This window comes from Panthera pardus, unplaced genomic scaffold, assembly GCF_024362965.1.
Source record: "Panthera pardus isolate Hobbes unplaced genomic scaffold, ASM2436296v1 HiC_scaffold_8, whole genome shotgun sequence".
Lineage (NCBI taxonomy): Eukaryota > Metazoa > Chordata > Mammalia > Carnivora > Felidae > Panthera > Panthera pardus.
The window spans coordinates 58909864-59486579 of NW_026527013.1; the positions used below are offsets into that span (position 1 = coordinate 58909864).

At 49.9% G+C, this 576716-nt stretch overlaps 3 protein-coding genes and 1 long non-coding RNA gene across 8 annotated transcripts in view; 1 reads left to right on the forward strand and 3 right to left on the reverse strand.

Moving 5' to 3' along the window:
* Positions 1-115774: 115774 nt before the first annotated feature.
* Positions 115775-120244, reverse strand: LOC109256025 (uncharacterized). The gene is made up of 3 exons (XR_002075472.2): positions 120043-120244; positions 119687-119722; positions 115775-115832 (listed from the first exon to the last, which is right to left on the reverse strand). It is a non-coding gene; the product is annotated as an uncharacterized LOC109256025 (long non-coding RNA).
* Positions 120245-170081: 49837 nt separating this feature from the next.
* Positions 170082-219433, reverse strand: PLXNA1 (plexin A1). Its single transcript, XM_019430981.2, is given in 34 exon segments — positions 170082-173527; positions 175303-175453; positions 175534-175746; positions 177353-177522; positions 177686-177876; positions 178211-178307; positions 178557-178660; positions 179453-179612; positions 179721-179867; positions 182413-182479; positions 182751-183007; positions 184519-184661; positions 187115-187349; positions 187652-187795; positions 187880-188119; positions 188311-188404; positions 188931-189098; positions 190053-190189; positions 190497-190617; positions 190716-190867; positions 190991-191184; positions 191255-191351; positions 193284-193484; positions 195839-195953; positions 197118-197217; positions 197534-197687; positions 197784-197907; positions 198227-198327; positions 199157-199297; positions 210635-210817; positions 212603-212665; positions 212667-213509; positions 213511-213868; positions 219249-219433. Coding segments are annotated over 33 exon segments (5742 nt in total). The 5' UTR covers positions 213850-213868; positions 219249-219433; the 3' UTR covers positions 170082-173431.
* Positions 219434-237117: 17684 nt separating this feature from the next.
* On the reverse strand, positions 237118-486645 carry CHCHD6 (coiled-coil-helix-coiled-coil-helix domain containing 6). Of its 4 annotated transcripts, none has more exons than XM_019430966.2 (8): positions 486443-486642; positions 466197-466326; positions 462412-462484; positions 459757-459901; positions 352217-352300; positions 284007-284077; positions 239902-240037; positions 237118-237333 (listed from the first exon to the last, which is right to left on the reverse strand). In XM_019430966.2, exons 1-8 carry the CDS (start codon positions 486527-486529, stop codon positions 237328-237330), a joined length of 732 nt encoding a protein of 243 aa, XP_019286511.1. In that variant the 5' UTR covers positions 486530-486642; the 3' UTR covers positions 237118-237327. The 4 variants fall into 4 exon arrangements, with proteins under 4 accessions (XP_019286511.1, XP_019286512.1, XP_053754448.1 ...); XM_019430967.2 differs by lacking the exon at positions 486443-486642 and adding an exon at positions 474481-474607; XM_053898473.1 differs by lacking the exons at positions 237118-237333; positions 239902-240037 and adding an exon at positions 240089-240155 and having other exon boundaries at positions 486443-486644.
* A 37442-nt stretch (positions 486646-524087) lies between these two features.
* Positions 524088-576716, forward strand: part of TXNRD3 (thioredoxin reductase 3) — a 62716-nt gene continuing 10087 nt past the window's right edge. The window contains exons 1-14 of one of the 2 annotated variants that reach the window (XM_019430992.2): positions 524088-524239; positions 533470-533530; positions 534797-534906; positions 537304-537408; positions 537864-537936; positions 540326-540445; positions 547851-547993; positions 550236-550351; positions 551348-551573; positions 553239-553331; positions 560039-560115; positions 561187-561343; positions 565257-565364; positions 566987-567114. In XM_019430992.2, the coding sequence (XP_019286537.2) occupies positions 524201-524239; positions 533470-533530; positions 534797-534906; positions 537304-537408; positions 537864-537936; positions 540326-540445; positions 547851-547993; positions 550236-550351; positions 551348-551573; positions 553239-553331; positions 560039-560115; positions 561187-561343; positions 565257-565364; positions 566987-566989 (1431 nt within the window). In that variant the 5' untranslated portion in view covers positions 524088-524200 and the 3' untranslated portion in view covers positions 566990-567114. Of the gene's footprint in view, positions 524240-533356; positions 533376-533469; positions 533531-534796; positions 534907-537303; positions 537409-537863; positions 537937-540325; positions 540446-547850; positions 547994-550235; positions 550352-551347; positions 551574-553238; positions 553332-560038; positions 560116-561186; positions 561344-565256; positions 565365-566986; positions 567115-576716 lie in introns of those variants that run through there. The other variant, XM_019430991.2, reaches the window with a different exon arrangement.

The window sequence follows — 576716 nt, forward strand, 5'->3', positions numbered from 1 at the left end:
CCGACTGAGCCACCCAAGGGGCCCCTTAGAGTATCTTCACTGAATCCTCACCATCTATATTTTGCCCAAGTTTAGAACTCTAAGTTAGGAAACAACTTTCTGTTAGAATTTTCTGCTGACAGCAGTGAGTACCATGCGGGGCTCGAGCTCACAAACCATGGCATCACGACCTGAGCCGAAGTCGGACCCTCAACCAACTGAGCCCCTCAGGCGCCCCTGGGAAATTTTCTTGGTTCATGTCTTTGATGGTCTCTCCTCCAGTTTCTATTCTGTTTCTAGAACCCCTGTCATGTAGATGCTAGGCCTCTAGTGCTCCTTTAATTTTCTCTCCCATTCTGCACCTTTATAATTTTTGGTTCATTTTCTGAGGGGACATCTCCCACTTCATCTTCTGTGGCCTTGTGGTTCCCATTTAGCTATTTTAGTTCATTTGCAAACTTCTCATTCTGAGGGCCTTTTTTTTTTTTAAATAGTATCTTGCTTATATTTTAAGGATACGGTCTTCTTTCTCTGAGGATATTACTTTTCTGAGTTTTTCCCCCTCTCTCACCTGTCTTTGTCCCCTGAGTCCTGTGTCCTAGTTCTTGATCTTGGAGGTAGCAGACATATCTGACATTATAATATAATATGTAATAGAATTAAGTCTTGCGTGCTGCAGGCTTTCCTTGGAAGTCTGGTGACGCTCGGCTGCTGGCTCATAGTAAAGAGTGGGCACCAAAGAACAGATCAGAAGTCCTGAGCTTGGGAGTGTGGCTTCAGTGACGGCTGGGCCTTGTCTTTGAGGTGCCACCAATGTTATTAACTTCGGATTTTTCCTTTTGGCCCAGCCTGGCTTTCCAGAGAAGGCTGTTTCGTTTTCCTGCCCCCGAGGGGAAAGGGCAGCATGCTGGGAGCTGAGAAGGGTGAAAGCTGGTTTCAGGGCAAAATGATCTGTTTACTCCCAGAAAAGTCTAGTCTCTGCTGGGGGTGGGGGAGGTGTCTCCATTCCAACTACTTGTCAGAGAGTCTTTTTTCCTTTTTTTTTTTTTCTTTGAGAGAGAGAGAGAGAGAGAGAGTGAGAGAGCATGTGCACACACAAGAGAGGGGCAGAGGGAGAGAGATCTTAAGCAGGCTTCACAATGTCATCACGGAGCCCAGCGCAGGGCTCAATCTCATGACCTGAACGGAAATCAAGCATCTGGACGCTTCATCGACTGAGCCTCCCAGGTGTCCCAGGGAGACAAACTTCTGCTTTTGGTCCCGACCTTCTCCTATTTCCACACAGCCTCCAGTGTGTGTGTGTGTGTGTGTGTGTGTGTGTGTGTGTGTCACATCTTCTTTATCCATTCATCCACCATTGGTTGCTTCCTTTTCTTGACTACCGTAAACAATGCTGCAGTGAACATGGGGGTGCGTATGTCTTTTTGAGTTAATGTTTTTGTTTCCCTCAGGGGCGCCTGGGTGGCTCAGTCGGTTGGGCGTCCGACTTCGGCCCAGGTCATGATCTCACATTCCGTGAGTTCGAGCCCCGCGTCAGGCTCTGTGCCGACAGCTCAGAGCTTGGAGCCTGCTTCGGATTCTGTGTCTCCCTCTTTCTCTGCCCCTCCCCTGCTCATGCTCTGTCTCTCTTGTTCTTAAAAATCAATAAGCAATTGGGGCACCTGGGTGGCTCAGTCAGTTGGGCGTCCGACTTCGGCTCAGGTCACGATGTCGCGGTCCGTGAGTTCGAGCCCCTCGTCGGGCTCTGGGCTGATGGCTCAGAGCCTGGAGCCTGCTTCCGATTCTGTGTCTCCCTCTCTCTCTGTCCCTTCCCCGTTCATGCTCTGTCTCTCTCTGTCTCAAAAATAAATAAAACGTTAAAAAAAAGAAAATCAATAAGCAAAAAATAAAAGTAAAAATAAATGTTTTTGTTTCCTTTGGATAAATACCCAGAGGTGGAATTGCTGGGTTGTACAGTAGTTCAAGTCTGTAATTCATTTGGAGTTAATTTTTGTGTGCAATATGAAATAGTAGTTTAGTCTCATTCTTTTGCATGTGACTGTCCAGTTTTTCCAACACTATTTATTGAAGAGGCTGTTTTTTTCTCCCCACTGCATATCCCTGGCTCCTTTGTTGTAAAGTAATTGACCACCAATGCATGGGTTTATTTCTGGGCTCTCTATTTCACTGATCTCTGTGTCTGTTTTTATCCCAGTACTATACTATTTTGATTACGATATTTGAAATTAGTGATGTGATGCCTCCAGCTTTGTTCTTTCTCTAGTTTGCTTTGACTATTTGGGTTTTTTGTGTTTCCACACAAATTTAGGATTGCTTATTCTGTGAAAAATGCCATTGGAATTTTGCTAGGGACTGCATTGAATCTGCAGATTGTTTTAGGTAGTATGGACATTTTAACAACACCAGTTTTCCAATCCATGAGCACTTTTTTCCCCCTAATCCACAAGTGGTTTTTCTTGTAGGTGTTTCCCATTTCTCAATGGAGTTGAATCTCGTTATTCAATACTAAGAACTTGTATTTTCCCCCATCACTGGATATCATTTCTATCTGCCCCATTTTACTTGTCAGGGAAAATTTTTTTCTTAGGTGATCCCAGCGTCTTCAGAGGTTCCCCATCTTCTGTGCAGTGAAGCCTGCACAGAAGGCTGAATCCAGGTCAAGGTGGGCAGTGGGGCTCTCACGTGCAAAGCATGGTGTGGGCTCATCCGGTCCATTTGCCCTTGGGGCCCACTTTGCCCTGCTGTTCCACCACCGGCCTCTATTGCCTCTGGCAGCCATGGAAGCATCTATTTAAACATCTGCATGCTCACCTGGATCCTGTTCATTGTCTAAACCCCGCTCTACACCCCAACCTCAGGCCTTCAGGTGTACATGTGGAGTCAGAGTACATCTCTGCTGCCTACAGGGCCACCGACGGCTCCCTCTGCCAAGCCCCGGTGCCCCTCTTGTGACTCTCTTCATGTAGGTACAGGTCGACCCAGTTGGGGGACAAGGATGGACTCAGCTCTCCTTTTCCCTCCAGTCTGTTCTTCTGGCACGTTCCTTAGAACACGTCCTGGAGGACAGGGAATAGGATGGACCTCCTAGTTTCTTTACCCTCTCTGACTTTTTCCTGCCGTAGCCCTTGGAATGTCTATACTCCGAGGAAGGTAGGAGTGGGGGAAAGGGTATCAGTCACCTATTGCAAAATAACGCTGTGTAGCAAGGACAACGCCGACTCCCCTAGCACCCAGCAAGCCTCTCCTGGCTTACAAACCTGCGGGGGTCTGCTTCACTCAGCTCTGCTCCCAGCTGGGGTCCGGCAGGCCCTGCATTTCAGCCAAGACACTTCCCAGTGTCTAGGGTGCATGACAATCACCTGGAGGGTGTTCTCAGCTCCCCCCAGATCCCAGGCTGCACCCTCCTCCCCCCAAGATTCCGCGGGACTGAAGCCACCTCTCTGGGGGCTCACGCCCATCTGCAGGTCACCTGGCTCCGGGCTGGCCCAGAACCAGTGGGATACCTCTGCTCTGTACCCGTTTTCTTACGCTCCTTGAGCAATTGTCTCACGACAATTGCAGAGGCTCTGGCCGGACTGAAAGAGGCCCTCTGAAACCTCTGTTCACATCACACGCGCGCATGCGCCCTGAGCCCAGAGCCCGAGTGCCCCTCCCCCCCACCCCAGGGATGTGGCTCCGGGCAGAGGGACGAATACTTGTCGTCCTTCCCCAGTCCATTCTCTCCTCCTGTTCTTAGTGTATCTGTGGGTCCATCTCTGTTCTGGACTCTTCCTTCAACACCTGGTTGTGAAGGACTCCAGTGTGGTCTCCTAAACATAGTTGAAGCCCACCCCCTGGTCTCCCTGTCTGCTGCATCCCCCTTAGTTTTAAGGGCGATTGCCTCTCCCTTAAACTGCTGCTACCACTCCTGCTTTGGCTTCCTCCCTCTGAGGCAAAGCTCTTCCAGCCTGGTCTCTACCCCCTTGGCTGGAGCATATTTCTGAAATACGGCCTTGACCTTAGTACACTTCTGCTTGTCACTTCCTGACCTTCTGCAGAAAGCTCGGGGAGGGGGGCACCTCATCTAAGGGGTATATTGAGAAGGTGGAGGGTTTCCCTCTCCCTCTCCAAGGAAAGCCCCTCATTCTGCCCATTTCCATTGTGTTTCTGACCGTGGCAAGAGTGGGGATCAACTCTTTTTTTGAATTTGTCTCTCTGGAGCCTGGCCATTGATCCTCTCGGGTCTCGTTTTCCACACTGGGGTGGGGACTGAGGGTTCATGAAGATAGGAAAGGACAACTTAACTCAAAGAAGCACTCATATGCCCCAAGACCCAAACATGTCACCAGGCCTGGGGAAGGGCAGGAAGTGTCCTGTCCACAAACACATGCCTCCAGCATCCCAGCCCTGAAAGGAAAGCCAAGTACCTCCAGCTGCCTCTGGGGCCGACATGAGATCTGCCTGTAGCTTCTGTGCCTGTGTGGGCAACGGACCCCTCTACCTTGTCCAGCCTGCTGGCCTGACACACAACCCCCCTGTGCTGTCCACCCATGCATGGGATACCCAGCCCCTTGGAGTTACATGTGGGCACCCTTTGGCGGTCCTCTCTGGATGGGATGTCCCCCTCCAGCTGCCCTAGTGTCTTCTGTCTGGCCTCGGAGCATCTCCAGCTTTGATCCCCCAGTGGGAAGCCAACGCCTGGCCACCATGGCCTCCAGTGTATTTCCTTACCCCATGGGACCCCCACCCCCATACTCCTCAGTCCCTCCAGCTCTGAGCAGGGACTCCTGTGGCCACTATACCCAGGTGGGATGGCTGACTCCTACCAGCTCAGGCTTCCCGGCTGCAGTCCTGACTGTGGCGGGGGGACCGTCCAGAGAAGCTTCTCACTTGAAGAGATGCCAAGCCCCTCCATCAGAATGGGCCTCCACTCCATGGTCAGCCTCTGGGCACCTGCACTGTCCCCCGGCCCAGAACTGTGCCCTCTGCCCCCTTCCCCCAGCGCAGACCCTCAGCCTGATCCCGGCTGTCCTCACTCCCCTCAGCCACCCTGCAGAGCCTGCCACCATCTCTTCCAGTGCTAATCAATAGCCCTGTCACCTGCCCCAACCACGGGAGACGTATTGCACGATGCCTAGTGAGCTGTGCGTCTGCCCAGACTCTGAAATTTGACTTCTAATTTTTAAAGGAGTTCAGATAATGTAACTTGTTCACTGTTTTTCAGTTCCCAGCATGCTCTTGTTGGCCCTGGAAAGTCTCCTCTATTCGTTATTTCTTTTCATTTTTTCCCCCTTTGCCCCCCAACCCTGCTACCTGAGCCCGATCCTCTCCCCGGCCTTTGTCATGGGCCTGCCCTGCTGTATATTTAATACAGGTCCTCAAATATGCATGCATGCAGCCTCGTAAAATGCATTTTGCTTGCTTATGTTTTGAAATTACATAAATGACATCATAACTCAAGTTTGCTCTTTATCAGTCGACGCAATGTTTAGGATCCACCCACCCACGTAATGCATGTACATTTAGTTCGTGGCACAAAACGGCTCTGCTGAAGGTCAGAGAATGGCCCACCCCACCCCCCCACCCCCCCAGGAAGATGGAAGTTACTGGTTGGAAAAAGAAACACTCTCCATTTATCTAGGAATGAGTACACTAACGGAAAGGACAAGATCCAGGTTTGGCCATGGGAGTGGGTGGTTGGGGTAAGTGAGGGAGCAGGATGAGTGTGTCGAGAAGGTGAAAGGACAGCTGGCTAGACGATCCATCCGTGTAGACGCGGGAATGATCAAGAAATAGGGCAGAAGTGAAGAAAGCCACTAGGTCTGCTGCAGAATCCTAAGACACGAGGAGAGACGACCATGGCCAGAGCGAGTAGCCACGGCATGGTCTGATGTGACCTTCAAAGGACTGTGGCGTGGAACTAGCAGTAAGGAGCAAGGTGTACCTGGGGACACACGAAAGAAAATGGCCATCGCTGGAGAGGGCTTCAGGGAAGCAGTGTCCCCAGGGGAACCAGGTGTCCTTGCCAGTGGGGATGCTGCAGAGAGTTGACATTCCTCCCTGGGGGACAGCTCAAAAACCATCTGGGGCTTTTCTGATTGACATGATGTTTGAAGAGTGTTACTGACTTGTAATGGGACCGTGGAAGCTGAGTGACTTCTGTCGTGCAGGTGTCCCTCCCACTGGAGAACTGCCCTGGATTTACCTGTCCTTCCCTCATCCCACTGGGGGCTCACAGAGGTGAAACACAGCTCATAGTTAGTGAAGCTGAGAAGCTGATTCATTTTGCACAGAAGCACAAACTATGTTGGTACTGTTTTAAAGTACACGCCATACTAGCGAAAGTGACCTCCCCTCTTTCATTTTCCTGTGTGTTTACATTTTTAAAAAAATTTTTTTAATGTTTATTATTTTTGAGGGACAGAGAGAGACAGCATGAGCAGGGAAGGGACAGAGAGAGAGAGAGAGAGAGACCTAGAATATGAAGCAGGCTCCAGGAGCTGAGCGGTCAGCACAGAGCCCGACGCGCGGCTCCAACCCACGAGCCGCGAGATCATGACCTGAGTCGGACGCTCAACCGACTGAGCCACCCAGGCGCCCCTGTGATTTTTTTTTTTAATTGTGACATTCTAGGTTTCCAGGAAGTTGCAAAGGTAGCATAGAGAGGTCCAATGCAGACTTCACCCATTTCCCCCAGGGGTGCACCTTGCCTTACACCAGAACGATGTCAAACCAGGCAACTGAGTTTGGGGCAGTGTGGATACCGTTCTGTATGATCTTGTCACGTGTTCAGCTTTCTGTAACTGTCACCTCCATTGGGATACAGAGCTGTGCTATCATGACAGAGGTCTCTTGTAATATCCCCTCCCCCTGCACTAACTCCTAACAGTGGTTATGTGCTGTCTGTAGTTCCACAGTTTCGAGAACATTGTATCTACCGAATTATACACGATGAGCCCATTCGCATTTAATGTAATTACTGCTAGGTTAGGGCTGAAGTCTGCTGTTTCCTCTTTAGTTTTCAACTTGTTCCCTCTGTGTTTCACTTCTCTGTTTTCCTTCACCTGCCTTCCCAAGGGTTGCTTGAACATTTTTTAAAATTCCACTTTGATTCATCCGTACAGCGTATCTGTAGAGTTATCTCGCAGAGTATCTCTTTATATGGATTTTTAATGAAATACACAACATTCAAATTGTTTTCCTCTTACAGGTTGGATAGCCTTTCTCTCTCACTGCTTTCAAGATTTTTTTAGCCTTTAGTTTCCAGTATTTGGACTATGACGTATCGTGCTAGGGATTTTTTTGGACTTAACCTCATTTGGGATTGCTCAGTTTGTTTTCTTGAATCTCTAGGTTTCTGTCTTCTGCCCAATTTGGGGCATTTCTTGCTGTTATCGGTTTGACTACTTTTTCAGTTCTACCCTCTCTCTACTCTCCTGGGTCTCCAGCGACCCAAATGTTAATCTTAAGTTATAGACCCAGATGTCCCTAAGATTCTATGCACTTTTTTTCTCCCTATTCAGAACAGGTCATTTTTATCATTCTATCTGTGGGTTTATGAATTCTTTCCTCTGTTCTCTCCATTCTTCTTTGAGCCCATCCACTGAGTTTGCTTGTTTTTTTTTTTTTAATTTCAATTATTATATTTTTGAGTTCTAAAATTCCTACTTGGTTCTTTTTTATATCTTCCATTTCTTTGCTGAGACTTTCCTTTCTTTAAAATGTTTGTTTATTTTTGAGAGAGAGAGAGAGGCAGAATGTGAATGGGGGAGGGGCAGAGAGAGAGAGACAGAATCTGAAGCAGGCTCCAGGCTCTGAGCTGTCAGCACAGAGCCCGACGTGGGGCTCGAACCCATGAACCACAAGATCATGACCTGAGCCGAAATCAGACACTTAATCAACTGAGCCACCCAGACACCCCTCCTTTTACTCTTTCAGATAAAAGTAAGTTTTACTAAGTTACCGACTCACTCCTACCCTGCCCCCCATCTTAGCATCCTGTTGCTTTATTTTTTATCTTGCTATATCTCCCCCATGTGTGTTCAGAGCTGGCCCTTGTGGGACGGGCCTTCCGCAGCCTTGGACTGCCCTCACGGTAAATGACCGCTTAGCTGAAAACCCAGCTGTGAGCTTGTCTTCTCTCAGTGCTTTGAGAATCAACAGACCCTTGAGCCACACGGGTTTGAAATGCACGGGTCTGCATATATGGCGGTTCGGTATAGGACGGTGCTTGAAACGTGGTTTCCCTTTCACACGACTGTTGTACTAGCATCTTCTTCCCACTGGCTTACTTGATTGTGAGAATACAGTGCAGTAAGACCTTGGATGGCGAGGACCTTGTTCTGCAAGACGAGCAAACCTTTCTAACACACGTTAACTTGATAAACGAGCAACGGCTGGCACTACAATGCATCCCACAGTCACTACTGAGCCAACAGTTCTTGAAATTCACTTTGATATACAAGTGCTTTGGGTTACAAGCATGTTTCCGGAAAGAATTACGCTCACAAACCAAGGCTTTACTGCATGATGCATACAACGTACAAAATACGTATTAATGGGCTGTCTGCGTTATTGGTGAGGCTTCTGCTTAAAAGCTGGGTTATTAGCAATGAAGTTTGGCCAAGGTGTCAAAAATGACATGGGGGTTTTTGCCGGCATGGGGGGTTGGCCCTCCTATAGCTGTGTTCTTTCGTCTTCTCACCACGGCCACCGGGAAGCCCGGCAGGGCCCCCCAGCCCTGCTTCTTGTGGGCAGGAAAGCGTTTCTCCCGGGAGCCTCTGGGAGTTTTCTTTTCTACTTCATTTTCCATTCTTCCGGTTTTCAATCTTTAATTCTGGAAAATGTTGGTCCTTGTGTCTTCAAACGTTTTTTCTACTCCATTAATTCTGTTTCTTCGGCGGAGGTCCTAGCACATGGGTGTTAGGGCCTCTAACCTCCCCATCTCCAGACTTGTCTCTTATGTTTCCCGCCTCGGTTCCTCACGCTTTCTGAGTGCACTCCTCAACCTCATCTTCTGGCTCATTAAGTCTGTTTTTCCGATCTATTAAGGCCTTCAGTGTTTCCATTTATTATATTTCCATTCTCGCATTTTCTTAAGGTCTTCCTTTAACTGTTTGTTCCTGCTTCACGGCGTCAACACTCTCTTGGCCCCCTGGCGGATATTTGTCATGATGTCTTCCATTCCCGATGTCACGGTTGCCCAAATCCTGCCCTATCTACTTTGGGTTCCTGCGTTACTTTTCTTTCGTGGCGTCAACTCTTTTTCCCTTGAGTTCCTTACCCCTGGGGACAGTGGCCACCTTCATGGTGGCCCAGGTACCAGTTTGTGCCTTTTCTAGGCTACCTCCTCCAACTCGGGTCTTGGGGATCCCCAGTCCCAGCGTGTCATCCTGCCCCTTAGTGTAGTCCCCTGGCTCTGATCCCCATCTTTGGGGGTGGATGGATCTGGGAGGAAGAAACCACTCTGTACTGGAGTTGTCTCCATCCCTCCTCAGCAGGGCTCTGACCTTTTGGGAGGAGACCAGCTCTGCTGTTTGACTGTTGCTCCTGGAGTTTTGTGATGATGAATGGCCAAGGCTTTGCCTGGGGCTGAGAAGCCCCCAGGAGGCATCCTTAGCGGGAAGTGAGATCATTAAGAGGAATCAATGAGAGAGTAAGTCAGTGGGACGGAAGGCAACTTTGGAGGCGTGTTCAAGACTATCTGGTCTGAGATGTCAGCTCTGTGCTACATGCACAGTTCCCACCTGGCCGCGTGTGGGACGCCTTGGAGAAGGTGGCACCCTCCAGACCCACCCCACCCTTGACTCAACAGTCATTCAAAACCTAACTGGAAGTCACAGGGCAGCCCTGGGAGTGATGGAGGTGGGCCTGGTGCTCAGAATGTCCTCTCCAACTCTACTGCTTCCCGCAGCCTCCCCCTGCCTCTCCTGATCCTCCAAGAGCTCAGGGACACCTCGTGGTGATTACCTGGCATAGCCACGTATCACTTGTATCCTGCTTCTTTATACTCACTTTTTTTTTTTTTTTTTTTTTTTTTTTTTTTTTTTTTTTTTTTTTTTTTGCTTAAGGTTTTTTGTTTTTTGTTTTTTCCAAGAAATGGCTTCTGTCACTTGGGGACACAGATAGCCTGTGTCATTTAGCATCACTCATCCTAAATAGAAGGTCGTTGTAATGTGAATGTACTCTAAAACTGTCGTTGAACCCCCATAAAAGCTCTCTCTGGGAGCTTAACACAGACTGGGCAGGTTAAAGAAGCCCGTCCCTCACTGAGCCCGCCCCTCCAGCAGAGGGCCGGGCAGACAAGGGAAAGTCTGCGACGGGTGACTGTTAATACCTGTCTGCACACCACGAAGATGCCTCGTGCCCTAGCCTCCTGCCCCTGGCCAGAGATCGGTCCTGACCTCAGCCGTGAAAATGTCCCCTTTGAGACGAACCAGGGCCCCGGGCTGGGATGATGGCAGGTGGGTGTGGAGCCTGGTTCTGGGACTTACTGGCCGTGTGACTTCAGCAGGTTATGTACCCTTTCTTGGCCTCGGTTTCCTCGTCTGTGGAATGGGGAGGCTGGCATCGATTTCATTAACACCCACTTACAGGGTTGAAATGACCCACGCAAAGCTCTCACACTGTGCAGCCTGATCAAAGTCATCTGTGCGTTTCATTTTCCCAGTCCCTGCCCCTTTCCCAACAACTGCTGCTCCAACATGGCCACAACCAAGTGACCTCAGGGACAAGTCACACCCGTTGAGAGCATCTGCACCCCTTAGTAGCACAGCTCTCGAGCCATCCCACGCTCTGTTAGTGTCCTCTGCTGCCGGGTCACCCGACACCACAACTGTCACCACATGAAGAGCTCACAGCCCCCAGACAGTGTCGCTGTCTGCTTAGCTCTGAGCCTGCGTCGACCCACTTAATCGCCCACCAGCGCCCTGTGGTGTGGATCCTGGAGTGACCCTGCTTCCAGATGAGGAGACAGCACCAAGGGGGTAAGTGACTTGCCCGAAGTCACGCGGTGACGCAGAGCCTGGAGTCGGACCGGCAAGCCTGCCCCCAGGCTCTCACCTTTCCCCGCAGACTCTGCCCAGACTCCCCGTGGGTGACCTCCCTGCTCTTTGGGCGGGCGGGACAGGTGAGGCACAAGCGAAGACTGGACCTCACAAGACAGAGAGCTGGGTGGGTGTGCCGTGTGCCTTCTCACATTCTGGCCCAGGGTCATGTCTTTTCACACGCAGAGGGCTCTGCACGAGGCCTGCAGGGGCCTGAGGGTTTGGCAGAGGCAGTGGACCAGGGGCTGGTAGACAGCCCACTCAGTGCATCCAGACGGTCACGGGCAGCCCAGGGAGGCGCAGCTCCCTCCCACTGCCCTGGTTGAGCATGGCGGCCAGCAGGATGACTTAGGCCCAGGCTCTTAGCTCCGGCCTCCCTCCCACCGGGTGACAGCAAGCTTGGACGACTCCCATCCGCAAGTGTTGAGACGCAGGGAAGTTTGTGTCTGGAAGCAGAGCTCCCCAAATCCTCACTCACCAGCCCCCACCCCGGCCCGAAGCCTTTCACTAATGAGTCTTCTTTGGGCTCAAGCCCCGTGGGCGGTCCGGTTCTCCATCTGCCCATCCCCCAATCGACAGGCCCTTCATGCAGTCATTACCAGGCCACCCGCTGTGCTGCCTGGGGGAGAGGTGGGCACGGCCACTCGGCAGCTCCTGGCAGGGCTCTGCTCAGCACCTCTGGGGCCAACCACCTCACGCCTGTCCAGGCTAAGGGGCTCTGAGCAGACCTCCCCGCCAGTTAGCGGGAGGAGAGCCTCACGGGGATATGGTCCAGTGCTCCAGCCGTGTGGACAGGCTGATGGACGGGCTGAGCTCTGGCTGGCTGAATCCCAGCAGGGGACACTAACTTGTCAACTCTCACATTGACTCCTGCTCTTGAGCAGGCCCTGGCTGCCCTTACGGTGGCCGGCATGAGTGTGTCCCTCCTCAGTCTGGTGCACTCTGTGACCTCCTACCCTGCAAAGCCAGCGTGGTCCTGCCAGCAACTGGATTCTTTCCGGCGACCAAACTGCCAAGGTTCATTCAAGTGCTGGCTGGCGTCCAGTCTCCTCACCTGGGTACCCTGAGCTATCCTATCCCAGACGCCTTGCACCCTGAAGCTTAGCACACAAATCTTCTCTCTCTCTTTTTTTTTTTTTTAACATTTACTCATTTTTCAGAGACAGAGACAGAGCACGAGTGGGGGAGGGGGCAAAGAGAGCGGGAGACACAGAATCCGAAGCAGACTCCAGGCTCCAATCTGCAGCCCAGAGCTGGATGCAGGGCTTGAACGCACAGGCCGCGAGATCATGACCTGAACCGAAGTCGGATGCTCAACCGACCGAGCCACCCGGGCGCCCCTGCAATTCTTCTTGAGCAAGACAGTCCACATGCCCATCCGTGGGCTAGATAAAGTCCCTGTGGCGCTGTGGCCTTCCCCTCACGTAAAGACTGGCTTAGCAGATGATGATATGCCAGCACCTTCGTGGCCAACATCAGGCAGCCAGCAGCCAGTCAGGGCTGGACAGAGGGTCGCTTAAGGGTGGAGAGGGGGAGAAAGGTGCCTGGTATTTGGGGCAATCCACAGACCTTGACCCCCGGATGGCTTCCCCAGGGCGGGGAGAGCCTGCTCTCGGCATCTGCTATGCAGAGTAACAGGCCACCGATTCCACTGCTGACCTCCCTGCTAACCCCCAGGAAGCCAACTGGCCAAGCCAATCGATGCGGTGTGAGTGCAACCATTTTTCAGTGCGGCTTGTCTTACAAAATGGTGGCTGCGTGCCAGATCTGAAGTCTTCAAAAGGCCAACAGGTGCCTCTGGATCCGGGACACCGTGTCAGACCCTCAACTGCAGTCACCCAGCCCTCCCCTCTCCTCAGCTCGCTCTCATGGATGAGGCTATGAGTTGGGGGCCACCACTTCCTGCTACTGACCCCCCAGCCCAGGCTCAAACCGGCCACAAGAGTCCGTGAGGTTACAGCCCCTGTCCCCGCACCAGCCCTCAGCTTCCTGCTCTCACCCAGCCCGAGTCTGTGGCCTTGGGTGCCAGGCAGACCCTTTCTCCACTCACAGGAGCCCCACCCCTGACCTCCTGTCATCTGTGCTCTGCTCACACCCCATGTGGGGTCTTCCTCCCCCAGACTGTCCAAGAGCAGCCGGGAAGATGGGCCCAGAAACACTAGCAAAACCGCTAGGAATCATGGGTGTGAGTGAGTGGGCATGAGGCCGTCCCCGGGTGATGGCGAGTGAGTGCGCTTCGGGCTGCTCGGCCGAGGAGACCTCAAGCACAGAGCCACTGCACACAAAAGCACAGAACTAAGGACTGTGGGTCCTACAGGGACAGAAGAGTCCAGGACTGGAATCTGGAGCCAGCCAGCCTGTCACAGAAGCCCTGCTCTGCTACGTTCTAGAGCATGCCCTTAGCTAAGGCCTTAACCTCCTCGTACCTCAGGTTCCTCATCTAGAAAATGGGAATAACAGTGCCATGCACACCACGAGGGCTGCAGCGAGGATAAAGGATGAAGCTAGCTGGCACAGGTCCTGGCATTGCTACCGTCAGTCTGGGAGCCTGGCAAAGGGGCACCTGGGCCTTAGAAGGGGCTGCCCAGGGGAGCTAGAGCCCGGGAGGCAAGCTGAGCGGAAACAAGCCTGGCTTTGCCCCTTCTGCCCTCCCTCTAATCTCTCCCCAGGGCCTCCCATCGGCTGAGCCCACCAAGGAGCCTTAGTTCCTTGGTGCAAAGCAAAGCAAAAGGACCAGTCCATAGGCCCAGCGTGAGGCTTGCTCATTCGAGCCCCTGACCCGATGAGTCGTCCTCACTTAGCCCTTGGGAGGTGTGAGCATGATAGCGGAGTCAGCCCAGGCTGGCAGTGACTGTGGGGGAAGGAGGCTTCCCCGAGGCCGGGGTCCAGCACATCCAAGATGGAGTAGCTGCCAACGAGGGAGGACATCTTGTTTGCGGGGCTGGCTTCAAGGGCAAGCAGGATGAATGGAGCCGGGGCAGGGAAACCAAGTCAGAAGCCTAACAGGAAGGGAGATAGCGTGAGGAGTTCGTGGCTCTCTTTTTTTTTTTAATTTTTAATTTTATTTATTTTGGGAGAGAGAGAGCAAGGGAGCACGGGAGGGGCAGAGAGAGGAGGGGAGAGAACTACAGCATCAACATGGAGCCTGACGTGGGGCTCAAACCCATGAACAGTGAGGTCGCGATCTGAGCCGAAACCAAGAGTTGGGTGTTTGACCGACTGAACCCCCCAGGTGCCCCTCATGGCTCTTCTTATAAGGCTGGATCCCTCCTCCTGGGAATGCACAGAGACTTCAACCCCTGCCCTGTACTCTGGGAAGAACCAGAACTGTAAGTGGGGGAGCTTGGCAGAGGCAGGGAAAGATGTAGCTGAGTCCAGATATCCCAGGAATAGTCGGGGCTCAGGGGACCACACGTCCCTTGTGTCATTGAAGAAACAGCCAGGGGTGGGGCCATTGGTCCAAACTCCTGCACCTGCCGATCTCCTCGTCAAAGCAAGACCAGGCTAAAGACAGACCTACGGCAAAGGACATCTGGCCGCTGCTTCGTCACCTTCTGCTGTCATCGTATCTAGTTGTGTATTGTATGGCGAGTGACCCTGAATTTCCATTGACTTTAGTGATTATATGGAATATGTAACGCATCCCGTGAAAATCCGGTAAGCGGAGTAGCAAAAGCGAGTGTCCAGGAATGTGGAAACGCTGTACGGTAGGCATAGGAACAGCCAGGCTTTACAACCGAGTTAAGTCCTGTGAGCTCAGAGGGTGAGAGGGGCAGGGTGAGGCGGGGAAGCAGGGCCATGGAACAGGACGGACAGGGCTCCACCCCTTAGGCGCCCATCTTGGCTTCGGTTTGGTGTTCACACCTGCACACTGCCTGCTTTCCTCTCCTCTTCTGTTCTAATGCTCCCCGCAGAAGAGCAGCCCCTTCTTCAGGGCGGGGGGCTCAAGAGGGTGGCTACCCACCCCCCAAACAGAGCACCACATGGCCACGGCAGGTACGGGGTACAAGTTTTATATGGTCCTCAACCTCCCTGCCAAGCAGTTCTACTGAGGGTCCTGTCCCAGCTGGCAGGGGACGTTTACCGTCCCCCGTGCTTTGTGCAGGCAGTAGAGCCTGGCCAGTAGTAGGCTGCTGTGAAACAGGCCCTCCGACTTGGTACGCTAGTTCTTGGGACACTGTGGGAAGTGACGGCCAAGCAGCCCAGCCACCTGAGGCCAACCCCACCCTCCACGGCTTCCTAGGGGTCTAGTCACATGTGCACCTGTCACCAGCAGCCTCTTCGGTTTGTTTGGAAGCAGAAGGCATCCTCATAGCCCAAGAGAAGCCTCAGTCTGCGTCCAAGGCATGTGCACACCCTCTTTAGAGAAAGCATCTTCCAGAACACAAAGTTATAAAGAGAAGGGAATGCTGTCCATTTTTGAGGGAGAGACGGTTTCCCAGGCGGAGGACCGCACAGAGGGAAGAAACAGTGCGCATGGATCCTCCCTGCAGGAAGGCACTCCAGGGGGACATTTTCCAGACGGTGCCACTTTCCCTCCCCCAGAAGCCTGCGCAGACACCTCACCTTAGCCTGCATTTTCCAGGCACCTTCAGATCCTGGAACAAGGTTAGTTCAAGGTGAGTTCAAAATGGGTTCCTCCTTCTACCAGATCAATTATCTCTAATTCCAAAACTGTATTTTTACTGATCTCTCTTTCAGGATCCGTATAAGAAAACACTGCTACTTAAGAGATTTAAGTTTTGTTCAAAGTGCTACTCGAGGAAACCGTGGTTTTCGAGGTAGCACGCACGCTATGAGTAGGTGAACATTAGGAGTGGATCACCTCCATGGTAGTGTTCCGGCTACATTATATAAACACTGCTCTCTGGGGCGCCTGGGTGGCTCAGTCGGTTGAGCATCCAACTTCGGCTCAGGTCATGATCTCACGGTTTGTGAGTTTGGGCCCCACGTCGGGCTCTGTGCTGACAGCTCGGAGCCTGGAGCCTGCTTTGGATTCTAGGTCTCCCTCTTTCTCTCTGCCCCTCCCTCGCTCATGCTCTGCCTCTCTCTCTGTCAAAAATAAATAAACATTAAAAAAATCTTTTTTAATTTAAACTTTGCTCTCATTTTAATCAGTAGTCTGCCGTAACAGCAATAGCAAACGGAATAGCGACTGGGATACTATGGAGATCTTCAAGAGGCATTTAAAACCACAGAGATGATTCTGGTTTGCCTGGAACAACAAGAGGACAACTTAATGGTGATTGCTTAAAAAAGGCACGAAAATAAACATATCACATATCACTACCGCAGGGTGAATTTAAAGTGGTATATTTAAAGGGGAATTTATAGCATTAAAAATTCACAAAGGAATAAAGGGGAAAAATGAATTGACTGAGTGTCATCTTTAAGAAGTTACAAAGTGAACAGTACGTTCACAATAAACAAAGATGTGAAGAGACACACTCCAGAAGGCACAAGAAGAGAATCGATGTGTCAAAAGTACATTCAAAGAAAACAGACGAACCTATGGCAAGATTTTTTTTTCATCCTTCCTTCCTTTAAAAGATGCAGTATTAGGGAGGCGCCTGGGTGGCTCAGTTGGTTGAGCACTCAACTTCAGCTCAGGTCATGATCTCGTGGTTCATGAGTTCACGCCCCACATCGGGCCCCGTGTTGTCAGCTTAGAGCCTGGAGCCTGCTTCAGATTCTGTGTCTCCCTCCCTCTCTGTCCCTCCCCGGCTCCCACTCTGTCTCTCTCTCTCTCTCTCTCTCTCAAAAAAAATAAATAAACATAAAAAAATAAAATAAAAGATGCAATATTAGGAAAGAAAGGTGGGATACAGCAGATAATAAAAATGATAGCAAATAATAGTATTGAAAACTTTATGCTAATAAACTGGAAAAAGTAAATAAACTCTCCTGCACATATATGCAAGTAAGCCTTGGTCTTAAAATATACTAATGCGTGAAAAATAAATAAAATTGATAGCACACTATCTTTTAATTTTATCTTTATCTTTTCTAGCACACTCAGAGCTGGAAGAGATGGTGGCAGGCTCTGCAGGGTGGCCGAGGGGAGTGAGGACAGCCGGGATCAGGCTGAGGGTCTGCGCTGGGGGAAGGGGGCAGAGGGCACAGTTCTGGGCCGGGGGACAGTGCAGGTGCCCAGAGGCTGACCGTGGAGTGGAGGCCCATTCTGATGGAGGGGCTTGGCATCTCTTCAAGTGAGAAGCTTCTCTGGACGGTCCCCCTGACGCCGTCGGGACTGCAGCCGGGAAGCCTGAGCTGGTAGGAGTCAGCCATCCCACCTGGGTATAGTGGCCACAGGAGTCCCTGCTCAGAGCTGGAGGGACTGAGGAGTATGGGGGTGGGGGTCCCATGGGGTAAGGAAATACACTGGAGGCCATGGTGGCCAGGCATTGGCTTCCCACTGGGGGATCAAAGCTGGAGATGCTCCGAGGCCAGACGGAAGACACTAGGGCAGCTGGAGGGGGACATCCCATCCAGAGAGGACCGCCAAAGGGTGCCCACATGTAACTCCAAGGGGCTGGGTACCCCATGCATGGGTGGACAGCACAGGGGGCCCCCATGACTAGCCAAACGGTTGGATCAGTTACAGGCTGGTCTCCCAGACAGGCACAGAAGCCATAGGCAGGGTGCACAGGTGCCCATAGGGTGGGGACAGCTAGAGTCACGTGAGCTTCCTCAGGGATCTGGAATGCAGGATGAGTGTTCCACGTGGTTGGTTCCGGAGATGCACTCACTCCCATCTTAGATGAGAACTGCTCTCTAAAGCCAGACATGACCCGCAGGGTAAGGCGTTCCCCTCCTGGGCTGATTCCACACAGCACCTCCAGGCAGCTCCTTGGTGTCTGCGAGATGAGCAGACAGGGTTAGACACCGGGCAGGGAGAAGGGCTTGAAGGGGATCGGAGGAGAGGAAAAGTTACAGGTGACGTGGTCACCGAGCCATGTTCTTCTTGGGGACGGATGAGGAGGAACGGAATGTCCTAAAAGCATTAAGTGACCCTGTGCAGGACGAGGCTTGTGGGCGGCCTCTGCATGGCTATCACTTGTCACATCAGATCAGAAGCTCTGAATTCAGTGTCTCATGACCTCCTTCTGTACAGGTCACACAGAACAAAGCTCGAAGAATACCAATGGCCAAGCTCGTTGAATACCTGGCGAGGCGTGAGAATCAAAGGATTAAGCATAGTCCCCAAATGGATTCATAAACAGAACAGCAAAGTCTGAAATACCCAGGAAACCAGCAGCAAGTGGGGTCTCTAGAAAGTTCCCAAAGAATTCTGTCCTTGTCCCCTGTCCCTGTACCTCCTCTCCACAAAGCAGGGTCTTCCCCAAATAATTTCCTCTGAACAGTGCAGAACATGAGAGCACACTCCCGGTTTTCTCCTGGAAGGTTCTGGAATGTTCTGAATGGCATAACTGGCAGCCACCTCCAGCACAACGAGGAAGTGGTAGAAAGGAAATAAAGAGATGGCCGAGGGGCCCAGCGGCCAGGAGAGGGCCCTTCTCCACATAACAAGGGTCCCCCGGGGGAATTTCCTTGCAATTTGAAGGAAATTTCCATTCTGAAATGAGAACTCGTGCCACAAATCACTTTGGCAGAGTCCAGGGTGACATAACCTGCTGAGGATGTGGCGTGAAATGTACAGATGGTCGAGAGGCGGGTGGCTGGGAGAAAACCCCCCCAGGCCCCAGCACCTCAAGGAACAGAGGCTGCTGTGGTTGGGGCTCCTGGGGTCCCCAGGGGCCACAGCAGCAAAAGGTAGGTTGAAACACCGCTGACTGGCAGCAGCCCCCAGAATCCAGCCGGCTGAACACGATCCCGCATGAGAAAGAAACCAGGCGGGTGTCCCGGCATCCTCTGAGCAGCCGGGTGGGAGCCAGCAGCTGAACAGAGCCCAGAGCAGATGGGGACTCTGGAAAAGAGGGCTTCAGGCACGTGGCTGGGGCAGCCAAATCATGAGGGTCCCCGTGAATGCCTGCCAGGACCCTCACGTGCCCAGGACTGCAGGAAACCTTGGAGACTCGGAAACCAGGTAAGAGGTATGACCAGCTGCACATTCCGGGAGCCTCTCTAAACCAGATGGGAGTTACAGGCCCCGGGAAGGAAGACAGGCTAGGACACGGATTGAGGGGTGGTGGTCCTGGAGCCAGGGCAGAGAAGGCAGAGGACCCCTCCAAGACCTGTTTGGGAGGTCAAGGTGACAGAACAGGTGGCTGGATGGGGGCTAAGGGGGGCGAGTGGGAGGATTCCAGGCTGAGGAACAGGGGTGGACCCTGCTCACTGGGAAGGCTGGGGAGAGAGGCCGAGTTCGGTCTGGGTGGGCACTGTGTGATCATGGCTACCCCTTCTCTCCTCCACCCTGCAGGAGGAGTCACTGGGGAAGCCTGAGGTCTGAGAGCTGGCTTCCTCCTCCCCATCCTGGTGCCCAGGCTGAGGTACAGATTGGAGGGAAGAGTGGGTGGACTGGTGCTCCTTCCTGGTGGGGCCTGGAGAGCAGGTGCGGCTGCGATGTTATGAGCTGGAATTGCTGGGGAGGGCAGAGGGTGAGCTGATCTCACCATCCCCAAGACGTGTGGCTGAAGAAGCAACTCATCCATTCCTGACCAAGAGTGGGGTGGGGGGCCTGGGGCTGACAGAGGGCAGCAACCCCACAGAGAGTCTTCTTTAGGGATGTAAAGGACACAGAGTGACAGCCAGAGACGAGAGGGGAGGTTGGTACGTCCTTGACACCAGCAGGAACCACAGGGAGAGGGGCCCAGCCAATGCACCGGATAGGGACCAGCAGACCCATGCTCCCAGGGCCTTGATGTGAAGCCGCCCTCACTGGGGGCCCAGGATGCAGGAGTACCTCTTGGACAGGGGCCAGAGGGAGCCCGGAATGTGGCGGGAAAGGCTGAAGTGACTGGCCACCCAACACCCAGCAGGAACCCCTTTTCCACAACTGCCCAAAGGTTTGGGGAGGGGCTCTAGATGGAAAACAAGTTGGATTCCAGGAAACACCAGTTTGCATGCATGAACTTGTGGGCTGTGACACTGGTACCCCATGCAGGTTCCTAATGTCCTCTGTAGAATTCATGCTCAAAATTTCCAAGGAGTTTTCTCAAAAACTTAAGTAATATGAGGGAGGGGGCCATTTGTGCACCAGAAAATATAAATAAAACTGGCTATTGAAAAACTAAATATCTAGTTAAAAAAATAAAAATACAGGGACGCTTATGTGGCTCAGTCAGTTAAGCGTTAGACTTTGGCTCAGGTCATGATATCTTGGTTCATGAGTCTGAGCCCTGCGTGGGGCTCGGAGCCTGGAGCCTGGAGCCTGCTTCGGATTCTGTCTCTCCCTCTCTCTCTGCCCCTCCCACACTCACACTGTCTCTGTCTCTCTCTCTCAAAAATAAACATGAAAAAAAGTTTTTTTAATGTATAAAGATTTAGATAGGAAAAAGTAAAACAATAGAAAAAGATACCATACACTCATCAAAAGAAAGTACAGCCAGATCAATTTCAGACAATCAATTTCAGACTTTGGATTCTGTGTCTCCCTCCCTCTCTGCCCCTCCCCTGCTTAAGCTCTGTCTCTCTCTGTTTGTCTCTGTCTCTCAAAATTAATAAACATAAAAAAAATAATAAAAAATTTAAATAAATAAATAAAAATACAAAATGAGGAGACATTGCCACACACACACAGCAGACAAGAGCTAATACTCTGTCTAATAAAGTGCCTACTGGTCAATAGTCAGAAAATAAAGAACCCATCGATAAAAACGAGCAAAGGGCAGCTACCGGCAAGTCACAGAATAAGTTAACGCTCGTCATTTATCATGTAAAAATGTCCAGCTTCCCTGGATGTTTAGATGGTTACACAAATTAAATTTTGAAAAGAATGGAACTTTGACTTTTACAACCAATTTGATAAAGAATAAAGCCTTGTATTGGTATTTCAAAGGATATGGAGAAAAAACTCAAGCTGTTTTGTTGTTAAAAGGAGCACAGACTACTCTGGGGTTCAATCTGATGATAATAGAGCCTACAATCTGATTCCCTGACCCGCCAATTCTCCTTCTATGACCCAGACATACTGGGAGCGCCTGGGAGTGGATTTCAGATTGACCTGATCTGGGCCTCCAGGTGGGCGTGGGGGCAAAGGTCTTAGGACTCAGGTCTCCACGGAAGTATCTTCAGGGAAGCACTCAATCTGGGACCGTACCCCCCTCTCCGAAGCCCAGACCCCAGCAAAGATCGGCCCTCCTGTACCCCACACCAAATAAGACCCCCCGACCCCCATCCCATCAGGCTAAATTTGTTCTTTATACCAACATACTCACTTGATTTTCCTAGAATATTCCCTCCCAACAAAGTCCCGGGAACCCTTGAGGCTTTGGCAACAGCGGCTAAAATGGGTTCTAAAGAGGTTTTGTGTTCTCGAGGCAGCACTGCAGCCCCAGGTCAGGCTCCCTGTGCCCCGCGGATGCAGGGGTGTCCTGTCCCAACTGTGGGCAGGCAGCCCTTTCTGGGCACTCTGGCTCCTGAATGCGCTTTTATAGAAATAGGCGACTCTTGGGGGTGGGACTGGGTTCAAGAGATCCAGTCAAATGGACGGTCTCCCATGAGTCACATACTAAGAGTGTGGACCCAATCAAGCGTCGCTTGATTGATTGGCCTTTAGCTGAGCCTGAGGAGCTCCAGCCATGTTGGGGGACGGGGAGCTGCAGGGACAGGGACCAGCTGATGTAACGGTCCAGAGGGCCTGGCAGGAGCCAACCTTTTAGGGGAAGAGGGAGCCAGACAGCAGGTTCCAGGGCCTTGTGCATGCCGCCGGAGATGTGGGTCTCTCCATGCAGCAGCAGTGGGAGCCATTGCAGACTTTTCATCGGAAGCCGTGGTGTGGGGGCGCCTGGGTGGCTCAGTCGGTTACATGTTCGACTCTCGACTTCGGCTCAGGTCAGGATCTCACGGTTCCAGGGTTCAAGACCCAAATCAGCCTCAGCGCTGACAACACAGAGCCTGCTTGGGATTTTCTGTCTCCCTCTCTCTTTACCCCTCCCCTGCTAATCCATGCTCACTCTCTCTCTCTCTCTCTCTCCTCTCTCTCTCTGTCTCAAAAATAGATACATAAACTTAAAAAAAAAAAAAAGAAGAAGAAGAAGAAGCCACCAGTATTCACCAGGGGCCAATCCTGCCTTGGACCAATCTGAATTCAAATGTTCTGAATGCACATACTTGGTTGGGTACAATCATTTAGGTACTTGCACAATAATCCCCAGAATTTCCAAAGTTTAATGAAAGCTTACTCTGTACCAGGCTTTGTTCCAAACGCTCTTAGGGTATCAACTATTTCTAAAAAAAAAACAAAAACAAAAACAAAAAAATCCCACGGGCCCAAAATGGCATCACTAGGCCAAGTCAGCAAACTAAGACTTAAAATCTACCCCAACTGCAGTTTCAACCTCCCGGGAATGTAACCTTTAACCGGTCAGTCAGGAATTTTCTGGTCAAGACCAATAAGGGAATCTGTCACTCGGGCCCCCTTTCATCCCTCAAAAGAAGATGAGGTAACCCAGCTAGTAAAAACCCTTTTGTCCACACTGAAGTTGCCCTCCCCTGAAAGAATCCTTTTTACGTTTACGATGTCCTTGTTCGACCTTTAAAAACCTTTCCTTTTCTGTAACTCTTTGGAGCTCTCCTCTACTGGGGAGGTGGGATGGTGCCCAAATCATGAATCATCTAATAAAGCCAATTAGGTTTTCAGATTTACTCAGTTGAATTTTGTTGCTTTAAAACACTCTTTTAATGTTCACGTCGCCCTTCAAGACCCGCCATAGCACAACCATCAGGACCCAGAAAATCCAACCATTTATTTTTTATATAAAAGATTTTTTTTTAAATATTTTTATTTATTTTTGATAGAGCACAAGCAGGGTAGGAGCAGAGAGAGACACACACAGAATCCAAAGCAGGCTCCAGGCTCTGAGCCTTCAGCACAGAGCCTGACGTGGGGCTCGAAGTCACGAACTGTGAGATCATGACCTGAGCCGAAGTAGGACGCTCAACTCACCGAGCCACCCAAGCGCCCCTAGTTTTTGTAATGTTAGTTTATTTATTTATTTTTGAAAGAGAGAGACAGAGACAGAGAGACAGAGACAGAGAGCACAAGCCGGAGAGGGGGAGGGCGAGAGGGAGACACAGAATCCCAAGCAGGCTCCAGGCTCTGAGCTGTCAGCACAGAGCCCCAGGCAGGGCTCGAGCTCACAAACCCTGAGATCGTGACCTCAGCCAGAGTCAGATGCTCAACAGACAGAGCCACTCAGGCGCACTGAAAATCCAGTCATTTAAAATGTGAGGCTGTGTTTTTGTTTGTTTGTTTGTTTTTTTATGAGGCCAATATAAATTCCAGGGCACGAGAAGCCCCAAGGTAAAAATGGCGAAATGTATATAGGACACAACTGATCATCCCAAGTGACCAGGAGTACTCACTTCTTATACTCACCACAACCCCGACTGAGGAGGAGGGCAGGGCAGGGCCCGAACTTCCTCCCTTAGGACTGGTGCTGACACTGGGGTTCTGGCTCTAGTGCCTTCCCCACTTTGCGGAGGAAACTGCTTCCCTCGTGAAGGGGACAGAATTGCTGCGGTTTCCATGCCTCTGGTCTCAGTATCACAGGACTAGCATGCATACTAACATTTATATAAGGGAAGCTTTGACATGTCACATTCAGACTGCACAAAATGCCACAGCTCATGTCGGGCAGTGCTCTCTCAGAGCCCTGGTTCCCCGTGGGTACTCATGTCATTGCCTCTTCCCTGCCCTTTCAGACCCAGAAATGGCAAGGACTCCCTACTGTCCAGAGTCCCTGGGTGACTTACTCTCCCTTCTTGGTTTCCTTACCTCCTCCCAGGCCTCTGAAAATAGTTTGTTCATTAAACATTAAATATTCCTTAATGAACCACTTGAGTGTTTCACAGCAGAACCTTGAGTGATACACCTCCCTTGATTCTTCAGAATGGTATTTTGTCCAATACCTCTATTACCACACATGCCTCTGTTGAGTCACCAGTGGTACCTGCCAGTATTTATCTTTCAATAACTCTTTTCCATTCATGATTAATTTGCTTAATTAATTTGCTTAAATTAGCAAATCAGTAGCTGTATTCTCCCTCCAAGGACATTAGATTATTTGTACCATTTTTGTATTATCCTCTCATGTATCCTAACATTCTATATTGATGTTAGGAACCTTAGTTCTGACCCTGATATTTAATTTTTTAGATCAACACTTATTTACATTTAACAATAGTGACTCTGTTCACTCCTGCTTTTTGACTTACAATTTCTTTCTGGACTCATTTCCTTTTACATTTTTATTCTGTAATTTCTATAATACAATTATAGGTAATATAATTAATATAATTATATAATTATATATACAATTATATAATTAATATATAATATAATTAATATAATATAATTTCTATAATTCATGTAATTCTATGATTTCTATTCTGTAATGCATTCTATAAAGACCTACACATGATAAAATTTGGGAAGTTTTTATATGTGACAACTTATTTTATTCTCAGTTTTTATTGATAGTTTGGCTGGGTATAGAATTCTAGGTCCAGGGTTACTTGGTCTTAGCAATGCAAAAATATTGTTTCATTAACGCTTTACCTCCACTTTTACTTCTGACATCTCTGATTTTTATCAGAATCTCTTTCCTTATAAATAAACAGTGAATTTCCCCCCTGGTAATTAATATTATTGTTTCTCCATCTCTTCATATTTTGGCATGTCTCTGGACTGTAATTATGATTCATTTTTGTTCCATGATGGTTTGCTTCACTACAGACGTGGTGTGTTCTATTTGAAGTTTAATTTCTTTCTTCAGTTTTAAACATTTTTAACATTCATTATGTTGATTAATGAGACACCAGTATAACCAAAGAAAATCTATAACTTCTAGAGAGATTAAGCCAGAAATGACCACGACAAATGAACATAAGAATAAAGTTGGAGGACATAGACTACCAGATTTTTTGTAATGTTTATTTTTAAGAGTGAAAGAGGTGAGCGCGAGCAGGGGAGGGGAAGAGAGAGAGGGAGACACAGAATCCAAAGCAGCTCAGGTTCTGAGCTGTCAGCACAGAGCCCGATGCGGGGCTCAAACTCACAAACCTCGAGGTTATGACCTGAGCCAAAGTTGGATGCTTAACTTACTGAGCCACCCAGGTGCCCCCATACACCACAGATTTTAAAACATACTATAAAGCTATAGCAAATAAGCCAGAATGGTATTTACATATCTATATATAGGTCTATATATAGGTTTGTACATATAGGTATTTATATATCTATAAACAAATATATTATTGCTACATGTAACAAAAGGGATGAATCTTACATCCCATTGAGCTAGAGAAGCCAGACATAAAGGAGTTCATTCTGTATGATTTCAGTTATACAAAATTTGAGAACAGGCAAAAAAATAATTTATAGTGATAGAAGTTAGAACAGAAGTTACTCTTGCGAAGGGGGTGTGTAATTTGAGAGGAAAGGGCTTATGGAACCTTCTGAGGGCTGGGGATAATTTATATATTGACCTGAGCTTTGGTTGCATGTATGTCTAAATATATAAAAATTCATTGACATAATGGGAGTTCCCAAGAGAGAGGAGAGCAAAAAGGAGCAGAAAAAATATCTGAATAATAGTTGAAACTTAACACATCAGATGAAAAAAAGATCTTCACATCCAAGAAGCTCAATGAAGCTCAAGTAGAATAAATTCAGAGATCCACACTTAGATAATAATCAAACATTGAAAGCCAAAATCAAAGAGAAAGTCTTGAGAGTGACAAAAGAGAAGTAGCTCATCATGTATAAGGGACCCTCGATTAGATTAACAGAAATTATGAAAAAAAAATGAGATGAAATAATCAAAGTTCTGGGGGTGAGGGAGACTATCAATCAAGAATTCTATGTCCAGCAAAAATATCCTTCAAAAAACTAAGAATAAGTTAACAAATGCCCAAATAAACAAAACAAATACTTCATTGCCTGATGTCCTGCCCTATAAGAAATACTAAGGAGAGTTCTTCAGGTTGGGATGAAAGGATAATAGACAGTAACTCAAATACACATGAAGAAATAAACAGCACCAGTAAATGTAACTATATAGGTAAATATAAAAGATGTTACAAATGTATGTTTTGTATATAGCTCTTTTTTTCTCCTATCCAATTTAAAAGATAACTATAGGGGTGTCTGGGTGGCTCAGTCCGTTAAGCATACAACTCTTAATTTTGGCTCGGGTCATGATCTCATGGTTCATGAGATCGAGGCCCAAATCAGGCTCTGCACTGACAGCATGGAGCCTTCTTGGGGTTCTCACTCCCTCTCTCTCTGCTCCTCCCCCACTCGAGCACACACAGGCATGTGCACACACACTCTTCCAAAATAAATAAATAAACTTTAAAAAAAACAACTATAGAAAATAATACTTATCTCTGTTGAGAAGCACAACATAAGTATATAATTTATGTGGTAATAATAGCACAAAGGAGGGGGAGGGAATAGAGCTTTATAGGAGCAAAGTTTTATGTATTATTGAAATGAAGTTCATATTTGTTCAAACTAGATTGTTATAATTAAAGGTGTTCATTGCAATCCCCAGGATAATCACTAAGAAAATAACTCCAAAAAATAGTAAAAGAAATCACAAGGAAATTAAAATGGTACACTGGAGAACATATATTTACTACAGTAAGGGATGACTAGAGGAATAAACAAAACAAAAGATATAGAGCAAAATAGCAGACATAAATCCTACCTTAACACTAATTACAATAAATATAAATGGATTAATAATTTCAATTAAAATGGAAAGGTTAGCAGAATAGATTTAAAAAATTTTAAAACATGGGCGCTTGGGTGGCTCAGTTGGTTAAGCATCTAACTTTGGCTCAGATCATGATCTCATGGTTCATGAGTTTAAGCCCTGCATTGGGCTCTGTGCTGACAGCTCAGAGCCTGGAGCCTGCTTCAGATTCTGTGTCTCCCTCTCTCTGTGTCCCTCCCCTGCTCACACTCTGTCTCTCCCTGTCTTTCAAAACTGAATAAACGTAAAAAAAATTTTTTTTTTAAAACTAACAGAATTGAAGGGAGAAATAAACAATTCAACAATGATATGATGCTTTGATACCTCACTTTAATAATAGAACAACTGAGACCGAAGATCAATAAGAAAACAGAAGATGTGAACAAAACTATAAATCAACTAGATTTAACAGAAATCTACACAACAATAGCAGAACACATTCTTCTCAAGTGCACATTAAACATTCTCCAAGATTGACCAGTTGTTACGCCATAAAACAAATCTCAATAAATGTAAAAGGATTTAAATCTTACAAAACGTGGTCTTCAACCACATTAGACTAAAATTGGAAATCAATAACAGAATTTGGAAAATTCACAAGTATGTGGAAATTAAGCAACACACTTCTAAATAACCAATGGGTCAAAGAAGAAATTGTAAAGGAAATTAGATGAATGAAAGCAAAAACACAACATACCAAGAGTTATGGGTTGCAGTGAAAGTGCTCAGAAGAAAATTTTTACCTGTATGTAGGAGCTAAGGTTATAAAACTATTAGAAGATCATATAAGTATAAATCTGGATGACTTTGGAATTAGGCAATGATTCCTGGGATATGACACCTAACACACAAGCAACCACTGAAAAATGAATACATTGGACTTCATCAGAATTAATATTTTTGTGTGCTTCAAAGAGCACCATCATGAAAAGATGCATAGAATGAGAAAACATATTTATAAATCATATATCTAATGAGAGACACTTATCTAGAATAGATTTGTTAAAAACTCATACAGCTCAACAATAAAAGGCAAAAACAATTTAATAACGGGCAAAGGACTTGAATAGACATTTCTCCAAAAATAATGATATAAAAGTGGCCAATTACCTTATAAAAAAGTTGCTCAACATTAGTGGTCCTTAGGGTAATGCAAATCAACCACAAGCATGTCATACCCACTCAGGATGGTTATAATAAAAAGACCTTAACCAGTGCTGCTAAGGAGGTAGAGGAAGTGGGACCCCCACACATTGCTGGTGGGAATGGAAAATGGTGCAGCTACTGTGGAAGACTGTTCCTCACTTCTTCAATGAGTTATTTATAGAGTTGCCATATGACCCACCAGTTCCTCTCCTAGGTTTATCCCCGAGAGAAACAAAGACATCTGGCCACAGAAGAGCTTGTACAAGAATGTTCATAGCAGCGTTATTCAAAGTAGTCAAAAAGTCAAACAACCCAACTGTCTGCCAGTCATGAGTAGATAAACAAAATGTATCCAAACAATAAAATATTGTGCGACCACAAATAGGAATGAAATCTAATACATGCTACAACAGGACAAACCTTGAAAATATTATCCTAAGTAAAAGAAGCCATGTATTTATATGAAATGTCCAGAGCCGACAAATCCATAGAGACAGAAATTAAATTAGTGGTTTCCAGGGGCTGGGGGGAGGTGAGAGTAGAGAGTAACTGCTAATGAGTATAGAGTTTCTTTTTGAGGTGATGAAAATGTTATTCAATTAGATAGTGGTGATTCACAAACACAAGCTTTGAATATAATAAAAACCACTGAATAGCATAGTCTGAAAGGGTGGATTATATGGAACATGAATTATATCTCAATAAAAATATTCATTTAGCTGTACACTTCACATTAATTCACTTTACTGTATATATGCCATTTTGCAGTAGAAAGTAAAAAGGGGGATATATTTAGATTAATCTAAATTAAAAGAGAATAAAAATGTGCACCGCTATAATAATCAACTGCAATGCATCGTTATTGATTGATCCTAGGGTGTTTTTTTTTAATTTACAAAATATATTCTGAGGACATTTATGCAAACTTGAATATGGAGTAAAATAAGTATGGGATGCTGTAGTGGAACTGATTGACCATTGTCGTAGGTAGGAGGATGGTATATGCGAATGGAGAGAACATCCTGATTTTTTGGAAGTTCCTCCTGGTACATCCTATTTCTAATGTATTTTTCAGTAGTTTAGCAGTGTGTATGTGGACAGAGGGACAGAGAGTGAGAGAGAAAAGGAGGGGAAATATGGCAAAATGTCAATACTTGCTGAATTCAGACTATGAAGCCCGGGTATTCTTTCTGCTTATTCTGGTGTTTTAAGTTTTTCCATAGTAAAAATGTGAAAAAGAGAGAGAAGAGAGAGCATGACTGTGAATGTCTGAGGGTCAGGCGGGGGATCGGGGACATGGGAGGGAAGAACCGATGGCCCTCTGTCCAGAGTAGATTATCCCCTTGCCTCCTGATCCAAACAGGATCTCATACCTGACCCCATCAGACAAAATCTGCTCATCAACTATCCCACGCTTTGATATCCTTCTTTGTCTCTGTGCCTGGAGGGATTGACCTCGAACATTCCAAGACAGGGAGGTGGCCACCACTGGGGCACTGTGAGCTCCAAGCAATGATGGCCTCTGCCCTACATTGTTCCTGTCACCTAGGGATGAAGGGGAGTGAGACAGGTGGTGGTCAAGAAGAAGGGGCTATGACCAGGTATGACTTGAAGGAGAGTATAGTTTCAGAGTCCACTGTCAAATGGTGCTCCTCCCCTAACTTAATCATAACCAAGAACCCTATTGGACTGATCCAGTAATCTCTTTATCCCAGCAACAGGTACAGACAGGATTGTGTTGGATGCTGGCATGGAGAGGGTCCAGGGTATGCAACTGATCTAGTTATCACAGATCAGGGAAAGATCGCCAACCAGAGGCCTTTGAGCTGGGTCTGAAGGGGGAAGATGTTGGGGAGCGGGGGCCTTTTGGGCAGAGAGAAGCCCATCTACCAGGGGTCCAGGGGAGAAGCATATCCCTTTCAGGAGCCAGGATCCCTGTGGGTCAGTGTGGCTGGAGCAGGAAGTTAAGGGCAGGTGTGGAGCTGGGCCAGCAGGATGCTGACCTCCCAGACCCCCTGGCCCGTCTCTGTCCTACATCCCACCTCAGCAAGGAGCAACCACTGCAGAGTTTTAATAAGGTCATGATGTGCTCAGTGGGCATCTGCCAGTCCTGAAGTTTATACAATTTGGGGCAGCTCCCTGAAAAATAATGCAAATTTAGGAATGTAAAATGGTTAGCCACACCTCCTCCCCCCACCCTGGGCCTGGAAAGGGGCTTTATTGACCTATGACCCCATCTCATGCCCACTCCCCCTGGGAGGTAGGTGCTGCTGTGACACCCCCCCACTCCCACCATGACCAAAGCAGTGGGATCCAGGAAATAACATTGTGACGCATGTGGGTTGCCACTATTGCGAGGCTAATTCCTAAAACATATATTTTCAGAGCTCTCTCATGTCCCAAAGGCCCAAAAGTAGGGAAAGTTAAGAGCTGGTTGCACTGTGAGGAAGTTGAAAAGCACAAAGGGCAGGGGCCGTAACTTCCTGCCCCAACCTCACCCCCAGAGGTCCATCTGGTAGCCTGCATGTTGGGGAGACCGAGGAGGCTCTCAGAGGCAGAGTTCATTTCCCATCTCCTAGCCCCAAAGTCGACTTGAGCTGACTCTGGGGTTACTGTCCCCATTTCAGAGAGGAGACTACAGCCTTTGGTTCAGACCCCCCTGGGCACACCACTGGTCCATAGGGAGTGTGCTGATGCTGACCGATGCGGAGACTCAGTCTTGGCAAATGAATGCTTTTGTCCTTCCTCTCTTGTTTTTCTGCTTGATCTGTCACTTTCTGAGAAGGGTGTGTTGTTAAATCCCCCACATTCGTGGCTTTATTTATATATGTTGAGGCTTCTTTTTTTTAAGCCAATAGAGGCGATTTATTCTCGGTGGAATGTGCCTTTGATCAAAAGTAAGTATGCTTCTTTGTACTTTTTAACATTTTTGCCCTCAATTATATTTTCCCACATAATTTGGTTCCACTTTTTTGTCTACATCTGTCTGTTGTATCTTTTGTATTATTGTCTTTTTCCCATTTCTCTCTATTCCATTTTAGGTACATCTTTTGTGAATAAAGTGCAGCTGGATTTTGCATTTTAATCCAATTGGAGGGTCTCTGTCTTTTAATCGATTAATATAATCCCTTTGCATTTATTCTTCCCGGTTTTTTTCTATTTATTACTTTTGCTATTTTCCCCAACCTGACATTCCTCATTTAATTCCTTTTGTTTCATTTTTCCTCTCTACTTCCTTGAAAGTTATACCTTTTATTTCTGTTTTTCCAGTCATTATCTTTAAATTAACACATACACATATATTATTGAAATTCTAGTGTTAACTAACATCTTTCTCCCAAAATATACTTGTCTCTCAAAATCGTTTCATTCAGAGTGACTCCTGTCCTGCCACCTGCCCCATCCCTTCTCACCGGCTCCAGTGTTATCACTGGAAACTTCCACTTAGTAACGTCTTGCTTTATTGTTTTAATTGATACTTTTCAATCATATCATGAAGATTTCTGATGTTCTCACCATCTCAGTGTGATCCTTTGTGAGAGAGCCGTGTGGATTATACCACTTCCCCTCATAGTTCTATAGTTCTGCTTTATAGATTTTCAAGTTTGTTCTTGCGTATATTTCTTCTGTTCTGTTCCTTTCATTAGTATGAAATGTACATCTTGGTGATGCATTTCTACTTGCCCCACAAGATCCCTTTTCTGCCCTTCTTGGTAGCCCAGAGGCTGTCATGGACTGGTGATTTTAGACCCTGACCTCTCTGGCTCCCGGGAGACTAGAGGGTGGGAGGAGAAGTGAGCTCAGGTTCCAGTTTCACCCACCATCCAGTCCAGGGCTGTGGGCTGGCCACAGACACATTTCTTATCAAAGACTACAGCCACTGCCCCTCTCCTGCAGCTGCAACTTCCCTGGGTCCTGGGAGCATCATCCTTTCTCCATCCTCTGGAGACCTAGGCTAGTCCTTGGGCACCTCACCAACTCTTATTTGTTCTTTTAGCCTGCCGATACCTCTGTAAATCAACTTTTGTTTTACTGATCATTCTTCCATTAACCCTTCAAGTCTTTCTTTCCGGAACATGACTGATCCATGATCTTTGATCCTTTAAAATGGGTTTTGCCTTGGATTTTATTTTGCCCTATAGACCCTCCTTTGTGTGTGATAATATTTACCTGTCAGTCTTTATCTTTTAATAGCCATGTTTAGTCCATTCACACTTGCTGCCCTTAATTGAGTGAATCAATACCATCATTGCTCCTCACCGGAGACTATGTTTTGGCACCATCTTACCCCTCTCTGCTCTTCTCACATATCCCAGACTATTTTCAATCAATATTTCTATAAACCAAATACCTTTAACGTATGTCTCTGCTCACCATTGCTCCTTGTCTTTCGCAACTTCCTCCTGGATTTTTTTCATTACTCAAGTCCTTGCTTTATTCATTGTTTCAGTGAGATCTGTGAAGGCAGTAAGCTTCTTAGAATACATTTATATTCAAAATATATTTAAATTCACCTCATCGTCAGTCTTTGCTGGCGGTGTGGCTAGGTATAGAAAGTCAGGTGCAGAGTTAACTGTGTTTTGGCCCTTAATAGACATCGTTCTTCAACTTATTCCCTCCACTTTTGCTGATTTCACGTGAAACTCATTCTTTGTAGATCGTCTGTATTTTGCTGGTAACTATCAGGGCTGAGCTGGTATCCGTGGTGTAACGAAATTTTACTTCTTTGTTTTACGGTGGTCTGCTCTTCTCTACACTGGTGTGTTTTCAATTTGAAGATTAACTTATTTCTTTGATGCAACAGGCTCTCCATCTCATTTCTTGAAAATATCGCTTTCTATCTAGTCCTTGCCTTCCATGCAGAAGTCCCTACTAGATAGATATTCAGACTTCTAGATTCCACGTCCCTCAAACTTTCCATCTATTTTATTCCTTTGTGTTGCATTGTTTTGCAATGGGCTCAGTCCATTAGCCTTTCAGATGAAATATTCTATACTTGATTTCCATAATCTCTGTTTTTTATAGCTCTCTGCCTTTGTTTTCTAGATACAGTAGTAGTCCCTATTTCTCTAGTGGTATGGCTGATAGTGTTTGTTTAATGATAGCTTTTAGAAATTCCTGAAGACTAGTGTGTTAGCTCTTCCTCCAGTAGGGGTTGAGGATGGCGTCCACATCCCTCAGATGGCTGTCGACCTCTGCTTGCATTCCTCTGTTCCGGCAGAAATCTCTTACTCGGCAGTTCTCTCCGTTTTGGAGATTTCTCGCGGTCTCAGGTCTACCCCAAGGCCCCCTGCTTGTGTGCAAGGGGAAAGGTGCTTTCTCTTCTAAATTGTTGAATGTTTTCATTATTGGTATGGCTATAGCACCAGAAGAGGCCAGTCTAGCTTCTTTCTCTATGAAAGCCATCGAAGGTTTTCTCCTTTGCCATTTTCTGCTTTCTGTTGCTACTGTGAATGGGACATTTTCCCATGGCATCATTGTTACATGTTGGATTCTCCAGGAAGCTGACTCTTGGGACCGGTGCCAGAGAAGAGAGGGGAAAGAAGCAGGACTGGGCGGAGAGAGAGCAGGCTGTGATGCTGGCCCCATGGGAAGCCCATCAGAGCTGTCTCTGTGGCTATGACCCCTGCCTTCCTCCGTCATTGGATGTGTTTAGCCCTGGGAAGGGTGTGTTCTTCATCGGATGGCTCTTTGCCTCTGATGCCATCCCTGAGGGGCTGTCATCTGAAGCTGTCTGCTGACTGCACTTCCAGCAGATGGAGCACCAGTCCTTCCATGGAGGAAGGTCTCGGTGACACACCTCTGTGCCTATCCCAGTTTTTTTTAACTGGCTCCTTATATTTATAGGGAAGTTATTTACTGGGGTATATTTATCCTTCATTCAGCTACCTTACAGAAATCCCCTAGACTGTAATGAATTTTCCATTTATTCAGGGAGATGTAATTGTACACACATCAATTAATGATAATGTTCTTGTTTACAGGAGTTACACCTCTCATTTCAGTTTCCTTCTGTTATTGCATTGGCCAGAATTTACCCCAATATAAATGTTTATAAAAATGGCCACACAGAGGCAGGGGGTGGGGATGGGAGAAACGGGTGAAGGAGGTCAAAAGGTACAAACTTCCAGCTATAAAATAAATAACTCACAGAGATGTGATGTTCAGCATGGTGACTCTAGTTAATAACACTGTACTGTACATTTCAAAGTGGCCAAGAGAGTAAAGCTGAAAAGTTCTCATCGTAAGAAAAGAATCTTTTTGTAACTATGTAAGGTGATGGATGTCAGCTGGACTTACTGTGATCATTTTTAAATGTATACAAATATCGAGTCATGTTATACACCTGCAACTCATATAATGTCATAGGTCAATTATAGCTCAATAAAAACAAATTAAAAATAAATGGTCGTAACCAAGAGCTCTGTTTTACTCCTGATTGCCCATGAGAATCTTGAGTGATATTAGCTGTTGCTGTGAAATGTTTCTTGTCTCCATTTAAGGAAAACTCCTTTTAAGCCACATTAAAAAAAAAAAAAAGTCAGTAAAGTGGAGAGTGATAACAGCTAGAGCACTATGTCGTGAGTGGCATTGTTTTGTTCTCCTGTATTTATCTGATAGGTACTGCCTACCTGTGGCCAATGATACTGGTTTCCCATTGAAATGTTGCTTAGTGAACCCCGTGCATTCCTGATGATCGCCCTCTGGCTTCTAAGTGTCCTCAAGCAGTGCATGTAGCAGCCTATTCTAGAATTTTTCCTGGGACTGATATCTTCCAGCTCACGGGGCTCCAACCCCTCCGATCCACCCTTTGACAGATGGAAGCATCTTTTGTCTCTCACCACCCCCCCCCCCCCCCGGTAGCAATGTTGTGTCCTCACTTCCCTCACTTGGGAAGGTTGGAGGCACACTGGTTCTGGGAGAGGCTGCTGCAAGGACACGATCCGAGTATCAGAAGTTCTGGGATCTGGCTGGTGGTCTCCTCCCATCTCAGTCCCCATTTCTGTGACCCAGATGTGGGCCCCTCCTTCCCATCTGAGGATAATTTCTCCCTGAGGGGTCAGAAGGAGAGTCAAAGCAGGAAGACCCCTCTAGGCTCTGCTGTGCCGGCTGGCAAGGCTGAGCTGGGCCTTCAAGATAGCAGGAGGAGACAGAGAAAGTCCCTTCGAGGTGTCCCTTTTCCCCAGCTGCCGCTTTCCCACAGGGTCCTCTTCCTTTTCTGAAGGATCTGGAACCTCCGTTTGCTCTCCATGAGTCAGATCATGTCTCCCCCAGTATCGCACTCACTGGTTATGTTTTCTTCTTGCTCACAACCCTGCCGTGGCCTCACGGTCCTCAGAGGCTCTGCTGTCGGCCCTCCATCGATCCGGCATGAAATCAGGCATCACGTCCTGGGGATGTAAAGACCCTCTTAATTCTCACCCAATCCTGCTGATTACCTTCCTCAGAAAGTCTCAGTTTGCCTCTAAACTGCCTGTAACATCTCTCTAACTCGTTTTAATCTCCTTTTTGATGGAGAGAGAGAGAGAGTAGGCATCGGGCCCAGGGCCTTGGCAAGTTGGAAAAGCTGGCTGGAATTGATGGCTGTTGTAGGGATTCATTGTGCCTGGCTCACACTCACCTTCAGCGACAGTGGTACCAGCTTTCAAATTTTGGTGGAGATCCACAGACACATTAGTTTAGGGTGTTCAAGGCGAACAAAAGTGAAGAGAACTTACGTAGTAGATAAAAACATAGGTGGTCTGATGCCATGAGCAAATGCACAGTGACAGAGGTTTGGGGGACACTGGTTTACAGACTGAAGCCTGACATCAAGCATGTTCCCACTCCAACCCGATTTTCCCACATCCCCACCATGCCCCCAGGGGCCAGGTGACGGCAGTCACTGCCTTGGGCCTCCCTGTCTTGGGGCCCCCTACCTGGACGGTTCATCCTCCTCACTGCCTTGCGACAAAGCCATGCCTCGGTCAGGTCAGCTCGAGGGCCAAGGCTTCTACAAATTTCTTCCATGCTGAGCTGCAAGAGACCCCAGCTGAGTCTAAGGAGTGGCTCTCCCGGGGCCTCTCCATGCCATCTCCCACTGACGGTCCTGACCCAGCCCCAGAGGGCAAGCTATGGCTGGGGGCACTTTCTCCTGCCCATTCTGAATGGGCAGAGCCTTGCCGAGGACAGCAGGATGGCAAACACACGTGTTGAGTCAGCACTTGCTCTGTGCCACACGCTGGCAGGGCGGCTGTGTGCCTCGTGTGGGGTGACATCGCTTCATTGGCTTGGAATGCACTCAGCTCTAAGAAACAGAAGACCCCAATTTCAGAAGCTTAAGCCAGCAAGGATTTGTCGTCATACAGTCCAGAGGCAGGAGGCTGGCTCTTCCCGTCTCTCCGCCCCGCCATCCTCAGCAGACCGGCTTTGGTTCCCATGCCGTGCCTCGGATGTCACATTCCAGCTCAGGGCAGCAAGAGGCTGCAGGGCCAGGCTTGACTTTCTAGAACCCCCAGAAGACCCAGCTGACATTTCACTGGACGGTCGGGGTCCTGCGACCACCCCCGGCTGCAAGGGAGCCTGGAAAAGAGATGCTTTTCCAGCTGTGCTGAGATAATAGCTGTTCCTTCCCCAAACTAAGGAGGAAGGAGAGACGAATGGATACTGCGCAGGTGACCAAGGGCGCCTGTGTGGCACCCATTTTGCAGATGTGAGATGAGATTTTACATCTCAGTGCTGTAACCTGGAACTCTAACGAGATCTACCTAATACCATGACTGGCAACTGTCTAGCACAGCATCCCTTTTTTATCTTACTCTCTGGAGCCCAAAAAAGTCCAAGAGGAAGGAGTTCATATCATTCATTCATTCATTTATTCATTTATTTATCCAAGAAACCTGCCGTCGCTGTGCCTTGTGCCGGGCACTGAAGACATGGGGGTGAATGGAGCCGGGCTCTGTCCTCAGACCTCCCAGTCCAGAGGGGAAGCTGGACCCAGCATCTCATGTGTGGCCTAGAGGCTGAGGGCCGGCTGGAATGCACTGGCAATGGGGGGTCAGCAGGTACGGGTGGGAAGGCGGACAGCATTCCAGCTGTGAGTGCAAAGAGGATGTCTACTTTCTGGGCCCCGGGAGCACTTAGTCACCTAACCTTCAAAAGAATCCTGCACACAGATACTATTTCCGTCCTTCCACCCAGAGGCAGAGAAACCGAGGCACGGAGGGCGTAAGAATTGGCCAAGTTCACACAGCCAAGTAGTCGGACCCCAGGCCACGCCCTGGCCCATGTGCCACCCTGTCTGGCCCACCTGCGTGAGGTAGTGAGCTGCGTGTCACTGGCAGCGTGCAAGCAGGAGCCTCCATCCGAGACGCTGCGTCCTAGATGGGGAAACGAGCAGTGTGACCTCCCAGTTGCCTCGTGGCCCGGCGGGTGTCTGGCATGGGGAGGCAGGGGGCGGCCGCAGCGGCTGCCGAGGCCCCAGGTGTCCAGCCCCTCTTGCAGCCATGCCGGGTGATGTTTTATGTCTTAATTAAACGGAGAGGAGTTTAATTGATGAGCAGTCGGCTGGCTGCGCCAGCTTCCTGGCTCCCTACCCCAATGACTCATGCACGCGGCAGCCCCAGATGCCGAGAGCAGGCTAATAGATTTGCAACGCTGATCACTGCTCCAGACCCACTTAGCGAGGCCCCAGGAAGCCTCTTGCCACCCTGGGATTGGATTGAATTGCTTTTCATTTTGAACATCGTCCCATAAATCCCTCACACATCAGCCCACCCCGCAGAGGAGCGGCCGCGCTCAGGCCCCCCCTCCCACGCCAGCGCGGGGGTCTCCGGCTCCATCACAGGGACAGCTGCCACAGGCTGGGCAGAGCCACTCTTGAAGGGGGGCTGGGGACATCTGTGGCCTGGCCCCGTGCAGGGCCTTCCCGGCGGGGTTGTCACATGACCCGCGGGAGGGGATGTTCTTCCCTCTGCTTCACAGACGACCAGGTGGAGGCCCAGAGGGGGCAGCTGGCCTGTGCCAGGCTGCTTGGCTAGGAAGTGTGTACCTGCTGGTCTCCACCACGGTGTTGACATCCACAGCCCCTCCCCATGGTGTCACAGGGCGGGGACTCTCTGCTTCCTCACGGGAGACTAAGTGGGGCGGAGGTGTAAGGGTTTAAAGACGCTATGGGTTCACGCTGCCCACAAACATCTATGGAGCATGTAGTCTCGGCCAGCCATGGTTTGTGAGCTGGCTTGAACCGCACAGATAAAACCCCCACCCTCTAGGAGCTGACACACCCGTGGGGAGAGGCAGATATAAACAAACAAACCCAAGACACGATCAGGGTAATTAGAGGTTGTGGTAAGTGTTACAGAGACAGCCAGGCAGGTGATGGAATAATAGGGAGCGAGTGTGGGTGGGTTGTGTTAGAAGGGGAGACAGAGAGGTCTCTTCGGAGAAGGGACATCTGGGCTGACACCTGAGGGATGAGCAGGGGCTCTCGTGGGAAAAGTGTTCTGGGCAAGTGGAACAGCGAGTTCAAAGGCCCTGAGCCCTCTGGAAGGGAGAGACCCACGTGGTTGGAGCAAAGGGGGTCAGGGCCAATCCAAGATGAGTCTGAGGCCACAGAGGCAGATCACAAGAGAAAGGAATTCTGTTATTTTAGTTTATTTTTTTATTTTTTTAAAATGTTTTATTTATTTTTGAGAGAGAGAGAGACAGACAGAGCACAAGCAGGGGGAGGGGCGGAGAGAGGGAGGGAGACACAGAATCCGAAGCAGGCTGCAGGCTCTGAGCCGTCAGCACAGAGCCTGACGTGAGGCTCGAACTCATGAACCGTGAGATAATAACCTGAGCCGAAGTCAGATGCTTAACCGACTGAGCCACCCAGGCGCCCCATCAAATAATTCTGTTATTTTAAATGCAGGCCAGCAGGCAGTGGACGCGCTGTTAAGGCTCTCCCTGAATGCCCGGGCACCTTCTCACTTCCTGAATACCGGGTTCTCTGCTCTCTGGCCCTGCCCTCCCACCATGTGTGGGGCACACACCTGCTCATGTGCTCCCTTTCTCCAGTGTCCTGCCTCACGTTCCTCCCCTTCCTCCTCCCCAAATTCTCCCCACCATCCACAGCCCAGCTCTCAGCCCCCGACTCCAGGGAACCTGCCCTCACCTGTGCCGCCCACGGAAGTCCCGCCAAGTGGGCACACAGCACCTCCTCTGCCCATACCCTGGCACATCTTCTGTCTCCCCACCGGCAGACGCCTACAGGGCCTTGTGCCCCAGCCTCCCCGGCACCACCCCAGGGCCCTCTGTCACTCCAGTGTCCTAGGAGCCATCAGTGTGGTCCAACCAGCATCTCCCTGAATAGCACTGGGGTCTGGGACTTGGCGCTGGGGGCTGGGAGCATCAGGAGGCCTGACGGCCTTCCTGGGGCTTTGTGTGATGCTGCTTCTCTGCCTGGATGGGACGCCTCTCTGGTGCCGCCTCCCCTGCACCCCGCCACATGAGCACCCAGTTGGAGGGGCAGGGACTCCCAGAGTCCATATAGTTAGCAAGGGATGGCTCCAAGGGAAGCTTCTGCTCCTTTCTGGAGAGAACCTGCTGGGAGGAAAGAGGTTGGCTGACAGCCACCAGCTCCTGTGCTTCTAGGATCCACTGCACCTTCACGTGGAGGTGGAGAACCCAGTCCAGCAGGTGCTGGCGCCGGCCACTTCTGCCGGATCTGGACTCCCCCGCGGACAGGCTGACCCCTGGGGCTTTCCACAGAGTGTGGCCAGGTTGTCTCCCAGCTGCACTGCAGCCCGAGGCTCTCCCTCCTCATCCTCCCTCCTCCCCTCTCGTTTCACAGGTGCCAGCCCCACACCCAGATCGAGGGCTCTCCCTCTCGATCCTCCCTCCTCCCAGTCCTCCCTCCTCCCCTCTCCTTTCACAGGTGCCAGCCCCACACCCAGATCGAAGTCTCTCCCTGCCAGTTCCTGCTCCTACTTCCTTCCCCTCATCCTCCACAGGCACTGCCCCACGAGTCTCTCCACGTCTCATTCCATCTCCAGAATGGAAGAGACCAGAACTGACACACTCCGTGACCCTGGCTGAATGATCGTGGTTCCCTGGCTCTGCTCAATGACATCCCCCACTTGTGGCTTGTGGCCCATGTCTCCTGTCCCAGAGGAACATACAACCTGGCTCTCCAGTCCCGTGGTGGGTCACACCTTCTGTCTCACTTCCTTGGCAGAGTGCCTGCATGTTCCCCAGCCTGTGACCCCATTCTGAGGCAGTAACCATAGAAACAAGGCCATAAACAGCTATGGTTCACTCAGGTATGAGGTGCACCCAAGGGGGTACCCACACCCCTGATTGGCATTGCCAAGAGGGAAGGAGGAGATGTCCTCAACTCCTTCCAAGCCCATCCAAGGTATAGGCTCAGTTGCTCCTAGGGTCCACTTTCAAACCCCAAAATGCAAGCATGTTCTGAGCACTTATTAAGTGCAGGCATTTTGTGTGGGTGACAAGTCACACATTTGCCCTTTTAACAGGTACGGCTCGGAGAGCCTATGGAACTGGTGGCAAAACTAGGATTTAGCCCAAGTCTCCTGATTCTACGACAGGGCACTGGGGGCCACGGGGAGGCGCGGGAGCGATACTGGAGCCTGACGGGCTTGGGTGGGAACCCCAGGATTGCCAGAGATCAGGACACACTAATGTAACAGTAACTGAAACAGCATGTGGTGCTGGCCCCCAAATTGATATGAGGCTGCAGGAAGGAATTCAGAGCCCCGAAATAGACCTCCATCAGATACAGGAGGAGTTCATCAGTCGCAAAACAATCAAGACTAAATCATGGTGAAGGGAAAAATAATTCACAAGATGATGCTGAGATACCTGGAGAGCAAACCTGGGGGGAAAGAATCGATACACCAAAGACCCCATTAAATGTGAGATAAATGAAATGTCTGACTATAAACAATCCAATCATAGAAAACCTGGTGGAAACATAGCTGAAGCTTTGGCAGGTATTTGCAAGTGTTCACACCTGTCTTACAATCAAAGAAATTAAAGAAGGAAATAATAGAATTAATAACACCAACATGAAAATTCTGGAGACCTCAGAAACTAAAAAGGGTAGGAGATGTTTGCATTAAAAGGGTAGAAGGGGGGCACCTGGGTGGCTCAGTCAGTTGAGCATCCGACTTCGGCTCAGGTCATGACCTCCTGGTTTGTGGGTTCGAGCCCTGCATCAGGCTCTGTGCTGACAGCTCAGAGCCTGGAGCCTGCTTCGGATTCGGTGTCTCCCTCTCTCTCTGCCCCTCCCCCACTCGCACACTGTCTCACTCTGTCTCTCAAATATAAATAAATGTAAAAAAAAAAAGGGTAGAAGGTCAATATCATTCATAGGTCACAAGGGTTTGTTCAAACAAAAGATCCTATGGGTCAAAGTGCGTGCAACCAGGATCCAGGAGTCAAAGCAGCTAGCGGCTAACAGGAGCAAATTTCACCCACCTCTTACCCAAAGGACTGGAAACAAAATAATGAGAGCTGTATACCTGTTGAATCCATGAAAGCTGAAAACTGAAGGAACTGCCAGCAAGGTTGCCCAGCATGGTGTCCACCCACCGCCCTGCTCGCAGTTGGGTGAATGCACACCGTCCTGTTGAAGAGGAACTTGACGGCAGGTGCCTAGAGCCAGAAAAAGTGTCAAGCCCTGGATCCGGTAGTCCCCACCCCCGGGGGACTCATCCTCAGGAAACAGTGCAAAAGCAGTGCAAAAACCCATGAGCGAGAATACATTGGTTGAAGCACTTTTCAGCATTTTATTATGGAAAATGTCAAGCCTACACAAAAGTAGAGAGAATACGATAATGAGCCCATGTGTTATCCCCAGCCCCAACCGTTATCAGCTCACAGCCAATATTGTCTCATCTCCTCCCGAAACACACACACACACACACACACACACACACTTTTTTTTTGTTAGTATTTAAAGCAAATCCCAGACATCATTTTATTTTATCCATACATAATTTAATTTGTGTCTTGAGCAGATAAGGACTCTAAAAAAATCTAATCATCATATCATAATACCCAGCAAAATTAATAATTCTTTAATATCTTTTAATTTACAGCCCATGTTCAAATTTTCCCAAATGTCTTTAGATAACTTTTTAGAGTTGGTGTTTTGGAATCAGAATGCAACCAAGGGCAACGCATTGTGTTCGTAAGTCTCTCTTACTCCATAACAGCCTCCTCCTCGTTTCTTTTTTCTTCATTGAGCCATTTTAAAAGAATGCCCCCCAAATGGCAAGACGTCAACAAGCCCAATGCCAGGACCGCTTAGGCAGCATATGGTGCATCTGCCTGGGACTCCCCAGTGCCCCTGCCGTCCTGGGCAGCAGCAGCTAAATATAAACTCGGAGCAGCTGGCCATCGGCTCCTGCCCAGCCTGGCCACTGCTCACCCAGCGCTGCCACCCGCAGTGACTTGGCTGTCGGACTTGGCTGCACCCTCAGACACCCTCCCTCAGATCTGGCAGCCCAGCCCCAACACACTCACTCACGGCATGTTTGGACCTGGCCCTGTTTCGGGGCATCCTTCCTTGGCTGTGGCCGCCCCCTCCTGTACTCAACAGCTGCCGGTGAGATGCGCCCACCCTGTTCCCCCCCATGACAGCACTCAGCCATCAAAACCCACAACTAGGAGGCCAAGGAGCATCACAAGAAAGGCCATGATGGGGGTGCTACGTGGCCACCACCCCACCCTGCTCACGGCCAGTACTCATAGCCCTGAATGTGGTGGGTGTGGTAGACGAGGCGGGAGTGTCCACTGAACATACAAATAAGAACAAAGGAAAGAAATAAAGGAACAAAATGGAAATGTCCATTGGACAAATAAAAGCAAAATTTTTTCAAGAAAAGGATCAGGTAAGGCGGGATGAATAGGCTTGAATTGGCTGGTTTGAATAATTTCAGGGCTCTGGGGCAGGGGGCTGTCCTGAGCTGTTTGGCACCTGGGTCCAGGAGAAGAGAAAACAGTGGTTGTATTAGAAATGGGAAAATGAAGAATATTTATAATTCCTCCTGGAATGTGTTTTAATGCAGAGGAAACTATAGCTGTGTACTTTCTAATTAAATGGAACAACCCATTCATCCGCCCTCCATCCCTACATTCTCATTTGAGCCCACCTGTTGGAGAAGGGGATTGGCCATTGTCACGTGGTTACCATGGGAACACTCCCACCAGAGAAATGGTCAGTGCAGGTGGGGGGGGGGGGGGGACGGGGGACTCAACACCACAGCATGGGCATATTCTCTGCCCTTTCTCTTCCAGCCTGGAGGGCCAAAGAAGACAGCGGGTTGCTGAAAGGGGAAGGCTACCCTCCCCGGGCACAAACACCTGGGGCTCTTGATCTCAGTGACTATTGTGAAATGTAGATTTCATTATTACTCAGGTATGGTGAGGACAGCAGATCGGACGATGATTGCCATTGGAAAGAGAGCTTGTGGGGCACCCGGGTGGCTCAGTCAGTTAAGCGGCGGACTTCAGCTCAGGTCATGATCTCGTGATTCGTGAGTTTGAGCCCCGCGTCAGGCTCTGTGCTGACAGCTCGGAGCCTGGAGCCTGCTTCGGATTCTGTGTCTCCCTCTCTCTCTCTCTGCCCCTCCCCCACTCACCTCTCTCCCTCCCTCCCTCTCTCTCCCTCTCTCAAAAATAAACTATTAAAAATTTTTCAAAAGAAAAGAGAGCTTGTTATACACCCTGATGCCAAGAAGAGGGGACCACACCCCAGGGGACCACCCGGGAAGCCCCAGGGTCAGTCAGAAGGCTGCGGTTGGGGGAAGAGGGCAAGAACCTTTACTGTGGTGCCTTCTCTTCAGGAAAGAACCTGTGAGGCAGGGTTAACAGGCTTGGATTGGCTAGTTTCAGGGCTCTGGGGCAGAGGGCTGTCCCAAGTTGACAGTACCTGGCCCTGGGTGATGACAGCGGGTGGACATGAGCCCTGAGTGTGACAGCCCAATAGAAGAGGTGGGAGGGGGGACTCTGGATTGATTGTTTTGTATTGGAAAAGGCACATTCAAAGATGGGTCTTTTACTCTCTGGGACTTGGCTAAGCCTGGGAGTGGCAGTCCTTCCAGGGTCAGCGTGGCCCCCAAATGTCAAAGCATCAGAAAATAAAGACATAGTCAACACAGTGATTTGAGCCACAACTTTGGGAGCCTTTCTTTTAACGTGTTTCTCTCCCTCACCCCAACCATCGAATTCTGTGGGTGCTGCCTCCCACGTCGCCCTAACCTGTTCACCTCTCCTCTTCCCATGGCCATCAGCCCAGCCCAGCGTCCTCAACTCTTCCTGGACTAACCTCCAGGTAGCCCCATTGTCACCTACCATCCATTCGCTGCCCGCGCTCCTCCGCGGTGTGGCTCTGCCTCCCCACTCCTGTGAAGAGTGACCTGTTTCTGTACCCTTCTGAACCCAGGTAGTCCCCTTGACTGCTTCTGCCAATGCAATGTGGCAGAAGGGATGCCGTGCCAGTTCTGGAATGTTGCTCTTCCCTGGCCCCATAGCTTCTGCTTCTGTTCTGTAAATAGCGCCAACCCCCTCTCCCTAGAACCAAACCCACCTTGTGCGAGAAGTTCAAGTCACACAGGGAAGGACTGGAGGGTGAGACACTCCCTGTCAGAGAGCGAGAGACCGAGGAGCACCAGACATGAGAGGAAGAAGCCAGCCCCCACCGACACCACATGCAGCCGAGACGAACCATCCAGCCTCCCCAGATTCCTGACCCACGGAACTGTGAGCAAAATAAAATGGCTGTTCAAGAGCTCTCGGTTTTGGGGCTACTTTGTTATAGAGCAGCAGATTACCAGAACGTGACCGACCCAACAGCCAGCAACATCTTTTAGAAATGGAAACCGGATGTGCCACTGCCTGACTTAGGGTTCTCCAACTGCTTCTTATAAAATCTAAGCATCTCACCATGCTGCAAGGCTCTGCAGAGTCCGGCCCCTGCCCTCCTCTACAAGGCCGGCTCATCCTCTTCTCTCCCCGGCCCCTCCAGGTTCTGGCCACAGGGGCTTCCCGCAGCTACCTGTGCACAGCACATCGCACCTTCCGTCCTGGTCTCCTCTCAGATGTCAACTCTTCCGCCTCCCTAGGATGGCAACTATCAAAACAATAGAAAATAACAAGTGTTGGTGAGGGTGTGGGGCAAGTGGAACCCCCGTGCCGTGCTGGCGGGAACGTAAAATGGTGCAGCCTCTGTAGAAAGCAGTATTGTGGTTCCTAAATTAAACAATGTGGGTCTTGGGGCGCCTGGGTGGCTCAGTTGGTTGAGTGTCCAACCGAAGCTCAGGTCATGATCTCACAGTTCGCGGGTTCTAGCCCCGCGTCGGGCTCTGTGCTGACAGCTCAGAGCCTGGAGCCCACATCGGATTCTGTGTCTCCCTCTCTCTCTCTGCCCCTCCCCTATTCACGCTCTGTCTCTGTCTCAAGAATAAATAAACATTAAAAGAAAATAATTTTTTTAAATGTGGTTCCTAAAATTAAAAATATGGTTACCCTATGACCCACTGATTCCATTTCTGGGAAAATACCCAAAGGATTGAAAGCAGGGACTTGAAGAGATGTTTGCACACCCAGGTTCATAACAGCATTGTTAACAATAGCCAAGAGGTGAAAGCAACCCAGGGTCCATCAACGGATGCATGGATCAACACACTGTGGTCTATCTATACAATGGAATACGATTCAGCTTTTAAAATGTTTTTAATGTCTACTTATTTTTGAGAGACAGAGTGTGAGCAGGGGAGGGGGAGAGAGAGAGAGAGAGGGAGACACAGAATCGGAAGCAGGCTCCAGGCTCTGTGCTGTCAGCACAGAGCCTGATGCGTGGCTTGAACCCACCAGCTGTGAGATCATGACCCGAGCCGGAGTTGGATACTTAAACCGACTGAGCCACCCAGGCGCCGCCTATTCAGCTTTTAAAAGGGAGGAAATTCGGACACAGGCTACAACATGGATGAACTTGGAGGATATTATGCTCAGTGAAAGAAGCTCGTCAAATATTATACGATTCCACTTCTGTGAGGTCCCTAGACTAGTCAAATTTATAGAGACAGAAAGTAGGATGGTGGGTGCCAGCGGCTGGGGGAGCAGGACTGGGGAGTTAATGTTTAATGGGGACAGATTTTCAACTGGGGAGATGAAACGAATCCTGGAGACAGATGGTGGGGACGGCTGCACAACATTGTGAATGTGCCTAATGCCACCAAACTGAACACCTAAAAATGACTCAAATGGTGAATATAGCATTATGTGTACTTTATCACAATAAAAAATGCAAAAGGAATTTCTGTCACTTTCTCAGAGAGGTCTTCCATGGCCACTGAATCTAGATTCTGCCCGTCTTTCCAGATCGTCATGTGTACTGAGCACACAATCTATGCCAGGCACTTTGTCAAGTGAGGGAGGTAAAATGCACGAGGATCCTGCATTGGGGGCCAACAGTCTCGTGGAGGAAGACCGGCAACAGGCAAGTAACGTGGATAATTACTGGCTTTTACAGACGCCATTGAGACAACAAAAAGAATGGTGTGTGGGTGAACTGCATGCCCAGGCATGCCCCTGGCTCCACTTTTCACAACCTGTGTGTGGCAGGCAAGTTGTTCAACCTCCCTGGGCCTTCATCTCCCCACTGGTACACTGAGATGGTAATACCCTCCTCGTGGCATTGAAGGAAGTGCTAAATGAGATAGCACCTATTTCCACCTGAATGAGTAATTCCAACAAATACGCTGCATTTAACTTGCTGGCTAAATGCCCAGTGAATTGGCCTCATCATCTCTCCTGCCTCATTGCCCAAACCATGGGGTGGGGTGGGGGGGGCCCAGCTGGAACGTCAGTGAGACGGCTGAGACCACCACACTGGGTGGTGGGAGACAGGGAGGAACAGGGAACCCTGCGGGGCGGGGGATGGTCTTGCACCGGTGAGTGCTGGAGTGGGGCTCTCTGGGAGGGGAGGAAGAACCAGACAGGGCCCTGTCTCAGCAGATTTGGGGCTTTGAGGGCTGAGACCCAGGGAAACAAGCTCTCTTCTGTTCCCAATTCGTGCTTCTGCATCTGGGAAACAAAGCAGAAGGTATACAAACTCATATCTGTTAGTGCTATCTGTGGTTGATGAAACAAAAAATAAATAAATAAAATTATATAGTTACCCCTCAGGGTTATCAGGAGAAGCAAGACGGGGACCAACGATAGTGGCACACTTAGGTGGATGGGGAAGGTGGACACAGGGAAGAGAGCAGAATTCTCCTCCACAGCGCACAGGACCCAGCCAGGGTTATAACAGATTAAGCCTGCTTAGGACGTTTCCAAAGCTTAAGGATTTAAGAGGATTCCTTTGAGGAAGGGAAAAGGTGGGCCAGAGTGGGGGCCGATTGCTCATAAGTCCTCCCACAATTTGAATTTTTAATTGTTTTTCTCTGATTTTTTAAAAAAATCCAAAGCTGTTTTAAAATATTTTAGCAAATCATGATCAACAGAGGTTGGAAAGTTTGTTTGGAGTTTTACATCCACGGAGTCCTGCCCCACTCCTGGCTTGTCTCAAGCCTTCTTTCTTGTTCACCCCTCTGGAACCCCAGGGTTTCAAGAGACTCCATCACAGGTGAAGGGACAGGCACTGTTCTGGAGTGCTGGAGTCACTTGCCGAGGCTGGGAAGGGATGGAGCTGGGATTGGACCTAGGCAAGAAGGGAAGCCGTTCTTACCCGAAATGGGACCGGTGGTTTTCTTTGACATCAGTTCCCAGGGGCAGGGCCTCATGTGTCTCAGCCTCGTGGCCCCCAGCTTTCAGAGCAGTGCATGGGTGTGTAACAAAACAAGCCGAGTGGTGGGAGGTCACCCATCTGAACCCTGCTGTGTTCGAGGCCTTCCGCGCTCTACAGAGATAAATGTACTGACCCTGCCAGCCTGCCGGGAGCTTCCTGTTTACCACTGTCTCCTGCACCTGCCATCAGGGCCGCACAATTTACTGTTCTAATTACAGGCTATCTTCCCAAGGTTTCCCTTCTGCAAGCCTTGCCCTCCTCAGGGAGAGACACTGCCTTTAGGACAGGATGCCTCCACTCTTCTGCTCCTGTGGCTGCCACAAAGCACAAGGGCAAGACTTCGGATGGACCTGCTGACAGGGCCCTGGGGCCACTCAACAAGTCATTGGCCTGCAAAGTCACTGCCTGACTGCAGGGTTGGGCCCTTTTCAGCACCACAGAGTGGACAGCTCTGTGGCTGCTCCCTTCCTCCTCTACCACCGGATCCAGGGCAGGAGTGGGCTCCCCAGAAAATAGGCAACCAGCACGGCTCCCCCGCAAGACAAACACAAGACAAAGAAAATCCAAGCCCTGTTACATTCCATTCTCTGAAACCCATGTGTTCAATGGAAATAGAAGTTTCTAACACCCACATTAAAAAAAGAAACATGGAACAGGTGAGATTAATTTTAATAGTATGCATGCATCTAAAACATTATCATCTTAACATATACTTAGTAGAAAATTACAAAAAAGCTATTTTATATTCTGTGTGTGTGTGTGTGTGTGTGTGTGTGTGTGTGTGTGTGCTAGGTCTTCAAAATCTGGTGTATATTTTACACATTGACAGTACATCTCAGTTCAGATGAAACGTGCCTCAAGTATACTTGATGCTGTATCAGAGAACAAAATAGACAGCATCTCACAGAGTGTATATTCTAGTGCGGGGAGGGAAACTATATGAACATAGTTTCCTATATATCTACAGATATAGATACAGATATGGATCCGCAGATGATTCCTGCTATGAAGGAAAATTGACTAGAATAGCCAGATAGTGAGTGAGGAGGTTGTGAGGGGTGGCGTTTGAGCCTGATCTAGAGGTAACAAAGGGAATATCACATGCAAAGGCCCTGAGTCAGAAAAGTGCATGCTGTGTTTGAGGTGACCAGTTGGCAGGAACAGAGTAAGTGAGTAGAGTAGGCAGAAGATGAATCTGTGGAGGTCAGCAGGGCCAGGTCAGTTAGAGTCTTGCAGGCTAGGGAAGGACTCTTGGCTCCATTTTGAATGAGCCTGGAAACCACTGCAGAGGCATGAGGTGGCCTGGATTACATTTTGCAGTAGGCACTAAGGCTGCTGAGTAGACTGTAGACTGACGGGGATAGGGATGAAATAGGGAAGTGAGTGCAGAGGGCAAGACTGCAATGATCAGGTGGGAGACTCTGATGGCTTGTGCCATGATTATGGCAGCAGAAAGGGTGAGAACTGGCTGGGGGTTCGAAGATGGAGCCACAGGATTTGGGGATGGACCGGATGTAATATGTGTGAGAAAGAGCAAAGCAGAGGACGACTCCAAGATTTTTAGCCCAGGTTCAGAAATGAGGGAGCAGCAGCTCCTCACTGATATGGGAAGGCAGTGGGAAGAGCAAGTTCAGAGGAGGGAAAGGGCACGTCACCAGGAAGGAGCTCAGGTCGGGCCATGTTGAGTTTGCAATGCCTACTGGACCCCTGAGGGGAAGTGTCAGAGAGCTGACATAACTCTGGAAGCTGCTGAGAAAGGAGACCTGGAGAAGTGTATCTATGAGTCACCGGGTTAGAGGTAGCATTGAGCCCTGAGGTTTTCTCTGGGTATGTTTTGTACGATTCTTGTAGGAACCTCAATGGAATAGAAGTTTCACAAAGGAGAGCCAAGGGCCAATAAAGCTTCAGCTTACCTACGGGGAACACTGGAGTGAATGTGGCTAGCTAGATTATTCCGTGTTGGGCTGAAATGGTCAAGCCTTCGAGGCCCCGAGGCAGAAAATGTCACTCAGCCAGGGATACAGGCTGCTCTGAGAAGGGCGAGTCTTTGGGCAAGCTCACTGTGGCTGCGGCCAACCTCGAAGGAGCTGACAGACAAAGGTCCTGTGCTGCAGAGTCCCCACAACTAGACAGAAGGTCCATCCTCACAGTGCGGGGGGCGGGGGGGAGGTTGCCGCCATTGTCTTTGGACAGAGCAGTGCCTTGGAAACAGTGAGTCAATTCTGCACATGGGAACACAGACACAGAGGAGTGAAGTGACATGTGCAAAGTCACCCAGGCAGTGCTCTCCTCGGCTCAGGCCAAGCACCAGGGCTGGAAAAGCCTGCTGACATCCATACCAGGAAGCACCCAGCCCTGGGCTTGGCATTGGGCAGGCACAGATGAATCCTTACGGCCCCTAGGAGAATGGGATTTTGCCTGTGCCTTTTAAAATAAAAAGATGTCTTTTCATAGCTAATATACGCACCAGGTAAGAAGTCAAATCACAATAATAACAATTATGATTACAGCCAACATTTATGGAGGAAGCAGCTAAGTGCTTTAACGACACTATTTCAATGTAATCCTTGTAACAGCCCTAGGAGCAGGGCATTACTCTTAACCGAGCCACCCAGGTGCCCCATCAGAGCATTACTCTTATTCCTATTTTACAGATGAAGATGCTGAGAAGAGAGTGGGGAAGACCCTTGCCCAGGCTTCCTCAGTGAAGCGTTGAGCTGAGATCCACTCCCAGGCAGAGGAATAGAGCCCACTCGGGACAAAAGGGTACACGTGGGACAGCTTACCTTCCCCGTGAGTCTCTTCCACAGAGACCACCGGCTGCCAACCTCCTGCCCTCTATGCACATTGCAGCACAGCCCCACACCTTTTCCCTGGGCTTGTCCCACACAAAAAGGCACTAGAGGATGGACTTTCTGTCTAGTTGCAGGGACTCTGCAGCACAGGACCTTTGGCTGTCAGCTCCTTCGAGGTTGGCCGCAGCCACAATGAGCTTGCCCAAAGACTCGCCCATCCCAGAGCAGCCTGTATCCCTGGCTGAGTGACATTTTCTGCCTCGGGGCCGCGAAGGCTTGACCATTTCAGCCCAATAAGGAATAATCTAGCTAGCCACATTCACTCCAGCTTACCCCTTTGTTTCTCTTACCCACACGCATCCCACTTGTGAGAAAACCGAGGTTTAGACAACAAGGCTAATCACCCAGAGTTGCAGAGCAGAGGCAGGGGAGCTGGGGTCCTGGAGCTGGATTCTCTGCCTTCCCTATTCCCCCAGGCAGCAGGTGTCCAGAGCTTCCAGACCCCCTCACCCTTCCTCCACCAGCCAGCCACTGGCTCCCAGTCCCTTTCCCCTCCCCCCTCCCTAGTTCATTTTTCCCTTTTAGGGCATTAAGCACAGAAGTATTAAAAGGGATTGTTCAGGCCGGTTAATTAGCTTGGAAGAGGCCTCTGCGGCAGCCCAGGTCACAGCCATCCACCTCTCTTTATTAGCCGAATTGATGGAGACAGCAGGGCCCAGATGGGAATAAATTGAATCCGATGGCAAAGAGGCTCTTGTGCAAGCTATTAACGGGGAGAGAGCAGGCCTCACACTTTACTCACCAGCTTTTTTATAATGTTTTTCTCCTGCTACTGCCAGACACTTCCAGATGCCCCTTCAGTAAGGCCCCCCCCCCCCCGCCATGACAGGGAGCAGCTGGGTTCCAGGAGAGCTTCACCTGTGCCCTAAAGTCCAACCATAGTTTGCAAGGCATCGAGGGGTGCCAACCACAATGCATGAGTAAGAGACATGCTAACCGCCAAGGAGGGAGGCTTCACCACAAAGCCAGAGTCCCTGGACCCCACCTGACTGAGATTGCAAAGGCCCTGGAGCTCAGGGAGCCAACATCCCTTGCCCTTGGGGGAGAGGGCATGGCTTTGGCACACACACACCCTCACGTTGTCCTCCTGGCACCATGCTCAGGAAGCATCTATGCCCCTGCCTCTGTGATGGGTGACAGAACTGGAGCTCAGAGAAGGTTAGAGACCCATCCAAGTGGCACAGCCAGGAAGGATGGAGCAGGGCACTAACAGTAGCCACTGACATGTGATGTGGGCCTACCACGGGCCATGCTTTTCTCTTCCTTAACAGCCCTGGGAGGAGAGTGCTAACTGTCACCCCCATGCTGCAGAGAAGAAAACTCCTCACAGAGAAGCTTGAGGACTTGTACAAGGTCACTCAGCAGTATGCGTAGAGCTGGTTCAGTGGCCAATGCCTGGGCCACAGCTCTGTGCTGGCCTTTCAGCACCCTGGACAGGGCTCAGCATAGCCTTGGGATTGAGAAACTGCCAACTCACGGGTGGAACTTGCCCGTCAGGATGATAAGCAGCTGATGATAGCTGTCCCCCTACACACACACACACACTCCTCCTGCCACGCCCACCTCCTTGATTTTCTAGAATGTGCCAGCATGTTCCTGCCTCCGAAGCAGGGAGAAGGGTTTTCCTTTGCAGCCCCAGCTGCCTAGATGCACCCACCCCCCTCCCCCAACCATCGGACACCCCTACTGCCCCCCCCCCAAGGTGAAAGAAAACAGAGGAGAGGGTCACATCCAGGGATTCTGGACTTTTTCCCAGGAAAGCAGCTGGGGGTGCTCCTCTTGGGCACTGGGCCAGTGGGGTTAATTGCTCATACAATTTCAGCTTGCACAGGGGCCTCATTCATTACCGAGAAGCATTTCCTTGGGAGTGTTTACAAACCACCTGGAAAACCAGTGACAAAGAACTGACTCCCCACATTTTCCAACCAGCTTCCCATAGAAGACAGAACCAATGATTGAGGGCAGATGGAGCCCAGAGCTAATGAGGGACTTGGGGGGCTGGGGAGCGCTTTCTGCTCCAAAGACAGCTGACCCCAACGGGGACCAGAGGCTGCCTTGAGGACAAGAGCATCTTGATTTCCTCAACCACGGGCTGCATCTTGGAAGATGGTTTGGATGAGACAGAAAAATGGCCCTTTCCCAGTTCAGCTGTGATGGGGGATGGGGGGGTGGAGCGACAGAACAATAGCAGAAAAGCAAGCAGAGGGCAGAGATGAGCCCCAGGGAACAGCCTGCCTAGACATCAGAGGTGCACAGGACACTCCCCTCCCACCAGACCTCATCATGGCCACTCTCTGTAGGACATCATCTTGTCCCCAGACTGCTCTGATCAAACTCAGCAGGTACAACACGTGTCTGAATTCCACTTGATCAGAAAATGGGGAAGAAAAGGGACATGAAAGGAGATGAGGGGCAAGAAGAGCATGGAAAAGAATAGGGGGAGGGCCCCAGTCCCTGCTGGTGAAGGACATGTTGCGGAACCATTCCGAATCATGATCGACCATTCTCACTTCTGAAACTCACTCCCACACCCCCCAAAATTATGTGCCCCAGGAAATGCATCACGAAAGCTCCCAACAGCACTTTTCTTAAACAGCAAAAAAAAATCTTGGAAGCAATCCATACATCCACCCACATCAGAATGAACAAATAAACAATGGTACATTCAACCAATGGAATTCCATACAACACCGAAGATGATCGATCTGTAGGTACACACATCGATGTGAAAGAATCTCAGACACAATGTCACCCAAGAGAATGAAGTCACAGGAGAATGCACAGGTCTGATTCCGTTTACACAAAGTTAAAAAAAAAAACAAACCAGAAAGCCTAAACCACATGTTGTTTATGGCGCCTTCCTAAGTGGTAAGCTCTACAATACTCAGGGGTGATTGACACAAACCCAACAGTAGTGGTTACGGGTTGGGGGTAAGAGGCATGAAAAAGGAGGGCACACAGGGGATGGTAAGATCTGGGAATGCCTGGAGCTCCTGGGTGGCTCAGTTGGTTAAGCGACCGGCTTTTGGTTTCAGCTCAGGTCCTTCGTCTCACGGTCCATTGAGCTCTGTGCTGACAGCACAGAGCCAGCTTGGGATTCTCTCTCTCCCTCTCTCTCTCTCTGCTCCTCCCCTGCTCGTTCACTCTCTCTCCCTCTCAAAATAAATAAAGAAACATTAAAAAATAATAAAAATAAAATCTGGGAATGTTCTCTTCATTATGCACTCATTTAGTATTCTTTAAACCACACATGTACGTTTTACACACTTGAATGTATGTAATTATTCCATAATAAAATTTTTTTGTAAAATTTAATGTTTATTTCTGAGAGAGAGAGAGTGAGTGGGGAACGGGCAGAGAGAGAGGGAGACACAGCATCTGAAGTAGGCTCCAGGCTCTGAGCTGTCAGCACTGAGCCTGAGGCGGGACTCGACCCCACGAACGAGAAGATCATGACCTGAGCAGAAGGCGGATGCTTAACCAACTGAGCTGCCTAGGTGCCCCACCAATTTTTTTAAATAAGAAAAAAATATAAAACTGGGGGTGATTTGAAGGGTCAGTAGCAGAAGGGAGAGGAGCAGGGGAGAGGAAATGACAGAGAGACAGAACCCAAGAACCACAAGACACGCGTGTGCACACACACACATGCGCACCCATGCACACAAAGATGCAGGCAGGCCGCCCGAGAGGCTGAGACATGGCCTGGTCCCTCTTCTCTCTCACCTGCCCTCAACCTACTGCCTGCCACAGTCCATGTCCCAAGAACCTCTGCCCACCGTCTCCCCAACCAATCCTCAGTGCATGCTGGCCAGGCGTTCCCACCCACCCCAACCATGCTGCAGTGGTTTCAACTCTGTGTCAGCCCCCAGCCCCACAATCACCTTCCCCCTTCCCCTGGTTGCTTCCTCAACCTGCCCCCCGACAGGGACGCTGTCTGAGGACTCCTGCTGTCCCCTGCACCTTCTCCTGCATGAAACCCCTTTAACTACAGATGTCTACCCTGGCTGGACCAGGACTCTACTCACAACTAGTCAGCTTCCCAATACCGGCACACTTAACAATATTTAAGGAATGCCTTTGGTACAGCTCTTCACTGATGGATGGTGACACTACAGAAGAGAAACAGCTTTCCCCAGAGCACACAGCGAGTTACGGGTAGCACTCCCAAAGCCACATGACTCCACGGACAGTTCACCACAGCAGGTGAGACTGGAGCCTCCCACTGCACCCTTTTCACCATCAGACCCCCAGCAAGGAAGGGAAAACCCGAGATCTTCAGAAGGCCAGACTGAAGGGCAGGAGGTCTGGAGCCATCTTCCCTCCCCCACACTGGCTCAGCCAGCCACCCTTGGGCCTCTGAGGTCACTCTTGCTACCACTCCCCCTGTGCCAGTGCCTGCCCACTCCCCTTTGAGCCATGGCACAGGAGACTGAGCCAGCAAAGTGTGGGCCACAGCCATGTGGAGACATATGACACTACAGCTTTAGCCTTCCGCTGCTCTCCACCAGACACGTACCCTGGCTGGCCACCATGTGCCCCCTGCGGGGATCCCAGGGAACAGGCAAGAAGGCCACAGGGGCCGGTGCACATCTTCAGGGAGCCTGAGGCATCCCCACCCCACCCAGCTGCCAGCTTCTCCCCACCTGGCCTGAAGGTGCTCTCCGGGGGGGCCCACACAGGTGGGTCAGCCACCAATCCCAAGCCGCCAGCCACGTCCAGCCTCAGGGCTACAACTGGGGATGACTGCTGATTCGTCTAGGTTGTTGTCAGGACAACCCTCACCGAGTGTTTGGGGCACATGGTGTCAGGCTAGACTCAACGGTGTATGACGGGGCGCCTCACTTTTCACGGACAGCCACCGGTTCTCCTGGCCGCCCACCTCCACCCCAGTCCCCAAGAAAGCTGCAGCTGCAGAAGGAAGTCGGGGGCCTTTTCCCCACCTGTTTGCTTTAGCAAGGAACTGCCCAGCACCTCAGTGGCCTTGACACTTGAGAAATTATCAAGATACAACAGGCACCAGTGCACAAGTCCTAAGGCTTTGTTCACCTAGAAACTTACACGTGTGCACACTTGCGTAACTACTGGACCGATAGATATTTAGAATCCTTCCAGGCACGACCAGCTGCCTGTGCTTCCTCTCCCACATCCTACCTTTTTATGAACATGGTATGGCTTCATGCAGGATGACCTTTTGTCTCTGGATTGTGGCCCATCGTTCCTTCTGAGGCTTTCCACGTCGCCTGCAATAGTAGGTCAGCCTCTGTCGCTGCTGTGCCATAGGCCGTTGCATTATTCCATCACAATCGGTCTCCGCGTCTTGCAGTTTGTGAACATTTGGGTTGCTTCTATCTGGTGGCTTTCATGAATAATTATGCTAAGAGTATTTTTGTCCACGTTCCTCTGGTGAAAAAACGCATTCATGTCTTTTGGGCCTATTCCTAGGGGTAGAATCGATGTGTCATATAGCCATATATTTAATTTTAGAAGGAACTGCCAACCAGCTTTACAAAGCAGTCGTAGAGTTTTTTACTTTCCCCAACAATGGAAGAGTTCCAGTTGCTGTACATTCTTGTCAACACTTGGTATTGTCATTTCTTTTTTTAAGTTGAGATGTAATTCACATGCCATACAATTCGCCCTTTTGAAATAGACAATTCAGTGGAATTTAGCATATTCACAAAGTGGTTAAATTGTCACTGTTATCGAATTAGGAAACATTTTCATCATCACAAGAAGAAACCCTGCACATATTGTAGTGACATCCCATTGCCCCCTTCCCTTCCCTTTAATAATAATTTCCTTTATGTCTTGATCCTGGAGGTTTGACATAAATGAAATCATACATGTGACTTTTTGACTGATTTCTTTCACCTAATACTTCTGACTTTTATCCATGTTGTAGCACGTCTCAGTATATTATTCCTTTTTTATGGCCACATAATATTCTACTGTGTAGCTATGACCCGCTTTATCCATTCCTAAGGTGATGGACATTTGGGCTGTTTCCACTGTGAGGCAACTGAATGATGCTGCTGTGACCATTTACTCACAAGTCTTTGTGTGCACATACATTTTCAATTCTCTCAAGTATATACCTAAGAGTGGCAATGCCTGGTCATATGGTAATTCTATGTTTAACTTTTTGAAAAATTGCCAAACTGTTTTCCATAGCGGCTGCACCATTTTATATTCCCACAATCACTACATGAAGTTTCCAATTCTTCCACATCTCTGCCAACACCCTTTGTCTGTCTTTTGAATTATAGACATCCTGTTGGGTGCGAAGAAATATTTCATTGCGGTTCTGATTCGCATCTCCCTTATGGCTAACGATGCTGAACATCTTTTCATGTGCTTACTGGCTATTTGTACATCTTATTTGGAGAAATGTCTATTCAGGCCCTTTACCCATTTTTAAACTGAGTTATTTGTCGGTTTTGGTTGTCATATTTTAAAAAATATATTCTAGAGGGACGCCTGGGTGGCTCAGTCGGTTAAGTGTCCCACTTTGGCTCAGATCATGATCTCGCAGTTCATTGAGTTGGAGCCCCGTGTAGGGCTCTGTGCTGACAGCTCAGAGCCTGGAGCCTGCTTTGGATTCCATGTCTCCCTCTCTCTCTGCCACTCCCCTGCTCGTACTCTCGCTCTCTCTCAAAAATAAATAAAACGTTTTTAAAAATTATAAATATAGTCTAGCTTACAATTTTACTGTTTTGCCTATAGACAACCAGTTAAACCAGGATGGTTTTTGAAAAAACGGACTTGGCGTATTTGCTGAAAATCAGTTCCTCTTAGATGTAAAAATCCACTTCTGGACTCTCAACTCTATTCTACTGTCTGTTGTAATGCCAGAACCACATTGTCTTGACTACTGTAGCTTTGTAGTGAGTTTCATCATTGGGATGTTGTGAGCCTTCCAACTTTGTTCTGCTTTTCCAGGATTGTTTTGGCTACTGTGGTTTGCTTGCATTTCTATATGAATTTGTGGTAACGAATTTTATGTGTAAACTTGACTAGACTGTAATACCCACAGTACCCAGTTTTTGTCAAACACCAGACTAGGTATGACCGTGAAGGTATTTTTTTTTTATGTGATCAACATTCAGATCGATAGACTTTGAGTAAAGCAGACAATCTTCCAAAAAGTGAATGGGCTTCATCCAATAAGTTGAAGGCCATAAGGAAAAAAGACCAAGGTCCTCCAAGGAAGAAGGGATTCTGCTTCCAGACTGCCTTCAGGCTCTAGCTACAACATCGACTCCTTCCTGGGTCTCCAGTCTGTGGGCCTGTCCTGCAGAGTTCGGACTTGTCGGCCCACAAGCACATGAGCCATTTCCTTACAATAAATCTCTGTCTTAATGGATAGGTTGGTAGATAGATGATAGATAGATGATAGATAGATAGATAGATAGATAGATAGATAGATAGATAGGAAGGTAGGTGATAGATAGATGATAGATAGATAGATAGATAGATAGAAGGATAGATAGGTATTAATCCTATTGGTTATGTTTCTCATCAACTTTCTGTCTCCTTATATGGAAGACAGGACTAAGATACTGTCCACCTCCAGAGATAGCAGTGAGGGCTGGAAGTTTGGATTGGAGGTTTTGTAGCACAGCTGCTTGGCAAGCTGGCACTCATGTGTACCTAGCGATACCCTACAAAGCCAGCTACAACAGGATCTCCATCCCATACACTCTCTTTTCAGTGGGGTACCAAAACTATTCCCTTTAGAGGGTGAGGTCTGTGTTCCCTCTCCTTGATCTGTAGTCTATGACTACAGCAGAGGTGACACCGTGTGATATCTGAGGCCAGTTGACAAAAAGCAGTCCAGCATTCACCTGGTCCTCTTGGGACATTCACTCTGAAAACCCAGCCGCCTTGCCAGGAGGAAGCAGAAACCACGCAGAGCCTCACCAAGGTCCCAGCTGACAGCCAAGGTCAACCGCCAGACACAGGAGGCCTTAAGCCTCCAGATGACTCCAACCCAGCCCCCATATGACCGCAACTGCATGAGAGACACTGAGCCGGGGCAAGAACCATCCAGAAGAGCCCATCCACCCACAGAACCAGGAGAAATCTTGATAAAATGATTTTGGCTATTATGGACTGAACGTTTATTCCCCCCCTGCCAAATTCATATGTTGAAGCCCAAACCCCCAATATAATGGTATTTGGAGGTGGGGCCTTTGGGAGGTGATGAGGTTTAGGTGAAATCATGAGTGTGGGCCCCCATGATAGGACTAGTGTCCTTATAAGAAGAGGAAGAGACTAGAACTCTGTTTCTCTGTCTTTGGTGTGCGAGGACACAGTGACAAAGCAGCTGTCTACAAGCCAGAAACAGAGTCCTCACCAGGAACAGACTGCCTGTACCCTGATCTTGGATCCTGGATCTCCAGAACTGTGAGAAATAAATTTCTGCTGTGTAAGCCGCTCAATCTAGGCATTTTATTACAGCAGCCTGAGCTGACTAAGACGTAAGCCTTTAAACATCAGGGTGGCTGGGGAGCCTGGGTGGCTCAGTCTGTTAAGCGTCCGACTTCGGCTCAGGTCACAGTCTCGCGGTCCGTGAGTTTGAGCCCCGCGTCGGGCTCTGTGTTGACCGCTCAGAGCCTGGAGCCTGTTTCAGATTCTGTGTCTCCCTCTCTCTCTGACCCTCCCCCGTTCATGCTCTGTCTCTCTCTGTCTCAAAAATAAATAAACGTTAAAAAAAAATTTGAAACATCAGGGTGGTTCACAAATAGAACATTATGGGCTGGAATTTACAATTTTAGCTGTACCGCTTACAAACACCAAGTGGGCAAGAAGCTGAGTCTCAGTTTTCTCATCTGTAAAAGGGGCTAATACAGTTCCTCTCACATGGCTTGGCGGGAGGATAAAATGAGTGAATATGTGTCAAGTCCGTGGAATGGCACCAGGCACGTAGTAAATGCTCAATAAACGTTAGATTGTGATGGCAGGTAATACAGTGGGTGGTTGGAGCAGGAGCTACCACATACGGATTAAAAAATGATATGTGGAAGCCCTTTGAAATCAGTGAGAGTCCGCCATGATGAGGGGACCAAGCATGAGTGCTGGGGTGAGTGGGCTAGGTGGACAGCTCATCACGGAGACGGGAGGTAGAAGGGGACAGGTTTGTGGGGCAGGAGCTTCCGCTCACAGAGGAGGCTGGACGGCCCAGCCCGGCCCCAGGAGGTGCAAGCAGGGGGCTCTCAGGCAACCTAAGCCCCTTGACGGACTGCCCATCCCCTTGGCTGCCTTGTAGCCTTCCTCCTAGCACCAGGAAGGGGGCACATCTGTCCCAGCCTGAGCCAAACACCAGGGCAACGAGCTTACAGCTGGCCCCTGCTCTGCCTAGGCCCCACCCTGACCTGTGCCCCCCACATCAGAGGCCTGGGGCATCTGGAAGCCTCTGCAGCAGGGGCTCGGACAGAATATATCTTTCCTGGGACTTCCTGTCAAAACCTCGGTGACACAGGTGTCCCGGCAGGGGCCTGGAGGAGCGAAGAATATTCCCAAACCTGCAAGTAATTTACTATGTTTATTAAGTGGTTATTGTAGGTTAAATAACCAACACCGCCTTATTAAAAATACTTGAAGACGATAATCACCCAAGTCTGCTGTTTGCTCCCGGCAGCAAGAAGCGAGCCTTCCTGCTGGGAGCGTCTTTAATAATGACTCCGCACAGAGCGGCAACCAGCAAGCAGCTTCAGGAATCTCTGTCTCCGTTCTGTCTGACAGCTTTATGCTCCATAAATACTCGGAGATTATTAAAAACATATTTATTTAAGATGAACAGCTCTCCTGCAGATACAAATCTAAGCCGATAAGGCTCATAAGCCCACTTACAATAATCAATGATAGTATTTAAACACCCGAACAGCTTTGCTTAAACTTGAGGCCCCGGGCTCCACAGGGCAAGGGGAGGCCACGGCTAAGGGTGGGGATTACCCGGAGGCCAGCAGACCCCGGGGACACCAAGCCCAGCTCCTAGAGGCCCTCCTCCCTCGCCCTCTGACCATCTCATCTCTCAGGGCCTCAGTTTCCTCCTCTGAAATATGGGCCCTTCAACTCTCAAACCCTATCAGTTTATTACGGTTCTGAGAGGCATCTGTGGGAAATAAAGGCCACCCCACAAAACAGCGATGGAGTTAAACGAGAACCTAGGGGATTAAGGCCTTCAGGGGCTCTCTGAACTCCTCAATGTTGGGTTCCACTCCACCTCCCCAAATTCATCTCACCCTCCTGCCTCCGGGCAAGAGTCTGTAAACACATTATCTCTCTTCTCTAGAAACCGCCCCCCCCCCCCCCCCCCCCCCCCGCCAAGACCACACACTTTGCCCAGTGTATACTGAGTCATGCTTGCAGATCCCAGGAAGCCTTCCCAGGCACCTCACCCTACCATCCCCTCTTGCACCCCCTGCCCACCCCATTTTCTCATCATGGCTCATTATCACCATTTGACGGGGACCATGCAATTATTTTTGCCCTATCCCATCCCCTGCCCTGGGAGCTCCAAGAGCACAGATGGGGTCTGTTGTGTTGACCATTGCAAGCAAGCCCCAGGCCCAGGGCTGGGGAAAGTTGACCCTCAACCCTCGACCCTCGATCAGCACTGGCTGTAGGAACATAGGGTGGAGGCTGCCGAGCACACGGAAAATCAGCTTTATTAGTCGCGGACATCCGACGCCGGCCTGTGTCAGGCCGGGGAGGATTTTTAGACTCGTGTTCTGTGCCCGTCTCTCTCTTAATGACTATGGCTTTGCAGGATGCGCTAAAATCTGTTAGGGCAAGTTGGCCGGCCCTCTTTTCTCAGCCTTTCCAAAATAAGCTTCACGATTTAAACGATTTTATTCTCATTAATTTTACAATAACTTTATTATGGTCATTAAAAATTTACCACAGTTTTTCTTGTGATTGGTCATGAGGGTTTTGGGGGTTTTGGGGGGTTTGTTTTTTTTATTTTTTTGGAAGCTGGACCTCAGGTGTTGGAGGGTTATGTTAACCGCACTCCTCATTGATAGCTAATTAGGATTGTTGGGCCCTAAAATATTCCTCTCTTTCGGATTGTGAATCCTTATTCCCTTTCCCCCTTTTTCCCACTCCCCTACCCATGGTGACCAGCCTGTGCTCAACGCGTGTTGTACAAGTGCTTTCAAAATGAGCATTGCTCTTTCGTGTGTATTTTTAATTCACGTAAATAGTGCCCCGTTTAAACTTCATGCTGTCTTTTTCCCCACTTGGCACTGAGATTGTTCCATGGTGTCAGGGGGCCCGCTCAACTGCTGTGACTTTACCCAGTGCCCCTCTGCTTTGCTGTCTCGATGCACACATGCCCCGCATGCGTGGGCGTGAGGGCTCTCGGAGACGTGTGCTGGGACGGCTTGCTGGCTCGTCCTGTGTGCATATCCCACCTGGCTGGATACTGTGAGACCTCCCTCCCAAGCAGCTGCACATACCTGCGTTCCCACCCGAGGTCCTGCCACCCACAGTGCCACCGTACTCGGCACCCGCCAGCACTCCCGTGTTTGCCAGCGCAGCAGGTGAAAGTGACCTCTTCACATTTTCATCTACGTTTCTCTGAGCGGTGCTGAGTACAGCCTGTCTGAGTGTCTTGTAATTCTGTGTCACGGCCTTTGGCTGTTTCCCTGTTTCACTCTTGTTGGTTTGCAGGGACGTCCCTCATAGATACTACACAGTCAGTATACACGCAGACCAGTGTAGACTCTAGTCTCTTGTCGGTTTCAGACAGGCCAATATCGCCTCCGCATCCGCTACCTGGCTGTGAGCGTTCTTCAGTGTCTTCCGATGAACACAAATCCTTAATGACGATGTTAATCTATACCCCCCTTTTTAAAAAAATCTTACAGCCTATGTTTTGGGAACTGTGTTTAAGAAGACCTCACTCAGCCCTCAGTCACAAAGATATGCACCTAGATGGCTGTTAACTTACAGATTTGAGGATAACTGCTATTTTTTCGGGGTTAAATGATCCCACCCCTGCCTGAAGTCCGGAGGAAGAAAAACAGTGTTTTTAGTTGAAGTGACTGAAAGAATAAGTGATCCTGCAGCTACCCCACCTACGACCACAGGCCCTGTCCATCGCTGCCCTGGACAGCCCAGCCAAGGCCAGGAGACTGGCCCTGTCCCCAAGGTATCACCCTCACATCTTTGCTCAAACAAGCTTACTAAGTGCCCAGCTTGGAGGAGGTCAGGCACCCCCAATGTGAAGGAAGACTGTGGGGACAGAGAGCTAGCTCAACCATTAACAGGGAGATAAACAGTGTTTAAAAATAGCAAACACAAGGGGCGCTTGGGGGGCTCAGTCAGTTAAGCATCTGTTGCTTGGTTTCACATCAGGTCATGATCTCACAGTTCGTGGGATGGAGCCCTGCGTCTGCCTCCTCGCTGACCACGTGGAACCTGCTTGGGATTCTCTCTGCCCCTCCCCCAAGCTCGCTCTCTCTCTGTCTTTCTCAAAAGAAATAAATAAACTTAAAAACAAACAAACAAGAAGCATAATTTCAAACGGTGTTCTCCATCTTGACCAAGGCATATACAGGAGTCTACACCTGTAAACAGTCTCCAAACAACACGCTTAAATTGCATACCCTTTACTACATGTATACAACTGCACCATTAAAAGAGCATAAGAGATCTCCCCCCACCAAAGGGGCCAGCGGCAGGGAAGAAAAGTCACCAGAGACATCCAGGAGAAAAAAGAACAAGAGAGACTCAGGTGCCAGAGCCAAAAATGGCCTGGATCCCCAAAGGTCTAAGGCATCCTAACCAAAGGCCACTGAGACAGGGGTGGGGGTGTCAGGCTGGGAAGTCAGGCCAACCTGGACCTCAGTCCCAACTCCACCATTCATAAGTGTGATCTAGGAAGTTATGTAACCCCCAGAGCCTCGATGTCCCTGTCCATATAATAGGCTGGCACCATCTCTGTCATGGGTGACTGGGCTGAGAGTCATCTGCGGGGGTAAGACATGCTGGGGATTCCTTCTTAAACTGTGACAATTCTGCCAGGGCGGGCCTTTCTTGTTCCCTTGACACCCAATGTCACCGACAACCCTGCCTGACCATGGGGAGCAGCTCCTGGTGTTAATAAAGGTGTTAAGAAACATAACACATCAGCTTCATCTACAGCGGAAACGTTCAATAAATATCTGATCAGTCTCTTTCCAGAAATAGCCTCATCAAATGCACAGACTTTATTTAGAGCAGGGTCTTGTCTGCGTAGTCAGGCCAGCCATGACTGGGGAGACCTGGCAGGGGCTGTAGGAGCTGGAGCAGGGTCGGGGGGTGGGTGAAGCCCCACCAGCAGAGGCAGCTCCCCTCACTCAAATATTGCCCCAGGCAACAGAAAACAGTTCCCAGAGCAAAAGACCGTCTTTCACAAGTCGCTGAAATCTGGCTTTCTGTGAGAAATCTATTTTAAAATTTTGGCAAGTCATTGAAATTGTTTAAAATACTGTGTGGACCAAACAAAACTCATGTCTGGGCTGCCAGAATGCTACATTAAGGCGTGTCTCCACCGCCCCTATGTTACAAGGGGCACACAGAGACGGGATGGCCAACTTGGCGAGGGCTGCACAGTGAGCAAGTCAGCAGACAATTGGGACCTAAAAGCTATTCCTCCCTCCATCCCTCCATCCATCATCCATCCGTCATCCATCCACCACCCACCATCCATCCATCCATCATCCGCCATCCATTTATCATGCATCGATCATCTACCCATCATCCCTCCCTCCCTCTGCCCCTCCCCCCCCTCCCTCCCTCCATCCAACCATTCATCCATCCATCCGTCATCCATCCATCCATACACCAACCATTCATTCATTCATTCATTCATTCAGATATTTGTTGAGTATCTACTGCATGCCAGGCTCCTTACGATAGAGGCAGAGGACACAACAATGAACAGGTAAAACAAACAGATGAAAACAGGCAAGTCCTTCTATCATGTTATTATATTCTGGGGGAAGCTGACATACAAAACATTAAGTTATGGCGTGTATCAGGAGGTGACAGTGTTGTGAAGAAAAATAAAACAGGGAACAGGTGGAAAGTGGTGGGCAGAGGTGCGATTTTAACTACGGTGGCCGAGGAAGGACTTGCTGAAAAGACGGCACCGGAGGGAAGACCCACAGGAAGAGAGAGCACCTGGCAGGGCGAGTCCTAAGGCTGTACTATGCGGGGGATGGTCAGGAGGACAGCTAGGGAGAGACAGCGACCTGGGGTGGAGGTGGGGGGTGAAGGTAGGATTACACAGACCACGCACAGGTATCCTGAGTGTGGCTTTCAGTAGAGGCAGGACTTGCTCTGACTAAGGTGTGACCAGGAACTCTGTGTGTGGGGAGACGGGATGGAATGGGGAGGAGAGGGGAGGAGGAGCCTGGGGAGGAAGGAGGATATGGTGAGTCAGCTGGTGAGAGATGGCTGTGGCCAGGCAAATGGTCGGGCAGCAGAGGTGGGGGAATTTGTCGGAGTCTAGGTGCGGGGTGGAGGAGGCATGCACGGCATCAGGATGGCACCAAGCCTTCAGGCCTGAGCATCCGGTAGAGCAGGGCGGTGTGCGCGAGTTCAGCCCTGCCACATGAATATGGAGATGCCAACCTGGTGTCCCAAGTAGAGCTGTGCAGGCAGCAAGTGGCTTTCAGAGAGGGGTTATGTGGGGTTCCCTGGGCCTCGCCCTGGGCCAGCACACAGGAGTGCCAAATTCAGCTATCTCCCCTGAAGCCCGGGGCCCCAGCCCACCCTTCTTTTCCAGGCCAGCCAGCATCCACCCTTTCCCCCCAAAGGCTGGTGTCAGCCTCCCTCAGACCCTCTACCTCACCCAGTGAGCTGCTTGCCTGAGGCCCCACGGAAAAGGAGCCATGAAAAGATAGAAGCTACTCAGGCAGCTCTTGGGAAGCCAGGCCAGGGGGAAGCTCTCATTTCCCACCCCTGGATGGTCAGATTCAGCAAATAAAACCACAGACACCCAGTCACATTCATTTTTCACAGAAGCAATGAATAATTGGATGGGACATTCTTCTACTAAAAAAAAAAAATTGCTCTTTGTTGATCTGAAATTCAAATTTAACTCCGAGTCCTTTGTCTGGCAACCCTGTCCATAACCCCCAAGGGACAGGCCAGCTGTGTTCACATAGACGCCAGAGGGTGGTGGCTTTGAGGCCCCCCTTGTACTTAGTCCCTCCCCAGGGAGCGTACGTGAACCATCGGGTCCTCGCAAGGACCTGGGTGAGGGATTCACAGAGGTGAGGAGCAGGAGAGGGACCTCGATCAGGGTACCCGGCTCCAAAGTCTGTGTTTTGCAGCTTGCCTGGGCTCAGAGATCCCAGGTCCTGGCACAGCTCTCTCCTCAGTGTTGGAGGTGAATAGATGTCCAGTTATGCACACAGAACACAGACTCACGGGTCACTGCCAAGAGCCCAGGGGTCCGTCAGCACCAGGAAAGGTCAGTAGGGACAATGAGCGAGTGTTTGGGGACTGTGGGTGTCTCCCCTAGAAACATGACTTGGAGAAGACCAGTGCAGATCTCTGAAGATCTCTGAAGCTGCATTTGTTACTTCCCCTTGTAAGTAAGTACCAGCAGCACCTCCAATGTGATTATGTTCTTAACTGTGTTCCCACCTGCCTCCAGACTGCCATCGTTTTTTATGGCCTTTAGGGTAGATTGTAAAAATGGTCCCAATGTTCACCCCTTCTTTCTACTCTGCCTTCTGCGATGTGATTGTGTGGGTCCTCCCAACAGTAAGTGGGGTCTGTTTCCCCACTCCTTTAACCAATAGAAAACACTAGAAATGACACGGGGCCTTGTTCTGAGCCAAGGCCTCCAGAGGCTCTGCATGCTTCTGATCTCGCTCTTGGAAATCTGCAACCAGCATGTGATGAGGCCCGGGACAGCCTGCTGGAAGGTGGGAGGCCCCGTGGAGAAAGTCCCCACCATCACAGCTGAGGCCCCAGACGTGCGAGTGAGCTTGGCAAGAACAAACCAGCCCAAAATGTCAAGCCATGGGGTTGTGAACTACATAGACGATGGCTATTTGAAGCCACAACATTCTGGAGTAGTTTGTTATGCAGCAAACGCTAGCTGATACAGCCTCCACCTTCTCTCTGTTCCTCAGGTTCACAACTTTAAACTCCTCTTAGATGGGGAGGGGGCAGGAGGCCCCCACGCCATCTCTCTGCTACTAGGCCTCTCCTTTCCACTCCAGACTGAGGGAGCTCCTTTCCCTGAGCCAGCTGAGATCACATAGCTGGCACCAAGCCGACTGGGGTTCAATGCCCCACACTCTTCTTTTTTTCTTCAGAGCCACCCTCCCGCGTGTCCTCTGAACACTCGCCAGGGAGCAGCGCTGTCAGGTTGACTTGCCCTCGGGTACCCCACGAGAGCCTGAGCTCTGCCAGGTTGAGGGCTTGTCTTGGTCAAGACTCGAATGCTCAAAATGGTGCCTCATGGACAGCCAGTCGATGCTGACTGTTGGTGCTTAATAAGTAACCACATGGATGGTGAAGGGCCTTGTCCAAGTTCACTCAGCAGGTGGCAGAGGCACGTGGCTCTTCGTAGCCCTGACTCATCCTCACTTCACCCTTGGGGACACCTTGAAATGTGGGCCCTGCTTTGGGGTCCAAGATGGTGGGTCCTGCGTCAGGTCTGTGTGTCAAGGGCCCTCTCCCTCCTCCTGGGGGCGGAGCCCCTCAGCCCCCCTGTGGCCCACTGCGGGGCCTGGGCCATCTTCCGCTCCCTCAGCCTGTCAGCTCCCCTCTGACGTCTTTCCCTCCCCTCCCGTTCTCACCTCCTCCCAGGAAATGTCACTGCAACAACATTGATAAATATTTATAAAGGCAGCCGAGGAGATAGGGCGCAAACAAGCCAAATAAATAAGCACATTTTAAAATACTGTGCTTGACAGCGGACTTCCCCCGATTGAGGATCTGCGTGTGTGTGTGCGCGCGCGTGTGCACACGCACACACGTGCACACACTCACACACAGGCTCCACGTCGTCCTCCATCACCGCACAGAATGCTAGCTCCTTCTAGGTCATCTGCGGAGACGGTCGGGGGCTGCTCCCTCTACAGAACCGAGGCCCCAAGAGGGAAGGGCTTGCCCTGGATGGCTCAGCTGGACGGTGGCAGGTGGGAACCCATGCCTCGCGTGCCAGCTTCACGCATGCTGAGGTCCCTGCATGGCCCGGTGTCTATAAACAGAGAACAGCTGTTAGCAAATGCATTAAGGGATTTGGTGTTTACTCTGCTCTTATCTGTGGCAATAACTGTGGGTTTAGGGGAGATCGCCGAAGTCTGTTCCGCAGGCCTGCCTGTCAGCGGAGCGTTGGCGCTGGTTCCTGTGCACGCGCCTGAGTCGCCCGCGGCATCCTGGCAGGGTTGTTTTTCAAGGGAGGACAGTTCCCAGTAGGGCTCAAGGCCAGCTTGTCCTTCTCGTGGGAACTGCAAGCAGGCTTCCCTGTGTTTGGGAGGAGGCTTGGGGCCGTGGAGAAGCCCTTCCAGTCTGAGTTTCCCCATTAGTCCGGGGAGGTTCCTAAAAGGGCCCCAAAGCTAACAGCCTCCATGCGGATTCCCTAATTATCATTCTAGCCCAGAGGAGGAGGAAACCCGTGCCCGTCTACATCTAGCTCACATAAGACACCATTCTTTCAACTCCCCCTACCCCTGGCCTCCCAGACCACCCCCAGTGGCTCAAGGACAAGCAGGGAAGGCAAGGTCACCCCTGGCTGACCCTGATGGATGCTAAGCTCTTCGCAAGGAACTCATTTACCTAAAAACCCTATGACCCTAAAAACCCTATTATAATCACCACCACCCTTCCAGTTCACAGGGAGAAACCAGAGACTCAAAGAGCCCCAGGGTTCCTGCCAGCTGCGGCCAGGATCCCTGCAAGGACGCAGCTGTGACTGCCCTGCGCTCAGGGGGCACCTGCGAATGCCAGGCCCGCACACTTACCCACTTACCACCCTGGCATCACAAGGCAGAGCAGCGCTGCTGTCGTGAGCTCATGTTCTACAGAAGAGAGCTGAGCCTCCAGGAGACTGGGTGGGGACCCCAGTGCTCAGGCTTCCTGGCCAGGAACAGCTGCCCTCTGCTCTTGGGTAGGAAGGGTGGAGCATGAGACCAGGGCTGAGCAGGCTTCTGCAAGGCCCTGAGGGTGCTGAAGGCGCAGCCTGGCTGTGGGGACTGGGGACAGGCTGGGGGTGGGGCAGGATGGCAACCCAACACCACCAGCTGACCACAGCCTCTGCCAGACACCCTGGTGCCTTCTTGCCAGATCTCCCTCAGGGCGCATCACCTCTGCCCAGACTCGGCTCCCCCCGGTGCCCCGCCCACCCCACCCACGCAGGCTCCGGAGCTCACCCTCATGTCTGTTCCCACCTACGCATGGGCTGGAGGCCACACTCGCCCATCCCAATTCCCCTTACCACGGCGTGGGGGAGGGGGGGGGACCCCAAGCCTGACATCTCCATTATCTTTAATCTTTGCAGCCACCCTTCACCCGGGCGGTATTACCCTGGTGCAGATGTGGGAACAGTCTCAGGGAAGTTAAGTGATGCGTTCTCAGCCAGCGGCCCCAGTGAGGGTCCATAGGGAGCCTAGAGCCCACGGAGCTAGGATGGGGTGGGGTGGGGAGCAGGGCCAGCCAGGCGTGGACCGGTGCTGCGGACCCCTCCAAACGAGGACACTTCTGAGGTGCCTGCCGGGGCCTAGGGCTGGTGGTGGGCACAGCATTGCACGTCACTTGGATCTTGTGGCTGGGATGTCCCCAAAATGCTGGCCTGGCAGAGGCAACCTGAACCGGGAGAGAAAGAAGAGAGCAGGAAAGGGGGGGGGGGGACAGAGGAGGAGGGGGGATGGGAGGAGGTACCTCCTGGGCACTGGTCCTGGTCCTCAGGGCCATATTTCAGTCCTGGCTCTGCTGGCCCTTGCCAGCCCCCTCTTGCCTCTCCGTCCCTCAGGCCCTGCTTCTCAGGTCCCCCATGGGAACTTGAAATCCCTCCCCAGGCCCTTCAACAGGATGGCCTCCAAAATGGCCCCCGTCTCCTCATAAGGACCCACCTCCAGGCCCCTGGGTTTTGTTCCCTGTGGAGAAACGCAAGGCAGCTTCCTCATGACTTCGCCCACCCATCTGCCCACTGACCGTGTGCCTGGCCTGGGTGGAACCAGCAGGGGGAGGGGGCACCTAGACATGGGGAAACACAGGGGACACACAGGGAACCTGAGTCCTGCTCCGTTCTCAGGAAAGGGGAGGGCGCATCCTGGGACGACTGCCTAGAGCCTCTCCTAATGGCCCCGTCCTGCCCCACAGGGGGTGTATTTCCGCCCCTGAGGACCAGTCACTGGGGGTTCCTGCCCGGTAGCTCTGAGGGGCCCACGACCCAGCGTCCTCGGGCCCAGGATCCTCAGCGACACGACACTTTCAGCTTCCGAGCACTATAGCCTCGTCATTCGCCGAAGGCCCTCCTCCTAGGTGGAAATAAGATTTTCCGTGACTTCCCTCTTTATTCCCTGATCTAGGAAATGATTTTTTTAATGTTTGTTTATTTTTGAGAGAGAGAGAGAGAGAGAGAGAGAGAGAGAACATTAGCAGGGGAGGGGCAGAGAGAGAGGGAGACACAGAATCCGAAATAGGCTCCAGGCTCCGAGCTGTCAGCACAGAGCCCCACTCAGGGCTCGAACTCACAAACTGTGAGATCATGACCTGAGCTGAAGTCAGACACCCAACAGACTGAGCCACCCAGGCGCCCCAGAAATGATTTTTTTTAATAAGGAGGTCATTTTTTTCTTTAAGTTTATTTTTTGAATTTAATTTGAGAGAGAGATAGAGAGCACACAGGGGAGGAGCAGAGAGAGAGAGAAGGAGAAAGAGAATCTCAAGCAGGCTCAGCACTGTCAGCGCAGAGCCCGCTGCAGGGCTTGATCTCACAAACCGTGAGATCATGACCTGAGCCGAAGTCAAGAGTCAGACGCTTAACCAACTAAGTCACCCAGGTGCCCCGATAAAGAGGTTATTCTGAAAGGACAAACAGCAAGGAGAAGACCAGGCTGGGACCTGGCTGGGACCCCGGGCAGGGTCCCCACGCTCCCTGGTGCTCCTTGTCTGAGAAGAGGGGCAGTGCCACCAAAGACCCCTCCCGCTCCCCTTCCACAGCCCATGTGGCCTCAGGCAGGCCCATCCCCCCATATGTTCATTAGTTCCCTTGTCGGGGCCATGGGGGAGCCTTCCCAAGAGTGAGCCCCGCAGGGCTCTTGTGTGGCTGCTTTGCTGGCGGAGGCTTTCTCCCAGTGGCCACCGTTCATGTACCTGGGGATGGGCGAGGGGCACCACCAGCATCCACGGCTGAGCCCTCCCTATGCCTGGTGCTGCCCGTCCCCAGGCCCCAGCAAACACTGATGTCCCAAGGACTGAGGTGGCCATAGGGCACGGAGATGGAGGTGAACCCCGCTGTGACATTCAACACGGTCCGGCCAGCTCTGCAGAGAAGGGCCTGGCCGTATCCCATCACCTTCTCTTGGCGTGGTCCACGCAGTCTCCTCAGCGAGCTGAGAGCCAGCAGAGCGAGAGCAGCTGTGCCCAAACTGCTGCCCCTCAGGTGCCCGCACCCAGGCTCTCCCCAGGGGAGCAAGAACTTCCTGTCACTCACCCATGACACCTTTGGCACAAAGAAGGCATGCAAAGGACGCCTGGAGAGGGTGCTGCAAAGCTCGACTCTCACTGAAAACATGGCCAGGCTCAGTGGGGCCGTGCATGCCGCTCTAGGGCTCGGGCCCCAGCCGCTGGTTGCCAGCAAGCCTGACCCCTCAGGGGCCCTCTTTGCCTGTCCCCAACCCCAGGTCCAGGGATGCTCCAAAAAGCCAGCTGTGACTGGGGTCCTGCATCATGAGCCAAAAGCCCGGGTGCTCTTCTGGCCCCTCCGGCCATTCCACCCAGACCTCCCCTCCCCTCGCCTCCCTTCAGCCCCAGCATGGACCCTGCCTCCTGGGTCCCATCATGCCTGGACCCTGCAGCTGTCCCTCTTGGCCTCCCCACCTGCCAACACTTCTTGCCTCCAACACAGCTGTGAGAGGAAAGGAGTCCACGCCCAGCACGCTCAGCCCTTCAGAGGAGACCCCCTCCCCTCCCTACTCCCAGTTCCTGCCTCTCTCCCCAGCCTTTCCCACTCACGGGGCCTGTGCACTTCCCTAGCAGAAGGGGTGGGGTTCTAGAGCCTGCTGTCCGACCTCCTTGTGGCTTCAGCCCCCTTCCAGAAGCCTGCCGGGCACCCACGATGCAGTACTCCCCTGAAGGTACTCTCCACAGGTAGGATCTTGCATTTGTCTGTGTTACTATTTGTTTAGTGCCTTCTGTCCCTCAACCCTCCCACCCCATTAGCACATGAGCTCCAGGCGGGCAAGGACAGGACCAGCGCATCCCTGTGGCCTCCCCAGTCTCCAGCCTGACACCTAATGCAAAGATGTTGCAAATGTGAGTATGGCCTAAAGGGTCCACCCTTCAGGGACAGAGCTCCCCTCTGGCCGGACCCAGTGGGTCATCGGGGTCCACACACAAACCCTTGCCCTATAGTCTGATGGCCCAGGATGAGGGCAAGGGGCTTTGGGCCTGCCAGGGGGCCAGTCCAGGTGGGCCAGGATGAAGCAGGCTCTCAGAGGAGGGGCTCAGAGATCAGAAGGCCTGATCGCTGTGGGGCTGTGTGTCATCAGAGGATCCAGCGAGGAGGACGGTGCTGAAGAGGAGCAAGCAAACGCTAGACCACAACTGAGGATGACAGGCCTTTCATTCCTGTGTAGAAATGCGGGGCTCTGCACCAGGGGGAAATCCAGTGCTATGCACACGCATGCACACACACACACACACACACACACAGACACCCCCCCCGTACCACATACAGTCTCCCTCCACCTCTGTCTGTCTCCCCATCTTCCCCACACGTACACACTGGCTCACCATTGTCACAAGACAATGCGCCTTCAGTCTGAGCCCAGAATAGAGTGTCCCCCACCTCTGGCTCCCCCTCCCCTTCCCCAATTAGCCCAGGAAACAGGGGCTGCTGGGAACAGCCAATTCAGCCTGGGCCCTGGGCGCGCCTGGAGCTAAGAAGCACCTGTCACTTCGAGGATCCCTCTCTGCTCACTGACATCTCCCACCCCGGCGCAGCCCTTCCACAGCCCAGAAACTCTCCCCACACCTGTCCATCCATCGGGCAAATATTACTGGGCGCCTACTGTGTGCCAGGCACTCACCGGGCTCTGGGGACACGACAGTGAGCGGAGACAGACGGGCCAGCCCTCCTGGAGCGGATGGTTCAGTGCAAAACAACATGCTCATGAAACCATCACGAGAGCACTGGTCAGATTGCACATCTGCCTGAAGTGACCCCAGCCTAGGAGAGGCCGGGCTAGCGTTCCCTGGGTCTGAAGCATCTTGACCTGAGGCACCACCTGGGTGAGGCAGGGTGAAGAGGATGCTGGGAGGGAGTCAGAGTAAGCACGCAGGCCCTGACCTGTTCTGGAATGAGTGAAAAACCTGGGCGGCCACATCTTTTTCTACTCGGCACTTCTCAGAGCAGCAGGTGACGTGGGTGCTTTCCATCATAGCCCGATAATCTGAGACCCTCCCCACTGGGGCACACAGCTAGTATTTGTGCCCAGTGAACAAGCAGTGCCCCTAGAGAAGAAGGGGCTCCCAGGAGAAGTCTTTGCTCCTCCTGACAAGGCAAGTGGCACCCTCCCTCCTCCTAGCTCTGTCCCGATGCCCGGCTAAAGTCCAGCTTGTTCCAGGGGACCCGACCCTCTGATTCTTCAGGATGGGTTCTGCTGCACTGTGCGCTTGGCACTGTGCACTCGGGAGGGTACCTGGACAGTGCGCCATCAGGCCTCTCTGCCACGCCTCTCCTACCTGCCCTGGGTGCATGGAAGCCCAGCAGGGGTTCTTCCCAGGAGGCCCACTCAGGAAGCTCCCCACCTGTGACTCCTGCTGGGCTTGTCTGCTTCAGCACTGGCCTTAAACATGGCAGCCCGCACATGCTCCGTGCCTGGACTGCTGTGGGCCCGCTGCTCCTTGCCCCAGCTGGCTCAGCTCCCAGATATCCTGGCAGTGGGCTCCCCAGACCCTCACCAGGAGTACTTTGCTAAACATCAAGTAGTTTTGTGGTACAAGCACTGACCAATCAGAACAGACACTGTCCACGCCTAGTGCCGGCTTCCTCACATCCTAGCCTCTCCCACCACCTTCTAGCACACACACACACACATATGCACACGTGAACTCACATACCTGCCGCACTGGGACCGCTTCAGTCCCTCAAGGGCCCAGACTTCTGCCCCCGCTGTCCACCTGTCCTCCAAGTAGAGAGGGCGGATGTGGCCTTAGTTTCCCCCTCTGCACAACAAGGAGACAGCACTAGCTGCTCTAGAAGGTGCTTGGGCTAACTGGCTCTGTTGTTCTGGGCATTTCCTTCCATTACTGTGACCGGGTGCCTTGGCGCTTGGGTTTCGGGGTCTCTGTTTCTCTGTCTCTGCAATGGATCTCCCAGCCCAAAGCCTCCATCCTGAGCCAAAATCAAGAGTCAGGCACTTCACCAACTGAGCCACCGAGGTGCCCCCAAAACGATAACCATTTTTTACTTAGCATCCCATTTTGTGGGTCAGCTAGGTGCTGGTCTGAGCCAGATCTGCCAGGCTCTCCCAAGTATCTGGGGTTAGCATCAAGTTCTAGAGCGGCTCACCGCCATGTCTGGATTTCAGTAGTTCTGTTGGCCAATGCACCTTGGCTCTCCAGTTGGCTTCTTATTCTCCAGCTGCAAGTTAGCCCAGGTGCATCCCCATGACGGTCTTGGATTCAAGGAGAGCGAGCACGCAGGCGATTTTTCAGTCTCTGTCAGCAACACGTTTGCTGACGTCCCATTGGCCGAACAAGGGATGTGACTGGGCCCCCGTTCCAGAGGTGGAGAAGTAGACCTTGGCTCAACCGGAGAAGCCACAGAGCCCTATTGTGAAGGGGTGAAAGGGAGGGATTTGTGGCCATTTCTTCAATCAATCATCAGTGGACCACACCAGAGGAGAGGGAGGAGCCGAGATGGCCCCTTCCAGACCTCCGAGGGGTGGCAGCCAGATGCCCAGAAGGGCTGGGCTGGCAGTGCACTTGGGGGAGACATCCCAGGCAAGGTCCACAGTGGGAATCGGCCGGGACCGTGGCTCCGCTGGGGTGGTGGCCCCACCATACACCATCACATGAGAACACGGGCCCAGTGCTGCCTGGGATCCCGACGTTTCAGGAGAGCTCAGACGTCTGTATTTTTAGGTGAAATTTACTGAATTGTCAAACAACTAAAATTTTTCAACAAAAAAAGAAATTTTCAACGTACTGACAGTCTATTCGTGCATTGAAACATTTACGAAAACACCACCACGGAGCGAAGGATTGCGACACCAGCCCTGGAAGTGAGGTCACAGACGTGATGTTTGGTGAAAATGGCCAGAGAGGGTAGGCTGGTGGCTGGCTGCATGGGGCAGGCATTTCCCTGGGGCCCTTCCGAGGTGCAGGCGAACGTCCCCTCTCTTGATCTGGGTGGGCTTCCCCAGGGGTTACATGTGTGAAGCACTTGCTGTAGGGAACTTATACCTTATACCTTCATGAAAATGAAAACCAAAGCCCATTCTACCTGGGAGGCCAAGGGAATCTGCAGACTGGCCGTGACCCAGGGAACAGCCTGCCCCTCTGCTCGAAGTTAGTGGCAGGAATGAGGGCTCACTGGAGGCCGCGGAGAGGAGTCACACGCAGTGATGTGAGGTGAGGACAGGCGTGGGACAGAGAGACCGTGACAAGTTTACCCTGTGCCAGCAACCTTCTTGCTAGTGCCTTCTATTTATTAACTCGTTCAAGCTGGACTGTAAAACAACCTGGTCAGAAGGGATCTATTCGTGATAATGAATAGATCATTCATTAACTCTGATTACCTTTACCAGTGATAATTCATCATCATCCCATTTTACAGATGAGGAAGCCGAGGAGCAGGGAGGCGAGGTCATGTGACCTGGTCCGCGGGGCTGAGCCCTCCGGCACTCTGCCTCTCTAACCAGGGGCTGACATATGCCATCTCAGTGGCTGACATGGCTTAAAGGGGACAGCTCCCAAATGATGCCCACTCTGGGGAGTACAGGGCATCAGGGGGCACAGATGGAGGGTGGTGTCAGACGGGTGCAGGTGTCAGAGTGCCCTGGTGGAGCAGACACAGGGTGAGGAGGGCTCTGCTCGGGGGTCTCTACTGAGGCCTGAAGGCTACTCTACACCGGGGCCATGGTGACGCCAGGTAGACTCTTCACACACCTGGCCACTGTGACCCCGGCAAAGCCTCTGGGCTGGGGGGACCTGAGGCATGCAGACATCACTGCTCTGAGACAGCAGGTGCCCAGCTCAGCCTTGACTGCCCTGGGTCTCGGAGTACTAGAAGGCACACTCGGGCCTGGCAGGAGAAGAGGGCCCAGAATCCTACCCACAGCGACTGAATTCAGGGGCACCAGAGAGACATAAGTGGTAGGGGACATGGCCAGAGTAGGTCCCCCTTGCAGTCGCCCGCTGGCGGGTTGGGAGCCTTGTTCTGACAGTGTTGGGGACACAGGGATGGGACGAGGCAGGGTGTGGAGGCTCCACAGGGCAGTCGGAAGGGCAAGGTCAGCAGGGCAGGGAAAAGCTGAGCTAAATACCAAGGAAGTCCCCAAATCACAGGCAACCTGCACTTGGGGTCTCGCCCAGCAGGGCCTCCTGGGAGACGGACATCAGGGTGTGGCCTGAGTCTCTCCAGCTCCAACTCAGTAAGTCGGCATGCAGCAGGAAGCAGGGTGGTTGAGGCCGTCCCTACTGCTCTACTGCAAAGGCCATGCCCAATGGGGCTCCCCCTGGCTTCTGGGTCCAAGGCAGCAATGAGCAGGCGTCACCCCTCTCACGGCTCCCACAGGTACTCTAGTGCTCCCGGAACCCAGCCCCCCTCCAGGACAAGGCCTGGTCCATGCTTCTTGCAGGGAGACGAGGGGACGCTGGCCTGGGGCATTGTACACATTGCAGGGCACGGTGGGTCCTAAGCAAGGGACAGAGATCCTGGGGAAGTAAGAGGCACGGAGGCCAGTGTGAGGGGTGGGAGGAGTGAGGGTTGCAGCAAGGTGCCAGGAAGACCAACCTGCCACTTCAGGTCCCCTGGCAGGAATAGACAGCCTCTGGGAGCTAGTAAGGAGCCAAGTACTACCCCAACACCACCTCCCCCGGTGAAGGACCAGCCATGGGGAGAAAGACAAAGTGCTTTTGTTCATGACCATGTTCATCAGGAGGTCAAAGTCACCTCGGTTCCACCTGGACAAAGCAGAGAGGGGACAGGAACCTCCCCCAGGGAGCCCACCTCGGTACCACCACTGTGCCTGGAGCACCCCATTTGTCACCTGCCCAACCTCATGACAGCTCACCAAGCCCAGGCAGAGACACAGGAGCTCAGAGGCTGCACATCTCGCAGGCACCAGGCCAAGAGGTGGACCTGTGGCCCTTGATCTGCCCCCAGGACAGCCAGCTTTCAGTCCCAGATGCCCCCCCCCCCAAGCCACCCCTCCCCATGGCCTGGGGGGAGCCGGGACTCAGGGCAAGCCCGCTCCGAGTCTGGGAGAAAATGACGCCGGGTGGAAATTAGGTCAGCTTCTTAAGGAGGAGGAAAAGATACCAGAATCCGCGCCACTGCAAAGGGGCGAGAGGCGGGCGCGCGGCATGCAGGCGAGGGCCCCGTCGCCGAGACAGCGGGTAATGGGAAAACTTTCTTCAATTATGTGAAGGAGAGCGAGCGCGCGTCTGCCGGGCTACAGGCGAGAACAGAGCCGATAACAGATGACTGGGAGAGGCAGCCGCTTAATGGGTTTTTCCCTGCCATCAGTTAACCCGAGCCGGTGGCCCCGGTGACAGCGAGGGGCGAGGCACTGGGGGACGGCGGGCGGGCCGGCAAGGGCAGGGGCTCCAGGGCCCCGCTTTGCTAGCTGTTCTCCTGTCCTGCACCCGGTGACAAAGAGTTCAGTGACAGGGCAGTGGAGGGCTCCGGCGTTCGGCACACCTGCCGGGGAGGGGGCACAGGGCCCGGCAGGGGGGCACTGCCTGGGCACACAGGCTCCCCACCTGAAGGCACCTGCCCGGGGCCACGCACAGACAGGAGCACTCACATGCGAGTCGATGCCCAGACCCAGACACGTACAGACACACAGCTGAACGTGTGGACCACATCTGCTCACACACTGCCTGGTGGACACACAAACACTCCCAACACACCCAGACCAGAGACACACACACGCGTTCACAAAACATACCCGGACATACCGCTCACCAAACACATGCAGATGCGCCCAGAGACGCACGCTCAATTGCAATGAACACACAAGGAGGACACACGCGGATGTTCATACTGAGACAGAAATACACACACACTTACGCACTCACAGGTGCTCACCAGACACACACTCGACACTCATAAATACACGCACAGATCCTACCCCAGACACACCCTCCTAAAGTTCCCAGTCATGTGGACACGGTGACCAAAATCTCCTCCTCATGGGCAGGTCCACAAAGCCACACACAGTGTGCCCCCCGCTGACACCACCCCCTGACATCATAGCCTTGTAGCATGCTTCTCCCTCACCTCCCCCCACCACTCAGCCCTCACCTGCCCAAAGCTCACCCTGACTGCCAGCGCTGACTCCAACAGGCCATGGGGGCAGCCTCGACCTTGGGACATCTCACCAGCCCTGAGCCCACACTGGCTTCCGTTCCTCATTCGCCCACCTAGCACATGTGTCCTGAGCATCTGTCAGGTTCCACGACTGTATTCCACCCGGGATCTATTGCAAACAGCAGGGGCCAAGGCCGCACCTCGTGAGACTTGCATTCTAACGAGAAAGACGAGCAGCGTGCACGAGGAGGGATACTGAAGCAGAGTCCGTGCATGTGAGAGGGGCTGATTGCCGTGCAAAAGCAGAACAGAGCAGGTGGGTTCACCGATGCTCATGAAAGTCCTCATTGAGAAAGAGGCAGGGGCTCCAGGCAGATGGAACACGGGTGCAGAGAGCAAGGGGGCTCCCGTGGGAACACGGGATGGGGGGGGCAGGGTCAGCCAGAAATAAGGCCGGAAGGAACAGACAGCACACCATGGGAAGCCTAACGGTCCACTCTGAGGGTCTGGCACCAGGAGGTGAGCCAGAGGCTCCACCATTAACCCGGGTGAGAGCTATGCAGGGCCGTCACTAGCACAAGTGACCAAAGTGGCCAGGTTCTGGGTACACGTCGGAGCAGAGCCAAGAGGCTTTCCTGGTGGACTGGCACGGGAGCAGGTGGGAGAGAGTGGAGGGGGGCTGACTGTGGCCATCGTCTGAGACAGGGGAGCCTGCAGAAGAGTTGATAGGAACAGAGGACAGGAGTTCCACTCAGACACCATGGTAGGTGCAAAAAATGCCCCCTGCAAAGCTCTCCTAATCCAGGGAATACATCACTTCACATGGCAAAAAGGGACTTGGCAGGTGTGATTCAGTTAAGGGTGTTGAGATGGGGGGATTATTCCGGATTATCTGGGTGGGCTCCCTGTCGTCATTTGAGGCCTTCTAAAGAAGCATAAGGAGGAAAGAGGGTCAGAGGCAGAGAAGGAAACAGAAGGAGGCCAGTTGGAAGATGATACTCAGGCTTTGAAGGAAGGAGGCCCACAGGCAGGGTGTGCAGGGGCCTCTGGAAGGGGCCTTTCTAACAGCTGGAGAGGCCAGGAAACAGATGTTCGCCTGGAGCCCCCAGAAGGAAGACCGTCCTACTGATGCCTGATGCTAGGACCTCTGGCCCCCAGGATTGTAAGGGAATGCATGTATCACTTAAGCCACTACATGCGTGGTTATTTGGTTATTTGGGAGGAAGCTGCACCGACATGGCCAGCAGGAGACGGTAAGCAGGACCTCAACGCACAAGTGTGGGGCTCTGGGGAGGAGGCAAGCGCAAGTCGTAAATTTGGGAACTGTTGGGCTCCAGGGGGTGTTGGGAGCCCTGACGCTGGGTGAGGCCATAGGAATCTGTGTAATAGACACAGGAAGGAGACCCAGCGCGAGCATCGGTCCCCAGTGTTAAGAGGTCGGAGAGGAAAGAAGCCAGAGGAGGAGGCTGACAAGGGAGTTTTCTCCTCTAAGCCAAGTGGAGAAAGTGCTTCAAAAAAGGAAGAGGAGGGACGCCTGGGAGACTCGGTTGAGCCTCCGAGTCCTGACTTTGGCTCAGGTCACGATCTCGTGGTCGTGAGATTGAGCCCCGCATTGGGCTCCGAATGGAACGTGGAGCCTGCTTGGGAATTCTCCCTCTCCCTCCCCTTCCTCTGCCCCTCCTCTGCTCTTGCCCTCTGTCTCTCTCAAATAAAATAATAATAATAATAAAACTAAAAAGGAAGAGGAGATTAGAGGAAGTGTCGTTCATCCATCTGCAGTGGAAATCACTCGGCAATGGAAAGGAATTCACCACTGATACAAGCCACGGCGTGGGTGAGCCTCCAAAGCACCTCGCTGCAAGAGAAGCCTTTACGCTAGAGAACATGTGCTGTGCGGTTCCACTTACATGCAATTCTGGCAGGTGCAAAACGGCCTCAAATTGTCAGAAAGCAGACCAGTAGCTGCTTGGGGCTGTGGCTGGGGACGTGAAGGGTGGCTGGGGGCCGACGCAAGCATTCTGTAGCTTGGATGTGGTGGTGGTGACCTGGGCGAACGCCTCTGTAAAAACTCATTGACTCGCACACTTCAGGGGGTGCAATGTGTTACATGTAAATGACACCTCGATGAAGTTGACTTGAAAAAAATCAGCAGAGGGTACCATCCACGTCAGCTTCTGCTGATAGAAGAAGCAGGATGAGGCCAAGGATCCCTGACCCTGAGTCACCCTTTGGGGGATACAAGCCAGAGGGAGGTGGATTGTGATTGTCCAAGGCCGTCAGGAGGACAGTCTGTCACCTGGACCCACGGCAGTGGACAGTGCTCTGTGGGGAAGTCACCCAGGGGTTTTCTGGTAGAGCGATGCAGAAGGGTCTTTAGTTCCCATCTTTCTCTGCCCTGGTGGGGATGCTGTCATGTGAGCCCGCGATGCTTGTTGCTACAGTAGGCACCTTCCAACCACAAGGAGAAGGCAGGAGAATTTCCTGACCATTCCCCAACCCCTACCCACCCACTCTGTGCCCGGGAGGCCAACCCCCCACACCTCAATCAGCTCAGCCCCCTCCCAGTGTCACTGGCCGGTGGGAGGTGTGGAAAGGGATCAGAGAGAGGTACAGGGCTCGGGATGTTTCTTCCCCTCCCTACATTCTCTGGGCTCCCTTATCTGGACCGGCTGCACCCCTTTCTCTCTGACCACGTCTTCTGTGGAGGACTCCCCCATCCACCCCTCCCTTGGTTTCTGGCAACATGATTGTGTTCCATCCCTGGCCCTTTGGGCCTCGAGGAAACAACAGCTCCCAGCTGCCACTAATTTCTCGACGACACTGTGAGTTCCTTTGACCCCTGTTCATCTGCAAAAAAGTCCTTTCGTTCAAATCTGCACAACTGGCTATCTCCTGACTTAACTGTTATCTAAGATCATCAAATATGCATATGCCTTAAAGCACTTTGGGCACCCAAGAGCATTCCTAACAGACTCACCCAGTGAGGGTCTCAGTTAGTGGGGAGACAGACTTTCAAGCAGGTAATTATAACATAATACATGCACAGGGCTGAGGAAGTCAATCCGAGAGCCCCAGACCTGGTCTCCTCAGAAACCACCGCACCCCTGCACTGGCAACGAAGGGATCCAATTCATTCCACTTGAAATTAAGGCAGGTTGATTTGGATTTCTGTCTCCTGCAGCCCAAAGAAACACTTCTAACAGTTGTCTTAAATAGGGACACCCCAAAGCGTGCTATTCGACTATTGACTCTGGCAACTAGGAAAATAGGGGCAAAAGAATGTGTCAGAAAAGCTGAAATTAGTGAAGCTAAAAACAGAACCCATGAACGTCCCAAAACCTTGAAATACCCAAAAAGCAAATAAAACGGCAATAAAATCTTAAGGGGAACAAAAAGGAGAAGCCAGAAGCGAAGTGACAGAAGTAAGCCTGAAATTACTAATTACTGCAATGCGTGTTTAACTTCTTGCTTTACACTAAGTCTAACGCAAACCCGGTTAAAGAGTCCACCTTTTCATATCAACTGAAACAAAATCAAACTGGGTGCTGCTCATGAGAGACATTTCCATGGCAAAGTTACAAAAGATAAATACCTACCAGGGTATAAAATCAGGAGGAAAGCAAGGGTCAAATATTATTTTCAGATATAGCCACAGATAAGACAAAAAGCATCACACGGACAAGGAGCGCCAAACTGTCGTGAAGTTTTATGCACCAAATTACATCACATTTAAATATAGAAAGTAAAAACTCATGGAAATATGAGGGAGTTTGTTGAATATACTCTACTAATTGAGGACTATAATTCATTTCTCACAATCTTGATAGACCAAGTAGGCAGAAAGAAAGAAAGCAGGCAATAAAGATTCTGAGTAATATTATTAATAACGCGTGTGGGTGTATACGTGGGGGGCAGGATATGTATTGTAAAACTTGAACTTATAAACAGAAAACGTGTCTTCCTTTGCAATAATACCCCTGGAATAAACTGGTCAGATCTTTCACCATCAAACTATCTAAATAAATTCTGTGAACAAAAAAAACAAAAAACAAAAACAGAGGAACTGTACAGACCACATTCTCTGGCCTCAGTGCAGTAGAAGGAAAGATTTCACTTTTTTTTTTTAATTTTTTTTTTAATGTTTATTTATTTTTGAGACAGAGAGAGACAAAGCATGAATGGGGGAGGGTCAGAGAGAGGGAGACACAGAATCTGAAACAGGCTCCAGGCTCTGAGCTGTCAGCACAGAGCCTGACCCGGGGCTCGAACTCACGGACCGCAAGATCATGACCTGAGCCGAAGTCGGCCGCTTAACCGACTGAGCCACCCAGGCGCCCCAGATTTCACTTTAAGTACAAAAGTTGCCAGGAAGATCTTTCAGAAAATTTAAGGAAGACTTGAATAAGTAGAGACAGGAACCTTACTCTTGTGTGGCAAGATTTAATCTTAATATGGTATATTTATATAAATTCCACCCAGACTGACCTCCCAAGATGACACGATTCAACTTGAAATTCAGATGAGATTTTTATCTCTTTGACTTTGAAAGAAATCATTGCAAAATGGACCAGGAAGATTTAGTTCGTGGACGGACAGGAAAATGTTGAAAAGAAGTCAGCTGAGGAGATGCTCACTCTCCCAGTGTTAAAAGTTGGCATGAAGCCATAATCTACAAACATGTGGCACCGATGCAGCCATTAGGCCCGTGGAATGAGCCAGAGTGTGATGAAACTGTCCAGCACTCACCCAGTGCTCCCAGGCAACAAGAGGCCTTTCAGAGCAGTGGGAAATAGCGGTTCTACGCGATAATCAAATTAAATCAAAAGGAAATAAATTCCAGGAAAAAAGACAAATTAACTTAAAAACAAACCATAAAATACCGATGAGTGTCTATAAAGCTTGGGGTGAAAAATGCTGTCCTCAGCATGATACCGAAAGCAAAAATCACAGAAGATTTACAGATTTGACTGTGTAAACATCTTTAGCCTCTGTATGCTTTAGTTTACATGGATGAAACAAACAAAATGAAAACTAAAACAAAACGAGAAAGAGGTGACGAATTTGGGAAAAGAGTTGCAACATATGTATCCAGGTATCCAGTCGCAAATATATGTATTGAGAGAGAGCACAAGCTGGGGAGGGGCAGCGAGAGGGAGACCCAGAATCCGAAGCAGGCTCCAGGCTCCGAGCTGTCAGCACAGAGCCTGATGCGGGGCTCGAACCCACAAACCAGGAGATCATGACCTGAGCAAAAGTCGGATGCTCAACTGACTTGAGCCACCCAGTCACCCCAAGGGTTAATATTCTTAACATATAAATAATCAAGGAAATATTAACGTAGAAATAGAAAAATGAGGAAAGAATATGAACAATTTTCAATAGGAAAAATACAAATACCAAAAGGCATTTGAAAAAATTGTTCAGCCTCATTAGTATTCCAGTACATGCAAATTAAAGCAACCAGCTATCATTTATCACCTATAAAATTGGCACTTTATTATTGCTATCATTATATTCGGTGTTAGCAAGAGTATGGAAGCATGGGTGTTTATACATTCTTGGTGGAAACACGAAGTGTTAATTTTTTAGAGGGCAATTTTATTTTCCATATCCGAACCCATTTTGCATACCTTTTGGCCCACCGTTCTTCTTGGGAGAAATTCGTCCTAAAAACATAATCAACTACAAGGCCGTTGATTGCAGTGTGTTGTGAATGGCAAAATAAATAGCCTATATGTCAACCAGTAGGCAAGCCGCGGTTCTATAAAATCATGTCTTTTCATACAATGGAATTCTATGCTGCCATCAATAATGGTTTCACAGAAGTACGGACACCATCGTGGTATTATCAAGTGAAAAGAGTAAGTAATAAAATAGTACATACCCACATTTATTTTCCTTTTTATACGAAAAGATGTACACTAAAATATTAACACCGATTATCCATGGCTGGTGAGATTGCAGGCCATGTGTACTTGCTGCATGGTGGTTATTTTAATTTTAACATTTTCCTACAATAAACACACATTAATTGTGTAATAAAAATAAATGTTGAAGGAGCGACAGGGGATTGGGTAAATTATAATGCAATCACACGGTCACAGTCAACAGCCAGGAATATTTGTGGGGCAGAATTATATTCGTGGATATGAAAAGATGGTCATCATACACCATTCAATGAAAATAGTACATTGCAGAACAGCGCGTGTGCTATAATCTCGTTTTGTTTAAAAATAGAAAATATTTCTATTTATGTGCATAAAAAGTGGCAGAAGATTAGAAAATGAAATATTAGGAATAGTTATCTCTGGTGGATGCGATGGGGTGAGTCTTTTTCTTTTCTTTTTTTTTTTTTGACTCTGTGGATTTCTGCGTTTTCGCAGTTTTCTGCAACTACAATGTCTTAACTTTATTATTAGTAATTACGCTATTGTTTGAGAAAATGTTTACACCCTTGCATCCCATAATTCTACTCCCAAGATTTCTGTCCCAGAAAAATAACTCATCCATACCTTTGTTTCCTCAAGTCAGCTCTTCTCACTCAGGAGGATAGTGTGTCCCCCAGGAGAGTCAGCGGTGCCTGGGACATTTCTGCTATCACACTGGGGATGGCAATGATAGTACCATATAGAGGGTAGAGGCCAGGGTTGTTGCTTAATGTCCAACGATGCCCACGACGGTCCTCACAGCAAAGAGTGATCTGGCCCCAGACGTCAATCATGCCAGGATTGACAGACTGGCCTCAAGCCAGCATTTCTTCCTTTACTGCTTAAAAGACAAGACATTCCCCTCCATCCTGCCTCGAATCTTTCAAGGGGGTCACATTCAGAGAAGCCCAGAAGCTAAAGGCATCTAAAAAGTATGTCCAAACTTGACCTCCACCCATAAAGAAGCTTCAAAGCGCTCTGGTTCACAATCCAGGGACACTTCTCAAAATCACCACCCCTTCCATCCCACACAGACCGGAAAGCCTCCGCAGCCAGCTCCCCATATCCTCCCAGTGGCTCTCCAGATCCCACCCCACCCCCTCCCCAGCTCTCTGCCAAAGCGGCCCCCTTTCTCCAGCATCTCCAGCTCTAATTCCTTCTGTTCATGCTCCGGAACCTTCACCACACAGACAGACCAGGGAAGCAAAGACAGTATTCTTCTCTACCAGAAGGCTGGAGGTGCCAACTGTGCCCTCCGAATAAAGCATCTGCTGATATATACCCTAATGAATAAGAAGGAAACTAAGCTTTGCTGATGCTTATTGTATGGATTGACTTTAGGGTATGTATATCATTTATACAGAAATGTGCACACATTGGGGGGGCTGTGCTCAAAAAGTTTCTGGCAGGTTGTGCAACTCAAATTGTTTGAAGGTGACTGGTGTGGAGGAGGAGAGAAAGGACAGCTCTGCTCTTTTGGGGGTAGACTGGGACAGAAGGCAGGATACAAAACAAGGACTCCTGTCCCCATCACAGCCTGATTCCCGGAGTAATTCTGAAATGTCTACCACCCAGCAACAGCTAGAGTGAGTAAATTCTACTTGCTTTGTCATTCAGAAATTCCTCCCTCTTTCTCCAAAGCCATCCTTCACCAGAGACCATAGCACTGAAATTGTCACCATTGGTTCTGGGCTTGTCCCTTCTCCAGGCTGTGTGCTGAGGGAAAGTGACTCCTGAATGTAGCAATGGTCAAATCTAGTTTTTGCTTATCATTTTATCTCTAGTGCCTAACACTGCAACAGTCACGTAGGCATTCAATACGTATTTGTTCATTGGATGGATAGATGGATGGATATAGAGATGGATGGGTAGATGGATGGATGAGTGAGTGGGCAGATGGATAGATGGAACAATGGATGAATGAACAAAGGGAAGAATGGATGGATGGTGAGTGGATGGACAGATGAATGGATGGATGGAAAGATGAAAGGATGGATGGACAGACGAATAGTTGGGTAGATGAACAGACAGATGAATGAGTGAGTGGATGGATGGATGGATGGATGGATGGACAGATCAATGAATGGGCAGACAGAGAAACAGATAGATGATGGATGGATGGACACATAATCAGACAAATGGATGGGAAGATGGGTGGGCAATTGTGTAGATAGATGCAAGGATGGATGGACAGATAGGCAAACCAAAGAATGGGCAGATGGATGGGTGACTGTGTAGATGGATGGAAAGATGGATGGAAGCCAGTTACTATCCTGAGATCTGATTCAAACGCAGTGCAATCAGCCTCTCAAATCATCTACTACTGGAGTGCATCACTGGACCAGAGACAGAGTCCGTGGTTCTTGTCAGAAGCAAGCTCACCCCAAGTCCCTAGTGGCTAGCATAGCTGACCAGAGCTGCTACGAGGAACCAAAGCATGAGGTTGATGAGATTAGCGACTAAATGTTCTGACTTTGAGCCTCAGTATTTTTGCCTCTAAAATGGGACTACCACCGGGACACCTGGGTGGCTCGGTTTGTTAAGCATCTACCCCAACTCTTGGCTCTGGTTGTGACCTCACAGTTCATGAGATGGAGCCCCGAGTCGGACTCTGCGCTGACAGTGTGGAGCTTGCTTGGGATTCTCTCTCTCCCTCTCTCTCTCAAAATAAATAAATAAACCTTTTTTTAATGGGACTAGTGCTGTTACTTCTACGATTGTCATGAGCATTCCGTGATATAAATACAGCCCCCGACTCATTATTGGACACACAGTAGGCCCACAATAAATGGGACCTATAAGGACAAGCTGTGAGGATACCAGGGAGGCCTCTAGCCGCAGAGGTGGGTAAAGGCCTCCTGAAGGAAGTGATGTGTGAAGGATTAGCAGGGTTTTCCAGGAGGCTGGGGCATGTGGAAGAGGCTTCCCCAGGCAGAAGGAGAGCCTATGGGAGAGGGGGAAGGAGCACAGTAGAGGAAGCCGCCAGACATCTGTGGGGGTCCTTGCCAGGCGCCGAGCTTAGGTGGTCAGCTTCCATATCTATTCCACCCCTGTGAATAATCTAATCCAATCACAGAGTCCCATTCCCTTGCCAGTGACTGGTTTCGGATGGGGTGCGTGCCCCAAGACTCGAAAAATCTGTGGAAGGATAGAGGTATTGTTGGAAAAGGCCTCCCTGCCCCTAAGGGGCACGTACATGTGAAATGGTATCTTCCTCCTCGGGTCATTCTTGGGTCTGACCATCGATCTGGGACCATAGAAGATCCACCCAGAGGGAGGGCAGAGCGGAGAAAGAGAAGGCCCGGATCTTCAGGCAGCTTCTCCGGGCTCCTGAATTAACCAGCCTGATACTGGCTCGCTCGATTTTTTTCCGCCTGCAAGAAATTCCAAGGTTGTTTAAGCCACAGGGACCTGGATGCCCTGTTCCTTGCAGCCTAAGACAGGCGGTCTGCAACACGAGACTCAGGAACGGGGACTAAAACCTACATGCGTCTTCCTGCGATCTCCTTATCACCAGTCCTACTGTCTTGTTCTTACCAAAGCACTGGCCACGGGCCGTGAATAAGTGTGCGGTCACACCTCTGGCCTTCCCTCCAGCCAGTCGGAATGGACACACGGGTTCTATGTCGAGCTCAAGCCCTCCCCACTAGCATGCAAAAGTGTCTGTTTTCTCTTTATCGAGCATCTGGTCATAGGGAATGCCCTCCAAGCCATAATCCGTCTTGTCCTGGGTCAAATTTCGGACTTGTTTCCTGCTCTGACGGCAGCAACAGGCACAGGGTAATTCTTGGGGGCAACTGGCGCCCTCTTGCAAGGAAACTGGCTCATGTGGGGTCGTTGCAAGGTCTCCAAGAAAGGAAGAATGTGTCTCTTTAGACAGCTGTTTTCCAGCTCTCCCGAGTTCAATAAGATGCCCCCGTTCCAATTGTCAGTGTCCCTCTCCTCTCCGGTCGGTGCCCCGGCATTTATGGAACACATCTGTCATGGCTGTTAATTCAATTTAGGCTGTGATTCTGCAACCCCGTGATCAAATTTGGAGTCCTATTTTCAGCTGTCTCAGCCCTGTGGCTACAAAGGAAAACAGATGGTTTTATGGATGTTGTAGAAACTCTCTAATTTTTTTGACCGTGTCTTTAGCTGAGATTTTCAAGCCCTGATCTCCTCGCTTTCTTTCTGCAGAGCCCCCTGAGCATCAGAAGCTGCCAGTCAGCTGCAGGGTTCTTGCGACCGTCACTCCCACTCGCCACTCCCGAGCCGTCTGGTCTCCCACAGCGGTGCCCTCTCTTGGGACCTCATCCCAGGAAGCCACATCGCTGAAGGTGACTTGATGGCCCACTTGCTGACCTCAAGACTGCGTTCGCCACCTCCAGCAGAACGTAAGGTCCACGAAAGCAGAGACCCTCTCTGTCACTTCTATCCTAAAGTAGTACCAGGTACAGGGTAGGCGCTAAATAAGTGCAGAAACGCACTCCAAGCCGGCCCATGGAAGGAAGGGAAGGTATGGGCTCACAGAACCGGGACAGCATAGAGCAGCTGGCCTCCAGCAATGCAGGTCCCGACCCCCGGGAGCACAATGTATGCTCTCTGCCCACTCTGCTTGGCTCCGGGGCTGACACGATGATGGTGCAGCCTGCGGGGCCCCAGGTCCTCCTGACAGACACCACACTCACTTCCGCATGTAAGGTTTCAGAGGCACTCGGAGTGGCCCAGCTTGAGCCTGAGACACCCCTGGATCCCACAGTGCAGTGGGGTCCCGTCCGAGGCAGCCCCCTCACCTCTGAGGCCAGGGCCGTGGTCCCACCGACCCGGATGGGATGCAAAGGGGGTGGCTCCCAAGAGAAGAGCAAGTACTTAGTTTGCACACTTGCACACACGCACACACCCACGCATGCACATGTGCACACACTTGAGCACACGCACAGAAACAGGTATCTTTTCCGCAAAAGAAAGAATCGGGAATAATTCAACTATTCCTCAATTAGGGAATTGTTTGAAAATTATAGCATATTCTTAAAAAGAAGGTGAGAAAAATACACTGAGATTTAGAAAGCTCTCGGAAGCATATTGTCAACTGGAAAAAAAATCAAATTATAGAATAATAATATAATGCGATGCCATTTATTTTTTAAACTGCAATTACGTATGTATATGTATGTGCATTTAAAAAAAGGTCAGGACAAAAACAGATATTTAAAACAACGATTAAGTCAGGGAGAGGGAGACAAACCGGCAGAGGGAGGGATAAGGGGACTCTCTTCTTTTATTCCAGAACTTTGCTGGTGCTTGATCTGGCACAATGAACAGTGTTCAGGTGTTGTTTTCAGCCACAAAACAATTTTGCAGGCGTGCATGGAGTCTGAGCATCTTCTTCTCTCCAGCTTCCCGCTGTCTTCCCTCTCCTTGCCCGTCTTCCCCCATAACCCACATCTTTCAGCCAAGATTGGCTATATCAAGGGGACACAGCGTATTTATTCTGTCACTACACTGCCTGCAGAGAGCTCTAGCTTTGCCATTCTCCTTGCTGAAAGCAGACAATTGGACCTTTTCCTGGCTCTTAAAATCAACAACAAGAAGAAGACAGGGGGCGCCTGGGTGGCTCAGTCAGTTAAGTGTCCGACTTTGGCTCAGGTCGTGATCTCACAGTTCACGAGTTCAAGCCCTGCGTGGGGCTCTGGGCTGATAGCTTGGAGCCTGGAGTCTGCTTCAGATTCTGTGTCTCACTCCCTCTCTGCCCCTCCCCCACTTGGGCTCTGTCTCTCTCTGTCTCTCACAAATAAATAAATGTAACAAAAAAAATTTTTTTTAAAAAGAAGACAGGATTGTGGCTTTTGCCTAATGTGGCCCCGGGGGGGTTATATGTCCCCACCCCTGGTTTGCAGGGCCTGGGGGACCCGAAGTTCATCCAGCCACAGGTACCCAGTGCATGCAACGTTGGGGGGAGGAAGGGGAGGGTCTGTGGGGGGCCACCTCCTCCGGAAGGGGACAAGGAGGGAGGCCACCTTTCTGAAGTTGGCAGCACACAGGACTGAGTGGAGACTGGAGGCTGGGTCCCAGGCCCTACCTCCACCATGCGGGAGAGCCCAACAGGATGAGGGCCATGCCCCTGCTGGACAGACACAGAAAGCAAGGACCAGGGAGGGGAGAGAATGGCCCCCATCACAGTGCTGATGCGAACAAAGCCCACGAGCGATCTTTTGAAAGCCTCCCTGGGACCCTGCAGTCTCTGTGCCCTCCCCTGGTGGTCTGGCTTCTATCTGACCTGCTCCCCGTCTCCACGCTCCAGCCACAGAGGCCTCTCACACTGGCACCACCCTCCCCGTACCCTGCCGGGTGCTCCTCTGCCTTCCACCTCCCAGCCCCCCGAGGCCTCCCTGACCAGCCAACCCGGTACACCTCCTCTGTCGTGTTCACTGCTGGCTCCTACACCCAGAAGGGGGGCCGGCACTCAGCAGGTGCTGCACTGTTGGGGGGGTGTGGATTGAGGAGTGACCTCAGTCCACTGCAGCCCCTCAACCACCCTGACTGGACACGACCAGGTGCCCGACCGCGCTGAGCCTTGCACACTGAGCTGAGGCTCAGAGAGGTGAGCAAGCTCCCCAAGGTCCCGAGTCCCAGGCCGTCATGAGCACACGGAGTTGTCACAGTGGGGCCTCTCTGAGCCCGCCCGGGGCCACGTCTCAGCTCCGCTTCCTGCTGGCCATGTGACCTTTGGAGATTCGCTCAGCTTCTCATCTGTGAAGCGGGGCTGTCGATACAGCACACACCGCAGAGGGTATATGTGACAGTCAAAGGTTGCGGTACCTAAAGCTTATGGAACCTAGGATGCTCCGCGGTCATGACTAGCTCTGTGCAGGCACAGCCAGGTAGGCGACGGTGGGAGCTATGTGGCTTTGGCTGCGAGGTCTTTGCTCTTCTCCCGGTCAGGGGACAGCATGGACTGCCGTGCATGGAGGGGTGAGAACTCTCCTGGAGGGGGTTAATAAGCAAGACGGCCAAAGATAGGGCCGGACCAGGCCACTGAGGGCTTGACTTTGACCCTGAACAGGTGGTGATGGACAGCCACCAATGGGGTGAAACAGGGGGTCAGGTGTATGCTTTTCAGAGATTCCTCAAGGGAGCAAAGTTGAGGGGACACACTGGAGACAAGAGGTGCAGTCAGACATATAGTCTGGTCCCCCACCTTCCATCTAGCCCTTGTCCCCTTCCAGGAAGCCCTTTCCAATATTCAGAGAGCATTCTTCCTCTCTTGACTTATCTGCTTAACTACATACTTCACCCTGTCCTTCCTCCCTTCCCACTGGACTGGGAGAGACATGACACAGGACCAAACCAGGAGAACTTCAAGACGTCCAGGGGCCCCAGGAGAAGACACCTGTCATTTCCACCTGCCCAGCATCCTTCCCCCATCCCCAGCACCAGCTCCCATTCTCCTTGGAAGACCCCCTTTCCCACTCACAGCCAGTAGTCCAGGTGCGGCTGAACCTCAGCTCCTTCTGTCCTGGTTTGAGGATGGGTGCAGGACCCAAACTCCTTCCCAAGAATGTTTCCCAATCAGCTGTGTAGGAGAAACTCTCCCTGTTCTGTTGTGAGTCTGGAGCGGCCAACAGGCAACTCAGCCTGTGAACCATGAGAGAATGAGCAGGGCCGAGCTATGGAAGGAGAGAGATGACCGACATCTTTTGCTTCCCAGAACATCTTTGCAGCCTGGAGACCTGGCAAGATCTCCCCTTGGACTTTAAGTAACTCAGACGGATACAAAAGAATTCCTCTTAAGTAGTTACGAGTGGGGTTTCTGTTGCTTGTCACCAAATACATCTGACTAAGAATGTTCCAAAGTGGTTGCTCTGGACCAGGCTCTTGAAACTTGAAATTCCAGACTATCTAAATGAGTGTCTGTGGTCCTGATGATGCACCTGTCTTCCCAGACCACTTATAAAAAAGTAGAGATGCCAGGTCCCCACCAGCCAAAGCTTTGGTCGGGGAGCCCTGTGCAGCACGGGGACTCCACGCAGGGGTTGGCTGTCAGCCACCCGAGACCAAGTTTCCAGGAATCAGGGCATAGTGGAGAAGGAAAAAGACCAGAAAAGAGAAGGGAAGAAGGAGCAAAAGCACGCATGGGTTCTCGACCAAACAAAGATCACACACTGGCTTGAGCTGGGCAGTCTTAGAACAGGTGCCCCTCTAACCCCTGCACTTTCTGGGCCTCGTGGGGACTAGCTCAGCAGGTGCCCCTCTAACCCCTGCACTTTCTGGGCCTCGTGGGAACATGGTATCTCATCCCACTTCCCTGTGTTGTTAGGTGAGAAAAGTTAGGCTCAAAGAGGAGAGCAAGCTGGCATCAGACCACTGGCCAGAGCCTGGTCCTGATCCCACACGCGTCCCCTACCCCACACTCTCGGCCAACCCCCCACCCACTGTGCCTCCAAGGTGATCGGAGGGTCCTTCTCCCTTTCTCTGCAAACACTCCCTCTCCCTTTCCCCGTCCAGTCCCAGGACTTAAAGGAGACTTTCCTGCCACAGCACAGCCACTATACCACTCGGGACCGAATTGGGTTACAGGTGGCCAGTGTCACACTTGACCTGGGCGCTTCCCTTCACTCACCTCAGCCCCGGCACCCAGGACCCAACCCAAGGTCTGAGGCACAAGAGGCCACGAATCGCACCCTCAGACGCCGTGGGTAGGCAAGGGTCCTGGGTCACCTAGCTTTAGCTGCATGATAAGTCACCCAAAACTGAGTGGATGAACACAACAACCATTCCTTTAGCTCGTGATTCTGTGGGCCAGCAGTTTGCGCTGGGCTTGGCCGGGTGGTTCTTGGGTCTAGGCTGGGCTCAGCGGGCCATAGCTGGGTTTGCTCATTCACCTGCATTAACAGGACACTGGCCCGGAGCAAGCGCACTGAGGACGATTTCTGCTTCACCTGTGCCTCATCCTCCAGCAGGGGAGCCCAGGCCTGTTTGCAAGGCAACTGGGCAGTCCCAGAGCCTCAGTGGAAATGTACGGGGCCTCCCGGGACCCAGGCCGGGAACCGAAACAAGGTCGTTTCGGCCACGTTCTACCGGCCAAAGCAGGTCCCAGGTTGCCCCCGTCAGAAGTGGGGAAGTGACTCCGTTCTACCCCTGCATCACATCATAAAGGTACAAGGCAGGGAATGGGTAATTGTGGATATTTTTGTAAGCCATCTACCACAAATTGTAAATAGTTGGTGACCATCAAGGGCGTGTGCTCTACAAAACATTTACATCAGGACTTTAACAAACCATTTTCAGTTTCATCTTGAACAGAAACATGACTGAGGGCCAGATCCTGCTTGGGGCTGCCAGCTTGAGCCCTCCGCAAGACACAGTTAATGAATGTTTTCGAGCAAAAGAATGAATGAAAGCACTTCCTACTTTAAAAGCGGCTTGGAGACTTCTGCTACCAGCAGCTTGGCAGACAGCAAAAGCCGAAAATTGCCCTGCTGCAAACACACGGCCATCATAGATAAAATGGAACAAATATTCCTTTAAAGGCAAAGGGAGCGGATAGAAAAGGGGGCAAGGTCTGAAAAACGGCACGGCAAGCAAAGGGGGAGAAGGTGCAGACACAGAAACTATGTCAGTGGGGAAGCTCGGGTGCGTGAGGGGCGATGTGGTCTCCAAAGAGCAGGGGCTCCAATTAAGGCCTCCTGCCGCAAGAGTATGAGCCTTGGCCTTGGGCAGACACTGCCCAAGTGGGGTGGACACCGCGACCCTTCAGAGCGAGACACTGAATACAAAAGCAGACAATGGCCAGCCGCATGTATAGAACTCAGACCCACCATCTGCAGTCTGCCCAGGAAACCAACTCGTGATCTAGACCACTGCCCAGGTGTCCAGACTCCCTTCTACAGATCTCTGTAAGTCAGCTGCGTGCAAAGTCGGACCAGAATCTCTAGCAAACAATCCAGGAAGCTGAAACAATAACCCCTGTGATACTGGACCCTACATAGGCAGGACTTGACTAATAATGGACACCTTCCCTAATTGTGTCCCCGCTTCCAACTTAGAACCAACCAAAGAAAGCCAGAAATGCTCCCTTAACCAAAAGCCAGGATGCCCCCCTCCAGTTAGCCTGCCTCCAGCTTCCTTGGGCCAGCAGCCTCCATCACGGTGTGCCCAAAGCCCTCTGCTTTTCCACTATAAAGTTTTCCCACTCCTCTGCCTGCCTTTGAGTCTCCACCAAAATACAAGTGATGGTGGCTGACTCCCCTGATACAGGAAACTCTGAATAAATACCTTGTGCTTTTTCTTATTTGGTTGGTCTTCCTTGATTTCCATAGAGGGAAAAAAAAAAACCTTCATAAAGGCTGAACCACTTCCAGATATTTATTTCCAAATATGTGACCAGCAATGTAGGAATGTTTACATTAGAAACAGCCATGAACACATTTATTCTCAAGAGACCAAAGGGAGAACCATAAGATCATCTGAATATATGTGGAATTAATGTCCATTCACAACACAGATGCTTCACAAAACAAGAATAAAACGGAACCCTCTCCGTATGATACAAAGTATGTATGGAAAACCCACTATAAACACACAATTGATGATAAAATATTAGAAGCATCCAGTAAGAGTCAGGAACATGGCAAAGACACCCACTATCACCACGTCTATTCCACGTTGTACTAAAAGTCCTTGCTTGTGCAGTAAGACAAGAAAAAGAAATTCGGTACACGAGGATTGGAAAGAAGAAGCAAAAATTCTAGCATGCCAGCTTATCGACACTGAAAGTCCTACACGACTCACGAACCACCTAAAATAACTAACAAAGAGTTGAGCGAAACTGCTGGATCAAAGCTCAAAATACAAAAACAAGCTGTATCCCGAGACCACGGCAATGAACAGTCGGAAATTTTAAGAGACCGGTAACAATAACGACAACTATCCATTTATAGGATTCAGAAGAAACCTGACAAAAGACGCGCATCATCTTTGCGGAGAAAATTATAAGACTGTATTGAAAAACATAAAAGACCAAAGTAAATTAGACAGATTGGCCAGGTGCATGGGTGAAAAGACGCAAAAGCATAAAAATGACAACTCTCCCAATTTGATCTATGAGTTTCATCTCAAGTCCTAGTGGGAAATTTTATAGAACATGACAAACGAATCTGAAAATTTATGTGGATGAAGAAACAACCAAGAGCTAAGACACTCCTGAGCCAAAAGCAGGGGGGACCCATCAAGATAGTTATTAAGATCGACCACAAAGCTTTAGGAACTAAAACAGTGAGACGTTGGCACGGTAAGAGAAATGCACCGAAGGGACAGGGTGGGAGCCCAGACACAGACTCAGACGCAGAAGGAAAGAAATGGCACTACAGATCAGTGAGGAAGGTGACAGAAAACAAAGACATCTGTCCCTGCCAAAAGGAAAAAAAGCACATCTTTACTTCAAATCATACAGTATAAAACAAAGACAGGTACATTACAGAATTAAATGGTGAATAAAATTGTAAGACTTATTAAAAAATAGAAAAAAATCGTTATAACTTCTGGTGCAGAAAGATGTATTGAATAAGACACAGAATCATAAATGACAAAGGGAAAGATTGAGAACTTTGCATATATTAAAATTTAAAGCTGTTGTAAGACAAAAGACACAATAAACAAAATAAAAAAAAAAAAACAAGCTACAAACTGGGAAAGATATTTGCTATGCACACATCTGACAAAAGATTATTATTCAGAATGTGTAAAGAACTGCTCCAAATCAGAAAGAAAATGCCAAACGACCCGGCAAAGGAATGAGCAAAATACAAGAAAGAGGTCATTCACAGGAGAGGGAAGTAGGCTGGCCAGTTCACATATGGAAAGATATTCCATGTCAGCAGTAATCAAGGAATTGTAAACAAAACAGGATTTCCTTTCATTTCATGCATATTTTTTTAATGTTGATTTATTTTTGGTAGAGAGAAAGAGAGAGACAGAGCATGAGTGGGGGACGGGCAGAGAGAGGGGGAGACACAGAATCTGAAGCAGGCTCCAGGCTCTGAGCCGTCAGCACAGAGCCCGATGTGGGGCTCGAACCCACAAATCAGGAGATCATGACCAGAGCCGAATTCGGAAGCTTAACCAACTGAGCCACCCACGTGCCCCTCATGTGACGCATATTTATTGAGCACCTATTATGGACCAGACATTTTCCTGCCATTTAAAAGTCTGGAATTCCCAGACAGGACCATCTTCTACGTAAACCTAGACTAACGTTTGAATAGATCCACTGGATATGTAAGCCTCAAGGTCAAAGATCCGTGGTACATAAGTGGGGCAAATGATTGATACCACACCCCAGATCTACAACTTTGAGTGTGAGATTGGGGCTTCCTGGCCTGAAGAGAGAAGACAGGTGGTGTTAAGACCTTAACAAACCTTTGAATTATGAGTCCAACACCCAGACGTCAGGAGCCGGGACTGTTGAGGTCGGGTAGGAACTGTTACAGCTTCTGGGAAAGCCTTAGACTTCCAGAGCTGGTGCCACAACACTGTGCTGGTCACAAGTCCTGCAGGGGTTCAGCAGGTGACCCTGACCCCTGGAGAGCCACCTCCTTAATGTTCCAGAGCCTTCTTCCCTGGAAGTGGCAAGCCTGTCCCTGTACTTAGCTGGGCAGTGCAACAGACTCGCTACCAAGTCATTCACTTAGTGGGAGTACAGTTGGGATAAAGGCCCCTGGGGGTCTAGGCCTGAGGGTCCCACCCCCATTAAAATACCTACGTACATACATACCTGTCTTGCAACATCAATTGTTAGTGATGATAGAGAGAAAACAGAGCTCTCTTAGAGTGCAGATAAGAGTATAAATTGGTGCCTACCTTTTGGCAATATCTAGGTAGTCCCTGATACCCCTACGCCATGACCCAGCTGCTCATCCCTAGCTCTCATATATGCGCCAAGAAGACAAGCACAAAAATTGTCATCACCTCACCATGTTTATCCACCAACCAGATAATGGAGCGTGAATTGCGGTCTATTCATTCAATGGAACATTACGCAACCCTTAAAATTAAGGAGCCACAGTTAAATGTAAAACGCGTGTGTAACGAAAGAGAGATGCAGAGTTTTACACACAGTATCTTATCATTTGTGAAACTTTTAAATGTGGAAGACAATCCTAGAGCTACAAGGACACCCACAGTAAAAGAATAAAGATATGTCTGGAAAGGAGGAATGCCAAATTCAGAATGGTGGTTTCTGCTAAGAAGGAGAGAGAGGTAGTAGGATGGGGAAGAGACACTCAGGAAGCTTCTAACTATATTGGTGAGGTTTTACTTCTTTGAATCACACACACACACACGCACGCACGCACACACACACACACACACAAAAACAGAGAGGGAGAATGCAACACAAATCGTGTGTTGTTTACGAGCGTTGGTGGTTTTGTTCTCAGTGTTTTTCTGTGTGTGTGCTGTATCTACCATTTAAAACACCGTAAGTCAATTGTGAATGCATACGAGACACGATAGGTGAAATGTCCACACACTGGGGTGAGAGACGATGCGTGTCCCTCATGTGCTGGCAGCACTGTGGTCCAGAGCCGTGCTCATCCATCCACCTCCACGAGAGACCTATAATCATCGCTCGGACGAAAGAGGGCAGGAGGTTGCATGGCCAAATGAGCTCATGAGACACTGGATTTTTTTTACTACAGGACTTCTCAGAGCCTTTAACAAACCAATAAAGATGACGAGTCTCCAAAAATAGGGAGCATTTTCCAAACCTTTTAACGTCAAACTCATTTCTTGTAGAACACAGGGTAGAAACTGCTGGTCCATGGTCGAACACATTCTCACGTTTTCCAAGCACCCAGCCCTGGGGCCGTCTGGGTGCTAAGATCCAGAACTCTGCAGTCACCAATCATGAAGCTGTCAGGTTTCCATCGTGTCCCTTCACAATCCTAACCTGTATGTGAACAGTCTCAGCAAATCCAAATTCCCTCAAGAGGTAAGTGGGTAAACTGTGGCACGATGGAACACCACTCAACAACCAGAGGCATGGGCTGCCAGCGTGAGCCACATGGGTGAATCTCAACGTAGCCTTGCCACGTGAAAGCACCAGACAAAAGGAACTCATGCTGCCTTGGTATATTTACGTAAGAGGTTAGAAAATTCAGACAAATCTACAGTGGCCAAAAGCGGATCAGCGGTTGCCTGTGGGTGGGGGGGAGGGGCAGAGGGGAAGGACGACGGAATCACAAAGGGGCATATGGAAAAGCTTTGAGGGTGACGGATATGCTTATTATCTTGATAGGGGTGATCGCTTCACAGATATATATTATGTCAAAACTAATCAAATTGTACACTTTAATTATGCACCGTTCTTGTATGGCAATTATACTTCAATGAAACTGTTTTTAAATGGATTAATTTAGGGCCTGGCAAGGAGAAGGGGAGTCCCTTTGGTTTGGGGGCATGGGAGACCAATTTTCTACACTTCTGCCTTCCCTAGGATGGCACCTTTATTCATCTTAGGTACTCAGTGAGTGAGTATTGGAGGAATGAGGGGATAAGCAGAGGAATGAATGAATGAATCAATCAATCAATGGATTGGTCAAGATCTGAACAAGAAACGCAGACTGCCTCTCAGCCCTCTGACTCTCAGAGGGCCCGCTTTGGGCTTAGGTGGGACAGGGGTGAGGGCGGGGTGCAAGAATTCTGGGGCTGAGGACTGCCCTGGGACGGCAGCTCAAGGTGGAGTGAGGTCTGGCTGGGCATGGAGCCATGGGTGAGGACAAGCCAGACCCGCCCCCCGCAAAAGCCAGGAGCTGGTCCTGCAGACAAGAAGGATTGCAAAGCCACCACAGGATGTAGCCCTAAGGGTGGGTGGGACCCGGTTATGCCATGCGATGGGTACCTGTTAGGGACTGAATGTGTCCCCCCCCTCCAAATTCATATGTGAAGCCTCAAACTCCAATGTGATGGTATTTGGGGACGTGACCCTTTGGATATAATTAGGGTTAAAGAGGCATGAGGGTCAGTTCCCCGCGAAGGGACTAGTGTCCTCACGAGAAGTGACACCACAGAGTCTGCTCAGTCTCTCCGCCATGTCAGGACAGAACGAGAAGGTGGCTTTCTAGGAGCCGGGAAGAGAGTCCTCACCAGAAAACAAATCTGCCAGCACCTTGATGTTGGACTTCCAGCCTCTGGAACTGTGAGGAATCGATGTCTGCTGTTGAAGCCCCTCAGTCTAAGGTACTTTGTCATAGCAGCCTGAGCAGACTGAGACAGGACCTGATAGTCTAGCCCGCCCGGCATCCTGCTGGTAACAGTACCCTGAGCTGTTGGGGGAAATCATCCCCCTGGTTTCAGAGATCCCTCCCCAGTCCTGCCCCGCTCCCTGTCCAAGGATAGGCACGTGGTCTAGACCTGAACTTTCAGACTCAGACAGCTGGCTCTCTGGTAAACGCAGGACCCAGTGTTGACCAACGAGAAGTAAGCTGGGACTGGGGGCCCTGCTGTCCCCTGGGTTTGGTAAGCTGGTAGAATGGAAGCTGTGGCCATTGGGACCCAAAGTGAGCTAAGTCTGTTTGAGAAGGAGGCTATGCAGAGGGCAGAACAAAGGAGGAATATGGAGAGACTCGTTTCTACAGGTGTTAGCCTGGGCCCAACATACTTGACCAGACCTCTCAAGACTTTCCAGCTACATATGCTAATCACGTCTGCCCTTTGCTTAAGCGAAGTCAGATTTCTTTCCCTTGCGGCCAGAGGAGTCCTGTGTGACACAGGACCCCTGGCCAGAACAGGACAGTGGGGTAGAGTGGAGTCACCTTGGAGCAGCAAGGCCATCGCAACTGTACTTGCCCCCCTGTATGCAGAGTCCAAGCCCTGCTTCTTCTTTTTTTAATGTTTACTTTTGAGAGACAGAGAGAGAGAGAGAGAGAGAGAGAGAGAGCGGGGGAGGGGCAGACAGAGAGGGAGACACAGAATATGGAACAGGCCCCGGTCTCTGAGCTGTCAGCACAGAGCCCGATGCGGGGCTCAAACTCACGAACTGAGAGATCATGACCTGAGCCAAAGTCGGACGCTCAACCGACCGAACCACCCAGGCACCTCCAACCCCTGCTTCTTAAGAAGGAACAGGTCGTCTCTGACCTTGGGCTTTGTGAAGGTGGAGAATCACCATCCCCATTTCACAGATGAGAAGGTTCAGGCCCAAAGACACATCATGTGTTCAGGCTTAGAGACGTAAATAACCTTGCTCCCGTTCAAGGCAGCAGGTACCCTCAAGGAAGTGTCTTCTGTGACCTTATCTGCTGGTTCGTTTCCTGAGGGCTAGCCCTCCTGCACTTCCTTCCTCCTTGACTCTGTAAATTCCCCCTCTGCCCTTCAAACCCCCACAGTGCCTACCTGAGTTCCTATCCTCGGCCCCTCCCAGACCTCTGGATGCTGACTGACGCCCAGACCCCAGACCCCAGATCCCACCCCGGACCAGAGGTGCGACCTGCTCTGCCTGGACAGGTAGAACCTCAGGGGCTCATTCAGCTGAACGTGGATGATGGTGCCTCCCCTGAGGGCCAGCCCCAGGCACAGAGAATCAGGCGGTCCTGAAGAGCAGCTCATATGCATATTCCCTTGGACCCCCATCCAGGTTTGGACAGATGAGACTAAACCAGCTGTGTGGCTGCTGGTGGCAGATTGAGTCTTTCCTAATGGACTGACATCCTTGGGGAATTAAGTGCAGGATGCGCTTAATAAAGTCATTATTCTGCCATCCAGCTGTGCAGGATGGGAAGGAGACAAGGAGAAGCAGGGGGTGGGGGGGGGGCCTTATGCTGAGAGGTCTTCAGAGCAGGGGCAGAAAACTGAGTCGGCTAATTGCCAGAGCCCCAGACTCTTCAAACCTCCGCGAGCACAGGACTCATTAAATGGAGCAGGGACAGACAATGAGGCACGGGGAAGCAGGTCTTTCCCGACTTCCGCGGCTCAGTACAACTAGATTCCTGTTCTGATACCCAAGCAGGTCTCTGTGACTTGAAAAGAAATGGGGAGAAGAAACGCTCACTGCGGTAAAGAATGCATAAGTAGAGCACCCACTTTCTGCCTCTCCAATCGCGCCTTCCGAACCACTGTGGGTGGGAAACCAAAGTGATTACGATTGTATGTAAAGTAAGAGTCAAAAATCACTCAGAGAGGTGACAGCAGTGAAAAATGGCCACGTAAGGACATCCAACGTTTCTCTCCTGCATAAAAACAATGAGAAATCTGGCAAAAATGATCAGAATCAACACTTTGGAACTCTGGAAATTAACCAAAAGCGTGCAGCAATCTGAAGATGTTTAATCAAGAGAAAAAAAAAAAAAAGGCTGACTCTCAGTAAAAATGATGAGCCTTGTGCTATTTTAGCTTCTCCTAGCCCATCTTTCCCTCTCCGGAGCTCCATGATACCTTAAAAGCCAGGAACTCACAATTATGGTGAAAACCAGCAAGGCTGGCAGCCAGGGAGGCAGCAGGATAAGATGGGGGCTCCTTTACAGCCCCACGCCCAGAAAACTGTCACTATTTGGTCTATCTGGCGGTTTCCTGGAAGACCCCACTTGCAAAACTGTCTTTACTTGAAACTGACTTGGAACTCACCCAGCGCGAACAGCCTGTCCCCTGGAGTTACTTGTCAAAAACCATCAAAGGTGATTGTCAAGCGTTGTGGATGCTTGGGTAACAGTTGGGGCAAATCCTACATTCACCAAAAAGCTTAAAAGGAAAATTTAAGGAATGAGACGTTCATTGGGAACATGAACCTACAGAGTAATGGGATTCCAAGGGGCCATGCAGGTGTGTAGGACTGTGTAGATACTCAGAACTGAAAACTTGCTCAGAAAAGGCTTGAAGAGGCCCTAAAACTCTTACCTCTGGCCCACCTACAGAATCTGCATAAGCAGGAAGTGAAGGCTGAGATGGAGTTGTAAACTACCTGGTCATGTGTCGAATTGAAGGCATGCCCCAACACACACACACACACACACACACACACACACACACACACACAAAGCGCCCCTCAGCAGAGAGTAGAGGATATATGTTTCCAGGAATACAGAAAATCTCTGTCCAAACATTGGCTGACCGTGAAGCTAACACAAGAGAGAATTCAGTGACCACACATGACAAAGAATACATACATTACAGAATTCGTTCAGAAAAGTCACAGACAACAATTTTTTAAAAGCCCCCAGAGGGGTGCCTGGGTGGCTCAGTAAGTTAAGCGTCCAACTTTGGCTCAGGTCATGATCTCACAGTTCATGGGTTCAAGCCCCGCATCAGGCTCTGTGCTGACAGCTCGGAGCCTGGAGCCTGCTTCGGATTCTGTGTCTCCCTCTCTCTCTGCCCTTCCCCTGCTTGCGCTCTGTCTCCCAAAAATAAATAAATATTTTTAAAAATTAAAAAAAAACACCATGATTCAACTATATGCTACCTACAAGAGACACACTTTAGATTCAAAGACACAAACAGGTTGAACGAATAAAAACCCCTACCTCACATCATATAGAAAAATTAATTAAAAATAGAAAAGACCTAAATGTAAGAGCTAAATCTATAAAACTACTAGAAGAGCACATAGGGATAAATCTTTGTGACCTTGGACTAGCCAATGTTTTCTTAGATATTATACCTAAGACACAAGCAATCAAAAATAGATGAATTGGACTTTATCAAAATTTAAAAGTTTGTGCTTTGGAGGAAGAAAGTGAAATGACAACCCACAAAATTGGAAAATATATTTGCAAATGATATATCTGATTAGGTTCTAGTATCCGGAATATATAAGTAACTGTTACAATTCAGCAGTAAAAAGACCTCGATTAAAAGTGGGCAAAGGATTTGCATAAACATTTCTTTAAAGAAGATAAACACCCAGCAGGTTTCTCCTTAGGTCTCATGGCACTCAGGTTAAGGATTCAGTCCTATAAGACCGCAACCCCCATTTCAGATGCCAGTTGCAAGCCCAGACTATCACCTATGCTTCCAACCAACCCACAGAGATCAGAGGTTCCCACAACCCCCTCCTTGGGTTTGAGCAATTTGCTAGGGTGGCTCACAAAACTCAGGAAAACATTTACTTACATTTATCAGTTTCAAAGGATATGATAAAGGATACAGATGAAGAGCCAGATAAAGAGATACATAGAATGAGATCTGAGAGGGTCCTGAGCACAGGTGTTTCTATCCCCATGGACTCGGGGTATGTCACCCTCCTGATCTGGGTTGTTCACCAAACCGGAAGCTCTCTGAACCCCACACTGTTGGGATTTTTATGAGAGCTTTCTCACATAGCATGATCAAATATTAACTCTATTTCCAGCTCCTCTTCCCTCCCGAAGGGTGGGAAGTGGAGTGGAAAATGTCAAGCTTCTAATCAGGGCTTGGTCTTTCTGGTGACCAGCCCCCAGTCCAGGAACCATCCAGGAGCCCACCCAGAATCACCTCAGTAGAGCAAAAGATGCTCCGAGTGCCCTTATCACTTCAGAATTCACAGGGGTTTGAGGATCCTGTGTCAGGATCCAGGAGCAGAGATCAGTATTTTTTCTATTATCTCACAGCCAACTTAAGAGTATCTGTCTGCAGGCATAACTAAAAATCTAGAAGAATGGCCACCAAAAGGTCCACAGGGCTTATTTCTAGGCATTGAATTTTATCTTTTTGTGCTGTCTCTTCTAAAAGTAACTTGGATAACAGATGATCTCTGCTGGCTTCTTAAATATAGATAAGACTGACTTGAACACCTTATTCTACGTTCCACGGAAGCCCACAGCTCCATCAACACCACTGCCGGGAGGTCTGTAATTACTGAGGAGTTTACATTCTTATGCTCATCTCTAGGCCCAACTTCTTGTTTCCACTGAATTAGTTCTATTTAGGAATTGTCTCTACCCATGCATGTTGTTCCTATGCTGTGCTTTGTGGAAGCTTCCGTTTCCGTACTCACGTGTATGCACAAACATACAAATACACATGCTGCTCACTATTGTGCATTTTACTGCATTCTAGGGAGAATTCAACTTCAAATTAAACAGCAAGATCCCTATTCCGAAACAGAGACATGGAGGGTGGAAGATGGTCGCTATCTCTATCCTGATCAGTTCTGACGGTATACACCTGGTTATCCATCTCAAGCTTTGAGGACACCTACACAAACCTACACTGCCTCATGACCCAAAGGGGACTCACCTTCTGAACACTCATAGCAGCAAGAGTTGTGACAACCCTCCGACTCAGATCCTAGGACACGTGCCACGAGAGCTGACCACGGAGGCTGTTCATTAGAGGAAGGATCCAGACCTCACCCAGGTAGCCAATGCGCACCAGCTCTCCGCTGGCTACTCTCTCCTTCCCAGGAAACAAACGAGAGACCCCTTGGGGAGTGAAACCAATGTCCCCAATCCTACTGTCAATACGTTTTGGAAATAGTCAATGATGCCATTTGCCCAAGGGCTAAGGCCACCAAAAAGTCAACCAAATATGCAACGGAAAAACACCCCCATGAAATACAATGTTCCCTTTCTGCCAAGATTTCTTCATCCCTCCCAGGACACCGGTGCTCGTGGGTTCTGTCCTCGTGGCCAGGTGCCCATGATCCTCACTGTCTGAAATGCGGACCCTGCTTTCGTCCTCCTAACGATGGCAAACCCAGTAGCTTTGGGTAAAAATCCAAGCTTGGCCTAGGGATTCAAGATGGTTCAATATAAAGAGGATCACATCAATAATTCAGAGAATATAAAAATCTATGCAATCATCTAGATCAGAGGTTGGAAAACTCGTCTTGTAAAAGCCTGGATAATAAATACCTTAGGCTTTATAAGCCACATACAACCTCTACTGCATATTATGTTTTAGTTTTCTTATTCATGAGAAAATAAACCTATCTTAAAATCAAAAGTCATTCTTAATGCTGAACTACGCTATTAGAGGCATTTCCAACTGTACAGAAATGAAGTAAGGATGTCTGCTATTCCTGATATTATTTTAAACTGACCTGGAAGTTCTAGCCAGTTAAATAAGACAAGAAAAAGAAATTGTAATGATTAGAAAAGAGGTAACTAGGTTATTTTCAGATAGAATCAATTGGCTAACTACTAGAAATATCACAAAGTTTTAGTAGAACAGTCATACAAGATAAACATATAATCAAGGTATAAAATACAACAGAACTCCCCAAGCCATAAACTATCTAGGAATAACCTTTTCACAAAATGTACATGAGCTATATCAATAAAACTACAAAGCTACAATGGGCTGATGATAGAAGTCATCCAATATTCCACGAAGGGATGGGTACATATTCTATAGTTGTCTGTTCCTTCCCAAAGTAATTTCTAGACTAAATTTATTTCTCTCAAAATCAACGTTTAACAAAATAATCCGCAAGCATATATTTGGGGCTAAGTAAGTTAGGATGGCCAAAATATTTTAGAAAAAAAAAAAAAGATATATATATATAATGAGGGGATTCCTATTGTGAAATAACAGTTAAAAGTGTGACGCATAGAAAGAATATGAGGAACAGTATAAGAACACAGAGGAACAAAATAGAAAGTCTAAAACAAATGGTCCTTGTTAAATATAAAAATGTACAATATGCTAAATAGGACAACTTGAATTCAGCAGGGAAAGACCAAATTACTGAACAAATGGCACTGGAACAGCTGGCTAATAATTTGAAGGAAAAAAAATACCTTACCTGCTCACCTCTTGCTATACGGCAACACAAATTCTAGGTAGATACAGGAGTTAATTGCATACTAGTTCAACAAGAGACTCTGATGTAATTCACTCAACCTCTTCCCTCACCAATTTCTGTGGATATGATCAAAGGAATATGGGCCCGGGGAAGAGTCAATATCCACCCCAGAATCTACCCACATGGTACGAACAGTCACCAGGTTAAAAATCACACCTTCCTGTTTCCACTGTCTCTTCACTCCTTTTTTTTTTTTTTAAGTTTAATTATTTTGAGAGAGGGGGTAGAGAAAGCACAAGTAGGGGAGAGGCTGAGAGGGGGGAGAGAGAGAGTCCCAAGCAGGCTCTACACTGTCAGCATGGAGTCTGACACGGGGCTTGAACCCACGAGATGTGAGATCATGACCTGAGCTGCAGTCAGACGCTTAACTGACTGAGCCACCCAGGCACCCCACCACTGTCTCTTCTTAAAATAGACCGTGGCTTTCCTCAGGAAAGCACAGCTCCATCTACCCTCCCAAAGGGTCACATTACCTCACACACCAGACACCATTTCTTAGCATGTAATGTAAGCCCCAGCCCCACCCCATGCTCTGTTTCCAACCAATCTCTCCAACTTTATTCACTGCTGCTCTTTCTTTTTCCTTTAATAATTTATTTATTTTTTAATTTACATCTTAGTTAGCATATAGTGCAACAATGATTTCAGGAGTAGATCCTTAGTGCCCCTTTATCCACTTACCCCCCTCCCCTCCCACAACCTCTCCAGTAACCCGCAGTTTGTTCTCCATATTTATGAGTCTCTTATGTTTTGTCCCCCTCCCTGTTTTTATATTATTTTTGTTTCCCTTCCCTTATGTTCATCTGTTTTGTCTCTTAAAGTCCTCATATGAATGAAGTCCTATGATTTTTGTCTTTCTCTGACTGACTAATTTCACTTAGCATAATACCCTCTGGTTCCAACCACGTAGTTGCAAAGGGCAAGATTTCATTCTTTTTGATTGTCGACTGATACTCCATTGTGTATATATACCACATCTTCTTTATCCATTCATTCGTCGATGGACATTTGGGCTCTTCCCATACTTTGGCTTTTGTTGATAGTGCTGCTATAAACATTGGGGTGAATGTGTCCCCTCGAAACAGCACATTTGTATCCCATGAATAAATACCTAGTAGTGCCATTGTTGGATCGTAGGGTAGTTCTATTTTTCATTTTTTGAGGAACCTCCATGCTGTTTTCCAGAGTGACCGCACCAGTTTGCATTCCCACCAACAATGCAAAAAAGATCCTCTTTCTCCGCATCCTGGCCAACATCTGTTGTTGCCTGAGTTGTTCATGTTAGCCATTCTGACAGGTGTGAGGTGGTTTCTCATTGTGGTTTTGAATTGTATTTCCCTGATGATGAGTGACGTTGAGCATTTTTTCATGTGTCGGTTGGCCATCTGGATGTCTTCTTTGGAGAAGTGTCTATTCATGTCTTTTGCCCATTTCTTTACTGGACTACTTGTTTTTTGGGTGTTGAGTTGCATAAGTTCTTTATAGATCCTGGATACTAACCCTTTATGTGATGTGTCGTTTGCAAATATCTTCCCCCATTCCGTCGGTTGCCTTTTAGTTTTGCTGATTGTTTCCTTCACTGTGCACTGCTGCTCTTTCATGCAGACCCCACAAGTATTCTATGCTTTATCCAAATTAGGCTTCTCTATGATATCCAAACGTGCTGTTTTTCCTGCCTGCAAGCTTTAGCTCGTGTTATGAGTTCTGTTCCATTTGGAATACTTTCCTCCCTTTCATTGACCATCAAAATATGGCCTGTGTGCCTGCTCCAGTGCTACCTTTTCCATGAAATCTTTTCTGGATCCTCACACCTGAGGAAATGACTCCCAAATTCACCCCCACCCCATGGTATTTGTTTTGAACAGGATTCTGTAGGATGTAAGTGACAGAATCTCAGCTCAAAATAGCTTCAGCAAAACAAGGAATTTATTGGCTCCAGAAACTGAAAACTTCAGGTATGGCTTGATCTAGGTTTAAATAACATCATGAAGAGTGTCACAATCTCTTTTCTGAGTTGGCCACATTCTCAAGTAAGCCCTATACCAAGTGGTGGCAGATGTGACTTGTCCCAATCCTACATTCTTACCAAAAAAAGAGAACTTCTCTTCTTGATATCTCCAATAAATGTTCCAGAAATGTATCTCATCAGCCTAGCTGAAGTCACATGTCCACCCTGAACCCATCACCATAGGAATGGAAGGGAGTAGAACGTTCTGATTGTCTAAGCCCACGTGATGTGTTCCCCTTTTGGACACTTGGAGGGTGGAGAAAACCCCACTGTGCCACAACAACTGAGAGTAGAGAGCCTGTGACTCTCTACAGGAAAAACAAGAAACTGTGCCCAAGAAGAAAGGAAAATCAGTCCAAAACAGGAAAAAACAGAACACAATCCAATATGTGGGTCATTCCTCTCCTATGACACAGTGCATTTTGCTTCATCATGAAGATCTTAATTGTATTCTGTCTTCACTGCCTGCCAGACTGGGAACTTGTTGAGGGCAGAGAATGCTGGACTCTTCTGTGTTACTCATTGCCTAACAGTTTCCTCTCAGAGGAAATCATCAGTGGATGGGGATAAGATTAAATCAGACTAGAAGAGACTAGACTAGACCAGACCCGACCAGCCCAGATCAGACCAGACCAGACTAGAACCCCTGCCACTCATCCCTTAGGGCCTGTGCTAGGATACAGGGTCCCAGGAACAGGTTGGACCTTGAAAACAGATACTCAAGAGGTCAGAGGTGGTCCAAAGGTCGTAGAGGGACGCAACTCACAGGTTTGTTTTATCTGGCCCACATAATGCTGTTGTCCTTCTCCTCCTCCTCCTCATTATCATTGAGCTACTGTTAATATTAAGAAATGAGATTTTACCCAAAAGTCTAGATGTCCAACTTCTCAGTAAATAGGAAGACCTGGCAGAACTAAGCCCACCTTGCCCTGTGACAAGCATCGTCCTCAGCTGCCCCTTAGACAGGCCCCACGCTCCATTTCAACACAGCCCCACTGCTCCTGGATGTCCCAGGACCTCAGCCCCCATGGACATGTGAGATGGGGCTTCCCGTTGAAATGAAAAGATGAATGAGGGCCCTGGTCACCCCCCTTTTGCCTTTCCCGCTGTGATGTACAGAACAGCACAAGCGGAACGTAAGGAGACAAGAGCAAAAGTGCATGTCGCAGGGGCAAGTGTGAGCCCGGAATCCAGGCCCAAAGGCACCAGGGAAAGGCTCAGAGGCTAGGGTAAGCCCAGAGCCCCAGATTCTGCTTGCTTCTGCCCGGCTCGGCCTTGGGAACGCCTTCACCCCCCCTCGATGACACAAAGCCAAGGTCACCATCCCCACACGTATGCCCACATGTCCAGTCCCTTCACTGCTCAGAACCACTGATGCTCTGCCTCCTCGCAGAGCATGACCGAGAGCTGGGAGTGTGTCAGATAAAATGGGGCTTTCGCCTGCCAGCGCTCCTTGCAGAAAGGACAGTGGCTGGCCAGCTGTCACTTCCTCAAAGGCCCCTCACCAATCCTCCCGTGGAGCCAAGCCCATTTTCTCCCACAAGTGGCACCTGACTGCTCACCCAAGACCCTGGGCCGTGGAGGCACAGGACCCCTCCCTTCCCTGACGTTGGACAGTTACCACGTATCTGACGGGGACTTTTCTGTCAACTGTCACCTCGCCCCACGGCCTTCAGAGCCACAACCACCAGTAATGCTGCACCTGTCACTATTTCTGTCTCATTATTTCCTACCTTGTCGGTAACAGGAATCTCATTTAATCGTCCCAACAACCCAGAGGACAGGCGTCACCACTATCCTGGGAGCAGGTGTATCTTGAGAGGAGGTAGGTCTCCAGAGCCCGCGGCCAAGGAGGGACAAGCCACAGCTGTTGGGCACTGTAGCCGCACAGGGTCCCAAGAGAGCGCTCGGTCCCACAGGGGCCCTGACCTCGCTGGAGAAGTCAGTTCATCATCTCTCCTCCAAGGCAACCATTCAATCAAGCCTCAGAGATATGACAGCCACATGCATGAGTTCCAATTTTCTAGTAGCTACATTTTTTAAAAGCAGACAGGTGATATTAATTTGCAGAATATATTTGATTTTACTGCATAACTAAAATACCATCACTCAGGGGCACCTGGGTGACTCAGTCAGTTAAGCGATTGACTTCAGCTCAGGTCATGATCTCACGGTTCAGTTCGTGGGTTCAAGCCCCGCGCCGGGCTCTGTGCTGACAGCTCGGAGGCTGGAGCCTGCTTCAGATGCTGTGTCTCCGTCTCTCTGTGTCCCTCCTCCACTCACACTTCTGTGTGTCCCTCTCTCTCTCAAAAATAAGTAATCATTTTTTTAAAAAAATTTTAAGTAGTAGGAAGAAAAATAAAATAAAATAAAATAAAATAAAATAAAATAAAATACCATCACTTCCATATGCAATCCATACCAAAATGTAAGGCAGTTTACATTCTTTTCTTGTATTAAGTCTTTGAACCTGGGCCCGCCTGGACACTCACAGGACATCTCACTGCGGAATGGCTGCAAGTCAAAGGTTCAGCTGCCGAACTTGCCTGGGGCTGACCCAGAGCCCAACGCCAGAGCTCAGCAGGTGCTGGGCGGGCCCACCGCTGGAGGGGACCCTGGGCAGGGGTGGGGGGGGAGGGGGGGCATGCGTTCCATGCAGCCCGGTCCCCGTTGGACAAAGTGGGCGCTCAGTGAACTGCAAGGTCCTCCCTTTCCGCCGCTCTTCTTAGGCTTCTTGAGAGTAAGCACTAATTATTCTAAGGCTGTAAGACTCTGGGTTCTGAGAAGCTGGGATCCAGCGCCGCCTTTGATCAGCAGCTTTCTCCCCGGGTTTCCTCAGGCAGCGCCCATCCCCCTCCCCACAGGTACATACATTTGCATACAATTGAGCTGCTTTACTACCTGGGCTCAGGCTTCCAAAACCAGCTTTCTGCTGACTGGCGCTATTCCTTTTTCTTAAAGGAGCCGACCGACGTCTTTCCTCTGAACACTTGGAATTAGGTGGACGCCATTTGGTTTTTGGTGACTTCCTCAGGGGCCGGGAGCAGCTGTGGAAGTGACCAAGAATCTGGGCCACCTCCCGGTCTTTTGTTTCTGAACAGCCCTGTCAAGAGAGTGAGGTGCCCGGCCGACACTGGGGTCGCTCCTGGCGTGGGAGCCAGGGTCCAGCAGGCAAGCTCAGGCTTCAGGACTGGAGCCTGTCTACAGGTGGAGGGGACCTCCCCCTACCCCTCTGCAATGCTGAGCCCTGGGCCACTCACTGCCTGATGCTCAGGACAAGGATTAGGAATCACAAATTGGCCACCAGAGCCCCAGGACCAGCAAGTCCTCACAGGACACAGGATCAGGCCAGCCCCTTTGTCTGTGCAGACCAGACAGAGCATACAAGTTCTCCTGCTCAGGTAGCAGGGGTGTTCCAGACCCAGGCCTTGAATCCAGCCTCCTCACCCCAAACCTTCCCCTTTACCCGTGTTCCCCAAGCTTCTGTCCCACAGATGCATGCTATGGTCACCTGCCGCTGGCGTTGCTCCTTGTTGCTGTCTTGGGCACTGACCACAACTCTGCTGGGCCCAAGAGTCAGGATCGTGAGCCCTCGTGTAGGCCTACCTTGGCGCTTCCCTATAAAATTCCATTTTAGCAAAAACCCTGCTGAGTCAGTTTCACCTGACCCCTTCCTCACTCCCCCAGCCCCACGCTGAACTCCCTCAATATCTGCTCAGTTTCCTCTTCCAACCCCACCCCTGCCCCAGGCGCTGTCTGGCACCCCAGCCTGACTCCAGCAAGAATCCTCACTTCCCCTTCCTCATTTTCCATCCACCGCCCACCATGCTCCCTGGCTGTGAATCCCCACTGGCCTGTGCTGTGTCCAGAGTTGCGCCCAGTCTCCCCCAACTGCAAACCCTGATGGCGGGTGTGGTCCCCACACCTATCTCGATGATCCCGGATAAAGTCTGCCTTACCACCTTTCACAAGCGACATCAACCGTTTTCTCTTTAGCGTGACCTCAATACTCCCTGTGGAACAATAGCCCTGAAATCCTACTTCGGCATGTGGGTCATCGATTGCTAAAATCTATGAACGTGAACGCACCGCTGTTAAAATGGAAGATGTTCCATAGCATCCACCTAACCTGTCCGGGTACCTGAGGGTGCACACGGTAACGGTACCCCAAACTGCTGAGTGTCAACCCAGGGCCTGGGGGCCAGGAGAAGGGGCTTGCAGCCCCCGGCCACCCCTCTCTGTGGAAAACCTCACCAGCTCTCCCTACGCAGTTGGCCTCACCAGGACACCAGCCCCTTCCCCTTCCCAGCCCCTCTCAGACGCACTGCTAACTCGGCCTCCTGTTTACTGCCTTCTCCCTTCCCAGCTCAACCCCATCCATGGTTTCCTAGAAGCAGAGGCTGAGAAGGAACCAGGGGACATAACTTTCAAGGAGGGCTGTCCGCAGAAAGGAAGGGAGGGATGCAGGGCAGACAGGCAAGAAGCAGGTGAGCACATGGTCTCAGCAGGAGCCGGATCCCAGCAGAGCTCAGGGGCAGAACCATAGCTCAGAGCTCCTCCTGCCCTTAGGGCTGGCCCTCTGCACCCCATGGTGGTCAGTCGTTGGCCAGGGGGCTGCTGAGTAGGGGGAAAATGTGGCATAACTTCCCAATCAGCAGCTGTCATTTGCCTCAGGCCATTCTCCTGAGGTGGGGGGGGGGGGGGGGAGTGCTGCTCTGAATTGTCAGCAACCCCCCATGCCACCTCATCACCCACCCCTACTAGCTCCCTGCACCAGCTGGCCCCACTGAGCCCCTGCCTTGACCGCCCCCCCCCCCCCCCACCGCCCCATACCTACACAGTATCCAAACGTGACCTTGGCCCCGGGGTGTTGTCTGAGCACATCCTGGACTCCAGGCGTATCCAAGTCCCTTGAACGCTGGCTTCTGCTTCCTACTTAGGGAGGGCCAGCTGGGGATGAGGCTCACATAGACAAGGGGACTCAGGACAGGCAAATGCAGGGGGCGGCCTGCCCCAGTGCGGGCAGTGGTCACCGGGACAGCTGCCCGCATGGTTAAGTACTTGACCCACCAGCACTAGAAACCCTGTGTCGGCAGAAAGCCAGGTGGTAAAAACCATAAAGGTTATGGAGATCTACAGGGATTTGGATGTTGAGAAATGCCAAGGGCCCGGAGCAAAAGCTGAAACCCGCCTGAGAATGGTTCCAGCATGGTCTGGCTGCACCTGCAGGAAGAAATCACAAGCAGCGTCAGACTCGAGGCCATGTCGGACACTTCAGGCCCCCCACCCCGCCGCGCACCCCGGGGAACCCCACATCTGGCCAGGGCGGGCAGCCCAGAGCAGAGCACGGCTCGGTACCGTAGGCAGTGAGGCCATGTACGAGATGAGACTGGCGACGACCCAGATAAGAAGAAAATGGCAGAAAAGTCAACATTCCCATCAGGCAGTGACTGAACCGGCTGGACTTAGTGGAGAAAAGACACTGAGCTTATACACAGGTGCTTGTATCTCTGTCAACAATGCTCTATGTTACAGTTTGAATTGGGTTGTTAGGGAAAAAAGTCGCAGTGACTGCATGAGTCATCAGTGTCATTCTGGTTGCAAACAACAAAATCCCCACTTGAACTTGCTGGGGCAAAATGTGGTCGTTAAGTAGAGGACATTGTGCTAAGCGAAATGAGCACCGGCAAACGCTGTGTGATCCCACGTACACAAGGTCTGTAGAGTCATAAGATGCCCAGCGACAGAAAGTGGGATGGGGGTGCCAGGGGCTGGGGGAGGGGATGGGGAGTTTGTGCTTCAGGGGGACAGAGTTTCCGTTTGGGAGGATGAAGGGTTCTGTGAATGGATGGTGGAGCGGCTGCACAGCAACTTGAATGTAAGTAATGCCACTGAACTAGACACTTAAAAATAGTTAAGATGTCGGGGCGCCTGGGTGGCTCAGTCAGTTAAGTGTCTGACTCCAGCTCAGGTCATGATCTCACAGTTCATGGGTTGGAGCCCCGCGTCAGGCTCTGTGCTGACAGCTCAGAGCCTGGAGCCTGCTTTGGATTCTGTGTCTCCCTTGCTGTCTGCCCCTCCCCTGCTTGCTTTCTCTCTCTCTCTCAAAAATAAATAAAAACATTAAAAAATTTTTTTCATGGTTAAAATGTTCAATTTTGTGTCGTATGTTTTTTATCACAATTTTTAAAATTAAATTTTAAAATAACTAAAAAATAAATTTTTTAAAAAATTTTAAAAGAGAGTTATTGGAAAGACGCAGGTATCTCATGAAAAGAGGCATGGGAAAACATCAGGAACAAGGCCCCCCTGCCACCGGGGTGCCCCCGCCTGTCCCCATCTGGGTGCCCCTCTGACTGGTGGGTCCCTCCTCCCTCGCCGCCAGCCAGCTCCTTCCACAATGGGAGAAGCTCGGCCAGTGGCAGCTTCTGCCGCTCCTGTCCAGTTCCAGCTGAAAAATTTCCCAGGGCAGCTCTCTGATTGGCCAGGCTCAGGCCAACGACCCGTCACGGCACCCACCATGGCCAGCGTGGCGGCTCATATAAAAACGTGGTTACCGAGAGTGCTGAGGACGTCAGTGACAAAAGCAGTCAGGGCTCACGGAAACAGACACCCAATGGGTACGCTGGATTTATATTTCTTTCAGTTTTGCTCCATGGTGTACGTCAATGAACATGTTCAGAACGAAGGCCATAAGGAGCGTCTGTTCAATGAGGCTCGAGCTGCAGGGGTTGTATCCCCACCACAGGGCCGAGCTGCAGCTTTTATGGAAGTCGGAAGCCCACCCAGCCCTGAGGGTCCGTGTGTAGAGTTCTGGAGCCACCGTGGAGACAGATTAGGGCACCATCCACACTCTCCCTTCCTGTCACAGTCACCAGGAAAGTCTATCAGCAGGTGTCAGCTCACCCGGTGGGGACGGCAGGGCCCCTGGAGGGTTAACGAAACCAGGGCAAGACATCTCCCAGCACCGTGCCTGGCCCCACCAAGTGTTGTACCTGTAACCTGTCGTTAATAATGATTGGCGTGGTTATTTGTGTCACGGCACGCTCCCTGCTACAACACGAGCCCTGGATTTGTCTAGTTTATCTCTGCATCCCCCTGCCTCTATGCACTTACTAAATAACTGCCAGATGCTAAAATGTTGCCGTCCCCTCCCCTCCCCCCATCATTATTCTTACCACCCACACAGGTCCCTTTCTTAGATGAAGGGTGCCCCCTGCACAAATCCAGCCTGCAGACCCACCTCGCGTCTCATAAAAATGTGAACCAGTTGCCAGCATCTAAAAATCAGAATCATTGATTTCTTTTGAAATACCCAAAGATTTATCCCCCTGGGGTAGCATTCTTGCATGGCAACGGTTGCCTGGGAATGAGCACGGATTTCCCCCAGGTGGTCTGGGGTTGACCACAGTCTCCACCATCCCCTATAGTCTCCCCCCCCCCCACATCCTTTGTGTCACCTCCTGGCCCCTGCAGGCAACTGAGTTTGTAAGTCCCGAATTCAGGCCTCATCCACTATTAAACCCAGTGCGTGCGTGTGTGGGTGTGCACGTTAGTGTGTCGGTGAGGTGCTCGTGCATCAAGCTGTTATCCCCACTGAGCCACAGTGTACTGAATTCGCGATTTCCTTTTGCAGCTTAGCAACTCACCGGAGAGCCGAGAGAGAAGGGAAGGTGTGCTGGTGGGTGAGAAAGAAAACAAAGCTGAGGGCTGGAGGGGCCGGCGAGTCAGGAACTCCTTTTGGCGACCTTGAAAGAGAACATGACATCCTTACCCAGCCCTGGCTTCTGACACACCAGGGGGCCTCCAATGATCTCGAGAGAGTATGCAACATTGGACACGGAGAATTCCCAGTGCAATATGGCTTCTAATTCGCTCTGATTATAAAACACAAGCGTCTGCCCTTCCTCTGCGGGTGTGCTGGGGCCTCAGCTAGGTGGTCTGCCCACCTCGGCCCACCCAGGCATCCGGTGCCTAGCGGAGGTGGGAGGCAGGGGGATGGGGATAACGCTGCCTTCTCATCTCGGGCTTGCACCGGCCAGACCCTGGAAGGCCAGTCTTCCCTGAGCGCCTCAGCCCCACCCCACATCTTAGGGAATCTCAGATCTGATCGTGAGGGAGTCAAAGTCATCTGCTCTGCCAGCCTCTGTCCCCAGAGTGCTTTCAGTACTCTTTTAGGGATCACTTTCTCTCTCCACAGAGTCACTCAAGTTGCCTGCCTAATTATCTGTCTTCCGCAGCTCAGTGCAGCCCTTCAAGGTGTCTGTGTATCTCTGGGCATCTCTATGACCCCAGAGTCCAACATGGGTCTTCTTAAATGGCCCCACAGCCCCATCCTTGAGAGCTGGCCCTGGACGCCCTCCAGAGTCTCCACAGGCCCCTTCCAGACTCCACTACCCTTAGCTGCCAGCTAGGGTCCGCCACCTGGTTTGCCAATGCTTGGCCCTGCGCTCGTCCCCTCCTGCCGGGTGACGCTAACTCCCCACACCTGCTCTGGCCAGTCCCCCCGCCCCCAGCAGCTCAGTCACCCGCCAAACCCACGGTTCCCTACTGCCAATGGCCTCCCTCAGTTCCCAGAATCTTGACAACAGGGGAGGAGCTGCCCCGATGGGAGGGGTCAGGTGGACACGTGACTATGAACTCAGGAGGAGGGAACCCGGAAAAGGCGAAGGCTGCGTGGCAAGGCAGGAACCCCAGCAAAGCAGCCAAAGAGGGCAGCACCAGCCTGTTGCCAGCCGTGGACACCTGCTTGGGGTGCCCACTCTCGGTGCTCGTGGCCCAAGTAGAATTGACCCAGCCCCACTTCCTGACCCATCCACGCCTGCTCAGTCAGACTGTCCCATACTCCTGACCACAGTGACCAGCTGAGGATTTTCACACTTAGCTCACTGGGAACCCTCTTTAGGACCTTACGGCAACTATTAAGAATGAGACACCTTCCCTCTTGTGGAAGGCTGTCACCCTGAAGTTACCAGTGGTTCTCTTGGCTACTACCTGGGGAAAGCCTGCCTGAGAACGAATTGAACACAGAAGAAAGCAGACCCAAGAGGTGGAGAGACATCATTTGAGCACCTGGATCCAGCCATGCCTGAAGCCAAAATCATCCTGTACTTCTCGTTACATAAGCCAATAAGTTTTCATTTTTGTTAGAGCTAGCTTGCATGTTCTGTCACAATCCAAACAGCCCTGAAAAGATACAGGTTTTATTCTAGAAGCTGATCAGTAGGTAAATCCAAATCCAAACTAAATAGCTTAGTGCATGGGCTAGATGGGCAACGGGTACTAAGGAGGGCACTTGTTGTGACGAGCACTGGGTGTTGAATGTAAGTGATGAATCACTGAATTCTACTGAAACCAAAATTGCACGTGTGTGAAATAACTAAAATTTAAATTAAAAATTTTTAAAAACCTAACTAGTATAGTGATTCCTCAAAAACTTGAATGTAAAAATACCATATGACCCAGCAATCCTACTTCTGAGTGTAGACTGAGAAAAATTGGAAGCTGGAACTCAGATATTTGTACACTCGTGTTCATAGCAAATTATTTACAATAGCCCAAAGTAGCATTATTCACAAAAACCAGTATCCGTGGAGGGATCAATGGGTGAAGAAAACGTGGTCTATTCATACAATAGTATATTATTCAGCCTTAGAAAGGAAAGAAATTCTGACACACGTTACAACATGGATGAACCTTGGGGACATTGTGCTTAGCGAAATAAGCCAGTCACAAAAGGAAAGACCGTGTGATCCCACTTACACGAGGTCCCCACAGTGGTCAGATTCCTAGAGACAGAAAGTAGGATGGTGGGTGTGGGGGGACTGGAAGAGGAAGAGGATGGGGGAGTCCGTGTTTACGGGGACGAGATGCAAGATGAAGAACGTTCTGGAGATCGGTTGCACAACAGTGAACGTACTTGACCACACCCTTAAAAATGGTTAAGACGGTAATTTTATGTGGTGTATATTTTTACCACAATTAAAATTTTTGGAAAAACAATAAGTAGACGGTATATCTTCATTGAGATAAACCCAAGGACACAAAGAACTACGCAAGGTAAAATAGAAATCATGTAAACAAATTTACGGAGAAAAACATGGCCCTCCACCGGGCTGCAGGATGGGGAAGCTGGGAGTATCCATCTACCAGCTCCTGGCCTTTGTGGACTGAGGGTTGCTCCAGGGGCACAGAATCCATGAACTTCCAGGCTGCTAAGCTCGTCTGGGGAGAGGGACCTCAGGAGGGAGACGCAGGTGCTAGAAGCAGTAAGCAGTCAGCGTGTGTGTGTGCAGGACCAGGCATCCCAGCCCCAGGTCCAGGCAGAAGGACATGAGCCAAATCCACACATGACACTTTGCTCCCTCAAGCACTCTTCTTGAGAGGCTTCGGTGCCTCTCGCCACTGCCCAGGTGAGGAGCCAGGCTCAGGGAGGTTGAATGACTTTCCCCAGGTCACACAGTCAGGAAGCCACAGGCTCAGGGTCTGACCTCAGCCTCCATGCTGTGCTGCCCCAGCAGATAAAGGCTCTGGTTTTAGGAAGAAGGACCTGGGGTGGGCCACCAGCACTGGCCTCTGTCATTGTTTTGGCCACAGCCTCGTGGCACAACCACAGAGCTACCCCAGCACAGACCAGCGTGGCTCAGAGGCATGCCAACTGGGAAAAGGAGTTGGAGAATCCACAAGGAGGTGGGTTTCAAAAGAGGGCAAGTCCAGAACACTGATTTTGTTCTCGCTGCAGCCAACGGATCAGAAAATTACAACCCAGCAACCGTGATCCAAACCGCCACCCTCCGTGAAGGCACAGACCCAGCACCCCCCTGAGGAGGGTCAGCTGGCCATCCCGTGGTGGCCGTGGGAGGCAGCCCAGGTGAACCAGGCTCACCAGGCTTGGCAGGGCTCCTCCGAGCAGCACTTTGTTTTTAATTAAAGCGTGCCAACCTTGGGGTGTGGCCAGAGAGGTCAATGCTTTAAAGGTTCCCAGGCAGGCTGCAATTAAATCTCTCTCCTGCCGTCTCTCAAGGCTCTTTGAGACAAAGAGAGCCACACAGCAGCTCTAGGAGGTAACCTTCCCTCCCACTGAATTGGGCAGTAGCGTGAGGGAAAGGGAGTGGGGAAGCTCGGTGTCACCCACTCCCACCCAGGGCAGGGCAGAGCCACTGTGCCCCAGGCCCAGGGGAACAAAAAGGGCCAACTCCAGCCTCAGCACTTGGCCGGCCATTTCTGGGGTAGAATGTGGAGATGCAAAGGTCCTGGGGTCTGGCAGGAGTTCAGACTTAACGTGAAGGCCAAGCCAAAAGCTTACCCTCAGACTTAGGGTGGCAGGTGATTGTTCTGGAGTGAAGGCTAGGATCTGTTCCGTTGGGAGGGAGGGGACCCACTCTTCAGACTCAGGCTTGGGCATTCAGGGTGGGTGGTGACTGTAGTGCTGTGTAGGCCCCTTGGGTCAGAGGCTGTGCTTAGAAGGCCTGGCCCTCCACCTGTGCCCCCCTGGCCCAGCAGGAGCAGGTGCACTGAGATTTCCCTCACTGCTCCCTGCACCAACTCCCTGGCCTGCCTCAGGCCTCTGCTGCAGCCAAAACCATAGTCTGGTCCTCCTCACCTGAAATGAGACAAGACTTCATATCCTCATTTTGTCCTGGAAAAAAACAAAAACAAAAACAAAACAGTCCTCGAGCACAGATTTCTTTTCAGTTCATTCTACACACGCACACACACACACACACACACACACACACACACTGGCCTCAGGGCCTTTGTACATGCTATCCTCTGCCTGGAACTCTTTCTCCTGACACTTTGCCTCAGATCCCTGCTAAAATGTCACCTCCTTTAGAAAATCTCCCATGACCATCCCTCCCCAAGATGACGTAAAGTCTCCCTTAATAAGCTCAAACACTGCCAGGCATCAATTCTTCCAGCACTTACTAACAATAGTGACCATTTTTAGGTACTTACAGCTTCTCAGGCACTGGTTGAAGTTCCTTGCAAGGATCGCCTAATTAATTAGCTCCTCACAACAGCCCTATGGGGAAGGTAACATTATTGTAGCAGATGGTCACATCAACATAGCCCATCTTACAACACGCCATCGACGTGCAACGACCAGAACAGGCAAACCACGGAGTACGACAGGAGGGACTCTCTGTGTGTCTTCCAAAACTAGGTCCTAGAAGGCAACGTGGCTTATATGGCTTCCACCTGGCACCCTCTGCCTCCCTCTCTCTCTCTATCTCTCTCTCGGACACTCACCCTTGGAACCTGGCCACCTTGTCACAAGGAAGCCCAGGCCATATGGAGGAGGAGAAGTGGCAGGTGGTATTCTGGCCAAAAGCCCTGGCTAGGCCAGCACCAAGCGCCCAGTGGGTTCTTACAAATTACTTTGGCTCAGATACCAGGCACTCTGCCCCCAGAGAGCACACACTTTGAGGGCCCGTGATGGATAGGGACCAAGATGAGGAATGAGAAAAATGGCCAAAAGAGGAAGAGCTGGGCCTGCCCGTCTCAGGAAGGTTTCCCAGGCAGAGAAACAGACGGGATCAAAGTCCTGGCAGTGGAGAGGGCACAGGGCGAGGAGTGAAGATGAAAGAAGAAGGTGCAGGAGAGATGAGCAGGCTTGAGAGCCGGGCTTTCATCCTGAAGATGTTGGGATCTGTTGGGGGTTTATGCAAGACCTGTCACCGGGAGGATCTGAAGCCATCATGACTAAGATGGCTGAAGGTGAGAGTTTTACTGGGATATAACGTTTTTAATGGGGATCGAACCCTCAAGTAAAAGAAATGAAGCTCTAATGGTGGAATGTCAGGCATCCACTTGAGAAGTTTCTGGGCAGGGAGTTCTGCCAATAATCCTAGAAAGCACATAATGTTGGGTTGACACAAAGTGCCCCTCAGACATGTCTGCAGACTCCTTAGCCCTGCTCCCAACGAGAGGCGGGCTCTATGCCCCTATGCTAGACGGGCTTGGGATTGACTCAACCAATAGAGTGCAGCACAGCTTCGGACTTGCGGTCAGGAAATGCTGGAGCCCTTGCTTACAGAGCACTGAGACTCTACGTAATGGTCCAACCACCTAGGCCACCGTGCGGTGAGGGACTCCAGGCCACGTGAAGCGGCCACACAGGCAGCCCCAGTCTTCCCCCGCACGACGTGTGCCTGAAGAAGCCTCCAGATGAGTCGCCCCAGGTTCAAACTCTCCAGCTGGGGCCAGTCGTTACGGAGCACAGGCCCCATGTGCCCTTCTGGCATTCAGATCCAGACTCTGGGAACGGCAGGGGGTGGGGGGCACCAAGGAGAGCAGACCAGACAGGGATCTGTGCCCGTGTTGCCTCGCTATGCCCCCCAGCGCACGGGACCAGACTCAACCTGCTTGTGGCTTTAATTAAAGCCTTCTGGGAACTCCTGTGGTGGTCCCTGCATAGACAGCCCCTGACTCAAGCACTCACTGGCCCATCTCACAGATGAGGAAGCTGAGGCTCAGAGAAGAATGTGACACGCCCAAGGCCATGTGGCTGGAGTGCTGGGGCTGAGACGGTAGCCCCGCCCCCGCCCCTGCCCTTCACCTTGAAAGAGGAGCTGCCTGGGCGCAAAGTGCTGCCCAGCCATGCCTCTTTACTCCCTCACCACCCCCAGCCCCTTCCTCCCTTCCTGCTTCCCCCCGCTGCCCCAAACTCATCACCTGCGTGGCCCCTAGCCCCGGCTGCCTGGAGCTCTGCCCCTCAGGCACATCTTTCAAGACTCTCCTCCTCCAGGGAGCCCTCTTGGCCCGCAGGCTGGGTCAGGTCACAGCAGGGACCACCATCCACCCTGGGTTCTAACAGGCTGTGTGCACTTGTGTGTGCCCCGACCCACCGCACCGGCTCAGGCATTCCTGGAGGGCGGGGACGGAGACTTGTGTCCACCTCAACGTCCCCAGCCCAGCCTGGAGCTTGGCACAGAGTAGGCCACCGGGAGAATGAGTCAGAGGCCCCAGCGGACCACGGGGCCAGCCACTGGGGTCAAACACTGCCCTCGGGCCTTGGCAGAAGCTAAGGTCCATCACGGATGGAGCTAGCCGGACCTCCAGAGGCACAGAGAAGACTTGAGAGAGAGACAGACACTCACGGGCTTCTGGGGTGTCACTAATCAATATAAATGACGCCACTAACACGCAGAGTGGTGGCAACGCGTGGATGTGTGGACGGACCACATAGAAACAAGGAGGCAGGGAGTCGGCTTCGAGAGGCCACTGGCGCTGTGGGCAGAGGGTGCTGGCAGCCCACGGGAAGGGGACATAGGTTCAAGGGGGAAGGGGCTTAGCCTGTCGCCTCTGGGCCAGGACGAAGGCCAGGAGGAAGGGGCAGCCGCCTGGGGCTTCGGCAGGGCGCTCAGAGCTCCCCCGGACCTCCATCACCTGCTCCATCACCTGGAGGTCAGTGTTCTGCCTGGCACCGGGGCCACTAGCAGAGGCAGCCCCTTGATGTCACCGCCCCTGCTCAGCACACAGATCTACACCCGCCCAGGACTCACAAGGACCAACAAGACATTGAGAGGGTGAAAGGGAGTGAGTTTAGAGGCCACACCTTCCCCAGGGCCTCGATGTGCTCAGGGAAAGCGGGAGGAAAGGAACCAGCCATGTCTTGAGCCACCTGGGCACCTGGAGTGGGGGCAGGGTGGCTTCCCCAGGGACCCCGGGGCTCAGGAGAGACGAGGACCACGTGAGGTGTCTGCGCCTCCCTCCTCAGTTCTGGGCACCCCACTGCTCACAGAAGCATCGAGAGCCCTCTGTGTTCAGAGGTTAAGGACTGCAGGTCCCACGCCCACAGGGCCAGCCCCCCTACACCTTAGCTGGCATCCCAGGTGCCGGGCCCTGCGCCACTGCTCCCGTGGCTCAAAGGAAGCCAGAAATTAGGACTCGTGTGAAATACACAGATGTCTAAATGTTAGCCCCAAATTACAGACCAACAAAACATGAGGGTCGGGGGGTAAGGAAGAGACAATGGTGTCCAGTCACCAGTTCACAGTCTAGGACTCAAGGATGACCATCCCGGCATGTGAGGCTCAGAGGCTGAACCAAGGATAATGACCCCAGTGGAGGGAGGAGACCCCTGCATTCGAGGGGCCCATCCCCCATCAGGTGACAGTCCCAGGGGGCTGTGCTGCAGCCCCAGCACACAGCCATAGTGACCAACCACACTGGCACAGCCCTGAGCTTGGTGCCTCACTTAAATGGGTAAGTGCCGTCAATAGCCCCCCTTTTGCGGATGAAGAAGCAAAGGCACAAAACACTCAAGTCAATTGCTCGGAATCCCAGCTCCCAGAGACAGGCACCTTTCACTGAGTAGCTAGCAGCTCTCAGGACTCAGAACGAGCAGCTCAGGCACAGAAACAGCCTTTTGCCCGCGCCTGTGTGTGTGTGTGTGTGTGTGTGTGTGTATAACACATGCTTTGGGGAATGACTACCTGCTGAATCCCCATTAGAGATGCCTGGTCTGAAAGGAGACGATGGGCTTGAGCACAGAGAAGCAGCAAAGCCCCCACCACATTCCCCTGGGCTACTCCTGAGACCCTCCCAATTCCTCCTGGGACCCCTACTCCACCAGAGAAGGGGGAGCCCCCCGGAATGACTGAAGTGGACTTCCCATCCACCTTTTCCCAGGCCAGATTCAATCTGACTTTACAAAAATTAACATTGGGCGCCTGGGTGGCTCCGTTGCTAAGCATCTGACTTCGGCTCAGGTCACGATCTCGCTGTTCGTGAGTTCAAGTCCCACATCAGGTGAGCACAAGCCCTGCTCTGGGTAAAAACATGAGCCCCACTTTGGATGAGCCCCGCTTCCCTCTCTATCTCTCCCTCCCTCTCTCCCTCTGCCCCTCACTCACGACCTCTCGCTCTCTCTCTCTCTCAAAAAAATAATAATAATAATTAACATTTGTTTCTCAACCCGCATCATAGTGTTTAACCGTCGCAACAATGTGACAGGGGAGGGAAGTCTGTCATCATCCCCACCCCGCAGCTCCAGGCTTCAGGGCACAGCGGTGGACTGAGCTGCGGCTAGAGAAGGATCCCATGCCTCAGCGGCAAGCTGGGAGCAGAGAGGTGGGTCCAAGGCCACCACCAGGGCCAGCATGGGGCAGAGGGGTCAGAGGCTTACAGAAGCCATATACCCAACGCCACTCGGGCTGGTATGACCAACCCAGATCCTGGGACATCAAATTGGCCTGGCTTAAGCTCTTTTAATAAAATAAAGACCTGGGGGGTGGACTATAAAAGTAATTCACATTCAACACAGCAAATTTGAAAAACAGAGAGAAAAAAAAAAACAAAGAAAATGTTAATTGCCCAAAATAACACCAACGAAAACACACTGTCCACGGTTTGGCATATTTCCCACCTGTTTTCTGTTTTGTTAATTTTTACAGTCAAGATACGACTGGATATATAATCATATAATCAGCTTTTTTTTTTTTAAGGTAAACTCTCATTAGTAGTCTCCCTGTCATAATAATTCATAGGCATCCGTTGGGAAGGATGGTGTAGTGCCCCCCACATGAATTACTGTGCTTTACCTCAGCTGTCCCCTTTAATTGGACCCGTATGTTGCTTCTTATTTTTTTTTGCACTCATGAACAGCCCTGAGATGAACACGATTGCTAAAGATTTTTCTTTCCTTAATTGTCTTTTAAATTAAAAAAACTCTTTGAATGTGGTAAATACTTTAGAGACTCTAATAGAGTACACGGAAGACAGTGAGTGTCTCTCTTGTCCTTGATCCCCTCTCCTCAGTCTCCGAGGCAACCACTGGTACCCAAGCTTTCTGTTTCTGCCAGGATATCCCACGTGCAGGTAAACACAGACATGACCGCGCTCCCTCCGTCTTCCCCACAAACGGCAGCCCACAGCTTGCTTTGTTCAGTTAACAACATATGCCTCAGATTGTTCTTACTGGGACAGGAAGATGAGCCCCATTTACCACGGGGCTAGGGAACACTGCACCCAGTGGGCCAGTGGCATGATGGGCGACTAGCACTCCAGAAAAGGAAAAAGGCTCTGGCTTGTAGCGCTTGCCGATTTTCGTGGTGTAAATACTCCCACTGTGGTGATGTCAGGCCATCGGCAATTTAACAGTTGGCTCGCGATTTCTCCCGGCTATCTAACAATCATCTCTCAAGAGCCAAAAGTGGGCTGGCTCTGATGCAGTGAATACACTGCCTTTTTTTTTTTTTTTTTTTTCTTTTTTTGGTATTGGGAAATTACTGCCTTGTGATTGATTTCCCCGACGAGGACTTTCTGGGTCCCAAAGTGTAAACATTCTTACAGTGTTGATCCACTTAGCAGATTAACACCCAGAAAGGCGAGCCATCGTGGCACGTGTCGCTGTGTGTGTGCACCAGCACTCACCCGGGCTTAGTCTCTGGGCTTTAATCTTTGCTAAGCGGATGTGAGGTATGAGTGTCCTCCTGTGGCTTTAATTTCGCAGTGAAGGCCAAGAAGACCGGCTGCAGGGGTGGCCTTCAGCCCTGCACCCCGCACTGGAAGGGGCAGCCAGGGGAGGGGGGCGGTCTCTGCAGAGACTGGCGGTCCAGGTCCAAATGGCCTTGACAGTTAGGCCTGCCTTTGAACCATAAAGAGGACAATCAAGGCCCCTGGTGGGGTCTCCGATGAGCGTACCAAATACCTGAACTCCTGACTCGACGCGGCGAGGCCGCGCAGGCACGCCAGGCATGGGGAGCAGCGGGGGCCCCAGCACCCAGGCAGAGCCTGAACTCACCCCTGAGTGACAAGAGAAGTCTGGGGGTCCCTCAGTTGGACATCCTGCTTCCCGGTGACAGAATGCCAGCCTCAGGCTAATGAGAGAACAGACCAACTCATAGACCCGGGAGCCAAAGTAACCCCTTTCCCTCTGAGTTTGTCTCCACTTTGGGCAAACGAAGGAGCCTCTTCCCTCAGGGTCAAGACGCCATCAGAGCTTCGGGAACGAGCCTGTAAAAGAGAGGGTCTCTGTCCCAGCAGTTCTGCAGAAATCCCAGAGACAGTATCAATAAGCAGGAGCTCGCGGGGGTGGGGGGGGGTGGGGGGGGGTGGAGCGGGGGGGGCGGGGGGGAGCGGGGGGGGGCAGGGGGGGGGAACACAGTCCCTGCAGCACAAGGACAGCCGGGGTGACCTTTTGGGACCTGGAGTCGGAACAGCCCCCAGAGCTGTCCCATGCAGGGAGATGGCCAGGCCCTCACGCAGGCAGGATGGCAAGCCTAGGGGTGGAGTCAGCCTCTGAGGGTGACACTGAGGGCACCAGCTGACATGGCCCAGAAGCTAAGACCACTTGTCTTGCAAGGAGGGAGCCTGGGGGCACGTTCCTGTCTCCACCTTGGGTGACTGACCTGTAGTCTCCCCTCACTCCCAAGAGTCAGGTGCCTGGATGGCACCCCAGACATGAGAGTGCTGCTATGGGGCTTCCAAGAGCTTTCCAGCACCCCAAACCCCGGCAATGTCCACCCCCCCTCCATCACTGCCCCCCTCAGCCACTCCAGCCCCATGTTCCTTCTATGGTGTCCCCTGCAGCCCACAGGCCCTCAGAAACCAGAGGGCCTGTAGGTGCCCGCCCCGCAGATACCCCCCTGGAGCCCACCCATCTCAAGCCCTGACTTTTAGGGAGGACACGGACTTTGTACTCACAAAAAGTGAGGCTCCCATCCCAGCAGAGCCCCTCCTCCCCTCCCTGAGTCCATTCCCTCCTCTACAGCTGAGAAGACAGGCATGCCCCAGGGCTGGCTGCCAAATCTGGAGCCTGTCCTGATGGCCCAGTGCCCGGGGCACCGGTGGTCACATACTGGAGCCATCTCCCTGCTCCGGCCCGCAGCAGATGGTCCACCTGGGTCAGCATCCTCTACACCCCTGCAGCCTTTGAACGTAGACTCCTCCTGCAAGTTTACCTGACCCCAAGGTCCTGGGGTCCCCAGGAAGCCACATCGGCCTCACCCATTTGACCGTGGGAGGACAGCACACCCCACAGCCCTCAGCCTGGCACAGGAGACGCCCGACAGGGCTTTTGAGGAGCTGGGTGTCAGATCAGAAAGCAGGCTGACCGAGGGCAGCTGCCTGTGGGCTGGTTGCTAGGGAAACCATCAGAGGAGAATTTCTAGGCGTATTGATCAGTGGAGAAGAAAGGCCCCTGGAGAGTGCTGCCTGGAGCGAACCAGGTGGGGAGGGGCGCCAGGAAAGAGACAGTGGGGGTGGTGGCCAGCTCCGGGGCAGAGCTGTTCTTCCTGGGTGAGGGCGGCTCCGAGGCTGACCCTGGCGGGGCCTGGTGTCTTCCCTGGGGTTGGCTCCCTGGGCTCGGTGGAGACAGCGTGAGCCAGTGGAAGGCACATGCTTAGAGCGGTGCCCTGACTTGGGCATTGGTCACGTCGTCACTAAGCCAGGCTCGGTGCCGTGCACGTTCTAAGACTGTGCCATAGACCGCCCACCCCCTGCCAGGAGGACATCGAGCCAAAGTGAACAGGGCCCACGCACGGGTGTGCACGCACACATGGGCGTACACACAGAATGACTCTGTGCAGGGGGGATTTTCATACCCCTTTACAGGAGACAGCTAGTGGCACGTCTTGGGGACGGAATGGGAGGGGCAGGCTCTGCAGAAGGAGGGGAAGGTAATTTGCATCACTGAGCACTTAACACTGGGCCTCCCCTCGGTGTTCACTCTGGCCCAGGAGGCTAGGGCACCGGTCCAGGCCTGGGGGGCCCACAGGGGCACAGATTTCAGCACGGCCCTCAGCACCCCACGCCCTCTGCCTGTCTCAACCTCCGCCATCACGGGGCAGTCATGTCTTCCATGCCATATTCTAATGGCCGACGAGATGCCATCGACAGACCGCAGGCCCTTGGTCTCCACCACCATTCCTGCTAAGTCTTCCCCACTCAGCATGCCCACCTCTGCAGCCAGGAGGATAGTGGGTCCTGACCAACTCAAATTTGGAGCAGGCAAGCTCCAGATTTGCTGGTGCCTGGCAGACAAGGACGAGCCCAGGGACCTCACCCCCGTCCCCCAGGAAGGGTGTCCTAACTGCAGAGGACTTTACGGTTGGCAGACTACCGTCACCCCATGATCAGACTCGGTATCTGCCCCAGCCCCCAGGGCACCCACCTTGCCTCCCACTGCTCTCTCAGCCTGAAAAGACCTCCCTTTCCCCCACCCTCCCCTGCCAGGGCTCTAGGGCACTACCGTGGTCACTGCCTGCCTGGCGTGAAGAGTGACCGTCCCGTGTTCATGACAGCCCCCGACTCCCAGGACATGCAGCTGTCTGCAAGCTGCCTTCAAGCCCAGTTCCAAGCTGGGATTCAGCCTGGCTGTTCAGGGCGCTGTGTTTTCTTGACTCGAGTTAGTCATTCAGTGATGGGCACGTGACCCCGCGGAGCCAAATGCCAATGAGACGCAATTCCGGGGTTTGTGGCAGCTGTGCACGTGCGTGCACTCTCTCTCTTTGACTTGTCATGCGTCACGGCGTGGGGAGAGCTGCTCAGGACTAGACAACACGGAGGGAAGCAGGACCGAACGATGGAGAGACACGGGCGCCCAGGTGGCTCAGTCCGACTAAGTGTCCAGCTTCGGCTCAGGTCACGATCTCACGATTCGTGGGTTTGAGCCCCGCGTCGGGCTCTGTGCTGACGGCTCGGAGCCTGGAGCCTGCTTTGGATTCTGGGTCTCCCTCTCTCTCTGCCCCTCCCCTGCTCACACTCTGTCTCTCTCAAAAATGAATAAACGTTTAAAAAAAAATTAAAAACACAAAGCATGGAGAGAAAGGCCTGGAGACCCCACTCCCCAGCCACACCTAAAGCCTACCTACTCCCCTTCTGCCACGGACCCCATAAATGCCGCTTGTTCTTGGGCCAGTTTGAGTGAGTTCAGTATCGCTACTGTCCCTGAAACAAGAGTTGTGTGTAATGCAACAGCTCGGCACAATTGTCCTCTCTCTGATGAAGCTTCCCTTGATATTTGGATGGAGTTCATCTCTCAAGGCTTCACTCACACCCGCTACAACATTCCCCCCTCCCCCGCCCCATCCTGTTCGTGTCCATCTGCCCCGATGGGTCATCAGTTCCCCAGGGCAGGGGCCACGGCCCCCTTCATCTGTGAAGACACGTGGCCTGGGGGAGGCAGACCTAGGTTCTTCGGCAGACCCACCAGCCTCCAGCTGAGCTGGCGCTCTCCAGCTGTGTGGCCTTGGGAAGTGGCTGAACCTCTCTGAGCCTCCTTTTCTGTAAGAGTCACAGCAAAGCTGTGCTGAGGGTTTGTGGAGAACACGTAGCCCCAGCCAGGGTTTCGTTTTCACGTGTTCATTTCACAACCTCCTGTCTGGCACCTCGCGTGTTCCAGGCACGGTTCTCTGGACAGGAACAAAACCTCGTAGGTCCTGCCTGCCTACGTGGAGCTGACAGTCTGGAGGAAGCAAGAGGTCAATGCGCGAGTGCACACGCAGAGGAAGATCAACGCAGACAGCAGTGAGTGCTGCACACACGAGAGCACAGGGAATGTTCTAGAACAGCAGAGTCCCGTAGAACCTGCTGTAATGATGGAAATGTTCGGTGTCTGCTAAACGTGACTATTGACCGCTTGCGATGTGACCAGTTAGACTGAGGACCAGTGTTTTTTCATTTTATTGGATTTTAAGTTATTTAAATCTGTAAAGAGATGCTTTCATCAGGTAAATATTTTGAACAACTTGGGTATGTAAATCTCCCTTTTCAACAGTACATTTGATCAAATCTAAGTGCAAATCAAGTGCTTCCAGAGAAAATGTAGCTTCTGAAGTGACATGTGCAAAATGTATGAACTATACAATGGATTTCTAAGGCTTACCACAATAAAAAGAATGTAAGAATATCTCATTAATATTTCTATATTGGTTACATATTGAATCATAATATTTTGGACATATTGAGCTAAATAAAATACATCAAAGATAAATTTACATAAGATATATATAGGTAAATATATACATTTAAATTAATTCTTTAATGTGACTATGGTAATGTTAAAATAATATGGGGCTTGCATGATCTTTCTCTTGATGGTGCCTTTCTATAGCATTCTTAGAGAGGGGCAGTGATTAAACTGATGGTCAAAGAAGGCCTCTCTAAGGAGGTAACATTGGACCTAAGAACTGGGGGCATGGAAGGAGCCAGCCATGTGAGACGGCAAACACGACAAGTGCAAAGGCCCTGAGGCAGCACACATTCAGATTATTTGAAGGGTCAAAAGAAGGTAGTCTCCTGAGAACAAGTGAGGGAGAGGGAAAACGCTAGAGGGAGAGAGGGACTCAGATTCTGAGAGCAACTGCCTCAGACATGTGGGTCAGGGCCAGAAGGTGTGGGCTAGACGGCCTTGTATTTCCCAAAGGTGGCCACACCACTGTCCCCTAGGTTCTGCTGCAGTGTGACACTGCTGATCCTCCATGTGTCCCCTCCGCCTGACACTGAGTGTGCCTGTGCCTTCTTCGACCAACAGAGTGCAGTGAAGGTACTGTATCTGTAGCTTCCAGCTGGTCCCCTGCCTCCCTCTCCAGAAGCCCCCTCCCAGCACCCAGCCGCCATGCTGTGAGGAAGGCCAAGGCCCACAGAGAAGCCACGTGTAGGCACTCCTGCTGACAGTCCCAGCTGAGGCCACACCTGACGGAGCAGAAGTGAGCCGTTCCCCGCAGGGCCTGCCCCAAGTCCTAACGCACAGACCCCCGGATCACAACATGGTGATCGTGTTCCGCAACTAGGCTCGGGTGGTTCGTTACCCATCCGGATTCTCCAGAACGCGGGACACGGCGAGGCATTTCAGCTGCATTACAAGCTTCTTCGGAAGCTTTTAAGCACGCAAGACACAGATCTGACTTGCAACGTGCTAAAGGCTACTCTCGCTGCTGTGCAGAGAATGGCAGGGGTGAGGCAGGCGCAGAAGCAGAGAGGCCGGGTGGGAGGCGTAGACGGGCCTGGGTGCAGCTGGAAGCAGATAACGCTCACAAAGCTCTGTTTTGCTGGCGTTACCTCCTTTAACCCTGATGGTTGGGGCCACACAGCCTCGTATCTTCCGGGGAATGTGCTTTGTCCCCACCCCGTCACCCAAGTAGAGAAAGGGCACCACGGGGAAACTAACTGACTAGCCAAGGTCACATGGCTGGTGGCTGGCTGGGAGAGGTATGAACCCAGACAATCTGACTCCAGAGTCCACTGCATTAGCCACTGTGCAGTGCCAACCCCAGGATGGAGAAAGAGCACCGCAGACAGAGCCTGGGGTCAGGGCTCGAGCGACGGCACCAGGCTGGGGGCTGCGAGTCATGGTCCCCGGCTAGACGAGTGCTATTGGGAACCAAGGGACCAGCCAAGAGGTCTTACCTCTCCCTCCCTCTGGCCAGTCTCTGCTTCTTCTTTTTTTTTTTTTAAGTTTTTATTTATTTATTTTGAGAGAGAGAGAGAGAGAGAGAGAGAGCTTGAGCAGGGGGAGGGGCAGAGAGGGAGAGAGAATCCCAAGGAGGCACCATGCTTTCAGCACAGAGCCCAACACGGACTCCATTTCACAAACCGTGAGCATGACCTGAACCGAAATCAGGAGTCAGGCACTTACCCAACTGAGCCACCCAGGCCCCCTGGCCACTCTCCGCTTCTGATGAGGATCCCCGCTATGTCCCAGCCCCACCCTGGCCCTGCCAGAACCCATAGAAGGTCTGGGAGGTTCTCTCCCAGGAAGGTAGACTTAAGTGACCAGAGAATACCAGTAACATTCTCACCAACCTCAGGCTCATCACTTCCTGTCTCCGGGCCTCAGTTTCCCCATACATAAAATGGGGAATGGGTAGAAGAAAAGACCTTCTAGAATCCTTCTCAGCTGTAATGCTTCCAGAAGCAGGAGACCTGAGATCTGGGCTGCTCATCAGGATCCTTGCCCTGGTTCCAGCTGGCTTAAGCAGAAAAGGAGGAATGCACCTGCTCATGTAACTGAAAAAATCCAAAGAGAAGCTTCAGGTGTGGCTAGATCCAGACACTTGCTCAGTGTCACTAGAAACTCATCTTTTTCTCTGCCTCCATCATTCCCATAGGGGATGGCTTGGGTTTCAGGCAGGGTCTGCATGGTCTGGAAGTTTTAGGCTTTCTGTTTTAAGGCCGGGCCTCCCATATCACTTTGGTGCTTCATGACCCATATGTTCACTTAGAGACCAACCAACACCCCCCCACACACCAAGGGATTAAGGTGCTCTTGGTGGTCGGCTTGGTCACATGGCCTGGTTGACAAGGGGATGGAGACTTGCAGCCCCATCACTTGGGGTGGGGGGCACTTTTGAAAGGCGAAGGGACCAATAGACAGCATCTACCTAGGCCCTTCCTCCTCTTCGGTTATCATGAGACTGGGGAGGAGGTCAGGATGGTGTGTGAGGTCACGTGACCAGAAGTGGCCTACTGGCCAGCCAACACTGGCCACCCCAGTACCGTCTGCCACCCCCAGCCACAGGTGCCCAGGGTCTGCACACAGTAGGATCAAAGACGCCCGGTGTGGTGCTTCCTGCTCCACAGAAGCTGCCCAGCTCTGTCTCCTGGGACCCACTAAAGAGATTATGGGCCTGTCTTTTAGCAGAAACCCCAGGCCTCTGGGCGAGCTCCGCTAATCCCGACAAGGATAACAGGCCCCTAATTAATTCTCCGAATCTGATGGCAGCACAAACGCCAGCCAGTCCACCCGCCTTAATGAGTTTAATCGACTGGACTTGATGATTTTATTCGAAACCTAGGGCCGCAAATTAAGCTCTTAAAAATGCACTTGAACTTGATTGGCAGTGGTAATCCCAACAAAGTCTGTTTAATCCTTGGGCAGCCCATGCACCACCGACCGTGGGCTCCAGAGCGCCTGCCGCATGCATGCCGGCTCCTTCCTACCTCAGCTCTGGGCTGGACCTCCCCTGCCTTCCACCTCCAGGCCCACGAGGGGTCCCAGGAGTCAGGAGGCCCCTGCCCCGCCCCTACTGCCCGAAGGTCAGCTCCTACATGCTCTTCAAACCCCAACCCAGCCCACTCCCAGGGAAGCCTTCTCCCACATTCTCCATCAGAGACCAACCCCCTCCCACCGTTGGGTCTGGGGCTGTGTCCTCCTCTCCCCCATCCAGATTCCACTCTAGGGACACTTTGCCCATCACTGTGCCCCAGCCCCCGGTTAGGGCTGTGTGCTGAGTGCTGGCGGTCAGCTCTGCACTGACGGCTGTGCACTCCTGCGGGGGATGGACCGCACAGCTAGCCAGTCCCCCCCCCCCCCATGCCCAAACCCCGGGCCCTGTGACTGACTGCAACACTTCTATCAAGGGGTGGAGCCCCACCCCATGAACCTGGCCTGGCCTGTGACTGCTTAGGCCGGTAGGGTGTGGTGGGCATGACTTCGTGGCCGTGCAGAGCCTACTTGTGTCTCAGAGCTTATCTCTGTCTGAGAACCAGCCTGCTGGAGCACGGGACACCTTGTGGAACATAGCTCAGTCACCTAGTGGAGGCCATCCCACACCAGTCAGCCCCAGCTGACCCAGCAGTTGACCACTGGTGCCTGAGCAAGCCCAGCCCAGCCCAGCCCAGCCCAGCCCAGCCAGCCCAGCTCCCTGATCTTTGCAGACATAGGAAGTGTCATTGTTGAGAGCAGTACGTTTGGAGGTGGCCAGACCCACAGCCGCAGTGCACCTGCACACCTCCCCGGCTAGGCCAGCTCTCGGCACAGCGGTGCGGCTGCCTTTGGCCTCCAAGGCCGCAGCGTGTTCAGGGGCATCCGCCTCAGCGTGTTCTCTGCCCAAGCCAGGCCAACCCCACGGCCCAGCCTTACCCATGCCCATCTTCCCGCCCAGCCCTCAACCTACAGTCGACCTTCCCCCTCAGCATGCAGACCTTCCTCCAGCCAGATGGCCCAGCCCCAGGTCTCTCCACCCCCAGGATGGCCCCGGGGCCTGCGTTTGGACTAAGCCATCTTCTCCCCAGTGACTGGCCCCACAGATCCGGAGGTGGGGGCTGCTTTGAGTAAGACACACCCACGCCCGCGCCCACGCATGCACCGACACGCTTGTGTGTGCTCGCGTTCGCATCCGCGTGCGCACCATTCAAACCATCCTGCCTCTGGTCACAGGACAACGCAGCTTGTAGTTGTCTGTTGATCATTTCAAATGTGTTTTCCCTATCAGATTGGAAGGTCTCCAAGTGTTTGCAACACGCTCTGCCGGCGACAGGAAGGGAAGTGAGCACTGTTCCCGGAGCAGCCTGTGCGAAGGGGCCTGCGGAAACGCCATCAAAATCACCCGAGCTTCTGCCCTTTGCCCCAGAAATCCCACCTCTGGGATTTTACTGTCCCAGCGTGCCTGCCCACGTACACGGTGACAGTAAAGGGACAGGGACAGCCCACATGTCTGTCCTCCTTTTAAACCGCGTAAACACATTAACTCTGTTTCTTCTTAACGCACTGATGAAAGCTGCAGAGAATGAGTGAGGGAGTGTGTGCTGGTCGAGCAGCTGGGAACACCCCCCTGCCACTCAGGCCTCATTCCTGCCAGGCTCGGGCTGCCCCTCCCATGGGGTGTGGGCACCTCTGCGTCCCCTCCATGCCCTCACGCCGTGCGCACCCCCTAGCTCCCCCTCCTCGTCCTGGGACAGGACAGAGCCAAGCAGGCAACACAACCTCCCAAGACCCCCAGGGCTCCCAGCGCTGCCCTCCTGCTCACAAGCCCGGGAAGCAAGCCGCTTTGATGAAATTTTCAAACTCCATGCATCTTTCAGGAGGAGGCTGGGGAGGAGAAGGAGGCGTATCAGAGAGGGAGGCTCTCCGGATGCTCCCACACAAGGTGGGGTGCAAGGCCTCTCCCCCTGCCCTGCACACGGGCCCACGATGTGAGCAGCCGGTAGGCAGAGGGGCCAGCACCTGGTTACCTGTGTCCTGAGAGGCCGACGGAGTCAGTCCCTGACCGTTTCCAGCAGTGTGGGCCTGGCTGAGCTCCCGCCCCTCTGGGAAGGGGCAAGACACCCACCCCCCAGAGCTGGCCAGGGAGGGAGACAGGGTGTTCAGGAGGCGTAGCTGCCCTTTTTCTGTCCATGTCTGCTCTTCTTTCTCTGTTCACCTTCTCCCACCACCCTCTTGGCTGGGTGTGAGACCCGGCGCTGGACCCTGCAGGGCCTTCTTTTCTGGAACACCCAGGGGCGCCAGCCCAGGCATGCAGTGTGAGGGCTGGAGGCTTCCCCTGGCTGCATGTGGGCTCCCTGCACAGGTGGGAGCCCCCAGCCCAACGTCACGGGCAGGACCGGGAGGCAGGGATGCACCTCTTCACACTCACCCAGACCAGCTGCCTCAGTTCGGGTCCCTGAAGATTAGACAAGGGTTCAATGTCAGCTGTTTGCATGGGGGCGGGGGTAAGGGTCCCGAGCAGGGACGCCCCAGAAGGGCAGTGGAGAAATAAGATGGGGAAGGGCAGGCTTGTCCAAAAAGGAGCATGACCAAGGGGGTGTCCACTGTGGGTAGCTGGGCTCGGTCCTATTGGGGACACTGGATGTGTGGGACACACACGAGTCCATCCATCCAGCTGATAAGAGCTAGACAGGCTCTGGCCTGGCCAAAGTGACAGGGTGGGGCTCTGACATCATCAGGGTCACCCTCTTCCTAAAGCATTAAGTCACCGTGCCCTGCATCAACCGAGGAGCTTGGGGTGGCTGTCTGTGCGAGGGTGCCAGGCAGGGGACTAAAGGAGAGCCCCTTCCTGTGGACACTCTGACCATCTATCAGCCCTCTGCCCCTGCTGGGGAACTGCTGAGCCTAAGGGGGTCGCACACCCCCAGCCCGGCCGGAGAAGGCACTCACTCCGCCCCTGCAAGCCTGTCTGAGCCCTGGCCGTGTGAGGGCACCAACGAGTCCTCATCAGCCGCCAGGCTCAGTCCCTACCGCCTTTCACAGGTGACAAACCAAGGCGTGAAGAGCCCACGTGATTTGCCCGAGATCTCCCAGCTTGTAAGAACAGAGCCAAGGTGGAGACTCGGCCTGTCCACACCAGATGCCACTTCTGGAGACCATTCCCAGGGCTCCTTAGGGCTGCCCTGGGAACCCAGGCAGGCTGGCTGTCTGGGGAGCAGACTCAGGTTGGTGCCCCCCAGCACAGTCAAGAGGTACCACCGAGCCCCGCCCCAGCACTCTGCCCAGTTTCTGGCACGTCCACCCACGCATGCCTGACCTCACCAGCCCAAGTACATCCCGAACCTGCACGCTTCTGTCTGTCCACACAGCGGCCCCCCTGTCCTCTCCGTCCCAGTCAGGTGTAAGGGCACAGAAGGGTTCTCTGTGTGGCCACTTTCTGGAAACAATACATGCTTCACATCATGTCTCCTCTCTGCTGAGAGCCTCCGAGGGTCCCTCTCGTCCTCCACGACGGGGTCTGGCACCCGCTGACCCCCTTCCCCCACCGCCTCACTCCTCAGCACCCCTCCCGAAGCCTAGATAACCCTTCTCCTCCCCCACCACCCAGTTCAAAGGTCCTTTCTGAAGACGCCAGCCACCCCCAGACCAGCCTGCAGCTCCCTGAGCACCTCAGCAGGAGCCTGTGAGGATGAAATTTTCCAGAGAGGACGGCAGCCTACTTTCCACCCAGTGCTTCTCTGCGGTGTGACCTCTCAGACCCCTGTTCTGTCTCGGAGTCTGGCGGGATGGCACCTCACTCACGGCCGGCACAGTGCGCTGGAAGGAGTGCTGTCCGCTGGCAGAGGTCAGATGTCATGCCGCCTGCACCTCCCGTCCTGGAATGCCCGCAGTGAGGCTCCACAGAAGGCCTGCCAGCCCAACGCGGCCATGCTTCCCTCCACAGCCCTAGTCCTCCGTCCTCCCGGCCCTAACACTGCCTCACTCTGACCCCCGGTCTCCCCAGAAGGGGCCTGGGGCGCCCACAAGCCATTGCCTGCTGGGCCCCTTCCAGATCCTACCCCGTGGGCCACATAGAAGGCAGAGAGGCCACTCGCCTAAGCTTCAGAGGCCCCACTGCGAGCCCCTGGTGGGCAGGCCCTGCAGAAGCAGAGCTGATCTCTGGGAAAGGTGTTTCTTCCTTTTGAGGAAAGAGTTTGTGGGGGACTTTGAGTCAGCCAAGGTCAACCCAGGGCCTCTCCTGGAGGGCAGAAGCTGAGCTGCGGCTCGGGGGCGGGGGCATCTGGCCTCAGCGTGGGGCAGTGACTCTCCACTGTGACTCGTGGCGTCTGGGTGCTCGGCCAGGTGGCGGTCCTGCGCTGGGCTGAGGGGACCCCTGCGGTGAGGGTGAGCAGAGGGTCGGGAGCACCGCCTTCCCGTCCATCCATCTGTCTATCAGATAAGGGGGATAGCCAGACTTCAGGGCATCCCGCAGGGTCACACTTGAAGGGAGGGACACGGGGGGGGGGGGGGCCACAGGAGGAGTGCACTCTCCCCACACAGGTGCACAGATGGCTGTCCTGCCCCAGGGCCCACTCAGCAGCTGGGAAAGAGGAGAGGGCTTTGGTGGTTTCTGGAAATTTCCCCTTTGTGGGCGTGGGGGCTTGGGAGGAAGAAAGTGGGATTTTAGCAGAACTTTGTAGCTCATTACCTTTGTGTCACGTTTCTGACTTTTCCTGCCTTCATACAGGAGACAACCATTTGTCCTCTTTCCTTCCTGGTCTATTTGCTCAGAAGGCGAGGCTGCTTTCGCATTATTTGGAGGGGAGGGAAGAATTTGACAAAGCGTTGCTCTTCCATTGTATTTCCTCCTCAGGTTTCACATTCCGGGTCCCTCCAAAAGACCTCACCCTTACTCCTCACATCCAAGCTACGGTTTCTTCAACCTAAGAAACTATTTCGTGCACGTTCACTTGCTCCTTGCTCTGAATCTTTGCTCTTTTGCATCCCAGCCTCTGCTTCGCATCTCCTTGGTTTCTTGCCTCTCATCTCTTTATCCTAAATCTCACCTTCATCGCTTTTATTTTATTTTTTACATTCTAAAGTTCTCCTCTCTGCAGTCTCTTGTTTCAAAAGCTTATAGCATCCATGTTAGCAACCCCCCTTCTTTCCCTGCTATGTTTACATCTTTACTGTAATCTCCCCCAGCAGCCCCCCATGACTTCCCTTAATTTGCACCCCCCCGTCTCTTACACACTATTTCGCAGACAGGTAGTGAGGACCACTGGGTCTGCGGCTGCCGGAGGAGCCAGTGCGGGTTGGGGAGACGCCTCTTCACCTCACCCGGCTTCGCCTGCAGGACCCTGTCTGAGATGCCAGGCCCGTGACCTTTCTCTCTAGGGAGAGGTGCCGTGCTTTTCCAGGAGGGAGGGGCTTCCAAGATCCCCCAGAGTCTTGTCCTCAAGCCCAAGTTTGCCGGCCCTTCGTCCTGCAGGTCACATGTGGCCGTAGCACAAGGAGGCTCCTGACCGGTGCTGAGCTCCTGACACCCTGTGGAAAGGGGTCTGAGCTCACGGAGGACCCGGGCCCAGCCTCTGCCCACGCCCTGACCTCTGGGTGGATCTTCCTTCAAAAGGTGAGAGCCAAGGGCACTTGGGTGGCTCAGTCAGTTGAGTGTCCATCTTTGGCTCAGGTCATGATTCAGGTCATGATCTCACAGTTAGTGAGTTCAAGCCCCGTGTCGGGCTTTGTGCTGACAGCTCAGAGCCTGGAGCCTGCCTCGGATTCTGTGTCTCCCTCTGTCTGTGTCCCTCCTCTGCTTGTACTGTCTCTCTCTCTCTCTCTTTCTCTCAAAAATAAATAAAGATTAAAAGAATTTTTTTAAATTAAAAAAAAAAAAAGTGAGAGAGAGATTTTTCTCAAAATAGAACATCCCGGGCTTCATCTTCAACATATTTTAAAGAATAAAATGGAAAAGAAGAAGGGCCTAAGTTCCATCACTAGAAACAGCTTCCGGGAGAGAACAATGCAGCCATGAAGAAGAATGAGGTCAGTCCCTTCACTCCAATGTGGGGAAATGCCTAAGATATGTTGTTAAAGCAACGGGCACAATAATATTTGCATGGCCATTATGTTAAAAAAAAAAAATGTGTGTGTGTGCGTGTGCATAGAAAAAAAGACAGGAGATGGGGCGCCTGGGTGGCTCAGTCCGTTAAGCATCCGACTTCGGCTCAGGTCATGATCTCACGATTTGTGAGTTCGGGCCCCACGTCGGGCTCTGTGCTGACAGCTCGGAGCCTGGAGCCTGCTTCCAATTCTGTGTCTCCTTCTCTCTCTGCCCCTCCCCTGCTCACGCTCTGTCTCTTTCTCTCTCAAAAATGAATACATGTTAAAAAAAATTTTTTTTTAAAAGAGAAAAGGACAGGAGAGAGACATACCAAACCACGATCGTGCGTTATCTACAGGAATGTTGAGAGGGGTGCATCTTTATGTTTGATTCTACAGACGTCTTTATTGTTTGAATATTCAAGAGCATGTATACATTTATTATTTTGTAACTAAAAGTTTGTTTTTAAGCAGCATATCAAAGAAAACACCTAGAATCAAGGTCATCTAAAACAGTTTTCAAGGTGCCCCTGCTGAGGAGCTCAGAAGCATCGAGGCCCTCCGTGGACTTGTCCTCAAGCCCAAGTTCGCTGATCCTTCGTCCTGCTATGGACCCAGCCCCAGGTCACCTGGATAGGAGGCCGGAGGACAAGTGGGGGCGGGCAGCCGTCTCTGGAATCGGTTGCAATTTTTAGGTGGAAGTGACTGAGAATCTAACCCTGTCTAACAGGTCCTGACAGACAGGTGTGAGTCAAATTCCCTGAGAGGAGCCAGGAGGACACTTTGTTAACGTGGGCTCCCCTCCACCACCCACCGTGTTGCAGCTCCTGGGAACCCAGCAGCCGAGCCCCACCCCCAACCCCGTTCCAGAAATGGTGCCTGTGCCCACTCGCAGGCTGGTCACCAGCAAAGGGGCACAGATGGCCAAGACAGGCTTCTGCTACCTGCCACTCTGCCCTTTGAACTAGGCACGTATTCACCCGGTGACACTGAGGTCCTTCTGTCCAAAGGAAACGGCTGGCGGGTGGATAGTCACCACCGGCAACATCAACTGAATGCAACTCTTCAGTTTACAAAGCACTCTGTGGTTGGGGAATGAAAGCACTTTGCCCCCTGGAAAGCAACACGAAGTCTGAGGAACAAGCTCACTTCCTCTAGTAATTCCGTGGTCGTGATCATGCCCAGGAGAGGCGTCCTTGAGGCTCAGAGTGTCTGCGACACCCACAGCTCTTCTCTGAGCAAACAGCCTCACTCCTCCCTCATTCCTAAGGTACCTGCCTTCCTCCCCAAAGTCACCTTCCCTTGTCACGCAACCCTGCTCCTCGGGCAGGGTTGGGCAACAGATAGGCAGCTAGGCAGGCTGTAAGGTGAGCAGGGGCCAGGGAGGGGGCTCCATGGTGGACCAATCAGAGCTTGTCTGTTGCAGGATTTGGGGGTGAAATGCACTCCCGAGTGGGCCCAGGGGCCAAGGCTGTGGGGGGAGAGGGAGGGGACAGGGACATGGGGCCATGACAGTGAGGAACGCAAATGGGGCAGAGGCCCATCACAGTGCGTGGGGCACATCTGGGCAGTGGGGCAGCGGGCTGCTGGGTCCAGATCTTGGCTCCACCATTCCCTGGGTGTCAGGAAATTTTGTGCCTCCTCTGTGCCTCAGCTTCCTCTTCTGGGAACCAGCACAGTGACAGACTCGACTCAAGACAGTGTGGCACATAGTAAGGGCCATTCAAGCATCTGTCATCATGCTTATTATTTTTCTAAGGGGCCAGTGAGTGGGCAGGTCTGCAGAGCTGGCACGGGGTCCAAAGGTGCCTCCAGACATCCCTCCGGCAGCTGGAGTCTAGTATACCAGAGGGACGTGACTGGTCCGACATCACAGTTGCAGGAGGCAGTCTGCAATCACAGTCCGAGATCACAGTTGTAGGAGGCAGACAGGAATGAACTCCAGGGTCCTGGCTCCCAGTCTGCTTCCCGGCAGCAGGACAGCCAGCCCCCGCTCTGTCGTGCTGGGGAAGAGGGGTGCGATGATCCAGAGTGAAGACACTGCCTATCCCAGCTAGGTTCCTTGCTTGCAAATTTGGAGGAAATGGCAACTTACAGAAAGATAATGGACTATTCCCAGAATCAAAGAAAACCAGAAAAGTGCAGACCTTGGGAAGGACCAGGCTCAGGTCGTCAGCTCTGGGGGGTCTGTAAGTGGGGTGATGCAAGGTGGGGCTGTCAGGATGAATGGGCTCCAACCTTCCTGGCCACCCTGAGGCTGAGGGTCCCCTCTCTCCCCACCCGAGGGGGCGGGGCAGCAGAACGGAGGTTGGAATGTCATCTTGAGACAGATAAAAGCTGGGGCAGACAACAAGGTGTGTGCACATTCTTTGTCTCAAGCCCTCCTTCCCAGTCTAGACCCTGGGGCAGCCACCCGGGAAACCCCGGGTCTGCAAAATGGACCTGATCACCAAGAAGTGACACCTTTGTCCACTCTGGGACAGGGGAGGAAAGGAAAGGAGATGACCCACCAGGGAAGGAATTAGTTCTACCCTACTCAAAACTGGGACCGTGGGCCCACACGCAGCCATCAGGGGGTCCTCTGTGTCCCCCCCAGGGGGTGGGGAAAAATGGGTGGGGCCCAGGTAGACCCCAAGAGGAGGACCTCCCTGTGGATATAATGACACAAGACAACCCGCTCTCGCTGTCTCTCAGCTTCTGTGGGTCATTTGTCTGGGCCCAGGTTAGCTGGTCGTCTGCTCAGGTTTCCAGGGTTAAAATCGAGGTGTCAACCAGGGCCACAATCTCATCCAGGGGGGTCAGGTTCTCCTACAAGCTCCCCAGCTGTGGGCGGGATTCAGTTCCCTGCGGTTGTAGGCCTGAGGTCCCCATTTTCTTGCTGGCTGTCAGCAGGGGGCTCCTCTCAGATGCTGGAGTCCAGCCTCGGGTCTTAACCGCACAGCCCTCCCGCAGCTTGGCGCCTCTTGTCCTCACAGCCTGCAGGAGCGCCTATCTCGGGGCTGCTGTGACTGAGTCTGATAGAATGCACTCTGATCACAGGAGTGACTCCCACCTACCCCTTTGTCATACACTGTGACCTACCCAAGGGGTGGCAATCCAGTCTTAGCCACGGGTCCTGTCCGTTCTCCAGGGAAGGAGATGAGCCAGGGGCTGTGCCTGCAGGGACAGGAATCGGGGCCATGTCGGAATCCTGCACACCTCAGCGGGCAGATGCTTCAGCATTCCTGGGGGTTCCCAATCAAGAGCCCTGAACTCTTCATTAATTATGAATTTTGCCTAGCAACGATTGCCAAGCAACATGTCTTCAGAAAGAGACACTCCAAGAACTTGGCAGTTGCTTCAGGAGGGATGAGGGAACGCGGGTCCGTGGGTGCTTGGCCCAGCCCTGCATGTGGGCAGCCCCCTGGCCAGGCCAGGCTGGGTGTCGAGGAGTCTGGTTGGTGCAGCGACCAACTGTGTGGCCTGGCAAAGTCACGTCACCCCTCTGGACGTCAGGTTCTCGTCGGGGGAGCTGGGATCATCCTTGAAAGGATGCAGGCAAGCCAGGGAGCTTGGACCCAGGACATGTGATGCTGCTTAAGCCCTAAAATGCTGTGGCTGTGTAGACAGGAGCTCTGAGGGGGTCCCCCAGCTGCAGCGAGAGAATGACTTGGTCCTTCCGTGAACGCTTTTTCACACAACACTCGCTCAGGACCCTCTTTGTGCCTGCCCCTGTGCTGGGCCCTGGGGGCACACAGTCCTCTGTCTCTCTCTCTCTCTCTCTCTCTCACTCATGCGTGCACTCATCCATGAATTACTACTGAGCTGATCGCGATCACCTTCGGGGGAGGGGAAGTCAAAGATCAAAATAAGCAAGTAATTACAGGGGGTACATGCTGAACATTCAGGGAAAGTAAAGAGATCTGGGAAGGGGGACCGGGGGTCGCAGGGGGACAGGGGGCTGCAACTTTAAAGAGCGGCCAAGGAAGCTCTCACCCAAGGACCGATCTCTGAGTAAAGACCAGAAAGAGGTGAGGGAGCAGTGCCAGCATCTGGGACAAGGATTACAGGCAGAGGGGACAGCCAGGGCTCTGAGGTGCAACCGTGCGCTGCCTGAAGGAGCCAGAGGTACAATAAGGGCATCTGTCGAAGGGGACACAGGAGACACCTTAAGGAGAGAAAAGACCATGAGAGGAGGAGCGGGCTCGTTAGCCCATGGCCGCGTCTTGCTTGTGACGCAGGACCCAGGCAGGTCCCCGCTGCCACTCCAGCCCTCTCCCGGTTGTGGCAAGACAGCCCCAGAAGCCTTGAGACTCACATGACACCTGCCCTGCTACATTCCAGGAGGAACGTTTGTCTGTGGCTTCCCCAGGCCCTCGGGTCAGAGTCCAGGACTCTCGTCATGGCCTTCACACCGGCCCCTGGCTGCACTGGGGCCGCAGGAACCTGAACGCTCCCACTTGGCTTCTGGCGGTGGGAGACGAGGCGTGCCTTCCCACCACAACTAGCCCACAGAGGATCCTGCCAAACAGACAGACAACAGGTGCAGGAGGAAAGTTGTTCACTGAGAACAGAATAGAGCCCAGAAACAGATGCGTGTCCACGGAAACCTGATGTATAACCAAGGGACCAAGTGCAGATCAGCTGGGAGGGGTAGACCAGTCAAAAGCCAGAACGTGACCATCGGTGATCCGCATGAACACCTGGACTAAAGTTAGATCGTGGCTTCATGCCCTGCACGAAACCAACTCCGAGGAAACCAAAGGCTCAAATGTGAAACTTCCGGGAGACTATCTGGGATAACACCTTCATGACTTTGGGGTTATGAGTGGTTCTTTCAATGAACGGAAAAATAAAAGAAAAACCAGAGTCAATTATATGAATAGAAAGAATTCTTGTTCACCAAAATCCCATCACAAAAATGAAATGATCAGCCACAAACTAACAGAAAATACTTGTAACACGTACTTGCTAAGGATTGATATCCAAAATGTGTAAAGGACTCCAACAGTCAATAAAGAAACAGTGTAACAGAAAAGTGGGCAAAAGACATGATGGGGAGCCTGGATGGCTCAGTCAGTTGATAGTCCGACTTCGGCTCAGATCATGACCTCACAGTTCCTGAGTTCAAGCCCCGCGTCGGGCTCTGTGCTGACAGCTTGGAGCCTGGATCCTGCTTCAGATTCTGTGTGTCTCTCTCTCTGCCCCTCCCCTGCTCATGCTCTGTCTCTCTGTCTCTCAAAACTAATAAATAAACATTTGAAAAAAAGAAAAGGAAAGTGGGCAAAAGACATGAATAGACACTTCGCACAGAGGAAATCTACATGGCTAATAAACTTTATTGGTAACCTTGGAAATTCTAATGGAAACTGCAGTGAGATCCATTTCACACCCACCAAACAGGCAAAATTAGAAGCTGGACAAAACCAAGAGCCGGTGGGTGTGGAGCAGCGGGGACGCTGTTGTGTGGCCAGTGGGTGAGTGTACTGCCTCCATCCTGTGGGCCAACAGGTGCTATTGTCCAGAAACGTCAACTCTACAACACTGACCGCCAACAATTGCTCTCCTGGGAATAAACCCATGAGCACCAAGGGCTGGTTTGTCCCTGTTCAAATCGCCCCAGAGTGAAAGCAGCCATGTGTCCACGGATATGTGAGTCGTGGCCCATTCATGCCACAGAGCGCTCCGCAGCAGCAACAGCGAGCAGTGCCTTTCCCAGGACTGGCCCCGTGGGACCTGTGGATCACTTTAAAGGGGCCCCGGCCGCACCTCAGTTCCCCTAAATCTCAAACACCTGATGTAAAGCAAGACACACAAACCACAGCAAATGCACAGAGTAGGACTCTATTTATATAAATTCAAAACTGGACAAACCCAGCAATAGGTTGTTTTGGGATGAAACTACCAATAGAAGTCGATAAACACTCAGCACACATTACAGAACAGGAAGTTACTTTGGGGAGGCTGGGGCTCACAGGGGCTTCTCGGGGACTGTCATCTTTGTTCCCCTGAGATGCAGTACACAGGGATTCACTTTGCTGTCAACATATATGTATACATGTGTTTTGTACACATTTTGACGTGTACAAGATGTTACCTAACTTTGTAAAACAGTTCGGAAGAAAGATTATTTTAACGTGGACTTGCTACGCTGTTTGAGAGCATTTAGCTCTGCTGGATGGGAAGGGCGACATTCAAGAGGGAGGCACAGGGGTGCCTGGGTGGCTCAGTCGGTTGAGCATCCGACTCTTGATTTCGGCTCAGGTCATGATCCCAGAGTTGTGGGATGGAGCCCCACGTCGGGCTCTTCGCTGAGCGTGAAACCTGCTTAAGATTCTCTCTCTCGGGGCGCCTGGGTGGCTCAGTCGGTTAAGCGTCCGACTTCGGCTCAGGTCACGATCTTGCGGTATGCGAGTTCGAGCCCCGTGTCGGGCTCTGTGCTGACTGCTCAGAGCCTGGAGCCTGTTTCAGATTCTGTGTCTCCCTCTCTCTCTGACCCTCCCCCGTTCATGCTCTGTCTCTCTCTGTCTCAAAAATAAATAAACGTTAAAAAAAAAATTTTTTTAAAAGATTCTCTCTCTCTCTCTCTCTCTCTCCCTTTCCCCCACTCATGCACTCTTTCCCCCCAAAATAATGTTTTTAAAGAATGAAGCACAGAAAAGTAAGGTGATGAGACATATCTGAGAAAGAGACAAAAAGACCAAGATGCACTAAGTGTGCCTGACACTCTAAACAGGCAACGCTGAATTGTCACGATACATCACAATGCATGTGTCACTTCGTGTTCGCGAGGTCTTAAACTGGTCTCTCACAGGTGAGGCCCATCCGGGACCCTCTCGTCCTCTTCCAGATAAAACGCACGGCTGTCGGTCGGCGAGACCATGGCTGGTTGGCGTGCGGCAGCTCTCAGCCAGGCATCCTCGCTCATGTGCCACCGGCGGAGCAAGCGGGTGTCCTTGGTCCCCAGGCTCCTCTGTCTGTGAGATCCCTGAGTGTCTTCAACTCCGGTCTACTTATAAGCAGCGTGTGCCGGGCAGGGGCCTGGACCAGGGACATGGCGTCCCGCCCACCCGAAGTGTGTCACCTCCTCGTCTCTATCCCCCTGTGTCTCGCTCTGGGATTTTAGTTTATGTAACAAGCCGTGTGCTTTGAGCATCTGCTGCGGCCACAAGCCTCTGTTGGTAATCTCTGGGGATTCGTGCTCATTCTACAGACTTTTGCACAACACCTCCTACACCAGGAGTGGAGAGGGGCTGGGCAGGGTGCTGGGGAGGAAGGGGAAAGTCCCTGAGAGGGTCCCGGGGAACAAACCACCCACCCCAGATGGGGCAGGCTGAGAAAGGAGAACCCCCCTCCCCAGGACGTTGAGAAGAAAGAGTCAGGGCCACAGAGGGAAGCCCCGAGAGACGGGCCCCTCCGAGATGAAGGAGAGACCAGATGATCAATTGAAGTGTGGCATGACAAGAACAAAAAAGGGAAAATATTTTTAAGAATCAAAATGTGGGGCGCCTGGGTGGCTCAGTCGGTTGAGCGACCGACTTCAGCTCAGGTCATAATCTCACAGTTTGTGAGTTCGAGCCCCACGTCGGGCTCTGTGCTGACAGCTCAGAGCCTGGAGCCTGCTTCGGATTCTGTGTTTCCCTCTTTCTCTGTCCTTCCTCTGCTCATGCTCTGTCTCTGTCTCAGAAATAAATAAATATAAAAAAAAAAAAAAAAAAAAAGAATCAAAATGTAAGAAAGACCTGTCGAAATCCTGCAGTGACGTTTGAGGAGAATAAAATTCTTCTTTGTAAATCCTCTGCTTTGCATAGCATTCAAACTGAGCTAAAAGAGGGATGTCTACCAGAGGCCTCCTTGGAGGCCAGCCTTAATGAACTGGCAGGAATGGCGTGTAATTATCTTGTCAGTCCTTTGCATGTAAACAGCCCTTCCAAGGAGACTCGGAGGAAGCCACAGGGCGGGACCAAAGGACCATTGTCTCCTGCCAGGTTCCCCCTCTTTGGGAGGAAAAGGGCTGTTATACTGAAGAAATGTTTGCGGTCTGCAATGCACGTACTCATGAGTGGGAGGTGGTAAGAGACAATAAACAAACCCATAAATTGTTTGAAACTAACTTGTTGTGCTGAAATATACATCTTTAAAATATCACAGGCTTTAGGGGCACCTGGCTGGCTCAGTCGGTTGGGCATCTGACTCTTGATTTCAGCTCAGGTCATGATCTCTAAGTTTGTGAGTTTGAGCCCTTCATAGGGCTCCACACAGATTGTGCAGAGCCTGCTTGGGATTCTCTCTCTCCCTCTCTCTCCCTCTCTCTCTCTCTCTGCCCCTCCCCTGCTCGTGTGCTCTCTCTCTAAAAATAAATAAATAAACATTTAAAATAAAATATCACAGCGTTTTTAACAGGAAAATGAGAGCACTCTAACGGTCTGTCAAAAAGAGAATGGTTAAATAATTATGATACATCCTTACCGAAAAAATGCTATACAAAGGGTGAGGCAGATCTATGTGCATTGACATAGACAGGTGTCCCTGCAAAAAGCCAGGGTTCAGAATGAGCCTGTCCCTGGATTCCACAGGGAGCAGATGCTGTGACAGGGCAAGACCGAAAGTCTGCTGGGGAGACTGCTTGGAAAAGGAAGGGGGCGGAGGCAGGACTGGGTGGAGGAGACCTCGCTGGCCACACAGACCTGACAGTCTTGTCCCCCAGTGGAAGCTCCAGAGCCAAGCTGGCCACTGGAGGAGCCCCGCGTGGGACACACGCAGGCAGGTGCCACGCCGGTGTCTAGCTGGTTACTGGCTAGGGCTGTCCTGGGAAGACCACAATCTTCCTTTAGAACCTGAGGCAAATCCTGGGACAGCTTATAGCCCATTGCTGTCAGCCACACACCACACTCCTCCTTGTAGGGGCAGTTGAGCTATTTCTAGAGGGATCTGAGGGGCACGACTCTGTGTCTGCCTGAGCGGTGTGATCACATCGCATGTGGGGGGAATGAGTTCGCACAGGTATGCATTCTCTGGGTATAATTATTCATGTGGGTAGACAAATATCTGAAAAAATGCATGCCCGACACTTAACAGTGGGGACATCCCGGAAACGGAAAAGTGGCAGAAGATGGCGAGAAAATGTCACTTGTTTTTGTTCCCACGTTTCCGCAATGCTTAAAGTATTTCTCTGTCTTCTAACTGTATTTACCACATAATTGGGTCAACATGGTAGACTGACCATGAGTTTCTTTCTGCTTTCATCCAAAATCATACTAAAGGAATTTTCAATGTTTTAAAAACTTGAACCACAAAGGCATAGGAAGCCGAAGAGGGAACGTGGGTGGAGAGAGGTTTTCTTACTTCTTGAGAAATGTGGAAAAGAACGCCTGACCTAGCCGGTTGGACAAGTCTCAACCTCAAGGGCAAAGTGAGAAAGATACAGACGACAAGTGAGCGAATTTCCCCGCACGGACCCGACCCCGAGAGGCGAAAGCACCAATAAGGAGAGGGACGTGGAGTCAAGAAGGAAACTGAAGAATAGATTGAAAGTCTTTCTTCATGACAGCCAATCCCTTACCCTGCCCAGGCCCCAACACCCTGACAGGTGCCAGCACCCAAACATGAGACTGCAGACTTGTCCTGTTGGTATACTAAATGGGACAGATGAGAGAGACCCAGACTTGACTACAGACTGAATACTTGAAAGTCTGGATACTTACGGGGCACCCGAGTGGCTAAATCGGTTAAGTGTCCGACTTGAGCTCCAGGTCACGATCTCTCAGATCGTGGGTTTAAGCCCCAGCTCAGAGCCTGGAGACTGCTTCAGATTCTGTGTCTCCGTCTCTCTCTTTCTGCCCCTTCCCACTTGTGCCCTGTCTCTCTCTCAAAAATAAATAAATATTTAAAAAATTAAAAAGAAAAAAGAAAGTCTGGATACTTAATGGTGGACGTCCTCCCCAACACTTCTCCTCTGTCCCACATACAACATTGGCAGGAAAAAGGCTACTCTCTTCTTCCTACCGGTAGAAGACCAGAGAGTTCTTCTCCATACATTTGGCAGTCTTCCGATAAAATAGCTGTTCTGGCTTGCAATTAACCAAAAACATAAGCTCTCCAATTAAAAAAAAAAAAAAAACCCCAGCCCATGAGTACAGAGCATCCAATTAGCTCTTGATTATGAATGGAAAGCCGAGGATGACCAGATGTATGCAGAAAGCCCCAACCGACATGAAAGATGGGGAAGAAAAAAACATAGAAAAGGAAATTAGAAAGCCAAAGATAAAGTAGGAAACAGACAGAAGGGGTTTTTTTAAAATGCTAAACAATATTCTTTTTTTTTTAAATTTTTTTAATGTTTATTTATTTTTGAGAGAGGGAGAGACACAGAGCATGAGCGGGGGAGGGGCAGAGAGAGAGGGAGACACAGAATCCGAAGCAGGCTCCAGGCTCCGAGCTGTCAGCACAAAGCCCGACATGGGGCTTGAACCCACAAACCGTGAGATCATGTCCTGACCCAAAGTCGGACATGTAACCAACTGAGCCACCCAGGCTAATTAATATTCTTATAGGGATGAGAGAAATGCTCCATCCATAGACAAGGACAGTATGCTCATTTTTAAAACCTCAATACAAAATGCTGGTGAGGATGTGGGGTAAGAGAACCACTCATTCGTTGCCAGCAGGGATGTAAAACGGTAGACCTTTTTTGGAAGACTGGCAATTTTTACAAAACTATCCATAGTCCTACCATATGAGCTAGCAATTATGCTCCTAGGTGTTTACCCAAATGAGTTGAAAACATATGTCCAGGGGCGCCTGGGGGGCTCAGCGGTTGAACATCCGACTTCGGCTCAGGTTGTGATCTCACAGTTCATGAGTTTGAGCCATGCATCGGGATCTCTGCTGTCAGCCTGCTTCAGGTCCTCTGTCCCCCTCTCTCTCTGCCCCTCCCCCACTGGTCCTCCCTCTCTCTCTCTCTCTCTCACTCTCGCTCTCTCTTTCTCAAACTAAATAAACTTAAAAAAAAAAAAGAAAAGAAAACATATGTCCACACAAAAACTACTGCCATGTTTATAGCAGCTTTCTTCATAATTGCCCCAAACTGGGAGCCTCCAAGATGGCTGTCGTAGGTGCATGGCTAAACAAATGTGGTACATGCAGGCAATAGACTATTATCCAGTGATAAAAGAGAAAGGACCTGTCAAGTCACAACAATAAATGGAGGAATCTTAAATGCATATTGCTGAGCGAAAGATGCCAGTATGGAAAGGCAACATACCACATGATCCCGACTTGATGACGTTCTGGAAAAGGCAAAACTATAGGGACAGTGAAAAGATCGGTGGTTACAACAGCACCCTTTTAGGTCAGTGAAACTGTTCTGCACGACACTGTAATGGGGGATCCATGACATCATGCATGGTCACAACCTATAGAGTTGTACAATGCTAAGTGTGAAAAATGAAGCTTAGTTAATAATAATGTATTGATATTGATTCATTAATTATAACCACACTAAGGCAGAGAAGCCATGTGAGGGAGAGGAAGAGAATACAGCACTCTCTACAATCTATTCAATTTTTTTCTGTAAATCTAAAACTGTCCTAAAAATAAAGTCTAATAACTTTTTAACTGATAGCTGTAAAAAACCTCAGCCTCACACATTATCTAAAAATGAACTCAAACTAGATCCTGGACTTAAATGTAAAACTATAAAACTTTTAGGGGGAAAAAAAAAACAGGAGAAAATCTTCAGGATCTAGGGCTTTGCAAAGAGTTCTCAGGCTTGACACCTAAAGCATGATCCATAAAATGAAATTGTGATAAATTAGAATTCATCCACATTAAGAACTTTTGCTTGAAAAGTATGTATTCACAAGATGAAAAGACAAGATACAGTCTGGGAAATATCTGCAAACATATACCCAACAAAATATAAAGAACTCTTAAAACCTATCAGAGAAAAAAAAATACAATCCAATTAGAAAATGGGCAAAAGACATGAACAGACAGTCTGACAAGGAAGATATATGGATGACGATTGAGAGCATAAAAAGATGTTCAACATCATTAACCATTAAGGGAATGCAACTTCAAACCATAATAAGATATGCCATACACCTATCAAAATGGCTAAAATTCAAAATAGTGATAACACCCAATGCTGATGAGGATGCAGAGAAATTGTACTGCTCATGCGTGGGTGGTTGGAATGTAAAATGATACAGCCACTCTGGAAAACTGTCAGTTTCTTATAAACCTAAACACACAGCTACCATACAACCCAACAATTGGACATCAGGGCATTTATCAGAGAGAAGTGAAAACCTGTGCTCCTGCAACAATCTATGTAGAATAACCATAGCAATTTTATTTCTTATAGCCCAACACCGAAACAACTCAGATGTCCTTACAGGAAATGGTGCATCGACACCATGAAATCCTACCTGGCAATAAAGAAGCAAAGTATCGATACAGGAAGCAACTTGGATGAGTCTCCAGGGAAGGACGCTGAGGAAAGAAGCCGATCATAAAAGGATACACACTGTACAATTCTATTCATATACATTCTTGAAATGACAACATTATAGACACAAAGAATGGATTAGGGATTATCAGGGATCAGGGATAAGACGGGGAAGGGGGGGAGAGATGGAAGGGTGAGTGTGGCTATAAAAGGATAATACAAGGGATCCTTGTGATGGAATGTTCTGTATCGAGACTGTATTAATGTCAATATCCATTGTGATATCTGTGCTATAGCTTTGTAAGATGTTACCCCTGGGGGAAATTGGGTAAATTGTACACAGGATCTCTACATTCTTTCTTATAACTGCATGTGAATATAAGCATCTCAAAATTAAAAGTTTAATTAAAAATACAAAAATCAGATAGCTGGGCTTTTAAAATCTACATAAGGATGGGACAATAAAGTTGAAGAAATATACTAGAAAGCAGAACAAAAGGAAAGGGAGATGGAACATATGAGAGAGAAAATAAGTCTTAGTAAATTAGTCCAGATGGTCCCTCACTCACTAATAGGAGGCCCAGAAAGACAAAACAGAAAACGCAGGGAAATAAAGCTGGCTCGGATGCCAGAAGTGAGGAAGCCAGACAGAGTCAAGCCGACTCGTACAGCAGAGTTCCAGAAAGTCTGTGGAATTGGGGACGCCGGATACCTTGGAGATGGTTCTGGCCACTTGGATCCCATTGTTCCCCACCCCCTCCTGTGCATCTAGGGGAATATCTCTGCCCCATCTGTCTCTGCAGAAAGCGAGCCAGGGGCTCACTGGGGTGACGGCGCTCAGCCCTTCTGGGGCAGAAGTGAGAGCCTCCTTACTAAACAAGACGGGAACGGGAGAAAGTCTGCACAGGAGGTCATGAGAGCCCAGGCGCCTCCCCCGCCCCCGCACACTCACAGAATGGCTCGCCAGGAGGACAGTGGAAGGTTCCTCTCCGGAGGGACAGCTTGGCCCTGTGGGGTCACCACCAGAAGGACCACCCATTCACAGGCCCCATCCCCAACACACAGTGTCATTTTTATGATGTTAACTGAATTAAAAGCATAATCGATGCATGGCGATTTCACTCATCGTAAGCATCCACCAGCGAGATAAATTTACAGTAACGGAACACGCGTGTGACCCGTGCCCAGCTCAAGAAATGGAACATACCAGCATCCCAGAAGCCCTCTGTCATCCCCTCCTAGCCTCCACCCCACTTCAAAGAGAACCAGTATCCTGACTTCTGGCGGCATAAATTCATTTGGCCAGGTTTTCTGTGTCAGGCAAATGAAGCCATGCATGTGTGTTGTTTCATGTCTGGCTGCTTTTGTCGAATATCATGTTTGTGACAGTCGTCTTTACAAATGTGTGTAAGCTGTTCGTTCTCACTGCTGCCTAGTATCCCGCTGGGGGAATACACTGTTTTATTCCATTCTTACTGATGGGCATTTGGGTGACTTCCTGTTTCCACTCTTACAAATACTCTTTATGTGTTTAATCAGCTTTTAGTGCCTGCCTTTTAAATATGAATAGACAGACAGGCAAGGATCACTCAGAGAAAGCCTCAGAACAGGGGAAGTAGAAAGGAAAACCGAGGGTCTCAGAGTGCCTCTGACGGAAGCAGCAAACTTCAAAGAAAAATTAAAAGGAGTATCTTCAGAGACATAAAGCAAGATCCATAAAGGAAATACAATACGCTCTACAGAAAGTTCAGAAAACAACTTCCAACTAGATCTAAGACATTAAATACACATGGGGCGCCTGGATGGTTCAGTCAGTTGAGCGTCCAACTTCAGCTCAGGTCATGATCTCGCAGTTCGTGAGTTCGAGCCCCGCGTCGGGCTCTGTGCTGACAGCTCAGAGCCTGGAGCCTGCTTCAGATTCTGTGTCTCCCCCTCTCTCTGCCCTTCCCCCACTCTCTCTGTCTCTCTGTCTCTCTGTCTCTCTCTCTCTCTGTCTCTCAAAAATAATAATGAAAAAAGAAATTAAATATGCAGGAACATAAGTTTAAAAATTCAGTAGGATGATTGGAAGACAAGGTTGAGGGAATCTTCCAGAGAGTAAGATGAAATGACAGCGGGAAAATATCATAAGAAAATCAGAGAGTCGATCCAGGACGTCCAATGTCTGAATAACAGGAATTCAGTGAAACTAAGGAAAGAAAATTACAAAAAAAAAAAACAAAAACAAAAACAAAAAAACAGAAACAAACAAACAAACAAAAACATTAAAAGAGACCATTCCAGAACAGAATAACATTAGTTTCCACATTGAGCGGTTCAGGAAGGACTCAAGTTTCCACACTGTAGGCAAGAGCCACCCAAACAGCTCACATGCTGCTGACTAAGCAAGGATTCCCTGAAATTTTGAACAAAGAGGCATTTATTTGGGCAATCAGAATTACAATTCAGGAGGCTGTATTCAGGTAGCAACCTGCCTCCTGTTCAGAGGAAGACGAAGGTCATGAGGGCAGTTCTTCAGGTCCGCTATGCAAAATAGGGATTGAAACTAGGTTAACCGGGATTTGTTGGATTAATATGCAAACGAGGTGTTGAAACTTGTCCAATCGCACTGACTCCTTTGAAGCAGAGAATGCAAAGGATTCGGGGATCAAGGTGAGGAGGGAGTTAAGTCCAGGCTGAGGGCTTGTGGCTGGTAAAAAGTTTGTAGTTTATTTGATGAGGACACACATAAACTGCTCCCACTTCATGGCCTTCCAGCCCTCTTTTATTTTATTTTATTTTATTTTATTTTATTATTTTATTTTATTTTATTTTCTTCCCTTCTCCTTTCCTTTCCTTTTTTCCTTTCTTTTTTCTCTTTTCCTTTCTTTTCCTTTTCTTTCCTTCTCTTCCCTTCTCTTTTCTTCTCTTCTCCTTTCCTTTCCTTTCCTTTCTTTTCTTTTCTTTCCTTTTCTTTTCTCTTCTTTCCTTTTCTCTTCTTTCCTTTTTCTTTCCTTTCCTTTCCTTTCCTTTCTTTTCTTTTCTCTTCTTTCCTTTTCTTTTCCTTTCCTTTTCTTTCCTTCTCTTCTCTTCCCTTCTCTTTTTGTCTCTTCTCCTTTCCTTTCTTTTCTTTTCTTTTCTTTCATTTTCTCTTCTTTTCTTTCCCTTTCCTTTCTTTTCCTTTCCTTTCCTTTCCTTTCCTTTCTTTTCTTCTCTTTTCCTTTCCTTTCCTTTCCTTTCCTTTCCTTTCCTTTCCTTTCCTTTTTTTTCTTTTCTCTTCTTTCCTTTTCTCTTCTTTTCTTTCATTTTTCTTTCCTTTCCTTTCCTTTCCTTTCTTTTCTTCTCTTCTCCTTTCCTTTTTTTTCTTTTCTCTTCTTTCCTTTTCCTTTCCTTTTCTTTCCTTCTCTTCTCTTCCCTTCTCTTTTCTTCTCTTCTCCTTTCCTTTCTTTTCTTTTCTTTCCTTTTCTCTTCTTTTCTTTCCCTTTCCTTTCCTTTCTTCTCTTTTCCTTTCCTTTCTTTTCTTTTCTTTTCTCTTCTTTCCTTTTCTCTTCTTTCCTTTCCTTTCCTTTCCTTTCTTTTCTTTTCTTCTCTTCTCCTTTCCTTTCTTTTCTTTTCTTCTCTTCTCCTTTCCTTTCTTTTCTTTTCTTTCCTTTTCTCTTCTTTTCTTTCCTTTCCTTTCCTTTCTTTTCTTTTCTTCTCTTCTCCTTTCCTTTCTTTTCTTTTCTTCTCTTCTCCTTTCCTTTCCTTTCTTTTCTTTTCTCTTCTTTCCTTTTCTTTTCCTTTCTTTTTCTTTCGTTCTCTTCCCTTCTCTTTTTGTCTCTTCTCCTTTCCTTTCCTTTCTTTTCTTTCCTTTTCTCTTCTTTTCTTTCCCTTTCCTTTTCCTTTCCTTTCCCTTCCTTTTCTTTCCTTTTCAAGTTTATTTATTTATTTTGAGAGAGAGAGAGAGTACACATGTGCGTGCACCAGCAGGGGAGAGGCCAAGAGAGGTGGGAGACAGAATCCCAAGCAGGCTCCACTGTTCTTTCAGCACCAAGCTGGACATGGGACTCGACCCCACAAACCATGAGATCATGACCTGAGCCCAAATCAAGAGTCAGACGCTCAATGGACTGAGCCACCCAGGCGCCCCTCTTCCAGCCCTATTTTAAAAGAGGGCCTCTTTGCTAGGCTTGCTGGCTCCCTTGTGAAGTCTCCTTCCGCAGTGCAGAGGGCCAGGACTCCCATGGTGTCTGCCTTCTCCACAGCAAGCCTGCAGGCTGGAAGGCGAGGATTTCATGGCCTTGAATGTTGAAGAAAAATGTATGCCTACTTAGAATTTGATACCCAGCCAGGTGATTACTCAGTATAAGTGTCAAATCCATACTTTAGAGTGTAAAGGTAAAATATGATCTTTGGGGACACATAGGGTCTCGATCATTTTGCCGCCTCCATATACAGGTATGAAGGAACCTACCAGAAAATGCGTTCAGTCTGCATGCGGGCACCAACCATGGAAGAAGGAGGCATCGGGACCCCCATCCTGAGGGTGGGACCCAGGGACTGAGGCTGAGGGGACTTCCAGGTGATGGGGAAGGAGAGAAACCACACAGCTACAGCCAGTCCAACCATCCAAGCTCCAGGGCGGTGTTGTCAAGAACAAATTTAAATTAGTAGGTTACTAATGTGCTTGAATAACAATGATGATGATTAAAGCTTCCCCCCCCCCCCCCCGCCCCCCGCAAATAAGGGCGATGCCAGGGAAGGAATTGCATAAAGAAAAACTGTGATTACGGTATGCCTTATGACTCAGCTCTCAACGATATTTACACAACCAGAGCAATAAACACGCTGGACGTATCACCACGAAGTAGGCCCTGGAGAGGGGAAGTGTGTGTGAAGGAGGGGGGCGTACATCCTGACCTCGTAAAGATGAAGTTCAGTGGATAATGCCTGATATTTAAAGGCCTAGAATGCATGGAACAGATTATGATGTGGCACAGAAAAGGCATCTAAAAGGGTTGAAATAGTAGCCTCAGGGGAGTGGACTTGGGTAGGACAGGGGACAAAATTTCTGGTTTGAGCTTGATGATGCTACCATCTGACTTTTCAAGCTGTGCACCTTTTATTGGGCTCAAAAGTGAGTACAGAAAAGAGTCTCTATTCACAAGTTAATAAAGCTAGGTATCAGTTATAGGAAGGCCATTTGCCTGGAAATTTTAAAGCTCTCTCTTAAGCAACATTTGGATCAAAGACGAAATCGAAATCCAAATTTGGAATAGCCAGCAATAATAAAAACACAACGTGGGAGCTAGTATTCCTCAAAGGAAAATTTGTAGACTTAAATATTTACATTAATAAACACGATGCAATGGAAAGAATTGAATTAAATACCTCTACAGTTCTGATACCAATTTCATTGTATGTGGTTTTTTTTTTTTTAATGTTGACTTATTTATCTTGAGAGAGACAGAGACAACACTAGCTGGGGAAGGGCAGAGAAAGAGGGAGAGAGAGAATCCCAAGCAGGCTCTGTGCTGTCAGCACAGATCCTGACATGGGGCTCAATCCCACGAACCGTGAGACCACGACCTGAGCCGAAATCAAAAGTCAGATGTTTAACTGACTGAGCCACTCTGGCGCCCCTCAGCGTATGTGTTTTTTGAACACCAAGCAATTGTCAACAGGGCCCTGGAAGGGCAGGAAAAGCCAGCCCCGGCTGCTGGGTCACCTTGAATAGGAAGCAGGACGAGTCTGTAAACAGGGCCAGTTTTGCTAACATCATTTTTCCACATGGGAGTGTTCAAAGATCCTCCTCCACTTCCTGCCCCCGGCTGGTCCAGCTGCAGAGAATGAGTGTCCTAAGTGGCCAAAGGAGACGTCCCATCCAGCTAGCCAAGCCTCTTGCTAGCCTGACCCTGGCGCTTGATAGACTGAGACCCTTGCAACCATCAGAGTTCTTGACTGCGAGCGACAGACACTCTGCGTATTGACAGCCAGAGCTCAGTCACAGGCTCTCCAGGAGGCCTGGAGAATGGGAGAGCCGACGACAGCCCCAACCACACCATAAGCCAGGGCGGCACCGAGGCCACAAGGCCGGCCCGAAGCGGTGGGCACCAGCCCTGCACTGCCCCCACTCCGCCAGCAAGCGGCCTGGGTCTGCTGATGAGGGGTATGTGCTGTGTCCCACCTGTGAAGGTGAAGGTGGCTGGGAAAGGATGCCTCAACCTTCCAGCTCGGCAATGGAGGACCCACAGGCTAGGAGGGGGAGCCGGCCAGACGGCAGCAGGGAGGTCACCCCGGGCAGTGAGAAGAGCAAAGAGCACCCTAGGACGCCCCGCACCAACCTGCCGCCAGCCACAGCACAGGCCGGGGAGGATGTGCCCAGCGGGCAGGGAATCTGACACACTGGAGGAGGGGAGGGGCCTTCAGACTCCAGCTGTCTTCCCCGCACGTGACCCCGTTCACTGGCAATGTCCTGCCGTCCTGATCTGGGGCATCCGGGGAGATGTCCATCTGCTTGCACCTGACACGGGGCCCCGCGCTCCCCTTGGAAAGCAACCTTCTCGCACAAACATTCATTTTCGGATAATCTCCCAAACATGAGCAGAAAACAGCCTCTTGGTCCTACCAGAGTGGAATCAGCCACAAGGCCCTGTAGGCGACTTGCACAACAGATACCGATTTCCTCTCCGTTGTGGAGGCTGAAGTCCAAGGTCAAGGTGTCGGCCAGGCTGGCTTCCTCCGAGGCCTCTCTCCTTGGCTGATAGACGGTGGTCTTCTCCCAGCGTCCTCACGGGGTCGTCCCTCTAAGGACACCAGTCAGATTGGACTAGGCCCCACCTGTATAACCTCATTTTAGTTTAATTACCTCTTCAAAAACCCTGCCTACAGACAGTCGCATTCTGAGGTGGCAGGCGTTAGGACTTCAGCAGATGAATCTGGGGGACAGCGTAGCCCATCACACTGTTGCTCAACCAGGACTGTCAAATTTAGCGAACAAAAACACGACCATCCAGTTAAATCTGAATTTCAGATAAGCAACAAACAATGTCCTGCGGTTTATCTGGAGTTCAAATTCAACGGGGTAACTTCTATTCTATCTGGCAACCCCACGCTTAAGAAACTACTGCAAAATTCTGTGGCCGAAAATCGCAAGCATCATTTACTGCCCACAGACCCAGAGGTAGGCCGTGCGGGTCGGCTGGCTGCAGGCGGGGCTTGGGTGGCTTTGGCTGGGGCAGCTGGCCTCTCTTCCACATGGTCTCTCACCCCCTGGCAGGGTGGCCAAGGTTTGCTCTCTTTGTGTTGTTGTTAGAGAGAGCACGTGAGCAGGGGAGAGGCGGAGAGGGAGAGAGAGAGAATCTTAAGCAGGTTCCACGGTCAGCTTGGAGCCCAACTCAGGGCTAGATCCCACGACGCTGGGATCACGACGTGAGCCAAAATCAAGAGTCGGACGCTCAGCCATCCCAGCCACCCAGACACCTCAGGGTTTGTTCTCTTGATCCATGAGAAGGTGAAGCCTCCAAGGCCTCTTGAGGCCCAGCCTCCAAGGATTTTGAAGATCAAACTGAGTCACAGGGACGCCCAGATTTAAGGGGTGGGGAGATGGACCCTGCGTCCTCACCGGAGGGGCACCACAGGGATAGTGGGGGGGTGAGAGATGGGGGTAGTTTTGCTGTAAGTCTACCTCGGGGGACTTGGAGTCACCTGACCCCCTGCCCGTGGTGACTTCTGTGCAGGCATGGGCAGAGTTTGGACCCAGAGCTCTGGGGGAAAATCAGGGTGGGGAGCCATAGTCGGGGGCAGGGGGCGCACATGGGTAGGGAAGCACACGATTTCTTGAAAGCGTAGAGATTCTGCGCCACGATGGGAGAAGCGACCCATCATGCCTACTGATGGGGTTCCGCAGAGCCCCGGGAACGGGTTGTAGAAACCGCTCATCCTGCAAGGCCGTCCCTGGTGCTGAGAGGAGCAGGTGACGATCCTGTACGCCTGCAGGAAAGATGATGCCGATGCACCTGGCTGAAGACGGGTGGGGTGTCCCCATAAAAGTGGGGACCCTGCGTGTGCAGAAACCACTCATTCATTTATTTGAGAGCCATTCGCTGTGGCCCTCCTGCGTGCCAGGCGCTGTTCTGTTCTGTCCTGCCCTGATGAGGCAGTGAAAAGGGTAACTCAGTGATGGTGATGCATGCTTTGGAGAAACACGAAGCAGAACAGAGAGGCAGAGACAGCTCTGGGGGTGGTTGGGGGGCCCTCGCTGAGCAGGTGGCCCTGAGTACATGGACGGAGGACGCAGACGAGCCAGGCTTTAGAATCACTAGACCCTGTGTTTGGTCACCGCCACCCCGGCCACCCCCCGCCACCCCCTGCCACCCCGGCCGGGGTGACACTCCATCCGTTCCTCATGCTGGGCCCGTCCCAGAGGATCTCCCAGCCCTGTGTGCACAGAGCTTGGGGAAATTTCTTCTGCTGACTCCAATCCAGCCCCCGGTGGGAGGCATTTCAAGAGTCAGTTGCTATGGGAAGTATTTTAGCTGGCAGGAATTCAGAAGTCAAGAGCGACTGCCTGTCAACCTTCAAGGGCCCCCACCTGAGAGGTTTAATGGGCCCTTGTGGGGCATGCTGGGAACCCACCCCTGGAACGAAGTGGTTCATGCAGCTAAGCAACCGCTTCCTGGTCTAGGCTTACCCTCTGCCAGGGATGGGCCAGGCCTTCGTGCCTGTTGCCCCGATGTGTGAGCAGGACCCCCCAGCTGCCCCCCAGTCTCAGTGGGTAGAGGCAGAAGGGGGCAGTCTCAACTAGTGGGCAGTTAAATGAGGAGCACTCCGACCTCTCCCCTGCCAGGGGGCTGCTGTAGACAGAAAGAAGGGCTTCTGCATTTAAACATCTGCAGGGGAACCAGAGCCAGGGGACAGTTGGAAACACTCCGAGATTACAAGAAAGGCCAGCAAGCATCCCCGATGGTTTGTAAGGAACTGTCAGAGGCTGGGGCAGGGGTGGGGCAGTAACACTGTCCAACGACGTTCTACGCCCTGGTTCAGATCACCCACAGAAACAACCATGATCCGCCCGATGGCCAGGCTCCAAGGGGGACCACTGAGGAGCCCCCTTGCTTCCCCCACAAAGCTCCACAAGTGGGTCAGAGGTCGGCAGGAGCAAGGGAAGGGGGAGAGAACTGGAAACACGTGGATGGGATGCGGACCCCCCCCCCACCCCATGGAAGCATGAGCCCACCTCCAAGACCTTCATCAGAAGTGTTGGACCAGAGCTTATGGGACTCAGACAAAAGTGCAGCTCCCAATATGGCGGTCAGGGGCTGAAGGCCCTGTCCCTGTGTCGGCTCATTGCACAAAACAGAAACCACTCCGGGGACTTCAAGATATTGGACAAGGGGAATGAAGCCTTTGCACCATCACTAGAAAGGCTGAGAATTGGGCCTCCAGACGGGGTCGCTAGATGGCCCCCACCAGAAGGGTCATTATCCAGAACATTCTGCTGTAACTGACGCAGGATCAGGAAGACAACGGATCTAAACGCCAAAACGCCAAAGATGAAAAGCAGATCCTAAAAACAGCCAGAAAGAAAGAACACCACCTTCAAGGAAAGCAAATTCAACTCATGGCCAACCTCCCACGAGTAATGGAAGAGGCTATAAAACACTGAATTAAATCTCCAAAGTGCTGAGAGAAAATAACTCCACAGAATCGTGTACCTGGCAAAACCATCTTTCAAGACAGTGGGTGGAATGAAAGAAAGATAATTCCCGAAGAAAAAAGAGAGTTGTTCCTTTGTTGCACAGGCAACAGAAGAGCAAATAGACAAATCATACCTCATAAACATTAAAAGTTTTTGTGCTTCAAAAGACACGATCAACAGAATAACAGGCAACCCATAGATCAGAAGAAAATATTTGCAAATCCCATATCTGTTAAGGGACTGATATTTGGAACATACAGAGAACGACCAAATACAACAAAAAAAGCCAAACAAACCCAATTCAAAAATGGGCAAGGACTTGAACAGACATCTCCCCCCAAACAGATACACAAATGACCAATAAACACGGGAGAGGAGGCTCAACATCACTCATCAGTGGGGAGATGCCAACCAAAACCACAGTCAGCTGTCACATCATTGGGAGGCTACTATCTGAAGGGGAAAAACCCCAGAAAATAGTAAGTGTGAGCAGGGTTATGGAGGTGTTGGAACCTTCATGCTTTGCTGGTGGGGATGCAAAATGGTGCGGCCACAGTAGAGAACATTCTAGAAATTCCTCAAATAGTTAAACGTAGAGTTACCACATGACTCAGCAGTCTTGACCCTGTACTTCTAGGTACACAGTCAGGAGCGATGAAAACATCTGTCCACACGAAAAAGTGGTCCACAAATGTTCACAGCAGCTTTATTCATAACAACCAAAGAGTGGACACAAACCAAGCGTCCACCAATGGATGAATGGATATGTGGGGGATGATGCAGGGAGCAGGAGGTGGGGGAGAAGGGGTGTGGGGTTTCTTCTGAGCTGAGGAAAATGGTCTAAACTTGGCGGCAGCGATGACGGCCATACAACTGCGTGAATATACTAAAAAGCACGGAGTCGTACACCCTAAATGGGTGAATTGTATGGTATGTGACTTATGGCTCACCGAGGCCAGTTAGAAAACAGAAAGCAGAGTGTTTCCTTACTTCCCCAGTTCTCACCCCAAATTTGCATGCGCCTGAGCCACACAAGGCCACCTTGTATGGTTGTGCGGGCCATGCAGTCCATTAAGCATAGGCCGTGTAAAGAGACTCAGCCCATCCGTCCCACTCTCAGAAAACCGAGACCCCTCTGGTTAGCAGAAATCACTCTCCTTAGACACCTCTTTGGAAGCAGTTGGCGTTAAGACATGTACCACATGCACACACACACACACACACACACACACCACTAAAAAAGCATATTCTTTTATCCCTAGAAAATTAGTCTAATCCCACTCTGTCCAATAGAAATATGATGTGAGCCAGAAATGTAATTTAAAATTCTCTGGTGGCCATATTTTAAAAAGCTAAAAGGCACAAGTAAAATTAAATTTAATAACATATTTTACTTAACCCTGTCTATCCAATATATTATCGCTTCAACATGTAATCCATATCAGAAATTTTAATGAGATATTTTTACAGCAGCTGTGTATTCTACGCAAAGCACGTCTCCATTCAGACTGGCCACATTTAGAGCTCTTCGAAGCCACGTGTGACCAGGGGCTATCTCATCACACAGTGTGGGTCTGCACTCTAAATTGCGATGGCAGATTGATTTGAACAAAACTAGGAAAAAAAGAAGAATCCGTTGGTTACCGTAACCAAAGGCGAGAGTAGACTAGTCTTCAGGCATAGCTGGATCCAGAAATTTAATCCCTCTCTCTCTCTCTCTCTCTCTCTCTCTCTCTCTCTCTTTCTCTCTCTCCCCCTTCTCCTCTCTGCCGGCTGTCTTCTGCCCTCACCCTCTCTACCTCTTTCTCCTATCTCTACATTCCTTTCTACATTCCTGAGTTGGCTTCACAATTAGGTTCATGACGTGCCCTCCCCCAGCCCACCCCCACCCCCCAGCCCTGGCAGCTCTTGGTTGACAAGCTCACCCTGTGTCAAAGAATGTTGTCTCTTTTCAAGAGTTTCAGGGGGAAAAAAATTGTCCCTGATCAGGTGACGGGAGGAAGGGAGGCTCTGATTGGCTGACTGGTGTCACGTGTCAGTCGGGGCGTGTGGCCAGCCCCACTGGCACATCTGCGTGGAGGACAGAGCGGTCTGACACTAAGGACTGGAGTTGGCGAGCGAAGCCCTCACTTCTCCACTCCACATGTCAGCCTGATGTGTGTCTAGGGTTGCAAATGCACACAGCTCTCCCGGGTATTTTTGTTAACGTAGCTTCTTAATTGTCCGTAGCTTACCTAATCTTGCTCCCAAGCCTCCCACCTATCGAGAAGCAGGAACAAAACCTTAATCTTTAAAACAAAACAACCCAAATTTAGTGATGTTTAAACAATCTCTTGTGTTTCAATACAGTCTCTTTGGGAAAAATGTTAAATCCGGGTGACAGTTCACCTTCCCAACAGGGCTCTTCCTCCCTTTTCTTCCTTCTTCCCGAGGTGGCACTGGGGTCTAAGGCAAAGCTTATGGGACTTCCTGACACTAGGGAAGGGAAATCAATTCTTCTGTCGGCCTCCAGTGGAAGTATTTCACCCAGGCAGAGCTGCCTTGTGCAGTTGTGCAGGTTGTGCACTGCACAACTCCATGAGCATCATTAGCATAGACCACAGTCCTGGAATTGTATGGGCAGCAGCCCTGGTCCCATTCACCTCTGCTTCTCAACCTCAGTCCTCAGCAAACAAATACCTCAGCTTTAGGATAGGAGCCGTTCCTCTGGATGCCCCTCTGCTCCCCCACCCCACTGCGGCAGCCTTCTCTTCCGGACTCCTGATTTCCAGGCTTCTGACACTTTCTGTGGTGGCAGGGGTAACTCAGCCGGTCCTCTCTGCATTACCACCTTGCTTGTGGCCTGCGAGGCAGCTGAAGGGGCTCAGAAATGACCCTTCCCTGATGCCCATAGCCTCACGATGGCTTCGTACAGGAAGTGGGTGCTGCAGCCCCGGGTGACATGAGATTCCTTTGTTGCAAGATAACAGGATTTGCAGACCTGAAAATGCGCCTGGGTGCATCTCTGACACCCTCCCCACTGTTCGTCCCCAAGCTTTATGGTACAACCCTGTGGCCAAGCCCGGCAGGGCGCTTCTGGCCTCGTTCTCCCATTTTACAGATGAAGAACCTAAGGCCGAGGAAGGCAGAGACTTACCCTGACCACACACACCAAGTGCAAGACCCAGGGTTCCAGGCCAGGAAGGCCTCTTCCCCTCTTGCAGACAGATCGTTTAAAGGGGAATCTGTGCCTGGAAAACTGTTGTTAGGTAATTAGTTCCAGTGAGAGAAGAGAGGCCTTTCTGGCTCTCTTCCTGGGACCTAACACTGCTCCTGTGCTCTCTGCCCTGTGTTCTTTCAAGCCTGGAGAATGTACAAAGAATGCCAGGAATCTCACAGGCTTGCATATGTAAGGTCAACAAGACCAGGTCCCCTCAGAGTTCAGACATCCAGGGAGAGCCCCGAGGGGTGGGGTGGGGGGGCTTCCCAGGAGTGGTGTGGAAGCCAGAGAAAGGAGGGGGGAGAAAGCTCTCAGGGCCGCTGAGCGGGGCCCCTGCAGGAGCAGGCACACACAGGCACACAGGGCCAGCCTGCGTGTCCGCTAAGGCTGGGCATCTAAAATGTGGCCACCCTAGACGCTATGTGACAGTTTCAGGTGGGGCACACCTGACGTTAGATGAGCCCGGGGAGGCCTCCCGGGTGACATTCAGTCTGGACAAGGAACGGAGCCAGAGAGGGAGCTTCGTGCAAGGGACGAGGCAGAGGGTGCAGGAGGTGTAATCGGGCTGGAGGGTGGCAGATTCGGTGCTGGGCTGCCAGATGGCACCGGGCTGAGGGTCGCCCACCCTGAGGACACGCAGGGTCGTCCCTGCTCCCACCCCGGGCCCAGCCGGGGCAGCCGGCAAGGAAGTACAAGTTCACAGGACCTGCCGGGAGCTGGAACTGGGGAGGGGGGTCCTGGAAGGTCGGAGAGCCGCCCCTGTGCTTCCACCGAGCAGCTTATCAGCCAGGACTTTATGCCTGCTAGAATTCCTACTACTGCTAGAGTTTCATACTATTTTTACTTTCCCTGTATTATTTTTGCAGTCACCTTCTACTGATGACAAGCGACAGGGGTCATCCACTTGTGATAGTGCCATCAAGTTTCCCTTTCGATAACCTCTTCAAGTCAAAACGGGAAGAGTGTATTTAGGGACAGATGCCAGGTAAGACGGAAGGACTGGGTACACAGCTGAGGAGAAGGGAGCCGCTGAGGCCGTGGGGCACCTGGGGGCCTTGACAGTGACCGGAGAGGGCAGCCGAGGCTGGGTTCCTCATCAGCGCCAACGTCACTGTTTACCCCTGGCAGGTGCTCTGGGAAGCGCGGGGCCCTGCCGGCCTGGACCCCCGATCCTGACCCGTCAAGCTTCTAGTTCAAGAACGGTTTATGGCCGCCTGGGGTGAGGGAGCGTATCGCACCCGCCCCACACCCACCCTGCTTCAAAGTCACAGGGACAAAGGCCCTGCTTCCCCACAAGAAAGGGCTTTAAGACAGACGGAGCGCCTGTAGTCTGGGACCAAAGGGATGTGAGACGAGGCAGGGTCCTGGGGGTCCTCATTCAGAGGAACCATCTGTGAAGACATGGGTTTGAGACAATTGAGTAGATTTGAATATGCAAATACTAATTTTGTTAGTGCGATAATGACACAATGGTTATATAAAGGGAAAAAAATGTCTGTATCTGGTAAAAAAACCCACAAAGTCTCGTGAGCAAAGAAGAGAGAGGTTTTGAAAGCTGGCGGGGAAGAGGCTTCACCTGCCGGAGAGGGAGCGGACACTGGAGGTGGGGGGGGGGGTTCCAGGCAGGGCCCTGGCGCTGGCCTGGGGGGCTCCGAGACTCGGGGGCCTCACCTCCTGAGTTCTGCCTTGTGCCTGGGCCGCAGGGCAGGGGTGGAGGCCTTGGTGCGTGGCCTGCCTGCCCTTGGAGCCCCGGCTCAGCGGGACAGACTTGCCCACCGACAGCAGCACGCCAGACAATTGAAGAGACATGGGCGGGGCTGGGGAAGTCCGGCAGGTGGGAGGTAAGACAGGCTACGGGACATGGGGCCAGGGGAGGCGTCCAGAGGGTAGTCAGTTGAGGACAGAGGCCAGGGCCACAGCCAGAGGTGTTAGGCCACCAGCACTGCAGCCAATGTGCAGACGGGGCCACCAAGCCCCAAAGAAAAGAGCAGAGCTCTCCAGCTCCAGAACATTCTGTGGCCCTCCGATCCACACAGTAAAGCTCAGGCTCTTTTTTTAACTTTTTTTATTACTTTTAAATGCCGGAAAGTACTCGTAACATAAAAGTTAGCTGGGCCAGTTTTCAGCACACAGTTCAGTTGGCGTTGAGCGCACTCACACTGCCGTGCGGCCGTCCCCACCGCCCAGCTCCAGAACATGTAGGTCTTTTGCCACTGAAACTCCGACCCCCTTGAAGGCTCACGACCATTCCCCTCCCCCAGCCCCTGCACCCTGCCCACACGTGTAGGCTCAAACTCTTCTAAGATCCTGCTTCAACCTCACCCATGGCCCCGTAGGGAGATGATCGGAAGGCGGTAGAGAAAGGAGAGGAATGGCAGTGCAGGTGAGTGGCTGGAGACAGATGGTGTTGATGGGGTAGGACGGGGGGGGCGGTGATGGACCAGCGGGTGGGTGGCTGTGTGCGTGAGCTGGGGGGAGGGTTGGTGGGCGGGGGTCGATGGGATGGAGGAGGAAAGAGGACATCCCTCCGGCTGGAGTAGTCCAGGAACCTCTGGCCACCCCAGCCCCAGCCCGGGGGGGACCCCGCTCCAGCCCTCTTGTGAAAATACTTCTGAGTTAGCGGTCAGAATGCACTGTATCCAATGTGTGCCCAGGGGTGAATCACCTCTCATGGCCAGAGGTGTGTCACAGCTTCCCTGTCACCTCCCCGCTGCCCCCAGCCTGGCCCCACCTGGCAGGGCTCCCTGGTATCATGGCTAGTCTTACGCCAGATCTCCCCCTCAACCAAGGTCACGTGGGCAGCAGAAGCCGGGTGGCAGGTAAGACTCGGGCATTTTAAGTGCATTTCGAGTGGGCAGTCAGCACTTAATTACGGGCCCCCTGGGAAGAGATGGATAATCAAAGAAATGCCCCCACACACCTCCAACAATCCATCCGTCCCCTCAGGCGTCCTGCGCACAGACACAGCCAGAACTTACAAACTACATGAGGCTCCCTGGTCCTGGAATGCACGGTTCTACACAGTTTGCAAAACCCTGAGCAGCAAATGGACTGACTCCTCCTCCCACTGGGCGTGTGACCTGAATCCGGCTAATCAGAGCACCTCGTTCTCCAGGCCAAAATGTTTGGTTCAAATGGAGACGTGTGCCCTAAATTTGGCTAATGAAATCTCTACTTGGACACGTGCTTTGGTAAGCCTACAGCCGCTGGCAGTCATTGGTGCCTCCTGCTTGGGGAGAGCCCTGCCTGAGAATGAACTAGTACAGATGACAGAGAAGAAGACAGATTCCCCATGACCTCATCGAGCTCCTGGATCCAGCCAGGCCTGAAGCTAGACACACCCTTGGACTTTTCTATCACAGGAGGCAACCGGTTCCCTTTCATTGCTCAAGCCAGTTTAGCTTAGGTGAAGATATTTATAATGGAGACCCCCCCCCACCCCCGCCAGAAGAAAAATATGCTTGGTTATTTTGTTGGGGTGGTTTTCACCGGAACGGGCGATGATGGCTAGAAAGTGGATTTCTCAAGCTACATAGTAAGACCCCGAGTGAGTTGAGTTTGAATCCTGGCTCTGGCATTGACAGTGCTGTGTCTGTGGGCGATGACTGATCTCACCTCTCCTTGTCCTCAGGTCCTCCTGTCTCAGATGGGGCTACAATGCTTCCAGCCCCTATCAGTCAGCAGAGTCTGGGCTGCGCTGCAGAAAGTTCCCCAAATGACCGTGTCTCGCACACCTGCTACTGTTCTGAGCTCAAGCCCTGTGCGCACGGCAGGCTGGCTGGAAGCTCTGCTCTCAGGATCCTCAGCGCAGGACTATAGGCCCCACCTGGACGCGCCGTAAGTCACTTCCGCTGACAATCCAACGGTGGGAACGGGTCACCCAGCCCATTTTCAGAAAGGCCACACATGCCCATGAAGCAACACCATCTCACGTGCCGCTGGGCATCCCGGAAGGCCCCAAAGGGGCACAATGGTGCCAAGGCTCCTCGGGGACATCGCAGAAACCTCCCAAGTGGTCTCTGGCCTCCTGCAGCTTCTGATTCGCCAGCCCCAGAGCTGACAAGCGCAGAGCGCAGCCTCACCCCTCTGCCACCCACAGACAGCCCCGTTGACATGCCCCACCCGGCACAGCCAGCAAGCCCTGGTATTAATAGCTGATGGTTTTAATACCCTCGACGAGCCAACGTGTGCGGCAATCAGAAGGCGCCTGCCTCCCTCCCGCACGGTGCTTGCTGTGTAATTACGCGTGATCACAGCGCAGCGAGCGCTGATTGCGGCTCAGAGGCGATCGCCTACTTTCAGGCTGGTGGGGCTGGAGCCCTCGGCGGCCTAACGAGGGTAATTGAGGCAGGACTGATTGTGCCGGAAAGCTGGAGGGGACCGAGCCATGAGAACGGGCCGCGTCACACCCCAAGCGGGACGCATTTGCTAAATTTGTTTCCGACGCAATTTCATGGTGATTACACTGATTTCTCTTTAGTAATTGAGCCTGGCGCTGAGCTCAACGCCTGCAGCCCGGCTGTCAGGACGGGCCCATTTTGGAGCAGGAGGTATTGATTATGATTTATGGACCACTGTCACAGCCCTTGGGAAGGAAAGATAGAGCAGGAAGGCAGGCCGGAGCGCTGCCCGGGCTCTCTGGGAAACTCCCTCCTGGATATGCCGCGGCCGGTTTTCCGTCTGGCTCTGTCACTTACCGCTGGGGGCCCCTCAGCTCCCCGTCTGTTGGGGGTAATGGCCTCGTCTCATAAAGTTCCAAACCAGTTCGTACACCGGTCATGGTTGGTCGATCGACAGGTATGTCCTTTGGGGATGTGTCACGCCTGTCCCACCGGATACAGGCCTGCCTCATCCAAATGCACCACAGCTGGCCCCCGTGCCCACCCTCTGGGGCAGGAACGGCCATCCCTGTTGGGCCATGGAGGAAAGCGGGCCTAGAGACGAGGCCCCTGCCCAGAGCCGCATGCTGGCGGAGGTTACACCGACACCTTTTTCGCCCGAAAAGTATTTGCCACAGTTTTCAGGGGACGGAATGCGCTAGTCTGTGCTAGTCTGTGCTAGTCTGTGCTGCGAAGGCAGCCAACATTTCCCGCGGGGTTCCTCAGCCACAGGGCTCCCCACAAAGCATGCTCCCGGCTGAGAACGTCTGGTAAGCACAGCCCCAGGCCCTTCCTGTCCCAGGAAGGGGCCTGAGGTCACTGGAGCACCCAGGCCACTCCTGGCTCTGGGCAGCAGAATCTGCGTGGTGACAAGGCCCCTGGGGAACAGCTCTGGGCTGCACGTGAGTCCAGGACTCTGTGCTGTGTGGGCCCCAGTGACAGCATTGCTTTTTCCCACTGCCTTAATTTCCTTATTCTACATTTGTAAAATTTCTTCTCAACTATACAGGACCATGCTGGGGCTGGAGACTGATATATATATATATATATATATATATATATATAATATTTTTTTTTTAATTAAAAATTTGTTCTTTCTTGCTCACTGAGGGCATGGTGGAGTCCCAGTGGGAACTGAGGGGCTTGGGCTTTGGTGTTTTTCAGGGTCGGCTGATGGTTCCAAAGTGCCTCCAAACAGCCAAGCACGGGATCCCGCCCCAGAGCACCAAACCCCCAAGGCCTGGCCCTGCTGATGCCGCCACACCTCCGCGAGCCCCAGCTTGGCAGGCAAGGGTCCCGCCTCGACCGGCCAATGCTGCTCAGGTGTGGGACCTGCCCCAAACCCCTCCCAGCAAGGAACACGCAGAGCCGAGAGATTTAGCAAAAATGTTTAATCTCTCCTTAATGTGTGTGTGTATTTACAAGTACTAAATCTGAAGAACAGTAAAATAGGAAACAGCCGTATATTTACACAGTCCGCGGGCCGAGCGCCCGGTCGGCCATGCTGCTCCTGCTGGAGAACAGTGGCTGAGGGGGCGGCTCAGGCCGGCCGAGTGATCGCTCTTCTTTTGGGTGGGGGCTCTGTGGCGTTAAAGGACAGCTAATTGTGGGCTTCGTCTTAAAAATATCTGTCTCTCTCTCTAAATATATCTATTCTAGCTTGTGTAGCACCAACGACGTGAGCCATCAGATCCAGAACTGGGGAACCGGGGTGGGGGTGCTCTCAGCGAGGCCAAAGTAGGGAGGGCGGGAGGGATGTTCAGGGCCCTTGGTCTCAGGCGCCCCAGGTCCCGCTTCCACAGCCCCCACCCTGGCTCCTCGGGCCCTGGGTCAGGAAGTACAGGGCAAGCTCGAGGTATATGGAGGGACCAGGCTCCCAGACCGAGGTGTGAACTATCCTGGACACTCCTGAGATGGTGCAGAGCAGGGAAGGGCGGGCGGGGGGGGGGGGGGGGGGAAGGGGGGGTGAGGAGTGGCAGTAGCAGGGCAGGTGATAGCAGCAGTGTCTGGGACAAGCTGGGAGCCCTTGCACCCCACACCGTGGCCTGGATCGCCCAAGCCCCGGGCTGCAGCAGGGCCTTTGGGACAAAGGCAACCACCCTCGCCACGCAGAGCAGGGCTCCAATTCCAGGCTCCTGCCAGGTCCTCATGCCCGTGTTGGGGTCGGAGCCCCCGGCAGGAGTCCATGCACAGGTGCCAGTGGGGTGCTACAGAGTTGGGAGTAGCGATGGGGAGAACATGGGGTCTGACTGCAGACCCAGCGGGAAGGTAGGTTCGGGGCCTGCCGCACCGGTGAGGGCAGGGCAGGACCAGCGCCAGGGGCTCGCATGTAAACACGGACTGCTAAAGTGCTTGCACCTCCCTCGGCCACCGCTGCCCTGCCCGCCCACCGTCCAGGTGACTAGGCCACAAGGAGGGCACCGCCCTGGAACCTGTAGCCTCCCAGAGGCAGGCACAGAGGCTCAGCTCTGCAGGGACCAGGGAGGGTGGGGGAAGGGGCTAGAACTGGATTCTGAAGAGTGGGAAGGGGGGCACAGGGGCTGAGCAGTCCCAACCTGACCCTCACAGAACTGGAAGAACGGGGGCTTCAAGTAGAAGCTGGCGCCCTGGGAAGACTTTCGGGGGTGGGGTGGGGACAGAGGCTTGCCCCCAGGCATGGCCAGGCTACACCAGAGGGGAGGCAGGGGTGCACCCAAGGACGAGAATCCAGGTCAAGGAAAGCGGCTACCAGAAGACAGCCTGATCTCTAGACAGACTGTCCTCAGCTTGGCTGTGCCGGGGACAGGGGCCAACCTGAGCTCCACTGGGGCACCCCTGGCAGCGGGAGGCGGGAGCCCTGCCCAGTGCCCGTAAGACCCCCATCTGCCCCGTTCCGGGAGCTTCCTGTGCTCGGATTTCATGCAGCTCCCTGACGAGAGGGGGAGGCCCCCGACCTGATCTCCAAGGTGTGGCTCACGCTGCTTAGGAGAGGGGGACCCCAAGACGGGCAGCCCGTGGGCGCGGGGCCGGCCACAGTTAGCTGTCCCTTAAAGTCCGTGGGAATCTTTAGTACCGTCGAAAAAGTGAATTGAAAAGGGGCCGGGCCGCTCGTTCGCTTTCACAAGTGACTGCTTAATTAAAAAACATAAAAAAAGGGCCTAACAACCTCTAGTATTCAACACTTGCAGTTTTAAAAAGATCAAGTCAGACTAAACGCTAGCACAGTCATGCAGGAATCCACGGCCCCGCGCCCTGGACGCTCTCGAGGGGCCAGCGAGAAGTTCTCTCCTCCTCACAACAAAACAAAAACAGGATGACCCACAGGTCGAGGGGCAGAGGCCTGGGTGGGGGGCTCCAGTCAGGGAAACCCTGGCCACTTTCTCCACGACCATTTGGTATTGCTTTCCCACCGCCTTAATTTCCTTATTCTACATCGTAAAATTTCTCCTTCTCCAGTTAACTATACAGGACCCCACTGGGGCTGGAGACTGAGGCTAGAGCCACATATATATAGATATATATATATGTACAGGGTTTTTTTTGTTTTTTGTTTTTTTTAATTAAAAATTTGTTCTTTCTTGCTCACTGAGGGCAGGGTGGGCAGAGCCGACCTCCAGGCCCTCTGGTCACTGCGTTCTACCCACAGGGGCCCTGCCACAGCCATGGCCGCCCGCGCAGAGTACAGCAGGGTTTCTTTATTCCTCCTACATAAACCAAGTCCCCAGGTGTCCCACCGCTCTTGAGGGGCCCGCACGCTCAGAGACACCAGACTGGAAGCCGCTGAAGGTGGAGTGGAGAGCAGGGGACACAGAGAGGGCGGAAGGGAGGAGGGTGCTCGGGGGCTGCTCCCAAGACCTGCACAGTCGGAGAGCACGGCCCGCCCAGGGGTGGGTGCTGGGAGCGGTGAGGTGGGGGAATAAATAATGGGAACCTGCGCTCAGGACCCGGAGCCCCAGGCCCCAGTGGCTCCCAGAGGCACAGCCCTGAGGACAGGAGAGGAGTCACCAAGTCCTTCTGGAAGCCGCCTGGGGGCTTCGAGGGAACCATTCTGCAGCCCCTCCATAGGAGGGAGCTGGGGCCTCTCTGGGCGAGGTGGACGTGGCGCTCCGGCCTCGGCCGCGGCCGCGGACAGCACGCGGTGAATCGGAGGATGGTGGTGGTGGGGCAGCAGCGAGCGTGGAGGTGCCGGACGTGGCAGGTGGGCAGCACGACGGGCGGACGACTTGAACTCTCCTCGGCTGGGCCCTGGCCACTCGGCCTTCCCCTGGGCTGCCGTCAGGCCCTGGGCCTCGCGCTCCGCCCGGGAAGCCGGGAGCGGCTGACGCCCTCCTGGCCCCCCGTCCCGGCCCTCTGACCTGGGCAGCACGGCCTCAAGGGGACAGACCAGGCTGGCTACCCCTTCCTGGAGGGCTCCAGCCTTACCCCCAGGTCCCCGGCGGTTACCCTCTTCTCCCAAAAGCCAGGGGTCACACCCGGTCTCCCCCAGCCCTGCGGCGAGCAGTTCCGGGCACAGAAGGTGCTACAGGCACGGTCACCCACACCGAGAAGCACTGGGACCCCCACCAGGCAGGAGGAGGAGGGGGAGGGCCGGGAGGACACTGGGCTGCACGCCGGCCCTGAGCGCACCGGCACTTGGCACAGTGGGGGCGAGGCTGCCTCCGGGGCCTCCCAGCTCTGGCTGCCGGACGGAGGCCGTCCCCGCGGGCCCTCTCGCTCAACTCCCACTGGGTGCTGATGGCCTAGTGTCTCAGCTGCTCAGGGCCATGGTGTCCACCACCTGCTCCAGCTTGCTCCGGAGCCGCTGCCGCCGTGCCTGCTCATCCTTCTCCAGGGCCGTCAGGATCTGCAGAGGGGGGCGGGGGGCGTCAGCGGGCCTGGCTGGGGCCGCCTGCTCGCGGGGGGTGGGGTACACGGAAGCTTGGAGGGTGCCCAGGGAGCATGTCACACAGTCGTGACCGGCGGGGTCTCTGGAGCCAGTGCCAGGTTCCAGCCGCTCCGTCCTCGGCTAAGAGGCCTGGGTTGAGCCTAGACCCCCCAGGATCCCGGCGTGGAGAATGAGGCCCCCGGGTTGCCATTCCTACTCTGGATCCCCGAAACACCAACGCCACACAAGGCTTACTCACAGCCAGCCCTTTGAGTCCTCTTGGTGTGGCGTCCTCATCTGTCTGTCACAGCAGGGCCTGGCCTCCCGGGGCACAGACACCACCCCCACACAGCCTGCTCTGCACCCCAGCTCGGCCGGGAGAAGCAGCACCGGGCTCTCGTCGGGCCCTCTGCCCGCACTCCTGCGTCAGGCAGGCCAGCAGCCGAGTGGCACGCAGCCTTGCAGCCACCTCCCTGCACCTGGCCCCCTCCAACTACCGCCTGTCCCTCTGCACCCCGTTACAGCAGAGCTCCTCGGAGAGGACTGCTAGCTTCCCTCCGCTTTCCCTCGAGGGCTGAAGGAAGGCGGGCTTCAGTCCGCAACTCATCCTCCTTGGCGCTGGGCCACCTGCCCACGGCCTGTCCCTGCCTCTCTGTCCCAGGGCCCTACCCGTCCCCTCCGGGCTCTGGACTCACCTCTGGGGCCACCTCCTCCATTCACAGGCCAAGGTCCTTCCCTCAGTTGCTGACCCCACACCCTGGCCTAGACCCTGACACTCCTGCTCTCAGGTCCTCTGCCCCTCAAACTTGAATAGCTGGACCCCTCGCCCCTCAGACCCGTGCCTCCTGCAGCCTGCCCCGCTTCCCATCACTGGGCTGCAGGTCTGAAATCAGGCCCACAGCCTGTCAGATGGGGAAGGCCCAGCCCCCGAACCGAGTGGGCCTGGCAGCACAGCCACAGCCCCCACTGGCCCCCGCCTCCCATCCTCTGGCATCTGGCGGTCCAGTCATGGCTCTAAACCTTGATGGCCCGTCTCACTCAGGGAACAGCCCAAGTTCCTCGAGGTCTGCACACCGTGACAAACCCTGCCTGAGCCTTCCCTACCCCTCCTCTAGGGCTGGCTCTGATTGGGCCTCATGGCCTCTGCGGTCCTGCAGCAGGGCCTACTCTGGCCTTAGGGTCCTGGCATTGGCCACGCCCATCCTGCCTCTCCAGCCCTGTGTGCACCATCCAATCCAGTCTGTAAGTCCATCCTCCCTCCTCCAGCGGCTCAGGGAGCCCCAGCTCTGCGCAGATGCCAAGGAGACCTCCTGAGGTCTCACTCCAGGTCAGCAAGGAAGGTATTAAAGGTTGAGGAAAGGCCTGGTGCCCCGCCCTGGAGACAGCCGATAAACCTCCTAACGGCCCCTCAGGGAACGGTCCTGCACTGACCCACGGTCTCCACTTTGGAAAGACACTGCCATGCGCTCCCCCACGCCCCACACCGACCACACAATCCCTGACCTACTGCAGCCCAGCCCGACCCTGAGGCCTGGAACGGAGTCATAACGACATTCCCTTCCTGCCCCAGCGAGTGAGGTGGCTGGTTGGGGTCCAGAATGGAAAGGAAAAGCACCTGGTCAGTCCTGATACCTGGGGAGGGGCCAGCGGGGCAGGGGTGGCCCAAGGGACCTCGGGGTGGGAGCCTGGCAGGGGTCTGGGCCAGGCGGGTGTGGAACAGGTGGCTGTGGGTGAGGGCGAGTGCACACGCTCACCTCGTCCTTGTACTTAGTGATGTAGGAATAGATCTCGTGCAAGGCGCTCATGCTGTTGAACTGGCTCAGGTGTAGCCGCGACTGCTCGGCCAGGTAGGCGCTCATGTCCTGGTCGCTGATGGCGGGCATCTTGGCGATGTCAGCGTAGTACCTACAAGGGGCGGCAGGGCGGGCCATGAGCTGGGTCCCAGCCCCTCACCCACCTGCCTGGCGCCCCGGCGCCCGACTCACCTCTCCACCCAGCTCTTGTAGTTGGGGATGTCCTTGGCGTAGAGCAGTTTGTTAGAGGGCGAGTCCTTGCCCAGCTTGTGCTCAGACGTGGAGCAGGAGTCCATGAAGGTCTGGGCCACCACAGACAAGCAGGCGTCTGTGATGCTGCTCTTGTGGATGTCGAACACGAACTGTGGGTTCTTGATCACGTTCACCCAGAAGCGCAGGGGCAGGCTGCAGGCAGGCAGGCCCAGGCGCGTGGTCAAACAGGGCCTCAGCACCCCTTCTGGATGGCCCAGAGAAGGGGCCAGCCAGAGGTCCCACAGCCCTCCTGGCTCTGACCTTCATGGTGGCCATGGACTTCCTCGCAGATGGGACAACTGAGGCCCACAGAAAGCCAGGACTCTCAGTGAGCGAGGGCTGTGCGTCCCCACCACTCGGTGCCTCCTGGAGGATAGTCCCCTCCACACAGGCACACGTAGGTGAGACATACAGACCCAGAGGAGCTCCCTCACCCTCGGGTGCCCACTGTGCATGGCCTGCACAGGGTCCTCCTAGGCCTGCACGACTGCAGGGGTCACACACACCCAGGCTGGCTCACCCCCAGGTATGCACACACCTGTGCAGGCACACTGCTGGGCTGGCTCACACCCGGACAGGCTCACCCCCAAGGCAGGGACACCCCTGGGCTGGCTCATCCCTGCTCCTACCCAGATGCGCCCTGGAAGCAAGACCAGGAAGGGATCCAGGGGACCCAGCCCCACAGACAGCTGACCTCTTCATCTAAAATGCCACCTCTAAGACAGCCATCGGCTAGGAAACCAATAGCCACTAGTGTGGCTGTTTAATTAAATAGAATTAAGTGAACCTAAAACTCCCTGTTTTGTGCACTAGTCTTGTGTCAAATGCTCAGTAGCCACACATGGCTGCCAGCCACTGCTCTGGACAGCAGAGATCTAGAACATCGCATCATCTCAGGAAATTCCCCGGACAATGCAGACCTATATGGCACTGCCTCTTCCCCAGCACCCCGTGGAACCCCTCAAGGAGCACAGGGGAGGCAGGCAGGAGCTGGAGCACCCCGTGGAACCCCTCAAGGAGCACAGGGGAGGCAGGCAGGAGCTGGAGGCCCAGAGTGGGCCCCAACAAGGACCGGGCTGCATCCCAGGCTAGGGAAGCAGCAGCACGTAGAGGCCAAAGTGTCAGGAGGGGCTGAGATCACCAGAGGACAAGGGAGGAAGATGCCAGAGGCCAAAGGCACAGGAGCTTCTCTGAAGACAGGGCAAATGGTGCGGAGGGCACACGGTCAGGTTCAGAAAGACAACATCCAGACAGGGCGGTGGCCGCCGGCCCCGGGGAGGAAGGGGTGAGAGCTTCAAGGGTGCTTTGCTCTCACTGTCATATCCGCCCCGCAGCCGGCCAGCGTGGGCCCATTCCGCCGCGCCTGCTTCTCACACAGCAGCCCACACTCACACACCTGCACACAGCCAAGCACATCCCAACACACATGAATACACACGCATGAAAACACACGCGCATGTCCAACGCCCATGCCTAAGGCAGGTCCTGCAAGTCGGAGCAGGGGATGTGCCCAGACCCTGGGTGGGGGAGCCACAGACACCCCCAGGAGGGGTGAGTCAGGAAGGCCCACCCGAAGAGCAGCTGGCCTCAGCTCACAGGCAGTGCCCCCAGGGGGCCTCTCTCCTACGTCCCAGCCCCTGGGGAACAGCCTCCCACAGCCCCGCAGCCGCCAGCCCTGCCCGGCTGCGCCCTAGAGCTCACGCTCCTGCTCGCGGCAGCCTCTGCCCCGGGACCCACCAACCCCATCCCCAGAACGCACCAGTTGCTCTTCCAGGTGTGGCGCACATCCGAGTCGTGGATCTGGTGCTGGTCGGCCTGCTCGTCCAGGAAGTCGAACATGTACTTGATGGCCAGCGGCAGGGCCGAGCCCCGGTGCGCCGTGCTGAAGATGGTCTCGAACAGGTCATCCACAAACTTCTGCAGCGTGCCCTGTATGCAAGCGAGGGCACAGAGCTCAAGGGGGGCCGCCAAGGTGGCTGGGGCAGCCGGCCACAACCCCCGGGCTAGGGCAAGGATGAGGGCTTTGCTCTGGGCTTGGCTGAGGCCTGGGCCTGGCTGTCCCCGCGTCCCCACCCCCAGCCAGCAGGCCTACTTTGGTGGCCAGCAGCCGCGTCAAGTAGATCTCCGAGACCATCTTGCTGCCTCGGTCGCCCTCCCGCTGGTCTAGGTGGTCGTGATTCTTCACCAGGTGCCACAGCTTGGTGCCGCTCTCCAGGTCGGGCGTGATCATGGGCGTGCGTGAGCGGAGGCTGTCGGGGCTGCTGGCCGTGCGCAGCATGCTCTCTGCGGACACCGTGCCCGTCATTGGGAGCCTCGCCACGTCTAGCACCCGTGCTCGCCCTGGTGCCAGCTGGGTGGCCTCAGGCCAGGCAGCTCCCCTGTCTGAGCCTCAGTTTCCTCATCTGAAAAGTGCAGTCAACAGACCCACCTCCCTGGGTTGCTGGGGGACAGATGTGCCACGATGTGCCAACTGGGGAGAGTCAGCCTCCAAATTTGCGGGCAAGGCCATGTCCAAGTGACAAGCCATGACAAAACCCCCTCCCAGCCTGCAGCAGGGAGCACGGGGTAGGCGTCCCACTCAGATCTGCAGGCCCTGCCCAGTGTCCCCGTCACTCACCATATCTGCTGAGGGACTTAGTGAAGGTGGATGAGTTGGAGATGTTATAGGCGGACGTCTGCTTGGGCACCAGTGCCACTGAGGACCCGTCCGTCACCTGCAGGCAGAGGGCCAGGAGATGTGTGACACACCCTCAGGGGCCCAGATGACACCCTCTTGCTGGCTCCGTGCCTGGAGGCCAATCACCTAACACATTCTGAACCTCAGTTTCCCTACTAGTGCCCCTCCAGGGCTGTGTGGGGCCTCTCTCCTCGTCCCCGAGAGGTCTGCCACCCATAGCCCAAGAGGCCTGGACACTGCCCCGGGCCCCCAAGGGGACAGGCCCCAGCTGTGGCCAGAGGATCACCTGGTAGTGAGCCAGAGTGTTCAGCCTCTTCCAGTCATTGTCGATCTTGGTGGTAACGTCCTCGTCCTGCAGGATGATGCGTGCCATACGACCCTGGCGCCACTCTGCGGGGAAGGTGAGCGCTGGAGGGGCGGGCCACCTGGGCAGGGGCCACCCACCCAACTGCTCCCTCCTGGCACAGCGGGAAGGCCAGGCCTTGGCGGGGCAGAGCTTCCTGAGGACACTGAGTGAGAGGCCTCCAAGGGCAGAATAAGGGAGAGACGAGGCCCCTCCCTCCCTCCAGGCAGCTCCCATCTGGGCTCCAAACAGGAGGCACGCACCCCTGCGGTTAACCCCGCATCCTTGCTGCCGCCCATGCCCCCTCTGGCAGCCCTCTACCTGTTTCGGCTGCCCCTCCCCCCGTGGTACGCCCTGCCTTCCAGAGCTCTAGGCCCAGAGCTCAGCCGGGCATTTAAGGCCAACGTGGCACCCCACCCCTTAGCCTCTCAGCCACAGCAACTGTGGGGCTCCCTGGCCCTGGCCCTCCCCTTCCTCCTCTGGCCCTTCTAGCGCTGCAGCTGTCCCTACCTGTCTGGCTCATGAGCCGGCGCAGCCCCCGCCCCAGCGCCCACAGCCCACCGCCTCCTACGGCACATGGGAACCCTCCCTGGATAGGGCAGCAGCCTCGGAAGTGTTCTTCCTGCTTTCACCACTCCACCCTGGCTGGGAGCTTTCCAGAGCCCAGCCCAGACCACATCCCTTCCCTCAACACCCCCCATGGCCTCCAGCACCCTCCAGACCAGCACCCAGTGCCTGGCTTGTTACCTGTGGCCCCAGACACACCCCCAGATGCTGCCCCTCTGCCTCACGCCTTGACACATGCTGCCAGCCAGCATCAGGGCCCCTCCAGGGCTCACCCAGGTCCATGTCCCCAGCCTTTGGCCGCTGGGAGTAGGGCACGCCCTTGTACACGGCGTCCAGCAGCTTCTCCTTAACCTGCGTCACGGTGTCACAGTTCAGTCCCTTCACTGGCACTTCGGGAGCATTCTCGTTCTCGGGGTTCACACAGTTCAGGGTCTGCGGGCGGGGAGGGGCACGGTGTCAACCCCCAGCTCTCCTGGCACAGGCCGTGCGGGGGCGTGCCGAGGGGCCGGGGCTGGACGGGAAGGCTGGGCTCGCGCTCACCAGTGTCTTGTAGTCAATCTGCTGCCGGATGAGCTTGTCCTCGCTCAGGGAGTAGCGGGCCTCACCAGTGATGGCGTCGATGGGGCCCTTCTCCATCTGCTGCTTGATGGCACAGTAGAGCATGAAAAGGGGCTCTCCTGCACACTCCTGTAGCAGGCGGACGGGCGTCAGGGGGTTTCCAGGACACGTCGCCCCTGCCCCTGCCCCTGCCCCCACCTTCCGCCCCCCGCTTCTGGTGCATTTGTGAGCATGCGTCCCACGAGGAGAAATGAGCAACGTTTCCAAATTCTTTCTGGGAGGCAAGGGGAACCCTGGCTCCAGAGCCCAGTGAAGACTGTGCAAGAGAATAAATAAGTTAAGCAACAGCCCAGCTGCCCCTGAGAACTTCAAAGCGAAAATTCTAATGGGGCCTCAGCCACGAGGGTCAGGAGCACACGGAGAAGAACACCATGTGGCCAAGCCGGCTTTCCGCCAAAAGAAGACGGAGGCCAGTCGACTCCACCCTGAAGCCTCCCCCCACACCAGGCCTCAGTGGGACCGACACGCCAGCCCCCAGCCCCACTCACCAGGGCCAGACCGTGGCAGCCAGCACCACACCCAGGATGGAGCCCAGGCTCCCAGTCCCACCCCCACGGCCCGAGGCCTGGTGGACCCTATGCCACACAATGCTATGTCTGACAGTGATGTGTCAGATGTCGGGGGCCCACTGCCCCTCCTTCCACTACTTGAGGACACAAGGCCAATGAGGTCACAGGTGCAGACTTACTGACCCAGAGCAGCAACTCACCGGCCCCGTGGGACCCGGAGTCCACGGCCAAACCAACCCGAGGTGGTCCATCGGCACTCGGCAGAAGTCTGCTTTGCCCCTGCCTCTGACCACGTGCCCTCGAGCTCCCCACACCGCAGCCACCAAGGCCACCTCCTACTCCTCCAACCAAGCGTGTCCCCACCTTCTGCACCTGCCCGTTCCTACAACCAGAAATTCCTCCCTCAGGCCTTCACTGTGGACAGAAGCAGCCCGGGGCCAGTCTCGGGTGTCCCTCCTTGCCACGGGTATGGGCGGGTAGTCCCAGCGTGGCCACCTCCCCCCTTGTGGCCCTGGGCCATCTCCTCGTGCTCAGCACGCTCCCTCACGTGCACAGTGAATCAGAAGGGGGAGCACTCCAAGTAGATCCGGCCTCCCTCTCCCTCTGTTCATTACACCCTTATCCCCACCCCTGCACAAAGCAGCACCAGCCTGCGAGCCCAAAGCACCACCCGCAGACTGCACCCGGCCCCCCGCCCGGTCCGTCTGCCTGTAGTGTCCTGTGGGGCCTGACCCGCCGCTGGAACCACACACAACATGCGCCCAACACAACATGCGCCCAACCTAGGTTCTCGAACCGTATGTCAAAATGAGTCCCCTTTCTCTGGGTGTGCAGAATTGGGGTCAGACAGGGAGGCACTGAGACAGGCCTCAACACCAGCTGTCTGCACTCTCTAACCCTTGCTTCTTTTGGCTTCTAGAACACAGCCTAACGAGCACGGAAGTATACCAGATGTGGTCTGCACAGAACTGCGTTTTTACGGGAAATGCACAACTCCATCACTGGCTACGATAAGGTCACTTTGAGACTGCTGTTGTCACCTCCTGCTGTGGCCCCCACTGCACAAGCCTCAGCCAGGCTCCCCCAGACCACTCTTGCTGGACCTGGCACCCACCTCCGGGCCCTTGCTCCCTCTGTCCGGCTAACTCCTTCCCTTCCTTCAGGACTTTGCTCAAATCCCTCGTCCCCTTGACCCCCTGCCCCTCTTGCACCTGTTCCCATTTCCAATCCACACCTCTCTCCCCGGTCAGGGCCAAGATTTTGCTCTGGGCAAAATTCAGCCCCAGGCCGCCTGTGCCAGCACGACCCCTGCCACCCAGCAGCCACTGGGCTGCCCATGACCTCGGCCACCTGCAGAGCATCAACCAGACACCAGGTGGGGCACACACAAACCATGCACACCGGGCTGCACCAGGGCCTCACCAACCCCCACCTCTCAAGACTGTGGGCCCGTCTGCCAAGCCTTCAGATTTTAAGGGAAGCCAGACGCTTGGGTCCAAATCATCTTGTTTCTAAAGCACAGGGGACCAGTCCAACTACTTACACTCGGAACAAAATCCACCAGGGCCCGTATATAGCCTCTGCCCCACTCTGAGGCTGGCCACAGGCCTTCAGGGCTCGTCTCCCGAGGGTGGGGGGCTCTCTCCAGCTGCAGCAGCCTGTCCAGGCAACCACAGAGGAAGCCCAGACAGCCACCCTCTCCCCACAACAGGGGCCAACGGGAGCCCCCAGGAGCCTCGCCAGGCTGGCCAGCACCAGGTGCTGCCCAGGTGTCCTCTCCATCCTTGGCTCTGGGCCATGGGCTCAGCTACAGAGACCTGGGCTTGTATCCAAACTCCAGCTCAGCCAGATGCCAGCCGTGGGCCCCCAAACAGATCGCCACAGAGGCTTCGGGGCTGGGTGAGGTGTGGACAGCCTCCAGAAGGAGGAAAGAGGCCAACGGACACATGTCCTTGGAGAGCTCGTGCTGAGACCTGATGAGCCACGCTGGACTGAGACCCCCACCCTCCCCACCTGCTTGTCCCGCTCTCTCCCTTTTCCCTTGAACCCATTCACCTGCCTGGCACCCTGCCTCAGACATCCTCTCCTCCCTGGCACCCACCTACCTTCAGGAATTTGTATAAAAGGAAGGTAAACCAGTTGGTCAGCATCTTCTCCGCCACTGATTCGGTCCTGGGGGCACAACATGGACAGGGGTGGCTTAACTCGGGCCGCTGTGCCCGCCCCACCCGCCGCCCGTGGAGCTGAAGGTGAGGCCCTGAGAGGCACCCCAGGCGTCAGGCAGCTGGGGGACTGCCATGGAGACCCCAGCCCCTGCCCCCAGAGCCAGGCCTCTGAACAGGGACAGCTCTGCCTTGGCACCGATGGGGGCCAGTGCGGCGTGCCCCGGAGTAGGATCCCCATGCCTGACGCGACAGCTAGGCCCCCGGGCCTGCGGGCTCACCGCCGCAGCAGCAGCTTGGGGTGGTTCTTGCTCTCCAGGTTCTTCTCGATGAGGTCGGACAGCAGCTGCTTGAGCACACCCGTGGCATACTCCATCTCGCCCTGCAGGGCCGTCATGATGAGCGAGGCCACGTTCCCGCGGTCTCGCATGGAAAAGCTGCGCTGGGCCTCCAGCGTGCGGATGAAGGTCAGCAGGAAGTGCTTCTTGGTGAGCAGCTGCCCGAACAGCGTCAGCGACTTCTCCACGTTGGCCTGCACCTGGGGGAGGGGCAGGCCACAGGCCCACTCAGACCCAGAGGGACACCCGGCCTGGATGCAGACCTTCTGGCTGAGGGGCTGAGGGCAGGGCCAGAGAGCAGGCCTTGAAGGCGGGGGACACGTTGCCCTGACAGGTCCCTGGGCCTCAACTGTCCTCGGCAGAATGGATATGGCCCGGCGCTTGAGTCGCCCACCACGGGCACAGACCAGGGCATACCACTGTCAGTGGGAGGTGCAGAACTAGGGCCACCCTCTTCGCAGCCAGACTCTGGGACGGCCACCTCCTGCAGCCCTAGCTCTAGTAGCTAAGAGAAAGCTGGACTCAACGACCCATCTGCTGGGTGCCAGCAAAGTATGGCCATGGTCCCACTCTGCACCCACAACCGCCAAGGCAGAAACCACCTTCCCCCTTTCACAGAGGAAGACAACGAAATCCAGAAGAGAAAGAGGCTTGTTCAGGGCCACACAGCATGGAAGTGCGGGGGGAAAAGGACGGAACATAGGCATGGCTGGCCCCAGGGTCCCTACTCTCTCTTATCTACACCAAGGCTTGTCAGTATAGGAGATTCCCCACAAGGCTATACCAGAGGCTGCCAGGGACATGTGCTCCCAGCCCAGGCAGACAAGTGACAAGACTCAAATACAATGCACAGTCTATGAGGGCAGCAAGACCAACACGGTGGATGGCAACATTGGGAAACAGACCCGGTAGAGCACGTGAAACCCTTGACGTGGCAGCAGCTGCAGGGATGAGGAGGCAATGAGCAGCCCACAGCAGCCCCGGGCCGGAGCCAGAGTGACAGGAAGGCCCGTTCCGGCACAGCAGAGGAGGGAATGCCCGGCCGACAGAGCTACGATCGGGAGTGGGTTCCCCAACATCCGAAGTGTGCAGATGGGACCCCCTCAGCCGGACAGCATGACCAGGCCAACTTACCGAGCCCCCTGCCTGTTCCTAGCTGGGGCCTGGACTCCTGGCCTGCTGCTGGGGGCCCCGAGAGGACTTTGGGGCCAGCCCTCTCGCCCTCACTAAGCTCATGCCAAGAGTCTGAGCACTGCCAACACCTACAGAGCAGAGCCCGGCTCTCTGAGCGCCACACACTCACCCCAAACGCACATGCAGACTCTAGCTGGGCACCCACACCTCCCAGCATGCACGGCAGCAGCCCCCTGCCCAGAGAAGCTCGGCATCCAGAACCAGACAGGAGATGGGATGGGTGAGCTACAGGTGGTACCCAGTGTGCTAAAGGACTTCGTAAAATAGAGGCAGGCCCCAATGAGCCCAGGCCCCAGCCAAGGCGGCCGGCTGGGATGAAGCCTGGCCCTGACCCCAGACGCCCGCCAGGCGCATCCCCCCGCCACTGCCGAAGCACTAAAGGAAGCCAAGGGTCTTGCCTCCCAGCACCCCCACCCGACAGGTGTGAGCCACCCCCCAGGGTTCTCAGGCCACCCACCAGGACCCAGGAGCCCCAGGAGCGGGCAGAGGTGCCAGTGAGCCCCAGACGACAGCCCACCTCCATCTCCTTGAGCACTGGGTGGTCCTCAATCCCGGGGAAGAGCACCCGCATGGCGTATGTCCGGTAGTCGAGGAACGGGATGCCGGCACCATCCAGGTCGTTGGTCAGCTCGTGGATGTCCGTCTGCAGCTCTGCAAAGGCTACAGCCAGACGAGGTGTCAGGGCAGGTGCCCAAGAGCCCCAGCGTTCCCACCCGCAGGGCCAGGCTCATACTCTGGCTCTGCTACTTGCTGGCTGGGTGACCGTCCGGAAACTCCTCAGTTTTCCCAGTCCAAACACACAGATAAAAACTCTCTGTCCCTCTGACGTGTCACAGGATTAACCAAGACAACAGCAGAGAAGGTACTGGGCCTGGGGCCGAGGTGGGAGGGGCTCCTCGTATCTAACGCGGGCACTTGGGGGCCAGGAGACTGCGGGTGGCAGCTCTCTCCACCACCCTGGGGGGCGCGTCACCCCTGTGGCTCTTCTGTCTCAGCTTCTGGTAAGAGAAGGGATGTGGCCAGGTACGAGAGGCAGGAGGCTCTCCCCAGGCCCCGAGCCCTCCGCGCCACCACATGCATGAACGAGGACCGCCGGGCCCTCTACACCACCCGACCTGCTCCGGGCAACTCTGCTTCTTTCAGAAACAAAGGCAGGCAGGGCAGGGGCAGGCCTCAACAGAACATTCCAGAGCTGTGAGGTGTCTGCTCTGCAACAGCCCGAGGGAGGCACTATCTGATCCAGAGCCAGAGGAACGCTAGACGGGCTCTGGGGGATGGCTGGCAGGTTTAATTCAGAGCAGGGACCTTCATCTGCCGGGGACCGCTGGCCCTGGAGCGCCTGCCGGCCGCTGCACCCACACAGCGCTGGCAGATAAAGGCCCCCTGCACACCGGCCTCAGCACATGGTTGCCTCACCCCCAAGAGAACCCCACCTGCAGAGTTCCCAATCCTGGCCCCCGCCCAGGCCACCTGTCTCCCACCCAAGCCCCACACACCTGCCTGGGTCCCATGGGACTGGTTCTCAGCCAAGCAGAGGTCCCGGGCAAACGCGACACTCTGGGCCAGGTGGAGTTATGAACAGCCCAATACCAGGCCTGCAGCAGGCCTGAGGGTCCCATGCAGCAGTCACCCACCGGGCCTCACACTCTGCCTACCACTCAGCTCCCTTTCCTCATGCCCCGAACAGGTACACTCCCACCACCTGCCTCCCAGAGCTACGGGCTGGCCATCTGCAAAAAGTTGGATCCCTCACCCGTCGATCGCTGTTAGTGCAGCTCTATCCACCTCTCGTAACAGCCCCAACTTCCCTGAGGAGGCGGCAGGCCAGGGGCCACGAGGAGATGGGGGCCATCCCAGGCTGGTCCGGGGCCCAGGTGTCACCACCTCACACCAGCCAGAGAAGCCGCCCAGGTTCGGGGATGGCCATCACAGGCCAAGGCTGCTGCCTGCTGCCTAGAGCCCCGAGCACACACAGCAGCTGAACCCACCCCCTCAAGCGGCTGCTGCGCAGCCCAGGGTCTCCATCCTGGGCCACCAGGGAGGGCTCCGTGCAGGCCCTGGCCTGAGCGCCCACCTCTCTGCTGCTGGCACTCAACCCCCATGCGTCCACCCTGTAGCAGCAGCACGCTTGACACATGAGCAGGTATGGCAGTGTCTGCTGTGCCAGGGATGAGTCTGTGATTGGGCACACTGGCCTCTCTGGGACCCACAGGACAGAGATGGGGCGCCATCCCCCCGTTCCAGCTTGGGGGCCGCCACCCTGGCCTTTCCCGCAGACCCCTGAGCCCACAGCTCACATTTCTCTGACGCCTGCAGCCCCTGCCTGCCAGAACCCATCCCACTCTCCAGGGAACCCCCCTCCTGCCCTTGGGGTTTGCCCACTCTCCGTTGGGGGCTTCAGGGAAGTGGGGCACATGACCAGGAGTGGCGTCAGGGATCGGGCAGAGCTGGGCCTAGTGGGGAAGCTGAGCTTGCCTGTGGTGCCGGCCCCGTCCCCACAGGGAGAGACGCCTGAAGACACAGGAACCCGTGCTGGAAGTCAGACGCACCCCGGACCTTCCCTGCGCGAGAGCCTACGCGATGTCTCCCTGCCGGAGCCTCTCTGAGCTGACTTCCACTGCTCACACAGCAGGGTCATAAGGGACACATGCCCCTCCTTAGGAGGCTGGGCTGTGGCCCAATTCCTGAGAATTCCTGAGACAGCCCCTCGAGGACAAAGATCAGTGCCAACCAAGGTATGCATGTGCTGAGGGCCTAAAGACAGGGCCCCTCCTTGGTGCCGTGCCTGGCCCCACAGACGGTCACCACGCCCATCCTGCTGATGAGTAATCTGAGACACAAGAAGGCTGGATGCCTGTTCAAGGTCCTGCCACCAAGAAGGGTCATAAATGCAGGCGCTCTGGCTCCAGAGTCTGCATCTCAAGCAGCACTCACGGAGGCTGTACTCACCCCAGAGCCCGTCAGGCCCTCGCCCACCTGCCTGAGACCGAGCATGGCATGACCAAGGTGTCGGCAACGTTGAAAACCAAGCAGAGTCGGTGCAGAAGACGGGGCCTGGCTTGCAGGTGGCAGCAGCTGCAGCAAGGCCCCTCCCCCCCGTCCCGGCCACGCACCTTCCTTGCACTCCAGAGCCACGCGGGACTCCAGGTTGTCCATCTGTAGCTGCAGCCGCTTGAGGGTGCGGTCGGCGTCCCGAGACTTGCGCTTGTAGGCTATGAGCACGGCCACGATGACCAGCAGCAGGAGGCCTCCGCCCCCGCCAATGCCAACGATGGCAGGCAGGGTCAGCAGGCTGTCCGAGTACACCTGCAGCATCCCTGGAGAGAATTCGAAGCCACCAGCCCGGACCTGTGGGTGGGGGTGCAGGCCGCTCAGGAGGCCCCTCGCCCACACGGAGCTCTGGAGGGCCCCTGGTACCACGCTTGCTGAGTGGCGGGGACGTGGGGAGTCCGGGCAGGTGCTGGGCCCACCCAGGGGCACCAGGGCTGGGCGAAGGCTGAGTTGGGCTCCATCTGGGCCACAGGTGAGTCTGGGGCTCAGCCACAAAGTTGGCGTTGCCCTGGGGAGGCAGGGTCAGGGGGTCAAAGGCAGGTGCCCAAGAGACCAGAGCTGGGGCTGGATCACGGATGATGGGCGGGCCGTGGACGCACCGTGACCTTGTGCTGCCCCGTGAGGTTGGGGGACTCGCAGAGCAGCTGGGTCTCTGACACGGTGAGGGCGCAGGGTGTGGAGCCGATGAGCACCGTGTAGTTGAGCCGCGAGTTGCCAGGCGCAGGTGGCAGGAGGTTCCGGCCCTGTGGGCATGGGCATGAGCCAGAGAGCCCCACTGCCCCGCAAGTCCCGCCACCCGGTGCCACCACCCGCTGACTCTGGCCCACCTTGAGGATGAGTGGGGAGCTGGGCTTCAGTTCCAGGAGGCCCGTGGGGCTGAGTGGCTCCAGCACAGGGTCCGGGTAATAGAGGAAGGAGGAGGAGTTGAGCACCAGCAGGGCACGCACGTCGTCCATGATGAAGCCCAGCTCATCCGGCCGCTCCCCCAGCTCTGGCGGGCTACGCGTAGGGTTGTCCACCGACGGGGCACGGCACACCATGGTGGTGTCGTTGTACACCAGGCAGCTCTGGGGACACAGGCATGGAGGCTGGGCTGGCCGCTCCCCACAGAGTCAGACCCCCCCAGCAGGGCCGAGGGGCTGCGGCCTCCCCTGCACGTGGGGCTCCCCACCCGGCCGGGTAGGGCCACTTCCTTCCCTGGGGTCCATGCCCCCCTCCCCACATGGCACGAGCTATGAGGGATCCCTCAAGGACTCACGTTCTCCCTCTCGACGCCTCCATACTTGGCCCGGATGCGGGGTTCACGGACAGTGGCCAGGTTGGTGCCCGTGATGGTTAGGAGGGTCCCTCCGCTAGAAGACGGAGTAGGGGGTCACAGGGGGAAGATGGACTTCTGCCAAGGTCCAGCGCACGTGGGTAGGGCCACACACTCCAGTCCGCCCCCCGAAGACAGCTCACAGGTTAAAACCCCTGTGCACTGGACCTCTGATTTCGGCCACCACATCTCAATGCAGACAGGGTCCCCTGTCCTGAGAGGGCGGCTCTGGGCACCGTGAAGAGTGCAGCATCACAGAGCTTAGAGAGGAGTTTGTTTCCTCGATTAACACGGACACCAAGTTGTCACATCCAGGGCACAGCAGCGGTCTCCGTCTTCACTCACTTTTCCTTTATTCTGCACCCACCCCCAGAGACAGACTCGGGCAGCACAGAGCAGGTTCAGCCACCCCCTCCCAGGCTGAGAAGCAAGAGAGAGAGGCGGGTACAGGAGCTCCACCCTCAATGGCACCACACAGGACCGATGGGGCTGCTGGGGCTTGGGGCGGGCTGGAGGGGCCCACCTGTTGATGCTGGGGCTCGGGGCGGGCTGGGGGGGCCCACCTGTTGATGCTCCACTCAGGGTCGATCTTCAGGATGGTGGGGTCCTCCGTATAATTGTACTTCACCTCAGGGTTGGTGAGCTGAGCACGGTTGATGTTGATGACGATGGGCGCACTGCCGGGGCTCTGCCCAGGGGGCGTCAGACACCGGATCTCTCTGGAGTTCCTCCTAGAGGGGCCAGGGGACAGTGAGGGCGCAGGGAGGTGCTGGAGCTTGCCTCCAAGGTGGGCTAAGCGTCTAGGCTCCATCACAGACAGGTGTGTGGGCAAGTCACTGGACCTCCCCGGGCCTCGCCTGCCCGCCTGGGACACAGAGCCACCAGAGGCCCTGCTCCTGGTCGCTGATGACTGTTACAGCCACTTTCCCATCAGCCCTTCTTCAGGGCCGGGGGCATGTCTCCCAGAGGGCCATGCTCAGCACCAACTCTGGTGAAGGGATGCCCACACCCTGCCCCACCTCCATGCTGTCTCCTGATCTGAAAACGGAGCCACCCCAAGCCTGGGCCATGAGGAGGCAGAATGAACCGGCCAGGGTGGTGGGGGTGCTCGGTCACCCCCGCCAAGCAGCCAGCCGGTCACTGCCTGCACCTGGGTCCCTGTCCCCTCGGCTCCTTTAGCACAGCCGGGAGGCTCCGCAGCCGCCAGGCCCGCTCCTGCAGCAAGGCTGCAAACACCGATAATTAGTCTGATAGCGGATAATTACCGCAGGAAAATATTTAAAGGGCCGTTCCATTATCATCCCTAATCTAAAATTATCCACTTCAAGCCTCGGGGCTTTTGTCAAGATTTCGTTTTTCTCTCTTAAGAAAATTTTTTTAAATACTTGTGTTCCCAAGGGATCCCCCTCACCCCAGAACAGGGCAGTTGTGCCCCCCTCCCTTGGGTCCAGGCCCGCCCACTCCCCCAACACTGCCCGCCCTGCCCTTCCCACTCTAGAGGTAGCCTGTCTCCATGGTAACACTCTCCGCCTCTGGTTTCTATGGCGATCACCCCAACCAGGCTCTCTACACCGCCCCCCTTGTTTCCTGGGCAACAAGAGGGGGCATGCAGCCATCTGAACCAACCACTACCCAGGGAAGGTAGGCCTTGCCCCGACCCCCTACCCCCCATCTGCACCCCATACCAGGAGAAGGAGCAGGGCCGGCCGCCAACAGACACAGCCACGTCACTGCCTGCATTCAGGTGGCTGCCCTCGATGCCAATCCAGGTGCCCCCGGAAAGAGGCCCTCGGGCAGGGCTCACTCGATAGAAGGTTGGAGTCTAGGGGGAAGAAGGGACTTGCATGAGGTGCAAGGAAGGCCTGTCCTGGGGCCAGAGGCCTGCTTGCACCCCCAGCCATGCCTCAGGCCCTGTGTTCAAGGGCTCCCAGGCACGGCCCACAGTCAGGGCCCGAAGTATGCAGCAGGGACCTGCAGTTAGGCCTTGGAGACCAGGAGGCTGAGGGGAGACCAGAACAAAGGTGTTGCTGGTAAGGGGGCCCACGGAGGACCGGGAGCTCAATCCAGCCCCTGCACAGCTCCCCTCAGCCACTGGGGGAGGACAGGGGTCCAGGCCGAGAAGGGCTTACCACGAAGGTGAAGCGCTTGGGTGACAAGGCCCGGTAGTGAGGAGAGCAGTCTCGCACGCACACCTCCACTAGGGCATCGTGAGATCGCACTGTGCTGGCATCTCCGATCTCGCAGACGATCCTGGGGGGCACCAGGTGACCTTAGCGGGCTGTGGGGTCCAGCCTGGGTGTCGGGACCCCCTGCCCACCTGCCCGCTGGGCCCGCCAGGCTGCACTCACTGCTCAGCACTGATGTACTCGCTCTCCACGGGGCTGCACAGCACCTTGCCCACGCGCACGCCCAGCCGCACGTCCTCAAAGCGCAGGCCCAGGTTCTCACCCGTGATGGTGAGCCGTGTGCCTCCTTGCCGCGGGCCCGTCTCGGGGAACAGCTGCGGAGAGGCCGAGGCTGGGACACGGGTGTGGACCACCATGGGCCAGGAAGGGCCCTGCGCGGGAGGCAGCCGGGGGTTGGGGGGTCCGTGTCTCTGCTCAGGGCTGGCAGGCCTGCCTACCTTAAGGATCTTGGGGTCAGCGCAGCGGCTGCTGCCGTGGCGGGCATGCATCCAGGCGGCAGGTGCATCGGCGGGGCAGTGGGGGCGCAGGGAGCACCGGCGTTCGGCCACGCACCAACCGCACTCGAAGCGTGGGTCGGCCTTGAGGCAGAGGCCGCAGCTCTCTCGAAGGGCCGGGCACTTGTAGAGGTGGGCTGTGGGGAGGGGCACGGTCAGCTCGGCCCACCCTCAGCCCCACCCTCCGAGGCAGCCCACCCAGCTCACCCTGGATGTTCTGAGGGTTGTCGATGACGAAGTCACCGTTCCACACCACCGACAGGTTCACGGGCAGGTCGCTGATATCATTGCCCTCGTAGGAATACTGCGGGCAGAGGGCAAGCAGTCAGGCCACATGCATAGCCTAGACTCTGAGGTCGCGGGCCACTGCCCATGGCAGTGAGTCAGGGCCTGCATGCCCCTCCTGGCTACCTCTGGGACTGGCCCCTGGAAGCAGGCTTGGCAGGGCAGAGCCTACGGGCTCTGCCTGTCCAGAATGGCATTTCCAATCTGGACCCAGAAATCCCAGACAGCCACCCACCCACTAGCCAGCCTAGAGGGCTAAGCTGTCACACGCAGCTCTCCCTCCACCACAGCCCAAATGTGCACGCGCGTGCACACACACACGGGGAGTTTTTTCTTGGTGGCCAGAATCCCCACTCTCCAGCCAAGGCCCTGTCCCCAGCAGCCACATGAGGCACACACTCCAGAGTGACCACCCACTTCCCCCTGCAGTCTGCCCCACCAGGAAATCAGGACTCCCCAACTGGCCCCCTTGGCTATGCGTCACGGGTTCTCTACGAACCTCTGTTTCTTTGTCTGCTGAGTGGACTCAGTAATCCCTACACCAGGCCTGCCCTGAGGTGTAAGATGTGTGCCCTGAGCTCTGGGCACAGGCCAGCAGGAAGCACCAGCAGGTGAGTCTCTGCCCCCCCACCCTACCCCTGGATGGGCTGGGCTCAGGGACAATACCCCTCCCCAGGGAGCCCGGGCCCGGCGCTCCCAGCTGTGTCCCACTTTCTGCAGCTGAGGACCTCCACTCCATCCCAGAGCAATTCATCATTATTTTATCTGCAGGAATTTAATTGGATCCTATCAAATTCCCTGGTACTCCCTTTTCCCTTTCAACACAATCACCGGAAAGACAAATGTGGGCCGGGGGGTTGGGGGAGGGCAGGATGGAGGGGACAGAGGCTCGGGGACGGCAGAGAAATGGGGCAGGGGAGGCACCAACAGACAGCCGGAGATCAAGGGGAGGGTTGAAGCAGCCAGGCCACAGGACCTGGAGAGATGCAGGTGTAAGGTGTGACAGAGTGAGGAGAGAGGATGGGAAGCACAGGGCAGGAAGCTGCAGGGACCTCTTGGGCCAGCTGCAGGGCACAGGGCCTGGCCAAGTGGCGACCTGCCCCCAGGAGGCTGCTGGGACCCCCTGCCCACCCCGCTGGACACACGACGTGCTGGTCAAGGAGTCACCACCATTAGCAGGAGGCCACACCTCTGACCGTAGGCCTCTCCCCTGGGATTCTCTCCGATGACACTCTTCCTGAACAGAGAAACTGAGGCCTGCCAGCAGTCACAGAGCCAGCCAGAGGAGAGCTCAAGTGGCCTTCGGACCACCATGCAACACCACTCCCCCACATCTGCCAGGGAAGGACTTGGCTTTGCAGAGATCACCATCACTAAACTCCCTGGACTTGACTAAAGGCTTTAGAACCATGACCCTATCAGGTTCTGGACTCCAAAAGCGTTTGCTTCCTGGCCCTGAGGCAACACCACCAGCTGATGCGCCAGCCACTGTGAATACTTTCTGGGGCTGGCCCCAGGACACACAAAAGGAGCTGAGCGCTCGGTCACTGTCGCCCTGACGGTGGCCCTCCTGGGAGCACAGGTGAAGGTGGCACGAGGGCGTTCCCACACACCAATCTGGCCTCCTCACCCACGTCAGGAGACCCCACGCAAAGCCACACGTGCACTTCCCACCCTGTTTCTGAGTATCCTCTCCCACATCTGAGATGTGCACCTGCCAGTCGCCCGGGTGGCTCTTGGCACATCTCCATCTGCGGCCCTCTCACCCACGCACCCAGGGGGCACCCGAGGCCGTGGCCCCGGCCTGCCAAGCCTGGAGTGCCTTCTGAGCCATCCCGGCCACCCCTGACTTTGCACCGCCTTCGCACTAAGGGCAGAAACCGGATCCTGAGGCCGTGAGGGTGACGGGCGCAGTCCGGCACACGGGGCTCCAGGAGCCACCCCGCCTCACCGAGGAGTTCTGGCACTGCAGGCTGGAGCTGTTGAAGCGCAGGGCGGTGACGCGGGCCGGGCTCCCCGGGATGTGGAAGAGGCACTCGTACCCACGCTGGCCCGACTGCGGCTGCGGAAGGTTGCGCGCGGCCAGGGTGATGGGCTTCACCACGCCCACCGGCACATAGATCTGGGTGGAGGGCAGGATCTGCGGGCAGTCCTGGGGACGACAAGGCTTCGGCTGAAAGGCTGGGTGTGAGCGTGGTGCCCCCTACTATGGCCCAGACCCCCGTCTGTGCACAGAGCCTGCGGGCAGGCACCCCTGGGCCCATTTTACACACTGGCTGACTGAAACCTCAGGAACTGCCAGCAGGGCTGGAGGCAGGAGGCCTGAGTTCTGCACCTGCCAGGCTATGGCCACATACTATAGGCCCTCTCACCTGCGGGCCCAAGTGCCCCGCCTAGCACGCTATGACCCCACTGTTCAGCACCGAGGGAGCCCCATCTGGCCCACAGCTGAAAAGGCCCTTGAGGCAGAAGCAGCTGAGCATGGGGCGTTGGGGCTTGAGCTCACAGCTGGGGGCCCAGGGAGCATGTAAAAATAGCCAGAGCTGCGCAGAAAAACAGCCCAGGGCCCCCAGGGCCAGCATTTGGGCAACAAACTGATGCAATGGCCCAGCTTCCTTGCAGCACTGCCGGCAGGAGCTGCGGGAAGGGAAGGCCCCGCGGGAGCTATGCTGAGCTGGGCTTTAAATAGAGATGCTGAAAACAGGCCATAATCCCCAAGCCCTGCAACAGCTCCCACGGCAGGCACAGGCCCAGGACTGGCTCTGCAGAGGTTCTGGGGGCCTGAGGAGGGGCCCGGACTCTGGCAGGGACAGACAGGCAGGATGGCCACTAACTCCCGGGTCTGCAGGGATGCCCTCCCTCCCCTCCTTCACCCCGGGGAGAGGCAGGTGATGGGGACATGTACGCAGAGCTACCGTCCACGCGTTCAGGCGCCCACACCTACACCAGCACTTCCCTGGCCATTTGACGGGGTGCCCAGCCCAGCCCCCAGGCCCAGGGACCCTCCTGCTGCCTCTCCAGCCCCTGGCTGCCCCTCCTGGACCCCTGGCAGCCCTGGCTCCTTCTGGCCACCAGGACTTGGCTCCCGTCACCCCCCAAGCTCACACGTCCCTCTGCAGACACTATCTCTGCTGCCCAGGAGGCCCTGGTCTGTCCCGGGCTGTAGGCTCTGTGCCCGCATCAGGCTGGAGTCTGGCTGAGGCTGTTCCCTGGCACCATGCTCCTGAGGGGCCACCTCCCAGCAGATCCAAACCAGAAGCAGAGATAGGAAGAGGGGAACCTGAGGGGGAGGAGCCTGCTCCTTCCAAGCAACAGGACTGGTCAAGTTTGGGCCTGTGTCATTCTCCTTAGAAAAGTCCCCATAAAACCCGGGACTACGGCTGAAGACGGTGTATCATTAGGATGAGTCCCTTCCCACGGCAACCTCCCTGGACCCCATGACCACCCTCAGCCCAGTCCTGAACCCTCCTCAGGAGGGTCTGCACGTGCTGTTCCACCCAGGCCCACGACAGCCCTCCCTGAGGTCCCCAGACTCTGGGGTCACTAACCAGCTTCCTGCTGCCCCACGGCCCCTGCCTGCCCTCAGGACACCTGTGCCCAGCTCCTCATGTGGGCCACACTCCGAGGGAAGCCCACTGCCCATCCCCACACCCTGGCTCTCACACCAGCTGCTCACCCAGATACTGCTCCCGCCAAATGCCCAAGGTCCCTGCCTGTTCCTGGCCTGCCCCTGACTGCCACCTTGTCCCATGATGGGCAATGTCACAGCAGGGAGGGGACAGGGGCCTGGGGGGTGATGGTGGAGGCTGGTCAGGGGAGGCTCTGTGAGGAGTAGCCTGAGGCACGCTGCACCTCTTCTGCCCCCACAACCACCCTCCTGCCCCATCCAACCACGGGCATGGTGCCCACTGCGAACAAAGGCCCTGGCCTCCAGTTCCGGCTCTGTACCCTCTGACAGGATCCCAGGTCGGCCGGTCCTGGTTCCGAGCGCCTCGGGTTCCAGGAAAAGTAGCCTGGCTGTTCATAAATAAAGTCAGAGCCCTGCCCAGGCTCCAAAATAATTACTACCTAATTACTATCAATTACTATGTGGTACCTCAAATGACTCCGAAAACCAACCACCCACCCTGCAAGTCAGTCTGATGGGTTCCCTCATCCACACGGATTCTGGGCGCCGGGCCTTTCCCGCCTGCCCACACACCTCACCGTATCGGGTGGACAGTCCCCCTCTCCCTGCATCGTCCCTCGGGCATCCCTTTGGTCTATCGCCCCCACACAGAAGCCCAGGTGGGAGGCCTTCCCTGAGGACCACGAAGCACATCAAGAGGCCGCCAACAAATGCTACTGGTTGGCCTCGGGTCAAGGTGGCCTTGGACAAGGTCCCAAATAGCACAGGCCTCTGGCGCAGCGTCCCGGCCGCCCATGGGAGCTCTCCCACTGCCAGCTGCAGGCGACACCCGGCTCCACCACGCCTCTCAAACCCTGAGCTCCTCAGGCTGGCCTCACCTCAGACACGTTGACACGGCCCTCCAGAAAGGCGCAGTCAGCAGCGTTGTGTGTGCACACGTGGCGGTATTTGCACCAGTGGCAGGGGAAGGAGCCGTTGACACAAGACAGGCAGCTGCGGGGAGAGGGCAGGCGTGCTGAAACCGGGGCGACCTGTGGCTCCACCCAGGGGCCGCACGGGGCCGCATCACCTGCCTGCTACTTCTTCAGCAGTTCACAGTGCCACCTCAGGACCTTTGCACTGGCTGCTCCTCCATCCCGTGCTTCCCTCTCTTTGCACTGCCTTTTGTCCGGACCCTGAACACCTGACAGTCCACCCCAGTGTCTGCTGACACAACCTTCCTGGTTACGGACGTGACGAAAGCCTGCGCTGTGCACCGAGGTGACCACTGGCCACACCAAGTCACACGTGACAACAAGCACTGGGAAAATGTGCCGGTGCACGTACAGAACTGTCTTTTAAATTCCAATCTCATCTTAATTAACTTGGGTTTAAATTTAGGAGGGAAGCCGTCGCTGCAGGGCCCAGCAGAGCCGTGGCAGACATCCGTCTCCCTGACCAGAAGGCAAGCTCCGCCTGGCAGGCGCTTGTCCGGTTCTCTCCCACACGTCCCCAGGGCCTAGACAGGTCCCTGCGGCGCTCTGGCCTGCGCAACCTCCTGTGGCTGCAGCCCTGTCATCTCTGCAGCCCCCATGGACCCACTTACACTGGAGAAAACTACCTCTAGCTTCTCCCAGGGACCTCCCAACCCGCCGGCCACCCTGCTTCTCCCGAGACCCTCAATCCCCTCCAGCTCCAGAGTCCTGCCCGCTGCTCCAAACATCCCAGCCCACCCTGGATAGAGAGATCATAACCTAGTAATATCAACACCCAGGCCCCCAGTGGGCCCCCACGAAGAGGCAGGCAGTCTGCCGGTCAGCCAACAAAGGCACAACTGAAACCCAGGTGCCTCTGGCTCTGTGGCTGACCCATACACCTGGGTGGGCCCCCCGATCCCACTCCTCACACGTCAGCAGCTTGCGAGAGGCCGGCGAGACTCGCCTTGTTTGAATCGGTGCACCTCGCTCCCCTCCCCTGCCCTGCTCTCACAGCCCCGGCCTGAGCCTCCTCTCCATCTGCCGCCTGGAGGCCGTGCCCTCGCCGGCCCCCCTGCCAGGTGAGAGACTCTTACGAGGGCCTCTCCTCCCGCCCTGACCACCGGGCCACACAGAGCCATGCCCTGCCCTGCCCTGCCCTGCCCTGCCGGGGTGGTCAGTGCAGGAGTCCCAGGACACTCACGACTGGTGGACGCTGCAGTTGTAGAAGACGAAGTCCACGGATGCAAACTTCTTGCCTGTCTCCTTGGACTTCAGGTAAAGCTTGACCACCCGCTGGTCTCCTGCAGAAGCAGCACGGGCCTGAGTCATCGGGCCACCCGGGGCTGCAGGCCCCAGGACCCTCTCCCAGGGTCAGCCCGGAACAGGGACAGGCCTTGCCAGGGACCCTCCCCCCTCACCACCTGTATGGCCCCTGGCTGCACCCCTCCCCCTCAGACCCTGGGAGCCTCCGATGGACAGGCAGCTGCGGCCCCATCTCCCAGAGCAGGCACCTGCTCCTTCCCCTACCAGCCTACAGTGACCACGCAACACCCATTCACATACCCCACCAGGACGGCTCCAGGTGCCGCTCTGACCCCCGCCCACGGTGGCACTCACCCTGGCCTCGTGTGATGGGCGCCACCTCCCGAGCAGAGGGCGAGCGGCAGTGGATGCGGCCGTCCTCCAGGATGCTCTCGGACTCGGTGAAGTCCTCAAAGGAGCAGTTGACGCCGGCAGAGAGGTCGGGCACGTTCCAGGCCTGCAGCACAAGCTGGGCCCCACAGGAGGCTTCGGTGAGGAAGGAGCTCTCGTCCCCCCCCCACCCCAGCTGGTCGCCCCGACCCCGCACCAGGGCAGCCACGCTCACCGGAACCTGAGACATGGTGACGGAGACGTTTCGAGGCTGCACCGTCAGCTGCACGCACTGCAGCAGGTCGGAGGCGAAGCGCTGGGGCTCGTCCGCCCGCTCACAGGCGTCCTGCCGTGAGCAGCTGCGGGCAGAGGGTGCTGGGGCTGGGCGTGGGGGAGGAGGCCAGAGGGGCACCCCGACCCTCCGGGCCCTGCTCAGCAGGGCTGTTGTCACCCACGCTAAGGGAAGCCCACCACCTGTACCCCGCACCCCGTCTTTCGTGGGCGGCGCTGGGCGTGCCATCACTCAGCCAGTCAGGCAACTGCCAAACGCCCTGCCCAAGAGAGACCCGGAGGTGCTCAAAAGGGAGCCGTGACTGCCTGAGGTGCCCGGGACGGCCACGTGGGACTCTCCCAGGTCAGAGGCTGCCAGGCAGGGGTGTCCGGGCCCTCAAGACTCACACGCTGTGCAGGACACACCAGCCACAGTGGGGGTCCCGCGACCCCAGGCACAGCTCGCACGATGCATACTGCACACAGCTCTCCACGGGCACACGAGTCACCTGGCAGCACGGGAAGCTCGGCGTCAGGCCCCCGCGAGGCTCGTCCCCGCAACCCGCCAGCCTCACCTCCTCACCGCCGTCGCGTGTGTGTGTGTCCTGTTCCCACACACGAGCGGGGCCCCCGTTTCAGGCCGCTCTCTAGCATGTTCTATTCAAAGGCTAGTCCTGAGTGACCCTGACTTGGCCAAATCAGGCTAAACAGGCCAGGGCCCTCTGCTGGGAGGCAGCAGTCAAGGAGCAAGCAAGTCAGTGCAGGTGAGACATCCAGGGAGGAACTGACCACTCCAGCCAGAGTCACTCTCCCATCTGTCCGGATTCTGAGTTCTCCAAGGGAGCGTGGGCTCATCAACTCCAGTCCTAAGCACAGAGGCAGGCTGGGCCCCTCTTACCCCGACCTCGCCAGCTTGGATGGCACTGAGGTCCTCAGAGAAGTGGAATGACATGACAGCTGGGAGAGGGGCATGTGGTCACCAGGTTGAGAAGGTCAGAGGCTGGCTCCAAGCGCTAGGCTGGGAACACAAATGCGCGGCCTCGATAAGGTGGGCCAGGACAGGTGCCAACCCCATGGAGATGGGCAGATGAGGCCGGTGCTGTGCGGGCCCGCAGCCCGAGAACTCGGGGCCCCAGATGTATGCTCCCAGTCCTCAAATGACACCAATACTCCCACAAAGCTCTTATTCAAGTATCTGTTCCTGTGGATATGCAATTGTTCAGGGAGAAATTGGGAATTCCAAGTCTGACCGGGGAAAATCTGGAGCCAGGGTGGACAGAGTAGGCCAATGATGGGGGCAGACCCACCCCCCAACGTGTCCTGCAGTGGGTCACCCACCTGCTTTTCCGTCATGGCATAGAGGTATTGGCGGTCGGGGCTGAGGACCAGGTCACGCAGGATAGGGCTGCTCTCTTGGGCCACCACACTCTCATAGGCCAGGGCTGGCCGGCCGCCAGGGTTTCCCAGGTCTACCAGGATCTGTGGCAGTGAGGGATTAAGTGGGGCTGGGCCAGCAATGCCCAACGCTGGCCCAGCCCCACAACTACTTAAGGTCAGGGGTCTGGAGCCCCTCCCCCAGCTGCCCCCCAAGCCCCGCAAGGACAAGGCTGAGGCTTCCAACCACACCACGGAGGCCATGGGGGACAAACTTCAGCCCCGTAGGCAAGTCCTGACCTAGCCCCTTCATCCACGAGAACAACCACAACCCACCACCCGTCACCGGCTGTACAGCCAAGCCCTGCACAAAAGTGGCAGGGGCTCCACTTTCCTTGGGGCCAGGCTGGGTGCCCCAGAGGAAGGCATATTTGTGCAGGGGGTAGAAAGGCACGAAGAGGCAGCAGGGGCCTTCAGGCAGAGTGAGGTGTCCAGTGTGGCTGAGAAGTGACACCAGGAGGCTCCAGGGCAGGGAGGTGGCATGGGAGTGAGGGGCCCCAGTGAGGTCCTGGAGTGGGGTGCACCCCAGCAAGAAGGCAGGAGGGCGGGCGTCTCATCGGCATGGAAATATATTCCAGATCCCAAACAAACCGGGCGCTAATTAGCCAGCTCTTCTCTGCAGCTTACGATGCTGCAAGTATTTTTAGTTGCTTTTACCAAACAAATGTATTTAATTAACAGAGAGACCCAGGGGGCTTTCCAGAGACGGGACTCATGGGGCGGCGTCTGCCCAGCTCCGCCAGTCCCGGGCAGGCTCCCAGGGCACAAGGTGGCCGGCCCTGCTCAGGCCCGCCCCTCTCTGGCTGTGACCCAGCAGCCAGCCCACCTCTCCACCACCGCCTCGCCCCAGGCTCAGCCCAGCACCCCTCCTCTGCACCCCCACACTGACAGGACAGGGCAGGTCTCCTTGGTGGGGGTGGCCCGTGGAGCTGGCGAACGCCCCTGCGCTCTGCGCTGGCCAAGGGCGGCCAGCCAGGGTGGGGCGCTGTGACTCTGGGCCAGAGGCTGCCGGCTGAGGGAGAGGGGGAGGGCCGCATTCCTGAGAGCCCGAGGCCACCCCCCACATCCGCTCAGCTGCCTCCCAGCCAGGCAGGCAGGCTTAAGTCAAACCAGACCCGGAAGAGCTGAGCCCTGAGCTGGGCAGGGGGAGGCGGCCACAGGCCCGGCCTGGAGCTGCCCAAGTGGCTTCGGCCCACGGCCTCCAGGAAGAAGGGGTGCTGGGTGAGGGGCCGTGGCAGCCCAGCCTCAGCGCCCCTGTGGGTGAGCGTGGACGGGACCCCAACCTGGACCCAGCCGGCCCCATGAACCTTCCGCCCTCGGGGGTGGGCAGTTGCTGCTGGCGGGGAGTCTGCAGCCACAGGAGAGCTCAGGAAGGCCAGCAGTGCCACCTCTGGACACCCACACTGCCTGGACCCAAGGCCCAGCACATACACCCAGCTGTGCAAGCGACATGGTGCGCTGACCCGCTCTCTGCCTATTCCCCTACCTGTGAGATGGTGATGACAGGCACCACTCCCCCTGCCAGAGCTGCTCTGAGAATTAAATAAGGACCAAGCCACTGTGCCAAGAAGAGGGGACAGAGGGCGGCTGGACCTCAAGGCAATCACCAAACCCCAGCAGCCACAACCCAGGCCTGGCAAGGCCAGCCTGGACAGTGGCCAGGAAGCAGGGGACAAGGAGGTCAGGAGGGCAGGGCCTGTGTGCAGGCCGGTGCACCCGTGGGACCCAGATCTCCAGCCCTAGTCTCAGCCCAACTGATCAAATCAGGACTTCGGATTTCTCCCAGAGCCCTGCCTTACACCTGTGCCCCCTCCCTGCAGGTGCCTCCTGCAGCCACCCAGAAGCACAGGCCAAACCCCAGCCCTCCCAGCACCAGGCCCCCTCCCCCAGTGCCCCAAGCCTGGCCCCCCTCCACAACCAGATACCAGGGATGGATGCCCAGGAGGCCTTGACAGCCTGGCCTGACCAGACCTCAGCCCCTTGCATGCAGGGGGCGCTCAAGAAGTGTCTGCTGAACAGGGACACTCGAGGGGCCCTGCCTCACCGAGACACACGGACCACCAGTGTCCATATGGTGCTGACTCTGACCAACCCCCTCTACCAGGCCTGCTGTCTCCCTCCCTACTGAGGGCTGAGGGCATGGGCTGGGGCGTGGACATCCTATCCAGGGGCACTCACAACCCAGCAGGGACAAGGGAAACATTACAGGGAAGGGCACAACCAGGGAGCACACCAGCAGGAGCCATGGAAAGAGGCAGGCAGAGAGCAGGATCCTCGGGGACGTAAGAGAGGAGGCAGGCCAGAGCCAGACTCTGAAACGCCCCACCCCTGGGCCGGCAGCACGCCGACTCCAACAGGTGGCACCCAACAGCTGCAGTGGGGAGCGTGCATGTCCAGCTGTCCATCCGCCACGCATCCATCTGTCCACCCATCTGCCCAGCACAGGGCAGCCCCGGCCCTCAAACACGCAGAGGCAGGCCCCAAGGAGCTGGGACATTTCTGGAGAAAGCAGAGTAAGTGGGGGGTGCCAGGGAGGCACAGCTGGCAGGCCCGTGGGTGGATGTGACGTGGGTGACAGGCTCCACACTGTATACTGAGTGGCCACCGTCCAGGCTCAGCAGGGCCCCTGCATGCACACGTGTGACCGTCGGATGGGCAGGAGGTGTCCAACCCAGCAAAGACCAGTGCTCAGGACATGCCTGCTGTGTCACAGCTGGTTTTCAGGCTGCAGGGCCCGTGCAGCACAGACAGGTGAACCGAGACTTGCGAGGCCCTGGACTGCCACTTGCACCTGGGGACATAGAGTCTGCTCCAAAAGCGGGAGGAGGGATGCAGTATGCTGCCAGGAAGGCATTCCAGGGACAAGGGGCATGCAGGGCAGGCACAGGGCCAGGCGGCTGGCAGGACAGCAGGACATATGCCACGCTGCCGGGAGCACACGTGCCGATGCCACTCCCCTGCGCACAGCTGTCTGGTCGAGGGCCACCCACCTGGGGATGGCCCACCCTGGGGCAGCCGGCCCGCAGCACACACAGGAGAGACTTCCGGCATCCCCTGGGATCTTCCCTCCCACCTCCAGCTGTCACCTCTGTGCTCTGCAAACCCTTCCCCAAGACTACCAGAACCTTCCACAACTAGCCACGACCACCTTCCCTCCCATGTCCCACCACAGAAGAACCTCAGGGTCCAAACTCGGCTCTGTCCCTCTGCCACTGGTGCCCTTCCCCACACCTGCTGAGAAAGGACGCCTCCTCCTCCTGCCTAGATGGCTGGAGAGGAGGTGGCCAGCCTCCCAGGGCATGCCTGATGGGCTACACCACGCCCAGGCACCCACCTGCCCCTGGCTCTGACCCAGAGGGACAGAGCCACTCCCGTCCAGCCTCTGGCCCAGCCCTCTGGCTCACCCACTTCTCCAACCTGGGTTTTTTTTTCCCCTGTACCTCTGTACGTGGGGGAGTCCCCTACATTCTGAGCTGAGGCACAAGGGCTGTCAGTGCCCCCAGAGAGGGGCCTGGCCCCAGCAACCTCTTGGTGCCAGGACCAAAAAACACTGGGCCACACACGCACCACCACCATGAGGCATCAACCGCCTGTTCCCACAGACAGGCCAGGGTGCAGTTTCACCTTCACCCCAGGCCAACAGGTCCCGGGGACCCAGGACACACGGTAGGGGGTGGGGGGGGGGTCCTGCAAAGAGAGCCCTGTGCAGGGCCAAGGGGAAGTAGCCAGCAGCAGGTGGGCAGCCCCTGGCCCTGGGGCCTAAACCCCAGGCCAGCCCAGCCGGCTGCCCCCGCACCCATCACCGCGTGGCTCTCGCCAACTGCTGCGGCCTGGCCAGGTCAGCTGTCCGTCCAGCCCAGATCTAACAAAGAGCCCATTCTCTGTGCCGAGGGCGGGTGGGGGCACTGGGAGGATGTCTGGGCCACGCAGGCCGCTTGCCAAGGCCGGCACGCGCCCTAGCCGCCCGGAGGCAGGGGGCTGCCCAGCTTGGCCCCGACCAGGGAAAGGAAAGAGTTCCCTGCTCTACCCATCCCAAGATAACGGCCCTCGTGTCCCTATCTGTGGAATAGTGGTGCGCTGACTAAACCAGAGAACAGGTGAACAGGACCCCAGGTGATGGGACAGGCAGAAGATGGGAGGACAGCAGCCAGTGAACCGGCTACAGGGCTGGGACCCCATGGGTGTCTTCCTCCTCTAGTACGTACAGCTGCCCAGCCTATTCCCAGCCCCCTGGGCAGCAGAGTGGTCCTGGGAGGGGCTGCCCTCTCTCCTTGAAGGAGCCCATCTTCCTTCTCCCGGTGAGGGCCGTGTGGCCGTGTGGGTGAACCCAGCTCCTGGGCCCCTCTCATCCCCTCACCAGCTGCCACAGGATTCCCCCCACCACCCCCGCTCCCTCCAGCTGGGGGCAGCTTCCAGGCCCCTTCCTGGGACCATTCTCACAAAGGCCAGGAGGAATTTGATATTGGAAAGCAATTAACAATTTCCTCTTGGCAGTACTTGGGTAATTAAAACATGATTTGCAGGAGGCCCAATGGCTCTAATTGGGCCAAACACACCTGGCGAGATTGGGAGGGAGAGTCCCAAGAATCTTGTCTTTTTCAACCCTAGCCCTCAACACAGAGGAAAGCGGACACCAACCAACATAAACAGTGGTCCTCTTTGACCCTTGGTCTCCTCATCTGCCAGCAGAAATCCACCTCACAGGGCTGTGTTAGATAGAGTTCAGAAGCTCGTGGTTCCAACAGTAGGGGAGGAAAGTCTGCTTGGAAAGCTGCCTGGAAACTGGGCCCCCAAGGCTAGATGCTGCCATGAGGTCGAGGTGCACAACCACCCTGGGGAATCTGCCTCACGGCCATGGAGGCCACACAAAGCCGGGCCACAAGCAACACAGATCACACGGCCTGAGCTTTGGCCCTACTGTTCTCTCCTTCCAGAATGCCCTTCCTGGAAGACCCCTCAGTGGGGCTGTTCTAGTCTACGTACCCACCTTGCTGCAATGCCACGGGTTCCCACGCCCTGACCCCTTAGAGGACAGGTCCTGGAGGTCAGGGACCTATCTGTCCATGGGCGGGGGGAACTAGACACTGCAGGCAGTAACCCTGGACCTTCACGAGGCCACCTCTACCAAGCCAGGCCCACAGCTAGGTGCACACAGGGCTGGGCACAGGGTGGCCACTGCCTGCCTGCGCCCGAAAGCATCATGCTCGTCAAAAATGCCTAGGCGCCCCTGCTGTGGCTAAGGCCTGATTGGCCAGACCCCGCAGGAAGGTGGGCCTGTAGTGTAGGGCCAGGGGCGGGACCCTCCATGCATGCCTGTGGGCGACTGCTGACCACCGACGGAGGGGCAGAAAAGCAGTGCTGGCACTGGTTCTGGGACAAAGGGCAGGGGAGTCACTAGACAGACCCAGGGCGGGAATGAGAGGCCCCTGCGCCCTCTGGTGCCATGGCCCGGAGAACCAGAAAGAGCATAGCATGTCGTCCCCAGGACACACACACGTCCCCCAGGGTACCGGGCAATACCACCAAAGGTTCCAGGGACCACGTCCTTAGCAGGAAGGGGCAGTGCCCCACAGTGACCCACGGGGCTCCACAGGCACAGCAACTAAGACACACGGGAAGCAGGCGGCCGGGACCCCTCTACTCTCCGCTAACAACACTCTGGAGGGTAGAACTCCACCAGGACCCAGTAACCTGCCCCAAGCATGGCTGTATGAGATCAACCACTCGGCCAGGCAGTACCACACCTAATCCTGGAAATGGCAACACCGACAGTTCTAGAGCTTCAGGACAGGAGGAGAAGAGAGGCCCAGCGGCCCTGCTCCCAGGTGGAAACTCAACAGCAACGCGGCCCTGCACGCGCGGAGCCTGTGCCACAGAATTCACGTGGCAGCACCACCACTGCAGACCCACAGGGAACAACGCTGGGACTGCCCCAGGCGGGAGGGCCCCGTGCACGCAGGTCTGCAGTACACGATGTCATCACGACACAGAATGGAGCACGCCTGCCCACGACAGCACGGGCGAGCCCCACCAATGGCAATGAGGAAGGAAGACAAAAGACGACGTGCTACATGACCCACAAAAAACCCCAAACTGGCACAACAGCCCTAGGGACGGAGGTCAACCAGTAAAGTGATCCTTGGTGGGGGGAGCGACCTTCCCAGGGACAGGGGGCCTGGCGTGCTTCCCATGACATGCTCCAGGCCACACACCCACAGCTGTGTACTTTCCTGCAGATACATCACAACTGAGAGTGGACGTCAGTCATACACTAGGCACGTGCAGGAGGCCGCGGACCTCCCTGTCCCATCCCCCGCCACACTACAGGCAGCCGCGTGCTTGTGCTCAGGGCTCACGTTCCAGCATGATGAGGACACCCGCAGGCATGGTCACCAATGGTGCAGGCTGCCCCTCGGAGCCTCTGTGGGCCTCTAGAGGTCAGGTCACTGGGAGTCAAGGGCATCCCCCTGCCACACAAGATACAAATCCAGGGAGGTGGTGCCACTCCCTGCCGCTGAGGAGTTCGGGGGCTGGGGGCCTGGTCCTGCCCAGGATCTCTCTCGGGGCCAACATCTTTCCCCCAGCCCCTCAGGGGCTCCCCAGTCAGCCTCCCGCACAGACCTGGGCTGGGGGAGCAGGGACCCCTGCTGGACGCGCAGAGCAGGCTCTGACCCAGGACAGGTCCCTGGTGCAAGGACCGTGAAGAGGCCCACACTGCTCTATGCAGGTCTTGGAAACACCACCAGACTCCCAGGATCTCTGAATTTCAGCATCCTAAGGAGAGTGGAGCGGGGGGGGGGGGGGGGGGGGGGGGAGTCCTAGGGGAATGGGAAAAGCATCCAAGGGGAAGCTTCTAGAGCCGTGAGGCCACTGGAGGTTAAGAGGTATCCCTGTCACTGGCAGCCCAGGCCCAGAGCAACCCATGCAGATGCTCAGCAGCTACCAGCACGGCTGTGATGCTGCAGAGCCAGGGAAGAGCTGGGGCCCCGGGGGCCCAGAGTGCTGCTGCCACAGCCGTGTTCCTCCTCCACTCAAGGATCAGCACACAGGAAGGAACGGCAGCCTCCCCTGGGCTTCCCAAATGCCCCCAGGAGGCACAGCCCACCCAGTGCTGAGGGATAAAAAACCAAGGCCCCAGCAGGAGGGAGCTTTGCCAGGCAGGCCCCCCTGCTAGCCAGACTCCAAAATGGCCCGGCCCAGCCCTGGAGCCCAGCTGGGCGGCCATCCCGCGGGTCCCACCCCAAGGCCAGGCACCCTGCAAGCCAGTGATGCCACAGCCCAGATCCCCATGGTCATAAACTGGTGGCCCACGGCACCCTTAGGTTGACCCACAGTGCCTTCTAAAAGCCCGTCATTAGTTGCCAATGCTTAACAATAAGAGATCTCACACAAAATGCGGATTTCCAGATTCTCTTGAAAAACCGGATGCTCAGGCAGACGGGGCCCGCTTTCTCACCTGGCACAGCCACCAGAGCGGCAGGGCTGTGTTCCTCAGTCCAGCCCCCGAGCCCTGCAGCAGGGATGGTGCCAGTGCAGGGCTAGTCTGGCGGTGCCCCTCCCCCGGCCCAGGAGGCAGGCACTGTCCCCACTTCTGCTCTGCAGAAATGGAGTCTAAGAAGGCCTCCAGACTGCGGCGGGGCAGAGCAGGCACCCGCTGGCAGGAGCCTGGGGCGGGTCCTCTCCCCACCCACGGTGAGCACCTGGACAGACTCAAAAGAACTCAAACCAGGGGCCACCCTGGGGAACTCCTGCCAGGGTCCAGGGGTCCCTGGTGGCCATTTGGGGCATTGGGGGGAAGGTAACACGCAGGACTGGGGATCTGGGGTATCAGCCCAGGAGGACAGGCTGCCCCTGTTGGCGGGGAGGGAGGCAGGTGGCGGGCAGAGCCTCTGGGGAAGACCAGGGGAGTCAGGGAGCACTCCCAGCCAGCCCTGAACAGCTGAAGTTGGCAGGTCCTAAATTAATCAGTTACAATTTCACACAATGTTCGCTCGTTCTCGTTCGGTGGGGCCCGGCAGAGGGCCAGCCGGGTCCCTAGAGCTCACCAGTTACTTCTTAAAGCCCAAGAAGACCCAGGCCTGGGGAAGATGAGGGTGTCTTGGGCTTTGTCAGTACAGCAGGCCTGCCCCCAGGTCAGCAGTGGGCAGGGGTCCCCGGGGCCCAGGCTCTAGCATGTGACGAGGACAAAGGACAAGAATCAGGGAGAAGGCAGTGCTGAGCTGGACCGGAGGGCACCCCGTGGCCCGTCCTGTCCTGGCTCAGGCCCCTGGACCAGAGCCACTCCCACCCCCAGGGTGGGTCAGAACGACACGGTGGGAGACACAGGCTGGGCCCCAGCTGAGGAGAGGCACGGTCTCCCTTCACAGTGGGTCAAGGCTGGAGGCCTGGCAAGGGGGCCTGGGGGAGGTTATGGGGCTGGGGCAAGCAGAATAGCACTGGTACCTCTTCCCCCAGCCCCCACCCTGCTCCAGACCTCCACCCGCAGAGGGGCCCCAGGGAGTGGCATGGTGTTCAAAGGCACCATGAACCCTAGGCAACAGGGAGGCAGAGAGAGCGGGACAGCCGTGCTCCCCACAGGAGCTGGATGGAGCCGGACCTGTTCCCAGGGCAAGGCAGGGCCAGGCAGTCACCGGCTGATGCGCTGGGCTGTGGGAAGAAAGAGCCCTGAAGGCTGGCAGCTCAGGGCAGGAGTGGGCAGTGAGAGGCTCTTGGAGGTGGGGCTGCCCTAGACCCCGGGCTTCCTCAGAGAAGGGACACTGAAATCAGGGCCCCCGTTTCTTTTCCAGAGAACAAGGAAGGAGACTACAGTCATGAGCAAGGACCCTGGAGCCAGTAAGCCTGGGCACATGCTGCAGCCACCATATGCCTCAGTTTCCTCATCTGTCAAAAGGACGGCAGGGTTATTGCAAGGACTCAGAGAGGCAGCACCACAAGTGAGAGCTAGCTGCATGCCCAAATGGGACCACACACACACACCAGGCTCTGGGCTTCTTCACGCTATGCTTGGGGGGACAGGCTCAGAGAGGCTACACAGCCAGCCCCAGGGTCACAGAGCTCACGAGGGAGAGAGCGGAGACCACACCTAAACTCAGCCATTTGTACGGGATTAAGGTGCAAACAACTGTCTGTGGAGCTGCCCAAAACCCCCCTTCAACTTGGGTGGGTGGGTGCAGGTGAGTGGTGGATGGGGCAAGGCTAGGGCATGCCTTCATGGGGGAGCCTCGAAACTAACGTGGCTCTAATTCTCCAATGATGGGGCTCTCCCACCACCAGGCCAGCAGCCCCTGGGCACTGGGTCCCACGTACCCCTAAAAGGGTGCAGTCCACACACTCACGGCGCAGTGCCCAGCCCAGAGGGGTCCAGGGATGGAAGGAGCCAATGTCCAGGAAAGACCTGCTCTGGGAGGCAGGTGCAGGGGTGGGTAAGGGAGAGAGCAGCAGAGGTTTTCTTATGAATGGCCCTAAGCCCAGCTCCCACTCGACACAATGGGCCTCAGTTTCCCCTTTGCGGGACCAAGGCAGAGAGGAAGGAGAGCAGGACCAATTAGACTCACAGAACTCCCACCCAGACAGCGGCCCTGGGGCAGGGGAGCGAGGCCAGAGCCAGCGAGGCAGAGGCAGCCGGGGAGGCCGGGCCAGACTAACCCGTTCTCCCAACCTTACAGGGTGGCCTGTGGGCACAGACAGTGCCTTAGCCAGCTGCCTGCCAGCCCACCCACCATCAAATGTGCCACTCCCAGCCCCAGGAGCCCAGCCTCCCACTGGGTGACAGGCTCCAGGGCGCCCTGCAGGAGTGTCTCCAAGCAAGCTTCACTCCGCAGCCCTGCCTGGGGGGCGGGGGCGGGGGCAGGGGGCGGTTCTCACTGCAGCCACACTGGCCCTGCCAGAGCACAACCCACCTGACACACACACACACCCCCCCCCCAGGGGCTCTGTTGCTTCCTCCCCCAGCCCCATGTACCCTCCCTGGGGTGGGAAAAGGGGGTGCATGCTGGGTGGGGGCCCCACCCCTGGGAAGGGAAAGAGCCTATGCCCAGGCTGCAGACAGCACCCTTGACACTAGGGTAAAGAAAGTGGGTCACACCAGAGGACCAGCTCTGAGGGCATGGGGGCTTGCCCAGAGAGCAGCGGGGGCTGAGCTGACCGGCCACCCAGCCTCACTGGCTCGTATGGTGCCTGAACCCCGCAGCACCCCAGGGCACCCCATCCTGGGATGGCCTTCAGTCCACATCTGGGCTCCTACTGCCTCAGGACCACCCCAGCCCAGAGCCCACACATCCAGGTTCATTTCACAGATGGGAAAGCTGAGGTGAGCAGTTGGGCGGGGGGGGGGGGGGGGGTGTCCCTTCATAGAAATCTCAGACCCAGTGAACAGTGGAACATGATTCCCAGGGCACCCATCGTAGCGGAGACAGGGAGACCCCCTCCCGCACAACCCAGCGCAGAAGCTGAGAGCAGGCAAGGCCCTTCTTGGTCCCAGGCCCAGCCCCCACCCACGGGTACATGCTGGGCGGGGAGCTGTGTCAGCACCAGGCCTGGGGACAGCTGTTATTTCATCTACCAGGCCCCGCCCCTGGACTGACTCTGGGGCTCCCAGACGCCCCCACCCTACAGTCACCCCAGAAACTTCCTCCCCAGCAGGCCAGCCCTGTGCTGGTCTGGTCCCACTCACCCAGCAAGTTGGGACTGACCCACAGGCAGCTGCTCTCAGCCCCCCTCCAGCCCTCCAGCGGCTGCTCCCTGGCGGCCTCGTGCAGCTCAAGGCTTGCTGGTGAGGGAAGGGGATGCAGGCACCACGCAGGCCCTGCCCCACAGCACCCCACCCCTCACCCTGAGGAGCCCTCATTGCTCTGGAGTCACAGTGCTCCCCCTGCACCCACCAGCGGTAGGCAGGGGCAGAGGGGTGCTACCCTTGCCCTGCCCTTGGCCTTGCTGTCTCCGCGCAGGGCGGGGGCCTCCCGCCAGCTCCAGAGTGCTGCCTCAGCAGACACTGGATCCCCCGGAGGGGAGGGGGCCGTGCAGGCGTGCCCTGCCCCCACCCCCCCACGGCCTTCCTAGGAGGTCACTGTGCACCCTCAGAGAGCAGGGCCAGCATCTCCCCATCCTGGGGGGCTGCAGGGGGTTGGGGCTTGGCCAGTACCTTCATGTGCCCTGACCCACCCTCAGAGCCCCTGAAGCCCAGCCAGAGCCTTTACACCTGCTGGACACCGAAGCAGCCCCACAGGAGGGGCATGGAAAAGGAGACACAAGGGAGCTGGGGCCTGCTGAGGACCCTCTCGGTTGCCACGCCTGGCATTGGATCTGGGCTTCCCAGCCCAGAGCAAGGCTGTCTCACATCCCCAGGGCTCTGCCCGCCCCATCACCCCCGTCCCAGGCCCTGACCTTGCGGATGCGGCCACTGCGCGTGCCGGTGAACACCACGGTGCGGCCCCGGTAGTCATAGGCAGCCACGGCGGTCAGGCCGTCGTCCTTGTCCACGAACAGGGGCGTGCCCTCGATCGTGACTGTGCCCCCCAGAGGCTGGTTGAAGTCCTGCCCACAGAAATCATCGTCGATCTGCAGGGGCTGTGGGAAGGGAGAGGGTGAGACCCCGGCCCCGTGCAGCCAGTCTCAGGGGTCCGGGTGTCTTCTGCCTGAGGGCAGCGGGCATTGCAGCCAAGGCTGGCCAGCACCCCCACTAACTGGGGTGGGGGGGGCGGGTATGAAAGAGGCAGGGGCTCATGGAGGGTCCTGAGAGGGGCCAGGCTTGAGCCAGGCCACACAGATGTGGCAGACCAGGGATTCCTGGACCTATTGGACAAACAGAGAAGCCAAGGCTTGCAAAGCAGCCCCTGAGGCCTGGTGCACATGCCCAGGGTGGGGCACATCTCCCACACAGCTGCTGCACACAGGCCCCCTGGCTAACCTGTGGGTGGGAGGGGGAGAGCAAGAAAGGAAGCAGCCTAGAGGAGACCAAGGAGGGAGAGCAGCCACCCTGGGGAGCAGGCCCATGGCACAGGGCAAGGGCCAGCCCCCAGGGGGCTGTGTGGTACAGGGAGGGCTTATTCGAGACAGGGAACAGGGAACACACCCAAAAGGCAAAGGCGGAGGTTGGCTATGAAGCGGTTACTGAAGGGACAGGAAGCGATCAATTCGTGAGGCTCCAGAGAAGATCGAAAGGGCCTGGGGGAGGGCAGGCTCCAGGGGGAACAGGGGGACAGCTTGCTCCCCTGAAGCAGTCTCAGGGTCTGAGGTTTGCAGGGAAGAGATCCCTAACGCAGATGGAGTAGGGAATGCTGAGGTGGAGCTGGGCCGAGAATCCCCAAGTGGTCCCAGGAGCAGAGACCTAGACAGGGCGGCTGTCAGACAGGGGGAGAGGGGATGGACCCAGCCATGGGCACAGGCCGTGAAGAGCACTGAGTGTGACCTCAGCAGGAGCTGCTCTTCCAGGCCTCAGTTTCTCCAGATGCATAACAGAGGTCAAATGCCTTCCCTGAGATGCCAGGGGAGGATGGACAGCACGTCAGCCTGGCACATAGGGGCCTCGCTTTGGAAGACGGCCCCGTCCTGATGGGTGCCCCACTCCACCCAGGGGCAGATGTGACAGACAGAGGTGAAAGGACCTTTGCCCTCCAATCCTGCCCTGAAAACAAACCAGTGTCACTCCCAGTATAGAGATGAGACAACTGAAGCCACATGTACCAGGCTTTCCCTGGGCTGCCCAATGAGCCAGAGCAGAGGGCTCCCACCTGGGGAGGTCACCTCAAAGTGCCCCTGAACAACGGATCCTACGGCCTAGGGGAGTGCATAAGATGCTCCCCATTATGCAGCTGGACGCAGTCTGGTCCCTTTGGGGCCTAGAGACAAGAACCGTGGCTGCTGACCACCAAGTACCCAGAGCCCATGCCTTTAGGCTTCCCCAGAGTCAGGGCTGGTGCCCTCAATGCCACTACCAGGTGAAGCCAGAGGCCCAGAGAGCAAGTGCACACCCCAGAGCAAGGGTGAGCAGGGCCTCTCGACAGAAGACTAAGTGGGAAGACAGGTCTGGGACCCACACCACCCCAGTCTGGCCCCAGCCAGCTCTGCCTCTTACTGGCACTGAGCCTCAGTGACCTCATCTGTAAAAGGGAGACAAGCCAGGGCAGCAGGCATCCGGGGCAGTGCGAAGCACACGGCCAGTCCTCTGCCCACTGCCTACAGGGGCTCCTGGACTGGTGGACACGGTCCCATCGCCCTGTCTTCAAGGAAGCAAGATGGCGGCAGGCACGGGCTGGGAGGCTGACGCCCCAGGAGCAGCCCCGACCCTCTGAGGGACGCGGGGCCGACGGCGGCCCTGCACAGGCACCACGGATGGGGACGGCGCCTACTCACCGAGTTGATGCAGCCCAGCTCCTTGTTGAGCAGCCAGGGCAGCGACAGCTTGCCCTCGCCGCGGGTAGCAGGACTGGATGCGCTCCTTGATCTTCTCCTTGATGGCCCTGAGCGTGAACAGGCACAGCACGGACTCCTTGGGTGGCTTCACGCGGTTCTTCTGGCCCTGCGCGAACACGGTGAACAGCACGTCCTCGTCCTCGGCCAGGCCCAGCTGGCGGGCCAGGGCACGGCCGGGCCGGCTCAGGTAGGCGTCCTGCACCAGGCGGTACTCCACGCCCGCCTGCTCACAGCCAATGGGGAACTCGACGTACGAGTAGAACTTGGGGTCATCCACGCACAGGCGCACAATCTTGGAGGTGAAGAAGTGCTCGCCAGCGGCATCGGGCGAGGTCAGCTGCGTGTCCAGCTGCAGGGTGAGGTAGTAGACGAACTGCTCGCTGCGGAAGCTGTACACGTAGTAGATGTCGAAGGCCGGGAACTTGGACAGCGTGTCCGAGGGGATCTTGAGCTGCGACGACACAAACTCGTCCTGGTACACGAAGCCGAACATGTCAGCATCCTCCTCGTTGGCCATGAGCCGGCGGCTGGACAGCGTGGGGAAGTACTCGGACTTGCCGTCGATGGGCGTGCCCACGAAGAGCTTGGCCTGGCCCTGGCCCGGCGGCCCGGCAATCAGCACGCCGGCCATGCTGCCCGCCTCCCGCACGCTGGACAGGTAGTGCTCCTTGCGGTGGTGGGGCTCGCCCAGCTTGAAGAGGTCGTCCAGCCGCAGGAACTGGCAGATGCCCTGGGAGGCGCTGCCGCAGGCCAGCAGACGGTTGGCGGCGTAATCCAGGAGCAGCAGCTTGTTGACATTGTCGGTGCTGCCCAGGCCGTGTGGGCACGACTGCACGCTGGGGGGCGGGGTAGCACTTCTCGTTGTCCTCCACAGGCCCCGTCACGTGGGCCCGCAGCAGCGTCAGGTTCCCCGAGAGCTTGTAGATGCGGTTCACCGCGCCCACGTACACCTCACCGGTCTGCTCGTGGACCACCAGGTGGGTAAGGCCCCAGTCGCTGGCTGAGAAGGTGCGGAAGGCGGGCTGCGGCCCCCCACCAGCCCTGGGTGCCCCCGCTGCCGCCCGTGCGCCCCCCAGCAGCAGCAGCAGCAGTAGCAGCGGGAGGACCCGCAGGCTCAGACGTGGCAGTGACATGGCAGGCCGGGGCCGCGGGTCGAGGCGCTCAGGTCCTGCAGAGGCGGAAATCATGGGGCCGGGAGCCTCAGCCCTGTGAAGGAGAACAAGCGGGAGAGGGTGCGAGTGTGTGGGCACAGGCCGGACGCATGGGAGAGCACATACACACCCAAGTACACACGTGCATCCCATGAGCTGTGTGTGCCCAGCCCACGCGGGGACATCCCATGCTCCACCTCCAGGGGGCATGACTTAACCCACAAGGAGACACCCAGAGGTGCAGACAGGGCCCCTCTGCAAACTGGGCCCTGCAGGCACGGAGAGGTTCACCAAGGGGTCCCCAAGACCAAGCCCGCGAGCACCATGAATAGCATGGGACACCCACTGGTGTCCAGACATGTACCATCAGTGCCTGGTCCTGCCGTTACCAGGCAGAGGAGAGAAATGGACCCAAGAGCAGGGAAGCAAGCGACGAGGGTCAAGGGTCCAGACTGGGAGCCTGGCTGACACCTCAACCTGGAGGCCATCACCTCCTGACTCGGAGTTTCCCCGTGCCCTAGGGAGCACCCCCTCCTCTTGCCACCAGCTCCAAGCTCCTAGGGTGGGTGACCATCTCTCTGCCTGAGGCTTGGGGGATACGTGCTCCCTAGCAGGCCACAGAGGCTCCCAGTCACAGGCACCACCCCCATAGCAGACAAAGATACTCGGGCCCATCACCACACAGAAGGCAGTTCACAGAGAGGGAAGGAGGCAGTCTGGGTCACCTTGGCCCTGGAGCCACTTGCTGGCTGACCCTGGCCCAGCCCCTTGCTGGATCTTGAGCCCTGCACTTCAAGAAAGAATCCAGAAGCGCTACACTTCCCACCCACCATCCCCATACCCCAGCCAAGAGGTGCCCCCCATGCTGCCAGCACAGCCCTGCCCCCTCCCAGGCTTCCTCTGCCTGCCTCTCAGCTCCTCCTCCATACCCTCAATCCCAGGAAATAGGAAGCCCTCCCAAGAGGAGGGGGGTGGCTCCCCAAGCCTGCCCCTCAGCAGTGGTCCTATCTCCCCAGTCTGAGAAGCCCAGAGGCTGTCGTCCACCTGCCAGAGGCTCCTCCCTCCCATCAGATCGCATTCCCAACTTCCTCCACCCCCACACCAGGCTTCAGGCATCCCCACTTACACTTTCCAGGTCACACTCTCTGCTAAGGTCCATCAGCGTCATCCCCAAAGTCTCCCCCAAACTGCCCACCCCTCTCCCACCTGGACAAGCACAGCCCTTGGCCTCACCTGAAACACCCATCAACAGCCCCGGCCCTACACAGTAGCCTGGGCCCCATTTCTGAAGTGCACATGAGATCACCGGCCCCCAAATCCTACCATGGACCCCCGCTTCCTCTACAAAAGTCTCCTCTCCTCCTGGCCCGGCCACTGGTAGGTGGCCCTGACCGGAGTCCCTCCTCTTTCCCAGCCTCAGTCTCCCAAATGAAAATGACAATAGATCCTCTCTCACGGACAAAAGCGGGAAGGTTGGAGCATGCTCCCAAGGCGCCATCAGCAGGAGAACCCTCCTGGTGTTAGTTAGGAGGGGCCCTGCCCTGGCTCATATAGACCGGCAGCCCCATTTTGCAGGTGGGGAAGCTGAAGCCCAAAAAAGATAGGTGTCCTCTGCCAAGTCCAGGGCAACGGGCCAGACAAGGCCTGTTGGGCCCGGGGCTCCCATAGCTGCCCCTGTAGCACAGGGCCCCTCCACTCTCAGCCAGGCCTTTGGACTTGCTGTCCCCTCTACTGGGATGCCCTTCCCTCCCCTGCCCAAACATGGGCTCAGGTCTCAGCTGTCTGCCCTGACCTGCCAGCCAAGGGCGGCAGCCTCTTCCTGTCAGCCAGTTACTCCGTTTTAGTTTGCAGCGCAGGGCTCGCTCACGGTCGTTACTTATTGTTCCCCAACTTGCGCTCTTCCCACAGGAATGGCAGTTCCATGAGACGGAGCCTGGCTCCCCGCATGCTCCCAGAGCCGGTGCCAGGGCCCGATGCTTGTGAATGAATGCGTAAATGAACAGGTCCCGGGCAGAGCAAGGCCTGCTCCTTCACCTTGGCCTCAAGTCTCCACATGTTCCTGTGCCGAGTCAACACCCGCACCCACCGCTCGGGTGGGGAAACTGAGGTTCAGGGAAGTGAGGAGGTTAAGCCAGGATCCCACAGCAAGAGGACCAGGTCGTGCTGCCTCGAAGGACCCTCGCAGCTTTCTGTCACCTGTCCTTCCTTGAGGATTTTCACTCAGACGTCACCCCAAGAACCATATACCTACCTATGCTGGCAGCCAGGAGAGGAGTCCCCAGCCCCTCCCCCACGCCTGACCCCTGTCCCCAGCACAGGAGCCCAAGCAGAACAGGAGTCGGGAGTCAGAGAACAGGCTCCTCACAGTGTCAGCGGGGCCTGGGCTGAAAGCTGAGTGCATGTGAACTCCAAAGAAAACATGAATCACTCACCGTTTATCAGTTCAAAGCAGGCCTGCAATTACCAGGGGCTGGGCTCTCCCCTCCTCCGGGATAATTATACACGTCTTAATGCAATTACGGGCCCTACTTTTTATATTAAACAGGAGAAACCCGGCTGAAGAAGCCACCAGTCAAACTCCAGACTGGCCCTGGGCCCATTTCCACCCCCCACCCCTGCCCCTCCCCAACAGGGGCTGCTAGCAAGGGACTGGCCAGGGTGGATGGGACTGCCAGCTGGGAAAGGGGGATCCCAAGTCCAGGGCTAGGTCCCTCACATCCACCATCTCACAAGGGCCAGTGAGGACATTTAGGTCACTTCCCTTATCTTAGAGTTAGGGAGTCCAGGGTTTGGACAGACCCAAGGTCACCTGGCAAGACAAGATGAAATCCCATGCTCCCACAGAAACCTAGATGGCCAGCTGACCTGCTGGGGCTTATGTCCCACAGACCTCTGGTCTGCCCAGAAAAAAACGCATTCATTCCAAAGCCGGGTCTGGGTACTGGGGAGGACTGTGCTGGGCTGGGGGAGGGGAGCACTGACAGATGCCGGGAGGGCATCTGGGAGGGGAGCAGAACTGGCCACCCTGGTCTGGGGAGGCTCCTCCGGGGGGCCTCTCCACCTGTTCTAAGAGAACAAGGCACACTGAGAGCTGGTGGGAGGAGGCATCTTGGGTGGCAGAGCAGCAAAGAGTCCAGGCCAGGGACTGGAACCTGCTGGACCATGCAGAGGGGACAGTGAGAATGACTGCAGCTTCCCGGCAGGGGCAGTGGGCTGTGCCGGGGGTCCAGTCTGAACCACCCTGGGAAGGGAGAAGCGGGACTGGTGTTGGGTGTGCCAACTGGGGGTTAGCCAGGGAGACAGAGGTCAGGACAGAGGCAGATGGGAACACAGCACAGTGGGCTCCACTCGTGGACAGGATGGGCTTGGCCGCCTAGCAGAGCACAGAGAGAGCAACATCCCCTTTCCCTCTCCAGGGCCCGGCAGCCACCACCACTCCTTCTTACCCTGAGAAACAAAGGCCTTCACAGCCCTCTTCACAGAGGGAGAGCCTAATCTCCATGCCCTCCCACTCTGGATCATTCTGGGACTTGGGCAGGTTGGGGCATGGGGGGATGGGGAAGATACTGCCTTGCCGTCCTGCCCAGAGGTACCCCATTAGCAACCAAAGCAGAGAGCTGTACTGTCACCCACCTTCCCCCAACAGAGGCCCTGGGAGGCTGTCCCAAGCTGTCCTGCTCTCCCACCAGACAAGTCCTATGGGATCAGGATCTGGAAGCACTGGAGTCCTGCTTACAAAAAGTGCCCACCACTCAGACCTTCTCTTGGGGTGCCCTCCCCTCCTGGCCAGCTGCTACTGACACAGGGACCTTCCTGGGGGATCAGAACACGCAGGCAACAACCTGGGGGCACAGGAGCCCAGCAAAAGGGCTGCCCGCTTCGTCCACAGCATCTCATTTGTCCTCCACCCCCAAACACACACCTCAGCCACACACAGGCTTGCCAGACCTCTGCCTCTGCTGAAACGCCCTTCCTGGGCCTCCTGGTGCCACCCCTCCCAGGCTCATGTGCAGCCTAGCTCTGAAGGGGAATCACTGGTTTTCTCATCTGCCTCCGGCATGGGACTAGGTGCTTCTCAAGGACTGGGCAGAGTCTCGGCTGCCTAGTGCAGCACCTGATCTCTCCGGCACACCCCAAACCAGCAGGGAGCCGAGGAGACCTAGGGCTTGCTCCCCAAGGGCCAGAAGAGCAAAGACTGAGCCCCACCCCCCCTCCCCCCAGACCCAGAGAACCGCCTGGGCATGGAAAGAGGTGGAGCAGAGTAAGCCGCTGAAGCCCCGGCGTGGGGGACAGAGGCCCGGTCCACATCCCCCCCCAACACACACACCCCTTTCTTTCAAGGGGCGTGGCCCCAGCACCCCACAGATGAGTCAGGGGCAGTTCTCAGCTATAAGCAGCCACTGGCGCCCCTATCACCCCCCTTTCTCGGACTGCACCTGGGATCTCACAGCAGGCACGGGCCTCCCTTGGAGCCCCGCTCCCCCTTCCCCAAGGCAGCCCCGAATCAGCCCCGCCGCCCTCAGCTACGCGGCGTACCAGGCCCGGGACTGTCCAGGAAGCAATCGGAAGCCTCCGAGGAAAGCGGGCTGACCCTGGAGAGGCCCTGGAAGGGGGAGGCTGAAGAGGCCCGAGCGAGCGGGGCGGCTGCCCGGGCGGCACCCGCACCGCCCCCTCCCAGCCCGAGTGAGCGGCCCTGCGGGCCAGGGGCGGACACAGCGCCCGTCTCTCGGCACCTCGGGCCAGAGGGGGCGGGGGCGGGCGTCGGTCCCGAAGAAGCGGCTCCAACTTCCACCCCAGCGCCCTGAGGGCCAACAGAGGATGGAGCCCCGCAAGACCTCCTCCGGCTCCCGCGGCCCTGCCCAAGCGGCCGCGCAGCCCGGCCCGGGCCTGCCCAGCCCCGGCCCGGCCCTGCTAGCGGCCGTAGGTCGGAGTGCGCGGTCCAGCCCCGGGTTCGGCCTGGGCACCCGCAGGGCCCTCCCGCCGGGGCCGCCGCAAACTTTCTCTCCTGCCTTTGAGGAGGGGGCAGCGCCGGCCCCCGCCCCCGCCGCGCCGCCGGGAGCACTGCCCGGCGGAGCTCGGCGGGCCGGGGCGGGCCGGGCCGGGCCGGGCGGGCAGGGAGAGGCCGGCGGCGCGGGGCCTGGGGCCGCGGTCCGATCCCGGCCGGGCGGGGACAGGACGAGCTCAGCGCCGGCGCCACGGCCGCGCCCGGACACACGCGGGCGCCGGGCCGGAGCCGCAGGGACACGCGGACCCGCGGACACGCGCGCCGCAGTCCTCCGCGCACACCCCCTGCTCCCGCGGCCGCACGCCCCCGCGCCCCGGCCGGAGGCCGCTTTGCTCCGGCCCGAGGGCGTCTCCCACCCCGGCGCGCCCCCCGCCCGGGACCCCCACCAGACCCCATTCCGCGCCGCGGGGAAAGTTGCGCGCCTACTCACGGGCTGCCCCGGGGCGCGCCCCGCCGCCGGCCATCGCCGCGCCCCGCCGCCCGCGCCGCCGCCGCCGCCCGCCCCGCCGCGGGGCCGCCGAAGCCGCGCAGGCCGCCCAGGCCGAGGCCGCCGCCGCGCCCGGGCTCCGCTGCGTGGCCGCGCCGCCGCTGCCCAGCATGAATGGGGCGCCGAGCGCCGCGCGGCTGCGGACCGGCCTCGCTCCTCGCCGCCCGCGGAGCGCCGCGCCGCGCGCATGCGCTGCCCGAGGCCGGGGGGGCGGGGCCTGCGGGGGCGGGGCGGGCGCACGGGGGCGGGGCCGCAGGCAGCCTCCAGAGGGCGCTCTTCCCCGCGCAGCGCGCCCGCCGGGGCCCACCTTGCGCCTTCAAAGGGCGATACAGTCGTCCGCCTTAACGGCTCGGCTCCGGGTCCGCGGCGGAGCGTCCCCCGAGCCCCAAGTGCCCGGCCCGTTCTGAGCCCGCGCGCCCCACGGATGGGCCCCGGCCTCTGTGTGCCAGGCCTAGGACTATAGCCTCCATTCACACAAGGGTAAACTGAGGCCCGCGTAGGGAACGCGCCTTGCCCCGGGACCTGCAGGGCCGTGGGTCCCGACCCTCGGCCTTCCGCAACCACAACTGTTGGGTGGGATGGGCACCCTCGCGGGTGAGCGGAACGGCGTCCCCTGCTGACGGGGCCGCAGGACCGCCCGGCTCTGGGGACGTTCAGTCGGAGGTCCTGAGGTGGGGGCGTGGCGGGACGCGAACCCGCGGTTCCCGGGACGCGGCCGGGAGGGCAGGGCTGTGCGGGGGCCGGGGCTGGCCCGGCGGCGAGCGGGCGATCGCCCGGGACGGAGCTCGCACAGCGCTGGGTGGCGGCGCGTTCCGAGAGCCCCCAAAGGCGGGGGCCCGGGAAAGGCTGCCCCGCGCCCGGCACCAGGCCGAGAGGAGGCGCGGTGGCAGGAGCGCCGAGTGGCGGAACCCAGGACCGGGAAGCCTGGCGCGGGGAGGGCGAGCGGCTGGGGGATCCGGCCCGACAGCAGGAGAGCCACCGGAGGGGCCTTTGCTGTGTGTGAACCGTGCGTCATCCCTAGACTAGAGGACACCTCCTCGCTCCACTCGGTCGAGAAAGAGAACGCGGCAAGGAGCTGAAACCTGACCGAGGGGCCCTCCCAGCTCGACCCTCTCCTCCCTCCCTCTGCCACACAGCCCCTATCCTTGCTCCTGAGTTAATCTTTTCTTCCTTTTCCCTTGGGTTCGACCCTTTATGCGCGTGTCCCAGACGGCGTGCTGCTTTGCTGTGCTCGTCTTGGGACAGTTTGGAAAACTGGTCTTCCCCGCTATGAGGGCCCAGGCCAGCCGTGTTGCTGATAGGCACTTGGTTCGCTCTGCTTCGTGGCGCCTCCCCCTCCTGCTGATGGACACGGGCCCTCGTTTGTGGGTCACTGTGCCTCAAGCTGTGATGGACATCCTGTGCGGGCTCTCGTGGCACACTAACACCCCAGGGTGGATTGAGGGTCACCCAGTAGGTGTATTTTTAGTTTGGTAGATACCAGAAAAACAATTTTCCCGAGGGATGGCCCCAGGGTGCACTCCCAGGCGTAGTGTGGGTGTGTCCCAGCAGCCCCCATCCTCACCCACACTTGCTACTGTCGCTGTTGAGATTTGCATACCTGGTGATATGCACTGATTTTTCACGGTGGCTTTAATTTACGTCCCCCTAAACAAGGGCGAGCATCTGTTTCAAAAGTCCTATTCACTGTTGTATTTAGCACACACTAATTTAGTGGTGACTCAACACAGGGCTCTGTTGCATTTTACAGATGGGTAAACTGAGGTGGGGGAGGCGAAGTGTCCTGCCCAGGTGCCCTAGGGTATGGGTGGGTAATCCTAGCAAACAAGACCCAAGCATCTTCCTTCCTCGTGGACTTCTGAGGCACGCACACACGGGTGCAGCTCCTGGCAAGACTAGTTAACACACAGCAAGTCCTGTCTGCTCTCAGAGCCTCACTTTCTTCATGCACCAAATGGCTATAGGAGGCCCCCACCGTCACCCCCCCCCCCCCAAACACACACACACAGAGCTGCAGTGAGGAGGCATGAGTGTGAACGTCGTAGTGGTCCTGAGAAAATGTCCATCCCGGCTCTGTGTTGCCTCTGTCTGCTGGCTTCAGGATTGTCCCCACCTCTCTGCCTGCTCTTTTGCCAGCCTGTCCTTCCTAGGGCCACCGAGGCAGGCATTGTTCGAGGTCCTTCTCATTCTGCTGCATCATCCCAAGAGCCATGGCTGCTCCTTTGGGGAGCAGCCCCCATCTCCAACTGTTTTCAGGGAAGCAAGCTCAAGAGGGCCACTGGACTCTGGGTGGCATCCAATGTGGCACCACCCCCCCCCATCCCACAGTTGCCCAAATAGGAACCCCAGTGTTTTCCTGGCTACTTCGTCCTTCTCCCATGTCCCCTGCATCCTGCAGCCCAGTGGATCCTCTCTAAAATGCTATTCTGGGTCACACCATTTCCCTCCATCCCCACTCCACCCCGTGTTCCTGCTCATGTCACCTTTCTGTCTACTCCCTAAACAGTGGCAACAAGATCTGATCAAGATGGAAATCTGAGTATGTAATGCTCGTAAATCATGCCGGACTGACAATTCCAAGTGGACCCTAGGCCCCAGAGCGATGAAAGTGATGGAAAAAACAAAAAACAAAACAAAACAAAACAAAAAAACAAAACCCACAACACTTTCAGAAAACAATAGAGCAAAGTATCTTTATGACCGTGGGCTAGAGAAGGAGTTCTTCGACAAGATGGCAAAATAAATAAAGAAAAAGAGAAAGAAAGAAAGAAAGAAAGAAAGAAAGAAAGAAAGAAAGAAAGAGAAAGGAGGAAAGAAAGAAAAGAAAACTATGAATCAATTTGACTACCTTAAAATTTGTTATTTTGGGGACACCTGGGTGGCTCAGTTGGTTGAGCGACTGACTCTTGACTTCAGCTTAGGTCATGACCTCATGGTTCACGGGATCAAGCCCCACATTGGGCTCCAGGCTGTGTGTGGAGCCTGCTTGGGATTCTCTCTCTGCCCTCCTCCTGTGTGTGTGCACGTGCTCACTCTCTCTTTCTCTCTCTCAAAGTAAATAAATAAAATTGGTTACTTTTGTTCATTCAAAGTTACAAGAGAGGAAAAGGCAAGGCAAGCCGGGATTTAGGAAACGATATTTTCAACACACACATATACTTGCCAAAAGCTGTGGATCCAGGATACAGAAGGAACTTCCGAGAGTCAATAAAGCAAAAGGCAACAATCCAGCAGGAGCACAGGGAGAGGACCCCAGCAAGCGGTTTGCTGGAGAGGAAATGGCAAGTCATTGTTGATGCGATGAGCCCAGTGCAGTGGGTTCTGCGCTCTGGGGCTCCCATCTGACCCAGGGGCACCCCTGTCTAAGCATTGCTCTGAGCTGAGGCCCGGACCCCCGGTGCAGAAGGAGAGGAGGGGACGCAGAACTGGGATCTGCAGCCGGGTCCGTGGCCGCTGCTCTGCATCCCACATCACACGGGGTGGGGGAAATGAGTCAGCAGGGCTGCCGGAGCCCTTCCTCTTTGGGCTTCCTCTGTGGGTTTTGCATCTGTTTGCCAGTGCAGTTCAAGAGGGCATGGGAGTTGCTGGATGGTGGGGAACAATTTGTAGGAATGCATTTCTGATCAGGGGGGTGTCTGGTCAGGAGCCTCTTTCAATACCTTCCAATGTTTCCCGCCACCTGGAAGCAAGCAGCTCCAGGGGCCATTTATGCATTTTGGCAACTCAGAGCTTTGTGCAAAGTAGGTTTAAGGGTGCTTTCTGCCCTACCCGAGACAGGCCCCCACTGCTGATGGGCGAAGAGGAGTCTCAGGGGGAGCACACTGATGTAGAGCCACTGATCCCCAGTCCTGAGTCACCCTGACTCCTGCCTGTCCCTCCCCCTTACATCAGAAACCAAGTATTTCTAGCCCATTCATTCCTTACCTCCCCTACTCCTGCCGCGGGCATATGGGGACCCTCCTTGATCATCAGCTCCTATCCGGCCCCTCCCCACTTGGCTCTCCATGATGTGACCCAGAGAGATCTGGGGGAGGGGAAAAGGTAGGAACCCTTCCCTGCTCAGAACCTGCAGGGGGTTTCCTCCCACACACAGGACACCTCCACCCTCACCCCATGGTTGGTGCAGATGCACACACGCACACACACGGTGGGAGCAGACACAGAACAGATGCTCCCTGGAGGTTCCTTGACAGCTGGAGGGCAGCTTGGGCTGGCCCTGAGCGTGCAGCACTGTGAGTAGTCTTGATGCGGGTGGGTATCGTCAGGCTTGGCCCGCTGGCAGCTGCTGTGGGCTCGGGGTGAGCAGTGGTTGCTGTTGTATTTATTCTGGGAAGCCGACACTGGCCACTGGGTAGAGAGGGGATTGGGGGCCCGGCGTGGACATGGGGAGATCTGTCAAGGGGCTAGACACAAGATGATGCCAACGGAGGGGTGAGCACAGAGGCATCTTCACACTATTCGTCTTTGGTCCCCCCGGGCAAGGGAGGGGTTCAGCCCAGGAGCAGGCACTCTGAAGAGAAGGCTGCCAGGACCCAACTGCGACCTCCCGGGGCGTGCCAGCCCACTCTCCTCCTGCCCTGCCTTTCCTAGTTAGGCCGTGGGTAGCAGGTGACAGGGACTCAATGGGTTCCAAGGCATACGTATTGGCTGGGGTGAGCATCAGGTGAGCACGTATGGATCTTAGTCACAGCATGGCCATTGGGCCGCGGAGCTCTCTTCCCACGTGTGGGCTCTGCTGGCCAGCGGCTTGGCTGACACCCACACAGGCCTTCTGAGTGGTGGCCTCAGCAGCTCCAGGCGCTTCCTTCCCAACAGGTCCAAGAAAACTTCCCAAATCCAGCCTCAGTGACATGAGCTGCGTCATGCGGCCCCCTTGACCCAGTCACTGTGGCCTTGAGGTAGAAGGTGCAATTGGCAGGCTGGTATCGGGACCCCTCTAGAGCTGGGGATGGCATTGGGAAATCGAGGTGCAATTATCAAAATAAGCAGGTCAGGGTTCAGGGCAGGCATTCAGGACCCTAACTGCTTCTCTCTGTGTGCCCCGCAGTTTTGCCACGCTGACATTTTTGCTCCAAAGACCTCTTGATGCCTCGGGCCGTTCCCTATGCTGTGCCCCTGACCAAGAGTGCCCCAACCTCCACCTTTCATCTTTCATGGCCCAAGCTCCCACCACCCCCCTCCTCCAGGAAACCCCCTCCCCATCCTTGAGCCCTCCTCAGGCTTCCTGTCCCTCTGTGACAGCTGTGACCAGGGGGGGCTCAGGTCTGTCACCAGCCCTCCCTCCCCACTTTGGGGATGCAACCAGGTCACTGTCAACACTGCATTGCACAGAAGACACAGTTGCAGATCCCCCCCCCCCCCCCCCCGCCGCCACACACACACCACTTCATAGACATGTCCCAAGAGCATGGGAAGGGTTCAGCATCGCCTCATTCTGGGCTCAGAGGATTTTGAGGGCTGAGTAGGTGATGAGTGTAAACAGTGAGCAGGCTGAGTCTGGGAGCTGGTGGGGGGCTGAAGTGGGTGGTGAGCTGGAGGGCACCCCGCTCTGTAGAAAGTATGCCCACAGTAATGGGCAAGTATTAAGTGAACTACACCCACCAGTAAGAAGAGCCTGGCCAGCAGGACTTCAACTTGCAATCTCTGACTAGGTCCGCATCCCACAGCACAAACCACCCCCAGGAGGCCCAGAGCGGGTGCTTGACCCCTGGGGCTCATGGCCAAGTGGCTGATGATGTCCTAAGCATGAGGTTCTCTCTGGAAAAGCCATTCCCACCATCCTCTCTGTAGGGCCCAGAGGCCCTTGCACCCCACAGCCCTAAGAATCAGGCCCTCAAGGATCGGGGAAGCAGCCCAGGTTTTCTCGTTGCATTAAAAAACAATGAGACCTGCCCCCAACCACACACACCCAACAGTAACAGGGCAGTGCCCTCTTTGCCTACCTGTGTGGGGCCCTCAGAGTAGGCCAGCTGTGAAACCCAGGATTGGGATACGACCCAGGGTCTCAGCACACAGTGCCCCATATGTGCAGGACCCAATCCAAAGTCACCCATCATAGCAAGGACCAGGGAGCTCCCCCCGGCTTGCTTGAGCATACACAGTCAATAGATGCCAACACCAAAGTGACAGTGGAGATCAGACTTATCTGACAAGGACTGAAATTAAAGTCATAAAGAACCAAATTGATATTTTTTAATTTTTTTGAAAAAATACAATTGGACTCCAAGGGATAATGGATGGCTCCACAGCAGAACAAGGAGGGAAGAGGAAAGACTCAGTGAACTTGAAGACAGAACAACAGAAATTACCCCGTTCAAACAACAGAGAGGGAATAGACTGGGGTGGGGGATCAGAGCCTGGGGAACGTGTGCAATATCACAAAAGATCTCACATTTGTGCCATTAAAGTCCCAGAAGGAGAGGAGACAGGAGGTGGAGTGGGGAGACTGAAAAAAATAGTTAAAGAGATCACGGCTGAAAATCTCTCTCAAATTTGGCAGAAGACATAAACCTACAGATTCAAGGAGCTGAACAAACCCCAAATGGTATAAACCCAAAGAAACCTGTGCCAAGACCCATCATCAGCCACCTTCTAAGAACTGAAGACAAGGATCCTTGAGAGCAGCAACAGAGAAACACGATGCCTTAGTGTTGGGGCGAAACTGTGTGAATATGGAGTATTTCTCATCAGAAACCACGGAGGCTGGAAGGAAGCGGAGGGACGTTTTTAAGGGCCGAAAGGAAAGAACAGCCATCCATGAATTCTATAGGAATGAGACGTCAAGACATTCCCAGATGAAGGAAAAGCGTGGGAATGTGGCACCAGCAGACCCAACCTGAAAGCATGGCCAAAGGAAGCTCTCTGAACAGAAGGAAAATGCTAAAAGGGGTTTTCTTGAGGCATCAGGCAGGAAGAGAGGACATTGTCCTTCTCTGCTGTAGCTTCCGAAATTCTGCTAGACAGTTGAAGCAAAAATTAACCAGTGTCTCCTGACTCAGAGTAGTTAGAGGGAACATCTCAGTAAATACATTATAAAAGACTGAGGGGAAAGGGATGGAAAGAGAGGAGAGATTTCTACACGTCGCTCAAACTGGTAAAAACCAGGAGGCTGTGGTAAGTACATAGATAGAATGTAATCCTTAGAGCAACCACTGCAAATCTATGTAAACACATACACTCAAAAACACTATAGATAAACCAAAATGGAATTCTAAAATGTGTTCAAGTAACCCACAGGAAGGAAGAAAAAAGAAAACAGGGGGGAAAAAAAAAGGAACCCTCGAAATGAAAGTGGCAGACTTAAGCCGTAACAGAAAATGCATATAATACAATTCCACTTAAGCAACACTTTGAGATGACAAAATTATAGAAATGGAGAACTGGTCAGAGTTTGGTGAGGTGAGGGCTGGGGAGAGGAGCTCTGACTGGGAGGGGGAAAGTAGGAGGGGATCTTTGTGGCGCAAGAAAGTTCTGTATCTTGGTCGCAGCCTTGGTTCCCCGGGACGAGGGACACAGAACTGGACACACACATCGTATCAATGGGCCCGCTTTCGATATTGTCCTATAGTCACAGAAGACGCAACCCTGAAACAAGCTAGGAGAGGGTACATGGGACCTCTCTGTACTATCTTTCCAACTTCCTGCGAAGCTATCATTATTATAGATCATAATTATTTCAAAAGAAAACTAAAAAAAGAACACAACATCTCTTGGTTGCTGCTTTCCACCCCCCCTCCCCCCCCCCCCCCCCCACCTCCTGGGCCCAGCTCTGCTGCTGGCACTATCTCGTAGAGCAGAGCCCGTGCCCTGTGGCCTCCTTGGCCCCTGTGCCCGGGGCAGGTTGGACCAGGCAGGGGCCCCAAGCCACACGGCAGGGCCCCACACAGAGCTTGCCCTGGACATGGCCCACAGCACAGGCCACCGTGGGAATGCTGCCCTGCCAACCCCTCTCCTGACCTTCTCTCCTCATTCTCCAGGCCCCAGAGCTCATGTTGCCTCTTCGGAGAAATTCCCGATTCTTCATGTAAAATGCACCCCAGTCACAACCCCTCGGTGAGGTTCATTAGAGCACCGATTCCCCTGCCATTTTCTAAGCTGCTTGTTTTCCATTCCCCCGGAATGGAAGCCCCGTGAAGACTGGAGCCTCATCCCGTGTATAATGAGTACACAAGGCAGGCATTCTGTCAGGGTTTGTGGGATGTATTCACTACCTGTTGCTGCGTAACAAATCACCCTAAAATCGAATGGCTTAAAACAGCCACCGTTTGGTTTCTCTTTCATGGTTTACTATGGGGAATTTAGAGGGTGTGGTGGGGAGAGCTGGTCTCTGCCCCACGGTGTCTGAGGGCCTCTGCTGGGGAGACATCCCCTCCCAGCCCCTGGATCCCAGACTTGTCTCCAGAAAGCTCTATCAGAACCTCCCGGCCACACCCAGCCCCACGCACACCTCTGTGGCTGCATACTGTCTGCCCCGTGGATGTGGTCAGGGTCATAGCAGGGAATGGAGATGTAACTGGAATGGGAGTTGGAATTCAGGGGGCGGAGTTTGAGCTAACCCTCTGAAATACCCCTCTTGGGAAAACCCTCCCCTCAGGGAGGGGGGGGGGGAATGGCCCCTTCACAGCTGGGGGGCTCCATCCAAAAGAGTGCAAGCTTTGGAGGCAAACAGAGAGGCCCGGCCCCCTCCCCATGCCAGGGCTCTGTTCCCATCACATGTCTACCCCCTCAGTGCCTTTTGTGGGTCTGGGGGGCAAATGGCAGCGGCTCCCAGGGCCACTGTGAGGACCAGAGAAAACATACAGGCATCCCCAGGGAGAGAGCTCTCCCTGAGACACCTTGTTCAATCCTTAACACCACTAGGCAGGGAGGGGCTGTGTCTGCCCCTTTTTTGCAGATGAGGAAACTGAGGCACAGGAAAGTGATGTACCCCAGGGGAAAGGCTGAGCCTGCTGCAGTCACTGCTTTTGACCCCTGCACACTAGGCCTCTGCAGCAGCCCTGGCCACACAGCTCGCCCCCTCCAACCTCTCTCTTCCTGTCACTCTATGCTTTGTCATAGGGAATCTCTGTGATTTCCCTAGCTTACCATGAGCTTTGCACATGATGCTTATTCCTTCTGTCCCCATGAGGTCACCCTGCTGAGCCTACCTGGCTAGCCCCAGCACAGGCTCTTCCCCTTCTGGGAAGGCCACCTTGAAGCAACCACCACCCACTGGCCTGGGCTTGTCGGCCCCGAACGTCAGCACTGGACATCACCAGACATAAGCAATGGATAGAATCAGACTTGACAAAAATCTAGCTTTGCTTCATCCAAAGGGACGTTCACTGACTTGTTTCTCTGAAAGGTCCATGAAGGTCTAGCTTCAGGCATGGCTGCATCCAGGGGCCCAACATCATCAGGCATCTGTTTCTTGTCTCTGCCCTCCTTTGTGTGCGTTCTCAGGTATGCTCTCCCAACCTGTTGGCCAAGATGGCCCAGCAGCTTCCTGGACCTACTGGGGTCACATGACCAGCCCCTCACTCATCACTACACACTGCAAGCAGGGGAGGGAGGGGGTGGGGTGGGGGTTGGATGGAGGCAACGTGCAGCAGCTGTTAATGCCTCCAGCAGCCTTTACCTTCTACAAGGTCTGGCCTCTTTGCCTTTTTTTTTTCTTTAATAATTAAAAAGTATTATTTCATTAAACATTGAAAATCCGAGAAGTGCACAGAAGGATACATGATGAAAGTCAGTCTCCTTCTTGAGGGCCCCAGCTGCCGGCTCTGGGAGAAAAACTGTTACCAGTTTCCCTGCGTCCTGGCAGAGAATGTCTTACACTGTTACCAGCGAATGGAAACACCCATGGATATTCTTGCCACCCTGTTTTCTCAAGAGATACAAACTACACACCCTGCTCTGAACCATCTTTGTTTTTCTTTTTTTTTCTTCTGTCCTCTTACTAACAGATTTTTGGAATTTATTCCTCAAGGGCTATCTGGAGATACCTTCCTCTCCCTCCTGAACTTCATATAAATGGAATCATCCAGTACTGAGGCACGCACATCCTGGGGTACCCCCCGCAAGGAGTCACTCTTCTGTATATTCTTTCCCCTTAAGTATGTGACCTGCTTCTGATGGATAGGGTCCAGCAAAGGTGAAGGGCTCTCTCTTTTGTGATCCCATTGGGTCGCATATGTGACTCCCTTGCTGGCTTTGATAAGTGAGACCTCTGTTGACAGAGGGCCTGTGACCGTCACATGCTAGGGGACGGCCGGTAGCCTCCAGCCACAAGGGAATGAGTTCTGCCAACGGCCAGGTGAGCTTGCAAGGAGCCCAGCCTGAGCACACCTTGATGGCAGCCTCAGGAGACCCCCTCCCCCTCACCAAGCAGGGAGCAGCTCAGCTCTGCCAGGGCTCCTGCCCCAGGAGTGAGGTAGTATCTGCAGCCAGCTGCAAGCTGCTGGGTTGGTGGCAATTTGCTCGGAAGCTAAAACCAGGGTCCACTCCTCTCTGCCCAGCTCCTCACTCCATGACACGTCTGTGAAATTCATCCCTGTCCTTACAGGGAGCTCTGGTTTGTTCTTTTCAATTGGGGGCCAGTATCTCGTTGCACGAGTAAACTACAACCGGCCCGTTCTACTGCCCGTGGACATTTGGACCGTTTTAACTCGGCTGCTATGAAATAAAGCCATCTGAACATTCCTCCATGTACCATTTAGACCACATACATATTCATTCTCCTGCATACCGACCCAGGAGTAAACTTGCTGCATCACAGTGTAGGTGGATGTTTAACTTTATGAGAAACTGCCACACCATTTTCCAAAGTGGTTTAAATACTTTACACGCCTGGCAGCAGTGCATGTGGGTCCCAGCGGTTGCTTATGCTCACCAACACCTGGTATTGTCTGTCCTCATAACTTCAACCACGAGACGGGTGTGCAGAGGCGTTTCTTTGTGGTTTTGCCTTGCATTTCCCTGATGAGTCATCGGGATGGGGGGCAGCTTTTCCTGTGTGTATTGGCCTCTCCTGAGAGATTCCTGATACTACTCTGTCGGCTCTGGAGCAATTTGTTATCTGCCCATAAACCCTAAGCTGGAACCGGAGGGAAAGAGGTTCTCTCTTTACAAGGCAAGACTCGCTGGGGCAAATCGTGAAGCCCAGGAAGGAAGGCGACATGGAGGAGAATAGTAAGAGGTGGAAGGAGACAGACCAGTCCCAGTCACTAGGTTTAAGCTCTCGGATCCAGCCATGCCTGAAGCTTCCTTCTACACTTTCTCAATCATACGGATCAACATACTCTTCTTGTTTAAGCCCGTTTGAGCTAGGGTTCTGTCACTTGTGTGAAAGGGGTCCTAACTGAGACACCCTGGTCTGGATTCCAGCCTGCCCAGCCCGCGGCTCCCAGGGACACCAACATTCTTGAGGCCCCACCAAGCTTGGAACGGAAGTGGGGAGGAGTGGGGGTGGGGCTCTGAATTCCAGGTGCTCCCCTGGCCCTCCCTGCTGTGGTCTGCACCCCACTTCATTATTGAGTGTGTTTTGAGCCTGAATAACCATGTAATTGGTTTATCTGTTCCATAGTCGAATTTCAGCAAATATGTTTTTCATAATTAGGTGATGTTTATTTAATGGGAATAACCAGCCCATTAAATTTAATGAGGCAGGTTATCAGGTATGGACTGGAAGTGTTTTTCCTTAAGAGCAGCCTGGAGGTGGCCGTTCCTGGGCTGGGGAGATGCAGGCAGGTGCCCTGTCTGGGTGCGGGAAGCCCCAGGGAGTGGGGACACAGGTGCGTCCTGTCCTCACAGGAAACAGGAGCGCACCCGCTCCCAGGACTCCCAACCCGCCTACCTTTTCTCCATTGCATAACATGCAATCATTGATTTTATTTTCTCTGTCCCCCCATCACCCACAGATCTCTAAGCTCTTGGGGGACAGGGTTTCAAACCCCTCCCCCTCACTGCTGCGTCTCCTGCGTCCAGAATGCCAAATGCACACAGTAGGCATTCAATGCTAACACTGGCTGTGCGAAGTATAAATAACTAAGGGAGACTCCTCCTGCCGCTGTGATCCCCCACGGGCTCCCGGGGGTGTCCGTCCCAGCACACTGTGGGCCCTGCCCTGCCCCACTCCAGAATTCTCCTTTTTGGCAGGCTTCGACCCCCATCCCTGCCCCTGCTTGGCAGGCAAGGAAAGCACTTTATTCAAGGAGAACCGGGCTTCGCCAAGGGGTCAACCACTGGGCCTGAAAGCCCACGGGAAGAGACAGCCGTGCGCCGCCCTGACCGGAGGGCCCAGGCTGTGGGGGGCCACACCGCCACATGCATTCGGGAAAGCTTCGAGCCTGGGGACTACTGAAAGGAAATGTTCAGGTCAGTTTGGAACAACAGAAAACAAAGTCGATTATTAATAAACAAAACAATACATATCCATGATCCTGATCCCCCCCCAGAAAAAAGCACTAACATTTCGGTGTATAACCCTTCTGGCCTTTTCTTTTTGTGAGTGTGTGTATATTTTTTATATGTGTATAGATGGTATTTTTTTCATCCCCAAATGTGTTCATACTGCTCTGTGCTGATGGCTATACTCCACACCCCCACTATCACCAGCTACAGAGCTATCTTATGGATATACCACCTTTTACTTAATGCACATACCCCCTGTTGTTGGACATCTAGGTGGTTTCCAGGATTTTGCCATTGCTATAAACACTACAGTAAACAAAGTCATCGCTTCACCTGGCCAACTCTGGTTCAGCCCTCTCACTATGACTTAAGCTTCACCTCCTCAGAGAAGCCCTCTCTGACCCCACAGCCCGAGCACCCTGGGTCCCGAGCTCCCGGGCCTCTCCCTAGAGGCCTCAGCACAAGTGACCTCCAATGTCATTTGTGATTATGACACAACTCCTACCGGACTCTATACACGACACAATTCCTGCTAACTCCTCCTGCTAGACGATAAGCCCAGGGGGGCATGGGCCAGGTACTGTGTAGGATACAATAATGTTATTGGCTCCTTGGGTTTCCCTAGAAGCTGTTCTGGGGTAGAGGTGAGGTTGCAGGACATTTATGCCAGAGTGTCCTTGGGGTAAGCACTAGTGGGTAAGGGGAGAAGGCAGAGGCCAGGCCCAGCTCTGGAGTCAGAACACTCTTCCAGGTTGCTCTAACTTGGGGCATGGGAGCTGGGCCTCTACACCCCACCCCATCAAGCAGCAATCGGATGTGAGTCCTGGCCTGCTGGGGTGTGACTTTGGTGAGGCAGCTCCCCAGCAAAGGCACTTCCCAGAGGGAGAGGCCTCAGGGGCGAGGGCTAGCTGCCGACAGTTGGCCCTAAAGGGGATGTGGGTGGTGGGTCCTCTGCCTTCACATTTATAGAGCAACAAGCATGGAACACCTGTCACCCCAATCCCTGCAGGGGGTGGCATTTATGACCGTCTCCCTTTTACAGATGAGGAAACAGGGCTAGCGGCTTAGGAGCTGCTGCCCCCGGGCTTGGGGCAGGTGCTGGGGCTGTCTGGCTCCCCATTACACTGCAGACTAGGAGCTCCAGAGACGGTGCAAAGGCCAGGACGAACACCCCGGGACACAGTGCCTGCTTACGTGCTGGTTTCCTGGCAACTCATCCTGGGAGCCATTGATGTGTGCACGCTCCCAGTCGTCAGGAAAGACTGCGAATTTGGCTAGTTCCCTTTCTGTCCTGTCGCTCTCGCCTCACCTGTCTTGCCTGGGTCAGGTGCACGCACATCTGGGGTTTCTGTCTTCCTACATGCTGCCCCTGTTCGCGTTCAAACTGTCCACCTCTGCTGCTCAGACACTCCGTGTCCGGAGGTCTACCTTGCCTGACAGTAACATAACCACTCCAGCCTCCTCAGAGTTTGCTGGTCCATCAGCTTCGATGCTTCTATTTTCAACCAGCCTGTGCCCTTATTATTAAGGTGAGGTCTTTTGTAAACAACACATGGGTGGATTGTGTGTGTGGTGTGTGTGTGTGTGTGTGTGTGTGTGTGTGTGTGTGTATGTGTGTGTGGTGGGAGGGGGTGTTGTTTTTGGGTGTATGTGTGTGCGTGTGGGTTTACACACTTAAAAACGTGTCCCCCTGAGAGGTCATGTGATTCGCCTCCTCCCGCAGTGGCCTCAGGGTGGGCCCTCTCTCCATCTGCTGTGACACTCTGCCCTTCCCGTGTCCAGTGCACGTTGGACTCTTCCTCCATGCCCTGCTCTCACCCCTAGCTCAGCCACCTAGAATGACTTGGGAGGTCTGCAGCCATACCTGTATCCACTCACGGGTGGATAAGGTGTTGGCACGCAGCCGAGGCAGGCAGGTGTGTGAACCAGCACCTCACAAGAGACCCTGCCCCAGGGCTCACGGCAACCTTGGCGGTGACACCAGCTCAGACCCTGCCTTGGCATTGCTGGGCCTCTCCAGGTCAATAATGACGCTGGCAGGAAGGAACTCTAGCCGTTTCTTTTGCCAGGGTCCACACTCCCCATCTGGGGTGAGGGATGAGGGGAAAGGTGCAGGATTGCCCCCACCCCCCCCAGCTGGGTCCCTGGAGTGGGTAGAGTCAAGCCTCTAGACAGCCAGGACCCCGGCTCCAGAAAAAGGTAGTGTCAGCTCTGTGCAATCTTGAGCAAGTTACTCACACCGTCTGTGCCATGGTTTCCACCCCTGGAAAGCAGGAACAGTAATGGCCCTACCCCCCCACAGAGCTCTGGGACTCTAAATGAGTTAGCATTTACAAAGGGAGTGGGAGAGGACCCGGCACATGGTGGATGTCTGATGGGACTACTCCGGAAGCTGTCCATCATGTGCCAACACAAGCTAGAAATGCACACAGGGGTGTGCACATGCCTGTTTGCACCCACTTCTCACACCCACCCAAGCACAGGCACAAGCACACAGGCCCACATGCTTGCTCAGCACCTCCCAGTCCTGCTGAAGTCCTTCCTGTGCACCTGCGCCTCAAATCTGTTCCTTGTAGCAGGTGGCCTTGCCCTCTGGCTCTGGCTGGGTTCAGCTAATGGGAGGCACGCCCGAGGCTGAGGATGGCAGGAGGGGAGAGGCCTGGGCACCTCTACCTTCTCGGCCACAAGCGGGCACTTCTCACAGCACCTGTGTCCCCTCAGTGGCTCCAGCTCCCCTGAGCAGAGCCCCTGTGGTATCAGCTTCCACTGGGGGGTCCTGCCTCTTCCGTCTGTGCCTGTAGCCCCAGGGTGATGCGAGTTTCCCACCGTTGCTAATTTCTGGGCTGTCAGACCATTCCATTTGGGTTTTTGGCTCCTCCATCTTCGGAGTTAATTCTCCATATTCAGTCCCCTGTGTTTAAAAATAATCGTGAGTGCTGGGGCACCTGGGTGGCTCGGTCGGTTGAGCATCCGACTTCAGCTCAGGTCATGATCTCACGGTTCGTGAGTTTCAGCCCCACTTCGGGCTCTGGGCTGATGGCTCGGAGCCTGGAGCCTGCTTCGGGTTCTATGTCTCCCCCTCTCTCTCTGCTCCTCCCATGCTTATGCTCTGTCTCTCTGTGTCTCTCAATAATAAATAGACACTAAAAAAAATTTAAAAAAATAACCGTGAGTGCTTTTGGGTTTCCTGGTTGGACCCTAGATGTCACAGCCAACATCGGATTTAATCCCCTAGCAACCAGGTAGGATGGGTATCAACACTCCCTTTCAACAGTCATGTGGCTGGGAACCTGAGCCCAGGAATGTCTGCCTCCAGGTGCACACGATGTTGGACACACCCCTCACCCATGAATGCTCTCTCAAGCCAGACTTCCTACCACATATGGCCACGTGGAGGGACTGGAGGTCCACAAAGGTGACACAGAAATGCAATAAATGCACACACACAGGCGCACGGAGCCTGCACCTTGAGCACACACGCCTCCCCTCCACGTTCCAATACAATGAGACAATGGCTCTGAGCAAGTACCCAGTAGTAGGAAAGAGGTGGAGATCAGAAGGGGGAAGGCTGGTTCTGAATTGAGGGGAATCAGGAAAATGGGCTGAGATCCAGGAGGAGAGAGCCTGGGAGCATTAGCAGGTGGTGAGCGTGGCTGGCTGCCTGCACAAACACAGTTCATACATACAGATGGGTGCATGCACATATGTGTGCACAGACCCAAAGGCACCCGTGGACACACATACACAGATGGGCAGATGTCCACAGACCTATGCACACGCATGTGCACACACAAAAAAGCACTCTCTATACACATGCAGAGATGCATAGGTACACACACACAAAGGTATCTATCTATATATATACGCATCCACATGGGCACGCACAAAGGCACCTATGCACACACATACACGCCCAGATGGAGAGGCACACACACAGCTGCCCTCGACGGACTCCCGGGTAGAAAAGTAGAGTCTGAGAGAGATTCCTGGCAGATTGGGAAGTGGGACAAAGCCCTGGACACCAGAGGCTTCTGAGGGAGTCCTGAAAGGGCCTCAGCAACTTCCAGCTGAAGGATGGCTCCGATTTCGCTTAAGCTCAATAATCCAGGTTACCTGTGACCCCACCGTGCTGGCCTGACAAAGGGCCAGTGGCTTCTTGGGCTGCTGGGGGAGGCCAGGAGGAGGCTCAGGCCAGGGCACCCTGCCACCCACCAGGGCTGCTCACCTCTGTATGCACCCCGAATGCCTCCTTGTGTGTTTTGGCAAGCTGACCCAGAACATGGAGACAGGGCATCTCCCAAAGCTCTTTTCCTCTCAGCCAATATGTAGCTTGGCCGAATAAAGCTGCCTTGTGTTACCTGCCCGGACAGCTGGACACTGCCGAGCCTCAACCCCCACTTGAGCTTTGTGTGTGAGAGTTCGGGGATGAGCAGAGATGCCTGGGCTGCAAAGCCAGAGTCGAGATGCAGGCTCTCAGCTCCAGATGGCGAGGGGCTCTCCAAAGGAACTTTCGCAGGAAATCCAAGGTCACCAGCAAGAGCAGCTGGTGAATCAGAAGCCCCATCTCAGGCTCCTGCTGCGTCCCTCACACAGCCCTGGGCCAGGCTCGGTGCAGCCCTGGTGTGGTCAAGACACCTCAGCTGGGATCCCGCCAAAAGCCAAGGACCGGCAGACCAGTGTGTGGACCCTAACTAAGCAGAGCACGTCCCAAACATCGTTGTCCTCTGCACTTCTCAATCCCTGTGTCCTTCATTGCAGTCCCCAGAATCACCAGCACCCAAGCCAGAGGTCTAGAAATCATCCTTGATCCTCCCCTATACCACTCAAATCCAGAGGCACGCTAATCTTGGCTGCTAAGCCTCGCCTCGGTCTGTCCCCCGACCTGGCCCACCAGCCTCCCACTTATCATGCCCTCAAGTGCCTGCAGGGCTCTCCTTGGCACTCAGTCCTGCCCCACTTGAGCCCACCCTCCCCCGAGAGCCACAGAGGTGTCACTCAGCCCTAACCTCGTGGCCTGGCATCCCCCTATCCCACCCAGCCCCCGATCTGCTTTCTGCAAAGCCCAGCTCTGGGCTCCCTGAGCCCTGCATCTGGGGTCCCACTCACCCAGCCTCTGGCTTGCCCAGCGGTCATCCATTCAGCTTCTACATTGGAGTTCAGACAGAGCCTCTGTCAGGAAGCTGGCCTGCTCTTTCCACTCCATCCCCAGAAAGAACTGCATTTCCCCTCATTTCATCTCATACCTGCTTCTGGGCGGCCTTTTGCTGCTGCAGCATAATTGGGGGCTTCCACATCTGTCTCCCCTGCTAGGCTGGGTGCTCCCCAAGGGGGAACAGCCTGTTTCATTCAGCCTGCATCGCCGTGGTCCAGCACAGGTATGGACAGAGAGGAGGCAGCAGCAGCTGTGTGCCAGCCGAGAGAATGACTGAAAACAAAGACATTTGCTTTATTTGTTTTCGGACAGTAGCACATCCTCTACTTCCCAAACACACGGCAGCCCCAAGCACAGAGACATCCATAGGCACCCAGGAGAAAATGGCTGTGGCCCAGGGGTCTGCGGACTGTGGTCCCATCACTGGTTCCTTCTTCAGAGCTCCAAGTCACCACCAGGGCCAGGATGGAGGCCTGCTCCTCAACCCTGCAAAGGAGAACAGGTCACAGTTCAGTCATGGCCCTCTTCTTTTGGGAACCCCGCACATCCCCAGAGCCTTGGCTCTAAGAGGGCCCCCGGCCCTCGGGATGCCCCATGAGTGTGACTGTTCGATGGAAAGGGTGGTCCCCAGCTGGTCCCTGCAAGCTGGGACTGTGCCTCTTCGCCTCCATGCCCACTCAGCACATGCCTCCGGTGGCCCATTAACAAGGAGCCTGCGCTCATCTGACCGCCCTTACAGACAGGCAGGCAGGCCCCAGCCCCAGGCTGCTTCACCCCGCCAAGGTCTCCCCTGCCTTCTTACCTAACCACTCTGAGTTTTCTAAGTGAAACCAGTCAGAGAGTGGGCTCTGCTGTGTGAGAGCCTTCACCATCAGGCTGCGTCTTGCTGGAACCTGCCTCCAAGGCACTGCCCACATCCACACGCACACACACATCCCCGGGCTTGGAAGGGACCACGCAGGTGCCGGCAGGAGCTCTGGGGAGGCACCTCCGGGTGGTGGGCCTCTGATACCCACTCCCTGCCTGCCAGAGATGAGGGCTCCTGCCAGCTGGCGCTATCAGAGATCCCCCCGGCCCCATCTCGGCTCCACCAGAGGTGGGCAGAGGTGGGCAGAGGGCAGCAACAGGGTACGCTGTGGGCACCAAGGGCCTCAGGAGTCGGTGGAACATGCTTCTCCCGAAGGAACGCTGTGCATGCCGCGCAGTCGGAGCAGGGCCGGCCTCCGCTGCTGCCAGTTGCCTGGGCTCCAATTTAGGCTTTAATAACGCCAGGGGGTGGGGGCCGGGGAGGAGGGAGCCAGGCCTGGCAGTGCCCCAGAGCCTCTCTCAGGCGTGCTAGAGCTACAGAGAACACACTGGAGATAAATGCAATCTGTCTTCCTTCGTAATCACATTTTTGCCTCAGTGCAATGAAGATATATTGGTGAGATGTGTTTGTTAAAGATACATTCTGCTGGGGGCGGGGCGGAAAATTCTGTGGCCGTGGGGCCCAAAGGGAAAGATGGAGGGTAGTCGGGGGGCCGGGGGGGGCCAGAGGGCTCTGCGGGGAATCAAGGAGGCCACAGCAGGACCCTAGGCCTCTCCCTCAGTAGAAAGTTAGGTGCACGGTGTGCAAGCCCGTGCCATGGTCCTCCGATCCCACCTGGGCAAGGGTTCTCGTGCTCGCCTTCACAAACACCTTGGTAGAAGTGAAGGGGCCCAAGAGGGCCACCTGTTCCCATGGCCCACGTTTCGTGGTGCAGGGCCACTGGCCCAGCTCCGCTCCGCGCTGCAGGGACCATCGGCAGGGTCTTTGCTGCTCAACTTGAAATTGAGCAAACAGCTTTGCACGCTCTACGGCGGGGAGGAAACGTGATCTCCTGAGCAGGCTTCACGCCTGGTGCCGCGCGGAGCTGCTGCTGGGCCCCGGGCTGTCCCAGAGCCCACTCTGGGCAGCGGACGCTGCGGCTGGGCCTTAGAGCCCAGACGCGCACACTGCGCCACACGGGGCCCGAGCTGACAGAAGAGTGAGGAGGGCTCTGGCGAGGCTGCGCTTTTGAGCAGGAGAGACACTCCGCCGGACCTAGCCAGACCGGACCTCCGACCTCAGCCTTCCTGCCACCAGTACCCACAGCAGTTTGTCTCCTACCGGGCACAAGGGGCTCTTCCACAGGAAGAAAGCCCCATGCTACAGCCCGTCTAAGCAAACATGCCGGCCCTCTGGGGAGGTCCAAGTCAGGCGCCCCTAAGTGAACGCCAGGGAGGGCCCGGGTCCAGCCTGGGGCAGTTACTGCTGGGCTTGGGAAGGGCAATGGAATTGTCTAGAAGAGGAATGGCAATGGGGGGAGGTGGGAGGACAGGGTCGGGAGCTGGCTGGGAGGGTTAGGGGAAGAGGGCAAGACCTTGGGGCCAGCTCTCAGGGGAGGCCCGCTGCCATCCTCACACATCCAGGACACCTCACCGCTGCCCTGCAGGAGGGCTGGGGGGTGTAGAAGACCTGGGACCACCGTGACCCCCTTCAGACCCGCACAGAAGGGTGGGCCGAGAGGTACCCTTCACTCCCTCATCCTGTCGGGCAGGCTGCACCTACTTTTCTACCTCCCTGAACCCAGAGGCTCTTCTCCTTCCCAGAACTGCCCCTGCCCTTTCCGTGACCCCGACCCTGCACCATGGGCCATCCCGTGAGCTCCTACTCCCAACTGCTCAAAGGTAAGAAGTGGGTGGCACAGGCATGCCCTTTACTAGGTGGTGGGACCCAGAGCTGCTCCCAGACCTGCTCCCGGACCCAGAGCTTACTCAGAGCCACTCCCAGACCTAGCCTAGTGGGGTCCAGGGCCCCTGGGCCCTCTTTTCCTAACCCGGCTATCCGAGGGCAGTCATGGGATCAGCTAGAAATAACGTCCGAACCAGGAAGTGGCAGAGGAAATCAAAGTTCCCGAGTCCATCCCTGTGCACAACGCAGAGGCCTCGAGGTCAGCATGTCTGACTTCGCAAAGACGGGCCGAAAGAGTCTGGCGTTGGCACCCTGCCCCCGTGCGCCCAGCAGCCCAGGCCAGGAGCAGGGCGAGGCCTTACCTTGTGGGCAGCGCTCACGCAGTGCTGGTAAGCCTTGACCAGGTCCGAGCACAGGAGTACTTCTTGTAGGTGGTCACGGTAGCAGCGGAGGATCTGGGCCTGCAGCCCTGAGCACACAGGCTCCGTCCGGCGGGGCCTGCAGGGACAGAGAGCAGCTGGGCCTGGGGTTCGGCCCCAGTGGGCACGGAGGGGATCCGCTCCCTCACTCAGCACCACCGGCTGGGCACCCGGCAGCCATCAGCATCGGGTTACTCCTCAGAGAGAACCAGAGAACACAGGGGGTCAAGGGCTGTCCGCAGTGGCAGACGCCGAGGGGACCGGGCTGGGGCTGCGGGCTCCACAAGGGCTCCAGCCCCGCAGGAGAGGGGCCAAGGCGGCCAGTTGGAAGACCCCCGTGCCCACCCCCACTCGCTGCCTCGTAGGGCTCTTCCTGCCTAACGGGCACACCTGACTGTGACTGTGCCATTGCACACAATGCAGCTTTCTCATACAGAGGTGGTTAATCTGATCTCAGAACTAATATATGCGCAATGAAGAGAACGGGAAAAACCACAGAAGTGTCTAAAAACATACATAACATTTTTAGAACCTCACTTCCTGGAGATAACCTCTGCAGCGTTTGGGGGGACCCTTTCTTCTTTTTTCTTTCTTTATCAGAGAAGGTTCAGAACCTACCAAAAAATGAGTCTGTTTTCTTTTCTCAAATATGAAACAAAAACCAAGGGAAATAGAGATTGTCCTGAAGTGGATCAGTGGCATCCCTGGGCCGCTCTGACCAGTCTGTCTCCTTCCCGACGCCTTCTATTGCCCCCTCTCCCTTCCGTCTCTCTCCGGCAGGCACACGCGCATGCAAGGTCTCACTCACGTGCACACACACACTCACGCTGCACGCCAGGCACCACTCTACTCATCCTCGTAACACCTCTGTGCAGTACGAGCTGTGATCTCTCACCTCCTGCTACAAGTCAGGAAACCGAGGTACAGAGGATGAAGTAACCTGCCCAAGGTCACCGCTGAGAAGTGGGAAGGGGGCAGATATTTACGAGGGTTTGGCTGCACTGTTTTCACAGATGGTTTTCAGGCCAGGTCCACGCCGGAACCTTTGCTGCCGTAGAAGGAATCGTAGAAGGCACCTGACGTGGCCTTTCGGCATAAACACCACCTGTGGCCAGGGCACTTGACGGGAGTTGTAAAAATGCAGAAAGCCCCTCTTCAAGGCTCTCAGCAGTGAGAGGATCACTCTGGCGCTTGACACAGCTCTGCCCCCGTCACCCGGCAGGGAGACTTGCAGGTTAATAGTTCTCCTGGCCCGGTGTCTCAATATTTTAGAAATCCAGCCATGCAGTGGGTATGGAACGGGGCAGCACCATTATTATTTTAAGAGAACTCAAACAAACCGAGTTCGTCGGTAAAGAACAGCAAGCAGTGCAATGAATGCTCAGTGGCTTAGCAGGTCAGACACTCAGTATTGAACGGTCTCGCTTTACCAGCCGGGAGGTGGCACTTTCGCTACCGCTGTGCCACCAACGATGCCACACCGGGCCCGGGTGCCCCTGCCTTCCCCTGCACCGTCCCCGTGTGTTGGCTATCATCCTCGGGCCTGCCGTCTCACGCACATGATGTGATTATGTGATGGGAGAAGCAGCTCGCCCGTTCCTGGGGTGGGGATGGGGGGGGGGCGGGGAGCAGAGGGGACAGCTCAGGAGGCCGTGCTGGCCTGGCTCTGCCCCAACAATGTGCAGTTCCATTGGGTTCTGAGGATGCAGGCATAGAGCCGAGGCCGGCCCTCTACCGCCATTCCATTCCAGTCCTTGATATCACCGCCCCGGTTCGTGTCCATGGCTTGGACGAGATCTTAGGGATTTCCTACTGAGGACACACAGGGTCTTGTCTCAGCACTAGCCTCCCATCGTCACACAGGGCAGTAAGATGGGCTCCTAGGATTCAGCTCTTTCCTCTCGGGACCCTGGGACCCCTGCCACTGGATTCTGTCCGCCACCGCCCACAACTGGGGCACAGTGGGGCGACCAGCTGCCTCTTCCCAATTCTTGCCAAAGGTCTCTCCATGCTTGTATTTAAAACTTTGACATTGTGGGCCTCTTAAAATGGATTTTCAGGGGCGTCTGGGTGGCTCAGTCGGTTGAGTGTCCCAATTTGGCTCAGGTCATGATCTCACGGTCCGTGGGTTCGAGCCCCGTGTCAGGCTCTGTGCTGACAGCTCAGAGCCTGGAGCCTGCTTCGGATTCTGTGTCTCCACCTCTCTCTGCCCCTCCCCCGCTCACGATCTGTCTCTCTCTCTCTCTCTCTCCCCCCCCGACAAAAAAATTTAAAAAATGTATATTAAAAAAATAAAATGGATTTTCAGCCTTTTGCTGGACATTTCATCTTGGGCAAATTCTCTCTACAACTATGCTAATTGCTTTGCTCCCAATTGTTCTGATGTTCTCCCTTAGGATGCCGGGAACGCACAGAGCTTTGCTTTGTGCCCTCCATCTCAACTATCTTCCCTTCTTTGTTTTACTCTCTTGTTCTCCGTCCTGGGGGAACACAGCTTATTCCTTCCCCATTCCAGACCTGCCCTTGGCAGGGTGAAGCCCATGAGACCACATCTTTTTTGTGGCTCCTTCCTGGTGTCTCTGTTGCTGTAGCTCCCGAAGGCACAGGCTTTATCATACCGCTTTTGGACCCCCTGAGGCAGCACCCCCCATGACGTGAGCCCATGAGTGCCTGCTCCCAGCCGCAGCCCAACCGGCCGGCAGGTACTCGGGGGGCATCTGTAGTTGGGGGAAGCACCGGGCTGAGTAGAGGCAGAGGTGTAGCTGTAAGGCTGTATGAGGCCTCCAGGTCTATGGGGAAACAAGACAGGTGGGGTCAGAGCAACCCGGGCCGGCTGGTTGGGCCGAGCTGTCCTGGAGCCACAGCACCGACCCCATGAGGCCTCACCCTCTCCAGATCTGCCACAGGGACACTGGCTTTCACTCTGCAGGCTGTAAAAGGGTAGAGCGGTTGTCTCCTATCTTGTCCCTCTCCTTCTGCCCCCGCTTCCTTCGGTTTCAGGTCCCTGGATGGAGGCCCCCGTGCATTTTGAGGGCAAACATCACAGAACCCCCAGTAGGCTTCAAGTTCAGGAGAAAGTGGGCCACAGAGAAATCCATCGCCTCGAAACCAGGATCACCTCTGCAACTGCAGAGGCTTCTCTCCTCTGGGACTTATCAGGAACAATATGAGGAGACAGGATAGCAGGCAAATGTCAACTGGAAGAAATTTCACCCGTTTGCCTACAAAATGGCTCTGAATGGGAAGGCGGACAGGGAGAGCACAGCTCTCCAAATAAAAGGCTCTCTCTGAAGCAAGGTGGGGCAGGGCCTGGGGTCCAACCATTCATGAAATCCGCTGCATTCTATCCAAGCACAGCCCCACCCTGCCCTGGGCCACACCAACTCTATTTACACTGCATACAAATCAGCACAGAGGCTGAGAAACATTCAGGCTTATAAACAGCTGCTTTTCAAATGCATAAAAAATGTATCCACAACTTTCCAGGGATTGAGAGAAGTCCAGCTGCCCTAAGAGGTGTTCACTGCCACAAGTATGCCCTTTGCACATTTAGATCTAATGGTCCACGTGGCTTTGAAGGGGTTAACGTCACCCAGGGCAGAAGGCTAAGAGTGCATTGCTAAGGAAGGCAGCTCTCCTCTCTGGCCCTTACTTTCCTCAGCTGTAAACTGGAACACTGCCTGCCCTGGGCTAACGAAGGCTCGACAGGCATGTGCATGACAGTGTGTGTCGTGAAGGGCCGCTCTCACCAGCAGCCTGGCTGTCAGTGGGGCAGGGGTAAGGCTGGGGAGGGAGGAGAGCTGAGGAAAAGAGGCCGGTGTTACTGGTGGCACTTGGTAAAGAGTGAAGACAGGAGGCTTTGGGGCTGGGACTCTAGATGTTGGCTCGAAGGTGGGGCCTTGTCTGAACATGTCCCTCTCCCTGTAACCTAAGCTCTAGTGTCTTCCAGACCTTGCTCAGATCTTGTCCAGGTCTTGCTGGTGCCTATTTCCCCAGCAATGTTTTTCTTTTCTTCTCTTCTTTTTTCTTTCTTCTTCTTCTTCTTTTTTTTGTTTTTGTTTTTGTTTTTTGAGAGAGAGCAAGAGACCGTGCTCTCAAGCAGGGGAAGGGGAGAAGGAGAGGGAGAGAGAAAATCTTAAGCAGGCTCCACAACTGTGAGATCATGATCTAAGCCAAAATCAAGAGTCAGATGCTTAACCAGCTGAGCCACCCAGGCGCCCCTCCCCAGGAATCTCGAGGTACCAATCACAGTGCATCTTCTCCAAGGATCCAGCAGACCCATGAGCGTGGCAGCCTGTAGACCAGTGGGGAGAACACAGCTTTTGCCCCAAACCTGGGGCCAGGCTCTGGCTGTACCATTTCCCACTGTGTGGTCAGGGGTCAGATGGGGAAGAGGGCCCCCCACTGTGCAGACCTGCCCGAGACTCAGCATGTGGGGGTCAGTCCTCAACCCCAGTGTCCCAAACACTGAGGAAACAGGCTGAACGTTGCTTCCTCTGCACAAAGGGCTTCCACACCCTCCCTGCCCTGAGGGCTGGCGCGATGGCCACAGGCAGGGCGCATAATGAGCAGGCGGCAGAGACCAATGGACTCTAAGCCCTGCCCTGTTCACTCGGACAACAGGCCCGTGGGACCAACCAATCACCAGGGGCACCACACAGATGTCTGGGAGTGAGGGCCTCAGAAAGGCCAACAATGCCACGATGACCTCTGGGCATTCAGGATCAGGCAGCCCCCACCCCCCATGCTGCCCACGAACCAGAGTTCTACCTCCTTGGTGGTAATAACATGTTTCCGTAAGAGCAGTGAAAAAGAACGTTAGAAAAAGGCAAAGTATTAGCCAGGAATAAGAACACGCTCCGCCCCCCTCCCGTCCCACAGCACCACAGTCAGGCCCACAAGGCCCTTGTGTGCTCCCCACCGCTGCCCAGCTCTCTGAGAAGCAGAGCGGCTCTCACCACCGGGCACCACACACTGGGAACCCTCTACCTCTGGGCCGCCTGCTCCCCTCCCTTCCCACTCTGGGCACACAGGTTCCTTACTCCTTAACCTCTGCCCTGCAAACCTGTGAGCTAGCCCATCAATCACCCCTACCAAACCCGGAACTTCTCCTCCACCCACTGCCAATCCCCAGGTCTATTCCACAGTTTTCCCTAAGAGCTCAAGACTTCTGAATCCAACAGGCCCCTGGAGCCTTCGCTGCAGGCATCCCAGGTTGCCCTGACTCGCCATTTCCTTGATGGTATTCACCATCTAGCACCAAGGAACGCACTCCCCTTCCCTGGTTTCCTGCCTTGGTGAGTGGCTATCCCTCCGGCCACCCACCTCGGTGGAAAACCTGGATTCGTTCTAGATGTCTTCTCCTGACTCCATTCTAGATGTCTCCCCCTGTCTTTCCAAATATCTCCCTTCACTCTACTGATCTCCTCCTACTCTCATTCTAGATATTCCTCCCACCTTCACTCTAGATATCTCTCCCACTTTCATTCTAGATGTCTCCCTGCCTTCGTTCTAGACTTCTCCCTGCTTTCTTTCTAGATGTTTCCCCCACCTTCACCCTTGTTGTAAATATCTCTTCCCACCTTCATTCCTTAATGTATCCCTTTTGCCTCTAAGTAAACCAGCCCTGCCTTTCTCCATTCAAACTGAAAACCGAAGATGCCTCCATTCGCCATCCCAAAGAGCTCAGAAACCCATTCTCCCACTTCTGGTGACCTAACCTACTCTTACCTGGGCACATCTAGATGCCACTTGCTGCTCTCCCTGCCCCCAACCACCCTCCACGGTCAGAGGTTTTTCATCCCCCTCAGATGTGGCATTGGGCCTCTGGCTCCTGTTTACAGAAGCCCTACCTTCCTGCCCATCTCCTGCCTCCCCCACCCCTCCCCTGCTCCAATTCTGAGCGGTGCCCATAGCAGACTCCCGTAGGCCTTCTCGTTGGCCATCATGATCCTTCTAGAGGGCCTCCCTGAGCTCCCACAGCCTCTTCTTTGCCCCACCGGCTTCCCTCCCCCATGCCACCCCCTCGAGTCACATAGTCCATCAGTGCCCCAAGGGCACTGCCAGCTTCACACACCTTTCCACAGGGCCCTCCATCAGCAATTCCTGCTCAACCCCAGTGCCTGAGCAGCCTCTCCTACTGGCCTTTCTCCCTTACACCTTCACTATTCCACTCTGTCCACCAATACACTCATTTTTCTAAGAAGTTGAACACCATTTCAGACCCAAACCACCTGTGCCCCTTATGTCCCTCTCAGCCCACCCTCCTTTCCAAGAAGCACTGCCCAGGGCTCCCCCTCCTACCCCTCACCCCTGGCCCCCAGGTCAGCCTCATCAGGCTCGTCTTACTCAGGGTGGTCACGATAGCCCTGCTACAGCCAGCAACACCGTTCATTCCCTGAGGCCCTCTCCCTCTGCTCCCTGGAAGCTCCATCCGTGACCCCTGCTCTCCCCACAGCACTCGGCTAACAGGCCACGCTCCATGCCAGAGCTCAGCAGGTCACAGGGCCCAAGTGGGCCTGCTGCTTGCTCCTGCGCCCTCCTCCTCCTGCACGCTTACCTTGGGAGACGGCATCAGCACTGACGAGACTAGCTGGATGCCCAGGAAAGGAAAGTCACCCCTGCCAGAGCTCACTCCCACCTCCCACCACGCCAAGCTGCCCTAGGCTTTATCTCCCAGAAGCTCCTCATCCAGTCCCTAGTCCCCATCATTATTTAAACTACTTAAACTCCTCCTTACCTCCAGCCCATCTTCTCTACTGCAATTGGTGATTTTTCTAGAACACAAAGCAGCCCAGATTTCTAAAACGCCAAGCCAGTTTAAAAACCCATTTCTTGGGTGATTACCGGAAAGGAATCTGTGCTAATCATTATTTCATTTAATCACCAGAAGAACCTTATAAGGTGGGAACGTTACTTATTTTTTAAATTTTTGTTAAATGTTTATTTACTTTTGAGAGAGAGAAAGAGAGACAGAGCACGAGCGGGGGAGGGGCAGAGAAAGCGGGAGACACAGAATCAGAAGCAGGCTCCAGGCTCTGAGCTGTCAGCACAGAGCCCGATGCGGGGGCTCGGGCCCACGAACCGTGAGATCATGAGCTGAGCCGAATTCGGACGCTCAATCGACTGAGCCCCCCAGGCGCCCGTTTACTTACTTTATCTTAAATGAAGAAACAGCGGCGCAGAGAGACCCAGCAGCTTGCTCATGCTTCACGTGTAATAAGCAGGGGCAGCAATCGGGTTTGAGCCTTACTCTAGGCCCGCTGGCTCACTGTGTTCCCGTGGTCCTTGCGCAACCCCCATGTGCCCTGGTACCGCCATCTGTCATCCGTGTTAAGCCGTGCAGTTGATATTACCATGCCACTAGCCTGAACGCCCTAAGAAGGCAGGCTGTGTCCCCAGCACCTCACAAGCTGAATGTGGGTATCAGTCTCAGGCCTCAGCCTCTCGGCCTTGCTCTCGTTTCCCCCAGGACACAGGGGAACCAGTTGGAAGTACCCAGAACATGGCTTGGGGACCCCGTGGCTCCTGTCTGTGCCTGTTACTGCTCTCTGGTCTTGTTACCCCATCCACGGGGCAAACCTTTAGTGGCCTTCCCTGTCTGCAGGAACTTCCTCGATATGCCCACTGGATTCTGACACGTTTACCTGTCTGTCTCCACACGGGCTGGAGACCCCAAGGCAGGTCCAGAGCTGTGACGGGGCCTGCCCAGATGCCACCTCAGATGACACGGATGAAGCGATGCACCCACTGCAGCTTCTAGCACCCTCCACTTCAGTCCAGGCCCTCGCTGGCCAGGGAGGCGGGATTTGGGCACAGGATTGAGCCTGGGCGAGCATGAGCCCCTCAGCCTCATGGACCAGGGCTGAGTGAAAGGTCCAGGGCTGAAACTATGCCTCTGCAGGGAGAAAAAAAACCCTGGGCCTCCAACAGCCATGGATGGCCATGGCCATGGCCCAGGGGGAAACAGACCCTCACGTCATCTGAATTTCTCGATTCACAGCGAGGGACTGGTTTTAGCTTTCCTGTAGCACAAGCTTTGGCTTAAGTTAGCTAGGATTGAGTGTCTGTCACTTGCAGACCGGGATGCTGTCTAGAGAACACAATGTGGACGGAATGGGGGGTCACGGGCTCCTGAGAACTCTGTGTACACACATGTGGGCCAGTGGATTGGAGGGCCTCCTGCCAGAAGTCACATCCTTCTCAGAAGGAACCTCAGAATGCAACATTAATTGGCAACAGGGTTGTGGCAGATATAGTTAGTTAGGATGCAGTCATTCTGGGATATAGGGAGGACCCCTAATCCATTATGGCTGGTGTCCCCATAAGGAGAGACACAGACACACAGGGAGAAAGAAGGCCATGTGACGACGGAGGCACAGACTGGAGTGATGTGCCTACAAGCCAAGGAGCTCCAAGGCCTGCTGGCGGTGCCGGAAGCCTGGAGACAGGGACAAAAGCTGGTCCTGTTTTAAAGACTCCCAATTTGGGTTCTTTGTCACAGCAGCTCCAGGAAATGCACGCGGTCAGTCCTGCAGGAAAGGGTCTGACCTAGTCTCCGGAGGCAGAGCTGGGAGTGCCGAACGGCGGGGGCAGTTGGTGGGAGGCAGGTGAATCGCTAGTTACCTTCTAGCCAAGAGCAACGTGAGCTCCTCTGCAACAGACGGCTCCTGGACCACAGCAGCCCACTCTGATGAGTATCTACCAAGTGCCAGGCTCTCTGGTCCGCACAGTGCCTCTCACCCTGTGAGGTCACCTCCAGTCAGAGAACCGGGCTCCTCTGCCTTGCTTCATCTAATTGACAAGCAGAGAGGCCGTAATTCATGACCAGGTCTGCAGAGCTCTTCCCCATGCTCCTGGGTGGAGGATCAGGCTATTTGGGGGGGGGGGGTAGGGACGGGGGTGACAAAGGGTAGGTTTCTAGCTCGGTAAACAGCACAGGTAGAAAATTCAGCTTCCTCTGAGATGACATCTGGGCAGGCCTACAGTCCTGGTCATTCTGAAACCAATACCTGCCAGGGCCCGCCGCGTGCCAGGTCCTAAGCAAAGCCACCACAAACCTGCGAGCTGGGCGTTGCTGTCCCATTCCATAGATGGGACCAGGGAGGTGAGGTGATTTGCCCAAGGTCACACAGTGGTGAGAGGGAGCCAGGGTTAAGAGCCTGGGGTGTTCGGCTCCACAGCTGTGTCCATTTTAGCTCTACTCTGCCTGTGGAAAATTCCCAAAACTTCCCAAAGAAGAAATAGCCAAGCGTCCAAAATGAAACACCAGACACTTGCCCCAAACTACGGGGATGGCAGGGTTGCAGAATGGAGCCGGAAGCTGGCGGCTCAAAGGAGGGAGTGGGGGAGGGCTGGCGAGGGGGGAGGGCTACAAGGCATGCCACGCCCACAGGAGGAAGAAGTGGGGGGATGATGAATGCGAGGCTCCACAAAGCTGATGACAGAGCAGAGTCAACTGGAAAGGTGGCAAGGAGAAAGGAAAGGAAAGGAAAGGAATAGCCCCACCAGAGGAGCCAGCTTCGGGCAGGGCGGGGCCAGCATCTCCCTTCGTGGGTGATCTGAGCAGAGTCACCTCCACCTGGAAGCTGGCAGGGAAGGTCCCGTGAACAAACCCAGCAGGCTCTTAGGCCTGAGCGCGTGCAGTGTCCTCACATGCGCAGTCCCAAGCCTCTGTGTACTCTTATTTAATAAATGAAATCTCATCAACTTATCCTTCTTCCATTATCACCGCTGACATCAATCTGATAATATTGGCCTGGTGTGGAATTGGGCTATTATATGTCCTCCTGATATTTAATTTCAGAGAAACATCGGCAGGGGGTGAATATATGGAGCAGGCTTTTTATTACAGGCAGCAGTAAGGAGATTCCAAGTGAATTAGACATTCATCTTCGTCAGGTCCAATCTAGCTGTTCAGGAGAGGGTTTTGTTTTAACCATGGCTGGGGCTGAGGTGCTGACGAGACCAGCTGGTGACCAAGGACTTGGTTAACCGGCTGCTATCGACGATGTGCCATTCAGCCCGGGGAAGTGGAGCCCAAAGATCCTGCCATCGATCAGCCTGCCACGCGGGATCACTATCAGCTGCTCGAAGCTGGCCTCCAGCTGCCCCCATCCCTCAGGCGGGAGGCAGCTCTTCCGGGAGCCAGGCCTAGCAAGATGGCCCTTCCGCGGAGAGCCGAGGGAGAGCTCTGCTCCCAAGAGGAAAGGAAACACAAATTGGCCCCTGGCTGCCTTTCAGTCCATGAAGGAGAGGCTGCCCGTGACAGGATTCTTCCCAGGACCATCACTTCACACACACACACACACACACACACACACACACACACACACACACAGCAGTGGGGAAAGGGCCATGCCTGGCTTTGTGCCCACTTCCCCCCTGGGATCCCTCCTGAGTCCCCGGACGTGTGGGATGGACATGGGAGGGTGCCCTCTGGGTGTCTGCGATCAGGGAGGATCCAGCAGGCTCGCAGTGTCTGAGGAGGGCCACATCAAGACCACCTGGGGCTGAAGAGCTTTCTGGCACCACTTCTGCCCACGAGAGAGGCCCATAGCACGGTCCTTCAGCGGCCATGGCCCTGGCGTGGGGCTTCTGCCTGGGGCGGAATACACAGTCGTCGGCGCTCAGGGCTGCCAGAGGCTTTCAGGACACACCCTGTGCCAGCCCGGCACTCACCAGACGGGGAGACGGCATCAGGGAGTGGGTGGAGAGCCCCTTGGACCCCTGGTCCTGAGCAGCCCCTCCCTTCCCACACCTCTCTCTCTGAGCCCTTGCTACCTCGCCCCTGGGCAACTTCAGAGGTGTCCTGGCTGACCTCCCTCCCTCCCTCAGGTCTGCCCCTCCAGCCCACCTCCTTGCCAACACCAGGGGGAGGCCTAGGAATTCCCATGGAAGGGAGGCCAGGCCTGCCCTCCCAGCTCTGTGCTCAGCCCTGCTGTACATACCCACGATCAAGGCTCCCAGAACCTACGCAGACCAACCTCACAGCAACGCTTCACTGGGAACCAAGATCCCCCTCACACAAGGGTCCAAGAGCCACCAGCCTTCACTGGCCATCTGCCCCTACCGCCCCCACCTCTCTCTCCTCTCACAAAACCCCACCGGCTGACCCAGTAAACAAACGGCACTTCCTTCAGTCAAGGAGCAACTATTTGCCGAGGGCCTGCAGTGCACCAGACCCTCAAGGGACCAAGCCACAGCCCTACCCCCAGAGACCCCCACTTGCCTACATCTATAAGGCCCAGAGGCAGGGCCAGCCCCTCCCTGTGGCACCTAAGCCACCAGTGCCCTCCTAATGGCACAGCCTTGAGAGGAGGTCAGCCTCCTGCTGCCTGAAGACCCTGAGACAGGCCCCTTCCGGGGAACACTGAGTCACGTCAAGACTCCCGCCACTTCTGGTTGCTTCCAGACCCACAATGGCCCTTGCCCCTTGGGAGATGAGACTACCACCGGCCACTGGAGGGGACACACACAGAACTGCAGGGTGAAGTGGGGACACGCCAGGAAGGGAGGAATGGGACCCAGGGAGGGGAGGGTGCTGATCGCCAGTCAGCTGGGACAGCTGGTGGAGGCTGTCATGCTGCATCGGCACAGGGTGCGCTGCAGAGAAAGGGGCCCAGGGCCTGGACGGAGGATGCGTGGCCTGCTCACCCGTCCCTGGCAGTCTGTCCCCAAGTCACTGCGGTGAGGGGATGCCAGCACCTGGGAACGTCTGGGGTGGCTATTTTTCGCAGGCCAGGCCTGTGGGAGGTGCCGCCACGGAGATGGGCTCCCTGAGCCCACCGGAGGGGTCCAGACAGTGTCTTTGACCACAGAGCCCAGGGGAGCCAGCCACAAAGAGGCGGTAGGCATCTCTGGTGGTGGTCGACTGGCCGAGGAAGACCCTCAGTCTGATGAAGACAGATTTGACTGCAATTACCCTAAGAGAGCACAGGCAAGTCACAGCCCTGCCTGATTCCGAGACCTGAGCCCCTTCCAGAAGAGTTCCAGGCTACCGTGTACTGACCAGGGGAACCACGTGGCATTTGCAAGAGCAGAGAAGAGGCAGAGCTCCTGCAGTGGCGGGATGGGGGGGTAGGGGACCCACAGCAGCTCCTGGCCAGCTCCTAGCACCACCCACTCGGCCCACGGAGGTGGAGATGGCCCGGTGGAGTCTCTCGGAGAGTCCCGAGAATTCCAAAGCTTCCCCACAGCTCCTGCTTGAGGTCGAGATCTTCCGAGGCTGTCCTCTGACCTCCAGCAGTAGTGCTGACCTCCTACATCTTCTTCCAAAGCTGATGAGCCTCTGGATCCTGTGTGGAACCCTCTATGCCCAGAGCACATGTAGTGCTTGTTTTCCTGACTAGTTGCTGAAGGATGTGAACCCCCTCTTCTCGGGCCCCTTCCCACCCCATCCCCTTTTTGGTTTCACTCCAGTCCCTCGACTCTATCTTTGTCACAGCTGTCGCTGTCATGAGTTTGCTTGTCTGGCTGCACACCCATCATCCATCCATGCATGCATCAGCCTGGGCACAGTTTCTAGGAGGCATGTACTATCAAGGGCAGTGTGTGTGTGCTGGTGGGGGGGTGGGGCGGCTCTCATGCAGCCCCTAACACAGCAGAGCAGAAACACCTGGAACAATAATCAGAGAGTTATAAAAACTGGCGGGGGGTCAGCCTGGTGAGTCAAGGGGACCAGAGGAAAGAGAGGCGGCCTGGAGGCCAATGGGCCTCCCACTTGGGTCCACAAAAGTCGAGGGCGGCATCCTGCTTACCCTGGCTTCCCAATCTCGTGGGAACCTGTTCTCACTTCTCTGTGTCCTCTGTCCTAAGACTACGCTGGCTTCCAAGCCCTTCCCCAGTCCCTCCGCTGCACCTTCTACTCTGCCCAGGGTGACAGACAAGTACCTGGACGGTGAGCCAGTCCCCAGCCTGGCTCCTACTGATGGAATCCAGCGCCTTTCCTATGGTGCCCAAAGCCCTCCATGATCTGCCTGCTTCCCTATGGGAACTCTTGCAACACCCTTTGGCCACCGTCTCTTCTCTAACATGGGGGGCCTGCTGCTGTCTCTGGAACACGCTGGTTCTCTTGGGCCTCTGGGTCTGAGCACACATGACTCACTCTGTCTCCACACCCCTGCTGTCAACATCAGGTCCCTGGTCACCAGGCTGCCTGGCAGATCCATCCATCTGCACGGCCCAGCCCCATCCCTATTTGCCACAAAGCCCCCTGCCCATCAGGAAGACTGAGGTTCTTCTATGTGGGAATAGCAGTGCTATAAATACCAGTTGGGGGCCTACTGTGTGTCCGTACCACCTGCAGCCTGTCTGGAGCCTGCCTGCGTGATCCACAGGATGCAGAGCTGTCATGGCACACACTTCTGTTTCTTCTCTGGCCTGTAAACTCTTCTCATTGCTCATTTATTCCCAGTCCTTGCTGGTGCTGCATACAGCAGGTGCTAAATACATAAGAGGTGAGAGAATGCCCTCTGGGCCATGTGTCCCCAGTCTGTACCTTGGCTCCCACCCTTCCTTCTCTGGAACACCCTCGTCCCTCAAGGCACCACACAAACACCACTTCTGCAGGGACCCGGCCAGGGCGCCCACTAATCCCCAGGAGACCCATGGTGCACTTCCTGCTTGCGTGGGTGCCCATATCAACCGAGGTCCTCTGCCGGCATGCTGTCTGCCCCCTTCTTCCCCCCCATCCCCTCTGCCTGGAAGAAAGCATTCCCAATCCAGTGTGGCCTCTGTTCCGTGGCCCTGCTCACCTGTGACAAGCACCCATGAGGGAGCTGAATAGCTGTGGTCAGACCTGTGCAGAGCTGTCTCCCCATGGGGCTGGGAGTGCCTTAGGGCAGGAACCACAGCTTATTACCTTTGTTTGCACAGGTCCTCGTCTAATGCTGAGTGGGAAGCAGATAATCCATAAATCAGTTGAGATAGCCAGAGCATCAATAATGAAGTCTCTGGAGCTCCATCTCCTAGGTTCTCGGGGCAGAGACCATATCCTCCTGACCTGCTAGATGTCTGCCCGGTCTGGCTTGGTGCTCCGTAACCTGGCAGGCAGGCCCTGGACCATCTATTCTGAACTTCTTTAAAGACGTGTGTACCTGTCCTGGGCCAGGCTGCGTCGCTTTCCGGCTGTCCCCTCATCTTTACGGCTCACGAACACAGTTTGTTTTCCATTGCTAGCCTCCCTCAGGTCCAGCCTGGGCCACAGCTTGCCACCCGCCTGTCCTCAGTGACTCCTTCTTAACCACCACAGGCTTGCGGGAAGCCTTCCAAGGGCCTGGCCCTCGCTGCTCTTTGAGGCTGGAGTCCTGGCCCTGTGAATGGGATCTGCGCGGCCCCAGGACATCTTTGTAGAGGTCAGGTGCTCGACACTGACTGCAAATGAACAAGCCAGACAGCTTCCCTTTGGGGGCTTGGAGGGACCACACATTGCGTTCCTGCCTGTCTAGGCCTTGGCCATGGCCACCTTCCACAGCCACCAGTAGAAGTAGGGTGCCATGTGGGAACGCCAGCACTTTCCCCTTCAGCCTGTCACCTGAGTGTACGAATAGGGTTTGCAGTGTTGTGTGCTCTGGTGAGAGGGCTGACCCTCCACAGGTGACACAGGGACAGGGAGGGGAGAACTGAACCTAGACCTGTCATGTGAGTCTCAGACAGTAAGCAAGCCTGGGGCAACACTCTGGCCACACCTGCTCCTCCCTGGGGGCCTTCCCTGCAGGTGCCCCTCAGGGTCTGGCCAATCCTTTCCCCATTGGTTTCCTGTATTCCCCCTCCACATGAAACCCGAACTGAATTCTTGAGCCCACCCCAGCCCCCAACATGCATCTGGGCTACTTACTGTCACCGGCCGCCTCTACCCCCACACACCTGGCCTGGGCCTCAGAAACACCCTCCGGGTCTTTTCTTGCCTTGCCTCATGTTCAGCCTGCACAGGCCACATTCTCCCTCCTACCACCACTGGAAGTGCCGCCCGCCAGGGGGGCCTCCTCGCTCCTGCTCCCCTCCCCCTCCAGAACAGTCCCACAGGTAGGCCATGCGGTACCTGTAAAGGTAAGTGATAACTTGGAACCTAATTTCCTTCACCCACTCGCACACAGTTCTTTTCACGGTTGTCCTTTAAACAGTAGAAATGTTCTATCAGCTGAACTCTTACACATCATCTCAGTGAATATGCAGATTAATAGGGGGTGCTCCCCGCTAGTCCTTTCCCTCCCCCCAGGGTCTCCTCAAGCACAGTCAGAAACTAAATGGCACAGATAATCACGAGGGCCTCCTATGGCCAACTCTGGGCATTCTGAGCAGGAACCCCCAGACACTGGACCTGCTTCACTGTGAGGGAGACAAGAAGGATGGCGGCCCCACGTCTGCCAGTGACAGCAGAGGAGGCAAAGGGGTCCCTCAAGGGGTCACCTTTCCCTGCACCTCAAATGTCGCCATGGACAAGAAGGGTATTGTTGGCAGTATGTTTTTCCATGCATCCAGAAAAATCAGTAGCCTCATTCTCTAAAACCACCTCTTGGCTTTGGGCCAGGGCTCACTTCTTTTGGTGTGAACACAGAGTTGGCTCTGGGTTACTGGAATCCGGTGAGACCTGGGAAAGAAGCTAATCCAGGGCGAGGAAGCCAAAACAAGCAAGGGGGAGGGGTGCGGTGGGAGGGGGGCTATGCCTCTGTGTCCTAACTCCTATCACTGCAAGGATGCTGAAGGACTGTAGCTGTTCTCAAAAAACAAACAATGGGCACCTTTTCCTTCAGCCTTCCTTTGCCCACCCAGCAGAAGTTGGAGGAAGGGGCTGGTGAGGAGGAGTCACTGGGCAATAGTGGTGGCAGTGTGCCACTGGGGCAGTGGGTGGGGACGCAGAGGTGGTGGGGAGAAAGGCAGCCAGAATGGTTGGGAGGTTGGTAGAATGGAGCACAAAGTTCAGTGATCAAGCAAAGAAGTATACATGTTTAGGAAAACAGGAGCCTGGCCTCTTGCACTCTGAGAAAGGACCTCTAAACATGGAGAGGCTACGAAGAACCCTAAGTACTGGAATTAGAGATATCAACACAAACTTTATATACAAAGACGGGTAAGTACATCTTACAGGTGTATGCATATGTGTATGTATACTTACTAACATACATACAAATACCTACAGGGGCTTGTGCATAATACATGTATTCCTACTTCTATCCACTGAGAGCACCCAGAAGCACTGACACCCCAGTAAGAATGGGCACACCCAGTGCCCACATCCTCGTTTCTAAATACCATTCTCCAGTAAAAGCAACAGGGCTCCTGAGAGAAGTAGCTGATTCCAGGGCCAGGACCGAGAAAGAACAGTCCTGGAACACCTTGTGCCACAAAGTCAAGAAAGGCTTAGAGAATGAAGAGATGTGTCGAAATGACAGAAGAATCTGTTTGAAGGGCCAAATCTAAGATGTTTTGAGCATCAGGTTAATAAGAATATTCATTACAACATAATGAGTAATTGTGAATCCTGGATTCTTCACTAATATAAACAAATAAGTGAGTGAGTATCTAAGTGGGGGAAAAGGGAAAACTTCCTTTAACAGAGTGTCAATTCATCAGTGTAGGAGAAACAATGGAAACAAATAATCACCATTTGGCAACTGTTACTGTGGTGGCTGATTCCGATGAGAGTCGTCTTTGGCAACTAAGTTTGCAGGGTCTGATGAGGATTTGGATACTGGCGTACTATGGGGCATCTCCCCACAAGATACTGATCAAATACAAAGGGAAAAAAGTGCAGCCTTTGCAGCAGAGGGACCAGGCAGAGGCCACTGTGACTGAGTCAAGGTCAACATCACTAGTGACAGGAGGAGAAGCACCATTTTGAGGTCTTCCTGTGAAGAAAGCACAGCTTGAGTCTGGTCATGAGGAAGTCCCAGGTAGACCCAGGTTGGGGTCACCCTACAGAACAAAAGGCCTGTATTTAAGACCGCCGAGGTCATGAATGACAGGGAAAGAGTAAGGAAATGTTCCATGCTGAAGGTCACCGACGACACGTGACAAGTAGGTGCAGTACAAACCCCTGGGCGGGATCCTGGACCAGAAAGAAAAAGGGGCAGCTGGGCAGCAGGCGGAGTGTGCATGTGGTCTGGGACTGAGTTGGTGCAGCATCCTGATCGGAAGGGGTGTGTGGGGGATCACAGAGGATGTGTCCTTGGGGGGCACCTGAAGGATGAGGATACTTGGGGCCAACAGGTCACCAGGTCAGAGGAAGGCAATATTGTTATCTAGAGAGAAAAGTAATGACACAAACTCTAACGTGTGAACAGTTGGGCAAACTGGGTTAAGGAGACATAGGAATTCTTTGTACTGTTCTTGAGAACAATCGTTTACAATGATTTTAAAATAAAACAGACACAATAAGGATGGTGATTTGGGAGGGCTGAATGCATTCAAAAGGATGTACTTGTCCCCAAAAAGCGCCCCACCAGACTTTCTTGTTTTCTTCCTTTCCCCCTAGTTGGCGGGGGGGGGGGGGGGGGGCTGGGGGGGGGTTGGGGGAGTTGGGGGGGGTGGGGGGGGGTGGTAGGGGAAGTTTGGCAAAAGGATTCTAAATTCATCTGAAAAAACAAACTGGAAAAAGATCATCAAGGTAGAAGAACTTGTTCTGCTGGATATTTGTTTTCAATAACAGTGCTGCATCATGTGCTTTAAATATATTTAAAATGTGCAGGACTGGCCTTGCAAAAGAGTCTAGACCCAAGGACTTTAGCATATGATTGGACAGAATTTTAAATTAGAGTGAATGGGACAAAGGACTCCCTATCTGGGGGGGGAAAAAAGGTGGACTGTACTTCACATTTTACACACAAATAAATCACGGCGGGGGGGGGGGGGTCATTTGGGGCAACAATTTAATGACAGGAATAAAAGCCTAGAGGTACTAGTCCTAAAAACATAGGTATTGGGGGAGAAAGGCCTTTGTAATGCAAGTCACAGATAGAAAAATGAACAATAAACACACGGGATCCCTATCCCCAAATCAGCTTTCGAAGGGCAGAATATTAAACAGGAAAACAGCCATAACAAAAATGAACAAGATTATTAACACTATCAGACAGAGACCTTTTAAGAAGGAATAATAGGGAGAAAATGGGCAAAGGCCACACATGAGCACCCAACAAAAGAACAAAAATGGCCAGTAACATATAAAAAAGGGTTTAACCTAATAGTTGAAGACAGGAGGAACTTTAATTTTTTTTAAATGTTCATTCATTTATGAGAGACAGAACATGAGCAGGGGAGGGACAGAGAAAGAGGGAGAATCTGAAGCAGGTTCCAGGCTCTGAGCTGTCAGCACAGAGCCCTACGTGGGGCTCGAACTCACAAACTGAGAGATCATGACCTGAGCCCAACTGACTGAGCCACCCAGGCACCCCACAAGGAGCTTTAAAAGTGAGAGGCTTTGCTTGGTTTTGGTTTTGAGATTGGCAAAGTGTTTCTTAGAAACACTGCTATAATCCGGTGCTTGCGAAGTCTCAGGAGAACATATATCCTCTAGTATCACTAGAGTGAAAACTGGTATAAAACCTCCATTGCTCTGGAGACCAGGTAGTAAAATGTCTATACATAAATATATATAAATATATAGGTTTTTGTGTGTGCATCTTTTGACCCAATAATTATCTCCAGCAGGATTTAAAGAGTTTTTAAAAATTGTTAAATGTTTATTTATTTATTTTGAGAGAGAGAGAGAGAGAGAGCATGCACACATGATTGGGGGAGGAGCAGATAGAAAGAGGGAGAGAGAGAATCCCAGAAGGCTCCACACTGTCAGCACAGAGCCAGAGGCAGGGCTCAATCCCACGAATGGCAAGATCATGACCTGAGCCAAAATCAAGAGTCAGATGCTTAACCAACTGAATCACCCAGGCACCACTCTCTAGAAGGATTTAAACAAGGGCACAAAGACAGAAAAGGCTGTGGGTCATGGTAGTCATTACCACGGGGAAAAAACAGGAAAACACCCGAGGATCCATCAATAAGAGACTGGTTACCTTAGTTCTGGTACGACACACAGAAGAAGAAGAAGATGGTAATTAAAAATAAAGATCTAGGGGCATCTGGGTGGCTCAGTCGGTTGAGCATATGACTTTGGCTCAGGTCATGATTTCACATTTCTGTCAGCGTGGAGCCTGCTTTTGGATCCTGTCTCTCTCTGTCTCTCTGTCTGCCCCTCCACTGCTTGTGGTCTCTCTCTTTCAAAAATAAACCAGTATTTTAAAAAATGAAGATTTAAAACTACACTGCACGACACAGAGGTAGGTTCATGGCATGTGGGTGAGGAGAAATGGAAGGTGCTGGAATGGGGTGTTCTCAAGAGCTCATGATCCTATTTATGTGCAAGAGTGGGTCTCTGTTCTTAGAAGTCACAGCGATGTCACCAGAACAGAAGCATGGGGAGATTTTGGATGTTCTAAAACTTCTATATTGCCCTGCATTGTTTGATTATTTTCCAATAGTCAGGTATTATTTTTCTCATCAGAAAACGTAACTGTTTTTCATTTTGAAAAACTGTCAAGATATATACTCATCGAATATTTTTTTTATCACGGACCATTTTAAGACGCTACAAGAAAAAACATTTCAAACAATGTGGAGGCACAAAATCTACACATAAGTATTAAGTGCAGTGCCTGTTTATTTCTTATGTGTTATTACATGTATGTACATATGTACACACCCCCAAATCATAGGGGATCAACATGGATGGGCATGCAGAGTAAAGGAGTGCCCGCACACGATAGAAGCTAAATATTCAATGAGAAGGCACGAATAAAGGCTGTACTTATGTCTGAAATTCTAAAGTAGAAGCTCCAAATTGATTTGCTCAGAGATACAGTCCATGGAATATGTGTACATTCTGCTGCATTTGTTAAAAGATCAGTCATGTTATTTCAGCTCCCCATCTTGTTCCATCACTGCCCAGGTATGTGAGAGAGATAAAATTCATGCTTCCTACACTGTCACAAGTCACAGCTGTCACAAGCCAGTGGCTGCGTGGCAAGAAGCTATCTCAAGGCATTTTCCTTCTCTTCTCCTGCTGTGTGCACATCTCCCCCAGACCCCACCCCCACCATGCACACACATATGCACACACATGTATGCACAGACTGAGAGGCGGGCTGGAACAAAAGGCTGAAATGAGCATGAAATCAGGTAGAGATGGATGTAATTTCCTGCACTTGGGTTTAAGAATTATCAACTGAACAAGGATAGGATATGGGAGAGTTGTGGTTTAACAGACTGAAGGCACTACCTCTAGAGTTATCTGCCTAAAACACGCATCTGATCATGCCGTTTCAAAGCTCAGGCACTTCTGATGGCTTCCCGAGGCACCAAAATAAAGCCCGAACCCCTGGCACTCAAAACCCCACCGTCTGGCCCCAGCTGTGTGCCCCAGCCACACCTCCCTCTGAAGGGGTAGGTTCTGGAGGCAGCTGGCGTGGTCTGCCATCCGACTCCCCTGCTCATCAGCTCTATCACCTTGGGCGAGCCCACTCACTTCAAGGACTCTCCATTTTATTGTCTACAGAAGAGGGATAAGAAATGAGATAATACATTCAAAGTGCCTCATGGTTTGCCTAGACCACAGGAAGGGTCTGACAAATGCAAGTGCCCTCCCACAAGCCGTCGTCCTCTTCTGTGCACGGACATATTTAGAGGGGCGCCAAGGAGCAAGAGGAGCAAAGGGAAGAATGAGACAATAGGATTGCGGGAGGACAGGGACAATCAGGACAGCTTCTTGACAGCTGGAGCCGGGAGGCGGCGAGTGCCCCCCCCCCCCACCACGGTGACGTGCACACAGAGCTTGTGGGGAGACCTCCCGCTTGGGGACCGGAGGGGGCTAACATGCAGGCAGTCCTAAGGGAAGAGGGCCCTGAGGAGCCCACAGACAAGGCAGCAGGGCTGACCTTTCCTTCTGAGCCCAGCCATGGTTACCAAGTGTCACGGCCCCGGGCGCAAGAATTCTCCTGAGTAAGCACCGGGTGTCTTGGGTACTGGGATTTTATCTGTTATGCGAGGCATTTCATCTAAAAACCTTATTGGCATGGGTCTTTTAATGTAGCTGATGGCACAAAAAAAAACTGCAACTTGGAAGTCTGAGCTGGATGCTGGATTCTAACCGTCGGCAGCAGTAATAAATAAGATGAACTAGCATTGATTGAATCCTCATTACGTGCCAGGCCCTCTGTCTACTACTTTATATACACACTCTCATGTGATCTAAATGCCAGCTCGCTGGGTTGTTCTCTTATCCCCATTCTACGGTCGAGGAGACAGATGTGGGGAGACCGCCTGATGCGCAGGCGTGCAGAACTGGTATCAGAACTAAGGGGGCTTTGCTTTCAGGCTGGTGCCCGGACTCCCTTCTCTAGGGTGCTGGCCGTGAAGAGGGTCATTTGTTAATCAGCTTCCTCGCCCCCAGGCCAACAGTCACAAGCTGATGGCCCCTTGCCAACTCCCCTTGATGGAAATGGATTCTGTTGCAGCCTGCACTTTCGCAAATCAGGAGAGTGGGGATACAGCGACCCGGGTAAGAAGAGCTGTTTCTCCGGGTTTTTGGGGTCATGACTTGCTGCTGGCTGTCTGAACAGCAAGATAATCTGCAGCCTGCCTCTTCTCAATAGCTTGGGAGTCCCTCATTTTCTCAGTCACATGGCTCTGAGAGAGGACACCCTTAGCATTTGGGATCCTAACGTGGGCCCAGGCACCAAGAGTTATTGTAATCCCAGCTACCGTAGCCAGGGACTGAGAAAAGCCCCCACAATACTGTCTCCTTATGCGCCACCCTCAACCCCTTTTTCATTTTTTTTTTTTTTAACATTTAATTCATTTTTGAGAGAGCACCAGTGGCGGGGGGTGTGGGGGACAGAGAGAGAGGGAGACACGGAATCCAAAGCAGGCTCCAGGCTCCGAGCTGTCAGCACACAGCCCGACGCGGGGCTCGAACCCACAAACCGCGAGATCATGACCTGAGCCGAAGTCAGACGCCCAATCGACTGAGCCACCCAGGCCCCCCCCCCACTACCTGCCTCAACCCCTTTAAGGCTTATATGCCTCATCTTCTGCCCACAGTTGTCACCTGAGGAGGCGAAGCCTACAGAGCCACCCAACTTGCTCTGTGACAGAACTGTGATGAGAGACCACAGATTCACAGCACAGCCCATGTGCCAATTTTGAACCTTTACGGAGAGACGTGGCAAGGTAGGACCCAGTGCCACGTACGGAGCACCTGCTCAGAGTGGAATTCACCCATCACACCAGGGAAGACCCCGAGCTAAAGCAGACAGAGTGGCTTGCCTGAGGTCATCTGGATCAGGCTCCGAAGCCCAAGCAGCTCCCAAGACAGAGCTGTAAGGTGCCATCTTCCTCTACTCCCTCCGAGATGAGCCGCAGATGCGCCCTGGGCCGCAGGGTCCCCCCACACCTAGCTCCGCCTCTCATCCAAAGCCACCACCGCGTGGCCCTGTCCAGGCCTCTCCTTTCTGGTGCTTAGAAGCCCGGTCTCTCAAATTCTGCAAGCAAGTTGAATTCGATGCCAGCTTAGACCCTGTTGTACCTCAGCCAATAAAACAGAGGGCTGCACGGTGTGCGAGTAATCCTAGGGGACCAGAGCCAGAAGACTTAGGTTGGTCCCTAATCAACTAACTGGTTTCTGAACTTGGCAAAGGCACTTAATTTCACTTATGGCTCCCTCATGTTTGAAGTGGGGGAAGAACAGGGCGTTTTGCAAGAACACTAGTTTCCCCGTTCTCGATCTGCATGACCTGGAACAAATTCCTCAGTTTAGATAACCATCAGGGTTAACTGAAATGGGCTGAAACTACCCACGCCAGGCTGTCTCGTGTTTGAGGAGGGGGTTACATGTGGAGGCACGGGGCCAGTGTGTACGGAGCTGGGCACCTGCATAGTGGTGGGTGGCAAGGACACTAAGAAGGGAGGGAGGCAGACAAGTGGAGGAAAGACAGAGACCAAAAGTGATGTGTGACACAAACGGAACATGGGCCGCGTGTGGGATTCAAAATCTCCCAGTAGCCATACTGAAAAGGTAGAACGAAACAGGTAAAATTAATTTTATTTTTATTTATTTATTTATTTATTTATTTATTTATTAACGTTTATTTATTTTTGAGACAGAAAGAGACAGAGCATGAACGGGGGAGGGTCAGAGAGAGGGAGACACAGAATCCGAAACAGGCTCCAGGCTCTGAGCTGTCAGCCCAGAGCCCGACGCGGGGCTCGAACTCACAGACCGTGAGCGAGATCATGACCTGAGCCAAAGTCGGACGCTCAACCGACTGAGCCACCCAGGCACCACAAAACAGGTAAAATTAATCTTAATGCTATATTGTTTTACCAAATATCACGCCAACATGTAAGCAGCATGTTGAGATATCTCATGCTCCTGTTTTTTGAACTAGGTCCTTGAAATTCAATATACTAGCCACATACGGAGACACACGCTCACACACTGTTCCCAATATGCGACAGTCTAGGACTAGCAATGTTGGGGGTCTTGTTTTGTGCCGAGCTCTGTCTAGGCATTCTATAAACATCATCTCATATTCTTCTCCCCCTCTGGCTCGCAAGGGCAGCATCACCACCCCTCCATACAGATGAGGAAATGGGGATTCAGAGCCGGTGAGCTACCTGTCCCAGGAACCAGGGCTAGGGAGTCACAGGAGGAGGATCTGAACCCTGCTTCACCTGGCCGTGGGCTGTCTGGGAACATTCTGGGGACTCTGCGACCAGAGGAGACAGGAGAGGACGATCCAGGGGTATGGGAGCCACACAGCCCTAGCTGGGTTCCCAGATGCAGGCAGCCGTTTGGTTTGGGAGTGTCTTGTGTAAACCACCTTATATAGGTCAGGTACACAAACACCTGTACAGGAGTGGCCAAGGCCTTCCATCTCTGTGGATTCCTGGGCCACGAACCAGCAACTTCTTGCCACGTCAGCACCGAGCAAAAGCAGGAGCTCAGCTCTCCCCACCCAACCCAGCATTGTTCTTCCCTTTTTTTTCAATCGCCTGTTGATGCTGGCATTTTACCTCCCTAAACGATTCGGTTTAATCCATGTTAGAGATTTGCCGTGCCATATAATCACCTTTTTGTAATTTTTCCTAATTCTTCAAGATGCATTTCTACCTTTGAACAAATAAATGCAGCTTCAGTTCTTGTTTTTACCGTATGGAAAGCATCATAAATTTTACAGCCATGACTAGCTGCAAGCTTTGTATTATGAACATCCTATTTTTCCCCTTACATCTTCAAACAGACTTTTGGCCTTTGCTTAAATAGGCATTTAGACTAAGCTGCACATGACTTTGAGCTGATGTAGCAAGAATCTGTATGGTAACAAAACCTGAATGCAAAGACACTTTAGTCACAACTGTTACTGCCCTATGCTCTCCCACTGTGGCAACCAGCCCAGGTGCCTCACCCATGTGCTGCTGTCCCCATCTCTGGAACATCAGCCTGGGACTTTGAGACTAGTCATCCTGTGAGCCTGAAACTTAAGGACTAGTCATTGTGTGAGATAAGGACTCATGCATGGACTGGTCACTGTGCAAGCCCTAGACCCACAGACCCATCAGGGTGTGAGCCTAGGACATGAGGACTAGTTACTGTGTGAGCCCTATAACCACAGACCGGTCAGGGTATGACCAGTCACCGTATGGGTCTGGGATTCAAGGACAAGTCGCCATGAAGCTGGGTTAGATCAGGTGAGGCTGCATACCCTAGGAGTGTTCCCGGTTCAAGATCACCCAAGCGGTCAAGACGGACAGACTATGCAGCCTTAAGGCCCATTCTCTGGAGGGAGGAAGGCTCTCAAAAGCCAGGAGAGGCACAGAGGGAGGGACCACACCTGAGACAACTGACCCCTTCTCTTTCGGGTCAACACTGCCATCCTGCTGACCAGAAACCAAGATGTAGGGTGCAAAGTTTGCTGAAGGCATTGGTTGAGTGTCCTGCACAACACAAGGCAGAGCAGGTGATCGGCAGTCATATGTGAGCCCCAGAGCTAAAGCGAGACACACGCTCTTTCCAAAATGCTCCACAAATCTGACTAGGTGTGTCTTTAAAACCTGGAACTGTGTGTCGTAAAAACTGCTTTGTCATCTGAGACCGACGTGACCACTTTTTCAGTCTTTTTACTTAAACAATCTCTGTTCCTAATCCATATTTAGAAATTCCTACCTGTTTGAGGTAGGAAATAATTCACTTGGCCCAAGGAGATCACGTAAAAGATAAAGAAGGGGAGAGCAACGTTACAGCGGCTCCCCAGCCCTGACTCCCAACAGAGCCTGACGGCACGCGTCGTGACAGTGACACTGTGCACGGAGCAGTGCCAGCACTGTCAGGGCTAATGACCCCAGAGGCGACTGCTATTAGCCAATTCACTAATTAGGGGCCTGTTTGTAGAGCTAATGGGAAGGGTAATCATTTGTTAGCTTAAGTAAAACTCCCGGGCATTCCTGACAACTGTCATCATGGAAAAGTCTGGAAGGCAATTCATCTATCCCTGTGAAATTCAAAGAAAGAATCTAGAAAGTCAGAGTCATCTTTGACAACACAAAAGTGAACATACCCTCCTTAAGGAATTTGCTGGTAGGAATTTCCTGCTTTGGCTCCTAATAGATCCTTTTTAGCAGCAAATAAATATGCGCATGTACAGACACAGGCACATTTCCACGTTTACATTCCAGTGGTCTGATTTCTGTGGGTTCAATCCAATTTCTCTCACACTTTGAGCCGAGGGAAACAGCCACAGCTAATGCCACTGACAGGAGAATAGCTCTGGAATCCCAACACAGAATGTAGCAATCTGGTTAGGGGCTGTGAAAGCGTACGAGTGAGAGAGTGTGTGTTACCGTGCACGTGAGCTGAGCGTGTGACTGTGTATAAGGTATGTGTTAGCATGTTCATGTATGACTGTTACATGGCTGTATGTTAGTGTGTGTGAGCATGCGCGTGAGTGTTAGCATGTATGTGAATGAGTTTGAGAAATGTTTGTGTGTATGCGTGTGGACACACATGAGTTAGTGTGTTCGCATGTATGTGAGCAAGTGAGTGTATGTTAGCATGTGAGTGTGTCGGCACAGGAGTGCGTTACCATGTATGTGAGCGAGTGTTTGGGTACATGAGTGTGTTAGCACGTATGCATGTCTGAGTGTTAGCACGCATGTGTGCGTGCACGAGTGTGTGTGAACGTGTATGTGAGCAAGTGTATGTGTAGGGAGAGGGAGTATTTTGATGCTACAATCAGTTTTACTTGGCTTGTGCGTTAAAGATCAATAGAACAGCTGAGTTTTCTAAGAGATGATTCTATTCACTTTTAAAAAGCATGGACTGTGAATAAAGAATATTATTATTCTTGGGGGTATTTTAGGGACAGACAAAACCAGTGCCTAGGATTTAAGGGACTTTTAGTTCACAATGTGGGACCCTTCTCAACTGCTATCACCGCCAGGAGAAAATATACTTTGCCCCCCAAAGCTCCCTGAACGCTTTTGCCTTGGTTCTGCTGGGCACAGGGTGTCATCCCACAAATGCAACAAGAGAGGCCAAGAGGTAACAGCCTCTACAGCAGGAGCACACGAAGAGGCTGCGCCTGGGTGGAGGGCAGGGCATAAATTCTGGAGGGGCCTTGCAGAGATTGTGGGTCCCCCGATGTCCTGCCACAGATGAGGAACTGAGGCCCTGATGGGGAGGTGACTTCTTGGGGTCATGGGTGCACCCAGGAGACAGCACAGGTGTGAACCCCGTCTCCTGACAGTGTCCCGGCCTGACATCCTGCTTACTCGGCAGTCACCTAGACGCTGACCCCATCCCACCCAGATGGAGCTCCTTTCAGAGGTGGTGTGAAAGGTGACCCTTCAAACAGGGGGATCCCGGGCTCCCCAGGGGGCAGGAGCCCCATAACCATGTCTGCTACAAGGTGGCTGCTGAATTAATGCCCAGATGGGCAGCTCATCATGGCCAAAGTCACTCTGTGTGCCTTCCTGCTCCAGGTCTGCGTGTGCTTACTGTGGCAACCTGGTGTCACCTGGCCATAGGGAGCACGGGCTACAAGATCTGTGTCCACCCAAAGAGCCAATGCCAGGCCCGCAGGGCTCCAAGTGCTGTGTTCTCTCCCACGGGGCCACAGGTCACTACAGGCTCTCCCGACTCAGGCCTGACCCTGGGGAGGGGTCCGGGTAAGGAGAGGACTCCCGGCATTGAGAGAAGGGCCACCGGAGCAATTCAGAAGCTGGGATGGATTTACTGGGGCTCCCTGGGGGCTCTTCTGGAGAAGCGATTAGTTTGTTGGCTGGAGTACATTCACTTTGGCAGTGGCTCTCAACTGCAGGGCTCATACCAATCATATGGAGCTTGTTTAAAATGCAGATTCCACGGCCCCCGGGGGCATTCCACGGATTCTGAGGCAGGTGACGTAGGGACAACCCCAGCCTCCGAAGACCACACATCAGCACCGGCAGAGATCTGCAGGGCACCACGTCATCAGGGCTACTGAAGGGCTGTGCGGACAGGAAGGCTCAGCAAAGACCCTCGAAGCAGCTCCCTCCTTGGGACAGCAATACAACAGGGCATCCCCCCAGAGCCTCTGTCATCCTGTAAACATGCACCTCCGCGGTCCTGAGCTCTGGGTCGCTGCAGGACAACACCAGCGTACCCGGGCTGTGGGCAGGAAGGCTGGGCCCTGAATCCCGGCCCTGCTACTTTCTCACCCAACAACCAAGGGCAGATGAGCCAGGCTGGTCCTGTTTCCGCATCACGAAAACAGTGTAAGAGTGTCTCCCTGGGCCAGGCAGGCATCGGCGCTCTAGAGACTGGGGGGGGGGGGGTCCCATCCTTCCAGTGGCGGTGTGTTCCAGCCTCTCCCTCCCCCTGCAGATAACCCCAGGGGCTGGTAAGTTGGTATTGACCAGATCCTCTTTCTTCTGGCCTTTATCTTGGAGCAGACTGCCGAGAACAGGAGTTCTGAGGGCCCTGAAGGCGGGAATGAGGTTGGGGGCAGCAGGGATACGACCATAAGAAGAGCAGAGAGCATCAGGCATGAAATGTTCTGGGGACACACTGAGGGGGACTTGTGACCAAAGTTCACCTGCTCCACAGGCTCAGGGCAGCCTCGGAGTGGCCATAAGGGCCACTCAAGTGAGGTGCATGTGTCCCTGTGACCAGTCCTCCTAAAAGGATCCCAACAATGAGTTGACCTCCGTGCACCAACTTAACTAACCAAGACCAGAGGGGGCCTGACAATGAGGCCAGGGGGTCAGCTCTGAAAAACAAAGCCAACTGAATAAGTGGGTCCTGAGGATCTGGGAGTGGGTCCAAGATGGAAATGAAAGGCACATTTAGAATTTTCACTTCCATATGCAAAACCTCAAACTGGTTTAAGCAAAAAGGGCATTTACTGCTCCAGGAAGTGGGAAATCCCAGGGTGACTTTACAAGGAGCAGAGGGCCTTTCCACGGGAAGGGGCAGATAGGGGCCCCAGTCGAGCAGGGATGAGGACAGGCAGGGCCTTGGGTCTTGTGCACAGGCAGTGAGAAGCAGCCCAACATGTTTCCCTGTGCCCTGCCCCATGGGGACTTGCCCCACGCAGCAAGAATGGAGCCTGCTCCCCACGGCTTCCTGATGACAAGGTGGCCCAGTCTGGGCAGATGAGACTAACCAGGTGGCAGTAGAGGGTACAGTGAGGGGCAGGACCAGGTGGGAAGAGGTAGGCTGTGGGTTGATTTTTGTCTTGCTTCCAGAGGAGACAGAGCTGTGGATGATGGAGGGAAAGGAAGGAAGGAGCAGGGACGGACAGAGGTTTGCTTCCTCGGTCTTCATAACAGCCCTGTGGGCTCTCTGGATGGCCACCCCTTTTACAGAGGAGAGGACTATGCCTTAGAGAGGGGACTACTGGCCAAGCTTCAACCACCAAGTGAGAAGCATGACCAGGATTTAACTCCAGTTTCTCTGCTTCAAAGCCCCTTTTTCTTATTCCCAGCCACCTCCCAGAAGACAGAACAGATCCTAGCCAAAAAGTATACAAAGTCTGCTTGGGCGGGAAGGCGACTGGCTAGGACCAAGCTCCTTCTGCACCAAGAGAACTTGAGGTCTGGACTACCAAGCTACTGCGGTGACCTTTAGAGAATCCTGGAGAATGAGGAACATTGCAACACTGGAAAGGAATCGTCTTCTGTTTCGTGGTTTTCAAAAAGGTGCATTCCATAAAATGTAGGCAAGCCCAGTTAAGATTCTAGAAGAGCACTAAAGAAGCTGGTTTCAGAGCATTTAGAAAATGGTGAGGTGATCAGTAGGGACAGACAAGGTAATCAGAAACTTATCATTCCATACTCTCTTCTCTTCCCTGTCACAGGGATCTGAGCTGGGAAACCAGGGCCATACAGTGGCCTGCCTGCCCCAGCCTCTACCCACGTGGTTCAATCTGGTGGTAAAGGAGGAACAGTGTGGGCCGGATGCCAGGAACTATGTTAGGAACTGGTTGAAATCACTCGACCCACACGGGCAAGGGCAGCTATGAAGGAGGTTTCTAAGGGCATTGTGTCTTGAGCCTTGCACAACTCAACATCTTCATCAATGACTCAGCCAAAGGGAAGAAGACTTAGCAAGTTTATGGAAGACGGAGTTAGCTGGGATGATGAGTACATCGGATGACAGAATCCACCTATTCAAATATTCAACATATAGCCTACACTAAATCTACCCAAAATGAAGTTTATCCAGGATAAATATGAGGTCTGGAGCCCAAGTCCAGAGCACTTGGTAACTGTGCATGGACATGAGTTTGCCTGAAGCTTTGAGTGAATGGCCAGTGAGGTCCAGCTAACAGGGCAGTGGACAACCAAGCTAATAGGGTGCTGCAGCCCAGTGAGTGCAGTGTGGGCAGAGCCTGGTTTCCAGACAAGGACAGTGATGGCTGCACTGCATTCAGGCTGGTCAGTTTGCTCTGGCTCCCAGAGACTGCTGCTAACTGAGAGCACGGGGAGTGGAGACAGAGACTGGAAGCCAGGCATGTGCCCCACTGGGTGGTTTCAGGAATCAGGCATTAGTGCTAGAAGGACAGAGATGAAGGAGAAGGGAAGTGGAGGGGATGTGAAAGTTCTCTTTGAATGTCTGTAGGGCCGGCTTCTTCACTGAGCCCCAGAAAGTCCCAGGGACAGAGCTAGGAAGGAAGCTCCCCAGACAGCCCTGAGCTCCATGAGAGAGCACTTCTCTAACTGTCAGGGCCATGACAGATGAAACAGGAAGCTTAGTAAGGTCAGGTGCTGGCAACGGAGCTCGTGTTCACGGAGGCAGCAGAACTCCTCGGGCGAGCACCCCAGGAAGAATCCACCTGTATCTGGGATTGGACTAGATGCCCCTGAGGGCCTGCGGTTTCATGGATGCCACCAGGAAGACTGACTCTGAACCTTATCTCATCTGTGTGGCGGGGGTGGGGGAGAGGAGGTGACAAAGCGAGTGTTGGTTGGAACACTTTAGAGAGCTCCTAGGTATCATGGCCCAGCATAGATACCCTCAACTTCTCAGAGAGACCGGATGTTACAGAGAAGGCTTTGCATCATGGGTCTCAACTCCCTTGGATCTGACTGTTCCAGAAACAAGGGCCGTTTTTGTACACTAAAACCAGCAGCCAATGGCCACAGGTCAAGTTGGGTCTCTCAGGGTCCGCTCCAGCCTGGGTCTATCACATCAGGGTGAGCATGAGTAAAGGCCAGCCATGCCATATACGCCATTTCTCTGAAGGGGAGCCCTTTAGGGCAGGCCCTCCTGTTGGTGTGTGCAGAGTCAGAGAGCTCTGATGGCAGCGGGTGGAGACTCCGGCCATTCAGAGCCTGCATCATCCCTGCCAGACACTTTCTGCCTATGGCCTGGAGGCGGTCGGGATCTTGGAACCTAACCACCTGAGACAGCAGCCTGCACTAAACTTTAAGGGCTGTTAAAATGAGTATGCTCTTGTAGAGTGCTGCAGGGAAAATAAATCTTTCTGGAACATCCACCCTGGTCCTGGAAGAACTGGCTCCTGGGAGACGGTATTCAGCCTCTGCGAGCCTCCACCACAGTGGGTCGTGCTGGCAGCCTCCTGTGCAGTCGGCGGAGCCCGGAGCCCTTGTGGCTTGCGGAAGGCGGGGTAGGGTGGTTGATGGTGATCAGATCTCAGGGGAACTCTTTAGTTCTGCTACCGTGTCACTGCTTGACAATTTCCTGACCCTTTGCCAGGGTTCCCCCCTTGGGAGGAATGAGTGTACATGCCCAAGTGCTGCATGCCCACAGTGGGTCCAAGGCAAGGTGGGTGCCATCCTGCCAAGGCCTATCCTCAAGATGGACAGAAAGGACCTGCTTCCGATGAGGCTGCTCCTTCCAAGACAGAAATGACCACGAAGAAACCCAAGCACAAGCTTTCTCCTAAGAACGGGAGCAGGGGAGGCAATAATACTCGGAAAAATAAATCTAATGACAAGAATGCTAAGCCCTAACCTCTTTACCGATTAAAACACGCACGCACGCGCGCGCGCGCACACACACACACACACACACACACACACACACACACACACACAACGATTCCTCTACTGTAATAACATTTAATCCCCAGAAGCTAATCTAAATGTAACACTCAAAAGAAAACAAAAGTGGCACAAAGGAAAAGAGCCCCAGCCGGGCCTTGGGGGATATGGGCTTTATTCCCAAGGCAAGTCTGCTAATAGAGCTGGGAATGAAATGCCATTTTTGTCTTTGTCGAGGGGAGGGGATTAACAAACTGTCGCCTCTAAGTCCAGTTTCCTGAGTCATGGATCTCTGAGCAGTAAGAAAGCACTGGGCAGAGGCTGGCTGCCCCTTGAGGCTGTCCTTCCCCAGGCTACTGCTCAGAACCCGCCTAGTGGGGTCGGCCCGGGGAACTGGTTCTAGACGCTTCAAACCCAACAGGACCATTGCTGACCCCCCCCCCCATCCCCCGCCCTCCGTAGCTCTCTGACAGACTCCCTTGCCCCTCTTTGCTCTGGTGCTGGGGTAGCTAGGGAGCCCCTCACCTGCCTACCGCCCCAGAGACAGTAAGCAACCCCCTGCCCCCAGGGAGCTCATGCTCACGCCCAGCCCTGGGCAGGAACCTCCCTGCCTCCCTGCTCCTCATCCACCTCCACAGGCTCAGGCCTTCCTGCCCTGGCACTCAGAGTCTCCCAGGGAGCAATCGTGCCCACGCCCACGCCTGGGTATCTGCATGGCCCCTTGTTGCGGCTCAGTGCGGCTCCAGTGTCAGTCAGTCCGTCCCCAATCCTTTGTCCTGAAGTCCCAGTCACCTCTGTCACATCATCCCCCTTCATCCTCCTCACGGCACTTTGTAGAACCATTGAACGTCACTGCCGATTGTCCACCTTGCGATCCCGAGCGAGGGAACCCTCTCTGCCTGGCTCACGGCTGTGCCCTGGCCGTGCCCGCATCGGGACCCTCAGCACGTGTCTGCTGAATGGGTGAGTCATCCTGGCTAGTGGCGCTGCAGCGGCTTCCTAAGTAGGCTTCCTGCCTCCCACCTCAACACCATTACCGCTTCATCTCCCAGACGCTGCCAGTTATCTTTCTGAAACACAAATTCGATCCTATCAATTCCCTGCTTAAAAGCTTTTTTATGGCTTGCCACTGCCTGTAGGGTGAATTCCAAATTCTTTCGTGTGCACGGAAGGCCCTTTACATCCGGACCAGCCGCCCTGCTAGCCGCATCCGAGCCTCATCCCTGCCCCCTCAGTATCTGCCTCTCCCCCTTCGCCAATGCCCTACCTTCCTCTAACACCCCACGAGGAAACGGCCTGCTCTGAGTCTGCTCACACTGACCCTTGACCACAGAGCACAATCGTGAATTCATCTCCAAAGCCCCACTGTGCTCCAGCAGGATTAACTGTTCCATTGCCTCTGCTCCCGGGGTGCTATCCTCATATACTGCTGTAGCAGTTATCATTTGTTACAGTGAGTTTCCACTCACTCAATACACAGTGACCCTGGGGCTATGAAGAGGAATAAGCAAGCTTCCTGCCCGCAAAAAGTTTGTAGTCTAGTAGAATGCCACGCTTGAACACGCTTACACACAAGCGTCCAACGATGCTCCCAAGGCCCCCCCAGGAGGTGTCCCAGGGGCCCCCAGGTCCCACGAGGCCCATCAGAGACACACCTAACTGATCTTGGGGTGGGCAGGCTGCAAGCAGGGTGGTGTCTGTGCTCTCATTGGAGGTGAAGACCACATCTCATCTATCACGCACAAATCGTAGCCAGTAGCAGCCTCAGCAGAAGCTTCAGATCACTCCCACCTCATCCTCTCTCTAAAGAGAAGTGGTTATCAAACTTTTCATAACCAGAGATTATGGGCAAATATAACCAGGCCCTCTCCGATTCCCTTCTGTGGATTGTGGCCCCCAGAACCAGAGCAGGGGCTACGGAATGAGTCACTAGAAGTGGGGATGGCCTCCCTGCCCTAAGAGGGGTCAAGAGCAAACCGCTAGGAAACTCTCCCTGGGAGAAACCCGGTGGCCGGCTACCTGCCAGCCAGCAGGGGAGGTTGAGACAGAACGCTGACGCAGAGGAAGTGGCCCTTCTGTTGTCTGTGAACAGACAGGGAAGGGGGCTGGCATATACCACACTCTGGGTATAGAGTGATACTTGCTTTTCCTTAAACATCTCCAGAGGAAGATAAAGTCTGTACAGCTTCCTTCCCTCAATCATTATGTTATAATCACTCACTGCAAGTCAGGAAGTCCTTTCCTAGATCTAACTTAAATTTTCGAGCTGTAGTTCAAGGCTCTAGTGCCTCCTTCCCAGAGGAATACAGGTGCATCCTCTGGCCTGGCTTCTCCCTCCCTGTCCTTCAACCACTGCAACCTCCTCCCTCTGGGGCCTCCCCAAGCCTCTCTGCTGCAGGCCTGCAGGGCACAGCAGAATCAGCGGGGCCCCAGTGCCTGAGGGTTTACGGCACACAGACAATGCACAGTAGAAAACCACAGGTTGATTCCTAGGGTTCCCTTTGCTCGGTAACATTTCAATTTCGCTCCGGATCGAAACTTTGGCTACACCTGCCAGCAAAAAGCTAAGCTGCCTTCTTCAGGATTCACCTTTCTCATCTCCCTGCTAACACGTGGGATGGTACATTGGCCCAAACCCGGCCAGCAGCACCGGCAGGATCCCAGGGGAGCAGGCTGAGCCCTCATGAAGACAGTGATGGGGGCCCGGAAGGGAGGGAACCCGTTTTCCTCTGGACCCCTGGCCTTCTAGGAGCAGGGCTTCTGACCCCAGAGTCCCGGCACGTCCATTCTGACTTACCCAGGATGGCAGCTCAGCTACACCTCACATGTTCACAGGTCACATTGGATTTCTTGACAGGAGCCACAGCTGAAGGGCATTTAAAACCACAGGTCTCGTCCAACAGCCTCAGTCTTTGATGGAAGGGGGAAGTTCAAGGAAAGGGTACCAGGCAAGTTAGAGGTCAAGCCCTGATCAGAAGACTACATACACATATGCATGCACACACAGACACCCACACCCACACATGTGCACACACAGACACACACTCATTCACATACAGGTACTCATGCTCACATATATATAAGCCCTCCCATATACTCACACACACACAGACACACATGTGCGTGTGTGCATGCACACACACAAAAGTGCAACTAGGAACCCAGTTCCAGGGTCAGCTCTGGTCTCTGTGTGTGGTCCCTATCAGCTGTCAGCTTGGGATCTGGTTCCCAACTGTACTCGGAACCTCCCTCTCCTTTCGCCCAAATCATCGATTCTTCTCTCGCGATATCTCTATATTGTTATTAATTTTTAATTATACAAGTTGTACATATATATACTTATGTACCAATATATATTTGTTTTGTTTTTACAAAATTAAAAACATAGCAGATAAAGCTACAGTCCTCTTTGGCTCTTTTGATAATACTGAATGCTCTTGGGGTGCCTGGGTGGCTCAGTGGGTTAAGCAACCAACTTCGGCTCAGGTCATGATCTCGCGGTTTGTGAGTTTGAGCCCCGCATCAGGCTCTGGGCTGATGGCTCAGAGCCTGGAGCCTGCTTCCGATTCTGTGTCTCCCTCTCTCTCTGCCCCTCCCCCACTCATGCTCTGTCTTCCTCTCTCTCCCTCCAAAATAAATAAACATTGTAATACCGAATGCCCTTGAACTGCCCAGGAGTAACTACTGTTTTCTGTTTGGAGTGTATCCTTTCAGACTTTCTTCTCTGTATCCACATAAGTTGCACGCACCTACAGAGCAGAGAGAGTGCCGGCGTACGTGTGTCAGGTGCACACACACATAGTACACCACAACCTGCTTTTTCAGCCAACAAGATCTCCCAAGCATCCTCCCAAGCTAGTGTGCACGCTCCGTTTCGTTTTTTACCACCGCTTGCTCTTCCAGTCAGAAAGATTATGCTTGTCCGCTGCCCTATTCGCAGGCAGCAAGGCTGCTTCCAATCTGTCACTTTGGGGAATGGGGCCTCCATGTCCCCTCGCCCGGGGCTGCTTGTCCACACACACCAGGGTCTCTGGAGGGCACGTCTCCAAAAGGAGAGCTGGGGATCCCGGAGTCTCCCCTTCCTTTGTGGTTCCATATCCAGACAGCCGTCGGATCACTCTATGTACCTAGGGACTGTACCCCCTTTGGCTACTGCACTCCAACCTCTCTCTCACTAAAATGTGAGTTTCTATATAGTGATATCAACTGTTAATTGAGTGCTTATTATGTGCTTAACAAATTGCCTCACGATGCCCTCAAAACAACCTTCAGCAGCAAGGGACATGTGTCTCAGAGCAGTTATGTCATCTGGTGCAGGCCACACACCAGGCAGCATGGCTGGGAATGCACTCACCTGTCTGACCTCAAAGCCCTGCCCTATGCGAGCCCCACACACCCTCACCCCACCATGGCGCCCTGCTGCACACTGCAGAAGCCTCCACAGAGAAGGTGTTTAGACAGCCAACTATTCGCTGTTAAATCCCACCCTAGAAGTCTATACAAGGGGTACCAGCTCATCCTCCCACCCATGCATCTACCATGGCTAAGTCCTGGGCTGGGCAGTGGGGATGCAGAGAAAAATAAGATTATGGATTGACCTCTGGGGAAGACACACCGTAAACAGAAAAGATGCTTAAGTTGGATTTTGAAAACTGAGCATAATCCGTAAGGAGAAAAGAGGGGCATTCTAAACAGAAAACAGGATCTATAAAGATAACTCAGTAGATTCTGCATTCTGAAATCAGGAACCCAGCAGTCTCAGGCTGGAAAACTCAGTCTTTAGAAGTCATCTTATCCAAGGGTGGCAAAGGAGTTCACCTTGAATGCCAATCTGGAAGAGGTGATACCAGCTGCCAGAGTCTGGAAACCGAGGAGTCTCGAGAGCACGTCCAGGTTCAGGGGGAGATTGCTGGAATCCTCCGGTGATGTTTGCCATGGGCAAAGGATGGGGCACAGGCAAGAAGCCAAGCTTCCCGATGAACCCACTGAGGCTTTCCAAAGGTGGCCCACACTCACTTCCAGAACCAGCCCAGAGCATTGGCCTTAGGGAGCACTACCTCTGTTGATGAATTCTCTCTGCATGCATCTTTCTCTTGCTACAGAGGAGGCAGAACTCTGTTCAACATCGGTATGGGAGTAAATGCCTGCAAACAGCCCAGGGGAAGGAGGGGGACACCCCCCCCCCCCACACACACACGCACACACGTGTGCACGCGCAGAAATATACTGCACCAGCCCTGGGGGAAGTCAGTGAATCAGCTAATCAGCAAGCAGCTAATCCCCTTGTCCTGCAAATTCCTGAGAAGCAAGTATCTGGGTAGGGTAGAAAAGAGCTAGACTCATACAGGCCTGCATTCAAATCCCACTCGGCCACGCTGACTGTGTGTCCTGAAGTACTTCTGTGCACGATCACATTTCATTGACAAAGAGGCACCAACATTGTCCTTGTCTTATTGACCAGCACACTGAGCCTGAGAGGTAAGCTGACTTAGTTTCCAGACCTGCAGTATGGGACAATAATGGCATCTGCCATAAGAACTTCCTGTGAAGGGAAGACCCCAGGGGCTGCCTAAGTGCCTAGCAGAATAGCTCCATAGAGGTTTTTAAAAAAAAGTTTTTTCTTAATATTCATTTATTTTTGAGAGGCAGAGAAGGAGCAGGAGAGAAGGAGACACAGAATCCGAAGCAGGCTCCAGGCTCTGAGCTGTCAGCACAGAGCCTGATGCGGGGCTTGAACTCACGAACTATGAGATCATGACCTGAGCCAAAGTCAGACGTCCAACCGACTGAGCCACCTGGGTGCCCCCCGGGATGCAGGTTTTTAAAGAAATGTATTAACTGCATTTTGATCTGCTAAATCCACGCTCAAATGGGTTTTGATTCGTTAACCTCTCAAAGAGCCATGTTTGCCAGTTTAAGCCGCGTACGTTGGTAAATTTCTGAATAGAAAGTGCTCTTTTTAAAAAGTTACATAAGAGAAGTGAGAGAGAGAAACAGCTTTTGAAATCAGACTAATGTGAACATTATCCGGATGAATTAAGATAGAATGCTATCTTATTGGGTGTTCAAATAAATAACTGCTGTTTTAATAGGTGATCAATCTGTCATTGGCTCACTAAATAGAGCGCCTGAGAACACACTCGCTCAGGTGAGCCCAACCCCTCCCCCACAGGTTATTTAAGAAGCTCTGGATTCCAGGTGAGAGTGAGCCCTACCACAGCAGCTTAGCCCCAGCAAGGTCCAAGTCCCCTCGTCCACGTTACTTAGACCTCTCCGGATCAAAGTCCTTGCAGCACAATGACTCAGTTTCAGGAAACAGTTAATAACCTTCTTCCTTCAACTCAATTGTTCTAACCTCTTTGAGGGGTGGCTCTCTGTGAGGCCAGGGGGCACTGTACAAGTTTCCTGACAGGGAGAAGTCGAGACAGGCTCTGAATGCATCCCACGGGAAGAGGAGTGAAGGTTGTCATAAAAAAAATAGATGGGACACGATAAATGCAGGATGTTCCCTGGGGTCTTAATCTCTTCCTTCAGAAAATCTGAAGAGTTCTGCCTGCTGTGCTGTTGTGAGGTAGAGGGGCATGTGTCTGTGTGTGCGCGTGTGTGTGCACGTGTGTGTGTCTGTGCATGCAAACACACTTCAGGTATTTACTGCTACCCCAACAACAGCATTCTTCTGAAACAAGAGTTCCCAGACCGTGAATGCCGGCCTCACCAACGACATTCCTCTTTAGTTCTGAGTTCCCCATTGGCCCTCTGACAGGCATCTTCTGAGGCCCTGCACATATGACAGGCTTAGCAGGCCTCAGGAAAGCGTGGCAGGCCCAAGAAAAGTTGGGAGGGCCACCCGTGCCATCGGTGTCTGATGCTGCTAACCAGTGTTGGAGTGACGTCGCGTTATCACTCTTTCCTCTAGCTGGCGTGGCCATTTTCTACTTGGCAAACTAATCATTCCTCAGAAGTTAAGTCAGGACCTCCGCTCCCATCTATAGTGGAGTAGCATGGGGAAGAACTACACTCAACTCTGAGAAAGAAATTTTAAAAGTTGAAATTTAGAAAATCTATTAAGGGGCACCTGGGTAGCTCAGTCAGTTGAGCATCCAACACTTGATTTGGGCTCAGGTCATGATACTGGGGTTGTGAGGTGGAGCTCCATGTCAGGCTCTGCACTGAGCACGGAGTCTGCTTAAGATTCTCGCTCTCTCTCTCCCCCTCCCTCTGCCCCTCTCCCCTGCTCGCACACACTCTCTAAAATTAAAAAAAAAAAAAAAAATCTGTTTAAGGCATCTGAGAAGCAAGACAAAGTAAGCCTGAGGGCCAAGGTTATGAAGGGAAGGGAACTGTAGAGAGGTAAGTGCTCATTCTTGGAGCTACTTGTCCCCGGTGAGTTTTTGGCAATTCTTGGTGCAGGAAGGGAGGCTGAAAGTTGGGCAAACAGCTTCAGCTAAAGTGCAAAGAAGCCAGCTTCTGGCAATCTCATAGGACTACAGACAGAAAACATTCCTTTGGAGTTCAAGGCTGCCAAGGCAGCTAGGCTTTGAGGGACCAGGATTCGGGAGAACAGGGAGCTAAAATACAGTGAACCGACACTCAGTGACTTTCCTCTTTTAAGGCATTTGTCACTTTCTTGAGCTACTCAAGGCAAGAGGCTAAGGTGCCAAGTGAAAGCTACTAAAAGGCAAAGTGGAATTTTCAGAAGTCTCACAGAGCTGAGGAAGCAAAAACAAGGGTTTCAAGCTCACCAAGAAAGGAGGCGTACTGGAGCCCTGGAAAGCCATGCCCTAGGAAGAAGGGTAAATCAGAGGTGGCCTGAGTTTCACCAAAACTGCAGCAAGCCTCCAGTCAGCTCAGTCCCTCAGGTGGCCACCAGGGAACAGGGTAGAGCACTCTGGGGGAGAGGACACACTCCAGAGCGTCTGCAGTCTCCGCACAATGACTGGCATGCAATCGAGAATTACCAGCCACACAAATAAATAGGACCAAGAGGTTTTTGGAAAAGGCAATAGAAACAGACCCTCAGATGACTTCAAAATAACCATATCTAATAGGTTTAAGAAAACAGATGGCAAAACCCAGAATCTCACTAGAGACTGGGAATCAAAAAAAAAAAAAAAAAAAAAAAAGAAAGAAAAAGTAATTGAACTTCTAGAATTGAAAAACATGCAATATTTGAAATTCAGAAATCAATAAATAGGTGTAAGAGAGACTTGACACATTAAAAAGGTTAGTGAAGTGATAGGTCAATAGTAAAAACTCAGGTGACAACATAAAAATTTTAAAGAATTGATGAAAAATGAAAAAAAAAAGACACAGAGACAAGGGAGGCACAGTAATACATGTAACTTAAATTCCAGAAAGGAGGGAAGATGAAACAGGGCAGAGTTTTATTTGAAGAGATAATGGCTGAGAAATTTCTAAAACAAAAGGACATCAAACCCCAACACATGAACCCCAAGCAGGAAAAAAGAAAGACAACTGACTCCTTAGGCACATGATAGTCAAATTGCAAAAAATACTAAAGACAAGGAAAAGCTAAAAATCAGAGAAAAAAAAAGTAATTACCAAAAAGGGGTAATAAGAGTATCAATAGCTGACTTCTCCAGGAAAAAACAGGTATCAAATTAGAATGTAAAGATACCTTGAAGGAACTCAACGAAAGGATTGCTAGATTCTTTCAAACTGAAATATATTTCCAATTAAAAATAGAGAATTTAGGGGCACCTGGGTGGCTCAGTTGGTTTAGCGTCCAGCTTCGGCTCAGGTCATGATCTCATGGTTCGTGAGTTTGAGCCCCGCGTCGGGCTCTGTGCTAACGGCTCAAAGCCTGGAACCTGCTTCGGATTCTGTGTCTCTCTCCCTCTCTGCCCCTATCCCCCCCTCAAAAATAAACAAAAAAAATACAGAATTTATAATCAGCCAAACTACACGAAAAGAAATATTATAGAAGTTCTTTAGTTAGAAGGAAAGTGATCTCAGAAAGAAACCATAAATCCATAAATCAGTAATGATACAGAAAATCTGAACAGGACCGCCTAACTTAACCTGACAAACACAGATTACTATACCTGCTGGCAGAATACACATTCTTTTCAAATGTACATAGAAGGCTTCCCAAAACAGATCATATACATAGTCATAAAGCAAGGTCCAAAAATTTTAGAGGATTTACAGTATGTTCTTTGCCCCCAGAATTAAGCTGAATATCAATTATTAAGAAAATAACTAGAGGGGCACCTGGCTGGCTCAGTTGGTACGGCATACAACTCTTGATTTTGGAGTCATGAGTTTGAGCCCCAGTTGGGGGTAGAGATTACTTAATAAATAAAAGGGTTTTTTTTGGGAAAAAAGTAAGTAGGAAATTACCAGATATTTGAAAATTAAGCAATACACTTTGAAATAACCCATGAGTTGAAGAAGAAATTAGAACGAAAATTAGAAAATTTTTGAACTGAATTATAATGAAATGCAATATATCAAAACTTTATGGTGTAACTAAAGCTGTGTTTATAGAGAAGTCAATGCCTTAAATGAATATATTAGGAAAGAAAGCAAGCTGACCTGGTGCTTCACTGCTTTTAGGATACGACTGAAATCTCTAACATGGTTACAAAGTCCTGTGGGGTCTGGCCTCTGCTGACTTCTTAGAGCTTCATCCTAGTCTGTCTCTTCTAATTCATTCCTCTCTAGTCACACTGGCCTTTCAATTCCTTGAATATGCTGTATTACTTCCTGCCCCGGGGCCTTTGCACATGCCAAATCTGCTGTTGGAAGTGCTGTTTTTCCCCCTCCTTTCTCTGGCCAAAGCCCCCTCATACCACGGGAGTCAGTTCAAAAGTCACTTCCTTTGAAAAGGCTTCCCAAACGTATGAAGTTTGCGTTAGGGTCCTCAGACACATGCTTTTTAATTCAAACATTTTGTTTCATGGCTCATTACTATAATCAATCATTATTTGGGCAATTGCTTTTTGTGCAATTAATTTGAAAATATTGTTTGTCATTCCCCAAACGCCCTAAGCTCCTTGCTGAAAGAAACCGAAGCTGTCATGTTGATTGTTTTATCACCAGTGCCTAGCATGGTACCTGGCAAACAGTAGGGACACGATACACGTATGTTAAATGAATACATGACTACACGGACATCTAATTAGTCACCTAAGTAACCACTCAGTTTACTCAAAGTTGTTAAAAGATGCTCACTGTCTTGGAAGAGAACTATCACTGCTGTCAGTGCTGGCATTTATTTCTGTGGCATTTACGAGGCAATTTACAATCATCTGCTAATCCAAGAACGCTCCCAATCAAGGATTCTGCCCTCCAGCCCAATGTTTAAGTAAAATAATCTCCAACTCCACACCGCTTCCTGTGTACTCTGGTTGGGTAAAGAAAAAAAAATTTTTTTTGTAAACTCAATTTATTTATTAAATCTGTGCCACGCTCTGCGAGTAATCCAGATGACTGCCGTTATTAGTAACAGTCACCCTGCCACTGCCACCCACTGCTGACATCTGAGGCAGATTTCCTATGTGCTATCTCACTCAAAGCACTGGAGGGGGTATCAGCTCTCTTCTGCATGTGAGGACATCAGAGAGGTGACGTGACTTGCCCAGGGTCATAGGAGCAGCCGGTAAGAGGCAGGGCAAGGGTGCACTCCAGGTCTGCTGGACGCTCCCGCCCAAGCATTCTCTCAGCTCCATCCCAACACCCATCTTACAGAGCACCTACTATTTAGTATTCTGCTTAGTAAATAGTAGTAATTATCAAGGGATGTTGTAAACCTTTTAAAAAACCTTTTACTTTGCTCGGATTAAGATGATACTCACATGCCATCTCCCCTTTGCCTTCAGAAGACATGAGGATGATAAAGGATACGACAGCAAAGTCAAATGCACTAATCCAGGGCACCAGGAGCCCAGGAGTCCCCACTCTCAGGACGGTGGGCCACATGGCAGGTGACAAAATGGTGTGGTCCCTGACAGTAAAGCTGCCTGGCTTCTCCCCAGAGCGTCTTCCCTCAGCAGGCTGTTCCATGATCCAGGGAAAGAGGGAGGGGCTACGGATCCAGCATCACTGCCCCACAGGCAGTTCCAAGGGACAGGACGGGCCAGGGGATGTGCTGTGGTTTTTGCTCATTTCCGGGATCACATTACCCAGGTGGCCATCACCCCACAGCCTCTGGGGTGTGACTGCTTCCCAACCTCTCCCTCTCACGGATCGCGATTCTGAGTATTTCTCAGCCCTGGATGGGCCATCCGGTTGCTTGTCTGAGATCCAGATGGAACATTCCATTCCTTAGGGGTCTGTGCAGCTCATGGCACTTGCTTACACCCAGAACCCCCTGTGGGATCCCAACGGGCAGATGCAAGAGCTTTCCAGACTCTACCTGCCTACTGGAAAGTTCTTTCTCTGAGTCCCCTATTACTGCTCTAGGACTTGAAATCCCAAGATAACTAACTGTATGCTCGTCCCTAAAGCTACTCAGTGGTCAGCTCCAGCACTATGTCCCCCTGGCTTCAGGTGCCCCCTGCTACACCCTAGACCTGTACTGAGGCCACCCGTTCCCACTGCCCCTTCCTGGTTCCTTGCACAGTTTTTGTCAGCAGCTGTATTTACAAGCACTTTGACACCTCCTAGCCACCCAAGCCTCCCTCTGATGGTTCCTTCTTGGGGTGCCACATCCCACCCCTCACCAATCTGCACTGGGACCGGTTTGCCTGGGGAATCACCCTGACTGAAGCCTGGAAGGGAAAGGCCCTTCCTTGAGGGAGGAGGAGGGAGTTGGCCTGGTCCACAGAGGCCACCTTCATACAAAGGACCCACAGCTCAAGGCCCAGCTCTCCTTCCCACAGCAACCCCTACAGACCCTCCTGTGACCTCACCCTGAAGGAGGGTGCAGCTGTAATGAACACACTGCATGTGCCTCCCATTCCTTAACATTCTGGCTCTGAGGCCTCCCTCACGGCGCAGGAGCACGCAGACAGGGGACAGGACGCTGGTACTCAGCACTGTGCGACCTGAGCCAGCCATCAGTGAGTGTCCCTGAGCCCCAGTCCTTCAGGGAATAAAAAGGGAGCCACCCTGAGCATGTGAGCATGCAAGAGGTACATGGCCCACAACCAGGCACACAGAGGTATGCTCAGGGAACAGGCTGGTCTGAATACCACCTCCACAAATGGGGGGCAGGTGCCCGTAGCAACATCCCTTCCCCGACTCCCTCGGGAGCCCAACGGCCAGCCTGTGGTGTGGCCCGCCTACATGGTGTCTGAAACAAGTCTGCCAGTCCGCCGTGGCCCCATTCCCACAGCCAGGGAGCCAGGGAGGAGCTGAGTACTCGTCTGGCCCACGACAGATGACTAGTGGCTGCCCCACAGCTGGGTGAGAGACCGAGTAGCACATGGTTGTCCATGTTATTACAGAGACTTGAAGTTAGGCAGGTGGCGGTAGGTTCCAAGCCCCGTGTGCTGATTCTTACAAATACAGGCTAAGTTTACGAAACATCATAAATGCGTTCTTACTTTATCGTGCCCTCCATTTTTGAAGCTGCCTCATGGAACTGCTGTGAAGACAGTTTGTACATCTCGGCATTCTACAAAGAGAAAAACAGAACTGATTACCAAAGACTGAAATTTCCCTCTGGCTCCCGCATGGGAGAGACGGTGCTAAAAATCGACAGATGCTGATTTCTTGACCAGCATCAAAGCAGATTGGTGATTGATCCACAGCTTGGCTCTGGCTCCCATCACGGTAGGCCAACCACGGCTACAGAATCCCAGAGTAGCAAAGGCTGGAAGGACCAATGGGTCCTCTGGTTTGGGGGTCGGCAACCCATCACTCAAACCCGGCCTGCCACCTGATTTTGTAAGTAAAATTTTATTGGAACACAGCCACACACATGATTTGTTTCTGCATTGTCAGTGGCTGCTTTTGGGCTACAACGGCAGAGTCGAGTAGTTTAAACAGCGACTATAGGGGCTGCAGAACCTAAAATATTCACTATCTTTAGAGAAAAAGTTTACTGAGATTTGTTCTGGTCCAACCCCCATTTTATAGGTGGCCTCTGCTGCCTAGAGGTGAAGCGACTTGCCCAAAGCCACCCAGCAAATAGCTGTGCCAGGACTGGAGCCCAAGCATCGGATTACCAGCTGGGTGCGGGCTCTGCTGCCTGCCGTGACCACCACACTCCGTGGCATGGTGGCTGTCTGTCCAGAGCTGCTGAGTGGCTCCAAAGGCATGCCCTCCATCCTTCCTGAGGTTACCTAGTAAATGTGCACGTGCAGAACCAGACTGGTGTGGAGAACAGTCCGGGCCTGCAATATGACAAAGCTGGGCTAAAGCCCTGGGGCCATCACAGCATGACTCCGAGTGAGTTGTTCCCACTTCTTTAGGTCTCAGAGGCTCAGAAGCCAGCACTTGCCACTGGTTTCCAGAAGAGACGACCGCAAATGCCCGTGCTAACCCCACCTGCCACCACACTCCTGGGGGAGCACCTTGAAGCTCACAGTGAACAAACTGACTTTTTGCAGCAGGCTGTCTCAAGGATGAAACCCCAGAAGGCGGCCCAAGATGGGCGGGCAGTCAGACTTTCGCCGTGAGGGTGAGGAGACGGCACGGATGCCATGGGACACCCGCCTACCCTGTGCAGGCCTGGGCCAGACCTTTCACAGAACCCGTGTGCGAGGGCTGGTTATTCCCATTCTACAGGTGGGTAAAGGGAAGCTTCTGGCTCGGGGCGCCTCCAACAGGCACAGTCCTTACAAGACGCTCGAGTGGCAGGGAAAGGGACCCGGAAGTCACAGAACCATGCCCTGTGTGTGTGTCAGACTCCGAGCCTGGCTCTCCCCACTCCACCATACACAGATATAGCCTGGCCCAAAAGGAACGAGTTGCTCCTTCGACAAAATTGAAGAGATGACAGGTGTTCAGATCAGAGCCATGCAGGGGATGCACCCTACCCCCAAGGCACACCGTCGGCCATCTATAGAGAACGTAACCGAGGCAGGGGTGGAAAGCACCTCTCCTAGGAACCTGCAGGGTACTGAAGGCAGAGTTTGGGTGGGAACCTGGCCCTCACTCCCATTCTGGTACCTGCCCCTGGGAAGAGCCAAGGGGGAGGGGCCGCGGAGGGGTGTATGCCTGAGGGAATGCCTGGGGCCCACTCAGGAGGAACCCAAGTTCCCGAATTCTGCCTTGGGCTGTGCTGGGGCGAGCCCAGGGCTGGGCCTTTCACCCCCCCAGCTGCTAAGTGAGCCTGGGCAGGTCCTCAGCTCTGAACTAAGGAGGTGCCCACGCCTCTCTCCAGTGGCCCTAAGGCACAGCAGATGAGAAATGGGAACCCTCCCAGCACGACAGGCATGGAACACATAGGGGTTCTCCTGCCCAACCTCCCGGCCTGCAGGTCTGTGCTGACTCCAAGCTGTCCGATGTTTTCTCTCTGGAGCCCTGATGTTCCAGCCAAGAGATTATGATTTTGCCTCAATGGGTCTGACGTTCGACCACCATGGACTGTCCTGGGTGTGGGAGAAAGGCCACAAACGTGAATCATCTCAGGGCCTCTCCTCCCGCTCCACGCAGATGCTCTTCTGTGACGTCCTTGATGGGGATCATTTATATTCAGTCTGAACCTTCCATTCACGGGCCCTCACAGGAAACCACATGGTCTGTAGGCCCACATTGTAATCGTCACTTTGGCACATGCTGTGTTCTTTGGGTGAGTCACTCACTTCCTAGTGGTAAGACAAGGCTCCCACTCCATCATAGGGTGGCTCAGATGGTCCTGAGGGGTGCCAGGCTCACAGTGCCCACCCTGTCCATTGCAGCCACTGTCATAGCACCATTGAACTTTCTGAGGCCAGCGTGGGCCTTAGTAAGCTCTCCATTCACTCTGATTGGTTCTCTTTGCCACAAGACGGTCTCCGGGCCCAGGCCTTCTCCTCCTTAGGGATGTGTCAGGCCACTGTCTCCTAGGCCTGGGGGCTGCCAGCGGCCCTTCCCAAGGGAGTTCCCACTGCCCAGATGGGCTGACAGGACCCTAGTGGCTCTCTGCTGCTCCCACATCTCCACGCACATGGCCCGGTCAGGGTGAGTTCAGTAAGTCGCTGAGTTGCCTACGAGTGCGGACTGAACGTGCGGTCAGGGAGATTTGTCACAGGAAGTGCCCACAGGCCAAGAAGTGGTTGTGATTATCCCGCTGCAGCTTCCTCTATTGTCTCTCAGAGTGACTCAGAGGAATTCCCCTTCCTGTCGCACCCGCCCTCCCCGCCATCTCTGCCATGTCGTCTGCCTGAGCAGACCCCGGGACCACGCAGCACAGGGCGTCCCCTGTGCGGCTCACCTGACACACGCAGGTCCTGGTCCACACCTTGGGAAGGCTGCACCTGCCTCTTGTGTCCACCAGGCATTCCTGAGGCTGCTGGGGTGCACCCTGCAGACCCCTGGACCCTACCACCGTTGAGGGGTTTCTCTAAGGACTGGGGCCACGCGTGTTCACAACGAGCATCCGCTAAGTGCCAGAGGATTCCAAGACAGGCACGCCTGCCCCCCAGCCTCCTGGGGCTCCCAGACAACACCACGTCACGATTACAACGGGCCACTCAGCCAACTGTCCCCGGTGCTGTGGGGGTACCAGGAAGGACAGTCTGACGGAGGCCATCCGACTGGCTTCTTGGGAGCTGGCACCTGAACCAAGGCCTAAAAAAAACCTCTTTTTTATAAAATAGCATTTTTGAAAAAAATTATACACATAGTTTAAAAAGGCAAAAGCACAATGGGCAGAGGGTAGGAATGTCATGACCAGCAAGCCGTGTGGCCAGCCCGGCCCCGGTGCTCCCCCTCGTGCACAGGGTCCGTGAGCTGGTTGCCCGTGCATACCCACAGCACCGCTCATTTCTTCCCTTCCCAAAGGCTTCGCCACTTTACCCGCTGAACGGTACTCCACGGCAGGTCCCGCTATCGCGGCATCTTCACCTCTGCGCATGCACATCCAAAGAGTGCATTCCAGAAGTGAAACTCTCGGGTCAAAGGGTACATCCGCTTTTACTAAACTGAGTCTCACACGGTGAGCAGAAATGAGCCAATGATGGGGGAGGGGGACGGTCCTGTAAACAAGGGAGAGTGAGGGGCGCCACACAGTAGATGCTCCAACTGGACCAGGAGCAAGGGAAGGGGCTAGAGACAAAGACAGCCCGGGACCTGGGGACCCGGGCGGCAGGCGGGGGGGCGAGGCGGGGGGGGCGGGTCTCCACTTCAGGCTGGGAGCCTAGACCTCAGCCCACGGGTTTTACTTTTACGTGGGGGAGTGGTAGGGGAGATGTGTGTTTCAGAGAGAACATTCTGGCAGCTGTGTGGACGATGGAGTGCAGTGCCAGCAGGGAGCCTGGAATTGCCTGCCGCGCGATCCCACGGGGGCCTGGGGAGGCCACAGCGCTGTCCTGAGAGGAGTGCTGTCACCCACTGGTAACTCGCGGGGAGAGCACTGCAAGTGCACTGCACTGAATCCCCGCACGTCTCTGAGGACCCAGGGATCGTGAGTCATTATTTCTGGATGGTTTTTCCTCCCTGTTAGATCTTCAGATTCCCAAATCTTGGAATCTTTTCCTCTACCCTATACACAGCTGCCCCTCCCCCTCCTCCTCCAGCTGCTCCATACGCACATCTGAAACCAGAAGACCTGATCTCCATTAATTAAATCTGCCATTAAAAATTAAATAACGTGAGTAAGAAGGTGTGAGTGTTATCTCTATGGGTTTCAAAAGTCACAGTGTTTCTTCAATTACTTCCCAGGCAGTTTTCATATTTCATACTGTCTGATTTCTCCAAGGGCCTGGGTTGCGAGATCAAAAGAGAGCGTGATGGTGAGAGGAGGCACAGCAAGAGGGCTCAGGAGGGGACGACAAGGAAACATGTTGTGGGCCAGAGAGGCAGTCCTGCTGCCCCCGCTGCGGAGCCATGAGGGACCAGAGCAGGGCAGGGTTGGGACCGGGGTGGGGGGGGCTTGCGCTAACCCACTACCCTGGCAGAGGAGCGAGGAGTAGCTGTCCTGGAACAGAAGACAACAGAGATCAATGTGATGGTCAGCAGGGGAGTGGCTCTTGGGCTTGAAACCCCCCTCGGGGCCACGCAGACATGCACCCAAGGAACAAGCATTCGTAAGTCACCTACCATGCGCGTGGGCCTCTGCAGTGTGTCACGGGAGAGCATCTATGAGGCATTTCTGTCAGACAGGAAAGACTGAATAAAGGTCCAAGGACCATCCCAGGAACAAGGGAGGCAGCTGGGGCAGCAAGGATGGGTATGGGCCCTGGAGTCAGAACCCAGCCCCTACAGCAGTACAGCACGGGCCAGCATCCAGCCCTCTGGTCTGCCCCCTCAGCCTCTCCTTTGTAACATGAGAACAGCAACAGGGCCTCCTTCATATGGTTGTGTGGGAACTGGTAGAGATGCCAATGAGATAATGCATATAAAATGCTTAGAACAGTGCCTGGCACAGAGTAAACGCTCAATAAATATTTTGAGAACTTAACACCCAAACGTGTATTAACCAACAAAGACAGCTGGAAGAGAGATCTGGAAATAGTGAAAGAGTGAGGAAGTGTACCTGAGGATGTGAAGTCCACGAAGGGAGGGGTTTTCACCTGTTCTGCTCGCTGATCTATCCCAGAGTCTCTAACAATGCCTGGTACACAGTAAGCCCTCCATAAAAATTGGGTGCATAAAAAGAAGTAGAGGTCGGTACCACTAGAAAACATGTGAAAACACAAGCGGGATGTGGTCATTTGTTGAGTCAATCGAGAAAGTTTGCTGAACTGGGGCTCTGTGCCAGGTACCCTGCGGGCACCGAGGAGAGCACCATACAATCAAATGGGGACACGTCGCCTACAAGGTTCACCGGGATTACTCAGGCCAGGCACTGTAGCCAGGACTTCCAAATAGGCTGGCCCCTTCTTGCCTAGAGCAGTGCTTCAAGGCAGGAATGTACACCCTTCTGCCACATGAAGACACAAGGCTCAGAAAAGCCAAGGATCCCACAGTGGGGGCCGGAAGTTCAAGGGAAAGAGACAGCACCCGAAAACGGGTCTATCAGCCTCCCACTTCATACCATGTCCTTCCCTCTGTGCCTAGCTGACCCCCCAGAAGAAATTTAACAAACCAAAGGCCACGCAGACAGGATTCAAAGCCAATGTGTGGTTACATGTAGAAAAACGTGAAGCTTAGGATCCTGGCTGTCCAGAGCAGGGGAAGATCGCCAGCAAAATTAGTGCAGACTGTGGAAGGGCTCAGACGTGAAGGCTTAAAAAATATCCCAGAATCGGAGCGGAACAGAGTGAGGACAGGAGAACCCCATGCCAAGGCGCTGTCAATGTGGCTAAGGGCCGGTCATCCAGGGAGACGTGGAAATCACCGGCCTAATTACCAAGCTTCTCAAAGCTCGCAGGAATGCTAAATTTTAAGAGGAGTGAAAAAACTTAATGTATTCAGGATGTGAAGAAATCTCTGACTTGAAAATAAAAAAAAAAAAAAAAAAAAAAAAAAAACACAAAGAAGAAATGCATGTGAATCTTCTGTGAAGAGTCCAAAGAGTCAACACAAAAATTTCTGAATCTCAGGACATGTGATCAGCAACACAGTTGGTAAAGGAATGGAAATACAGTTTTGTTAAATGGCTAAACAGCTGGTTCTTGGCTATTTATGAAGTCACACGACTACATCTTTGTCTCTTTCCCTGCTCCTGGGTACCTACCAGCTCCGACTCTGCCGTCACATGGAGAAAGGACCCCTCTTTCCAGACTTGCTCTGGCACTTACCCTGGATAGTGGTGCACAGACAACGCTCTTTCCCTCCACTGCCGCACTCAGCAATGTCCATCTGGGATCCTTCAATGCTGGAGCTCCTTCCTCCCATGGTCCCCTCACTCCTAGGCCATCTGACTGTCATAGCCATCTTTGGTCAGGCCACACCCAAGGCCTCCCACCGCCCCCAGGACGGCCCTGACTGGGATACTCCTGCAACGCGCGCCCCCCAGGATGGCCTTACCTGGGATGCTCCTTCCATTTCTAGGACAGCCCCACCTGGGATCCCCCCCACCCCATATCCCAGGAGAGCCCTACCTGGGATGTTCCCTCCATACCCCAGGATGGGCGGACCTGGGATCCTCCCTCCATCCCCCAGAAGAGCCACAAACCTAGGGCTCCAACCTCAGCTGAGCCTTCCACACAATTTATAATTCTCCGTAACAGCTATCCCAACCTTTTCTCGAATTCCGTACTGAATTCCTTACCTTGAATTCCTGCTATGGGCAGAGGACTGTGTCTCAACTTCAGAGACCAGTAAAGCTACTGCTGGGCACCAACAGGAACATCTCCCCCAGTACCAAACGTGCCTGTCTATGCCCATGAGCCTTTGCCCCCAGAGCAGAGTCCACCATCCCGCCAGGCTCCTGGGTTCCAGGGTCCATAGTGGCATGGGAAGATAGTTCCCTCTCCCTGTGCCTATTACTGCTTGGTCCCATGGGGAGAATGCAGACCCATATTTCAGGGGTGCTCTGAGGGTGCAGTGAACAATGGGTTCAAGGTCACCCAGCATGTCAGGGCTCGTCTGCTTCTTCCATTCATTCCACCAATATTTACTGTGTGCCTACTATTCACCAGGCCTTGCTGTGCAATCAGAGGGCACAGCAGTAAACAAGACATGAGAGCCTTGCCTTCACAGAGCTAACAATCCAGAAACAGGAAAAACGAGAAAACAATTCTACTCAGAAGTGCCATAAAGAGACAGGGCAGGTTAAGGGAGTAAGGAGCATCAAGCTGGGGTGGGGGCTATTTTAAATAGGTTGGTCCAGGCCTCTCTGCCGGGGTGACTTGGGGTAGATGTGATGAGGGAAATAGGATTCGGGGAGGTCCTAAGGTGGAGCTACACTTGATGGGTTCTCGGGAAAACGAGGGGAGCATGGCTGGAAGACGTTCAAGATGAGAACAGATGCAGGGAAAAGACAGGAGGGCTTGCAGGAAGCCACTAGAGGTTTGATCAGGGGATGATATGATCTGATTTCCACTCTGGAAGGATCACTGGCTGCAGTGTTACAAAGAGGCTACCGGGAAGAGAGAATGGAAGCAGCCAGGCCACCTGGAGGCCCCTGCAGGGCCCCAAGTGAGCCAGGGATCATTTCCTGAGGATGTGACAAACGCGACCCCACACCAGTGCTGGAGAGTCAGCCTTGCCCTTCCGTGTCGGCCCTGCAGAGCCGGGAACCTTCAGGAGACAACCCGCAGAGGGGTCGAGCAGGCTGTGAGGGTATGAGCCAGGGGCTCAGGACGGTAGCTGGAGTCTAAGCGATGAGTCCCGTAGCTTTGCTGCAGACCCCCTTCAGTTAGTTCCAGCCGAGTACTGGAATTCTCCTCGGCCCCGGGTTCCATCAACGATACGACTCCAGTCTCGTTTCCTCTGTCCTTCTGTCTGGCAATCTGCTTCCTGAGCTCCCCTCCTCTTCACACCTCCTGTCGCATTCCCTCATTACGTCCACCCCCCACATTTCCTGCACTGACCACCACCACCACCTGCCCAGAGCCTGCAGGAGGACCAAGGATCACCTCTTCCTTCCTCCTGGGGTCCCTGGATGGAGCCGGCAACCAGAGGTGGATACCTCTGCCTCCTCGTACTTCTTGAGGCCCTTCTGTTCTCCGTATTGTCCCTGCTCCTGTGTGTCCATTATTATCTTAGGGGGACGCGCTGCACTCGTACACCACACTGGTCCCCCTGCTACTCCTTTCTCCCCTCTCAGCTTACCCTCCACGCCGCTGTGGGAGCCATCCTTGAATACGCCTTTCAGCTTAAACCTCTTCATGTCCCCCACTGTCCTCAGAGTGGCCTCCGACTCTCCCTTTGAGACTGCCCTCCCTAATGACTGACCTTGGCGCTGCCCCTGGGGGGCTCTGCCCTTTCCCTGCAAGGACTCGTCATCTTCCAAGCCTCCGTCATGTTCTTTGTATCACTTCTCCTACCAGTTCTTCCCTGCCCACCTGAGATATTCTGGTTCATGTTGTGACACCCAACAGTGTCCCCTTTGCTGGACCATGTCATTCCTCTCCCACCTCCCAGGCAAAACTCACGTTTCCCTTCTCGGTGCTCTGTACCACGCTTTGTGGCGGCATTTCCCACGGTGCCCTGCAATCCTCTGCTAACATGCCTATTGCCCCAACTTGGGACTGGGAACCATGTAAGCCTGGGGTCAGCTTTTTGACTTCATTGATCCATACTTCAAGAATGCACAGAGGTCTTATTAGTCAGCTTGCTCTGGACCTTGCATGTCTCCAAACTCTGTCTTCCCGATCTCCTCTGGCCTGAGGGGGTCAATGACTCTCTACCTGGCAGGCCTCTAGTCCTGGGCCTAGCCTCCTGGGATCTGCTCTCATCACCGCTGCAGCAACAGTCCTGAAACAACACCCTGTCACGTCGCTCCCCACTTGCGCCCTTCCCCTCCTCCACCAAGGCGCCTCCATCCTGTCCCTCCAGGCACCCCCTCATTCCCTGGACACTTCCATGAACTCTTGCCTAACACACGTGGCTGGCTGCTTTCCAAACCTTACAAAGGTGTGACCCGCTAATTAGAGTGTTGTGACAGTGGCTGTAGGTGAGACCCTCCCGGAAGTATTTGCATTTGTGAAAAGTCAGAGAGAAAAGATCCCTGTCACTTTCTGCTCTGCCATAATGAAGAGTCGAAGGCTCAGAGCTGGGTTTTCGGGACCATGCCTCTTCTCCTCTGTGTGTTTAGCTAAGCCCCCTAGCATTTTAGGGGTATGTGTGTGTGCACTGCTGTGTGTGTGACTGGGGGTGAGATTTACGACCCTCTGCTTACAAGGGGTGAAGAAACAGAGACTTGGGCACCTACAGACATATATGTATACACACACGCACACACACACACTATAAAGCACTAGATAAACGTAAAGCTGTGTTAATTGGCAATAACTACACAAGTTTTTTAGAATTTTGATTTACACTGAATACTAAACATTAGCCACCGGACCTCTGGATGAATGCTGATCTTGACCTAAGAACTTCTCTCTATTTTTAAAAAATTGTTTTTCAAGTATAGAGCTGCAATATTATATTGGTTTCAGGTATACAACATAGTGACTTGACATTTATATAGATTATGAGATGCTCACCATGATAATGCTACTTACCATCTGTCACCATACAAAGTTGTTACAATATCACTGACTATATTCTATATGCTGTACTTTATGTCCTCATGACTTATAACTGGAAGTTTGTACTTCTTAATGTCCCTTTCCTCTGGCACCTATCAGTTTTCTGTATTTATAGGTCCTCTTCTCCAAGCGCTGATTTTCATTAGGTGGAGCCAAGATGCGTCTGGGTGGGAAGACGCACCCCTTTGGAGTCCTTGGTAATCTACCAGGTGACCCAGGCTGGAAAGAACAAAAGCAGCGTCCCCACGGGACACACACACAAGGTGCCACGGCCTATGGTTCCCTCAGCGCTGCCCTCATCCCCTCTGGCCTGGGGTGGCCAGTGACTCTCTACCTGGCAGTCCTCCAGTCCTGGGCCTGGCCTCCTGGGATCTGCTCTCATCACCACTGCAGCAACAGTCCTGAAGCAACACCCTGTCACATCCAGGGCCACTGCCCCACAGGAGTCTGTCATGACTGTGCAGGGCCGACTGTACCCACAGTCCTCACACACAAGCCGAGTGATGTGCAACAGAAAGGGCCAGCCAGAGGTGCAGGGTGGGCTCCTGCTTGAGAGTCTGCAGGGAAGACTCCGTGTTAGAGGGTAAAGGAAGGGACCAGGAAACAGTGAATTCAGAGGAGTGGGATTATTCAAGAAAACCTGCCTGACAGAAGTATGATAAACCATTGAAGGCAAAAAGATCAAAGCTCCGTTTAAAGTAGCAGGTGGAAAAGAAGTTTTTAACATACCTGCGGTCTGCGGAAGGTTAAGTGTCTACCCAGACCCAGGGCCCGTGCGGGAAACCCTGGAGCCAGACAGAGGCCAGGCAGTAGACGTTGAAGGAGAAAGGGAAGCGAAGAGCTTTAAATGGCGGCTAAATACAGAATGGCATTTAACCTAGATGGACAGAAGCCACGTGAGGGTAGACAAGGAGGGATTTCGGCAGCGTGCTTGCCGTAAATGGGACTGACAAGGTCATCTACCGCCTTAATCGCTCCACTGGCAGCCTGTGGAAGGAGGCAGGGCCGTCCAGCCGGGACGTGGCGCCACTGGTCAGTTGGTCCCTACACATGCAGCAACGTAGCCGGCTAAATGAAGGTGTAAACAGTTGGAAAACGAAATGCAGAGCACAAGGGGAAATAAACGGAATAAAAAACAAACGAAGAGATGTGAATCGTAGCTCCGTTTGTGTGACTTCCTGGTGAGCCGACCCTGAGGGAAGCTACAGGCTCTGGAGGCTGTGAACGGTCATTGCAAGGGAGAGCAGTAGAGTCAAACTCCAGAACACAGCCCCACGGCCGGGATGCCGCTGAGGCTGGGAATCCTGCTGGCCTGCTCAGGACCTAGCACATCAGGCCTTCGGGGGCCGTGCGCTCGGGCCACAGCGGCGTTAGCCAGATGTTTCTGCTCTCTGTGCTGATCCTTAAAGTTCCAGCCCAGCGGAACGACAGATGCAGGGTTCCCAGTGGGGACACCACGCTCGGCAATTCTCAGCATTAGGAGACTCTCAGCCCTCCGTGATGGAGGCTGGTCACACTCCTGAGAGCGGGTCTCAGTCCCTCTCTGAGGACTTCCACAAGAGAGAAGTCCCCCCGCCCCTCCAGGCAAGTCTGGACCCCTGGCTCTCAGCTTCACCTCCACCTGGTCTGTCTGAGGCAGTGGGGCAGGATAAGCCTTGCTAATCAAAGGATGGCTCGTGAACCAGCCGCAGCCGCAGCATCGCCTGGGAGCTTATTAGAAACACGGAATACCTCAGGCCCTGCCCCACACCTGCTCTTTAGCGAGCTCCCAGGTGATCTGTGCGCATGTGACGTTTGAGAGGCACAGGTGTGCAGGAGGTGGGCCTCCGGTGGGCTTTGTTTCAATAGCATTCTGTTAATTGTTTTAAAAACTTGAATGCCCTTGGTTGGGTCCTGCCCTCCTTAGTTCAGCACGGTCCTTCTACGTCTCTGTGGCTTTATACCTACAGCTCGGTATACCTGAATTCTCTCTCACTGGGCTTCTGAAGGCAGCTACACCGGGGCCCCTGGCTTCGTGTTTTCTCTCTAGGCCCAGAGTCTTCAACCCTGGCAGCACGTCAGAATCACCACAGCAACTTTATAAGCATAAGGCCTGGGCCCACCCCCAGGGAGTCCGATGATGCCTGTGCATCAGCATTTTAAAGCTCTCCCAAGGGATTCTCAGGTGCAGCTGAGGTTGGCAATCCCTGTTCTAAGGTCAGGGAAACCTGAGCTGAAAACACGAGATTCGACCCTGGCCTTGCCACAGAACTCTTTCCGTGCCTTTAGCCACGTTACTTAACCTCTCTACCTTGGTTTCCTCGGCTCCCCAGTGAAGACAGTAACTACTTGGTAGGCGGGTGCCTCCCTCAAACGAATGCCATAAGGGTGAAGGGAGACAGTACAGGAGAACCTGGCACAATGCCAGGAGATGCAATACACACTCGGTAAATGTCAGCACCTACCGGGACCGCTTCACTCTGGTGGTCTTACAGAAGGAACTGACCCCCTGGTTATGGTGCCACAGAGCCTTCTCTTAGCAGCACCCAATCATTCCTCACATGGCATGTTTCACACACTCCCCCAACCTGTGGCCCGCTCTTTGTGGGCTTTGGCTGATAGATGTTGCAGAATGGAACTTGAGTCCAAGGTGAGTCTGACCAGGAAGACAGCTGCCTCTTCTCTCAGACAGATTACACCTGCAGGAACACGGTCTTAAACTACAGGTGCTTTCGGGAGGATTCCATGCGAGTCAATTCTTGTTGGTGGCCTCTTTGGCATTCATTCCTTTTCTCCCTCTCCCAAGCTCTCAGTTTCCCTTGAGGAATGCATACGGTTTCAGGGAAGCGGACCACAACTTCAGATCTGGGGGTGGCAGGGTGTGACCGATGTGGGGCCAACCAGTGCATGCCAGTGGCCTAGCCACAGGGCTGGGGAGTGACCTAGGCTGGTCCTGCCAGAATGAGTGAAACTTGCGGTGAGGCTGGATCTCTTGCTCTGGGTGGCCAGAGGGGGGCAGACCCAAGGGAGCCGGGGCAAAATGGGCAGAGTCTGTGGACGAAGCCCCTCATAGACGCCGCACCACTCTGGGTCTCTTGTTTCCTGATGGGTTGAGCCAGTTAGAGTCTGACTTTTTCTTTCTTGAGGCTGAAAGTATGCATACATCACGACCACTCTGCCACTGCTAAGCTATATCAGCACCTACTCTGAGCCAAGTGCTGCGCTGGAGAACTTACAAACAGTATCTCATGTGCCAAGGTTACAGAGGTGCTAAGCAAAAAAGGCTAGAGAATTAGAATCGGATCGTTCGAAATGCACGTCACACTGAGCTTAATGTCAACAAAAACTCCCAGGTCTTTTCCACACATGTTGCTACAAAGCACTTGTGCAATAAGTTTTGTGGAGCCAAGTAAAAAAAAAAGCCCACCATTTGTTCTGGCCAAATTTCAATGTAAAAATTTACCAAACAGCCACTTTAGTGAATGCGATTTGGTGAGATCTTCAGAGACCGATTTATCACCGTGTTGGTCAGGACACTGTTGGTTGCAGATAGTGGAAAATTACTCAAACTGGTCTGGGCGCTAATGGGAACTGCTGGCTTATGTTAACTGCGGTCCAGTGCTGTTTTAGGTAAAAATCAGGTGGCTGAACAAGGTCACCAAAAACTTGGTTGCTTTCACCTCTCCATTCTGCCTTTTCTACGTTGCCTTCCTCCTAAGCCCGGTTCTCCTCATGGTTGCAGGGTGGCTGCCAGCAGCTTCTAGGGGCCCCACTCTCCCTTGTTGACATAGAGCAGGAAAATAGAACAATTAGTATGCGACACAAGGGCACTCCCACTAACAGGGAAAGGGAAGGGAAGGAGCAAGAAAAGACGCCGTGCTCTCTGAAGCCCACAGAATCCTCTTTCTCCAAGGACCCCAAAGTTTCCTTCTGTCTTTTGGGCCTACACTGAGTCACTCTGATCTGAATGAACCACGTGGATCTAAATGAACCACGAAGGCCAGGGCAGTGAGATGTGAAGATCAACTTAAGCCAATCAGGGGATACATTAGACTTGACACTGGGCTCACCTCATTCAGTAACGCACAGGCTATATCGACAGGAAAGGAAGGCATCCGAATGGAAATCCAGCCACTACCACCAAAAGGAAGGAAAAGTAGATTTTGGGCAGCCCCAAATAGCAAATGTTTTTGACCATCATTCAACACATTCACTATTCATCAAGCTTTGGGTAATTTGCAAATCTGACGAGTGGGCGTTCTATGTCTTTAAATCACTAATAAAAATGTTGACGGAGGTGGGAATGAGGAGAACTCTCAGGGCTGACGTTGATCTATTTCTTAGCATCTTTCCAATATGGTAATTTAACCTATCCCAAAGCAGCCTGATCATCTTAACATGTAGCCACCAGACCCAACACAACATCATCTGCCCTCACCAGACACTGCACAGAAGTACAGTTACGGAAAATCCAAGCCCCTAAGATTTCAGATGTCCCTAAAGGAGACGATGTCAGCCTGAGTGCTGATGTTGCTCGAAACCCTGTCTGCACATCCAGCTGCCCGCCAGTCCCAAATGCCCTGCAGGTCCTCAACATATACATGCCCGATGCGCTATTTCCTGGTGTTCTGACGTCATTTATTGAGAGGAAATTCACATAACAGAAAGTTAACTCTTTTATATTTTGTTTTAAGTTTATTTCTTTTGAGAGAGAGTGTGAGCAGGGGAGGGGCAATGAGAGAGAGAATTCTAAGCAGGCTCCACACTCAGAACAGAGCCTGACATGGGGCTCAATCTCGAGAACTGTGAGATCGTGACCTGAACTGAAATCAGGAGCGAGGTGCTTAACTGACTGAGCCACCCAGGCGCCCTGAAAAGGAACTATTTTCAAGTGACCATTTCAGTGGCATTCAATATAATCACAATATTGCACAACCATCATCTCTAGGGACACGCATATGCATATATTTGAGTCCCCGTTTTCAGTGCTTTGGCATATATACCTAGGAGTGGAACTGGATCATATGGCGATTCTGTGTTTAAGTTTCTGAGGAATTGCCAACTTGTCTTCCACGGTGGCTGAACTATTTTGCATTTCTACCAACAATGTACAAAGTTCCAATTTTTCCACATCATCACTAACATTTATTATCCTCTTTAAAAAAAAAAACAAAACAGGGGTGCCTGAGTGGCTCAGTCGGTTAAGCGTCTGACTTCGGTTCAGGTCATGATCTCACAGTTCGTGAGTTTGAGCCCCGTGTCAGGCTCTGTGCTGACAGCTCGGAGCCTGGAGCCTGCTTCGGATTCTGTCTCCCTCTCTCTCTCTCTGCCCCACCCCTGCTTGCTCTCTGTCTCTCAAAACTGAATAAACATTAAAAAAAATTTTTTTAAATAAATAAAAAAACAAAAAACAAAACTTAGAGCCATCCTAGTGAGTGTGAGGTGGTATCTCATTGCTTTGATTTGCATCTCCAGAACGGCTAATAGCACTGAACATCTTTTCAGATGCCTGTTGGCCATCCATGTGACTTCTGTGCCTGTATTTAATGGGGTGCTTGTCTTTCTGTTGTTAAGTTGTACGAGTTTCTCTGATTTCCTTTTAACCCAGTTATTCCAGTGAGAACTTCCAGAATACCACCTCTTCACTCCCTCATACCCTGAGGGCCACCAATTTCTGTTGTCCTACCTTAGAAATAACAGCAAATGCCTCCTTTCCTCTTCACGTCCTTCCCACGTGCCCTATTTCGGGTCCTCCCTGTCTCTTCCTACGGCAATCATAATAGCCTTGTATCTTTTCTCCTCATCTCCAAGCTTCTCCCACTTTCTTCCCCAGTTCGACTGCACAAATTTCATCGCGTTACTCCTTGCCAACGACATTTCCCAGCTCCTGGAGCCTTCTAGGATCAAACCTGAGCCTCCCACCGTGCTGAAGCAGCCCTCCTCAGCCTCCTTGTCACTCTCCCCAGTCTGTCTGCAGCAACTCTGCTCCGTGGAACATCCATAAAGCTCGGTGTCGCTCCCAGAGCCACATGTTCACTTTATGCCCTGGCCAGGGTGGGCCTGGGCCCGGACAACAGTCCCCTCTGTCCTCTGCAGCTTCCCCTAACTCACCCTATCCGATCTGATTCCAAATCCGTGGAGACGACGTTTGGACTCCTCCAGTCCATGTGAGCTGACCCTCTGTTGGTGGTCCAACAGCATTCTTTTGATCGTGTCCTGTAACTCTGCGTATGGTGCCGCACACCCTGACGGGCCTTCCTGGAGACACTGCCTCCCGGGAGGCCCTCAGGATGGCTGCCAACTGGACTGAGGGCAGGCCTGACCCAAGAGTGGAATATAGCCTGGACCACTCAGAGAAGGCAGGCTACTGGAGTAGATGAGGAGAACGGACCAAACAGAGCAGGAAAGAACAGGAAGACACCGTGAAAAAGAGCACAAATGATCACAAGGCCAAACAAGAAGTGGGACGTTCCTGGGGAGGTCCTGGCTCCCGACACCTTCTTGCGTCCAGGCAGTGGGCAGGTGGCCTGAGCGTAGGTCCGGCCTCATAAGCACAGTGTCTGACACACGACCCCCTGGATGCTCAGTGCAAGGAGCCGAACTGTGCCCTCCCAAATTCACACGTTGCAGTCCTCACCCCCAGAACCTCAGAATATGACCTTATTTGGAAATAAGGTTGTCGCAGATGTAATGAGCTGGGATGAGGTCACACTGGAGCAACAAACAGAGCAGGCACAGTCCCGCTCTGGAGGAGTGTATGGGCCAGTGTGGAGACAGACAAGAAAATGAACAGGGTGACTGTCATACACGCGCAAGAAGGAAATCAAGCAAGGCAGGATGACGGAGAGTGACGTGGGGGCACACTGCTGCCCCTCGGAGGGGCCAATCATCTCTGAGGGGTAAAACTGTACTAGAGACTTAAATGGGAAAAAAAAAACAGAAACAAAAACAAATGCAAGGGAAAAAACGAAAAAAGAGAGAGAACAAAGGAAAAGGAAAACGAGGAGAGAAAGAAAGAAAGAAAGAAAGAAAGAAAGAAAGAAAGAAAGAAAGAGGAAGGGAGGGAGGGAGGGAGGGAGGGAGGGAGAAAGGAAGGAAGGGAGAGAGGAAGGTATGGGAAGGTATGGCAGACTAGTGTTCCGGGCAGGGAAACAGAGTGCATAGACCCAAGCAGGGAGGACAGCAGGGAAGGACATGCAGAGCAGAGCACACGGGCTGCTCTTCATTCCCTGTGACTGGATGACACCTGTAAACTACAATGCTGCTGATGGGGGCGGGGCAGGAGAGATGCAGGAAGACTGATGGCAGAGGCTCCTGCAAAATTCAGGTGAGAGGCATGGCTGGTGACCTGATTCAGGGGCAGTTTTTCTCCTCCTCCTAAAATAGGAGCTTCCAAAGAACAAGGGTCACGCTCGGAACAGGCGGCCACGGAGTATGTGGGAACCAAAAGACGTAACTCTTTAAAAGGCAGTGGTCACAGGAGCCCGCACAGGTGTCAGCAAGGCACGCCCTAGCCGTAACTGAGTCCATCTAATGAAAAGTTTGCCGAGAGGCCAGCAAGCTTCTGGGACACGTCTTAGAATCTCTCCTTCCCCTTAGAAGTACCAAGGTTCAGCTGGGTGTCTTCGGTCTGCAGATACCTCTGCACCCCCCTGTCTTGGGACTTCTTCAGAAGCCCGCAGTGTTGTCCCTTGGCACTCTGCCTCCCCTCCGGGTGGCACAGGCACTGCTTCCCAAGGCCCCCGTGTTCCTTCTGCTTCTCTAATCCTTTTTGGCTCAGCACAGTTTCTCTCGTTTCTTCCTCAAACTTCTGAGAGATAAAACTGTCAGCAAGTCGAGTTGGGAGCCCTGCTTTTAGCTGGCAGGTGCAGGGCCCATCACAGCTAGGCTCTGCCTGTCTGCATCTCTGTGATCTGTGATGGCATCAGGAGAAGGACGTTATCTTAGGCAAAGTAATTGCATCCACCAGGAATAAGGAGTTTCAGAATCCACCAGGAGAGGAAATGCGTTAGCCTTGTTTCGGAACACTGGGTGGGATTACACCACGATTGGCTGCTGATTGTCGGTGGCGATCACAACACGATTAACATCCTGGTGGAGGCGGAAAGCCAAAACCCTCAATCAGGTGGTCAGTGGGGCAGCACAAAGCTGTGGCTCTGCCACCCAGCATGTGCTCGCTGTCCCCACTCCGAGTTGCTGCACCCTCCCCCGCTGGGCCCAGGTCCTGCAGGTGGTGCTGCTGGTGACCCAGGCTAAGCCTTTGAGTGTGTGAGCCTCCTTGGCCACAGGGACAGGTGCGGGAAGGCCTGCGCTCTCACCCCACGGGTGATCAGGGTCAATCAAGCAGGTCCATCAGGATATTTCTGTTTCCACTCGTGGGAAAGCGGCCCACTCCTGTGGGTGCTGTCATGGTGTAAGCCCAAAACGGGAAGGGCCCCCTTGTGGAACCTGAAAACAGAACACACCTGGGGAAGCAGGCTGACTCGTTGCCAGATGCAAGAAGCGCCCAAGGTCAGATCCATCCCTTAAGTGTTTGGTGGCGTCCCTCCCCCTCTCCTTTTCTCTCTAAATTAAGCATTTGCGTTATGTTTTTCGTCACTTATAATGTAGAGACCTCGACGTAGGGAGCCTAAGGAGAGGCGGTGAAGAGACCCGCCAGCGCCAGGGTGACGGAGGGGGCTCTGCCCAGGGAGCATGCCGCACGGAGACAGTCAGGGCAAGGGGCTGGAGCTGGGTGCGCAGGGGTCCTTCCACAGCTGCAGACTGGACACTCACTTCAGAGGGCAAACGGGAACCCCAGCAGCCTGAACTGATGTGCCCGAGCAGTGCCACATCAAACACACCAGAGAGAAGCCAGGTAGAGAGTGGAGGATGATGCAGGCACGTTGACTCAAAGTCTTCTCGAGACGGAAGCGGGTAAGACACTGTACGAACCTTTGCAGAGGTGAGGGGATGAGAGGCTACTCCTAATTCTAAACAAGAGTCATTCTCACGGTGAAATGATCTTCCTGTCTCCCTAGAGGCTGCTTCTGCAGGACCTATCTGGAGAGGCTGGGCTGGTCCTGGTGACCATGTTGGGGAGCGCCTTCCCGGTGAGATTGGTCTCCCTTTCCTGTGCGGTGGGGGCTCCAGAGCTCTACAGAGCCACGGTCAATGCAGTGCATGGGTCTGGGGACTCACCGCTGCACCCCCACACCTCTGCTGCAGTCTGCAGTGCATTCTAAGACAGCCCTTTCCATTTCTAACTGTGAACAGGAGCATGAATGTGTGTGGGGGCTAAAGCTAATATATGGACCCTTTCTGTGCTCGTAGTTACACAAATATATCCACGGAGAATTGCAAAAACAAAACAAAACAAAACCCACATGGTTAAGATCCCACAATATCCTCAAGCACCTGTCACTCCAGCAGGGGAGACATGCTGCGTAGGTGAATACCCTCAATGCAAGGTTAAGGACAGAAAGTTCTAAAAGTAGAGGACAGGCACTGTATCAGTGGGACCAATGCAAAGGGGTGGAGAATTGCTCAGAAAGCAGTGGAGAAGGCAGCATGTGAATGGTCCCAACCTCACATTCAAGCAGACCATGATCCCCCGGGATCAGAGGGACCCAGGTTAGCATCCTTGCCCCTGCCGCTCACCGCCCGCATGACCACATGTGAATAAGTGGCCTCTCTGAGTGCACCTCCCTCACCTGCAAGTACAGACAATGGTACGGCCTACCTCACGGTGGGGCGCGGCGGTGAGGGTTCCGCTGGGAATGCGTGCCTGGCTCGGCGCCTGGCACATTGCTAGTGCTCGTAAATAAGTAACCATGTCTGTTAACAGGTGGCTTCCCAGTCGTGGAGAAAAGGGAATTCCAGAAGGTATCAGCAAGCAGCACAAGACAGGCCTGAACGTTTTCTTAAACATCACTTTTGCTGGGGGCAGAATAAGGAAGTTCCGCTTCTGAGATGGACTTCTTCACAAAGGACAGCGGAAGAGCGTGGGAGCTGGCTGGCAGCTGGGAGGACGGGGAGCAGGGGTGGGGACGTCATGCTGGGCCCTACAGCTCTGGCTCACCGCTCCCATAACTGACAGAGCCTGTGGGAACTCTAGTGAAGGCAAGTCACTGCAAAACCAACAAAGCAGAACGTTCTAGAGAAAGGCTCTTACAGGGTGCTCTCCAAATATATGCAGTCTTTACCAGAACCCCCTAAGCTTCTGCGTTCTCTGTCCCACAGACAGACTGGGGGTCATGGAGGTGAGAAGTCTGACCAAGGCCACAATCCTACTTGGTGGAAACACCAGAACTGTCCACTCAGGAAGGCTCCTGTGTTGGAGACGCTAAGCTGAGCCTAATACACTGCTTAGCTGGGGGGAGGGAAAGGAGGAACATTTCAGGCAGAGCAAATGGCATGTCAAAGGCCCTAGGGGGACAGAGTGAAAGAAAGAATGGCTAGAGGTTCTCAAAACCAACTGCAAACGATCTCATCAAATTCTATCAGCCAGAGACATCCGGGGACATTGTCTCCTTTTTATAGATGAGAAAACATTTCAGAGATGAAGACAGTGTCCAAGGTCACAGAGCCAGTGAGTAGAAGAGGCAAGATGTAAACTCAGGTCTGTCTGACTCTTCAAACCATCATATGGCCACACTTCCTCCATCAGATAACAGACAGTGAAAACGTCCTGCAGTCACAAAGCCAGTAAAGAATAAACAGGGCCAAATTAGATGGAAAGGCAGGCCTGCTCTGCTCACAGTGATGCCCTAGTTAAAAGAGGAGCACCCCTCTCCAGCCCCACCCCTGCATATATCCAAGAGGAGGAAATGACTCCAGGGTTGCTGTCTGCTCAAATCATAACACTCCCGCGCAGGTAGCCTGTCCTGGTCACAGCACTTCAAGACGCTGACAGTCAAAGGCTCCCGAAGCACTGCCAGCCTCTCCTCGAGGACTAGACAACAACCCCAGGAAGGGTGTGGTGCGTCCCCAGTGAGAGCGAGCACCGCCCTCCCTCCATGTGATGCTCTATCCCCCTTGCCCTCCTTCTCCTATCCCCTTCTCCAGGACCTGGCCACACAGGGGGCTGAGCTGACCAAGCTTCTGGGGACATAACCATCTCAAATGGCAGCCTGGGCCCTGGCAGGAAGAAGGTGCTGTTCAGACCGTGGCCAGGCTGATAGGGACCTTTATCCACCTGGATGGGTATGAGGAAAGCAGGCCGGCCAAGAGCTCCTCACTAGGGAAGAAGTTTCACACGGTGGAGACAGCCCGCCAGGGAGAGACGTCTACCACACGTACCAACTCTCTCTTTCTGGAGTCTCCCATTCTCCTCTGTGCCACAAGCTGGCTGGACCGAGGACCACCACCACTAACTGGGTGTATCCCCTTTCAGTGGGCCCACCCTGCCCCTCCAGAAGCAGGGGCCTAAGGGAACAGGTTTTGTACCAAATGGCCCTGAACTCCTTGCTCTAGCTGATGGGACAAGAGGGAAGCCAGTCCTCGGTCTGGCGGGTGGCCATGATGGTCACGCAAGAGGAAGTCATTAGAGTGGGTTAGGGCCAAGGCGAACAAAAGCCTGGGAGAGAAACACCTGAGCTCAGAGCAAACACAGAGCAGGGCTTGCAAACCCAACCCAGCCCAGCCCAGCACAGAGGGAAGCCGAGAACCCAGACGGAACTGCCCAGGGCCCTGCCAACTTCCCGGTTCTAGCTGGAGATAAACCGTCATTTTCTCAAGAAAACCTACCCAATCTAACTAAAACACTTCAACGAAGTCCCAAAGAGCAGAGGAGAGAGAAAGCATGCCTTCCAGGGTCTAGGGGGTAAAGCTGGAAGTTGCCCGAGGCCAGGAAGAATAAAATTACTTTGAAATTACCTACTTTATCTTTAAAGGTAACTTGAATTTTCCATGCTATTCCATGATACCAGTTATTTGCTTTAATATAAAAATAGCATCTCTCCCCCACCCAAAACCTTGTGTAAAGCTGATGTTCTAGAAAAATATGCCCTTTTGTAGTCCCCTATCCTACATCCTGGCAAGTGAGCCGGCAGCCCTGGGGGACACACCCACCCTGGGGTGGGACAAGCTGGCCTCACACGTTGTCACCTCCCTACCATGAACCAGAAAACTCATTAATGTACAAATGCTCACTCTCGGGCACCTCTGAGGTCTCACCTTTGGACCCATCCTAAGTGAGGGCGATCACACTATTCTACACATGCAGCCGTGAGTCCCCACAGAAGGCGTCTCCTCCTCCCTCAGCTACGCGGCAAGGTAGGGTGCCAGAGGCCACGGGCAGCAGTGGCAGGCGGGGTGGGCAAATACAGTAAAGGGACAAGTTTGGCACCAACAGGAGTCACAGCCCCCTGCCACCAAGCTCTGCTTCAATGCCTAACAAGAGCTACCAAAGAACACGCTGAGGATCTAGGGACTTGTAAGGAAATGCTTGCTCTCCATATGATGGGTGGTTTGTCCAATTGATCATGGCAGGGGGCTTCTCGGTGGAACTTGAACTCACATTCCTACCGGCCCGGGTGACATTTCCACTTAAAGAGTTGGGAACTGAACACCAGTGTGTGCAAGACGGGATGTCATTTGCTCTCTCCAGCCAAAAGGGTTTGTCCTCCCTCCCTTCCCCCTGCCGCCAATGGCCCGGGATGATGGATGTGGATGACACTGCTGATGAAATGCAGCCAGCCGGTAGTGGCCACTCCTATCCGTCATGCCGGCACCCCACCCCTCGGGAAGCACTTCCTTTCCCTGTCACTAACTCCCCGTGCCCTCCGGCAAATCACCTCACCTCTCCAGGTCCTAGCAAAATGAGGCAATTAGATCACATTGATTTGAAGGTTCTTTCCCGCATGAAGAATCTATGATTTCAGCTGTGCAATCGTTAACAAGAATGGGAAAGGTTTGAGGAAGCCGACAGAGAAAGAGCTCCAAGACGTATTATTAAAGTGAAAAGGGCGAGCTGCTGAACAATATAGTATGATTCCGTTTGGGTACAACATATGCTCGAATATGCGTTAAACTTGGTTTAAAGGATACACGAGAAAGTGTTAACAGGGGCTACTCCCTGGCAAGTGAGACGAGGCGCTGGCAGGAAAGAGGTGCTCACTCTTACACTGTCTTGCACGTTTCTTCACGTGTGCACGTGACTTAAATCCAATAAATATATGAGCAGAAAGCGCCTACTGTTACCCACACCTCTGCAGGGCCTTCAGATCTGGGCTCATGTTGGCATGACCGGGTGCCCCGATGTCCCTCCTGCCTGGCTGCACGGCCCTGCCACAGGCGTCTCGTGGAAAAACAAACAAAAGCCCTTGGCTGGCCACGAGTCTTTTCAAGACCCTTCCAGACTTAGCCTCCAAAACACACGTTCGCTCTTTCTGAGCAGCACCCTGGGCAGTATGTTCACTGCTCCCCTGGTGGTGGCAGCCCAGGGCAGGCCCACCGCAGGCCAGTGCCTCCTCCTGCAACAGCCACCGTCTCCTGTCCACTCACGGGCACCTGGACATCCAGTACATGTCCCTTCCCAACCCTCCACCAGGAGTTGGGTCACTTCTCCCACAGCTTTTTTTTTTTTTTAATTTTTTTAATGTGTATTTTTCAGAGAGAGATAGCACAAGTGCAGGAGGGGCAGACAGAGAGGGAGACACAGAATCCGAATCAGGCTCCAGGCTCGGAGCTGTCAGCACAGAGCCCGACACGGGGCCCGAACCCACAAACCATGAGATCATGCCCTGAGCTGAAGTCAGTTGTTTAACCGACTGAGCCACCCAGGCGCCCCCCCTCCCAACAGCTTTAAGGCACCGATTGGGGGTAGCTTCTCCCCGAGGTCTAGGAGCAAGGCTGCACAGAATGCAAGGAGAGTCCCACATCTTCCCTCTGCTAACAGGGAGTCTGATGCCCGCCCCCATCCTCTAAAAGCTGTGCTTTAAACCACCTCCCCTTAGGGGAGTTCAGTGTCTGTCCCTAGGCAGACCTCCCCTGCTGGCTCTGGAAGGTCCTTCTGGGCAGGTTTTCCATAGCTCAACTTCTCCCCATCTGGAGCCCTCCTGTCACTGCCCTGGCATCAGCTTGGTTTTTGGAATAACGAAGAACCTGGGCTCATCAGATCAATGGCCGAGATAGCAAAGCAGCACAGTCTGCTTGTGCAACAGCAGCCGGCAATCGGTCCCCACAGAGCGGCCGAGCTGGAGAATGTGAATGAGCCACCCGGGGCAATGAGATACCCAGCGGTGCGGAGCAGGGGGAAGGAACCTCCTGTACCCAGGGATCCAAAGGATTACATATGGCCCGGTTTCAGGCTCAGCGATCACTCAGTTACGCGCCAATCAGCTGAAGTGACCTGTAGGCAACAAGCTGCCTGAGAAAAGGAAGGTCTCCAGAATCAGCAGCACCTTCCTCCAAAGACAGACGACATGGAACACAGACACATCAGGGGTAAGGAAGGGGCGCTTTGTAGGACATGGCAGGAACTGGGCTCGTGTTTAGGCCTCAAATCCAAGAGGAATGATGGCTCCTGGGGAGGGTGAGGGCCAGGGTCACCAGGTTTCTAGAACTCATGTCTCCTCTGAATATGAGAATGAGGAGCCAGGGTCCAGAGAAGGTAGGTTATGCAGAGGGGGCCGTCTTCATCATCTCTAAGGCTGAACGTGGACAGGGACAGACCTTGTGCCTCCAGAGGGCAGCGAATTTCCAGGGATGCCCAACATAGAGAAAGTTCTGTCAGAGCTCTAGAGCAAAGAAACAAACTACTTTTGGGAGTTGTGAGCACCATACGGTGGGAACGATCATGGGCTTACCGGGGATGCCACCGAAGAATATTCTAGACAGTCAGAGGCTGGGCTGCTGTGGGGCAAGACCTCAGCCTGGCTATGGAGTTCTCCTGGCTTTTGTCCCAGGTTTTGTAGTCTCCTCGGGATATTGCACCTGCACTGAAGAATGGCTCGTTCACCCTGACAGGTTTCCAGGAGTGTGCAAAATCAGGGCCCGGTTTGGAGTGGAGCTTGCCCGGGCTGGCCCCAAGAAGGTTCTGATGGCAGTCCTCCAGAGAAGGGGTGAGCTGTGACGGGGCGGAGGGCGCTCCCTCACGCCTGGCTCAGAGCAGGGGCAGCCAAACCCACGCCTCCCGGCTGTGTCAAAGCCACAGGCACCACAGGACGTCTCTCCCCCTCCACTCTTGCACAGCCACAAGCATGATGCTTCCCAAATGCCCGAAGGCTTAGATCTCATGGCCCCAAGATATAGGGCCACCCAGGGGGCCCTGAATGGTTGAGGGTTAGGGCAGCGCTGTCACTTCCACACCCTTGTCCCTAAGTGTTCCTTCCTTTCCCATGTACACAGCAGTTCAGGACAAGAGCTGAAAAGCCTTCCTTGATCCTGCCAGTCTAATTCAACCCTTCAAACCCCGGGTAAGTCTGGTTGCACTCACCTCAAACACATTTCACGTCTAGCCACCCCTTACCGCCCTCTCCTGGAACCCTGTCCAGCCACTGCTCATGCACCTGAGCGAAACAAGGGCCAATGACTCCATCCTCCTGCTTCCAGATTCACCCTACCGGGGCAGCCCCTCACGGCAGCCACGGCCACCGTCCCACTCCTTCAGAGCAGCAGCCCAACTGCCTCCTGTCGCCTGCTACAGCCTGCTCGCCAGGCCTCTCCTCTGGCTGGCCTCCCCCTGGCACCTCTCCCACTGGGCCAGATCTGGCCACACTGGACAGGCACGTTCATTTCCAACCCAGGGCCTTTCAATGAGCTTGTCCTTCAGCTGGAAGACCTTTCCGGAGCTCTGGCCCATGTCCGCTCGCCGACCATTCTGGGACTGCCACCTTCTCCTCACTCAGTTCTCAACTCAAATGTCACTTTCTTAGAGAAGCCTGCCCAGGCCTCACGGATTCAACACCCCAAGCTCTCCCGAACACTGCACTCCTTCCTGTCCTCAATTTATCAGCAACCAAAGTTATGTCTCAGGAATAGTGGGACACTATCTTGTTTATTGCTAACTCCCCAGCATCCAGAACAGTGCCTGGTACACAGCAGCCGCTAAATAAATGAACGCCATCGCGTTCTCCTTCCCTGGCCATAGTGCAATTGCATTTGATACTTCCTAAAAAAGCTGCTTACCTCCATCTTCACTAAGCTCTTTACCATCTCCATAGGCCCTTCCAGATCCCTCAGGAATCCCATCCCAAGTGAGACACTGCTCCTTATGGTGAGGGGTCACGGCAATGAGGTGGGTTAGGGACAGAACAAAGGCTGGTGGAAAACCACGGCTCAGAAGCGTATCTGGAAAAATCAAACCTCAAAAAGAGATGTAACTTATTAAGTGAAGTTATACAACTCACCGTAACACCTTACAAGGTGGAATTAGAAGGGTTCACAGAGAACATCTAACCCAGTGGCTTTCAAACTTGGACTATGGAGCTGTTGTTCAATGGACTTTCACTTCTAAGTAAAAGCCTGACGCGTTACAAAAGTGCAGGGGCAGTGCTTTGTCTGGTGGAGGGGAAAGGGACTCTCCCACCATCTCTTTCCATGCTGCTGCCCCCAGGGAGCCTCAAGGAGCCAGTGGTCCCAAGTTGTAGGTGGGCCACTACGGCCCCCTCGCATCCCTGTGGGACCACAGCAGTCAACGCGGGAAGCCAGAGCCGCCCTGAGTCCTGCGTCTTGTGAGGGGCAAGCACATGCCCAGGACGCTGTCCAGAATTGAGCCCTTGCTCGGCTATTACTGCCGACAGCTCCCAGCTCCCCCGCTGGCAGCACAGAAAAATCACACAGTCGCACAGAAAAACCCACCCATTTTCCATTTTCCAAGCAGCTGGCACATGATGTAGGGCAGCCCCGGCTACGAGCTGAGCATCTCTTGGGTGACTGCAAAGTCCCTCCAACTGGCCCTGGCCACATGGGCTGTTCTCTCTCGCAGGACTCGAGAGAAACAGCAGCTGTGATGAACTTGTGGCCTTGACCCAGCACCTGCCCACACTGTCTGCTGGCCTGGGGAACTATCACTTTCCTGGTCCCTCCTCCCATATTACCTGCAAACCCACACACTCAATGAGCAGGGTCCGACCAGCTGCTCCCCCTGCAGCGCCTTCTGTGGGCCCCGTCGCAGACAGCAGGCCAGTCACTGGCCATTTGCTGGGGTTGCTGTGGCAACAGGCTCCTTCCTATAAATGATGTTCCTGACACTCTCGGAGGCGGTCCCTCGGCTCTGGAGAAGCTGCAGGAAGGAGGTGTGGAAAGGCAGAGGGAACGACCACGGTGGTGGTGAGTGGAATATCCTGCTGCAATGGTCCCAGCCAGGAACAGACCGGAACGTGTGGTCCCCAGGTGGTTCCCAAGGGCAGCAGCCACGTGCGCCCGCCATGTGCAGAGACAGGTGGGACCACGAGAACGAGCAACAAGTGCTGGAACCACCAAGGCCCAAAGCAGGTCACCTCTTTCAAGCTGCAGTGCAGCTGTGGCAGTGACTAGTGTCTGGACCCTGCCATCCTCACCCTCGGAGGAGACAGAGGCACAGCACACTGACCGGCGGTTTCCGGCCTTGGCTCCCTTCTCACTGAAACCCCAACAGCTGGCACAGTGACCTTGCAGACACCCCGGCCCTGCCCCCCACAGTGACCTCTGGGAGGCAGCCCGCACTCCTTAGTGCCCTCATAGCCTTGCCGTGGGCCACTTACGCCCCACATCACACCTTCTGCCCCCCAGAGCGCCTTCATGCCACTGCGTCTCGACAGGGCTAATTCCTAGGCTTCCTTTACGGCAAACTCTAACATGACCTCCTTCAGGAAGCCTTCACTGGCCCACAGAGCCAGTCAGTCAGTCTGGGCTTTTCTTTCTTCCACAGTGGTGTGTGCCTTGCCAGGCTAGAGTGTGCTGGTTCCCTGGCCCTTGCTCATACAGGGCAGCTTCTACAAGCTCTGCAGCCCATTCTCTTTGTTTCCACATCGGGGTACAGAGTAGGCCCGGAGCCCTGCCATGGAGGTGAACCATTGTGCCTCCCCATGGGCACCGTGCTTTGATTTCCCCACGGATGGACACTGTAGAGTGATAAGGGACCAACACGTCCTCCCTGGAGTGGAGTCCCAGCTGACCCGTGAGGTCACTTTCATGCACGGACCAACCCTGGCTCAGACCCCGTGCCGAGGCATCTCCGTGGGGAAAGAACACAGCCCTGGCCCGAGGTGGGCAGTACAGGCACAATTTCCGGGAGGCACACAGTAATTAGCACATCTACTTTTGTCTCTGTCATCCTGCTGTTTACCGGGCAGAAGAGGGCTGTCTCCTGTCCCCAGGGGAAAAATCTAGGCAGCCACATGGCTTTCCTGCTAACTTTTAGCACACTGTTTCTCCTGGGTAACTGACATGTCCAGCCCCATACAGTCTTCCCCAAGGGTTCTTCTACTTCCCCCAACCCCTGCCTTGCAGTTCTGACCCCCTTATGTGGGAGTTTACAACAGGAGTCAAGGCCAAGGCAACCGAGTACTGGGGTTCTGAGACCACTGACATTTGCAGGTGTATCAGTGCCCTGCCTCCCAACACACATCTCCTCCAGGCCCCTACCGGAATGGGAGGGTAGGATCTCCTCCTCAGTCCCTAGGAACCCGGAGGCACCCTGCCTCTCTCTGCTGGGATCGGCTCCCTCCACATGGCCTGCGGCCTCCAGGACAGGCACAGCTCCTAAGAACCCTGCATGCCGCAGGGTAGGGAATGGTAGGCAAATGTCTCTGATTAATTTCAGCAACATTAATTGGAATGCAGCCATTGGCACGGTACCTGGTACAGAAGAGTAACTCAATATCTGCTGAATGAGGAATGGTTAAATGGATAAATACAATTAGGTGCAACAGAAGGGGAATTCTTAATTATGCCTTAGCTCTGATGTTAGATAACAGAATGTTTCCAGGGGTTCTTTATCAGATAGGATTAGATTCAGCTCCAGATAACAGAACGCCTACAGTAACAGTGGCTCAAACCACATGGAAATCCTTTTCTCTCTTATAAAGGAAGCCAGAGGCAGGCAGTCTCAGTGGTGTAATGACCCTGCAGTCTGGAGAGGCTCAGGCCCCCTCCACCCGTCTGCTCTAGCACCCTGTGTGGCCTCTGTCAGCACTTGAGGAAAGGGTGCTGGAAGTCTACCACAGTCATCCTTCAGTAGGCCAGAGAGAGGGAGAAGAGGAGGACTCCAAAGGAGGGGAGCCCTCTCTGCAGCCCCCCACATCCCACACTCCCCTGTGCCAGGCTACAATGAGGTCACAGGGCCACCTTCAGCTGCGGAGAGGCTAGGAAGTGGATGTTAGCAGGAGTGTTTGCCACCCCCAATAAAACTAGAATTCTCACATCAGAGATCAGAATGGATCCTGAGTTGGTCACTAGAGTCCCTGACCAGGCTCACGCTTGATCATGCTTAGGCAGGTTCATGCTTCCATATCTGTGATTTTTCATTCGACTCCAAAAGTGCCCCAGCTTGGTGGGCACAGTGACCCGTGTGGCTGCCCACTTAGGCATCTCTAGCTCTGTTACTGATCCAAAGTGGCCCACTGCACAGGGCTTCCAGGAGGCCCCCTGGCAAGCCAGTACCACATGGACATCACTAAGGGTCAGAGTCTGGAGTCCTTGGAAATCCAGAACATAGGACCACTGGGGTTGAGTGGCCAAGAGTCACGAGGCCTGGTTTCAGTTCAGCACAGGGCAACTCAACGAATTTTTCTGTGAGCCATTCCCTTGGGCCTTCACACAGGGAAAGCAGTAGTGAGCTAGAGCCTCTGGTATGGGCTAACTTATATCTTCTCCAACTCTCAAATGACACTGGAACATCACCAGAATGTCCACAGTGATCAGTACAAATAATGGTGCTCAACTCAAGAAGTCAAGCCGTCCCTGAGTAAAAGATAACAGTGACAGCAATGATAACAATGAAAGTTACCACTTATTAGGCACCTATCACGTTCTAGGCTATTAATCCTTAGGACTGTGTGGTAAGGTAGGGATTATTAACAGCCCTACTCTATAGATTGAAAAAAAAAATGATACTCACAAAAGTAAATAGCTTGCCTGAGGTTACATGGTCACTAAGAGGCATTGCTTAGATGTCATTCTAAAACATCTAGACTGCTGCATCTAGCTGATTCTAAAGTGGATGGTTTCCCCTTCCCCCTCTGCTGATTCACAGTGTAAAGACCGGGAGCTCAAACCCACAGCAGATACCAAATTTGTGACTTGGGACAGAGGGTTTTCATCAAACCATATGGAGAATGAATAGTCCTTATGCTGACAGAAACAAGAACAATTCCCAGGCAAATTCTAGTTGATAACCTATGAAGCCAAAGAGCAACCAAGGAAAGCAAAAAGGAAACTGCAGGGTTGATGAGGTGAGGGGCTGGGAAGGGCTGGAGGGGGGCCATGGTACCTACTGAGCGAGGCTGAATCCCGTGACAGGGATGCCGTCCTGGGAAGGAGGTGAGAAGCTCCTGAGGCAGCTGCCAGCTCCTAGATTCTACGTGACAGCTCAGGAAGAGTTTCGAGCCCGCGTGAGGCTGGGACCCAAGTGGTGCATTGGCTCCTCCTGGGGTCCTGACTCCTTTGCCATCCAGAGCTGCGGGCTCCCTGCGCAGGTGCCAGGAAAAGGTGTGCTGAGCAGCACCGAGCAGGCACGTAGTGGGGCTCGGGAGCAGAAGAGACAGGACAATCGGAGTCAGAATGCAAATGAGTGCAGGGTGGCAAGGGGCAGGTAAAAGGTGATCTCGCACACCATCCAGCCTCCTGAAGGGAAATACACAACGAGTGGTCCATAGTCCTGAAACAACCCAGGCCCTCGGGGGGACAGGACAGGATGGAGCTTAGTAACTGGAAAAGGAGAGAGTGCCTATCTGGGCAGCAACCAGCAACCCACAGTCTAAAAGGGCTTTCCCACCCTATCTACAAGGAGAGGTCTCAAAGTGTGGCTTGGGCACCGCTTGAAGGGGTCCACTGAGACCCTTTCCGGGGGGGGGGGGGGCGTCCACAAGATCTTCCTGTGGCAACTGCAACCTGTGGGCAGCCAGACAGTCTTCACGTGTTTCAACCAAACAATAGATCACAGCAGACTGAATGCAGAAGCAGATGTGAGAATCCAGCTGTCTTTCCATTAAACCAGACACTGAGATTGGCAAAATCTTAAAACAATGCCACTCCCCTCACTAAACTTGTTTTTCATTTTAAGAAGTCATTGTTTTCATTAAAAACGTATGTATGCCTCGGTGAAGCATCCGACTTCAGCTGAGGTCATGATCTTGAGGTCTGTGAGTTTAGCTCCGCGTCGGGCTCTGTGCTGATAGCTCGGAGCCTGGAGCCTGCTTCAGATTCTGTGTCTCCCTCTCTCTCTCTCTGCCCCTCCCTGCTCACACTCTGTCTCTCTCTCTCAGAAAATGAATAAACATTAAAAAATAAAATAAATGTATGTATAAATACTAACATGTATATTATGATTGCATATTACAATTACAATACTACAATTACTATTTTTTTATTTTTTAATGTTTATTCATTTTTGAAAGACAGAGACAGAGTTCAAGCAGGGGAGGGGTGGAGAGAGAGGGGGACACAGAATCTGAAACAGGCTCCAGGCTCCGAGCTGTTGGCACAGAGCCCGACATGTGGCTCAAACCCACGAACCGTGAGATCATGACCTGAGCTGAAGTCGGACGCTTAACCGACTGACCCACCCAGGCACCCCAGAATTATTTTAAAATGCACAAATAAACTATTTTAAAATGTGCTGTTTCAATTTTTAACACGGTCAACATCAATAGTTATCGCCCATACAAACAAAAGCTCTTTGGGGTCCTCAATAATCGTTAGGAGTGTCGAGGGGTCCCAAACCCAACAGTTTGAGAACCGCTGTCCTCGGTATTCCTGGAACCATCCTCTCAGGCAGGTCGACTGGTTCTCTATTGCCAGCCCACCAAGAAATGCAGGTCCTGGAGACAGTCAAGGCAGCAGGAGAAATGAGAGAGAAGAAGATGATGGGGGGCATGAGGGGCAGGTAGGCCCTCCACGTGGATTCTGTTCACTCTCACTGGGGGACAGGCTGGGGCTCTGACTGACCACCAGCAATTTCCTGGGTGTGGTCTGGGGGCATTTCAACCAGGGGCCCTGTGTGACCGGGCAAGGCCACTGACGTCCCCACCAGACTCAGAACCTGGAGCGAGGGGCACCACTGTGTCTGCGGGCGCCTCCCTCCTCGCAGCTGCTTCCCACTTTGGGGCTGCTCTGGTCCTACGATGCGCCCAGGCCTGGCGCCCATCTTCCTGCACATTCTAGGGGGCCGGGTGGTCTTTCGGCAAACGCCTTCTTGCTCATGTCGGCCAGTCCGCCCCAGCTGCACAACCACGACCCTGGCCGCCCCATTCTCGCATCCCACGCCCACTCCCACGTTCGCCACCTCAAAGCATCCAACTTGCCACGCCGCCTCATGCTTCCGTGCTCCTGCCGCCTCTGGACCTGACATGCTGACTCCTTGGCCCCAAGCCCCTTTCAAGCCAGTGCCAACACGCGCCTCCGGATTAGGCACCAGGGCCACCTTCTCTCTTGACCCCCAAGGAGGAAGAAAGCCCCATGCCCCCAGCGTTCCCCTCTTGGGCTCTGATCACAGCCTCTACCTCACCTCACGTTACCCACAAGACTCAGTGCTCCGGGCAGGAGCCCTGCTGGAGTCTCCTCAATACCCCTCAGTATGGCGTGGGTGTCCAATAAATGCTCACTTCTAAGTGGCCACATGCCGAAAGCACTGCATCTTCCAGACAAACGGGCTTAGATGCTACCTCTTTGAGGGAAGGGTTCCGGACGCGGCTTCCTCTGGGCCACCTTGTGACTTCCTACTGACCGTGGCTGCCCTCACCACGTGCTGCTGCGAGTGTCTGTTCATCTGCTCCCCACAGGCGGTGAATTGGAGGGCAGCGCTCAGGGCTTACTGATGGCTACTCGCTCCCATCCCAGCACCTGGCCCCGTGCCTGGTGGCACAAAGGCTGCTGAGCTCATGTGATTTGCAGAGTCATCCTGCTCCCTAGAGCCAGGGGCCGGGGGAGTATGGACACTGCAGCTTCTGCACGTTGTGCCGAGGGGGTGTAACACAGTTCCTACCAGAGCGAGAACCTCCACCTGATTGCAGGTGGGTAGGTGTGTGGGGAGGCAAAAAGGACCACACACACCGTTCCCCTAGCTGCCCCAAGGGACCAAGCCACACAGGAGCAAGTTACTAAGCCCAGGATCACCCAGCCCTCCCGCCCAGCCCCGTCCAATCTGCACGGGTCTGAGCATTTGCAGACTGACCAGTGACTGACCTCCACACAAGGATGAGCTGAGAATGTTCATTTCACTTCCAAAAAAACCTATACGAGTGTGGTTAAAAGGCTCTAGAAGAAGGGCACCTGGATGGGCTCAGTTGGTTAAGCATCCAACTTTGGCTCAGGTCATGATCTCGTGGTTCGTGAGTTCAAGCGCCACATCGGGCTCTGCGCTGGCAGTGCAGAGCCTGCCTGGAATTCTCTCTCCTGCTCTTTCTCTCTTTCCCCCTCTCTCTCTCAAAATAAATAAACTTAAAAACAAAAGGCTCTGGGAGAGAAGATAACTCAGAAGTCCCAAAGCACAAGACAGTAAGTCTACCAAACTGCATGGGGCAGGGCATGCTGCCTGATCTTGACAAGAACACAGAACCTAACAGACTTCTTCCAAAGACCATCGAGAAGTCTACTTATTGGAAAGTCCAACGTGACGGTGTGAGCGACCTTTTGTAACAGAGGCTGATATGTTTCCACTCAGGCATACAGCTTTATTTCTACAAAAGTCCATTAGTATTGGAGATTCTATTTTCAAAACAGAACGAGCATCAGCCATGGCGTTTAAATTGAGGTGTTTTAATAAATACGTTTAAAGGGTACTCCTAGAGCAAGCTTTTAAAGAAATCAATACAATGGGCAGCTCTCCCACCCTTAACTCGGATCGCTCGCATCTGATCAATTGCCTGATTGCCAGCATCACACTTACAGTGTTTCTCCCCACTCACCCTCAGTTTCGCTCAGAATTCAATTCCTCCCAGGTTTTCTGTCCCAGGACTTCGCATCTGGGCAGCACAGCCTTCAGCTTCTTTCTTGCAATTCTCCCCTCCCCCATCCCCTGCTGACATCAGCCCTTCTAGGTTCTGACCCGCCCTGAGGCCCCATCTCCTCATCTGGGGGCAGCTGGAGAGAACAGCAGTGGCAAAGCAACAGAGGACAATTCCCACCCATACTGTGCGTGCCATGAGGCGGCAACTTTCCCCATCACCCAAGGAGAAAACCTCTTTCTCTTTAGTGGCTGCTGACAACAGATGAGGTGCTGCTGGGGTTGACATCTTTAGATATATACCACCTTCCTGAAATGTCACAAAGTTTTCTTTACATTGCTTTCCAAAACAGTTCCTATCTTTTATTGCAAACAGTTACGTTTTGAATAAGAAGTTTCACCCAAAGTATTTTTCAAACTGTGATTCAACTGATTGTGCCCTGTATGTTTTAAAATTAATTTCCACGAAGTGCTGGAATCTTCAAAAGGAGTCCAGACCGAGATGCAGAGACCAGGGATCTTAGCAAAACGGGGCTCTCAGTTCTCTCTGCCAAGAAGTGGAGGCAGCTAAAGAATGAGGGAACCGGGCTGGGCTGGGCTTCAAAGGAAGAAGGAAATCTCAGGGCTCCCAGTACCTGGAGGTCACAGCTCTGATCAAAGGACAGTTTCTCAAAGGAGCTGGTGGGTTTGCCACGCCGCCATGGAACAAGGGGTGCAAAACTCACCACTGCATGATGAAGCCGTGTTGGCTAGCATTATTCAACTGGCTCCGTCTAATCTAGAGGCTCCTCCTTCCACAGGGAGAATGGTCCTGGGTTTGGGGCGTGAGCTGGGCCTGGGAACATGTCCCAGCTTGGCCTCGCATACTTGCCCCACAACATCCGGCCCCTTGTGGCCTCAGTCAGCAGGTGTTCACCACCAAGCAGCTCTTCTAGCTCACAAACTGAAAGGAGGACATGGGAACGGTGGATGCACAGGCTCCCGTGGGGACCGCCACAGGGGGCAGATGGGCAGCAGTGTGGCCGGATTCACACTCCCCAAAGCACACTGACTCTTCTATTCAAAATTTGGGACTACAGCGGGACACAGAAATGCGGTGCTTTGTATTAAGTTTCCCAGCTGCTCGATATGTTGTGGGTTGAGACTTTTTTAAAAAAAGAAAATCAAAGGAGGAAAAGAGGGTTGGAAAAAAGGTAAAGGCCGCTCAACCACGCTTTCTAATCATCCCTTTCTGCACCCGCCTCTTTCATGGACCCTCTGCTACCCAAAATAATTTGAAACGAATCCAATTCCTATTGTCAATTCTCAGTGAGAACCCACAGAGAGGCTGAGCCTACTTTATTTTCTCCTTTCCTTCACACGGATGAATTTTCTTCATGGTTTGTCAACTCCTATGGATGCCAATTTCTAATTTTAGAACAGTTTCCAAATGTTGGTGGCTTCGTGGGGATAATATAGCTCAATGTATACGCAGTATAAATTATTACCTATGTGAAAAATGATTCCCTCCTTTATGGCAAAAATTACTAATTGACTCAACTCGATATTAAGTACATAAAAGGTTCTTGCTAAGTGTTTACTAAAGGTTACAAAAGACTCTCCAGGAAAGGATTTCATTTTTGCAGGATGTCACCTCATCTACAGGGGAGGGGATCACCTACTATGAGCACCTACTGTATGCCAGCCCCAAAGTGCCTTTACATGGCTCATGCCATTTCACAGACAAAGAATCTGAGGCTTGCAACTGGGAAGTGAGCAAGCTAGGACTCAAATCCAGGGGTGTCCTGCCCAGGGCATGTGCTCTCCTCCACCAGAGCATTTGCTTAAAAAACTTGATACAAAGACAAGTAACAGATTCAAGTAAGTATTTTTCTCCTTTTAAAAAAGCTATGCCCAGATGAGCTAAGACACAAACTCCACAAGAACAGAAGAGAAAATAAATCTGTAACCCATCAAAGCGTATTTGCTCTCCAAGCTGTGCAAATGCAAACAGGAAATGTCACAAGTACTGAAGAAATCTACGCAGGTTTTTAGCATAAGCCTAATGTTTGGGGGCTTCAAAAAGGTATTTCTTAAAAGGTTCTATTTTCATATCCACAAATACAGCCCGACATATGTAGAGACAGCTAATGAGCAATATCGCATAAATAAAACAGGCTTGGAGTCAGAAAACTACAGCCCATGGGTCATGCTGGGCTCGGTGCCATTCTGTAACGTGGTCAAAGAAGGACGGAGGGTGATGGCCACAGCCAGCACACCAGTCTGAAAAGTTCTGAGGGCAACTTAGAACATGGAAAAAACCAAATAAATAAATAAAAATAAGTTGTGAAAGGTTGCCTGTCCGCCACGAGCAGCACACCCTGATGCAGCACCCCGTAACAGCCTTCGGAGAGGCAGGGGCCATCTGCAGGAGGAGGAATGCCCCCAAGAGACAGTGGCCAGTAGGATCAGGTCAGTCCTGGCTCTTCCAGAAACCCTGGGCATGTGATGTCGCCTCAGAAAGGTCCATGTTGCTCTTATATAAAATGGAGGTCACATCACTTCCCTACAGATTGCTGTGAGGAAAAAAGAAGATAATTTCTGATGTGTGTCTACTGTAGGGCCTGGCAATAGTAGGTGCTGAATGAATTGTAGCCATCATGATAATTACTATTACCAACAACTGACTTGTTGGAGAAGGTGATACATAAGCATCTGAAACAACGAACTGAAGAGTTGAGGCAGGGTCAGAGTTCACGTGAGAGGGACCTCTGTGTTGGAGGGCCAAGGCCGCCAGCTCTGTCAGGGGACTGCCCACAGCACTTTGCTCTCAACGAAGCACTTGCAGCACCAATTCCACCCTGACGACAGCTGTGTGTGGCAGGCATCTCCAAGCACGAGCTCAGGATGCATGCGCACACCACCCCACCGCCACCGCCACCAGCAGCAGCTAGCAGGAGACAGGGCTGAGGGGAGACCCAGGTTGAAATCTAGGAGCACTGCTCTTCCCACTCACTAATCCACACTGTCCCCTGGGTTGGGAGGGTGGCCATGTCACATCCCTTCCTGCTACCTGCAGGCACTGAGCTCAGGTGGCGGAGCTCAGGGCTCTGAGGAGCAAGGGACAGAGAGTCCAAGGGAGATGGTGCTGGCCCTCCTGCCCGGCAGGTACCTCCTTCCTCACAGGGGTGGGCTGGCAGCCAGTTGAAGTTTAGAGGGGTACCTGGGGATGGGAGAGGCCGGACAAACACAGGGGCTTCTGAATCCCCCAGTGGCTCCCTATACCATTCAGGATTAAAGCCCCAACTCCTAAGTCACACCCCGGGCCCTCCAGTCCAGTCTTAAGCCGCCCACTGCTTTCCTTAGACATCCCACAGCCAGTTATAATTGAAGCTGCCCTTCCAGAAGATGCCACACTGTCCACACCTCTCGACCTCTGCTCCTCCCCAGAGTACCTGCCACTAGGCCTTTGCAGCTCTCACAACCTACCTCACATGCAGATGACCAATACACTCAGGAACAGACTCTCAGCCCCAACATGACTTCCAAAAAGTGCAAATAAGACACATTTTGCCTATGAAACTGACAAAGATAGAAGCAGTGCTACACAGGCCCTTTCCCACACTGCTGGAGGAGGTGGGATCGATGGAGCCTTTCAGGAGGGCAATCTGGCAATGTGGATCAGCATTTTTAATGAGCATCTCTTCTCATAAGGAAACAGATCCGTGTAGAGAGACATATATTAAAAGATTTTTTTACTACAGCATTGTTTATATGAGTAAAAAACTAGTAACCATTAGGAGGGGAGTAGTTAAATAAATTATGGTATCTCCAAAGAATAAAATACAATGCAGATTTTTTTTTAAGTATGATAGAACATTACATACTACCAAGAAAAGATGGCCATGATGAAACATCTGCTTTTCTCTATATGACAGTTGAATATACACTTATATATGCCTACTACTCTACCTATACCTATATATGCCTACCACATACACACACACACACACATACAGGGGTAGGGGACAAGAGCAGAAGGAGGGAGGGTAGAAGGAATGAACTACACAAAGCAGATTATAAACTGCCTCTCAAGTCAAGAGTCTCCTACAGGAAACCTTCCTGGATTGCCCCAGGCTGTTTGTCCCTGAATGCCTCTCAGAGCACTTTTCAAACCCCCTGTGTCAGTGAGCGATACATCCAGGTCCCCATCAGATGGAGTGGCCAGTCTGAACAGGCAGGGTCCGAGCCTTATGTGTCTGTAGTGCCCACCACACAGCCTGGCATATGATAAGAAGGACAGTGGATTGGATGGCTAACAGGAAAAGAATTCCCTAGGGCATAGTTCCCTGGATGAGCCCCGGCCGGGCCCTGTTCCCTTTGGCAAGGCACTTTTGCCAGGAGCTGGGGCACTGGCTCTCTGCCTGGACATAGAACTACTTCCTAACCCAAGCCAGAAATAGCCAGGCCTCCCTCACCTCTGAGTCCCCAGGGGCCCATCAGCATGGCCAATTCAGGCAGCAAGGCAGAGGATATTAATGTCTGGGTGTCCCAGACCCTAGGGCCTCAGCTCATGCAGCCTCACTCGGAGGCTCGCCACTCAGCAAGCAGACCCGAGCCAGGCCAAGTCAGGCAGGCAGGGCGTGGCTGGGAGCAGACTGTGCAGGGGGTTATCCAAGCACCACCTTTGCCCAAACATGCCCACTGAAGGCCTTGTAACATTCCCGATTCCCCTGGAAGCATCTAAAGTTATTTCAGGTACAAAACGTCAACCTTTCTGCAAGGTGGCCCCGAGAGGGAATTCAAAGGGATGGGATGGCCTTTTAAGGGGTAGGGAGGGTTCGGCACAGTGAGGCCCCCTCCAATTGGGTGGGATAGGGCACAGCACTCCTGTGGCACAGGTCAGCAGTGGGCTGCTGCATGGAGTTCCCGTGCCTCCAACCCCAGCCCACCCCTAGGCCGCAAAGGGAAAGATATCTCCTGCCCCTGTTCCTAGTTCTGAGGAGAAAATGGCAGAAGGGGGTAAGAGCCCGTCCTGGGCATCCTTCCATTGGCGTGGCCAGCCTGCCTGCTCTTGGGCAAAGAGGCCTGACCACCATGCTCTATCCTGAGTGGGCTCACAGTGTGTGGTGTCTAGACACCACTCCAGATCCAAGGTCTCACTGGGCTCTGCCCTCCTGGGGCAAGTGCGGGTCAGGGAGGAGCCTGGCTCCTGCAGCAGCTGAGGTGACAGAGTCACCTCCACGCGGACTGTACCACCCCGTCTCTCTGGCCATCATCCTCTCCGGTCTTTGTCTCTACAAAACAAACAGGATTATGCAACTTGGCGCTGCCTTTCTAAGAATTTCCTTCCTAGAAGGGGGGTGGGGGGGTGGGGGAGTGTCTGTCAGTGGGCCACACTGACTCTTCGGACTCCAGGTGCATCACAGCTGGTACAGGGTCACATGTGGGAGACATTTCTCCTTGACCAAAGGGCAGTGCTGATGGTGGCTTTTCTTTCCCTTTTTTTCTTCTTCCTCTTCTTTTTAACACCCTTTTGTTTACTTTGATCTTCCTAGAAAGCTTATTTCTGGCATGTAGGGAGAGAGTTTGGGTGCAGGCTTACTTCTCCCCCGTGATTTTACAGCATACCTCAGAGATATTGCAGGTTCCATTCCAGGTCAATTATGGCAATAAAGTCAAATAGGTTTTCTGGTTTCCCAGTACATATGAAAGTTCTATTTATACAATACCAGAGTCTATTAAGTATGCAATAACATGAGGTCTAAAAAAAAAGTACAAACCTTAATTTAAAAATACTTTATCCTTGGGATGCCTGGGTGGCTCATCAGCTAAGTGTCTGACTTCGGCTCAGGTCATGATCTCATAATTCATAGGTTCAAGCCCCGTGTCGGGCTCTGTGCTGACAGCTCGGAGCCTGGAGCCTGCTTCGGATTCTGTGTCTCCCCCTCTCTCTGCCCCTCCCGCTACTCACGCTGTCTCTCTCTCTCTCAAAAATAAATAAAACACTAAAAAAATAAAAATAAATAAAAACATTTTATCTTTATTGCTAAAAAATACTAACCTTCCGAGCTTTCAGCAAGTCGTCAGCACTGATCACAGATCACCATAACAAGTACGGTAATGAAAAAGTTTGAAATGTTGCAAGAATTACCAAAACGTGACACAAAATGCGCAAATGCCCTTGGAAAAAACGGTGCCAACAGACTTCCTCGATGCGGGGTTCCCACCAACTTTCAACTGGTAAAGAACACAGTTACCTGCAGAGGGCAGTAAAATGAGGTGTTGTCTGTATTTTGAAACTTTTCAAACCTAAGCAAATTGGCAAGTAGTGTATCGCCCATGTACGCTTCACCTCAAGTCATTGCTCACTAGGTTGTGCCACATCTACACAACTACGTGTTGTCTCCAGCTACATCCACACACTCACACGCATGCTTTTTGGCTGAAGCTAACTGCGCATGAGCTGCAGTCATCAACACTTCACCCTGAAATACTTCGGCTGTACCTCCTGAGAACAAGGATGTTGATATCTTGTGTCTGGAAACATAAACCACTCCCTACTCCCGCACCTGGGACACTGCACATCAACAGAATACTTTTCTAGTATAAGATCTACATTTGATTTTTTCCAACTGTCGCAAAAACGTCCCTACTCCCCCAACCCAGGACTCAACCGAGGATCACACGTTGGATTTGGTTGACGTGGTCCTTCACTCACCTTTAATCTAAACTGGTCTCACCCTCTGATTGGCCTTTCAGGATACTGACATTTTTGAAGAGTCCAGGGCAGCTGTTTTGAAGAATGTCCTTCACTTTGGATTTGTATGACTGTATCCTCATGATTGGATTTAGGTTAACATTCTCAGTAGAGAAATGACATAAGTAACGCGATGCCCTTCTCAGTGTGTCCCGTTATTGGGGATAAGAAGTTATGGTGGTAACCACCTAGATTTCTCCAGTGTTAAAACAGGAGGTATTTTCTAAAGATAGCCCCACAAGTGTCTCCTGTCCACATGCTCTGTTTATAAGGTGACAGAAAACTCTTCCCACACTACAGTGAGATGGATATCCCTTCCCCAGACCATGGGTGGCACTCTATGCTTTAATCAATGGCATATGGTGAAACGGACATGATGTGACCTTGGAGACTAGATGGTAAAATGCCTTGCATTTCTACTTCCTTTCTCGGGCCCCAGCTGCCATGCTGTGAGGAAGCCTAAAACAGCTACACTAAGAGACCACATGGAAACGGGTCTGCCCAGCTGAGGTCCTGAGAGTCAGCATCAACTTCCAGATGTAGGAGTGAAAGACAGTTCTGGATGATTCCAGCCCCCAGCCATGAAAACAACCTTGGCCATCAAGTCACCCCCAGCTCTCACATCTTCCCAGATGAGGCCCAAGACCGTATGTAGCAGGGACAAGCTATTCTTATGCCCCCTCTGAACTTGACACCCAGAATCCATGATCATAATAGAGTGGTTGTTTTATGCTACTAAGTTTTGAGGTGATTTTTTAATTTAGGAATATACAACTGCAACCATATCCTTTTCCTTCCATAAGTAATAAGTAATCTGAGAAGTGATGTTATAAGACCATATGATTATCCAATTTCTCAACAGGCTTTCATCCAATAGTTTTATTTTTTTAATTTTTATTTATTATTTTTTATATTATCTTTTTAATTTACATCCAAATTAGTTAGCATATAGTGCAACAATGATTAAGATTCCTTAATGCCCCTTACCCATTTAGCCCATCCCCCCTCCCACAACCCCTCCAGTAACCCTGTTTGTTCTCCATATTTATGAGTCTCTTATGTTTTGCCCCCTCTCTGTTTTTATATTATTTTTGCTTCCCTTCCCTTATATTCATCTGTTTTGTCTCTTAAAGTCCTCATCTGAGTGAAGTCCTATGATATTTGTCTTTCTCTGACTAATTTCACTTAGCGTAATACCCCCTAGTTCCATCCACGTAGTTGCAAAGGGCAAGATTTCATTCTTTTTGATTGCCAAGTAATAGTCCATTGTATCTATATACCACATCTTCTTTATCCATTCATCCATCGATGGACATTTGGGCTCTTTCCATACTTTGGCTATTGTTGATAGTGCTGCTATAAACATGGGGGTGCATGTGGTCCTTCGAAACAGCACACCTGTATCCTGTGAATAAATGCCTAGTAGTGCAATTGCTGGGTCGTAGGATAGTTCTATTTTCACTTTTTTGAGGAACCTCCATAGTGTTTTCCAGAGTGGCTGTACCAGTTTGCACTTAGTAGTTTTAGATGAATTCATGAGTTTTACCTGAATTATTATTACAAGAGTGGCAACACTGATTGTTTATTACTCTTTCTATATGTATTAGTTGTCATTCTTAAAAACGGTTTTCTGTTCCTTATTCTCCTTTGGTTTCTATATATTTTTATATCGGTATGGACCTAGATTCTTTTTTTAAAATTCAATGTGTTATAACTCCATTTCTGTCATTACTCATTTTGTTGCTCAAACAAGATATTCCAAATTTGGCTAGTGGGATCTCTTTCAAGATGGCTCCTCTGTCCTAGGTAGATTCACAAGCCCTCGTTATTTTTTAAACACATCTTTACTTTGTTACAAAGTAAGATGTTCTAGGCTCAGCTTGTCAACACCCTGCTCCATTCTTGGAACAGCCCATTTTCAGGGGATGCTGGTTCCTTTCAGTTAGAAACAGTTATTTAGAAATCAAGGTCTAGGAAAAAGGAGTGCTTACTGAGGTGTCTTTATTTTCGGGGTTCTCTCAGGGAACAGAGCTAAGAAGAATGCATTTCTTTAAAACCATGGGTTTGTGCTAATTCCTCTAATTTCAAAGCAATACCACAGGGCTCTAACTGTCCTCCCCCGTCCCATGTTTGCACCTCCTTCTCCTCCAGGGAGAACTCTAGTTCCTCATAACATCAATGCTCATTTGTTCAGTCCTGTGATGCAAATAAAACAGTTTGGAACTGCCACACCAATTCTGCTGAAAACAAACCTACTACCTGAAGTTCAAGATTTCTCTTCTTCCTTAGAATACACTTCATTGAGGATGAACAGAGTACTCTATTTAAAAGTTACCCCGCTTTATTCATAATTAAATGGTTTATTCTGAGATAATTATAGATTTATAGGCAGAAGTTGGTAATAATACAGAAAAATCCATTTAGCTCTTCACCCAGTTTCTCCCAGTGTGAACACCCTGAATCACTATTGGACAACATCGCAACCAGGAAAGTGACACTGATGTAATCCAGTAGTCTTACTCAGATTTCACTAGTTTTATATGCACTCATTTGTGCATATCCAGTTCTATGCAATTCTATCACACGCATAAGTTCCACGGTGCCGCCATCACCCGGGGCCACTGTTTTCCATGTTTTATAACCACACTCCCCTTCTTCTCTTCTACACCCACCTCCGATTTCCCTGACCCCTGGCAACCACTAACCTGTTCTCCAACTCTATAATTTTTTCATTTCAAACATGTTATAGAAATGGAATCACACGATATTTAACCATGTGAACTGGGCTTTGTTTACTCAACCTAATTCCCTAGAGATTCATCCAAGATTCATCTTTGTATCTTTTATTGCCAAGTAGTATTCTACGTATGGACATACCACCTTTGTTTATGATTCACCTGTTGAAGAGTATCTGGGTTGACTCCAGCTTTTGGTTATCATGAATAAAGCTTCGATTAGCATTCACTTTGTATAAATGTTGTTTTTGCTTCTCCGGGATAAATGCCAAAGAGTGTAATCACAGGGTTTTACGGTAACTGCAAGCTTAGTTTTATAAGAAACTGCCAAACTATTTCCAGAGCAGTTGTACTATTTTACATTCCCACCAACAATGCATGAGTGACCTAGTTTTTCCACATACTCATCAGCATTTGGTGTTGACACAATTTTTAATTTTAGCTATCTTGATAGGTAAGTAGTGATATCAAATTGTGAGTTTAATTGGCATATCTCTAGTGGCTAATGATGCTGAATGTCTTTTCATGTGCTTATTTGCCATCTGTATATCCCCTTGGTTAATTTTCCTAATTGGATTGTTTTTTATTTATTTATTTAGCTGGTACAGTTTGAAAGTTCCTTATTTTTCTAGATACCAGTCCTGTCTTTGCTATATGGTTTGCAAATATCTTCTCCCAGTCTGTAGTTTCTCTTTTCATCTTTTTACAGACTCTTTCACAGAATAAAAGTTTAAAATTTTGATGAGGTCCACTGTATCCTTTTTTCCCTTTATGCATCATGGTGCATGGTGGTTTTAATTTCAGTTTCCAGATGTTGTTAGCATACAGGAATCTGTAATGCAATTAATTTTTGTCTGTTGTCTTGTGACCTTGATAAACTCACTTATTAGTTCTAGGAGGTTTTGTTATTTGTGTGTGTGTGTGTGTGTGTGTGTGTGTGTGTGTGTGTTTAGAGCTCCTTAGGATTTTCTATGTAGATGACCATGTCTGCATGCACATAAGCACAGCTTATTTTTTCCTTTCTAATCCACATGGCTTTAATTTATTTTTCTTGTCTTACTGCAGTGGTTAGTGTCTTACCAGTGGCTTAACTCCAGGCTGTGTTTAAGTAAAAGTAGTGAAAGCAAATATCCTTGCCTTGTTCCTGATCTTAGGGTCAAAGCATTCACTATCTCATCATTATATAAGATGTTAGATATAGGGTTTTTTGGTACATGCTCTTCTTAACAAGTTAAGGTAGTTCCTTTCTATTCCTAATTTTCTGAGAGTTTTTATCATAAAGGGTACTGATTTTTGTCATGTACCTTTCTATATACATATATATATATATATACATACACATGTATGTGTGTATATATATATACATATATGTACATATATACACATATATACATATATATGTATACACACACACAAATATAACAATGTTATATTGTTTAAATAAACAATATTATATATGTGTTATATATTTGGTTTGCAAATATTTTGAGGATTTTTGTGTCTATGTTCATGACAGATATAGTTTCCTTTTATTTTTGGTTTGGTAATACTATTTGTCAAAGTAATACTGGTCTCTCTTCTGGAAAAGAATATGTAAATTTGGTTTTAATTTTTCTTTAACTTTTTGGTAGAAATCTCCAGAGAAACAACTTGGGCATGGAATTTTCTTTTTCTAAGGTTTCAAATTCATGAAGTTAATTCCTTGAGTGGTTATAGAACTATTCAGGTTATCAATTTCATCCTGGTTGTTTTAGTAGTTTGTGGTTTTCCAGGAACTGGTACATTTCTTCTGTGTTGTCAAATTTATGAGCATAAAGGGGTCTGTAGTATTACCTTATTCTCTTCTAATGGCTGTGTTGGAGTCTGCAGGGATGTAACCTGTCTCTCCGATACTGGTGATTCACGTCTTCTCTCTTTATTTTTGTCAGTCTTGCTGGCCGTTTATTAATTTTATTAATTTTTTTTCCAAGAACCAGCTTTTTCTTTCATTAATTCTCTCTACTGTTTTCCTGTTTCAGTTACATTGATTTCTGTTCTTTATTATTTCCTTCCTTCTGCTTGCTTTGGCTTTATTTTATTCTTCTTCTAGTTTCTTGAGATAAAACCTTTAATTTGAAACTTTTCTTCTTTTCTAATGTAAGTATTCACTGCTGTGAATTTCCCTTTTACCTACTTAAACTATATCCTGCATATTTTGATATGCTGATTTTAATTCTTTTAAGCTCGTTAACATTTGTTTTATGGCCTCCGATATAGTCTTGGTTCCATACGTGCTTGAAAAAAATACGCATTCTGTGATCATTGGAGTGTTCTTTGTATGTCAATTAGATTCTATTGGTTAGTTGCGTCGTTTAGGAATTTTACATCTTTGATGATTTTGTTTAGTACTTCTATCATTTGAAGTCTGATGTTCTCCCTACCATTATTTTAAGCTTGTGTATTTCTCCTTTCAGACCTACAGTTTTTGCTTCATGTATTTTAAGATTCTGTTCTTTGGTGCATATACATTTAGGATTGCTATATCTTCTTGGCAAAGCAATCCTTTTACCCTCATATCATGTCCTTCCTTGCGTCCAGAAATTTTCTTGGTTCTTAAGTACTTTATTTGATATTAATATAGCCACTCCAACGTTTTGTGGATCAATGTTTCTATGACATATCTTTTTTTCTACACATTTACTTTCAGCCTATGTCACTGCATTTCTAATACACAGCCGTGTGTGTGTGTGTGTGTGTGTGTGAAATCTATTCTGGAATCCTCTGCCTTTCAATTGGTATATTTAAACTTTTTACCTTTAAGGTTATTATTGCCACATGAAAGCTTAGGTCTACTGAAACCTTAAGTAGTGCTACTTATGACTACTTAAAGCTTAAGTAATTGCCATGTTAAAGCTTAAGTCACTACATTATGTTTTCTGATTGTCCGCTGTTTCTCATTCTCCATTTCTTTTCTTGCCTCCCTATGGGTTAAACATTTCATAGGATTCCATGTTGATTTACTAATAGTGCTTTTGAGTATATTGCTTCCTAAAATTCCCTTAGTGGTTACACTGAGCATTATAATGTACACATGTAACTTACCATAATCTACAGGTATCAATGCTCTACAATTTACAATATGGCATGGAAGCCTTACTTCCATGTAGGTTCTTTTTAACACCTTAGGTTTGAGCATATTTCTTCTACATACATTTGCCTCACATCAGATGGTGTTAATTTTTTGTTTCAACCATCAAATGTGATTTTAAAAACTCACGAGAAGGATAATCTACTGTATCTATCCATAGTTTTGTTTTTTCCATTGTTCTTTCTTGTTTATGTTCCAAGATTATTTCTTTTATCATTTTATTTCTGTTTGAAGAACTTACTTTAGCCATTCTTTTTTTAAGATTTTTAAGCAATCTCTACACCCAACATGGGGTTTGAACTCACAACCCTGAGACCAAGGGTTGCACACTCTGCCAATTGAGCCAGCCAAGAGCCCAAATTTAGCCATTCTTTATGGGTAGATTGGCTGGCAACAAACTCTCTTGGTCTTCTGTAATCTGAGAATGTCTTTATTTTCTCTTCATTATAAAGGATAGTTTTTCCAGGTATAGAAATCATGGTTATGAATTTTTTTTCTTTCAGTACTTGAAAAATATGCCACTTGCTTCTGGCTTCATAGCTTTAAATGAGACTCCACTGTCATTCAAACTGGTGTTACCTTGTAAGGAATACATTGGTTTTCTCTGATTGCTTTCAAGATTCTTCTGTCCTCACTTTTTACAAGTTTCATCATTATCGCTCTAGGTGTGTATTTCTTTAGATTTGTCTTCTTTGGAATTTGCTCAGCTTCTTGAATCAGAGCCTTTATTGTGCTATTCTGGTCTTCTTGCTTCATCAGAGGCCAGAGGGGCTCTCATTGATCCCTGCTGGTGTTGCCTGTGGGGGCAGAAAGTGCCTCTCCCAGGCTGTGAGGACAAAGAGTACTTCCTTGACACCCACTGGTTGCCATTCCTGGCCGGTACTTCCTTGTCTTATTTCCTCACCAGCCAGGGATCTGTCCTGACAGCGTCAGGCCTCTCGGGGTCTCCAGGTGGTGGAAGAAAGTCTCTGACCTACAGTACACAAGGACCACTGCTCCAGTAACTTGTGGCAGGATGTCCCCTGCTGGTTCCAGCAGGCTGCCAGTGTCTCTAGGTGGGAGAAAGGATTCTCTGGTCCACAGGACAAAGAATGCTTCCCAGACCAGGACTTCCTAGCAACCTGGCATCTCCAGGTAGGGGAAAGGAGATTTTGACTGACTGGACAAAGAGTGCTCCCAGTCTGGGCCACTTGTGGCAGGATGCCCCTGCTGGTGCTGTTGAACCACTGGGGTCTCTGGGTGGAAGAAGAGGGTCTCTGGCCCATAAGGAAGGAGAGTGCTTCCTGGGGCCACTCATCAGTGGTACTCCTGCTTGGTCTCCCTCACTGAGGCCAGTGGGCCTATCCAGTATGGCTGACAGGACTCCCTGCCAATCTGGTGAAACGATAAGCCTACCTGGGCAGTTGTCTGCCACAGGTTAGGGGCTGAAGATACTGACCTTGGGTTGTTCTCTGTCACTGGGTGGGGCAATCAGGGGACACCTAGGCTGCTGTGTTGACCCTCTAGTCCAAGAGTCCCTAGCCAGTGTCCCTTCCTCTCCCTAGCTTTCAGACTTCTCCCATGGTTGCCTCTCCATTTATTTAAGAGTGCATAATTGTACCTAGTGAGAAGGAGCAAGGAGAAATGAGTCTAGCCATCTTGTCCACACTACAAGTCCCCTCAAATTAACACTGTTCCTCTGTGTGGAGTGGCATCTACCTGATAGACAGCCAGGTTCATTTATTTCTGTCGTTATTAATTTTTCACTCCATCTTTGTTTATGCAATTGTCAAAGAAGCAACACACTACTATGGTTCACAAGTCGACTATACATAAAAGGCACATTCGGAGACGTCACATCCCCTTCCGTCTTCCTGGCCCATTTCCATTCACCCGCTATGGGTAACGATCTCATTAGTTTCTGATTTACCCTTCCGGAGTTTCTTTTTGAAAACTAAGGAGATTCAGGGGCACCTGGGGGGGCTCAGTCAGTTCAGCGTCTGACTCTTGGTTTCTGCTCAGGTCATGATCTCATGGTTCGTGAGTTTGAGCCCTACATCGAGCTCTGCACTGACAGCAAGTATGGAGCCTGCTTGGGATTCTCTCTCTCCCTCTCTGTCTGTTCTTCCCCCACTCGTGCTTTCACTATCTCTTTCAAAACAAACTTCAAAAAAAATTTTTTTAAAGAAAACTAAGGAAATTCATACATTTCTACCTCTTTTTCTTATTTAAGCAGAGGCTTGATTTTGGCCTCAGAATCCCAGTCAGCAGTTGACTGTTCTAGCCCAGCGACTTAAAATCTTCATCACGTGGATGCCCCTCCTATAAGAAGCCCTTCGGATGCCTCCCTGACTCCATGTACCCTTCACATTCCTTCGTTTGTTGAGTCGTGGGTCTGCTTTCCTTCTTTAAATTCTACTGATGCAGCTTTCCTCATAATCCTTACTCTCCCTTCAATCACGAACATATTGGAGTCGATCTAAAAGAAAACAGGGGTGTTTACCTTAATGGAATAAACGTATTCTGTCAGGGTTTGCTATAAAATGAATTCCTGTGAAGCGAATCCCAGTTTCCAATGCATATTCCAGTACACTAGGGGGGACGTGGTCACAGGACATAATTAATACCACATTTAAAGGAGCTGCCTACATTTTTAAGATCACATATTCATGAGGGAAGCACGATATTTTCAATAAAACACTGCTGACAAAACACAACATGTTAACAATTATACTTCACCACACTTTTTTAAATGTCACAAAATACAAATACCAGAAATGACAACACAACACTGTCACAGCTCTGGCAGACTAATCTGTTACCTCATACACAGTTCCCACGTACGGGCAAACATCCCGGGTCTTGGCAATTGAGCTCAGTTTCTTCTAACTAGACTCAGAAGCCTTCACACTAACTCTACTCCCAGATACCTCTGCTGTGGCTTCTGTATCACTTGAACCCACCAGGCCCCTTTCCAGGCGCCTCCCACTCACAATGGCAGTTATGTGTGCTTCCAGATCCTGGGGTTGGTGAAAACTTGATGAGAAAGCAGGTTTCCCTCAGAGGTGGCTGAGAGCTCTCTTTCATTTGCTCGGGAGGCACACCGCAAACGTTTACTGAGCATCTACAAAGGAGCAGGCTGCATGGCCTAACCCTTCCAAGCGCCCACACAGTGACTGACACAGAGTAGGTTATCCTGCAAGTACCATCAGTCTGGGTTAGGCAACGTCACCAGCTAAGAACCAACAACCGGGAGTGAACTAGCAGATTCTACGACATGTTCTATTTATTCTGCCCCTAGCTGGCATTCTCCTCAGATGCTACTAGCGTATCCAAAATATGTGCCGAGTCTGACCATTGTAACAGGAGACAATGAAACGACCTATATTCCTCCCAGGAGAAGAGCAGAAAGCGCAGAATCCTACAGGTTTGCGTGGTGAAATTATTGTGGTGAGACAGTGCGTGAATTCAAGCAAAATATGAAATGCTGTTTTTCGAAGACCTTTCATGAGCTGTTTAACATGGGTAAATAACATAACCGCCCTGTGCTTGAGTTCCAACTCCAGGACTTTAGGCTTCTAAGAACAACTGAAACACCTCTAAACTGATTTTGGTTCATTTAAAACTGCACAAGGCGTGATGCCATTAAGAGCCCTCACCTACAAGCCCTGGAGGTTCTAAATCCTATAAAAACTGGAATGCTTTCCCTGAGTCATCACTGGGGTTCTCAGTGTCCAAGGGGAGGGTCTGATGTCACTTTCAGATGCGGCAGGAGCCGTGCGCCTGCACCTTCCCCCACAGGCGTTGAGGCCGCAGGTGCAGGTGTCAAGTGAAGAGCTGAGTTGCCAATGATGAGCAGGCCAGAAGCCCTTCCCTCGGAAGGGCCGGCTCCCTTGTGGGGAAGGGCCGTCAGGTTCCTCCAGGACCAGTGCTGGGGTGGGAGGGACTGTTCTACAGAGTACCCCTCTCCTCCCCCTTTTTGCCTGCTCTGGATTCTGGATATGGGTGTCGTGATGTGGGAATAAGAATCACTTCCTGACCGGGAGCTCAAACGAGGGCAAGAGATAAGGCAATGCCGGGATGTGGTGGCCAGCACAGAAGCTGGGAAACACATAGCTCTGCCAAGAGGATCCAGAGAGGCTTCCTGGAGCAGGAAATGGTTGAGCTGCCTTCAGGGGATGGAAGAACTGATGAGATGAATACTGATGATAGTGGGGGAAGCACATTGCAGACAAGAACCAAGAAGAAGCACCGGGTGTAGCCCAAAGCTCCTGCAGGCCAGTGCTGCAGGTGGGAGAGGAAGAGGTGGGGCTGCGGGAGCTGTGAGCAGAGGGCAGCTCAGGGCTGAGTGCCCAGGACCATGATGGTCAGTCTGTAAGGATGGTTAGGACCACATCTTGAGCAGGGGATTAGTAGGGTCAATTTGTGGCAATAAGAAGTCTAGACTATGGAGACTGCCACTAAAGGCAAGGAGAACTTCCGGGGTGACTGCTTTCGCAGGTAAGAGATGACGGGGCATTGGGGATGCAGAGGACAATTTTTAACTATTTAGGAAGCACAGGAATGGACTAAATGCGGGAAATACAGAGTCAGGGAGAATAAAGAGCCCAGCAGCCCTCACATTTCCCAGCACAGGGGGCAGGTGGCTCACCGTGCACATCCAGGGGAAGCAGGAGGTTTGTGTAGAGATATGCACTCTGAGGGGGTGGGAAGCCCTTGATGTGGAAGTGTGGTCACAGGTGGCCTTGTGCAGCTCCCGGCACGCACGCCTGGCCCGTCCTGTACTGCTGGCACCCTGCACGAGCTCTCTGACCTTTGACTCTGTGAAGTTTTCCCTGCCAAATCCATGACCCACTTCTGTTCCTAAGGCTTCTCGCAGGTACAGCAAGACAACGAGCACGCTCACTGACCCTGAGGATGGGAACAAAGCTGCAGATAATCACCACAGGTCATCAGCAAACCAGAGAGCTGCATTCCACAGGCTGCCTTGTGAGGGACGGGCCAGGACAGCGGCGAGCTCCCGGACAAGCCCTTCCCAAGTGCAGGACGTGGTAGAGAGGACGGTCTGCAGAACAGGCACGGCGACCTGGTTGCTTCTGCCGGGCTACGGCCATTTCCATTTCTGAAACCACATCTTTTCGCCCTTCAAAAAGTTAAACAAATCCCAGCCTGAACAGTGGAGGCCGGACTAAAGATTCCAGAATGAGCCAGCCCTCAGTGTAAATCCCACCTCCACCATTTATGAGGTTGTGCAGCACTGTACAGACTGCTTATAGTCCCTGAGGCCCTGAATCCTCACCTGTCCAGTGGGAATGACGGTGTCCACTCCATAAAGCCTCAGGTGAAGGGCCTGGTTCCTATGCACTCAACGAAGAGCTACAGATGGCACCTAAAAGCCGGTATAGCTGGTGGCAAGGCCACAGTCCTCTGGGAGAAGCCATCCCACCCGCTGGGCGGTGATGGCTGCCAGGGACCACAGAGCCAGCAAAGCGGCATGGACAACCAGGGTCTTATCGCCGTGCGCCAGCCAGCCCCAGCCCTGCGGATTAGGTTCCTCTGGCTGACCAACCTGAACCAGCGCTCGGCCGAACTGCCATCTCACACCCCGAATCAATAGCACCAGGCAGGACAGGAGGCGAGTACGCGCGAGGTCTCTCTGACCTCAGACAATGAAGTCTTCCCTCCTCAGCACTCACTCTGCCAACACCACCGAAGATATCGGTGAGGCATGCAGTGAAAAATGGACTCGAAAGAAAGAACAGATGCAGCAAGGCAGGGAGAGAAAGGGAAAAAGACAAACCTTGTACTTAACGCACTTGAGCAATCACCAGGTCTTGTTCAGGCGACACGGGGAGAGCAAGCAGGCCTGTGGCCGTGTACCAGCTCCAGCACGGTTTCTCATCCAGAGGAGATGACGGGGCTCGGGTAGCAGTCTCTGACAGCCTAAACACGCCGCAGCCTGAAAAGCTTTGCAACCCACAATGTTCCCTGTGTGGGGAACCAGCCAGTGGAAGTACACAGAGGGGCTCATATGGCCATGGCTGTTTACAACCAGCTGTGTCCCAGTAAGCAAGAAGAACAGCCCCAGGATTAGAGACTTCTGTCACTCCTGCCCAGAAGGGAGAGGGAGAGCAGCCCCCGTCCAAACAAATACAACTTTAGAATGAAGGAGGGAAGGACCGAGCTGAGGACCGAGTGGGAGATTAGTAGCACCCCTCCTGAAGCGGGTCACCGCCCAGGGAAAGAGTCAGTGGTGATGGGGCAGCATCTGTGGTTGTTATCCGCTTGAGGGTGTCTCACTTGGTCCCTGGGTTTTAGAAGACAGGGATGAAAACCTGGGCTCTCCAAAGAAACAAGGTGCCGGACCTAAGTCTAGCCCCCAGAGAGAAGGCACTGTGTGATCTCAGAGTTCCTAATGGCTCAAAAAGGGGAGGGTCTAAACATGGGAGCACCTGGGGCCCTCCCACCAGGAAGAAAGATTCTAATGAATTTCTGGCTCTTACCCAAAACCCTAAAACAGTGCTTCTCAAATGGAGGTCTAAGAATCACCTATGTGTGCTCCTTAATGTGCTGAAGCTGTGGGCCCCACCTGGGCGAGGCAGCCCCGCCTGGTCCAGGACTCCCCAGGGGAAATCTGTAATTGTCATCCTGGGTGACACTGAGGCCTACAAAGTTCCTCTACAACGGGGTCTCCCACCACAGCACTGTCAGTGTGTTGGTGCCAGGTGATCGCTTGTCATGGGGCCGTCCCAGGCACTGCACGGTGGTTAGCAGCATCCCAGCCATCTCCCCACTAATGCCAATAGCACCTTCCCCCAGTCCTGACAGGCAATATGTCTAGACATCACCAAATGTCCTCTGGAGGACAAAATCACCCCTGTCACAAACCACTGGTCTATAAAGAGAGGAGGCTAAAGAGGGATCGGAGTCTTTAAAAACTCATTTCTGAGAAACACAACCATGAATGATCTCAATAAAGGGGAAAGGGATTGACAGCTGTCCTCAGGCCAGTGCACCTAAAGATCAAGACACGTCCCTTGCTCGCTGCTCCAAGGGGCATGTCAGATCTCCTGGGAGGGAGGGCAGTGCCTGGCTGGGGGCAGAGGGGCTTTCTGCCATGTGCATCTCGGCATGGGAGCCTTGAGAGCCTGTGACCTGTGGGGTCACCACATCTAGCAGGGCAGGGAGGGTGCAGAGCCCATGGGGAATAACTAAGGAACGGCCCAGCCTGTAAGAACGAGGTCAGGAAAGCTGAGGCCCAGGCAAGCTGAGCCGTTTGGAAAATGCTAAGGACAAAAAAGGGGCTTTTAAAATTGGATCAGGAGCGATAGGAACAAGAAGGGATAGGCCCATATTGGGGTGAAAGGTGTTCAGTTAACAGATGACGGAGAGAAAGAACTATAAACTCCCATTTTCTATCAAGGAGAACAATCTTCAGGCTGAAAAGGGTGAATCAAACACTGATATGAGGGAATTGAAACGCAAGACGGGGAAGAGATTGTGAGAGAACATCCAGTCACACTAAATGAATTCAAATCTCCTGATCCAGATGAATCACATCTCAGCTCTGAATTAACTTACAGAAGAGACATGCTCGTTGCTGGCAATCTCAAGAACTCAGAGAAAATGAGAAGATGCCCAAGACGAGACAATGTCCAATTTAGCAAAGAGGAGAAAAGGTGGATTTTTGAAAACTACAGATTGGTCAGCCAGACACAGATCCCTGAGAGAATTCTATAGTCTAAGTACTCAGAAATGGAAGTGGCAGACTCCAGAAGGAAGCCGAGGCTGGTGGGAAACAAGCCATCCAGACACACTTCCACGCTCTTGTCATAAAGTCATGGGGGGCACCACCTAGAATGATGAAGACACTGCCTAGAGTTATGGGGACACCGCCCAGAGTGATAGGGACACCGCAAACAGTGATGGGGACACCACCTAAAGTGATGGGGACACTGCCCAGAGTGATGGGGACACCACCTACAGTGATGGGGACACTGCCCAGAGTGATGGGGACACTACCTACAGTGATGGGGACACCACCCAGAGTGATGGGGAAACCGCCTACAGTGATGGGGACACCACCCAGAGTGATGGGGACATCACCTACAGTGATGGGGACACCACCCAGAGTGATGGGGACACTGCCTACAGTGATGGGGACACCACCCAGAGTGATGGGGACACCACCTACAGTGATGGGGACACCACCCAGAGTGATGGGGACACTGCCCAGAGTGATGGGGACACTACACAGAATGATGGGGACACTGCCTACAGTGATGGGGGTACCACCCAGAGTGATGGGGACACTACCTAGAGTGATGGGACACTACCCAGAGTGATGGGGACACCGCCCAGAGTGATGGGGACACTGCCTACAGTGATGGGGACACCACCCAGAGTGATGGGGACACCGCCCAGAGTGATGGGGACACTGCCTACAGTGATGGGGACACCACCCAGAGTGATGGGGATACCGCCTACACTGATAGGGACACCACCCAGAGTGATGGGGACACCACCTAGAGTGATGGGGGCACCACCCAGAGTGACGGGGACACTGCCTACACTGATGGGGACACCACCCAGAGTGATGGGGACACCGCCTAGAGTGATGGGGGTACCACCCAGAGTGATGGGGACACTGCCCAGAGTGATGGGACACCACCCAGAGTGATGGAGACACCACCTACAGTGATGGGGACACCACCCAGAGTGAAGGGGACACAGCCCAGAGTGATGGGGACACCACACAGAATGATGGGGACACCGCCTACAGTGATAGGGGTACCACCCAGAGTGATGGGGACACTGCCTAGAGTGATGGGACACCACCCAGAGTGATGGGGACACTGCCCAGAGTGATGGGGACACTGCCTACAGTGACTGGGACACTGCGCAGAGTCAGTGAGATTCTGTCCCATGCTGCACCCATGGGAGGACCCAACAGCAGAAGGGACCTGGAGTAGCACTCCCATTCTGCAAAGTCTGGAGAGTGAGGACAGATGGTTGACCATAGAGTGTGGCATCTTCCTTCCAACTCAGCATCATTATCCATGACTAAAGGAAGGAGTGGCAGTGTATTGATCAAATCTGCTGATGACATGAAGTTCAGAGGTGACCCAGTATGTTGTACGGGTAACAGGATACATACACATCTCAAAAGCTAAAAATGGCCCTGTCCGCTCCAATTAGATGAAAATTAACAGGGACAGGGGTTAAGGTCCTGTTCCTGGGTCCCAAACCACTGGCCATTTGCATGCAGAACAAGGTAGTGTGGCTTCCCGGCAGCACACACAAAGCCCAGTGGAGCTGAACTCAAGTGAGACGGCCAAAGGCAGCCCAGGCAGTACCACCAGGGGGAATGTCCCCTCAGGGGGGTTGTGGGGGCAAAATGGCACAGCTCCATCCCACCCCATCCCTATCACCTTCGCACGCTGGCTCCAGTTCCAGGACCCGCAGAGACAGGGACAAGCTAAAACCTACCAAAAGGAGAACCACTAGACTGCCCCCTGGGAGGAAAGCCTGAGAGAACCAGGGTGACAGTTTCACTGGGGAGGGAAACAGGGGGAGGCTGGTCCTCACCTCTCTGGCACACCGCACAGGCTGGTCCCGGCCAGCTCTATGACAGCTGTTACTCCGGCTCGTGGTCTCAGTACGCCCAGGACACCTGAGCAGACTCCAGAATAACGCACAACCACAACTGTCCATGAACGGCACGGACCATCTGAGCAGGAGGGAGCCCGGCGAACACCCGCACATGCCGTGACAGGCACATTCAAGGGTTGTCCCATTCAGTCCTTTGCCACAATCCAACAGGCTGTGGTTACCAGTCCCAGGAGGATGAGGAACCCAGACTCATAAAAGTGAACCAATTTGCCTCCGGTCACACAGTTGGCAAGAGCTGAGGTAAGGAGTCAGACCCAGGGGTGAACCCCAATCCTACGCTTTTCCAACCTGCGGTGACCAGTCCCAGGCTAACTAATCGTCAGCTGAGGAGACGACGGGAAAACATCCTGCATCAGGTAAGAGCCCTTTGGCTGGGGAATTGACAGTGATTACAGTGCAGAAACAGGCTTTCATAAACCAACGAACATGATCATTTAATTAGTGGTTAAAAAAGTACACATTCAAAAGGCCAATTTTTGCCCATCAAATGAACACACTTAAAAGCTACTGAAATGGGGAAGGGAGAGCTTTTAAGTTTACCACCTCACAGAGTTACGGTTGGGTTAGGGTTAGGGTTGGGTTAGGGTTAGGGAAATTCTCAGACCATTTCGTCAGTATATATTTCTGTAGATAAATTTGGATGTCTTCATTAAAATTAATTGTGAAAGGCTGAAAATAACCCTAAATGTCCACCCAACAGGAAAACGGTTAAATAAATAATGCCAATCCCCTAATGCTGTCATTAAAGGAACAAGCTGATCTGGGGGGACTAAGGGAAGTGACGTGCAACATTGTCTAAGATTTACTGCTAGGTGCAAGAAGCAAGTTAGCGAAGAATAAACTATGACACCAACTGTAAAAACAATCCATGTCTGGGTTCTTCATACACACAAGGTTGACAGTTCCCCGGGCAGGGGGTGGCTGCAAGCACACCGACCAGTGTTCTTCCTGGTGAGTTGGGGCCACACTTTGCATGCTTTCATTATGCTTGAACTTCTGGCAAACAAGCATTACATTTGTAATTAATTTTAAAAAGCAAAAGGAAAACGGCCAATGTTGTTGAAAGGCCGGGAGGCTGGCGCCATCATGTGCTGCTGAAGGAAGCGTGAACTGTTACGATCTCCGTTGCATGGCAATCTGGCAAGGCGTAACCCCAAGCCTGAGGGATGGACACAGTCTACGGCCCAGGATCTGCAATTCTAAATATAAATATTTTTCCAAAGAAAATAACGGACTTCAGGCAGCTATAAAGATGGTCAAAGAACACCACCCCGCCTTTGGTTAGCCTAAGGCGATACAGCAATGCAGTGATAGGAAAGAGTAGATTATGGTGCATTCATAAGAAGGAGGAGTACACAACTAATTAAGTGTAGAAACAGATTTGATGTTGGAAAATGGTTCCTAACAGATTGAGTTTTAAAATGGTTACTAAACAGCATTACGGTTATGTTCCCATTTTTGCAAATATAGCTGATCCCTGAACCACGCAGGGGTTAAGGGTAGTGATGCACCCCCCCCAACCCTTTCTCCACATATGTGTGAAAATCCACATATAATTTGTGACTACCCAAACACTTAACTACTAATAGCCTACTGTTGGCCAGAAGCCTTACTGATAACACAGTCGATTAACACATATTTTATACATTCTAGGCATTATCTATCGTATTCTTACTTTATTGTAAGAATAAAAGAAAATATTAAGAAAATCATAAGGAAAATACATTTACAGTACTATACAGTAAAAAAATCTGTGTATGACGTGAACACGTGCAGGTCAAACCCGTATGGTTCAAGGGTCAACTGTATTATAACACGACCAATGTCACCGTAAGAGAAACAACTTCCGGCAGTGTCCACCAAGATGCTAATGATTACCTCTCTAGGTGGGCAGGGTGCTGATGTGGCAAATTTAGTTTTATTCTTTGGGCTCTTCTGAAATTTTTGGTTTCTCTACTATGGACAGGTGCTACTCAAGAAATAAGTATAAGCATTTTTTTAAAAGGCAATGCTGCCCCACAGCCCGATAAGCTCTGAGAAGATGACTGGGTCATTCCCATGATGCAATGCACCAAGGCAGAGTTTTTGTAACAGAGAGGTTCTGGCTCCCCCGCTGGCACCAAGCAACAAGCAGTTACACTCTGACAACCACAGCCACCTACTTCTATGTACCAAAGCCCAAAGCACTGCTGACCGCTCTGGGCTGTCACCTCTCCTGACTGCTGAGCCACTATGTCATGCATCTATGTCCATCAGGCACTGAGCTTGCTCTGGGGACAAAATAGTAAGTTAGCTCAGGTGGTAGCCCTGCACAGAAGGAGCAGAGGGAAGGGGTCACAGAAGGCCTCTAGGGTGATCCTAATGTCAGGAGAGAGGCCATGTGGCCAGAGAGCATGCCAGGTGCACACACAGCCAAGTCCCAGATCACAGAGCCCTACAGGCCAGGCTGAGGAATCCCAGCTTTCTCCTGAATGCACCAGGGAGTTGTTGACAGGCTTTAGAAATGGTCTTCCTGCAACAAGGAGATACCAGATCATAGGTAAGGGTCTGGTAAAAAGGATACCAGTGGGGAGGTGACGGTTTCAGTTCAAGAGAGAGATTAGCCAGGGGCCGCCATTGTGGTGGAAGGACAAAAAAACAGGAGCTATGAGTTCAGTAACCAGGATAGGGCTTGGTCACCAGGGCAGTGGGAGGGCAGAGCACCAGCAGGGAGAGACCAAAGGGCAATCTCGGATTCTATTTGCAGTATCCCACCACCACCGTGGCCAAGGGCCGAAGGAGGGCCCAAAGGAATTCATTCACCCAGTCAAATCGAGCTGATCGAAGCTGGTAAGGGAAGAGCCGAGAAGGAAAGGGAAAGGAGAGGCCATGGAGTGCCTATTTCATTAAAATTATTTGTTTAACTGGGTCTTTTCCAGCAGGGATAGGTGGTAACCTGCATACGTGATGGACAGGCACTTCTGGCTCTTCAAGCCGTAAGGACCTATTTAGGAGACTAAATGCGCCGGGGGGAAAACCAACAGACAATAACCACGGCACAGGAAGTGCGGCATGTTAATGCAACTGCTGCCAGGAACGGTGCAGAAACCACTTCAAGAGGAGATACTGATTGAGCCCGAGCTTAAAAGGACCCTAGCAACAGTAATGGAGGGAGTGACATAAATCCACAGCCGTGAACAGCGACTTAACCACTGAGGTTAGCCCTTCTTCCCACATGATCACTTCACCCCTCTTACCGAGGTACGCAGTTGGCTCTTCCCCTCTCTGGGCCAAGTTCAACACCATGAAGGAGAAAGAGGGGAATACAAACCTAAGGAGTGTTTGCAACAAGTCGCTGGCATAAAAAAGGGGGTAGTGTCTATTCTGGGTGACAAAAGACTTAAAAGCCTAAGAACCAATTCTAGTGCGGTATAACTCTAGCAGATCCTGACTTACACTAGCAACAAACACGAACAAAAACTCTGGGAAAAGGCATTTTTGAGGAGATCAGGGAAATCAATGTTAATTCTCTGAGGCAAGACGACAATACTATAGTTATATGAGAAAACGTCCATATTTTTCAAAGACACGTATTGAAGTCTGTAGAGGGAAATACCGTGGTCACCAGGATTTGCTTCAAAGCAAAGAAAAAAAGAAAAAAGTAATAAATATGAGCAAATGTGGCCAAATTGTTAAGTTCGGGGGCCAGGAACAGAGGTTCACTGTACTGTTGTTAGTCTACTGTTCTGCTTTAGTGAAAATTCCACGGTGGATCATTTTAATACAGATTCAAACAGTACTCAGCTGATTGATGAACAACGGATCCCTGCTTTAGCCTGCCTGGGCCCACGGACGGTGGACTGACTGCCATGACCCCAAACCATTCACGTGACAGCTGCTGCCAACTTCAAAGCCTATGTCTTTACCCATAGAATGGGGATGCTAACAGCTCCTGCCTTGTGGGACTGTCTCGCGGATGTGATGAATTAGAACGTGTGACACACTTGGGACACGCCTGGCACTCTGACAGCAAGGATTCAAACGAGATCGGTTGTCATTCTATCACTCAGCTCACTGGGCAGGTCAGAGGAGGCCGTTCAGGTGAGGTGTCTGGCCAGTGCCCGGCACATGGAACACTCAGCAAGTGTTAGCTACGGAGCACCGAGAAAGCCAGCTGCAGAGACGGAAAGAGAGTTTGTTGGCAATACTCTATCAATTCATGTGATTCTGAAAACTACCCTGCAAGATAAGTACTACTCCTGTTTCACAAATGTGGATTCAGGAAGACCTGTCTAAATCTTGAACCCAGAGCTGAATGGCTGTGAAACCTGGTGCCATCCCGTAACCTCTCTGAGCTTCCTCATTTTCACCTGTGATAAACACTACCCCCCCCACGCCCCCACCCAACCTACGTGACACAACTTAGACACTGTACATAGCAAAGGAGCTGTGCAGCCCATTCTGCAGGGCCCCTGGCGCAGACATCTTTCCCAGGGAAGCTGGCCACAGGACCCAGGAAAGCCACGGCCTCTCCGCATGCACAACAGAGGGGGCAGTCTCTGCTCCCTCCTCATCTCAGAGGTTACCGTGAGGTAACAGCGAGAATTTCTGCGAAGATGAGACCGCGAGGTAAAGAAACAGACCTTCAGCAATACACAGAGTAGGCGCAGGGAAGTGTGGGATGACGCGGCAGTGGTATGGAGGTGGCAGTGGCCGAGGCAGAGGACACGGTGGTAGTGACGGGGGTGACGGCCCAGGTGATGATGGTGGTGATGGCAGAACCCAAGTGGTAACAGCATCTATCTCCAGAGCCTGTGATTAACCCCTCCTCTCACCCTATGGTGGAAAACCGTAAGACTAACGGACAGTGTTGCAAGGAAGCCGAGTCCTACTGCTACCACTACTAGCTGGGTGTACTACTAATTACCTACAGGACCTCTGGGGAGTGATGGGAACAATGGCAGTTATATTATTAGATCCGACTGGTCAACAGTAATGGCAGGTACCACTTATAGTATGATATATTACAATGGACTAGCTTCTCTGTCACATCTTTATTAACTTGAAAAATGTAATTACTACTGTCCCCATTGTAAAGATGAAGACTCCCAAGGCTCAAGGGCTTAAGTGACTTGATCACGCCTATAAAGCCAGTAGGTGGTGAAGTTGTAATTCAAACCAGGTTCCTCTAGATCTAAAAACCCAGTGCTTACAGCCAGAGCAAGTGATTCTCAAACCACTCGGTTGCCTTGGGGCCCTTTTCTTATCTGTGAAAATAACTGGAGTGGATCAATGGTTCTCAGTTTCTTTGTTTCCTCATCAGAGGACCCGGTGCCACCAGCACAGGTATAAAAAGCCCATTCTTGCTAAGAAAGGCCGTCCTAAATCTCTAGGCAATACAGTCTTCCAGTTCTCACTTCCAGCAGTGTCGAGAACACACAAAATGGCCTTTTTTATGCCGGTCCCATTACCAAAAAGTGGCGCTAGTCACCTGGGGAAGAACTTCTGGACTCAACAATCTTCAAAAGCCCTTTGGGCCCAGAGCAGTCAGCTCAGTAGGCAAAGGGCTGCTCCCCACAATGATCAGGGGGGTGGGCTCCTTCCCCACATGGGCCAATTTCTGGCTGCGTTGTTTTCAGGTCACTGTTACCTGTTCCCTCCTCCAAATCCCCAATGTTCTGGCAGCTTCTCTCGGCATGCACGTCACACTTGCCATGCCTCGGTCTTGCGTCCTCAGTGGTGAGCCCCTCTCTGTCTGACTCTCTGGTACTGAGGTAGAGCCCGACACCAAGCAAGCCTCCCCACATTCGGGAGAAAAGCCTGCTGGTTACTCAGAGCACTTGGCGGTCAACAGTTCTTCCAACAAGACATACTGCTCACTCACCATGCGACCGGAAGTCACTCCACCCCAGAGCCACAGGGCGACTCCTCCGAGAACACGGAGTGAAGGCGGCCCTTCCCACCACACACCCTCCAACCACCTCTGGGACCTGGCTTCTGCTGCACCCCTCAGGGACGTGTTATGAGTTCTCCTCCTCCCAGAAATATGATGGAGTCACTCACTCTTAAACCATCCATGTTCTTTCAGGAAACTTCTTGGAAGAGCAGCCTATACCTGTTTCCTCCACTTCCCGCATTCACTGTGGCCCCACTCCACATGTAACCCAGCTTCAGTTTCCACGGCAATACTGGAAAAGTGCATTCAACATAACTCAGGTGTCCTTCACACCACAATTGGAGGGCTCTCCTCCAGTCCTTCCTGACCTGCAGCATTTGGCACCGTTGACCACACACACTCTCTCGAACTTTTCTTCCGAGCTGATCTGAGAGGCAGCATGGCGTGGGGGAAAAGCAGAGACTTCAGAGCTCTGACTTCATCCATCAGCTACATGGCTTCTGGCAGCTCATTTAACCTGATTCCCAGTTTCTTCATTTATAAAATGTATAATATAATCTACCTTGCAGGATTGCTGCAAGGATTAGCGATAATTTATGTAAAAGAGCCTGGCACATAGCAGATGCTCATGACATCGTGGTGGCTGTCATCTTGTGGGACACAGAACTCCATGTCTGACACTTTCAATCATCTGCTGGCCATCTCCACTTCATATGTGCAGGTCTAGAATTAAACTCACGACCTTCCCCAAGTGTCGTGGCTCAGTTGAATTTTTTCTGTCTCTTAATGGCACCGTTACTCTTCTGGACATTCAAGCTCAAGTCTTTCTCCAGCTGACAGCCCTTCAAGAACTCCCAATGTTATCCTAATGGAAGGCCACGCTGTGAGCCAGTCATCCGGGGTCCTTCATGATGTGACCCCAACCTATTTTTACAGCCCTCCCCCCCACTGCCCACAGTCACGTGGAGGTCTCCGTCCAGAAGCCCCACCTCTTCATGTCCCGTCCTGTGGGCTGCCCACTCCATCCTGCTCATGCTCCAAACACAGCTTTCACCAAGAGGCCTATCCCGGAACCCCCGCTGCGTCACTGTTTCCTGCCTGCTCATACACACTTTCCTTTCTTTATTCTTGCAAACATCTATTGGGCACCTATTCTATGCCAAACACTGCATCCCCAGCCCTGGGTGATGAATCACCCCTGATGAATCAGACCAGTGAGGACTCTGCTTCCAGACCTTCACAGTCTGGAAGTGGAAACAGTCACAGATGCCAACAGCCACAAGACAGCGTGGCAAGTGCTAGAACACATGCAGGGTGCAGGGCCTAGGAACACGCAGAGAGGAAGTGGCAGGTGACACCGCTGGTGCCTAAAGGTAGGCCTGCCTTCCTCCGCTGCATCGGACTTTGTGTTAAATAGAACATACTAACAGAAAAGTGCAAAACCTCCCAACACAGCTTGATGAATTCGCACAGTCGAACCCACCTGCGTAACCAGCACCCACATCAAGAAAGGGAACTCTGCCCCACTCTACGAGCCCCCTACACATTCTCTTCCGCGTTACTCCCCCCAAAGGTAACCGTTATCCCACTTTCTAGCATCACAGATAAGTTCCGCCGGGTTTGAAAGTCAAGTAACAGATCCATCCGACGTACACGTATGCTTCCGTGTGGCCCTTCTGCTTACCATTCTGCGGCTGACGTTCACCAGCACCCCTGCTGATGGCCACGACTTGTTCATCTGCACGCCCATCTGGGCTTCCACTCTGACGACCACCATGACGGATCCGTCCCCCTGTTGACAGCGATTGTGAATGATTCTGCAATGAACGTTCTACAGTCTTTGTTTGGTTTTTTGGTGAACCTATGGACACATTTCTGTTGGGCACCGAACAGCCGGGTTGTAGGGTACGCCTATGTTCAGCTTTAACAGACAACGGGTGATAGCTTTCCAAAGTGGCCTTGCCAATTTACAGTGCTGCCAGTGGCGTGAAGGCCTGAGTTAACCACACACAGCCTGGCCAGCACTCGCTGGTACCCATCGCTCCCATGTCAGCCACTCTGAGCATAGAACGGTATTGCCTCATGGTTGTCACTGCATTTCCTCAACATGTGTGAGGCTGGGCCTTTTCACGTGCTCCCGACCAGGGGCCCACCTTCTCATGTAAAGCAGAATTATCCTCTTCCTCTGTGCCCTAGAGTGGCTCCTGTTTTCCTGAACAGACTCCGACTGACACCCCCAGGGACATCAGGCAGGGGGCTGTTTAGTGCTGTCACTGAGAAAGCTGCAGGCTTGGCAGGATCACATGACAGTTGTTCCTTAAAAAAAGAAAGCCGGAGTAGAAGCAAAGAGGGAAAAACAGGAAAAGGGCTGACTGTTCACATATCGATGCTGGGGTGGTATGTGTGCCCAAGGGGAGGAGGAACAGAGATTTACGTTCTGGGGAAAGAGCCCAAGATCCAGGAAGAATACACATATTTCTCAGGTTCTCCCCTTCTCCCTACCTCCAGCTGTGAAGCTTGACCCCCCCAGATGCTCTCCCCACTTTGCAGTTGCTGAGTTTGGAAAAAGCAAGACCATTTTTACAGGGCTGGCAGGTCTGGTCACGGGAAGTCGGCTCTCTGGCATCCTCCCCTGTGTGGCCCTCTTCCTCAACATGTCCCTCCCCTCCCAAACTGTGCTGTGAATTTCATGAGGTAGGAATGACAGGTGTCGGGACCGTCTCTGGGCATCTAGCAGAATTAAACAAATATGGAATTAACGAATGGCTATGCATTTATTACATGAGGAGAAAAAGGATGGAAATGACACGAAAGAGAATAGGACACTTCAATGTCAGATACTCGTACACAAATGACCACTCAGCCCCTAAACAACTGGCAGGTTGGTCTTAACATTTCTGCGTCAAAGGTAAGAAAGTTGAGGCTGTAGAATTTAAATAGCTTGCTCAGAGTCAGAAGGCTGGTCAATTCCTGAGGCCAAACTAGGACTCCATCAAGCACCCCACACACCTTGCTCCCCACGCACCTGCGCTCGGCCCCGTGGCAGAAGGCAGGAGACACACCCTTGGCCAGCCAGAGCTGTCAGCTCAATGGCCTTCAGGTCTCATTCAGAGCCACCCAGCACCCAGGGTTCCACCAGCAGACAGCAGATGCGCTAGTTCCGACGGGACACAAGTCACCCTTAGCCCCAAGATAACTGAATCCAGGTGGAGTGCAGGTGAAACCCACAACCAGGTCTTCCATTTCCCACAGGAAAACACAAAGGGCAGCTGAGCAAAGGCTCTGGGAGGCCAGTTACGATGGCAGGAGGTGCAGCACTGCAACTCGGACAGTCGAGGCGGTGGACAGCCTCACCTTCCTGGACCCTACCCCCAGCATACGGCAACGGAAAATGGCCCTGCTCTCTAACACTGTCAGGCCTGTGAGAAACACCCAGTTGTGAGCAGCGCGTGGTCTCCATAGTGCTTTGCACACGGCCCTCACCTACCCCTCTGCGTGGCGAAGGACAGACAGGTGTTGTGGCGGGCACCCGAGAAAAGCCCAGAGAAGCCCGGGGAGGAGATTTCTGCGTCCCAGAGAGCAGCCCACCGTTGATGACAAGATCCATCTCCGCACGCATACGTGTGCACACATGCATCCGCTGAACCCAAACCGGAAGCGTCAGGACTTGAAGGAGAATCGCCAACACCGCCGTGCACCAGAGAGAGGCGCCCGGCACATGCCAACACCTGTCCGATGTTCCCTCCTCCAATGTTGCCGTCAACACCCGGAGGGAGGCATCAATATCTCCATTTCATAGATGAAGAAATGGAGATGTGAAGAGGCGCAGTGTGGTTGCAGAGGGCAATGACACAGAGCCGTGTGGGGGCCCGGGTCCACTGTGAATGCGCTAGCCCTTGCTTCACGGCTGTGTGTGGACACCACGTCTAGGGTTTGCCTCCAGGTGCCATGAGACCCTCCCAAGGCCCCTGTAATCCCAACAGCTCACCGCTCTCTGTGATGAAAGGAAAAAACACTCCTCACTTAGATCTTGCAGTGTGGGTGTGAGGAACAATTACTCAGAAAGATTATAAAGCGCAGGAGCCCTACAAAATATGATTTCCACCCTCAAGAATAATCATCTAGGGAATAAATACTGCAGTACAAAGGGGTCAAGACGTCTCCTCCCCCTTGAAAATGAGTCTGGATTCTGTGCAGGATTTCCCTACCTGCCAATCACAAAGGGCCAGCACTAGAGAACGGTGTCCTATGGGCGAAAGGGCAGGAGGCTTCCAGCCGAGGGGCGGGCGGACCCAGCACAGCACCCCCCACGAGCCCAGGCCTCTGTGTCCCCCATCCCAACCTCCTCTGGCCCCTGACCATACTCCCAACTTTTTTGGGTGGTCGCAGATGATTCAGCAGCTGCTCCAAGTTTCCCCCTGAACAGGTTTCCACCATCAATTTCCAAACTTAAGAGGAAATGGGAAAAGAAAAGAAAGGAGCCTGCTGATTGGAAGGCCCTTAAGCTGTGTGTACAGAAGCTGAAAATGTCAAGGTCTGAGAGTATTCAACAAATGAAAGCAGAATTATATAAAAGCAACAGCTAATAAAAAAGATTGTCGGAGGCCGAGTTCTTCATCTTCCCAGCCATTACAGGAATAAAATTATCCACAGAGGAGATGGGAAACCTTTCTCAAGACTGGTACAATTAAGCCTTAGGATCATGAGTCTTTGCTCCCCCTTTTGCAGCATCCCTTCCACCCCGCCCCCACCCATCTTCCTCACCAATCTCTAGTTCCCAGGACATGAGAGGGGCTTTCCTTTTGGACAGTGTCACCAGCAAAATGCTAGTATTTCAGAGTCAGACAGGTGACCATGTTTTTGCACCTCCTTCTGGAAGCATTTGATAACTTCACAATCGTGTAGGAAACCCTCATTTTAGAAAAAGGGCACATGTGCCTATGTAGAGTCTGGACGTCCCCATAGGATGAGCAGGGAAGAACAGATGAGAAGGAAGGGCCCATCCAGGAAAATTTACTTCCCTTTTGGCGAGGCAGAGAACAGGGCCCAAGGAGGAGAACCCCAGTGGGGATGGGAAAGGAGAGTGACAGGGGAAAACCGAGCTGAGACAAGGAAGAATACTGTAAGGCTACTGCCCTTCACCCCGAGCAGACACACGCACACACGCTTCCAGGAGCCAAACCCAGAGAGGGAAATGCAAGCGGAGCTCAGCAGGAGGCCGCGGAATTGCACACATAACAACACAAAAAAATCTGCGCTCGTGAACATATGGGGAACTGTGATAATTAGAGCTATGGCTGGTGGAATGTTTTTCCCCTTTTCCAGGATCTCAAATCACAATCCTTGTCATTGCAGCTATAGTCAAACCTGGACAGGAGGCTGTTCCGGGGACACCTCTGCTGGTTAAGGGGCCACTTCTATAAGCGGCTGGAGGTGCCCTGCTGGCCTCCAGGACCACGCCACCACCATCGGTGTTCACATCACAATTGGTGCCATCCCCTAAACACCCTGCAGGAGGCAGACAGGGGCGTCCCTGGAGCAAGGAGGAGCGTCCCTCCTGTCCCCGCTGCCTGGAAATCCAGAAATCCACATTTCTACCAGCCTGAAGAGTGCCATGCCACAGGAGAAAAGCCCACGGAAATAAAGCCCCTCAAGCAAACTGTCAATTTCAAAGCTCCAAACCGTGACAAACGATTCTCGAAGATTTGCCTGCAATAAGCTGATGGCTCGGATTGCCTGGCATGCTGTCTCAGGCAGGAGGAAGAACATTTTTTTTAAAAACCTCCCAACCGTCTCCCATCCATGATTTAAGCCATTTGAAAAATCTGTCATGATCAACAAATTAAGCACCCCCCCCAAAAGTAAACAAGTTACCAAATGAATTTTCAAGAGTCGTTGTAGGCTTTATCAACAACAAAAAAAGAATGAGGATGTCTCTGAATCTCCTTCATTTCAAAGGCTTATCCCTAGGAAAGTGGGGAGCGAGTAGCCATGGTGCCCTTTGATCTCCCTGACTCCCGGGAGAAAATCAATAATACAACTTTAATATATTTGTACAGGACGACTTCACGTTATTATTATTTTTATCCAGTGCAGCTTAACTAAGGTAGGCTAGGGCTCAGCACCGCCCTGTGGTGAAAATGAGTCTTTCCTGAAGCTGAACGACAGCATGGCCAGCCGCATTCACAAAACACGGGCCACTTAAAACACTGTGATCTCTGTGACTACAACTTGGGGAAAGGCTGAGGGTGAGGGAGGGAGTGTCCGCAGGGGCACCGGCCACTGGGGCGACTGGACCCTGGGGCTTTCAGGGCCTGGCGCCCAAAGGCGGCCACCATGAGCCTTACCTTCCTCTCGAGACGTCCCAGCTGCTCCTTATAGAAGGTGTCACGACGGCTCAGCTCTGCCTCCCGGCTCTCCAGCTCCCTGGCCTGGCGGGAAGAGAACAAAGCCCACGTTAGGCGACAGCAGCTGGGCTGAGCTGGGGAAGACACCAAGGGGGTTCTGTTCAGAGACACTGACCGTGCAAGCAGCAGCGATGGGGCGTTGAAAACCTGTGCTATGCTGGACCGCTTACATACCCTGCGTTAAGTTTCCACCCCAGGACTTCAGTGTGGCACGCTGCTAGAGCCATGTCAGAGGACAAGCACTAACATTTACTGAGTGCCTACTATGCGCCAGGTACTAGTCCAAGTGTTTCCCCCAGACCTTCTCACTGGACCCTCACAGCACCTCTAAACGGTAGGCAGGGTTGCTAGGAAGCCCCTGTAGGTGAATAAATGGAGGGGCTAAGTGACCGCCCCCGCCCACAGCTATGAGGGAGGAACTGGGGTTTGAGCCCCGGCACGTACAGGGCCTGACCACATAGCTGCACCGCCTCAAGGCCACACAGTCTGGAAGGGCCGGAGCTGTTCCCCGGCCACGGAGTTCTCACGCCCAGCACCGGACCAGGCTACCAACTCACACATGAGCTCTCAGAGGCAGGGTGCCAGAATGTCCTTCTTCTGGCAAGGCCAGCTCCCTCCTTCAGGGGTCAGGGATCTGAAAGGTGAGCAGTATCAGAACCCCAGAACCCTAGAGCTGGAGAGGACGGCTGCTCCCACACCCACCGGATGCAGAACAAACAGAATTGCTGGCACATATGGCCGAGGACCCTCCCTGAAGGTGACAGCGAGGCTGAGGGGCTTGGCTGGCCAGGACCAGCAACCTGGAGCCAGCAGACCTGGGGGTGAACCTGCCTCACTCTTAACTATCTGGGTGATCAAGCTCCAGCTTCCTCAGGTATAAGACATAAGCCCGCACCAGAAGTGCCTGCCCCACAGGACTGCGTGGGAGGTTAAAGAAAACGGGCAGGGCCACAGCAGGCCTCCATCAAGGGATACCTGTATCACGGCAGTCTTCTCCTGCCTGGGACATCCATGGCCCTGCAGCGTCTCAGGACCTCTGTGGGACAAGGCCCTAAGGCCTGCCCCCACCCAGGGTCTGAGCACCCCAGAGGGCCGGCTCACCGCTCGTGCAGACAAGTAATGCCATCTGATCGCTATGTGCCCTGTGTAAGGGTCCAGTGCACTCCAGCACCATTTCAGGCTCCTGTGTCACTTAATTACCATGACCCCAAGAGCATAAAGCTAGCCAATGACAGAGGGAAACCATGAACCTCTGTCAGCGGTGACTCCAGGTCCTGAGCTGCCTCCTTTAGACCACACTGTGGTGTCAGCACATGGGTCTGAACTGGGCAAAAATACCGCCCAGGACAAGAACTGATGTTTCTGAAAGCCCATTCCCTCAGCAATGCTACGCCCAGACGTGAAAATGTGCTAAAGCCCAGCAGGGGACCAGCAACGAGGAGCTGACCACAGGACAGCGACAGCAGCTGAGGAAGGACCTGGGTTTGAAGGATTTGGCTGCACCCGGGGAACGTGGGCTGGCTGGGCTTGGCGACACGCTGACAACCTGGGAGTCGCACCCTAACGCGGGCTCCACCACTGAGTGGCCTGCGAGCTGGAGCAATTTGCTCTCCTTTTCTTGGGTATGTCCTCCTTACCTGTAGAATGGAGGACAGAGGGGAGACTTGGCTCCTGAGGCTGCTGCAGAGTATCTAAAAATGCCAAGAAGGCTTCTGGAATGCCTGTGGAATGCCAACACTTCAGAAAAGCTAAATACAAACAGTGAAACTGAATGCTGGGGGATTTCTCACAGGATTTTTCAAAGCACGACGCTGAGGCAGGGTCCCAGGAATGGGAGTGTGGTGAATCTGTGCTGGGCCCTCCGCAGCCACCTGGGCCCTCACTCTCAGCCATCCCTGGGACAATCGGAGAAGCCGGTGTGACACAACGAAGCAGCCAGGACAGGGATGTCTCCTGGGGCTCCGGACTTGCCGTTTTCTGGCCGACGGTCCCAGCCAACCGGGAAGATGACACCAGAAAGCAAAACTGCCATGAGGCTCTTCTGCCATTCCCTGAAGGCCAGCGGGGCGGTACATGAGGAGGCCTTCCGGGCCTCTGTCCACCCTCCCTCCAGCCTACACATCAGGATGCCTCCTCTGGGCAGAGGCTCCAGGAACACTCAGCTCATGGCTCCCGGGCCTGTGCTGGCATGGGTATCTACGTCAGAAATGGGATAAGGCTGCAGGCAAAGCTCCCCAACCGTCGAGGCTTCCTCAGGCCACAGAGAGACAGTTCACACACAAGAAGAGATATTGAGGACACAGGGGTCTCCTTTTATAGCCATGTCAATCTGCAACACCACGAAGCCGATGCCAAGTAAGGAAGTGATTAACTGCTCAGAGAACAAGGAGTCTGTCATACCCACTGGAACAGAAGCTCTGTGACAGGAAGGGCCTTCCCGGTCTCGGCCCATCCCGAAAGCCTTGGCCTCCAGCACCGTGAGCCAGCAAGGTGGCTAGCTCACTTCTTCCACCCATCCTGAGATTTATAATGACAATGGACAGGAGGAGGTGACATGTGAAAAGGGCTGCGGAAAACGCATGCAGTACAAACGTCTGGCTGTCAGTGCCTGGCCCGGAGCAGGGACCCACTTGGCTTTGATGAATGAAGGCGGGCATGAGACAACACTGGTCACTCTACATAGCTGCTACAGTCCAACACGCGCCTCCCAGCACTCACGAGAGGCCATGCGGCAGGCACCTCGCAGCATGACCGTGGAATTAAGGAGGCACAGGCAGGTTTCAGTGACTGATTCAGTAATTTACCAGAACATTATTGAGTGCCTACCACGTGACAGACACTATCGCAAAGGGGTTGTGGATACAAAAGGGAAATGAGAAAGAGTTTCTGTTCTCGTGGAGCTTAGATCCCAGTGGGAGAGACAAATGTGTGTGCAGAGAAATAAGATAATTTTGGAGAGGGATATATGCTGGGGAGGCCACAGGCAGAATAACTTGTGGGGTAGCAGGTTGTTATTTTCTCTAAGGAGATTTCCAAGCCAGTCTTCTAGGAAAAAATACTGAGTAAAGTATGCTGTCTCCAATACAAAGGCAAAATATCACCATTATGAAGATCTACTTGGTGGATTACAGTCTTTGAATGGGGAATTGAAAAGAATCTTCAGTGATTTAGTCAAGGACTTCCTCCAGTCAAGAGAGTACGGTAAGTTCACACTTTGATGCATCTTCCCTGCTCTAAACACATAGCAAGAACAGACAAAATATGAGAACAGGACACCAAAAAGACATGGCCAGGTTCAAAAACAAGATTAAAACGTCTAACAGAACAGGAATGCAAAGCAGTGGGTAAGGCCAGAGCCACAGGCTTGCTGGGCTCTGGGTCTGGAGTCGGCAGAGGCAGCCAGAACAAAGCCTGTTCCACAGAGTGGGGCACTGGTGCCAGCCTTGCCACCCGCAACCCAGGGCTCTCTCAGAACAAGGAGCTGATGCAAAAAATTCCTGAAGACCCCGTGTAGGGCTGCAGTTCAGCCCACAGGCCATAGCTCCGATCCACTCAACCCTTGGCCACAAATGACTCAATCCCGCCCCTCCCCCCCGCCACCACCCCCAGCTCAGGTCCCAGCTCCGCAGCACCACTAATGCCACCACAGAGATGGGCCTCAGGAGGGCCACAATCACCTGTCCCTGCATCTGGGTGCAGCTGCAGACCGCTAGAAATGTACTAGGCAGGGAGAAATGAAAATGAGAGCAAAAACAAAGTAGAGTGAAACAAGACAAAAATCAAACTTTCTACTCAAAATGAGCCTGCAGGGGCGCCTGGGTGGCTCAGTCGGTTAAGCGTCCGACTTGGGCTCAGGTCATGGTCTCACAGTTGGTGAGTTCAAGCCCTGCATCCAGCTCTGTGCTGACAGCTCAGAGCCTAGAGCCCGGAGCCCGCTTTGGATTCTGTGTCTCCCTCTCTCTGTGCCCCTCCCCATCTTGTGTGTGCACACACGTTCTCTCTCTCTCAAAATAAACATTAAACAAATTTTTTTTTCTTAATGAGTCTGCAAACCAAATCCCAAATACATGAAGCACTGTGACACTTAGCAAGGCTACCAATAAAATCAGCAATTGGAATATGAATCCACTCCAGATGAAATAAATTCTATGGGACATTATGACCAAGGATTTTTTACAACTTTTTATTATGCAAAAATTTAAACATGAGACAGAATAATTTAATAAAACCCCAGACAGCCATCACTAAGCTTCAAAATTTATAAACTTAAGGAAATCTTGGTTTACCTATAATCCCCACCCTCTCACTATCCCCAAATTTCTTACAGCAGATCATTTCATCTGTACATACTTCAAATACTTCTTTAAAACATAAGGACTTTTCTTTTCCTAAACTAAACCATAGTACCATTGCATACCCTCCAAATTAATTCCTTAACATCACCAAATATTCAGACAGTGTTCCAATTTTCAAATGATAAAGGATTTTAAAAGTGCATGTTTAAGGTACTCAAAAGATAAATGAACTTCTTGGGGCACCTGGGTGGCTCAGTCGGTTAAACAGCCGACTTTGGCTCAAGTCATGATCTCACGCCTCATGAGTTCGAGCTCCATGTCAAGCTGCTGACAGCTCAGAACCTGGAGCTTGCTTTGGATTCTCTGTCTCCTCTCTCTGCCCGGCCCCCCCCCCCAAAATAAACATTAAAAAACATTTTTTTAAAGATAAATGAACTTCTAATTGAAAAAGAAGAAATTATGAACTTGGAACAGGAAAACCCCCAAACAGGTAAATATTATAAACTTAAATTCCTTCAAAGTAAAAATGATATGGATAAGCTGAGGGCAGTAAGGTGGAAATAAGCAAACTGGAATGTAGTACAGTAATGGGATCCAGAACATTGCAACAGAAGACAAAGATAAAATGTATGAAAGAGGAGCTGAAAAACTTGGAAGACAGACTGAGAGACTCCAATGTATGTCTAAGAACTATTTCAGAAGAAGAGCCCAAAAGGGATGGCAGAGAAAGAAGAGATGAAGGAGGAAGAGAAGGGAGGGAATGGAGAGGAAGGAGGAAGACGGATGCTAGAGCAGAGGCAAGGGAGGGTGGGAGAAAGGGAGCAAGATGTGGCCATAAGGAGAAAATGGGGGGCTGAAGGAAAACACGGGGAGGAGAAGAGGATGTAAACAGAAAATCCCAAATTGACTTCTAGAAATAAGTATGTCAGTTATCACAAAAATATATGCGCTCGACCACTTCTCAGATGGTCCCCAAGGATTCCATGTCCTGATACTCGTCTTTGTGTGATGCCCTCTCCTTGAGTGTGGGCTGCACCTAATGACAAACTTTTCAAATGAACAGAATATGGCAAAAGTGATAGAATGTCACTTTCCGGCTGCCAAAAGCTAGTGATTTCTGTCTTGCTCCCCCACTCCCCCTCGCTCACACTGAAGAAGCAAGTTTCCATATTGTAAGCTGCCCTATGGAGACACCCACAGAGTAAGGAACTGAGGGAGGCCTCCAGCCATCAGCCAGTGAGGAACTAAATCCTGCTAACAGCTGTACGAGGGAGCATGGAACCAGGGCTGCCCTGAGCTGAGCCCTCTGATGAAACTGCAGCCCTGAGACAGAGGAACCCAGCTAAGCTGTGTCCAGGACCCAGATCCACAGACTCTGTGAGACAGTAAATATTTCTTATTTTCAACCACTGAAGTTTGTAATTTCTTATTTAGGAATAGACGACTAATACAAAACATGAACTGGTTAATCTCACCCTTAAAAAAATTCTTACTTTGGATAAAAGAAAAGAAGAAAATCTAACTATATGCCATTACGAGACACTCAAGCCCCCATACTAATGATCTTATAGAACAGAAGAAAACCCTTCACTGGCATATATACCACAGTGTCTACTGTTTTATTTACACAAAAGGTTGAGCATTCAATCAAAAGTGTAAACACAGTACACACACACACACACACACACACACACACACACACACACACGAAAATAATGATCTACCATAAAGAGAAAATACCCAATGCAATCAGATGCAACAATGGTTCACATGTTACAAGTAACACAGAGGAACTTCAAAATAACTATGATCAATATGTTAAAGAATCTAGCAGAGAAGGGTAGATACCTACCATATGTGAAGAAAGGGAGAATTTCCACAAGGATATGGGCACTATCTGGCCTCCATTATTTATGATAATAAATAAGCTATTAATATTATTGAGGATTCCTTGCAGGTGACAAATTGATTCTATCCTGTTACTTTTAAGATTCTCTCTTTGACTCTGGTGTTCAACAGTCTATGATGTGTCCAGGTGTGAATCTTTTTGAGATCTCCTGAGATCTCCCCTACACATTCATCTGGACTTCTAGATTCCCAGGAATATGCTGAAGCTTTTCTAAGCCTTCTTTGAACATCTTGTTATCTAGCTTTTAAAAAAAAATACCGGTGGTATTTTGATGGGGATTCTATTAAATGTGTAGATTGCACTGGGTAGTATGGACACTTTAACAATGTCTCTTCTCCCAACCCATGATCATGAAATATCTTTCCATGTCTTTGTGTCATCTTCAATTTCTTTCATAAATGTTTTAGGTGTTCAGAGTTCAGATTTTTTACCTCTTTGGTTAAGCTTATTCCTAGGTATTTTATTATTTTTGGTGTAATTGCAAACAGGACTGTTTTCTTAATTTCTCTTTCTGCTACTTCATTATTAGTTTATAGACATGCAACAGATTTCTGTATATTGATTTTGTATCCTATGACCTTACTGAATTCATCTATCAGTTCTAGTAGTTTTTTGGTGGAGTCTTTAGGGTTTTTGTTTTGTTTTGTTTTGTTTTCTTAAGGAATCTCTACACCCAATGTGGGGCTTGAACTTACAACCCAGAGATCAAGAGTGACATGCTCTGTGGATGAGCCAACCAGGCACCCCTAGGGTTTTCTATCATGTCATCTGCAAATAGTAAAAATTTTTATTCTTACCAATTTGGATGCCTTTTATGTTTTTTTTTTTTTTTTTGTCTGACTACTACAGCTAGCACTTGTCTTGTTCCTCATCTTAAGGGAAAAGTCGTCAGATTTTCACTGCTGAGTATGATCCTAGCTGTGGGTAGTTTTTCTTTTATTAAGCTTTTTTATCACCCTATTGTTTTCCCAAACTGTTATTCACCTCCTGGAGCAGCCATACTGTTCTACAATTGCCTCTGTTTTTGAAAATGCCTTCCAGGAAAAGGCTGTTTCCACTGAGCAACGTCTGAGTCAGATCAAGTGAAGACAGCCTTGCAGGTGGGGTCTTCCAGGAACCACCAGACAGGAAAAATAATGACAACTTTCTAGGCATGGGACTTTAAAGAACTCCAATCCTTCTCTACCCTGTCCAGTGGTTGCCAGGCTGCTAGCTTTTACCATGACTGTAGCTGTTGGTTTTCAAACTTACTGCTTAGTTGGGGGAAAGGAGGATGGGAATGAGACGATTTAAAATGCCATAAAACTCACTGTCCTTACTGAGATTCACCATTTTTCTTGAACAAATGCTCCCGGATTGCTGCAAGTCTTTGGTTAATTTTCAAAGTTCGGGGGGGGGAGGGGAATAGAGCATTTTCATTGCTTTTATGGAAGGGAGAATTTTCATCAGAGGCCCTTAATCCACCATGTCACTGACACTACCCAATACTGTAAAAATGGAACCAAATGGAAATGCTAAAAATGAATTTCTAGCATAGTATGGCATCAAATCACAGGTTTGTTAGAAGACTGGACAGAGCTTAGAAACAAGTCATTAGAAATTAACCAAACCAAAAGAGACAAAGCACGGAAGAAATAAAACTGAACAGAGGACGCGAGATCTATAGGACAATATCAAATGATATACCATACATGTAATTGGAGTCCTAGAAAGAGAAGAAAAAAATCAGTGCAAAAGAATGAAGACAGAAAAGCCAAGAACTTTCCAAAATTAATTAAAGACAACAAATAACAGATCTGAGAAGCTCAGAAAAACCCCAAGTAGGACGCTTTTATAAAGTTCATAAATAATTCCTTAAAGTAATGGAATATTTTTTGAACATAGACTGTCGTAAGTTTAAAAAAACAAATAATTTCTAGAGCGACCTCTAAAAAAGGAACAAAAAAAAGGTCACAAAAACTCAATTGCGAGGATAAAATGGAATTCTTAAAATATACTGATTCATCTCCACCCTCTCCCTCAAAAAAACCAACAAGAAAGTAGCAACAGAGGGGTGCCTGGGTGGCTCAGTTGGTTAAGCGTTCAACTCTTGATCTCAGCTCAGGTCTTGATCTCAGGGTCGTGAGTTCAAGCCCTGCACTGGGCACCACACTGGGCGTGGAGCTTACTTTAAAAAAAAAAAAAGTAGCAACAGAGGAACAAAGAACAGATAGAACAAACAGAAATTGAGTGTCAAGATGGTACATTTAAATCCAATTATACCAATAATCATGTTAAACAGATTTAAGTCCCTACATTAATTTCTTTTTGCTGGTATAAGAAATTAACAAAAATTTAGTGGCTTAATACAAATCTATTCTCTTACATTTCTAGAGATCAGAAATATCAAATGAGTCTTACTTGGCTAAAATCATGGTGTTGGCAGGGCTATATCTTTCTGGATGCTCTAGAAAAGAATCTATCCACTTGTCTTTTCCAGCTTCTAGAGGCTACCTGCATTTCTTGGCTCATGACCCCACATCACCCTGACCTCTGCTACCATCATCACACCTCCTTCTCTAACTTTCTATCCTACTTCCCTCTTTCCTTGATCAAGACCCTTGAGATTACACCGGATCCACTTGGATAATGCAGGATAATACCCCATCATATATCCTTAACTTAGTCACATCTGCAAAGTCCCTTTTACCATGTGAAGGAACATATTCACAGGTTCTGGAGATTAAGAAATGAACATCTTTGGGGAACCACTGTTCTGCCTATCATACTCGCCAGTGAAAGGCAAAACTCTAACTATATGTTATTGATTTAAAAAAAATACATGTTAAACATAAAAACACAAACAGGTTAAAAAAATATAGGGAAAAGATATACTACACAAACACTAAGTACAAACACTAAGCTGTTGTAGCTATATTATAATATAGAGGAGCAGTTCATAATCATAAAGGAGACAATTATTCAAGAAGAAATAATGATTATAAATGTGTACACACCTAATAACAAAACTCTCAAATACATAAAAAACTTTACAGACTAAAGAATATAAGCAAATCTACACAGTTGAAGACTTTAACATCCTTCTCTTAAAATATTGATAAAACTAGACCAAAAAAAACCAACTAAGATATGAAAGATAAGAACAATATTATCACCCAACATGACCTAATTGACATTTATAGAATATTCCATGTAACAACTGCAGATACACATTATTCCTAAGTGAACATGAAACAGATATGAACACAGACCTTATCCTGGACTACAAGAAATTTAAACAGATGAAATCAAAGTATCCATTATAACCACTAAATTATTAAATCAGAAATTAAGAACAGCAAGATGTCTAGAAAACCCTCGAATGCTTAGAAACAAAACATATTACTCAAGAAGAGACTGGGAAATGACAGAAATGATGGGATTGGCATATAAGGGCTTCAAAATAGCTATGATAAATACTTTCAAGGATTTAAAGGAAAATATGAACACAATGAGATAAGGGGAAACTAATAAAAAGAACCAAAGAGAATTTTGAAAGCTGAAATGTAAAACACTTGAAAGGAAAGGCTGAAAAAGTGAATGCTAACTCAGTGACCTGTGGAACAATTTCAATATCAACTGGTAACATATATTGTAATTAAGACTCCTGGGGAAGGGAGAAGGGAAGAAGGTAGTAGGAAAATACCCAAATATTTGAAGAACAATGAATGAAAAATTTCTAGAGGTGTTAAAAAGTATAAACCTACAGATCCAAAAGTGGAACTACCAGAAGAACCAATACAATGTAATGAATGATTTAATAGAAATATACAAAATGTAGGGATGCCTGGGTGGCTCCGTCAGTTAAATGTCCAACTTCGGCTCAGGTCACGATCTCACAGTTCGTAAGTTCGAGCCCCGTGTCAGGCTCTGTGCTGACAGCTCAGAGCCTGGAGCCTGCATTGGATTCTGTGCCTCCCTCTCTCTGTGTCCCTCCCCTGCTTGCACTCTGTCTCTCTCTGTCTCTCAAAAATAAATAAATGTTAACAAAAAATTAAGAGAAAAAGAAATATACAAAGTGTATACCTATAAGTTTAAAATGCATAATTTTCCTTGATTTATAAAACAAAGCAAATTTAAAAAAAAAAAAAAACCTTACCTCAAAGAATTCTGCTGCCCAGATGACTTCACTAATTAATTCTGTCAAATATTTAAGGAAGAACTCATACCATTTCTAAGCAGACTCTTTCAGCAAATAGAATAGGGGAGAACACTGTTCAACTCATTTTATGAGACTATTATAATTATCAAAGCAAACCAAACAAGGGCATTACAAGAAAAGAAATTTACACACCAACATTACTTAAGAGATGTAAAAATCCTTAACTAAAAAAAACTAGCAAGTCAATTCCATCAATATGTTAAAAAAAAAAAAAAAAATCCCATGATCTACTGGGATGTATGCCAGGAGTTCAAGGTTGCTTTAACATATAAAAATCAATCAACCTACTCACTACATTAACAAATAAAAGGAAGAAGATCATGGGATCATATCAAATAGATTCAGGAAAAATATTTGACAAAATAAATAGCTATTTATGAAAAATTTCCAGTAAACCAGGAATAGAATGAAATTCCCTTAACTCGAAGAGCATGTACAGAAAACCTACGGACGATAATGCTTTTGGTGAAATACTGAATCCTTTTCCCCTAAAGTTGCAAAGAAAAAGTTAATAAGGATTTAGGAGATTTGAATAATAAAATTAACAAGGCTGACCTAATAAATATTTACATTGTTTTTAGAGTTGACTGGAACATTTGCAAAAATCAATCACTCTTTTCAGACACACCCACAAAAATAAATTAACAAATTTCAATGTATCAATAGCATACAGACCACTTCTCTGATGAAAATATAATTAAATTACAAATCAATAATAAAAAAGACAGTTAAAAATGGGTTTGGTAATATGTCTTCTTAAATATAACTCACAGACTAAGTGAAAATAGCAATAGAAATTTCAAAATTAAAAGAATGAAAGTTCTACATTAAAAAAAAAAAAGTGTGACATTGCTAATAAAGTATCTGAGAGGTAAGTTAATGGCCTTAAGTGCTTTCTCTTAAAAAAAAAGAAAAACTGAGACAAAAAAAATTCCTCATTTCGTGTGCAAACAAAATGACTCAGATTAAGTGACTTGCTCCAGGCCACCCAGATGTAGGGCGACGAACACAAGTTTTCTAACTCCCAGTTCACCAACCTTACAACATTTGGTGACCTCATCATCCCCTCCTGAACTGTGTGCTCTGATGATGTCAAATCACTGGTCGATCATCAAACTGGATACCTCTAAGACCATGTATTATAACAGTGTTTCTCAAACATTTAAAGCAAATTTGAATCACCTAGGATTTTGATAAATACAGATTGTGAATTATAGGTCTGAGATGAGCCCAAGATGACACATTTCTAACAAGCTCCCGAGTAATGTTACTTTGAGTAACAAGGCACTAGATCACACCTATAGAAAGATAAATGATGGTTATAGTGACATCTCAAAGACGCTGCAAGATCCACGATGGGTCTAAATTATGAATCACACAACCCTTCCTTTAAATTAATGATAATGTACTCTAATTTTAAAAGATGATACAGAGTAGCAGTTTAAGAGAGCAGGCTTTGGAGGTAGACAAAACTAGATTTGAATACCAGACCCATCACTTCCTACCTAGTGACCTTGGCCCGGTCAGAATTTGTCTAAAACGGAGCTTCCCAATCTGTACGATGGGGAGATTAATACCACCTATATTGCATGAGGTTGCTGTGAAGTCAAATGAGGGTACACGCCATAAAGCATTAAATGCAGTGTATGGTACACAATAGTTAAAAAAAAAATAAATGTTTAACAACATTAAACATCCAACTAGAAAAGAAAACACACCTATCCACAACCATAACGGATAACAGGTTTTTAACGTAAAAAGGTAAATCTCAAAGACAAATATAACTTTGAGATGATCTGTGATAATCCCTCTGCACCTGCATCGATACCAAGATGCTCTGGGATGTTTTATGTCAACTTCCCTCTCACGTACACCACGTATCAGTATTCATTTTCCCACATTAGACCCGTATGTCTTCCTTCTTAATATGTCTATCTACAGTAACTATCACAGATGTCTTCTTTTCTAAAAATGTTTTTGGGTTTTTCTATTCATACGTAGTTCACATATCATAAAACTCACCCTTCTGAAATCTACAATTCCACTGTTTTTAGTGTATTCACTAGGTTGTGCAAACATCACTGCTATCTAATTCCAGAACATTCTCATCACCCCAGCAAGAAACTCTGTTCTATTAGCAGAAATGTTTCATTTCCCCCTATACTCAGCCCCTAAATGTCCATCAATCGATGAATGGATTTTTAAAATGTGGTATATCCACACAATAGAATATTATTCAGGCATAAAATGATCAAAGTGCTGATATACACACAACAATATGGATGAACCTTGAAAACATCAGGCCAAATGGAAAAGCCAGAGGTAAAAGGCCACATATTAAAGGAGTCTGTTGATACGAAATGTCCACAACAGGCACATCTACAGACATAGAAAGCAGATTAGCAGTTTCCAAGGGCTGGGGCAGGGCGGGGAGGGGGGGGAGAATGTGGACTGACTACTGAGGGGCACAGGGTTTCCTCGAGGGGTGATGAAAACGTTCTCAGCTTAGCTTGTGGTGATGGCTGCACAGCTCAGTGGATATACTAAAAACCATTGAATGGTATACTTTACACGACTGATTTTATGGCATAGGAATTATATAGCAATAAAATGATGTTAAAAATACATAGGATTACAAAGAAAACCAATTATACTGGAATACAGTTATCAGAATATTAAGGAAAAAATCCCCGAGGTCAGGAGGCCACTTTGAAGGCCGATGCAATAATCAGGTGGTGAGGACCTGGATGGAGGCAGGTAGGGGTGGGAAAGAGGATCCAACAGGAGACTGACTCCACCACACCCCGAGGTCTCTGGCCTGAAAATGGGAACATCTACCTATATTGTTTGGATAGATGCAATAGTGCTCTCGTATTTGTATGTGTCATCTACACATAGCCACGCACGCTCGCGCAGCTAATATGGTATTTAGCACACGAATATGCTTACATAAACTGCCAAGCCTCGCCAGATGCCAACGTGAGATGTGTATCTACCTGTGTGTATACGGAGATACATTCCAAGATGACAAATTACGTGTTTGCCTGTCTGCTCCCAGTTTATACCATTCTAGACCGGAAGTTCCTAGAGGTCGAGGGCTATGTTGCGTTTACTGCTTTCTCCCCAGTGCCACACAGTAAATATTTGCTCAAAGAATAAAATGAATACGGGGAAGTTGATCTGGGGAGGAGACAGATGCTAATCTTGAAGAAGATGGTACTCTGTGATGGTTAAGGGCATCGGGTTCAAATTCTAACTCCAACAATTATTTGCCAAGAGCCACCGGCTGGGATGCTTGACTTCTCTGAACCCAGGTGGCTTCACAGGGCTGCCAGAAGAGCTTGCTGCAGAGGTCCAGAAATGCCTGTGTGTGTCTGCTCGGGGTCTGAAGGAAAAACCATCCCCAAAGAACCCAGCCTTGCCTCCCGTCCATAACCCAGCATAGACTGTTCCATGGAGGTGGGCTGTAGCTTATGCAGGAATAAGGAACTGCAGGCATCCCTTCATCAACTGTCACTCGGCTCCTGTCCAGGCCAGAGACCGGGAGGACAGTGGGCAGGGCCAGAGCTGCCGACGCAGTGTTGACCCCACAACCAAATCCCAGTTCCCTAGGGCCCATGGAGAGATTGGGAGAGGCCACTTCTGTGGGATTACCTTCCTCACTTTCTAAAACCACCTATTATGCCAGAAAGACAGGGCAACTCAGCAATGTGCCACGGAGAGGGCATGCTCAAAGCCACATTTTTGTTCCTCGTTACTCAGTGCACATTCCCTAAGAGTCACTGATGCCTCGCAGAAAACTTTGAAAAAACATTCTATTACAAGACCATCTGCTGAAGCATCGTAGGCTCTCTCTGCAGCCCCCATTTCCTTTTATTACCAGGAAAAGCTGCATGAAAATGGTCTCATTCTGAAGGCTGTGTCTGCTCATGCTGCTTCTCTCCCAATCTCCACCCACAGGCTGCAGAGCTGAGACCCCCGTCTCCCCATCTGTAGCGTGGACACGGTGCCCACATCCGGAGGATGAGAGAACAGAGGCTTCAGGTGCGAGGGACCACAGGACAGATGGCCTCCGAGGCAACAGAAGCCTGCTGTCCCCATGTAGCCCAAGTAAGAAAAGAACAAGACCACAGGGAAGGGGATGACGGAAAATGCTCGATGCCAGTTAACTGTGCATGTAGGACACATCCGGTCCAATAGGTCACCACGCACTCTGCAGCCTTCTGTCCCCCCCAGCAACACCTATATGTTGCACAAAAAGCATAATCCCGGCTATAACAAAAAGAGGGATCAGAGAAGCCTCATGAAACAAGCAGGGACAAATCAACCCAAGCAGCAGCGACCGTTTATTAACAGTTAATAAATAATTACTTCAGTGCTCCTTTAATTCACACAACAGCCAGTAAGGTAGAGAACTATTATTAAACCCACTTACAAGGCAAGGAAAATGAGGCACAGAGTAATTAGGTCGCCCATCAGTACATGAGAGAGCTAAAATTTTAAAGTAATGGGCCTCATCTCCCAAAGTAATAAAGTCCTACCTGGTATAATCTAAGCAAGACTGTCTTAAGAAGTCACATAACACCTCTGCAGTTTCTAATAGAGTCCTAGGGCACAGGAATGATAAGGGTTGGAAATTGAACATACCCACTCAGGTGCACAATTCCCTTTAGTGGTGAGATGGGCAGGAGGAGGTCCAGGTGTGCACTGAACAATGAACCACAGGGCATCTCCTGCCTGGTGAAAGCCCCAAGCGACTGCCCAATCTCCTCTGGAAGGGCGGGCTGGACTAGGGGCCCTCTTCTGTCACAGTCTTATCATTCAGCAGTGCCTTGGAGCACTCACTGGTCCCTCCCAGGGATCGTGAACCCCCTGAGGACGGGGAACTTTCATCTCCATATCTGAAGCTTTGAACCCAGTGAGGGTCACTAAGCATTTGATGAATGTATGGAAGAATGAGTCAAGAAAAAAGGAAAGTCAAGCTAGTGGCCCATGGACTGCATGATCCTATTTTGTGTGGTCCGTTAGGTAGTTTGAGTTTGGTTTGATTTGTAACCAAATCCATCACCAGCATTTACAAAACTGGAAACTTTACACAATAAACATTCTGACTTCCATAGGAAACACTGGAAAATGGGGCCTCGGCCAAACGTGTGGATGAAAACTTCTGCTGGGGACAGGACCACTGACTCCAGTGGCCACGCCTGTCATAGCCATCCTCAGTGAGAGAGGCTTTGCTGGAGCAGGGCCTGGAGCCCCGGTCTCAGCCGCGCGCCCAGTACAGTCAATGTCTCCCACCCGCAGATAACCCTCCTTGCTCAGAAGCTCTGCACAATCCCTGCTACGGCCTTTGCCTCTCCCTGAAAATGTCCCTCTGTCTGTTCGCCAGCCAGCTGCAAGAATGTCCCAGCTGCTCATGTGGCCAGATGGTCCTTGGATTTAGGGATACCGTCATGAAATGAGACACCCAACAGGAGGATGGCTAGATGAACACTAACATGTGAGTAAGATGCCGGGCGCTGATGAAGGGCTATGAGAACAGAGTGACAGCCCGGAGGTGGGGCGAGGACCAAGTGACAGCGTGTGGCCGCACAAACCCCTGTGAGGAGGTGACATCTGGGCTAAGAGCCAAAAGACGGGAAAGGAGGCCCACAAAGATCCTGGGGCAGTTCCTTCCCAAAAGAGAGGATACACACCTGAAGGCTCCTACTCGGGAATAAACGCGACACTCTCAAGGCCTAGGGAGAAGGGAACACACAGCAGGACACACAAGTGGGTAGGGCAGGAGGGCCAGACTGAGGCCGCCAGTGCGGGGCCCGGCAGGCCACGCCGAGGAGTCTACACCGTCTTCCAGGAACAGTGGGAGCTGCTGGAGAGTCTTAAGCAGCAGAGTGATATAATCTGATTTATTTATTTTTTAAAGCCAGTTCATAAAAGCCAAACTGGAAGGCTGCTGCCCAGGAGGATGGCCTGATTATCTCTCTTCCCGCGCCGTGCACTTGCGAGCGCAGGCACACAAAATATCAACCGTGGTTATGACAGCTGTATGCCACACAAAGGCGGCAAGGAGAAACCTTTACAGAGGAAATAATATGCAATTTTCTAGCTGAACACCTTTTAAAAAGTAATGATGGAGAATAAAATGTGAGTGAGGCAGGCTGTCTTCTGGTGCAGGGTAACAAATGCCACCTGAAATAAGCAAGAGTGGGGCGAGGCGAGCTCACCCTTGTATCAGAATCTGCAGGCTGAAAAGACAGAGATGGGGGAGGGAGCAAGGGAGCCAGGATTCAGCTCACTGCCTGCGGCTTCTCACCGTGCTGCAAATACTAAGACTTCAGAGACGCTGCTTGACCATGACGTGCAACTGAACTATGGCTACTTGCAGAGAACAGGGGCCAATCCACAACCCCGGCTGCGGGTCTGAGGGAAACACACATACTGAGCAGAGGCAGCGGACCATGAGTGCAGGACCCTCCCATGCCTAGAGGCTTCCAGAGCAATCCTTGCTCGCCCTGCCCTGATGTGAACTTCAGACCTGAGTATCAGGTGTGCAACGGCTTAGAAAGCAGTCTGCAGAGTGCCATGAGGTGAAGGAGTTCGAGAAGCAGCGCCTTGACTAACTGGGAGCAGGTGGCCTGTGGCTCAGCTCCTACCCTACACCTGTGACTGCGTCAGCAGACAGGTGGGCAGTGCTTCGCCCCTGCCAGAGAGATCATGGGCTCCCTGTGGCACCGTCCCACCTCCACCTCCGGCACTTAGACCGGGGCTAAAGGGACATCAAGAACACAGAAGAGCTGAGCCAGCATGGGGCTTGCCATGGCTCGCCAAGCTGCTGAAGGCGGCAGAAGTCACCCCGATGACGTTACTGTCTTGGGGCCCTGGGAGCCATTCAGAAGTCTGCTCAAACTCTGCGGGCCCATCTACAGTCCTGAGTGGGCCCGTCTGCGGGGGATGATGATAAGAGAAACTGAGTAACACTCACTGCTCCCTGAGCTCATCCGACTACCAGGAAAACTTGTCCATTCCCCACAGCTGCACTGACTCTACTTCAGACACGCCAGAGTCTCCTCGCCATTCGCCCCTGGCTCCTACTGTTCTTTGCCAGAAAGGCCTCCTTTTCTCTACCCTGCCTGCCTGCCTGGCAGATTCTTCAAGGGACCGCCCGCATGCTCCGTTGTCCTTCAACTGTCCAAGCCCCACCCAACCCTTTGTCTTAGGCACCCTCTAAAATCCTGCCTTGGCATCTTGGGGACAGGGGAAGATGCCGCCCTATTTCTAAGCAGGGCCAGAAATGCGCACTCTCTGCCCCGGACTCATCAGGGGCAGGCACCTGGCTCGGGCTCCGAGAGTCGCCGTCCCATGACTGTGAACGCTGAGAAAATGACACAGACTGGAGGGACTGATGGAGGGCAGTGACAGCAGCAGGGACAGCGGTGGGCTGAGATCTGACCGGGAGGGCTTCAGAACCTCCGTCTGCCTAGGAGCTCTCTTGCTTCCAGGCTGTTCCCTACCCCTGCCCCCTCCACCTGCCTCATGCCCAACGGCAAGCCCCCAGCATCCCTCCCATGAATTCCCCCTTTGTTTACAATAGCCAGAGCTGGTTTCTATGGCTGCCATCAAGGTCCTGGCCGACTTCTTCCTCTCAACCAAACAGAACTGTTTCTCCCACTGCACTTTGATGTATTTTACAATTACTCTAATTATTGTTGCACTAAGTGATCTATAGCAATGGATCCCCCTGCAAATAGGAGCTTCACGAAGGAAGCCTCGATTCACCTCTGCTCGTCCGACATGGTACCCGGCAGAGACACACGGAACAATTGTATGCCGAATCGGATTTATCCTTTCGTGTCAACAAAAGCATAACCTAGGCCTCCTAAAACAAGGCTGTGATATTCAGGAGTGTTCCTGGGAAGTTACATATTTACTCTCCAGCAAATACCTCATCACTGTTACTGCCACTATCTATTAAAGCGGATGCAGGATGAGGGCCATGTCAGACTCACATAGCTATGAGATGGCAGTGCTAGGATTTGAATCCAGCCTCGTAGGATTATGAAGCCCACATTCTTTCCATCTCCCCGCAGTGCTTCTCAGTAAGTCTTTATTATTATTTTTTTTGAGAGAGAGAAAGAGAGCATGAGCAGGGGAGAGGGGCAAGGGGGTGGGGGGGTGGGGGGAAGGGGGGGGAGAGAGAGATGGGGGAGAGAGAGAGAGAGAGAGAGAGAGAGAGAGAGAGAGAATATCTTAAGCAGGCTCCACACTCAGCACAGAGCCCAATGCAAGGCTCTATCTCATGACCCTGGGATCACGATCTGAGCTAAAATCAAGAGTTGGATGCTCAACCGATTGAGCCACCCAGGCACCCCTCAATAGGCCTTTTTTAAATGTTTATTTATTTTTGAGAGAGAGAGAGAGAGAAAGTGAGCGGGGGAGATGCAGAGAGAGAGTGAGACACAGAATCTGAAGCAGGCTCTAGACTCCAAGCTGTCAGCACAGAGCCGGATGCAGGGTTCGAACCCACATACCGAGAAATCATGACCTGAGCCGAACTGAAAATTTAACTGACTGAGCCACCCAGGTGCCCCTCTCGATAGGTCTTTATTAAAGAATACGATGGGCAATGTAAATTCTTCTAAAAAAACTGCTGCTATTCAAAATATTGCTTAGAAACTCTTTTCAGAATTAACACATTCATACACATCTTTGATAGTGGCAAATCTTTGATCTTTAATGGAGGTTTTGACTTTCTGGAAAGAGCCAGAAGGTCTGTACCTGGGCCAAAGAAGAAGGCAAGGTGTCCTGATGGGGGCACAGATCCAGCCGCAGATGTGCAGAGTGCGCTCAACCTCACGTGGCTCCTTAACTTGCAAGTCCCAGGAGTGAGCATAGGATCTCAACTCTGCTGAGAGCCAGAAGGGATGCGTGTGAATGCGCGCACACGTGTGAGCGTGTGCGTGCGCACATGTGCGGGACTGATTGCTGATTACTTCCCGTTACGCCCCCGGTTATACCCCTATGGGAACTATGTCACTGTGAGCTTTGTCTGTCCCACCGAGCATTGAAGCCACTGCAGGAGCACCCAGCACAACAGAGGGCTGGATCTACAAACTGCCTGCCCCAAATGACGACTGGGAAGACAAAATGCTAACCTGAGGATCTTCCCCACCCTCCCCCAGATCAAGTAGACCTTGGCTGAGGTGGAGCCTCCCCTTGCATGGTCCCTCTTCCCTCTGAGAGGCGCCGTGGTGGCCAAACTCAGCTGACTGTGATCATTTCCCACATCAGCCTCTCACCCCCGCCTCCTCATGGGGTCAGGCCACCAGAATGTCCTACTTGAGCCGGACATTCAAAGAGCAGAAAGAGCCAAGTGAAGTGAGCTGAACTACGAGGATGGCAGCAACCAAAGGGCTCTCCAACCATCCCGTGGTCCTCCTCTTGGCAAAGGCAAGAAAGAACACCGCCCTTCCTTTGTAAAGATGCCCTGAGGATCTCCCAGTTCGGAGTCCTAAATGTTCATGCAGCAAGCGAGCGGCACACGTTTGCAGGAAGGATCCTGCCGGCTTTCCAGCATATCCCACAAGTACTCAGAAGCAGCTGCGAGATGACCAGCACTGAGCTCAGGGTGGACATGCCAGAGACGGAGCTGAGGCCCTGCACCCAGGTGTTCTGTAGCTCCCTGGACAAGGACACGATCCCTCGTCTTCAAGTGTGGCCTCTCACTGCTGGTGCAAGAGGCTAACACAGAATAAGAAATGGTGGCATGTGTTTGGAGAGCAGACAGGACACGGTTGCCCAAATGCCTACAACAGGCCATCAGACACACCAGATGCATCATCTGATACTCTGAGCCACAGACCTGTTTTGGAATCCCAGTGCTGAGCCTTACTGAGTGATGGGCCTTGAGAAAGTCACCTTGCCTCAGTGTCTCTATATGCACTGTGGGGAGGACTGACAAAATCACATGTGAAAAGCTCCAGGCACATCCTCATCATCAATAATCCCAAGTCCCTGTGCTGTCTTCCTTAATCGACACCTGTTGGCCACATATTTTACACACCTTTGGAAAGCATTTATCATGCTTGTTATGCCTTTCTGACAGGAAGGGCCCAAATAATGAGAGCTCCAACACCCGCAAAGGGACTCCCTCACAGCCCACAGCAAGCCTGTCACATGCTCAGCTCTTAACAAACACCAGTAGCATTTTCCCATCCAGACATTAAACCAAACACAGTCTTCTCCTTTCAGGTGGCAGGAGTGAGGCAATAGAGACGTCCTAATTTTTGCCTCCTCAAGACTGGTAAGAGAGCGTCACCTTCCTTATGGAGATTTAGAATGAGTCAGAAGTCTACCCACTGAACACGAATCAGCTTCTCGGCCCAGTGGCCGCAGGCACACATGTGCCAACCCAACAGGAAATGTGCGTGTCTCCCACAGTACTAGATGCCAACCCAGGGCAGGCTGCCTCTGGCCCTACGACAGTTCTCTGTGGACTTCAACGTGTCCTGCTGGGCCTTGTTCTGTCCGAGGTGTCAGGGGCACGGGGATAAATCAGGAGAGGCCACTGACCCCCACGTAAGCTGGGGAGACAGACACACAACTAACTGCAGCAGAACACAAAGTATTGTCACAGAGGTATCCAAAGAGAAGAGCTCGCCCGACCCCAGCCCAGAAAGAGTCAAGGAGGTTCAGAGAGGAACAACAGTCTAGCTGAAGACTGAGAGAGTCCACTAAGCAGAGAAGCGGGCCAAATACATGCCACACGGCAAGTGAGCAGGAGCAGGTACATGAAAGAACTGTCCTGTGAGCAACGGTGCCACTTGGCTGGAGCCCAGAGGGAGTGAGGAGGAGTGAGCAGGAATGCAGCCAGCAGAGGCAGGCAAGGCCAGAGCCCCAAGGGCCCCGGATGCTACGGAAAGGGTCTAGGTAATGGAGAGGCGCTGAGGAGTTTTAATGAGGGACATTCATAATCAAAATGGCCTCTTCCCAAGGTCAGTCTCATGGCAGTGCTAAGGTCAACTGTTAAAGGGGAGGGAGACGAGGGTCAAAAGACCATGCAACCAATTTATGGTTTAGACAAGAGATGATGGGGCCAGAAACCAAAGCCGTGGCCACGACTAGGCTTTCTTTTGAAGAGAGATGACAGAACGAGGAAGAATGTGTCTACATCAAAGGAAAGTGAGTGGGGACACAGGAAGAGCAGCGGGTGAGGAAAATGGAAAATTCCATCATGAACACACTGCGTGCACGGTGGTCTCCGACGAGAGGCATCCAGGAGACAGCTGGGTGTGTGGGCTGGCCAAGGCCTAAGCCAGCAGCAGGGATGAGGGGACCTTCAGCACACAGGCAGCAGCTGAAGCCACAGCACAGAAAGCCTGGCTAGATGGGCGTGTAGCCCTTGGCTGGGTCAGACCGTCAGAGGGACCAGAGGCTGTGAAGAGGTACAACATCCATGGCCCCCTTTCCCATCCCCACCATCTAGTTGTAACTGGTGTCCAGCAACACAGGTGGTACAATGCTAACCAGCACAAATGAGGAGATCCATTTCCCATACAGCACAAGCCATACTGGGTCTCAGTAGGCCACCTGTCCTGAAGAAAACAAACGATGACTCCCAGACAAAATATAAAAAGTAACCCTCTGAAGGCCCTGGAGAACAACCAAACATGAGCAAGAGTTCGAGGAGAGGCACCACGTAGAAAGAGGAAATGGTACCGGGAGAGTGCTGTTTTTAATAGGTTTTACCTAAGAGCAGCTGCCATTTGGTCCCACACCGGGAGCCTAGAAACCCATGAGAAAAGCAGAAATCTGAGTTCCAGGGAGCGAGAGGGACACCCCAGAAAGGAGAGCCCCGATACAAACCTGCATATAAACTCTGCCCAATTCTCTAGCTAACCCCTGAACTACACACATGTGGGACAAAATTGGTAGAAGGCAGTGAAAACGGTCATCAAAAGACATTTGACAGCTTTAAACACCTTCATTAGAAAAGAAGGTATATCCACGATCTATAGTTCTACCTTAAGAAACTGAAAAAATAAACAACAAGAAAACCCCTGCTAATTAAACCCAAAGTAGAAGAAAGCAAATAATAAAAATAAAATAAAAATAAAAATAGAAGAAAGCAAAAAATAAAAATAAAAATAAAACACCTTCATTAGAAAAGAAGGTATATCCACGATCTACAGTTCTACTTTAAGAAACTGAAAAAATCAACAACAACAACAAAAACCCTGCTAATTAAACCAAAAGTAAGTAGAAGAAAGCAAATAATAAAAATACAGTGCAAATCAATGAAATAGGAAGGAAAAAATAGAAGAAAATCAACAAAGTCAAAAATTGGTTTTTTGAAAAGATCAACAAAATTGATAAATCCTTAGCCTGAGCAAGAAACAAAGGAGAACACAAATGATCAACCTCTGGGATAAAAGAAGGGCTACTGCTCACTGGTACAAAGTGCACACTTGGGGGCTCAGAGGACACAAAGGGTGACATCACCAGGGAAGGTTTTATGGGGAGCCTCTACTGACAGGAGGGCAGGGCCTGGACTGGAGGGGCTGGAACAGACATCTGCATAGTTCTGACTGCCCCCCTCTCCTTCCAGATAGAACTTCCCTCTTCTTGCCGAAGATCACCTGCGACTCTGGTGAGAACAATCCCGAGCAGAGGCACCCTTTGAGCAGAAGTTAAAATGGCTGGTGTCCTATCCCAACCAAGAGGATAGGTCCCTGCTTCCAGACCCCCGGAGGCCCTCACGTAGGCCTGATTCCCCAGCTACCCACCAGTACCCTTCTATATTACACACGCTTTCACTGAAGTTAGGTGTATGGTTTCCAAACAAAGAATTCCAGTTGATAGCAGGGGCTCGGGCATCCCAAGTCGGGACAAAAGGCAGGGTCATGGAGGACAGCACTACACCCAGGGGAAAGGAGCAACTTTTACAGAAGGAAAGACACCAGAGGCTGGCACCAAGGTGAGAGGCTGTGCCAGTGTGGTAAGAACCTATACCCGAACTTCAGACAGTCTCTTCCCCTCGACCCCAGCGGGGACCACGAGCTAAGGCATCCAGAGGTGGTCAGGCCCTGAGCTCTTGGTGCAGCTGAGAAATGACAAGGGGAGAGGCAACCACAATAAGGATTCTCTCGGGCAGAGAGTCACCGGGACGTTCTGGGAGGGAGAACCTTCCTGACGATGCAAGTGTGTCTCCACACGGGGCCTGATGCCTGAAGCCTCTCCCTTGCCCTGGCTTCCCAGCCCTCCCTGGGAATGGGTGTGTCTGCACACTGCCCAGCACACGGGGACTGCACCACAGCTCCTGCCCAGCTCAACAGTTCAAGGGCTGTTGCTGCTGCCCACGGGGTGCAGGGCTGTGCGCTCAGCCCAGCACACTAGACAGGAGGCCCCGAGTTCACACGCTGCTGTGCGGAGCGTTCGGGAAGCTTTGCCAACTTACCTAATTAATTCGCATCCTATCCACGAGGGGCTGGAGGCAAAAGGTGTTCTCCCTCTTTAGCAGACTTGAGAAGGGAGGAAAAGAGGCAGTGTCTTAATGAGTGACTCACCGGGGCACAGGAAGGGGGAAGGCAGACTCAATTCCTAGTTCAGCATTCTCCTCACCTTTTCCAGCCATTCATTCCATCGCCATGTCTTAAGCGTGTACTCTGTGCCAGACCCTAAAGCATAAAACACACTCTCTGCTCTCAAGCTCACAGTTTAGCTAATAAGAATGGCAGATAAATAGCTAATTGCTCATTCATTCAGTCTCATTCATCAGATAGGCAGAGTGTAACGCGAAGTTCAGATCCAGCTTTGGGTACTGGCTGTAGAATCTCAGGCAAGTGACGTTACCTATCAGAGCTGCGATTTTCCTGGGTGGCACATGGGTGGGGAGTGGGGGGCTGCTGCCTGGGTTCAGTGAGACGATGATGACGGACACCTGGTGTACAGCAGGTGCTTGGTGTCGTTCCCTTCCTCTATTCCCTTCTAGACCACAGCCTTAAACACTCTTTGCAGAGGTTCCATTTTCTTTCCTCCATCTTTGAGCCAAGGGACACCAAGTACAGTCAGCAGTACACAGAGGCCCTTCGATAGGTGAACTTGTTATTACCATCGACATTTACTGAGTCCACCTGAAACGTCAGGCACTGGACTGCTCCTTGGAGTCACAGGATACAGCCATTCAACAAACATTTATTGGGCATGCCAGGCAGTGCTGCTGATGCAAAGTTAGGGAAGAAGGGGCTTTGAGCGAGAACACAGATGTACGAATGGTGATGCTGCTACCTAAGCCCAGACAGTAAGGGAAGGACAAGCTTTCATTCCAGCAAGGTCACAGGGTAGGGCGTGGGGAAGGGGGTTACAGAGAATAAGCCAACTTCTGAATTTTTGGGACCCACGAGCATCTCAAAGGAGACGCAAGTAGAGCACCTGTTAACGCAGGCTGGAGCTGAAGGGACTTCTCAGCTTCTGGGGGACAAACAAGACCCAGGGAGGAGATGAGTTTCCAGAGAAACCACAAAGGCTGAAAACAGACTGAGGGTGTAAGACTGGGGCCCCATCCTTTAAGGTGGGGAGGAGAGGAGCACCGTAGCAGAGGACACAGAAGGACCAGTGGCGAAGAGTGGTGGAGATCCCGGATGAGAGTGACATCTTAGAAGCCAGGGGAAGGGGAGGGGTCCTCACTGTCCATACCCAGCATCCAGGAGGATGAAGCCCCCCTACCCAAGGCACTGGTTTAGGTTGGTGTTTTTCAAACCACGTTCCCTGAGAGGTACCCCAGGAGTTGCTGCAGCACAGGAGGGGCAGTCAGGTGGACCTCCCCCCACTCCTAGTCTCAACCAGAGCAATTCCAATTTCACTTGATATTCTTGTCTTTACCTTCCACTCTTCTCCTAAGCATTCACCAAATGCTATTGATTTTTCCAGTAAATATTTCCTGAGCCATTCCTTATCTATTTCCCATCCATCGTTCTGGCTCAGGCCACATGAACGGTCTCCCGGATCCCTACAGCAGCCGGGAACTGCCCTTCCGTCCTCCAGCCTGCTTTCACTCTGGATCATTCCTCATACTGCAGCAAGAAATCATCTCAAAACACAAAGCTGATCAAGTTTTTTCCCTGCATAAAGGCCTTCAATTGATTCACAATGTCCGTAAAATAAAGACCAAATCTCCTTACAATGGCTTTCAGTGCTTGAATGATGTGGCCCTGCTCCCTGAGTCTCATCGGGTGCCTCTCATTCTTTCCCATCTCCTGAGACACAGTCTCCTCTTCCCCGTTGGTCCCTCCCTCCCAACCCCCTTTACCTGCTAACCCTTACTTATTCTCCAAGTCTCAAATCTCACCGCCTCTGGGAAACTTTCCCTAATCCCTCAAGTCAAGGGGTCCTTCCCATAAACCACCAAGAACTCTCAGCTTCCCCCACCGTTCCAGTCACTGGCCGGATCCTGTCCTACCTCTTCTGCCAAAAACTGGCCCTGGGAAGTGAGTGGAAGTTGTAGCTATCCCTGGAAGGGGCCTTACTAGTAGACGGCCATTGTCAGGACAACATGGTGACAAACATCTGTTTAGTAGTCAGAAGACACAGTTCTGAGTCCCTACTTTTTATTTACTACAAATAAGACCCGGGATAAATGACAAGCTATCTCTCTGGGTCTCAGTTTCCTTACCTAAACTCAAGTTATAAGGATGCCTTCTTCATATTACCATTATGAAGACACAATTTAAGCCATTTGCAACTACATGGATGGAACTAGAGGGTATTATGCTAAGCGAAATTAGTCAGTCAGAGAAAGACAAATATCATATGACTTTAATCCATATGAGGACTATAAGATGCAAAACAGATGAACATAAGGGAAGGGAAGTAAAAATAATATAAAAACAGGGAGGGGGACAAAACATAAGAGACTCTTAAATATGGAGAACAGACAGAGGGTTGCTGGAGGGGGAATGGGCTAAATGGGTAAGGGGCTTAAAGAATCTACTCCTGGGGCGCCTAGGTGGCTCAGTCAGTTGAGGGACCGACTTTGGCTCAGGTCATGATCTCACGGTTTGTGAGTTCGAGCCCCACGTCAGGCTCTGTGCTGACAGCTCGGAGCCTGGAGCCTGCTTCTGCTTCTGTGTCTCCCTCTCTCTTACCCTCCCCCACTCATTCTCTGTCTCTCTCTGTCTCAGAAATAAATAAACATTAAAAAAAAAATTAAAAAAAAAAAAAAGAATCTACTCCTGAAACCACTGTTGCACCATGTGCTAACTTGGATATAAATTATAAAGCATAAATAAAATTATAGAAAAAAGACACAATTTCTAATACACAGAGAACCTAATGAAATGGTATACATTTGCCAAAACCCACAGAATTGTATACAGTAAGGATAAATTTTACTGTATGTAAATTACACCTCAATAATCTTAACTTAAAAAAATTGATTAATGTTCACCACATTAAGGAATAAAGGGGAAAAAAAACACATGGTCATCAATAGACTCAGAAAAGTAACATAAAATTCAACAGACACTCATGATAAAAGCTCAGAAACTGAGGCAAAGAAATCTGACAAAGACTATCTATAAAAACCCTATAGTTAACATCATACTTAAGAGCTAAATACTGATTTCCTGCTCTCCAAGTGCACAATTAAGAGGATATCCGCTATAATAACTTCCATTCTTAATTACAGTGGAGGTCCAGCTAGTGTGACAAGGCAAGAAAATAAATGAAATCTGTAAAAACTCCAGTCTGTGGACTGGGTAGGAAAAAGTGAAATTGTCATGACAGTCAGACAAGACTGTATAAGGAAACCACACAATATGTGAGCTAATAAGTGAATTTATCAAAGTTGCAGGATACAAAGTTTTTAAGTTATATAAAAATGAATTGTATTTCCATGTAATAACAACAAATTTAAAAATAAATGAAATGAAATGAAAAGCAATACCATGTCGATGAGCACTCAAAAATATAAAACATCTAGGGGCGCCTGGATGGCGCAGTCGGTTAAGCGTCCGACTTCAGCCAGGTCACGATCTCGCGGTCCGTGAGTTCGAGCCCCGCGTCAGGCTCTGGGCTGATGGCTCGGAGCCTGGAGCCTGTTTCCGATTCTGTGTCTCCCTCTCTCTCTGCCCCTCCCCCGTTCATGCTCTGTCTCTCTCTGTCCCAAAAATAAATAAAAAAATGTTGAAAAAAAATTAAAAAAAAAAAAATATATATATATATAAAACATCTAGGGGCACCTGGGTGGTTCAGCTGGTTGAGCGTCCAACTTCAGCTCAGGTCATGATCAGGTTTGTGAGTTTGAGCCCCCCGTTGGGCTCTGTGCTGACAGCTCAGACCCTGGAGCGTGCTTCAGATTCTGTGTCCCCCTCTCTTTCTGCCCCACCCCTGCTTGTGCTCTGTCTCTGTCTTTCAAAAATGAACAAACATAAAAAAAATTTTTTTAATATATAAAACATCTAGAAATAAATCTAACAAAAAACACCTAAGATCACTACAAAACAAAGAAATCTCTAAGACATTGCTGAGGCAGCCTGAACTAACAGATATACATGGGAAGGGCAGGGGGTGGAGAGGCCAGTTGGGAAGTAGGGGGAAAGGGGGATAGGAAGGTAAAGAGAGTATAAGACTCAAGAACGTTAAGATGTCAATTCTCTCCAAATTAATCTGTAGACATAAATCTGACAACCTGGTTCTAAAATTGATATAGAAACACAAAGGACCTAGAAAAACCAAGGCAACCTTGAAAACAACAAAACTGGAGGACTAATACATGAGGTAATCAGACATACTATAAAGCTACGATAATTAACAACGAGTATTATTGGCACAAGAAAAGAAACAGACCAATAGAGCTGAATGGATCCAGAAACAGCCCTTGCATATATAGTCAACTGATTAATGACAAAGGTCCTCCTGAAATCAATCCAGTGAGGAAAGAATGATCTTTTTAATAAATGGATATCCCTACCTGATACCTCATACAAAATTTAATTCACACTGGATCAGAGACCTAAATGAGAAAGATTTTGTTAAAAAATTGAAATATAGTACTAGTGTAATCCCTATCAAAATTTCAGCTGCCTTTTTCCTTTTGCAGAAATAGAAAAATACATCCTAAAATTCATACAGGATCTCAAGGGACCCCGAATAGTCAAAATTGTCAGGAAAAAGAACAAAACTAGAGGATCCATATCTTTTGATGTCAAAACCTACTACAGAGCTCAGTAATCAAGACAGTATGGTGCTGACATAAAGACAGTCATATAAATTAATGGAATAGAATTCAGAGTCCAGAAATAAACCCTATTATTTGTAGTCAACTGATATCAACAAGGGGGGGTGAAGTCCACACAGTGGGGAAGGAAACAAGATGATGCCACTACAACTGGATGCAAAATGCAAAAGAAGTTGGACTCCTACCTCACACCACATACAAAAGGTAACTCAAAAGGGATCAAGGACCTAAATTGAAGAACTACAACTACAGGGGCACGTGGGTGGCTCAGTCGGTTAAGCCTCTGACTTCAGCTCAGGTCAGTATCTCATGACTTGTGAGTTCAAGCCCCGTATTGGGCTCTGTGCTGACAGGTCAGAGCCTGGAGCCTGCTTCTGATTCTGTGTCTCCCTCTCTCTTTCTGCTCCTTCCACACTCATGCTCTGTTTCTCTGTCTCTCAAAAATAAATAAACATTTAAAAAAAATTTTTTAAAGAGCTAAAACTATAAAACTCTTAAAACATCAGGATAAATCTTCATGACTTTGAACTTGGCAACGAATTCTTAGCTATGACACCAAAAGCCCAAGTAACCAAAGAAAAAATAAATAAATTGAACTTCATCAAAATTTAAAACTTTTGTATTTCTCATCAAGAAGGAGAAAAGACACCCACAGAACAAGTAAAAATATTTGCAAATTATTTCTCTCACAAGGGACTATATCCAAAATATATAAAGAACTCTTACAATCCCAAAATTAAGAAGGCCAATAACCTAACCTAAAAAGAACAAAGGATTCAAACAGACATTTCTTCAAAGAACATATATAATTGGCCAATCACCACATCAGAAGGGGTTCAGTATCACTAAGTAGAGAAATGCAAATCAAAACCACAAAGAGGTACCACTTTACACCCAGTAGAGGAGCTATAACCAAAAGGAAAGACAGTAACAAGCATTGACAAGAATGTAGAGACAGACACTGGAACCCTCAGACGCTGCTGGTGGGAATGTAAAATGGAGCAGCCACTGTGGAAGAGTCTGGAAAAACAGTTCCTCCAAAGGTTAAAGTTAAGAGTTACCATATAAGTGAATTGAACAATACCTAACCAGAGAATTGAAAACGTATGTCCAATAAGAACTCATTTGTGAATTTTTATAAGCATTATTCATAGTTAACTCGATAGTGGAAACAACCCAAATGCCACCACCTGACGAATGGATAAATACAATATGGTACAACGGAATATTATTCAGCCGTAAAAAGAAATGAAGCACTGACACATGCTACAGTATAGACGAACCTTGAAAATATTATGTTCAGAATAAGCCAGACACAAAGACCATAGATAAAGAAAATAGTCGTATGGTTTCCGGGGGCTGGAGGTTGGGAGGGAATAGGGAGTTACTGCTAACAGGTATGGGGTATCTGGGGATGGTGTGAAAATGTTCTGGAATTAGATAGTGGTGATGATTGTACAATTCTACGATTATACCAAAAACACTGAATTGTACACCTTAAAAGGGTGAATTTTATGGTATATGAATTCCATCTACATAAAGCTGTTATTTTCTAAAGTGCTTCTAGAAGAAAACAGCAGAGAGTGGAAACTAGCTTCATGACCACAGTATAGGCAAAGATGTTCTTCTAAACATCTAAAGAAAATGGGACTTAACATAACAAAAGAGATTATTAAGGAAGTAAAGAGGGAGGCCCAGACTGGGAGAAGGTATTTGGATTATACAGTTTCGACAAAGGACTCGATTCAAAAGATATAAAGCATTCCTACAACTTAATAAAATAAAATAAAATAAAAAATAAAATAAAATAAAATAAAATAAAATCCAAAACTTTTTTAATGAGCAAAAAAAATCTGAACTGGCATTTCACAAAAGAGGATATCTAAATGGCTAACAAACATTTGAAAAACATTTGGAAAACAATGAACTCAACCTCAACAATCATCAGGAAGTGCAAATTAAAACCACTGTATCTCTACCAGAATAGTTGAAATTCCAACAAATGACAAGAAGAAATACGGCAAAGATGTGGAGTAACCAGAACCTTCCTACATTATTGGAGGAAATACAAACGGATACAACGACTTGGGGAAAATGTTTGCCAATTCCATTTCCAGGTAAATGCTCAACAAACACAAATGCTTATGTCCACCAAAACACATGGACAAAAATACCCACAACAGCATTATTCACAAGAGTCCCAAACTGGAAACAACCTACATGTCCATCAATGTAGACTGGCTCGATATGCTGTGGCATGTTCACAGAATGAAATGCTACATGGAGACAGGACAGGTAAAACTATTGCTAAATAGAATATGAATAAATGTCACAGACATAATGTGCAGCCAAAGAAGCCACAAAAAAGGCCATACCGTACACCTGAATGAATACAGAGTTCTGGAACAGGCCAGCCGATCCACGACAGCAGAAGTCAAAACAGTGGTTATGTCTAGGGAGTCCTGATTAGGAGAGGGTCCAAGGGAACCTTCTGTGATACTAGAAATTGTCTACCTCTCAATCCCAGTTGTGCTTACACCTAGGTAAAGGTCTGTTAAGGCCTGTGGATTTATTTTTATATCTCAATAAAATACGTATTTTTAAAAAAATACCATGGCTAGCCACTGCGGCCAAGGAGGCCAAAGAAAGAGGCTAGAGTGCCCATTAGACATGTGTCTCTGGGGTACCTGGGTGGCTCAGTTGGTTGAGTGTCTGACGTCGGCTCAGGTCATGATCTCACAGTTTGTGACTTCGAGCCCCACGTCGGGCTCTGTGCTGACAGCTCAGAGCCTGGAGCCTGCTTTGGATTCTGTGTCACCCTCTCTCTCTGCCCCTCCCCTGCTTACACTCTGCTCTCTCTCTCAAAAATAAATAAACATTAAAAAATTTTTTTAGAAAGAAAAAAATATGTCTCCAACAGAGAAGATGGGCAGATCTTTGAAGAGGGGGGCGATGGGGGTGGGGACAGCACAGTTGTGGCCTCTGGGGGCATTACTGTGAGCTGGACAGTTCCCTCGAGGTATGCTCGTTACATCCAGAACACGCAGCTGGCAGGCAGCAGAGCCAGCATTTGAACCCAGGTCCATCTCCCAAGCTGCCTCTTTCCACTAAGCTACGCTATCTCTTGTGACAAAAGCGGCCCAGGCAGCTGTCCAAGCAAAGGCTCCTTCAGTTGGCTTTTCCTCAAATTTCCTCATTAGTGGAGAATTCTCCTTCAGAGCAAGGTCCAGCAATGTCCCGCAAAACTCCCAGAATCTCAAGCTGAGGATGCTGCCCTTTGGCGTTCGCTATGCCTAAATGACTCCAGGGCTGGGAAGTCCCATCTTCCCTATGTAGACATACTCGAAAGCCAAATGTTCCCTGACACACACACACACAGGTGTCCGTGTTGACACCTGTCTGCCACAAGAGGCCTCAATTAGGTGTGGCCACTCGTGATCTCAGTCAACTCACAGGTGCCAAGGTCTCAGGAGAGAAGTTTTCTGGCAGGCTGGGAAGGTGTGGCCAGCTGGTTTCCGTGCCTCGATGACAGTCAGTGCCTGGCTACAGGCCATGGCCTGACACGGGGGGACAGGAGCAGTCGGGCCTACCATAAAGCTCCCTCTATTTGGGAGGGACCCAAGGGGTCAACACGTCTTTTTCTTTCTCTTGCCAACTTCCACCAAAACCAGAACTGCCTTCATACGATGTCCACAAACCTGGCCTGGCCGTGAGGCATGCTTTGCTCTGAGATGTCGGGCTACCAAGCTGCTCAGGAATAGGCATTGGCTGTCCACCACTGTGAGACTGAGGGGCTCAGAGGGCAAGACCACATCCTCCTGGGCGACTGTCAGAATTCATCCCTATCATGCCTGCACCCGGGCTCAATGTATTCTTTCATAGAGAAGAAATTTTTTTTGGAAAAAAGCCTGAACCCAGGAGCCCGTAGCCCCACCTTTCCATCATGATGCAGTGTGGCAGGGGCTCAGAGGATAGGATGGCTTTACCAAAGGGAGGCCAGAGTCTGCCCCCCACAGAATGCACTGGGTGGGGGCAGCCAGCAGAAATGGAGGCTGCTGAGAGCTGCCCACATCACATCACAGAAGCTTCAAGCTGATCGGCTAACCTGATCTCAAAAATCCATCCTCGCACCTCCCGGCCTCCCTGTGAGGGCTGGGAGGAGACAGCATCGGTGTGCAGACCACGGCCCCACATGCCGATATCTGCGTCAGCAGCTTACCTCAGGCTGTCTTAGACCCATTGGTGATGCCATGAGGACAGTCGCAGGAGAGACTGGGTTGCCACAGAGAATGGAATCAGACAAGAGGGAGACATGAGGGACACAAGGGGCCACGGCTGCTGTCTGTTGACCCCCCCACCAAGGAAAGGTTTCTGGTAATGAGGTCTGCTGCCTTTCAGGAAAAGACCTCTGCACGGAGCACTGGGTAGCAGTGGCCAATCTGCTCAGCATCTGTGGGCAGGAGAGTTCATCTTCTTAACTGGTGAGATGTGAAGGCCACCATGTTGCCATGGTGATTTGTATTAGAGAACACCGTGGCCCACACGGATAGGCCATCGCTTCATATGCCTTCATTTATTTCCTCTTAAAAACTACATTTTAATACAGAGTCAAAACCAGCGCACGTAACAAACATAAGGAAAGGCAGGCCTGCTGTCTCCGAGGGGATCCGGCTACCTCCGAGAGACCGATTTAGAACTTGCGAGCAGAATGCTCACACACTCAGCAAAGCATTTGTGGAGCACCGAGCCCTGGCAAGGGGCCGGGCCAGGCTTTGCGGGAGACAAGAGTCAAATGCCGCAAAGCACCTGTTTACGGGAAAAGGAGAGAAGCTCGTCCATAACAAAGGTGCAACAGAGGTGGGAAGGTGGGATGGGCCAAGTTCTGCCATCAGGGCTACCAAATGCACAAGAACACAGAGGTAAAGATGCCTTACAGCAAGAGGATCACGAAGTGCTACATAAAAGGAAGGAGAGCACACACCAACACCTCCCACTGCCAGGCTTTGCTTCACAGGTCCATCTCACCCTAACGAGGCACCAGGCCAATCAGGCCACTCTCTACAGGGGGCAGGGCGGGGGGGGGGGTTGGCAACTGAGGAAGGAGGTGAACTGTCCTGGACAGAGCTGGACAGCAGCCAAGCCCGGATTCTAGCCCAGGCTTGTCTGACTCTCCTTACCACTTTTAACGGCCTCCCAGGGGCATCTAACCTAGACTGAATGCATTTCAAAGAGGAAGTGGGGTGCGGGCACTCCAGGCTGACAGCAGAGGCCACGTCACCAGAGGCAGCACAGCACAGGGCATAGAGAGAGGGGTACAGGTGGCAGAGGCAGGAAGTTCAGTAAGGTTCAGACACAGCCAGATCTTAGGGCCTCCCGTGCAACCGATAGAGCTGGGAAGGGCAATGGGGTCGGCAGACAGAAAGACAGCAGGGCTATGAACAACTAAGCTGGACAGCAGCTGACCAGACCCTCGTGCTGTGTGCCCTGCAGAGCAGGTCATGTGCTGGGGGCCTCACTGAAACAGGCACTTGTAGGCGCTTGGCCTTCTCTGGATGACGGCACAGATGTGAAAACGCACAGTCAGCTGACGGGGAGAGGAAGCCAGGGCCTTTTTTTGGTAACTATCAATACCCTAGAAGTGGCTTTCCAACATCTGCCAGGAAAGCTTTTCATTTAAAAAGAAAAAAAAAAAAGAAGAAGAAGAAGAAGAAGAGGAGGAAAATCTATCTGGCAAAACCCCAAGGTACTCGATTGTAAAGAGAACACAATGAAACCGCATTCCTTTCTATAGGGCTCTGCTGCCTTCTGGCTTTCAGTCATTAAAACAGACAGGCAAGAACATTTTGCAGAGGTACTGAGCCCTGAGCTCACACACCATATTCTGCCCAGAGAGAGTGGTAGGTGATTGTCTGAGCAGGAGAAGCCTCCTCACCCTTACAAAAGGATCCGCAGCAGAGCTCCTTGAAGTAACAAGTTCCCTGGTGCATTTATTTATTTATTTATTTTTAGTTTTTTTTTAAATTTTTTTTTTAACATTTATTTATTATTGAAAGACAGAGAGACACAGAGCATGAGCAGGGGAGGGATAGAGAGAAGGGGAAACATAGAATCTGAAGTAGGTTTCAGGCTCTGAGCTGTTAGCACAGAGCCCGATGTGGGGCTCGAACTCACAAACTGAGAGATCATGAACTGAGCCGAAGTCGGTCGCTTAACCAACTGAGCCACCCAGGCGCCCCTCCCTGGTGCATTTAAAGCCAAGAGTCTATTCATGCTCCCACCACTGTAGCGAAGTCTGTTCGCAAAACAGAGCTCAAGAACAAGATAATGAAACTCCTCTGTCCCAATCCCTCAGACCCACACCCAGCATCTATAGGAGCACCAAGATTCTAGAATCCCAATCCTTCCTAAAGGGAGACAAGCTTCCCCCACCAATGAGAGCTGGCTGGCTGGAAAAGCCCATCAATGAGCACATCTGCCATAAGGAAAATGTGAGTTTTGAGACATCCAGGTGGTTGCACCAACAGAGCCAAGCAATGGCTCCCAGATCAGTTCAACCACCTGGATGTTGGCTATGTTTGGTCACATCCAACAGGACAAAAGCCTCCATGCGCCTGGCTCTGTACTGGGCTCTCATCATTCTCCTGGCAAATCTGCTGTGAGCACACAGTTTACAGTGCTGCCAGGAGAAATCATAGGAATTATAACAGTCCGCAAGTACCTCAAGGAACATCTGGCCTGCAGGTGGATGCGGACACACAGTGCTCCAAGGGAAGACGGGACAGAGGCGGAGGACCAGGAGGAGGAGAAGCGGGGGAAGGAATCAGAGGAGCCCACGGAGAGAAGAGGACACTTGAGCTTCATATCAACAGACACCTCTTACCTGGGCAGAGGACCGGGGAAAGCACCTGCAAAGCAGAAGTTACATTCTAAGCAAAGCACAGAGGGTTAGAGCTGCAGTCTCCTGCAAACAGGTGAAGAGTTCTGTGCCTCCAGCAGGGGTGCGGGTCTCTAGCCTGGGGAAAAGCTGGGAGGAGGTCACCAGAGGCACAGCTAAGCACCTTGACTACTAGGCTATAGGGGTGGGACCTGATCACAGAAATGAAGGAGAGCCTGGCATAGCTTGGGTCAAAGAAGCAGCAGCCTCGGACATGTGTTTCTGATGGCTAATTCCACGGCAGGGTAGAGGATGAGTCCCAAGGGAACAAGGACACCTGACAGATCAGTTAGGGGTCAAGAGCCCACAGAGCAGCACCAAAAGCCAAGAGTACAAAAGTAGTCATGCGGAGAAAAGAGGATTGATCGAAGAGGCAAACTTCAAGGTTAAGTGGACACGAGTAGTAGCTGGAATGAGATGAGAGGGTGGGAGGAGTCAGGGATGCGAAGCGAGTTTCCAGCCTGCTGCTCGCCCACCTAAAGAACACCAGGAGAAGAGCAGACAGGGGAGAAGAGACAGAGAGATGTGACCCGGATGTATGGGAAAATTCGGAGCTGCCGGCATACACAGGACAGCTGAGACCACGGGAAGACAGGAAACACCCAGAGAGATGTCGGAATAAAAATGGGATATATCCCTGGGGAGCAGCAATATTTAAGGATCAGGTAGGAAATAAAACAAGGCTTTGCTGAAAACATAACCCTGCAATAAAAGGACTTACACCCTTATGTTTTCTCCAAAGCCTGTCATCACCAAGCTGCAGGTCTCCCCAGGTTTGGGTGGGACTTCTCCTCTCCTTCCCATCTGCACTTCAGCAAAGAGACAAATTCCCTTAAGGAGGCAGAGAAGGGGTGACAAAGAACTTTTAAAACAAACCGTCTTTCCCTCCTCTGTTCTCTCCATACAGAGATCATTCCTACCTATATTTCTTTCTGACCACCTATGATTTCAGGCCAATAACCTACCCTTGAGAAATGTACCTCAATCCAGAAATACAATGTCAAGAAAAGCCACACATCAATACTCTTGATGCAATAAGCCTAGGAAAGTTAGCTATGTCTAACGCCGGATTCAAAACAATCCCTTTGGGGAACCCCGTCCTATTCCAAACAAATGCAGAGTTGGATATGGATTCTTCTCTGCTTATTCTCCTGTCTGAATGAGACCTTACTAAGATCTAGAACGAACAGCTTCCTGGCAGCTCCTGTAACTAACAGACACTTTGAGGTTCAGTCTGGGTAGACAGCCACCTGGCCCAAACAGAACCGGCTCCGGGCCTCCAAGACGGGCTCGAGGGCCCAGAGCCACAACTATTAAGGAGGCAAGCAGACAAGGGTGGGCCCTGAATCCAGCACATATCGGGCCCATCAGCGTGCGTCCAGGCTCCCCTGTACAGTCAGGAGAGTGGCCTCGCTAGCCCGGCAGTCCTGGCAATATGCTCTCTCCTCCCTGTTTTCATTTGCAAAAATAAGGCTAAGGCCCTTCTCAAAGGGTATTTGTGATGATTCAAGGAGCTAATGTGGGTCACCTGTCTTTCAGTCCTTCCCATCGCTAAGGATTACGGTGTAGAGGTAACTATGACTTTAGCGAAACTCACTGAAAAGGTGGCTGTCCACATCCTTATGTTTTATTCAAACAACAAACTTCTCTAGCATATTTTAAAATAACAGCATGTAGGGACGCCTGGGTGGCTCAGTCGGTTAAGCGTCTGACTTCGGCTCAGGTCATGATCTCACGGTTCGTAAGTTCGAGCCCTGCGTTGGGCTCCGTGCTGACAGCTTAGAGCCTGGAGCCTGCTTTGGATTCCTCTCTCCCTGACCCTCTGCCACTCATGCTCTGTCTGTCTCTCTCTCAAAAATAAATAAACACAAAAAATTTAAATAAATAAAATAGCAGCATATATGTAATATATATATATATATATACATTTTTTATTTATTTACTTTTGAGAGTGAGAGAGAGAGAGAGAGAGAGAGAGACAGAGCATGAGCAGGGGAGGGGTAGAGAGAGAGAGGGAGACAGAATCTGAAGCAGGCTCCAGGCTCTGAGCTGTCCGCACAGAGCCCGACGCAGGGCTTAAACTCACGAACTGTAAGATCACGACCAGAGCCAAAGTCGGGCGCTTAACCGACAGCGCCACCCAGGTGCCCCATGTGATATATTATTGACGTTAATTCTGAACTGCCTTTCCCACGACCTCATTTGATCCTTAATACTAATCCTGTATAGTCAACAAGTAGGGACAGCATCCTTATCAACAGGATAACAAAGCCAAGGCTCAGAAGTGGCCCAACTTGTCCAAGGTCACAGGGCCAGAAAAACCAAAATGTGGAATTCATAAGTTCTGAATTCAAAACTTAGTTTTTTTCAGTTTTAGGATGTACAGACCCGCTGCTTGCTACAGGTGAGAAATTTCACATAAAATACCTCATCGAATTTCTGACTCTATATCCTGTATCCTTCTATAGCACTATGCTAACTCCCTAGAAGGGGTTCATACTTACAAACTTCTATTTTTACAAACTCAACCATAGTACAGTGCAGAGGGCAAACATTACACACAGACAATCATGGTAGGTTCCCAAATGGCCTAGAATTCCTGGAGGAAGGTAAGCCACAAACACCAGCGCCCCCCGGGATGAGGAGACAAAATATACTGGGACATTCGGAGGTACATTTAAACATCCCAGGGTGCCAATCAACAGGCCAAAGAAGAAACAGTCCTCCACAAAATGTAACCACATCAAGTTAAAGCAAGAAATGAAACACAACTCGAAAGGCACAAAATAAACAGGAAAACATTCTTTAGCTGTACTAGAAGCCAGAACAAGATGATCTTGCCAATTTTTAATATGAGGTTAATAAGTGATCATGTGAAAAATATGTGTAATGTTTTTTTCCTCCAAATTCAAAGTCACATGTGGACTACAGACTTCAATCAGGCCACACAGGGAAGGGGAGAGAGGGAAACTAGATCTGTGTCTCCAAATTTGCATGGGAGCCTCAGGAAAGTAGCCAAATCCATTCCAGGAAATCTGGTATTTCTAAGATTTCATGGAGGACTGAGAATATGCCTGAACAATCTGGAAAAGAGCCACTGTGATGTCTGTACGTACAAAAGAACTTCAAGGATACAAGACTGGAAAACTGCAGATGCATAAACTTCATTAGAGGGTTTGCGGTTTTCCCTTCTAATACTAAAAGCTACACTTTCCCCCAGATGCCACCGGCAGGGTGGGGCTGTAAATAAAACAAAAAACCCATTTGCAAATACCTAAGAGGAGAAGGAGCCCTGCTCTGGCATGGCTGTGTGAAGAGTCAGTCTGCCAGGTTAGATTAATCTTCTAGGTTAGAGTAATAGGCTCATAGGTCATAGGGCCACATTGTCTGGCTTTGGCAGGAAATTAGACCCCGTCCTCTCTGACATGGTCATCCGTGAGAAGGGTCAACCATGAGGTAAAGTCCCTTTAAGCAAGAGGCTAAATGTCTGCAGACTGCATTCAGTTCACATCAGTAAGCCTTGTGGGTCACAAGGATTTCATAAACAGCACCGTGGAGGAATATATCCTCGGCCCAAATTTGTCAAGCAGCCTTATCCAACACCTCGTTGCCAGTCCGCTGGAGTGCTGTAGCTTAAGTGCATAGATAAGAAAAAAGTTTGGGCCAGGGGAAAGAATGGAAAAGTTACCACACACAGAAGAAAAAAACTGAATAGCAGTCCCAAACAAGTAAGCCCACAAAGCCACTTTTTGTCAACAGACACATTCTATTTGGTTAGCAAAAATTGAAACTAATTGCCAACACTTAAAACTTCAGAGGTTTCACGTAAAACTGTAGAAAAATCAGAGCATACGTCAAGAGTAAACCCGCATTCCTATCTGGCAGCAATCAGCTGGAGCTGGAGACCCCCTCCTCTGCATAGACACTTCTTTTGCCACAGTCTACACCATTCCCTATGGAAGGTCACACACCACATACAAGGTCAATTCCACCCGATTAATCCTGCATGGCTTCCAGGAGCTTTGGAGAGGAGATTGCTAGCTCTTGATTAGAAGGATAATATTATGTAGAAATTTGATCACTGGTCACATAAAAACAAGTGAATCAATACAAAGAACTACAATTAGGAGTGAAAATCAAACTACAGAAATAGCCCTTTTTCCCCAATGTTTTTGATACGCAGTAGAGCTTGGTACTGAGTCCTTTTCTCTTCTCTCTGTCGCTCTCTCATTCCATAGACACATACCATCTACTCCCCATCAATGACCGTGGGCTGTTGAACGGTGCTCTCGGATTCTAACCTGGATGTCCTGCAGCAGGACACCTGATGCACCTGAACGCACAGGCTTCTCTGAAGTGTCTACACTGAGCCTGGGCCCTTCCCCTACCCTGCCCCACCCACGCAACCTGTTCCTCTTCTTATGTCTGCAGCTCAGGAAGTACCCACTCTCCACTCAGAAGCTTGAGGGCATCAACACTGAGCTGCCTTCGTCTTGTTTGCTTGCTTTCTTAAAAAATAAACTTTTTAGTTTGGAATAACTATAGATTTACCCAAAAAAAGTTGCAAAGACAATACAGTGAGTTCCTGCATTCTCCTCAGCCAGCTTCCCCTGATGTTAACAATTATCGTGGATCCTTTTTCCCAACTAAGAAGCTAACTTTATTATTACTACTAGTTAAACTCAAGACTATTTGGATTTAACACTTACCACCCTTGTCCTTTTTTTGTTCCAGAATCCAATCCGGAGTATGACACTGCATTTAGATCCCCTCTCTTTTTAAAGTGTGTTTCTATTGACATCGAATGGTACGTAAAGTCTATCGATGTTTGGCTCACCTCTCCCCATGTCCCCAGAGACAATCCAGATGAGTTTAGCAGCTTCAAGTATTTGCTGCTATGTTCCTAATTCTGCCATCTTCTGCCATCACTATGAAAGATGAGAATTTAGCTCCCTTACACACACCTCCAAAGGTATCTCCCCTCGTCCCATCATCCCAACGAGTGTGATCATAACATTTGTATAGCTCAGTGTTTACTGCTTACAACATGACTGTGTAAATATTATCCCTCGTTGAGCAGTTATGTTTCCTTCCTAGTATAACATTGTTCTCTCTGGAATTAAATGTTTATTCCTTTATGGAAGGGTAAAGACACTGCCCCGCTGTCTTGTAGCTTCCAGTGTTGCTACTCTCTGGACACAGATTCTTAACTCTTTGTACATAACCTCTTTTCTTTTCATCTTGAGTTATTATTATGCAGGCTTTTAAGATGGCCCCCATGGTGCTCGGCCAGTTACCTTAGTTGGTTAGAGCATGGTGCTAATAATAAGATGGCCCCAGTGATCTCCATCTCCCAGCGTTCACACCCTTGTGGTGGCAATTCCCTCCCTGTGAACGTAGGCTGGACCTAGTGACTTGCTTCTAACAAAGAGAATTCAGTGAAAGTGATGCGGTGTTGCTTCCGAGACTGGGTTACAGAAGACTGTGACTTCTGTCTTGCTCATGCTCTCCCTTGCTCACTCGATGAATCAGGCTGCCATGCTGTGAGCTGACATCCAGACAGATCCAAGTGGCAGGAAACAGGCCCTTGATCGAACGGCCCACAAGGAACTGAACCCTGCCAACAGCCATGTGAATCAGTGTGAGACTGGATCCACCCCAATCGAGTCTGCTTGGACTGTAGCTCTAACCAATACTTCGGTCACAGCCTTGTGAGATACCCAGGGCCAAATGACCCTGCGAAGCCCACAGAGACCATGGGATACAGTGTGGCCATTCTAAGCCAGGGTCAGCAAACTAGAGCCCTGAAGTGGTGGCATGCTTCTGCAAATAAAGTTTTGTGGGAATACGGTCATAACTACTCATTCAGGTATAATCGATGGCTGCTTTTGCACTGCAGTAACAGAGCTGAGGGACTGCAACAGAGACCCCATATGGCCCACCAGCCTAAAATACTGAAGAAAACACTTGCCACTCCCTGCTCTGAGCCACTAAGCTTTGGTGTAATTTGTTATGCAGAAATAGAAAATGTGTCCTTCTCCCTGGAAACTTTTAGGATCCATGTTGGTCCTTTATGGTCTAAAATTTCATGACGACGTACCCTGGTAGAGATCTATTTTCAAAAGCTAATGGGCTGGGAACTAATGGCCCTCTCTGGCATCTGGAGGCTCTCATTCCTCAGTTCTGGGAAACTTTCTGAAATCGATTCATTAATAACATCTTCCATTTTCTCTTTCTGGTACTGCCATTATTTGGGTGTCTGACCTCCAGAACGAAGCCTCTACTTTCCCTAATGTCTCTCTCATATTTTCCATCTCTGTCTTAGTTTTTAACCACTCCTGTAGCCATTTCACGCATACAGTGTTTCCTCTTGTCTGATGGGATTTTTTTTTAAGCTGCAAAAAAGTTTTCCCCAGCTCCCCTCCACTGTTTGCTTCCTGGTGCATCTGATCTCGTTGTTTGTTTGAGACTACAGAGACGGAGTGTTTCCATTGGCTACCTTTATTGGTTTATATTCTGGTCACGTTACAGGAGGTTATCAAACGTCTGAGGATCTCTCGACAGGATCGGCCCCTCAGATTTAAGAATGAAGAAATAACAAAGTGCTACAGGGTCTGTCTCTGTGGGAGCAGTCTGCCGACTGGTTAGGTGATCTGGTCACAACATTTTACTGAAGAACTTCCAACTTCCAGGGTTGTGGGACTTTTCACTTGGGGTCTTCAACTTCTCATAACGGAATCTCCTTTTTTTTTTAACGTGTATTTATTTTGAGAGTCAGAGAGAGAACAGGGGAGGGGCAGAGAGGGGGGGACAGAGGATCCAAAGGGGCTCTGCACTGACAGCACAGAGCCTGATGCAGGGCTCGAACGCATGATCTGCGAGATCATGACCTCAGCCAAAGTCAGACACTTAACCGACTGAGCCACCCAGGGGCCCCTCATAATGGAATCTTTTAATCTCCTGTCTGGGAGGTTTGTGCCCGTGGTCCTGGAGTCAAGTAGGGAAAGAAGCCTCGGGCAGGGATGGAAGGTCTCACCTTGCCTTGTGTGTGATGCCCCATTCTCAGTGGTGCCTGCCGTCTCTGTACCCAAAGACCTTGCATGTTAATCTCACCGGGTGATAACCTGGAAGATTAACTGGGGGTTCCTCTGCAGGTGCGAAGGGGGTACAAATGCCACACTACACAGGTCGGGAGGTGACCTGGCCGCCTCCTGCATAGACTTCGGCCCATCCTTCCTTTCTCCACCCCAACTGCGGCCCACCTGCAAAGATGCCTGTCCCCCAGATTTCAGGGCTCCCCGGGGTTCCGTGCAAGGGCCCAGCTGCCTCTGTGTTTCTGTGCAGCAGGCCTGAGCTCCAGCCATCTCTATCTGCTCCGTCAACTACCCACTGATCACCTACCCCTTCCCAGCGTCACAATTTTGTTGCCACCATCCTCCTCTCCTGGTGTGTTTACTCTCATTTTAACCAGGTTAGGGGAAGGCGCAAACATAGAGGGTTGCGTTTAATACGCCATTTATAACAGGCAGCCCAGATGCCCTCGATCCCCACAGCCCTACAAACACCAGGCTCTACAATTGTGTTTCCTTGCTCTCTTTCATCATCGGTTCCTCTGCAAGCCCAAGGTCATTTCTCTAGGCCAGGCCCTCAGTTCACTGATGTACAGCCAGTTTCCTCATTTCCTTGCCCTTTCATCTCTCCCTCCAAGCCACCCTCGAGTGGTTGTTTAAAACGCAAGTCAGGGGCACCTGGGTGGCTCAGTTGGTTAGGCGACTGACTTCGGCTCAGATCATGATCTCTCAGTTTGTGAGTTCGAGCCCCACATCGGGCTCTGTGCTGACAGCTCAGAGCCTGGAACCTACTTCTGATTCTGTGTCTCCCCCCTCTCCACCCTTCCCCTGCTCATGCTCTGTGTCTCTGTCTCTCAATAATAAATAAACGTTAAAAAAAAAAATAAATAAATAAAATAAAATAAAATAAAATAAAATGCAAGTCAGATCATGTCACCCCCTGCCACCTGTTATGGGCTGAATTATGTTCCCTCCCCAAAATTTGTGTGTGGGAGTCCTAACCCCCAGTACCTCAGAATGTGACCTTATTTAGGGACAGGGTCTTTACAGAGGTAATTAAGTTAAAATGAGGTCATTAGGGTGCGCCCCAATCCAAAATGACTGGTGTCCTTATAAAGAGGGGAAACTTGAGACAGGAGACAGAAACGCACACAGGGAGAACGCCATATGAAAACGCACAGAGAGAAGAGAGCCATGTATAAGCCAAGAAATGGCCAAGGCTAGGAGGAGAGACGTGGAACTGACCCTTTCCTACCACCTTCCCCATGCCAACCCATGATTTCAGACCTCTGGCCTCAAGAACCATGAGACAATACACTTCGGTAGCTCTAAGTCACCCAGGTTGTGATATTTCATTACAGCAGCCCCAGGAAACCAATATGCCAGTGTAAAGAATTTCACGATTTACCACTGCCCTCTGTAAAAGGCTCTCCCTCTGGCCTGAAATTCCTCTCTCTGCCCCCGCTTTTTTTTCCCCCCAGTGTTTAGTATTTTTGAGAGAGAGAGAGAGAGAGAGAGAAATTATGTGAGGGAGGGGCAGAGACAGGAGAAGGCACAGAATCCAAAGCAGGCTCCAGGCTCTGAGCTGTCAGCACAGAGCCCGACACGGGGCTTAATAAACCCACAAACTGCAAGATCATGACCTGAGCTCAAGTCGGATGCTCAACCAACTGAGCCACCCAGGCACCCCCCGGCCCCACTTTTCCATCTCCACCAGGTTAACTGCTTCTCAAACTTAAGGTCTCTGTCCAAACTTCAATGAATTCTGGGTCTTTCCTGACAATTCCTCCTCTCTCTCCCCAATCCAACCCCAAGAAAAACCTGTGTCTGGGCTCTGTGTTCCTCCAGTGTATACTCTTCTTATTCACACGACGACAACACACTGCAATTCCCTGATCATTTCTCATACTCATCCCCCATGTGAAAGCCTCAGGAAGGCAAAGTCACGTCTGTCCTGTTGACAGCTTAACCCCAGCACACAGGAGGCACAGGAGGCTTTCAGTTGGTGAATGGATGAACAAATCAATAGGAGAAAGAGGTCTCCATGTAATTAGTTCTGTCAAAAAAATAGTTAATACATTCAAAGATGTCAATCTTCCCCCAAATTAAGTTGTAATTAAACAGGCCCTTTTTTTTCAACTTGAGAAACGAATTCCAAAATTCAGCATAACAAATAAATGTATAAGAATGGTGATGAAAATTTAGAAAAGAATGGGGCAAGCTTTGTCTTGCCAGATATTAAAACATATTATAAAGCCATGGTAATTAAAAGAGTGCTAACTTAAAAAAAAAGAACAGAATAGTATGTGCAGTATGCCAACACATGTATACAAAGGGTGAAAATAAATTTTTAAAAAATGTTTATTTCTGAGAGACACACAGAGAGAGAGAGAGAGAGAGAGAGAGAGAGAGAGAGAGAGAGCATGCACACGAGTGGAGGGGGGGCAGGGAGTGAGGGACACAGAGGCTGGCTCTGCTAACAGTAGACAGCCTGACATGGGGCACAAGATAATAACCTGAGCCGAAGTCGTACACTTAACCAACTGAGCCACCCAGGCACCCCAATAAATTATAATTCTTGACTGAATGTGCATTTAAAAAAATCTCATGACTAGAAAACTAGTAATAGTGTTTACCTACAGAGGAGGGCAAGGACCGCATGGGTGGGTAAAAGGGTGGGAATAGACTTTTCACTGTCTGTCTATTTATACATTTTGAATTTGCAGCCATGTGACTGTTGAACTTACTTAAACAATAAGTTAAGGTTTTAAAAAGTGAAGCATCTTATGAATACATTAAAGGTACATGATAGGTCATGTGGATAAAAGAGCCAAGAAACAGGACCTCAACCACATGTGGGAATTCAATTTATGAAAAGAAAGTTATCTCAGACCAGCGGGCCAATGGATCAGGAATGCCTAAATCAGCAAAGGATATTGAGACAACCGCTAATCCAGAGGAGGGAGGGGGGCAGGCGATTAGTCACCTAGTTTACACCATACGCTAAAATAAACTTCAAATAAACTGAAGAGTTACAGGTGAACAATAAAACCATAACATTATGAGAAAATTATAGACACACACAGTAAATATTTTTCTAGAGAGGTTTCTTAGAGAATAATCTGAAAACATATCACAACATTAACTGTGCATATGACTTTGACTAAGCAACGCTATTTTTAAGAATTTAACCGAAAGGAAATATTAGTCAAAAGAAGCAAAGAATGCGGATATGTATTTTACACAGTGTGGTTTCAACATTGAAAAATGGGAAATAAGTTAAATGCATTATAATAATAGGAAATTGGTTAAATACGTTATGTATATCCAATTATGAAAGAGTATGGAACCTTTTAAAAAGCAGTGTAGAATTATATTTATTGACATCATGTTTATTGAATTATACTTATTTATTCATTGACATGATATTTTGCTCAATGAAAAAGATGGTTTACAAAATAGCATATAAAGCATGACTTAACACTTTGGTGCTAGCTTAGAAGGATGGGTACCACGATGTTACTGGCCTTCTTTTTCTCCAGATAGTGGAATTCTGGGTGTTTACTTCCACCTTTCTGCTGACCTATTGTCTGCCTTTCTCTCCCTAATCCCCAGCCCAGGAAAGGAACAGGTCACAAGGGACCAGACAGGGCACCCATCCCTGGACTACAGCTGTCAACAGGGCACACAGGAGGCACCCGGGAATACGGCGTGCCACCAGCTGCGTGAATCTCTGATTCAGGAGTCAGGGCGAGCTGGCTCATCTCCCAGCCCTGGTCTTGCCAGCAAGACCACTTTGGACAGTTGTTTCTCCACACTTTGCTTCTGTTTTCTAAAGCAGCACAGACCCGCGTTTTATCACAGGAGTACGATGAAAATAAATATGACCAGACCACCTAGAAATGAACAGATTTTAGGACACAGATACTGAATAACAAATGCATCCTGCAGCCTGTCCAGGCATTCCCAGGCCCTATCGTATCAGTCTTGGATCGAGTAACCTCCCTCGCAAACAGAATTTTCCGGCTCATAGTACTCGGACCTATCTGCTAAGTGCAGCCAGAGACAGGATTCCTTCAATCATTCAATACCTCCTTTGTTTTTCTGAGTCTGCACCAAGTTCCTGGCTATAAAAGAGCTCCCGAGATGACTTAAACACAGGCTCCACCTTTGAGGAACCTGTGTTTTAGGGAACAGGAGAGAAGGCAGCAATAGAGACAAGGTGGGTAGTGTGGTACAGCACAACCAGGCCTGGGGGGTCAGGGACTCTTCTTAAGGAGTGTACATCCAGGCCCACCCTGAAACTTTTCCTGTTAACCCGTAGAGGGCAAAAACTGGGACATTCCAGGATACGGGAGAAACCACTGAAGGCATAAAGTCACTTGGAATGCTGGGAAACGCCACATCTTTTGATCCGGATCCGTCAGGCCTTGAGGCCCCCACTTTCAGTGCAGCCCAGCTTGAATTCCTGGGAAATTCAGCAAACACGTGCTCGCTGAGGTTGGGGCAGCTTTTATCTGTAAATATCAGAGGTCCTCTCTGACCACAGGAGCCCAGGAGACCACATGCTGGACACCAAAGGACAGAAAGGTGATGCGGGCCCAGCCCCTGCCCTCAGGAGCACGCAGAGGCTGGCGTGAGGGGTTAGGAGCGGGGGTGAGCGGTCTGTCATGGAGCTCAGTGTCTTCAGGAGATGGAGACAGAGAACTCTGACTGCAACCTGCACTAAGGAAAAACTCGCTGGAGAAAGAGAAGAGGGCAGACATAAGAAAGGGCAAATTTGGTCTCCAGATCTCATTGTGACCGATCCTTAAAAGCAAGTGAAGCGACTGACAACACAGACCCCAGCAGAGCTCAAGCTCTTTACTGGCATCATTTGCTGTTGTTTTAAGAATAGCAAGGTTTGGGGGCGCCTGGGTGGCTCAGTCAGTTAAGCGTCCGACTCGAATTCGGCTCAGGTCATGATCTCATGGTGTGTGGGTTCAAGCCCCCCATCAAGCTCTATCAAGCTGATCACATGGAGCCTGCTGGGGGTTCTCTGCATCCGCCTCTCTCTGCCCTTCCCCCACTCGCATGCACACGCTCTTTCTCTCTCTCAAAAATAAACATTAAAAAAAAAAAAAGAATAGCAAAGTTTTACAGGCTCTTTCCTTTCCCCCTTTATCTCTAAATCAATGGTCAAAGAAGAAAGGTTACGTGAGAACCAACACTCCGAAGCTCCATTTGTCATGAAGTGTCGGGGTCTCTCTGGCTTGGAGACCTTATAACTCACCCTTGGGGACAAAGTTCGGGCCTCACCGTTCAGCAGCCTCTCACGAGGGAGGCCAGGCAAACCCCTGCACCTTGTCATGCCGCTGAGCCGGTCTCCTTGTAGAGCTTCTAGCCCTCCTCCCAGCCATCCATTATAATTCTGTGCTTCAAACTGTGAAGCAGAAATTATGGACATTTTTGTAAAAGAGAGAGAGAAACCTTATTAAGTACACATCGTGTATGTGCAGCACGCATCACACAGCACAAGGCTTGAGAAGGAAAGAAAGTGCAGTTGGGTGAAGATTATTCCACTCTTCCCAACATCCTCATTGACAAAGACGACAAAGCTGCCCTGTCGCTGGTGTCCCTCTTCCTTCCCAAGGCAGCGATACCACCCGGGAGAGCCCTTCCCACGCCCAGCACGGAAGCTGGGGAGGGACAGCAGCCTGGCTAAGCTCAGCCACCCTGAAACAGGTCTAGAGCTGCTGGTGTTTGAACAGGTGCTCAAAAGAAGTCCAGAATGATTCCCATCCATCCCTTATCCATAGCCATCTAGGAGGTGGCATGGTGGGAGGAGGGGCCTTCAGTTTTTACTCTAAACACTTCTGGGGCTTCTTAGGACTTTTTAATGAACACGTTTCCCCTTTTCGAAGCATGTATCCCTTCTGTATTAAAAAAACTTACATTTACATGGCTCACTTCAGCAGTACTTACACTAAAAAAACACACTTACCAAAAAAGGTCCTAAGGTGGGCAATCGAAAGCCCCTGAATGTCCCACAGCACACCACATCTTCTAGCCACAAGTAAGTGGGAACAGTAAACTTTCTAGAACCGCACAAATTTGGGAGATGCCCTACCTCAACCCAGAGACTCAAAGTTTTTTCAGTATCTTATAGAAACATCAACTTCCTGGGAAATTCAATGTCACATGCAGGAGAGCCATTTAGTCTCGTGTCCGTCCATAATCCTTCCCTCCCTCACCAACCCCCACTCCTTCTCTTCCCCTACCTTCCGACCATCATCAGCTATGCTAAGGAGAGCAATAGGGAACACGCGGCCTTCCCCACTGAAACAGCAGACTCCTTCCGCATGCCCAGGTGGGGGGCCAGTGCTCTATCCATCCAGCTCATCGGTCCCAAAGGCCTCCTCCCTCCTTGCACCCCATGGAGACTCAGGGTACGGGCCAAGATGCTGACGACACCACTCCTTGCTCTCCCACTGCCAAGCATAAGGGGCCAGACGCGGCTCATCTGCCTGAGCCTCAGCCCCGGGGACACACTGAGACTTGGGCAAGGGACAGGAAAGAGACAGGGGCAGAAGTCGTCTGGAGCGCAGCTTTCCCAGAGCTTCCCTGGGGCTCCAGGCACTCAGGCCAATGCCGTGGCCGCCTTCCCCCCGACTGCTCAGGACTGATGGAAGGGCCGAGGGGAGGAGGAGAAGGGGCTTGGCGTGGATCCCAATCAAAGCCTCTGGTACGTGTGCGATACCGAGTGGGCCCTCACACGGAGGCCCTCCTGATGGCCGACCGAAGGCAGCAGGATCCGACGTGACCATTATTCAAACAAGACTCAGAATGCTAACCCCGGGAGCGGGCTCCTGACAGAGGCTTTCCCTGGAGTAGACTGCAGCCAGCTACCCCGCCCACAAGCCCACATTACTACACACTCTGCGGCGTGTCAGACGGTGGTGATTCTCGGAAGAGGAAGACGTCTCTGAAAACTCACCTAAGTCACCACAACGAAGGTTCTCTGAGAAGATGACAAAGCCCTGTGAGGAACACGTAGGCAATTTTGCCCCAAGAAGCGAGAGGGCAGGTAAGGGAGCCTTGAGCCGGCGATGGGACGGGGAGGAAGGGCATTCCCTCCAGGGACACACGAGCGCACCACCTGCAGACCCACCTCTAGCACTCGCATCTACTCTGAGGCCTTTCCTCGCTCTCACCTCATCTCTGCCTCACGCTCTTTCTACTCCACACACATACACGTTCTCTTAGCAAGAAAGCCTTTCTTGACATGAAACAGAAAGGCAATTAAACTATCTTGACTTCCCTAAAAGAAAGATCTCTCTGGACAAAGAGGAAAGGGACCCGCGGGTCAGGAGAGGACCAGTTAAGCCTAATGAACACCTGACCTGATTGTCAAACGCTTCAGAGCCCTTACACTGGTTTTGCTACTTACCATAGAAGGCTGAGACCCATTATTTAACCTTCAAGGGACTCAAGTTACCTCACCTAGATAATTGCATGACACCAAACCAAAAAACCTAGAGCCTCTGCTGGAAAAAATCTTTCCTTTCCAAAAAGCCAAACCAAAACTCACTTCTTAAAACACTCGACTCCCAGAATTGACTAGGATCTTTAAGGATTAACCATTATCCTCTGCCTCTGTGTTATATTACTCGGGAAAAACATTCTGAGGATATGGGCAAATTTGATATGCCCAATTCTTAAATTAGCCAGAAAGGAAACTTCTCCAGCTTCCTACAATTTGAGCTAAAAAGGAAAAAAAATGAAGATTCACTGAATGCCGAGTACTTGTCAAGGGCTTCCTTATTTAATGCTTTCACTACCAGTGAGATGGGAATTGCTAACCTCATTTTATGCAGCAGAAAGCAGTGGTTAAAAACAGAATACCCTGTTGTAGAGAATACATAACACGGGAGGCAGAAGTGGGATTCACATCCAGTTCCTCCTGTGCTTGAGTAATGCACGTTTTGACCGTGAGCCACTGGCGGGCAGGAAACACGGCAGAAATTCACTGCGGCGGTCAGCCCCAGCAACAAACTCAGGCACGCTCCCACAGTCTACACCCCCACATTTGCAGCCCTGCAGCCCTCAGCCTCTCATGATGGGCACACCTCTCTACAGCTAAAAAGGACAAGAAAAATAGTTTCAGTAGAAAAATAGTATCAATAATAAGCAAAACCAGAGGACCAAACATATCAGCTTATGTGCTCCTGATATATGTTTTCCACATTCAATTTACTGTAACAAACACTTGCTGATATCCAAGTCACTGGTTGTGGTATGGACTAGATTTATAAAGATCAACAGGACAACACCCCTGCCTTTAAGACAACATAGTGGGTAGAGTGGGAGACAGCCAAAGCATAAGAGACTCTTAAAAACTGAGAACAAACTGAGGGTTGATGGGGGGTGGGAGGGAGGGGAGGGTGGGTGATGGGTATTGAGGAGGGCACCTTTTGGGATGAGCACTGGGTGTTGTATGGAAACCAATTTGACAATAAATTTCGTATTAAAAAAAAGACAACATAATGGAGAGACCAAATGTGAACACAACTAATCTAATACAGGGTTTGTTGTGGAAAGCACAATAGTAAAAAGAATAAAGAGCTGTAAGTTCTTACTGATAATACTAGGAGACAGTAGAGAAATAGTTTCAAAGTACTCAGTGAAAATTATTTTTCCCTAGAAGCCATAGAAGTTTTATAAACTAGCTGAGCAGTGAAAAGACGAGAAAGGATAAAGTTTGTAACATCCAAACCTTTTCTGCAAGAATTACCTGAGGAAGCGCTCCAGCAAAATTAGTAATAAACCCAATAAAAAATAAGAAACAGGGATTAAAATTATAGTAATTCTTTAATCAATATAAATTTATATGAGTTTATCTATATAAATTATTATTTTTTTAAATATGGTTTAGAAAAAAAAAATTGGGGGAAAAACACATAAAAACGATCAGAATCCCAGAGAGAAAGAAGAAAAAGTGTGATACAAAAAAATATATATTTGCAGAAATAATGATTTAAATTTTCCCAAAGTTGGCGAAAGAAAACTCTACAGATTCAAGAAGTGGAGTGAAACTAAGCAAGATAAACCCAAAGAAAATCAGTCCCAGATAAATCATAATCAAATCTTAAGACTAAAAACAAAAACAAAAAAATCCTGCAAGTAGCCAAACAGAACTGTTATATTACCTACAGGAGAAAGATTCAAATAACAGTAGATTTCTCAACAAACCATGGAGGCCAGAAGGCCATGGCACAATGTCTATCAAGTGCAAAAAACCCCCCCTGTTAACCCAGAAGTCTATATCCAGTGAAAATATCTCTCAGGAATGAAGAACTAAAGACTTAACCAGTGAGGGAAAATGAAAAGAATATATCCCCAGCAGATGTGCTCTAATTGTTAAAGTTCTTCATACAGAAAGAAAATAATTTTACAAGAAAGAAAAGAAAGCATAAAAGAGGGAGGGAAGGAGGAAGTTGGAACATGAGGAATGAAGACAAAGTAATGAAAAGGGTAAGTATAATAGAAAATGCCTCCTGTCTTGAGCTTTATAAATTATGTTTGACATCTGAAAGCAAAAAAAAAAATTGTAACGCTGTTCTGATGTGGTTCTCAGTATACACATATGTAGGACAAACCATATCATTAATGGGAGACATAAATGCTGATAAGGTTTCTATATTCCACTTGAGTTGAAAATGTTGATATTAGGAAACAGTGGTAAGCTAAGTAGGTATATTAGAATCCATAAAGCAACCACTAAAAAAGAGAGAGAGATTTAAAAATTCGTTAGCCCACTATATTTCAATTAAAAAATAAGTAAAATTTCAAAAGTTTAAAAAGTTTAAAAAATTCTTTAGATAAATTAAAATGCAAGTATAAAAATTATTCAACTGGGATGCCTGGGTGGCTCAGTTGGTTGAGCATCTAACTCTTGATCTCGGCTCATGTCATGATCTCACAGTTCATGAGATTGAGCCCCAAGTTGGGCTCTGAGCTGACAGCATGGAGCCTACCTGGGATTCTCAGAGCCTACTTGGGATTCTCTCTCTCTCTCTCTCTCTCTCTCTCTCTCTCTCTCTGCCCCTCCCCTGCTCACGCATGTACATGCTCTCTCTCTCAAAAAAAAAAAAAAAAAAAAAAAACACAACAAAACAAAATGGTTCAAGTAACCTACAGGATGCCAGGAAAGGAGAAACATAGGAACAAAAACAGTAGACACAAACAAGAAAACAAACAATAAAATGGTTACATTTTAATCACATTAAATATAAATGATCTAAACATACCAATGAAGACTGTCAGAATGGATTAAAAATGATCCAACTATATGTCACAAAGAATTTATGTAGGCAGATTAGAAGTTAAAGCACAAGGAAAGACATACCATGCAAATAGAAATAAAAATAAAACTGGTTGATACTATCCAAAGCAATCTACATATTCAATGCAATCCCTATCAAAATAACATCAGCATTCTTCACAGAGCTAGAACAATCCTAAAATTTGTATGGAACCAGAAAAGACCCTGAATAGCCAAAGCAATCCTGAAAAAGAAAACCAAGGTGGGAGGCATCACAATCCCGGACTTCAAGATGTATTGCAAAGCTGTAATCATCAAGACAGTATGGTACTGGCACAAAAACAGATACTCGGATCAATGGAACAGAATAAAGAACCCAGAAATGGACCCACAAATGTATGGCCAACTAATCTTTGACAAAGCAGGAAAGAATATCCAATGGAATAAAGACAGTCTCTTCAGCAAGTGGTGCTGGGAAAACTGGACAGCGACATGCAGAAAAAATGAACATGGACCACTTTCTTACACCATACATAAAACTAAACTCAAAATGGATGAAAGACCTAAACGTACAACAGGAAGTCATCAAAATCCTAGAGGAGAAAGCAGGCAAAAACCTCTTTGACCTCGGCTGCAGCAACTTCTTACTCAACATGTCTCCAGAAGCAAGGGAAACAAAAGCAATAATGAACTAGTGGGACCTCTTCAAGAGGACTGAATATAGAAACAGGCAATTCTAGAAATATACTTGGGGAATTCAACACAACTCTCTCAGAAACTGATACAGCCACTAGACAGAAAATGAGCAAGAATAAAGAAGAACAACACTAGAAACCAATGGCATCTATTTAACATAGAACACTTCACCTAACAAAAAAATAAACATTACAGTTGACCCTTGAACAAGGGTTTGAACCACACAGGTCCACATACATGTGGATTTTTTTTTTGACAGATACAGTAAAGTACTGTAAATGTATTATCTCTTCCTTGTGATTTTCTTAACATTTTTTTCTCTAGCATACTTTATTGTAAGAATACATTATATAATACATATACAAAATACACGTTAATCAACTATCTATGTTATCAGTAAGGGTCCAGTCAACAGTAGGCTATTAGTTAGGTTTTGGGGGAGTCAAAAGTTATGGAGATAGATAGAGTTTCAACTGCTCGGAGGGTTGGTGCCCAACCCCCACATTGTTCAAGGATCAACTGTAGTTTCAAGCACACATGGAGCACGCACCAAGGCAGACCAACTCTTAGGTCATAAAATAAACCTTAACAAATTTACATTAATTGAAATCATAGAAAATATGTTCTGTGACCATAACATATTAAATTAGAAATCAATAATAGAATGATAACAGGAAAATCTTCAAAAACATGAAATTAAACACTACACTTGTAAATAAGCCATGGGACAAAGAGGAGGTCTCAAAGGAAATTTAAAAGATGCATTTTTTATACTGAACCAAATGAAAATAAAATAACAATTAAAATCTGAAGGGAGCATGAGATATTGGAAGACTTGTGCATTGCGGTAGGAATGTAAAATGGTACAATCACTATGGAAAATGGTTTGGCAGTTTCTCAAAAGTTAAGCCATAAAACTACCGTATGATCCAGCAAATCCATTTCTAGGCATATACCCCAAAGAAATGAAATCAGGGACTCAAATAGATACTTGTACACCCATGTTTGTAACAACATTATTCACAATAGCCAAAAGGCAGAAATAACCAAATGTCCATCAACAACTGGACGGATAAGCAAAATGTGGTCTATACACACAACGGAGTATTATTCAACCTTAAAAAAAGAGTAAAATTCTGATACATACTACAACATGGATGAACCTTGAAAATGTTATGCCAAGTGAAATAAAAAACAGACACATAGACTAATGGAATAGAATAGAGAATCCAGAATTGGACCCACAAATGCATGGCCAACTAATCTTTGACAGAGCAGGAAAGAATATCCAGTGGAAAAAAGTCTCTTTAACAAATGGTGACAGGAGAACTGGACAGCAACATGCAGAAGAATGAAACTAGACCACTTTCTTACACCATACAAAAAAATAAACTCAAAATGAATGAAAGACCTAAATGTGAGACAGGAAACCATCAAAAAGTCAGATAAAAAGTACAAATACAGTATGACCCCACTTATATGAAGTACCGAGAATATATAAATTTATAGAGACAGAAAGCAGAACAGTGGTTCCCAGGGGCTGAAGGAGAAGGAAATAGATAGTGTCTCATGGGGACAGAGTTTCTGTTTGGGATAATGAAAAAGATCTAGAGATGAACAGTGGTGATGGTTTACAATATAATAAATGTATTTACTGTACTGAACTGATTTTAAAATAGTTTAAATGGTAAATTTATGTTATGTATATTTTACTACAATTTACATAAAATATGTGGGCTGCAGCCAAAATAGAGGTTAGAGGGAAATATATACCATTTGTGATAGGTAGCCCCCAGTGATTCTGGTATGCATGCCACTGTACAAGGCCCTTCCCTTGCTAGACTGTGGAGGGGACTGGACTGAATGACTTGCTTCTAATGAAGAGTAAACAAAAAAAGTGATGAAATGTTACTTTCTTGATTAAGTTATAAAAGATGGCGACTTGCATCTTGCTAGCATTCAGTCTCTGACTCTTCTCTCTTGCTTGCTGTAATGAAGCAAGCTGCCATGTTGTAAACTGCCCTGTTGGAAAAACCAACATGCCAAGAAACTGAGGGCAGACTCTGGCTAACAGCCACCAGGAACTGAATCCTACATGAGTGACTTGGAAGTAGATCCCCTCCAGTCCAGCCTTGAGATAGCCCTAGCCAACAGTGTGATTGCAGCCTTGTGAGAACCCTGAGGTGCAGCATCAGAAACCCAGCTAGGTTGCACCAGGATTCCTGACCCACAGAAACTGTAAGATAATAGTGTTTTAATCCATTAAAGTTGGGAATAATTTATAACTAACACAGCACTAAATGCTTATACTAAAATAAAAGGATGATCTCAAATTAATAATCTAGGCTTGCATTTCAAGAAACTAAAAAAAGAAGACAAAATAAGGTAAGCAGAAGGAAAGAAACAGATAAAAGCAAAAATCAGTGAAATTGAAAATAGAAAAACTATAAGCCAAAAGCCAATTGTTTGAAAAGATTGATAAACCTCTAATAAAACTGACAAAGGAAAAAGAGAAGAACAAATTACTAATATAAGAATGAAAGAGTGGATATCACTACAGACCCCACAGACATTAAGAGAATACAGGCAATACCTCGGAGATATTGTGGGCTCAGTTCCAGATCACCACAATAAAGTGAACATCACAATAATTAGTCAAATGACTTTTTTTTTAATCCCAGTGCATATAAAAATTATTTTTACATTATATTGTAGTCTATTAAGTGTACAAACAATAGCAGTATGTGTAAAAAAAGACGTAAAAAATACTTATTACCAAAAAATGCTAACCATCATCTGAGCTTCCAGTGGGTTGTAATCTTTTAGATGGTGGAGTCTTGCCTCAATGTTGATGACCACTGACTGACCATGGTGAAGGTTGCTCTTCCCTTCTCAAACAATTTCTCTGTAGCATGTGATGCTGTTTGATAGCATTTTACCCACCACTCAAAACTTCTCTCAAAATTGGAGTCAATCTTCTCACATCCCACCACTGTTTTATCAACTAAGTGGATGTAATAATCTAAATCCTTGCTGTCATTTCAACAATCTTTACAGCATCTTCACCAGGAGTAGATTCCATCTCGAAAACCACTTGACTCATCCATAAGAAGCAATTCCTCACCCATTCAGGTTTTATCACGAGATTGCAGCAATTCAGTCCCATCTTTAGGCTCCACTTCTAATTCTGGTTCTCTTGCTATTCCCACCACATCTGCAGTTACTTCCTCCACTGAAGTCTTGAACCCCTCAAAGTCCTCCGTGAGGGTTGGACTCAGCTTTTTCCAAATTCCTGCTCCTATTGACACTTTGACCTCTTACTATAAATCACGAATGTTCTTCATGGTATCTAGAATGGTGAATCCTTTCCAGTACTTTCCATTCACTTTGCCCAGATCCATCAAAGGAATCATTATCAATGGTAGGTATAGCCTTACGAAATATATTTCTTAACAAGTAAGACTTGAAAGTCAAAATTACTCTGATTCATGGACTGTAGCATGGATAACATTGTGTTATGTTATGTTGTGTTGTATCAGCAGCATAAAAACATTAATCTCCTATATCTCCATCAGAGCACTTGGGTGACCAGGTTCACTGTCAATGAGCAGCAATATTTTGGAAGGAATCTTTTTTTCTGAGCAGTAGGTCTCAACAGTCCGCTTAAATTAAAACATTCAGTAAACCATGCTGTAAACATATGTGCTGCCATCCAGGCTTTGTTGTTCCATTTACAGAGCACAAGCAGAGTACGTTTAGCATAAATTTTGAAGGGTCCTAGGATTTTGAGAATGGTAAATGAGCACTGACTTCATATTAAAGTCAACAGTTACATTAGCCCCTACCAAGAGACTCAGCCCATCCTTTGAAGCTCTGGAACCAAGCATGGACTTCTCCTCTTTAGCTATGAAAGTATTAGATGGCATCTTCAATAGAAGGCTGTTTTATCTATGTTGAAAATCTGTGTTTAGTGAATCCACCTTCATTCATGATCTCAGCCTGACCTTCTGGATAACTTGCTGCAGCTTCTACATCAGCACTTGCTGCTTCACCTTGTCCTCGTATGTTGGGGAGACAGCTTCTTTCCTTAAACCTCATGAACCAATCTCCACTAGCTTCAGACTTTTCTTCTGCGGCTTCCTCACCTCTCTCAGCCTTCAGAGAATTGAAGAGAGTTCTTGACAGGCTTTGGCTTAAGGGAATGTTGTGGTTGGTTTGATCTTCTATCCAGAACACTCACACCTGCTCCGGATCAATGAAGAGGTTGATGTGCTTTCTTACCATTTCTAATTTCCTTCAAGAACTCTTCCTTCTCATTCACAACTTGGCTGACTGTTTGGTTCACGAGGCCTAATTTTGGTCTGTCTTGGCTTTCAACATGCTTTCCTCAGTGAGTTAAATGATATCTAGCTTTTGATTTAAAGTGAAAAACATGCAACTCCCCCTTTCACTCTGAGGCCACTGTAGGTTTATTCAATATTTTAACATTGCTATATCTCAGGGAACAGGGAAGCCCAAGGAGAGGAAAAGAGAAGGGGGACCAGCTTGTCAGTGAAGCAGTCAGAACATGCACAACACTTATCAAGTAAATTCACCAGCCTCTATGAGCATGGTTTGTGATACCCCAAAACAATTACAATAGTAACATCAAAAATCACTGATCACAGGGGAGCCTGGCTGGCTCAGTCAGTTAAGCAACCAACTTCGGCCCAGGTCATGATCTCATGGTTCATGAGTTCAAGCCCCTCATCGGGCTCTGTGCTGTCAACTCAGAGCCTAGAGCCTGCTTCACATTCTGTGTCTCCCTCTCTCTGCCCCTCGCCCCCTTTCAAAAGTAAATAAACATTAAAAAAAAAAAAAATCACTGATCACAGATCACCATAACAAATATAGTAACAATGAAAGGTCTGAAATACTGTGATAATTACCAAAATGTGACACAGGGACATGAAGTAAGCAAATGGTAAGCAAATATGGCACCGATAGACTTGCTTGACAAAGAGTTGCCACAAACCTTCCATGTGTAAAAAAATGCAGTATCCATGGAGTGCAATAAAGTGAAGCAAAAGAAGTATGCCTGTAATACAAACAACTCTACACACAAACTCAACAACTTAGATGAAAACTACAAACAACTGAAATTTACCCAAGATGAGACAGATAATCTGAAGAGTTCAGTAACTATTAAAGAACTGAATTTACAGTTAACCTTTTGAAAAAGAAATCTCCAGGTCTCAATGGTTTCACTAGCAAATTCTTCCAAGCATTGAAAACCAGAAATATCACCAAAACTATAAATTCTCTTCCAGAAAACAGAAGCCACATTTCCTAACTCATTTTATGAGCTCAGCATTACCCTGATACTTAAAACCATATATAGACCCCCCCAAAAAAGAGAGAGAGATAAAGAGAACAGATGATTAATGACTTAATGAAAATAGATATAAAAATGCTCAACAAAATATTAGCATACAGAATTCAGCATATATGTGTGTACATATACATATATGTATGTGTACATATATGTGTGCATATATGTGTGTATATATATTTATACACATGCATATGTGTACACACACACACATCATGGCCAAGTGCGGTTTATTCTAGAATTGCAATGCTGGTTCAATAGTCACAAAAATCAGTGTGAACCACCATATTAAGTCTAAAGAGGAAAAACCATCAAAAGATGAAGAAAAAGCATTTGACAAAATTCAACCCCCATTATCATAAAAACTCTTACTAAATTAAGAATATAAGGGAACTTCCCTGACATAACAAAGAGCATCCAAAAAAATTTTCAACTGGCATAATAATACATGGTAAAAGACTAAATGCTTCCCCTCACAAAGATCAAGAACAAGGCAAAGATGTCCATCATTCTCACCACCCCTATTCACTGCAGTACTGGAAACCTTAACCAATGTAATAAGGCAAGAAAAAGAAAAATAGATTTAAAAAGGAAGAAATAAAAAACTGCAGATGACACGACTATCTACACAGAAAAATCTAAGAAATCCAGGGGTACCTGGGTGGCTCAGTCAGCTAAGCATCCAATTTTGGCTCAGGTCATGATCTTGTGGTCCATGAGTTCGAACCACGCATCAGGCTCTGTGCTGACAGCTCAGAGCCTGGAGCCTGTTTCAGATTCTGTGTTTCCCTCTCTCTCTACCCCTCCCCTGCTCATGCTTTGTCTCTCTCTCTCTCAAAAATAAATAAACATTTAAAAAAAACTTAACAGAAAAATCTAAGGAATCTACAAAACAACTCATAGGCTAGCAAGGTCACAGGTACAAAGCCATTACATAAAAATCAATCTTGTTTTTATATATTAGCAATGAACAACTGGAGACCAAAATTTAAAACACAATGCCATTTACAATAGCCCCCTACACAGACATACACACAAACCCCCACACCTGAAATACTTAACAGAATTCTAACAACCATGCATGGAATGTATATGCTGAAAACTTCAAAACACTGATAAAATACATCAAAGATTTATAGAGACATAACCATGTTCGTGAGTTGGAACACCTAACATTGTAAAGATCTAAAACTCTCCTCAAAACCATCTATAAGCCTAATGTAATTCCTATCCAAATCTCAGTAGAATTTTTTGCGGACATAGACAAAGTAATTCTAAAATGTCTATGAAGGGGCGCCTGGGTGGCCCAGTTGATCAAGCGTCCGACATTGGCTCAGGTCATGATCTCGCCGTTCGTGAGTTCAAGCCCCATATCGGGCTCTGTGGTGACAGCTCAGAGCCTGGAGCCTGCTTCGGATTCTGTGTCTCCCTATCTCTCTGCCTCTCTCACGCTCATTCTCTCTCTCTTTCTCTCTCTCTGTCTCTCTCTCTCTCAAAAATAAACAAACATTTTTTTAAAAGTTTTAAAATATCTATAGAAAGGCAAAATAAACAGAAGGGCTAAAACAATTTTGAAAAAAAAAGAATAAAGTTGAGGGAAATCACAGTATCCAATTTTAAGGCTCACTATATAGCTACTGTAATCAAGACAGTGTAGAATTGGCAGATAAATAAACACATAAATTAACAGAATAGAGTCCAGAAACAGATCCACGCGAACACAGTCAAACTGACTTCTGATTAAGGCTCAAAAGCAATTCAATGGAGCAAAGATCGTCTTTTCACCAGTTAGAACAAAGAAGGAGAACTCAAGCTCAACCTCACAGCTTATAAAAAAATAAACTCAAAACAGATTATAGATCTAAATGTAAAACATAAAACTATAAAACTTCTAAAAGAAAACATAGGAGCAAAATCTTTGTGACTTAGGGTTAGGCAAAAGAGTTCTTAAAGATGACATCAAAAGCATGATCCATAAAGGAAGAAAAACTGACACAATGGACTTCATCAGAATTAAAAATGTTTGTTCTAAAAAGACACTGGTGACGGAATGAAGAGATGCACAAACTTGCAAATCACCTATCTGATAAAATTTAAAAGACAATGCCATTGTATTGTATTTGTATTCAGTTGTATATAAAGAACTGTATTCAGTTGTATATAAAGACTTGTATTCGGTTATATATAAAGAACTCTGTAAACTGAGCACTAAGAAAACAAACAATCCGATCGTAAAATGGACAAAAGACTTGAACAGACACTTCACTGAAAAGGATATATGAATGTCAAACAAGCACATGAAAAAATACGCAACATCATTAGCTATTAGGAAGTGCCAATCAAAGCCACAATAAGATACAACCACACTTCTTTTAGAATGGCTAATTACTTTATATGCTGACATTCTTTTACTTTAAATACGTAAAGTATTTTAAATCCTGACAGTACCAAGTGTGGCAAGGATACGGAGAAACCGGATCATTCACATACTGCTGGTAGAAATGGAAATGGTACAATCACTCTGGAAGATGGTTTGGCAATATCTTAGAAACACACACCAAATGACCCAGCAAGCCCACCCCTGCAGTATTTATAGTAGAGAAATAAAAGTCAGGTTTAAACAAAAAACTGTTTGTGTATACACAGGTAGCAGATTTATTTGTTACAGCCAAAAACTTTAGAAACAATTCAACTGCCTTTCAAACATGTGAATGGATAAACAAACTGGTATACCTATACAATGGAATATTACTTGGCACTAAAAGGGGCCAAGTTATTGAGGCACACAGTAACTTGTATGGAGCTCAAGGGCATTATATTGAGGGGGGGAGAAGGTCTATTCATTTATTTATTTATTCTTGTAATCTCCATGACCAACACAGGGCTTGAACTCATGACCTGGAGATCAAGAGTCACACATTCCTCCAACCGAGCCAGTGAGGCACCCCTATATTGAGGAAAATAAAGGCCAATCTCAAAAAGTAACATACCACATGATTCCACTTACATAGCACTCTCAAAACGACAAAACTATGCTCACAGAGACAAAGCGCTGCTGGTTAGGGTTGAAGGGAGTTTCTCTGGGGTTGATGGAACATTTCTATTTTCTAGTGGTGATTGTTACATGAAAACATATATACGTATGCATATGTGTGTATGATAGCTGTATGACAACATTTGACAGAAATATATGCCAAATAACTTATTACTAGTAAAAAAACAACAACAACGAGTGCATGTGAAAACTGATGAAATCTGAGTAAGGTTTGAAGTTTAATTACTGCACTGTACTAATGTCAATTTCCCGGTTGTGATTACTGTACTATGACAGTGTGTGGCGGGCAGAATAATGGCCTGTCGAAGATGTGCACACCCTAATCTCCGGAAACTACGAACGAGATGAGATTATCCTGGATTATCCAGTGGGCCCAGTGTCACCACACGAGCCCTTAAAAGCAGAGAACTTTTTCCAGCTGGTGACAGAAAAAGGAATCAGAGATCCAAAACACAAAAAGGACTGGACGCCTGCTGCTGGCCTGAAAAAGGAAAGGCCACGTGGAAGGCATGGGAAGGAGCTGAATTCTGCCAACAACCAGAGTCGGCCTAGAACAGAGTCTCTCCCCAAATCTCCAGGGAGAACTGCAACCCCAGCTGACACTTTGATTTTAGCCTGGTAAGACTCTGGAGCAAAGAATTGAGCCACTCCATGTCAGACACCTGACCCACAGAGCTGTAGGAGGGTAAATTCATGTTGTTTTAAGCCAGGAAGTGAGTGGTAATTTGTTACAGCAGTAAAAGGAAACTAATACAGAGTAGTTTTCAACCAGGGTGAATAGGGGACACTGGGTAACATCTGGAGACAATTTTGTCACATCTAGAGGAGGGCTACCGACATCTAATAAGTAGAGGCCAGGGATGCTGCTAAGTATCATATAATGCACAAAACAGCCCCTCCTCCCCAACAGAGAAGTATCCAGCCCCAAATTTCAGTAGTGCTGAGGCTAAGAAACCCTGTACTATGGTTATAAAAGATGTCATCACTGGGGGAAGGGCACATGGGAATCTCCGCACTATTTTTGCAATTTCTACATGAGCCTATAATTGTTTCAAATGCAAAAATCTTTGAAATATAAGCACAATCACAAGGAAGGACAACATAAAGACACACAGCTTCTGACACCACTAGAAGTAGGTAAAATAAATAAATAGCACTCTGGGAATCTTGGGCAAATACATAAGCTGAGGGGAAGGAGTCAACAGGGAGGAAAAAGTGAAAAGCATAAGCCAGAAGGACAAGCAGATGAAAGTACCAGAAAAGACCGGTTTCTCAGAATGCAGTCAAGATCCCAGGTCCGAGAAAGAAATACTGAGTGAAGAGCCTGGGGGAAGTTCACATTAGATGCCCCCCATTCCTTGGCAAGCTGCAACACAAAGGTATTTGCTGAAAAGGAGGGATGCTTGGGTGGGGAAAGGCTGTGCAAAAGCCTCTGCGGGCAAATACAATAGGCGTCTGTGCCAATCAGGCAGTGATGCTGCTGCCCGGGGCGACTGCACTGAAGCTGGGCGCCCACGTTCTGCACAGCAGCCCCTCGGTGTTCTCCAGCAGCGCTACACACTTTGGGGGCAGAGAGCACCTGCAAGGCAGTGGGCCGTAGGGGGGTCTCTAATGAATGCTAGGGAGAGGCGAGCTGAAGCATGCTGGGGGGCTGCCCTGGGTAGGCAAATGAAATCGGAAGAGGACTAGGAAAACAAGGAAGTTTCCAGAATGCAGTGAAAGCAAAGAGAAAGCTCCAGAAGAAAGAGAAATCAACAAGAGCAAGCCAGATGGTGAGTCTGCAGTCAGAGAGAACTCTGTCCGAGACCTTGAAGAGAAAGTAAGTCCAGGACAGGAGGTCCCAACTGAGCCAGCAGGTTTCTTACATCAAATGAAGATGGGTGTCACCGATGAGAAGAAAGCTGTGAGGCCAGGGGATGCACAATGGATTCTGGCTCATCCTCTTTGGGGCTAGCACATCCACTGGCCACCACAGAACCTGCAGGAAGCTTTCAAGAATTCTTTTTGTACAAGGCGTGGTGTCTCCCAAGGAGAGCAAGAAAAATGAGTCTATCAGGAATCCGAAGAGAAGTCCCGTTACACTCTCCCTTGTCTTAGTCCTTTCGGGCTACTATAACAAAAATACCATAGACGGAGTCGCTTATGAACAACAGAAATTTATTTCTGAAACAAATATCAAAGCCTCAGATCAAATAAATCTGGAGGCTTGGACGTCCAGTGTCAAAGTGCCAGCGGATTCAGTGTCTGATGAGGACCTGCTTCCTGGTTCAGAGACAGGTGTCTTCTTACTGAGCCCTCAGGGGCAAGGGAGCTCTCTGGGCTCCCTTTTATCGGGGCACTAATGCCATCTGTAAGTCACTCTCGTGACTAGTCACCTCCCTAAAGACGTACCATCACACTGGCAATTAGGTGTCAACCTATAAGTTTTGAGGGACCCATACATTCAGTCTACAGCACTCCCCTACTCACAGGAGTGCCCTGTTACCCTCTCTGAAAAGCGCTCAATTACTTTTCTCTTGTGATTCAATTTTTGAACAATGAGGCAAAGACTGTGGGTCTCATCCAGTGTGTCCCAGACAGCACCCCCGCCTAAACCTGCAGCCAGCATGAATGACTGTGGCCCCAGCCTGCGCCCCGCACACAGCCCGCTGATATGGACCTGGGACCCCTGGCATTAGTGATCCTTCTTCTTTGTAGACTTTCTCCCCAGAGGAGCACTCTCCCTTCTGTGACGGCAGGAGAGACGACTATCGAGAGGTCGAGGACAGGGCTTTGGGGAAGGTCTCTGCTGCATCTGCCTGCCCAGCATCCATTTCGCTTCTGGTAAGAGCAAGGTGATTGGGACTGGGGAGCACTGTTCCCCCTCCCAAAGTGGGCACTCTTGGCCAGACAGCCAATCAAAGTGGCCCACCCTCCACCACCAAGAGCATGACTCCCTCAGGAAGTGAAATGATAGTCCAGGAATGCTGGAGTGGAGTCCCTCCTGGGTCTTCCAGGGACCAACTACCTAAAAGCACCTCCACCCAGACCCGGGCTCTAGTTGTCTTCTTTCAAGGCCTGCTCCTTCCCAGCTTTCTCTTTGCCCCTGTGAGCTTCCCGACATCCTTCCAACATCCTTCCAGTAAAGTCATTCTTTTGCTTGAGTTAGCCACAGCGAGCTTTTGTCGCTGGAAGAGAACTTAGTAAAAAGCAACAGCAGACTGGAAACAAATGGCTGGTCTCCCTTTCTCTACAGCATGTGACATCAGCCTGGGCTTCACCCACCAGCAATGAAAAGTGATGCCAGACGGCCCGCCGTCAGAAGGCCAGAACAGGCACTAAAATCACCAGGGATGTGGGCATCATCCAAAGACTAGGAGAGACATAAGGGCCTGGCATTGCAGAAACGCAAGGGCAAGAACAGAGCACAACAAACAGGCAGCCCCTTCATTATTCAATTACTCACTTTGTAAATCGAGAATTAATGTTCACGGGTTCTGGTGAGTGACATAATTACAATTTAAAAAGGGCAATTAATCATCGGCTTGTTGTTCACTGCCTTGCTGGGAGCTGCTTGCTTCAGGAACACCAGTAAAGCCACAAAAGGATTAAACACACAAATGAGTATGACCACCAAATTCCAGCCTCCTCTGGCCCCCTCTCCTTGCAACTCCTCTGACTTGGCTCAACCACACGGGATCTCTACATCTGGTTCTCATTTCTCCTGTGACATTCCTCCACCCTTCCCTAGTCTCCACCTTCTGAACGGTGCCCCCTCCCCTTCTCTGCTGGCGAGAACAACAGCGCTTCCTGACGCTGCGTGCTGCAAGGGAAGAAAGAGACCTGGGGCCTCCAGCACTCAGCATTAAGGGGCTAGAAAAGAGAGAGTGGGGGATATGGGCTGAGAGAGAGAAGGCGGGAAGGAAGGGGCAAGAGAAAGCCAGGAGGAGGAAAGCGGATGGGGTGAGACTCGGCACGGGCACCAGGGCACTGACGTCTGGCTCTGAAAGCAGGACGGGCCAGCATCTTTTCAGGACCACATCTTCTGTTGACTCAAGTCATCCCCTCTCCAGTTCTGACCCTTTGGCTGATGCCCAGCTGCTCAGTCGGACTCCAGGAATCCAGTCATGAGCCAGAGGCATTTCTGGTTTCTTCTAACAGTTGGATTCGAACAAAGAGTTCTTCCCAAAGATGCACTTCCAGGGGAAGGACCTTTGAAGGAAAAAACTTCAGGGATCTAGTTCCACTGCATGCAACTTGGGGCAAGATGGGAGTATTTGCATCTCAATGCTACCACTGCTTCAAGCCAAATCCGAATGTTACTACTTGTAGTTCTTGAGCTCAGAAATGGCTGTGCTAACCTTAGACTTCTCAGACTACAGGTATCTGCCTTGGCCTCTTCCATGGGCACCCTTGTAAAAATCCTGCAGCAGAAACTGTGCATGGCCATCCTGTGGCCCTTCCCACAAGGCTGCGACCTTCCCAAGTTTTGTGGGAGGTGAAAGCCTCTGATCTCAGGAAAAGCAGGCCCCTCTGCCAGCCTCGGGAAAGTTGCAACCGACCTAAATCAACCATAGTAATCCCGTTCTGTCTTGCCAGTGATTGGTCTCAGATGGTCATATGTCCTAGTTCCCACCAAGGAGATGTGTGTAAGTCATTGTGCAACTGTCGTGCCTAAAAGTAGACAGACCCGTGCCCCTGCCCCTTCATGCTTGAGACACTGGTGTCATGACCACAGGGAGCACCAGTATGAGGACTCAATGTCCAGGTCAAGAATGACCAGACTAGCCCAGGTCAAGAACAACCCTCCAAGGTGAGGGACAACCAGGCAAAGAGTAAGGAACCAACTGTGTTAAGCAGAGGCAAAAGATTATATAGGACCATTTTCTTGTATATGCATCAGAAACCTCTGAACAAATATATTAAAAGAATCACCAAGTCTTGGCCTAAGGCAGGGAGCCACGTGGCCAGAGGAAGAGAGTGAAGAGGACTTTTTACTGTATTATTTTTGTATTTTGTACATTTTTCCCTTTGAGTCATATCGAGATATTACCTATTCAAAAATAAAGTGAAAAGTAAAAAAAACGAGGAACCCTCCCTTAGGTGTATCCCTAACTTTATTATTTGAGTGCCCCCTGGTGATTTTTGCAACATCTGTGCCTCACCTTATTTAATATTTTTCTAGCTCACTTTTTTGTCTCTCTCTCTCTCTTTTTTTTTTTAAAGTAGGCTCCACAATCAGCATGGAGCCCAACACAGGGCCTGAACTCACGACCCTGAGATCAACACCTGAGCTGAGATCAAGAGTCAGACGCTCAACCGACTGAGCCACGCAGGCGCCCCAGCTCACTTTTTTACTTACATTGGTTTTAAAACTTTACGTAACTAGCAAAAATGGAAAGTCATTATCACCTGCCATTAATAGAAGCTACATATAAAAATGGGTACAATGACAAGAAGACATTTTTAAATTCTAGATGGGTAAATCCCCAAGCCTGACATGTGCTGCACTCCATTAAAAAAAAAAAAAAAAAAAAAAAAATGATTAGTGTTACAAACATGTAAGTATCATATTGAGACTTTGTTTTTTAAATAACAAGAAGTTAAGAGAAAACTGAAAAAAACCCTAATCCCTGTATGATTCACTTATTATAGAATTAGTGCTGTGAGCTCATTGGCAAAATCTAAGAGACACTGGAGACTCAATCAGGAGGAAGATTTTCTCATACTCCCATCGATCAGGTCTCTAGTGCACACTCCGATTCACTCAGAAGTCCAGTATATATTAGACACTGAGCTGGATGCTGAAGGGAATTAAAGATAAATAAGACATGACTTTTCCTTGCCCTGAGGAGTTTATAACCTAGCAGGTCAGAAAAGATAAATACACAGTAGAAGTGCTTCATACCTACATTTATCTATTATGAAATCAACTATCTAGCCCAGCAAAAAACTAAATACCTTTCTTTTCAACAAGATGCCAGAACATGGTGGCGGGACAACTAGACACCCAGACTTCCATCCGACGGGAACGGAGATTGACCCCTTCCTTATACCATACACAAAAATTAACTCCAAGCACATCACAGACCTAACTGTAAGAGCAAAAACTATAAAAGTCTTAGTTGAAACAGAAGTGTCACTATTTGGGGCTTTGGGTTCGGCAAAGCCTTCAAATATATGATAGCAAAAGCAAAAAGCAACAAAGAAGAATAGATAAACTGGACTTCATCAAAATGTAAAACTTTTGTGCTTCAAAAGGCACCATCAAGTGAAAAGATGCCCACAACAGGAGAGTAGATTTTGCAAGTAATCCATCACATAAGGCATTATTATCCAGAATATACAAAGAATTCCTATAATTGAACAATAAAAAACAAGTAACTCAATTAAAAATGGGCAAGGGATATGAATAGACATCCCCAAAGAAGATATATAAATGGCCAATAAGCACATAAAAAGATACCAACATCATTAGCCACTAAGAAAATGCAAATCAGGGGGCACCTGGGTGGCTCAGTCAGTTGAGTGTCCAACTCTTGGTTTCAGCTCAGGTCATGATCTCATGGTTCATAGGATTGAGCCCACATTGAGTTCTACCTGCTTGGTGTTCTCTGTCTCCCTCTCTCTCTGCCTCTCCCCTGCTGGAGCACACAGGCTCTCTCTCTCTTTCCCTCTCAAAATAAATAAACTTAAAAAAAATAAAGAACACGCAAATCAGAACCACCATGAGATACCACCTCACACCCACTAGATGGCTCTACTCAAGACAATATAATAACAAGTACTGGCAAAGATATGGAGAAACTGGAACCCATACACTGCTGGTGTAATGCAAAATGATACAGGCTGCTAGTGTGGAAGACAAATCTGGCCATCCTTCAAAAGGCTAAACACAGAATTAGCATATGATCCAGCAATTCCAGTCCTAAGTATATACCCAAGAGAAATGAAAACTTATGTCCACAGAAGAACTTGTACACAAATGTTCATAGTATCATCACTCATAATAGCTAGAAAGTAGAAACAGGCCAAATGTCCATCAACTGATTGATAGATACATAAAATGTGGTATAACCATACAGTACTGTCCAGCAATAAAATGAATGAAGTGCTGACACATGTCACAGCACAGATAAACCTGGAAAACATTACACTCAGGAGAAGCCAGTCACAAAGACCACATGTTGTATGATTCCACTTAGGTGACATATCTGGAACAGACCAACCCATAGACAGAAAGCAGGTCAGTGGCTGCCCAGGGCTAGAAAAATGGAGAGCAACTGATACCAGACAGTTTCTTCTGGGGGGTAATGAAAATGTTCTAAGCTTAGATTGTGGGTGATGGTCACACAGCTCTAAAAACATACTAAAAATCATTGAATGGGACACTTTGAAAGAGAGAAATGTATAGCATGGGAATTATATCTCCGTGAAACTGATAAAATGAAGCCAAAAAAAGTCTGAAGTTTAAATTTAAAAATGGAGACCGTGCCATTCTTCTCAATGGACAAACGCCTGAGAAAAGAGCTCAATGTACCTGCTGCAGGGCCGCCACGCCTGGCCATGCGAGCTGAGCCCGGCTACGGAAAGCGGGCTGTGTAGGGAGAGACATGCCTCCCACCATTCCCGTCCATTCCTGTGTGTCTCCTAGAGCAAGACCATCTCATTATACTCACGACTGAAATCTAGTGTGTGAGACCAGTATTTTTCCTGCAACACGGTCCCAAAACACAAGCCAACTATTTCATCTGGCGCTGAGCTATAGAGAAACAGTGATTCGCCTAACATGGCAGAAAAAAACTGAGTGCACTGGACTCCAAAACGTAACGCAGCCTTCCTTCCCAAAGGGTGTACATGGGTAAGAGTGACCATGTATGGTTTTTACCTTCCAAGCTGACTCAGAGTCTGGATACCCTGGAAAATGAAACCCCACTAAACAGAAGTCACAAATGACCAGCTGAGGTAGGTATCACAAGGAAATGCTATGGGGTTCAAAGGAGAAAAAAAGTGATGGCAGCTTGCCAGAGGGGTAGCATGGGAAAAGAAAAGCTGGCGTGGGAGGTGGAGTCTAAGCTACACTGGGAGGGTGGACGAAGCCCAGACAGGTGGGCACTTGAGGCCGTTTTCCACAGAGGCTCAGAGAGGAAAGGAGAGGGGGAGGGAGCCCAGGACCCCGAGACAGGAGACCAGGCTTCCCAGCCCAGATCTGCTGCTTTCTAGTGGGGCGGCCTAGGGCAGGATACTTAACCTCTTTGTGCCCCGGTTTCCGAATCTATAAAATGCAAATAACACTAAATTTAATCGAATCTAAAATACCATAGACTATAAGATGAACCATTATTCCATTACCACCAAAGGGGAAAAAAAATGAGTTATAAGACGTCACTGAATATAAAATGCATCCCTAATTCGGAGATGTTAAAGTGTGAAAAAATGTCCACCTCGGAACTGAAATATGGTAATGGTAACTACTTACAAGGCTGATGTGAGAAGTAAATGAGTAATTATATGTAGAAGAAATAATCTTGCTGCTGCTGTTATCAATACTAATTCAACAAAAATGTATTGAACAAGTACCCTCAGGCCCTGTAAATAAGACAATTATATTGTCCAGTCCTTAAAAAAATGTATCCAAATAGGGAAGAGTACACAGGGATGGGGGAAGAGGAGAGAAGATGTGCGTGCTTAGAAGTTCCAGCCACAGGGAGTCTCTGGTTTGACCAGAATATTCACAGAAGCCTCATCTTACTGGACCAAATGGCAAAGGGGAGACAAGTTCCAAAGCAAAGGGAGAAGCAGATGCATTTAAAATGACCCGTGAAACATGCTTACATCCCGATGAGGCACAGCCACATTGTTCCATCCCGTTCTGTATGACCGCACACACGTATGCACGTAGCACAGTGCAGTATACCTATGCAAAATACAGTTAGGGGTCATGTGGTACAAAGAACACATTTCAGCACTAAAACCACCCTCAGTGTAGCAAGATGTTCCAACTAGGAAAGGAACAGAAGAACCAAGACAAGTGGGGCACAGTGGATTCAGGCCTCGTGCCCCTGTACTCAGCACAAGCAACATCCAGAGGGAACAGCAGCCACGCTGATCACTGAGTCCTTATACCTCAGGTCACACTGGTCTCAGTGATGCCGGGCCTGGGAGCTTGCAAATCCCATTTGGGCCTAGCCAGCCGGCTCCATAAGAGTCCTACAGTTGCCACTTCCATAATACCTCGGTGTTTGCCTCTTACCCTTCACTAACCTTGTTCATTTTATACGTCATTACTGACTCTTGATAACAAGTTCTCTCTGGTCAAACGATTGCCATGGTTTCTGTCTCCTGGCTGGACCATAACTACTACAGCAGCAGATTACCCCTCTCTTTCCATTTTCAAGTCTCTCTCTTTCAGAGAAGAGGTAATTCAAGAGAAAAAAAAAACAAAACAAAACTTAGGCCAATAAACATGAAAAATACTCCACCTCCTCTTGAAACCAAAGAAATGAAAATTAATTAGGAGACATCCATTTCTGTCTATCACATCAACAAAGATTACAAAGGCTGACACTCCCCAGTGCTGGCCACATGCACTCTCATACACTGTGGGTAGGAATATAACACCTGGTATTATCATTTTATGGAGATAAGTCCAACAGGATGTGTGAAAAGTCTTCAAAATCTAGGTCTTAAAAAAAATAAGACACTGCAGGAGCAGATACACTTCCTTCTATTCCTTCTGGTGATACACCTAAAATCTCTGGACAGTACACGTAGAAAACAAACATAAGAAAATCTTGAAAGAGGGAGAAGGGTCTGGCTAGGGTCCCTGGCACCCAAAGAATGACATGGCAGAGACCTTCCTAAGGTTTCTTTTTGCCTTCTATATCCTGGACTGGGTACTCAAGGAAATGCTAATGGGAGCCTAAAGCCCCCAGAAAAGCTGGCTTTTTCTAGCCCAAGGACCAGGCAAGATAGAAACTTTTAGATGATAACAGGCCTATCCAGCCTAACACCACAGAAAAAAACTGCAGCCCCACCCCAGAGCCTGGACTGTTACCCTCATGCATCTGTACCAGGATGCCCTGAGCTGTCCCTCCTGGGGTGGTGTCAGAGAAGAATCCCAAGCAGCAATAGTGAGGTCTCCCCTCCTTAATTCCTGCAGTGTCAGTGGAGACCACTCAACAGAGCACCCTAGCCACAGTGGAATCACCAGAGGCCTAGCGGAAAGCCTGATCTCCCTGTTCCAGGAATCTACACAAGACACAGAACTGTACATCTACAGCGTATTGTACTAACTTTTTGTGAGGTACCACCTTTATATTTTGATATTATACGACCTTTATATGCAAGATGTCACCTTTGGGGGAAATTCCATGAAGGGTACACAGGGCCAAACTCTACTATCTCTGCGACTTCCTGGGAATCTATAATTATTTCAAAATAAAATGTAAAAACAAAAAAGCCATTGCAAAGGAGCATGGGAAAACTTTCTGGGGAGGACATGTTCTATAACTTGATTGAGATGACTGCTACAGGTCGTTACATGTTGCATTTGCCCAGATCATCAACGTGAATACTTCAAGTGTGCAGACTCTACGATATTTAAGTTACACCTCACTGAAACGATTTAAAATAATAAGCTGCTCAAATATCTAAATCCATATCAATACCAACTAAACAGAAAAGAGAGAAAATAAAGTTCTTTTTTTTAAACAGGAGAATACTGGGGTGCCTGGGTGGCTCAGTCGGTTGAGCGTCCGACTTCAGCTCAGCTCATGATCTTGCAGTTCGTGAGTTCGAGCCCCGCATCGGGCTCTGTGCTGACAGCTCAGAGCCTGGAGCCTGCTTCGGATTCTGTGTCTCTCCATCTCTCAGCCCCTCCCCTCCTCATGCTCTGTGTCTCTCAATAATAAAAAACGTTTAAAAATTTTTTTTAATAGAATACCAACTAATAAATGTAGAAGAAATTATAGAAATACAAAATGACCATTTTGCAACCACCAGCACATTGATTCAGAGAATCATCATCAACAGAAAGGAAAATGGCAATGTAGCTCCAACCTCTCATCTTCCCACAGAAACACTGAAAAACAAGCAGAAACTATCAGAACCAACTACGTCAGAACTCTGAAAAACAGCCAAAAGTTTACAGGAACCAAGAGAATGCTGAATCAATAAAAGGGCAATTTGAAAACAGTAGAAAAGCTTTGCGGCATTCTTCCTTGTCCCACCCCTCCCGTGTGTCCAGGGTGGAACCCTGGTCCCTGGTTGCAGAGAGAGCAGATCTTACTTGTGAATTACTGTGTATGATTTTTCTCACCTGCCTGGGGGCTGCCTGAAGGACTGATGCAAGGCCCATGGCTCCTGTTTCACCTGACACAGAACTCAGGCTGAAAAGGGGGCAGGTGCTTCTGGGGAAAATGATAACAGTTCAGACAGACAATAGACCACCTGGGAAGAAGAGCTGGGGGAGATTCTTTGGGACATCAAGACATTTTTAAAAATCCATATATATAGGGACACCTGGCTGGCTCAGTCAGTGGAGCATATGACTCTTGATCTCAGGATTGTAGGCATACACCCCATGTTGGGTGCAGAGATTACGTTTTTAAAAAATCCTTAAAACAATTCATATACACAGGAAAATTTAGAAAGCTATACATAGGCCTAGGGCAAGACACGTGCTCAGAAAAGACTGGAGAAGACCCTACCTAGCCTTTCATCTTGGGCTGATCTCTAGGCTCAACATAAGCCTAACTGTTGAAAGGGTGCCCCAGCACAAGCCAATCTGTCAAGACTGGGAAAGTGTCTGGATTTTTGTTTTGCTTTCATTTTCTGGGGGGTTGTCGTTGTTGTTGTTATTGTTTTAGCCTTTGGCATTGAAAGAAGTTTCTGCCAAAACAATAGCTGACACAAACAAAGGAAATAGGAATACAGTCTTTGCAAAAATAGTTTGGAAAGTCATTAAACAAGTGTATTGCTATGGCCTTTAAAAAATGTTTTTTTGGGGGCACCTGGGTGGCTCAGTCGGTTGCGTGACTAACTTCAGCTCAGGTCATGATCTTGCAGTCTGTGAGTTCGAGCCCCATGTCAGGCTCTGTGCTGACAGCTCAGAGCCTGGGGCCTGCTTTGGATTCTGCTTTGGATTCTAACCTTCTCTTTCTGCCCCTCCCCCACTCATGCTCTGTTTCTGTCTCTCAAAAATGAATAAATGTTACAAAAAATTTTTTTTCGAAACTGCAAACTGTGGGATAAAGGAAGAATCTGATTTCCAGAGTTATAACAGAGTTATAACCCCAATGTCCAGTGTTCAACAACAACAATAAATCAAAAGGCATACAAGGACACAGGAAATTACAGCCCATTCAAAGGAGCAAAATAAATTGATAGAAATGATCCCCCAAAAAGCCCAGACATCAAACTTACTACATAAAAATCATGTAAGCATATTCAAAGAGATAAAAGAAAATACGGACATATAACAAAAGAAATCAGAAAAATGATACATAAACAAAATGAGAATGCCAATAAAGAGATATAAACCATAAAGAACCAACCAAAAACTCTGTAGCTCAAATGAAAATTCACAGCGGTCTGAGCATGCAGAAAGAATAATCAGCAAACGTTAAAATAGGACAACAGAAAGTACTGAGTCTGAGGAGCAGAAAGAAAAAAGAAAGAAGGAAAGAGAAACAGAGGCTTCAGGAGCTTGTGGGACACTAACATTTGCATGATGGGAGCTTCCATGGGTGAAGAAAGAGGGAAATGGGCAGAAAGAATATCCAAAAAAATAATGGCTAAAACTCCCCAAATTTGATGCAAGACATAAATGTACACATCCAAAAAGCTCACCAAATTTCAAGAAGAATGAATTCAAAAATATTCACTTCGAGACACATTATAATCAAACTATTACAGAAAGAGACCTTTAAAGCAGCAAAAAAGAAGGGGCTTCTTATATATATATACAAAATATATTATTATATTATGTAATATACTATATTACATAATATGTCATATATATGTAATATAATATGTACATTACATATTATATAAAAATATGTAGTATATATAATATATACATTATATAAATATATATAGTAATCACATAATACATAATTATATATAATAATTATATAATGCATAATTATTATATATCATATATATTATACAATATATAATATATATATAATGTAATCAAAACATTAACAGCTGCTTTCTTCTCAGAAACTGTGGAGGCTAGAAGACAATAGGAAGACACATTTAAAGTATTGAAAGAAAAAAAACTTTCAACCAAGAATTCCATATCCAGCAAAACTGTCCTTTGAAAAAGGTGGTGAAATTTAGTCATTCCTAGACAAATAAAATCTGAACCAGTTCATTATCACTAGACTCGCACCAAAAGAATTGCTGCAGGGAGTCCATCAGGCTGAAATGAAAAGACACCTAGAGAGTAAGTTGAAGCTGTATTGAGAAAGAAAGATTTCCAGTAAAGGCAAATATAAAGCCAGTATTATTGTATTTTTAGTCTGTAATTCCATTTTTTTTATTCCCTACATGATTTAAAAGACAAATGCATAAAAATAATTATAAGTTTGTTACTGGGCACACAATATATAAAAATATAATGTGGGAAAATAAGAACATAAAAGAGGGAGACAGAGTTGTAGAGGAGCAGTGTTTTTAATTTTTTTCCATTGCAATAAAACACACATATACATAAAATTTACCATTTACTAGTTTTAAGTGTACAGTTTCATTGGCATTAAGTACCTTTAAAATATTATGTAACTATTACCCTATCCATTTCCAGAACTTTTTCGTCATTCCAAAGAAAAGTTCTATATGGATTAAACAGTAACTCCTCCTCTTCCTGTCCCCCAGGCCTTGATAACCCTCTCTTCTTCTTTCTGTCTCTATAAATTAGGAGCAGAGTTTTTTTTTTATGCTACTGCAGTTAAGTTGGTATCAATTCAATTCGATTGTTACAAATTTAGGATGTTAAATGTAATCTCCATGGTAACCACAAAGAAAAAAAAATCTAAAGAATATACACAAAAAGAAATGAGAAGGGAATCAAACTGGTTCACTACATAAAAAATCAAGTAAACACAAAAGAAGGCATTAATGGGAGAAATGGGGGTCAAAAACAACTATAAAGCCTATGGAAAACAAACAGCAAAATGGCAGGATTAGGTTCTTCCTACTCGGCAATTACTTTAAATGTAAATGTACACTCCAGTCAAAAGGCAGAGACTGGCAGAAGAGATGGAAACCATGATCCAACTATACGCTGTCTACAAGAGACTACTTTAAATCCAAGACACTTAGGTTGAAACCAAAAGAACAAAAAATGATATTACGTGCAAAACAGCTAGATGGCTATAATAATGTCAGGAATAAAGACTTTACGTCAAAAATAGCCACAAGAAACAAAGAAGGACATATTGATGAAAGAGTCAATTCATCAAGAAGAAACAGCAATTATAAACATATATACATCACACGGAGCCTCAAAGTGTATAAAGCAAACACTGACAGAATAAAAGAGAGAAATATACCATTCTACAATAAAAGTCAGAGACTTCAATGCTTCACTTTCAATAATGAATAAAACATTTAGACAGCAGATCAATAAGAAAACAGAGGGCTTAAACAACACTCTAAACCAATTAGATCTAACAGACATACATAGAACACTCCACCACAGAACTAAGTTAAGGCCACAAAATAAGTCTCAACAAATTTAAAAACACTGAAATCACAGAAAGAATCTTCTCTGACCACAACGGAACGAAGCCAGGAAAGCCAGAAAAGTTTTGCTTATGAAAAGCAAAACTTAAAAATGTATAAATACGTGAAAAATAAACAGTACACTCAACCTACGGGTCAAAGAAGAAAACAGAAGTTACGAAATGCCTTGATCTAGATGAAAATGAAAACAATATACCAAAATGTATGGAATGCAGTGAAGGTAGTGCTTAGAGAGAAACTTATAACATAAATGCTTACATTAAAAAAAGAAGAAATATCACACATCAATAACCGAAGATTATACCTTGAGGAATGAGAAATAGGAGAGAAAACTAAATCCAAAGCTAGCAGAAGGAAGGAGATGGTGAAGATTAAAAGTGGAGGTAAGCAAAATCGAGAGTAGAAAATTAATAGATCGTCATTTAAACCAAAAGCTGGTTCTTTGAAAAGATTTTTAAAATTGACAAAACCTTAGCTAGACTGACAAAGAAAAAAAAAGTGGACACAAATAGCTAAAAATGAGAAATGAAACTGGGGGATGACTCAACAAAAATAAAAAGGATTGTAAGAAAGTATGCTAAACAATTGTATGCCCACAAACTGGATAACCCAGAGGAACTGTACACATTTCTAGAAACACACATATTGCTTCAACTTACTCTAGAATAAACAGAAAAATCAAAAGAACTGTCATAAGTAGAGACTGACTCAGTAATGTCAGTAATCAAAAACCACCCAACAAAGGAAAGCTCAGGACCAGATGGCTTCACTGGTGAATTCAACGAAACATTTAAAGAAGAGTTAATACCAATCCTTTTCAAACTCTTCCAAAAATTGCACAGGAGGAAATACTTCTTAACCCATTCTACGTGACCAGTAGAACCCTGACACCAAAGCCAGATAATGACATCACAAGGAAAAAAAAAAAACAAAAAACAAAACTACAGGCCACTATCCCTTATGAATATAGAGGCAAAATCCTCAACAAAATAATAGCAAACCAAACCCAACATCATAGTATAAGGAATATAATACCATCATCTACTGGATTTATACCAGGAATGTAAGACCAGTTCAACATGACAAAATCAATCAGTATAACATATCACATCAATAGAATGAAAAGGGGAGAAAAACCCCACAATCATCTCAATTAATGCAGAAAAGGCATGTGACAAAATCCAACGACTTTTCATAATAAAAACTTTCAGAAAAATAAGAATTAGATGAGACTTCCTCATCACGATAAAGGCCATGTGTAAAAAACCCACAGTCAACATCACAGTCAATCAGTGAAAGATTGAAAGTTTTTGTCCTAGGATTAGAAACAAAATAAGAGTGCCCACTTTCACCACTGCTGTTCAAAACGGAACCGGAAGTTCTGGCCAGATCAAATAGGTAAAAGAGAGAAATAGGAGGAACCCAGACTGGAAAGGAAGAAAACTATCTCTATTTGCAAAGGACATAACTGTTTAGATAAAAAATCCCAAAGAATCCACAGGAAAGCTATTAGAACTCATAATTGAGCTCAGCAAAGTTGCAGGGCACAACATCAACACTCAAACATCAGTTGCGTTTCTACACACCAGCAATGAACACTCCAAAAGAAAATTAAGAAAGCAATTTCATTTACAACAGCTTCTGAAAGAATAAAATAGCTAGGAATTAATGTAAGGATATGAAAGACTTGCACATTGAAAACTATGAAACATTGCTGAGAGAAATTAACAACACCTCCATAAATGGAAAAGCACCTCATGTTCACTGATTGGAAGAATATTCTTGTCAGTTCTGTTAGGCACTGAGTTTAATGGCATCCTTCCAAAATTCATGTCCACCAAAACTTCAGAACTTGGACTTACTGGGAAATAGGACAGATTTGTAATTAGTTAAGGGAAAGTCATACTGGATAAGGGTGGGTCCTAATCCAATATTACTGGTGTCCTTATAAGAGGGAAACATGGACATAGAGACTGACACAGAGGGAAGAACGCCATGTGAAGACAGAGACAGAGGTTGAAGTTATGTAGCCGCAAGCCAAGGAGCACCCAGGATTTCCAGCAAACCCCAGAAAGTAAGAGAAAGGTGAAGAATGGCTTCTTCCCTAGAGCCTTCAGACCAAGTATGGCCCTGACATACCTTGATTTCTGTTGTTGTTGTTTTTTTGTTTTGTTTTGTTTGTTTGTTTTTGAGTCATCCCAGTTTGGGGTCATTTGTTACAGCACCCTTAGGAAACTAATAAAACACTCAAAGCAATCTACAGATTCAACACAACCCTATCAAAATCCCAACACCTTCTTTTCCTGCTAATGGGAAAACCAGTCCTCGAATTCCTATGGAATTGCAGAGGGCAAGACAAACAGCCAAACAACCCTGCAAGAGAAGAACATGGCGGGAAGATTCATACATACTTCATGATTTGAAAACTTAACCACTTAAGTGGTTAAGTCATCAAAACAGTGTGGTATTGGCATAAGGATGGATATGGACTGACAGAATAAAACCGAGAGTCCAGAAATAAACCTGTATGTGTAAGGCCATCTGATTTCGGACAAAGGTACCAAGACCATTCAGTGGGGAAAGAACAGTCTCTTCAACAGATGGTGCTGGTACAGCGGGATGTCCACATGCAAAAGGATGGAGTTAAACTCCTACTTAGGCCATACAAAAAAATTAACTCAAAATTAATCAAGGATCTAAATATAAGAGCTAAAACCATAAAACTCCTAGAAGAAAACACAGAGGTAAACCTTCATGACCTTTTAATTGGAAACAGATTTTTAGACACGACACTAAAAACACATGCAACAGAAGAAAAAATAGGTAAGCTGGACTTTGCTGAAATTAAAAACTTCTTGCATCAAAGGACACTGTCAAGGAAGTGAACAGATGACCTACCGAATGGAAGAAAACATCTGCAAATCATATATCTGATAAGGAACTTGTGTGCGGAACATATAAAGAACTCCTACAGCCAGTAATAAAAAGACAATCCAATTGAAAAATGGGCAAGGAATCTAAACTACATATTTCTCCAAGGAAAAAACAGAAAGTGCCCAAGAAGTGCATGTAGAGATACACAACATCACCAGTTACTACGGAAATGCAAATCCGAACGACAAGGAGACACCACTTCACACCTACTAGGATGGCTATGAAAACCACAACAACAAAAAAAGATGAAAAAGAATAAATGTTGGCAAGGAAGCAGAAAAACTGGAACCCTCAGACACTGCTGGTAAGAATGGAAAATGGTGCAGCTGCTTGGAAAAGAGTACGGTAGTTCCTCAAAATACTAAAAACAGAATTACCATATGATCCAGCAATTCCACTTCTGAGTATACACCCAAAAGAACTGAAAGCAGGAACTTGAACAAGTATTTGCACACCCATGCTCATGGCAACATTATTCATAATAGCTAAGAGAAGCAACCCAAATGTCCATCAACAGATACATGGATAAACACAACGTCACCTATACTTACAATGGAATATTATTTCGCCTTAAAAAATAAATTGTGACACATGCTACAGCATGGCTGGACCCTGAAGACATTGTGCTAAGTGAGATAAGTCGTCACAGAGAGACAAACACTGTGTAATCCCGTGTATAGGTAGTTCCCAGAGGAGCCAAGTTCACGGAGATGGAAAGCAGAATGGTAGTTAGTGTTTAGTGGATATAGAGCTTCTGTCTGGAAGGATACAAATACATAGCTGTGATGGCCGCACAACATGGAGCATCATCTTTTTCTTTTTTTAATTTTTTTTTTAATGTTTATTCTCAAGAGACAGAGACAGAGTGTGAGTGGGGGAGGGTCAGAGACAGAGGGAGACACAGAATCGGAAGCAGGCTCCAGGCTCCGAGCTGTCAGCACAGAGCCCGACGCAGGGCTCGAACTCACAAACTGTGAATTCATGACCTGAGCCGAAGTCCGACGCTTAACCGACTGACGCAGGCGCCCCAACATGGAGAATAATCTTAATGCCATTGAACTGTCCACTTAAAAATGGTTAAAATGGTAAACTTTATGCTATATATATTTTACCACAATAAAACAATGATGAAAAACCATAAAGACTGTTAAGAATAGAATGAGTAGGAAATTACTGGATGATCGGGGTAACCTGGGTGACTCAGTCAGTTGAGTGTCCGACTTTGGCTCAGTTCATAATCTCGCCGTTTGTGGGTTTGAGCCCTGCATCGCATCGGGCTCTGCGCTGACAGTGTGGAGACTGCTTGGGATTCTCTCTCTCTGTACCTCCCCCACTCATGCTTTGTCTCTCTCTCAGAATAAATAAATAAACTTAAAAAAAAAAAAAAGAACCTGTTTTTAAAAAAATAAGAAAATTACTGGATGAAAGACTGTTTGGAAACAGAGTATTCCATTCCATCTGAAAGCATTACCTCGCAGATTGATTACTTATTAATTTCAAAGGGGAAAAGGTACTTTAAAACAGAGAAATCTGGCATACACAACCTTAACCAAGCAAACAAATTTAATGTTACAGTGAGACAAGGTGACATACTGTGTCTCCCGATGTGAAACACTGAGAAGAACACAAGCACTTATGTAATCATCTTGACCAAAACATTTAACCCGAGTCCCATTAAGGGGAAACGATCAAATGCATACAAGCTGAGGGGCATTTTACAAAACCACTGGCTTGGACCCTTCCACAATGTCAATGTTATAGAAGACTCTACAATGCCTGGGTGACCGTTCCACAAGGACACTGGAGGAATGCACGGTCCTTGATTAAACCCTGGATTTTTCAAAGCCAGCTATCCAGGACATAACTGAGCCCCAGGAAAACTGAATATGGCCCAAATACTGGACTTAGGCTCTGACTGTTCTACTGTAGTTAGGGAGGAGATGCTCTCATTGTTAGGAGACGAGACACATGCTAAAGTGCAGGGACAAGCATACGTTAAAGTCTCTGCGGGTAACTCAAGAGACTCGCTGGCAGTGACACTGGTCAGGTGAGACCCCGAGAACCCTCGGGTTTGGCAGGCAGGGGGAATTATTTGGCACCCAAGAGAGTCACTGGGGGAGAGTAGTAATGCTGACCACCAGCTCACAAAAACGCCACAAACAAGCAGGCAGGCAGAGATGGGAGCCCCTAGTAGAAGAAGGTTGAATTGGGAGACAGGGATGGTGGAAGGCCGGCAGGGCTGCCCTGGAGAGGTCAGGAAGGTCTGGCCACATTGGCGAGCTGTGAGAAAGAAACAGCAGAGAATGAACACTTCAACAGAGCACAGAGGGAGACGCGGGATCCAAGAGCGCTAAAGCGAAGACTGACTCAAGATGGGTGCCCACCACTCACCCTTTATTGGCGATCAATCAAAAGGGAAGGAGCTTGGGGCGCCTGGGTGGCGCAGTCGGTTAAGCGTCCGACTTCAGCCAGGTCACGATCTCGCGGTCCGTGAGTTCGAGCCCCGCGTCAGGCTCTGGGCTGATGGCTCGGAGCCTGGAGCCTGTTTCCGATTCTGTGTCTCCCTCTCTCTCTGACCCTCCCCCGTTCATGCTATGTCTCTCTCTGTCCCAAAAATAAATAAAAAACGTTGGAAAAAAAAAAATCAAAAGGGAAGGAGCTTAACTAACAACATAAGTACACAGGTTAGACAGATGGAAGAACTTTCTGGAAGAACGCATTCAGTCACCTGATAGAGGGGAAGGTTTACAGGGCAGTTTCAAAGCAGTCCTTCCTACGGGGCACCTGCTAGAGCACTGTCCTGCCGGCCCCCCTCGTCCTCTTCCCGCACATCGAGGACAGCACATACCTCCTTGCTCAACACAAACTTGAGCAGTGGCTTGGGATTTAAAGCCAGGTGTTAAAAATGAGTCAGCAATGAGCCAGCTTAACAGAGACACAAATCCACATTTCGAGTTAAAAGAAAAAAAAGTCATCTGCTTAGAGCAATCCCACATCCATCCCATGGGATCCCTTTTACAGAGACCTCCATTCTCCCAAGTCATCTCCTCACAAGAGGCAAGCAATCGCCCTCTACTGTGCACACTTGCAGACTGAACCGATGGTCAACAAGACATGCTCTGATTTGCTCTGAGAAATGAGATGTAGTTCAACACCACTGTGATTTGTAATGCCATTTACATAATTAAACATACAGACAAGTGGCACGAGGAGGTGGATATGGTTAATAGAGTTACAGAAGAGCTAAAAATAGCAGACAGCTACAGGCTGGAGGGGACACTGGGGGCGGCACCTGCTGATGGGCACTGATGGCCATGGAAAGATTGTCAATTCGCCAAGGGTGTATTTTCTATTTAGCCTGGGCCTTTTAATCAAGATTTTAAAGCTCCCCGTGGACACGGAGCAGCTGGTGGTGGCCTGTTTTACAGATGACAAACTTAAGGTTATCAACAGGGCCACAGAGGGCTTGCAGAATTCCAGCTCAAAACTCACAGGCAACCTGCGTTCCCCTCAAAAGACCCAAGGGTAGGTTTATCCAAACTGGAGTTTGCAAACCCCATGGGCCTTTGGACTCTCTTGAGCCTTCAGACTTGTTTTGCTTATACCACACAGTTTATGCTTTCTCCTCCAGCTCCTTCCTCCTCTTTTTAAAAATGTGAACAGTTGCTGGCATTTCAAACTTCTCATAAAGCCCCACATCTGCAGCCGAGCACCCCTGGGCCCACACGCTCAGCCAACAGCAGGCTGCCCCATGGAAGGGCCATACAAGCCCCACTGTGCCCTAGTCCTCACCACTCCCTGCCGTGTTCCGTGGCCAATTCTCACTTGCTTCTGGGGCCTGCTTGGCCGTGGAAGGCATTTGCCCGTGTAACTTTCGATCTAAATCTTTCTCAAGACTGGCTCAAGTTTCTAGCCTGTTCCACTGTGGCGTTTATCCCAAGATACCTGTGTGCTGTGCGAGAGCAGTGTTTCCTATTGGATCTCCAGCAAATATCTCCTGGCTCCAGTTTGAGTTTGGTGAAGGAATCCGTGTTCCCTCTCTCTGCTTTCCCAATGACCCGTGCATCATCAATAAAGCGGCCCTGGCCTTCCAACGTGCAGAAGGCTTTCGTGTTTGAGGTTGTCCTTTCAGAGAAATACATTTCTCCTTCTTCATCGTCCCCTCCCCACTACCGCCTCATCCCTGTTTTACTAATTTTGAAGATCTTTCCCTGGGCCTTCTCCATTTTTCTTGAGGCGATGTCCCCGGGTACAACTTGGAATTTTGCGAAGGAAAACATAAATATCTGTTTGATTTTTGAAAGGTGTTTTCTCCATGTGGAAGCACACAGGAAGAGTGAGAAATGTGTAAAGCCGCTGGTCAATGTACAGGGGTACCAGGACACAAACCAAACACACACACGTAACACGACCCTCGCCTTCGTTAACAAAAGACACGCAGATAACCAGACGAACACCAGACCAAGAAGTTATGATCTCTAGAGAACCCGGGAGGCACAGGGAAAGGATGCTGCACACGTAGTGAGCACCTGCTATATGCCCAATATGCCGCTGGGGTGCTCCAGCCCCTCCAACACTCCCCTTGGTCTACTGGATCACTGCGTGGCCTCCACAGGCCCACCCGCCCCACCTCCTACAGCTCTCCCCCTCTCACGCAGCTCAGCCTTTCTGGCCTCCTCGTTACTCCTCACATCTGCCTAAGAAGCCTGCCTCAAGGTCTCCCCGCTTGCTGTACCCCCCACCAGGAAAGCTCCCACCCTAGATGTTCTCATGGGTCACTTCCTTGCTTCTCTGCTCAAATATCACCTCCCTGTATGAAAAAAGTGTACCCAATGGGGCCCCTCTGGGGCTGATGAAAATGTTCTGGAACCAGGTAGAGGTGATGGTTGCACAATAATGTGAACGTACAAAATGCCAGTGGCTTAACACCTTAAAATGTTATGTTCTGTGAATTTCACCTCCGCCGAAAAGAAAAAAGCACAGCTACCCTTCGCGTTCTGTCCCTCGGAAAACGTGACTTGCTTTTCTCTCATGACACTTACCATGTGACCTATTATCTATTCGTTTACCGTGCGTCTCTCTGTACTTAGAGTCTATACAACTAAAATACAAGCACAGTGAGGACTTGTTCTGCCCACGCCGTATTCCAGGGCCTAGAACGGAGCATGGTGTACAGAAAGCACTCAACAGACCTTTGTTGACCGAACAGGCACAACCTATGAGGCTGCTGGGTATCACAGAGGAGGAAACCGAGGCCTCCCAGGCCCTCCAGCCCACAGCATGGGTGTCACCAGCGTGGAGGGAGACGGGTTTTCAGAGGGGACGCGATCCTGAAAAGAACTGCTATTTCCCCACTGACCCGCGGCCTGCAAGTCAGGGTGGAAAAACTTCCAAGGCCCCGGAGCAGAGAGGAAGAGGTTAAAGCGGATGCCGCCCTCACTGAGGATGCCGGGGGCTCCAACAGCCTGTGGCTCCCCCGGCAGTTCTTCTGGACACAAAGGAGAAGTGTTTTAATAATGTTCATCTCTTTCCTTTTACAAAAACTATCGATTCTCAATAGTGGGCGTATTTCACAGAATCACCCAAGAGGCTCCTGCAATCTCTATTTCCTCTCTCCACCTCCCTCCGCCCCAGATTCTAATGCACGGTGGGGGGCAGAGGGCGGTGGAGAATCCTGGCCACAGAGGGAGAGAAGCTGTGGCCTAGAGCACAAGCCCGGGGGTCTACCCTGTGTTCTGCAGCTACAATTTGCATCTGGCTCTCCAGCAGCAATACCTAGAGACCAGCTGCTGTGAGTGGGGCTCCCAGCCCAGCTCTGCTGCAGGGCTCTGAGCAAGGGACCGAACCTTCCCGAGACCCCAAGTCATCTGCAGAACAAGAGCTGAGACCCGTAGTAGGGGCATTGTAAGGGTCAACTGAGAAATTATCCGCAAAGCACCCAGCCCCAGGGCCAGGCGTAAGGAGTGACTGTGTCTACACACACAGGCGTGGGTGTGCACACACACATTGACACACCAGCACCTTAAACACCTGAGCATTTCATGATAATAAGGTACAAGTAATACTTGTTCCCATTTCATAAATTTAACGACAACAAATTTTAATACATTGAGTTTCTGAATAAAAGGAACGACTATTTGAGTCTTTTTTTAGACTAATGGAATGTTCCATTTTTTTTTTCAAGCCACACAAATATATCTGCATTTAATGAGACAGTTGTGCCTACCTGTCAGGCCTAAATAATCGGGCTGCCAAAAAAAGAGCTACAGTGACTCAAATACAGATATATTACAGAATCCCTGAGGAGCTCAGTGAAACTACCAGATTTCAAGGAACGGTGTGAAAGACACTTCCTGATGCCATGCTGTGCAGCAGAGCCTCCGAGATGACCCTCCAGCCAATACTATCAGCCCAGAGCCCAAGACAGATGCCCGGGGACTTTCAGACACGGGCACTGGCCCTGGTCCTCAGACAGGCCAGCTAAGCTCATCCGAGCCCCAGGTCCCCTGTGCAGTGACAGGACCGAGCGAGACAGACTTGGAACCTGTTCTGTTCCCAGCTCTGATGAGCTATAATTGGGTACCTCCTTCCCTCCTGAAGACAGAGCTGCCGCACGCCAGCCAGGACAGACCCTGCGGAGAGCTGTAAGAAGCATTTTTACTCAGCTCTAGCTTCTTTTAACCCTCTCCCACCTCACATTCTCTCCTGGTGCCATTTATGTGCCGCGCGCCTTCTTTGGCTCTCCCTGGAACCAGAGCAGCTGGCTTGCTCTTCTCCAGGCTATCATTCTCCGTCTATTTGAGGAGCCCTGACTCTCTCTCCAGCCTCCCTTACCCCAGGATTTTAGAATGCGACCACTCATTACCTCGTTGGGAAGAAGCCAGACTCAGGAAGACTGACAGCAGCCTCATCTACTGGTGTGCCATCAGGCTTCTTAACCTGGGGACCCTTTCAGGGGACAGCCTCCAGGGCCAAAAGGCTGAAGGCACCTACTCCAGGACTCCTAAATGCATCCTTACAGAAAAGGTGGAGGATGGACTCTGTGGGGGCTAAAACCAAAATTCATCTGGAGGTACGTGATCCCTAAGGAGAGAGACATCAGGGTTCCTAGCAGCAGTTACACAGGCAAAAATCAATCTCTCCTGAAAACCAATTAGGGGGAATGCGCAGGATTTTCACTTTGGCAGCCGAGCTACTCGAAGCAGCCTGCTTTGGAGATGAAATGTCAGAAAGATTGTTCCTGGACAGGCCAGCCTCCTTTGCCCTGCTCCCTCCTCTGCCAAATCCAGCACCTTAAAAGCAGCTCAGCGGAGAGGGGTGCCACTGGGTGTCCTGGGAGATTGGAACACTGCCCACAGGCTGAGTACCTGGCCTCAGAGCTGAAGGAAAGGCCGTGCCGACCACAAGCCAGCTCACTGAGGCCCTTCTGTGTGTGAAGCGCTGCGCCTGCGCGAGGCACTTAGAGCTTGTTTACTTCCACTCTACCCTTGCCACAACCCTATGAATTAGGTGTTAACTGTCCCCATTTTACAGATGGAGACACCAGTGCCCAGAGGCACTTAGCCTAGGCCACGCAAGTTGTTTAAGTAACAAAAATGAGATTTTCTTTTTTTAATTTTTCCACTAGTCACTATCTCCCTCTTAGGGCACTTCAGACTCCAATTCAAACTGGAGCGGTATCTACTGTGACTACTTTGTGGGTTAACATGGAACAGGTTGCTTTCTTTATCCACCTGTAAAGCCAGACCAGGCTCACAGGGCCTTCTATGCTGCTGTGAACTCTTTAAAGAAGCAGACAGACAATTCCAATAAGAACCCCCCCCCCCGCCGCGCACAGCGCGCGTGCACACACACACACACACACACACACACACACCCCAACTCCTCCTGGAATTTGTACACCACTTTCAAAGCAATACTTTCCCGATAAAGGCTCAAGACAGGCCATCCTGTCCTCCCCGCCCCCTTAGGGAAAGCAGCCCATATGAGCTCCTCCAGGTCGCTCCACTGCCAATCTCTCAGGTGGCACCCACTTCCAGTAGGGCTTGGCATGTGTGTGCCACAGCACCCACTGCCCACCGGCCCAGAGATGCCCGCTGGAGAGCTGCGGCCCATAGAGCAGAAAGGACAAAGCCTACAGGCCTTCTCTTGACCCACCACTGCAGAAAGACCGCCCACAAGGGTCTGGGGCAGTGTGCCTGTGTGCCAGAACAAAGCTGGGGGAGGAGGTGGGGGGGGAGGTAAAATGACCCGAAGGTGGAAAAGAGGAACAGGAGCTCGCAGATCTGGGAGGAAAACGCCAAGGGCCGGGTAAGGCTGAGACAACTAAGCAAGCTCTCCTAGAAGCCGTTTCCACCCAGGCCCGGTCCAGCGTTCACGCAGGACTCCACCCTGGTGCCGGAGCTACGGAAGGCAGGCGTGCGGGCTGCAGCACGCTCACTAGAATATCATCAGGATGATTTGCACCAGGCCAGGACTCCCTGCCTGCCCCTCCTCCGCCACCTTCAGGAAGGCAAAAGGACAGCACGGTTCCTGCTGTCAGGACCTTGGCTTCTCAGCAAAAAACGAGCATGAAAGTCTGTCTAGATGCCAACTGGGGGTTCCTTAAACCCAACAAGCTATTTGCCAGGGGAAGTTCAAGTCACCACGAGGTTAGCTCATTTCTCTGTGTCCCTTCCCCTCCGGGCCTTGAAAAATCTCCTTGGCTGCCAAAACTGTGGCAGTCCATCCACCCACAGCAAAGTCAGAATCTGCTTGTTTTGCAAAAGGGAGCCAAGGAAAAGGCACATGAGGGTGCCACCAGCTCCCACGGAAGCGCTTGCAGGAGTCCTACTGTCTCCCCGCCCATCTGCCAGCCAGGGAGGAAGACCACAGACGTGCCTCTTACTTTGGCCTTGGCCTCGGTTATTTGGCAAGGAAAGGCAATAGGGCTTACCAGCTCTGGGAACAAAGGAACCTCTGGTTAAGGAGTGAATGCCCAGGCCCAGGGTGGCCCAGCAGAAAACCCCAACATTTCTCCTTCCTCATCTATTTCCAACTGTGCCTCCCCTACATTTTTCTGGACCCAAGCCAAGCCATCAGCAACCTTCTGGAAGAGGAGCAGAATACTGCGGGAGGAGAGGGGAGTCATCCCCCAGGCAGCCCCATCCAGGGATCTGCACCAGCCCCCAGGGCAGCCCCAACAAAAGGAAGCCTCAGGGGACCACAGAGGCAAAAACCTGGGTCTCCCAACAAAAGGTGAAGGGGACAGTGGGAGATCAAACCCAAAATAACGGGCCTTTCCAGCCTTCTGGGGAAGGGGCCTGCCCTCCCCGCCTGTGGAGGCCTGCTCTCAGCCCTGGGTCCTCCAGGCAGACGAGTGGCCCAGGACTGCCACCTAGTGGCCCCAACACGCAGGACAGGAAGGGATTCCAGGACAACCCAGCCTCAACTTCATTCACAAAGCACAGCGGGATTCTGGCTGTGGTAACAACCAGTATCATTCCTGCGGGACCTATGACAGGATCAACAGTAGGAAGGAGTCAGCTGGGCTCTTCTCAGAGCCTGGCCTCCTTCCCATCCCTTCCTAAACCCCAGAGCCGGCCCCCAGGGAATGCAGAAAATGAGAGGCAGGGACACAGCAGGAGGCTGACCCCTGCCCCCAAACATTAGGACTCTGAGCTCTGGCCTTTACCCTAAGAGCCTGGTCCAAAACCCGATGTGAACGGCTTAGAACAGAAAATCCTTTATGTGACCATCACATGAGTGAGTGTCACTGCACATCAGCAAGTGTCGCTGAGTGGGGCAGGCAAGGGGCTTTGAGGGGCGGGCCTGCTATACGGCTGGGAGTGATCTGGGGGCAACAGAGCTGGGCTGACATGTACTGGGTCCTGCTGCATGCCAAGCCCCCGGTCTAAGCACTGTCCCTTCGTTATCTCAAGAAGCCTTCATGACAATCTGGCAAGCAGGCACAGCCATCATCCCCACTTCACAGAAGGGACAACAGAGAGATTAAATGACATTATCAAGGAGCACAGCTGGGAAGCAGGAATCGATCCCAGGTCACCCGGCTCCTCAATCCGTGCTATGCCACTGCCGCCAATCCAGCTGCCAGACACAACCAAAAACTGAGAAATTTTCACCCTAAATTCCTAAAAACCCAGGTCTGATCTGCCAGAGCCCAGCAGAGGAGCAAAATCCTACTGCTCTAGGGGAATGGAGGCAAGGATCAAGTTAGTGCAACACAGGCAAATTCTTCCTAAGGAGAAAAAGCAACTGTGTTCAAAGAAGCACTATCAGAGGCCAGGAGGAAAACACCAGCCCCCAAGAGGCCCTGCAAGGCCAGACAAAAGATAAAACACACATTCCCTTCCTCCAGTCCTGGTGGTGACTCCACCAAGGAAAAACCAGAGGGCAAGAAAGATGAGAACGCCCTCCACTGCAATCTCATTCTCCCAGCCTTCAAGAGCCTTTGGAGGTCAAGAGGGTCGTGCTGGGGTCAGCACAGAGCACCAACCGCCCTCCGTCAGCTGCGTCTTCCCGCGAAGGAGGGCAAAGGCTGGACCTGTGACAGTGCCACAACGGAGTCCCTGGAGGAATTTCATAGATTCCTCATTAGCATGGGAGAGCTGCCTGCCCACCTGTTGGAAGAACTTTCCATTTATGGTGACAGATGGGGCAGTGCTAATGGGCTGGCTTTACCTGGGATGTAGTGAAGTTCAGGCTCATTGCAAAGGGAATTAGCATTAAAGGTGGGTGGGTCTGCTCACTCGGGGGAGGGTTCGGGAAGAAGGTGGGGGAACTTACCCAGGGGCCTCACGTTCCAGAGGTGACCGTGCTCAAGCAGGGCCAGACACTCCAGGGAGCCTCGGGCACCAGCAGCCAGGCTGGTTTGGACTCAGCCTCAGTCTTCCACCTCCTCCTCTCAATCCAACTTCCAGAAGGGAGTCCCCAGCCCCGAAGGACTTCTCTCTGACTCCATCTGATCTGCTGGAAAACACCGTCCCTCTGTGAGGTCTGGCCAGGGCCCAACTGTGGACAGATGGCCATGGAAGAGCCACATGCCCTGCCACATTCAGCTTCCTGATGGATCGTCTTCAAAACAGCAGAGACACATGTCTAAGTTCTCAGCGGAAGCCCCTTAGGCCAGCTGCCTGGAAGGCCAGCTGACCACCAGGAAGGAAAAGGCAGCGACAACTCAACTCGGACGCAGTATCTTCCCTTGCTCCTCAGAAATACCTCCCTTGAGTTTCCAGGCAGAGCTGACAGCGCCGTACCTTCTCCACGGCCTTTCACTGCTACGCGTGGACAACTGAGCAGTTATCCCAAGTACAAGATATTTCATTAAGTGACTGAATGCAGCACGGGTTTGGGAAATAGACACTTTCTGTTCTGGACATTCTCAGTTGGAGGTACCTGAAGGCGTCGAGAGAGATGTCCAGCCAGCACCCGGAAATGCAAAGCCCTAAACAGACACCAGGCCAAAGGCAGACATGGAGGGAGTCTCAGAGGAAGAATAACAGTGGCAGACCTCCAAATGCCCCCCAATACCCATTCTTCCCTCCCTCCAGGTAGTAGCATTTCAGCAGGGCTCCCAGCTGGACTACATTTCCTAGGCAACTGGTAGCCAGGTGCGGCCATGTCCAGAAACAGCATCAAGGTCTTGCCCTTAAATGACTGAGTGGGTGTGCGCCCTCGTGGCCCCTTCACTTTCCCACGATCTGGGAACCACGAGAACTAGAGCAACCATCCTGAACCCACAGGTGCTAAGGCTGACAGAGCCCCCCGCCAGCCCTGGACCACCCACGTACCTCTAGACTATCACAGGGAAGAGGAATATATGTATTTGGGAGCCTCTTTGTTACAGCAGCTCAGTCTCCGCCCCGACACTAGGACTACCTGCGACAGCACATTCATTTGGGAAGGGGTAGAGGCAGGGAGTCCAGAGAGGACTCATTCCTCTTGGCATCCCCAAGTCAGCAAAGGGCACCTCAGGCCAGAATTCCCAGAAATCATGCCCAGCACTTCCTTCTCCCTCCGCCCACATACCCCAAACTGCCAATTCTTTCTCTGTGCAATTCTTGCCACCCACTTGGTCACTGTCCTTTGTCTGGGTCACCATGGCCTCTCACAGGACTCCTGGATAGCTTCCCATGGATCTCCTACCCCTCTAGGCCACCCTGCAAAGAACACTTGTGAGAACCTTCCACAGGCTCCCTCCTGCCTCTGCCCCAAACTTCCTACCGTGCCTACCAGACCCTGTGCCATCCACCCCCACCTCCTTGTGCTCTTCTGCCCGCACTGAGCTCCCTCACCCCAAGACCCTTGGCCATGGACCTCCCTCTGACCACAGTGTCCTCCTCCCTGTTCTTATTTTAATTCCTCTCATCCTTCTAGACCTTGGCTCAAACGTCTGTTCCTCAGAGAAGCCTTTGCAGACCTCCATGTAAATCAGGTCCCTACTGTTTCTCTCTCTCCACACACCTTGTTCTTTAAAGGCATCACACTTCTCTCCGTTTGTAATTTAATGAGTATTTCCTTGTTTTTCATGTCTTTCTCTCCAACTGGACTGCAGGCTCCAGCAGGGCTCAGACCCTGTCACGTCTGTGTACCCAAGCCAGTACTGGTAACAGTGCCCTTTGGTGAATGTGTGTTGAACAGATGGACAGAGCATGCAAAAAGGGAGGCACAAAGGTAAACAGAGGTCAGAGTTTAAAGGCAGGGAGACTCTTTAGTGTGGGACAAACATGAACAAAGGCATCAGATTTCTTGGAAAAAAGACAAAGTAATTTCTGAGAATGAACTATTAAGGAAAGTGAAGACCAAACTGTAATGAGGTAGAGAAGTGAGATTACAATTTTACTGATTTCAAAACAAGATGCTAAAGGAAAAGGAGAGCAAGGTGGCACCCAGGGGAGTTGCTGGAGGAGGGGGGCTGGTTTCAGATGGGGAGGAGCAGAGCAGGAGCAGGAAGGAACCAGAGTAAGCTCCATGGGGACGAGAGGGCCAGACCCAGGCTGCAGCAGGTAAGGCCCCTTGTAAGAGGACAGGGAAGAGAGGTTGGCAAGGCAGGGACAGGGAAAGCTGAACTGGGCTGCGCACGTGAGTATGGACAGAGCCCAGGACAGGTGAGGTGCAGAATGCCATGGTAGCCACCCGGAAAAGGCAAAAGGGATTAAGCCAGCAGCAGTGATGACCCTCAGGTCAGCATGTGACTTCCTGGGGCGGCCCTCAGGAGCCCAGGCCCAGGCTTAGAGAAGCAGGAGGACAGGTGTACCCGCGACTGGAGTCTGGCAAAGAGGGCGTGGAGAACAGACCCAAGGACGAAGGGAAGGAAGGGCTAGCTGCGACCAGCTGTGAGTACCAGTCTTGCAGGGCAGGGAGACGTCTGGGCTGGAAGATGGGGATGAAGACAAGGGTCGGGAAAAGCCAAGAATGGGTTCGGGGGAAAGAGGGAGGGGAGAGTTAAGAAACAGCTGTGTGACGCAGGACAGGCCAAGAGAACAACAGCCGTGGTAGAAGGAAGAGTGAGACACATGATCCAGAAGCTGACGCAAGGAATGCTTTTCAGCCCTAGGCCATGAGGAAACGTTGAGGTCTGATTTTCACTGTGGACCTCTATAGCGCAGACATTTTCCTAGACGCCAAAACACGATCTCCTCTAAACCCCACACCAAGCCTATGAGTTGCCACGTTGTTACGTCCACTTTACAGCCGGGGAAAGTCAAGTGTACAAAGCTATCCCACGTGGGAAGCAGTCCAGACACCACCATGACATGCCAACCCCAGCCACCCCTGGCCACATCGAGACCCGGTCTTCTGAGTGAGTCATTCTTCTCCTGGACTTCAGATGCCAATCAGGAAAATCTAGGGCATCACTAGCAGCCCTTGAGAAAAAATAAGGAGAGGAGATAAAGGGAAAAAATGACTCTAAGTGCTTAGAGCAAGCATCTCAGAGGAGAAGTCGGTAGCCCCAATGGCCCCGTGCAGCCATAAGAGGCTTCCCCTTGAACTAGGACCAGAGGGGGAAACTCAGACCAAATAACCCGGCCTGCAGTGAAGCCTCCCCCACTACCACCTTCCACCCCCCGCACCACCAAGGCCACTCCCATCAGTGCCGGAAGAGCCCTGCTCAAGCAGCAGTAGATTAAATAAGAAATCCTGAGGTGGCAAAGCCCACTCCTCTGGAGCAAAGATTAAGGAAGCACTGCAGAGAATCAAGAAGGGGAAAAGGAAAAAAAAAAAGAAGAAGAAAGCAAACCTGCCACATACCCAGCTGCCGAGAGTTAACAGTCTTACTCATTTCTCATCAAAAACCTCTTCGGAAGAGGTTAAGCACACAATAGGCTATCGAAGGCGCCAGCCCGGGCGGCTGCTTGAAATTCCACACGTGTGCCGTGGCGATGTATTTCTATTAATGTCCAGTGTGTGTCAGCGTGAAGATAAGGTGCCGACATCATGTCCGACCAGTCAACTAGAGAATGGGCCCCGTGTTCAACATTGTCTGACACTTGGGAGCCCCAAGAACAGAGAGGCTCTGCGGCTGATCCTGCCCTGCTTGCTCTAGCACACCTCCTGCGGCAGCCGACAGGGTGCAGGTGCAGAGGCAGGAGAGGGGACCGGCGAGGTGGGGAAGAGCGCTGGGGCGATGGGGAGCACTGGAGACAGGAATCCACGGAGGGCCATGTGTGTTGGGAAGGGCGTGAGAGTAGACAGAGCCAGCAGGAGTAACAGGGGAATGGGTGCTGAGGGGGGCAGCCCTGCCTGCACCGTGCGAGCCTGCTGGGGGCAGGGTGGCAAAGAGCGCAAGCAGTCCCCTCTTTTGGCAGTCAGCCCAGGGGCACCGGAGCCGCGCAGCTTGGCACACGTGGTACAAAGGTGTTACACACAGAGCCGCTCTGCTCGGCACTCCCCCTCAGCTGCTCCCCGACCACCCCGGCCCTAGCAGAGAGCAGGGCACGAGAATGCCCCAGAGAAAGCCTGTGGGAACTCGGGAAGGCCAGAGGAGGTGCTGCTGAGAACGTGGGTGCGTGTGAGCAAGCGGGCTCCTCCCCTTGGCCACACAAGAGCCTAAGGCACGTGAAAACACTCCAGTCTGGGCACCGGCGAGAACACCAACCAGGAGAGCACGGGCACCAAAAGCTCAAGCCAAACTTGGGAGGCCTGGAGAGAAGGCCCAGCGGGATTTGGAAGGGCTGCTTTAGAATAAAGGCACGCGGGTAGGGAGGGGTGCTACGGGAGCCTCAGATAAATGATGTCCACTCCAGTGAGGGACAGCGGGAAAGCCAGCACCGGCAACAGTCATCACGCCTGCCCTCGGGAGCATCCCTTCTCCACCATGGAGTCAGTCCCCACCGCTACCCTTTACGCTCAGATTGGCCACCTGCTGGATTCTCTGCTCCTGCACTTGGGGGAACTGGTGGCCACCTGCTGAATTCTCTGCTCCTACTCTTGGGGGAGCTGGGCATGATGCAAAGACAGGAACGCACAGACTGCCTTCCACCTGCCAGCCAGCGTGCCGACTTCTTTCCTTACATCGTGACACTGAAGCACCCTCACGGCCCTGGGTGCTTGCCATTTGACACGCAAGGAAACTGAGGCTCATGGAGGTTATGGAAGGTGTCCAAGACCACAGAAAGGGTACTTGGCGTATCTGTGTCCAGGTCTAACCAGTCCAGAAGTAGGGCTCCTTCTACATTGCCACACTACAGAAGGTGCCACTAGCCACCTGACCAGCATTCAGCCCCTTCTTGAAAAACAAACCAGATTTCTGGGGGCGGTCAGGTGCCCAGCTAAAATTACTACCTCGGCTTCTCTTTTAGCCAGAGGTGGCCCTGTGACACAGTTGTGCTGGTGACAGTCCTCAGAGAGGGGTCCCTCCTATAGAAAATTAAACTTCACGAGGACAAGGCTTTGGGGCCTTCCCTCTCCCTGCCTGGAGAACTAATGTGATGTCTGGAGACACGGTAGCCATCCTGAGGCCATGAGGAGAGCTGCAGTGAGAATGGTAGATCAAAAGGAAAGGAGGTCAATGGCTCTCTCCTGAGGCACTGAGCTGCGGCATCTGCCTGGGCCATCTGCCCCCAGACTTCTTAGTCACGAAATAAACACACACACGCACCCCCACTGCTGACGCCACTGCCACCTGGGCTTCTGTTACGGCCCAAACTGCTCCTGACTGACATACATGTTGCTCCATCCAAGAGCACACATCTTACAGCTCAGACGCTTGAGACGGGGACCTCGCTCAGCCACTGAGTGGACACTGAGGTAAGGGGGAAATGTCTGAGACTTTTCCGCGGTCCCACTTGTTGACGTGTGTCAGCCAAACAACCCCTTTGCAATTCTTCACCTTGCCAGTGGCCAGCAGTGGTGTCTACCCGAGGATGCAAACACAATCTGCTTAATTGACAAAGCTAAAACCTTTTTTCGGAGAAAGGAAAAGGCAGAATGGTAGCTCCTCAAAGACTCTGTGCATAAACCACATAAAGAGACCTAAAATAAACCATGACCCTCCCCTCTCCACAGCCCTGCTGGCGTCCTAGAGGCATGCACAGAAGTGGGCAGGCGCCAGCCCGATTTCACTCAAGCAAGACAGAAAAGGAAACCATGCTACTGCCAAGATCAGTTAGGGCTGTAGGGCCAGCCCCGCTCGGTCCACAGGCGGGAGCGAGTGGCGGGGGGGGGGGGGGGGGGGGGGGCGGCACTGCTTCGAGAAGAGGAGGAGTGGCGTGGGTACAAGGCAGGCACCTGCGCCCTCTCGGAGGCCGGCACTGCCAGCACAGACTACCCAACTCCAGCCCGCGTCCTCGACTCAGGATTCCCTGCAACTTCAGGCTTGCCCACGGTGCCCAAGACCTGCTCAAAACACCAAAGCCCTGAACTCTCAGCCAGGTCCCGGGCTTCTCACAAGACACAAAGCAGGAGGGCAGCAAGGTACCACCTGCCGCTGCGATGCCTGTCAGGTGGCTCACGTCACTCCCCCCACCCACCCACTGCTGGGTTTTTCCAAGGAAGTCTAGGGCCCAGATCCCCTGGGACCCATCGGGCACACAGAGGCCAAGGAGCCTGGCTGAGGTCGACAGCAGAGTCCCTCAAGAGGCTTAAGAGAAAAAGCTTCTTTCACAATTCTCTCCAGATCCCAGCCCCAGCTGTCAGCCTCTTTAGCTCATCCCTGGTGCTAAGAGACATTTTCGTAGACATGCGATCTGCTAATTAGAAGCAATGACACCAGGAATGGAACTGCAATCAGCCATTTGCCTAACAAAGTTAGCAGCTAATGAGGATTTCCAGCTTCTGTCAGCACACAGCAGAGGTCACCTGAGCCACGCACCAGAGCCAGGAAGGGAAAACTGAAGGCATCTGCAGATCCGTGACGCGGTGAAGGGGAGGAAGCTGCACAAAATCCTCATCAGCCCGGGGTGCAAAACCCACTTGGAATCCCAACTTCTGAAATAAGAGGACTGAATGCCCCTCCCTCACTACCCCAAAGGGCTGGGATCTCCCTTCCCGCAGGAGGGCCATTCCGGAACAGATTCTGAAATCCCTGCATTCTAATCTGAGGAGTCCACAGAGCAATAGCTTTCTTTAAAGAGAAGGAGTCCACGCATCTCCCACTTTCTATTAGGACTCAAACAGCTGGAGACTGCTAGTCATCGTCTCCTTGCTCAGCTGGCATCACCCTGGTAACCATGTCCAGACAACCCCCCTGGTCCCTTTGGCCCCCTCAACCCCACCTCGTCAAATGTGCCCTCACCCTGGCCTTCCTCCTTCTCACTGCCAGGATAGCCACCACCTTCCCAGTGGTTAAAAATGTGTCCAACGGCTGAGGGAAAAACAGGGCTCTTCCGCCCCCAAGGACACCACCGCAATGCACCTAATGAGGTGGACAGTAAACAAGAGCCTCACAGACGTCTCAGGGGCAATGCCAGGAGCTCAACCCTCAGGTCCCCTGGGCTCACTGGGGGACCAGTGACCCAAGAAGCAACTAGACCGTAGTAGCCCTCCCAGGCACAAGCCAGCTAGTGGGTCTACGTGCCTTGAGAAGGTTTCTTCCTGTTCCTGCCACCTGCCTCAGATATCACACGGGTGGCTGCTGCAAGGAACTAAGAGTCGAGCTCTCGCACACAGTCCATGTCATCGCCGGGAGTCTGACATCACTCATGCCCTGAAGCTGTCACTGCCTGCTCTGGCAACAGTTTCTTATCACCTGTCCCCCAAAATACCAACCCCAGCTCACCTGACCCTTGCCAGGGCACAGTACCAGCAGAGAGCCAACTCGCTTTCCTAGCTATCCTCAGCAAAAGAGCTCCTGCTGTCCTTTGAGGCCAGGAAGTCTGATAAAGGCATCCATGTAGGCAGCGAGCTGCATGGGGGATGGGAGCTATTAGTCACCTGCCGCACATTTCAACTAGCACAGCCCTGCCCTCGAGTACCGTGGGGAGCCACGGCACCAGTGGGAACACTGCCCATCACTCAGGGGCCCAAACGGCAAGAGGAGCACAACCTCCGTGGGGTACCCGGCTCCCAACATTAGTCCAGGAGCCGGCTCTGGGCCTACCCCCCCAGCATCAGGTGGAGGCTGTTAAAAATACAGATTCCAGGGCCACAGAAACAAAGAGTCTGATCCGGTTGTGTCTGGCCTGTGTATTTTTGCCAACTTCCCAGGTGATCCTGAGACACAGCCAGGTGGACAAAAAGTAGTGATGCTGAGCCGGAGGGCCCGCGTTCCATACCATGCAGGTGGGAAGCCCCAGGCAGCTGCCCATCACCAGGGTGTTTCCGTGAGCCCCCCACCTCCACACTACTCCAGCCTGTCTCTCCAGAAGCCTGCATGACTGGTTTGTTCTAGGAATCAGTTCACATCAACCCCATGTCGTAAGCCCACGGATGGAAACAGAGAAGAGAAGAAGGCTGAAGTGCCCCAACAATGCACAACCCTGTCTGCCCCACTTCTATCTCTGGAAGGAAACAGCACAGACGAGTGAAGGGACCCCAGGGATGGGCTCATCTGGGCACAGCTCTGTCCACTTCGCTAGTCTAGAGCAACATTCTACTTCCTGGAGCTCCTGGGTGCCGGGCATCTTCCATCAGTGGCTCCACCAGTCGATCCACACCAACCACCCACAAGCACCGCGATCCGGTCCTGATGCACTGGGGGCCAGCCCTGAACTTACGCACCAGGCTCGTAGTCCCCAACTGGTTTTTATGCCCTCCCCACCCCCCACCCCCCCCCAGTTTGTAGAAAATACATGAGAAATAAACCAAAGTTCCTTTTTTTGGTGTGTAACCAGCTAAAAATATGGTTGAACCGGTTTCCATACAAGCCTATCTGTAGTCTTCCTGTCTCTAAAAATCATCCTACCATATGGCCACAAGGCCAGGTAGTTTTCAATTGGCCCTTAATGAAGAAAGCAGGAACCCAAGAAGCCTCAGCTGCCCTTCCAATTATTCTAATTCTCTAACATTCTGAATACACCCATTCTTGCTCTTTGAGTGAATGTGGCTGCAAATGGGGCGTGGTGGTGGTGGGCTCCGTGAACGTCCTTCGTGCCTTGTGGACGGCCCGCCTGCCCAGTGGAAGGACTACATACAGCAGTACCCATACGGGCCGGATATCGAGGGAGGAGGCAAAATCAGTCATGCTACTGTGCCCTTTTCATTTTCCTTGGGGTGTGAAGTGTGCTTCAAAGTGATGACAACTGGGGGCACCCGGGGGGGCTCGGTCAGTGAAGCATCTGACTCTTTATTTCAGCTCAGGTCATGACCTCACAGTCACGAGATGGAGCCTGCTCAGGATTCTCTCTCTCTCTTTCTCCCTCTCTGCCCCTCCCCAGCTCACGCTCTTTCTCGCTCACTCTCTCTCAAAAATAAATAAACTTTTAAAAAATTAAAAAATAAAATGATGACAACCAAAGGGAAGAGTGAAATAAAGGTGGCATGAGTTATGAGCCTCTTCCTCCTTATGTATACTGTTTGAAAGTCCTGGGGACAGGGCAGGGAAAGTGACTGAAATACCCTCCATGGACCCCCGAGGCACAGGCGCACAGGGCCAGCAGAAGATGGAGAGAAGCCCATGGTGCTCCAGGCCCTACACCAAGCACTGCCCAGCAGCCGCCAGCCACTGGAGAAGGTGCAAGGAAGCACCCTGGGGTGAGAAAAGCGGGGCCTCTCAAAAGTCTGATGGGAAAACAGGACAGCACAGACAAACCCTGTGCTACCCAGATCCCAAGCCCTCCTAAACAGGTTTGGGTCCTACCCTCACAGAGTCTGAAGCCAAACAACAGAGCCCACGCCCTGCTTAAATACAGACTAAATGTACCCAGCATCCCACGCTAATGGCCGGTCAAAAGAAGAAGAGTGGCCAGTTCTGGGCATAAAGCCTATTTTCCTCAGCCTCTACTGTTCTTCTCTGCATGATGTCCAGCATCAATAAAAAATTACAAGGCACATAAAGCTGTAGGAAAATGGGACCCATTATCAAGAGAGGAAATAATCAACTGAACCAAACCCAGAGATAACCCAGATGTCAGAATTACCAGAAACTTTAGACAATTATGATAAATGCATTTAGAGGATCCACAGGAAACGGTGGACAACGTGTAGATGATGGGGAATTTCAATAGAGAAATGGAAACTCTAAAAAAATGCCAAATGTAAAAAGAATCAGAAGTTAAAGTAAAAGTGCATGAGTCTTCCCAAAGAGCTCACCGCACCGTCTCCAGAAAAGTCCTCATTTCACCAATCGGAAGACTGAAACTATCAGGTACCGCTGTGTTGTGAAACTTTTCACAGGAACAGTAACCAGTGAGGAACCAGGATCAGCATCAGCACCACTGCCCCCCAGCTGCCTGCGGCATCTGATGACTCAGACAGACTCAAAAAATTACAATCTTTGGAGCTGCACTGTCGAGCCCAGGGGTCAGCAAACTACAGCTCACCAGACAAATCCAACCGATCACCTCTTTTGGCGTGGCCTCTGAGCTAAGAATGTTTTGTGGTTTTTGGTTTTTTCACATTTTTTAGAGCCGTAAAAACAACAATGACAAAAGAATATGTGACAGAGGCCATATGTGGCCTGCAAAAATCTAAAATATTTACTCTTTGGCTCTTTACAGAGAAAGTGTGTCAATCCCTGATCTAATCTAGAAAAAAACAGACCGCAAGATTTAGGGAAGCAAAGAAAGGGGCTGTGGATGACATGCCCATTTTTTTTTTCTCTTCAGATGATGGCTTTTACCAACCATCTAGGTGCTGACAAACAGATCTCCATGGGAACTCAGGATCTCTATCCGTAGCTCAAATTGGAGGAAGTGTCAGGACAAGGCCACCGGAGTCCCGAGCCACAAAGTTCTAAAACAAACAGCCATGCCAAGTCGCTGCCCCCAGGCGTCAGGCCTCCTCAGCTGCATTATCAGCTAGAGTGCGGCCTGACCCCGGGCCTGAGTCACCAGCCCACCCTCGGCCTTTGTCCACACAAGTTAAACCCAAAGTCTGTAAGTCTCTGGTTAGGAGTCACGTAAACTAGTCGACTCCAAGAGATCGTGACACTGAAAGGCTGCTAGGTTTTGTGAGCATCTGTTTTATTGTTTGAAAAGGAGAGACCTGTGAGCTGCTATCCGGATACCTGCTTCCACCTATTTGCAGGGGGCACTGCCCCGCACCCCTCATCCACTTGAGCTCTGCCATTCCCTAACCATCCTTGTGCCTCTAAAATTCGCTGAGCACTACTGAGGAGACCAAAATGATCTTGCCACAGCCCCTATCCTCAAGGAGCTTGTAAGCTGAGGAACAAGACTGACGAAGATGTAGGAGGGGGAACTAGGAAGAAGGGGTGTAGCTATAATGAAACCAAAATAAATGGTCCACCTCACTCAGGAGTTCAGAAACCTGCAACTCAAAAACTTCCAAATCTGACATTTTCCTCAAATCCTGGCTACAGACTTCAGAGACCTACGTGGCAGCTTCTTAGAGAGTCTGAACAATAAAAAGATCAACCCCCCCCCACCCCCAACCCACTGCCGCCGCAAACTGGAAAGCCGAGCAGGACAGCCATTCTTGGGCAAGTCCTCAGGTGAGGGGCCACATCCACGCAGAGAAGCACTCACAGCTTCTGTCCAGAAGAAGAAGGATTTGGTCCCAACTTCTTCATCCGCTATTTCAGGCCTTTCCCCATATCCACCGTCCAGTGGAAGAAAAATTCTCTCCTTGTGCATCTCTTTTGAGGAGTAAGAAAACCCTCTCTGGAAGGTCACCATCAGACTTGCAGAATTGCATCCCAGACGCACACCTGCCTGCCACACCCTACTCGCAGTGGCCAGGCGGCATGTCCCCACCCACCCCCGGCTTCCACTCTAGCTTCACCCTTCATGAGCAACACTTTTTCTCAGCCTTCCCCACCAGGAGAGCCTCTCCTGAGTCTTCAAGAACCAGCCCATGGGTGACCTCCCCACAGAAGACTTTCTTGACCCGCCAGGAAGAGGCCGTTGTCACTGCCTCTTTCCTCCTCTAGTGTCCCCCTGTCCCTTTGGTCGGACACCATAACGCTGTCCAGTCACTTCCGAGAATATTTACATCCCCTAATGAACAGAGCTTCTCAAGATCAGAAGCTGTTTCTCATTTATTTCCATTTATCAAGAAATGAACCCAGGGCCTAACATAATAGGCACACAGAGAATATAGATAGAAAATAATGAAAGAATCACTCACCAAAAGAGAAATGAAATGAAATGAAAGTTTTTGCTTCCTGTTAGGTATACTGCAAGCCCATACCTAATAATGTGTCAGGAATCCAACAGGCAAGGTCATAAATCTCATTCTCCCCTACAGTAGAGCTCTGCCCATCAGGAGACTCAGCCCAAGAAACTACTCTGTTCTGATTTCTCTCTAGAACATTTGGGACTCCAAACATCCTCCCCCAATTCAAAGGAAAGCATACATCACTAACAGGGGCTCCGATGACCCCCCAGGGCCTTCACCCCAATGATATCTGGGACCCTACCAGTCTTCAAGTGACAGAAAACACGTACAAATATATTCCAAAACAGCCCCCTACTACTCAATAGGAAATGGGAACACTTCTGTCATCAGAAGTAGGTTATAAAAATTATTATCTTTCCTCATCATTAGTTTTATGAACTTTTCCTAATAATGAGCTGAATTATTCCCTCATGCAGAAGATTAAAAAATCAATATTGTAAAAGTCAGAGGCAAAAGAGAGGGCAGGAGAGCACATTAAATGTCAAACTGAACTCAGCACACTCGAAAGAAAGTCCTCCAGACAAGGCTACAGGTTCAAGGGTGCAGGGCTTGAGGACACTAGGCAGAGAGAGAAGGCACCAAGGAGAAAGAAGTAGGAGGCCAGCTCATATAGCCGGAGACCATATCACACCCGCCTCCGGGTCCAACCTGGCCCCGAGGCTGGGAGGATGTGCTGTGATCCAAACACTAGAACCTTAAGTGCTCTGACCACCAGGCTCCTTCAATCTGCACATGTGGAAGACTTGGATGAGGAAAAGAAAATTCTCTATGCTTCTGTTCAGGTTCTTCTTTCTCCTTTTATTTAAATATTCTAAAGCACAAGCCCAGTTTTGAAATTATCTCCACTCGAGGAGCCTGGGTGATTCAGTCAGTTAAGTGTCCAACTCTTGATTTCAGCTCAGGTCATGATCTCGCGGTTTGTGAGCTCGAGCCCCACATCAGGCTCCACGATGCCAGTGTGGAGCCTGCTTGGGATTCTCTCTCTCTCTGCCTCTCTCTCTCTGTCCCTCCCTCTACCCCACTCACACACGTGCTCGCTCTCTCTCTCTCTCTCTCTTTCTCAGAATAAATAAACTTTTTTTTTAAAAAAAAAGGAATTATCTGGGGCGACTGGGTGGCTGTCAGTTAAGTGTCCGACTTCGGCTCAGGTCATGATCTCACCATCCGTGAGTTCGAGGCCCGCGTCGGGCTCTTTGCTGACAGCACAGAGCCTGGAGCCTGTTTCAGATTCTGTGTCTCCCTTTCTCTCTGACCCTCCCCCGTTCATGCTCTGTCTCTGTCTCAAAAATAAATAAGTGTTTAAAAAAAAAATTTTTTTAAGGAATTATCTCCACTAAAAGTCCCTGCCAACCACAACAACCCAAATGGAAGTGATGGCTGTGGCATCGCTCAGCATCAAGGTGAGTGCCTCACGCCCCTGCTGACATACAAAACAGGGCCCGGTCCTAACTTCCTTTCTCCTCTGTTCGCATTGAGCACTGACTGGTTGAAGCCTTCAAAACCACATTCGTGTGTCCCCTTGCATCTGTTACAGTACCAATCAACGGAAACCAACTCCAGCTAACTCAAGCAAAGGAGAGCTGACCGCAGGTAATCGGCAGGTGATTCGATCCTAAAGAAGGCAGGAGAGCCAGACAGAAACGAGTGGGCGTCGTGGAGGTACGGGAGACAGCAAGACAGCCTCGCTAGATGAAGGTCTTCACAAGCAACCCTCGGCTACAGTGAGCAATCCTACCCCGACCTCCGCACTCACTCAAAACAAAAAGGCCTCAGAAAAAGGGTTCGACTGGCTGCCCTTGGGCCCTGGCTATCTCGAGGCCAGGGGAGAAAGGAGATCTAGCTTCCATCAAGGAAGCTGGGCACTGGAATTGCAATCCCACCGAGATAACACACAACAGGAGACGGGTAAATCCCAAAAGAAAACAGGGCACTAACTGCATGGACAGATGGATGCTGGACAGCCAAAAAATGGAACACCCACAAAAGTAGTGAACCAACATTTTCAAAACGAAGGAAGTCACTTGCTTTGCTCTTCCTTAAGAACTCAGGTTCAGAAGAGCATTATCCATCCAGAAACTGGGGGGCGTAGAATGCATCTTATTTGAAAGTTTTCCTTTATTAAAAAAGAAAACCCACACACCTGTGGTGAAGGTCATTTAAACCTCTTCCCGCTTGTAAAGGTTCTCCTCCAAGGACAGTCTCAAGGAGGCGGGGACCCAGCCTTCTCCTTTACAGGAGAAAGAAGGGAAGTTGTGAATTCCCTTTCATCATAATTAACACATTCCAGGTGAGAATGAAGAGACACCACATGTGTAGGCTGCAATTTTCCATGCTAGGTGACTGTCCCACGTGGCCAACTTGGTTTGCTCATGCCATATTGATTAACCCTTCATCTCCAGAACGAGGGTCCTTTCAACTTGGCTGTCAGCACCCTGCCGAGGGGTGACAACCTGCCTGCCCCTCAGAGACTCACTGCAAGATTCTCTAAAACCATGTCCTCACCCCAGTTTCTCTCTGCAGCAACTGATTCTTCACCAGGAAGCCACAGGGTTCTAAAGACACAAGTCAGATCACGTCATCGTCATCCTGATGAACTCCAGGGACTCCTCCGTGGTTTCAGAGCGATGGCGAGCTATTCTGTGGGTCAAGTTTGCGAGGTGGCTTCACGCCTCACTCACCTCTCTCATTGTGTCCCACCACCTCCTCCACACCCGTCTCCCCCCAGATGCTCCCTCAGCCTGGGGGCCCCATATCGCTCAAGGCTGAGTCAAAGTCATGTCTGCTACCAGCAGGTGCACCCCTGCCTTTGCATTCCCAAGCACATCAACCTTACCTCCATTTCACGCTTACTGTCACCAAGTTGCCCTTTTTCTAAGTTTTTGGTTTAAATCTGTCTTCCCCACTAGACTGAAAATTTCCTAAGAGCAAGGACCCTACATTGTTCATATTTCCCAGAGGGCCTAGCTCAACCAGAATTCCTTCTGTACCTGCCGCAGCTTTCCATGTCTCTGCAGAGGCCTTCCTCCCCACCACAACCCAGGGCACAGTCCCGCGTGGTCTCATTGTGTCCCCAACTTCCTTCTGTGGAGTCCAGGGTACATCAGGCAACCCACCTGAGACAGGTGCTCGCCTCACAGCCCATGGCCTCTGAGGCAGACGATATTAGATGCTGCTACAGCCACTCCTCCGTCCCCTCTCCCCACCCTCCTTGCTGTGATTTCATGATTTAGAATAAGAACTAAATATTTAATCTTTATCTACTGTTACTGGCACAGAGCTCCTAAAACCCTTGGAATTTCCGAAGTGATGAGAGAGAGAAAGGTGTCTTTTTTTACATTAACGAGAGGACTTTTACATTGGACCTAAGGATGAGGACTGCTTATCAGTGGAGCCAACCAAATGACCAGAGGGTTGGAACTTTCAGCCGTACCCCTGAGCCCCTGGGAGGGGAGGGGAGCAGGAGGTTGAGTTCCATCACCAATGGCCAACAATTTACTCAATCACACCTAGGTAATAAAGCCTCCCCCCAGGTTCACCCCGAAACAACTGGGTTTAAAGCGCTTCTAGATTGGTGAACATGCAGTGGTTCTGGGGGAGTGGTGCACTGGCACAGGACACGGAAGGAAGGTCAACATCCTCTCCCTAAACACCTGGTCCTATGGACCTCTCTCATATGGCTGTTCCTGAGCTAAATCCTTTTATAATCCTTTTAGGAAGTTAAATGTTTCCCTGAGTTCCGTGAGCCACTCTAGCAAATCGGTCAAACAAGGGGGTCATGGGAACCTCTAATTAACAACCAGTCAGCCAGAGGCACAGGTGGTAACCTGGTTTGACTGGTGTCTGAAGTGGGGGAAGGGGGCAGTCTTGTGCACTGAGCCCTTACCCTCTGGAGCCTGAGGACGGAGTTTAACTGTAGGACACCCAGCTGGTGTCAGAGAATTTCTTGGACATGCGGGGGTTTTCCCACATGGAAACGGAACTGGAAGAATTATTACCGTCAGCCCTGATTCTATCTGGATACCCACCCACTGCCCCATGTGACTAGAAAGGAGCCCTCGCTTCAATCAGTGGAGCCCCCCCGTTCCTCTGCAGAGGACTGGGTTAGCCATGGGCGCCTGATGCAATTCAGGCCAATGTGATGTCAGAGGCTTTCTGCTGGGGGCTTCCAGGAAAGTCTTTTCTTCTGAGGGTGGCCCCATCTGCAGAAGACCTGGTAGGGAGCAGGGCAGCTATCTTTGAACTGTGGGGGTGTCTGGCCGGAGAGTGCACTGGCACACTGAGGCCGGCAGAGTGGAAGGAGGGCGGGGCTCCATGATGATGCCAGTGAGCCCCTGAATTAGTCAATCCTGGGACATTTCGAGACTTTTGGCATTGTGAAATAAAGGCTTCACTCACGGCAGTAAGAATCCTAACAGTCTCCAATCACTTAAATGTATTAATAACAGTAACGGCAATAATGGGGCGCTCTTATAATCTGCCAGGCACATGCTAAATCCTGGACAGTTATCATCTTCCCTAATCCCTTGGGCAATCCTGTGTGTGTGCAAACGTCACAATCCTCCACCAAGGCTCACAGACACTGGAGGACGGGCCCAAGCTAGTAAGAAAGGAGCTGGGATTCGTACCCAGGCTGCCTACCTTGAAAACTGTGTTCTCCGTCTCATTATCGCATGCCCCCAAGCCCCTAGTCCTCTCCCTTCATACTCTCCTGGCACACATACCCATTACGACTATGAAGTTTCAGAGTGGGACCAGACTGCTGAGCGATCCAGCCCTCACCATATAAACCTGAGCATCCCCGAGACTGACAATACAGGCCAGAGGCAGCAAAGCAAGTCAGTGGCAGAGCCAGGGCTAGAAGAACTCAAGCCCCTGATCCCCAAAAAGATACCCTTTCTACAGAGATGAAGCCAAGCCCCAGGACCTCATACAGATCAGGCTCCAGGACCTAACCTCCGCCTCCCAGAGCCGCCAGAGCACTAAAGGCCAGCTCAGAAGACCTGCACTCACCAACTGGGTTGACTTCCGCTTGTCCTGGTCAACGCTGCCCTCCCCCCGCTGCATGGACGCACTCCTGTGCTTGGTGGCTGCCTCTCGTTCCCTCGTCACCACCTGGAACAACTCGTCCTGGACCTTGGCCTGCTCCTGTTTATACCTGTGCCGGAAGAGAGATGCAGATGGCGTGACCGGCAGAAGGTAGAAAAGAAAAGGTCTGCGTCCTCACACAGCTGGCAGGGGCCAGGGGATCTCTGAGGCCAGCGGGAGAGGATCAGGAATCTGTGACGGTCCCCAAGGCAAGGGGATGCAGTGATACTTTCTCAGCCAGGATGGATTAGGAAAAGAAGGAGACCTGACCTCCAGGTGAGGAATCAGCCAGCCACGTGCCAAACCAGAGAATCTCAGGGCACGGGTTCAGATCCCTGGCTAGCCACTCCTACACAGTGGGCAGGCGGGGTGGGAAGCCCCACTTTCTTCTGCTTCCACTTGAAAGCTTGAACAGTTTAGATGACAGCAGTCTTTTGTTTGGAACATTGAACTCTCCCGTCCTGAATGTAATCCTACCCTTTGACCTATTTCTGGGCATTCTGCCTAGTAAAATAATCCTAAAGACAGAAAAAAGTTATTAGCACCAAGATGCTCTTACAAGAATTATTTACTATAGCGTAGAAAAATGCAAACAACTTAAGTGTCCAGTATCAAGGTCAAGTTAAAGAATATATGGTACAATGGTATACTATATCATCATTAGACCAATATACACTTAGATTTGTCAATAGGCTGAATCTAAAAAGTGAGAAACAATAAACAATACTTTTAGAAATAAAATTGTTGGGGCACCTAGGTGGCTCAGCAGATTAGGCGTCCAACTCTTGGTTTCGGCTCAGGTCAGGATCTCACGATTCCTGGGATCAAGCCCCACATTGGGTTCTGTGCCGATAGCAAGGAGCCTGCTGGGGAAATTCTCTCTCCCTCTTTCTCTGCCCCTCCCCTGGCACATGTACATACATGCTCTTCTCTTTCTCTCTCTCTCTCTCTCTCTCTCTCTCTCTCTCTCAAAAATAAATGCATAAACTTAAAAAAATCAAAATGTTTACAAAGCAGGTGTAACAAATGGAAAACAATTATAAAGCTATGTAAAAAAACAACATAAAATTATATATAACTTTATTAAAAAAAACTATAAAAATATATATAACTTGAAAAAATAATCCTAAACTAGGGGAAAGAAGACATTTGAAAGAAACACTTCAAAATATTAAGAGGGGTTATTCTGAGATGATGAATCTATGGGTGATTTTTTCCATTTTATATACTTCCCGAATCTTTCATTAGCATGTGTTAGGTGAACATTTTTTAAATATTTAAAAGTACAAAAAATAAACAAAAAGGTTCAGGTTAGTTATTCTTGGAGAGGCCTCTTAGGATCAGAGAGGGGAAATTCTTAGAATGTGGGTTTCAATCCATGACTATGGAACAGACCCAGCTCAGGTGACCTCACTGAGATCGAGCCACCTGACTATGGCTGACACTGGGTCCCCCAAGCTACCTCGCTGGGTCCTCTGCTACAAAGGCCAATGTCCTAAAGGGTGTAGAGGAAGTCAATCAATAACAACCAGTTAACGTTCACTGAGAACTCCCTGGTGTTGGGCTTCAGCGCTTTATTAACATATTTAATCCTGACAATACCCCAGTCAAAGAGATCCTCCAGTTACGGCCTTCGCCAAGGCCTAGAGAAATGCAGTGATCTTCCCAGGTCACTAGTGCAGCACACAATCAGGATGCAGACCTGCACTCTGAGGGCTTCTGTGCCTTAGCCACTATTTTAGCCTCAGGGGAGGGCACGAAGGGCCCGGTTCAGAGGTGTAACCAGCTCTCCGTGGTTGTGGCCTATGTGGATGGAAAGTCACCAACAGCCTGGAGCGGTCCAGCTAGGCAACTAGTAAGAATTGTGTGGGCTCTTTTTCTTTCTTCTTCTTACCTCTAAAAATATGCCAGCATGCATACACAGGCACAGAGGGTCCACCCACTCAGCTACTTAGTCCTAGTTCCCCCCCACCCCCACCCCTCCACCCCGACTATACTTCAAGTTGTCATGGCGGGGTACTGGGAAAAGTTTTCAATTAGCACCTCAGATAAACCTCATTGGCTACGATACTGCCACTGTGCAAAGCTAATCCTAACTTTTTATTTTTATTTATATATATATATATATATATATATATATTTCTTTTTTTTTTTTTTTTTTTTTTTTTGAAGAGAGAGAGAGAGAAAACATGAGCAGGGGAGGGGCAGAGACAGGGAAGGACAGAGGATCTGAAGCAGGCTCTGTGGTAAGAGCAGAGAGCCCAATGTGCGGCTCGAACCCACAAACCATGAGATCATGACCCAAGCTGAAGTCAGACGCTCGCCAACTGAGCCAACCAGGCACGCCGCTAGTCCTAGCTTTTTAAAGTGTATTTTTAAGAACGTCAGCAATCAACACTCCCAGGCTACCTTTGGTGTTTCTTCACCTTAAACTAGGCCCAGCGCCCCCTGTCCGGTAGGGTTCTCGTGCAGTGTGGGTAAGATAAGCGCTCAGACCTTCGGGCAAGGGGAAGATACCCCGAGAGGAGAGAACGCTCCATCAGAGCGCAGGGCCAGGGATGAATGGACACCTGGGCTTACCTCTTGAGGAAATCCTCCTCCACCCCCGAGGGCTGACGGCCACCACCATACTCAGACCTGGGCGGTTTGGAGTCTGCGAAGGGATGAGAAGAAAAGGCCAGTCAGCAGCTCCTCGGGATCAACGAAGGCATGGCAGTCACCTGGGAGAGGGCTCAGGAGGGCACTGCCCTGGATGGATACGCCTTACAGACACAGAACACACCCTTGACCCAGCCAGCCTGGAGAGGCACAGCCCGAAGGCCATCTGCTCCCTCGTTCTTACCAGGACTGCTCACTGCCTGGGGCGAGCAGCAGGCACAGCCACTTGAGTGCCGTGTTCCCAACCCATCACTCCTCATTCTGCAATTACCTCGAATCTAGGTCATCTCCCAAACGCCGGCCCAGAAAGGCTGAGGGAACCCTCTCCTCTGCCTCATGCAGAAAGACCAGCCACCTGCATCCTTTTGAGGGGAGTAGTGGGGCAGCTCCTTCAGTGTTTCCCTTAGTAGCCCATTCTACAGATCTCTAGTCTTAAGAGTGGCAAACACCTCCACATTAATAACATTTTATCTATCACTCCACCTGCATCACCTCTAATATTGTTAGAGGGGAGCTACCTCTTGACAGCCATGACCTTGGCAATTTCCAAGAAACCCAATCCACTCCACAGTCGCCACCACTTGGTGACACTGAAGGTTTTGTCACCCTTCCCTCTCCCCACCGCCTTCACCCTTCCCAAACCATCTTTCTGCCAAAGCTCAACACTTTCTGTGGCCTTGGCCACATGTCCCTCCCCTCCAACACAGGTTTCTAAAGCAGCAGAGTCTCAGACTGCACAAGAAAACTGCGAAAGAACCAGGCTTTGGGAGAGAATCCGTGAGGACTTGCTATCCCTCTGCAAAGACCTGTTAAAGCATGCTGAATTCGGAGGCTCCAGCACTCAACCCTTTGGGGAGGCACTTCCAAAAGTAAGCACCCTATGCTTCACGCTTGCAGACCACCGCTCACAGAAGGATGGGCATGGCTGTGCTCCGGCCAGTGCGGAGGGCACACCCAAGTGCCTTGTGGTAACATGCCAGGCTCTCAAATGGGAGTAAAAATTAGTAAACTGTTACCCCGGTTTTTCCTTTGACATAAGGCTCCCTGTTCTTATTTGTTTACTTACAGCAGCTCTTATTGACATGTAACTGATCATAATTACTTTTGCTTTCCATACAGTTTTCTCTTGTCATAACTACAAAAATAACATATCTACCTGTGGCAGAGAATGCGACACTGACCCACACTCCCACCTTCCACGCAGGCGCCTGTCCACTTCCCTGCCCCCTTGGTGGCACTCACTATTTTACGTGTGTCTTTCACTATTAGCCAAGCGGAGAATCTCATCACATGTTTATGATGATTTGTGCACATTTTCCACTAAGTTGTCACAGATCTTTAAGAACTCTCAATATTAGGACTATTACTACTCTGTCGTGTGACAATTCCCTAGTTTATCATTCATTCTTCATTTATTTTTTCTAAGTTGCCTAATTTCTTATAGTTACACTTCCCACTTTTTGTCTCAACTCAGGGTTTCTTCACTTGACGAAGTGCTTAGAAAATCTACTTATTGTACTTGTATGTACTATTATTGTACTCTTATGGTTTCAATTCGTTCATTTAAATCTTTTATTTCCTCTGACATTTATTCTGAGGTATGGTGTGACATAAGGATTTAATTTTAACTTCTTTCTCTAATCTTGTTCCATCGCTAAAATAAAAGCAAACACTGATTTTAAAAGTAAAAATATCTTAAAATTAGTCAACTTCAAGACAGCCCATTTATGCTGACTATTCTTCAGCACTCAGAAACTCAAACTCACAATCGTTTAAACAGTAAAATACTTTGTTACAACTAAAACCAAATGACAAATGAACCAATACTCTTGCTCCCTGAACTGCTAAAACCTACCAAAGACTAAAACCAAGGCCTCTTTTAGCTTCCGAAGTCGAAACTGACGTGTGCATGATACATTTTGGCATTCTTGACTTCTTTCATCACTTTTTCCCTCTCCCCAGTTAATTCAGTTTATGAAAGTGTACTGGGTGGGGCGCCTGGGTGGCTCAGTCGGTGAAGAGTCCAACTTCCGCTCAGGTCATGATCTCATGGTTCATCAGTGCGAGCCCTGCGTCAGGCTCTGTGCTGACAGCTCAGAGCCTGGAGCCTGCTTCTGATTCTGTGTCTCCCTCTCTCTCCGCCCCTCCCCCACTCATGCTCTGTTACTCAAAAGTAAATAAATGTTAAAAAAAATTTTTTTTAAGTGTACTGAGTTACAGCCCTCTTCAACCCCCTCTCTCACCAGCTGCTGTAGGTATCGGGGGAGCCACCCTTTTTGTTAAAGTAAAAGAGCGTCATGTGAGGGTTTCAAGAATCTCACTCACCCCTTCACTGATACTCAAAAAGATCTCAGGGCAGGTTCAGGAAGCCCTGAAGCAGACAATACAGGGAAGAGCTGGTAGAAGGCCTGGCCAGAGTCCCTGGCTGCAAGTATGCAGGCAGAGCTCTCTGGCCACTGCACAGAGGTCTGTGACCTGGCCCCTGAACACCGCCCTGACAGCTCCCCTTTCCTCGCACTTTGTACTCCAGAGATAGCAAATCGCTTCGAGGGCCCCACACAGGCCAGGCTGTACCACACCTCTGGGCCTCTATTTATGCAGAGGCGAATACCTGAACCACTGTTCTATCTTTCAAAATCCAGTTTAAACATCATCTCCCCTTGAAGCCCCTCCCTAAAATAATGAGGCACTCCTCTGTGCTACCCTGGCCACAGGCATGCTTCTAGGACATCACGATACATGTACCCTACAGGGTTACACATCCAGCCCCCTCACTAGAGCCGTGAGCCGTAAGGGAGGCATCCCCGTGTACTCATCGCTGTGCGCCAGCACCGGGCACACGCGCCCTGATCCCCGGCCAGCAGTCAGCAAACGCTGAGTGGACAGGATACAGCTCCTGCCTTCTCCAATGTTACAACCTCATACGGAAGACTGGCAGAAAAGACAAGTTGCAGGCGATACCTAAGACCCAGCTTCTCATAAACAAGTGTTTATGGGACAGAGCAGCCGCGGCCCCAAGGACTTTCCTTGGGGGTAATATCTTAGTATTTCTTCTACACCTTATATCCTTTCTGAAATTGTCGCATTCCATTGTTTGCTGAAAGTCATTCAGAGAAAAGCACAAATGTCCTCATCTGTTATGGGCCCCACAGAAGAGGGATAAATGAGCTCCGGCCAGCGTAGGCGTGGGAAGAGAAACTCCTGAAATGGGCAGGCTGGCGGGCCCTTCCAGGAGGCCACAGTGACCCATCCCAGCAGCCGGGCCAAGGACCACCTCACGTGAGGGCTTGCTTCGAGACGCTGAGGCCAATGCCCAAATCATGGCCTCAGTTCCCCCACGCTGCCCCGATTCGCATAAATCCCTGTCATTCTTTGAACCACGCCAAACAGTAACGGCAAAGCTTCTCTCGGGTCCTCAACAGCGACTTCTTACCTGCATTGCCGAACCAAGCCCTTCGGCCTCATTTGTCATTCACTGAGAAACTGGAACAGTGAGGCAAGCCGGTCTGGCCCCAGGCACACGCGCTCTGAGCAAAGGTGCTGTCATGCGCAGAAAGCCACACTCTCCCGAAAAGCAGTTACCAGAAACGTCACCCAGAGACAAACGGGAGCCACACTGGCTGTCAAATCTGTTCTGACAGGAAGGCTACTTGCCACCGCTTCCCCACCCCACCCCCGTCCCCCAGAGTCCCTGCAACTATCCATACCTTTCTCGGGGCCTTTGGAGGAGCCACCCGTAGAAGGCGTAGAAGGCGGAGGGGCAGGAGGCGGAGCTGGCTCCCCAGCTTTGCAAGGCTGGTTGGGATCCTTCATGCGGTTAACCACATTCTCGGACAGCTGGGGGAAGAGGTGAGGATGGGAAGAGAGGGACAGGGAAAAAGTTACAACATAAAAACCTCTGGAAATGCAGACTGCCCTTCATCCATGCCCCTGAGCGCACCACTTCCTCCAGACCAACTTCAATAACATAATCCTCCTCAAAACCTCTCAAGGTGGCCCAACGCCTCGCAGGCTGGTGCCAAAGCCCCGTGTGGGCCGCCCAGCGCACGTCGTCTGCCGGCTTTCCAGCTTTGTTTCCTGCTGCTCCCTGCACACACCCTGCATGCCACGGGGCCACCTTCCTCACCTCCTCCGCATTCATTGCGCGGCTCCTCTGCCCAGAACCACCAGCAGCGGTCCATCCCCAGTACGTCTCCACCTGTCCAAAACTTCCCCTTCGAGGGCATCTCAGTGTCCCTCCTCCATGGGACCTTGCCTGACAGCACCCAAGATAAGCATCCATTGTCCCCTTCCGTTTTACTCCCATCACAACACGTATGCTCTTAGGGAAGCACCGCAGGCCCTACCTGCCTCATCCAAAAGATGTGCAAACACCTGGAGGGCCGGGGCGACCTCCCACCCCCCACCCCGCCCCCATGTACCCCCGGCACCACACATAGAGCAGACATCGCAACCCGGCTGGACCCCTTCCACCACGGCTCCCGCTAAATGAAGACTGGATAACCGACGCTTTCATTCATTTCAGAGGAAGTGAAATAGGCATGAGGGTGTCATAAAACAGTTTACTGAAATGAAACAGCAAGCTAGGGATAAATCCAGAATAAAAACCCTTTAGAGTTCACTTCAGTAAATATTTATTAAGTACCTAATATGTGTAAGGCATCATAAAGCACAGTTGAGGGAAAAACGTTAAAGATGACTTTAAGACAAAAGCCATAATCAGCAACTCCACTTCCAGGTATCCAGCCGAGAAAACTGCTCCCACATGTACAGGGCAGAAATGGAATAGAAAAAAACAAAACAAAAAAAGGCAAAAACATAAATATGCAACAATACGGAACTAGTTAAGGAAATGATGGTGTACATCTTCTACGAAGTATTATGGAGCCATTAAGAAAGAATGAGGTAGGGGCACCTGGGTGGCTCAGTCAGTTAAGTGACCGACTTCAGCTCAGGTTATGATCTCATGTCTCGTAGGTTCAAGCCCTGCATCGGGCTCTGTGCTGACAGCTCAGATTCTGTGTCTCCCTCTCTCTGCCTCTCCCTTACACTCTCTCTCTCTCTCAAAAATAAATAAACATTAAAAAGAAAGAAAAGAAAGAAAGAAAGAAAGAAAGAAAGAAAGAAAGAAAGAGAAAGAAGGAAAGAAAGAAAGAGAAAGAAACAAAGAAACAAAGAAACAAAGAAAGAGGTAGGTGTGCCTGGGTAAATCAGTTGGATAAGCATCTGACTCGATCTCGGTTCAGGTCATGATCTCATAGTTCGTGAGATCGAGCCCCGCATCAGGCTCTGCACTAACAGTGCAGAGACTGCTTAGGATTCTCTTTCTCCCTCTCCTTCTGCCCCTCCCCTGCTCGCTTGCTCTCTCTCTCTCTCTCGCAAATAAACTTTTAAAAAAAAGAAAGAATGAGGTAAAACGTACAACAAACATGGAAGGGTTTAGGGGATAATGCTCCTGATTTTTTAAAGTCATAGAACCCTTTGTATAGCTCAATTTTTTTTTATTATTTTAGAGAGAGAAAGAAAGAATACATACACACAAATGCATGTATCTACTCAGAGGTAAACATCAATGAGGCTACACAGGAAACACAATGGGTACATCCTGCAAGTGGGCTCAGGGGCAGCTGGGGCAGGACATTCACTTTGGGCACTTGTGTGTTTTAAATTGTTTACCATGAACATTTGTTAGCAACAAAAGATTATAATAGTAATAACGGAGTCCCTCTAGTGTTTCAAATAAATACAAATTAAATAATTAACGGTATGGGGCAAGAGAAGACCAAGCGTATACAGCAGTGGAAGAAACTGAGAATCCAGAAATAAAGCTGTATATCTAAGTTCAACTGATTGACAAGGTGCCAAGACAATCTAATGGGGAAAGAACCCCCATTTGTCTCTTCAACAAATGGTGTAGGCAGAGCTGGATTTCGATATGTGAAAGAAGGAAGTTGAACACCTACCTCACACCGTATATAAAAATTAACTCAATGGGGCGCCTGGGTGGCGCAGTCAGTTAAGCGTCCGACTTCAGCCAGGTCACGATCTCGCGGTCCGTGAGTTCGAGCCCCGCGTCAGGCTCTGGGCTGATGGCTCGGAGCCTGGAGCCTGTTTCCAATTCTGTGTCTCCCTCTCTCTCTGCCCCTCCCCCGTTCATGCTCTGTCTCTCTCTGTCCCAAAAATAAATAAAAAACGTTGAAAAAAAAAAATTTAAAAAAAAAAAAAAATTAACTCAAAATGGACTGGAGACCTAAATGTAGGAGATAAAACAACATACAGGTAAATAAAAGGAAATATAAGGGGAAGTCTTTATGACCTTGGCTTTGGCAGTGAGTTTAAAGATATGACACCAAAAGCACAAGCAACCAAAGCAAATGAAGTTGTTTTGGACTTCCATCAAAATTTAAAAGTTTTATGTACCAAAGACCCAATAAAGCAAGTGACAAGGCAACCTACAAAATGGGAGAAAATATTTGCAAATCATACATGTGACAAAGTCTACGTATCTAGAATAAGAGAAGAACTCCCACAACTCAGTAATACAAAGAAAAATAACCCAATTTTTAAAACGAGCAAAAAGATATCTGAATAGGTATTTCTCCAAGGATATATGAATGGCCAATAAGCAAATGAAAAGATGCTCATATCATTAGTCATTAGAGACATGCAAATTCAAACCACAATGAAATACCACTTCATACCCACTAGGAAGGCTATAATCAAAAACTCAGAGGGGTGCCTGGCTCAGTCGGTTAAATGTCCAACTTTGGCTCAGGTCATGATCTTGCAGTTCATGGGTTCGAGCCCCATGATGGGCTCTGTGCCGACAGCTCAGGGCCTGGAGCCTGCTTCAGATTCTGTGTCTCCCTCTCTCTCTGACCCTCCCCCACTCCTACTCTGTCTCTCTCAAAAATAAATAAACATTAAAAAAAATTTTTAAGTCCGATAACAAGTATTGCCAAAGATATGGAGACATCAGAACCCTCGTACACTGCTCATGGCAATATTAAGTTCTACAGCCACTGTGGAAAACAGTCTGGAAGTTCCTCAAAAGGTTAAACAGAGAATTAGTATATGATCCAGCAGTTCCGTTCCTAGGCATCTACTCAGGAGAAGTGAAAATATATATCCCCACAAAAATTTGTACATGAACATTCTTGTCAGCATTATCCATAAGAACCAAGAAGTGGAAAGAACCCAAATGTGCTTCAACTGATGAATGGAAAAGTAAAATGTAGTCCATCCATCAAGGGAACATTATTTGGCCGTAAAAAGGAATGAAATACTGATACTCACTACAAAATGCATGAAACCTGAAACCATTACACTAAGGGAAATAAGCCAGACATACAAAGCAACATATTGCATAATTCCACTTCTTTGAAATGTTTAGAATAGGCAAATTTCTAAAGATAAAAAGTAGATTAGTGGTTGCCTTCAGCTTGAAGGAACAGGACAAGTGAGGACTGATAGCTAGAAGGTAAGAGATGGGGGAGGGGCTGATTAAAATGTTCTAAAAACTATTATGATAGTTACACATACCTATGAAAATTCTAAAAACCACTGAAGTGTGCACTTTAAATGGGTGAGTTGTTGGGGTGCCTGGGTGGCTCAGTCAGTTAAGAGTCCGACTTCAGCTCAGGTCATGATCTCGCGGTTCATGAGTTCGAGACCCACGTCAGGCTCTGTGCTAATAGCTTGGAGCCTGGAGCCTGCTTTGGATTCTGTGTCTCCCTCTCTATCTGCCCCTCCTCTGCTCGCTCTCTCTGTCTCTGTCTCTGTCTCTGAAAAATAAATAAACATTAAAAAAAGTTTTTTAATGGATGAGTTGTATGGTATGTGAATCGTATCTCAATAAAGCTGTTATAAAGAAAAAGAGAGAACCAAAGACAAAAATGAGCAGTCTAGACAGGATGTCACTCAGCAAAAGCAGGTTATCCCAGGGAAGGTGTACCTGTGCTGGTTCCTGAGGGGTGGAAGCAGGATTTGACAGGACAGAAGCTACCGTGTATTGGGAGGCAGGGGGTACCTCACACGGTGCAGGGTGCGGTGCGGAGAGAAGAGGCACAGACAGAGACCAGTGTGCCTGCAGCAGTAAGCTCATTGTGGAAGGTGTGGGCTATAAAGAGGACTTGGATGAGGCTGGTACTGAGAGGAGCTTCGAAGTCAGACAGAGGGGCTCCAACAATCGCAGGGCGTGGCTGAAAGTTTGGGGGCCAGGAAGGAACACAGGCTGTGTTTTTAGAGGATGAATTGCAGTGCTATAGGGAGCCCTTGGGAGCGTGGAGCGGGCCCTTGGTCATGAAGTGACAAGGGCCTGTGGCACCAGCAGCAGCGGCAGCGGCGGCGGCGGCGGCGGCGGCGGCGGCGGCGGCGGCAGCATGGAATGAAAGGCTTTGCCTGGCGCTGCCTCGGGAAGAACAGAGGAGAGCGCAGAGTTAAGAAGAAGGAGTTCTGATCTGTAGTTAGTGGGAAAACTTGAGAATACCAGAAACAAGGAAATCAAGAACAGGGTATTTTGAAAGAGCAGCAAATGAGCTGGGATGTGGATACAAAATCCCAGACGAGAAAACGGAAAGAGCCCTTAGGATCTTTTGGCTCACTTCATTACGGCCACGGCGATGAAGGCCTGAGATAAGTCAACACACTGGAAGGCGAAGGGGCAGTTCTCCAGCGCAGCCTGCCCATTTCTTGCGCAAAGCAGCTGCACAGAGGGCCAAGGTGGGACACCAGGTGGGGTGTGAGGCGACAGCAGCGCTGAGGTGCAGTGTTCTTCCAGGAGGTGGGGACACGGAGCTGGTTCTCAACAGCGAACACAGGCTGCACGGAAAGGTTTGGGTGGTGCGCTGGAACCAGCTCGTGAGAGCTGAGTTTTAAATTTCCAGGAATTTTGCAAGCTGGTTGACTTCATGACAGGAGCTTGAAACTGGCCACGACTGGGGAGTCTGTCCACCACAGAAACTGGCAAATACTACATAGCAGGGTCCTTTCTTGGGTAGAGATCTGATGGAACTTTTACCAGCACACCACGGGGCATCGCTCCCCTCACCCCTCCTTCTGCAAGCGGACCCTGCGAGAGGCCCCAGTCCTCTGAGGGACAGGGCGTGCGAGAGCACTGAGTGGTCCTAGAATCTACACGGGTGTGGGTGAGGCATTAATGGCATGCGTGATGCTCATGAAAGAGGCAGCCACAGCAGGTAAGGCCCCAATCCTTGCTGTGGAAGAGGGTCACATGACCAGCAAGAGCATGCCCTGCACACACACAGAAGACCACAGTAGAGCAGCCACGTGGGGACCAGAGGAAGCAGCCTGGCCGAGGGCACCATAACTACAGTCCAGTTTCCTTCCTCAAGTATCTGCTTATGAAGCACTCACTGCGTGATAGCAGTGTTCTGGAAGCCGTGGGTGAGAAGAAGCAGCAATGAAACAGCAGTCAAAGAGACATGGCCCCTGATTCATGGAGCTTACATTCTCATGGGAAGTGAGACAATAAAGAAGTAAACAGACAATTTCACATATCCTATTTCATCCAAACTAAGACTCCATCAACTGTAAATCACACTGCTTTTCAAATAACCTCAAGAAAGACAAAAAAAAGACACTAAGGAAATGAACATTCCACCTATTACAGGACACCCTATCCCACAGATGTTAAAAACCTGTGTCTTAAAGATCAGCAAAGCACGTCAGGAGACAAGTGCTAGGAATGAATAAAATACAGAATCACAGTGATGGGGGCATGGGGGGCAGCACAGGAAGCCACAGGCACAGGCGATGGCCCCTCAGAGGCGAAGACAATAATGTTAAAACTCCCGCCCCAAATGAGGAGGCCTGACCACATGTACATGTTGAGATCCTGGAGAAAACGATCTGGTGCCAAGGAAAGACGCGAGTAAGTGCAAAGCCTCTGACAAGAACAGAGCCTGGCATGTCCAAGTGCCTAACAGAAGGCCAGCGTGTGAGGAGAATGGGACCAGATGACCAGGCCAAGGCGGCAGGCAAAGGCAAGACCACAAGCCCCGGCAGAGCGACGTGAGAAGCCCAAATGTGACTCAAGGACCAAGGAAGCTATGGTGGGGTTCTACACAGGTGACTCACGGGCTCCGATTTCTTCATCCCAGCCTGGAGGGCATCCACTGAACCACACTACTTGGTGAGTAAGGGGTTAAGGAAAACATTGGCAAGCTTCTTGTTGGCAGTAGGAGATTTGTAATATTTTTTAATGTTGCTACAAAATACAGCAAGTAATATTTTAATCAACAAATATACATATACACACAGTAGTCATGCGAGAATAAACACCATCTGGGCAAGGCTCCCTGTACCAACAGAACCAGAATGGGGGCCTCTGGAGCCAGACGGGTCTGGGAGCTCTGGTGCCAGAGGCCCACTGGTCACTGTGCCATCTGAGGGGGCCAGACAGGGTCCTGTGTGGTCAGGAGACAGAGGGCCACGTCCAGAGCAGTGCAGGGACACAGGAGTGCTACCTGCGCTCTGATGTGTGGCCTGGACCTGCCCAGTTCTTTGGCTTCTCTGAGCATCACATCTCTCACCCACAAAACGGGGGTCCCTTGAGCCTGGACTGACTGTGATACAGCTCAGGAATTAAGGGCTTCGTGGTCAGGCAGGCCTGCGTTTGAATCCCATCTAAGCTGCTTACTCACTGCGTGACCTTGGGTAGGGGACTTCTTACCTCTAAATCAGTTTCTTCATCTGTGAGATGGAAATAATTAGTGGTACAGACTGCGGGGCTGTTGTGCAGATTAAATGAAGCAATCTACACCAAGCAGTTGGCACAGAGTAAACAAACAATATCAGCTATTATGGGAAACTGCAAAGCAGTACACAAATATTAATTACCACCCATACGAGGCACTTACTGAGTGTGCAAAAATGCATGAGCTAATCGATAACAGTAACAATGGTTAACATCTGCCGCGTACTACAAACTGAGTGTTCTGTGTTCCACGTGCAGCTTTGTGACCTTGACCAGGTTTCTTCCCTCCTCTTCCATCATCTGTACAAAAGTCGGGCAGATTCTTTTTAAAGCACCCTCCAGCGCACAACTGGTGGCTCCAATCTGGACCTGGCCTCAGCCTAGAGTGACACAGGGTCTCAGGGGAGGGGACCTGTGCTGCCTCCAAAGGGGCACATTTGCCTGATGCCTGCCCGAGTCTCCGGGGACAACCGGGAGCCCGAGAAGGCACGCATGCATGGACACCTCACCACTTCTGTCCTAACACACGGGGCCAGGCACCCAGACCACACTGCCCAACCATCACCACTCCCTGATGGCAACCAAAACACGTCCCTCACCCAAAAGCGCTGAATTTCTAGGCCGGTTCCCAAAGAGGGGGCAGGAGGCTTCTTTCTCAAACCACACAGGTCTGTGAGTAAGTCAGGTGGCCACCTCACAGCTAAAAGGCCAGGGAGAAGGGTGCTGCTTTACCAAAGACATGTAGGTACTGCCCATTTCTGATGGAAGAACAGCGACCCACGAGACCTAACACACGTGACCACCTGCTTGCCATTGCTCCCACCAGAAGACAAGTTCCATGGGAGCAGGGAGTCTGCTGTACCGCCCTCGCTGTATCTCCCGCGCCCAGAAAGTACCCGACTCAACTATTTGTTAAACAAGGGAACTAAAGAAATATTTATTAAAGGCCCAGGTCCACAACACCAAGCTACTCTGATGGAGTATATCAAGAGATAACAGCTGAGAACTTTGTACACAAAGAGCTGACGGTCAGACAGGGTGGGTAAGGCGCACTGGCACAGAGAACACAAGGTGCCGGCTATCAGTGAGAGGCCTGAGCCAGCACGCCCAGGAGCTCTCCCAAAGGAGCCTAAGCGTCAGCTGGAAGAGAGAGCGCCTGAGACGGGCCTGAAAAGTAAAAAGAGGACGTGGAGAAGGGTGGGGGGTCAAGAGGTGTTCCAGAGAGGAAGGGTACAAGGAAGGCACAGCGGGAGAAGTCCAAGGTTCGGCCTCACTGAGCACAGGTCCATGAAGAAAGTAAGACGTGGAGGGCTGGTGGGCTCCCCGCCACCGGGAGGGCCTTGAACGACAAGAGGAGAATGGAATTTATTCTGCCGTCAACTGGGAGCCGCTGACACTTTCCAAGCAGGGCCTCAGTCGCAATCTTCTCTTCACACAGAATACCCTGGCAAATCTGCAAGAAGGGCAGAGGTCACAGAGGGCCAAAGGCAGGGTCGCTGCTACAACAGTGCACGTCCGGAGTAGGAGGGCTGGGAAGTGTACCTCTGCAGGAGTTGGGGAGGATGTGGTGGCAAAAGACTCCACGCAAGCGAGATAACTGGAGACCTGGCATCTGAATGCGTGCACAGGGCAAGTGAAAAAAGCAATTTACAAAGTGGTATAGGCAGTATGTTCTCATTTGTGCTATAAAAAGGGAAAGAGCGGGCTTGTCTATGGAGGCTTGGGAAAAGCCTGAAAGGATGCAGGAGAAACTATGAACAGTTGGCATTTAAAAATAAGACGCATCTTGCAAGAAGCCTTAAAGGAAAAACGAGGGAAAGATGACAGCAAGGCCCAGACCCGGCTCGCTGGAGAGGAGGCACCATCGCTGGGCCGAGAACTGCTCTGCAAGTGTGTGGTGCTCTAAATCCATTCGGGCAGCTCTGTTCCCAGGCAAGTAAACCGACTACACAGGACACTGGGAGAGGTTGCATGTAAAGAAAGATATTAGGGACTCCCTGGCATCAGAGTGCCACGGGGCTGACCAGAGAGCAAGTGTAACGCCTCCGCACTCCAGAAGGGGGCAACAAAGCTCACAGTTGGGGCAGAGGAACTTCCGACCTAGGACAGGGGGTCCTATTCCAAGATAATGAGAAAAACAGCCTACCTAATTAATATTCACTGAGCGAGCTCCACAGGCCAGGCCCCAAGCTAAGTGCATTCCCATTTTACAGAAGAAGACACTGGAGTCAGGGAGGTGAAACAACTCACCCAAGATCGCAGAAAGTCTTAAGTGCTAAGTGCTCAGGCCAGGACTTGGATCCGAACCCTGGCCACCTGCACAAGGGAAAGCAGTAACTGAGAGCCACTGTGGGGTGGCAAGTAACCATGTGCACAGAATGGCCAATTCAAGAAAAATAAAAATAATTTGCAGGTCACATTTCCCCCATTGATGATGCTTTATGGAGCCCCTGGATAGGGGGTGGGAGGGAGAGCTTGTATGTACTCATAAAACACACAGCCTACTTAAATTAGGAGAATGTCAATATGAAAAATTAGCACTTTGTTAGGCTTAACGTGTTACTCATCCAGACACATCTAGAAGTAGCAATGCGGAGGCAGCTTCCTAAGCATTATTCTTTGCATTAGCAAATGCTCTGATGTTCAAATGAGTTCACGGCACCGGCTCATTTATGAGAAGAGGCGGCATCCTGCTCACGGAAGAATGGACAAGGTGTGGTGCAGAGAAGTGGCTTGCCCGAGTTCTCTGGTGACTCAGCAGCCACTAGGCCTGCACAGCCACGGTCGAGGCCGCTCGCTGCAACATTTTCTGAGGAGGCGCTGGGTGCCAGGAGATAAACTGGGGCTCACTGCTCTCTCCAAGCTGGGCCTAGGGCTTCTCCAGTCAGGCTGAGTACCTGGGGAAGTTTCCAGAAGAATGAGCTCACAGGTAGTCGGGTCTGTCCGTGGCTCCTGATGCCCAGACTCCCCAAGCCCCTTGAAGGCACTGCCCGATCTTGTGGTTCTAAAAAGATTTGTCTCCTTGCCTAAGGCTGTTGCCTTGGAGATTCTGTTCACTAGTCTTTCAGTTTTCTATGAGCTGAAATTAGATCCACCGGCTGCTCACCACAGATTTAAATCCCAGAATGTCAGAACAAGAAGAGCCCTTGGAGACCTCCTCCACTGAGCGTGGCAAACACAAATGCCCACAGGTGTGAGGCAAGTGACAGAATTAGTAGAATGGGCCTAGTAGGAAAAGAACACAGTGCAAGGACAACATGGTGGGGACAGCGGTGAGAGCACATGCCCCTCAGAGAGGGCAGCTACCTCGTAACTCGGGGAAAGTTATTGCCATATGGGAATGTGGACCAGACTTTCCATTTGTCCCCCAAAGAGCTAAAAATTGAATTTATGTAAAGCCTCCGAGCTTTAAATGTTGGCAATCAATTCTAATCAATTAATTCCACAAAGTTTCTGGACTTGTGGTTTGGGGCAAAAAAAAAATGGCTCTGGGCTAAATACTGGGGACAGAAAGACAAACAGATGTGGCTCCTACTCACGGGGCAGGAAGGGAGTAAGCAAGGAAGAGATCATCTCTGCCCAAGCAGGAAGCACTGGGAGGTGAGCACAGTCTGCAAGACCCAGGACAGGGACGACCCAGGGTGAGGGCATGACATCAGAGGGTGCCTTTCGGAAGGTGACACTTGAACTGGTCCTGAGGATGACAAGGAGTTTAGCCAGTCACAGGGAAAGAAAATACTGCAGACAGAGGGGAACAGAGTCACAGGCAGCTCAGAGTACAGAAGAGCAGGTGTCCTCCCTACCAACATGTTCAGAGGCAGAAAAGGCGACAGCAGACGGCCCCCGTGAGCCAGGCCCAGGAATCTGCCTTTAACCAAAGGGAATGACACAATTAGCTTTAACTCTGCACAATCACTGACACAACCAGCCAGTAAGGGGCACTGCCCCAGAGTGCAGGACGGATGAAACAAGTGGGAAAGGAGATGAACTTTTCCCCGATATGCCTCCTTTGGAACTGCTTGAATTTTATCATCATTTGCCTGATGATAAGTAAAATTTGTGTTGTTTTCTTTTTAATTACCCTGCCGGCACCAGGACAGCGAGGTTTGTGGGAGACACGTCTATAGGGAGAAAGAACAATTTATGAGATGGTCAAGGGAAAACAGAATGGGGAGTTAGCTAGGACAAAAGCAAAAACAGAGAAATGGTTAGAAGGGAAAACGCAAGATCTGTCATTAAACATAGAGAACAAAGGGATGTGGGGTCCAGGTTTCTGGCGGAGGAGCTAGCTGGCTGGAGCCATCCAAAGCTTAACAAACAAGAGCGATTTCGAGGGAAGCAGAGGAGGGGACGCAGGTGGGTTCTGGCGGATATAGTGAATTACATGCACCCATGAAACATGCAACGGGACAGCTCTGGGTTGGATGTTTAGAATCCAAAAGTCAACAGCTCGTGAATGAGGATGAAAGAGAATGGCCAGGGCGCAGAAGGGAAAGAAAGCTGAACTAGGAAACATTCTGAAGCCTCCACCAGCCGCAGAGAAAACAGCAGAGGCGGCAGGTTTGATCTGGAAACCAGAGCTGCTGCAGCACAGCGAGCAGGGACCCCCCACCAAGAGGTGGAAAAGGTAGACTGGAAACCTGAAGGATCAAAGATGCTTCTAGTGCAGCGGCTTTACCTCCCCAATGAGGGAGGTGACCCAAGACGAACTTAGTAAGAGTTAGAGTTAACAACTATCCTTATATTTACATGACTTTATAGATTTTACTTTTATGGAGAAAGATCTTCCACATCATACTGTGACACAGTTAGGGAGAATTAGGGGGGAATTTCATCTTATACCGGGGTTATATTCAAAAGTCAGACAAGGTAAAACAGAAATCACCTTAACTCTTACACTATTTACATTTCATTCCTGGTTATACCACAGTACTATTAAAAGAAAACTTGAAGAACGTTCAAGAAACCCCTGAAAGTTGCTAAGTCTGCCCCTAAAGTACAGCGTGGTTGTGTGCCCAGCCCTTTACTGTCCTTGACCATAGTGAGTTCGGGCACCCTGGAGCCAGGTGAATGGAGGGCACGCACTACCCGAGTCTTCTTTCAGATGGTCCTCTGCTCCTCAGCAGCTGACAGGGGGAAAGACAGAGAAACGGTAAATGCTCTGCTTCCCTGCGGAGTTGGCTCCACCTCACCGCGTGTCAGACGTGATGTTGGGGACGCATCAAAAAGAGTAACACCTGGCAGAGCACCCAGCCCGGGGACTGGCACACAACACGCGCTTGACATCCAGACCCGTATACTGCTCACAGAAAACGGTGGAGAACTCGGCCGTCCATGTCCTGACTTGCCACGTTGGCATTTTCTGTTGTGGCCCCATCAACTACAATCCCCCAAATGGTCAGCCAGATAGAGTACAGAGGCTGGGAAAGACCGGAGAGGATTTGTGATCCAACCCTTTCCAGGCACCTACACTAAACAGGTCCGTCTTGCATATAAGGAGAGAGACTTACTGCTCTGAGTGTCAGAGCTCCAGGCCAGGGCTTCCTGAGACAGTTGGTTCACCATGCTGCCTCTAAGCAGCCAACTAAGACGAAGGATGTATGATATGCAGCATCAACATTCATGCTGAGACTCAAGAAACATATCACGGGGCAATACCAAGGTGAAAAGGAAGTCTGCTGCATACAAATGGAACAAGTCTGTGTTAAAGCTGGAACTGTAACAAGCAGAAGGGTAAAATTCTCAAGTGCAGCTGCCAAAGATCGCCAGCTTGGCTAAAAGTACCATCAGTTCATTAATCCAAGCGTGCAATCCAACACGCACACACAAATGAGCCAGACACTGAAATAAATAAAAGCCTTTGCACTCCAAGAGCCTACAAACAACAAACAGGATATAATAACAGAGAGGAAGAGGTGACCAAGATTATTTAAAAATATCAATCTTAGAAAAGGCAACAATGAAAAACCTACAGCTAACATACTTAATGGTGGAAGACGGAATGTTTTCTATCTAAGTTCAGGAGCAGGGCAAGGGCATTCACTGTCACCACTTCTATTCAATACTGTATTGGAGGTTCTAGCCAATGCAATAAAGCCAGAAAATTAAAGAAAGGGCATCAGACTAGAAAGGAAGAAGTAAAATTTTCCTTATTTACAGTCAGCATCATTCTATCAATATAAAATCATAAGGAATCCACAGAAAAAAACAACTTGGATAAATGAGTTCAGCAAGGTTGCAGGATACAGGATCAACATACAAAAATCAATTGAATTTCTATATACTAGCAATGAAGAATACAAAAGTTAAATTAAGAAAACAATTCCAAAAGTTAAATTAAAAAAACAATTACATTCAGGCATCTGTGTGGCTCAGCCGTTAAGTATCTGACTTCGGCTCAGGTCATGATCTCACAGTTCATGAGTTCAAGTCCCACATCAGGTGAGCACAAGCCCCGCTTCAGGTGAGCACAAGCCCCACTTCAGGTAAAACATGAGCCCTGGGTAAGCCCTGCTTCTCTCTCTTTCTTTTCTCTTCTCTCTCTTTCTCTCTGTCTCCCTCTCTCTGCCCCTCATGGGATTCTCTCTCCCTCTCTCTCTCTCTCTCTCTCTCTCTCTAAAAAAAAAAAAAAAAAGAAAAAAGAAAAGAAAAAGAAAAAACAAAACAATTATATTCATTTTAGTATCAAAAAGAAAAAATACTTGGGAATAAACTTAAGAAAAGAAACATAAGATTTGTTCATTAAAAGTATAAAACATTGCTGAAAAAAAAATTTTTTAATCTAAATAAATAGAGACTTCATATTCACATATTGGAGGATTCCATGTTGTTGAAATGATGATTGTTGGGGCACCTGGGTGGCTCGGTTGGTTGGGCATCTGACTTTGACTCAGGTCATGATCTCACGGCTCATGGGTTTGACCTCACGGGCTCTGTTCTGACAGCTCAGAGCCTGGAGCCTGCTTCAAATTTTGTGTCTCCATCTCTCTCTGCCTCTTCCCCACTCGCACTGTGCCTTTCTCTCTCTCTCTCAAGAATAAACATTAAAATAGAATGGCAATTCTCCCCCAAAGTAATCTAGATTCAACACAAACTCCATCAAAATCCTAAGAGTTGGTTTGTTTTTTTTTTTTTTTACAGAAGTTACCAACTGATCCTAAAATGTTATGTGGAAATGCAACAGACTCAGAATAGCCAAACCAATCTCAAAAAAAAAAAAAAAAAAAAAATTTGTATTTCCCAATTTTGAAACTTACTACAAAGCTACAATGATCATGACAATGTTGTAGTACCATAAAGATAGACATATAGCATATAGATCAATGGAACTCTCAACAAAATTGAGAAACCAGAAATAAACCCTTATGTTTATGGTCAATTGATATTCACGAAGGTCCCAAGGTAATTCAAGGGGGAAAGGATAGTCTTTTCAACAAATGATGTTTAGAAAAATTGGATATGTCATGCAAAAAAAAGATGGCCTTTAGATTAGGGTTCAGTGAACTCTAGTGCTTGAGCCAAATCTAACCCAACACTTGATTTTATAAGTAAAGTTTTATTAGAACATAGCCACACTGATTTGTTTATACACTGACTGTGGCTTCTTTAACCCTATAATGGCAGAGTTGAGTAGAAGTGATAGAGACCTTCTGGTGAGCAAAACAGAAAGTATTTACTAACTGGTCATTTACAGAAAAACTTTGCCAACCCCCGATTTAAAGCCTTACCTCATAACATATAAAAATTAACACAAAATGGATCATAGAACTAAATATAAAAGCCAAAACTATAAAACTCTCAGAAATATAGGAAAAAAAATTCATAACCTTGGGTTACACAAAGATTTCTAAGATATGAAGCACAACCAATAAAAGAAAAAACTGATAAATTAAACTTCATCAAAATTACAAGGTTTGTACTTCAAAAAAGACACCAATAAGAAAATGAAAAGACAAGCCACACGTTGGGAGAAAATATTTGCAATTTGTAATACGATAAAAGACTCATATCCAGGGGCGCCTGGGTGGCTCAGTCGGTTAAGCGGCCGACTTCAGCTCAGGTCATGATTTCACGGTCCGTGAGTTCAAGCTCCGCGTCAGGCTCTGTGCTGACAGCTCAGAGCCTGGAGTCTGTTTCAGATTCTGTGTCTCCCTCTCTCTGACCCTCCCCCGTTCATGCTCTGTCTCTCTCTGTCTCAAAAATAAATAAACGCTAAAAAAAAAATTTTTTTTTTAAAAAAGACTCATATCCAGCATTAAAAAAATCGTGTAACTCATAATAAAAAGACAAACAACCCTAGTAAAAGTGGGCAAAAGATCCGAATACATATTTCACCAAAGAAAATTTATGGATGGCAAATAAACCCATGAAAAGATGTTCAACACGATTAGATACTTGCATGTAAATTCATGCCACAGTGAAATTCATGCCACATGTAAATTCAAGCCACAGTGAAATACCATTTCATACCCACTAGAATTGCTACAATCAAGAAAACAAACAGTAAGTGTTGGTGAGGATGTCGAGAAGACGGAACCCTCATCTACTGCCAGCAGGAATGTAAAATGGTACAGCCGCTTCAGAAAACAGTTTGACAGTTTCTTAAAAAGTGAAACCTACCAACTCACTGAATTCATAAGCAGAATGACCCAGCAACTCTACCCTTAGGTATCTATGCAAGAAAAATGAAAATATAGGTCCGCCAAAAAAAAAAAAAAAAAGTTGTATGCAAATGTTCACAACATTATTCATAATATAAAGAACCAGAAGCAATTCAAATGTCCACCAACTAGTGACTGGATGAACAAAATGCAGGACAGCCAGGCAATGAGATACTACTCGGCAATAAAAAGGAACAAGCTGCTGATATATGCTACATCAACAAACCGACACCAAAAACATTGTGCTCAGTGAAAGAAGCCAGACGTCAAAGATCTGAGTGCATTCATATGAAATGTCCAGAAAAAGCAAACTCAGAGCAACAGAAGGATTAATGGTTACCTGGGGCGGGGTGTGGGAGTGGGGACTGACTGCAAATAGGCACAAACGATCTTTTTAGGTCTTGAGAATAAATGTTCTAAAATCTGATTGTGGTGACAGTTGCTCAACTCCATAAGTCTGCTAAATCATTCAAATGGGTTAATTTCACATGTAAAAGACATCTCAAAAATATGATTTTAAAAACAGAGAAGAAAAACCACCACCATCAGAGAACATCTTTCCAAAGCGCCACTCTTGATTAGAGACCTGCAGTGTTGCCTCCAAGGTAACACACGGACAAGCCCTCCCTGGCGATTCAGGACCCATCACCTGTCTAGCCTCAGTGCCTGGCCAGCTTTCAACATCCCGACCCCTCTGTCGCTGGCCAAGCACATGGCGTGTGGAGCCGGAATGAGACTCCAACTCTACCCCTAACTAGCTGCGCCCTTGGGTTACTTGGCCTCCTTGAACCTATGTCACATATGAGATGTGGACAACAGCTCACAAGGTCAGCAGGAGGGGGATATCTGAGCTAGTGCTCAGAAAACACAGCACAGATTGCATGCTTCTCATGGCTGGCTCGGGCACATCTCCAGCGTCCCCTGCTCAGAGCGGCAGTGTCCGCCATCCCACTGCAAGCAAGGATCCCCGTTACTCTGCACACTTTTGTTTCCTTCAGAGTACTTGCAGCTTTTTCTTCCTTTGCCTCTTTTTTCCTTTCTTGGTCTGTTCTGACATTGGGCTGAGGTCTCCATGAGGGTAAGGACCTTATGCTTTGTCCCTGATGGCCTCTGCAAAGCCAGGCCCAGTGCTTGGCGAGTAATCTGTGTACAGTAAGCATTTGCTGAGGTGACAGATAAATTGTGGCTACAGGTACAGTGTTCAGGTGTATGGCTTCTCTGGCAGGGGCGTGTTTGGGGACTGTTTCTTGTGCCTCTTCTACATCCTCCTTGGTCCTCCCCTCAGCAGTGGTCCAGACTTGCCTCACGAAAGCAAGGAATGATGGCAAATGTGATGTAGCCAAGACAGCGTGATGGGTCTGGGGACACAGCTATCATGCAGCCGGCCAGGAAGTGAGTTGGGAAGAGTAGCAGGCAACCAAGCAGCTGGAAAGGGAAAAGGCTGGAGAACAGTGGAGTCTAGACGTTGAAAAGCAACCAACTTCAGCTGTTACTAAATACGGCTGCTTCCATGGGGCAGAGAAGTGAGCACACACAGGACATTATTGTCGTGTGTGAACCTTCTCTCATTGGAGGATAAGGTTAAATATACTGGCTAAAATGAGATCTTTATGTATTTCACACATGCCTGCTCTGAAAACTGGAGTTGCATATAATTGCAGCATTTTGCATTAATTAAATTTCTCTTACCTTCCGTGGAATTAGGGCTTGAACTCAATATGTAAATTTATGCAAATAAATGTGCAAAGGAGCAAGGCCCTAGCACTGAATCTTAAGGGAACTTGAGTACTTTCCAGGATCAGGGCCTGGGGATTAAATACAAGTAGTCTTTAAGAATATTTAACTTTCTCTGAAGGACCTGGGGCAGATACTCTTCTTCGGCACCTACTTTCTACTTAAACTAACTTCTCATTTGGTTCATCCAATGATCTATACTGATTTTTTACTTGCCTGCTTAAGGACAAGGTGGACTCCCCAACTCTCAAGTAACTCTGCTAGTAGAAAAAGCCCCCACAACAGAACACTTCATTGCCATCACCTCCTTTCTCAAATCTCCCTCTCCCAAACCAGGCACACAAGTGGAAGGAAGGAAGGAAGGAAGGAAGGAAGGAAGGAAGGAAGGAAGGGGCTCTCATATGATGGGGCCATGCACCCCACTGTGTGCCTCTAGGCAAGTCATTTATTCTGATGAGTTTGCAGTCAGTCACCAAACCTCCCTCTAATTTTAACAGTCTCTGGGAGAACTAAGTGGGGAGCCAGTACCCCGTCGGAACAGGTAGAGGTTGCGTTGCACAATTTTCAGGCTGCCTTGCATATCACTGGGGGAGGGAGCTTGGAGTAGTGAGAAAAGGCTGTTTCTTGCACCCAAAAGATCTGGACTAAAGTCCCATCAGTCACTCAGATAATACCTCAAAGTTTGAACAGCCCTAAGCCTGATTCTCCATCTTTTTTTTTTTTTTAATTTTTTTTTAACGTTTTATTTATTTTTGAGACAGAGAGAGATAGAGCATGAACAGGGGAGGGTCAGAGAGAGGGAGACACAGAATCCGAAACAGGCTCCAGGCTCTGAGCTGTCAGCACAGAGCCTGACGCGGGGCTCGAACTCACGGACCGTGAGATCATGACCTGAGCCGAAGTCGGACGCTTAACCGACTGAGCCACCCAGGCACCCCTGATTCTCCATCTTTAAAGAGAACTTACACTTTGCGGATCTAAGGGAACTAGATGTAAAATGTACTAGTCTGATATCATACCGCCCCCCCAAAAATGATCCTCTGTCAACTTAGAGGAACTCAACTTCCTTGAATCTTAGAAGACCTGACTTTGACCTAATTTTCCAACATTCCCAAACACAGAATACCAGGTGACAAAGGTGAGAGAGCACCCAAATACAGCCAAGGATGTTTTTCTAAATTCCAATTCAGCTCCTGCCTCTCAACCTTCAAACAGGAGCCAACTCCTCCCCGTTTTGTCCTCATCAAGAGCCCGGTCAAGACTAGATAAGGCCTAGCAAGCACCAAACATGCTAAGTACTATCCTAGACTAAGAATAGAGACCCCCACAAAACACTACTGTTTCTAAGCACTTACACACACATATCTTAGACAGTAACTAGGATTACACACCCTCCCCTGATTTTTCTAAAAACACAGGGATTGAGATTCAAATAATAAGTTGTTCACCCAAGGGCACACCGCTAATGAGCATCTGCTCAGAAATCAGACTTCCTGAGGTCTTTTTCTAAGTTACTCTGTAATTTAACTAATTCACCTACACCCCGATCTGTGCATTCTATTTCAACATGGTTGCTATTTCACTGGTCTTATCCATTGAACCACTCAACAATGGTTTACAAACCACCCACTATGTGCCAGGCACAGGTGTATGAACTGCAGCATTCAGCCAACAGGGCTTGGAGTTGGCCTCCATCAATCCCAGCTCTCCCTCTTGTCATCTAGGTGACCTTGGGTAAGTTACTTCACCTCTCAGTGCCTTACTTGTCCTTATTGGCAACTAGAATTCTACCTCTCCCACGGGGCTGTTGAAAATTAAATGAGAGGTTGCCTGTAAAGGATTCAGAGGAATCCATGGTCCCCACTAAGAACTCAAATGTGAGCTGCTTTTATTATTCCTCTAAATTCTGGGGATAGAGTCTTGAAAAGGACAAGAGCCTTGGTCTCAAGGAGCTTTCGCTGTGGTGGGAAACACAATAAACAAGTTAACTATCAATAGAGGTTCCCAATGGTGATTCTTCTATGAAAAAAAAAAAAAAATGTGTGATAGTGTGGGTGGGAAGCTACTTTAGATTGACCGGTCACCTAAGGATACTCAGATGATTCTCAAACTGTGACAGTATGATAAGAGCCTCATCTAGGAAAAGACAGAGGACAGAAAACAGCAAATGCAGAGGTCCTATGCTTGGAACAAGCCAACATCTTGCAGTCAGGAAGCCAGTAAATAGACGGGAGGTGGGAGGGAGGGAACTGGGTGAGATGCGGGCACACGGGTCAGCAGAACCGCTTTGTAAAACAAGGTAGAGGTTCCTCTTCATCTGAAATGCACTAGACATCCACTGGAGAGGATTAAGCAAGGGGAAGGGCATATGATCTGATTCACAACTTTTAAACTGCTCCTTCGGCTGCGGTGTCGAGAATCCGAGAGCCTCAGTGAAGAGGCAGTTGCGTTGTCCTGGACTGGAAGCATCCCACGTACATGTAACACGACGTGTGCACTGGGGTGCAGGGGAACAAATGCAGGTCTGCAACAACTCAACCGGAGCTGGAATGCGGCCTCCCCACCTCTCCCCATTCTCCGCTTTCTCCCCCGATGCCAGGGTAGTGAAGCCTGAAGGCGACCACTGCCCAGATGGCGGACACCGGGCATCCCCCGAGTCTCGGGTTCCTCACGTACACGGCGGAGGGAGAGATGCTCGCCACCAGGGCGTTGGGAGGGCTCAATGAGCGAGGCGCGCCCGCCCAATCTCGGGCCCGAACCTCCCCTCAGGCTGGCCCACGCCCTCCACGCCCACCCGGCCCAGGCCGCGCTCGCTCTTCGCGCCCGCCGGCGGCCCGCTCACCCGGATGCCCTGCAGCACCCGGACCCGCTCCTCTTCGTCCATTCCGAAGGACACCCTGCGGGCCTCGCTGCTCTCGGTGCTCCCCATGGCAAGAGGCGAGCCGGCAGGCGGCCACGCGACTCAGCTCCAGAGCAACCAGACGGACGCCAGGCTCTGGCTCCCTATGCGCCCCGCGCTTCCCGGGACTCGGGCTGCTGCGGCACAAGCCAACAAAGCCCCGTCCTATTGGCCGCCGCCGGAGGTTCAGCCAATCATGTGGCGCGGGCCCGCGGGGCGTTGTGGGGGTTGTAGTCTCCAAGGTCCGAACTGCCCATCTGTAACTAGCGATCACGCGGAGGCATGGTGCGTGAGCGGTGGAAAGCGCGTTAGAGTGCAGCAGCCAGGGGAAAGATCACCCTGGAAGCAGAATCGAGGGTGATGATCTAAGGCCAGGAGACCAGCGGGGAGTCTGAGGCAGGCATGTCAGGGCGACCTTCGCATGGTTTGCTGCTTGGCGCCTTCAGCAGACTCGTGTTGAGCGGCGCTCAACTAAGAACTGGGCAAACATTGAACTAGACGCGGAGCATGCAAAGACGAACAAGACACGCCCAGCCATCGTGAGGTTTAGATGCAATGGAAGGAACAAATGAAAAGACAAACAAGCAAGCACATAAATAAACTTACTAATCACTGTGATAAATGCCAAAAAAGAAAAACTACATCACAATGCCAGGGCGGAAATTAATAGGAGGGGGCCTCCTTTAATTTGAGAGGCCAAAGCAACCTCTCTGAGAAGGAAACATTTGAATTGAGACTTTAGGATGAGTAGGAGTCAGCCCGGAGAAGACGGGAAGGACTTGGCTAGGAACCAACCAGTATAAAGGCCCTGAGGCAAGGAAGACCTTGCCACCCACATTCAAGAAATAGAAAGGGGCCTGGCCATGTGACTGGAAAGTGAGAAGGGAGCCATAGGCAAGAAGGCCAGAGGAGCCTGAAGGGTTCAGATCACGTAGGGCCTTATAAGCCAGGGTCAAAATTTTATTCTAAATGCCCTGGAATGCAGTGAATGATCATAGGCATTTAGGAAACATTGGCCAATGAGCACACATGCCATGCATTGAGTGCAGTATACCAAGCATTGTGTTTATGCTTCTCATACAGGATCATATGTGTAATGGAGGAACATAAATGATTGCAATTTACTGCCACAGTGACCTTGAATGAAGCCCCCTTTTATTCAACTGAGTTTCTGAATGGCTTTGATTTACCAAGGTGGGCCTGGACGTGAGTTTGGAATTGAACCGAGGCACACTGGATTGCTGCATGAAATAGCAAGAATTATTTGGAGCTGCTTTGGGGAACCTGGAAAAGAAGGAGTGAGGAGGAGAGAGACCAATGAGAATAGCTTCAGTGAAGAAGCCAGTGAACATTCCAGAGGTGGGGACAGAGGATTTTTATGAACAAAGGTATCTGCTACTGTCATTGAAAATACTTTGATTTGGGGCCTTTGATTTGAGTCACCTGGGTGACTCAGTCAGTTAAGCGTTCGACTTCAACTCAGGTCATGATCTCATGGTGCATGGGTTGGAGCCCTGCATCAGGCTCTATGCTGACAGCTCAGAGCCTGGAGCCTGCTTCAGATTCTGTGTCTCCTTCTCTCTCTGCTCCTCCCCCACTCACACTCTGTCTTTCTCTCTCTGTCTCAAAAATAAGTAAACATTAAAAAAAAAAAAAAAAAAGAGGGGCCCGTGGGTGGCTCAGTCGGTTAAGCCTCTGACTTTGGCTCGGGTCATAATCTCACGGTTCATGGGTTCGTGGGTTTGAGCCCCTCGTCGGGCTTTGCGCTGACAGCTCGGAGCCTGGAGCCTGCTTTGGATTTTGTGTTTCCCTCTCTCTCCGCCCCTCCCCTGCTCGTGCCCTGTCGCTCTCTGTCTCTCAAAAATAAATAAACGTTGGAAAAAAATGTTTTTAATTAAAAAAAGAAAATGCTTTGATTTGTAAATCTCCCACCTGCCCTTCTCTCCTCCCTTTCTCCCCTATAAGCAGAGCCCGAGAAAGTGATTCTGGTTCAAGTGGTTTATTGGGGAGTGCCTCCAGAGAAATGAAGGAAGGGAACAGGATGAGGTGGGAGAAAGCTAAGTAAAGATGTGGTCAAAACTGGAGACTGGCTGCGGCCTAATTCTGGGTGGAGTGGCAGTGGGGGCGGTGCTCTAGAGAACAAATTATATCCAAAATTGGTTTCATCATTTGACAAGGGGACAGGCCTTCTGTGCCCCACATCAGTCAGTTAGTGACAGCCCAGGACAATTCCCCAGTGAAGGGGGCATCTGTGAGCTGCCAACAGCTCACAGCCACAGAAGCTGGAGGATGGTCTCACCGGCTGGTAAAAAATCTGGGTGGGGTACTATCAGTATCCACTCATGCTGCACATGTTTTTGAAGGTCTCCCAAACACCCAAACATCTATGGCTATGGAGGGGGCCGGGGGTGTAAAAATTGAGGGAAAGGATGGGCTTCTCTTCTGGGTCAGATGATGGAATAACACCCTGAACTGATTCCGCAAAACGGGAGTCCAGACCGCAGATCTGAGCATGAGACGGTGTGCAGTCTTCCCCACCTCCACTGTGTGCAAAATCTGGGGAGAGAATCAGAACCCCAGAAGACTTAGATTGGGGGTTACAGTGCCAGCAGCCTAGCTGAGCCTCATGACAACCAACCCGATGAGTTCTATACTGCAAATAGGGGAAGATAACATGACATAAATCCAAAGTAGGATGAATAAAGGCAGTGGCATAGGAATGCAGAGGAAAGGAGAGGAAGGGAGATTTATATATTTTGAAGACCTTTGTGTCAGGTTCCATGACACAAGCATCATTTGTGTGCAGTTAATCCATAACCAATTCATTTAATCCTGGAAACCATCCAGAGGGAGTTATTTCCCCATTCTAAGGCCTAGGAAACTGAGGCTTTGGGGAGGTAAGGTGTTGTAACAGGCCTACTAGTTGCTGCCCAATACCCATTCTCTCCTTCCTTACAACAGAACCCCAATCTCCTTCGGTGCAGCAACGTACCTGGTTAGAAAAATTGGCCAAATTCAGAACAATTTGAGGATTATAACAATTTGACGATTTGAACTTATAACATATTAATTTTTTTTAATCCAATAGTCATGTGTTGAAAGAAAAGGTAGGAGAAAAAATGGATCACTTTACAAAAGAATGCCAGCAAATCAATGTGGGATTTAAAAATCACCACAGCCTGAGCCTGGGTGGCTCAGTTGGTTAAGTGTCCGACTTTGACTCAGGTCATGATTTTGCGGTTTGTGAGTTTGAGCCCTGTGTCAGGCTCTGTGCTGAGAGCCCAGAACCTGGAGCCTGCTTCAGATCCCGTGTCTCCCTTTCTCTTTGCCTCTCCCTGCTCACTCTCTGTCTCTCAATAACAAGTAAACATTAAAAAAAATTTTTTAATTAAAAAAATCACCATTGTGCAAGGCTCAGTGAAGCAGGTGAATCGGGCAAAAATCATCAATGGATACTAAAAGCATTGAGTGAAAGGTGGTTGGAGAACAGGATATTCCGATAACCTGCAAGTTTCACTGCAGATTTCTTAACTATTACAAAGGGAAACGGGATTACAGTGACATGACCTGGGTGTGGCTGCCTTAACCAAATGGTCAGATTTAGGATACAAAGAGTAGTACCATCGAACTTGATGTCCCTCCTGACGGAATGCAGTAAAGCGCACACACAGCTCCTGTGGAGTGGTATCAAAGATGTGTGACCTGAATCTAATCACAAGGAAACAAGCAGGCAGATCCACAATGTGAAACCTTCCATAAAACAACTGTCCTGGACTCTTCCAAAAGGTCAATGTCGTGGAAAACAAAACAAAACAAAGATGCAGACAATGAAATGTAACCAAGAATCTTGATTAGATCCCGGATTAAAATGACAACAGCAAAGGGGTACCTGGCTGGCTCAGTCGGTTAAGCATCTGACTTTGACTTAGGTCATGATCTCTCGGTTCCTGGGTTCGAGCCTCCCATCGGACTCTGTGCTGACAGCTCAGAGCCGGGAGCCTGCTTCAGATTCCGTGTCTCCCTTTCTCTTTGCCCCTCCCGCACTCACACTCTGTCTCTTTCTCTCAAAAATGAATAATCATTAAAAAAATTGTTTTAAATGACAACAGTAAAAACAACAACAATGACGCTATAAAAAGGTACTTGGGATGACTGAGAAAGTTTTGGATACAGAACAACGTCCTAGGTGATATTATTGAATTAATGTTTATTTTCTTGTTCTTGGGAGATGTATACTAAAGTACTTGGGGGTGGAGTATCCTAGTATCTGCAACGTGCACTTAAACCATTCAGAAAAAGTGTTCACGATAGGTGAATCTAGGTGATTCCTAGATTATATAGGGATATATGTATATATTAGAGTCCATTGTATTACTCGTTCACTGTTCATATAGTCTTGAAAAATTTCGGAATAATAAGTAGGAGGGAAATAAAATGAAATTCTGCACCTTGCAGGGTGCCTGGGTGGCTCAGTTAGTTGAGTGTCTGACTTCGGCTCAGGTCATGATCCAATGCTTCATCAGGCTCACTGCTGTCAGCGCAGAACCCGCTTCGGATCCTCTGTCCCCCTCTTTCCCTGCCCTTCCCCTGCTCATGCTCTCTCTTAAAAAAAAATGCACTTGGCAAAAAATATCTCCTGCCCCAGGTTTCCTTGACCGTGGCATCACCTGGAAGTGACCTTGTGACCTAGCTTTAGCCAAGGAGGCTCTTGAGCAGTGTAGTACCTGGAGAACAGCACAGGGCCTGAAGAGAGCAGTAGGACCCCGGGCATATTATTGAATATCTTTGTGCCTCAGTTTTCTGGTGGATATGTGTCGTGTTGATACTACACTCCTAGAGCTCAGCACTTAGTGAACTAAGTTGGTGACAGCAATTATTATCGAAGGATTTTGTTTTTGGAGATAATACTTTGGCAACTAGTATAGAGGGTGTGTTGGAGAGGGCCTTGTGTGGAGGGGCTTCTCTTAGATTGAGTTCTCCAAAATCAAATGAGGAAGAGAAGGGCTGGTAGAGTAGAAAAGTAAGAAAAGTAATTTACTTTGTCCGTGTTAAAAGCCAAAAGGGAGCTTTCTCCATAAGATCAGGAAAAAGACAAGGATATCTCCTTTCATCGCTTCTGTTCAGTTTGTACAGAGGTTCCAACCAGGGCAGAAAAGACAAGAAAATGAAATAAAAGTCATCCAGATTGAAAAAGAAGAAGTTAAACAATCTCTGTTTGCAGATAATGTGGTCTCATATATAGAAAATCCTAAGGAATACACACACACACACACACACACACACACACTCCTAAGGAATACACACACACACACACACACACACACACACACGCATGCACGCACGCATGCACACTCAACAGGGCTAATAAGCAAGTTCAGCAAGGGTTCAGAATATAAGTTCAATACACAAAAATCAGTTCTATTTCTATACACTCACAAAGAACAATCCAAAAATCATATGAAGAAGATTCCAGGGGTGCGTGGGTGGCTCAGTCAGTTAAGCGTCCAACTCTTGATTTCGGTTCAGATCCTGCTTTCCCACTTTGTGAGTTCAAGCCCCAAATCAGACTCTGTGCTGACTGCTTGGGATTCTCTGTCTCTCCCTCTCTCTCTGTCCCTCCCGCACTTGTGCTGTCTCTGTCTTTCTGAAAATAAATAAATCAACTAAAAAAACAAAAACAAAAAACAAGGGCAAGGTACCTGAATAGACATTTCTCCAAAGAAGATTTACAAAAAGCCAGCAGGTACGTGAAAAGATGTTCAACATGACTAGTCATTAGGGAAATGAACATCTAAACCACGATGAGATATCACCTCCTGTTAGAATGGCCATCCCTGAAAAGACAAGGGGTTAACAAATGATGGCATGGATGTGGAGAAAGGGGAATCCTTGTGCACTGTTAATGGGAATGTAAACTGGTGCAGCCACTCTGGAAAACAGTATGGAGGATCTTCAAAAAATCAAAGATAGAATCACCATATGATCCAGCATTTCTGCTTCTGGGAATATATCCAAAGATAATGAAAACACTAACTCAAAAAGACATCTGCAGCAGTATTTACAATAGCCAAGGCATGGAAACAACCTAAGTGTCCATCAGTAGAGGAAAGGGAAAAGAAGTGGTATATATGTATAGTACAGAATATTATTCAGCCATTTACAAAAATGAGAAAATCCTACCATTTACAACAACATGGATGGAACTTGAGGGTATCGTGTGAAGCGACACAAGTCAGACAGAGACAGACATGTTCTCACTTATAGGGGGGAATTAAAAAAAAAAAACTCATAGAAAAAGAGATCAGAGCTGTGGTCACCAGAGGCAGAGGGCGGGGGAAGAGGGAATTGCCGAAGGCGGTCAAAAGACACAAACTTGCAGTTATAAGGTAAATCAGTCCAGTGACTTATTGGCTAACATCCCATGGTAACATTTCCTGTATATTTCCAGTAAAGTCATTAGGAGAGTACATTCCAGGTAAGTACATTCCAAAAATCCAAAGTACAGTCCAGGAAAGTCTTTAGGAGAGTAAATCCTGAGAGCTCTAGTCACAAGGAGAAATTAATTCCTTTATTCTTCTTTCTTTGGTTCTTGTATCTATATGAAAAGATGGATGCCAGCCCAATCTTTTATGGTAATATATGTAAGTCAGACCACCATGCTGTAAGCCTTCAACTTACATATTCTTGTATGTCAATTATTTCTCAATAAAACGGGGAGAAAAAGAAAAACAAAGAGTAGGCTCCGGAGACTAGAGAAGTGGACCCCTGCTTTTCTCTGCCTCAGTGACCCCTCACTTCATGTTCCACTCATTGGGTCACATGGCTTCACCCAGACTGTGAGGGCTGAGGAGTGCGGTCTCCTCTGAATAGAAGGAAAGAGGGGAGTGCTATCTAAGCACCAGGAACATCAAGCCCAACTGATGAATGAACAACACTTTGCTCCCTGACTGTTTTCTGGGAAGTTCCATATAAGAAAAATGGACTGATAATAACTAAGAAACTCCAGATGCTGAAATGCCCTACTGAGATCACAATCCATTTTGTGAATAGATGTATCATGATAACCGCATCCACGTCTTCTGCCATGCAGTAGTTGTCTTCCATAGATCTGCCTTAAGAAGATGCTTCCTGGGTGCTGAAATTTTCACTCTGTGATGCTGACGTGGATATATCTTTGAAGGCATGACTTGAGCCCCTCATACCCACCCCCCAGAGGCCTGAAGAACAAGAAACCGCTGGATTTGGGGGCCAGTGTACCCTGGAGCCCGTCGAGGCTCGCTATCGAGGACTTTGTTGAGAAGACTGAAAGCTGGGTGGGTTTTGAGAGGTGGAGCAGGGGTAGGGACAGGGCCGGCAGGATTGAAGAAGAGTAGGGTTTGGCATGAAGGAAGGGAAAAAGACGGACACTCTGCAGGAAGCGGAAAGCTGGGGAAAGTGGTCATGGTTAAAAGTGGCAGATGACTAGATTCAGTTCTGTGGTGTGTGACAGGACCCTCTCCTCCATCTCTGTCTCATCTTCAGTAAGAGGTTCGTCTCAAGCATCCGTGCTTTTCAACTAGATTAGGTAGTTTGATGCAACAATGTTTGGATCTGGCTCCTAGCAGACTAGACGGACCTCCCCCAGATTCACCCTTGCCATTGCTAAAGACCCTTCTCTTAGAGGGCGGTTGGCCAATGGTGGACCTAAGGAAGGAGACAGGGCCCAGAGTACCAGAGAATTGGACATGGCGGGAAAAACGCTGGAACGTTTGGTTGAATCATGGGGATGCAAGCCTTGAGTGCCAAGTACATGACTCAAAGCTTGAGGCAGTGGACAGTGGAGAACTCTTGATTTTTGGAGCTGGGGAGGCATCTGGTCCAAGTCGTGCTTTGGGACGCTCTCTTCAACCCCAGAATGGAGGATGTCTCTGGAGAAGCCCTGGAGATGGTCGATGATGAAGCCCGTCCCTGAAACACAACCTGGTCAAAATGCAGAGAGCACTATTTGATCTCCACTCTGATCTGAAGTTTAAGGCCATCTGCACTACCCTCCCCCTTGCCTGGCCCTTGACATTGTTGGTTAGGGGAACCTCCTTTCCCAGCCCTGTGTTTCCACAGGAAGAACACCCATTAGCATAACACTTTTTTTTTTAATGTTTATTTATTTGTGAGAGAGAGACAGAGAGACAAAGCACAAGTGGGGTAAGGGGCAGAGGAAGAGGGTGACACAGAACAGTCTCCAGGCTCTGAGCTGTCAGCACAGAGCCTGATGTGGGGCTTGAACCCATGAACCATGAGATCATGACCTAAGCTTAAGTTGGACACTCAACCGACTGACCACCCAGGCGCCTCTTAGCATAACACTCTTGGTCCATCTATGGTGGCTTGAATTTCGAGGAGGGATTTGGCGTGTGACACTTGTAGGTTTCACCCTCCAAGGTCTGCCTATATGGAACACGCGCATCTCCAAGTGGGGGACTTAGTAAGAGTCTGGATCCACCAGCTATCAAGGCTCTTCCCGTCTTTCTCCTCAGCATGTTGATCACGTCTGTCCTCATGGTGTCAGGACGTCAGCCTCAGCTCTGGGGATCTTCCCATCATGGCTGGATGGAAGAAGGGTTCCCTCCCTCTCTGCACAAAGGAAATCTTTCTCAGAAGTTGCATCGGCCAGTCATGGGTCACACCCTACCCTAAACCAGGCCGTGGCAAAGGGGACAGGATGGCCACAACCACTTTAGAGCAGTGGGATCATATCCTGGGCTGGACACACCACCTGAAGACAACAGCCCCACCCATACCTTCCTAAATAGTCCCTTTATTATTCAAGTGGCCCTTTTGAGCAGCCTTCTGTTTCCTGCCAGGCCTGGATTGTCCCAGGGCTGCTGGGTGTGCAGTGCAAGGTGTGTTGTGTGGCACATCGCTGAGAATGAGTGTGAGTGTGTGTGTGTGTGTGTGTGTGTGTGTGTGTGTGTGAACAAGGGAAGGGAGGGAGCAAACCCACACAATGAAGCTGCCCCATCCATTGTTCCCAGGCCCTCACCAGGGCTCAGGTCCCCCGCTGGCTGTCCTAAAATCCGGGAAGTTCCCGGTGTGAAACAAAGCCTCCAGATGGAATGAATCAGCTGAAAAGCGTAAGTGGATCAAGCAGAAAGTCAGGATCAGCTTCCCGGCCCTAATTTCCTATTCTGCTTCTCTGAGTTTTCAGCTTCAGCTTCTGCCCTGGATTTAACTGCTCAGCCCTGCGAACGGCCGCTTAGCGAGCAGAACAGCCAGCTGGGGCAGGCAGGATCAGGCTCCCTGGAGCCCGGATTGTCTACACCCCAGCAGTTGCACTGCGGGAAGGTCACCCCCTTCCTGAGCAGAGCTGGCTGGGAGTTGGGGAGGCAGGGAACGTGCATGGCCAAGGATTGCAGTGGAAACAGAGGGAAGCTGGCTCCACAAAGTCAGGGGGGCCACAGAACTCACAGCAAGGGCATGGACACCAGAGACTGCTTAGCCAGATTCCCATTTCTTCTCTAATTAGTCTCCCTTTACACACACACACACACACACACACACACACACACACGCACGCGCACACACTCATGCACAGCTGTAATCTGAAAGGCAGACCCAGACCCAGGTGGAGGCTGGGCTTCCTACCCTGCTTCAAGCAAAGTTTCTGGTGTCTGGGGCCTAGCGTGCTTAGCACACCCAGAGCAGGTTGGGACGTGGGCAACCACAACCAGACAAAAGCTCACAAAGTCAGGGCTCCAGAGTAGCCCAGAGCACGCCACGGCTCCCGGGCCCTGGGCAAGTGGCAGGTCCCAGACCAGAGCCACAGGGTTCTTGGAGACCTGCTGACCCGGACCTGCCCCTGCTGCTCCCCTCACCCCCCACCGCCAGGAACACCCCCTCCTATTCTTCCCAGGGAACGTCTCCTCTTCACGGGAGTCTTAATCCTGAAGTGGGGCGACCAGATTGGGTGGAGGCCTGAGGCGCAGGCGGGGGAAAGAATTCGGATAAGAGGGAGCAGCAGGGGGCAGAAGAGCAAAGGAGAGACGGTGCCCAGAGGCGGTGGGTGGGGGGGGTTGGGGCGGGGCTGGAGTTATGGGGGCTGTGAGGAGGTATGGGAACAGATAGAATTTCCCTTTTTTTGGTACTTGCGCCCAAACATATGAGTAGTCCCTGGGTCAGCTGGGCTATTATTGTGAGGCGGGTCCTCATGACCCTGTTTGCACTCAGCCCTGAGGTCACCCTGGGCCCCTTGACCTTAGTGAGTTTCCCATTGCTCAAGCTTGTTGCCTAAAAGCGGCCTCTTCAGATGTCACCTCCTGAGCCAGGCCGCCTCTTCCCCCCTCACACTCCTGTGTTTTACTTTCTTCTTCCCTGAAAAAAAAAAAAAAAATCACTGTCTGGATCTTTGTTGCTTATATATTTGTTTATGGTTGGTCTCCAGCCAGTATCACTGCAACACATGCACACAGAGCTCCTAAGGTAGAAGCTTCAGAGAAGAGGCCTGCATCTGCTCCATCTATCCCTGAATCCCTAGCATGTAGCCCAGGGCCTGGCACAGAGTGGGTGCTCAGGAAATCCTGACTGGATGAATGAATGAATGAATGAATGAATGAATATGAACCCCCATTAGAGAGAGAAGGAAGTGAATGATTAAGAGTAAAGACTTGCCTTTCAATCCCAGCTGTGCTGTGTGATCAGTAAGTTACTTGCCCTCTCTGTGCCACAGTTTCCCCATCTGTAAAGCAGGGATAAGCACCAGCACAAGCCCACGGGGTTGGTGCGGGATTGCATGAGTTAATACGCATATTGCCCTAGAACCTGGCAAAGAGGAAATACTCAATTATCAGTAGTTATTATTATGCTATCCATCATCCTGAGAAATCTGCCAAATGAGGCTCAGGTAAGAGATGAGACTTGCCTGAGGTTACACAGCTAGAAGGTGGCAGAGACAGGATTTGAACCCAAATATCTAAAATGTTAGGGTACTTTCTAGGGTCCCACTTGGACTTAGCACACTATCCCCTTGGAGTGTGGCCTGTCTGGCCCTTGGGTATGGCATTTAGGAGACGGGATGAAGGCAGCCTGGTTATCGACCCACGTGACCATTGGTAGTCCAGGCTTGAGGCCCGAGAAGGCATGTGGGCATGGGACAGGGAAAGAGAGGCTGCTGGTCCAGGAGGCTTGGCACCCTGCTCCCTCTGGCTACCATTCGTGATAGGGAAACCATGTTGGCACCCAGCCTGGGAGGAGCCGCCCCCACCCCCGGCTTCTGGCCCCACTGGTGATTCCTTCCACCTCTGTAGCTCACATGAAAAGTCACAGAGCCATCCCCCTTCCCCATCATGGGACTCTTAGAGTTCAAGGTTTATGAATTTGTTAAAATGCACCCGCAAGCTTTAAGGAAATAACAAGAGCTACAAATTGACACGATTCCTTGGAGAGCTCAGTGGTAATCCTAGTTGCCTACTTGGCACTTGGTTTTCCAGCCTTTTGCATCAATTAGCAGAGGAAGAGAGAGGCCTACCCCTGAGTCCCCCAGGAGCTCTGAGCTGCTGCGGGAGCCTCCTTCAGAACAGTGTGAGGAGCATGGCAGGGGTCACCTTCTCTGCATTCAAGCCTATTCCCCAAGTCCTGCATAGAGCAGAGGCCACACCAGAGTGCGGCTGGAGGACTTTATCCTCTCTGTCACTCCTACTTAGTCATGCTAAACAAAGCACCCTCTAAGTAGAAAACCTGTGTTTGCATTGCAAACAGAGCTTCAAGACAAGATCTCCCAAAGCTCCCCTGGCCTCACAGGTGGCTTGCACAATTTTGTGCTTATTTGCACAAACTCTTGCACATCCGATGCATGTCAGAGCCTAGAACACAACAGGAATTATCAATATTTGCTGAGTGACAGTGTGACTTGCAAATACAGCATCATCGTGTGGGTGGGCTGGTGCCCAGAGGGCCCTGGAGCCCCAGGGAACATGAGGAAGGGTCTGGAGAGGAAGGGCCTCCCGAAGATGGAGAGGGGACAGGCCAGGCAGAGCACTGGGGAGGGCCAGGAGACGGTGGGGCCTCAGAAAGGCATGTGAGCCAGGATGCAAAATCAGCAGCCGTCTAATCTTTTTGGGGGGACTTCCCAAAGAAGTGAGGCCAGGCCTCTTGCTGGACTGCTTCTGGTCGTTGTAACAGTCGTGATAACAGTAACGCCAAAGGGTAAGAAGCAGCAACCAACGAGGGCCAGGCTGAGCTGGCTTGAGCTCTCCTCTCAAGCTCATCTCCAAGGAGCATGCTACCTGACCACACAGACCATTTCCCGGGCCTTTCTGATGGAGGTGGGAAGAAGATCGGGGAATGTTCGGATCTAGTGTAATCCTCAACCCGATTCGGTAAGTATTACTATGACTACTATTATTCCCCCTTCAGGGATGATGGCCCTGGTCAGGAGGGACCCAGCCTCCACGGCACACAGCTATATAATTGGTGGGGGGCCCGGAGGGACCACCGCTTGGAGCTGGTGTGGCAAGGACACACCACACTTTAAAAGGGCTGAGCCTCCTGATTTCACACTTGTCCGGGGAAAGGGACTCCAGCCTGGTAGCAGTTTTTCACTCAGGGAACAGACCACCCACCAGTGCCTTCCTCCCACCCTTCTGATGGACTCTTACGACTAATACAAACCATGCTATGACAAACCATCGTGTGTGGGTGTCCTTGTGCACCTGTGCAAGGTTTCTGAAGCACAGATTCCTAAAAGTGAAGCTGCCATTCAAGGTATGGGTCCCACTCAGTCTGTACCAACCGTTCTACCTGCCACCAGTGCGTGAGAATGCCAACTTCCCCCCACCTTTGCCAACAGAGGTGGTACCATTTAATTTTTGCCAGGGTGATGGAGGAAAAAAATACTCGTTTCCGTTTTAGTTGCAACTCCCTAAATATTCCATCTAAAATACCTCTACGTTTGTTTATCGGTCATTGATACTTCTTTTGAAACGTCAATTGCCTTTTCATCTATTTCGTCCACCTTGTCTGTCTTGTTTCGGGTCCTTTTGTTATTGATTTGTAGGAGCTCTTTATATGCTCTGGGTGTTACTTCTTTCTTTCAGACGTTTTAACTGTTTTCTCCCAGCCTCCCACTTGTCTTTTAATTTTATGTTATATATTTTTTAATTTTATGTTATTTTTTGACAAACTGAATTTTGTGTTCAGCCAAATCTCTAAGTCACGCCCCCCCTTTTTTTATTTGTAGATGTTATGTATTTGTAAGGAAGTATCTCCTACTAAGATTGTAAGCAGGATTTTTTTACGTTGACCTTTTAAAACTATTGGTAATTTATTTTTATTATGCCATGGTCCTGCTATAAAGGATTTTTTCCATATAGACGGTCAATTGCCCTCCCTAAAATTTAGTCAGTATTTCATTGTTTCACCGCTGAATTTAAAAAGCCAACTTCAGAGGCGCCTGGGTGGCTTGGTCAGTTAAGCGTCCGACTTCGGCTCAGGTCATGATCTCACGGTCCGTGAGTTCGAGCCCCGCGTCGGGCTCTGTGCTGACAGCTCAGAGCCTGGAGCCTGTTTCAGATTCTGTGTCTCCCTCTCTCTCTGCCCCTCCCCTGTTCATGCTCTATCTCTCTCTGTCTCAAAAATAAATAAACATTAAAAAAATAAATAAATAAAAAGCCAACTTCATAATCAACTATTTTTTCCATATGTATACAATATGTGTCTACATTTATCTCTCTACTCATTGGCTATTTACACAGAATTTACCACTTCTTTAATTGCTATGACTTGAGAAGATGTTTGGATATCTGACAAGGTAAATTACCCCTTATTGTTTTTCCTTTTTCAAATTGTCTTCACTACCTCTGGAAATTCCCTCCCGAGGGAAAGAAATCATTTTGTCATACACCATTAACAGTCTTACTGAGATTTTCATTGGGATTTCATTGAATTTATAGATTAATTTGTGGGAGAACTGGTGTAACTTTTATCGAAGGTCATTCAGTAAACTTTGGTAGCTTTCTTTACATAATCTGTAGACATTCTTATTAAGTTTCTTTCTAGATATTTTATGGAATTTGTTGCTTTTAAAAATGGGTTCATTTTTCATTTCATTTTCTAATTGGTTTTTGCTAGTATGTAATTAAGCTATCAATTTTTCTTCGCTGATCTAACAAGTGGCTACACTGTTTAACTCTCTTACTGGTTTGTCAAGTGATTCTCTTGAGCATTTTCTAAGGAGGTGATCATTTGGTCTGTAATCTTGGATTTGTTCTTTCTTCCCAAATGTTAATACCATTTTCCCTTGCTTTATAGTATTTGCTAGCATCTCCAATAAAAAGGTTGAATAGTGCAATAATAGTAATATTGTTTCTTTTTATTTTGTTATCAAGTATGATGATTTCTGTAGAGTCCCAATGCCCTTTATTGTATTATGAAAGAACCTAATTTGCTAGAAGCTTTGTGTTTTTTTAATCATGAAAGTACATATGTGGAATATTTTCAAAATGCCTTTGTTCTCTATGAAAATAATTATGCGTTGTTCTTGTATTCCAATAAAACAGTGATTTAAATTGGCAGATTTTTTCCCTAAAGTTTAACACATACTTGCATTCTGGAGATGTCTTTTAATAAACTGATGGATTGGATTTGCTAACTTTAAAAAAAAATTTTTTTTTGCAATGTTTACTTATTTTTGAGAGAGAGAAAGATGGAGCACAAGCAAGGGAGGGGCAGAGAGAGAGGGAGACGCAGAATCTGAAGCAGGCTCCAGGCTCCGAGCTGTTCGCACAGAACCCAACACGGGGCCCAAACCCACAGGCGGAGAGATCATGACCTGAGCTGAAGTCAGAACGCTTAACCAACTGAGTCACCCAGGCGCCCCTGGATTTGCTAATTTTTAAAAAAGTAAAAACTCAATCACTTTAATTTTTTGAGTTGCATTTGCTGATGTTTTAAAAAAGTAAAAAATCAATTTAACTTTAAAAGGTAATATTATAAAAATGGTCTGACTTAAAATTAAAACAAGGAACACATTTGATTAATAGATGCATAACATTCACTTACTTTTTGCATTTTTATCAATTAAGGGAGAGAATGAAAGAAAAAGCGTAAAGAAACAAAAAATGTAAAACTAAAGGAAAAAGGAAAGAAAGGCGTAGAGTCTTGCAAATAAACATATTCAGAAGAGATAACTCAGAAAAGATTAAAAAAAAAATAGACGTGTGCACAGTCACAGAGATAGAGGGAGAGGGAGAAATACATTCAGACAGAAACAAGCACAGAATGACTTGTAGACAGAGTGACCTTGCTGGGTGACCCTGCATCCTCTGTGTTGCCTTTCAGGTTTCCAACCTGTATGGGATTTTATGTAGGAATTTTGCATCTATATTTATGAGCAAGATCGGCATAGAGCTTCGTTTTCCCAAGCTGTCCTCTGTTGTCCCTTGGAACGTCTATTTCACTGATCAACTGCATTGTTTGTGTTTGTAGTTTATCAACTTCTAGTTTAGTATTAATTCCATCATTCTACTGTTTGGGAGGTTTTTCAGTGGTTTTTAAAAATAGTTTCCTGATTTGAAAGTTTAGTTCATTTATCATCAACCTTTTTTTGTTTTCTAATGAGTGCACAATGTAAGCTATATTTTTTCCTTTGAGTCCTGCTTGGGCAGAAAAACACAGATTTTGTGATATGGTGCTTCTGTTGTTGTTCAGACATAAATAGTTTGTACATTACATGATATTATTTTCCCTTTAATTCAAGAGCTATTCAAATGTCTTTGTTAACATCTATTGAATTTCATTCTGGGACTGTAGCCTGAGTAATAGCAGATTTGGGGAATTTATTAAGATTTCCTTTATGGCCTTGCACACAGTTTTTTCAAAATATTCCATTTATGGTTCAAAGAATCCTATAATCTCCATTAGCTGATCAGAAGGGTGTGTGTGTGTGTGTGTGTGTGTGTGTGTGTGAGAGAGAGAGAGAGAGAGAGAGAGAGAGAGATTAGCTCAAGCTCATTTGTTGTTTTGGGCAAATCCTCTTTTTACTTACTTATTTCTATGAGAGTTTTGTCAGAATTGCCCAATAAGATACTAGGATTTGGTTTGTTGTACTTGTAACTCTATCAGGTTTCTGCTCTATGTATTTTGAAGCTATGCTTCAAGTGCAATAAAAAATGATCATTAGTTACCCTGTGGATTGTTTCTTTTTTCAATATGACATATCCACTTCTTTTATTATAAATGCTTTGGCCTTGACTTCTATTTCATCTGAATTTAATACTACCATCTTTCTTTGTTTTATTAGCGTTTTCATTCCTTTGATTTCATTTTTCCTGGATTGTTTCTTTTATCTCAAAGATATGTGTTTCACATAAAGGGTATACAGCTGCAGTCTGTATTTTTATACAACAAGTCTTTTTTGTTAATTAATGAGTTTAAACCATTCACATCTATTGTGATGACTGATATGAGAACTGTTCATTCCTTTTTTTTTTTTGCTTGTTTTATGTGTATTATGCTTTTAAACTTTCTTTCCCCTTTTTCTTACATTTTGCCATACTGATTGAATTTTCTTTGTTAAATTATCTCACCTTTTAAAAATGTATAATTAAAGGGGAGTCTGGGTGGCTCGGTCTGTTGAGTGTCTGACTCTTGATTTTGGCTCAGGTCATGATCCCAGGGTCATGGGATTGAGCCCTTAGTTGGGCTCTGCACTCAGTGTGGAGCCTGCCTAAGATTCTCTCTCTCTCTCTCTCTCTCTCTCTCTCTCCCTCTACCCCCTCCCCTGCTCGTGTTCTCTCTCTCTCAAATTAAAAACAATTTTTAAATGTATAATTATAGTTAAAAATCACTGTCAGTAGCTAAGTTACTCCCACAAGAAGTCAAACAACAGTTCCACTTCCCTTTACGACACTGACCACTTCCCAAAAATTTTTGTTCCATAGGTCATTTATTTTGCTTGTCATTAAAGTATAACATACATATACCAACATGCCCAAATATAACCATACAGCTTAATTAATTTTTCCAAGGAAAACTCACTCATACAAATACTACCCCAAGCAAGACACAGAATATTACCGTTGTTCACAAAAGCCTTAGTGGTCTCCCAGTCAATTCCCCCTACCGCAGGTAAGCCTGTCACCATAAATCAGTTTGTCCTGTTTCTTAACTTTCTACATCTGCCATCGCAGAATCTATTCCTTTGTGTCTAACTCCTTTTGTTCTTCATTATGCCTCCAAGACTTCACAGAAGCATGTAGCTGTGTTGCTTTTCTTGTGCTGTTTAGTGTTCCATCCTATAACTCTCTCATAAGTTATTCTGTTGACGAACATTTGTCAGTCCCAGTTTGCGGGTGTTACAAATAATGCTCCTACGAACACTCTAGCACTTATCTTTTTGGTACAGATATCTGTGCATTCCCCTTGCGTTGTTAACCTTAAAAATAAAACTGGCAGTTATATTACCAGCAAAAATGGGCTTATTCGGGAATGGCAGGGCATTCAAATCTGAGCAAACTACAGCAGTACAGAAAACAAAGGAGAGCGAGACTTTTACAGAGAAAAGGATGGAGTTGGGCGGGGCTGTCATAAACAAAAAGTCCACTGGCATAAACTGGGAGTTCAAAGTAGTGGCTTTTCATTGGCTGAATCTCTCATTGGCTGGGCTGTTGCTGAGGGAGGGGGAAAAACTTTCTTCCATCTGCTGGGGTAGTAAAAGAATAGCAAAGAGCATGGACTCCCAAGGTACCTCTCTTCCTGGTGGGTGGGGCTGCAGTTGACAAGGACTGGTAGGCAGTGAAAGCTCCCCCTGCTGACCTCCCAACTTCATTTGAAACAAGGTTTCCTTTCATTAATTTTCACAGGAAACATACATGCCCAGGAAAAGAATTGGGGATCATAGGGTGTGCATATATTTAGTATTTGAGGACACTGTCAGCTTTCCAAATAGTGTGCCTGCACTACTATTCAAAATTTCTTCCTTCAAACAATCAACACTTAATCTTAAAAGGCAGTTTTTACTGTTTTATTTGATCATTTATTTGATGCAGTGTTTATTGTACCCCATCTCTTGTGCATGTCATTTTTCTTCTCAGTAGAATTAATCTTCCAGCACTTGGGTTTTTTTAGGGAATATCTGTGGGTCTTAAATTGGCTTCTTGCATGCTGAAAATGTCTTTATTCTGCCCTCACAATGAACAATGGCTTTACAATAGTTGGGCTTGGTATACAGTTGTAGGTTCCAGGTGATTTTCACTGAGGACTTTGAAGATACTGCTCTCCTATCAGGTTGATCTCTTGAAGGGCTTTGTCAATCTCAGTACTCATCATTTCTTCAGTTTGGAGAGAATTTCCTCTATTATTTCTTAGAAAATTTCTTTCCTTCCATTCTCTACTCTCTCTTTCTAGAATTCTTATTTGATGCCTTTTGCAATTTTTCTGTTTGTCCTCCAAGTCCCTTAACTTTCATTTCATGTTATTTCTTTGTACTCTTGGGTCATGTTCTGGGATGATTCCTGTTAGGTTCTCTGGATTAGTAATCTGACCTATATTCATTCCATTTTTCAGCCCACCTATTGAGCTTTTGTTTTTCCTAATTTAGCAATCGTGTTGATAGTGTCCTTTAAAAAAAAAAAACAAAAGCAATATTTTTGTGCATTTCTCTGAAGCCATTACTTACATTTATTCATACTTCCTTTCTTGCTCTCTCTATTCAATCTGATTCCTCAGAGATATTTTTCAATGGTTGAATTGGTGACTCCCTTTCATAGTGTTACTATTTAAAGGACCTGGTGAAAAGGCTTTTTCATAACCCATGCTCAAATTGTCAGATCATGTCACAGATTTACAAACAGATCTGAGTCCTTAGCAGCACTTTAGCTGTGTCCGGGAAGAATAGTGGCAACCTTCGAGTTCTACCTACCTCTTCTCTTCCACCCTCCTTTCTCTTCTGCTTCCCAGGCACCCCTTCTCACTGCTCCAAAAGGGTAACTCATTGCCCCTTCTGGACAGGCCAGTTGGGTGGGCCCCAACAGAGAACTAGTTGATGGGTCCATGGGAGTCAACACTAGGTTGAGGTGTTCTCTCTGGGGACAGAAAAAAAGAGGAGGAGAAAGCCAGAAAGTGTGAAAATTCCTCCACAGTGCCAAGAGTTGAGCCAAGATAATAAGATCAGTTGACTGATCCAATATGCAGAAATGGCTGAAAAGGAAATATGAGCCTGGGTGAAGAATCAGCTTTGACACAGGTGAGAGTGGCAGGCAGGTAAGGAAGTCTGTTCCAGGTGGTTCCTGTGGATGGAATTAAGTGTTTATGGCTGTCTTTGCTGGGCCACTGGGGGACTGAGTGTGCCTGGGTTGTGTTGGCCCAAAAGTTCTTGGTGGGATAGACAAAAACTTCCAACTCCAGCCCCACTCCTATGGGGGGGGGGGGGTGTCCCAGGATCCCACTCCTGAGAAGACTCCAGAGTCGTCTTCTTTCTGCTTATCCTGAGAATCGGGCTTTGTGTCTTTTGTGTCCCAGTGACTGGGATAAATACAGGATAATCCCAAATTCACAGACTGTGTAAATGGAGAAAAGTCAAGATCTTCCTCCAAGCCCAGCTTTGATATTTTTGCAACTTAGAATTTCAGTCCCGTGTGTGTTATAAACATCTTCTCTGCCAGACCTAAGAAATTCACCCACACTCCCTGACTGGTTGAGTTTTCTTCCCCAAGTCTATAGATATCCTTCATCCCTACTTGACAAAAGAGAGGTGCTCAGAGGCCTGTTTTATAGGTTTTATATTCTACAGGTTTGCTGCCCTTTACTATCACCTGTCAGATTCATAAAGCAGTGGTATGTACTCATTCCTGTTGGTTGATTTTATTTAAACACGAATCCTTGCAGCCGTTAAAAGAGGAGGAAAGGCACAGGCAGGGAGGGGCACACTCAGGCCTCCTCGTAGAAGATTCTCACGCGTGACAAGTTAAGGACAGGAAGCACAAATAATACTGCAAGATAAACAGAAATAAAACCAGCAGAATTCTGATGATCGTCAGTTCCTGGTCTCCCAAATTGGATACTGGAACTTGCAGAAACCAGTCACATCTCCAATAACTATTACTCTGCGTCTTTCACCAGCAGACAACACCTGTACGGTCGAGGGATAAGACATTCTTGTCAGTGAAATCATTCCTGCGAGTGAATAAGAACCATATCCGAGAGCACGGGCTCCAGTTTTATGAGGCCATTACCTGGCCCCTGGAAGGAGAAGGGAAAGTGTGGAGGCTCAGAAATGTGGTAGTGAGCGATGCCCCCTCCCCCCACCCCCTACACTAGGGACACAGCCTGCTCTGCCACCTCCCAGTCACATTCCCCAAGACAGCCATTCCAGTGAAATGATGAGGCTACACTTAGATACGTTGCACCTGGAAAGCAGCTAAGGTGGCAGCAGAAAGGATGTGGCCTCAAAGATATCGTCAACCTCCTTCATGCTTTTCGTCTTAACGCTTTCTAGAACCGATGAGCATCTCTCCAGCTCCTATGTATTGAAAGGACATATGCCTTTACTGGGACAGAGTCAGGTCCTGAAATGGAAGGAGGAACTGACACAAAAGAGATGATTGTGCCAACAGCACCCCCAAGACCCCCCGCCCCCACAGGCTACCAAGGTTGAACTTTCTGCTGTGTTCCTCTTCATTGCTACCACTCATGGGTGTCAGCCACGGGTGGCCATGTGCTCAGCACTGATGACACAATGGTGAAAACACAGCACACTCCCCACCCTCATGGAACTTACAGTCGTGGTAGGAGAGGGTGCCAGACGTTAATCAGAAAATCACACGAATATAGCCTTGCAAACGATGGTAAGTGAAAGGGCTCTGAGAACGTGGGCTGGGAGGGGAGGGTGGTCTAAAGCTGTTTGCAAAGGGGAAGAAGGGCCTCCCCGGTCAGGCCCCTGCGGAGAGCCCCATCCCATGCTGGTGGCTTGTCCCATGCTGTCCCCCGCAGGCATCCTTGTCCTCGCTTTCCTACCCATCTCCCTCCAGCGTCTCCTCCCCTCCTCCACCCCAGTCTCCCTTACATCCGTTCTGCCTCACGGCCCCTTACTGAGATGTGGGCTCAGGCAAGTCACAACTTCTCTGGACCTCAGTTAGTTTCCTTGTGTGTAACATGGGAATAATCAAAGCAGCTTGGAGAATCGGAGGACTGTTGTGAGGTTTCAATGGGTCAATACATGCAAAGCGGCCCGTGCACTGTATCTATCACACCCTCCTTACAATAGTGCCTTTGGAGTTTTTTACCCTTCCCAACTGTCGGCAAGCATTGCTACCCAGGATGGGGGTTCTCCGTAGTTGACCCACGGTTTTCCTTAAGAGTAGAGTGCGTCTCGCCTCTTATCATCATTGTGTCCACGCCAGGCATCTCGGCCGCAACCTTCACAGTTCACACTGTGTGCTCATAGCCATTCCCCTCGGCGAAACCGTGTCGGCCTCCCTGCACTGTTTGAGGGGAACTCATAGACCGGGAGAGGTGGAGTCACTGCGTGAGGGGACGCTCTGCGCAGGGTCCCTGTGGAGGCCCCTCTACCCGCGCGCAGGTGCGCGGGGCAGCGGGCAGCCAGGGATGCACCTGCGCCCGCGCAGCTGGCGGGGAGACAGAGACCCGCGCGGCTCGCTTCCCGTGAGGCCCACTGCCACCTGGTGGCCGGCCTCAGAAGTGCGTGCCCGGATCCCGTCGCAGTGGGCATCGAGGAGGCAGCGGGGCTGGCCAGCCCAAAGGAGCGTATCCCTGCGGGGCTACTCCACGGAAAGTGGAGATGGGTTCCTGAACAGGCTTCGGAATGCACTGAATTCGCGCAGGAGTCCTCTGGCCCTGCCAGGCCCTGCGCCCTGATCTAAAGGAGGCTGGGAGCTTTTGGCGGAGGAATACCCCTGACCCTTTGCTCTCAGGCATCCCAGGGAACTGCGGAGACACAGGTGGACGGAGGGCCTCCACATGAGGCTGGCTGCACGGAGTGCTGGCACTGAATGCAAAGACCTCAGCCAATCCGCCCAACAGGTAGCACGGCTCTTTAATCCCCTGCTCGCCCTAGTTAACAAAGATTCTGCATCTCAGACTTGAGAACTTGCTGTCCAAATTGTCCTATCAATCCCCAGGGCCGTGCAGAGACAGAGTTTCCCACCTGGGCTCTAGGTTGACAGCTCTTTGAATGGACGGTTGCGAGAGAGGCCACAGCCGGTGCAGGAACCTGTGGCCGGCATGGCGTGGACAGCCACCCACCAGCCACACTCTGCCCTCCTCTCCTGGAGAATTACTCTCTATGGCCATTGGCACCCTTATCCTTGGTGGTGAGGTGGAGAGGAAAGGGGCTCGGGGGTGGGGGGGGCACACCAGTCTCTATGAGAGGGTCTGGTTCCAGTAAAAGGGCAGCTCAGAGTCCGAAACCCCTTTTCCCAGCAGGCTGGTAGCCCTTGTGCAAAGCTGTCACCATCTCTTCCCTCACTCTGTACATTCAGGACACTCTGGAGGGGTAGGAATTTCCAAGCCAAAGAAAACGAGGGTCCATTGACACACTTCTCAAAAAAAAAAAAAAAAAAAATAGTGCCGACTTGCCTTACATTTATATAACTTAAGGAAACTCAAAAGATAATAAGGCAAATCTGTTCCCAGGTGACTTAAGGGCTCTATTCATAGACAGGGGAGCAGCTGCATAATTTTAAGTTTCCGCCTGAGCAGGCACTTCCATTACCCTCAGAACCTCCATGGCTGGCTTCTGGAAAGATCAACTCCAGAAGGGAGGCGGGGGTAGGCTAGCTATTTCTTCCCGTTAGAGCCTCAGTCTGACCCTCTGCTGCCTCCATGCGTTGAGGGGGAAGGCAAGTCTCCCCTTTCAACATTCTGCTCCAGTGGTGAATTGAATTCCACTCTGGTGGTGTTCCTTAGCTCAGAGGAGCCTCTCTGGGTCTGTCCCAAGGGTTTTCTACATGTGGAATGTAGGGAAATAAACAACACTGTCTGAACAACACAGAAGGCCTGGAATTCTGATCTGGGAAATGCTCCCTTGGTGGCCAGGATGCAGAGGAAAAGAAAAGCGACCCCACCTAGAAAAAAAAAAAAAAAGGTACATTTTTGGTACCTTTTAAACACCCTTATTTTCTCCCTCCTCCCCCTCCCATAGATTGGCTACAAAAGTCACCCTTTTCCACCCCTCCATGTGTCTCTTGTATCCATCCATGACCTCAGTGATGTGTCTGTGCAGCTAGTCCCATCAAGACATACAATGTATTTCCTACCCCCTTGAATCTGAATTGGCTCTTTGCTTCCTCTGGTCAACAGAATGTGGCAGAAGTGAAGGTCTAATTCTGAGCCCAGGTCTCAGGAGGCCTTGCATGCCTCCTTTCTGTCTTGGATCTCTGAGTTCATTAGCATCTTGTCTGAAAGGTATCTCTTCTACCTTCAACTATACACACACACACATACACACACACACACACACAGAATCCTAGGCTACACTCTTCATGGACCAGCTTAGATCATTTGACCATACATGACCCAGTCTATACAGCTAGGAGAATGGCAGAGAGTGGTTGGCTTCCACTTGATTTGGGTACAAAATTCTGAAATAAACTAGAGCAAGGAGGAAGGCATTCCTCATTATGGTCATCTGAGACCATAATGGCCCTTCTGTGTTATGGCATCAATTACATCCCAAACACTTGGAAGTGACAGCATATAGAAGAGATGGGACAAATCCTTGGGGGCCAACCACATGCCCAAAACCTTATAGGAGCAAATGGATTGAATAATTGTCAAATTCACCATTATACTGGGAGATTTTTAATATACTTCTCTTATAATTTGACATACCAAAAAAAAAAAAAAAGAAATAAGTAAAGATGTTATTATGTGAATTACACAACCATAAGCTTCTACTCTGTCTACAACATATTGAAAATGTACATTCTTTTCAAATAGTCAAGGATCACTGGAGAAAATTAATTGCTGTTTAACTATGAAGAGAATCTCAATAACTTACAGAAAGCAGAAAGAGAGAAGCCACAGTTTTGGGCCATAATACAATAAAATTGGAAATTTGCAGCAAAGGGCAGATTTAGTAGTGACAAAAATCTATCCATTTCGGAAATGTTAAAACACATCTCCTGAAAACTGCATGAAAGAGAAAATTAAGACCCCAAATTAAAAACTACTTAGAAACAGGGGTGTCTGGGTGGCTCTGTCTGTTAAGCGCCTGACTCTTGATTTTGGCTCAGGTCATGATCTCATGGTTTGTGAGTTTGAGCCCTGCATTGAGCTCTGTGTGCAGAGTCTGCTTGGGATTTTTTCTTTCTTGCTCCCTCTCTCTCCCCCCCCCACCCCTCCCCTGCTTGTGCTCTCTCTCTCTCTCAAAATAAATAAATAAATATAAAAATAAACTTAAAAAACTACTTAGAAACAAACTACAATGAGAATGAGCAGAATGATACCTATGGGATGTTGCCAAGGCAGAATGTCGAGGAAAATTCATAGCTTTAAGAATACATTCATCAGGTGCAAAAGAAGAAAAAAGAACTGCTGTTAATTGTGAAGGAAAGACAGTTTTACTCTCTGGTCTCCCTGAAAATTCCCTCAAAAGAACAAAACATAGTTCATTGTTAATTCTGGACAGAGTGCTGTAGAGGTAAGTGAACAAGGATGCAAGTCTCAGTTCTCCCCCTTACACCTGTAGCTTTGGGGAAATTATGTTTTCTTCTACATCCTTGGTTTTCTCACAGTGAGATGGAGACATTTGTCTCTTTTAGAGGGCTGTTGGGAGGAATCAGCGATGACATTTTAATCATGTACATACCGAAGGCTTGCTGTATGCCACATGCTATCCTAAGCCCTTCACAGGTACTGACTTGTTGAATACCTGTACCAACCCTTCAAGGTACGAAGTGTTATTAGTCTCCTACAAATGTTGCCTCAGCCAACTGACTAGTAAGAACAGGACCTGGGGTCCAAAGCCACGCTGTCTTTTTTTAATCTTAATTAGAGCATGAATGGCCCTGAAAACAGCATCATGGCTCTGAAAGCCCCATCCAATGAAGCTCTGACGGGCCAACTAGATGGAAGGCCATGAGCTGGATACAGAGAGAGACAAGAAGTGCCAGGGAAGTGAGGGAGCTGGAAAAGAAATGAATTATCCTTTCTCCCAGTGACCCAGCTGCTGGCCAAGGAGACCACCGGGGGTGAGGGTGGGAGAGGGAGCAAATACAACTGAGTCACGGCACACAGAGGCTCATAATATGGAGGCCTGACTGTGAAGCTCTTGAAATTTAAAACTAATGTTAGATGCAGGCTGGGGGCCAAGGGCCTAACAGATCTGGCACAAATTCTTGCAGATGATATTGAGGATGATCAACCCAAGCTGGAGCTGGGAGCAGCCCTTTCTCTGCTTCTTACTATGTATAGTATTTTTCAGCAGAAAAACAATTCCATGGAAAGAGAAGTTATATTAAGAAAGGCATCTGCAAGACCCTCTGAGTAAATAGATAACATCAGGCTTGGACTGCCCTTGGCCTACCTGGGAAAATGGTCTCAATCTTCTCCTCCCTCAGTACCGTCTCCCTGGGAATTATAGACATAAGATAAATATGTGGGGTCTTGTCTGCTTTCGTTGCTGTTTCCCCATAATCTATGGGTCCATACCTGGACTGGGGGAGCTGTGAGTTGGCATCAGGCCTTGTACTTCCATGGCCAGAATCATATTTTTTTAAATGGTGAGAAAATGAGGGGTTAGCTTTCGTGTTAAGGTTGCCCATGTGCATGTTGTCTCTCATGCACAGAAGCTGCACATATCCTGTATGGTCAGGGGGCATAAGCTGTGTACCTGGATAGCTGTTGGGACCCCCCCCCCCCCGAAAACTGCAGAGGTGCTGTATGCTGCACAAAATGTCCTGTAGCCATCTGTAAAGCCCTCTAAACACAGTAGTGACTACTGTGACTAACACACATTGTGACTTGTGAATTTGATTGATGCTCCTAACCCATGACAGCCACTGGGGCCACTGCATCATCCAGGCATAAATGCTACCAAAAAAATTAGAGATGAGGAAAGGAGCAGGTAAGCAAATTGTAGATGAAAAGCACACATCACAGATGAATCACCTGACCGGACAATGGCAGAATTCACACAAGTAGTTTTCCATAATTTCAAAGTAGCTAAAGAAAACACGATCTGTCTTTTTTTAAAAAATGAGGGCAGGAGGCTCAAGAAAAAGGTACAAAATTTCAAAGAAGAGATAATAAGCCCAGAGAAGGTGATGAGATTATTAACAGAAAGCTGGCAGGGCCCAGAAAATAAATTAAAAATAAAGGTAATATAGAGCACAAGAACCCCATTAGGAATTTGTCCATTTCTTCCAGGTTGTCCAATTTGTTGGCATATAATTTTTCATAGTATTCCCTGATAATTGTTTGTATCTCTGAGGGATTGGTTGTAATAATTCCATTTTCATTCATGATTTTATCTATTTGGGTCATCTCCCTTTTCTTTTTGAGAAGCCTGGCTAGAGGTTTGTCAATTTTGCTTATTTTTTCAAAAAACCAAGTCTTGGTTTCGTTGATCTGCTCTACAGTTTTTTTAGATTCTATATTGTTTATTTCTGCTCTGATCTTTATTATTTCTCTTCTTCTGCTGGGTTTAGGCTGCCTTTGCTGTTCTGCTTCTATTTCCTTTAGGTGTGCTGTTAGATTTTGTATTTGGGATTTTTCTTGTTTCTTGAGATAGGCCTGGATTGCAATGTATTTTCCTCTCAGGACTGCCTTCGCTGCGTCCCAAAGCGTTTGGATTGTTGTATTTTCATTTTCGTTTGTTTCCATATATTTTTTAATTTCTTCTCTAATTGCCTGGTTGACCCACTCATTCGTTAGTAGGGTGTTCTTTAACCTCCATGCTTTTGGAGGTTTTCCAGACTTTTTCCTGTGGTTGATTTCAAGCTTCATAGCATTGTGGTCTGAAACTATGCATGGTATAATTTCAATTCTTGTAAACTTATGAAGGGCTGTTTTGTGACCCAGTATGTGATCTATCTTGGAGAATGTTCCATGTGCACTCGAGAAGAAAGTATATTCTGTTGCTTTGGGATGCAGAGTTCTAAATATATCTGTCAAGTCCATCTGATCCAATGTATCATTCAGGGCCCTTGTTTCTTTATTGACCGTGTGTCTAGATGATCTATCCATTTCTGTAAGTTGGGTGTTAAAGTCCCCTGCAATGACCACATTCTTATCAATAAGGTTGCTTATGTTTATGAGTAATTGTTTTATATATCTGGGGGCTCCGGTATTCGGCACATAGACATTTATAATTGTTAGCTCTTCCTGATGGATAGACCCTGTAATTATTATATAATGCCCTTCTTCATCTCGTTACAGCCTTTAATTTGAAGTCTAGTTTGTCTGATATAAGTATGGCTACTCCAGCTTTCTTTTGGCTTCCAGTAGCATGATAAATAGTTCTCCATCCCCTCACTCTCAATCTAAAGGTGTCCTCAGATCTAAAATGAGTCTCTTGTAGACAGCAAATAGATGGGTCTTGTTTTTTTATCCATTCTGATACCCTATGTCTTTTGGTTGGCGCATTTAATCCATTTACATTCAGTGTTATTATAGAAAGATACGGGTTTAGAGTCATTGTGATGTCTGTATGTTTTATGCTTGTAGTGATGTCTCTGGTACTTTGTCTCACAGGATCCCCCTTAGGATCTCTTGTAGGGCTGGTTTAGTGGTGACAAATTCCTTCAGTTTTTGTTTGTTTGGGAAGACCTTTATCTCTCCTTCTATTCTAAATGACAGACTTGCTGGATAAAGGATTCTCGGCTGCATATTTTTTCTGTTTAGCACACTGAAGATATCGTGCCAATCCTTTCTGGCCTGCCAAGTTTCAAAAGAGAGATCAGTCACGAGTCTTATAGGTCTCCCTTTATATGTGAGGGCACGTTTATCCCTTGCTGCTTTCAGAATTTTCTCTTTATCCTTGTATTTTGCCAGTTTCACTATGATATGTCGTGCAGAAGATCGATTCAAGTTACGTCTGAAGGGAGTTCTCTGTGCCTCTTGGATTTCAATGCCTTTTTCCTTCCTCAGTTCAGGGAAGTTCTCAGCTATAATTTCTTCAAGTACCCCTTCAGCACCTTTCCCTCTCTCTTCCTCCTCTGGGATACCAATTATGCGTATATTATTTCTTTTTAGTGTATCACTTAGTTTTCTAATTTTCCCCTCATACTCCTGGATTTTTTTATCTCTCTTTCTCTCAGCTTCCTCTTTCTCCATAACTTTATCTTCTAGTTCACCTATTCTCTCCTCTGCCTCTTCAAGCCGAGCTATCGTGGTTTCCATTTTGTTTTGCATTTCGTTTAAAGCGTTTTTCAGCTCCTCGTGACTGTTCCTTAGTCCCTCGATCTTTGTGGCAAGAGATTCTCTGCTGTCCTGTATACTGTTTTCAAGCCCAGCGATTAATTTTATGACTATTATTCTAAATTCACTTTCTGTTATATTATTTAAATCCTTTTTGATCAGTTCATTAGCTGTTGTTATTTCCTGGAGATTCTTCTGAGGGGAATTCTTCCGTTTGGTCATTTTGGAGAGTCCCTGGCGTGGTGAGGACCTGCAGGGCACTTCCCCTGTGCTGTGGTGTATAACTGGAGTTAGTGGGCGGGGCCGCAGTCCGACCCGATGTCTGCCCCCAGCCCACTGCTGGGGCCACAGTCAGACTGGTGTGTGCCTTCTCTTCCCCTCTCCTAGGGGCGGGATTCACTGTGGGTTGGCGTGTCCCGTCTGGGCTACTTGCACACTGCCAGGCTTGTGGTGCTGGGGATCTGGCGTATTAGCTGGGGTGGGTAGGCGAGGTGCACGGGGGCAGGAGGGGCAGGCTTAGCTCGCGTCTCCTTAGGTGATCCACTTCAGGAGGGGCCCTGTGGCAGCGGGAGGGAGTCAGATCTGCTGCCGGAGGTTTGGCTCCGCAGAAGCACAGAGAAGCAGAGAGTTGGGTGTTTGCGCTGAGCGAGCAAGTTCCCTGGCAGGAACTGGTTCTCTTTGGGATTTTGGCTGGGGGATGGGCGGGGGAGATGGCGCTGGCTAGCGCCTTTGTTCCCCGCCAAGCTGAGCTCTGTCACCTGGGGGCTCAGCAACTCTCCCTCCCTTTGTCCTCCAGCCTTCCCGCTTTCTGAGCAGAGCTGTTAACTTATGACCTCCCAGATGCTAAGTCGCGCTTGCTGTCGGAACACAGTCCGTCCGGCCCCTCCGCTTTTGCCAGCCAGACTCGGGGGCTCTGCTTGGCCAGCGGGCCGCCCCTCCGCCCCGGCTCCCTCCCGCCAGTCCGTGGAGCGCGCACCGCCTCGCTGCCCTTCCTACCCTCTTCCGTGGGCCTCTTGTCTGCGCTTCGCTCCGGAGACTCCGTTCTGCTAATCCTCTGGCGGTTTTCTGGGTTATTTAGGCAGGTGTAGGTGGAATCTAAGTGATCAGCAGGACGCGCGGTGAGCCCAGCGTCCTCCTACGCCGCCATCTTCCCTCTCTCAAGAACCCCATTAAAAGCAGCTAATATATTCCGTATACAAGTAGTTGTATATAAGATAACACATATAGAGCAAACACAACTGAAAACAGTTTGGGATATGGTAAAAAAAGCTAAAAGAAACCCAAACTAACAGAAGTTAATGGAAAACAATAAGGCTATAACCAATAATTACAGAGATAAATGTGAAAGCAAAGGAAACCCTACGTATCGTAATAATTCTCTGAAGAAAGTCAGAACAAATGTGATGGAAACAATATCTAAAAACGTAGTAGAAGAAGATATCTGGATTTGCTGCTCAGAAGATCACACCCAGACAGAGCTGGGTGACGCTTCCTAAGACAGGCTTCTATACAGGATAAACAGGTCATGGTACATGACGGTCTTCAAGATATGCACTCGAATTTGTTGATACAGTTCTCTTCAAGAGGTGATGCCAGGGCCACCTGGGCGGCTCAGTCAGTTGGGTGTCTGACTTCATCTCAGGTCATGATCTCACAGTTCATGGGTTTGAGCCTCGCATTGGGCTCTGTGCCAACAGCTCAGAATCTGGATCCAGCTTCAGATTCTGTGTCTCCCTCTCTCTCTGCCCCTCCCCCACACTGTCTCTGTCTCTGTCTGTATCTCTCTCAAAAATAAATAAACATTAAAAAAAATTTAAATCACTCATTCTGGAGAAAGTCACCTGCCATTAGACACTCAAGAAACCTTTAGAGAGGCCCATGTGGTGGGGGACTGAGTCCTGTCAACAACCACATGAGTGAGTGTAGAAGCAGATTTTTCAGCTCCAGCCAATAGCTGAATTGCAACCTCACAGAAACCCTGAGGCAGAATCATCCCACTAATCTGTTCCCAGATTTCTGACCCATAGAAACTGTGAAGTAAATAAGTATATGCTGTTTTCAGTTGCTCAGTTTTAGGTTAATTTGTTCTGCAGTAATAGCTAATTAATGCATTATACAAGAAGGAGACTGTTGTTCTCAGAATTTTCTACATCCATACTCCATTCCAGAAGATAGGGAGCAAAATCTACAAGGTTTAGAAGGAAGGAAAGTATGATCCAAGAATTGTAGAGCTGGATGAATTGTTCATGGACATATTGGAATGGACAGACATTCTCAAGCATGTAAAAGCTCAAGGCAGACAACAACCACGATACTTTTTTGGGGAAAAAAAAGAATTACTTGGGATAATTCAAGCCTAACAATGAAGAGGTGATTATAATTTTAAAATTCAGGACTACAGTAGACATGGCAAGATTAGTACTTGGCGTCAAATCCACTTGAACAGAAGACTGAGTCGTTAAACAGAGCTATCACACAAAGTACAAATGTCATAAAACCTGACAACATAAAAATAATATAATTCAGAAAACTCACAAGTATGCAGTGTGCCCTTGGCTTTGAGAGTAGATTCCTACGATTCATTGCTTCCATACAACACCTAGCACTCATTCCAACAAGTGCCCTCCTCAATGCCCATCACCCATTTCCCCCTCTCCCCTGCTCCCCCATCAACCTTCAGTTTGTTCTATGTATTTAAGAGTCTCTTATGGTTTGCCTTCCTCCCTCTCTGCTTGAAACTATTTTTTTCCCTTCCCTTCCCCCATGGTCCTCTCTTAATTTCTCAAATTCCACATATGAGTGAGAACATATATCTGTCTTTCTCTGCCTGCCTTTTTTCACTTAGCCTAACTCTCCAGTTCCATCCATGTTCTTGCAAATGGCAGGATTTAATTCTTTTTCATTGCCAAGTAATAATCCATTGTATATACAAACCACATCTTCTTTATCCATTCATCAGTTGATTGACACTTGGGCTCTTTCCATAATTTGGCTATGGTTGGTAGTGCTGCTATAAACATTGGGGTGGATGTGCCCCTATGAATCTGCACTCCTGTATCCTTTGGATAAATTCCTAGTAGTATCCAATGGAAAAGAATACAGTCTCTTTAGCAAATGGTGCTGGGAGAACTGGACAGCAACATGCAAATGAATGAACCTGGACCACTTTCTTACACCATACATAAAAATAAACTCAAAATGGATGAAAGACCTAAATGTGAGACAGAAAATCATCAAAGCTCTAGAGGAGAAAACAGGCAATGATCTCTTTGACCTTGGCCGCAGCAACTTCTTACTTGACACGTCTCCAAGGGCAAAGGAAATAAAAGCAAAAATGAATTATTGAGACCTCATCAAGATAAAAAGCTTCTGCAGAGTGAAGGAAATAATCAACAAAACTAAAAGGCAACCAGTGGAATGGGAGAAGATATTTGCAAATGACATATTGGATAAAGGGTTAATATCCAAAAATCTCCAAAGAACTTACCAAACTCAACACCTGAAAAACAAATAATCCAGTGTAGAAATGGGCAGAAAACACAAATAGACACTTTTTGAAAGAAGACATTTAGATGACTAACAGACAATGAAGAGATGCTCAAAACATCGTTCATCATCAGGGAAATACAAATCAAAACCACAATGAGATAGCACCTCACACCTGTCAGAGTGGCTAAAATTAACAACTCAGGTAACAACCGATGTTAGTGAGAATGTAGAGAAAGGGGAACCCTCCTGCATTCTTGATGGGAATGCATACTGGTGCAGCCATTCTGGAAAACAGTGTGGAGATTCCTCAAAAAATTTAAAATAGAATTACCCTAGTATTTATTAAAACATTTTTTTAATGTTTATTTATTTTAGAGAGAGATAGAGTGCGAGCAGGGGAGGGGCAGACACAGAATCTGAGGCAGGCTCCAGGCTCTGAGCCGTCAGCACAGAGCCTGACGTGGGGCTCAAACCCATGAACCGTGAAATCATGACCTGACCCAAAGTCAGACGCTTAACCGACTGAGTCACCCAGGCGCCCCCTCTAATATTTATTTTTAAAAAAGAAATAAGTAGGGGAGCCTGGGTGGCTCAGTCGGTTAAGCGTCTGACTTCAGCTCAGGTCACGATCTCACGGTCCGTGAGTTCGAGCCCCGCGTCGGGCTCTGGGCTGATGGCTCAGAGCCTGGAGCCTGCTTCCGATTCTGTGTCTCCCTCTCTCTCTGCCCCTCCCCCGTTCATGCTCTGTCTCTCTCTGTCTCAAAAATAAAATAAACGTTAAAAAAAAAAAAAAGAAAAGAAAAGAAACAAGGCCCTGACAGCCCAGAGCCTCGAGCCTGCTTCAGATTCTGTGTCCTCTCTCTCTTCCCTTTCCCTGCTCACGCTCTCTCTCTCTCAAAAATAAACATTAAGAAAAATTAAAAAAAGAAAGGAGAAATAAATGGATTAAATGTACAAGTTAGGGAATAGGAAAAATGAAAAATAAACTTCTATTTAAAAAGTAAAAGCAGAAATTAATGAATTAAGAAACAAAAAAGTGAATCTCATTGATAAAATTTAAAACTTTCTTTGAAAAAGATTTAAAAAATGGACATTGTGCAAGTATTGATTAAGCGGTAAAGAGAGAAGACAAATAATTAACATTAAATAGGAAGAAGAAAGGGGCATCCCTCTTGGTGTGTTTTCTTTCTTTCTTTCTCATTTTCTCCTGTTAACCTTAAAAATAAAACTGCCAGTTACTTTACCAGCAAAATTGGGCTTAGTCGGGAAGAGAAGAGAATTGCAATTGGGGATAAGCAAGCTACAGGCAAAACCGTTGGCAAGTCCCTAGGACAAAGGAGAGGACAGAAGCAGAGTGCCTTTTCATTAGCTGAGTTGTGATCGCCTTTCATTGTCTGGGCTCTTGCTGGGGGAGGAGAAAAACCTTTCTTCTGCTGGGATAGTAAATGGGGGGCTAAAGTAGTATGGACTTGCCTGGTACCTCTCTTCCTATTGGGTCTGCAATTGGCTACCAGCGGTAGGGCATGAGAGCGCCCCCTGCCGGCCTCCTGACTTAAATTTCCTTTCTTAAATTTTTAAATTTTTTTAAATGTTTATTTATTTTTGAGAGAGAGTGAGAGAGACAAAGCGTGAGCGAGGGAGGCACACAGAGAGGGAGAGACAGAACTTGAAGCAGGCTCCAGGCTCTGAGCTGTCAGCACAGAGCCCGATGTGGGGCTTGAATTCATGAACCGTGAGATCATGACCTGAGCCGAAGTCGGACGCTAAACCTACTGAGCCACCCAGGCGCCCCAGTGAGGTCTCGTCTCTTCATTTTCACACTCCAAACTTTAATCTTTGCTCAGGTTGGCAGGGTGGCCAGCTGCTTCCTGCCTGAAATCATTGTTCTTTGTTTTACTTTTCTTCCCAGAGAGTCTCTAAACAGTAAGGCAACCAGGTCCTAGCCATCTGGCCCCTGCTCACTTCATTAGCATTAATTTTCACCTCAGCTCTGCCCATTTGTGGAGTCTCCAGCATTTCCCCAAATACCCTGGGTTGTACCCTGCTTCGGTGGGTCATTTGGGCTGCCTCCCTCTGTCTGGATCCTCTTCCAACTCATTGTCTGGGTAAACTACTCTCCAGCTCACCAAATTCAGCTTAAGTACATTCCTCTCTTTAGAACAACTTCCCGATTTGTTCCCCTTATTTTTGACATCTCTCCCTGAAAGGCTCTGATCTGAAGACAGACACTGTCATCCATTGCCTCACTCCCTGACATGGAGCCCAGCCCTGGAATTTCAGTAGATGCTGGTGGAATCAAGGCTACACAGCTCCTGGGCAGGAGGAGTGGCACTCCCTGAACGGCATGGTCTGTGGGCCACCTCCCTGACTTAGGGCTCTCTGAATGAATAGGGTAGGAAGGAGAAGGATTTGAGGCCCAGCCCGTCACACGGGGACCGGAGGGGAAGCAAATTAGGGTCATATATGCAACTAGCAATTTGCGACATGTTTGAATCATTCATTCATTCATTCATTCATGTGTGCGTACTACAGGGGAAGCACTGATAGACTCTGGGGACAGAGCTGTGAGCTAGAGTGATGAGGTCCTTCCCTCATGGATCTTACATTCTGGGGGTGGTGATGGGAGAGGGGGCGCAGACAACAAACAAGTATGGTTTACTGGTTGTAACTATAAACGATCATTGCAAATAGCGATATATGTGTCATGAAGAAAGCAGAATATGTGTGATGTGATGGAGACAGGGGGCTACTTCGTTTCTGATGGATGGCAAAACGTTCTGTAAGAAGGTACCATTTAAGCCAAGACTCAGTCGACAAGAAGGAGCTATATTGGCCAAAGGGGCAGAACATCATAGGCTGAGAAAGCAGAAAGTGCAGAGAGCCTAAGGCTGGAATCAGTCTGACACTCTGAGGCACGGGGAGAAAGCCAGTGTGGCAGTGTCAGGGGATGACAACTGGGAGGGACCAGGCCAGCTTTCTGAGCTTGCAGTCGAGCCTCTTTATTGGGGTTTCATTCATTCACCGCAGCGCAAGGGGCTATAGGCCTTGGTGACCAAGTTCAGCCCTGGGATCTTCCCTCCCCCCCACACCCAAATGATAAATACAGGATTCCTGTTCCTGTGCAGATGACTTCGGGGTTCCTTTGTGAGAGGTGCCTCCAGAAGTCAGTGTAGTATGGACTGTGGGGTACCAACCTAGGAAACTCACTTTGGAACTGGATTACATAGCCAAGCTATGGAGAGAGCCCAAATGTCCTAACTGATGAATGGATAGAGCAGATGTGGTACACATATACAATGGAATATTACTCAGCCATCCAGAAGAATGAAATCTTGCCATTTGCAATGACATAGATGGAGCTTGAGTGTATTATGCTAAGTGAAATAAGTCAGAGAAAGACAAATACCACATGATTTCACTCATATGTGGAATTTAAGAAACAAAGCAGATGAACATATGGTGGGGGGGAAGAGAGAGGGAAACAAGCCATGAGAGGCTTAATGATAGAGAACAAACTGAGGGTTGATGGAGGGAGGTGTGGGGGGGGGTGGTGGGCTAGATGGGTGATGGGTGTTAAGGAGGGCACTTGTGATGAGCACTGGGTGTTGTATGTAAGTGATGAATCACTGGATTCTACTCTTGAAACCAATATTGCACCATATGTTGATTAACTAGAATTTAAATAAAAATTTGAGGAAAAAACTGCATTGCCATAGGAAATGTAGTATTTTTATTTAGTTGTGGGACATAAACTTAAAAACAAATAACCATCGTGGCCAACAAACACACGAAAAGATGCTCACCATCACTTATCATCAGGGGAATGCAAATCAAAATTACAGTGAGACGGGAGACCGGGTGGCTCAGTCAGCTGAGTGTAGACTTTGGCTCGGGTTGTGATCTCGCGGCTTGTAGGTTCAGCTGTGCTGACAGCTCAGAGCCTGGAGCCTGCTTCTGATTCTGTGTCCCCTTTCCTCTCTGCCCCTTCCCCTTCACATGCTCTCTCTCTCTCTCCCTCTGTCTCAAATATAAATAAACATTAAACAACTACAATGAGATATCACCTCACACCTGTCAGAATGGCTAAAATCCAGAACACAGGAAACAACAGGTGTTGGCGAGGATGTGGAGAAAAAGGAACGTTCATGTGCTGTTGGTGGGAATGCAAATTGCGGCAGCCACTCTGGAAAACAGTATGGAGGTTTCTCAAACAGTTAAAAATAGAACTACCTTAAGATCCACCAACTGCACTACTGGGTATTTACCCAAAGAACACAAAAAACATTGATTCATAGGGATACATAGCAGCATTGTTTACAGTAGCCAAGATATGGATGGAGCCCAAGTGTCCATTGACTGATGAATGAATAAAGAAGATGGGAAGATGCGGGGGGTGGGGGGGCGCCTGGATGTCTCAGTCCGTTAAGCGTCTGACCTCAGCTCAGGTCACAGTCTTGCAGTTTGTGGGTTTGAGCCCCGCATTGGGCTCTGTGCTGACAGCTCAGAGGCTGGAGACTGCTTCAGATTCTGTCTCCCTCTCTCTGCCCCTTCCCTGCTCATGCTCTGTCTCTCTCTCTCTCAAAAATAAATATTTAAAACAATTTTAAAAAATGAAGACGTGGTATGCATATACAATGGAATATTACGCAGCCATAAAAAGAATGACATCTTGACATTTGCAATGATGTGCATGGAGCTAGAGAATATAACGCTAAAGCAAAATAAGCCACAGAAAGACAAATACCATATGATTTCACTCATGGGGAATTTAAGAAACAAAACAAATGAACAAAGGGGAAAAAAAAAGGAGACAAACCAAAAAACAGACGCTTAACTGTAGAGAACAAACATCAGTTTACCAGAAGGGAGTGGGGGGGGGGGGGGGGCGGCAGAGGATGAATGAAATAAGTCAGGGGGATTAAGGGATTAAAGGGTACAGTTGTTGTGAGGAGTGATAGGTGGTGTATGGAACTGTAAAATCACTATATTATACAGTCGAAACTAATATAACACTGTATGTGGACTAATTGGAATTAAAATAAAAACCTAAAGTAAAAAAATCATCTTTCCTGAAGACGGTTTTATTTCTTCACACTTTTCCTATGATCCGGACATCTACCCTCACTGAGGTATGTATCTATCTTTAAGGTTGTTTGAGGGGGCTGGTGGAGATTACGAGGCATGGAAAGTCCTCCACAGGGGGCAACCCAGGGCGGCATCAGGGACGCTGGGAAGCCATCCCCATATGTGCATACAAAATGGACACTGAGGATGGGCGGTTTGACCTCTAACCTCTCCGGAAGGTCAAGCGACTCCCCTACAGCGGTAGGGCGCGGCCTAGTTCGCAGGCACGGGGCGGCGCCGGGGGCGTGGCGTGGCGGCGCCGGGGGCGTGGCGGGGCCGGGGGAGGGGGGGGGGAGGCGGTGCCGGGGGCGGGGCGGCGCCGGGGGCGGGGCGGCGCCGGGGGCGGGGCGGCGCCGGGGGCGGGGCGGCGCGAGCGGCGGTCAGGCTAACTTGTGGTCAGTCCGTGGCGTGGGCGGTGTTCACGGTTCCCCCTTTCCAGGCCCGGTTCTGGCGCCGCCGCCAGCCTCTCGGTCCCTGAGCAGGTCCGGCCAGGCCGGGAGCGACACCGAGGCCCTGGCGCAACCACCGCCACCACCGCCGCCGCGGGCGCAGACCTCGCCGGGGCCGGTGAAGGTGGGCACCGCCCCTAACCGTCGCCTGGGCAGCGTCCGCGGAGTGCTTGTGTCTTCGCCGCCGGGGCGCCGGGCCCGCCTGTCGTCTCCCGGCACCGGCCGCTCGTCTTCCGAGGCCCGCGAGGAGTTGCGGCGCCGCCTCTTGGGCCTAATCGAGGGTAACCGAGTGATGATCTTCAGCAAGAGTTACTGTCCGCACTGCACGCGGGTAGGCGGGGCGGGGGCGGGGCCGGCGGGTTGGGGGGTCGGGCCGGCTGGCTGCTGGGGGCGTGGGAGCTCGGGGGAAGCGGGGTCTCCCGGGGTCCAGGCAGCTCATCCCTTCCGCGACCCTGCGGACAGAGCGCCAGCCGGTTCGGCCCTTGGACGCGAGCCGGGATGCCGCGCGCGGTCTCGGCGGTGGTGGTGACAGGCCCCGTGGCTTGGTCCCTTTGGCACCGCGGGAGAGACGGCCACGCGGCCGACCTCCTAGACTCCGGGCCTCGGAGTCAATACTTGTTCTCGGGACTCGGCCTGTGGAGCCTGACGTTGGCTTCTTTATCAAGAGCTTATTTGGAGAGATAAAGGCATTTCCACAAACTTTTTGCTTGGTGAAAGGGTGGTGTGGGGAGAGGCCAGGACGTGGGAGTAGACTAAAGCTGGATTCAGATCCCACTTCCTAACTGCGTGACCTTGACCAGGTTACAGAACCCCACCTAACCTTGGTTGTCACATCTTGAACGTAAGGAAGGGTGCGAGGATGGTACCAGGTGATGGGTAATTTCAGCGTCTTGCCCACTGCCTTAACTTTCGTTGGGCTAGCTGGGAATACAGCATTGTTTTTCTGGGCACATTTGTTTTTAGTGGAAAAATGACCCGTGTAGAAACGAACCCAAGTAAGAGAAACCCATCTGTACAAACAGGGACTTTCAGTACTTTGAACTGCATATTATCAAAAAGTTGAAATAATAATACATGGAATATGAAAAAACATAAACTATTAGGTTAGGTTTATCAAATTATAAGCTATGTTTTTCAGGTTTATTTTCAGGTTTACACTGCCTTATATTGTTTCATAAAACATGTACGTCATGCATATACATCTTAAAGGATAATGAAACACTTGTGTTTTGGAAACCTTGGATGCCTCTTCCAATCCTTACTGCTAACCTTAAAAATAAAACTGCCCGCGGCGCCTGGGTGGCTCAGTTGGTTAATCCTCTGACTTCAGTTCAGGTTGTGATCTCGTGGTTTTCCAGTTCGAGCCCCGGGTTGGGCTCTACTGACAGCTCAGAGCCTGGAGCCTGCTTCGGATTCTGTTTCCCTCTCTTTCTGCCCCTCCCCTGCTCATGCGCGCTATCGCTCGCGCGCTCTCTCTCTCTCTATCTCGTGCTCTCCCTGTCAAGAATAAACAGTAAACAAACAAACAAACAAGAAAAAACATGGTCTTGGGCACCTGAGTGGCTCTGTCAGTTAAGCGTCCAACTTCAGCTCAGGTCATGATCTCACAGCTCCTGAGTTTGAGCCCCCAAGTCTGGCTGACAGCTCAGAGCCTGGAGCCTGCTTCAGATTCTGTGTCTCCCTCTCTCTCTGACCCTCCCCCATTCATGCTCTGTCTCTCTCTGTCTCAAAAATAAATAAACGTTAAAAAAAATAATAAAAAAAAGAGCAGAATTACAGTCCAGGACAAGCAAACTACCATGAAACCACAGGCAAAATCATAGGCAAATCTGAACAGAGGAGAGGGCTGCTTTTTTATAGAGGAAGGGGGAGATTGGCAGGGCCATTGTAAACAAAAAGTCCTCTGGGGTAAACTGGGGGTTCCGAGCATGATGGCTTTTCACTGGCTGTACTGGCTAGGCTGTTCCCTGGGGCTGAGAAAGGCTTTCTTCTTTCTGCTGGGGTAGTGATAGTGTCTGAGCAAGATCCTTCTCCTTCTTGTTGGGTGTGCAATTGATGGGGAGTGGTAGGGTGTGAGAGCTATCCCTCCTGAACCCCCCAACTACATTTTAGTGAGGTTTCCCTTTATTAACATACTCCTCCCTCCCCCTCCAGCCCAGCCCCACTGGGGTTTACCACTGTCCAAAATTCCTTGCTTTGCTTTACAGTTTTCCCTAATACATGTACATCCTTAAATGATATTTTGTTGCATTTGGCTTGTTTTGGTACTTTATGAAAGTAGAAATCATACATATGTATTATTTTGCAGTTTTCCTCTCAGCAGTTATGTTTTAGAGATTCATGCGTGTTAGTATCTGCAGCTGTGGTTTGTTAATTTTCATATCTGTAATCCTTAGGATGAATCATACCACATTTTATTGATTGTGCTGTGTCTAGTATTTTGCTCTTGAAAACAGTACAGCTGTGCCTTTTCTTGCAAGTAAGCTATGTGCAAGTATGTAACACTTATCTTAGAGTAGGTATCTTGAAGCTGACCTTGCCTAAGTGACTCCAAGACGTTTTTCCAAGTGATTATACCGCTGGCAGTATATAACTGTTCCCCTTGTTCTGAGTTCTTGCCAACTGTTGAGACATTTAATGATCGCCATTCTGGCAGTTATGAAATGGTAGTTTTCTGTGACTTTAATTTTCAATTTCCCCAATAAGGTAAACATCTTCTCGTGTGTTTACAGGTCATTTGGGTTTCCTCTCTATGAAATTCACATCTCATGCTTATTTCTCTGTCAGGTGTTTATTTTTGTTCTGATTCGTAGCTGTTCTTTGTATATTTTGGGTGCTGATCCTTTGGATATATGTGTTGGCAGTCTTCCAGATTTGACTTTTCTTCTCATTCTGATTGTGAGATTTTTCAGCTAACTGAAATTTGCCAAGTTTAATGTAGTTGAGTCTGTCACTTCTTTTTCCTTTGTGCTTTTTGTATCATCTTTAAGAAACCTGTTTCTACCTCCGAGGTCATAAAGATACTCTCCTGTTTTAGCTCCTGAAAGTTTTGGAGCATGCTTCTGACACCTTCTCACACCTTTATTCTACCTGTACTTGATGCTGATGATGTGAGTGGAGATCCAGTTTGGTTTTTTTCTTTATGACTTACCAGATAATCACTGTTTCATTTATTGGAGAGTCCATCCTTTCTGTGCTACTTTGTTGTTGTTGTTGTTGTTTTAATGTTTATGTATCCTTGAGAGAGAGAGAGAGCCAGCATGAGAGGGGGAGAGGCAGAGAGAGAGACACACACAGAATCCGAAGCAGGTTCCAGGCTCTGAGCTGTCAGCACAGAGCCTGACACAGGGCTCGAAGTTGTGAACCGTGAGATCATGACCTGAGCTGAAGTCAGAGGCTTACCCAACTGAGCCACCCCGGCGTCCCCTTTCTGTGCTACTTTGAATGCTCACTCATCATGACCATCAGGTTCTTCTGTATGCATTGATCTGTTTCCAGGCGTTGCCTTCTATCTCTGCTCTTTTTAAGTTGTCCTTTGGAGCTTATAAAAGGGCCAAGTGATCAGAAAGGTACCTGTCCACTGTTGTATCACTGGGGCCTAGAATAGTGTCAGGCATGTAACGTGCATTGAATAAATAAATGGTCTTAGATCATTCTAGTCGAACCTTTGCTGATGAAGAAAATCTTAGGACAAATGATCCTGCATCCTGTGTTTGTCAACACTTCCAATAATGTGGCAACTAGTTTCAGTCCCATTACATAATTGTATAGCTCTGATTGTTAGTTTTTTTTAGAACTTGAGCCAATTGGGGCTCCTGGGTGGCTCAGTCCTTTGAGCTTCCGACTTCGGCTCAGGTCCTGATCTCATGGTTTGTGAGTTTCAGCCCCACTTTGGGCTCTGTGCTGACAGATCAGAGCCTGGAGCTGCTTCGGATTCTGTGTTTCCTTCTCTCTCTCTGCCCCTCCTCTGCTCATGCTCTGTCTCTCTCATAAAAAACATTAAAAAAATTAAAAAAAAAAAAAGGAAATCTGCTTTTACTTGAATGATCGATCTTCTGGTATTTTCTCTCAGCGTTTTTCTTACCTGGCCAGGCAGCCCACTTTTTTTTTTTTTTTATTATTTAAAAAAATGTTTTATTTATTTTTGAGAGAGAGAGAGAGAGAGAGAGAGAGAACACAAGTGGGGGTGGGGCAGAGAGAGAGAGGGAGACACAGAATCTGAAGCAGGCTCCAGGCTCTGAGGTGTCAGCACAGAGCCTGACGCAGGGCTCGAACCCAGGAACTGTGAGATCAGGACCTGAGCTGAAGTCGGACACAACTGACTGAGCCACCCAGGTGCCCCCAGCCCATTTTCTTTATGTACTCATATCATTTATCTGTATACTTGACCCTTCACTAATTTGATTGTACAAAAGTTTGACTATGAACCTTTGAAATGTATCACCCCAAATTGGACACCTTATTCAACATCTGTGTGGAATCAAGCAGAGAGGTTTCTTCCTTGATTGGGCCACTAGTATTACTCAACAAGCATTATGGGAGCTTAGTGTTGTGGAAACACAAAAATGAATAAACTGAGAACTCATAGTCCAATGAGCAGTAATCAGCCAGCTCTCCTGTCCTGCAAGAAGTGACTGAAAAAAAAAAAAAAGGGAATGAGAGGCAAAGATAATCGCTTGTGTGGCGGATTGGAAAATTTTCAGGAAATTGTATGTAAGCTGTTTCTTGAGAGATACATTGGATATCTGTAGGTAAAAAAGAGCATCTAGCCAAAGAATTAGTATAAGCAAAAGTAGGAGATGCTGAAATGAAAATTAGTGTGTGGCTGAACGGAGGGGATATGATAGGAATCAGGAGAGTAAATTGGAAAATGGCTGGAAATTTACACTTAAAGTCATATGGAGGAGATCTTAAAATGCTCCTAGGTAAGTGTGGACTTGATGTGGGCAGAGTCATCTCAGTCTTTTGGGAAGAGGAGTGAAGAGGTCTGTGATTTGAAATCTGGCAATGGTATGAAGAGTAGACTGTGGAAACAGCTAGATGAGTGGAGACGTTACTGTTAGGATAATGGCCCAAACTACAGTGGAAAAAACGCCCTGATTTTTATTTATTTATTTATTTATTTATTTTGAGAGAGAGAGAGAGAAAGAGAGCACGCACACACGAGTGGTGGAGGGACTGAGAGAGAGGGAGAGAGAGAGAATCCCAACCAGGCTCCGCATTACCAGCTGGGAGCCGGACACAGGGCTCAAACTTACAACCTGTGAGATTACGGCCTGAGCTGAAGCCAAGAGTCAGATGCTTAACTGACCGAGCCACCTGGGTGCCCCACAGAAGCGCCCTGAGGTTTTAAACTTCTTCCCCAAATTAACTTTAAGCCATGTTTCCCCAGTCCTGAATCCATATGTTTGTGTGTTAAAATTTCATACATCCGTTGTCAGCTTTGTGGGGGGCAGTAACATATATATAACATAAATTTTACTGTTTTAACCATTACTGTGCAACCATCATCACTGCCATCTGTCCACAGAACCTGTTTCATCTTCCCCAGCTAAATTCTTCATTGCCTTTCCCATCGAGCCCCGGAAACCACCATTCTGTTTTCCTCTCCATGAATTGAACCACTCTAGTTGCCTCATATAAGTGACATCATGCAAGATATGCCCTCTTGTGACTCACTTATTTCACTGAGCACAGCATCCTCAAAGTTCCTCCACGTTGTAGCCTGAGAGAATTTCTTTCCTGAATAATCCATTATATGTATTCCTCCAGTGAAGGATACTTGGGTCACTTCCACCTTTAGGCCATTGTGAATGTTGCTGTTGTTAACAGGGGTGTACAAATTGATGTTTGAGTCCCTCCTTTGAGTTCTTTTGGGTATATACGCGGAGAAGGGAATTGCTGGATCGTGTATATGGTAGTTCAGTTTTTAATTTTTTGAGGAACTACCACGCTGTTTTCCGTAGTGGTCACACCATTTCACATTTCCACCAACAGTTTCCAGTTTCTCCAAATCCTTGCCAACACTTGTTATTTTCTGTTTTTTGTTTTGTTTTGTTTTTGTTTTGATAATAGTTATCCTAATGGGCACAAAGTGGCATCTTATTGTGGTTTTGATTTGCATTTCCCTGATGGCTATCTTTTTACGTCCTTATTGGCCATTTGATAATGGCTAATATCTTCTCTGGAGAAATGTCAATTCAAGTGCTGTGTCAAGTTTTTAAATTGAGTTATTTGTTGTTGTTGACTTTTAGGAGTTCTCTATATACTCTAGATGTGAATCCCTTACAAGGTGTGTGATTTGCAAGTGGAACTCAACAGTTTCCTCCGTTGATAGTGTCCTATGATGCACAAAAGTTTTTAATTTTCATGAGATCCAGTTTGTCTGTTTTCTTTGTTCCCTGTGCCTCTGTCTCTGTCTCTGTTTCTCTCTCAAAAATAAATAAAACATTAAAAAAATGTTGTTTTAAAGTCTTTGTCAAGTAAATCTGAAGGCTGTATTTGTTCAGGATGTTTTTGGAGATTTGTATTTTCCTTTGAATGGGTCGTGTTCTTTTATTTCTTTGTATCCATATGATCTTTAGTTGAAAATTCAGCATAAAACAGCTACCTGTCATAGTCTTTGCAGACTGACTTCATGCTGGGGGAGAACTTCACTAATCAGTGCAGCATGAAGTCTTGCCATCTTTTTAGGCCTTTTCTGGACATTTGTCTTCCCTGGACCTGTCTGTGCTTTTCACACGTGGGGTCAATTTTCCTGTATACAAGGCTGTTTTGGTTTGGTTTTCTTAATGTTTATTTTTGATAGAGTGAGACAGAGCATGAGCAGGGGAGGGGCAGAGAGAGAGGGGGACACAGAATCCGAAGCAGGCTCCAGGCTCCGAGCTGTCAGTGTAGAGCCCGACGTGGGGCTCAAATTCGTGAACCGTGAGATCATGACCTGAGTCGAAGTCAGATGCTCAACTGACTGGGCCACCCAGGCGCCCCTATACAGGGCTGTTTTGAAGTATGTTAGCACCTGGGTGGCCCATTCAGTTAAGCATTCAACTCTTGATTTCAGCTCAGGTCGTGAACTCACTGTGAGTTCGAGCCCCATGTCAGGCTCTGCACTGACAGTATGGAGCCTTTTTGGGATTCTCTCTCTCTCCCTCTCTCTCTACCCCTTTCCTTCTTGCTTGTGCGTGGGTGCACGCTCTCTCTTTCTCCCTTTCTCTCTCTCGCTGTCTTTCAAAATACATAAATGCACTTAAAAAAAAAATCTTTAAGGTGTGTGAAATTCCTCAAGAATCTTTCCCCTGCTTCTACTTGGGACCTTAGCTGTTATCTTGTAGTCTCCTGCCTGTAATTTCTTCCCCCAATTGTCTGCAGATTTGTAGTCCATTTTCAGTTTTCGTGAGTAACCCCCACTGCTCCTCATGGCTTCCACTAGCCTAAGATCCCAGCCACTTTGACCATCTGAACTCTGAGTTAGGCATCACAGAGACCGATCCTTAAAGCAGCCCTTGAGTTAGAACATGCACAGTTGGGCTGTGTGCTCTCCCCATTTTGTGGAACGGACCTGGGGCCCAGGCTGCTGCTCACCTCTTATTGTGCCTTGAAACATCAAGGAGTGGGTGACTTACGGGCCATTAAAAATGCCGCAGGATTTTCTGCCATTTTAAATTCGGTGTTTTCTTCATTGGGCATACACTTCATTGCTGTAGATCTTTGACCCGTTTCCTATTAAGTTATCTTACTTTAAGATTGTTGAACTTCTTGGATATGTAGATTACTGTTTTTTATCAAATTGGGGACATTTTTAGACGTGTCTTCAAAAAACTTCCTTCTTCTTTCTTTTTTTCTCATATTCACCCTGTGTATGTTGGTGTGCTCAGTTTCTCTGACATGTTTCTCTGACACTATCCATTTTTCCCCCCTTCTTTTTTCTCTGTGGTTTCAGGTTGCACGATCTCTATTGATGTATCCTCCAGTATGCTAATTATTTTCTTTTGCCAGTTTAAATCTATGTTGAGGCACGCCAGTGAACTTTTTTTTTTTTTTTTTTAATTTTTTTTTTTCAACATTTTTTATTTATTTTTGGGACAGAGAGAGACAGAGCATGAACGGGGGAGGGGCAGAGAGAGAGGGAGACACAGAATCGGAAACAGGCTCCAGGCTCCGAGCCATCAGCCCAGAGCCTGACGCGGGGCTCGAACTCACGGACCGCGAGATCGTGACCTGGCTGAAGTCGGACGCCCAACCGACTGCGCCACCCAGGCGCCCCTTTTTTTTTAATGTTTATTTATTTTGAGAGAGAGAGAAAGAGTGTGAGAGAAAAAGGGCCGAGAGAGGGGAGGACAGAAGATCCGAAGCAGGCTCTTTGCTGACAGTGGAAAGTCTGACACGGGGCTTGAACTCACGAACAGTCAGATCATGACCTGAGCCGAAGCCTTGTCCACGCTCTTGTCCAGTGAGGTCTGGGCCCCTTTGCAGGGGTAGTTTTTGAAGCCTATTTGTGACTCATTCTGACCCTAGAGGGGCTATTGGCCAAAGCTTCTTGGCTTTCTTTGGTAAACTTGCTGGCTTGCAATTGTCTGTTACTCTCAGGAAGCTCCCAGCCTTCTCCTTTTTTCTTACCACCAGAATCTTCATTGTTTTCAAGAGTGCCTTTAGACTTTGACCTCCCTGCCACCCCCCCCCCCCCCCCCCCCCCCCCCCCCCCCCCGCCCCAGTCTATTTCAAATAAAGTCCTTTCTTTTGGATAGAGCTTTGGCCTCTCTGATCTTAGGTTACCTCTTCCCCTGGGCAAAATCTCTGAGACCTTGCTCCAGACCTAGGGGTGGGACAGCGACTTGATTCTCTTGGCGTGACAACCCTGCTTTATGAGCGGGGTTCTGGGTGCGGACTATAGCCTCTGGTCTTGTTGGCTTACCTCTCCCAGCCCGAATCCTTGCTGTACAGTATTTTTGGCCGGGGGTAGAGCCTTTGATCTGTGAGTGGGGGCTGGGTGAAAGAAGGGAGGAATGGAGCCCCTGTGTCATTAGCCACACTCTCCACGAATGGTGGCTTTTGCCACTCCGAGCGGTGGGGAGACTAAGAAGTGCCAGTGGCCTGCCCCTTCTGGTGCCAGGGATTTCAGGGATTAGGGAGCCTCATTTTCTTGTTCACACTTGAAATAGAGCTTCTATCTAGCTGACCTAGGAGCAGGGGCGGGAGGGTGCGGGTCATGACTCTGATCTACCAGAGTTGCTTGACTAAATGCTTCATTTGCTGTGTGCCCTTAGGACAATTCCCAGAGACTTTAAATGATTGTTTCTTTAGTAGTTTTCACCAGTTGTGGGTGTTTCACCAGGGAGCGGTTCTGCCAAGCTCCCAGTGCCTCTGTCCCGGAAGTGGAACGTCTGGGCTTTCTCTGGAGGGCTGAGGGCGGGAAGGGTGTTAAGTGACGGTGAAAAGGGACCTTAAAATACTACTTTGACTGCGATTAGGTAACTGGACATCTACTTCGAACACCTGTATGCCATATTTTGTAGCTCTGTTGAATCTTCTTGAGTGTAAAACCCAGGTACATTTTTGTTACAGGTTAAAGAACTGTTTTCTTCTTTGGGCGTTCAGTGTAATATCTTGGAACTTGATCAAGTTGGTAAGTAGGATGGGTAGTGTATACTTTTGTTTGTAATAAACATCAACAAGACTAACTACCTGCCGTTTGCTTTGTTCAGTTCAATTTACTCTTGTCTCTTTGGGTTAGGTGAGCCGTCTTTGTCTACATTCAACCATGCAGAAAATAGAACACTACACGACAAATAATTGGGTGTAGATTTTTTTTTAATGTTTATTTATTTTTGAGAGAGAGAGAGACAGAGCGTGAGCAGGGGAGGGGCAGAGAGAGAGGCAGTCACAAAATCTGAAGCAGGCTTCAGGCTCTGAGCTGTCAGCACAGAGCCTGACATGGGTCTCGAACTCACAAAGTGAGATCATGACCTGAGCTGAAGTTGGACGCTTAAACGACTGAGCCACCCAGGCGCCCCTAGTTTTTTTTATTTATATGCTTTTCATATTTGAGGGAAGGGAGCAGGAGGAAGATGTATAAACGGCTAACCTTGAAACCCTTCAAGGCATGTCATAAGTATCTGCCAACTTTCTGGCAAAATAGATTAAGCTGTTATAAATGAAAAAAACTACCCTTACTTCCTGATTGTATTAGCCATGAGGGGAAACACAGGAACTTTTCAGCTTTACGCTTTTGAATTCTTGTCATCTCTCATCCATCCAGCTAATATTTACTGAGCACTTTACACATGTGGTCTGCAAGGGTGGGAACCAGGGTGGTGAACTGAAAACAGTTTGGTTTCTGCCTCCACCAGACTTCACCAACTCCTCTTAGCCATGTCTCCTTAACAAGTGAGATGTTCCTGAATCTTTGAGACTTTTCTACGGCGTATACCAAATAGGGGAGTCAGAGGTAGTCGTGGCCTTGTTTTATTTTTCGGGGTGGAGGATACACTTGGACTGTGGGTCATAAAGATTTTTCACATGCAATTATAGGAAGTATTTTCTGAGTTATTACAGTTGAAGCAGATTATATCTTGATATTTGCTCTTTAAAGAGGATTCTTACCTATTTGTCTTGGCATGGCCATTGAATAATGCATCAAAATCTAATTTAGAAGGATTTGTTTTAAATGAATTTATAGATTTGCCTTTATTCTTTGTTTCCTTTGAAAATACATGGGTGTTTCCTCTTCTTGAGTCATCATTTTGTGAAGTTATATAATATATAAATATGTAAATACTGACCTTTTATGGCTGTGTGCATGTGAGCGTTTGGTGTTGTAACACTTCTGTTCAACTCCCCAAAGTTTGGAACCCTTTCAATGTTTTTACATATTTAAGTTTTTATTCTTCAGATGATGGGGCCAATGTTCAAGAAGTGCTGTCAGAAATCACTAATCAGAGAACTGTGCCCAATATTTTTGTGAATAAAGTGCATATGGGTGGATGCGATCGAACTTTCCAGGTAATAATAGTATTATATGTTTTTAATGCTGTTTCTTCAAAGTTTGTTTTCACATTTATTCAAAAGGGGTGAGAATGGCTTTTAGGAGTCTATTCATTTGTCTTTTGGAAGTTGTAAAATGGAAAAGCGTGTAAGAGAGTTCTCAGATCATCTTGAAAGTAGTGATAGATGAGATTGCTGTTTCTTTTTTTTCATTTTTGTTTTAATGTTTATTTTAGAGAGAGAGAGAGAGAGCGAGTGGGAGAGGGTCAAAGAGAGAGGGAGACACAGAATCCAAAGCAGGCTCCAGGCTCCAAGCTGTCAGCACAGAGCCTGATGCGGGGCTAGAACCCACAAACTGTGAGATAATGACCTGAGCTGAAGTCTGGCACTTAACCGACTGAGCCACCCTGGCCCCCCAGATTGCTGTTTCTTTTTAAGTTAGATCCTTATTCTATAACTGCTTACTTTTATTAAAATCCTGTTCCCTTATAGTTTTTATGTATGTATGTAAGTGGTAGTAGTCAGTGATTAAATACTTCTATTTCAGATTGTAATTTAAAATTACATTTTCTTGGGAAAATAGATTGTCTGTATTGTATGTTAATCTATGATCAGCATTGTTATCTATTAACAACCTGCTTCATTAGTCCCAGAAGCCATCACCCAGTTCCCATGGAGGTATGTACCTTAATCTAGAGATCCCTAAACACCTACGGGAGTGCTGGTCTTGCCACTTGTAACCTGGAGAAGATGTCAGAAGATGAATCTGGAACGTAGAGTTCTCAATTACACTTAAAAAAAAATTTTTTTTTTCTGTTTATTTTTGAGAGAGAGAGAGAGAGAGAGCGCGCAACAGAGCATGAACAGGGAAGGTTTGGAGAGGAGACACAGAATCTGAAGCAGGATCCAGGCTCTGAGCTGTCAGCACAGAGCCTGACGCAGGGCTCGAACTCACAAACTGTGAGATCATGACCTGAGCCAAAGTCAGAGGCTTAACCGACTGAGCCACCCAGGCGCCCCATCAATTCCATTTCTTATGAAAGGAGCTGCCTTGCATGGCTGATGCTTAGGATTCACAGTTTCCTAAGGGCAGCTTGAAGTCAGGAGGCCAGAGGAGTCCTTCTTAGAATGTGCCAAAATGTCCCCCTCCAGGGACACCCATCCTTCGGGGGCCGTGTGGCCCGCGCTGAGTCCCATCGTTAAGTAGCTTTTCCACTGTGCTTCCCAGGATGAGCTGGTGCCACCTGGTGTGCCAAAAGCCAGCGTTGTGGATGGAGCTCCCATCTTCACATAAAGAAAACTGTTGTTACCTCACACATTGAACGTCTAACCTCACCCAAGCTACTACTTTTTTTTTTTTAATGTGTACTTATTTTGAGAAAGAGGGAGAGAAAGAGTGCAAGCAGGGGAGGGGCAGACAGGGAGGGAGACACAGAATCGGAAGCAGATTCCAGGCTCTGAGCTGTCAGACAGAGCCCGACGCGGGGCTTGAACCCACGAACTGGGAGGTCATGACCTGAGCCGAAGTCAGTCGCTCAACTGGCTGAGCCACCCAGGCACCCCTCGCCCAAGCTACTTTGCTCAAAAGGCAGGCCAAGCAAGCAAGAGACATTGTGCAAGAGCCAGCCTTTGTGACCACTGTTGAAAGAAAAAGCAAAATTTTGTGTTGTATAGGAAGGTTACTAAGAAGCTGCAAAATTTAGGTCAAATCATGAGAAACCAGGTAAAAATGTAAAGTGTATATCCTGCTGATGATGCAGAAGAGTTTCAAAATAAAGCCTACCACAGGTGAACAGAACATAGAGGATTTTGAAAAATGATGCTTGGCTATTTTATATTTTACTGTACTGGGTTATGATATTTTGATGGTTAGACCAAGGAACATGACCTCATCTCACAAAAAGCCATGACCTGTGGGTTATTTGACACATGTCTAGATGTCAGGTGATAATGAACAAAAAATGTATGCACTTGGCATACATTCTATCTAGTTGAACCCTATTTGAATACCATCTAGATAAATTTATAATTCAAAGTTAGATAAATTAGAGACTGTTTCTTGTGCTTTTTAAAAATTTATTATGTAATTTACATCCAAATTAACATATAGTGCACCAATGATTTCAGGAGTAGATTCCCTAAGCCCCTTACCCATTTAGCCCCTCCCCCCTCCCACAACCCCTCCAGCAGCCCTCTGTTTGTTCTCCATATTTAAGAGTCTCATGTTTTGTCCCCCTCCCTGTTTTTATATTTTTGCTCCCCTTCCCTTATGTTCATCTGTTTTGTATCTTACAGTCCAATTAGAGACTGTTTCTAAGAGTTTTAGAAAAGCAATCCATGCTGATTAAACATAGGGTACAAAGAAACAGATTTTTAAAAGGTCATGCCATACTCTCTCCTTTGATTACACCGTAGGCACATCAGAGTGGTTTGTTACAGAAGCTCCTTCAGGAAGACTCAACATATGATTATGACCTCATTGTCATTGGGGGCGGTTCTGGTGGCCTTGCGTGTGCTCAGGTATGAAAATAATGAAACTCAGAGATAATTTTCCTGGCGATTGCCATAAGCACTTCTTCCCCTACTTTATTTATTTATTTTTTTTAACATTTATTTATTTTTGAGACAGAGAGAGACAGAGCATGAACAGGGGAGGGTCAGAGGGAGAGGGAGACACAGAATCTGAAACAGGCTCCAAGCTCTGAGCAGTCAGCACAGAGCCCGACGCAGGGCTCGAACCCACGGACTGCGAGATCATGACCTGAGCCGAAGTCAGACGCTTAACCGACTGAGCCACCCAGGGGCCCCCTTCCCCTGCTTTAGAAAAGCCAATTTTGACATTACAGTCCAAGCTTTTACTGTGATAATAAAAAGTAAAGGCTGTGTTCTTACATAGTCTTTTCCTTTTGGGGAGAGAAAAATTGGGGGATTGTCAGGAAAATGACGAGACCTTTATCTGTACCTTTTTCTTGTAGGAAGCTGCCATCTTGGGAAAGAAAGTTATGGTGCTAGACTTTGTGGTCCCGTCACCTCAGGGCACGTCCTGGGGTAAGCGCTCTTGCCTTGTCGTTGTGACTTGTTTTCTGCTGTTTCCATACATCTTTGGCTTTCTTCAATCTAGTTAATCCTCATAACAGTCTCAAGAGGTACAACCGGCCTGTTTCATAGGTGAGGCAGGTGACTCTCGGTCAGGTTGAATAACTCATCTAAGATCTCATAGTTAACATGTGGTGATTGGGAGAGGGAACACAAAAATCACTAAGGAACATTTTGCAAAAAGAAAGAATTCCATGGTTCCAATATTCCAACACTCGTGCTGTAATAATTCTTGCATACCTGTGCTAACGTTTTCACTTAGTTGCAGTCACCGTGTATTTATACCATGTGGTGCTGACCTAAGCTTGCCTTAACACTGGTCTGTGTTTCTGTGTCAATTTCATAGCTGCTCTCCTAGCGGCAGGACGGTCAGTCCGGTTAGTGTGTGTGTGTGTGTGTGTGTGTGTGTGTGTGTGTGTGATTGTCCAGGTCACTTAGTAAAGTGCACGTTGGGCTTCCAGCTAAAGATGAGAACGTTCATCTTCATAGAACACACAGATTCTGTGTTGGATATTTTCTGTTCGTTTGTCAGATCCATTCTCCGTGTCTCTACCCTGCCTGCTCTGTGCCCCAGAAGGCTGGCGAATTGGCAGCCTTGTCCCCTGGCTCAGCCAGTTAGTGGTCATGGGAGGAGAACAGAAGGAGGAAGTTGAAGGTCTTCATTCCCTGACTCCGTCCCTGCTGGTCCCTCCCTGGTGGTCGCTGCAGATGTATGGAAGGCCACCTCCCCTTTCACGGCCGCCCCTCTGTGGGCTGTGCCACGCGCTCAGTGTGCTTGCCCCTTCATGTGGGGTTGGCTCTGGTCCGCTGTTCTGTCCCTCTTCACTCTTCATGCCCACACCCCTGTAATCATTTCTCTATAAACTCTCCTCTGTTTCCCAGCTTGAGGGTGTCATCCATTTCCTGCCAGAACCCTGACAAAATGTGAATGGGGCGCCTGGGTGGCTCAGTCGGTTAAGCATCCGACTTTGGCTCAGGTCATTATCTCATGGTTCGTGGGTTTGAGTCCCATGTCGGGCTCTGTGCTGACCCCTCAGAGCCTTGAGCCTGCTTCGGATTCTGTGTCTCCCTCTCTCTCTGCCCCTATCCCGCTTGCACACACTCTCTCTCTCTTTCTCTCTCTCTCAAAAATAAACGTTAAAAAAAATATTTTTTAAATGTGAAAATCGTGTTTACAATTCAAATGTACTCAAAAATTTTAGCCTAGAATTTCATACAGTAAAGCTAATCTGTCTTGATTTTCCTTGTAACATGTGGATGTTAAAAAATGTGTGTGTGTACCTGGCTTTTTTTTTCTCCCTGTCTCCTCCTGCCCTCTTCCCTCTTTCTCTCCTGTCCAGAAATGTCCTACTTCTCTTGATGACCAGAAGAGAGACTGTGATCAAAGACAGAATTTTCTGATTCGTGCCCTGCACTGAAGCACTCCCGCATGGCCTGTTTTGTTCCGTTCAAGATTCAGAGTAGTGTCACCGGGGAGCTTGCAGTGGACCTAATGTTAGCTCAGAGAAGGAGTCAGACTTCCAGAGAATAAGGGCTGGAAGCTGGGGTTCCAACCCTCGGTCTGGTATCCATCTAATTAATCTAATACAGCTCTGATCCATTTAGGGGTCAGATTCAAAGGAAAGTTTTAGATTCTCTCCCCAGAAGACTATTCATATGTATATTTGTATTTTTAAAAATTTTTTTGATGTTTATTTTTTGAGAGAGAAAGAGAAACAGGGTACGAGCAGGGTGAGAGGGAGACACAGAATCTGAAGCAAGATCTAGGCTCTGAGCTGTCAGCACAGAGCCCAATGCGGGGCTCGAACTCATGGACCATGAGATCATGACCCGAGCCGAAGTCAGATGCTTAACCAACTAAGCCACCCAGGCGCCCCTGTACATTTGTATTTTTGCTCATCCCTGGTCTCCTTCATAGACTCAGTTAAAAAGTTTGAGTTAATCATGTGCATGTTTTTTTTTTTTAATGTTTATTTATTTTTGAAGGAGAGAGAGAGACAGAGACAGAGACAGAGAGTGAGCTGGGAAGGGGTAGAGAGAGAGGGAGACACAGAATCCAAAGCGGGCTTCAGGCTCTGAGCTGTCAACACAGAGCCCGATGCAGGGCTCGAACTCATGAGTCTTGAGATCATGACCTGAGCCTAAATCGGACACTTAACCAACTGAGCCACACAGGCGCCCCAATCATGTGTATGTTTTTGTGGGGTGTGAGGTTGGCCCTATAACCATCTGAGTGTGTCATTTCCACGTTTCAACAACACCTGCTCCGTACATATATAAAACCACACACATGCCGACACAGACACAGAGGAAACATTAAAACTGTTCTTTTCTTTCTTAGGTCTTGGCGGCACTTGTGTGAATGTGGGCTGTGTTCCTAAGAAATTGATGCATCAAGCTGCCCTTTTGGGGCAGGCATTAAATGACTCCAGGAAATTTGGCTGGGAGTATGGTCAACAAGGTGGGTAATAGTATATAAAAATTTGGATTGGGAGAAAAGAAGACAGAATGCGTTTTTTTCTTTTTTTAATGTTTATTTTTGAGAGCGAGAATAAGCAGGGGAGGGGCAGAGAGAGCGAGACACAGAATCCGAAGCAGGCTCTGAGCTGTCAGGACAGAGTCCAATGCGGGGCTCGAACCCATGAACCATGAGATCATGACCCGAGCTGAAGTCGGATGCCTAACTGATGAGCCATCCAGGTCCCCTGATAGAATGAGTTTCTTAGAGAAAGGCTTGTGATTTATATTACTGTAGTTGAGTCTGAAATTCATTTAATGAACACTTGTTAGGACCCCGCTTTGGCACAGGGGCATCAGGGGTGGTTGCTTTAAGCCTGGCCCTGCTGTCAGGGGCCTTGGTGCGTAGGGAGGGATTGTGACAGGTACAGCCATCTCAGACCCTTTGCAGAACATGAGAGAGAATAATTGCTATTTTCAGATTTCCTTTAGGTATAAAGAGAATAGAACAGCCAGGGTCATTGTTTGAATTTTATCCATTATTGTGATAACATTTTCTACTTTACCAGTGGTTATATATGTCTTTGGTTAATGAAAGATGGAAACCAAATTCGTGCGATAAATACTTACGGGGTAGGCTCTGAGGATACAGATACGAGAAAATATGGCTCCTTGCCCTTAAGCAGACCACAGTCTGTTGGAAGAGAAGAGAAGAGAAGCGATTCCATGCACTGTAATTCATGGTGAGGTTTTGAGCATTACCTTCAGGGGCACTTAAGGTAGCCTCAAGGCCTCAAGAGTCCGAGGTGGAGGAGGTGACCCTTGAGCTGCATCTTGAGGGCCACAGAGAAGCGGGTCGTTGAAGGTAGGGAGCAGCTTGCTCTGAACTGCCGAGCTGTGAGAAAACTCGGAGTACTTGGCGGATAAATGAATGGCTGGCGTGGAGAATGGGGGAGGGATGCTGGCAGAAATGAGGTTACAGAGAAGCAGTTGTGAAGGCTCTTCAGTGCCATCTGAAGGAGTGAGGATTGACTCCAAAGGTAGTAAGAGAGCCATCGAGTGTCTGTAGGAGAGGAACCTGAACCACAGTTTGGATTCTGGATCCCTCTGGTGGCACTAGGGAATTTAGCAAGCTGGAGGTGGGGGGTGGGGGGCAGGTCCAAAGACATGGAGGTGATGTGGGATGCTGTTGCCTAACCCAGAGGAGAGTATGAGGTGGATCTCGAGGATTTAAGGCCTGGAATTGACAGGCTAGGAGTGGATCGGTGATTTTGTCACTTTAAAATAACAAATATGGAATTAAAAAAAATTTCAAGGATTTGTCTGTCTCCCCAGAGATTTTGACTGAAGAAATGTGTGCATGAGCATGTCCTTGCAGGTAATTCTGCCAGGCCCCCCAGGTCACAGGTGGGGTAGAGGGTGAAGGAGAGGAAGGAATCCAGGAAGAGGGACTGGGTGACAATGTAGTGTATTGGCCGAGCTGGAAAACACGGGCAAATGTGAGTTAGTGGCCAGGTGTGGTTGGAGTTCAGCACAATGAGTTGTGGCTGGACAGACTCTTCACGGACAGATTTCCCCAGATGCTCAGCTCCACGGAGAGCTTTCGGTCCAGTTCCAGGGCCAACTGGTTGTAGATAAAATGAGGTGTCTGCATTTGATAGTTTAGCCACGGGTCGTCTTCACCTTCAAGTTTCCTGCTCCCTGAATTCTGCATCTTGTGTGGATTGTCCACCTTGGGCCGCTGTGGAACATCCTGGTGGAGTTCGCTATCTGGGGACAGTTTGTGCTTGAGCGAGGTCTGGGCAGGGCCTGGGTTTGCCACCCACACTGTAGGTGGCGGTTCAAGTCTTAGGAATTGCTGAGAGGGGCCAGGGAAACCCTCTGGGTGGAAAAGAACAGAAGACAGAGACAGGATCCTGATAAGGAGTGGGCAAGGAAGACGAGGAAAACTAGGAGAGGTGTGTCATTGGAAGCCAGGAGACCCTAGATTTTTAAGGGAAGACTCCAGGCATGGGGAGTCTCAGCCAAGAACGAAGTGGAGGGAAATGCTGCAGAGAAGGCCAAATGAGTTGGAATAGGGTTTGAATTAGGTACATTTTAGATTTGCAGTTAGATAGTTACTTGGGTAATCATGGCCAAGTGGGGAGAAAACACCAAACACCCTGAGATGGAGAAAGGCCGTGAAGGATGGAACTGTGCAGGTGGCCTGTGATGGGGACAGCCGGGCAGGGCTGTGTGCAGGCGACACGCCAAGGCAGTGTTCCCCACGAGCTGAGAACTTCTTGGTGTGTCAGCCCTGTCCGTGCATACTGCCCTGCATTGCTGGGACTCTGCACTTTCAGGAAGGGACAGCGGGGCAGATGTTTATGCCACTTTACCCCCCCTAAAGGGCCAGATTATGTCCCTGAACTCATCTAAGGGCTTAATATTCCTAGTTTCCTGGAGTGAGTAAAATCTTGTATTAGAGTCCTCAAAGTTCCACATACAGAATGTTTCTAAGTTAATTTCAAGGTGCTACACTAAGAAATACCTAACCAGCCATCACATGGAATTTAGAGCTTAGTTTTTAGGCATAGGCTCCATGGAATGGCCAAGACAAGTCATAGATTAAGGGGTAAGAGAAAGGAAATGAAAACATGCTGAAATCTTGGTCTGGGAGAATGTTCTAGATGCTTTCATTCTTGATGTTGGCAGAGAAATATGGATTAAACTAAATTTAAAATGTATACATAATTTCCAGATCAGAACTTGAATATAGAACTTCCAAGAAAAAGGGAACAGGAAAATGTACAAAGAAACAGCATGAAACTCACTTAAAACAAACAAAAAACAACCCAGAAAGCAAGATGGCAGACATAAGGGCAGTCTTCTACATATTAGAATAAAGCTAAATGAGTCAGCGTCTCAAGTTGCATAGACAGAACTCATCCATGTGCTTTTGCAGGACACACAGCTAAAACAAAAAGAGATAATTGTTGAGAATATAGGAATTTAAAATTTTTAAATGGCAAATTTAAATTTTCCAATTTAAAATTGATGGGAAATTTGTAAATAGGTGGGAAAAGATATATCAGGGAAATGAAAACCAAAGCAATACCAGATAGGGAGACTGTACAAGGCAACACACACACACACACACACACACACACACAGAGGAATTAATGAGTTAACACCCTCCCCAAAATAGAATCAATGAAAAACACCAAGAATATATTTGAAAATGCAAATGAGTAGGTAGACCTTTGGCAAATCCAATCAGGGGAATAGGAGAGAGAATTCATACAACTATGTAACATTAGGTGTGAGAAAAGAAATACAACTACAGGAAGAGAAGAGAGAAAACAAATTCAATATACAAATTAGTGGTAAGCATATTAAATATCTCGATGAAAGGGAGTATATTCTAAGAAAATATAGATGACCAGAATTGACTTGAATTATCAGAGAAAACATTGCCTGAGGACAATTCATTCTCCAAGAGACCGCAGATTCACATGTAAATTTCCTCAACTCTTCAAGGAACATTTTTTCTGTATTCAAACTATTCTTGAGCTTAGGAAAAAATAGAAGGGTTCACTTTTTTTTTTTTTTAAACTGACATAACAGTGATACAAAAAGATAGTGTAAAAATAGAAAGCTGTAGGCCACAGAGGTACCAAATTTCTAGAAAAAGCATTAGCAAATCCTCTCCAGCAGCGACTAAAGGGATACACTGTGACTTCTGACGGTTCGTTCTGGAGACACAAGAGTGAGTCATTAGGAAACCATAGTAGGGATGCTAAAACCCACATGATGACCTGGATTCCAGCTCTGTTATGGCCCAAAATAAATAAATAAATAAATGCCTGTCATTAAACTAAGCAAAGAAATGGACACTTCCTTTACATGATGAAGAAAAGTCAGATGTAAATATTTGATGGAGGGGCACCTGGGTAGCTAAGTTGGTTAAGCATCCGACTCTTGATTTTGGCTCAGGTCATGATCTCAAAGTTCATGGGATCGAGCCTCACTTCAGTCTCTGCACTGACAGTGCAGCACGGAGCCTGCTTGGGTTTCTCTCTCTCTGTCTCAAAATAAATAAATTAAAAAGTTAAAATAAATATTTGGTGGAGAAGAGCTTGAGGCATTTACATTAAAGTCAATAATTAGGGCAGCCCACTTCCACTACTGATATCTGCATTGTTCTGGGGCTTCTGGCCAGTGCACAAAAAGGAAGAACAGGAAAGAAAAAGTACATACTTGAGAAAGAGGAAGAAAAAGAGAGTGTAAACCTGTCATGTATGTATATCCGCAGTTATATACACGATCGTATACGAGATACCTAGAATATGTGAGAGATCAAACTAAAGAATGTTAGAACTAATAAGAGTTGTATGGAACTGTTGAATCACTAAATTGTACACGTGAAACTAATATTACACTGTAGGTTAACTAACTAGAATTTAAATTAAACTTAAAAAAAACGGAATACCATATCAGAATTTCTTAGACTTGAAACATGGGACTGGTAGGAGCTACAAGTGTAATCTTAGAGGACTTTGAGTTCATAATATTTTGTAATCATATTTCCTTTTAAACAAAAATCTACCACACGTGAAAAAGAAGAGTTCACTCTGGCTTATAAGGTATATGTGCAAAAATCAATAGATTCATCACATCAACAATAAGAAATTAAATATTTAATGAAAATTGCAACAAGATGATAGGATAAGTTGGGATAAATTTACCAGGAATGGACAAAATAGATAAGGAAAGTATAAAAGCATAACAAAAAATATACTGAGAATTTTAGATGGGATGTCTCAATATGGTAAAGCCGTTATCTCAAAATTATAAATGTCTCAACAAATTTTTTTTTTTTTTGGAACTTGACAGATTATTCTAAAGTTTGTATTGAAAGTGAATGTGTGAGGATAGCTGCGCAGCCTTTGAAAAGCGTGGAGAGTAATTTTTCCCATCAATAGTTAAAATGGTGATACTATTACAAAGCTAAACAGGTGGATGAAACCGTAGAGCAGGTGGTTCCAAAGTGCCAGTCCCTGGATTTGCCACATCAGAATCTCCTGGGGGAGCTTGTCTTGGCTCCATAGGTTTGTGGCAGGTCCAAGAATTTTTATGTCTCAGCCTGATTTCCCAGGGGATCCTGGACTGAGAAGGTCCTTGGGATAAGGGGTTCTTGAAGGGTTACAAGCATAACTTTTCCAGCTTAGAGGGGAGGAGGGATCTTAGGATATGAGGACATGTACCACTGTGGAGAGGCTCATCACTGCTGGGTCATTACCTTCTGGGCTCAGGGTGTGGGGGTCGGGTAACCTAACGACCACAGTGACCCTCTGGATTGCAAGATCTTAGGAGACTTTGCTGCATATTGACATCCTAGAGGGAAAGATATGATATCCAGGCCATGAACTCGCTGGATACATTCCTGATGAGTACTGAGGCCTTTCTTGAGAGTGTTGGCTAGGGTGAGTCACCAGACGGGACCTGAGGATGAACCCAGTGGACTGGGTTTGCCTTCGGGAATCTCTTCCAGTTTGATGGGAGCCCTGGGCTGACCTCTGTGTATTATAAGCATGGTGCTGCACGGAGACCGGTTTCTCCTTTGGGAACCAGCATCAGCAGACGAGGTGGATGAACACCAGGAAATAAATCCCGTCTAGAAGATCCAGGATGACGAGAAATTCCGATTCCAACAGCTCCTGCTCCATGTCCAATAGGAAATGAGCAAACGTTGTGATACACATGGTGGGCAGCAGTGAGCACTAACCACACCGATTATAAAGCAGCGTAGGGTCTTGGCTCTCATAAAACCACCTCCAGGTGAACTGACAGGGAGGGGCCCAGGCAGGGCTGGTCAGGAGGATGTGTGGTGCTCGCTGACCTGAGACCCGCTTCTCTTCACATCCGGGGTGCCGTGTGCACCAGGCCTCCTGGAGTGCAAGAGTGGCCGTGGGGTGCTCCTGAATGATAATCTTCCTGCCTTGTGATGTTTTGGACTGGTTTCCCCATTCTCCTCTCCATGGATGTTTTTCTTCTTTTCAGACATTTTGCTTATGTTTTGTAATATTAAAGAGAAAAGTATAAACCATAACTGGCCTGAAAAAGATTGAAGTCTTGCGTTCCCTTCTTTTCTTTTTTTTTAATAAATTTTTTTTAATGTTTACTTATTATTGAGAGACAGACAGAGAGAGTGTGAGCAGGGGAGGGGGCAGAGAGAGGGGGAGACACAGAATCCGAAACAGGCTCCAGGCTCTGAGCTGTCAGCACAGAGCCTGATGCGGGGCTCGAACTCACGAACCGCGAGATCATGACCTGAGCCGAAGTCGGACACTTAACCAACTGAGCCACCTAGGCATCCCTTGCGTTTACTTCTTGATTGTTTTTTTTTTTTAATAATTTATTTAGTTTTTAATTTACATCCAAGTTAGCATCTAGTGCAACAATGATTTCAGGAGTAGATTCCTTAATGCCCCTGACCCATTTAGCCCATCCCCCCTCCAGTAACCCTGTTTCTTCTCCATATTTAAGAGTCTCTTATGTTTTGTCCCCCTCCCTGTTTTTATATTATTTTTGCTTCCCTTCCCTTATGTTCATCTGTTTTGTATGTATATACACCACGTCTTCTTTATCCATTCATCCGTTGATGGACACTTGGGCTCTTTCCATACTCTGGCCATTGTTGACAGTGCTTCTATAAACACTGGGCTGCATGTGTCCCTTCGAAACAGCACACCTGTATCCCGTGGATAAATACCTAGTAGTGCAATTGCTGGGTCGTAGGGTAGTTCTATTTTTCGTTTTTTGAGGAACCTTCATACTGTTTTCCAGAGTGACCGCACCAGTTTGCATTCTCATACTTCTTGATTCGTAAAGCAGTACACAGTATGGCTTCCATGTGGTTGTATATGATTGAGCATTAAAAATAAAATCCAAAACAAATAAATAAATAAAAATAAAATAAAATAAAATCCACTTTATATATATACAATGGAGTATTACTCGGCAATCAAAAAGAATGAAATCTTGCCATTTGCGACTACGTGGATGGAACTGGAGGGTATTATGCTAAGTGAAATTAGTCAGAGAAAGACAAATATCATATGAGTTCACTCATAGGAGGGCTTTTAGACACAGAACAGATGAGCACAAGGGATGGGAAGCAAAAATAATATAAAAACAGGAGGGAGGGGGACAAAACATAAGAGATTCTTAAATATGGAGAACAGACAGAGGGTTGCTAGAGGGGTTGTGGGAGGGGGGATGGGCTAAATGGGGAAGGGGCATTAAGGAATCTACTCCTGAAATCATTGGTGCACTATATGCTAACTAACTTGGATGTAAATTGAAAAAATAAATAAAAATAAAAATAGAATCCATTTTATGCCTTCACTCTGATTATTTATTTTCAGTGAAACACAACTGGGAGACCATGACAGAAGCAATTCAGAACCACATCAGCTCTCTAAACTGGGGCCACAGGTTGTCCTTGAGGGAAAAGTCTGTGGACTATGTCAATTCCTATGGAGAATTTGTTGAACATCATAGAATAAAGGTACTGTTTGTTCATTGCTTTTCTTTACTGTTGCTGGAACTTGCCTTGATCTAAAAACTCCACGTTGCATGTTAAGGGCTGTCGCTGATGTATGCACACACACGGCCTCGAGTGCACTCACTTCTTCCCCAGTGTGGTTGATTCCACACGCCCTGCCGAATTGAAGGAATTGCCTTTCGAGAGAGCCCTTAATTTGAGGTTATTATTTGCCTTTTGATTTTATTACTATCTTAAAAGAAAACGTTTAGACTAGGTAGTTCAAAGTTTAAAAGACTAAAACTAAAAATTTTAGCAACATAATTCTTTTTTACAATGAAACCTTGGGTGGGGGGGGGGATGGGAAAAATGGAATAAGTAAGTCACAGGGATAAAAGGTACAGCCTGGAGAATAGAATAGAATAGCATGGTGTTGTATGGGGATCGATGGCAGCGACACTGGTGGTGAGCACAGTGTAACCCATGGACTTGTGGAATTGCTGTGTTGTACACCTGAAACTAATGTGACATTGTGTGTCAATGGTACTTCAGTAAAAATATAATGATTAAAAAGTAAGAATAAAATGAAACCTTAACCAGGACTCCAATATATTATTCATAAAAGCATTAATAAAAGTAGCACGAAAAGGAGCATATTTTATAATTTTGTAATGTTCACGTATCGTAAGATCGGCACGTAAGGAAAATGAGATCATTTTGATGAACACAAAAATTTTAAATTGGAGTTATAAAAGACCATATAACCCTCAACACCTAGTTTTCTTTTGAACTCTGCTTTCATAGCCCAGTGTGCAGTGTTCTTGGTGGGATCTGAGGTTATTTTGTAGTCCTTCGTTATCTCTGGAAAGGTATGAGGTGGTCCACTCAAAGCCGCCCCTTTTGAACCCACACGCAGTCCAATTTGAATTCCGTCAGTCACATGAAACATAACAGAAATATGGGTCGGGTAGTTTCATTTCTCAGATTGTGACATGCCCAGCACATTTGGTTGAATAGAAGCCTGTCGTTCACAACCGTAGCTGCCTCTTGCATGCTTCCTCATTTACTGATAATCGGTGTCTGCTCAGTTAATTTCAGGTTTCTGTCCCTCCACCCCCACAACCTGCGCTTGTCTGTCTCTTTTCGGACCCACCTGAGCAGGTGGCTGTCTCCAGGCGGCGCGGCCTCCATCCCACTATTTAAACCACCTTCTTGGGGCGCCTGGGTGGCTCAGTCGGTTAAGCGTCTGACTTCGGCTCAGGTCATGATCTCGCGGTCTGTGAGTTCGAGCCCCGCGTCGGGCTCTGTGCTGACTGCTCTGTGCTGACTGCTCAGAGCCTGGAGCCTGTTTCAGATTCTGTGTCTCCCTCTCTCTCTGACCCTCCCCCGTTCATGCTCTGTCTCTCTCTGTCTCAAAAATAAACGTTAAAAAAAAATTTAAAAAAATAAAAATAAAAAAATTAATAAACCACCTTCTTGTTTAAACACCTTCATCGGTTTTTGAATTTTTTTGATGAAAATGTATTTATGAATTATGTAATTGAAAATATGCCAACAATGAATAACCTTTGCTGGTTCCCCAAAGCCGAAATCTTTAAATATATATATTTTTAATGTCTATTCATTTTTGAGAGATAGGGCACGAACGGGAGGGGCGGAGAGAGGGGGAGACACGGAATCCGAAGCAGGCTCCAGGCTTTGAGTTGTTAGCACAGAGCCCGATGCAGGGCTGGAACCCACGAACCGTGAGATCATGACCTGAGATGAAGTCTGACACTCAACCAAGTGAGCCACCCAGGCACCCCCATAGCCAAAATCTTTAGAATGGCATATAAATGTGTTCACATTTGGCACTAATCTATTTCCCTTCGCCGTGACACAAACCCGCCTTTCCTGCCACTTTCTGGCCACTTGCTGTTTCCCAGACACCAGCCGCTTTCAGGCCTGTGGGCTTTTTATATGCCCTGTTCTCTCTGTGGATTTCCATTCTTCCCAGATCATTTCACTTTCTTGTCTCCACTTGAAATATCACCACCTTTGAAGCATCCTTGGCTGGCTTTGCAGCCTACTTCCACTGGGCTCTTCTGGTTGATGTTTTGTAAAGACTTCTTTTTTCTATGTTGGTGTTCATCGCCCTGCGTTATTAGTTTTACACGTCCGCTCCTGTTGGATGGGAAGGCCTGTAAGGGTCGTAACTGGTTGTCCAGAGTGTCTCATACTCTACAGTGTGTGTGGAAAAGGTGAAATTTACTTTCCTCTCTTCCAGGCAACCAATAGAAAAGGACAGGAAACTTCCTACACGGCTGCAAAATTTGTCATAGCAACAGGCAAAAGGCCACGGTATTTAGGAATCCAAGGAGATAAAGAGTACTGCATTACTAGGTAAGATTAAATAGGCAGTTGTAACTGGAAGTTGCGTTACGTTTATGTTTCCAATTTGTTTAGTCTCTGATATTGTTTCACAGAAGATTTGAATTGATGACACATAAAAAGTATAACACAAGAAGCTAAGTGGTTAACATCACGAAGCCAAGAGAAAATAATGCTAGGTGAAGTCCAAACTGTGGGACAAATACAGGCTGTATGATTCTAGGTGATTGCTCATCGAGGTCTGGGAATTTCGTGGAGGCCAAAGCAAGGAAGGGAATGCAAATAGCTTTAGTGTTTAGTGTCTATATGATAATGAACCAGTGGATCAGGAGAAGCGTGGCTGTTCTTAATACTGAGATTTCACAGTAACTATCCCTGGATGGTCATAAAGAGGACATTGTATAACACATTATGGTACAATGACTTTCAAACTTTTTTGAGCAGATGCACATTAAGAAATGCATTTTTCGTTGTACTGTTCAGATTTACACACACACACACACACACACACACACACTCAAACCATGTTTCTTATCACGTATAATGTTGTCTAATGTTTTCTATTCTGTTTCATTTTTAAAATACCTTCACTTGTGATCCACTAATTTGATTTTGAAAGAACTACTGTGGACACTATTATAAACTCCAAAAGGCTGATTCTGTCCGTGTTTCTTTCTTCAAACACCACGCTGCAATGCAGCCAGACCTCTACACATTGAAACCTAAATAATTCGTTTCATTTAAAAAAATGGTTTTTTTTAGATTTATTTATTTTTGAGAGACAGAGCGCAAGTGGGGGAGGGGCAGAGAGAGATGGAGACACAGAATCCGAAGCAGGCTCCAGGCTCCGAGCTGTCAGCACAGAGCCTGACGCGAGGCTCGAACCCACGAACCATGAGATCACGACCTGAGCTGTAGTCGGACGCCCAACCGACTGAGCCACCCAGGTGCCCCTATAACTCGTTTCATTTTTATTGCCTGGGCGTTCCTCTTGTTTTTATTTTTCAGTGACGACCTTTTTTCTCTACCTTATTGCCCTGGCAAAACATTAGTAGTGGGCGCGTCTTATGTTGCTCTGGAATGTGCAGGAGTTCTTACTGGCCTTGGCTTAGATGTCACGGTTATGGTGCGCTCAGTCCTTCTTCGGGGCTTTGATCAAGAAATGGCAGAGAGAGTGGGCTCCTACATGGAACAACATGGTGTTAAGTTCTTAAGAAAATTCGTACCTGTGATGGTAAGTCTGAAAGGCATTCGGAAATTCCTTTTATTTTTAGTTTTTTACTCTCTCTTTAGTTATTTTATTCTACCGGTCCTTAATTCATTTCATGAAATAAATTAGTCTGTACTCATAAGACACCTTAAAGTTAGTGTACCCACCTCCTGGTCTACAGAACTGACCTCCACGTGTCCCACCGTCCTCCCCCCATCCTTGCCCCCATACAGGAAGGTGTCCTTGTTCCTCTCAGGCCCTTGTGTATTTTCTCACTGTCTCTCACTTTCCCAGGGATGCCCCATCTTCAGTTAGCTGTCCCCCCCCACCCCCTGCGTTTCCCACCTGTGTCTCTGCTCTTTAAACAAATGAGCCTTCCCTGCTCCTCTCTGCCCTTCTGGCTGGGTCCCCATGTTTCTTTTCCTGTTTATAAGGAGACTTCTGGTTTCTTGCCTCCATTTTCCAGTTCAGCCAACTCTCAGCTGCTTCTATCCTTGCTAACTGCTTTGAAATTGCGTGTTGGGGGGGCACCTGGGTAGCTCAGTCGGTTAAGCGTCCGACTTCAGCTCAGGTCACGATCTCGCGGTCCGCGAGTTCGAGCCCCGCATCGGGCTCTGGGCTGATGGCTCAGAGCCTGGAGCCTGCTTCCGATTCTGTGCCTCCCTCTCTCTCTGCCCCTCCCCCGTTCATGCTCTGTCTCTGTCTCAAAAATAAATAAACATTAAAAAAAAAAAAAGAAATTGCATGTTGGGGTCTGTGGTACACTCCATGCCGTCAAAGCCAAGGGTCACATCTCTGTCCTTATGTGATAGGCTTCTGGGTAGCATTTGTGAAATTGACATGCCTTCTGTTTGAAATATTGTCCTTTTTCTTTTTAAATCTTTTTTAATGTTTATTCATTTTTGAGAGACAGAGAAAGCATGAGTTGGGGAGGAGCAGAGAGAAGGGGAGACACAGCATCTGAAGCAGGCTCCAGGCTCTGAGCTGTCAGCACAGAGCCTGACACGGGGCTCAAACCCACGAACCACGAGATCATGACCTGAGCCAAAGTCAGATGCTTAACCGACTGGGCCACCCAGGCCCCCAAAACATTCTCCTTTCTTGACCTTCCTGGTCCCACAACCTGGGGTTCCGCATCTCCTTGACCTGTAAATGTCAGAGCACCTGCTCCCTCTTCTCTTCTCTGCTCATTTTACCTGGGCGGTCCTCGTTAGGTCCGTACTTTATTGTCTCGATGGTATAATGGCTCTCAGATTTATATATCCTGCTCAGGCCTCTCTCCTGAACTCCACACCCATTTATCCATTTGGCTGTGGGATATCTCCGCTTGAATTCCTCATAAGCATTTCAAATTTATTAAGACAAAAATGAAATTCTTGATTTTCTTCCTAAATGTATTCCCCAGCTCATCTTTCGGGCCTATCTCAGTAGTCAGTAAGTGGTGCTATAGTCTATGCGATTTATTAAGCCAACACCTACAAAGCATCCCTCACTCCTTTTATGTTACCACCAACTAGTCCATTAATGTAGTCTTACCTCCAAACTGTATTTTGTGACAGTCCTTTCTTTCTCTGTCTTTACCTGGTCCAAAAACCTAAACGCACACACACATACACGTGTGTGCACCCTATGACCCATTTATTTTCTGTCACGTTTACACGGAATCATTACGTGTTTTATCCTTACCAGGTTCAACAGTTGGAGAAAGGGTCACCTGGAAAGCTGAAAGTTGTGGCTAAATCCACCAAAGGGCCAGAAACTATTGAAGGAGTATATAATACAGTAAGTTTTTATTTTATAAGCATTAAGTGGGTGAACACGCTCATAAATTAGCACAGGTAAGTGTATGGGAAAATTCTACCAGTTTAACTTTTTTTTCTTTTGGTTCTCTCTCAGACTATAATAAGTACAGCAGGTAGTTGAGCTGTTGACATTTGGTAGTTTTCACTGTACATGAAAAATACCCTAAGAAAACATATAAGTAGGTGTAATTATGCATAGAACAAAATCTGGAAGCAGGTATACCTGACTTACTTCTGGGGCATTAGATATCTTCTACATTTGGGCATTTGAATAGTTTCAATAAAAATTCAATATATATCTCATCACTTCTCGGCCTTTTGGCTAAGGTCAAGTGTAAAAATTGAATATATCTTACAATCAGAAACAGCAATAAAGATCTTGTTGTTTTGAAAAACAAACAATATAAAATCTGCAAACAGTGTGAATAGTCCATGGACTATATTGGGTGGCAACAGTTCTAATTTAAACTGATGATATTTGGATGTCAACATTTCTTTTACATACTATAGTTTAGAGTTTTAACCTAAATGATACGTTTATGTTTTATATACTCATATAGTCATGATTATTTTGAGCTAAAAATGTAAACAATATGGGGAGAATCAACAAAGTCAAAAAATAAATAAGAAAAGAAACAAATCAACCCCAGTTAAGATTTCTGTTAGAGTTGCATTAGATATATAAATCAATCTAATTTTTTTGCAATATTCAGTCCTCTGATCCATGAATATATCTGCTTTTTTTAAATTAAAAAACACTTTTAATGTTTATTTTTGAGAGAGACAGAGAGAGAGAAAGCGAGCAAAAGCAGGGGAGGGGCCGAGATAGAGGGAGACACAGAATCTGAAGCGTGCTCCAGACTCCTAGCTGTCAGCACAGAGCCCGACACGAGGCTCTAACTCAGGAACCGTGAAATCATGACCTGAGCCAAAGTCGGACGTTTAACCGACTGAGCCACCTAGACGCCCCTAAATCTGCTCTTTGCCTTTTTATTTCTTTTTTTGCATAAGTGCCCTAGCAAGGACCTCCAAGAAATGCCAAGTGGCATCTTGTCTTGTTCTCAGTATTGAAAGTTTTCAGTGTTTCATCATTAAAGACTAATGTTTTCTGCAGGATTTTGTTAGATATTATTAATTAAGTGAAAGAACTTCTTTTTCTTGTTTGCCAAGGGTTGTTTGGTTATTTCTTTTTTGTTTTTTAAAAATCATGAGTGGATGTTTGATTGTACCACTTTCTTTTGTAGCTATGGATCAAAACTTTTTTTCTTTAATCTGTTTATGTGTTGAATTACATCAGTTTTCTAACATTCAGTCAAGTCTGTATTCCTGGTATAAACCCAGCTTGGTAATGGTTCTTTTTGTATATTGTTAGATTTGGTTATTTAGAATTTTTACATTTATATTCATGAATCATATTGGCTTATTTTCCTTTCATATGTTGAGCTTTTCAGATTTGGGTAGCAAGGTTGTTCTGGCTCATGAAAACAGTTTGGAGTGTATTACCTCTTTCTCTATTCTCTGGAAACATGTTTATAATATTAGAATTGGTTCTTCGTCTGATAGAATTCACTGATGCAACCATCTGGGCCTAGAATTTTCTGTAAAATTTTTTTTTAATGTTTATTTATTTTTGAGAAAGAGACAGAGCGTGAATTGGGGAAAGGCAGAGAGAGGGAGACACGGAATCCGAAGCAGGCTCCAGGCTCTGAGCTGTCAGCACAGAGCCCGATATGGTGCTCGAACTCATGAACTGTGAGATCATGACCTGAGCCGAAGTTGGGCGCTTAACCGACTGAGCCACCTAGGTACCCCTAAGGCCTAGAATTTTCTATACATATATATATATTTGACCAGTGATTCCATTTCTTTAACAGTCATACAGCTTTTACGGCCTTCTATTTTTTAAAAAATTTTTAAATTTTATTAATTTATTTATTTTTAAAATTTACATCCAAATTAGTTAGCATATAGTGCAACAATGATTTCAGGAGTAGATTCCTTTGTGCTCCTTACCAATTTAGCCCATCCGCCCTCTGACACCCCCTCCTGTAACCCTCTGTTTATTCTCCATATTTATGAGTCTCTTATGTTTTGTACTCCTCCCTGTTTTATATTATTTTTGTTTCCCTTCCCTTCCCTTATGTTCATCTGTTTTGTCTCTTAAAGTCCTCATCTGAGTGAAGTCATATGATATTGTCTTTCTCTGACTGACTAATTTCATTTAGCATAATACCCTCCAGTTGCGTCCATGTAGTTGCAAGTGGCAAAATTTCATTCTTTTTGATTGCTGAGTAATACTTCGTTGTATATATATACCACATCTTCTTTATCCATTCATCCATCGATGGACATTTGGGCTCTTTCCATACTTTGGCTATTGTTGATAGTGCTGCTCTAAACATGGGGGTGCATGTGTCCCTTCGAAACAGCACACCTGTATCCCTTGGATAAATACCTAGTAGTGCCATTGCTGGGTCGTAGAGTAGTTCTATTTTTAATTTTTTGAGGAACCTCCATACTGTTTTCCAGAGGGGCTGCACCAGCTTGCATTCCCGCCAACAATGCAAAAGAGATTCTCTTTCTCCACATCTCGCCAACATCTGTTGTTGCCTGAGTTGTTAATGTTAGCTATTCTGACAGGTTTGAGGTGGTATCTCATTGTGGTTTTGATTTGTATTTCCCTGATGATGAGTGAACTTGAGCATTTTTTCATGTGTTGGCCATCTGGATGTCTTCTTTGGAGAAGTGTCTATTCATGTCTTTTGCTCATTTCTTTACTGGACTACTTGTTTTTTGGGTGTTGAGTTGGATAAGTTCTTTGTAGATTTTGGATACTGACCCTTTATCTGATATGTCATTTGCAAATATGTTCTCCCATCTGTCAGTGGCCTTCTCGTTTTGCTGATTGTTTCCTTCGCTGTGCAGAAGCTTTTGATTTTGATGAGGTCCCAGTGGTTCATTTTTGCTTTTGTTTCCCTTGCCTTCTGACACTTGTTGAGTAAGAAGTTACTGTGGCCAAGATCGAAGAGATTTTTGCCTGCTTGTTTCTCTAGGATTTTGATGGCTTCCTATCTTATGTTTAGGTCTTTCATTCATTTTGAGTTTAGTTTTGTGTCTGGTGTAAGAAAGTGGTCCAGGTTCATTTTTCTGCATGTCGCTGTCCAGTTTTCCCAGCACTGCTTGTTAAAGAGACTGTCTTTATTCCATTGGATATTCTTTCCTGCTTTGTCAAAGATTAGTTGGCCATAGGTTTGTGGGTCCATTTCTGGGTTCTCTATTCTGTTCCGTTGATCTGAGCATCTGTTCTTGTGCCATATTTTTTTCTTGAGTTACTTTAGATTCATTCTGTTTTTCTAGGAATTAGTTCATTTCCTCTGAGTTATCAAATATATTGGTATAAAGTTATTCACAGTATCTAAATTTGTAAATTGTTTACTTTGTAATAAGGTGTAATTTACATGTGGTGAAGTGCCCATATCTTAGATGTACAGTTCAGTCAATTTTGACAAATGCACATGTTCGTCTAATCCATACTCATTTGAAGGTCACAGACTATTTGTGTGAGTTTAGAGAGCTCTCCAGTGTCCCTTCCCACTCCTTGACCCAAACAACCCTGTTCTGATTCTGTCACCGTAGACTAGTTTTGCCTAGCCTAGATGTCACAGAAATGGGACTATATGGTATGTACTCCTCGTATTCATCCATGTTGTTGTTTCTTCTCATTGTATGATTATGTGAATATAAAATTACGGGTGTGCCAGTTTGTTCATTTTCCTGTGGATGGACACCTAGGCTGCTTGCAGTTTGGGGTATTGGGGTAAAACTGCTGCGAAGATTTCTTGTGTAAGGTCTTGTGGACGTATATCATCATATCTCACGGGTAAATACCTACAAGTGTAATTAATCGGCCACGGGATAGTTTCTATGTTTAACTTTTTGAGAAACTGCCAAACAGCTTCTAAATGAATGAATCACTTTATATCTCCACCAGCTATGTGTGTGAGTCTCGGTTGTCTCATGTCCTCAACGTTCGGGCTTATCCGGCTTTTTCGTTTTAGCCATTCTGGTGCGTGTGTGGTGGTGTCTTCTCATGGTTCTAATTTGCGTCTTCCTGGTGACTAATGATGTTGAGCAACTTTTCATATGCCCACGGGCCATTTATATTTTTTCCGTTATGAAGTATCTGCTCGAGTCTTTGGTCCATTTTTTAAAAAAAATTTTTAATGTTTATGTTTGAGAGATAGGGAGACACAGAATCTGAAGCAGGCTCCAGGCTCTGAGCTGTCGGCACAGAACCTGACGTGGGGCTCAAACCCACAAACTGTGAGATCATGACCTGAGCTGAAGTCGATGCCTAACTGACTGAACCACCCAGGCACCCCAAGTCTTTGGTCCATTTTGTTGTTGTTGTTGTTACTTGAATTTTTATTCTTGAATTGAAGGAGTTTTGTATGTACCTTGGATACACTCAGTTTTCAGGTAGATGTATTATGAATATTTTCTTCCCATCTGTGACTTTCCTATTTATTTTTTTACAGTATCTTTTGATGAGCAGTAGTTTTAAAGTTTTTATGGAGTCCAGTTCATCAGTGTTTTGCGTTATGGTTAATGCCTTCCGTGTGCTCTCAGAAATCCCTAAAGGTCATGAAACAATTCTCCTACATTTTCTTCTTGCAGCTTTTATGTTCAAGTCTGTAATACACCTTGAATTTTTGTTTATAGTATGAAGTGGGAATATGGGTTCTTTTTCTTCCATATGGGTTTCCAGTACCATTTGTTGAGAAGACTTCCCTTTTTCCCCTGAGTTGCTCTGGTGCCTTTATTGAAATCATCTGACCATTTAACTGTGGATCTGTTTCTGCACCCTTCATCCCATTGATCATTTGTCTGCTTTCACCACATTGTTTTGAGTATTGAAGCTTTATAACAAATTTTAGAACAGGTAGAGTAAGTCCTCCAGCTTTGTTTAGGTCCTTTACAGTTCTGCATCACTTTTAAAAACAGCTTGTCAATTTCTACCAGAAAAAAATCCTGCTGGGACTTTGATTGGGATTATATTGATTATATAGATCAGTTTGGAATAACTGACCATCTTAACAGTATTGAGTTTTCCAGTGTGTGAACTTCATAGGTCTTTCCATTTATTTATGTACTCTGTAGTTTCTCTTGGCAATATTTTATTATTTTGCTCTAGAGGTCTTTCATGTAGTTTGCTAAATTTATCCCTAAAGATTTCACGTTTTTAAGCTTTTATAAAATGGTATTTAAAATTTTTAAATTCATAGCATTTAGTTGGTAGCACATACAAATGCGAGTGATTTTTGCACATTGGCCTTATTATAGATTCTTGGGCTTAATGTCCACATATAAAGCCAGTTTTGTTCTTCTTTTCAATCTACTTGCTTTTTCTTTTTCTTGCCTTGTTGCACTTGCTAAGTCCTGCAGGACAACATTGAATAGAAACTGAGGGTAAATATCTTTATCTTGCTACAAGGTGAAGCATTCAGTCTTTCATCATTGCTAGGATGTAAGCTGTAGATTTTATTTTATTTTTTTACCAATGCCTTCTTTCAGGTCGGGGAAGTTTTCTTTTTTTTTTTAATCTTCTGAGGATTAAATTAAAATCCTCAAAAGGTGTTAAATTTTGTCAAATTCCTTTCCCATATGTATTGGTTAATGATTAAATTATTTTCTCCATTAATTGGCTAATATGATTAATAACATTGATTTTTGCATGTTGAACCAAATTTTCTTTTGGGGGACAAACTCCACTTGGTTATGATCAATTATCCTTTTTCTATATCGCTGTATTTTATTTGCCGACATTTTTTTTTAGGATTCTGCATCTATGTTCGTGAGTATCAGCTTATAATTTTATTTTAATATCCTTGTTTGATTTCTGTATCAGTCGTTTATGCTGGTCTCATAAAAAGGAGTTAGGAAGTGTTCCCTCTTCTTTTTTTGGGGAAAAGTTTGTATATTTAGTATTATTTTTTACTGAAGTTTTGAGAGACGTTACCAGCGAAGTCATTTGGGTCTTGAGTTAATTTATGGGAAGTTTACAAATGGTGGATCTAGTTTCTCTAACGAGTGTAGGGTATGTTTGTCTGCTAGGGTTGCCGTAAGATAACATGGCAAGGGAAATTGAGTTTCTTAACATCTTTGGAGGCTGTGAGTCAGATCAAGGGGTCAGCAGGTTTGGTTTCTTCTGAGGCCTCTCTCCGTGGCCTGCAGATGGCACCTTCTCCCTGTGTCCTCAGGTGGTTGCCCCATAGTCTGTGTCTTCTGTCTCCCAATCCTGTGTTTTTATAAGGACACCAGTCATATTGGATTAGGGCCCCCCACCCCAACGGCCTCATTTTGCCTTAATTCTTTAATCGCCCTGTCTTCAAACACATTACATTCTGAGGCACTGGAGGTTAAGATAAAACACGTGAATTTGTGGGGGGCGGGGGCGGGGACATAAGTTAGCACATGACATAGAGTTACTTAGATTTGCATGTGTGTGAGTTGGTTGAACAGTATTTCAAGGAATCTATTTCATCTAAACTGAGGAAATGATTTTGGCACAGCGTGTTCATAACATTCTACTATCTTTTTAATGTCTGAAAGATCTCTAGTGATGTTCCAAACCTCTCTCATTCCTGATATTGACAATTTGTGGTTTTGATCTGGCTCTAAATATAGGTTTTGTTAGCAATTGGTCGTGACTCTTGTACGAGGAAAATGGGCTTGGATAAGATTGGTGTCAAAATCAACAAGAAGTGAGTACACATGGGATCATTGCACTGTGGCTGCACAAAGCAAAATGTTTCTACAGACCACCTCTTGGAAATTCCCATTTAGTTATTAAGATGCAAAGTGTTAATGCTTTAAGTTTATTTCACAGTAAGTATCGTGCAAGTATTTGTTTGTTTGTTTACCATTTTATTTATTTTTTTTAATTTACATCCAAGTTAGTTAGCATTTAGTGCCACAATGATTTCAGGAGTAGATTCCTTAATGCCTCTTCCCCATTTAGCCCATCCCCCCTCCCACAACCCCTCCAGTAACCCTGTTTGTTCTCCATATTTAAGAGTCTCTGGTGTTTTGTCCTGCTCCCCGTTTTTATATTACTTTTGCTTCCCTTCCCTTATGTTCATCTGTTTTGTATCTTAAAGTCCTCATCTGAGTGAAGTCATATAATATTTGTCTTTCTCTGACTAATTTCACTTAGCATAATACCTTCTAGTTCCATCCACGTAGTTGCAAATGGCAAGATTTAATTCTTTTTGTTTGCCGGGTAATACTCCATTGCATATATATACACCACATCTTTATCCATTCATCCATCGATGGACATTTGGGCTCTTTCCATATTTTGGCTATTGTTGATAGTGTCCAGCTCTTTATTAGTATCAGTTTTTTTCATTAATCAGTAATTCTTTATTGTATGTCTTAAAGAGCTGATACATTAAACAGTGATCTTAAAAAATAAATTGTGGAAATGTATTCATCCACTGTTTGATTTAGAGTGAATTTTTATGTCGTTGGTCAAGCAAGGAGAAAAACTTCAAAGCTCTAAGTGGGACTTGGGGGAAATCTGGAGATATCCTTGGCATCTAGAAAATGAGCGTGGTTTCACCAACCCAAAAGGTGGCTTTTTTGGAGCTGCAGAAACTCTTATGATTTTAGCCATTGGTGTTATAGACATTGATGCCTGAGGTGCATCACTTCTTGGAGGCAGGTCTTTACACTACGTGTTTAGTCATTTTCTCTTGGAAGAGTTAGTGGTAGTCATGCAGCAGTACGGAGTGAGCCATAATGTATTTTGTTTCCTTCCCAAAATCTGCAAGGACTGGCAAAATACCAGTAAACGATGTGGAACAGACCAATGTGCCCTACGTGTATGCTGTTGGGGATATTCTGGAGGGTAAACTTGAGCTCACACCCGTTGCCATACAGGCAGGCAAGCTGCTGGCTCGAAGACTTTTTGGGGGCTCTTTGGAAAAGGTGAGTTTCCTGCTGTCTTTTTTGAGATGATATCTAAATCAAAATTGCGATTAAAAGAATCAACACTTGTGTGCTTGTTTTGCAAGTAAAGGGTTCCTCACAGATAAATTAGTATTTACTAATGATTTTCAACAAATATTGTTTGAGTGCCTGCCGTGTGCAAGATGGCAAGATGTGCAAGATGCTGGGTGATATACGAAGGATTGGCATGGATCCAGTGCCAAAGGGCTTCCCAGGCGGGTGGGGGATTATGAGTAAGGTAAGACAAGGGGCAGTTAGTTGTGACTGATTGGACTGATAAAGGTGTCCCAGGTGGATGGCTGCTGGCCCTGACTTCAGTGCCTGCTGGTGTGTGAACCTGGTCAGGTTGTTTCAAGTCTCTGTGCCTCAGTTTCGCCTCTGCCAAGTGTGACGGAGATGATTCCTACCATGTCCTGCACCTTTCATTGCATTCGATCAAAGATGTGGTACTGGCTTTGCAGGATGAGTAATTAAAAACTGAGGAAGCACAGGACTGTTCTGGTAAGTAGATAATGCAGAGGCAAGCACAGAGCTCAGCAGGGCTTGGTTTGCTCCAGGACTGTGAGCAGTCTGTTAGAGTTCCCAACTGGACACGTCGTGCCCCATTCCATGAGAGCACTCTGGACATGTGCAAGTGTTGGCGGAGGAAGGGCATGGGTGGGGGTGAGGAATGCTAAATGTTCTGTTCCACACGAGGAACTGTCCCTTCCACAATACCTACAGCATTCCAGGAGTGCCTGGGTGGCTCGGTTAAGCATCTGACTTCGGCTCAGGTCATGATCTCGCGGTCTGTGAGTTTGAGTCCCGCATTGGGCTCTGTGCTGACAGCTTGGAGCCTGGAGGCTGCTTCAGATTCTTTGTCTCTCTCTGCCCCTCCCCCGCTCACCCTCTAGCTCTCTCTCAAAAATAAACATTAAAAAAATTTATAAAAAAAAAAAATCTCGTGCCACAGTAATGAATTGGAAAGGCCTTCTCTATGCGGTGGGGACTGTTGAGACCTTTATTCCCTCTATCTTTTTGTTTAGAAAGATGTTAAACCACAGGAAGAATAGTAACAATCACCCATATTACCCTTTCTTCCAGATCCCCCCATTATTAATATTTTGCCATCTTGGCTCTCTCTCCTTCTCTGAATATGTATGTGTACATGCGTGTACTTTGTTTTTCCAGAGCTTTTTGAGGTAAGTGGCAGGCATCAGTGACCTTTGGCACCTGTATACTTCAACACACATCTTCTGAGAACAAGGATATTTACTTCCACAACCACAGTTCTCTTATTCTATCTGAGAAATTCAACAAAAATGAAACACTGTTCAGATTTCCTCAGATGTCCATCACATGTGTGCATGTGCACGTGTTTGCTTACCGTGGCACACTCAACTCTTCTGACTCTTAAAGCTCTTTTAGACTGGCGTCGTCCCCCTGCCTTTAATTGTCTGCTTGTTTTGTTTTTCATGACTTTGATTCTTGATGAATTCAGACTGCTTTCCTTGTAGTGTCTCTATTCTGAATTTCTCTGATGGTTTTGCATGATTCAGTTCAGGTGAAGCGTTCTGAGCACACATGCTTTGTAAAGGATGCTGTGTTCTGCTTTTTTATCGCGCCAGATGCCTCGTGAGGTCACGAATGAAGACCTTGAACGTATACATGGAGGCATTGCTAGGATGTGGGTCTGCAGGTGGGGCCTGGGATGCTGAACATACATTGTCACAGTGCAGTTAGCATTTCGGGGTGTATGGAGGCAGAGTAGTTGCCTAATGCTCCAAGAAGTCAATCCAGGTGGCTTTGAGGAGCAGTGTGGTTAGGATATGAAGAAAAAGTGAGCATTAAGGTACAGGACCAAAAGGAAGGCTACAGGCAAGGCAAGACGAAGTCCAATTCAGTTGGAGGAGATGGTCTAAGATGTGGAAAAAGTGTTTCAGATGAAAGGAAGGAACATTGAGGAATTTCTTCTTCATTATCCTTAATTGTTAGGACACCAGAGACAAAAAGCATCCATTGAGAATAAGCCTCCCCTGTAAGCCGTGGGACACGGGGTCAGTTGCTGGTCAATACAGCCGGCCCTTGAACATCAAGGGTTTGAACTGTGTGGGTCCACTTACAGTGGAGTCTTTTCAGTAAACACAGGACAGTGCTATAGATGTATTTTCTTTTCCTTATGATTTTCTCAACAACATTTTCTTTTCTCTAGCTTACCGTATTGCGAGAATGCAATATCCGATACGTATAACGTAATAACGTGTATTAGTCGACTGTTTGTGTTATTGGTAAGGCTTCCCAGTCAACAGTAGGCTATTCGTAGCTAACTTTTTCGGGGCGGGGTGGGATCAAAAGCCATAGATGGGTTTTTGACTGCATGGAGGTTCAGCACCCCAACCTCCACATTATTCACGGTGCAACTGCAAATGAATCAATGAATATCTGAGGGCCTGAGAGAAGTCCGGAAAGACGAAGGCAGTCCCTGTGGTTATGTGATTTTTCTCTAGCCGTGTGGAAGAAAAGAAAAATCCTGGGCTTACCCATGATTTGTAGGTTAGCAAAACTGAAGTTGTATTAGAGCACATAACTCAAAGAGTCTAGGCCCACGTATACCGTCCACCTCACCGATAGAGGGATACCTGGTGGCGTGTTGATTGGTTTTTGTCTTGGGTAATGAGAAATAGAGACTCACTCACGTGACGCAAACTGAGGGGGTTTCTTACAAGGATCCTGTAAATTAGTAAGTTGCAATGCACAGTGACTCTGAATAAGCGGCATTCTGGGACCAGGCTGCACTGTGTTTGGAGCTAGAACTGGGTCTGGAGTCACGGCTGCTCTGGGGGTGCTCTGCTTCACAGGGTGCTCTTCCATTAGCCCAACTTGGCTACGGCTCCACTGCCGCCAGGGGATTCTTTCTTTGCTTCGAGCTCATCTTCCTGCAAAAGAAAGAATTTGATTAACGTAGCTTATCTTTTTCTACATAGGTTTCTGGCCAGCTTATGCCTTGGCTTTCTTTGTCACCCTTGACCTAATCACCAACAACCTGTTGGCAAGGTTGGGGGGCCACGTAGTGCTATGGGCAGTGTCGCCCCTTGAGGGGCTATGGATGGACGGGCCTAGAGACCTCTATCTCTGGTTGTACCCTCTATCGTTTCTGTGCTGCTGCACCCTTTCTCTCCATGCAAGGTTTTTACGACACTTCTGCCAGTGTGTTCCTGTTCTCCTCCAGCTGTCACAAAGACATCCTCTTCCAGACAGAGATGCCACCTGCACTCACACTCACTTTCCCACAGGCAGGTGCACAGAGCTGCTGGGAGATGCGTGTAGGGCTCAGGGTCTGCAGTCTCCCTGTGATGTCCACTCACACCCTGCCTTAGTCTCATAAGGGCTCTCTGGGGGCTCTGCCAGAACCACAGGACCTATGAGATCCCGGTCCCCACGTTATCCCCCCCACTGTACATACACCATCTCCCCTTGATGGGTCCAGGGCAGTCACCCCCTCCAACACTGTCGAACTGCTTCTTTGTAGTTATGTAAACGGCCAAGGGTGGTCTCAGCTCCCACCGAGATAGTGTGATTCTCGGTTGCCTGGTAAAGGTATTCTGGGGGAGCGGGGTCTGGAATCCCGGGGATGGAAAGAAGACATTTTAGAGAGTCTCTGGAGGCACTCCACCCCTACTGCTCTGTTTCAGAAACGGAAGTCGGGTGTGGGCTCTGGGAGAGCTGGTCTCTGCCCTGGAGTTGGGCTTGCCCCATCCTTTTGGGTAACTTCGAATGCGCCGACGCAGTGATAGGGTAAAATGAGTCACATTGAACCGGACTTCCTTGTTCTCCTTCTGTAGATGTATGTAATGTAGATGTTTGCTGTGAAAAGTGTCCCAAAATAAGCAGATGTAATTTGTTTATCTTTCAGTGTGATTACATTAATGTTCCGACTACAGTGTTTACTCCTTTGGAATACGGCTGCTGTGGATTATCTGAAGAGAAAGCTATTGAAGTGTATAAAAAAGAGAATCTCGAAGTAAGATTGTGTTTTAATTTACTGTTTACTTTTTTAGAAGTTCTCTTTCTGTCAACTGACTTTGCTGTTGCTTTTTGTTTTGCACATTACCGTAACGGTTGTATTGTAGGAAATCATATTCCTGTTTTAGGAAAATTAGGAATTCAGTAATTTAACTCTCCTTGTCTAACTAATAATAATACAGCTGGGGAAAGGGAGACATACAACGTATGCATTAGGACTTAGGGTCACAAGTGACAAATGTCTATTGGAGTAAGCTTATACGAGGAAGCACAAGTTACTATAAAACTTTTAGGAATGCGGGAGGGGATCAAGGCCTCAGGAAGAGCTAAGAACCAGGAACTGCAACTCGCGTGCATGCGGTTCATTTTTCTGCTTTTTGCACACGGACTGTATTTGCCCCTGGTATGCACATAGCAGCCAAAACATGGCCTTTCTTCGACAGACGAGTTTATCCCATAGTGCTGGTCTTAGGAGGAATCGACTGACTCACTGTTTCTCAGTCTCAATTCCAAATTATGGGAGATGACATCTGATGGGTCCGAATTGGGTCAACCGTGCACCCACTTCCATTCCACATGGCGGTAACCAGGCTCGTGTCACATCCACACGGCTCTGGGAGCCTGCATTGTTTATGGCCTCCGGTGGGCGGGGGGTGGGGGGGGAGTAGGGGGTGGGAGGTGGGACAGTTCCCAGGGTTGTCAGCCTGTTGTGGGCTGTGGGCTGTCAGATTCCCAAAAAGATGTCCTCCATACACGTTTATTTCCACCTCCCTGTCACCCCTGCCCCATCCAATCATAACAAGCTTCTAAGTAAATATTTTCTTATGTTGTATTTTGATGAACAGGTTGAATGGGTTTTTTTCGGCACACCCTTCCAACATAGGGGGGATAGGGAGGAGTAAAAAGAGCAGGAAGATGATTAGTACTTGATGTTTTCAGCAAAAGAGAATTGAAATATCGTTCTTCTCCCTTGAAGGCACCTCAGTTACTGGGAATTCCTTTAAGTGACAGCACTAGTTAAGGGGCCTTATATACATTTCTCGTATACATGATTAAAACTTTATAATGTTGGGGCCCCTGGGTGGCTCAGTCGGTTAAGTGTCTGACTCAGCTCAAGTCTTAATCTCAGGGTCGTGAGTTCAGGCCCCACGTTGGGCCCCGCACTGGGATTGAAGACTACTTAAAACTACATATGTACTTTATAATGTTATTTTAGATGGTTGTTTTCAATGAGAAGCAGACGTTTTAGAGGATAGTATTTGATCAGCGTTTGTAATTCCTTGTAGGAACAGGTCATTTATTTTCTGCAGTGGTGAACTTTGACTTGAGTTTTGGAACCGTGTGAACAGTTACGGGTTTAACGCTTAGTTCAAAACATTTGAAGTTAATGAGAAATTAAGATAGAAAGACAGGCACATGAGAGGAAGAACATAGAAGGTTATATGCCAGACAGAGGAATGTCTTTATAGGAAAAGAGTTCCCTGGGTTTCTGGGATTATGTCAGGACCTTTTTCCTAAGGTCACTGCAGATCAGCTAACCTTTTCTTTCTTTCTTTCTCTCTTTCTCTCTTTCTTATTTATTTATTTATTTATTTATTATTTTTTAAATTTACTAATCAGTAATTTGGTCTATTATTTTTTTTAAATTCCTGTTGTGAAGAGACTTGGGGAAGCCTCTCAAAAACACATAGATAATATTTTTTCAAAGTGAGGATATCGACGTGGGAAGAAAAAAGAATAGGATGGTGTTAGAAGAAAAAGGAATGTTAGAAATTATATTTAATATAAAAAAAAACCCTCAAATTTGTTAGTTTGCAGAATTCATGCCATGAAGTCCCATAGACTTGCTTTGGAATTAACCTAAAAATCTACCTCTGCGTTTCCTGCCACCTGACTGGGGGAGGGAGAATTGAGGGAGATTTCTCAAGTTTTCACAAAACGGGCTTTGAGATATGGTGAACAATCGCCTGAAAGTATCCCCTTCGTAAATATAATTATGGGTTTTATAGAGCTGTTTCTTATTAGAGCCAGAAACGCAATCCCATGGCATAATGCCACAGCACAGTATATTAAAAAAGTAATTCCTGAAGAGGCCAAAATATGGCTGTGTTGATGTGCTGCTCTCTGGTAAAATACAAAATTTTTAAGTGTCTAGAACCAAGGTTTTAACCTGTTTCAATATGAATTCCTTTGGGAGTCTATTAAAATCCTTGGTTCCCAGGGAAGACTCCCTCTACATGCTGATGTACCTGAGAGCCATCCTTAAGGCTTCCTTGTTGGTCACCATCAATAGTTTACCAGGAAGTGCTGTCAGTTTTGCTCCTAGAGTATGTCTTGTGTGTTCCTGCTTCTTTATATCCGTGCCCTCCCCAGCCTATGTCAGTCCACCATCATCTCCTGTTCTTCCTGCGTTCAGCTCACTCTTAGTCCACACCAAACTGGTCATCACACATCAACCAGAAGAGCTTTTAAAAATATAGATCAGGGGCGCCTGGGTGGCTCAGTCGGTTAAGCATCTGACTTCGGCTCAGGTCATGATCTCGCGGTCCGTAAGTTCGAGCCCCTCGTCGGGCTCTGTGCTGACAGCTCAGAGCCTGGATCCTCTTTCAGATTCTGTGTCTCCCTTTCTCTCTGGCCCTCCCCTGTTCATGCTCTGTCTCTCTCTGTCTCAAAAATAAATAAATATTAAAAAATATATATATATATATATATATATATATATATATATATATAAATAAATCAGTTATGCCCTTTCCCAGCGTAAGGCTTTTTGATGATTTCCCGGTGTTCAGAAAATACTATCTGAACTCATCACTGTTTGTAAGAAGAGGCATCATGTAATCAGGCCATTCGCGTTGCTGTCTGTCCTGCTTATAATGGTCCAGTCACACTGGTCTACGGTTTGTTCTAAAAACTCACCATATTTATGGCACAATCTGTAGGCTTCTAGTTCCCCTTGCTTATTACTATGATATGGAAAAGGTGAGGCTAAGCACCCCTGCCAACACTAGGGAAATTATTACCTAAAGGAGACAGATAAAAAGAAACTGTATGTTTTTCCCCCAGTGCAGTGATTCCATTCCTGATACTGCCACTTAGGAGAAGAGATAGAAATGAGAAAGAAAGAGATATCGGGGTTTCTCCTGGGTGAAACAGCCCACTCTCTTCCTACTGAATACGTGTTACGTGGAATGAGGGAGCGGGGGAGTAAGATCTATACTGACTGTTAAGGTCATGTTGACCATCAAAACCACTCTATCGGCCAAAGCATAAGAGACTGTTAAAAACTGAGAACAAACTGAGGGTTGATGGGGGGTGGGAGGGAGGGGAGGGTGGGTGATGGGTATTGAGGAGGGCACCTTTTCGGATGAGCACTGGGTGTTGTATGGAAACCAATTTGACAATAAATTTCATATATTGAAAAAACAAACAAACAAACAAACAAAAACCACTCTATCGGGGCACCTGGGTGGCTTGGTCGGTTAAGCGTCCGACTTCGGCTCAGGTCATGATCTCACAGTCCCTGAGTTCGAGCCCCGCGTCGGGCTCTGTGCTGACCGCTCAGAGCCTGGAGCCTGTTTCAGATTCTGTGTCTCCCTCTCTCTCTGCCCCTCCCATGTTCATCCTCTGTCTCTCTCTGTCTCAAAAATAAATAAACGTTAAAAAAAAAAAAGAAGAAGAAAAAAAAAAACCACTCTATCGCTGAGCTACCAAATACCTTGGAACCAAAAGAAGCAGATGACTGAGAATAAAGTTCATCACATAGGAAGGGTTGAGATACGGATGATAGATATGCATAAACAAGGATGAGCCAACGTAAATATAATTCACACCTTGCAGTGGAAAATCCGACAAGTGGTCCAGAAGTGGTATTCGGAAATGTGACAGAAGAAAGCATCCTAATATTAAAGAATGACTGAATTTGAAGATTGAAATGACATACCATTTTCTAGGAGAAACTGATGTAGCACGATTGACACAAACATGTTCTAGGTAAGCTAGTCATTCACAAGGCCAATGAACCAACCTGGCCCCAGGCTTTTTTATAAGGACATTCAGTGCCAAAGACAATAGAGTGATGTGGAGGGAAAGGGATCTGCCTTTAAAAATAATCTCTCAAGGATAGGGGGATAGTAAAGGAGAGAAACAGCAAGGAGATTTTGGGGGAAAAAGGAGATAGATGAGTGGTAAAAAAAAAAAAAGGTTATAAACAGGTATTGGGAAAGTCAAAAAACAACTTCACTTCTCATCAGAGTCATCAAGCCTCAAAAATTAGGAATGCCATGTAGTTCTGGGAGGGACTTGGAGGGGCCAGCTGACATCATCAGAAAGCCCATTTAAGAAAGAGTGAGGCTCTCACCTCCCTGACACTCTACAGAGCACTTTCCACACACTGGTGAATACCTGGACGGTTATTTTCTGGAGATAGATAAAACCAAATCCTCTTGACTGGGGGCACTGGGATCAAATGAAGATGTGGGCGTTATCCCAGCACAGTCCTGAAATGAGCAAATACAGTTCCTCCCACTGAGCTCCCGGAACTCTGGCAACCACCTGTCACCCTTGTCCGACCAGAGGTTGGTAGAGTCTGATTTCTCCAGGGACTCTGACAAGCCCATTGAGAATGACCTGAAGATACTGAATAAAGGTCCCCAAATAAACTTCCCTGTTAGATAATTGGACAGTAAAGTTCAGATTCAGTTTGCTGTAAACATGAGCTCAAAGCTTTCAAACTTTGAAAAATATCTTTAATTGAGGCATAATTTACTTAAAGAAAAATGAAGATTTATTGTGCGTGTGTACAGTTTTATGAGTTCAAACAGTTGAAACCGTCATTAGAATCAAGATAAAACACAGTTCTATCACCCCCAAAGTCAAACATCTTTTTAATTCCCAGCATTTAATATGAGCAATCAAAGGTTATCAAACTTGCAAGAAACAGACTGTACCTATGCACAGGAATAATGTATTAATTACACTCATGAACAGAGACTAGGACATCTTTCAGAAGTAACATTAAGAGAACCAACAGACACCTGTTGTAAATGCAAGAGATGATAGCAGAAATTTAAAAAACTCAATTGGATGGGCATTTATCCCAAAGGAATGCAGTCTTAACATGTATACGTGAATTTTGTAGCAGCTTTATTCATAATAGCTCCAAGTTGGGAAAAAAACAAATATTCTTCAGCAGATGAATGGTTAGACAAAAGGCGGTACATCCATACCAGGGACTACTACCCAACGATAAAGATGGATGGACAACAGTGATGTTATGGAAAATGGCAAAGCAGGAATCCATCCCTTCACTGGGACAACATCTGAACTGGTGGGAAATGGTTGAAGGAATTCTTTTGGAACCCTCAAGCCTAGTTGTGTACTTTCAGTGCCCAGAGGAGAACTTGAGGACGAGGCTACGGATCTGTGGTGGGTTTCTGTGTTTTCCTAATGGCTGACATCCCACAGAGCCAGCACCATGGTGGGTAGCTGCTGGGTTGGTGGCCTCTGTGCCTGGTGCAGCTGGCTGGTGCCAGAGTGGGCAGTAAGGACCTTGTCCTCCAGAAATTGGGGCGGTGTTTTGACTGCTGATCCTTGCTTCTGATGGCTGAGGGTTCGGCACCAACCTCCACAAGCTGAAGTGGCTTCCCTGCTGCAGTGGGACTTCAAGAGAGAATACTCCCTTCTCCCCCCCCCCCCCCCCACCTCCTTTTTGGGAGTCAGACATTTAAGGACATCTTTATCAGGTCCCTGGCTGACCTCCGAGACAGTGGAACAGAAACCACAACAATGAACATATAGTATGCAAAAACAGTTTGGAAAAGTCATATGTGGATAACTCTAGCCCTCAACAAGCAAGAAACCCTAGCCATCTCTGAGGTGTGGAAATATATAATTTCCAGGTACCATATTCTAATACTCAGAATGTCCAGGCTTAAGGGAAAAAACACAGCATATATTCGTTTGCCAGGACTACCATAACAAAGTACCACAAATTGGGGTTTAAACCACAAAATTCTATTGACTCACAGTTCTAGAGGTTAGAAGTCCACCATCAAGATGTTGACAGGGTTGTTTCCATTTGATTTCTGTGAGGGAGAATCTGTTCCATCCCTCTTTCCTAGTTTTGGCGTTTTGCTGGCAGTCTTTGTCATTCCTTGGCTTGTAGATCTTACCTTTCCTTGGGATTCCCATTTGTGTGTGAGATTATCTAAAACTTTCCTTTTTTACAAGGACACCAGTCACAGTGGATTATGGGAACCACCCTACTCTAGAATGACCTCATCTTAACTAATTACACATACATTGACCCTATTTGATCACATACTAAGATACCGTGGGCTAGGACTTCAACTTATGAATTTTTTGGAGGACACAGTTTAACTAGTAACAACCTACCAAAGGGGGGAAAAAAAAAACAGAAAAGGAAAAAAGAGTTTGACAGAAACTGTTCCAGAAGAAGCCCAGACTTTCGAATTATTAGTCAAAGACATTAAATTGACTATTAAATCAATGTTAAATATATTCAGTGAGCTAAAGGAAACTGTGGACAAATAACTAAAGGAAATCAGGAGAACAGTGTCTGAACAAAATATCATTCCAGAGATAGAAATTATGAAAAAGAACCAAGAAGAAATCCTGGAGATGAAAAGTACAATAACTGAATTGAAATACTCGCTCGAAGGGTTCAGCAGCATATATGTAAGTATGCAGAAGAAAGCATCAATGAACTTGAAAATAAGACCATTGAAATTACAGTCTGCACAGCAGAAAGAAAAAGGAATGGAGAAAAATGACGAAATCCCAAGAGATGAGTGGGACAGCATGAAGCATGCTAGCCTATGCCTTAAAAGACTCCCAGTAGGAGACGGGAGAGAATAAGAGGCAGAAGAAATATTTGAGGAAGTAATGGGCAAAACTTCCCAGATTTGATGAAATAGTCAACCTACACAACCAAGCAGGGTAATCTCAGAGATCCATGCTGACAACTACAATCAAATTGTTCGAACCCTAAGAAAAAGAGCGAGTTTTAAAAGCAGCCAGAGGGAAGCAACTCATCATATGAAAAGGTCTTTCACAGGGTAAACGGCTGATTTTTCATAACAACGGAGGCTGGAAGACAGTGGGGTGAAATAGTTAAAGTCCAGAAAGAAAACTATCATCCAAGACTTCTGTATCTGGCAAATCTGTCCTTCAGAAATGAAGGATATATATTTTTTTATAAAATTTTTTTTCTTACATTTATTTATTTTTGAGAGAGAGCATAGGCAGGGGAGGGGCAGAGAGAGAGGGAGACACAGAATCCGAAGCAGGCTCCAGGCTCTGAGCTGTTAGCACAGAGCCCGACGCGGGGCTCGAACTCACAAACCGCGAGATCATGACCTGAGCCGAAGTCGGACGCTTAGCTGACTGAGCCACTCAGGCGCCCCAGGATATATATATTTTTTAATTTATTTATTTATTTTGAGAGAGAGAGAGATAGTGCAAGCAGGGGAGGGGCAGAGAGAGAGAGGGAGACAGGATCCACAGCAGGCTCCGCAACATTAGAGCAGAGCACAATGCGGGGCTTGAACTCCCAAACCGTGAGATCATGACCTGAGCTGAAATCAAGAGTCGGCGCTTCACTGACTGAGCCACCCAGGCGCCCCCAGAAATGAAGGATATTAGGATATTTTCAGAAAAATAAAAACTGAGTAAATTTACTAGGAGACCTGCCCTAAAGAAATGCTGTAAAGACTCCTTCAGACAGAAATGAAAGGACACTAGAAGCTATCGTAAAAGTCAAAGAACACTAGTAAAGATAACTTCTTAGGTGCGTAACCTGTGTTACTGCACTTTTGGTTTGGTTTGTAACTTCTCTCTTTTGGCTGTGTGATTTAAAAGGAAAATATAGGAAATATAATTATAAATCCAAGTTAATGAGCATGCATTGTATAAAATGTGTCCTGTGACAGTTAAGAATATAAAAGGTGGGGGGGATGGAGGTATATGGAAGCAGAATGTTTGCATACTATTGCAACTAAGTAGGTATTATTCCAACAAGATTATTATAAATGTCAGGTGTTAATTGTAATTCCCAAGGTAACTACTATGATAATAACTTTAAATATACCAAAAAGGAAAGAATAAGGCAGTCAAAATGGTGCACTACAAAAAATAAACTAAGTACAAAAAAGGCAAGAGTAGAGGAATTAAGGAGTGAAAGGCGTGAAAACCATATAAGACCTACAGCAGATATACACAAAACTAAATTCTCCTTTATCAGTAATCATGTTAAAAGTAAATGGATGAAGGTGTGCTATTAAAAGACAGTTTGTCAGATTTGACTTAAAAAATGGGATCTAGGGGCGTGTGGGTGGCTCAGTGGGTTGAGCGTCTGACATCAGCTCAAGTCATGATCTCACAGTTCTGGAGTTTGAGCCCCACATCAGTTTCATGGCTGAAAGCTCAGAGCCTGCTTTGGGTCCTCTATCCCCCTCTCTGCCCCTCCCCCGCTTACTATCTCTCTCTCTCTCTCTCTCTCTCTCTCTTTCTCTCTCTCTCTCTCTCTCTCTCTCAAAAAAATAAAACATTAAAAAAATAGGATCTCTATATGTTGTTTAAAGAGACTTTCTGTGGATATAAAGATATAGATTGAAAGTTAAGGATAGAAAAAGATATTCTATGCAAATAATAACAAAAAGTGAGCTTTATTATTATTATTATTATTATTATCAGACAAAATATAATTTAAATTAAAAAGGTTACAATTGAGGGGCACTGGGTAGCTCAGTCAGTTAAGCATCAGACTTCGACTCAGGTCATGATCTCACAGTTCGTGGGTTCGAGCCCTGTGTGGGGCTCTGTGCTAACAGCTCAGAGCCTGGAGCCTGCTTCACATTCTGTGTCTCCCTCGCTCTCTGTCCCTCCCCCATTTACACTCTGTCTCTCTCCCTCAAAACTAAAATAAAACATTAGAAAAAGAAAAAGTTTACAGTAGAGAAAGGATTTATATATTGATTTAAAAACTCAATACAGTAGGGGCGCTTGGGTGGCTCAGTTGGTTAAGCATCTGACTTCAGCCTAGGTCATGATCTCACTGTTCCTGAGTTCGACCCCTGCATCAGGCTCTGTGCTGACAGCTCAGAGCTGGGAGCCTGTTTCAGATTCTGTGTCTCCCTCTTTCTGTCCCTCCCTCTTTCTGTCCCTCCCCCACTCATGCTCTCTCTCTCAAAAATAAATAAATATTAAAAGAAAACTTTTTTTAATTCAATACAGCGGGGCTCCTGGGTAGCTCAGTCGGTTAAGCGTCCCGACTTTGGCTCAGGTCATGATCTCATGGTTTGTGAGTTTGAGCCCCACATCAGGCTCTGTGCTGACAGCTCAGAGCCTGGAGCCTGTGGTATAATGTGTCTCCCTCTCTCTCTGACCCTCCTGCACTCACACTCTCTTTCATTCTCTCTCTCAAAAATAAACATTAAAACATTTTTAAAAATTTAATACAGCTAAAATATGTAACAGGTATAAACATATACAGCCCAAAAATATATGAAAACAAAATTGTCAGAAAGATAAATAGATATTTCTACAGTAATAGCTGGAGACTTTAAAATACCCTTTCTTCAATAATGGACCAGACAACCAGACAGGGGAAGGAAGTGGGTACTTGAACACCTATAAACCAATGAGACCTAACATACGTTAGGACACCCCACCCAACAACAGCAGAATACACATTCTTCTCAACTGCAAATGAAACTTCTCCAGGATAAAGCAGCTGTTAGAGCAGAAGACAAGTCTTAATAAATTGTAAGATTAGAGTCGTACAAAGTGTCTCTTCTCATCACAGTAATGAAACTAAAAATCAGTAACAGAAGGAAAACTATGAAAAAAGGTCAACAGAAATGACAAACTTAGTAGATTGGCTAGGAAAAAAGAAGACTTGAATATCTGAAATCATAAATGAAAGTGAGAATATTCTTACTTTACAGAAATTATCCTTTTTAATTATAGAAGAATACTGTGAACAATTTTATACCAGCAAATTGGATACCTAGAGAAACTGTTCCATTCCTAGATACACTGTATAAACAGGAAAAGCTAAGTCATGAGGAAAAAGAAAGCAACTAGGAAGGTGACGGATCAATGGCGAATCAAAAAACCTCTCAACAAACAAAATCCCAGAACCAGATTGCTTTGCTGGTGAATTCTACCAAACATTTAAAGAAGAATAATTTTCTAACTTTACATGAGGCCACCAGTACCCTTCCACCATGGGCATTTCCACTACAAAAAAGCATAGATAAGGGATGCCTGGGTGGCTCAGTCAGTTAAATGTCCATCTCTTGATTTTAGCTCAGGTCGTGATCACACAGTTCATGAGTTTGAGCCCCTCATCAGGTTCTGTGTGGCAGCCTGGAGTATGCTTGGGATTCTCTCTCTCCTCTCTCTGTCTGCCCCTTCCCTCATTCATGCTGTCTCTCTCTCTTTTTCTCTCTCAAAATAAATAAATGTTAAAAAAAAAAATTACAGATAAAATTCTTTATGAATATTAATGCAAAAATCCTCAAAATTCTAGCAAATCAAACAGCATATTAAAAGGACTGTGTCAAAACTAGGTAGTATTTATTCCCAGAATGCAAGGATGGTTTGGGGTCCCTGGGTGGCTCAGTTGGTTAAGTGCCCGATTCTTGGTTTTGGCTCAGGTTGTGATCTCGTGGTTCATGGGTTTGAGCCCTGCATTGGATTCTGTGCTGACAGTGCGGAGCCTGCTTGGGATTCTCTCTCCCTCTTGCTCTGCCCCTCTCCTGCTCATGCCTGTTCTCTCTCTCTCTCTCAAAGTGAATAAACACTTTTTAAAATTTTAAAAAAAGAATGCAAGAATGGTTTAACATGTGAAAGTCAGTCAGTACCCTACTAATAGAAAGAAGAGAAAACACGATCATCTTGATGAAAAAAAAAAAGCACTTGACAAAATTTAACACTCATGATAAAAAAAACAAAGTAGGAATTAGGAGTTTCATTAACATGATAAAGGCTATATATGAAAGACCAATTTTTATTTTCTTGGTTCTGGAGGCTAGAAATCTGACACCAAGGTGTCCACAGAGTTGGTTTTGTCTGTGGGCCATGAGGGAAGAATATTCCAGACCCCCCTCCTTGGTTTGTACATGGCTGTCTTTTCCTGGTGTGTTCACATCATCTTCCCTCTGAGTGTCCGTGTCCTAATTTCCTGTTCTTGTAAGGACATAGTTATACTGGATTAGGGCCACCCTAATGACCTCACTTTACCTCTTTAAAGACCCTATCCAAATGTGGTTACATTCTGGAGCATTAGGAGTTAGGATGTCAAAATACAGCTTTGTTTTGAGGG

Coding starts and splice junctions, on each gene's coding strand:
- CHCHD6 (XM_019430966.2), bottom strand. CDS start 486,529: ATGGGGAGCACCGAGAGCAGCGAGGCCCGCAGGGTGTCCTTCGGAATG. Junction 284,078..352,216: donor TGGGACGTCTCGAGAGGAAG/GTAAGGCTCATG, acceptor TTCTCTTTGTAG/AATGCCGAGATGTACAAACT. Junction 240,038..284,006: donor AAAATGGAGGGCACGATAAA/GTAAGAACGCAT, acceptor CTGTCCCTGCAG/GCCCCGCCGGACGGAGCCTG.